General features: G+C 41.0%; 4 protein-coding genes and 1 pseudogene across 7 annotated transcripts; 3 read left to right on the top strand and 2 right to left on the bottom strand.

Moving 5' to 3' along the window:
* The first annotated feature begins 237920 nt into the window (after positions 1–237920).
* On the top strand, positions 237921–300012 carry calb1 (calbindin 1). The gene is made up of 11 exons (XM_072256782.1): positions 237921–237999; positions 238416–238492; positions 239994–240068; positions 241803–241883; positions 243676–243732; positions 273261–273338; positions 280649–280704; positions 280796–280835; positions 283219–283272; positions 299661–299732; positions 299840–300012. The coding sequence occupies exons 1-11, from the start codon at positions 237921–237923 to the stop codon at positions 299951–299953; spliced, it is 783 nt and encodes a 260-aa protein (XP_072112883.1). The 3' UTR covers positions 299954–300012.
* decr1 (2,4-dienoyl CoA reductase 1, mitochondrial) lies at positions 299700–338272 on the bottom strand. The gene is made up of 10 exons (XM_072256768.1): positions 338042–338272; positions 334189–334391; positions 329515–329572; positions 320112–320198; positions 313293–313440; positions 309223–309322; positions 306294–306366; positions 303832–303978; positions 302053–302115; positions 299700–301694 (listed from the first exon to the last, which is right to left on the bottom strand). Exons 1-10 carry the CDS (start codon positions 338255–338257, stop codon positions 301635–301637), a joined length of 1155 nt encoding a protein of 384 aa, XP_072112869.1. The 5' UTR covers positions 338258–338272; the 3' UTR covers positions 299700–301634.
* nbn (nibrin) lies at positions 338184–434069 on the top strand. Of its 3 annotated transcripts, XR_011885819.1 has the most exons (16): positions 338184–338289; positions 345486–345619; positions 346668–346816; positions 351442–351601; positions 356229–356332; positions 357538–357655; positions 368486–368673; positions 371095–371192; positions 373352–373475; positions 374703–374990; positions 375702–376152; positions 381083–381250; positions 392714–392827; positions 393054–393103; positions 420025–420111; positions 421527–423148. XR_011885819.1 is itself a non-coding variant. In XM_072256689.1 (15 exons), the coding sequence occupies exons 1-15, from the start codon at positions 338256–338258 to the stop codon at positions 434010–434012; spliced, it is 2370 nt and encodes a 789-aa protein (XP_072112790.1). In that variant the 5' UTR covers positions 338184–338255; the 3' UTR covers positions 434013–434069. The 3 variants fall into 3 exon arrangements, 2 of the variants coding, with proteins under 2 accessions (XP_072112790.1, XP_072112801.1); XM_072256689.1 differs by lacking the exons at positions 420025–420111; positions 421527–423148 and adding an exon at positions 433823–434069; XM_072256700.1 differs by having other exon boundaries at positions 420025–423148.
* On the bottom strand, positions 434035–531319 carry osgin2 (oxidative stress induced growth inhibitor family member 2). Of its 2 annotated transcripts, none has more exons than XM_072256756.1 (6): positions 530969–531319; positions 458651–458815; positions 449893–450029; positions 446201–446392; positions 444700–444791; positions 434035–436190 (listed from the first exon to the last, which is right to left on the bottom strand). In XM_072256756.1, exons 2-6 carry the CDS (start codon positions 458715–458717, stop codon positions 435155–435157), a joined length of 1524 nt encoding a protein of 507 aa, XP_072112857.1. In that variant the 5' UTR covers positions 458718–458815; positions 530969–531319; the 3' UTR covers positions 434035–435154. The 2 variants fall into 2 exon arrangements, with proteins under 2 accessions (XP_072112857.1, XP_072112850.1); XM_072256749.1 differs by lacking the exon at positions 530969–531319 and adding an exon at positions 464878–465183.
* On the top strand, positions 467941–469274 carry LOC140188538 (uncharacterized; annotated as a pseudogene).
* Positions 531320–576716: the final 45397 nt, after the last annotated feature.

The following is a 576716-nucleotide window of genomic DNA, read 5'->3' as shown; positions in this document are numbered from 1 at the left end:
ATTGGACACATGGGCTAACTGGGCAACATGGGTTCATAATATTGACCTGTATGGTAACAGGAACCAGGACCAGAAGTGCTTGTTACCATGCTGTATCTCTAAATAAAAAAAATTTAAAAACACTTGAATGTGCACAGACAGATGTAGTTCACCCAAGGACAAATAAAGATAACTGTGTCTCCCTGCATTTCCAGGCAAGAATGTATCTAAATAATGGACACAGTAGGGAAAACTTATTACTTGGGATTGAGCTGGCTAGGGAAGATAAATCAGAACACATAAAAACAAAGATAAGTATGTTTTGGGGTACCAGGGAAGTTCAGTGTATCATACAGCAAAGCCACACCAGAGTTTAGAGACTACACCAAGTAAATTACAAGCACTTTGCAACTCAGATTGTGGAAATGCAACAGTTAAACATGACTGATTATTCATCACAACCAAGGGTAGGAGGAATCATTTAATATTTGAAAGAGGTACAATTCTGAGCAGTTGTGCAGTTTTGCAGATTTGTTTGTGAAATCCTGAGGGAATGGCTACTATGTTAGATAGTCTTAACTCTAAAATGATGCATGCGAATGTGCAAACCTTTGGAGATATATAAAAACAGCCAAGAAATGTTGAAAGTCCAGCAGAGGATTGTCATGTGGTGAAGCACAAGGGACAAAACATACATTTTGCAAGTGGTGTGGACAGAAAATTGCATAAGTGAGAAAGTTAGTCTCTGCATTTGAAAAAAAGCTTTGTACGGTGAAGGTCAGAAAATTATTTTCCTTGCAATGCACAATGAAAAAGATGTCAAAAGTCAAAGTAATGGATGAATTGAGCAGTGCAGAGACAGCGACAAGGTTAGATTCAGAGTACAGATGAATATAATATAACTGCAACCAAACAAGTTCATTTCCAAAAGGATTACTTGTTAGTTAAAAATGATGGCAAGTTGTTGATAACAAAGGCAACAATAGAACAAAAGAATTAGTCACACAAATCTGTCAAATGGGAAATATTTTATTGATTGATGTACAGTATCAGTTACTGGAGGGAGAGGGACCAGATCATCTCTTAGCTGTTGTCCACACATTCCCTTTGATTGTGGAAAACATGTACTTTTATACATATTTAGAAATAATATACATCTTTGTCATTATACTACTATTGGTTGGGGTTTGATATCTGAAGGCTAAAACACCTTTTTGTTTGGTTAAGTTCTTGGGTTACCATGGTGATAGCACCAAGAAGTCCATTATCCCCAATTACTACATTGCTCCAGAATCATTGTGTCCAAGTACATTGTTGCTACAGTTGTGTATTTAATATTTCAGTAATATTGTAAGTATGTTGTTGATCAAGCATTCTTCATCTGTTCAAATAATCCATTGCAGGTTATATGTAAAAGTAAGTGAATTGCATACGTCATGATACTACCAAGTGATACATACTTGTGTAGCTTAAAGTAATCTATCGTACTCTCTGCTCTTTTGATTTCCTTTGAATGAGTTCAATGTTTTGGAGTTTCAAAGCATAACAGTGGTGATTAAGTATTTTCTAAAACAAACCTGAGACAGCTACTAACCTGTTGACGTGCAGTCAGGTGCTCAAATTTTTTTTTAAAAGCAGCACAGCATGTGTTTTTCAGAATGGAAGGCACAATCGAGTTTAAAAAAAAGACAGAAAACAGAAGAATTCATGGATTCATAAGCAGTGAGTGCCGAGTGATAGTAATCATTAAAAGAAGAGCAAAAATAGCTAGATACATTGGAAAGATTGATGTGTTTGATCATTACTGGGTAAATAGCTCATGTTTTCTGAGCTACGAGGGGTGATTGATAAGTTCATGGCCATAGGTAGAAGGAGTCAATTTTAGAAAACCTAGCACATTTACTTTCAACATAGTCCCCTCCTACATTTACACACTTAGTCCAGCGGTCATGGAGCATACGGATCCCTTGGTCTACAGCAGGGGTGATTGATAAGTTCATGGCCTAAGGTAGAAGGAGGGAACTGTTAACTTCAGACTTTCTGCATAATCACTCAAAGAGTTGAACTGCATGTGCATGTAACGAGAGCTGTATAACTCATCTCCTTACTATCGTCATACTACAGGGGCACAAGGATTACACAAGTGTGCTGAAAAAATTCAAGCAGTGGTGGATGCCTAAAGGCCAAAGGATGTGCCATAGGACATGCCATAGTTGTAGCCTTTTTTTAGAATTTATTAACTACTATAGCAGGTTCCTGCCAAACCTGGCTACGGTGTCCCATGCCTTGAATTCACTATTGTAGATCGGAAAGAAACGGCAATGGACAAAGCAGCACAAGGTGGCTTTCAAAAAGGTAAAGGAAATAGTGACATCAGACACTGTACTCACTCATTTTGATCCACATTGTCCAGCGAAGCTTGACTGTGATGCCTGGTCTTATGGTACAGGTGCTGTCATGGCACATGTTCTAAGTGACGGATGTGACCATCCCATAGCCTTTGCATCACGTTCCCTTACCACTGCAGAGAAAAATTGTGCACAGATTGGCAGGGAGGCCTTGAATCTGTTTTGGAGTGTAAAACAGTTTAACTAGTACCTATCTGGAAGAGAGTTTACCCTCATTACTGATTTTTAACCACTGGTGTTCATTTCCAATCCATAGAAGGATATTCAACTAACAGCAGCAGCACGAATACAGAGATGGATTCTGTTTCTTAGAGGACACAAAAACTAATTTGAATTTGAGGAAATAACTAAACATGGAAATGTGGATGGATTGTTCCATTTCCCTTTGGAAAAGGAGCTACTGGAGAAAATTGACAAAAAAGAACATTCCTCTTAACATTCTCAAAAACAAAACCGGAAAAGACCTCACACTGTCTCACGTCTACATGGCCAATCAAAATGGCTGGAATGTGCAGCAGAAACTTCAGTTCCCCATTGTTTGCTAGCGTCTGGGTGAAGTTACTCTTGACAGAGGTTGCCTTATGTGGGGTTTGCAAGTTGTTGTACCATCCAAACTGAGAGCTAAAGTGTTGGTGGAGCTACATAGCAGTCATCTAAGCATAGTGAAAATGAAAGCATGGGCTCAAAGCTTTGTCTGGTGACCTGGCATAGATCAGCAGATCGAGTAGCTTGCCATGCACTGTTTGGGATTGCAACACATCCAAAGGATGCCGTGAGCCTCTTCTCAAGGTCTGGTGTTCTGGAACACTTAGTCAATGATAATAGACCACAGTTTGTTGTGGATTAGTTTCAGTCTTTCCTAAAACTGAATGGAATAAGACATATTACCGTACCACCCAACTAACAAATGGTTTGGCTGAATGGTTTGTCTAGGGTCTAAGGAACGTAGTGTGAGTGATGTAAGCAGAACACACTGCACTGACACTTAATCAGAAGCTCACCAATTACCTCCTTGCATATCATAGTGCAGCACACTCCGCACCCAACAACTCACCAGTTATCCTGTTCCTGGGTCATCCCTTGTATTCATGCTTGGATTTCCTCAAACCCAGTCTTAGAAGGAGTATGCAGGACAAACATCTGAGACAAACTGAAGGCTCTTCAAACAAAGATGTTCAATTTTTCACTCCTGTACAAGACGTCCTAGTGAAGGACTACAGAGGTGACGAAAAATGGGTTCCTGGAAAGATTAAGGACAGAACAGGCCCACTCTCCTACACAGTGGAGATTGCCTCTGATATCATCTGGGGATGACACATCGATTAGTTGAGGCAAGCAGAGTCAACTGTTAGAGAAGAAAAGTGACTTCCACTGTCAGAGCTGCTTCCTACAATCCCAGTCAACTCCTACCACCATGAGGGAGGAGGCCCTAGGACCTGAGAATGGTTCACACATGTCAGGAAAACATTATCCCACAAGAGTAAATCCCACATAGCGATTAAATTTTTAGGCCTGGATGGGATCATTTTAAATTTACTATTCTGTGGATGTCTGTAGTTGTATTACATATAATACTGCTATATAGTTGAGATGCAGTCTCTATTGAGTTGGAGCTTATAGCTAAGCAGGGAGGAGTATTGTGCATTTAATATTTCAGTTATATTTGAGTAATCTTTTATATAAATAGGTTGATTAAGCATTCTTTATTTGTTTAAATAATTCATTGTGGGTTCTATTTAAAAATAAGTGAATTGAATACGTCACGACGCTATCATGTGATATGTGTACGTCTCACCTGAACTAAGGAAGAAAACTAATGTACTAGCATCTCACGGCTCTCTTGTTTTCCTTTGAATTAATTTAATGTTTAGGAGTTACAAAACATAACTGTTACATATTTTGTTTATGCCCCATGTCAAGTCCTTGTTCTAACTCAGGCTGCTGGTTACCACGGTGACAGCCTTGGATGCTATTTCCCGCTACCATAGAGACAAATCCAGAGCTAACTCTACTACTTCCAAATACATGAATACAATGGGTGCCATAGTTTGTAGCTTTCTGTGAAGATGAAGTTATTTTTAAGGGTCTTGTACTGATGATCCTGGTAGTTCAGCTTCACAAACCAGATATGACTTATTTGGCAGAGTGGTGTGGAAATGCACTTTTGTCCTACATTATGTATTTATGCTATAATATGCAAATTAGCCATATTTTCCACGTAACCATAATTCTACCACTTCACCGCTGCAACTATTTCTGTCTTCCTTGGGACCAAACTCCTGAAGGAAGCTATCTAAGTTGAGATGAGAAATTTTGAGTTATAACCACTAAGTTATGTATTCTTAGTACATGTTTGAACTATTCCTGTGCTGAGGTCCACAACCTAGCAGTGCAGACAAAATCCAAACTGGCATTAGTGAGCGGTTTATTGGTGAGTAAATGCCATTAGGTAGCACCGCAGAATACAGCTTCCATGATTTTGCTCTGGATAAAGTAACTGTTTTACTAACACACAATAGTAAGCCATTTGGCCAATGCTAGCTTCCAACAAAGAAATCAAACCTGTCCCTTTTCTACTTGCCTTATTTACCTTGTACCGCTACCCAACAAAGAAATCAAACCTGTCCCTTTTCTACTTGCCTTATTTACCTTGTACCGCTACCCCTGACTATCCCACAATACCGGTGTAACTTACGAAAGCAAACTTTTCGATACCCAATTACCCTACTAGCACACTTCAGGATGAGATGGCAGACTAGATCACCCAGCAGAAAACCAGGGGTGACAGGGAGAAACTCCACACATACAGTTCCTCAGGTTGTATTGAACTCAGGCCTATAGAAGTATGAAGCAGCATCCTTAACATCTGTACTACCCAGTCTGGGTAACCAATTTGGCATAGGCTGAGACGCCCAGTCGCAAACTGAGGATTTGCCTAGACTCAACAAATTGTAACAGTTCCCTGGAGAGGAATAAATCAAATATTTTCAGTGCGCTGCATGCAAACAATGACACGTATTTAACTGGCTTTTCAACACACTCTTCAGTAGGTATTAATGGAAAAATAGTTCCTAAGGTTGTCATAGTCAGGGGTGGTAGTGGTGATAAGCTCCTATTACCTATAAAGAGCTCCAAAATGGCGTGCGTCTCTAACAGCCTCTGACAACCAAGTCCAACTCTTGGCTGTCATGTGTAGCTTAGCTACTAGGCCCAACAGAACTGTTTCTACCGACAGGAGAAGGGGCAAAGGCACACCACTGGTGCCTCATAAGCCAATTGCTTTGGGCAGATGAGGTTCATCAGCCTTGGTGACAGCCTGCCTAGGAGAAGGAAAACTCAGATTTTAAATCTCCGCTGTCTTGCAGTCATACTCACCCACGGGAAAGGCTTCGGGAGTAAACTCCAAAGAAGAAATCCAGAGCCAGAGTCTCTAAGGCAGTTTGATGTTGTTTACAACTTCACTCTGGCAGCCTCTGCGATGATACTGGTGCCAAGCTGTATCAGCGCTTGCCCTTCCCTACATCAGTGACGTAGAGAGGGGGAACCCGCTGCATGGGCATCAGCCGGTTCTTCAAAACTTCCCTTCCAGGGTTGCGTCCTGGAGAGGACACAGTCCACCAGAGGCGCAAACCCATGATCCCCTGGGATCGACGGCTGCTTACTAATGGAAAAATATGCTATTTAGGGAATCAGTGCAAAGATTGAATATTTACTTGAAGGCTTCTGTTGGATGAAGATCGTAGATAATGACATATTTGTCTTTAGAAAAGAGAAACTGGATGAAATAGAGAAAAAAACAATTGGACAATGATAGGATGCTGAGTGCTCCAATGAGGAAAAGAGCTGAGGTTGAATGAGCAAACATTGAGCTTCAAAATGGACGAGTCTCTTTCATGCGTCAGAGGATCACCAGAGATTACCTGAAGCCAGTTTCAGCAAAGGTCAGGATAGCAGTGGAACTACTGGGCCTGACAGATGTTGCAGTGATTGCAATGTTTTCTGAGGATTATCAATTATCTGTGCAAGTTCCTGTGCTATATGAATGAGGCACAACAGACAGCTGATCAAGACCTACTGTTAAAACAAATTAAGGCAGTCACAGAAAAGCCTGCATTGAAATATCTTGATGAGTTGGAGTTGAGTCAACAATAGATGCTTCAGATAAGATTTTTGAAGCAAGAGGTTTTGGTTAAAGACATAAACAGAATTTTGACAGAAGAAATGCATTAATTGAGGATACTTGTTGATCTGGAGAAGCGTCCCCAATATACAAATAGGGAAATGTTATTTCTGCTTTTTAATCATGAGTCATTCAAGATCATTGTATTAATACTGTCCATTGACCACTAAAGAAACTGTCAGGACACAGATTATGAACACAAAGATCATTAACTGTCTGGGCAAGGTGCCAGCCTACCTCCTGCAAATGTCTTCTCCAATAATGGAGATTACTCTCTCCCACTGCATCTTCATTAAAACCAGAGATGTGCAGGTTGGAGGCATGATGGTGCAGTGACTCAGATTTTCATCATTTTACCATCCTACCGAGTTCAAACATGGTCTTTATGGGAGTGTAAACTCTCAACATTTTTCTGCTTCTGCTGAGTCATTTTCTAGTACATAAGCCCTTCTAAGCATAGTGTGTGTGCAGAGTGATGAATTAACTGGCTACTTGAAAACAAAACATTTGTGAGTAATAGTGTTTCATTAATACAGTAGTAAACACTACAGAAGCTGAAAATCTAAAATGAAAGCACAAAAATATTGCAAGTAGTGATTCACTCTTTCTTCCTCTTGTCATCGTTCCCTCTTTTTGTTCTTTTCTGTGGTCCCACCTACTGGGCATGTCCTTGTAGTAAGATCCTTTCTCTGTGTAAGACGTTGCCAATGTTTTATAGTGGCTCTACTAAAATACAATTTTAACTGTATTCTACTCTCTTTCCACCAGACATAATCCCTTTAATCCTCTCATCCCTCACTTTCATTCTAACTGATACAAAACTAGACTGTTTCTCTCCTTCCTCACTGTTGTGCTTTGACTGAAAAAAAAGGACAAACAACTCTTCAAAACTCCCACATCCACTGGTGCCAATGTGAAAGCATCCTTCAGTAGGACGAACCTGTGTAATACATCAGGCCCATATGGGGTACCCGCCCAAGTACTGAAGAACTGTGCTAATCAACTGGCTGGAATGTTTACTGATGTTTTGAACCTCTTGCTTCAACAATCTGTGGTACCTACCTGCTTCAAGCAGACTTAAATTACATTTACTGGTGCCCAAGAAGAACATGGTAACCTGCCTCAATGACTATTGTTTAGTCACTTATATCCACACTGATGAAATGTTTTGAGCAGCTGGTGATGAAACATATCAACTCCTGCCTAAGGAGTAACTTGAATCTGCTCCAGTTTGCCTGCTATCACAATAGATCTACATTTCATCGGCTCTTCATCAACCCTGGAACAAATGGATAGTGAATATGTATACATCAGGATACTCTTCATTGACTACAGCTCAGCATTCAATACTATCATTCCTCTAAACTGATCAATAACATTCAATATGTAGGTCTCAATATCTCAAACAAGAGAAAATCTGCAGATGCTGGAAATCCAAGCAGCACATATAAAATGCTGGAGGAACTCAGCAGGCCAGGCAGCATCAGTTCTGATGAAGGGTCTTGGCCCGAAACATAGACTGTTTACTTTTTTCCATAGATGCTGCCTAGCTTTCTTTCTGTAACCTTTGACATCCTGACTAAACAAGAATTTATCAACCTCTGCTTTAAATATACTCAATGACTTGACCTCCACAGTTGTCTGTAGCAATGAATTCCATAGATTCACCACCATCTGGCTAAAGAAATTCCTCCTCTTCTCTGTTCTAAATGGACATCCCTCTATTCTGAGGCTGTGCCCTCTGGTCCTAGACTAATTCACTATAGGAAACATCCTCTCCATATGCACTCATTCTAGGCCTTTCAATATGTGATAGGTTTCAATGAGAACATCCTTCATTCTTCAAAACTCTAGCAAGTACAGACCCAGAGCCATCAAACACTCCTCATGCATCAACCGTTTTATTTACTGAATCATTCTCATAAAGTTCTCTGGACCCTCTACTATGCCAGCACATCTTTCTCAAATAAGGGACCCAAAACTTCTCTCAATACTCCAAGTGTGGTCTGACTAATGTCTTATAAATCTTCAACATCATATTCCTGCTCTTATATCCTAGTCCTCTCAAAAAAATGCTAATATTGCATTTGCGTTCCTTACCATCGACTTAAGCTGCAAATTAACCCTAAGAAAATCTTCTAATTTTTGAATTTTCTCCCCTTTTAGAAAATAGTCTACACCTTTATTCTTTTGACCAAAGTACATGACCATACACTTCCCTACACCATTTTCATCTACCACTTCACTGGCCATTTTCCCAATCCGTCAAAATCCTTCTGCAGACTCCCTGCTTGCTCAGCGCTACTGCCCCTCTACTTACCCTTGTGTCATCTGCAAACTTGTCCAAAAATCATTAATTCCATCATCAAAATTGTTGACACATAACCTGAAAAGAAGTGGTGCCAATACCGACATGTAGGGAACGCCACTTGTCACCAGCAGCCAATCAGAATAGGCACTCTTTATTCCGACTCTGCCTTCTGTCAATCAACCAATTTTTTATTCATGCTCAAACATGAGGAAATCTGCAGGTGCTGGAATTTCAAGCAACAAATATAAAAATTGCTGGTGAATGCAGCAGGCCAGGCAGCATCTCAAGGAAGAGGTACAGTCGACGTTTTGGGCCAAGACCCTTTATCAGGACTAACTGAAAGAAGTGATAGTAAGAGATTTGAAAGTGGGAGGGGGAGGGGGAGATCCAAAATGACAGGAGAAGACAGGAGGGGGAGGGACGGAGCCAAGAGTTGGGCAGCTGATCGGCAAAAGGGATATGAGAGGATCATGGGACACGAGGCCCAGGGAGAAGGAAAAGGGGGAGAGGGGGGGAAACCCAGAGGATGGGCAAGGGGTATAGTCAGAGAGACAGAGGGAGAAAAAGGAGAGAGAGAGAAAGGAAAAAAATTAATAATAAATAAATAAATAAATAACAGATGGGTTACGAAAGGGAGGTTCTCTACCGTTAATGCCCCACCTCCCCTATAATGTGTGTTGCACAGAGGATGCTGCTTGGTTTAGAGGGTATTAGCTTAAGGAAAGGTTGAACAGACTTTGTTTCCTCAGGAGTGTCGGAGACTGGGAAGAGAACTGATAGAAGTTTAAAGCATTATAAGAGGCACAGATAGAGTGGGTGCACAGTCAGAGACATCCCGTCAGAGTAGAAGTTTAAAATACTAGAAGGCACAGCTTTAGGGTGAGAGGGGATGTTGAAAGGTGATGTGTGGGGCACAATTTTTTCTTACACACAGTGCTTGGTACCTAGAATGCGCTTTTAGGGTTGGTGGTGGTGGAAGCAGATAAGATAGCAGATTTTAAGAGGTTTTTAGATAGGCACATGTACATTCAGGAAATGCAGGGATATGGATCATGTGCAGCTAGCAATTTTTATGTGTGTTGCTTCTATTCATGCTAGTATCTTTCCTATAACACCATGGGCTCTTATTTTGTTGAGCGGCCTCATGTGCAGCACCTTGTCAAAGGCCTTCTGAAAACCTGCCTCCAAGTACCCCAAAACCTCATCCTTAATAACGGACTCCAACTTCTTTCCAACCACTGAAGTCAGGTTAGCTGGCCGATAATTTTCTTTTTTCTTTTTTTTTCCTCCTTCCCTGCTTAAAGAGTGGAGTAACATTTGGAATTTTCCAGTCCTCTGGAACCAATCCAAAATCTAGTAATTCTTCAAAGATCATTGCTAAAGCCTCCACACTCTCTTTGGTACCTTTTTTAGTACCCTGGGATGCAGACCATCTGGCCCTGGAGACTTATTTACTTCTCAGCTTCCGAAGAACCTTCTCCTTACTAATAGCGGTTACACTTACTTCTACCCTCCGACACTCTCGAACTTCAGGCGTACTGCTGCTGGCCTCCATGGTGAAGACTGACACAAAATGCTTATTAAATTTGCCCGCCCTTCCTTTGTCCCCCAATTCTACCTCTCCAGTGTCATTTTCCAGCAATCCAGTATCCCCTCTCCCCTCTTTGTTACTCTTTCTATACATGTGGTTTGCTTTCTCACTTTCAGGTTTCATCTTTTCTCGCCTTTTGGATTTTCCCATTGCCTTCAGCTGGTTTTTGAAAGGTTCCCAATCCTCTAACTTTGAACTAATTTTTCCTATATTATATGCACTCTCTTTTCCTTTGATGTTGTCTTTGACTTTGCTTGTCAGCTACAGTTGTCTTTTCCATTCTTTAGAATACTTTTTTCATATTTGGGATGCATCTATCCTGTGCCTTCGGAATTGCCCCCAGAAACTCCAGCCACTGCTGTTCTGCCGGCATCCCTGCTAGTGTCCCTTTCCAATCATCTTTGGTCAGCTCCTCTCTTATGCTTCTGTGATTCCCTTTACCTCACAGTAATACATATACTGTGTATCTGCCTTTATCTTCTCTCTCTTAAAATGCAGGGTGAATTCCATCATATTATGACCACTGCCTCCAAAGGATTCTTTTACCTTAAGGTCCCAAATCACATTTTTTTTCATTACACAACACCCAATCGCAAATTGCCTTTTCACTGGTGGGCTCAACCACAAGCTTCTCTAAAAAGCCATCTCATTGGCTTTTTGCAAATTCCCTCTCTTGGATCCAGCATCAATCTGATTTTTCCAACCTACCTGCATTTTGAACTTCCCCATGACTATTGTAACATTGCCATTATAAAATGCCTTTTCTATATCCCATTGAAATTTATATCCCATATCCTGGTTACCATTTAGGACCCTGTAATAACTTGCATCAGCATATAGGAGGGAGAATGAATATTTGGCTGTATCATGCCATAATAACAACCTCTCACTCAACAAAAGCAAAACCGAAGAGCTGATTATTGTATACAGGATGAGAAAAACAGGTGGTCCATGAGCCAGTCCTTATGGTGGGATCACAGGTGAAGAGGGTCAGCAACTTGAAATTCCTCAGCGTCATAATTTCAGAGGATCTGTCCTGGGTCCAGCACCTAATGCCATTATGAAGAATGCACAGAAGAAGCTCTACTTTCTTAGAAGTTTGTGAAAATTTGGCATGTGATCTAAGTCTGACAAACTTCTATAGTTGAGTGATTGAGTATACTGAGTTGTTACATCACGGTCTGAAATGGAAACACCAATGAACTTGAATGGAAAGCTTACGAAAAGAAGTGGATACAGCCCAGTTCATCACGGATAAAGCCCTCCTTACCATTGAACACATCTACAAAGAATTTGATTGTGCCTGTGTAAGTCATCAGATTGAGTTAAAATGCTGTAGGATCCTATTATTTGTTGGATTGTTTCTGGTTTCTTTTGGCATTTTCTGCATTAATCATCTTGAATTTGTTGTTTTTTTATTTGTATTTTTGATAATTTTTTGTTATTAACCACCTGGTCCTGTATTGCCACAAGGAGCCCTTATGTTTCTGGGAAGATGTCTCCAACTCTGAGCCAGCATTCAACGCTTCCTTGTTGACATCTAATCTGCTCAGATTGTGGGGATGTCTTCCATAGAGAGTCATGCTCTTCCATTGATTAACTTTCCCTCTATAGCAATAATGTCTTCACTTTTCAGGGTTGAGCTTTCATTTAAGTTCGCTGGTGTGTGCTTCCTATCAGAATTGTATATGCTCACATGGAGTACTGAATCCTGTTTTTGTTGATGAAAACATATCCTTAGAAGATTTATCAGATTGTTCTGCCATTTTTTTATGTCTGTTATCTCTCTTCCTCCTTCTGCCCTAGGTGGTGTTAATCTAAGTATGGTCAAGTGAAATTTAAACATCCAAAAGGAATAATATTGGAAGTCAAAAGGTGATAAAGATATGGCAAGTTGAAAAATCTTACATTGTTCTGGAATTGACAAGGTTGAGTGTAGTGAAATCATTATTTGAAATTGTTAAACTCATTAAGTTTGGAAGTGTGTGTATTATGATATGTGGGTTTTGTCCCAAAGGAAAAAAATAGCTAGAATCCCTTGGCACTTTTGTGTCGAAAAAAAATCAAACTTACAAAAATTAGAAAAAGCAGCAAAAAGTAAACTGCCAATATTTACAAACAGACACAGGAAAGGTACGTCGCATCTGGGGTTTCTCCGGTTAGCGGACGATTTCCCTCCCCGCCTCTCTGACATAGTGGGGAACCTCATATGAGGCAAGTTACAGAAGTGGTTTTCCATTGCCTTCCGCCGGCTGAGTTCAGGCTCAGGTAAAGGACAGTTCGATCTTTTCCAGGTTCTCCTTGGGCCAGCACTGCTCCAATGCCTACTGCTGAGGCATCCACCTGGACAAGGGACCATTTGTCAAAGTCTGGGCTCTGATGGACAGGTGAAGAACACATGTGAGATTTAAGGGCTTGAAAAGCACTTTCCCACTCACTTGTCCATGTCACAGGGTTGTTTACAGGTTCCCAATAAGAATAGTTAGAGATGCAGTCAGAGTGGTGAACTGGGGAATGAACCTGCGATACTACGCTACAAGACCCAGGAAAGACTTCACTTCCTTCTTGGTGCGAGGTCGAGGACTTTGCGGATCGCTTCCACTTTGTCCATCTGTGCTTGAACAACTCCATTTCCCAGCTCGTGGCCAAGGGAATCTGATTTCCCTCTTTGCCCACTCACATTTTTGTAGATTCAGGGTGAGACCAGCAGCATGACTACGCCCCAGGACCCTGCACAAATGGTCCAGGTCCTCTGACGAAGTCTGGCGTTAGACAACCACATCATCTAGATCGGCCGTACTGCAGTCCTTACGATCCTGGGGCACTCAGTCTATCAGCCGCTGGAATGTTGCTGGGACACCATGAAGACCAAAGGGCATCACGGTGAATTGAAACAGACCCAGTGGTGTGCGGAATACAGTGAGGGGTTTTATTTGGTTATCCAGCGGAAACTGACAGTAGCCTTTACAAAGGTGCAGTGTAGTATTGTAATGTACTTGACCAATCCTTTCCAGAAAGGCATCAAAATGGGGCATACAATCAGCATTGAATAAAAAAATTGTCTACCCTCAGAGTGCCGTGGTGACAATAACATTAGGATTGCTCCACTTACTGTTTGAAATCTCGATGACACCCAGCTCCAGCATGGTCCAAATCTCATCCTTCAGAGCTCCCACAAGTCGCTCTGGTACTCTATTGCAGTGTTGGTGTGTTAGGGCATATTCTGGAATTAGGGATACGCCAAATATTAATGTACTTCAGCAATCAATCTTTAGACCCCAAGGTGGATTGTAGGTTTCATCTGAAAGGCAGCCTGTTTCCTTGAGCTGTGGACAGCAGTTGATTGAAAAAGCAGACAATGTTGATTAACACAAACACGAGGAAATCTGCAGATGCTGGAAATTCAAGCAACACACATCAAAGTTGCTGGTGAATGCAGCAGGCAAGACAACATCTCTAGGAAGAGGTTTGATCAATGTTGATTAACATTCATTTTGGGTGTCTGAAGTGTGGGCGCAAAGAAGGAGGTATGGAAAGGAAGCATCGTAGATACATTGTAATATAGAATTGTTCTTTGAGCTTTAACATATTAAATGTCCTGTAATACTGGGTCAAACAGGCCTCTTTCTCAGAAGGATCTGCATTTGATGTCTGCTGCTCATTTTTGTTCAATAAATGACTTCTGTATCAAGTAGCTTCAATCTTTCTCCAAGGACTTTGTTCACATTAAAACAGGTGTACTGAACTCTGGTCAGGTCTGACCTTGATGGAATGGTCTCTGCTGGAACAGCTGTGGAAGTCAGCAAATACCCTCTGTAGCTCAACTGGTTGGCAGCTACCAAGATGGGAACAGTCAACCCTCTCAGGCCCCTTCCTGTCATCCTCAATAGATACATCATCTGTACAAATATCAACAGAGGCAGAAGAACCAGCATATTTCCCACAGCCCCGTTGCCAGCATGACTTTCTAGTTTTTTAGTTCCTCAGTCACACAAACTATCATCCAAGTCAGGCAGAGATTGTAACCCAGTCATTGCTTTGGTTTTAGCATGAGTCATGCCAAATTACAAAGCTATCTGCTCCTGGATGAACAGCTGGAAGTGATTGGCTACTTCCCTTCCTCAGTAACTCATGTAACACAGGCAAATCTCTCCCCAGAATCATGTCCACGGGTAGTTTCTCCAGAACCCCCACCTTCATCAAGTACTTATTATCATTTAACTCATAGTGAGTTCTTCCGGAGGTTCAGACTTCCAGTCACAATGGACACATTGACAGTAGTCAACACCAAAATCAGGGGCATAATTTTTCTTAATAAATAACAGTGAGCTACCAGAAAGCTTCCATTAACTTTGACTATTATAGACATGGGCTCTTTCTCCTCACATTCTGCTTGCTTTCCATTTTCATACTCACAATCAATACAGTCACTATCATCATCTCCCTCTCTTAGTACATAACACATACCTGACAATTTGGGCTTCTTGAGAGAACACACAGAGGACTTATGACCTGACTGCTGACAATGGTAACAACTAAAAGACTTAGATGCAACTACCAAAGGTTGTTTGCCCTCATTTCTCCTGCTCCTAAATTCGATGGAGTTACCCTGAGAGTCTCTTGGAGTGTTTGAGTCTCTGTTGCTTCAGAATGATGGTTGTGATGATGCCCCCTTGTGGGCATTGAGGTCCTGCAGTGCAAGTCAGGCCACAGTGAGCCCATCTGTTGGCTCATGCTCTTGGACCTATGCTCTGGTGTCTGGAGGAAGAACTGACAACAGCTGCTCCAGAACAATGACCTCATCAATCTCCTCCTTGGACTTCTACTCTGGTCAAATCCATTGGTTGAGAAACCTCAGGCAATGATGTGTTGTCAGTGGATGATTCCCTTGGTGTAGAGTACAGGAATAGAAGCATTGACGATAGGTTTCTGGTGAGATATCAAATTTAGCCAGCAGTGCCTCAGGACATTTGTAGCACATTTTCTCATCCATTGTAGTGTAGGCTTCGAGAGCTTTAACCATCAGTAGAGGCACAGCTGGCAGGTCTACGCCTTCTCTGACCATCCTCAGGCCATACTCTCAAACCCGATGAGACAGTTTGCAATATAATCACCATAAGATAGTATCATTTGACCCTTGCATAGACTTTGGAGTTCCTCCCTAAAAGCATTATCTCACTTGACAAAATGTCTTGGATCTAATTTTCCAGTGAGGGTTCAGAGAGATTGGCTCTGGCTGGAGGCTCTTCCTCCTCTGATTTCTCCATTGTTTCTCCGGCATCTAGCTTCATTTTTTGCCTCAGAGGGTATCCTGATTTGGGAACATAATTCTACTCTTCTCTGAGTTAGACAGCTTTTGCGACTGGCCATCCTACTGCTGCCACCATATAGATACATCGATACTTTATAGATCCCAAAGCAAATTACGGTGTCATAGTAGCATTCCAAGTGCACAGTCGTTTGTAAATATACAAATATTAGAAGAGTAGTAAGAAAGAATAAAAAGTAAGTTTATTCAAACAGTCTAACAGGAGGGGGTTATCACTTCCCCAGCTATAGGTTGACTCATTATAGAACCTAATGGCCGAGGGTAAGAATGACCTTATATAGCGCTCTTTGGATCAGCACAGTTGTCTTTCTCTATTACTAAAACTGTTCCTCTGTTCAGCCAAGGTGGCATGCAGAGACTGAGAAACATTGTTCAGAATTGCCAGATTTTCTGTCGGGTCCTTTGTTCTGACCACAGCCTCCAGTGTGTCCAGTTTGACTCTTATAACAGTGCTAGCCTTTCTAATCAGTTCATTGAGCCTGTTGGCATCTCCGATGTTGATGCCATTGCCCCAGCATATGTTACGATATGTTAGATTATGAGGACACTCAGTCCTTGTTTATTGTCATTTAGAAATATATGCATTAAAAAATGATACAATGTTCCTCCAGTATGATATCACAGAAACGCAAGACTGACCAATACTAAAACTGACAAAAACCACATAATTATAACATATAGTTACAGCAGTGGAAAGCAATACCGTAATTTGATAAGAGCAGACCATGGGCACGGTAAAAAAAAATCTCAAAGTCTCACGCAGATGGTAGAAGGGAGAAACTCTCTCTGCAATGAGCTTCCAGCGCCGCAAACTTACCGATGCAGCATCCTGGAAGCACCCGACCACAGTCCGACTCTGAGTCCGTCCAAAAACTTCGAGCCTCCGACCAGCCCTCTGACACTGAGCACCGACACCACCTCTTCCGAACGCTTCGACCCTTGGCCCCGACCGCCAAGCAACAGGCAAAGCTGAGGATTCGGGGCCTTCCCCTCCGGAGATTCTGGATCACACAGTAGTGGTGGCAGCGAAACAGGCATTTCAGAAGTTTCACTAGATGTTCCTCCATGCTCTCACTTCTGCTTCCATCAAATCAGAATTGTGCACGGCATCCTACTTGACAGATAACAGGTATTCATCACCGGAGAGGCCGCGCGCGCTGTGTCGCGCCACCATCTTCTCCTCCCGCCTGGCTGTGGGACTCAATGCAAAGGAAATAAAGTGGCTGGAGTTGCTTAGCACTTCTGAGTGTGTGTTAATGTACATGTGTCCTGAGTGCGGTTACCAAGCACTTTCCGTCAGAATGTGACGTTCCTACCTGAAAAATGCAGTGCTTTTCCTCAGCCTTCAAGGACATCTTCAATCGGTGTTGAGTTAAGGACATCTTCAATCTATGTTGAGTCAAGAAGGCAGCTTCACTATGGTCCCTCACCATCTAGGACATGTCCTCTTCTCATTATTGCCATTGGGGAGGAGACACAGGAGCCTAAAGACCTGCACTCAATGATTCAGGAACAGTTTCTTCCCCTCCGCCATCGCGTTTCTGAATGGTCCATGAACACTTCCTCTTTATTCCTTTTCATTGTACTATTTTTGTAGTTCATGGTAATTTTATATCTTTGCATTGTACTACTGTCATAAAACAGCACAATCCATCTCCTATGAATTCAGTGATAATAAATCTGATTCTGATCCATTGTGATTATTTTTGGAACAATCGAGAGGCTGACAATGGGGAGTGGCAGTGGCAGTGGGATTGCAAAAGGGATTTGTGCAGAGTGAGCGAAGATGGAGAGAAGCAAATTTTATTTGCTTGGTTTGTGTTAACAATGATCCTGGAATCAGACGTCAAGAACTACAAGACAGACCCACAAGGCATTGATACAAGATGGACATTCATAAAATTGGCAATAGAATGTTGCTAATTACTTGTGGCTAGTTAAATCAAGCAGACTTTTGCTGGTCCCATTAAAGAACACTAGACATGGCATGGGTTCTCTCAGAATTCCCTTCCATCACTCGTCTGCACACTATGGACAATTTCTAGTGCCAAGTAATTTACCAACCTGCATATTGTTGGGCTGTGGGAGGAAATTGGAGCAACCAGAGGAAAGACATGCAGTCACCGGGAAAGTGTGCAAGACCCACACAGATAGCAACCAAACCCAAAGTTCTGGCACTTTGAGGCAGTGGTTCTACTGGCTGCACCAACCAGTGTAGAAGCAGGTCAATTTTTCATTCACCCGCAGCGAGTGGTGTGCCTTGGAGTTCCCTTCTAGTGGCTGCAGCTGTACTGAACTTGGACCCTGAACTAAAAGTTTCAGGCTTCGTGACATTCACACTGAATGAGTGGCATGGCTGATCTGGTGATTTTGCAGCTGGGCTCAGCCAAAAATCAAAGATCACTGCTCACAAATGCTCTGATGACTTTTTGGCTTCCTCTCAAAAATAATGAATGGCTACATGAACATGGAATAAGAGTGCCATCAACCTATCCCCTATAACTGGTGTGCTGCAGCTAATCATACAGCACCTTTGGGACCTTGAGGAGCAGCAGACCATTAACCAACATCATGCTCATCTTGATACAATCCTCAACATATTGAATCTAGATAAGGGTCTACACAAAACAAACCATAATCAACTTGCATTTGCAACAGGACCGGTTAATTAGTCCTTCAGTTCCTTCTGTTTAGTTGTCCTTCCTTTGCATTTTGACAAAAATATTCTCATCTTTAATGTAAGTCAATGATGCAACGTTTGCAGTTTCACATACACTTAATGTCTTGTTCAATCAGGGCTCATTAACTGCATAATTTGCCCATGCAATCAAAGACAAAAAATACATGAGGGATACAAATACAAATCAGATAATTAACTATTCACAAGCTGCAAAAACAGCTGTGTGCACAAATTCCACGTAGATGCAAATGCATTGGGATAAATTGCAAACACATAAACAGCACATTAATGGCAGTTGTACAAAGGACAATTTACATTTTTGCATGTAATAAAAATACTTATTTATTTTCTACTGGGGAAAATGGAACCACAGGGGATTTAATATCAATTAAAAACATAAAAAAGTAGCAATGAAAGTAAGATATTTACTTATACTGTAGGCTTGTTCAGATCTTTAGTCTCATGGTTGATCTTCCATGTTAACTTTTGTTCCGGCTCTGTAAGCAAATATTTGGCCATACACTCTCAATGTCCGAGCATCTGCAGTTCATTGGTTTGCTTGGGCAGAGAGCTCCAAAGATCCGTAGTCTCAGACCAGACCCAGTTTTATTATCACTGACATCTGTCATGAAATTTGTTCTTTTGTAGTAGTGGTACACTGCAATAAAAACATGGAAACATAGAAAACATACAGCACCATACTGGCCCTTTGGCCCACAAACCTGTGCCAAACATGTACCTAGGCTTTGCCCATAACCCTCTATTTTTCTAAGTTCCATGTAGCCATCCAGGAGTCTCTTACGAGACCCTATCGTTTCCACCTCCACCACCGCTGCCAGCAGCCCATTCCACACACTCACCACTCTCTGTGTAAAAACTTACCCCTGACATCTCCTCTGTACCTTCTTCCAAGCACCTTAAAACTCTGCCCTCTCGTGCTAGCCATTTCAGCCCTGGGAAAAAGCCTCTGACTATCCACACGATCAATGCCTCTCATTATCTTATACACTTCTATCAGGTCACCTCTCATCGTCCGTCGCTCCAAAGAGAAAAGTTTGAGTTCACTCAGCCTGTTCTCATAAGGCATGCTCCCCAATCCAGGCAACATCCTTGTAAATCTCCTCTGCACCCATGAGGCGACCAGAACCGAGCACAGTACTCCAAGTGGGGTCTGACCAGGGTCCTATATAGCTGCAACATTACCTCTCGACTCTTAAACTCAATCCCACGGTTGATGAAGACCAATGCACCGTATGCCTTCTTAACCACAGAGTCAACCTGTTCAGCAGTTTTGAGTGTCATGCCTTATCCTTTTGCTCTTCACATACTTGTAGGATACCTTGGGGTTTTCCTTAATCCTGTCCGCCAAGATCTTCTCATGGTCCCTTCTGGCTCTCCTAATTTCATTCTTAAGCTCCTTCCTGCTGGCATTATAATCTTCTAGATTCCCATCATTACTTTGTTTTTTGAACCTTTCATTAGCTTTTCTTTTCTTCTTGACTAGATCTACAACAGCCTTTGTACACCATGGATCTTGTACCCTACCATCCTTTCCCTGTCTCATTGGGACATACCTACTCAGAACCCCACACAAATATCCCATGAACATTTGCCACATTTCTTCCATACGTTTCTCTGAGAACATCTGTTTCCAATTTATACTTCCAAGTTCCTGCCTGATAGCCTCATATTTCCCCTTACTCCAATTAAACGCTTCCCTAACTTGTCTGTTCCTATTCCTCTCCAAAGCTATGGTAAAGAAGATAGAACTGTGATCACTATCTCCAAATTGCTCTCCCACTGAGAGACCTGACACCTGACCAGGTTCATTTCCCAATACCAGATCAAGTACAGCCTCTCCTCTTGTAGGCTTACCTACATGTTGTGTCAATAAACCTTCCTGAACACACCTAACAAACTCTACCCCATCTGAACCCCTCAATCTAGGGAGATGCCAATCAATATTTGGGAAACTAAAATCTCCTACCACAACAACCCTGTTATCATTACTCCTTTCCAGAATCTGTCTCCCTATCTGCTCCTCGATCTCCCTGTTACTATTGGATGGTCTATAAATAAACATCCAGTAGAGTTATTGACCCCTTCCTATTCCTAACTTCCACCCACAGAGACTCCGTAGACAACCCCTCCATGACCTCCTCCTTTTCTGTGGCCATGACACTATCTCTGATCAACAGTGCCACGCCCCCACCTCTTTTGCCTCCCCTCCCTATCCTTTCTGAAACAGCTAAAGCCTGGCACTTGAAGTAGCCATTCCTGCCCCTGAGCCATCCAAGTTTCTGTAATGGCCACAACATCATAGCTCCAAATGCTGATCCACACTCTAAGCTCATCGCTTTATTCATGATACTCCCCGCATTAAAATAGACACCTCACACCATTGGACTGAGCGCGTCTCTTCTCTATCACCTGCCTATCCTCCCTTTCGCACTGTCTCCAAGCTTTCTCTATTTGTGAGCCAGCCTCCCTTTCCCCCATCAGTTTAGTTCGGTTCCCACCCCCCAGCAATTCTAGTTTAAACTCTCCCCAATAGCCTTAGCAAACCTTCCCGCCAAGATATTGGTTCCCCCTCAGATTCAATGCAGAAAAGTATTATGTTACACTAAGAATTCTTTTAAAAAATAGTGCAAAGAATGAGAGCAATAAGTTAGGTAGTGTTCATGGAACCAGGGTCAGCTCATCAATCTGATTGCAGAGGAGAAGAAGCGGTTCATAAAATATTGAGTGTGTATCTTCGGCTCCTGTAACTCCTCCATGATGGCAGTAATGAGAAGAGAGCATGTCCTGGATGGTAATGGTCTTTAATGATGAATGCTGCCTTCTCAAGGCATCACCTATTGGAGATCTCACCACCAACCTAGTGGCAATGATGGAATGGAGCCTACAACCTGATATAGCTGTTTCCAATCATGCCTGAAGAAAGTTCATTTCAGCTGTGGATGAACCAAGGGATTCACAGCCTGCTGAAAGTTAGATGAGTTCTGAAGAAGTGTCTCAGCCAGAAGCATTGACTGCTTCTTCCCCTCTGTAGATCCTGCCTAACCTGCTGAATTCCTTTAGTTCATGTTGCTCTGGATTTCCAACATCTGCAGAATCTCTTGTGTTTCTGAGGGCTACATCTGTAGCAGGAAAAACCAGTCATGCATAATCCTACAAGAGGTCCAATTATGACCTGTGGAAGGCCACCGTAATAGCAAAAACACAATTCTGTGTGGAGTTAGTGAATCAATCAGATGCACGCAACAGCTGTGACAAAGTTTCTATGCCATTACTTCCTATAAGGCGAAATCTAATAGTGTAATGAAGTGATGTTCATTTTCCGAAAGGCTCAATTCCTTTAATACACACTTTGGGAGAATAAATCTACACCTCCGTGAATCTCCACAACATCTGGCAACTCTGTGATCTATCTTGGAAGTTGGTTTTAGAACTTCCTTTGAAAAGGTGAGCCCTCGCAAGATGTCAGGCTCTGACGGTGTACCTGAGCTGAGTTCAAGAACATCTTCAACCTCCCACTGCTGCAGATGGAAATTCCCTCCTGCTTCAAAAGGGCATCAATCATAACAGTGCCCAAGAAGAGCCAGGTGAGCTGTCTCAATTACTATTGCATAGTAGTATTCACTGATGAACTGCTTTAAGAGGTTGGTCATGGTTAGAATTAACTCCTCCCTGAGGAAGTACCTGTGCCGACTACAATTGGCCTACTGCCACAACAGGCTTACAGAAGATATAATATCCTTAACCCTTCACTTGGTCTTGGATCACTTAAACAAAAGCAATACCTATAGTACATCAGGCTGCTGTTTGATTAAAGCTCAGCATTCAAAACTATCATCGCCTAGTACTTATCAACAAGCTTCAAAACCTTCGTATCTCCCTCTACAACTGGATCCTTGACTTCCTCTTCAGGAGACCACAATCAGTGCGGATCAGAAATAACATCGTCTCGCTGACAATCACACAGGCACACCTCAAGGGTCAGTGCTTAGCAGTGATAATGAATCTGATTCTGAGTCTGCTCTGTTCTCTGTACGTTCATGACCGTATGGCTAGGCACAGCTCAAAGTCATCCATTAAGTCGCTGATGGTGCCCCTGATGTTGGCAGAAACTTAGATGGTAACAAAGAGGTATACAGGAGTGAGAAAGATCAACTGACTGAGTGGAGTCACAACAACAAGATTGCACTCAGTGTCAGTAAAACCAAGGCCTGCCAGTGGAGCAGATTTGATATCTCACCAAAGATTCCAGAAAATTTCTACAGATGTCACATAAAGAGCATTATGACTCATTGGAGGTCCTTACCGACTGATGGCATCAATCATTAAGGACCTTCAGATCCTGGACATGCCTTCTTCTCATTACACCCATCATGAGGAGGTACAGGAGCCTGAAGATGCATACTCAAAGTTTTCAGAACAGCTTCTTCTTCTCTATCATGAGATTTCTGAACAGTCCACGAACTCATGAACTCTACCTCACTATTCTTCTTTTGCACTATTTATGTTTTTTATTTATTTATTTTAAATTTTAAATTACAGAAACTTTTTATGGCCTCCACCACAAATCAACAAATTTCATAACAATGATAATAAATTCCATTTCTAATTTGCTGAATCATAACCAGGAACATTAAGGATAAGGGTAATGAACATAGAGCATGGATCAGTGCACGGAACTACAATATGTGAATACAGCTGTAATATTTTCCCTGATGAATAGTACAGCTCCTTCTTCATCATCAATTCCATGCACATTGACGTTAAAAATATTACAGCTGTATTTATATATTCAAGAGAGGATATAAAAACATCCACTGATCCATCTCTCATCCACTAGAACTCAAAAATAGGACAGATGCAATCACACTGGATATTAAGAAACAGATATGCAGGTAGATTAGGGAAAGGTGTAAAGAAAACAGGGTGTTGTTTTGTGAAAACAAATTATATAAGAGGATGAGGGGCACTGATCATGTGGATAGCCAGAGGCTTTTTCCCAGAGCTGAAATGGCTAACACGAGGGTGCATAGTTTTAAGGTGCTTGGAAATAGGTACCGAGGGGACGTCAGGGGTAAGTTTTCAACACAGAGAGTGTAGGGTGAATGGAATGTTCTGCTGGTGGCGGTGGTGGAAAGAGGATACAATAGGGTTTTTTAAGAACCTCTTAATAGGTACATAAAGCTTAGAAAAATAGAGGGTTATGCGCTAGGGAAATTCTAGGCATCTCTAGAGTAGGGTACATAGTCGGCACAGCATTGTGGGCCGAAGGGCCTGTAATGTGCTGTAAATTTCTATGTTCTATGAAACTTCAGCAGTCCCAATATTGTCTAGGAACTCATTAGTAAGACGATAAGACCATGGGACCATAAGGTATAGGAGCGGAATTAGGCCATTTGGCCTTCTGAGTCTGCGTCACCATTTCAATGTGGCTGATCCAATTTCCCTCTCAGCCCCAATCTCCTGCTTTTTCTCTGTATCCCTTCATGCCCTGACCAATCAAGAATCTACCAGCCTCTGCCTTAAACATACATAGAGACTTGCACTTCACAAATGTCCTTGCAAAGAATTCCACAGATTCACCACTCTCTGGCCAAAGAAATTTCTCGTCATCTCCATTCTCATAACGTGAGTATTAAGCAGGAACTGGGGATGGTTAATTGGGAACATCTGCTTTTGGGCAAGACCACATCTGACTGGTGCAGGGTTTTTCAAGACCAGCTGCATGGAGTACAGGTCTGGTATGTTCCAGTAAGGAGGGTCAAGGATGGGAAGATCAAGGGACAATGGATGTACGGAAAGGGATGTAATTTATTCAAGAAGTAAAAGGAAATGTGTGTAAGGCTTAGGAAGCTAAAATCAAAAAGAGGATTCTAAAGAGGCCAGAAAAGAACTCAAGAAAAAAATTAGCAAAGTGACGAGGTGCACATAGGATTACAGGAAATCTCAAGGCGTATTATTCATACATTAAGAGAGTAAGAGGATAACTACAAGAGGATAGGACTACTCAAGAATAAAATGAGGAAACATAGAAACATAGAAAACCTACAGCACAATACAGGCCCTTCGGCCCACAAAGTTGTGCCAAACATGTCCCTACCTTAGAAATTACTAGGCTTACCCATTGCCTGCTTTTTCCAAGCTCCATGTACCGATCCAAAAGTCTCTTAAAAGATCCTATCATATCTACCTCCACCACTGTTGCCGGCAGCCCATTCCACGCACTCACAACTCTCTGAGTAAAAAACTTACCCCTGACATCTCAACTGTACCTATTTCCAAGCACCTTAAACCTGTGTCTTCATGTGGCAACCATTTCAGCCCTGGGAAAAAGCCTCTGATTATCCACACGATCAATGACTCTCATCATCTTATACACCTCTATCAGGGCACCTCTCATCCTCCGTCGTTCTAAGGAGAAGAGGCCAAGTTCACGCAACCTGTTTTCATAAGGCATGCTCCCCAATCCAGGCAACATCCCTGTAAATCTCCTCTACACCCTTTCTATGATTTCCACATCCTTCCTGTAATGAGGTGACCAGAACTGAGCATAGTATTCCAAGTGGGGTCTGACTAGGGTTCTATATAGCTGCAACATTACCTCTCAGCTCCTAATTTCAATTCCATGATTAATGAAGGCCAATACACCGCATGCCTTCTTGACCACAGAGTCAACCTGCGCAGCTGTTTTGAGCGTCCTATGGACTCGGGCCCCAAGATCCCTCTAATCAAATGAACCACTTCACACTTACCTGGGTTGAACTCCATCTGCCACTTCTCAGCCCAGTTTTGCATCCTATCGATGTCCCGCTGTAACCTCTGACAGCCCTCCACACTATCCACAACACCTCCAACCTTCGTGTCATCAGCAAACTTACTAACCCATCCCTCCACTTCCTCAACCAGGTTATTTATAAAAATCACAAAGAGTAAAGGTCCCAGAACAGATCCCTGAGGCACACCATCGGTCACTTACCTCCATGCAGAATATGACCCGTCTACAACCACACTTTTCCTTCTGTGGGCAAGCCAGTTCTGGATCCACAAAGCAATCTCCCCTTGGATCCCATGCCTCCTTACTTTCTCAATAAGCCTTGCATAGGGTATCTTATCAAATGCCTTGCTGAAATCCATATACACTACATCTACTGCTCTTCCTTCATCAATGTGTTTAGTCACATCCTCAAAAAATTCAATCAGGCTCGTACGGCATGACCTGCCTTTGACAAACCCATGCTGACTATTTCTAATCATATCTTATCTCTCCAAATATTCATAAATCCTACCTCTCAGGATTTTCTCCAACAACTTACCAACCACTGAAGTAAGACTCACTGGTCTATAATTTCCTGAGCTATCTCTACTCCCTTTCTTGAATAAAGGAACAACATCCGCAACACTCCAATCCTCCAGATCCTCTCCCGTCCCCATTGATGATTCAAAGATCATCGCCAGAGGCTCAGCAATCTCTTCCCTTGCCTCCCACAGTAGCCTGGGATACATCTCATCCGGTCCCAGCGACTTATCCAATTTGATGCTTTCCAAAACTCTAGCACATCCTCTTCCTTAATATCTACATGCTCAAGCTTTTCAGTCTGCTGCAAGTCAGCACTACAATCACCACAATCCTTTTCCATAGTGAATACTGAAGTAAAGTATTCATTAAGTACCTCTGTTATTTCCTCTGGTTCCATTCATACTTTCCCACTGTCACACTTGATAGGTCCTATTCTTTCACATCTTATCCTCTTGCTCTTCACGTACTTGTAGAATGCCTTGGGGTTTTCCTTAATCCTGCCTGCCAAGGCCTTCTCATGGCCCCTTCTAGCTCTCCTAATTTCCTTTTTAAGCTCCTTCCTGTTAGCCTTATAATCTTCTAGATCTCTAATATTACCTAGCTCTCTGAACCTTTTGTAAGCTTTTCTTTCCTTCTTGACTAGATTTATTACAGCCTTTGTACACCAAGGTTCCTGTACCCTACCATAACTTCTCTGTCTCATTGGAACGTACCTATGCAGAACTCCACATAAATATCCCCTGAACATTTGCCACATTTCTTCTGTAATTTTCCTTGAGAACATCTGTTCCCAGTTTAAGTTTCCAATTTCCTGCCTGATAGCCTCATAATTCCCCTTCTTCCAGTTAAACGCTTTTTTAACTTGTCTGTTCCTATCTCTCTCCAATGTTATTGTAAAGGAGATAGAATTACGATCATTATCTCCAGAATGCTCTCCCACTGAGAGATCTGACACCTGACCAGGTTCATTTCCCAGTAACAAAACATATGCATGGAGGCATAGGATGTGGGTGAGGTCCTAAATGAGTACTTTGTATCAGTATTTATCAAGGAAAAGGACATGGAGGATAGTGAGATCAGTGTTGTGTGTGCTAGTATCCTTGGGAATTCTGAAATAAAGAAAGAGTTAGTGTTGGGTCTCTTAAATTAAATTGGTTTAGTATTGTCGCATGTGCTTGACTTAATATAAAGGGACAGTACGCTGTTAATAGAAAGACCTTTAACAATATTAATGTGCAGAGGGATCTTGGGGTTCTGTTCACAAGTCCCTGAAAATGACTGCACAGATTAGACCATAAAATTGATAGGATAATGAAGAAGACATATTGTATGTTTGTTTTTATAAATTCAGGAATTGAGAAGTTATGTTGCATCTTTATAAAACTCTAAGTAGGCCACATCTGGAGTATTGCATTCAATTCTAGTCACCCTATTATAGGAAGGATATGGAGTTTGGGAGAGGGTGTAGAGAAAATTTACCAGGATGATGCCTGGCTTAGAGGGCATGCGCCATGAGTCAAGCTTAGACAAGCTTGGATTGTTTTCTCTGGAGGAGACTGAGAAGAGACCTGATAGAGGTTTATAAGATTATGAGAGGCATAGACAGTGGTGTCTTTTTCCCCAGATTTTTGAGAAGTTTAATACTGGAGAGCATGCATTTAAGATGAAGGGGGTAAGTTCAAAGGAGATGTGCAGGGAATGTACTGCCAAGGTTGGTAGCAATGACAAATATCAGAGAGGCATTTAAGAAACTTATGGATAGGCACATAGATCTGCAGAGAATGGAGGCTTGTGGACATTGTGTAGCCAGAAGGATTAGTTCAATAACATGTTTAATTACTAATTTAATTAGTTTGGTACAACATCATGGACCAAAGGGCCTGTTCGTGTACTGTACTGTTCTAAACTGTGGAACAGTAGGATCTCCTCAGTGGACAATCTTATCATAATTACACAAAAGACATATATTTGAGATATGCTACCAGAGACTCCGTAGTGACTTTCTGTAGATGGCAAACACTGCTGTCACAGTATGTCAATAATGGAAACAATGGATACTCGAATTCAGATATTTAATCAAATTACTAAAACAAAGTAATACCAAGAATATTCTGATTCAAAACACACACAACATTCACAGATAACTGAAAATACTGAACTGTGCTGAAATATTTGTTAAAAAGCTTAATTTCACTTTTTCTCTTGTCATCTGTAGGTCTGGAAGGCCCACTGATATCAAGAGGACTTGCATCCTTTGCTAAATGAACCCAATGCACAATCTGAATGGTGACTCCCCATGTGGCGAAAAGTGACAGCGAAATTGGTAGACGTGGCATCATATGTGTTTCATGTCCTGGACTTCCATTCATGAGCACACATAGAGAAATCTGGGGCTTATAATAAATCAACTAGGCTAAACAATTCCATTCAGAAGCTCATGTGAAACCCATGAGAAACTCTGATGAAGCAGGAAACAAATAACAGAGCTCTACCACCTGTTGCATAAGAGCCATTTCAAATTTGCATTTGCATGCTTGAGATTGGTTCCTGACCTTTGAGAATTAGTTTTCTTCCTGGCTTGTGGAGGAAGCAGCAGTGGACCAGTCAGCTTTTGTGCACATAATTACTAGGGATGTGATTAATGCTTTTTGGATAAATGGCCATTCATCTGGTGCTAGGCCAGCAGTGAAACTGGCAGTTTGTTCAGACAGATAGGATGACTGCATGCAAAGCCTAATTCAATCATTATTTGATTTCTACATACTGAGTATTGATGAAAGGATTTCTCCTCTAAGGATGCTGAGACAAAGATAGGATTTGATTTGTGATTTCCAAACAAATTTACTGATTTACAGTTCTTATTGAAATTTAATCAGTTATCTGCTTAATTTGGGAAGGATTTATAAAATCAAAGCATATGTTTAGTATAGTAAAACATTGAAAACTGAAGCAAAATCAATACAATATTTGAAAACAAATGGTAAATTAATGAAAACATTTGAAATAAGAACATAAAATAATTAATATCATTAATCAAACTTATTTAATGAAAAATAAAAGAAATATAAATGACCTATGGCAATCCTTTGTCTTACAGCTGTTCCTCTCCATTGAAATAAATTAGACTAACTGTTCCTGCACTAGATTTTAGAAGATCTAGGTAGATCAGAAGATCTAGTTAGGCCAGTTAGTCTAACCTCAGTAGTTGGGAAGATGTTGGAGTCGATTGTTAAGAATGTGGCTTCGGGGTACTTGGAGACACATGACAAAATAGGCCAAAATCAGCATGGTTTCCTTATGGGAAAATTTTGCCTGACAAATCTTTTGGAACTTTTTGAAGAAAGGACAAGCAGGATAGACAAAAGAGGAACAGTAACTGTTGTGTACTTGGATTTTCAGAAGGGCTTTGACAAAGTGCTGCACATGAGGCTACTCAACAAAATAAGAGCCCATGGTATTACAGGAAAGATAAAAGCATGAAAGGGAAATTGCTGACTGATTTTCAGAAGGCCTTTGATAAGGTGTCGCACTTGCACATGAGGGTAAGTGCGCAGGGTATTACAGGAAAGATACTAGCATGGATAGAGCAGTGGCTGATTGGCAGGAGGTAAAGACTGGGAATAATTTCGGATTTGCTGTGATTGCCTAGAGGTGTTCCATAGGGATCTGTGTTGGGACCGCTTCTTTTTACATTGTATGTCTGCAATTTGGATGAGGGAATTGATGGCTTTGTGGTCACATTTGTGGCTGGTATGAAGTTAAGTGCAGGGGCAGGTAGTGTAGAGGAAGCAGAGAGGCTGCAGAAGGACTTAGACAAATTATGAGAATGGGAAACAAAGTGGTAGATGGAATGTAACATTGGGAAGTGTATGGTCATGCACTTTGGTAGAAAGAGTAAAAGAAAATTCAAAAATCTGAAGTGCAAAAGGGATTTAGGAATCTTCATTTCCTAAAGTTTAATTTGCAGGTTAAATCTCTGGTGAGGAAGCCAAATGTAATGTTAGCAGCCATTTCAAGAGAACTAGAATATAAAAGCAAGGATGTAATGCTGAGGCTGTATAAGGCACTGCTGAGGCCTTGCTTTGAGGACTGTGAGCAGTTTTGTGCCTCTTATTTAAGAAAGGATGTGCTGACGTTGACATTGGAAAGGGTTCAGGGGAGGTTCATGAGAATGATTCCAGAAATGAAAGGGTTAACATATGAGCTGCAATTGTAGGGTCTGGACTGTACTTGTTGGAATGAGGGGGGAATCTTATTGAAACCTGTCAAATGTTGAAAGGCCCAGATAGAGTGGATGTGAAAACTTTGTTTCTTTGGTGGGGAGTCTAGGGCAGCCTTAAAATAGAGGGACATCCACTTAGAACAGAAATGAAGAGGAATTTCTTTGGCTAGAGGGTGTTGATTCTGTGGAATTCATTGTCACAGGTGGTTGTGGAGGCCAGGTGACTGGGTGAATTTAAGGTGGAAGTTGATAGGTTCCTGATTAGTTAGGGCTTGAAAGGATATAGATATAGGATATATCTAAGATATAGATTCACAGTGTAGTGCAAACATTTACAACTAATATATACTTTGTTGCTAGCAACTTACAAAATCACAACGAAGTATGGCCCACATGTTTAGGATATCTATGTTGGTGCAGGAATCCAAATTTGATGGTACTCCAACAGAAAGTTGTCAGTAGTTTAGCAGAGAAATTTTGGTATTTCCCAACATTTTTTGACTGAATTAAATTGACAAAACATTTTTGTTTTTGAGTGAAGTTTTGGTAACAAGAGTTTGAAAACTGCTAATTACATTTAACAGTCTATGTTATTAAAAAAGTAGGAAATAACCTTTCTCCTTATTTAAGTGGAATATAGTAATGCCAATTCACAGTCAAGCAATCCGACTCTGATTGGTACTGTTCATTTTGCAGATGTTGTTTTCTTCTCCTCACATCATAGATGCAGCTGGTCTTGGGGCCGTTTCCATTTTGATGAAACATCTGAACTATTTGAGAAGATCAGTGGGATTTTGATCAATGCTTTCCGTCATGCTGTGTGCACATTTCAAAATACCATTTCATTAAATAAAGAACAGTTGATATGAGTGATTTGTGAGATCTAAATAAAAGTGGTACTCATCTTAATGCAGCACAACCATTTCATTATCTGTAAACATGCCAAGAGTGTCACCATTCCCTAAATTATTCTTTGATTAATTGAAGGCTGCTTTGGTAAGCAAACAGGCCTATTCAGAAGATTTAACTTTCCAATGTCCATTATCATTTCTGCCCTTCCAGTGATTTGTATTTGATTTCATGCTGTAGCCTATTTGGATTCCGCTTTGGATGCATTTTGTTTCCTGACCATGCCTTGAATCTCCGAAGGATGATCCAAGGAAAATTCACAGAATTTATGTGAGCTCAACTTTATCCTCTCAGGAATGCCAAATTTGAATATCTTCAGATTTTAAAAAAACTAATTTTATGTGTGGGCATAAATGGATTTCTATTGTTGTGGGAGAGTTTATTAAATAATATTTATTAAACAGAGTTTATTAACAAATTTCATGTTACATGCCATTGATAATAAACCTGATTCGGATTCTAATGTTCCTACTTAGACTTGTTTTTTCCTTGGTAAAATGATATGGCACATTTTACCATGATTAATTATGCACTAATGTGGTTATAAAGTTAATACACAAGTACTATAAAACAAAATGCGTAAACTGTTACTTTACGGACTGATTATCAGTACGTGTTTAAAATCGGTATACCAGGCAGTACAACTTCTGATGCATTATCATAACAGGAACTGCTGCGAAGAGTATACTGCCTTCTTTTATAGCACGACCTGTATTATTTGCCTTAGTAGCAATACAAACGAGTCTAGAGACACTACAATGGCAACAAGGATGCGATGTTGCTGCTTGAGGGAACAGCAGGATAGTGATCCAGCATGGCTAATAACGGTAGAACTCTATAGCTAGAATAGAAATGATAGCAGGCATTGAAAAGAAACAGAATTAAGTATGAAATAAAATGCACAAAAAGTGCAGTGAAGATTAATGATAGACCAGAGGATTGGGAATTGTAACAGACAGGATATTATAGTAAATTAGCAAAGCGATGATAAGATGCCCGGCAGGAATATAAAAAGGAAGAGAGTAGCTATAGCAACCATTGGTCCCTTAGAAGATGAGAATGGGAAACTCATACTGAGAAATAGAAAAATGGTGGCAATTCTAAATATTCAGTGTTCAGTTGCAGTACACTCTGTCCCTTCAACTAAGTCAAAGTTAAAGTTAAAGTTACAGACAGTATTTCACATAGGATAATGGGCAATTGGAACAAGGAATATGGAGCGTAAAACATTTAACAGTACAGCGCAGGAATAGGTCTTTTAGCCCGGAATAAATGTGCCAATTTAAACTGCACATTAATCTGCACATGGCCTATATCCCTCTGATCTTTGCTGAGTTATGTGTCTGTTTAAATGCCTCTTAATTTCCTCTATCTTTTCAGCCTCCACCACCACATCCGTCAGTGTATTCCAAGCACCTACCGCTCTGCATGTAAAATACTTGCCTCAAATTTCCTTTAAAAATTCCCCCTCTTACTTTAAACTTAAGTCTTCTAAGCCTCTCATCATTTTAAGTATTTTTCACAGGTCATGGCTTAACATCCAGTGCTTCAGAGAAAACAAACTAAGTTTGTCAATATCCACTTCCAGATAATAACCCCCAACTATCTTGCTGTACAACAGAGCTTGTTGGGATGTCACTAATCTGGCTGCTGCTGACATCTTCCCTGAAACAACATTCACCTCAACAGTGTCAAAAACTGCATACTTGTTTGAGAGGGGAACAGCCACAGGAGAATCCTATCCTATCTACCTTTGCTTCCTAGTGGCTATTGAATTATCTGAATGAACATTTGTTGTGATGACCTCCGGAAACTCCTATCTATAATGCTCTCTGCTTTATGTATATTCCTCAGTGAGTCTAAGTGTCGTGGTCTGAGCCGAGCTGCAGTTGGACTCACTTCCTGCAGACAAGGCCATCAGGGACACCAGACTGCTCCCTGATCTTCCACACCCAAGGAAGACTATACCAGTCCATCGACTGCCACATCTCTAGCAAAGTGAAAAATCTTACCTTGACTTACCCTGTTGCTCACCATCCTCACCAAAGCCTACACTTTGAACTGAACAACACTTTAAACCTTACACATTGGCACAATTTGCCATGAACAAAGAATTTTAAGAGAGGTATTAGGTCAATGTATCATAAATTATAATAATAATGTACTAAGTTTGTAGATCGTATCCGGAATTTTTCCGGGTAGCGGACGACTTCCTCCCACACCGTTCTGACGTAGTTGGAATTCGTGTACGAGGCAAGTTACAGCAGTGCTTTGCCATTGCCTTCTGCCGGGTGAGTTTTTTTTCAAGGAGATCACCAGCTCTTAAGCCCGCACGGATGGAAAGTGTGCTGGGGAGAGCTGGCTGGGTGTGAACTTTGGAACCTCCACTCCGCAGTCCAGCGCTGATGCCACTACACCACCAACCGGCTATAAAGGGATGCATAAAAACTATTTTTTTACAAATTAAGTAGTGAACAATCAATTAAAATCTAACTCTCAGAGACCAAGGCAAACAAGGTTTAATGTTCTGTTGGTTGAGTTGCTGGCAAATATCATACTGCTATTCAAGGCAGAAAGAAAATAGAAAGCAAGAAACAATGCATCTTTTATTGGGAAGATGTAATATGAGATAATAGAGTGCCATGCAGTGGACTCCGCCCAATACAGGACAGACACCACATCCCTTCCCACCATCCATCGTCACAGATCCCAAACATCTAGGATATGCCACCTTTTCTCAGCTATCATTGGGCAGGAAGTACAGAAACCTATAGTCCCACACCACCAGGTTTAAGAACAGCTATATTCCTTCAACCATTCCATTCTTGAACCATCTGACAAAACCCTAATCACCACTGCAGTTTAGCAACACAGTGACCATTCTGATCACTTTGCACTAAAATTAACTTTGTTTTCTTTTGTTCTAATTATGTGTTTTTTTTCTTGTAAACATGTGTTCTTTATATGTAATTTACGTTTTTCTTGTGAATATTGTTTATATGATGCTATGTGGCTGTGATGCTGCTGCAAATAAGTTTTTCATTGCACCTGTGCACACGTACTGTGCAGATGACAATGAACTTGTCCTTGACTTTAACTTTGACAATTGGAAAATATAAGCAGTGTATACACTGCTGGGTTTTATGAAAGGAAAATTGTATTTGACGAATTTGCTAGACTTCTTTGAAGATGTAACAAACAAGATTAATTATAATGACCAATAGATATGGTGTATTTAGTTTAACCCAGAGAGGTACTTAATAAGGTATCACATAAAAAGCAACTGAACAATTTAAGAATACACTGGATCGGAGGTAATATATAGACATGGATAGAGAAATGACAAACAAACAAAATGGTGCAGGAATAAATGGGTCACATTTGGGCTGTCTCTAACTAATGGGTTGGCACAGAGAACAGTGCTGGGATCTCAACTATTAATTAGCTGCATTAATTAAGTGACCAAGTATACTGCAGCCAATTTTTTTGATAATAGAAATGTGGGTGGGTTAGCAAACTGTGAGAAGGAGACAAGGGATCTGTCGGGGGATAAAGATACAGTCGGTTAAATGGCTGGACACCTAGTTGTTGGATCAGATATAATGCGGGAAAATATGAGGTTATTCACTTTGCTGGAAAGACTGACAAAACAATCATTATTCAAATGGCATGAAACTACAAAATGATGAAGTACAACGAGATCTGCAAAACACTAAAAGGCACTGTCAGGATTCAGAAGGTCTGAAGGAATGTTGTCCTTTACTAAAAGGGGTACAAAGTATAAAATCCAGAACGTTTTGGTACAACTTTACAGTGTGCTTGTAAAACAGCATCTCTACTATAGTATCCTAATGAAGGGTCTCGGCCTGAAATGTCGACTACTCGTTTTCATAGATGCTGCCTGGCCTGCTGAGTTCCTCCAACATTCTGTGTGCATTGTTTGGATTTCCAGTATCTGCAGATTTTTTTGTATTTGTGTCTCTACTACAGCATCAGTTTTGGTCTTCATATTTAAGCAATGATTTGCTTGCATTGGAATCATTGCCGAGAGCATTCAATCGGATGATTTCTGAGGTGAAGCAATTGATGTAAGAAAATACATTGAGCATGTTGTGCTTATTTTTTGAGTATTGAAAAGTGAAAGATGATCTTATTGAAATATACAGCATGTGATTTTGAGGGAGACTGACAGGATGGAAATTGTGAAGGTACCTCTGCTAAAGGAATTGTTCAGAACTAAGGAGCATAATTTCAGAATAAAAGGGCCACCCATTTAAACAAGGATGAAGAGAAAAGGTGTGAATTTCTTGAATTCTCTATTCTTGTCATGGTCTGGTCCATGAAATCTGCATTTGGGTTCACCGTCTCGTCCATGGACTCCGGACTCCGGGTCTTCAGGCTGTCCCTTATTTCACTTGGGCTTAATCATAGGCACCTGATGCTTGTCTTGGGGCTGGAAATATAAGTGGCCCTGGATTTGAGCATGGTTGCTGGTTTGGCTTGTTGGTATCCCCTTAAAGCAACCTGCTGGTGGAAGGCTAGAACAGCCATTTGTGATCTCTAGGCCTAGTTGGAGGACTACTGCTTCATGAAGCCTTGTTGTCTCTTGTCACTGTGGTATGGATTTGGCTGTTTCTTGGGCCAGATGAGTGGCTGTCTGCCAGCCACTCTGAGCTAGATATGGATTTAGTTGTTTCTGTGGTCAGCAAAGGTTGCTGGCTGCCCTGGGACTTGGAGCCACCCTGGTTTGAGCTCCCTTCCTGTCCTTGCCTCTGTTGGGTAAGTCAGGCTGTCCTTGCTGTTGCCCTACAGTGGGATCTGTCCTTGTCTCTGTGGGGTAAGTCAGGCTGTCCTTGATGTTACCCTGTGGTTGGATCTGTCCCTTCCTGTCCTTGCCTCTAGTGGGTAAGCCAGGCTGTCTTTGCTGTTACCCTGAGACTGTACTGTTCCCTTCCTCTCTCCATCTGAATCCCTGACAGTTTCCTCTGTGGTTTACTTTGGCAGTCATCCTGGCCCTGTGTCCTAGAAAGGATCCTGGCCCTATGTTCCAAGAAGAGTCCCTTGTCCTGCCCAGGAGTTCCTTGTCCTGTAGCCAAGCCTCGAAGAACCCAAGTGATATCCAATCCTGTGGCCATGTCATGTCCTTGCCTAGTTCTGGGGTCTGAGCCAGAGTCAAGACCCAGGTTCTGGGTCCTTGTCCAGTCTCTGCCTTGGAGTCCAAACCTAGGCTCCTAGTTCCCAGTTCACTGTCCTGGTCCTGCCTTCCCAGCCAAAGTCCTAGTCTTGTCTGTGTCCAGTCCTGTCCCTAACTCTAGTCCAGTCCAGTTCCCAGTATTTCAGTGTCTTTGTCTTGCATTTGGGTCTGCCTTCAATGCCCACTGTATGACAATTCTAAAGACAAATGGAGGCAGAGCCATTGAATTATACAGTATTATAGCATATAAAGAGATTGACAGACATGCACTCTCCAAGGAATCATGAGCTATAAGCAGGAAGATAGAAGATAGTGTCACTTTTTGTGCAGCTTAGATGGGAATCATCAAATATTCCCATTTAGGACTACTACAGCTGAAATCCACAGACACACCATGGGTACTTCAGCAAGCAGCAGCATCTTAAGACATTTAAAAAATCTATTGATCAAAATCAGCAGACCTGGGGTCACAAGTGCAGTTCCCCTTTAAGAAAGCGGAAGAAGGAAGTTGTGCCGTCTACAGGTATGATTGAAATGCAAAGGCTTTAGACCTTGGTTCCTGACTGTCCTGCTGGTGAATGTACAGTCTCTTGAAAATAAAACTAAAGACCTCTGAGCAAGATTACAGTATCAAAGGAACATCATGAACTGTTGTGTATTTAACTTCATGGAAACATGGCTAACCTCCATCATTTCAGATGGAAGCTGCAGCCTGGTGGCTTCACCATTCTCTGCAAAGACATGACATCTCAGTCTTTTAAAGGTAGAGGAGGTGGAGTATGCTTTAAGCTTAACTAATCATGGTGTGTAGACGTAACGGTTCTGTCTCAGTCCTGTTCACCCAACCTGGAACATCTAGTGGTCAGATGTTGGCCATTTCAAAGTTCAAAGTAAATTTTATTAGCGAAATACATACGTCACCATATACAATGCAAAAATTCATTTTCTTCTGGGCATACTCAGCAAATCTACAGTGGTATGCAAAAGTTTGGGCACCCCAGGTCAAAATTTCTGTTACTGTGAATAGCTAAGCGAGTAAAAGATGAACTGATTTCCAAAAGGCATAAAGTTAAAGATGACACATTTCTTTAATAGTTTAAGCAAGAAAACTTTTTTATTTCCATCTTTTACGGTTTCAAAATAACAAAAAAGGAAAAGGGTCTGAAGCAAAAGTTTGGGCACCCTACATGGCAGTACTTAATAACACCCCTTTGGCAAGTATCACAGCTTGTAAATGCTTTCTGTAGCCAGCTAAGAGTCTTTCAATTCTTGTTTGGGGGATTTTCACCCATTCTTCCTTGCAAAAGGCTTCTAGTTCTGAGATTCTTGGGCCGTCTTGCATGCACTGCTCTTTTGAGGTCTATCTACAGATTCTTATGATGTCTAGGTCAGGGGACTGTGAGGGCCATGGCAAAACCTTCAGCTTTTATCTCTTGAGGTAGTCCGTTTATGGATTTTGAGTTTTGTTTAGGTTCATTATCCTGTTGTAATAGCCATCCTCTTTTCATCTTTGGCTTTTTTACAGATGGTGTGACGTTTGCTTCCAGAATCTGCTGGTATTTAATTGAATTCATTTTTCCCTCTACCATTAAATGTTGCCTGTGCCACTGGCTGCAACTTAAGCCCAAAGCATGATCGATCCACCCGTGCTTAACAGTTGGAAAGGAGTTCTTTTCATGAAATTCACCACCCTTTGTTTTTCTCCAAACATACCTTTGCTCATTGTAGCCAAAAAGTTCTATTTTAACTTCATCAGTCCACAGGACTTGTTTTCAAAACGCATCAGGCTTACTTAGATGTTCCTTTGAACCTTTCAAATAGGTCTTTAATACATCTGCCAAGAGCTTTCTGCCATTATCCTGGTGGTGGTGGTGTACATTCCAACTCAGGGCAGTGTTAAACAGGCACTGGAGGAGCTGAGCCCTGTGATCAGCAGTCACCAAACAGCGCACCCAGATGCCTTCCCTATCATTGCAGGAGATTTCATCCTGGCCAACTTGAAGTAGTCTCTGAAGAACCACTGTATCATCAAAGTAACACTTGTGGAACCAGGGGAGGCAACACACTTGACCTCTGTTATACCATCAAGAATGCTTATTGTGCCATCCCACGCCCACATTTTGGAAAGTCCGATCACCTGGCTATACTTTTACTGCCAGTGAACTGGCAGAGGCAAAGGACCACAGCATCAGTGGTGAGGACCAAGAACATATGGTCAAGGAAGTGGAGGAGCACCTACAGGACTGCTTTGAGTCAGTGGACTGGACAATATTCAGGAACTTGTTTTTAGGTTGGCATGATTGATGTCATCAGCAACACTGAAGACACCATCGGGGTGAATGGTTTTGAGGTTGCAGATGGCACTGTACTTCCTCAGAATTAGGACAGGGGATGTAAAACTGTATTTTAAAAACTGTATCTGCAGTGAGCAGTGGGCCAATACTGCTGAGATGTTCACACACTAATTCTTTGCATAGACACACTGATCTCATCTACGGTTTTGCCAGAGGTTGTAGCATTTGTATTCACCTGAAAAGAGATTAGGCTTTCTAGCTAGATGGCTGAGTCTGGAGTGGTATCCTGGAGCCATGTTTCTGTCAGGACAATTATGTAGCAGTCCCTCATCTCCCACTGGTTCAGGTGCAGACACAGATAATCCATCTTATTTTATAGCAATTGAATTTTAATGAGTAGAATAATTGGAATTGCTGGCCTGCAGGTATCTGCTTTAAGTCTCACTTGAATACTGGCACATTTACCGCACTTCTGTGTTCTAACATAGAAACATAGAAAATAGGTACAGGAGTAGGCCATTCGGCCCTTCGAGCCTGCACCGCCATTCAGTATGATCATGGCTGATCATCCAACTCAGAACCCTGCACCAGCCTTCCCTCCATATTCCCGATCCCTTTAGCCACAAGGGCCATATCTAACTCCCTCTTAAATATAGCCAATGAACTGGCCTCAACTGTTTCCTGTGGCAGAGAATTCCACAGATTCACCACTCTGAGTGAAGAAGTTTTTCCTAATCTCAGTCCTAAAAGGCTTCCCCGTTATCCTCAAACTGTGACCCCTCGTTCTGGACTTCCCCAACATCGGGAACAATCTTCCTGCATCTAGCCTGTCCAATCCCTTTAGGATTTTATACATTTCAATCAGATCCCCCCCTCAATCTTCTAAATTCCAACGAGTATAAGCCTAGTTCATCCAGTCTTTCATCATATGAAAGTCCTGCCATCCCAGGAATCAATCTGGTGAACCTTCCTTGTACTCCCTCTATGGCAAGAATGTCTTTCCTCAGATTAGGGGACCAAAACTGCACACAATACTCCAGGTGTGGTCTCACCAAGGCCTTGTACAACTGCAGTAGTACCTCCCTGCTCCTGTACTCAAATCCTCTTGCTATAAATGCCAGCATACCATTCGCCTTTTTCACCACCTGCTGTACCTGCATGCCCACTTTCAATGACTGGTGTATAATGACACCCAGGTCTCGTTGCACCTCCCCTTTTCCTAATCGGCCACCATTCAGATAATAATCTGTTTTCCTGTTTTTGCCACCAAAGTGGATCTCCTGCACTGTTTCCAATAGCCACTTCCCTGAGCAATTGTAACAAGCAGTGACTCAGTGCAAGGGCCCACTCCACATGTTAGGCTGTAACTGCACAATCAAAAGCAAAGTAGGCTAATCAGTCTCTCAAACCTGCTTCACCATCCAGTAAGATCAGAACCACCTTCAGAATCTGAATCAGCTTTATTACCACTGACAAATGTTGTGAAATATGTTCTTCTGCATCAGGCATTCATTGTAATACATAGGAGAAGGAGCTTAGGAGGATTAATGGCACCTAACGGCAACTCCTTTGCTTGCATCGTTGGAAACAGCTCTATCTCCATCTTTAATATCTCTATTTTTCCCTTTCAGGGTCCTTTTGAAGACCCTGGCCTGGAGTTACACTCTGACTATGGTTTTTTGCGGGAATAGGACCCATTCTCGGGGTTTCATGACTGGCCATAATTCGGCATGCCAAAAGCCCGGGCTAAGAGCTCAGCTTGCCTTCGGAGGGCTGAGATCTCACGGCACTAGAGACAGGCGGATTGAAGGTCAGTGTCTGGGCAGGAGATCGGTGTGTTGTGGGAGATGGAAGATCTAAGGCTGTGTGCACAGAGACCTGAGATCTTTGGGCACAGAGCTCGGGGGAAAAAAGTGACACAATGGACTTTTGACATCATAAACCAGTGAGCTGTTTTGTTTCCCCTCTCGCTGTGAAACGGAGACGTCTCTTTCTCCCTTATTAGGGAGAGAGAAAGCCTGTGGTATGTTGAATACCGGGTGAGAAAGTAGCCTTTGGAGTACTGAAAGTCTGTTTTTGCTGTTGCTTTTCTCACGCTTGAGTGCTCAGTGGCGGGTGCCAATGCTTTTTTTGCCAGTGGTGGGGGGAGGGGGATTGTTGCTTGCTGCTGCTTGCGCGTGGTATGGAGGGGAGCTGGGGGGGGGGTCTCGAGTTCTAACATTTAACTGCCTTTCATTCTTTGGGGGCACTCTGTTTTCGTGGATGGTTGTGAAGAAAAAGCATTTCGGGATGTATATTGTATACATTTCTCTGACATTAAATGTACCTTTGAAACCTAATAATATAAAATCTAAATTACAATAATAGGTATATATGAAGCCAAATTTAACCAATCCACCAGGCAAGCAGAATTGAGAAACCCAAATATATTCATAGTGTAGCCTTCAGCAGCCTTTCATAATTTGTTTTATTCCTTACAACACATTCTTGAATCTCAAATTCTATCGTCTTCACCATTCGGAAGTTGAATTTCAGGTATTAACACCATCAATACAGTTGACAATGCCTTAAGTACTGTGAAATAGCATAAATAATTCCAAGCAATTTTCAACCATTACTGTTGCATTTAAAGGACTTGTTAATAAATGCTGGTGTGACAGCATTGATAGTGTCACAGGTACCAGCTGTGCATTGCCAGAGAGTTAACACTATTGGTCCTAGCCTATTGGTCCTAGCTGACATTTTAACATTGACATGAACAATGCTATACTCTTAACATGTGCTGACTGCTTGTCTTTCTGTTCATGTTATGTTGGAACACTTGATTAATATAGTCATAACTATTCTGTTTATCAAAATTCATCAGTTACAATAGCATGTATATGGTTTCAACTTCTAGGAAGCAAACATTTAAAGAAAACAGTTTAGCTAATGCGGAACAGCTCTGGTTAAATTCAATGTGCCAATATAATTAGGAAAGGTTTTTGTTCCCTCCTATTGAACTGCAATGCGGGGAACAAGCATGTAGTTTTATTGGAAACAACAACGTCCAAATGAGCTCTTGAAGGCTAAATCCATCATAATACCCAAATGGAATGCAATTGTTTTGTTTTGTTGTTCAGATTAACTGGCATAGGGAGATATCTTATTTATTCAGATCCTGCAGCAGCAGAATTATCCACTATGAGAATAACACTAGTTGGGAAAATCTCATAATCATACCTGGCCATAGTAACACCAAAATAATATGTAAAATTTAGTAACATTTCCCTTGTCTCTTTCATGCTTAACTATTCCCAACAAGCCTGATGCTGGTGATTACCAGTGACCCTGAAAACTTAACTAATGCTGACATTCACATTAAAAACAGCTAAATAACGAGTAACTAAAAGAATCTGACAACATTCGCAAGCTATCAATATCCACCAGAGGACATAAGCTGAATGTAGACTTCCTTTAAATCTTTAATACTTCACAGAAGTAAACTGTTTAAATTTGAAACAGTTCTTGGAAAAATCTCATTTTTATTTGTGCTCCATCTGGAATAGTACTAACATGGTACATGAACATCACTGAAAATAGTGTCTGCTTTCTGTTCTCCTTTCTTGAGTAGTGGTGTTATATTTGAAATTTTTCAGTCCTCTGCGATGACTTCAGCAGCTAGTAAATTTTGGTAGATTTCAGCTAACACATCCACAATTTCAGCAGAGACTTCATTTAAGGTCATAGTGCTATGTTATTCATGTATATTTTGACCCTTACAGGTTGCTGTCAAGCTTACCTGCATGTTACACACTGAAAGTAATGTGAGAGGACATCCTGCGCAGATGACTTACGAGCAAGTTAGACAGTTGCATGTTTGTTCATCACCTCTCTGTCTCTCATATGTGTTATTCACAGCTACCTGGTTTCCCAGTACCATGAGGTCACAAGTCCTCGTACAGTAATTGTTGTTTTGGTCCCTTCAGCAAGAGAAGTCTGGGTCCAGTGCTGTTGGTGTACCACTGTGTAATGTGGATGTTTGAAAAGAAAATGGCAGCAGAAAGCATGGCACACAAAACACTCAGCAGGAACTCAGCAGGCCAGGCAGCGTCAACAGAAAAAAAGTTCAGTCAATGTTTCGGGCTGAGACCCTTCAGCAGGACTGGAGGAAAAAAGGACGAGGAGTAGATAGATTTAAAAGGTGGGGAGTGGAGAGAGAGAGAGAGAGAGAAGCACAAGGTGATAGGTGAAACTGGGAGGTGGAGGGATGAAGTAAAGAGCTGGGAGGTTGATTGGTGTAAGGGATAAAGGGTTGGAGAAGAGGAAGTCTGATGGGAAAGGACAGAAGAACATGGAAGAAAGAGAAGTGGGGAGAAGCAACAGAGGGAGGTGATGGGCAGGCAAGGAGATAAGCTGAGAGAGAAGAGACGATGGGGAATGGTGAAGTGGGGTGGGGTTCATTACCAGAAGTTTGAGAAAGCAATGTTCATGCCATCAGGTTGGAGGCTACCCAGACAGAATATAAGCTGTTGTTCCTCCAACCTGAGTGGGGCCTCATTGTGACAGTAGAGGAAGCCGTGGATTGACATATCAGAATGGGAAGTGGAATAAAAATGGGTGGCCAGTGTGAGATCCCACTTGTTCTGGTGGATGGAGCATAGGTGCTCAGTGAAGTGGTCTCCCAAACTACACTGGGTCTTACCAATATACAGGAAGCCACAGCAGGGGCACTGGGCACATCAGACCCTAACAGACTCACAGGTGAAGTGCCAAATGGACAAGGGAGTTGTGTAGGTAGCAATCCTTCCAGAAAGCAGAAATTGGAGGGGAGGGAACGGTGTGCTTCGTGGTGGGATCCCATTGGAGATGGCAGAAGTTCCAGAGAATTATGTGCTGGACATGGAGGTTGGTGGGGTGGTAGGTGAGGACAAGAGGAACCCTATCCCTGGTAGGGTGGCAGAAGGATGGGGTAAGAGCAGATGTGTGCGAAATGGAAGAGATGTGTTGAGGGCAGCATTGATGGTGGAGGAAGGGAAGCCCCTTCTTTTGAAAAAGATGGATATCTCCTTTGTTCTAGAATGAAAAGCCTCATCCTGAGAGCAGATGCCGTGGAAATGAAGGAATTGAGAGAAGAGGATGGCATTTTTTTTTTTACAAGTGACAGGGTGGGAAGAGGTATAGAACAGGTAGCTGTGAGAGTCCATGGGTTTATAATAGACACCAGTAGATGAGCTGTTTACAGAGATAGAGACAGAGAGATCGAGAAAGGGGAGGGCGGTGTCAGTAATGGACCAGGTAAATTTGAGGGCAGGGTGGAATCTGGAGGCAGGAAGTGTGGGAAGTGAAGAATCCAAGGGGAGAGAACAAGAATGGAATGGTTAAATAAAACAAATAAGAGGGAGACAGAAGCCTGGTTAACTTTTCTGGAACATGATAATGTTTGAAAATGATGACGATGTTTGGAAGTATGGGGCTGTATGACAAAGTGACAGAGCAATAGAGTTCATATACTATAAGATTTGAATGTTTTGCACTGGCATATCAAATTTCAGGTGATATTCATGTTCCAACTTTTCTGACTGTGATGGGTGCAAAAACATTGACTTTATTACACAGCCTAGTGCAACCTGCTCGCCTGATGACAAGACTCATGGGGACAAAGTTAAAGCCTTGAAGGACCACTATTCACCTTAACCTTTGAATATTTCTCAAAGATTTAGACTTCATAAACAGAATCAAGAGGAAGGCGAGTCTATTTCATAGTTTGTGGCAGTGCTGAAACAATTGTCTGAGCGCTTTGCTTCTGAGCAATCACATGATAGCATAAAAGTTAGTGCAACGCAATTACAACTCGGGGCGTTCCAGAGTTCAATTCCAGTGCCTTTTTGTAAGGAGTCACTGTACAATCTCATAGAATGTGATGGTTTTTTCTGGGTGCTCTTGTTACCTTCCACAGTCCAAAGACATACTGAGTAGGTTAATTGGTCATTGTAGGTTAGGGTTAATTGAGTTTGCTGGGGGTTACTGTGCTGCATCACAAAATAAATGAAATAAATAAATAAGACCCATTATGTGATATAATTGTATGTGGTCTCGTACATACAAGTCTCATAATACATGTTGCAGGGCTCATGCAACTCAGAAATATTTGCACACAGAAGACAGACTTACATTACAGAAAGCAATTAAGATAAGTTCATCTCTGGAAATGGCAACTAAGGAAGCACAGATATTAAGCACATCTTTCCAAGTTCTTTAAGTTTCTACTGCCTTTAAAAATAAGACCCCTATTGGCAATCAATGTTACCATAGTGGCAAAACCTGGCATTCAGCAAAAGAATGCTGGTATAAGGATTTACAAAGCAGAAGCTGTGGCAAAAAGGGACATATTGAACACACCTGTAAAAGTAACAAGACACTGTCAACCAAAAACACTGTAATAAAGAAAAATAATTTTGAAAAAACAAGAAGAAACATGTGAACATGATGGAGAATACTGAGGACAGACTGAGTGACTCCTGAAAAAAAAATTGCATGTTTTATTCGCTTCACCTGGTAGTGTTTCTCTGACAGCTAGTTGGTGACCCCATGGTTGGATGGAGCCACAGTAAGGACGCAGGCAGACAAGGGAGTTTCACTATTGTCAGAGACATTTTACAAGGAGAAATTGCAGCATCTTGCCCCAAAGGGGAAAGGCTGACTTTGAAGATTTACACTGGTGGGGTTGTTCCAGAGAGGGGAGTAATACATGTTACAGTGGAGATGAAGGAACAGAGAAAGAAATTTCCCCTGTACATAGTTAAAGGTCGTTATCCACATTTCTGGGCCACTCGTGGTTGGAGCAACTCAAACTCAACTAGCACAACGTGCACTTGATTGGTGGGAGCACTGATCAATAAAAAATTGAAAAAGCATGCAAAAAATATTCAACAGAGAACTGGGCAGTGTGAAAGGAATCACGATTAAGCTGGCCATTAAGCCAGGCACAACAGCCAAATGTCTGAAGGCAAAATCTATTCCATACACCCTCAAACCAAAGGTAGAGGCTGAATTGGAAAGCCTGGTCCAGAGTGCAATATCAGAACAAGTGTGTGTAAGTAAATTGGCAAATCCAGTGGTTCCTAAAAAAGGGATGGGTCTTTAGGCTTTGTGGAGACTTCAAGGTAACCATTAACCAAGTTCTCACGGCTGAACGTTGATGACCTTTTTGCAGAATTGGATGGAAGATAGATATTTAAAAAGATAGACTTCTGTCAAACATACTTGTAGCTGCATGTGGGGCCAGAGTCACAGGAACTCTTGACCATAATGACTCACAAAGGAATACTCAGTAACCAAAGGCCTCTGTCTGGCATCACCTCAGCTCCCACACTTTTTCACCGAGCAATGGTCCAGATTCTGAGCGGGTACAATGCTATTTGGATGCTTTACTCATTACTGGGAAAAGTGAGTGTGAACATCTAGAAACTTGGATGCTACACCAAAACAACTCATGGGATACGGTCAAAGGGTCTGGAAGGACAAGTGAGAGTTCTTTTGACTTTCAGTTGAATATTTGGATCATGTGATCAACAACTCACAGCTTCACAAGTCACCATCAAAGGTGAAGGCAACTGTGGAGGCTCCATCACCACAGAACCTAAGTCAATTCAGATCATTCTTAGGACTACTAACATACTACACAACATTTGTTCCTAACCAAGCTAGTGTGCTGAAACCACTTCATGAGCTTATAAATAAATCAACCCACTGGCAGTAGACAGTAAAGAGGCTTTTAAAAAGGCCAAATCAGCTTTGTCACAATATGAAGCATTCACACAATTCAACCTGTTATTGCCCATACAGTTGGCTGTGATGCATCACCCTATGGTGAGGGGGAAGTTATCTCAACATCATGCCATTGGATGAAGAGCATCCAATCATTTGTGCATCAAGGACATTAAGCAAGGCAGAAAGCAACTATGCCCAAATTCAGTGGGAAGCACTTGCAATTGTCTTCGGAGTTAAGAAATTTCATCAGTTCCTCTTTGGTCAATGATTTGCACTACTGATAGATTATTGCTCCTTGATGTCAATACTTGGCCCACATACAGGCACTCCTTCCATGGCTGCTAGTCAAATACATCATTGGGCTCTGTTACTATCTGTACAGCAATACAATATAAAGTACAAGAAGTCCAAAAACTATTTGAATGCTGATGAACTATCCAGGCTTCCCATTAGACGCTACAGATCCAGAACCATCCCTGAAAGGGATCTTTTGCTTCAAGGGAGTACCTACAGCTCTGATAACTGTGGCGCAAATCCAGAGAAACACGGACTGATGCTATTCTATCTAAATAGTGGACATAGTAACTCACAAATGGGAAGGAGTGTCAAACAAAGAATCTAAACCATACAAGGTTTGATGGGAAGAGCTCACAGTCCATGCTGGATATTTACTATGGGGCTATTGTGTTGTCATCCCTCCACCATTAAAAAAGCAAGTACTTGACGGCTGGTGGTACAGTGACATCAGCGCCAGACTCCGGAACAGAAGTTCCCGGGTTCAAATCCAGTTGGGCCATTCCCAAGTATGCTTTCCATCCGTGCCGGGTTGGGTGTTGAGCTTGCAATTCGACCTCATAAAATAAAGAAAATACTGTACTGCGAAATGTCTGTGTGAGAAGTGGCACGCCCCACAGTCTCTCGTTCTGCGCCTTGTAAGGCATGAAAATGCCCGATGCTGGCCTCTCAGGCCTGAGTCGATGTCATCATCATCATCATCATCATGACGAGCTACCTGCAAGACACTGTGGCGAGCTGTGCATGAAAGAAATCACACGCAGCTAGTTCTGGTGGCCAGGGTTGGATGTAACCATTGAAGAGAGAGCCAAAGAATGCCCACATTGTCAGCAATTGAGAAATGTTCCTCAATTTGCTCCTTTGCATCCATGGGAATGGACTGAAGAGCCATGACAGAAGACTTACATATATTTTGCAGAACCTATAGAACGCAACATGTTCTTGGTTGTAGTGAACACACACAGCAAATAGCCTGAGATTGTCATCATGTGAAAAATGCATTAAGGAGCTACAATCCATCTTTAGCCATCTTGGGCTTCCTCAACAGCTTGTAAGTGATGATGGTCCAGAATTCCTGTCTGAAAAGTTCAAGGAATTTATAGAAGCAAACAGTATTCAGCACATTATATCGGCATCATATCATCCAGACACTAATGACCTTGCTGAATGATTTGTACAAACAATGAAACAAGCTCTCGAGACTTCAGTGGGAAGTGACTCCCTCAACCAACATCTTAACACTTTCCCCCAACATACCACAACACATCTCATGCCACCACCCACTGCAGAGATGAAAAGACAGCTTTTCATCTGACGACTTTCTTAGACACTCAAAAGCAAAACAGATCATGCTAAATATATAGAAAACTCAAGTAGAGAGATATGCAAAAGCAAAGTACAGAAATTTCACAGCAGGAGAAAGAGTATTTGCCCAGAACTGCATCTGTGGAACAAAGTAGATACCTGCGATAATGGTGGCACAAATTGGTTGAGTGTCATATACAGTGGAAACTAGTAACCACAACATCTACAGCAGGCATGTTGATCAGTTGTCGCTAACCTCTGAGGCTGCTGGTTGGCATCCGTCTGTCTCGAGTGCAATGGGTGATAATGATGATTATAACAAGCCTGGCTGGAAGGTACGGAAATGCCCAGTTGTCAGGATCCCCCTCTTGGTTTCACCAGTGTTGTCCAAAGGAAAGCAATACATTTGACACGAGCTTGGCTGCAGGAGCTGCCTGAAGGATGTTCAGTGATGTCCAGATGCCTTTTGGGCTCCACTCCCACCAGTGGGCTTGCATGCTATGTGAGCAGGGTCCAGACCTCCTCCCCATTCTTTGTAGTTCAGTCTGAGTCCAAAAGGACTTAAGTTTTCATGTGTTGCCAACAAGGAGGCACTACATGAGGCTTGCTGTTGGAGAGGCTATGTACTGGCAGGGAGAGATTTACACAGTCAGCTCTCCTTTTCACAATATTGCTAACCATTGGTGGAAGCAGAAAGTGGGAGCGACTAGACTACCACACTGGACGCATCACAACAACCATTTTGAGGCTACTAAAAGCCAACATAACTGACCAATCGAGATCCAGTTGTAGAAATGGGACAGGATTCTGAGACAATGACTGCAGAACCTCCATTAGGATCAAATGACACAGCCAGTGCTCCCCCTTCGCCTGTGGTTTCTGAGGTGCCCCCTGCTGACAACATAGTACCCAGGCCAAGATCTTTACACACACCACCAGGAGATAAAGTAACTTTGACATCATCTACAGTTTGTCAGTACCTACACAGGGACAGGCGGCTTCCGGACAGATTGATTCTCTAGTGACTCACCCTCAGCACATGGGGTAGAATAATCCCCAGGGTTATGTCTGGGAATCAAGGCCTAGTTTAGAAAAAATGTTTTTGCTCTTGGTTGAATTTGGTGATTATTCCATTAAATGTTATTAGTTCAGCAGCTGGTCTGTGTATGGGATGGGGGATTGATATGTTATGTGTTCATGTATATTTTGACCCTTACAGATTGCTGTCAGGCTTCCCTGTGTATTACGTATTGAGCGTAATGTGAGAGGGCATACTGGGTAGATAACTTACAGGTAAAATTATCAACAGCATGTTTTTCCTTTCCTCTCCATCTCTTGTGTAAGGCCAGCTTCCCAGTGCCACAAACATAACACTTTGGGATACTTGCTAATACATCCAACATACTTTTTGGTAACGGTCTCACTAGTTTGCTAGTTACTGTTTTTTTTTAGTGATTTAGATTGTTTTCATTTTTCTCCCCCTCTAAATTCCTGTAATTATTTATTATTAGGATTTTTATTGTCTTTTACTGTGAAAATACAATCCAAAAATACACTAAAAAACCACTTTATTATGTACCTCCTGTACCTAATGAAATGGTCGTTGAATGAATGTATATTTGTGGTTTTCTGCTGCATCCACGCTAAGGTTTGGCCTGGTGTGCATTCAGACATGCTCTTCTGCACACCACTGTGGTAACGAGTGGTTATTTGTGTTACTGTTGCCTTCCTGTCAGCTTAAACTAGTCTGGCCATTCTCCTCTGACCTCCCTCACTAACAAGGTGTTTTTGGCCACAGCATCCACAGAACTAGATTGTTTTTTTTTGTTTTTCACACTATTCTCTGTAACCTCTAGAGACGGTTCTGCATGAAAATCCCAGGAGATCAGCAGCTTCTGAGATATTTAAACCATCCCATCTGGCGCCAACAATTATTCCACAATCAAAGTCACTTTAGATCACGTTTCTCCTCATGCTGATATTTGGTGTACCTAATAAAATGGCTGCTCAGTGTACACCCATTTTTTTCCAAATGTCCCTGTTTCAGGCTGGCTGTTCTGTGAAAGTGTGCATTTCCTCCTAAGGTATCTCTTACTCTTTGGCAAGTCCTTACATTTGTATCATCAACAGATTTTAACTCTGGTATCAAGACCCATGCTTCACTCTCCAAGAAAAAGCTATTTTTTTCTGTACTGTCAAAAATTGTTGAAAAATATGCTCTTTATTCCAATAGCTTCAGGTTATTCATAGAACGAGGCAAATGACAATGTGTGACTGTCTGAGATGCTGGTAACAGCTTTTCTGTGTACCATTACTGACAAGTGCAGCCACTTTAGTTAGACATGCCATTAAATATTCCACTTGAAGAATAGAATGAGCATGATTGGATTCTAACATTAACCCTATGCGTGATTTGGCAGTGGCTCTGCATGAACAAAATGCTCTAGGGAATGTTACTGATATACAGTGATGGAGAATCTCACAAAGCAGCCTAATAGTCTGGTGTCTAATAGCAGAAAAAAATATACAGCCTTCAAGGTGGAGATTCAATAACTAGTGGGTATATTCTGCAGGCATAAACATCAGTGAGCACGAGTTAGTGATATTTCCTCCTGTACTTGCTAAAATGTACATCAACAGGAAAGAGTCTTGTATTTATTTAGACAGCAAATACTCATGCAGCTGCCTTCACAGCTCAAGCTCAAGGAAAAAGGTTTCTATCACAAGGTTACAGGAGATTTACAAGGATGTTGCCTGGATTGGAGAGTGTGCCTTATGAAAATAGGTTGAGTGAACTTGACCTTTTCTCCTGGGAGTGACGGAGGATGAGAGGTGACTTGATAGAGGTATAAGGTGATGAGAGGCATTGATTGTGTGGATAGCCAGAGGCTTTTTCCCAGGGCTGAAATGGCTAATATGCAGCAGCATAGTTTTAAGGTGCTTGGAAATAGATACAGAGGGGATGTCAGGGGTAAGTTTTCACATAGAGAGTGCTGGGTGCATGGAATGCACTGCCGGTGACGGTGGTGGAGGCAGATATCATAGGGTCTTTTAAGAGACTCTTAGATAGGTACATGCAGCTTAGAAAAATAGAGAACTATGCGCTAGGGAAATTCTAGGCAATTTCTAGAGTAGGTTACATGGTCGGCATAACATTGTGGGCTGAAGGGCCTGTAATGTGCTGTAGATATCTGTCATCTATTCCATCAGTTGAAATCAAAAATCTCTAAATGGACAGGAATGTGAGTCTTAATTAAAGGACCAAGGGATATAGATAGATTAAGTGAGTGTTATGCTGTTGCATCTAAGAGCATCTCAGCTATTTGTGGTATTTGATGTAACACGGAATTTCCATTCCTTGGGTTTTGCTCTGTGATATCATGTTTTAGAGGATGGTGATCCTATCCTATGCATATACATCTAGAAACTAGTGGTAGATTCCAGGACATTGTATTGCTAATCTCCTGAAATCTTTCTGTCCTCTGATGTATCTAGATTCAGGTAGAACATCACTTCCCATATCAATTATCATGTGCAGCTTAGTTGGAGGTAGCAAAGTATTCCAATCTGGACCCCTTAAACATTTAAACTTGAATCTGAAAAGCTGAAAAAACTTTGGAAAAATGAGATAAATGCTATTTATGACCTTTCCTGGGTCTTCAGAATCAGAATCAGAATCAGGTTTATTATCACCAGCATGTGACGTGAAATTTGTTAACTTAGCAGCAGCAGTTCAATGCAATACATAATCTAGCAGAGAGAGAAAAAATAATAATAAAAAAAATAAAACATAATAAATAAACAAGTAAATCAATTATGTATATTGAATAGCTTATTTAAAAAAATATGCAAAAAACAGAAATGCTGTACATTAAAAAAGTGAAGTAGTGTCCAAAGCTTCAATGTCCATTTAGGAATGGGATGGCTGAGGGGAAGAAGCTGTTCCTGAATTGCTGAGTGTGTGCCTTCAGTCTTCTCTATCTCCTACCTGATGGAAACAATGAGAAAAGGGCATGCCCTGGGTGCTGGAGGTCCTTAATAATGGACATTGCCTTTTTCAGACACCGCTCCTTAAAGATATCCTGGGTACTTCGTAGACTAGTGCCCAAGATGGAGCTGACTAGATTTGCAACCTTCTGCAGCTTCTTTCAGTCCTGTGCGGTAGCCCCTCCATACCAGACAGTGATGCAGCCTGTCAGAATGCTCTCCACGGTACAACTATAGAATTTTTTGACTGTATTTGTTGACATGTCAAATCTCTTCAAACTCCTAATAAAGTATAGTCGCTATCTTGCCTTCCTTATGACTACATCAATATGGTGGGACCAGGTTAGATCCTCAGAGATTTTGACACCTAGAAACTTGAAGCTGTTCACTCTCTCCACTTCTGATCCCCCTATAAGGATTGATATGTGTTCCTTCGTCTTACCCTTCTTGAAGTCCACAATCAGCTCTTTCGTCTTACTGACGTTGAGCGCCAGGTTGTTACTGTGGCACCACTCCACTAGTTGGCATGTCTCACTCTTGTACGCCCTCTTGTCACCATCTGAGATTCTACCAATAATAGCTGTATCGTCAGAAAATTTGTAGATGATATTTGAGATATGCCTGGCCACACAGTCATGTGTACTGTATACAGAGCATAGAGCAGTGGGCTAAGCACATACCACTAAGGTGTGCCAGTGTTGATCGTCAGCGAGGAAGATATGTTAGCACCCATCTGCACAGACTGCAGTCTTCTGGTTAAGAAGTTGAAGATCCAATTGCAGAGGGAGGTACAGAGGCCCAGGTTCTGCAACTTCCCAATCAGGATTGTGGGAATGATGGTATTAAATGCTGAGCTATAGTCGATGAACAGCATCCTGACGTAGGTGTTTGTGTTGTCTCGGTGGTCTTTAGTTGAAATTATCCTGGATGAAAAAGAAAATGTCTTGAATCTTCAGCCCTCTCATGTAAACAGCATGAATGGGTTTAGAGGAAACATGGCCTCCCTTTTAGTGCTTTTTTCAGTTTCAAGATGTCCCCAAAAAACTTTGCAATCAAAATCTGTACTTTGTTTTAATATATCTATTAATGGCCTAAATTTCTAAGTTTCTCAACCATCAACACAAGGTGGTAACAATAGACTAGAAACTCGTATAGACCTTCATATCAACTTCATAGTTACATTTTTGTTTCTTACAATGAAAAGTTCATCTCCACAACAGCCAAAACTTTCCGACCATTTACAGTTGTCAAGTTGGAAATATAATGACATATTGCCCTATCTCTAACCTAGAAAGGGACAACTGCACAATCCCCAAGAATCTCAACAATGTTCGGGATAGATCAGCACATCTTCACTGTATTCAGAGGCATTTTAGTAAAATACTAAACTTAAAGAGGGAGCATCTCCCAGATCAAGGACAAGCTCTCCTCCAAATAACACAATTCTGACTTGGAGTACATTACTATATATTCTTATAAAAGCAAAAAACTACAGGATATGGCTATCTGAATTCTAAACCGAAAGCACTGGAAATCTTAGTAAGTCTGGCAGAGAGAGACCTACAGAATTAATATTTCAGATCCAATGCCTGCATTGGCTCTGAAATTCCCATCACCAATTTCAACACAAAATTCATAAATTATAATCAAGGCTATAAACTATTCACACCAAATTAAAAGAAATTCCTGATGTAAAGAGACATTTCAGACATATAGAGATATGACTCACTTGCACAGCTATGGCACTTAATTTAAAATATGGAAAAGTAAAATTGATAACCTTGCATGTAAAGCAACTTTCATGACTTCTTGGGGACATCTCCTTACTGATCAATAGTCTTGAGGTCTTGAGGCCTTACCACTGGTTGAAATATACAGGGAGTGACTTCTGTGCCATGCTGCTTGCCCTGGAAACATTGATAAAAATTACATTTTTATTTGTACTTTTAGGGCTGTTAATTGAAGCCTTGATATTAGCTAGAACATTTTGTGAATGTTCAGGTGAATTTTTTGTGAGATTTAGATAAATTAGATTAGTTATTCATTCAGTTATCAAAATCATCATACCTTTTCTATGCTTTTCACAACGACGGCAACCACAATAAGAACTCAGAATGGGCAATTTACTGCTTGAAGGGATTAGTCAGGTTACATCTCAGGGGAAAATCGACTAAACTCTAAATAAAATATTGATTGATGGCCCTCCATTATTTGGGGTCAACCATGGATGTAGCGTCCTAACTGTTGAATTCGATACACAAGTCAAAGTAGTATGATATAGTAAGCAAGCTGTTGCCCGGGCAGCTGGTTCCCCCTCTCCATGTAGCTGATGAATCCAAAGGAATGGCAGAGACCGATGCATTTTGGCACCAGCAGCATTGCAGGAGTTGCCAGTCAGCATTGAACTCAGTGTAGGACTGACTTAGGCAATCCAGTTCCAGATATTCCCTTGGAGTTTACTCCCAAAGACATCCCCATGAGTGGGTATAGCCGTAATGCGGAGGAGGTTTGAGAACAGAGTTTTCCTCCTTCTAGATGAGCTGCCAACCATAGCTGATGAGTCTCCAGCTGTCCGGATAACCAAAATAAGAAACAAAGTACCTCTATAGTATTAGATCTGAAGCACACATTACTATGTTTAATTGAAGTTCACATCCATTGTTTTATTGGATACTTGGAGCTATTTATTATAAGCAGATTAATACTTTAACTCTCAATCTAAATAAAGACATTTCATTCATGCTGTAATCCGTAGATTATGGTAATGTGTACTGCTAAAATGTTCAATTGATACAGATTGATCAGGCATAGGAAATAAATATAGCTGCATGTTAAAATTTGAATTACGGCAAGAGATTATAAAACAGCTCAGCTGAAAAAAAAACTAAATTGATGATAATTCAACACCTTTTTAATATACTAAGATTTTTCAAATTGAATCAATATTATTAATTATTTTAAGCATCACCATATTTCATTCATATCATTTTCTCAGATATCTGTCTACATCACATTAAACCTCTTACTTATCAGAAGTGATTAATATATTCCCTAAAAATATTGTTGACTATAAGAATAATAACTGCAGAAATATATATATATATATCTCCCAGCCAAACATGTATCAAATTATGTGATTGTTGGACATCAATGAAAATTGGAATGGACATCTTTTATCAAAAATGTGGCTGAATTGCACATATCTTAATTCAAAATTAGATACCTTATTTGATCTGGGAAATCCAGCCTGATTCTCATATCTAAGCCAGGCACTTTCATTATTAGAATCAAACTACATTATTCACTTCCATTTTTGGATAACAATACAGCCAGTACTTTTGTATTACCATTGTGAGCTCCTCTGGGCTGATATTTTGTTTATTTATATCATAACTGCTCCATTTTGCCTCATATTATCATCTTGTTGGGCCTCAATCTCTCCTGCCTTTTCCTATAACAGCAGCAAACAAACTGCTCCAGGAGCTCAGCAGATTGAGGAGCGCCTATAGGGGAAAAGGACCGAGACCCTGAAGTATCAATTCCTTACCACCCACAGATGATTCTCAACCCACTGAGTTCCTTTAGCAGTTAGATGTTTTTACTTCAATTCCAGCCTCTAATGTTTTTCTATAACAGTTCTCTCTATGTTTCTCCTTCCTTATTTCTGTCATGGTCCGGTCCGTGAAGTCTGCAATCCAGTTCATGGTCCGGTCCATATTTCCTTATTCCAGGTTTTCCAGTTGTCCCTTGTTCTGTTGGGTGCTGTAATTGAGGCATCTGATTCTCATTTTGGGCTGGCTACATAAATAGCTCCTGAGTTCAGCTTCATTTGCTGGACTGTTCCCTTCCCTCCACCTTCCTCCTGAAGCCTCTGCCTGTGTCCTTGCCTGTATTGCTGTCAAGTTCTACCACTGGAGCAAGACTGGAGCCTTGCTGTATCAAGATAAGGAACTGTCTATTGTTGCTTGGCACTGTCTCTGTGTCCATGCCTTTGCTAGGTAGGTCTGGCTGTTTGCTGCTACCTTGTGATAGGAACTGTCTCTCTGTGTTCTGTGTATGAGTCCTGACCCTATGTCCTGCTCCCTTGGAGGGGTCCTGACTCTGTGTAGAGCCCTGGCCCCAAGTCCTGTTCCCAAGGAGGGGTCCTGGATGTGTGTTCAGTTTACAAGTCCTGGCCTTAAGTCCTGTTCCCAAGGAGGGGTCCTGGCTCTGTGTTCCATGTCCCTGTGTTCCAGTCTCTCTCAAGACCAAGTCCCTGTGTTCCTGTCCTGCCCAGACCTAGTCATGACTTTGGGTTCTTGTCCTGTCCATGTGCCTCCTCCTGTGCAGAAGTTCCACATCCAGCCCTGTAGCCACGTCTTGTCCTTGCCTGGATCTGGGGTCCGAGCCAGTGTTAAGACCCAGATTCTGGGTCGCTGTCCAGTCTCTGGCTTGGAATCCTAGCCCAGGCTCCTAGTTCCTAGTTTCTTGTCCTGGTTTCGCTTTCCTAGTCAAGTACTAGCCCAGGCCCTGTTTCCTAGTCTCGTCCAGGGCCTGTGTCAATGTCCAGCGTCATTTCTTCCCCACTTCCCTTGCTTTCTTGTCAAACCTAGACCTGTTCCTTGTACTTTAGTGTCTGTGTCATGCATTTGGGTCTGCCACCAATGCCCTGCCATGACAATTTCACTCCTTTTCTTGCCTGTATGCTTGTTTAAAACCAGTAGCTCTTCTATCATTTTCTGGTTTCATTAAATGTACACGAACTGTGGGGTGAAACAATGGTGCACTTAGTAGAGTTGCTTCCTCATACTTGCAATGAGCAGGGTTCAGTCCTAACCTCTGGTGCTATTTCTGCAAAGTTTGCACCTTCTCCCAGGTGGAGTTTCCTCCCAAGTCCCTAGGGTAAAGAGATTGATAGGTTAACGGACCACTTGAAATAGTCCCATTTGTGTAGGTGAATGGTAAAATCTGGCAGAGCTAATGGAAGTGTGGAGAGAGTAAAATGATTTTACTGTAGGTGGGAGCATGGACTCTAGGTTGAAGAGTCTATTTTTGTTACCTATGACTCTATTAAGTCTGTTTCACTTTCCACAATCTACTCGCTCCATAATTCTACCCAATGGAAGCAATATGAGTCATTCTAGTGCTTTCCACCACTTGGAAACCAAATGGTTTATGGTGAGCTATGTGTTTTACACCCTATCCAATTTTATTTTTTATTGACTTTAAAAATTTAGCAGCGTAAAACACTCTGCCACTCCAAGCTGGTCTATTTTCAAACAAATGCATTAGATCAAGATTTCCCACTATTTAATTCAAAATCTGTTAGAATGTGTACATATTTTTACTGTACAGTGTGCATTTACACTTTCTGTCTTAAAATTAATTGGTTCCAGATAGTTACAGTGAACTGTGTGGAACATTGATTAATAATGAAGAAAGGATTGGTCAACACAACAGGTTGTCCATCATTAAAATGTCACAATTCTTATGTGTTGTTCTTGGAAAAGCAAGGTTGCATTTAAAGATCCTGTTAGTTTCGTCTAAATGAAAAACAAGAATGGATTCATTCAATATTTTGAAACAAATTACACTTAAAATATTTTTTGGATTTGAATAGCACAGCATTGCAGAAATATAAATTTCACATCTTGGGACAGATTTTGTATTTTATACTGTCATCAGTTTACAAATAAAGAAATTGTCAATACTACAAGAAATGTAGAAATGCTGTACTCTGGTTACTACTTGAATCTACGTAGTGGGGATTTAGGGCTTATGAAGGAACCCCTTGTACCCTGCTCTTTTAGTGACTCCATTTTCCTGATCGTCTGACAAGATTTGATTACACACACTGTACGTGGCATTGAACAGGCAGTCCGAATGCTTCATCATCTTTTTCTTAAAGTACATTTAGAGACTTCTGAAAATGGGTAAGTTTAATGGTTCTCTTCTCTTGGTTCGTTATTTGTTGTGTACTGGGTTGAGGAAATGTACTCCCAGCTCTAAAACCTCCTCCAGACCAGACTCCCAGAACATGGCATTGCACCAAATATTATCGTAAGGCTTTAAATGGTGACTGACCTTTCAGATGTCTTGAGATGTCTCACTATATTAAAGGTGAAATGTAAGTATAAGTTATTGTGACGGTTTTTGAATGATACACTTTCAAGTCAATAGCTTATAAGGGGCGAGTAATCTGGCTATTGCAAATGATTCTGAAAAGACTGAGTCTGAATCCAGTGTGGTAGAGGAAGGAATTCTGCTTAACCTGAAAGGTCATAGATATCTGCTGGCAGTGAAAATATGGCTGCAGAATACATCATTACCTTCCAGGTCATGACAGCAAGTAGGAAACACATTGAACAATCTCACTTGAAGTGCTATAGGAAGAATGTAAACTCCTCCGCAGATAAACTATTAGAGATGAAATGTGACAAAAAAAATGAAGCAAGAAGCAAAGGGGTCACTGAAAGTGAAATTGGCCTTGGATGACTGAGCAAAAAGAGGTGATGGCAAATCAGCGGCCTATCTTATATACCACTCGATTTTCTTTTCCCTTGGCTGACGGGATGTAAAACAGTTCATTAGTTTAATTTGTGTCTTCAGAAAGGAAAATAACAAAATGTGAATATTTTGATACAAAAGGAAATATATTTTTTCCTGGTAGAATTCACACATATGCAAGCAAGAACATACATATGAAAACAGGACATAAATCTATATGATATAAATAATAATAAATACTGATCAATATATTGCCATGTATGAGCATTTATGTATGCACATGCTGTATATAAATATATGAAGATATCCAATGGCTCGGACTCTTTGATCACAATCGCAGAGTGTTTCCTGTCCAGATGGTAGGACCAAATAAGAACAGGGATTACAGTCCCTATAGCATTGGATTAACAAAGCCAAATAAATCTGCAAACCTTTAGCTGAAAGCCATTGAGAAGGAGATACAGAAGCCAGAAGTCCCACACCACCTGGTTCAAAACCAGCTACTTTCCTTTGGCCATATAGTTGTTGAGCCAAGCTGCATAACCTTAATCACTACCTCAGTATAGTAACACTATGACCATGTTGACCAGTACCACCAGCTTTGCTTATTTATTTTTTTAATTCTAATTGTGCAATTATTGTAAAATTTAAGTGCAGTTTATGTTTATGCATTTCTTGTGTTGTGCCTCTATTATGTGCCTGCAATGCTGCTGCAAGTACATTTTTCAATTCACCAATGCGTACACATATCTGAGCAAATGGCAATAAACTCAACGACCTCATATTTGGACATTTCTCTATCAATCAGCTCAAGACATGCATTAGCTTTTCAATAGTTTTAGTACTCCATTGTTGATACTAGTTGCATGGAAATGTCATGAACCTGACTAGAAAAAAAAAATCTAAGTTTGCCGCCTTCATTGTGGGTCATATTACCACAGCATGATGAATTGTCTTAACATAAGCTGCAAAGCCTACAGCCCAGAAAGTAGGAATTAGCTTTCATTTATCACTGCCATAATGACTTCAGATGAATTGCATGTTGACTGTGTAGTCCTTGTCTTCATGAATGTTTAACTATTGTACTATATTATACTAGAAACTACGAAGCCACATAGATATGATCTATGATCCCATGAAGTTTTCACTTGCTGCTGTTATAATTCACTTCCATTCTATTACAACTTGTCCATGTAAAACACTATTTAACTGCCTGCTAAGGTAGGGTGAATGGATTTTCCAAACCAGTGAGCTTTAAATGTTTACTGCTCTAGTGACTTTGACAGTTAATGAAATTTTCTGGGATAATTTCACCTCCACTCTCTGGGCAATTGTCTAATGCAAGGTACTGCACACCTGCACTGGAAACTGTCTGTCTGCAGCTTATTAATTTTAAAAGAACACAACATTAGACAGTATCTATTGAACTAGCATTCTGTTTCATTAGATTGTCACCATGGTAAAAGTTAGTTCAAGTATTGGTATGAATGTCTCCTACTTCAGCAGTAAAAGTTGAGTCAAATAAAGCAGAACAGTGTCCTTCCAAGCTCACAGTGACAAACTTGATCTATTTTAAGTAGGAAAAATAACTCGATGAACAATTAATTGCATATACATTTACATTTATTTACATTTTATATCGTTCTAATGATGCTCTTGCTTGTTTTAAAAGAAGTTTCTTTCTGGAGTCCAACTCAAGTGCTTCATGCTAGAAGTTAACATAGGTCAACTCTTATCCCCACTCTACCGTGAGAAAATAATTTGCCTGTCACCCTGAGAGCTAGTTCATTACAAACAAGTAGACTGAAAGATGTGAGGATAATGATATTAGGCAAAGAAACTAGTAAATCTAGGGACCTCCCTCCGCTTTCTCGATCTCTCTGTCTCTATCTCTGCAGACAGCTCATGTACTGATGTCTATCACAGCTAGCTCTACTATACATTCTCCTACCCTCTTACTTATAAAAATGCCATCCCTTTCTCTCAATTCCTCTGTCTTCACCACATCTGCTCTCAAGATGAGGCCTTTCATTCTAGAACAAAGGAGATGTCCTCCTCCTTCAAAGAAACGGGCTTCCCATCCTCCACAATTAATGCTGCCCTCAAATGCATGTCTTGCATTTCACGCCCATCTGCTTTCACCCCATTCTTCCGCCACCCTATCAGGGATAGGGTTTCTCTTGTCCTCACCCCTACCACCCCACCAGCCTCTGCAGTCAGCACATAATTCTCTGAAACTTCTGCCACCTCCAACTGGATCCCAGCACAAAGCACAACTTTCCCTCCCCCTCCCTCCCCAACTTCCTGCTTTCTGCAGAGATCACTCCCTACATGACTCCCTTGTCCATTTGTCCCTCCCCACTGATATCCCTCCTGGTACCTATCCTTGCAAGCGGAACAAGTGCCCCTATACCTCCACCCTCACTGCCATTCAGAGCCCCAAACAGTCTTTCCAGACACATCACCTGTGGGTCTGTTCGGGTCATGTACTGTATCTGGTGCTCCCGGTGTGACCTCTTGTATATTGGTGGGACCGTTGTAGATTGGGAGACTGCTTTGTCAAGCACCAGAAAAAGCAAGATTTCCCAGTAGCCACTCAGTTTAATTCCACTTCCCACTTCCCATTCCCATTCTGATATGTCCATCCATTGACTCCTCCACTGTCGTGATGAGGCCACTCTCGGGCTGGAGGAACAATAACTTGTATTCCGTCTGGATGGCCTCCAACTCGACGGCATTAACACCAATTTCTTGAACTTCTGGTAATGCCACCCCTCCTTCACCATTTCTCATCACCTTTTCCCTCTCTCACCACATTTCCTTGCCCACCCATTGTCTCCCTCTGGTACTCCTCCCCACTTTTCTTTCTTCCATGGCCTTCTGTCCTCTTATCAGACTCCCACTTCTCCAGCCCTGTATCTCTTTCACCAAACAACTCCCCAGCTCTTTACTTCAAACTCCCCCCTTCAGGTTTCACCAGTCACCTTGAGTTTCTCTCTCCCCTCCCCCCCCCACCTTTAAAATTTACTCCTCAGTCTTTTTTCATCTCACCTGTCCTACCGAAGGGTCTTGGCCTGAAATGTCAACTGTACTCTTTTCCATAGATGCTACCTGTCCTGCTGAGTTCCTCCAGCACTTGGTCTGTTGCTTGGATTTCCAGCACCTGCAGATTTTCCCTTGTTTGTGAAATCTAGGGACATGGAAGACATCTCAAAATTTGCAAAATCTGATGATAATATAACTTGATACAAAATACATTTCATAACTATTATATGAAACATAAACTTATGCATTAAGTGAATAATAATAATAAAAGTTAAAGTGGATGCAATAAGTGGGGTCAAGGTTAACAGTTGTGAATGATTGATGGCAACTGTCTAGTTGTCGTCAAACTGCAGTTGGAAAAGGTAATACTTCAGCACAACAACTGAAAGCAACAAAAGTTAAATATGACATCTGTGGAAAATATGAAATGAAAACCAAAACTGTTGGAAATATTTAGCAGGTCAAGCTGTACCACTGGAGAGAGAAATCGAGTTAATGCCTCAGGTTAATAACATTTCACCTCCATCATGATGGAAATAATGAAGCTCTAAACCACCTGCACATCAGGAAAAGTAGTGATTATATATTTCAAATACATTGGCAATTTGATTGGTTTTCTTCTGCAACAACACATATTAAATAATGTAACAACATTTGGAATGAATAACAGCAAGCTACCCAGATGACAGAAATGAACCACATTTGCTAATTATCTATTATATTTATAAGCAATGTGGCTATCAATTGAACAGGAGATGATAAATAGGTAAGTTCCTTAGGCAAATAGAGTATATCCTGATCATCATAACATAATGATTTTTGTAGTATAAACTTTGGATTTTTATGACAAATTTATTAAATACTTTTTAAAAATTCTTTTAAAATCCAATAATATCATGTACGTATATCATTGTTCCTGAAACTTATCCTCCCACATGGGAGGTTGGTCAAGAAGGTTCAGTCGTTTGGCATTCAAGATGAGGTAGTGAATTACATTAGGCACTGGCTTTGCAGCAGAAGCCAGAGGGAGGTAGTAGATGGCTGCCTTTCTGGCTGGAGGCCTGTGACTCGTGGCATGCCACAGATTGGTTCTGGATCTTGTTTGTCATCTATATCAATGATATGGATGATAATGTAGCAAACTGGATCAGCAGATTTGTGCAGGACACTAGGATTGGGGGTATAGTGGACAGCAAGGAAGGTTATTGAAGCTTGCAGTGAGTTCTGGACCAGCTGGACAAATGGGCTGAAAAATGACAGATAGAATTTAATGCAGACAACTGAGGTGTTACACTTTGGGAGGACAATCAAGTGTAGGACTTGCATGGTGAGTAGTAGGGGACTCAGGAGTGTGGTAGAACAGAGGCATCTGGGAATATAGATTCATAATCCCTTGAATGTGGTGTCACAAGTAGATAGGGTCATAAGCTTTTGGCATGTGAGTACAGGAGCTGGGATGTTATGCTGAAGTTGTATAAGACACTAGTGGGCCTAATTTCAAGTGTTATATGCAGTTCTGGTCACCTTCTTACAGGAAAGATATCAATCAGATTGAAAGAGTGCAGAAGAAAATTACAAGGATGTTGCTAGGACTCGAGGACCTAAGTGGTATGGAAAGGTTGAGTAGGTTAGGACTTTATTTCCTAGAGCGTAAGAGTATGAGGGGAGATTTGAAAGGGTATACAAAATACCGAGGGCTGTAGATAGAGTAAATGCAAGCAGCTTTTTTCCACTGAGGTTCGGTGAGATTAGAACCAGAGGTCATAGGTTAGGTGTGAAAGGTGGGCTGTTATTTAAGGGGAACATGAGGAGGAACTTCTTTGAACAGGGTGGCAGCAGAAGTGGTGAATTCCAGTTCAATTCCAACATTTAAAGGAAATTTGGATAGGTAGATGGATGGGAAGGGCTACGGCTGGGTTGCGGGGTGATGAGACTAAACAGATTAGTAGTTCAGCATAGACTAGAAGGCCAAGGGGTGTTCTATGACTTTATGAAACACAGTTAGGCAATGTATTTTGTAACAAGCTATATTAATATCAGATTTTGCCATTATTATAACTAGGTCAATATTTAATGGTGAACAATGCTTTAATTTCTTACAAATTGTTTATCCCTTGCTTGATATATAATCAGAAGCTGTAATTTTGAAACTGATGATTTAGGCATATAGCTTATTGAAGAAGTTAAATCAAACAACTTTCAAGATTACTCCTCCCTCTGCTTGGCAGATGCAAGTTGTGGCTGTGAAAACTCAGGTTCTGGGGTCTCCTCCATGATGGCTGTAGAAGTTAACTCTGAGACTGCAGGAAATGGTTCTGACAGGTCTGGACATCTTTCTTATCCTACCTTTTTCTTCTGCTACTTTGTGCATCTTGATCTTGGGAAGGAGCATTTAGTTCACTGGGTGTTCTCTTATTAACCCTTCTATTACTCCCTTTATGATCTGATCTCTCCTCTTGGTTTCCAAAATATCGCCTGACAAATCTGTTTTTGTATCTCCATTCATTCCATTCATCCAACTGGACTTTAGTCTTTGCATCTACTTTTAAAATCAGTCTTTTATCTCCAACTTGACATTCATGCAATAACCTTAATGCATGCAGTGTAGATTCTGGTTTATTGTACTCACAAAAGCCAAATGCCTGCAACGTTCCTAAAGCTCCTTGAACTCTCTTCCAGTTTAAAATCAAGCCATATTTCGCAAGTAACTGCATGAATAACATATCAGAAGCTTTCTCAGATATGTTGCCTACAACTGGACCACTGCTTTTTGTCATGGTCCGGATTGGGTTCTCTTTAAATTTACTTTGTTTATATTACGATCCGGACCGTTGACTCCCTGTTTCCCTTTGGTTCCCTGTTTACCCGTGTGCCTCAGCCTTGGTGATTAGAGGCAATTTATTCTCTGCTGAACCAGTAGTTTACAGTCTCTGGCTTTCAGCTGTTTGGTTGGAGAATGTCTGCAAAGTCACTAAAGGTACGGCGTGCCAATGTCATCTGGCCAGCGCAAGCCTAGTCTCCGCCTGAAGTGAGTGCTGGTAATTCGCCTTTTCTCACCAGAGCAACCCTGTCAAGTTACCTCGCCAAAGTGAGCCTGCAAAGTTTCCTCACCGAGGTGGGTCCATCAGTTAACCCGCCGGAGGGAGCCAAGAACCGCTGTCTATAGTTCCCGGGCCGAGTCGAGAGCTCGTCACTACCCGGAGGCTCCAAGTCAAGTCCTGGCTCCGGGGGCATCCAAGTCCCGTCCCTAGCGGCATCCAAGTATCGAGTCAAGTCCCGGTCCTGGCGGCATCCAGGTACCGAGTCAAGTCCTGGTCCTGGCGGTCTGTGATTCCTGTCCTCCCCACTGCCATTTGAATCCCTTCTCTGCCCCTCTCGCCTCTAGCCCTCGTCTGCAGCCCTCACCTGCCCTCGGTCTAGGTCTATCGCCAGAGCTAGATAGGTACTATCTGGTGTTCTTTTGTGTTGGTCTTGTCTTGGCCTCGCCTCCATGGGGTAAGTCAGGCTGCCTTGCCGTTGCCCCACGGGGGGTTATGAGTCCCGGCCCTATGTTTTATACCCAAGGAGGGATCCCAGCTCTCTGTCCTGTGTGTGGGTCCTGGCCCTATGTCCTGTACCCAAGGAGGGGTCCCGGCTCTCTGTTCTGTGTATGTGTCCATGGTTCCATGTACCTGCTCTCCCGAGACCATGGCTCTGTTTTTCCATGTACCTCCTCTCCCTAGCCCATGTCATGTCCTTGCCTGGTTCTGGGGTCTGAGCCCGGGGCAAGACCCAGGTACTGGGTCCTTGCCCAGTCTCTGGCTTGGAGTCCATACTGTAGCCTCTTCATGTCGCCTCTAGTTTGGGATCCAATTCTGGGTCCTAACCCAGACCCTTAGTCCCAGCCTAGTTGTAGTCCTGAGTCCTTGTCCAGTTCGTTATTCCTGCTCCTGCCTTGCTCTCCTGGTATCGAACAATAAACTAAACTTAAGTAACCTCACAAGATGTGCCTTGCATTTGGGTCCACCCATGCTCCCAAAGCCCCCCAATTGTGACACTTTTGTCACTTTCACAATTCTTCTGAGCAGCATGATCCTTCCTTGGTCCAAAATATTTTCCATGCAGAGTCAGAGGTTGCAATGGTCCAGTGTATGTAAGCCCTTGCCACAGTGGCAACATAATTTGTTCAGCCACTTTGGCTTCCGTCTAGATGCTGCAATTTTGTTCAGGTTCACTTTCATTCCTGACAGCAACTCAATTGAATCTCTGTCTGCTGTTTCCATTAATACAGCAATTTCAAATGTTTTTTAAAATATAAGTTGTGTTTCAGTTAGGAGCCATTTTTGAATGCTTTCTTGTAAGATTCCATAAGCTAAACAATCTCACAGTGCATCATTAAGCCCATCATTGAACTGGCAATGCTCAATCTCTTCAATTCAGCCATATATACTGAAATGGACTGCCCTTCCCTTTGATTCTGCTGAAGAGTTCTGTAATCAACAATCGTTTTGGTTCTAGATGTTCCTGCATTACTTTCAAATTGGCAGCAAGAATCATTTCTGCTGGTTTGGTTGGAGCTGTTAATCTTCAAAGCAAACTGTTTGCCTCTAAACCCAAGGCACTCAGCAAAATTCGTACCTGTTTTTCATTGGTTATTGTATTTGCTTCAAAATAACATCGAGTTAGCTCATTGTACATGATCCAGCTGAGCAATTGAACGTGTCAATCTTTCCAATGTAGCCAGCCATTGCTGCTCTTTTATGATTATTATCATGCGGTACTCGCTGTTTATGAACCTGTGAACTCATTCATGTGCTGTTTTTTTTAAACTCAATTGTGTCTTCCTTTCTGAAGAGCAAGTGCTCTGCTCCTTTTTTAAAACACAACTGTCTCTGCACATGCTACACTGTTTGTTTACTCACTGTTTCTCGCTGCATTTTTTATTTACTTGAGCATGTTGCTGCGCTTCAACAGGTCAGTAACCATATCAAGTTTGTTTTAAAAATATGTTGTCGCCACTGTTATGTTTGTAACTTGAAAACATTAAAATAATTCAAACAAAGACACAGAAATATGAGCCTAACCACACTTATTTAAGGTATGCATGTGTCACATGATAGAAACTGGCATAAGTGAATTTATCAACTGAAAGTCAAGAATGATCCGTACGTTAAACTGTAGTGGTCTAGAATTTGCAGAACTGATAAGTTAATGTTCACATACTTTCTTCTGTTTGGTTAAATATTAGCTTAAAATCAGAGCATCACTTTCATAAGTGAAACTCAGAAGCATAATGTCACATAGAAATTAGTTTTGGAGAAATCTGGTTCCCAAAAGGACTGTATCATTTTACTAAATGACATTTTGTAGGTTTGATATACTTAATGTGTAATTTATACTATTGGATCTATTTATTCCAAAGATATTTGGCTTTTTTTGCTCTGTCATTTGAAGTTTCCAAATCTCCATTTTGATGTTAAAGAATAACAAGGGATGTGATTCAAAATCAGATAAATTGGGTTATTTGCCCTTCTGAGGAAAAAGGGATGTATTTATCCCTATTTATCTCCTTTTCAAATCCCAGATTCAGTATTTTTGCACAACCTGCTTTGCGCTATAAGATTTAAGCTGATTATCATGCTCATTGGATTTGTACCTTGTCTTCATCATAACCACAGTCTTGTCCATCATTGCTTCAGTTACACAGAAAGTATCATGTAATGAAGTTGTGAAAGTCCCGGTCATCATTTGGACCAACCTAAACAAGCCACTAGACTCAGGAAGGAAGACCTTCCATATATGGACAATTTAAGTGTGGCTGTGCTTATTCAATCACTGGGAAAGGATCTCTTAAAAAAACAAAGCACATCTGGATTCTAATTCTGAAGACTAAGTTCAGTGTGAGTGTCAGTAATATGAAAAGAGAAACTACAAACAGAAATTTATATTTGACTTACTTGAAGGCCAATATTTCAGTGCACTCATTATTCAGATTTTATGCCTAGAATTATGGAATATATTACAATGAACAGAATAAGGAAAGTTGGGCATTCTGCTGGAATCAGAATGAAATAAATAGTCTGTATAAGAAAAGATCATGACCTAGCAGTTGGCATGCAGAAATAGGTTGTGATTACATAGTTCAGATTCAGAGCTGTGAATGCCACGCAGTAATGTTAAATATACATGAGAAGCAGGAAGTCCAATTTACTTGAATTGGAAAATATTTAAATCAGAAACTAGAAAAGATGGGACAGGAGAAGCATGAAATGAAGAAAGCTGGAGCTATAACCATTGGAGAAAATAGTTGTCTTGAGTGCAACGATCTGACGTAATTTATTCGGCTAATAACAAGCACTGAAAGGTGGGGATTAAGCTGTTACTGCAAATGTGAAACAATAAGTTGACACAACATGCCAAAATCTACTTTTAACACTTTCTGAGGTTGAGAAACAGGTGGAACATATATTAACATCAGTGCCAGGAGTAACACCATAAGACCCTTTAACTATAAGACCATAACACTTATATCTGAAAGTACTAATGCAGGAGATCTTCCATTAAAGCCTCTTCTTCTCTGTAGGAGGTAACACCAACAAGAAATTCTTTCTCAGATTGTGAAGCAGTTCGAAGTTGATAGTTATTTTAACCAGTAACAAAGGAAGAAATTGTGGCCTCCTTGCCACAGGAAACAAGTCAAGGCCCAAACAGGTAAGTTTTAAAATGTCAGAAGTTGCAATTCTTGACCTCCCAATGAAGCTTATGAGTCACATTGCTCATAGTCTTCCTCCATTCACTCTTGAAACTCATTCTGCCTCTTTCTTAATTGAGGAATAGGTGAAATTCCTGCCTCATTCTAGTCTCTTCTAAAAGGGAATTTGAATGCCCACAAATTTTGGAACAGCTGCTGTCCTGCTGCTCATGCTGCACACTTGGAAGTTCAAGTCAGTTGGGCAAATCACTGCCAAAATCAAGAGAGTGTGCAGCAATTCTCAGTTCTGCTTGGCCACTTTCTGCTGAGCAAGAATGTGAGTTAGGTAAAGTAAGTGATGAGGTATTGTTGCTGTTAGAAACATAGAAACAGAAAACCTACAGCACAATACAGGCCCTTCGGCCCACAAAGCTGTGTTGAACATGTCCTTAGAAATTACTTAGGGTTACACACAGCCCTCTATTTTTCTAAGCTCCATCTACCTATCCAGGAGTCTCTTAAAATACCCTATTGTATTCGCCTCCACCCACCATTGTTGACAACCCATTCCACACACTCACCACTCTTTTTTTTTTTTAAAAAAAAACCTACCCCTAACATCTCCTCTGTAGCTAATTCTAAGCACCTTAAAGCTGTGCTCTCTCATGCCAACCATTTCAGCCTGGAGAAAAAGCCTCTAACATGACCAATGCCTCTCATCATCTTGTTCACCTCTATCAGATCACCTCTCATCCTCCATTGCTCCAAGGAGAAAAGGCCGAGTTCATTCAACCTGTTCTCATAAGGCATGCTCCCCAATCCAGGCAACATCCTTGTAAATCTCCTCTGCACCCTTTCTATGGCTTCCACATCCTTCCTGTAGTGAGGCGACCAGAACTGAGCGCAGTACTCCAGGTGGGGTCTGACCAAGGTCTTATGTAGGTCCATCATTACCTCTCGGCTTAAACTCAATCCCATGATTGATGATGGCCAATGTACCGTATGCCTTCTTAACCACAGAGTCAACCTGCATAGCAGCTTTGAGTGTCCTATGGACTCGGACCCCAAGATCCCTCTGATCCTCCACGCTGCCAAGAGTCTTACCATTAATACTATATACTATATTATACTATACAAATTGAACCACCTCACACTTATCTGGGTTGAACTCCATCTACCACTTCCCAGTTAATTTTTGCATCCTATCAATGTCCCACTGTAACCTCTGACAGCCCTCCATACTACCCACAACACCCCCAACCTTTGTGGCATCAGGAAATTTACTAACCCATCCCTCCACTTCCTTATCCAAGTCACTTATAGGAAGAGTAGGGATCCCAGAACAGATACCTGAAGCACACCACTGGTCACTGACCTCCATGCAAAATATGACCTGTCTACAACCACTCTTTGTCTTCAGTTCTGGATCCACAAAGTAATGTTCCCTTGGATCCCATGCCTCCTTACTTTCTCAATAAGCCTTGCATGGGCTACCTTATCAAATGCCTTGCTGAAATCCATATACAGTACACTGCATCTACTGTGCTACCTTCATCAATGTGTTTACTCACATCCTCAAAAAATTCAATCAGGCTCGTAAGGCACAACCTGCCTTTCACAAAGTCATGCTAACTATTTCTAATCATATTATGCCTCTCCAAATGTTCATAAATCCTGCCCCTCAGGATCTTCTCTATCAACTAACCAACCACTGAAGTAAGACTCACTGGTCTATAATTTCCTGAGCTATCTCTACTCCCTTTCTTGAATAAGGGAACAACATCCGCAACCCTCCAATCCTCCGTAACCTTTCTCATCCCCAATGATGATGCAAAGATCATCACCAGAGGCTCAGCAATCTCCTCCTTCGCTTCCCACAGTAGCCTGGGGTACATCTCATCTGCTCCCGGTAACTTATCCAACTTGATGCCCTCCAAAGGCTCCAGCACATACTCTTCTTTAATATCTACATGATACTGTAATGTTAGCCTCTATGGACTAAATAAATCAGTTGATCTGATGGGGAATAAAACTGTTTCATGATATTAAAGGAAAATCATGTTATTGTAAACAGAAATTATCCTAAAATAGAGCAACCGAGGAGCTAAAAAGTAATCATTATCACACGATCACAAAGCTCAGGATGACTTATAGCCAATATAAAAATGTAATTAAATGAGAAAATTAACACGTTTTCATTTGCGAATATTTGGTTCTCCATTCCAAAGCTTTAGGCTGCAAGGCGTTTCTATAATTACACTTGAGGTTAACTAAATATGCTTATGAAATTTCAAACCTAGGTGTCCTCTGATGATATGATTGTGTTCATTTTAGCCAAACATATTAGTGAAAGTTAACTTTTACAAATTGTGCTTTTTACAATTTAAATATTGCTACAGGTTGTAAATCAAATGTATTTCAAAGGCTAGCAGAACAAGTTATTGAAAAAGTGATACAAATAACAGCAAAGTCAATTCATTGAACAAAGGCATTTTAGCCGATGTGTCAAACAATGGTTAGAATGTCTTGCCGGAGTGTGTGATTTTCATACAGGTGTAATAGCACCTTCAGGGTTACTAGGCTCAGACCTGGAGGAGCAGCAATAATGGAAGTATTGCTTCAAGTCCCTTTGAAGCTGCCAGCAGCATTAACATAGACTGAAATTCTGGAAGATCAGCCAGTCGAGCAGTGTGCAGGGAAAGAGAAACCAATGAATGTCTTGGGTCAGGAAGCCTGCTCAGCAGCATCAACTTCTCTGTTTAATGCCATTTTAATATGGACCCCTGTGGACTCAGAGTTCCAACACCGACAAAAATAACAAAATAACCCTGGCTGTGGAAATACTCAGCAGGTCAGGCAACAACTATAGTGAGATATCTGAGTCAGAGTTTCGGATTGACTTGATTAACATTTCAAACATTTTGTTCTTTTAATTCAAAACACAGTCCAGGCTATATTGTTTGAGTTTTTCCACAGAAATCAAATGGAATTAGTAGAGCTAATATGAGCTTGTGATAGTTGTGAACTAGTCCCTTTACAAAGTATACTGAAATTCTTAAGTTCTTTCTTCGCACAGGGTGCAATGTCATACAGAATACAGTCTATCAAATCTGTAAGAAATAATTTTTGTGCATGTGTTCTAAAGTCTTCATGTGGAAAATGCAACATATAAGATAAATTTAAACTTTTAAAGTTCTGTAATAAGTTTAGTTTGAATATTGCTGCATCATCAAATGTTCTATATATTCTCCTGTCTTTATTTAACACCTCACCAAACTGCTACAGCACAGCTTCATTTGACCATCTCAGTCCCCAGCCAGTGAAGGATTCTTCTTTGTCAAAAAGAAAGATGGGGGTCTTCATACTTGCATCAACTACCGTGGACTGCCCTGTCTCCTTAATGCATAGCACATTTGAAACACTTTGTAAGGCCCAGATCTTCACCAAACTAGGTGTGCAGAATGTGTACAACCTGATTTGCATCCCCCAGAGTTGATGAGTGGAAGGCAATATTCATAACATCCACTGGCCTGTCACAATGGCGGGGGCATTGGGAGCAAGGGTGGACCCAAATGCAAGACATAGCTTGAGAGGTTACTTAGGTTTAGTTTATTGTACGATACCAGGAGAGCAAGTCAGAAGTAGGAATAGCGAACTGGACAAGGACTGAGGACTATGACTAGGCTGGAACCAAGGGTCTGGGCTAGGACTCGGAATTGGCTCCCAGAACTAGAGGAGACATGAAGAGGCTAGGGTATGGACTCCAAGCCAGAGACTGGGTAAGGACCCAGTACCTGGGTCTTGCCTTGGGCTCGGACCCCAGAACCAGCCAAGGACATGACATGGGCTAGGGAGAGGAGGAAAATGGGAACACAGAGCCTCAGTCTTGGGGAGCAGGTACATGGAACCATGGACACATACACAGAACACAGAGTCGGGACCCCTTCTTGGGTACAGGACATAGGGCCGGGACTCACACACAGAACAGAGAGCCGGGATCCCTCCTTGGGTACAGGACATAGGGCCGGGACTCATGACCCTCCATGGGGCAACGGCAAGACGGCCTGACTTACCCCACAGAGGCGAGGACAAGACAAGACAGAACATGATCCCCCGCGGGCAACTGCAAGACGGCCTGACTTACCCCACGGAGGCGAGGACAGGACAAGACAAGACCAACACGAAGGAACACCAGACAGTACCTATCTAGCTCCGGTGATGGAACTAGACCGAAGTGCAGGCGGGGGCTGGAGATCAGGGCAAGAGGGGCAGAGAAGGGATTCAGACAAGTGGGTAGGACAGGAATCACTGACCGCCAGGGTTAGGACTAGACTCAGAACTGGAAGCTGCCAGGGCCAGGACTTGACATGGTACTTGGACGCCGCCGGAGCCAGGACGTGAACATGGTACTTGGACGCCGCCGGAGCCAGGACGTGGATATTGTACTTGGATGCCGCCGGAGCCAGGATGTGGTGCTTGGAACCTTCGGGTAGTGCCGAGCTCTCAACTCGGCCCAGGAACAGTAGACAGCAGCTCTTGATTCCCTCCGGCGGGTTAACTGACAGACCCACCTTGATGAGGAAATTTTGCAGGCTCGCTTCGGCGAGGTAACTGGACAGGATTGCTCCGGTGAGGAAAGGCAAATTACTGGCACCCGCTTCGGGCAGAGACAACTCTTGCTCTGGCCAGATGACATTGGCATGTTGTGACTTTGCAGACGCTCTCACACTGAACGGCTGAAAGCCAGAGATTATAAACTACCAGTTCAGCAAAGTGTTAATTGCCTCTAATCACCAAAATCAAGGAACATGGGAAAACAGGGACTCAATGGTCCGGATCGTAACATAAACAAGCTAAATTTAAAGGGACCCCGACCCGGACCATGACACTGGCCATTATTAACACTTGGTGATGTTATCAGACTTTCTAACAGTCCACTAATTTTCCAAGCCTTCATCAATGAGATCCTCTGAGATTTGCTACATAGGTATGTGTTTGTCTACCTCAATGGCATCCTCATCTTCTACAAGGACCCCTTGACGACATCTGCCATGTCAGTTCAGTCCTTTAGTGTCTCCTCAAAAACTGTACTGCAAGTCAGGCAAATACCAGTTCTACACCCCAGTTATTTCCTTTTTGAGTTACATCCTTTCACCCCAAGGCATAACTATAGACCCAAAGTCAATTTATATGTCATTGAAAGGCCCTGACCATGCTCCTGCAAACAGCTAGAGAGCTCTTGAGCTTCTCCAACTTCTGCTGTCATTTCATCAGGAACTACAGCCAAATCATTGCTCCTCTCACCTCCCTCACCAAATCACCTACCTCATGGTAATCTGGTCTACTGCCATGGACCATGCTTTCAAGGATGCTTCATCACCAGTCCCATTCTCCACCATCCGAACTCTTCTGAACCTTTTATGGTAGAGGTGGATGGGTCTGACATAGGTGTTGGGGCCATCCTCCCCCAGCGAGGAATGGAGAGGAAGACAAATCCTATGTCTCTTTCCCATGCAAGTTCAACTCTGCATAGCTTTGAACTTGGAGGAGTAGAAGACAGGGAGCTGAAAGCCATTAAATAGGCCTTGAAGGAATAGAGACTTTGACTGATGGGGAACACTGAGCCTTTTTGGATCTGGATTGACCAACAGAACCTTATATTGATACAAAAGATCAACCAACTAAATCATGTCAGCTCACTGGGCCTTCTTCTTTGAGCATTTCATCTTCACCATCTCATACTTATCCGGCTCCAAGAACACAAATGTGGTTGCCCTGTTACAACAGCTTGACCAAGCTGAAATGGAGATCGACCCTCAACCCATCATTCCAGTCTTGCAGATCCTTGCCCCGGTCATCTGGATCTTGAGAAATAGATCTGCCAGGCCCTAGAGTGCGAGCTTGTTCCAGCCAACACAACTGGCAACCGCACATATTTGCCAGCGGCATGCGCTCTGAGACATTCGTGTGGGCTCACTCCTCACTCCTCTCTGGCCATCCAGATGCACATCGATCTCTGGACTTTCTGTGATGCCAGTTCTGATTGGAGATGTATGTCAGTTCATCGTTGCCTGCCCTCAATGTGCCCAGGTCAAATTCCTTCAACCAGTGGTCCACCAGGCTCCTGAAGCCCCGAAATCCATGGTCACACATTGCCATGGATTTCATCACAGGGTTAACACTTTCTGATGGGGCCACGGTGATCAGGTCAGTGATAGACCAGTTCTCAAAGGCGGCCCACTTCATTGCCCTACCCAACCTTCCATCAGCCACTGAGATGGTGGACCTGGTTCTCCAACATATAGTCTGCCTTTGGGATTTCCCTCAGAACATTGTATCAGACTGGAGTCACTCAACCCACCTGAGACTACACCTCTGGAACCAAGCTGGTGGAAGGTGGTCCAGTATACATGGCTCACCGGTGGATGGGTTTACATCATCATGTATGGGGTGTGTAGTGCCTGGTCAACTGGGAAAGGTATGGCCCAGACAAGAGGTCCTGAGTGCAGTTCACTTTCATCTTGGATCCATTGCTCATCAAGGAGTTCCACCAGAAATGTCCGGATCATCCTGGGCTGTCAGGTGCCGGCCACAGGAGTGGGGTGTAGTGTCAGGACTGCACTGGCAGGCACCTCACGGTCTGCACCCAGCTATCAGGAGTCACTTGTCACAGGAGTCACCTGCCACTCATTTCCAACTCATAAACTGCAGCATATTTAAACCCAGTCTTCATCCAGAGTCCTTTGTTCACCCTCCGAACCAGGCAGCCTCGACCATTTCCTCCTAGCCTTCAGTTATCTTGTTGCCTTGTCATGTTAGCTATCTGTTCTCTTTTGTTTTTTGGCCCTTCATGGCTTGTTATTTTGCAGTTTATTAGTAAAATATCATTTACTGCTAAATTGTCTGTGTTGCTTTGCTTTTCTTTTGTCAAGTCTCCTTGACATTTTTTAATACTTTTCCTTTGCAAATATCTCCAGTAGTGGCAGATAATCCTAGGGCAATAGTTTCACTTGATTTCAACTCTCCCAATGATCATGAGACCTTGTTAGGATGGATTTTCTGTGATAAAAGCCAGGAACAAGCTACAAGGAGCACAACCTGACAGCCTGCCCATACACCAGAATGATGCATTTTCATAGATGACATGATTAGAAGATCTCTCCCTGTTTTCAAATGTTTCCAATGATCAAAGTTTTCTCAAACAATTGAAAACACTTTAGATAATTCAAAAATTGATGAATTATGAGAGTCAACTTCATTCACAGGAACAGGGCTGTACTGGATATACAAAATATGGCTGGTGTAAGCACAAAATATGGCTGGTGTAAGGGCCCAAGCACAAATTTAATTCAGTTTCTCAGCTCAGGAATTTATAGAAGTTTTTTTCTCTGCTACCACCTAACAAGTACTCCATTTCTATTTAGGTTTTCCTTAAAGAGACAAGCAATAAAACCACAGCTGCTTACTGGGGTCTGCAAGTGAGGAAATCAAGGTTCCAGCTGCACAAGGAGGTAGTGAGGCCGATGTCTGAAAGCTGATTGATTAGTTTTGAGGGGATGATCCTCTTGAATGCCAAACTGCAGTCCATAAGACCAAAAGACATAAGAGCAGAATTAGGCCACTTAGCCCACTGAGTCTCTCTGCCATTTCATTATCACTGATCCTATTTTCCTCTCAGCCCCTATCTCCAGACTTCTCCCCGTATCCCTTCATGCCCTGAGCAATCAAGACTCTATCAACCACTGCCTTATGTATACATAAAAACTTGGCCTCCACAGCTGCCTGTGGCAAAGAATTCCACAGATTCATCGCCCTCTGGCTAAAGAAATTCCTCTTCATCTCCATTCGAAAAGGACGCCCCTATATTCTGTGGCTGTGTCCTTTTGGTCTTACACTCTCCCACCATAGGAAACATCCTCTCTACATCTACTCTATCAAGGCCTTTCAACATTTGATAGGTTTCAATGAGGTCACCCTTCATTCTTCTGAATTCTAATGAAAAAGTCAGAGGCTTTTTCCCAGGGCTGAAATGGTTGCCACAAGAGGACACGGGTTTAAGGTGCTGGGGAGTAGGTACAGAGGAGATGTCAGGGGTAAACTTTTTACTCAGTGCTGAGTACATGGAATGGGCTGCCAGCAACGGTGGTGGAGGCAGATATGATAGGGTCTTTTAAGAGACTTTAGGATAGGTACATGGAACTTAGAAAAATAGAGGGCAATGGGTAAGCCTAGTAATTTCTAAGGTAGGGACATGTTCAGCACAACTTTGTGGGCCGAAGGTCCTGTATTGTGCTGTAGGCTTTCTATGTTTTGTATGAATACAGGCCCTGAGCCATCAAATGTTCTTCATATGGCACGCCATTCAATCCTGGAATTATTTTCATGAAACTCTGTTGAACCCTCTCCAGTTTCAGCACATCCTTTCAAAGGGGCCCAAAATGACTCACAATAGACATTACAATACACAAAACACAATCCTGATACCTGCACCTTTTCTGTCCAGATGTTCCAGGTTTGAGTGAAGAGCCAATGGAACGGTATCTGCTGTGGACCTGTTGTTCTAGTAGGCAAATTGGAGCGGACCCCGGTGGCTTCACAGGCAGGAGGTTATTGGTATGCATTGAACACATCTACATGGAGCATTGTCACAGGGAAGCAGCATCCATCGTCAGGGAACTCACCATCCAGGCCTTGCTCTTTTCTCACGGCTACCATCAAGAAGCAGGTACAGGAGCCTCTGGACTCACACTGTCAGGTTCAGGAGCAGTTACTAACCCTCAACCATCAGGCTCTTGAACCAGAGGGGATAACTTCACTCAGATTCATGTCCCATCACTGACCTGTTCCTACATCCTATGGACTTACTTTCAAGGACTCTTCATCTCATGTTCTTGAAATTTATTGCTGAGTTGTTTACTATTCTTATTTGTTTTTTTGTATTTGCATAGTTTGTTGTCTTGTGCACATTAGCTGGTCACCCTGTTGGGTGTAGTCTTTTGTTGATTCTATTATGGTTGTTAGATTTATTGAGTATGCCTAGAAGAAAACAAATCTCAGGGTTGTTTTTGGTGACATATATGTACTTTGATAATAAATTTACTTCGAACAACTAGAATTAGTGGAAAGAAAGGAACCATCTACAGTATTCATCATGCATCTATTGTGCCAGATTATCTGTTCTAATTACACACAGCTGAGACACTGGCACTGCAAGGGAAGACATTAGGTCACAGGGGGTACTTTTCAAAGTGGAGATATATTGGCATTAACAGGCTGCAGTCGGTCGAGAAGGGAAAAAGGGAAAAAGTTTTAGCTCTGGTGAGTTCAAATGCAAATAGGACTTCTGATTTGTATTGGTTGTTGAGTCCCACAAAAGAAAGGGACAAGGGAAGGACTTGGTGGGACTCTTGATGAATGCACTAATATTCAGCCTCTTCATCTCCATGAGATGAGTAGAATTGTGAAGAAGCCCACAGGAGCTGGTATAAAGCCAAGTGAATTTCACCTCCATTAAGTGCCAGACAATGCCAATGCTAAGGAAACGTGTTAATAGAAATAGCAGGTTTCTGCTTCAGTTCAGGTACACTCCCAGTCCCAAGTTGAAGTTCAAGTTTAATTGTCATTTAACTATAGAAATATATACAGCTTAAATGAAACAGCATTCCTCCAGGGCCAGGGTGCAAAGCACAAAAGACACTACCTCACTTTTTTTTAATATACAATATTTCAGTTTCTGCACATTTCTATTCAATATATGTAATTGATTTACTTGTTTATTTATTATTATGTTTTTTTTATTTATTATTTTTTTCTCTCTCTGCTGGATATGTATTGCATTGAACTGCTGCTGCTAAGTTAACAAATTTCACGTCACATGCCGGTGATTATGAACCTGATTCTGATTCAGCACACACAGTTACACACAACATACACAGTTACATCAGGTATAGTCATGATAGCACTTACAGTCACCAAATAATGTTCTGAAGTGACATGGCCTGAAGACTGATGATGCACGGGATTTTGGCCTGGAGCCACATTTCTGCAAGAACAAGTACGCAGCAGTTCCTCGTCTCACTGTAGGATAGCCACAGATGAAGGCAATCCAGGGAGTGAACACTTGGAGAGCAGCACCAATGTGAGTGCTGGCCTACAGGGGTTGACTTTCTGACCTTTTCAGGGTTCTGCTGGCCATGATGACAGTCAGGCAATCTGATAGTGTCAGATTTACACATTGTTGTCTACTTAGTTCCGTAAGAATCCATTTGCAATGCAGAAATTGAGACTTCTGTCCTATCTGAGAAGATCAAGAACACTGTCCATCAGCTCTCAGTAACTCATCATGCTACTGTACTCATATTTGCTTCACCAGACTACAGTCACACTGACTAATACTCTACAACTTGGAGTCAACCTGCTGAGGGCATGATCCCTTTTGGGCATCCTAGAGCACAGCAGGATCTCAGAGCCAAAAAGAGAAAGGGCTTTCCAAGCATGGTTAGGCTTCTAGGTTTAGCTGAAAAATCATAAAAATCAAGAGAAGTTAGTGTAGGTGGCTTTATTACTTCAATAATTTAGTAAGTTTCATTTGCAACTATAGGCCTTTCTTTATAAAAGTTGTTGATTTGTTAGTCCAGTTAATGCCTAGTAAAGCCATTGAAATATTTATACAATTTCCCCTTCAAAACATAAGATTAACATAAATAGATTATTATGAACATTCAGTTACTACACAGGAACAGGCCATTCAGAGCATGATGTCTGTGCCAAATATGGTAGCAAATTAAAATAATCACTTCTGGCTGCACATGATCCATATCCCTACATTTCCTGAATGTACATGTGTCTATCTAAAAACCTCTTAAAATCTGCTATTTTATCTGCTTCCACCACCACCAACCCTAAAAGCGCATTCCAGCTACCTAGAACTGTGTGCAAGAAAAAATTGTGCCCCACACATTACCTTTCAACATCCCCTCTCACCCTAAAGCTGTGCCTTCTAGTATTTTAAACTTCTACTCTGACGGGATGTCTCTGACTGTGCACCCACTCTATCTGTACCTCTTATAATGCTTTAAACTTCTATCAGTTCTCATCTCAGTCCCCAACACTCCTGAGACAACAAAGTCTGTTCAACCTTTCCTTAAGCTAATACCCTCTAAACCAAGCAGCATCCTCTGTGCAACACACATAAAAAATGCTGGTGAGCGCAGCAGACCAGGCAGCATCTACTGGAAGAGGTACAGTCGATGTTTCAGGCCGAGACCCTTCGTTAGGACTAACTGAAAGAAGAGATAGTAAGAGATTTGAAAGTGGGAGGGGAGGGGGAGATCCAAAATGATAGGAGAAGACAGGAGGGGGAGGGATGGAGCCAAGAGCTGGACAGTTGATTGGCAAAAGGGATACAAGGCTGGAGAAGGGAGAGGATCATGGGACAGGAGGCCGAGGGAGAAAGAAAGGGGGGGGGGGGCAAGGAGTTATAGTGAGAGAGACAGAGGGAGAAAAAGGAGAGAGAAAAAAGGGGGAAAAAAATCAATAATAAATAAATAAGGGGTGGGGTACAATGGGGAGGTGGGGCATAAAAGGAAGTTAGAGGTCAATGTTCATGCCATCAGGTTGGAGGCTACCCAGATGGAATATAAGGTGTTGTTCCTCCAACCTGAGTGTGGCTTCATCATGACAGTAGAGGAGGCCGTGGATACCCCACGGGCATTCCGTTAATGCCTCACCTTCCCTTTGTACCCCATCCCTTATTTATTATTATTATTATTTTTTTCTTTTCCCCCTTTTTTCTCTTTTTTTTCTCCCTCTGTCCCTCTTACTATAACCCCTTACCCATCCTCTGGGCTCCCTCCCCTTTCTTTCTCCCTCGGCCTCCCATCCCATGATCCTCTCCCTTCTCCAGTCTCGTATCCCTTTTGCCACTCAACTTTCCAGCTCTTGACTCCATCCCTCCCCCTCCTGTCTTCTCCTATCATTTCAGATTTCCCCCTCCCCCTCCCACTTTTAAATCTCTTACTATCTCTTCTTTCAGTTAGCCCTGACGAAGGGTCTTGGCCCGAAACGTGGACTGTGCCTCTTCCTATAGATGCTGCCTGGCCTGCTGCATTCACCAGCAATTTTTATGTCTATTGCTTGAATTTTCGGCATCTGCAGATTTCCTCGTGTTATTATCCTCTGTGCCTTCTCTTAAAGTTTCGCAACATTTCAGTGTTAGGGCAGCCAGAACTGCACACAATTCTCCAGGTGTAACCCAACTAAAGTTCATACAGCCCTTATACAGCTTTATATTTCTTGACTCATAATGTCAACCAATGTAGGTAAGCATTCCATTCACCTTCTTTACCATCTATTTATGTGTGTTGCCATTTTCAGGGAGCTATGAACTCGAATTTGAAGATCCACCTACTGTTCACGAATGTTGTTAAGGGTCATGTCATTAACTGTGCACTTTCCCTTCATATTTGACCCTCAAAAATACCAACCTTTACACTTGAATTTCTAGCACCTGCGGATTTCCTCGTGTTTGCGAACCCTTACACTTGCCTAAATTAAACTCCATTTCCCATTTTGCCACCAATTTCTGTAACTGATCTGCATCCTGCTGTATCCTTTGACGATCCTCTTCATTATCCATAACTCCATTACTAATCACCATTTTTATTTTGTACAGATCAGTTACACACAACAAGGACAATGGAAGTCCCAGCACTAATCCCTGCATCCACAATAGCACCCTTCCACCACTACCCTCTCTTCTATGGGCAAACCAGTTCTAAATTAAACTACCAATTCATCTTAATTTTAGGGATCAGCCTACCATGAGTGGCCTTGTTCAACACCTTACAAAAGTCCACATAAAAAAATCTACTATCTTCCCCTCATCAATCACTGTGATCACCTCTTCTAAAAAGCTGTGCTGCAAGAGTATAAAGACCACTTCTTTTGTGATCATGGTTCATCGTTCAGATCACTTTCACAGGATTATTTCAAAGGACAGCAGAGCGAGGCTCACTGTATTGCTATGTTCCAGGCTGTCATGCAGAGGGAACATGGAGTGACTCAAATTACTATCTGCAGCTTGGAATCAAGCATAATTAATACAGCTAATAGTTGGGCACCTTTAAACCAAGTCAATTTAATGCTAACAGGTAGCTCAAATGGAAAATTACTGTTGTCTTATCTGAGATATTCTATATTAGTATAAGGTAACCATGTTGAGTTTTATCTCACAAAGTCAGAAGGCAGTGATCAGAAATATTTTTGGAAATGTGAACGTCTTAATTTTGCAAATAACACTGCAAAATGCAAAACTCCAGAAGTGCTGGCCATCTTTTATGTCTTGTAGTTGAGCAATATCTGTCTTTCAGAACGTACTGTTCCAAGAAGAATCACAGAAAGCTAGGGCTAAATATATCTCCTTGAAGTGCATCATTGCCCTGCCCTATTGATGTGTTTTCTTCACATGGGCTGGATGGGAACAGTGAGATTTAATTGTGGCTGTCAACTACAATGTTGGATTTGCAATTGTGTGGATTGATATGCCAAAGTGGTTGAGGTTTGACTACAATTTCATTTCTGTCCACGAAGCTACTGAGTGGAGATAGTAATAACTACTAGAAGTTTCTTACATCATCCCACTCTTCTCCTCCCTTACCTGCAAGATCTTGCTCCATCCCTTTCCCCAATGTTTTCATTTTAAAATCTTCTTTATTAATTATTATTGAAGATCAACAAAAAATACATTAAAGTAATCCAGTCAACATGCCAATATGTACAATGAGGAATTAAATTACCAAATAACTGATTAACAAGGCTAAACAATATATCCATAATAATAAGAAAAAATAAAGTATTAAGACTTTTTTTTTGGAAAAAAGAAAGAAGGAAAAAAAGAACCCCTACTAACTAAAACAAAAAAACCCTGCTAAGAAAAAAGCCCAAAAAAAACCCATTGGGAACACAACCCCGGAGCTACACACCATACAAGCTTCCATAAAAGAAAAATATCAATCTGCCAACTCATATCCACTTAAACAAGAATCAGAAAGAAACCATCTTAATTAACTCAAATCAGATGATAGTAGCGGGCAAAAGAACCCCAACTTTTCTCAAAGTCAAATCGAGGATCAAAAGTTCGACTTCTGATTTTCTCCAGACTAAGACATAGCATCACTTGAAAGAACCATTGTGACAAAGTGGGAGCTGATGTATCCTTCCACTTCAACAAAATGGCCTTCCTAGCTATCAATATAATAAATGTAATAACATGTTGGTCAGACACAGAAATAAGATGAATTCTTTTTTGGATTTATTTAAAGAAGATAGATTGATGTCTTATGAACAATTAATTGATAAATATTCTCTTTCATACTCACACTTTCTGCAATACCTTCAAGTTAGACATTTTTTACAAAAATATTTAAGTAATTTTCCTTACATATTGAAGATTGACCTGTTGGATACTATTATATGAATCCTTCGATCAAGGGTTCTATTGGAAGAATTTATAATTTATTATTACAATGGTATAAGCGTCCTTTATCTAAGATTAAACAGAATTGGGAAAAGGAAATCAATTTGACTTTTATGACGGAGGATTGGATGCAGATTTTGAGGTTGGTTAACTCTTCTTCAATTTGTGCTAGCCATTTATTGGTTCAATTTAAAATTGTACATCATTATCATTTGACAAAGGAGAGACTTTCTAAAATCTTTTCTAATGTTGATAGTCATTGTGATAGATGTAAAACTGAGATAGCTACACTGACACGTAGGTTTTGGTCTTGTTCTATATTGGAACAGTTCTGGAAGTCCTTTTTTTCAACAATTTCTAAAGCACTTAAAATTAATCGACAACTTAAATTAACTGTGCTTTTTGGAATAATTCCTCAAAATATTCATGTTACTTCTGTGTCTGACTCATTTTAGATCCTAATATCTGAGGGTAAGAATGACTTCATATAGCACTCTGTGGAGCATTGCAGTTGCCTTAGTCTAGTACTAAAAGTGTTCCTCTGTTCAGCCAAGGTGACATGCAAAGGGTGAGAAACATTGTCCAGGAATGTCAGGATTTTCTGTAGAGTCCTTTGTTCTACCACAGCCTCCTGTGTGGCCAGTTTGACTCCTATAACAGAGCCAGCCTTTCTAATCAGTTAGAAGGAGACTGTGATGTACATTACAACATAATCTATATATCAAAAATACTTCATCGTAGATACTTCAGGACATTCAGAATTAGAATCGGATCAGGTTTATTAATACCGACTTATATGTTTTGAAATTTGCTTTTTTACAGCAGAAGTACAGTGTGAAGACATAAAAGTACTATAAATTATAAAATAAATAAATAATTCAAAAAAGGAATAATAAGGTAGTGGTCATGGTTTCATGGACCATTCTGATATGGAGTGCAACTAGTCAGAATGCACTCAACTGTACACCTATAGAAATTTGTAAGTTCTTGGTGGCATATCAATTCTTCTCGAACCCCTAATGAGGTAGAGCTACTGGTGTGCCTTTTTTGTAATCAGCCTCAGGACAGATTATCCTGTCCATCTGTGCGTCTATAGATGTTTTTGGTGGCATGCCAGAACTATGCAAACTTCTAAGGAAGCAGAGGTTCTGACTTTGTGATGGCACATTATGTGCTGAACTCATTTTCTGATAGGTTAATACCAAGGAGTTTAAGGCTATTGGTCCACTCCACTTCCATTCTCCTAAGGAGGACAGGCTCATAGACCTCAGGCTCTTCCTCACATAGTCAATACTTAGCTCTTTGGTTTTGCTGAGATTGAGTGAGAAGTTGTTGTTATGCCACCACTCAACCAGATTTAGAATCTCTCTCCTATATGCTGGCACCACATTTGATTCAGCCAACACCAGTGGTGTCATCAGCAAATTTAAATACAGCATTGGAACTTTTCATCAAAAGACCTTTCATCAGGACTGAAAAAGGGTCTAATTAAGGGTTTCAGCCTGAAACGTCGACTGTTTACTCTTTTCCATAGATGCTGCCTGGTCGGCTGAGTTCCTTCAGCATTTTGTGTCTGATGCTTGGATTTCTAGCATCTGTAGTTTTTCCTGAGTTTGTGATTCTTTTACCTTATCAAGTCTGATATTTTTCCCCCAGAATTATCATTTTTCTCTACAAACCTCGGACAAATTGGGATACCAAGATAGGTTGAGCAGTAGATATCTTACTGGGTGATTAAAGTCTAACTAAATAATACAATTTAAGTAGGGGAAACAAAATATTTTATTATTTACAAGCATGAGAAAATCTGCAGATAACCCACTGATCCTCACAGCTGCTTGGACTGTATCTGTCCCCACCCTGTCGCTTGTAGAAATGCCATCCCCTTCTCTCAGTTCTTCATCTCCACTGCATCTGCTGTCAAGATGACGCTTTTCATTCCATATCTAATGAGATGTCCTCCTTCTTCGAAGAAAGTGGTTTTCCTTCTCCACCCCCAGTGCTGCCTTCACCCACATCTCTTCCATTTTGCGCACATCTGCCCTCACCCCATCCTCCCTTCTCCCCACCAGGGATAGGGTTCCTCTTTTCCTCACCTATTATCCCACTAGCATCCGCATCAAGCACATAATGTTTCATATCACTTGCCATCTCCAATGGGATCCTGCCACCAAGCACATCTTTCCCCCCACTTTTTGCATTCTGCAGGGATCGCTTCCTACGCAACTCCCTTCTAAAGTCATCCCTCCCCACTGATCTCCCTCCTGATATTTATCCTTACAAGCATAACAAATGCTGCTCCTGCCTCTACACCTCCTCCCTCACTACCATTCAGGGCCTCAAACAGTCCTTCTGGCCGAGGCAATACTTCATATGTGAGACTCTTGGGGTCATCTACTGTATCCGATTCTCCCGAAGTGGCCTCCTGTATGTTGGTGAGACCTGTCATAGATTGGGAGATCACTTCACCAAACACCTCCAGAAAAAGCAAATCTCCCAGTGGCCGCTCATTTCAAATCAACTTCCCATTCCCATTCTGACATGTCAGTCCATGACCTTCTTTACTGCTGCAATGAGGCCACACGCAGACTGGAGGAGCAACACCTTATATTCCGTCTAGATTGCCTCCAACCTGATATCATGAAAAATTATTTCTCAAATTTCTGGTAATTACACCCCACTTCACCATTCCCCATTCCTGTTTCCCTCTCTCACTATATCTCCCTACCTACCCATCGTCTCCCTCTGGTGCTCCTCCCCCTTTCCTTTCTCCCATGGCCTTCTGTCCTCTCCTGTTAGATTGCCCCTTCTCCAGCCCCGTATCTCTTTCACCAACTTCCCAGCTCTTTACTTCACCCTGCCCCCTCTTCCAAATTCACCCATCACCTATCACCTTGTACGTATTCCTCCCCTTCCCCCAACTTCTCACTATGACTTCTCATCTTTTTTTCCTGTCCCGATGGAGGGTCTCTGACTGAAACGTCGACTGTTTACTCTTTTCCATAAATGCTGCCTGGCCTGTTGAGTTACTCCACATTTTGTGTGTGTTGCTTATATTAATATTCATTTCTCTTTCATTCGTTCCCTGAAATTTTGCTCCTATTTATATCTTCCCAATTGAAAACTGACAAAATTCAATCAACTCTCATGATTTTGAGTGGCAGATAGCTATAAATTCAAATTAATGATCTTCCTGTTGGTAATCAAGCACTTTATCACATCAAGACATTAACGTCTTTGGGAGAACTTATGTAAGATGTGAGTGAGATATTTTATCGGTGACAATAATAACTGCATAGCAGACCTTCAATGTTAAAGAACAGTAAAAGCAACCATCATTTACACTGTAACATGTACCCATAAATTACATACTTTTATAATTTATAATTATAATTGCCATTTTAACGTAATAGACAGTGAGCATTTGCAAAAAATTGTAAATATAATTTTTTAAAGCAATGATATATTCATCTCACAGGTATTGCAATCCCAGTTGGCTTATTAATTGGAATATATGTCAACTTCAGTACTTGTCAAATGTAAAGATATCTGGATTGCTTCATTGATTTTGTCATGTCAAATACAATTTACGTTAAAGATTAGCTTTATTAGTTAAATACACATCGAAGCATCGCAACATGCGTCATCAGTGTCATTGTTTGAGGTGTGCTGGAGGCAACCTGTAAGTGCTGCCATACTTCCAATGCCAACGTAGCATGCCCAGGTCTATACTCAAGTCCTGGTGCATCCCTTCGTCAATGAAGAAAAGCCATCAATGCAAAATGTGGGTGTACTATCTTTTTTGGGAGCAAAAGTGACTCAAGATCTTCCAAGCAGTATTCATGGTGTCTATGTAGAATAGTAAACAGTTGTTATAATTCTAGTAGAATTCAATGCTTTCTATCATTATTTTACATTGCAAGGAGAGGCTTCACAGATGCTGCAAAGTATAGTGCCTTCAAATATTTACACAGAACTAAGTTCTTTGAAGCCTGGGTGCATTTGTAGCCACTCCCCTTGCAACACAGCATAACTGGAAAGCAAGTGACGGGGAGAGTAAACTATATCCTTCAAGAGCAAGGAAGTGAGAGAAAAGAACTCTGAACAAGAGAGGGTGTTCAAGAAACATGGACTGTATGTACTTCAGTAAGGCTGATCTCCCAAAACCCTCACTTGCTGCAGTTATACTTCAATGTAGGGCAAAGACTATTGTGGGGATCACTGGTGGGGGGGGGGGGGTCACAAAAGATATAGATATTTATGGATAAAGTAAAGGTAAAAGATATGAATAAAAATATTTGCATGATTTCATAATTACTGTCTTCCATGCAAAGTAATGGCTGATGCTCTCCATTCAAGGATAGCATCTATAGTTCATTCTTTCTTGCCCAAGACCAGCAGCTTGAATTAAATTGAATTGAATTGAATTGACTTTATTACTTACATCCTTCATATACATGAGGAATAAAATTCTTTACATTATGGCTCCATCTAAATATGCAATGTGCAGTTTATAGTAATTTACAATAAATAGTGTGTACAACAGGACAGTCAATATAACTTAGAAATACAATTGTATCAGCATGAATTAATCAGTCTAATGGCCTGATGGAAGAAGCTGTTCTGGAGCCTGTTGGTCCTGGCTTTTATGCTGCAGTACCATTTCCTGGATGATAACAGCTGGAACAGTTTGTGGTTGGGGTAACTTGAGTCCCCAATGATCCTTTGGGCCTTTTTTACATACCTTTCTTTGTAGATATCCTGAATAGAGGTAAGTTCAGATCTACAGATGCGCTGGGCTGCCTGAACATGCAGCTTTACTTGGATTTCAGGAATCACCATGGTGCAAGGGAGAATCACAGAGTGAAGCACCACCGAAACAGATCCTTTGATCCACCAAGTCTTTGCCAACCATCAAACATTAATTTTCACTAATCTTTCATTAATCCCATTTACTTTTCTCTCCACATTCCCATCAACTGTCCCCAGATTCTATTATTCACCTATACACAGTGGCCAATTACCCCACCAAGCTGCACTTCTCTGGGGTGTGGTAGGAAACTAGAGGACCCAAGGAAAATTCACGCAGTGATGGAGAGAATGTGGAAACCCCACAAAGACTGCAGCTGATTGAACCTGGGTGTGGGGCAGTGTGAGAAAGAGACTCTATGGCTGCACCACTGTGCCACTTATTGAATGCACATTCGTTGCTTTCATTGCTGTCCTTCATAGTAAAACCTAAAATGATTCTACAGGTTAGTGAGTAAGCAAATGCAACAAATTGTGCTGCTTATGAAAACATATCCAGGTGCAATATCTGGATTTGCAATACTAATCTCCCTTTAAAAAATATCAATACACTCTTCTTGCTATTTGTGCCTTACAGAGGGAGAATACTTGGGCCACTACTGGTAAGATGGTGGTACAGTGCATATACTCCACCGGTTGTGAGTAGGTGGAGGAACAAAGAGAGGTTAGGGGAGCGCAAGTTTACATCATTTGCAACTTGCTCATCAGAAATAAACTTTAATAATGAAGAGTAATATTTAATATGAAGAATTAGATTTCATCACTGCTTTTACAATTCTAATAATGGTCAGTATTATTTCTTCTATTGGAGTCAGTACACATGTGCAAAAGCTTCAAGCAGAGCAACTGAGGTCAGGTGTCCTTGTCCATAAACTGTAAGCAACACTTACAAAATTCTGGAATAACTCAACAGGCTAGGCAGCATCTATGGAAAAGAGTACAGTCGATGTTTCAGGCCGAAGTAAGTTCCTGTTGCTTCAAGTTGTCTCCCATTTTTCAATGCAAGCAGTCGAGAAGTGTGCCAGTGAGAGATATACAATCATTGTAGTGAGGTGCATGTTATTTATAAATAGCAAGAAATATGGTGGGCACTGAAGACTTCAGAATGAGATAAGGGAAGACATTAAATGACCATTTCCTGTATTAGCACATTGTTAGGGGTGTATCCCTAAAATTTAGTGCACAGTTCAGTACAGGTCTATTTTGTCACTTAAAATTGATCAGATCCTACACAAATTGCGGTACTACTTCACCGAACGCCTTCATTCTATCTGCTGCAAAAGCAGGATCTCACAGCGGTCAGCCATTTCAATTTGATTTCCCATTTCCATTCTGACATGTCTGTCTATGGTCTCTCTGCTATGATGAGGACAAACTCAGGCTGGAGGAGCAAAACCTCACATTCTCTCTGGGTATCATCCACCTGGAGGCATGAATATTGATTTCTTTAACATCTGCTTATTAGTCCCCCGTCCCACTTTCTCCCTTTTGCCATTCACCACTATGGTTACCCTTCCACCCATTCTCTTCTTTTCACTGCCCTCTGGTTCTTCTCATCCTTCCCTTTCGTTCATGGTCCACTACTGTCTCCTATAATATTTCTTCTTCTTCAACTATTTACCTCTTCTATCTTTCACAGCCCAGCTTCTTACTTCATATCCCTCCCCATTCACCCACCTGTCCCCTCACCTAGTCTCACGTAGCTCCTGCCAACTTGAACTCCTTTGCCCCCCCCCCCCCACTTTCTTATTCTGGCTTCTATTCCCTTCCTTTATTGATCTGAAGTATTGAGTATTTATTCCTTCTATAGCTGTTCCCTGACTTGCTGAGTTCCTCCAGCATTTTGTGTGTGTTGTTCAAGATTTCCAGCAACTGCAGAATCTCTTGTAAAACTGTAGTTAATTGTTTGTTGTTATCCTCATGTTTAAGAAGTATAAAACATTGCATCAGCAGAATGAGATTCACCTGGATTCTCTCCTGAAGGTTTGCTGAGTGAATAAAGACTTTTATATTTCCCAGTTACAGCTTCTGTGTGGCTCAGTTTGGTCAGTCACAACAGCAAAGTGCCTCAAGGATCCGCACATTGTGCCTCAATTATTTATGATTGATATTAATGATCTGGAGGAGGGGACAGAGAATGAGGTTTTGAGTTTTCCCAGTGATATAAAATAGATGGAAGGGCAGATTGTAATAAGAATTCCATCACTCTGGAGCTGCATATCAATAGTTCGGGCATGTGGGCAAAATCTCAACAAATGGAGCACAGTCGCGTAGTGATTAGCACAAGCGCCAGCTGTAAGATTGGTATTCGATTCCCACCACTGTCTCTCAGGTGCTGGTGCCTTCCCTCTGTGATGGTGTGGGTTTCCTCCAAGTGAGTTTTTTCCTTCCCAGATTCTTCGCGTGCAAGAAGGACGAGACTGTGCAGGCTCGTGACATAGACAGGACAGCGTGGAGAGTTTAAAAAGGAGATCACCCTATACAGCGGGCAGTGGTTGGAGCTGGCAGCAGAGTGAGTGGCAGCAGAGTGTAGGGCTTTGGCTTCAACGGGCTTAGGCGGTAACGGGAACAGGCGTGAGCGAGGCACCAACTTTTCTTTTCCCCCTTGGCGAATCGGCCCAGACAGACAGGAACAGCAGGGCTCACACAGCTAACGGTACGAGCTAACAGTTTAAAAAGTTCGTCTGTTTGGCAAGGTAAGTGGGTGAGTAGACTTATTTTTCCTATTTCATTCCTGTAGAATTAGGTAGCATGCCTGCAGGGTTAGTGCTTTGTTCAGGGTGTCAGATGTGGGAATCCTAGGAGACCTCCAGCCTCCCTGATGGCCACATCTGTGCCAGGTGCACCAAGATGCAGCTCCTCAGAGACCTGTTAAGGATCTGGAGCTGCAGTTTGATGACTTACTGCTTACTAGGGAAAGTGAAGAGGTGATAGACAGGAGCTACAGGGAGGTAGTCATCCCTAGGCTACAGGGGTCAGAAAACTGGGTCACTGTCAAGAGAGGGAAGGGAAATGCCCGGATAGTGGAGAGCGCCCCTATGGCTGTCCCCCTCAGCAACAAGTATCTTGTTCTGGATGCTGTTGAGGGGGGTGACCTGACAGGGGACAGCCATGGTGACCGGGTCTCTGGCACTGAGCCTGGCGCTGTTGTGCAGGAGGGAAGGAGGGAGAAGAGGAATTGCGATTGTCATAGGGGATCCCATAGTCAGGGGAACAGACAGGAGATTCTGTGATCCTGATAGAGATACCTGCATGGTGTGTTGCCTCCCAGGTGCCAGGGTACGGGATGTCTCGGATCGGGTCCAGAATATTTTGAAGGGAAAAGGCGAGCAGCCAGTTGTCTTGGTACATGTTGGTACCAATGACATAGATAGGAGAAGGGAGGAGGTCCTGAAGAGAGATTTCCGGGAGTTAGGTAGGAAGCTGAGAAGCAGGACCTCCAGGGTAGTAATCTTGGGATTGCTGCCTGTGCCACGTGCTAACGAGGGCAAGAATAGTAGGATCAAGCAGATGAATGCGTGGCTGAGAGACTGGTGCAGGGGGCAGGGCTTAGGATTCTTGGATAATTGGGATCTCTTCTGGGGGAAGTATGACCTGTTCAAAATGGACAAATTACACCTGAACCCGAAGGGGACAAATATCCTGGAGGGAAGATTTACTAGAGCTGTTAGGGAGGGTTTAAGCTAATTTGGCAGGGGGATGGGAACCAGAATGATAGAGTGGAAGAAGGGGAAAACAGAAATGAATCTAAGATAGTGAGCAGTAAAGATGTCAGGAAAGACAGGTGATGGGGCAAATTTGCAGCCATTAGGATGAGTTGCAGAGCAATCAAAGCAAAAAGTACCAAATACTGGTCTTAAGGTGTTGTACTTAAATGCATGCAGCATAAGGAATAAGGTGTATGATCTTGTCGTACAGCTACAGATTGGCAGGTATGATATTGTGGCCATCACTGAGACGTGGCTAAAGGATGCATGTCTCTGGAAGCTGAACGTCTAAGGATACACAGTGTATTGGAAGGATAGGAAGGTAGGCAGAGGGGGAGGTGTGGCTTTATTGGTAAGAAATGATATTAAATCATTAGAAAGAGGTGATATAGGATTGGAAGGTGCAGAATCTTTGAGCTAAGAAATAGCAGAGGTAAAAGGACCCTGATGGCAGTTATATATAGGCCTCCAAACAGCTGCAGGGATGTGGACTACAAATTACAACTGGAAATAGAAAAGGCTTGTCAGAAGGGCAGTGTTATGATAATTGTGGGGGATTTTAACATGCGAGTAGATTGGGAAAATCAGGTCAGCACTGGATCTCAAGAGAGAGAATTTGTAGAATGTCTGCGAGATGGCTTTTTAGAACAGCTCGTTGTTGAGCCCACTAGGGGATCGGCTGTACTGGATTGTGTAATAAACCGGAGGTGATTAGAGAGATTGAGGTGAAGGAACCCTTAGGAGGCAGTGATCATAACATGATTGAGTTCACTGTGAAATTTGAAAAAGAGAAGCCGAAATCCGATGTGTCGGTATTTCAGTGGAGTAAAGGAAATTACAGTGGCATGAGAGAGGAACTGGACAAAGTTGACTGGAAAGGGACACTGGCGGGAAGGACGGCAGAGCAGCAGTGGCTGGAGTTTATGCGAGAAGTGAGTAAGGTGCAAGACAGGTATATTCCAAAAAAGAAGAAATTTTCGAATGGAAAAAGGATGCAACCGTGGCTGATAAGAGAAGTCAAAGCCAAAGTTAAAGCAAAGGAGAGGGCATACAAGGAAGCAAAAATTAGTGGGAAGACAGAGGATTGGGAAGTTTTTTAAAAGCTTACAAAAGGAAACTAACAAGGTCATTAAGAGGGAAAAGATGAACTATGGAAGGAAGCTAGCAAATAATATCAAAGAGGATACTAAAAGCTTTTTCAATATATAAAGAGTAAAAGACAGGTGAGAGTAGATATAGGACCGATGGGAAATGATGCTGGAAAAACTGTAATGGGAGATAAGGAGGTGGCGAAGGAACTGAACGAGTATTTTGCATCAGTCTTCACTGAGGAAGACATCAGCAGTATACCGGACACTCAAGGGTGTCAGGGAAGAGAAGTGTGCACAGTCATAATTACAACAGAGAAAATACTCAGGAAGCTGTGGAGATTGCGGAGGCATTAGCAATGATCTTTCAAAAGTTGATAGATTCTGGCATGATTCTGGAGGACTGGAAGATTGCAAATGTCACTCCGTTATTTAAGAAGGGGGCAAGGAAGCAAAAAGGAAATTATAGACCTGTTGGCTTGACATCAGTGGTTGGGAAGTTGTTGAAGTCCATTGTCAAGGATGAGGTTACGGAGTACCTGGAGGCATATGACAAGATAGGCAGAACTCAGCATGGTTTCCTTAAAGGAAAATCCTGCCTGACAAACCTATTACAATTTTTTGAGGAACTTACAAGCAGGCAAGACAAGGGAGATGCAGTGGATGTTGTATATTTGAATTTTCAGAAGGCCTTTGACAAGGTGCCACACATGAGGCTACTTAACAAGATAAGAGCCCATGGAATTACGGGAAAGTTACATACGTGGATAGGGTGTTGGCTGATTGGCAGGAAACAGAGAGTGGGAATAAAGGGATCCTATTCTGGTTGGCTGCCGGTTACCAGTGGTGTTCCACAGGGGTCTGTGTTGGGGCCGCTTCTTTTTACGTTGTACATCAACAATTTGGATTATGGAATAGATGGTTTTGTGGCTAAGTTTGCTGATGATACAAAGATCGGTGGAGGGGCCGGTAGTGCTGAGGAAACAGAGAGTCTGCAGAGAGACCTGGATAGATTGGAAGAATGGGCAAAGAAGTGGCAAATGATATACAATGTTGGAAAGTGTATGGTTATGCACTTTGGCAGAAGAAATAAACTGGCAGACTATTGTTTAAATGGGGAGAGAATTCAAAGTTCTGAGGTACAACGGGACTTGGGAGTCCTTGTGCAGGATATCCTTAAAGTTAACCTCCAGGTTGAGTCGGTGGTGAAGAAGGTGAATGCAATGTTGGCATTCATTTCTAGAGGAATAGAGTATAGGAGCAGGGATGTGATGTTGGGGCTCTATAAGGCGCTGGGAAGACCTCACTTGGAATACTGTGGGCAGTTTTGGGTTCCTTATTTAAGAGAGGATGTGCAGACCTTGGAAAGGGTACAGAGAAGATTCACTAGAATGATTCTGGGAATGAGAGGATTAACATATGAGGAACGTTTGTCTGCTCTTGGACTGTATTCCTTGGAGTTTAGAAAAATGAGGGGGGACCTCATAGAAACATTTCAAATGTTGAAAGGCATGGACAGAATGGATGTGGCAAAGTTGTTTCCCATGATGGGGGAGTCTACTATGAGAGGGCATGACTTAAGGATTGAAGGGCGCCCATTCAGAACAGAGAAGCAAAGAAATATTTTTAGCCAGAGGGTGGTGAATCTATGGAATTTGTTGCCACAGGAGGCAGTGGAGGCCAAGTCATTGGGTGCATTTAAGGCAGAGATTGATAGGTATCTGAGTAGCCAGAGCATCAAAGGTGAGAAAGTGGGATGTGGGACTAAATAGGAGAATGGATCAGCTCATGATAAAATGGCGGAGAAGACTTGATGGGCCGAATGGCCAACTTCAGCTCCTTTGTCTTATGGTCTTATTCCAGAGGTGTACAACGTATTGTGGACATGCAATGTTGGCACTGGAAATGTGGTTACATTTGCAGGGATACCCAGCACAATCCCCAATAATTTGATTTGATGCAAATGATACATATCACTGTGTGTTTCAATGTACATGTAACAAATAAAACTAATCTTTCGTCTTTAGCCTTTACTCTTGGAAAGTTTGAAGTCACGTACTTCAAGCTGAAGATTCAAAGGCCACTCAATCTCCACTATGCAAATTGGGGTGGATCAAAGGAAGGTAAAGTACAGAGGAATCTGGAGGCACAAGGGATCACAAATGCTGGAGTCCGGAGCAAAATGCCATCTGCTGGAGGAACTCAGTGGGTAGGGCAGCATCTGTGAGGAGAAAGGGATTGCTGACCTGAAATATCATCAGTTCCTTGACCCTCATTGATGCTGCTTGGCTCACTGAGATTCTGTTGCTATGGCGGGAGTTATATGTTCTTGCTCTTGAATCATGGTAAGGTACAGCTTGGAAACAGACCCTTCATTCAAATAGAGTCCATCATCAATCACTTCCAGAATCAAGGACAGATCCTGTCCTGCCATTAAAAGACCACTGAATGGTCCCCTAGCATGATAAGATGGACTCTTGACCTCACAGTCTTTCTCATTGTGATCTTAGAACATAAGACCTTAGATATGAATAGAATTGTATCACTCAGCCTATTGTGTCAGTTACTCTGTCATGGCTGATTCCTCTCAACCACATTCACCTGCATTCTCGCTGTAACCTTTAACACCCTGATTAACCAAGAAGCTGTCAACTTCTGCTTTAAATATACTCAATGACTTGGCCTCCACAGCTGTCTGTAACAATAAATTCAACAAATTCACTACCCTCTGGCTTAAGATATTCCTCCTCTTCTCTGTTCTAAATGGACGTCCCTCTATTCTGAGACTGTGCTCTCTGGTCCTAGGCTCACCCACTTAAGGAGACATCCTCTCCACATCTACTCTATCTAAGCCTTTCAATATATGATAGGTTTCAATCAGATCTCCCTTTATTCTTCTGAACTCCAACAAGTACAGGCCCAGAGCCATCAAATGCTCCTCATATGTTAATGCTTTTATTCCCCAAGTCATTCTTGTGAACCTCCACCGGACCCTCGCTAATGCCAGTACATCTCTTCCTAGATTACGGGACCAAAACTGCTTACCATACTCCAAGTGCAGTCTGACCTATGCCTTATTACATGCCTCCACATTACATCCTTGCTTTTATACTTTAGTCCTCTCGAAAAGAATACTAACACTGCATTTATTTATCTTGCAGCTCATTGTCTACCTGCACAGCACGTTATCTGTTACTATTATTTTGCATTCTATTATTGTTTTATTTTGCATTACCTCAGTGCATGGTGTTATGATTTGATCTGTTTGAACAGTATGCAAGACAAGTTTTTCACTGCACCTCTGTATGCGTGACAATAATAAACCAATTGCAATCAGACCCACAATTTGATTTGGGATAAAGATCTAAGTTTCAGTTGATTTATTGCCATTTTGAATTATCAACCTTCATTTAGTAAAACCTTTTTTCAGATGTGCAACATGAACAGGTTCAACTAATAAATGGGGTCAATCCAATGGTTATTCTGCCATGAATTTAAATGTGTACTGCAATGGAGCTCAGGCTTGCTTAGCTCCAATTTTGCAGCTCGTTATTCTACTGAACCATAGTCAAACTCCCTCATTTCATTGCATTCTTATTTTCTTACAACCCACATGAAGTTTAATTAGCCACTGACCCACAACCAAATCAAAAAGTAAATAAGGCGTGAGCCAGCTTCCTATCAGATACCAACACTTTCAATTAACTTTCACATGTATTCTGTCCAAACTCAATAAACTTAGGTAACCTACTGTGATGTGACAACTGCCGATTTGTGTTCTTAATCTAGTACTGTCTTAATTTGATGACAATGGTTTCTGTAATTGGATGTAATTAACTGGTTCATTTCTTCCCAGGGTGTTGAAGGGAATTCCATGGACTCAGTGATTATGTTAGAGACTGAAATAAGGAAGGCCCAGGCAAATAGAGAGTCAGTAGTGGCAGTGTTCTTTGACATTGAAAAAGCCTATGATATGATGTGGAAGGAAGGATTATTAATTAAACTGCACAAGATGGGGGTTGGTGGGAGAGTTTTTAATTGGATTAAAGATTTTTTGTTTGGTAGAAAAATTCAAGTTCGGATTGGATCAGAATTATCAAAATAGTACATAGTGGAAAAATGGCACACCTCAAGGTAGTGTGATTAGCCCGTTACTTTTCATCATTATGATCAATGATGTCTTCACAAAGGTACCAGTGGATATAGGTAGGTCATTGTTTGTGGATGATGGGGCCTTGTGGAAAAGAGGCAGGAACATGGACCATATAATCAGGAAACTACAAGAAGCAATTGATGAAGTGGTGGAGTGGGGTTATGATTGGGGATGTAGATTTTCAGTAGATAAAACTCAAACTGTATTTTTTACCAGGAAAAGGGTTGAGGTAGGGAAGAAGTTAAGAATGTATGGGGTTGAATTAGAAAGGGTTGCATTATTTAAATTTCTGGGAGTTATATTTGATTCACGATTAACATGGGCAGACCATATCAGGAAAGTTGAGGAGAAATGTAAAAAAGTAGTAAATGTGATGAGATGTTTGACTGGTAGGGAATGGGGAGCAAGTTGTTCAGCTTTGAAGAGAACGTATGTGGCTTTAGTGAGATCTGTATTGGATTATGGAAATATAGTATATGGATCAGCAGCTAGGTCTCTTATAAGGAAACTGGATGTGATTCAGGCTCAGGCTTTGAGAGTGTGCAGTGGGGCTTTTAAAACGTCACCAGTGTCAGCCCTACAGGTAGAAATGGGAATAATGCCTTTGGAACTAAGAAGGATGCAACTGATGGCAAACTACTGGGCTAACTTGCAGGGGCACAATGATTCTCACCCTACTAAAGGAGTGTTGCAGGAGTGCTGGGATAATGGGAGGTTTCAGAGGGATACCTTTAGTCGGGTAGGGAATGATATCACGAAAGAATGTGGAGTGTTTGATCTGAGGATAAGTCCTTCAGTAGTTTATCCGGTTGTAGCTCCATGGAAGCTTGTATGGCCTGACATGGACTGGTATTTGTTAGAGGTAAAAAGGAAAGAAGGATATAGAACAGATTTGGTAAATGCATTTAACTGTCATGTGATGGAAAAGTATAGTGATTATACTCACATTTATACGGATGGTGCGAAGGAACCTGAAACAGGAGTGACAGGATTTGGGGTGGTAATACCAGCAAAAGAAATTGGAATCAGCAGAAGAATATCTAATAAGTTAGGGGTGTTTACAGTGGAGATGCTGGCAGTGTTGGTTGTGTTGCAATGGGTGCAGAAAGCCAGACAAGCCAAAGCATTGATATGTTCAGATTCATCCTCAGTTCTAGCAAGTTTAAGGTCTTTTCACACAAACAGTCGGCAAGATGTACTTTATGAAGTTCTTCAGTTAGTTACAAGAATTGCAAATCAGGGAGGTCAGGTAAAATTTCTATGGGTTCCAGCACATGTAGGGGTGAAGGGGAATGAAAGGGTGGATGAGTTGGCAAAGAGGGCGTTAAAGAAAGAAAATGTGGAAATGCACATTATTATCAGTAAAGCAGAGGTTAAGTGTGTAATCTTGGAAAAAGTCAACCAAATGTGGCAAGAAAGATGGGACAGGGAGGGGAAAGGGAGGCATTTATATCAAATACAAAAGAGTGTTGCAGTTACTAGGGTAGGTAATGGAAACAGAAGAGAGGAAATTGTGTGGACTAGGTTAAGGCTGGGGCATTGTGCATTAAACAAAACATTGAAAATGATAGGGAAACACCAGACAGGATTGTGTGAGGAACGTCAGGAACAGGAGTCAGTAGAACATGTAGTTTTGTGTTGCAGGAAGTATGGGATACAGAGAGAGATGATGAGAAATAAATTAAGGGAGTTGGGGATGCAGGAATTCACATTAAAAGGGTTGCTGGGCATGGGTGAGAGAGCACAAGTCTGGGTATTTTTGGCGTTTTTAAGGGGTACAGGGGTTTTTTTTATAGGATATGACGAATAAACAGGAATAGGATACTAGGATCGTCAAAGATGGGAGGGTGAAATGTAGGTTTGTATATATATGTGTGTGTGTGTGTGCGCGCACGCGATTGGGTGAAGGAATTTAGAATGTATGTCTAGTGCACATTCTGGAGCAGAAGGTGGTGGTAATGCACCATTAAGCTGGATGCCAACCGCTGTAAAACAAGATACAGACAGACAGGGTGTTGAAGGAAGGTGGATGAATTGTTGTTCCACAATCTTTACATGGTACCAATTATAGCCCTGTATGTGGTAAGATTTTTTTTTGTTTATAAGATGTATATCTACTGCACTTGAAAAGCTATTAGTGAAATATTAGTACTTGGGCTTGTATGTTCTTCCTTGAGAACTTTTAAATGTAACTTTAAAAGCTATTACACATTGTGTTAAATGCTATCAAGAAAACTACAACTAGGGGTAATTGAAGATATTATTTGAAGTCTTTAATGATTGCTTTTGTTACATCCTTCAATCTGGTAACTAAGTAGATTTTGCTGATAGTGTAATGTTTTGTAATGCAGGATAACTATTTCTAAAATATTTCTTTAGAGTATTCTATGGAGTTATATTTGAAACAAATTAGTGAGTCTGAAATAGATAATTATGTGCCTTCCCTATTTCTCTCTACATTTGTGAGAAAATGGTTGAGTTTGTCACTATTTACTTGCTTATATATTCAATGTTTTATTAAATATGTTGACTATGTGGGGGGTGGGGTTAGATTATTTTCAGATTACTGAGGGAAATCTGTTGAGAGTAAATACACTGACTTGACCTTCCAGAGGACCACAACCTTGCTGTGCTTTGGAGGCTTCCTTGCCTCAATGACCTGGAGAGCTAGTGTATGTTGTCTGGAGTCGGGGCTTTAGGCTTTGGCTCTTGGTAGGGTCACCCATGCCAGACAGGCCAAAGGGTAGCAGACAGACTAATACTGGTCCTCTTGGATCAGGGGTTCAGCTTAGGGCTAACAACCTGACTGGTCAAGAAAAATTGTTACGGAAATAGCAATGAAGAATCATTCTACATCTAAGTGTGACAGTATTCCTGAGTCTCCACATAGGACTTACATGACTGACAGTAGTGAAAACCAAGAGCAGATACTGACATGAGGAAGGGAGCCCTGAACATGACCAGAGAAGGAGGACCTTCATTGCTGCAATAAATGCTAGTGGTGTAATCGGCAGTAAGTAAGTACCATATTTCCTCAGCCTTTTTTATTCCTGGGCATTGGTGTTTCCATACCAGGCTGTGATGCAACCAGGTATACTCTCCACTGAGTATCTGCAAATTTGCTGATACAGTTTACCACATTATCATTATTATCAGCGATTTGGAGGATGAAAAACAATGGACCCAGTACTGATCTCTGGGGCACACCACTGGTCACACACCTCTAGTCAAAGAGGTAATCAAGTACTACCACTCTCTGGTTCTCCTGTAAAGCCAATGTCTAATCCAATTTACCAAATCATTTTGAATACCAGCGATTGAATCTTCTTGACCAACCTCCCATGCAGGATCTTGTCAAATGCCTTGCTTGAAGCCATGATAACATCCACTGTCATGCCTTCATCAACTCTCCTAGTAACTTCCTCAAAGCTCTATTAAGATCAGTCTGATATAACCTACCATGCACAAAGTCATATTGACTATCCCTAATCAGTCTATGCTTATCTAAAGACTTATAAATCCAGTCCCTTGGAATACCTTCCAATAACTTTTCCACTGCTGGTGTTAGGGTCACTGGCCTATAATTTCCTGCTTTACTCTTAGTCTTACTTAAACAGCCAAACAACATTAGCTATCCTTTGGCAGCTCACCCATAACTAAAAATGATTTAAATATCTCTGCTAGCATCCTTGCAATTTCTGCATTAGCCTCTCACAGAATCCAAAGGAACATTTTGTCAGGTCCTGAGTATTTATTCACCTTCATTTGCCTCAGACAGCAAACACCTCCTCCTCTGTAATCTGTCCGGGGTCCATGACCTCACTGTGGCTTTGCTTCACTTGTGTAGTCTCTGTCCATCTCCTTACTAAATAGAGATCCATTTCAGATCTCCCCCATCCCTTTCAGCTCCATGCATAGATTACTACACTGATCTTGCAAAGGACCTATATTGTTCCTTGCTATCCTTTTGCCCATAATACAGTGGATTCTGGTTAATCGGGGCCGCCACTTATTTAGGCCGACTCATAAAGAACAAAAACAAATAGAGAAAATAACTGGGATTCCCTTGGTTTATTTGGGACACCGTGCAACTTAATTGGGACAGGAGACCGTTGCCGAACAATTTCTAACTAGCATCAATCGCATGCACTTGTGTGCTTGTTAGACACTACACCATGCTTAGTGCAAACAGTTTATTTTTTAAAAAAGTGGTGTGTGTTTGTGTTCAAAAAGCAATGATTTTTGTCTCTGATAGTTTGGAGATGTTGGAAACAGCTAGCAATGAAAATGAAGTTAAGAACTGTGAAGAATTTGAAGGTATCAACAGTCTTCTGGAATGTTACAATGAAAATGAATTGGAGGATGCAATCATCAAAAGGATTGTATGAAAACAGTCCATTATCTACACAGTTGTCTGTGCTGATTTTGTTTCTTTATTTTCAAGCAAAAGAACATGGCAGCCATACATTCGGGTCTCACCTGTGGACCTGGAGCTGTTTGCATGTGACAGCAGACACACCCCAGTCCATCATTTCAACAAGTAGCTAAACCAGGCGAGAGTTGCCAGCGGGCCACGTACTGCGGTGAGATAGGGACACTCCAGTTCTAGCATGTGGCAGACTGAGCAGGTGAGATCTACTGTGAGAGCCAACAGCCAGGAAGGCAGTTCTGCAGTGCTCTGTGGAGAGTGAAGGACAAGATGCGGTGCAGGAGAAGTCATCGTCCAGCACAAATCAAGGAAGACCCCAGTTGTGACTATCATCGTACCACAATACCAAATTTCTGAGGTTAAGAGTATATCTGGCACAGTGCAATGGTGTTTTCACTTTAAAAATTCTCTCACACAGGTTTCCTGTCCTCGTCAGATATGACTGACAACCACCAAACCAATTATACTAGAGCAGTTTTGTATTACTGTAGCAGTATAGATAGTGCTCTAATTTTTCTCTATTTCATTTAAATACATAACTTGTTACTCAGTTAAATGATAGATTATCTTTTTTTAGTACCATTTTATCACTTTCCTTGAAACTTCAACTAATTGGGCAGCCACTTAATTGGGCCAGACTGTACTGGTCCTGATGTGTCCCAATTAACTGGAATTCTCTGCAGAAACCCTTAGGATTCTCCTTCACCTTGTCTGCTAGATCAACCTCATGGCTCCATTTAGCCCTCCTGATTTCCTCAAGTGTTCTCTTGTATTTCTTGTATTCCTCATTAACCTCAATTGTTCATACCTGTACCTCCTTTTTCTTAACCATGGCCTCAATATCTCTTGAAAACCAAGGTTCCTTGTGTTTTATTCTGACAGGAACATGTAAACTCTGTACTCTCAAAGTTTCACTTTTGAGACCTCCCACTTACCAAGTAAAACTTTGCTAGAAAACAGCCTGTCCCAATCTACACATGCCATCAAAGTTAGCTTTTCTCCAATTTAGAATCTCAACTTGAGAGCCAGACCTATTCTTTTCCACAATTATCTTGAAACTAATGGCATTACAATCACTGGAGACAGTGTTCTCCTACACAAATCTCTGTCACCTGCCTTGTCTCATTCCCTAATAAGAAATCTAGTATCTTACTCACTCAAGTTGGAACCTCTAAACACTGATTAAGAAAACTGTCAAATGTGCTCAACAAAAACTCTTTCCAAACAGCCCTTTTACAGTATGGGAGTACCAGTCTATATATGGAAAGCTAAAATCACCTACTAACACAACCTTATGTTTCTTGCAACAGTTTGCGATATCTCTACAAATTTGCTCCTTTAAATCCCACGCACTGTTGAGTGACCTACAAAATAATCCCATTAACACAGTCATGCCTTTCTTATTCCTCAGTTTTACAAATAAAGCCTTGGTAGATGAGCTCTCTTGTCTGTTCTGCCTGAGAACCACTGTAACGTTTTCCCTGAGTGGCAAGTCCACCCCTCCCCCTTTAATCCTTACCGCTCTATCATGTCTAAAACTTCGGCTCCCCAGGACACTGAGCTGCCAGCCCCGCCCCTCTTGTGACCAAGTCTCACCAATGGCTACAATGTCATCATTCCACACACTGATCCATGCCCTAAGCTCTACCACTTTTCCTGGAATACTCCTTGCATTGAAATACAGTATATGGAACTCAGAACATTAGCCTCACCATGCTTGCCCTTTTGATTCCTGACTTTTTAATGTAGGCTTAACAACAACTTTCTCCACAACCACTCCACTATCTGTTCTGTCATTCTGGTTCCCATCCCTTGCAACTCTAGTTTAAACCATCTCCCCTCCCCCTGTGCAGCTCCAGCAAACCCTGCTACTAGGAAATTAGTCCCCCTCCAGTTCAATTGCAAACTGTCCCTTTTGTGCAGGTCCCATCCTCCCTGGAAGAGAGCCCAATGATCCAAAAATCTGAAACCCTCCCTCCTATGCCATATCATTGGCCACATGTTAAACCATATAGAAACATAGAAAATAGGTGCAGGAGTAGGCCATTCGGCCCTTCGAGCCTGCACCGCCATTTATTATGATCATGGCTGATCATCCAACTCAGAACCCCGCCCCAGCCTTCCCTCCATACCCCCTGACCCCCGTAGCCACAAGGGCCATATCTAACTCCCTCTTAAATATAGCCAATGAACTGGCCTCAACTGTTTCCTGTGGCAGAGAATTCCACAGATTCACCACTCTCTGTGTGAAGAAGTTTTTCCTAATCTCGGTCCTAAAAGGCTTCCCCTCTATCCTCAAACTGTGGCCCCTAGTTCTGGACTTCCCCAACATCGGGAACAATCTTCCTGCATCTAGCCTGTCCAATCCCTTTAGGATCTTATACATTTCAATCAGATCCCCCCTCAATCCTCTAAATTCCAATGAGTACAAGCCCAGTTCATCCAGTCTTTCTTCATATGAAAGTCCTGCCATCCCAGGAATCAATCTGGTGAACCTTCTTTGTACTCCCTCTATGGCAAGGATGTCTTTCCTCCGATTAGGGGACCAAAACTGCACACAATACTCCAGGTGTGGTCTCACCAAGGCCTTGTACAACTGCAGTAGTACCTCCCTGCTCCTGTACTCGAATCCTCTCGCTATAAATGCCAGCATACCATTCGCCTTTTTCACCGCCTGCTGTACCTGCATGCCCACTTTCAATGACTGGTGTATAATGACACCCAGGTCTCGTTGCACCTCCCCTTTTCCTAATCGGCCATCATTCAGATAATAATCTGTTTTCCTATTTTTGCCACCAAAGTGGATAACTTCACATTTATACACATTAAATTGCATCTGCCATGAATTTGCCCACTCACCCAACCTATCCAAGTCACCCTGCATCCTCTTAGCATCCTCCTGACAGCTAACACTGCCACCCAGCTTCGTGTCATCCGCAAACTTGGAGATGCTGCATTTAATTCCCTCATCCAAGTCATTAATATATATTGTAAACAACTGGGGTCCCAGCACTGAGCCTTGCGGTACCCCACTAGTCACCACCTGCCATTCTGAAAAGGTCCCGTTTATTCCCACTCTTTGCTTCCTGTCTGCTAACCAATTCTCCACCCACACCAATACCTTACCCCCAATACCGTGTGCTTTAAGTTTGCACACTAATCTCCTGTGTGGGCCCTTGTCAAAAGCCTTTTGAAATCCTATGATCCTCCTAATTCTGGCCTCACTAGCATGTGTCACAGGTAGCAATCTTGAGATCACAACCCTGGAGGTCCTATCCTTAACTTAGCACATAACTCTCTAAACTCACTTTGCAGGACCTCATCACCCCTTCTGCCCATGTCATTGGTATTAATATGGACAATGACCTCTGGCTGCTAACTCTCTCACTTAAGAATGCTGTGGACTCGATCTGAGATGTCCCTGAGGCAACATACCATCCGTGGATCTCATTCTTGTCCACAGACCTCCATTCTATTCCCCTAAGCAATAAATCCCCTATTACTACAGCTCACCTCTTCTCCCCCTTCCTTTCTGAGCCACAGAGCCAGACTCATTGCCAGAGACCTGACTCTGTGGCTTTCTTCTGCTAAGTCATTCCCCCTTAGCAATATCCAAACCAGTATATCTGTTGCTGAGGGGAACTGCCAGAGCGGTACTCTGCTCTGGCCACCTATCCCCTTTTCCCCATCCTTACAGTCACCCCATGACCTGTGCCTTGCCCGTTGTGTGTAACTATTTCCTGTATGTCCTATCTATCATCCCCCTCAGCCTCCCAAATGATCCGAACCTCATCCAGTACCGGCTGCAATTCCTTTACACAGTCTAGTAGAAGCTGCAGCTGACTGCACCTCTCGCAGGGGTGGATGTTAGGGACACTGGTGGTCTCCCTGCTCTCCCACATCCCAGATGAAGAGCATTCCACTGTCCTGCCATGCATCCCTACTGCTTTCAATGTGCAGAAAGAAAGGGGAAAAGAATAACTATTCAAAAATATGCCTACTGCCTACTGCCTAGCCTCTCACCAAAGCTTTGATGAATCAAAGCCTCAACACCCCCTGCTCTAACAATGTCCACTTCTCTTAAAACTAGTTTCTTTTTATTGGATCTTGGTAAGTACCTAATTTGCGCAATGCAAGGTCTCCTTAGGAACTGTGGCGTGCAAAATGTGCCAACTACACCCATTCACTTCTTTTTAACTCTCTTTCTTCCTCTATGCAACCGATATCTCCCCAGGAACCGTGGCACGCAAAATGTCACAACTAACGGTGACATGCAAAATTACTTCTAAGTTCTTGTTCAAGTCACAACTGTTCAGAGCTGGGCATAATTGCCATTCCTTCCTTGTTACAAATTTAAAGTCCAGCAGCAATTTGCTTAACAATAATGCCAGAAGACTGTTGCAATTTGAAAAGAAGTATCCCCGTAGCACAGTGTTCCAGTGTCAGTCTTCAGAATTATTAGATTCATCTCAGTCCTAATGACCTTGTCCTGATTCCTTATTGTGAAACTACTTTCTAGTTCCAGATTCAATCTTAGAAGCAGTCTTGCAGCATTCAGAATTTTATATCTTTCAGTAGGAAATTATAGGCATATTTTTCATTCTTTTTGAAGTCTAGTTTAGCTCCACTATAAGCGTTTCAACCCAGAAATCATCAGAATCAGGTATAATATCATTGGCATATGTCATGAAATTTGTTAACTTTGTGGCAGCAGTACAATGCAATACATGATAATATTTTTAAAAACTGAATTATGGTAAGTGTATATTTGTGTGTGTGTATATAAATATGTATATATGTATGTATTGAATTGGCTTTATTACTTGCATCATTCATATACATGAGGAGAAAAAATCTTTACGTTATGTGTGTCTAAATGGGCAATGTGCAATTATAGTAATTTATAAAAAAATATTATGTACAACAGGATAGTCAATATAACATAGAAATTCAGTTGTGTCAGCATGAATTAATCAGTCTGATGGCCTGGTGGGAGAAGCTGTCCCGGAGCCTGCTAGTCCTGGCTTTTATGCTGCGGTACCGTTTCCGGATGGTAGCAGCTGGAATAGTTTATGGTTGTGGTGACTCAGTCCCCAATGATCCTTTTTACACACCTGTCTTTGTAAATGCCCTGAATAGTGGGAAGTTCACACCTACAGATGTCCTCATCACTCTCTCCCCAGAATCCTGCAATTGAGGGAAGTACAGTTTCCATACCAGGCAGTGATGTAGCCAGTCAGGATGCTCTCAGTTGTGCCCCAAGAGAAGGTTCTTAGAATTTGGGGGACCATACCAAACTTCTTCAAGTGCCGAGGTGAGGGAGATGCTGTTGTGCCTTTTTCACCATACAGCCGGTATGTATAGACCACGTGAAATCCTCAGTGATGTTTAGGCCGAGGAACTTAAAGCTGTCTACCTTCTCAACCCCAGATTCATTGATGTCAATAGAAGTTAGCCTGACTCCATTCCTCCCGTAGTCCACAACCAGCTCCTTTGTTTTTGAAACATTGAGGAAGAGGTTGTTTTCTTGACACCACTGTCAGGGTGCTGACTTCTTCTCTGTAGCCTGCCTCATTATTATTTGAGATTAGGCTAATCAGTGTAGTGTCATCAGCAAAATTAATTAGCAGATTGGAGCTGTGGGTGGTGACACAGTCATGGGTATACAGAGAGTAAAGGAGGGGGCTTAGTATACAACCCTGAGGGACAGAGGTGAGGGAGCCCACTCTTACCACCTGCTGGCAATCTAACAGGATCCAGCTACACAAGGCTGAGGTCTCTGAGCTTCTTGTCGAGCCTGGAGGGAATTCTGGTGTTGAATGCTGAACTGTAGTCCAGGAACAGCATTCTCACATAAGCATCCCTCATCTCCAGATGTAAGGATGGCGTGTAGTGCTGTGGCTATTGCGTCATCTGTCGAATGGTTGTGTTGGTAGGCAAATTGCAGGGGATCCAGTGTGGGCAGCGCTTCAAAACATTTGTTCATCATTGAGATGAGTGCGACAGGACACCAATTGTTCAGACATGTTAACTTGGTCGTTTTAGGTACAGGGACAACGATGGATGTTTTGAAGTAGGAGGGTACTCGACACTGGGAGAGAGAGAGATTAAAAATTCATAGAAAACCTACAGCACAATACAGGCCCTTCAGCCCACAATGCTGTGCCAAACATGTACGTACTTAGAAATTACCTAGAGTTACCCATAGCCCTCTATTTTTCTCAGTCCATGTACCTATTCAGGGGCCTCTTAAAAGTCCCTATCATAGCCGCCTCCACCACTGTCACCAGCAGACCACTCAATGCACTCTCCACTCCGTGTTTCTTTTTTTTTAAAAAAAAAGCAACCATCCCCTGACATCTCCTCTGTCCCTACTTCCAAGCACCTTAAAACTATGCTCTCTCGTGCTAGCCATTTCAGCCCTGGGGAAAAGTCTCTAACTATCCACATGATCAATGCCTCTCATCATCTTATACACCTCCATCAGGTCACTTCTCATCCTCCGCCGTTCCAAGGAGAAAAGACTGTGTTCACTCAACCTATTCTCATAAGGCATGCTCCCCAATCCAGGCAACATCCTTGTAAATCTCCTCTGCACCCTTTCTATGGTTTCCACATCCTTCCTATAGTGAGGTGACCAGAACAAAACACAGTATTCCAAGTGGGGCCTAACCAGGGTCCCATATGGTTGTAACATTACCTCTCAGCTTTTAAGCTCAATCCCATGGTTGAAGGCCAATGCACCTTATGCCTTCTTAACCAGAGTCAACCTGCACAGCAGCTTTGAGTGTCCTATGGACTCGGACCCCAAGATCCCTCTGATCCTCCACACTACCAAGAGTCTTACCATTAATACTATATTCTGCCATCATATTTGACTTACCAAAATGAACCACCTCACACTTATCTGGGTTGAACTCCATCTGCCACTTCGCAGCCCAGTTTTGCATTCTATCGATGTCCCATTGTAACCTCCGACAGCACTCCACACTATGCACAACATCCCTAACTTTTGTGACATCAGCAAATTTACTAACCCTACTTCCTCATCTAGGTCACTTATAAAAATCACGAAGGGTAGGGGTCCCAGAACAGATCCCTAAGGCACACCACAGGTCACTGACCTCCATGCAGAATATGACCTGTTTACAACCACACTTTACCTTGTGTGAGCGAGCCAATTCTGAATCCACAAAGCAAGCTCCCCTTGGATCCCATGCCTCCTTACTTTCTCAATAAACCTCGCATGGGGTACCTTATCAAATGCCTTGCTGAAATCCATATACACTACATCTACTGCTCTACGTTCATCAATGTGTTTAGTCAATCCTCAAAAAATTTAATCAGGCTCGTAAGGCACAACCTGCCTTTGACAAAGCCATGCCCATGCTGACTATTCCCAGTCATATTATGCCTCTCCAAATGTTCATAAATTCTGCCTCTCAGTATCTTTTCTGTCAGCTTACCAACCACTGAAGGAAGACTCACTGGTCTATAATTTCCTACCTTGAATAAGGGAACAACATCCGCAATGCTCCAATCTTCTGTTCCTCTCCCATCTCCATTGATGCTGCAAAGATCATCGCGAGAGGTTCAGCAGTCTCCTCCCTAACCTCCCACAGTAGCCTAGGCTACATCTCCTCTGGTCTTGGTGACTTACCCAACTTAATGCTTTCCAAAAGCTCCAGCACATCCACTTTCTTAATGTCTATATGCTCAAGCTTTTCAAACCGCTGCATGTCATCCCTACAATCACCAAGATCCTTTTCTGTAGTGAATAATGAAGCAAAATATTTATTAAGTACCTCTGCTATCTCTTCCGGTTCCATACACACTTTTCCACTGTCACACCTGATTGGTCCTATCCTCTTATCACATATAAGATCACATCTTATCCTCTTGCTCTTAACATACTTGTAGACTGCCTTGGGGTTTTCCTTAATGCTGCTCACCAAGGCCTTCTCATTGGCCCCTTCTGGCTCTCCTAATTTCCTTCTTCAGCCCCTTCCTGCTAGCCTTATAATCTTTTAGGTCTTTATCATTACCTAGTTTTTTGAACATTTCGTAACTTTTCTTCTTGACTAGATTTTCAACACCCTTTGTACATGGTTGCTGCACCCTACCATCCTTTCCCTGTCTTATTGGAACATGCCTATGCAGAATGCCACACAAATATCCCTGAACATTTGCCACATTTCTGCTGTACGTTTCCCTGAGAACAACTGTTCCCAATTTATGCTTCCAAGTTCCTGCTTGAGAGCTTCATATTTCCTCTTACTCCAATTAAATGCTTTCCTAACTTGTCTGCTCCCATTCCTCTCCAATGCTATGGTAAAGGAGATAGAATTGTGATCACTATTTCCAAAATGCTCTCCCACTGAGAAATCTGACACCTGACCTGGTTCATTTCCCAATACCAGATCAAGTACAGCCTCTCCTCTTGTAGGCTTATCTACATATTGTGTCAGGCAACCTTCCTCAATGCACCTAACAAACTCTACCCCATCTAAACCCCTTGCTCTAGGGAGATGCCAATCAATATTTGGGGTAATTAAAATCTCCCACCAGGACAACCCTGCTATTATTACACCTTTCCAGAATCTGTCTCCCTATCTGCTCCTCTATGTCCCTGTTAATATTGAGTGGTCTACAAAAAAAAACACCCACTAGAGTTATTGACCTCTTCCTGTTTCTAACTTCCAACCACAGAGACTCAGTAGACAATCCCTCCATAACTTCCTCCTTTTCTGCATACGTACATACAAATATATACCTGTATCTATATATGTGTAGTAAGTAATTAAATTAGGCAATGCAAAAACAGAAATTTAAAAAAAGTTATGAGGTAGTGTCCATTTAGAAATCAGATGACATAGGGGAAGGAGCTATTCTTGCATCACTGAGTGTATGGCTTCAAGCTTCTGTACCTCCTTCATGGTGGTAACAATGAGAGTAGGGCATGTCCTGGGTGGTGGGGATCCTTGATGATGGAAGCTGCTTTTCTGAGGCACAGCTCCTTGAAGATGCCTCTGTAGTATCCAAGACTATTACCCATGATAGAGGTCAATAATTTTATAACTCTCTGCATCTTATTTCGATCCTGTGCAGTAGTCACCCTCCACCCCCATACCAGACAGTGATGCAACTAGTCAAAATGCTTCTGTAGAAGTTTTCGAGTGTTTTAGGTGACAAACAAAATCTTTTCAATCTCTGAATGAAATATAGCTGCTGTTTTACCTTCTTTATAGCTGCATCAATATGTTGGGACGAGGTTAGATCCGAAGAGATCTTGACACCCAGGAACTTGAAATTGCTCTCTCTCTCTCCACTTCTGATCCCTCTGAGGATTGTTTTGTGTTCCCTCATCTTACCATTCCTGAATTCCACAATCAGTTCTCTGGTGTTGCTGATGTTGAGTGCGAGGTTGTTGCTGTGACGCCACTCAACTAGCTGGTATATCTCGCCTCTGTATGCCCTTTCATCACCATCTGAGATTCTGCTGACAATAGATAGATGGCATTTGAGCAGTGTGTCTAACCACTCAGTCATGGGTATAGAAAGAATAGAGCAGTGGGCTAAGCATACATCCCTGAGGTGTGCCAATGATGATTTCTTTTTCAATAAGGTGGAGATGTTATTACTAATCTTTACAGATTGTGGCCTTCAGATTAGTGTTGCCCCCAGCCGAATTAGTTTAAACCCACCTGAACAACTCTAGCCAACCTGCTTGCAAGAATACTGAACCCCCTTTTTGTACAAGTCATACCTTCCCCAGAAGAGATCCCAAAGATCCATAAATCTGAACCCCTGCCCCCTGCACCAGTTCCTCAGCAAAGCATTCACCTGCCAAATATTGTATTCTTGCCCTCACTGCCATGTGGCACAGGCAGCAATCAAGAAATTACCACACTGGAGGTCCTGTTTCTCTGCTTTCTACCTAGCTCCCTCTCTTCAAGACCTCCTTGCCTTGACTATCAATGTCACTGGTGCCAATATACGCCAAGGCCAATACTTCTGGCTGCTCACCCTTGTCTTTGAGAATGCCATGGTCAAGATCTGATACCACCCTGATCCTGGCACCTGCGAGTAACATACCATCCAGATGTCTCCATCATGCCCACAGAACCTTGTCTCTGTTCCTCCAACTAAGAAATCTCCTATCAACACTGCAGTCCTCTTCACCTCTCTGCTCTTCTGAGCTACAGCACCAGACTCTGTGTCAGAGACCTAGGTATTGTGTCTCCTCCCAGTAGATCGTCCCCCTCGATAATATCTAAAGTTGTATACTTATTATTGTGGGGAATGGCCACAGGTCTACTCTGCACTGGCAGTGCATTTCCCATCCTTCTCCTGATAATCACCCAGTTACCTTTCGACAGGGTAAATGTCCACAGGGACACTTCATTTGCATGTGGTCATGCAATAGTGGGTATCATCTAAAGTTGCAATAAAGGCAGTTTTAAATGTTTTTTGTGCCTGTCTGTTAATCACCTGGAATCTGTGTACAAGTTCCTCTAAACACCAAAATTTAACAATGTTTCATTCTTTAAGGGGTATTCTGTTTATCCCAAATTCTAACAAAATGAGCAATCTCACATTTCCTTATGATGTATTTTATTTACCTCTTTGCACATGCACCTCGTTTGTCTAAATCCTTTAGATAATCTGTTTCATTAATATTTAAGTTATTGAAACCCCAATAGCAAAACGTGGCACTTTATCAATAACTACTTGCCACCTGTAAGTGGCAACACGCCCACGATGTCCACCACTGCCCCATTCTGTTTTCTCCTTTAACCAATACCCCTGTCAGGGTGTTACCCCACCCTGCAAGCTCCAATAGTGTGTAACAATGTCTTTCCAAGAGAGAACTTATTGGATAACTTTTGGAAAATTCATGCCCTCTTCTCATTGTCATTCCCATCTTCCAGCACTTAATTCATAGTCTTCAAGCTTTTGTAAGTCAAGCGGTTGCTGGGTTGCTGAGATACTTCAATGTTTTGAGAGTATATGCCTCCACCATCCAATTAGTGCAATATAGATTCCAAGCACACTCTAGGTGAAAGTTCTTGCACAGATCCCTCTAAACTTCTAGCCCTTATCTCAAATCTGTCATCTTGGTTTAGTTGCTGTTATAACTTAGTTTTATTAAGTTTAATTGCTTTTGAAATCACCCCATAGACCCTTTGTTCTCCACTACTCATGACATTTTCATCTTTCAGTGTAAAGATATATAAGGTAGTGATTTAACTTCTCAGTCACTTCCTTACTGTCCATCATTATTTTACTTCATCAGCATCTGAGGGACCATTATATCATTAAATTGAATTCTACAATTTGTGTAGGCAAGTTGCCCTGAAGTTATACTACGTGCTTAGTGATTCCAGTTATATGTGTGTGTGTGTGTGTGTGTGTGTGTGTGTGTATATATATTTATTTTCCTTCAAACTCAATTAAAAATTCTATCATATTGTGATTATTTCTGCAATGGTTTATGACCATGATATAAGACCCAATGGCATCACATAAGATACAATCAAAGATGATCCATTTCTTGGTTGGATTGACAGTTTTTTCAGGAATGCTCTTTTAAATTTGTGCTGTGGGCTTAACCAGCAAATTAATTCCCTAATCTGATTCTAAAATCTCCTGTAAGAGTTGTAACAAAATTTCCTTCCCACTTACATCCATGACAATTCTCATGCCCTCAATCTCCTCAGTAGTTTTCAATTCCCTGGCCCTGACTGCCTCTTCTTCACCATGGATGTTCAGTCCCTGTACACTTCTATCCCCCAACAGGAAGGCCTCAAAGCTTTCTGTTTTCTTGATAAAAGAACCAATCAATTCTCCTCTACCACCACCCTCCTCTGCTGGCAAAACTGGTCCTCGTCCTGAACAATTTTTCCTTTGGCTTCTGCCACTTTCTCCAGACTTGAGGGGTAGCCATGAGCAATTCACATGGGCCCCAGCTCTGTCTACTTCTTCAAAGGTGACATAGAGCAGTCCACGTTCCAAGCCTTCCCTGGTTATACTCCACTACATTGACTACATTGGTATTGCTTCATGTGCCCATGTTGTGCTCATCAATTTTATCAACTTTGTCTCTAACTTCCACTCTGTCCTTATATTCACTTGGTCCATCTCTGCACCTCCCTCCCCTTTCTCGATCTCTATCTCCACCTCTAGAGACAAATTGTCAACTGACATCATTTATAAACCTACAGATTCCCACAGTTATCTCAACTATACCTCTTCCCACCCTGTTTCCTATAAAGATACTATTCCCTTTACTCAGTTTCCTCAACTCTGCCACATCTGTTCCCAGGAGCAGCTTTCCATTCCAGGACATCAAGAACGGGATTTCCCTCCCTTCACTATTGATGCTGCCCTGTCCTGCATCTCCTCCATTTCCCATACATCTGCGATCACCACATCTTCAGGCTGCCTTAATAGTGATGGAATCCCTCTTATCCTTGCCTATCACTTCATCAGCCTCTTCATTCTGCATCCAGTACGTAATCCTCCAGAACTTCCATCATCTTCAAAGTGATCCTATCCCTCAACATATTCCCCCCCACCCTCACTTTCTGCAGCCATTGCTCCCTTTGTGATTTAGATTATGAGGACACTTAGTCCTCGTTTATTGTCATTTAGTAATGCATTCATTAAGAAATGATACAAAGTTCTTCCAGTATGATATCACAGAAACACAAGACAGACCAAGACTAAAACTGACAAAAACCACATAATTATAACATATAGTTACAACAGTGCAAAGCAATACTGTAATTTGTTAGAGAGCAGACCATGGGCACAGTAAAGAAAAAAAAAGTCCCAAAGTCCCGAAAGCCCCATCTCACGCAGACGGTAGAAGGAAGAAAAACTCTCCCTGCCATGATGCAGCACCCTGGAATCACCCGACTGCAGCCGATTCTGAGCCCGTCCGAAAACTTTGAGCCTCCGACCAGCCTTCCGACACTGAAAACCGAGCACCATCTCTGCTGAGTGCTTCGACCTCGGCCCCGGCTGCCAAGCAGCGGGCAAAGCCAAGGATTCGGGCCTTCCCCCTCCGGAGATTCTCGATCGCACAGTAGCAGCGAAGCGGGCATTTCAGAAGTTTCACCAGAAGTTCCTCCGTGCTTCTCACGTCTGTCTCCATCAAATCAGGATTGTGCACGGCATCCTACTTGACAAATAACAGATATTCATCCCAGAAAGGCCTCGCCGCCACCTCCCTTGTCCATTTGTCCACTCCCACTAATTCACCTCCTGGCACTTATCCCTGTAAGTGGACTAAGTGCTATATCTTCTTCCTCACCTCTACTAAGGGCCCAGGCAGTCTTTCTAGGTAAGGCAACACTTCTTCTGTGAACTTGCTTGGGTGCTCCCATTGTGACCTCCTCTATATTAGTGAGACCCTTACATAGATTTTTACATAGTAGGGGAATTAAGGGTTATGGGGGAAAAGGCAGGTAGATGGAACTGAGTTTACAGACAGATCAGCCAAGATCATACTGAATGGCGGGCAGGCTCGATGGGCCGGGTGACCTACTCCTGCTCCTATTTCTGATGTTTTTTGTAAATTGGTGGACCACTTTGTCGAACACCTCCGCACCATTTGCCACAAGCGGGGCTTCCTAGTGGCCAAATATTTCAATTCTGATTCCCAATCCCATTCCAATGTGTCAGTCCATGCCCTCCTCTTGTGCTAGGATGAGGTCACTCTCAGGGTGGAGGAACAAGACCTTGTATTCCATCTGGGTAGCCTCCAACCTGATGGTTTGAATATTGATTTCCCCTCTGGTAAACAAATACCCCCCCCCCCATTCCTCTATTCCCCACTCTGATCTTTTGCCTCTTCTTACCTGCCTATGACCTCCCCTTGGGTCCCTTCTTCCTTCTTTCTCCTGAGAACAATGCTCCCATCTCACCTATCAGATTTCTTCTTCTCCAGCCCTTGCTCTGTCCCATCGACCTGGCTTCACCTATCACCTTCCAGCTTGCCTCTTTCCCCTCTCCCCACCTTTTTATTCTGGTGTCTTCTCCCTTCCTTCTCAATCATGAAGAAGAGTCATGGTCTGAAACGTCAACTGTTCATTCATTTCCATAGATGCTGCCTGTCCTGCTGAGTTCCTCCAGCATTTTGAGAGTTGCTTTGGATTTCCATCATCTACAGACTTTCTTGTATTTATAGCAAAACTCACACTTGATTAAGATGTCTTATTGGTATTCACAGACGGAAGAAATCATGCTTATGAGACCAATTTCTAAAAAGGCTGATCAAGGAGAAGATTGTGTTGCAAAGACCTTTCACTTCCATTCTCCAGAAATGAGAAGGGTTGACAGCCAGCTGTCTGGTTTGAAGTCTGCTATCTATCAGGCAATTCTATGATTTGCCAATAAAAGAAGTGTTGTTAGAGAAAGATTTGAAGGATAGAAAATATTTTTTTTTCTAGACACAGCAGCTAAATCAGGCAGTTATAAAAAGACATTAGACTTAATCTATAGTTTGTAATGAGTTATGTTTTAAATGCTCTTTCTGTAGGTGTGATTCAAGTGATCTCAAAGCAGTGGGTTATGAAGTGGGAAATCATCCGTGACTACTGATCCTTATTGATATCTGAAAGTATATGCATGTCAGTTAATTGTCTGATTAAATATACTTATAACACCCTTGTAGTCAAATAGTCTACAAGCACTCATTGTGGAAGCTAATTATATAATTGCTTAAATAACTGATAAATATATCAAATGTTATAATAAAACAGCATTTGGAGGCAGTATTTTCTGCTGTTTTCACTTCACTAGTTTAACCTTAACAGAATGTGATAGGAAATTGTTGGTCAACTGTGTCTTTATTATGATCCTTGCATCTTTGTCCCCTGTTAATCACATAGCTATAATTAACATTTATTACTGAAAACTTATCAAGTCATGCAAAATGGATGAGGAAATACTGCATGAAAGAGAGAATCATTTCAATAATATCAGTGGATTTCCAGAAAAGTTGTTTATAGTGAGTCAGAGCTGTAGCTATTGAAAAAAGAAAAAAATAGAAATGACAGAAAATATATTGACTGCATTATGAAAGATGCCGGAAATTGTATTAAGAATTTTGATTCTGAAGCACATTCTAAAATAGTCTTCTGTGCACCTGATTATCATGCTTTCACAGATGAGGCTGGTTGTGCTTTTCAAAATGAAATTGTATGCATTTATATGAGGAAGTGTCAGTCATTCATGTAAGTGTGGTGTTAGTGGGCTGACTTGTACTTGGTTCAGTACGTAGTTTTCTGTTTCTATAAACCTATTTAGTTATGGAAACAGCTTATCATTTTTTCAAGAACGTGTACAACCAATTAGATTTGCTTGTCTAAAATAAATTTATTTTTAGTTGTCAAATTTCAATTAGGCTGCAATGAAGCCTGCGTGACAGATAGATTGCATCTATCCATTAAGCAGAGGCCTTGGAGCAAGAAAGGCATTGTGTTAAGTTTGTTCTTTAAAGCTCCAGTACCTGTTGCAAATATGCTTCCCCAGTTTTAAAGGTTATCACTGAAAATATTTTGTCCCATAGTTTTCTTTCTAGGATGACAGTACTCATGGTATATGTGTAAAGGCTACAAAAATTTCCGATGAAGGAAGATGCAGGGTTTTAACCATCATTAACCACAGAGGTCACAAGTTGTTGACCTGGCAGACCATGCCACAATCTTCTTTAAAAGAACAGCTTCACTTCCTTCCTCACCACTGAAGTTAGGGAATTTACTCTCTTTGTGAGTAGATTGACGTCAAGGATGCTAGAGGATTGTTTCATCTTTTCTAACCTACATGCCAGCAACATGGCAGAAAATGGAGAGTGTCAGTGGGCAGATATGAGTGTAGTGTCTATTAATAAGGAGAAGGAAGCTGCAAGGTCTGAAGGTGGGTAAGTCACCTGAACTAGATGGACAACACCCCAGATTCTGAAAGATGTAACTGAAGAGATTGTAGAGGCATTAATACTGCTCTTTCAAAAATCAATAGAGTCAGGAGTGGTGCCAGAGGACTAAAAAATTGCAAATATCACCACTTTTTTTAAGAAAGGAGGGAGATAAAAGACATTGGGCCATTTAACCTGACTTCAATGACTAGTGAAATTTTAGAGGTCATTATTAAGGATGAGATTTCAGGGCACTTGGAAGAACATGATAAGATAGACCAAAATCAGCATATCCTTCTTAAGAGGAGATCATGCCTGACAAAGCTGTTGGAATTATTTGATGAAATAACAAGCAAAGTAAGTAGATGTAGTTTACTTGGATTTTCAGAGGTGTTTGACAAAGTGCTGCACATAAGGTAGATAAGGTACTAGCATGGATAGAAGACTGGCTGACTGGTAGAAAGCATAGAGTGGGAATCAAGGGGATCCGTTTCTCGTCCACTGCCAGTGATTAGTGACGTTCCCCAAGTTTGTGGAACTTGCAGGTTGAGTAGGTAGTAAGTAAAGCAAATGCAATGTTAGCATTTGTTTCAGGAGGGCTCATACAGGTATATAAAATCAAGGATGTCACGTTGAGATTTTATAAGGCATTGGTCAGACCACGTGGATTATTGTGAGCAGTTTTAGGACCCATGTCTAAGGAGGGAAGCACTGGCATTTGGAAGGGTCTAGTGGGGTGTTTATGAGAATATCTTGGGGATGAAAAGGTTGACAGGTGAGGTGAATATGGGGGCTCTGGGCCTGTACACACTAGAGCTTGAAGGAAGGAAAGGGGCCCTGAAGCATGAGCTCTGGGTGTTCTTTCCAGAGATTCTGTCTGACCTGCTCAGTATTTCATACATTTTCTGTTTATTATCAATCTCAATGGCACATGCTTAGTTGTACTGCGAAAGCAAATTATAGCTCAGTATGTCCACTCCTCATACGCTAACCCCAAACGTTTGTCCTTATTCTGTAGCTGCAGCTAGCACATGTTTGCAGACTGTGCCAGCTACTATTTTGGTGTAAACATAGAAACATAGAAAATAGGTGCAGGAGTAGGCCATGCGGCCCTTCGAGCCTGCACCACCATTCAGTATGATCATGGCTGATCATCCAACTCAGAACCCTGTACTAGCCTTCCCTCCATACCCCCTGATCCCCTTAGCCACAAGAGCCATAACTAACTCCCTCGATCCCTTTAGCCACAAGGGCCATATCTAACTCCCTCCCTGTGTAAATGCACTGCAGTGAATTACAGTGGTGTCTGATCCCTGAGGCACACAGTGGAGTGCATGAATGAGTAGACTGGAGGTCTGGAGTGTTTAAGGAAGAAAGGAAGGATTCACATTTGTGGCCTAGTGCTGTGGTGTCTGGAGATTACTGTATAGAGAGGGAGAGAGGCTGGTGCCTCAAGATCATCCACTTGTGCTAGATAATCAAGACTGTGGGGGGAGCAAATGTGCCTAATGATTACTACCCTTGTGCAGGATGCAGATTGGGGTTAATTGTGAGATAAAATCCTGCACTGAAAGATGAGAGCAGTGGGGTTTAACTGAAGGTCACAGAGTTTGGTATGATACACTGCTAGTGTGATAGAGGAGCTCTGGAAAACTGGCAACCTTTATTAATAAAAATAGTCAGTATGCCTCTATTTCCTGGGACTGGTGCCACTATGTGTTTTGTTGACATGTATTTGTATGTTTTCAGCTGAATTTTTTCAGAGGGGCGAGTAAATGGTCACAATTATATTCCCAGCCAGAAACACATAGATGTCACAATTATATTCCCAGCCAGAAATGCATAGATCTAAGAATCTAAATTTCTAGCCTTTGAGTTTATTCAGTAACACCCTGATGCTTCCAGTAATATTTGCTCCTTCAGTGAACTATGGCTTATAATAAACCTCGTAATTAATCTTGCAAACATGTAATAAATCTTGCAATATGTCAGAAACAGAGTTAGGTTTCAGATTGACCCTCCAGCAGGACTTCTGAAATGTAAATATTAATTCTGAATAACCTTCCACAGATGATGCTCAGCTTTTCCAGCATTTTCTGTTTTTATTTCAGATTTACAGCTTTGGCATATTTTTAAATTTTGCGTAACTCCCATGAACTGAATAGCTTATGCCACTTGTTACATCTACTCTTCTGCATATGTAGAAACAAATAAAATTCTAAAAACATTCAATAGGTTGTGCAGCACCTATGGAAAGAGAAAAAGGGTTAACGTTTTAGGCTAAAGAACCTTTGTCAGAACTGGGTTAAAACCAAGATTAGCTCATAGTGAGTAGAGTACTGCAGGCTCATGAGGGTGTATTGAGGAAAGTGGAAAATCAAAGTAGTCAATGTGCTTCTACCAGTTAGCAGTGAATGGATTTAGAGAGGACAAGAGGCCTGAAGGAAGGGTGCAGGTTAGATGGTAGAATGGTACCGTACAGCACAGGAACGGGCCCTTTGACTCATAATGTTGTGCCAAACTAAGTAAATTGCTTAGGAATTTTGGAGACAGGAGAATTGGTCTGTTGGCTTGGTGAATGTTTTGGTGAAAGAAGCATTCGATATAACTTGCACAATCTGAATTTATGAAGGCAGAAGGGGGAATAGAATTCAAAGTTGTTTGAGTTTATAAATAGGCCATTCAGCTCTTGAGTTTACCTGACATCCAAAAGAAAGAAGAAAAATAAAATGTTGCCAGGTCTGACAAAGGGTTTTATCCTAAAAATTATCCTAAAAAGTTAATGTTGTTTCTCTTCTGACAGAGAGGCAGTACTCACTTGTTGATGCAGAACTGTGTTAAGCAATAAGTACAGAAGTCGGTTGTTTTAAGCAATAAGTCAGCTCTTCCCCTTGAGCCTGCTCCACAATTCAGCAAGGTGATTGCTTATTTTGTACACAACTCTACTTTCCTGCATAATCCTTATAATGCTTAACTTCTCTTCTATCAAGAAATGTATTGTACTCAGAATACATGACTCTCTGGTATAGAGATTTCCAAAAGATGAACACTCATTTTGAGAGACATTTTGTTTTAACTCAGCAACCCCTTACTGTGAAACTAAGCTTTTAGTTCTATGTTGCCCCATCTAAGAAAACATGGTCTTAACATTGCTGTCAAGGTCTTTCAGAATCTTGTACATGTCAATAAAATGACAACTCATTTTTCAGACTTACACATAAAGTTTTAATATGCTCAATTATTCCTCAAAGCCTTGTGTATTTCATCCGCAGGGACACCCAGATCTTTTTATTCAGCAGCATTCATAGCCTCTCTATTGAAACAATATTCTGTTTTGCAATTACACTATAAAACCATAAGATATAGGAGAAGAATTAGGTCATTTGGCCCATTGATTTTGCTCCGCCATTTCATCATGGCTGATTTATTATCCTTCTCAACCTCATTCTTCAGTCCATATCCTTTGATGCCCTGATTAATTAAAAACCTAGCAATCTCTGCTTTAAATATACACAATGACTTGGCCTGCACAGCCACAGAATCACCACCCACTGGCTAAAGAAATATTTTCTCATCACTGTTCTAAATGGATGTCCCTCTATTCTGAGGCTGTGCCCTCTGGCCCTAGATTCCCCCACTATAGGAAACATGCTCTCCAATTTATCTAGACCTTTCAATATTTAATAGGTTTAATTACAACCCCACCCCCACATTCTCTAAACTCAAACAAGTACATGCCCAGAGCAATGAAATGTTTCTTGTATTTTCATTCCTGCAACCATTCTCATGAACTCCTCTGGAACCTCTCTAATACCAGCAAATCTTTTCTTCTATAAGGGGCCCAAAACTGCTCACAGTACTGTTGACTGTTTGTTAACCAGACATGGTTAGGAAATTCGCTATGCAATGCGTAATCGAAGCTTTTTTGTCTCTACACAAACAACAACTTAACTATGTTGACCCCTGGCCAACAGCTTAGAACATGAATTCTACTGTTCCCTCTGTACCAATACTCACTCAGACAACTTTTCTAATTTATAACACTGAAAATATGGATCTCCATTGATTCTTTTTTTACCCAGTCCCTGGCATGGGGGTTCTTCCTTGTGATGGTGGGTCTCTTGAGAGAGTTATCGCTGTTAGCACACTCAATGTGTTCACTTTTATACTCGTTCCATACCAATTGAAATATTGTATTCCATTGTCATTGGCTGTAGATCATCTGATTGACCTGTAACACCTATTTGTTGGCTTTGCTCCAGACCAGCACCCATTTATTGCCCTCTTCCCAGCAAGTGACAGTCGGTAATTTATGGTTTTCTTCTCTTCAGTAACCAGCTCGAATCACTCCAGGCAGATACTAACCCCAAAATTCACAAATCTGCATGTTCTATTATATCAAAGAACACCTCACAAATAGCTTCTTATTGGAAATGATCTCCATTTCAGCAGATTGTCTGAAACATCATTGTGTCCACTTTAAAATGCAGAAAGCAACATCTCACAAAATGGAGGATGTAAAACAATGCCACAAAATGCTAACTTCCATCTCCAAGCATGTGGCAGGAGCAAAGAAAATTGATCTGTCTACTTCCACTGTCTTTGACCTATTCAAGTTCAGCATTTTAAATCCACCATGGTCAACAATACAGCTGCTGCAGTCTGACCAATGCCATATAAAGTCTCAACTTGATGTCCTTGCATTTGGACTCTAATTCTCTCAAAATGTATGCTGACATCGAATTTGCCTTCCTTACCACCAACTCAACCTGCAAGATAATCCTTAGAGAATTCCGCACGAGGATTCTTAAGTAGCTTTGCATCTCTAATTTTTTAATTTTCTCTTCATTTAGAAAATAGTCCACACCTTAATTACTTCCATCAAAATGTATAACCATGCACTTCCCTACACTATATTCCATCTGCCACTTCTTTGACCATTGTCCCAATCTGTCTGTCCTCTGCAGAAACCCTGCTTCCTCAGCAACACCTGCTCCGCCAGCTACCTTCTTATCGTCTGCAAACTTGGCCACAAAGCTATCAATTCTTTCATGCAAATCATTGACATCTAACGTGAAAAGAAGAGGAACACCACTAGTCAATGGCCACCAACTAGAAAAGCCCCCTTATTCCCACTTTTCTCCTGCCAGTCAGCCAATGTTCTATCCATGCCAATATCTTTCCTGTAATACCATGGGCTCTTATTTTGTTAAGCATCTTGTCAAAGGCCTTCTAAACATCCAAATAAACAGCATACTCTGACTGCCTTGTCATGCTGACTTTAGCCTATTTTGTCATGTACCTCGAAACTTCATCCTTAAGTGGTGAGTTCAAGGAAACTGTACAGATTGAAAAGGAGGAGGTGCCTGCTATCTTGAGGCAAATTAAAGTGGATAAATTCCCAGGATCTGACAGAGTATTCCCTCGGACCTTGAAGGAGACTAGTGTTGAAATTGCAGGGGCCCTGGCAGATATATTTAAAATGTCGGTGTCTACAGGTGAGGTGCCGGAGGATTGGGGAATGGCTCATGTTGTTCCGTTGTTTAAAAAAGGATGGAAAAGTAATCCGGGAAACTAGAGGCCGGTAAATTTGACGTCGGTAGTGGGTAAGTTATTGGAGGGAGTACTAAGAGACGGGATCTTCAAGCATTTGGATAGACAGGAACTTATTAGGGAGAGTCAACATGGCGTGTGGTAGGTCGTGTTTGACCAATCTATTGGAGTTTTTTGAGGAGGTTACCAGGAAAGTGGATAAAGGGAAGGCAGTGGATGTTGTCTACATGGACTTCAGTAAGGCCTTGAACAAGGTCCCGCATGGAAGGTTAGTTAGGAAAATTCAGTCGCTAGGTATACATGGAGAGGTGGTAAATTAGATTAGACATTTGCTCAATGGAAGAAGCCAGAGACTGGTAGTAGAGAATTGCTTCTCAGAGTGGAGGCCTGTGACTAGTGGTGTGTCACAGGGATCAGTGTTGGGTCTATTGTTATTTGTCATCTATTTCAATGATCTGGATGATAATGTGGTAAATTGGATCAGCAAATTTGCTGATGATACAAAGATTGAAGGTGTAGTGGACAGGAGAAAGGTTTTCAAAGCTTGCAGAGGGACTTGGACCAGCTGGAAAAATGGACTGAAAAATGGCAGATGGAGTTTAATACAGACAAGTGTGAGGTATTGCATGTTGGAAGGACAAACCAAGGTAGAACATACTGGGTAAATGGTAGGGCACTGAGGAGTGCAGTAGAACTCAGGGATCTGGGAATATAGATACAAAATTCCCTAAAAGTGGCGCCACAGGTAGATAGGGTCGTAAAGAGAGCTTTTGGTATATTGGCCTTTATTAATCAAAGTATTGAGTATAAGAGCTGGAATGTTATGATGAGGTTGTATAAGGCATTGGTGAGGCCGAATCTGGAGTATTGTGTTCAGTTTTGGTCACCAAATTACAGGAAGGATATTAATAAGGTTGAAAGAATGCAGAGAAGGTTTACGAGGATGTTGCCGGGACTTGAGAAACTCAGTTACAGAGAAAGGTTGAATAGGTTAGGACTTTATTCCCTGGAGTGTAGAAGAATGAGGGGAGATTTGATAGAGGTATATAAAATTATGATGGGTATAGATAGAGTGAATGCAAGCAGTCTTTTTCCACTGAGGCATGGGGAGAAAAAAACCAGAGGACATGGGTTAAGGGTGAAGGGGGAAAAGTTTAAAGGGAACTTTGGGGGGGCTTCTTCACACAGAGTGGTGGGAGTGTGGAATGAGCTGCCAGATGCGGTGGTAAATGTGGGTTCTTTTTTAACATTTAAGAATAAATTGGACAGATACATGGATGGGAGGTGTATGGAGGGATATGGTCCGTGTGCAGGTCAGTGGGACTAGGCAGAAAATGGTTCGGCACAGCCAAGAAGGACCAAAAGGTCTGTTTCTGTGCTGTAGTTTTTCTATGGTTTCTAACAGTAGGCTCCAACATCTTTCTAGCCACTGATGTCAGGCTAAATAGCCTATAATTTCCTTTCCTCTGACTCCCTCCCTTCTTAAAGAGTAGACTAAAATTTGCAAATTTCCATTCCTCTGAAATCAGTCCAGAATCTTGTGAATCTTGAAAGATAATTAGTAATGCCTCCATAATTTCTTCAGCTGCCTCTTTTAGAACCCTGGGGTGTAGTCTATTTGCTCCTGGTGACTTACCTACCTTCAGACTTTTCAGCATCTCAATCATCTTCTACTTAGTAATAGCAATGAAACTGTGGTTTTTAGTTGGCCTTTGTTGGTTTTTAAGTTTCCTAATCCTCTACCTTCCCACTAATTTTTGCTATATTATATGTCCTCTCTGTTTCTTTCTTGCTGTCTTTGACTTCCCTTATTAGCCATGGTTGCCTCAATACTTGTTCACCACTGGAATGTAACTTTCCTGCACTATCATATTGCTCCTAGAAGTTCCAGCCATTGCTGTTTTGTCGACAACTTCCAATTAACTTTGACCAGCTATACTCTCATGCCTCTGCAATTCATATTAGTCCATCGTAATTTTGATAGATCCAATTTTCAATTCTGCTTCTCAAACTGCAGGGTGAATTGTATCATATTATGATCACTGTGTCCTAAGGGTTCCTTAACCTATGCTTCCTAATCAGTTTTTGTCATTATACAACACCCAATCCAGAATTGTCTCTTCCCTATTGTATTGGACCATAAGCTTGTAACATTCTACAAATTCCCTCTTTTGGGATCCAGCGTCAATCTGATTTTCCCAATCCACCTGCATATTGAAAACCCCTGTAACAATCACACAATTACTCTTCTTACACGCCTTTTCTGTCTTCCATGGTAATTTGTAGCCCACATCTCGGCTACTGTTTGGAAGTCTGTAAACAAATCCCATCAGAGTAATTTACCCTTGTAGTTTCTTAACACTACCCACACATCTCCCATACCTGTAATGTACCAACAAAGACAGGTGCATAGGGATTCCAACACCTGCAGTTTTCCCCCCAAGTCACACACCATCCTGACTTTGAACTGCATCACTCATCCTCTTTAATGGCTACAGTTTAGATCCTGGAATAATGTCAACAGCATTTTGGAAATATTTCACTGAAAGTGTCTGCAGACAGACAAAGATGAAACTCACATACCTCTTTATCAAGGGCAGTTAACGAAGGGAATAAAAGCTATCCTAACCAGCAATGACCAAGTCTCAGAAACAAGTATATAAAATGCCCAAATCCATTCTTGGTATCTGGTGCCCTGATGATTTTTTTGTTTGTCCAGCAAGATATGTTCAACTGATTTTATTAAACTTTGGCTTCTCATCATTGCTTTATTAAAATCATATGAATTCAAGCAAATCTTCAGCTTGGGGGAGTTATCCACAAATCCCAACCTTGAAACCCAAGACGTAGGAGTGTCTGCTGGCAGTATGTTCTCTGCCTCTATCAGTCTGTCAAGCTCAGCCTACAGTTTTACTTTGATAGCTACTAGAAAACATCTCAGACAATGTACAAATGTCACCATATTCAACCATGAGATTCATTTTTTTGCAGGCATACTCATTAAATAGTTAATAGGACAATAACCATAACAGAATCAATGAAAGACCACATCAACTTGGGCATTCAACCAGAGTGCAAATGACAACAAGCTGCACAAATACAAAAAGAAAGGAACAGTAACAATAAATAAATTAATAATAAATAGCAAGAACATGAAATGAAGAGTCCTTGAAAGTGTGTCCATTGGTTGGGGAAATATTTTATTGATGGAGCAAGTGAAATTGAACGATGTTATCTCCTCTGGTTCAAGAGCCTGACGGCTGAGGGGTAATAACTATTCCTGAAGCTGGAGATGTGAGTCCTGAGGCTCTTGTATCTCCTTCCTAATGGCTGAAGTGGAAGAGAGCATGTCCTGGGTGGTGGGGGTCCCTGATGATGGATGCTGCTTTCCCTTAACAACGCTCCATGTAGATCTCTTTCATCTTTCCTGGATTCACGTTTTGTCCACTATTGCCACTTTGCCCCGTAACTTCTTGTTACTTTCTTGGTCACCGGGCTTGAATGCCTCTGATCTGACCCTCAGCAGATTGCGGATCTCTTAGTTCATCCAGGGCTTCTGGTTGGGGAAGTGTGAATGAGTTTGTGAGGTTACAGATGTCGATGTCTCTATTATCTCTTCTCTTTGGTAAGTACAGTATCTAATGCAAACTATTTACTTAGGAAATCACCCACGTCTCTATCTCCAAGTTCATGTTCCATTCTTTACACTTTAGTAGTGATACCATTTCCCTAGTTATCCTCTTGCTCTTGAACTATATATAAAATGCTTTTGGATTCTCTTTAGTCCTACTTGCAAAGGACTTTTCATGGCTCCTCCTACTTGAGATCCTTTCTGGCTTCTTTATAATCCTTAAGGATCAGTTTGATTTTAACTTCCTAAGCCTTACATATACTTCCTTCTCCTTCTTGACTGAATTCACCATTTCTCTCAACATCAAAAGATGTGGAATGCCCAAAACAGTTGTTCCCATTAATTGGGAGCATGGTCAGTCATGCCAGGCCAGGCTCATTCTCTAACAGCAGATGCGGTACAGTCCCTCCTTTTATTGGACCATCCACATATTGATTTAAGAAACTCTGCTAGATGCAACTCACAAATTATGCCCTGTGTAAACCTTTTGCACAAGGAGGTCCAAGTCTATATTAATGAAGTTGAAGCCACGTAATAAAACAAGAAGGTTGTTGTAACACCTTTACCTTATCTGCCTGTACGTCTGTTCCGCAAAGTCCTGGTAACTATTGGGGGATGGGAAGGGAATATCTTTAGTGTAGTCCATTAGATTAATTACACCTTTTTTACTTGAGTTCTAGCCAAATAAACTCAGTGGATGAGCCCTCCATTATGTCTCCTCCGTGTTGCAGCTATGATGTTGTCCCTGATGAATGGAGCAAGTACCCACCCTCCCTAGCCTCTTTTACTTCCTTCTCTGTCTTTTCTAAAACATCAAAAGCCTGACCCTCTGTCAACCAAGTCTCTGTTATGGCCATAACATCATAATTCTTTCACCTTTGTCTTTACCACAATCTATACCGATCAGAGATAACATCTCCACCTTGCTGATAATCAACACTGGTGCTTAGCTCACTGTTCCATTATCTCTACACGCATGACAGTGTGGTTTTGCACTACTCAAATGCCATCTATAAATTTACTGATGACGCAATTATTTGTAACCAGGTGACCATCGGATCTTATTCAGTATCGTTAAAAGTGTACTTAGGCAGCCATCTGGGTAATGCTAGAATAGTTGTCTGTGCCTTTAAGGGAGACGGTGATGTCATTACGCACGCGCGGGATAGTGAGGAGATCATTTTGCTTTCTGCTGAAGACATGGTAAGGTGTTGGAATTGGGGTTCTTCTCAGAATGTGCTGGGCATGGTGAGGAAAGGTGAGCAATAATTGACAATATCCATGTGAATTTGTTTATGCTTGTTGGCGGATCGAGAATATAGGTAATTTGACATTATTTTACATGTGGATGCTCCACGAGTGAAGAAATCGATGCTGGGTAGTGTGGCTTTTATTAAGTTCCTCACCATCCAAGTAGGTCAGTCTTCCTGTAATTTAATTCCCAGGCAATACCTTGTAAAAGTTGTGCCAAAGTGTACCTTTTGTCTAACTTTATTGTATCAGGACTGATTGTGCATGTAACCGCGTAACGTGAATGTTTAGTCTCTGTTCGGAAGTTCAGCACATGTGTACATTTTAAATGAGATGTATTCGCTTACATTTTTTGCTGTTATGTATAAAATGCAGGGTGGGTGGGGTTCTAATGTTGTGTGTATTGTGTTCCTTCAGGATTGCCACTACCGTATTAGTACCGGATTAGTACCGTATTAGTTCTGGTGTTTTTCTTATACTGCATACACAATTCTGTCCATACACAAGGGTGTGGATTGAAAGTTAAATTGAGATTGTAACGGCAAGAACTGGTTGTAAATTTGTTCGTTTTGTTTCGCGACCCTCTACTGGCACTTAAACATCGAAAACCAATAAAGGAATTAAAACCCGAAAAAGTCTTTGTTGTCCTGAGCATGTGCTTTTCCCCAGGCTACATATTGTTGGCAGAAATTTAGATGGTGACAAGAAGATGTACAGGAGTGAGCAGGATGAGCTGGTTGAGTGGTGTCGCAACACAACCTTACACTCAATGAGAGTGAGACCAAAGAACTGATAGTGGCCTTTAGAAAAGGTAAGACAAGGCAACACACACCAGTCCTCATCGAGGGATCAGAAGTGGAAAGAGTGAACAATCTCAACTTCCCTAGTATCAACTTCTCTGAGGATTTATCCTGGGCCCAATATATCGATACAGTTACAAAGAAGGCACAACAGCAACTATATTCTATTCGGATTTGATATGTCACCAAAGAGACTTGCAAATTTCTACAGGTGTACTGTGCAAAGCATTCTAACTGGCTGCATCACCGTCTGGTATGGTGGGGTTGGGGCGCAGCACAAGATCAAAATAAACTGCAAGAAGTTATAAATTCAATCAGCTCCAACATGGGCACTAGCCTTCCCAGTATCCAGGACAAAAGGTGGCATCCATCATTAAGGACCCCGATCATCCAGGACAAGCCGTCTTCTCATTGCTACAAACAGGAAGGAGATACAGGAGACTGAAGGTACATACGCAACAATTCAGGAGCAGCTCCTTCCCTTCTGCTATCAGATTTCTGAATGGGCATTGAACCCATGAACACTACTTCACTACTTTTTTCCTTTTTGAACTACTTAATTTAAATATATATAAGACCATAAGACAAAGGAGCAGAAGTCGGCCATTCAGCCCATCGAGTCTGCTCCGCCATTTTATCATGAGTTGATCCATTCTCCCATTTAGTCCCACTCCCCCGCCATCTCAACATAACCTTTGATGCCCTGGCTATTCAGATAACTATTAATCTCTGCCTTAAATACACCCAATGACTTGGCCTCTACTGCCACCCGTGGCAACAAATTCCATAGATTCACCGCCCTCTAGCTAAAAAAATTTCTTTGCATCTCTGTTCTGAATAGGCGCCCTTCAATCCTTAAGTCATGCCCTCTCGTACTAGACTCCCCCATCATGGGATACAACTTTGCCACATCCACTCTGTCCATGCCTTTCAACATTCAAAATATTTCTATGAGGTCCCCCTCATTCTTCTAAACTCCAAGGAATACAGTCCAAGAGCGGACAAACATTCCTCATATGTTAACCCTCTCATTCCCGGAATCATTCTAGTGAGTCTTCTCTGTACCCTTTCCAATGTCCGCACATCCTTTCTTAAATAAGGAACCCAAAACTGCCCACAGTACCCCAAGTGAGGTCTTTCCAGCGCCTTATAGAGCCTCAACATCACATCCCTGCTCCTATACTCTAGAAATGAATGCCAACATTGCATTCGCCGCCTTCACCACCCACTCAACCTGGAGGTTAACCTTAAGGGTATCCTGCACAAGGATTCCCAAGTCCCTTTGCATCTCAGAACTTTGAGTTCTCTCCCCATTTAAATAATAGTCTGACCGTATATTCCTTCTGCCAAAGTGCATAACCATACACTTTCCAACATTGTATTTCATTTGCCACTGCTGCTCTGCCGTCTTTCCCGCCAGTGACCCTTTCCAGTCAACTTTGGCCAGTTCCTCTCTCATGCCACTATAATTTGCTTTACTCCACTGAAATACTGACACATCGGATTTCGGCTTCTCTTTTTCAAATTTCACAGTCAAGTCAATCAGGTTATGATCACTGTAATTTGCAGTTTTTATTATTATGTATTGTAATGTACTGATATTGCATAACAATAAATTTCATGACATATGCCAATGATATTAACCTGATTCTGATTCTGAAACAAATTAATCTCAGACTAAGTAGAGATAATTAGTAAATTAGTTTATTATTGCCATATGTACTGAGGCACAGTGAAAAAACATGGTTTTGCATGCCTTCCGTACAGATAATTTCATTACAATGGTGCACTGAGGTAGGACAGCCTCACCCACCTTAGCAGTCACCTATTCACTAAATTACCATCAGGGAGATGCTACAAGTCCATCACCACCAAGATTATGCATCATCTCTGAAGTTTCTTTCCTGTTGCTATCCAGCTTCTCTGCAAAACTCACTCTGGTGTAATACCCTGTCTCTGTACAACATCCTTCAAATGGTCTCCCCTGCTCTTGTTCTGTTGATAATTATTGTGCTTGATCATATATTCACATTAATTTAATTTGATTATTGACATTTGCGCATGTGACTGTTTTGTTAATTGTTGATTGCTCCTGGCTGTTTGCACTACCGTCTCGTAAATTGTTGGTTGCTATTGTGTTGTCTGTTATGGTATTGTCCTATGTTTCATGTTTGGCACTGAACCACAATCAATTCCCGTATGTCTCACAAACTGGCAATAAAGTGATTGTGAACAACAACAGGATATAGAATAAAAGCTGTAGTGTCAGAAAGAGTGCAGTATAGCCAGACAATAAGAAGGCATTTTTATCTTCCGCTAATTAGGAGGAGGGAGAAGAGAGAATGTCCGGGGTGGGTAAGAAATTTGACTATATTAGCTGCTTTGCCAAGACTGCAAGATATTTGTTCTGGAAACAAAGATTTTCTCTGGAGAACTCAACCTTTAATTGTTCTTTTTCACTTATAAGACATATGGGATAGGTGACTCTTCACTGTTTGTCATCATTTTACTTCACTGCTAAATCAGGGTCTGCTGGTGTCAGGATCTGAGCTCCTAGCTGGTAACGTTAAACTGAGTGACAGTTGATCTTCCATTCATTGTCTTACCCTTTTCCTTTGATGAAGAAGCCAGTCACAAATATTGTCTGTCTGAAAGTAAAAGGACACAACTTTTGTGGTGACAGAAATATTTGGCAGGAGTGGAGAGAGTGGAAGTCACAGAAAGTAATATGTTTATAAAATCTGCTGCTTTTATTGATTGTAGGAGGGGGACAAAATGTGACAAAGAGGAGCAGGAATTTGGATGCTTCCATCCCTCATTTCTGAGCTACATCCTATGACCACAGGCACATAACTGCTTTCTCCATGAGGGCCATAATGCTGTGACTGCGACTGACTGCAGCCTGATATCTTCAGTTCTGCATTGCCTTGTCTTGTACAAGAAATTTATTTTGTAGCAGTAGTACTGAACAAAGACATTAAATTACAAAAAATAAAGAAATAATACCATAAAAGGGATAACAAGATAGTCTTCATAGATTCACGGTTGGGATTGTTCTTGAGGAGATTGAAGGCATAAGACAGGTGAATAACCTGTTTGAAATAACTTGGAAAATGTGCAGCTCGGGTGGTTGATGGTTGGGTTGAGTTGCTCTCAGATCTTGGCAATCCATTTGCAAATGGTTCATCACTATACGAGGGGAGGTATAGTGACAAAACATCTGCAAATGTTTGCCAAGATCGGAGAACAACTCAACCCAACCAATAACCTGTTTCTTTAATGGAGAGGTTAGTAATTACAAGTCAAATTTCCAATGTTCAAAGTAAATATTATTATCAAAGTACATATACATGTCCAACCCTGAGTTGATATGTTTCATCACCAGCCTCTCAATATATTTAATCACTGTGGAAGTAAGTGCTACTGGATAATAGTCATTGAGACAGGTCACCACAATCTTCTTGGGCACTGGTATAATTGAAGCCTTCTTGAAACAGGTGGGTACCATATACTGCCATAGTGAGAGGTTAAAGATCTCAGTGAACACATCAGTTGATCAGTACAGGTCTTTGATATATCACCCCGGATTCACCCTCCTGGAGGCATATTGGATTCTGAGACTTAAATCGTACAACAGGCACTCATTTCTCTCCAATACAACAATCTTGCCCTCACGTCAATTTTGTTCTCCAGTGACTGCATATTTGCCAACAAGATGCTGGGTAGAGGGGGCCTCATCCCTCTGCGCTTCAGCTTGGCTTGGATTGCCCTTCCTGCCTGGCTTCCAGTCATGGTGGTGAACTTTGGTCCTTTGAAATGTGCCATACCTGACTGCGCCACTGAGACCTTCAAACCATCATGAGATCTGTAGTTCAATAAGTCGATTTAAAAGTACATTGCTTGAGGAAAGTTACATATTTCAGATTGCAGTGAGAGTAATTCGGAAGAGGTATATTTAAAAGAATATTTAGAACTATTGTCTATAGCTTGGAACCATCTTGTTAGGTTTAAGACAAATAATCACCAACAGTCATTGAAAGAGAAGGACACCACACGAGGCAGAGAGGCCTACCTGTCTGCACAGCGATACACACAGCAATAGGCCACTCACAGATTCCTTCTCCACAGTGATTAAAAAGAAGGCAGTTGGCACTGAACTCCCATTCACCTTTGCCATTCGCCTTGATGTCTCAATGTTCCTCGACATTTTAATCGGTAATAAATGGGCGCTTTAACCTGCGAACTGGGGTCAAGTGTTAGCTCATGCCCCGTCTCGAAGTACCTTTGCATTAAGGCCATCTGAGTAAGCATTTGCTTCCCGGAATCTTCTCATATCTAGCCAAGTGCTGGATCACTCAAGTGATCTTCAGGCTGTAAATTGCAGGCTCTAAAGGTCCCAGAAACACACTTAAGGTGAAAAACAGGTGTAAAAGAAATAAAAAAAGACATTTTTGTCAGCTATCTTGAAGATGTGGACTGAGGGAGCATTGTATGCTGGTGCCATCTTGACCAGACGTGGCACCATCTTGATTGGATGTATCAATGTTATAGAAGAATAAAGGGAATTACAGAGGCATGAGAGAGAAATTGGCCAAAGTTGTTGGGAAGTGAACACTACAGAGATGACAACAGAGTAGTAATGACTGGAGTTTCTGAAAGTAATTCAGAAGGCCCAGGAAAGATACATCCCAAAGATGAAGAAATATTCTAAAGGGAGGATGAGGCAACTGTAGCTGACAAGGTAAGTCAAAGACAGCAGAAAAACAAAAGAGAGGGAGTATAACGTTGCAAAAATTAGTGGGATGGTAGAAGTTTGGAAAGCTTTTAAAATGCAATGGAAGGCAACTAAAAAAGCCAAAAAGAGAGAAAAGATGAAATATAAAGGCAAGATTGTCAATGATATAAAAGAGGATACATAAAGACTTTTCAGATATACCTGTATAAAGAATAAAAGAAAGATGAAAGTCGATTGTTTACCTCTGGAAAATTACACTGGAGAGATAGAATTGGGGGACAAAGAAATGGCGGACAAACTTATTAAGTATTTTACATCAGCCTTTACTGTAGAAGACACTGGCAGAATGCCAGAAATGTGTGTGTCAGGGGGCAGAAGTAAGTGTCATTATTGCTTGGGAAACTGAAAAGTCTGAAGGTAGATAAGTCACCTAGACCAGATGGACTACACCTCAGGTTTCTGAAAGAGGTAGCTGAAGAGATTGTGGGGGCATTCAAGAATGGTTCCAGAAGAGTGGAAAATTGTAAATGTCACTCCACTCTTTTAGAAGAGTGGGAGAAAGAAGAAAGGAAATTATAGGCCAGTTACCTTACTTCTATGATTGGAAAGGTGTTGCAGTCTATTATTGAGGATGAGGTTTTAGGGTACTTGGAGGCACATGACAAAACAGGCCGAAGTCAGCATGGTTTTCTTAAGGAGAAATCTTGCCTGACAAACTTGTTGGAATTCTTTGAGGAAATAATAGGCAAAAGAGACAGTCAGTGGATGTTGTTAATTTGTATTTCCAGAAGGCTTTTGACAAGGTACCACTCCTAAGGCTGCTTAACAAGATAAGAGCACATGGTATTACCGGTAAGATACTAGTAAAGATTGGCTGACTGGCAGGAAGCAAACAGTGGGAATAAAGAAGGCCTTTTCAGATTGGCTGTCAGTGAAGAGTTGTATTCCACAGGGGATAGTATTGGAACTGCTTCTTTTCACGTCATATGTTAATGATAGGATAAAGGAATTGATGGCTTTGTGAACAATACAAAGATAAGTGGAGGGGCAGGTAGCATTAAGGAAGAAGGGTGTCTGCAGAAAGACTTGGACAGATTGGGGAATGGGCAAAGAATATAGTGTAGAGAAGTGTATGTCATGCACTTTGGTATAAAGATGGGAGGAGAAGATGGTGGCGCGACGCAGCGCGCACAGCCTCTCCGGTGATGAATATTTGGTATCTGTCAAGTGGGATGCTGTGCACAATTCTGATTTGATGGAGGCAGATGTGACAGCACGGAGGATCATCTAGCGAAACTTCTGAAATGCCTGCTTTGCTGCCGCTGCTACTGTGCGATCCAGAATCTCCGGAGGGGAAGGCCCCGAATCCTCGGCTTTGCCTGTTGCTTGGCGGCCGGGGCCAGGGCCGAAGCGCTCGGCAGAGATGGTGCTCAGTGTCGGAGGGCTGGTCAGAGGCTCGAAGTTTTCAGACAGACTCAGAGTCAGCTGTGGTCGGGTGCTTCCAGGATGCTGCATCGGCAAGTTTGTGGCACTGGATGTTCATGGCAGGGAGAGTTTCTCCCTTCTACCGTCTGCATGAGGTGTTGGGGCTATTGGGACTTTGAGACTTTAATGTGCCCATGGTCTGCTCTTATCAAATTACAGTATTGCTTTGCACTGTTGTAACTATATGTTATAATTATGTGGTTTTTGTCAGTTTTAGTCTTGGTCTATCTTGTGTTTCTGTGATATACTTTTTAATGCATGCATTTCTAAATGACAATAAACGAGGACTGAGTGTCCTCATAATCTAATCTAATCTAATCTAATCTAGTAATCTAAAGGCTTTGGACTGTTTTCTAAATAGAGAGAAAATTGAAAAATCTGAGGTGCAAGGGAATTGGAAGTCCTCGTGCATGATTTAGTGGTTAACTTGCAGGATGAGTTGATGGAAATGTATGCAAATGCAATGTTAGCATTCATTTTGAGAGGACTAGAATGCAAAAACAAGGATGTGAAGCTAAGGTTTTACAAGGCATTGGTCAGACTGTACTTGGAGTATTCTGATCAGTTTCAGGACCCTTATCTCAAAAAGGTTGTGCTGGTATTGGAGAGAATCCAGAGGAGGTTCACAAGAATGATCCTAGGAATGAAAGGATTAATGTATGAGCAGTGTTTAATGGCTCTGAGCCTGTACATGCTGGATTTTAGAAGAATGATGTGGGATTTATCAAATATTGAAAGGCCTAGATAGCGTGGATGTGGAGAGGACATTTCCGAAAATGGGGAGAGTCTAGGACCAGACAGCACAGCCTCAGAGTAGAGGGACAGGACATTCATTTAGAACAGTGATGAGGCAAAATGACCTTAGCCAGAGGGTAGTGAATCTGTGGAATTTATTGCCACAGATGGCTGTGAAAGCGCTGTCTTTGGGTATAGTTAAGGTGGAGGTTGATATGTTCTTGATTAATCAGGCATCAAGGTTACAGGGAGATGGCAAGAGAATGGAGTTGAGAAGGAAAATATATCAGCCATGATAAAAATGGTAGAGCAGACTCAATGGGCTGAATGGCCTAATTCTGCTCCTATGTCTTGTTGTCTTATGGACTTGAAGGAAACTATTTTTACCCAAGGGATGCACCATGGACCGAGTACTGGGAAGTGAGGTTAGCCTAGACTTTTTGGGTCAATTAGCTCCCTGCAATATCATATGTTTTAATGATTCTATGACTTTTTAAATATCTGTCCTCCTAGCTAACGCTCCTTTTTTCCCAGCATTTGAAGAGCATTCTGTTTTGAGGGGGTGAGTATAGTGTGGAGGATAACTGAAAGATTTAATCCTGTTATGTAACAACACACCTACCAGTAGTTCACCAGCAGCAATGATAATGCCTATGAAGAAGCCACATCATCCCACATTTCTGTAAAAGCCTGCAGCACTGTGTCAGGATGGAGAAGCAAGGGAGGGGAGAAAAAGTTTTCTTTTTAATATTCATACAGCAAGGATAATGGCAATAAAAAGTAATGCAAAATTAGAAAATGTTTACTTGAAGATGGATGTACAAGGCTCACCTCAAACTAAGTTTCAGCTTCATTTCCAATAATCTGGACAGCTGAAGACACAAATCAGGTGTCTGAGCAGTCCTCCAGACAGATGGTTCCATCAGCCCTGGGACCCGAGCTTGAGACACTGCTCAGAAAAGGAGAACAAGTACATGGATATCAGTGATGCCAACATAGAATAATCTGCTCATGAATCTCCTGGTTACAGCATCACACACCTAGAAACACTGATCAAAGCATGTGCTTTTGTCAAATTTCATCAAGTGATCCAGTGATTAGAACTTAAGTGGACGAGCATCATAATTATTAAAATCACAAGTGCATTCAGAAGCAAATGATTCACCTTGTAATCTTTCCAATATTCTAAAAGCGCAATTCAGGACTGCAATGGAACACACTCCTCAGTTGCCTGGATGAGTGCATCAAGAACAACTCTCATGAAGATCTATATCTCTCAAGCCAAAACATCCTGTTAGATTGGCTCCCATCCACAGCATACATTCATTCCTACCACCACCAGTGCAGTGCCTATAATATGCACTACATGCAAAATGTACACTGGAGTTAACTCGTCTTCTCTATTCCAATACCAGTTCTTGAACTCACAACCTCTACCACTAAGTGATTCAGATACACCAGAGCACCACTAGATTTGGCCTTCCCTCTAAGTTTGTACAGCACCCTGACTTATCACCAGTCATTCATGTCAGTGGGACTAAATCTTGAAACACTGTATCCCATGACACTAAGAGGTACCTTCACCAGGTACACTGCAGTAGATCAAGACGATATACCACCATCTTTTCAGAAATAATTGGGGCTGAAAATATGGTCTAGCTCTCCACATTTAAGCAGCTTGATAATTGGGTGCAGGAGGTTTCAATGTAATTTGTTATGCACAATAATATGTAACATATAAGTTTCCTTTTCTGCCTCAGATACCTTGAATTATCAGATTTAAAAAGGAGTGGAGGAATACAAACAGCTTGATGCTCAGGTCATTAAAGCTGGGTACTCATATAGTTGGGACTACAAAAAGGAGTACAGTACAGAATTATTGATCCAGAGTTATTGCTATGTTCCACTGCTTGGTTATGTTACTTCAAATTTAAATATTAGATTTTTCTTATGAGGTGAGTTGTTAAAATTTTGAACTGAACAATCAACATAATGGAAAATACTTACATAGTGAACTTGTTACACTGGCTGTATTTGTGTGGTGTATTGCTACTGATGAGAAAACAATCAAATAGTCTAATAACATCCTGATACAAAGACAGTGGTGTCATAGCTAATAATGCTGTGGACCCACGGTTCCAGTAATCTGAGCTTAATCTTGAACCTGGTGCTGTCTGTATGGAGTTTGCACGTTTCCCGGTGATTATATGAGGTTCTCCATTGACCGATTCATTGTGGACAATATCCCTCCCCATAACTGGTAGTATCTACAGGAGATGCTGTCTCAAGAAGGCAACATTTATCATCTGAGATCCCCAGCATCTGGGCAATGCCATCATTTTTCAATCAGCAATTGTCAAAAGATAAGGAAGCCTGAGATCCCACATCACCAGGTTCAAGAGAAGCTGCTTCCTTTTACCCATCAGTTCTTGAACCAATCAGCAAAACCTTAATCACTGCAACACGATGACCTCTTTGATCATTTTGACCCAAAATGGACTTAATTTTTTTGTTTTAATTGAGTTCTTTCTTGTAAAACCTGTGTATAATTTAGCTTAATTTATGTTTTTTCTACGAATGCTTCTTATGATGCCACACGCCTGAGATGCTGCTGCAGGAATTTTTTCATTGAACCAGTGCATGCATGCATTTTTGCATAAACAATAAACTTTGACATTTAATCCGTAAGATTCAAGATGCGTAATATCATTTCCAGTACACAAATGTAAAGGAGAATAAAATAATTGTTATTTTGGATCTGATGTAGCACAAAAATCTTAAAAAACACAATAAATATAAGGTAGCTTATATCCATAGATTGATTGTATGTCCATTAGGTGACACAAGGCACAGGAGTGTCTGTACATAAGATGACTGCAGGAAATTATTAGATGGTGGTGTTGGGGCATAGAGGGGTGAGTTAGTGGGTGGAAGTATTGATCAGCCTTACTGCTTGGGAAAAGTAACTGCTATTGAGTCTGGTGGTCCTGGCGTGAATGCTACTTAGCTGCTTCACTGATGGGAGTGGGAGAAACAGTCCATGAGCAGGGTAGATGGGATCCTTCATTACGTTACTGTCCCTTTTGCAGCACCTTTCTATGTATACGTCCTTGCTGATGGGTAAGCTGGTGCCAGTAATGCATCGGGCAGTGTTGACCATCCGTTGTAGAGCCTTCCTGTCTGCTGCAGAGCAGCTGCCATAATATGCAGTGACGCAACATGTCAGGATGCTCTCTACTGCACATCTGTAGAATGAGATGAGTATAGATGTGCAAAGTCCAGCTCTCTCTTCAGCCTCCTCAGAAAGTAGAGTTGTGGATGAGCTTTCCTAACTGTGTAGGATGTGTTCTGGAACCATTAGAGGATGTGTGAGATGTGCGCTCACAGGAGATTGAAACTGTTTGCAGCTTCCACTGCTGTGTTGCCAATGTAAAGGAGTCTGCAAGTGGTGCGAGTTCTCCAGAAGTCAATAACTGTCTCTTCTGGCTCGTTGACAGTGAGGAAGAGGTTATTTGCCTGGCATACTAGACAAATTGTCTACTATAGACTGCCCCTCATGTAAATAAGTGGTAAAATCAAGGGAGAATTGACAGGAATGTCAGGAAAGTAGGGTAGAGGGAAAACAGAATGCAATGAAATTGCTCTGTATGTGGGATAGACTGAACTGTTCTCCTTCTATGGCTCCTATGAAAAAGTAGATGGGATGCAACAGATTCAGATAAATAACTGGATCAAATTTAGGGTTCGGAAGAATAACAGAGAACAAATAGAGAAAGATCTGAGAGTTGAAATGGATGAATTGTAATTAAAATCGGGAACAGAAAGAAATAGATAGGGAGGGAAGAAGTTAGATACAGAAAAGAGAATCAGAGATCTTCCATTACAAAGAACCTATAGAATTTATTGAAAAGGAAAAATAATTCAGCAATTGAAAAGTGGCCGGAGAATCGGATTAAGTTTGATGGTTCATGTGGAGAAAATCTTGATTGCAGGAGCACATTGTGATAAATAGCCTGCATCTATGCCGAAACATTCAATCATTCTGCAATTCTTCTCCACGTAGTTGTTCAGAGGGAGGAAGAAAATCCTATAAAGACCTTCTCTCTGTGCACTGAATGGTTGGGTACAAAAACAATCACATACTAAATTGTCTGCCACTTGTGTGAGGAATGCAGCAAATAAAAGAAAGAAGAAATTGACTAAAGGGGTGAGGAAAGGTTATACGGAGGATGTGATTTAATTTATTCATATTTATCAATTCAAAAGATTAAAATGCAATTTTGTTTGATATATGAAAAAAATCTAAATTACTAATGAATCATTAGCGTTCTAGTTACAGTTAAATGTAGTTAATTGTCTTAGCTGAAAACATGTCAAATCAGTAAATACTCATTTTCTTTTATAAGTGCAAACAGGATTGCAGTGGTTTTATCACACAGCATGTGTGAATCTGTTTGATCTTTTCCTCATCACCAGCACTGCATTTCAACCAATGAGACAAGGTCAGCCATTTGAGTGCCTTTGATTCCGTTCATTGTTTAGGTCCTAATGAAGGCTTCATCTGCAATATTAAATAATTTTTCCATTTCACATGCTTCCTGCTTTGCTCCTCTGACAGTTGCTAGGCATATATGATTTTATAAAATATTAGTCGTGTAAGGATCTGCATTCAAAACAGCACAACATTTGAAAGAACTGATTTTGAAGAAATTCATTCAGCTTTTTGCAATCATTCTTCGAACATATTTAAATTTACCACTTCATTGGTTACAACTGTACGCCGGCTCGTTAATGAAAATATATAATCAGCCAATCATGTGGAAGCAGTTTAATGTATAAAAGCATGTAGACGTGGTCAAGAGGTTCAGTTGATGTCCAGACCAAATATCAGAATGGGGAAGAAGTGTTGTCTAAGTAACCTTGACTGTGGAAAATGATTGTTGGTGCCAGATGGGTTGGTTAAAGTATCTCAGAAACTGCTGAAATCCTGGAAATTTCATGCACAACCGTCTATTGAGTTTACAGAGAATATTGCAAATATCAAAAAATAACACCCAGTGACTGACATTTCTCTGGGCAAAACTGCCTTGTTAATGACAGAGGTCAGAGGAGAATGGCCAGACTGGTTCAAGCTGACAGGAAGGAGACAGTAACTCAAATAACCACATATTATAACAATGGTGTGCAGAAGAGCATCTCTGAACACAAGATACATTGAACCTTGAGGTGGATGGGCTACGGCAGCAGAAGACCACAAACATACACTCAGTGGCCACTTATTAGGAACAGTCCTGTACTTAATAAAGTGGCCACTGACTGGATATACTGCAAATGCTTGACTGCTGATTCAGAGCTTTTAGAACAGGTGTCGTTCTTGAATGGAGCAGTCTTGTCGCACTCTTGTTCCTCCAATCTATGACGCCTAATGGATTAAATGCCAAACATTCTACTTACTGAGAGAGTTCCCTAGGTGATCCTGACCACAGTATACATACTGCCAAAGGCCAGTGTTAAGGTAGAACTTGTGGGACTGAGTGCCACCACCAGCAAACAAGAAGCAGCCTACCTAGATGCCTTTCAAGTCATTGTCAGGGACTTCAATCAGGCTTGTTTGAAGAACTATCTTCCCAAATATCATCAACATATCACCTGCAACACCAGGGTCCCAACACACTAGACCACTGCTATACTACAATTAAGAATGTCTATTGTTCCATGCCTAGATGGTATTATTGGAAATCTGATCACTTAGCTGTTCTTCTACTGGCTGCATACAGGCAGAAGCTAATGAGCAAGTCTCTAGGATAAAGACGACAAAGAAGTGATCACCAGAGGCAAAGGAACAACTTTGGGATTGCTTTGCGTCAGTGACCGTGTTCAAGAACTCATTTGAATACACCATGATTGTCATGAACTTTGTAAAAACAGTCACAAACTTTATGCAATTGAGTGTGTCCCCACAAAATTACTCATTCTTCCCTAAACATTCCCTTCCCTGAAACATGAGATCGGCAATTTGTTAAGGACCAGATCAGTGGCATTCAGGTCTGACCACCAATTTAAATAAAAGAGGTCCAAGTAGGATCTTCGGAAAGCCATCTCACTTGCAAAGTGGCAATTCTAGACCAAACCTGAATCACTGAAGGATCATAAATACTGAAAGATGTCTGATAGCCATGGCAGAGCCTGAATGCTATTACCTCCTATAAAATGAAACCAAGTGACATAAAATGAAAACAAGACTTCACTTCCAAATGAGCTCAATGCATTTTATGCTTGCTTTCACAGTCAAAACATGGACACACATTTATAAACTTCTACAGTCCCCAGTGACCCTGTGAATTCAGTTTCGGAGGCTGGTGTGAGAGCATCTTACAGGAGGGTGCACCCATGAACAGCATTTGGCCTAGACATGGAGTTCTTCAGGGGTCAATACTGGGACTGCTACTTTGCGGATGATACAAAGATAGGTGGAGGGGCAGGTAGTGCTGAGGAAGCAATGTGATTGCAACAGGACTTAAACAACTTAGAAGAATGGGCAAAAAAGTGGCAGATGGAATGCAGAGTTGGGTAATGTATGATAATGCATTTTGATAAAAGGAACAATAGTGTGGACTATTATCTAAACGGGGAGAAGATCAAACAGCAGAGGTGCAGAGGGACTTAATAATCCTTGTGCAAGACTCCCAGAAGGTTAACTTACAGGTTGAGTTTGTGGTAAAGAAGGCAAACACAATGTTGACATTTATTTCATGAGGAATAATATATAAAAGCAAAAAGATAATGCTGAGGCTTTATAAGACACTAGTCAGGCCGCACTTGGGAGTATTATCAACAGTTTTGGGCCTCATATCTCAGAAAGGATGTGTTGTCATTGGGGAGAGTCCAGAGGAGGTTCATGAGGATGATTCCAGGAATAAAGAGATTAACATAACATATAAAGGTCATTTGGCAGCTTTGGGCCTCTATTCACTGGAATTTAGAATAATGCTTGGGGACTCATTGAAACCTACTATATGTTGAAAGGACTAGATAAGGTAGATGTGGAGATTTTGTTTCCTATGGCGGGGATATCCAGAACTAGAGGGCGCAGCCTCAAGACTGAGGGGTGAACTTTTAAAACAGAGATAAGGAGATTTTTTTTTAGCCAGAGGGTAGTAAATCTGTGGACTGCTCTGCCACAGACTGTGGTGGAGGCTTAGTCCGTGGATATATTTATGGTGCAAGTAATAGTAGGGCAGACTTGATGGGCTGAATGGCTCCTATATCTTATGGTCTTATGGTCCAAGTATATGACAAGAAGGTAGGTATATGGGGTTGAGAGGGATCTGGGATCAGCCATGATAGAACAAACTCGATGGGCTGAATGGCCTAATTCTGCTCCTAGGTTTTATGGCCTAAGGTGCTAAAGACTTGTGTTGATTAACTATTTGGAGTGTTCACCGATATCTTTAACCTCTCACTTTGGCAGCTGGAGGTACTTACCTGCTTCAAGCAGGCCTCAGTTATACCAGTGTCCAAGAAGAGCATGGTAACCTATCTCAATGACTATCATCTAGTAGCACTTACTGTACATCCACAGTGATGAAGTGCTTTGAGAGGTGGGTGATAAAACATATCAACTCCTGCCTGAGAAGTGACTTGGATCTGCTCCCATTTGTCTTCCTTCACAACAGGTCAACAGAAGATGCTATGTCATTGGCTCTTTACTCACCTCTGGAACATCTGGACAGGGAAGATGCATACATCAGGATGCTCTTTTTTGACTCCCACTCAGCATTTAATATTATCATCCCTTCAAAACTAATCAATAAGTTTCAATACCTAGGACTCAATACCTTCTTGTGCAACTAGATCCTCGATTTCTTCACTTGCAGACCCCAGTAAGTTTGGATTCGTAACAACAACTCCTCCACAATCTCCATCAGCACAGGTGCATTACAAGGGTTAGCCCCCTGCTCTACTCTCTTAATACTTATGACTGTGAGGCTAAGCACAGCTCCAATGCCTAAGTTTAATTGTGCAGACAACACCACTGTTGCTGACAGAATCAACACTGATGATAAATCAGGGATAAATAGAAGGGAGATTGTGAATCTGGCTGACTGGTGCCACAACAAGAACCTTGCTGTTTCAATGTCAGCAAGGTAAAGGCATTGACATCAGGAGAAGGAATCCAGAGTCTTCACTGAGGAATCAGATTTGGAGAGAGTCAGCAACTTTAAGTTCCTCACTGTTATCATTTCAGAGGATCTGTCCTGGATCCAGCATATAAGTGCTATTACAAAGAAGTAACGGCAGTGCCTCCACTTTCTTAAAGTTTCTGAAGAAACTGCATGTCACCTAAAACTTCTATAGATGTGGAGTGGAGCGTATATTGGCTGGCTGCCTCATAGATTGGTATGGAAACATCAATGCCTTTGAATAGAAAAGCCAATAAAAAATAGTGTATATGGCCCATTACTCACCATTCAGCACATCTACACAAAGCGCTGTCACAGGAAAGCAGCACCCACCATTCAGGCCATGCTCCCTTCTTCCTGTTGACATCAGGCAGCAGTTACAGGAGCCACAGGACACATACCACCAGGTTCAGGAACACTTATTAACCCTCAGCCGTCAGGCTCTTGAACCAAAGGGGATAACTTCACTCAACTTCACTTGCTCACCACTAAACTGCTGCTACAAACTATGGACTCATTTTCAAGGCCTCTTCTTCTCAAGTTCTTGATATTTATTGCTTATTTGTTATTATTATTATTATTTCTTTTTTCTTTGATTTTATATCTGCAGTTTGTTGTCTTTTTCACACATAGTTTGTCCATCCTATTGAGTGTGGTCTTTCGTTGATTCTACTGTGTCTTGGATTTACTGTGATTGCCCACAAGTAAATGAATCTCAGAGCTGGATGTGGTGATGTATATGTGCTTACTTTGAACTTTTTTATGTACACAAGAGATGATGTTGAAAATCCAGAGTACACACGTAAAATGCTGGAGGAACTCAGCAAGTCAGGCAACATCTATGAAAAGGAATACGGAGCCGAATTTTTGGGCCAAGATCCTTAAAGGACATGATGATTGTTATGATGAAGGACAGTATGACACAAGACACGGTGTTCAAATCTATATTTTTTTTTATATCTTTACTACTTGCAACAGAATCTATTCAAACTTAGACCATAAGACCATAAGATATAGGAGCCATTCAATCATGGGCTGATCCAATTCTTCCAGTCATCCCTACTCCCCTGCCTTCTCCCCATACCCTTTGATGCCCTGATTAATCAAGAACCTATGTATCTCTGCCTTAAGTGCACCCAATGACTTGGCCTCCACGGCTGCTCATCGCAACAAATTTTAATTGGGATCCAGAACCAGAATCGGAACTACAACTATGGATTCTTACACCAGTTTACACTGTCAATTCCAGTGACAGACTGAACAAATTCATACGGGTAAAAATGTGATAACTTGCTGATGCCATGGTCTCTGGTTTCTTCTACAATGCTGCAATTGTACTCTTCCATAGGCACCACAAAAAAACGTTGCCAGGATTGCTGGATATCAATGTCAAACTCATTAGCTCATGTCAGTGATTCCCATCAGATTTGCTGACATTCTCACAGCATTCAGTACATGTCATACATCCAAGCATGCATAAACTTAGAGATCTGAGACTGACAGCTGACATCACATCTGTCACTGGGTGGTTGGCAAAATGTTTGAGTCCATTATTAAGGAGTAGGTTTCAGGGTACTGGAGGCACACAATAAAATAGGCTGAAGTCAGGATAGTTTCCTTAGGGGGAAATCTGTTGAAATTCTTTGAGGAACTAGCAGGCACAATAGACAAAGGTAAGTAAGTGGATGTTGTTTACTTGGATTTTCAGAAGGCCTTTGACAAGGTGCTGCACACGAGGCTGCTAAGCAAAATAAAAGCCCATGGCATTACAGGAAAGAGACTTGCTTAGACAGAAGATTGGCTGATTGCCAGTGTGAAACTATAGGGACCTTTTCTAGTTGACTGTCGGTGACGAGTGACGTTCTGCAAACTTCGGTGTTTTGTCCACTAATTTTCTTACTATTTAATGACCTGGATGAGAGATTTGATGGCTTTGGGCAAATTTATGAGTAGTAAAATTATAGGTTGAGGGGCAGATAGTTTTTAAGAAGCAGGGACTCTACAGAAGGACTTGGTCAGATTAAGAGAATGGCAAAGAAATGCCAAATGGAATATGGTATAAGGAAATGTATAGTCATGTATTTTAGTGGAAGGAATAAAGGCATGGACAATTTTCTAAATGGGGAGTGAATTCAGGAATTGAAAGGACAAATGGGATTCCTGGTGCAGGATCCCTAAAGATTACCTTGTAGATTAAGTCAGTAAGATTAAGGAACACAAATTCAATATTGGCATCACTTTTCAAAGGACCAGAATGCAAATAGAACATAGAACATAGCACCACAGAGACAGGGCCTGTAGACCAGAATGCTGTGCTGAACCAATTAAATTAGTAATCAGCTGACAAACTAAACTGATCTCTTCTGCCCGCACAATGTCCATATCCTTCCATTTTCCTCTCAGTCTTATACCTATCTAAACATCTCTTAAAAGTCCTTAACATTTCTGTCTCTTCCACCACCCCAGTCAGTGCACTATGTGAAATATTTGCCCCTCACATCTCCTTTGAAATTACCCCCTCTCACCTTAAATGACTACTTTTCTAGTATTAGACATTTCAACCCTGGGAAAAAGATACTGTCTATCTATTCTATCTACGCCTCTCATGTTCGTATAAACTTCTATCAGATCACTCCTCATCTTCTGCCACTCCCCAGAGAAAACAACCAGAGAGCACATGCTCTCTAATCCAGACAACATCCTGGTAAGCCTCTTCTGCATCCTCTTCAAAGCCTCGATATCCTTCTTATAATGCAGGCAACCAGAACTGTAGACAAAACTCCAAATGTGGCCTAACTAGAGTTTATATAGCTGCAGAACAGCTTTCTGACTTTTAAACTCATTTCCTCAACTTACAAACACAAGCATGCTATATGCTTTATTAGCCTCCCTATCAACCTATGTAGCCACCTTCAGGAAGCTTTGAACTTGGACCCCAAGTTCCCTCTGCTCAGCAACACTGCCCTTAACAGTGCGCTACCTCTTTGTATCATCAATCTTCATATCATCGAGCACGGATGCAATCCTGAGTCTTTATAAGGCATTGGTCATACCATACTTGGAGTATTGTGAACTGTTTTAGGTCCCATATCTAACAAAGGATGTGTTGGCATTGGAGAGAGTACAGGGGAGGTTTGCAAGAATAATCTAGGGAATGAAAGGGTTAATGCAGGAGGGGAGCGTGATGGTTTTAGGCCTGTACTTGCTGGAATTTAGAAGAATGAAGGGGATCTCATTGAAACCTATCGAATATTGAAAGGCACAGAATGGACATAGGATGGTTCCAATAAAAGAAGAGTCCAGGACTAGAGAGCACAGCTTCAGAATATAAGGATGTCCCTATAGAACAAAGGTGGGGAGGAATTTCTTAAGCCAAAGGGTGGTGGATCTGTGGAATTCATTTCCGCAAATGGCTGTGGTAGTCAAGTTTTATGGTATATTGAAAGTGGAGATTGATAGATTCTTGATTAGTAAGGGAGTCAAATGCACAGCGAGAAGGCAGGAGAATAGGGTTGAGAGGGATAATAAATCATCCATGATGGAATGGTGGGGCAGACTCCATAGGTCGAATAACCCAATTCTGCTCCTAAGTCTTTATTTGTCAATGGCCTTTCCACACCCATTCACTCACCTCTTCTTCTGCTCAGGTTGTGCAGAGAACTGACTGAGAAGAGCAAAAGAGCCTGGATATGGTTTCACTCTGAGTCTGAAGGGTAAACAATCGTCATCTAACCTGAATACCAGCAGATTATTACACAGTTGTCTACCCAGTCTCTGAGAGACATACTGGGTCGGCAGCTTCAGGACATTGAGTTCTTCCTTCACAAAAAGCACTAATTCTTCTCCTTCAAAGCCCTGCTAAGCAAAATCATACCCATATCCAAATTTCCCAGTCTGCTCTTTCACTTGGCCCCGGGCAGCAGAATCCTGGTAGGGGAGGAAGGTTTTCATGATGTGCTGAGCTGTGCCTAAAATCCTCTCTAGCTTCTTGCAGTCTCAGGCAGAGTAGATGTTCTACCAAACTGTGATGCATCTGTATAGGATGTTTTCTACAAAAATGGTGGGAGTCAACAGGAACATGCCAAATTTTTTTAGCCTCCTGAGGACATAAGTATTCTTTCTTGTTGTCTATGTGGTTGGATTATGTCAATTTTTGTAATGTCACTGATGGATTCTGTTATAAACGGTTTAAAGTTTTTTCTTCATAAATAAAGATATTTAAACATTTCAGTGAAGTTAGAAATAGTATTAAATACTGCCTAATGGAATGATAAACTGATTCAGTTGTTTCTAGATAATAAATATTAGATTATGTAAAGATCCTGTAATAATTATGCTGTAATTTAAGTAATTCAGGATTAATTGTGGTTACAGTATTGCAAATTGCACGATTGCCATTTATTGTCACAATTAAATGCATATTATCTACCAGTGATAAAAATAGGATTTGAATTATATCTGATACAGTGTATGTCAGTATGAATAATGATGCATAAGCATCAGTTGTTTGATTGGAAACTACAGGAATTAAATTAGTTTATGATAGAAAAAAAGAGATGCATAACAAATTTGCGTTCTGCTTTACACCATTTCTGATTTCCCTTTCCTTTATGGTCAATAGAAAAGATAAAGGAAGTTTGTTACCTCTCTTACACTCAAACGGCTAAAAATATTTCCCCTTCTCCAGCCCTTTTTCTCTTTCACCAATTGACCCTCCAGCTCTTTATTTCACCATTCCCTTTCTCCCAATTTCACATATCACCAACTATGTTGTATCTCTTCCACTCCTTCACCCCCCCCCCACCTTCTTTTTCTGACTTCTAAGCTCTTACTTCCAGTCCTGATGAAGGCCTCGGACCAAAACATCAACTGTTTACACTTTTCCGTAGATGCTGCCTGGCCTGCTGAGTTCCTCTAACATTTTGTATGTATTACTTTGATTTCCGGCACCTGCAGATTTTCTCTTGTTCGTGGTTAGGCAGACGATATTACTTTCAGCAGAAAATGTGTGGGAGTTGGATGATGAAATAATTCTCTACAGATACTCTACCATTTAGTAAATGGTTTAAAGGAAAGATAGACTGACAAGGTAGCAAATAGAAAATGATGCTGGAGAAATTGTAATGGGAGATAAGGAGATAGCAGAGGAACTGAACGAATATTTTGCATCAGTCTTCACTGAGGAATTCATCAGTAGTATACCAGACACTCAAAGGTGACAGGGAAGAGAAGTGTGCGCAGTCACAATTACGACAGAGAAAGTACTCAGGAAGCTGAATAGTCTAAAGGTAGCTAAACCTCCCGGACCAGATGGAATGCACCCTCATGTTCTGAAGGAAGTAACTGTGGAGATTGCGGAGGCATTAGCAATGACCTTTCAAAAGTCAATAGATTCTGGCATGGTTCCAGAGGACTGGAAGATTACAAATGTCACTCCACTATTTAAGAAGAGGACAAGGAAGCAAAAAGGAAATTATAGACCTGCTAGCTTGACATCGGTGGTTGGGAAGTTGTTGGAGTCGATTGTCAAGGATGAGGTTACAGAGTACCTGGAGGCATATGACAAGATAGGCAGAACTCAGCATGATTTCCTTCAAGGAAAATCCTGCCTGACAAACTTATTGCAATTTTTTGAGGAAATTACAAGTAGGCTAGACAAGGGAGATGCAGTGGATGTTGTATATTTAGATTTTCAGAAGGCCCCGACAAGGTGCCGCACATGAGGCTGCTAAACAAGATAAGAGCCCATGGAATTACAGGAAAGTTACATACGTGGATAGAGCTTTGGTTGATTGGCAGGAAACAGAGAGTGGGAATAAAGGGATCCTATTCTGGTTGGCTGCCGGTATTCCACAAGGGTCCATGTTGGGGCCACTTCTTTTTACATTGTACATCAACGATTTGGCTTATGGAATAGATGGCTTTGTGGCGAAGTTTGCTGATGATACAAAGATAGGTGGAGGGGCTGGTAGTGCTGAGGAAACAGAGAGTCTGCAGAGAAACTTGGATAGATTAGGAGAACAGGCAAAGAAGTGGCAAATGAAATGCAATGTTGGAAAGTGTATGGTTCTGCACTTTGGTAGAAGAAATAAATGGGCAAACTATTATTTAACTCGGGAGAGAATTCAAAGTTCTGAGATGCAACTGGACTTCGGAGTCCTTGTGCAGGATACCCTTAAGATTAACCTCCATGTTGAGTTGGTGGTGAAGAAGGCAAATGCAATGTTGGCATCATTTCTAGAGGAATAGAGTATAGGAGCAGGAATGTGATGTTGAGGTTCTATAAGGCACTGATAAGACCTCACTTGGAATACTGTTGGCAGTTTTGGGCTCCTTATTTAAGAAAGGATGTGCTGATATTGGAGAGGGTTCAGAGAAGATTCACTAGAATGATTCCGGGAATGAGAGGGTTAACATATGAGGAACGTTTGACCACTCTTGAACAGTACTCCTTGGCGTTTAGAAGAATGCGGGGGGACCTCATAGAAACATTTCGTATGTTGAAAGGCATGGACAGAGTGGATGTGGCAAAGTTGTTTCCTGTGGTGGGGGAGTCTAGTACGAGAGGGCATGACTTAAGGATTGAAACGTGCCCATTCAGAACAGAGATGCAAAGAAATTTTTTCAGCTAGAGTGTGGTGAATCTGTGGAATTTGTTGCCACAGGTGGCAGTGGAGGCCAAGTCATTACGTGTATTTAAGGCAGAGATTGATAGGTATCTGAGTAGCCAGGGCATCAAAGGTTATGGTGAGAAGGCAAGGGAGTGGGACTAAATGGGAGAATGGATCAGCTCATGACAAGATGGCGGAGTAGACTCGATGGGCCGAATGGCCGACTTCTGCTCCTTTGTCTTATAGTCTTATTATATAAAATTAGGAGCTGTTGTTAACAGTGAAGAAGATTATTGTAGATTACAGGGGGTAGGGGGGATCTTAATTAGTTGAGGGAAGTTGGCCAAGGAGTGACAAATAGATTTCAATACTGTTAATTATGAGATAATGGAATTTGGAAAGTCAAACTGGCAAGAGACTTGCACTATGAAATGTTAGGGCACGAGGGAGTAGAATGGAACATGGGGACTTGGAGTACAGTGCATAGTTTGTTGAAAGTAGCATTACAGGTAGACAGGATGATGAAAAAGGCATTTTGCACATTGACCTTCATCAGTAAGGCTCTGAGGATAGGAATTTGGACATTATATTGCAGTTGTTTAAATTGTTGGTGAGGCCGCACTTGGATTACTGTCTATAGTTGTGGTCACCTGTTATGGGAAAGATATAGTTAGACTGGAAAAGGTGCAGAAAAAAATTCCAAGGATGTTGCCAGGACTAGACAGTTTGGGTTAGAGGGAGATGTTGGTTAGCCTAGGTCTTTATTACTTGGAATGTAAGGCATATCATAGAACCATTTATATTAGGAGATGCACAGATAAAGTAGATGGTAACAAGGTAGAGAAGTCCAAAACTCAAGGGCAGAGATCCAACAAAGAATGCAATTACAAAGAAGGTACAACAATAGCTATATTTCATTAGGAGTATGAGGAGATTTGGAGTGTTACCAAAGAGTCCAACGTATTTCTACAGATGAACCTACAGATCTAATTGGTTGCATCACCATCGCGTATGGAGGGGCCACTGCACTAGATTGGAAAAAGCGCTAGAAAGTTGTAAATGCAACCAGCCCCATCATGGGCACTAGCCTCCTCAGTATTGAGGGCATCTTCAGAAGGCAGTCTCAAAAGGTCATTAAGACCTCACATATTTAAATTAAATAAGTAGTGCAAAAAGAGAGCGAAAATTATATAAATATGAAAAAATGATATACAGTATAACATATATATATTTCTTATTGTAATTTATAATTTTAAATTATGTATTGCTATGTACTACTGCCACCAAAAAGCCCATTTCAAGACAAGTGCCAGTGATGTTAAACATGGTTCCGATTAAAGGTAAGAGTGGTGAGAGTTTAAAAAGATCCTGAGACAAATTCTTCATGCAGAAAGTGGTGAGTATGCAAATCCACAGACTAGGCCTCCACCTCAGTCTGTGGCAGATCCGCAGATTCACTACACTCTGGCTTAAAAAATCCTCCTTGCTTCTGTTCTAAGAGGTCACCTCTCAATTTTGAGGCTGTGCCCTCAAGTTCTGGATACCCCCACCATAGGAAATTTCCTCTCCACATCCACCCTGTCTAGCCCTTTCAACATTAAGTAGGGTTTCAATGAGATGCCTATGCATTCTTCTAAATTCCAGTGACTAAAGGCCCAAAGTTGCTGAACGCTCCTCATATGTTAACCCCTTCTTCCCAGAATCATCTTTTGGACCGTCCCCAATGATAGCATATCCTTTCTGAGATATGGGGCCTAAAGCTGTTGACAATACTCCAAATGCAGTCTGACTAGTGCCTTGTAAAGCCTCAGCATTATGTCCTTGCTTTTATATTCTATTCCCTTTCAAATAAATGCCAACATTGCTTTTGCCTTCATTACCACAGAACCTACCTGTAAATTAACCTTCTGGGAGTCTTGTACAAGGACTCCTAAGTCCCTCTGCACTACTGATGCTTGAACCTTCTCCCTATTTAGATAATAGTCCACGTGATTGTTCCTTTTACCAAATTACATCATCATACATTTCCCCACACTGTATTTCATCTGCCACTTTTTTGCTCATTCTTCCAATTTGATTAAGTCCTGCTGCAATCAGCACTACCTACCCCTGCCCCTATCTTCATCTCATCTGCAAGCTTTGCCACAAAGCCATCAATTCCATTATCCAAATCATTAACAAACAATGTGAAAAGTAGTGGTCCCAATACTGACCCCTGAGGATCACCACTAGTCACTGGCACTCAACCAGAGAAAGCCCCTTTTATTCTCACTTGCTGCCTCCTGCCTGTCAGCCATTCCTCTATCCATGCCAGTAGCTTTCCTTTAACACCATAGGATTTTATCTCGTGTGCAGCACCTTATCAAATACCTTCTGAAGATCCAAGTAAATGGCATCCACTGCTTCCTTTTTGTCCACCCTGCTTGTGGAAGAACTCGAAGAACTCTAACAGATTTGTCAGGCAAGATTTCCCTTTAGATGGCAGACGTATGGGACTGAGTGGGATTCAGGATCAGCCATAGAATGGCGGAGCGGACTTAATGAACTGAATGGCTTAATTCTGCTCAGAGCTCTTATGGTCTTTGTGGAGATATTGTGTAATGACGTGTCAGAAGGTAATTGAAAAGAGTTCTGAGCATGCGCATGTTAGAATGATCTGGAACATGACTTGGTAAAAATGCAGTTTGGTTTTGTTGCTGTAAGTAAAAGTTCTAATTCTTCCAGAATATGATTCTTTATTGTTAACCCATAGTACGTATAAATATAAAGAACACAACAGTGTTATGGTTTTATATCGAACTCTCAGAGGAAGTGGTTGAGGCAGGTACAATAGTGTTGGTGCGACATGCAACAAAAAATTCAAAAATTATAAAGAATAAAGAATTAAGGAAAATAAAGTTTGAAGTTAAAATACAGATATGCAATAAAATATCCAGTACATAAATACCAGCATGTATTTGCAATATAAACCACATTATAAATTGTGATTTAAATTTTTTACAGTGCGGTGCAGTGTCTGAGGTAATAGATAGAGGAGGTGGTGCAGAGAGCTAACTAGATTAACTGATCAGACTAACTTTCTTGGGGGGAAGAAACTTTTAAGATGGTGTGAAGATTTTGTTTTAATAGCTCTGTAGTGCTTTTTAGAAGGGAGCTTTTGGAACAGGTAGAGTCCACAATGATTTTTCCTGCCTGCTTCATTTTCCTGGACACATACTTGTTTAAGAAAAGCTCTAAGAATAACAGGAAATTTTAGGCTGGTAGGCCTGACATCAATAGTGGGTAAGTGCAGATAATACTGAGATAGGTGGCGTTGTGGATAATGAAGTAGGTTTTCAAAGCTTGCAGAGAGATTTAGGCCAGTTAGAAGAGTGGGCTGAAAGATGGCAGATGGAGTTTAATGCTGATAAATGTGAGGTGCTACATTTTGGTAGGACTAATCAAAATAGGACATACATGGTAAATGTTAGGGCATTGAAGAATGCAGTAGAACAGAGGGATCTAGGAATAATGGTGCAGAGTTCCCTGAAGGTGGAATCTCATGTGGATAGGGGGGTGAAGAAAGCTTTTGGTATGTTGGCCTTTATAAATCAGAGTATTGAGTATAGGTGTTGGGATGTCATGTTGAAATTGTATAAGGCATTGGTGAGGCCAAATTTGGAGTACTGTGTACAGTTCTGGTCACCAAATTATAGGAAAGGTGTCAATAAAATTGAGAGAGAACAGAGGAGATTTACTAAAATGTTGCCTGGGTTTCATCTCCTAAGTTACAGAGAAAGGTTGAACAAGTTAAGTCTTTATTCTTTGGAGCATAGAAGGTTGAGGGAGGACTTGATAGAGGTATTTAAGATTATGAGGGGGATAGATAGAGTTGACGTGGATAGGCTTTTTCCATTGAGAGTGGGGGAGATTCAAACAAGAGGACATGGTTTGAGAGTTAAGGGGCAAAAGTTTAGGGGTAACATGAAGGGGAACTTCTTTACTCAGAGAGTGGTAGCTGTGTGGAACGAGCTTCCAGCAGAAGTGGTTGAGGCAGGTTCGATGGTGTCATTTAAAGTTAAATTGGATGGATATATGGACAGGAAAGGAATGGAGGGTTATAGGCTGAGTGTAGTTCGGTGGGACTAGGTGAGAGTAACAGTTCGGCACTGACTAGAAGGGCTGAGATGGCCTGTTTCCGTGCTGTAATTGTTATATGGTTATATGGTTATATACTAGTCTTGCAGTGATGGTAGACTGCAGCCAATGATCTTGTCTGCTGACATGACAGTTTGCTATAATTTTTGTATATTGTGAGAGGCTGCTGCACCAAGCCATACGGTAATGGCTGATAGGAAAATGCTCTCTATGATGGCAGTGTAGATTTGCACCAGTATGTTCTGGGAAAGATGGAATTTTACCAACTGCCACAAGTAGTACATTTTCTGCTGAGCCTTTTTGTTAATGAAACAGATATGGTTCTCCCACTTGAGGCCCTACTAGATAATGATACCCAGGAACCTGAATGTTGAAATAGTGCTAACTGTAGAGTTGTTGATGATCCACTTCTCCTGAAGTAAGTATATGTCTCCATAATTTTGAGGGTATTCAGCTCCAAGTTAATGTGATTGCACCAGAGGTCAGAAGGGCCTGTACCCTAATGCTCTATATTGTCACTGAAGTATTATGTTTGGTAAACTTTTTATATTGCTCTTCCTAATATGCCACTTTTCAACATTACTATATTCAGAATGAGTTTAAGGGTATATGTAAATACATGAATATGTATGTTTAATATGCTCCTCTGAAAATGGTCAAATATATTTTCTTACACGTGTATACGTATATACATTCAAAAAGTAGAATTTCCAGTCAAGAACGATGTTGCAAGCTCACAACACTGTATTGGTCAGTGGAAACTTAATGATGTTAATGTTCAGCACAACTTATGTTCCTAAAATATGATAATTCAATTCATTTTTCTGGCTCCATTGCAGCAGCTTAATGTTTAGGTTAATGAAGTTGTATGAATTAATAATACAAGAGACATATGTTCAAGTGTCATCATAGTAGCTGAGAATTTTAAATTCAGTTTTAAATTCGAATAATCAGCAATCGACTCCTATGTCACTACCTGTAACCCTGGGATAACTCAGTTTATGGATTAAAATCATTTTGAAGCAGAATTCTGCTGTCCTAGCAGTCCTTGTCAATATACGCCTTTACACCCAACAATGCAGTTATTTTCCAAAGCCACTTGACTGAAGGGGCATTTAGAAATGGGCAATAAATGCAATCTCTTCCGCTTCCACTGACAATTGTGTTCCATGAAAGAATAATGATCTCATAATTTCATTATCTGGTGGTACCTGCCAGAGAATATGCATGCACTTGTCTCTCCAGTAAGGGCAGCCACTGAGCAATAAATTTCTAGCAGATATTATTTTGAATGACATTTGAGCAGAGGGTTGCTAGGACAAGAAGAACCCATTTAAAATGTCCATTAGGAAAGATAGATGAGAAAAGAAAAAAAAAGTGAAGAAAATTGCTTAAGTCTAGACGAACCATTTATACTTCACAGACTGCTATCATCATAGGAATTCAAGTGATCAGGAGCAAGATATTGAATAAAAATCATTCAAAGTTGCTCCATTTCTACAAAAGTGTCTTGTTTTTGCTATGTGCTGTCACATTCTCACTGATGAGGTACTGGACCAGTGTACAGGCAAGGTGTTCTTTTCCGTCTACAGCCATCATGTTGACCAAGATACACCCTGCTCACATTCATCTCCCCTCTCTTTAATAACTTTAATTAGGGTTACTGCCAATATCACAAACCACTTAAACTGAATCAGGCACTTGGCTATCTGGAGTTGTTTTAGGTATTGATACTCCACCATAGATACTTAAACAAAGGATATGTATTCTGCCTAGCCTTGGTCTTTCCAGTTAGTGCTGTCTTTTAAAAGTACTGGCATTTATATGAGGGTGAGTCCATAGCACATTTGTTTCCAATGATATTATGATATATTACCAAAAATTTTGGGTAGTTTTAGCCTGGCTATTATTTCCATCTGAGTTCTTGTACACCAAAGATACTACCATGGAACATCATTAATTCACTGTAATTAAAATGTGTTCCATTTTTACTACCCAAAGTGGAATTTGAATCCTGTGCGCTTGGCCACTTAGAGTAGGCATGATTTCTTGTTGTTCTTAGGTTGGATATAAAATAAATCCCAGAGAGAGTTCTCATTGCCATACAGTGTTAAAAGCGAAAAGGCTGCAATTTGTGTATATTATGTTATGCAAAATTTTATAGAGACAATAATACCTGCAGGATTCAAGAAGCTTTTAAAGCATGGTGCTGCCTTACTGCTCTAGTGAGCCAGAGTCACTCCTGACCACAGGTGCTGTTTATGCAGAAGTTGTATGTTTTCATTGTAGTTGTGTGGGTTTCCTCTGGATGGTCCTGTCTCCTTCAATGTCCCAAAAAATGGGGGTTGGTAAGTTAATCAGTTACCATAAATAGGAATGAATAGTAGAATTGAGCGCGGAGTAATGCTTATGGTGAGAATAAGATGGGTTACAGTAGGATTATTGAGAGCTTTGATAGACCAAAGGGCCTGTTTCTGTGGCTGTTTATCTCTTTGACACTATAACTTCATTGCATTCCATAACCACATGACTCATTTGCATAGTACACTTAATGTACCGCTCTCCATTCCTCCTTTGAAAATAGTTGAACATTCCGCCCATGTATGCAACGTCATTAGAGAATCAATCTGTTAACCAGCTTCCTTAGCTGGTTCAGGCTTCTCAACTTTGTATTTGTCTCTGACATTATATTAGTTCCCCTGTCTGAACTCACTGCTGTTCTGTGACACTTCAATTATTGTTGATTTTATGCTGACATCAAGAATAGTTTCATCATTGCACATGATTTCAGTATCTCCAGCTAGGCCTCTTGCTGTGATCTTCTGAACATTTCTGGCCTTATGCGTAGCAAGTGCTTTCTCAGACTACAGACTCCTTTTCTAAAGTATCGTTGATAAGGTTCATCCATGCTCCCTGGTGTGATTCACTAACTCTGAGTGAAACTTGCTTTTCTTTGCATTATGCCACCTTGGTCTTTCCAGTTTCCCTTTGTGTTGGACTTGATCAGGCTTAATTTCAGCATAGATGAAAATAGATTAGCAGCTCCATCCAGGTATATCCTGATGCAAAGTATGATATTGTAGAGTACTTAAACAAAAGGTTAGCCAGTCTTGATTCATTGTGAAACCTGAACAATGATTTAGCATTTGCTTCTTCAAGCAGCCATCCCTTTGGAAGGAGGATGAAACAGATAATCAATAAACATTTAATGCTATTTCATTACAGAAGACATCCAAGTAAATGAGAAATGTAATGTGGCCCAGTTTCAGATTCCAATTCTGTCAGTAATCCATGTGTGTAAACATCCAGTGGTCCATTCTGATGTACAAGTATGTGATCTCAAGTTATTTGAATGAATGGCTGAGAAGATGGTGCAGGGGGCAGGGTTTTAAATTCTTGGATTATTGGTACCTTTTCTGGGGAGGGGTGACCTGTACAAGAGCAAGAGGATAACTAGGGAAAGGGTGGGACTACTCAAGAATAACAGGGGCAACATCTGCTTGGATGCAGAGGATGTGAGTCAGGTACTCAATGAGTACTTCACTTCAGTATTTACCAAGGAAAGGGACTTGGAGGACCAGGAGATCAGTGCTGAGTGTATAAATATGTTAGGGCATTTGGAGGTCAAGGAGGAGGAATCATTGAGCCTCCTAATGAGTACTAAAGTGGCTAAGTCCCCAGGGCCTGATGGGATTTACCCCAGCTCATTGAAGGAGGCAAGAGACAAGACTTCTGGGGCCTTGATCAGTATCTTTATGCCCTCTCTAGGTACAGGCAAGGTCCCAGAGGGCTGATGAGTAGCTAATGTTGTACCTCTATCTAAGAAGAAAACAAGGAAAATCCCGGGAACTATAGACTAGTGAGTCTCAAATCAGTTGTAGAGAAATTGTTGGAGAAAATTCCTAGGAATAGGATATATGAGAATTTGGAAACCCATGGCCTAATTGGGGAGAAGACCAGGAAATGGGACTGAGGAGGGTGAAAAAAGGATCAGCCATGATTAAATGGTGGAGCAGACTCGATAGGCCAAATAGCCTAATTCTGTTCCTATGTTTTATGGTCTAATTAGGGAGAGCCAGCATGACTTTGTGCAGGACAGGTCGCGTCTTAGCAAATAGATTGAGTTTTTGGAAAATCAGATTATTATTTAAATGGTAAAAGATTGCAGCATTCTGCTATGCAGAGGGTCTTGGGAGTGTTTGTGCATGAATCACAAAATGTTGGTTTGTAGGTGCAGCAGGCTATCAAAAAGGCAAATGGAATGTTGGCCTTCATTGCTAGAGGGATTGAAATTGAGAGCTGGAAGGTTATGCTGCAACTGTACAGGATACTGCATGCGGTTCTGGTCTCCTTGCTTGAGGAAGAATATATTGGCTTTGAATGTGGTGCAGAGGAGATTCAGCAGGTTGATTCCAGAGATAAGGTGTTTAGACTATGAGGAGAGATTGAGTCGCCTGAAACTGTACTCGCTGGAATTCAGGGGGATGAGAGGGGATCTTACAGAAACATATAAAATTATGAAAGGGGTACATAATATACAGACAGGCAAATTGTTTCCACTGGTAGATGAGACTAGAACTAAGGGACATGACCTCAAGGTTTGAGAGAGTAAAGTTAGGACAGAGATTAGGAGGAACTGCTTTTCCCAAAGAGTGGTGAATCCGTGGAATTCTCTGCCCAATGAAGCAGTTGAGGTTACCTCAGTAAAGATATTTAAGCTAAAATTGGATAGATTTTTGAGTAGTCGGGGAATTAAGGATTATGGGGAAAAGGCAGGTAGGTGGAGATGAGTCCATGGTCAGATCAGCCATGATCTTATTGAATGGTGGAGCAGGCTCAATGGGCCAGATAGCCTACTTCTGCTCCTACTTCTTATGTTCTTATGTTCCTTCAGGAGTAAATGAACCACTAAAACATATTCAAGTCCTTGTCTAAAAATTGCAGTGTAATCTTCTACCTATAGTCGATGATTCTTATGTTAGAATCATACTGTAACAGCAAAACTGCTCAATTTTGCAGTCTGGAGTCAAAATTGGACTTATATCACTGACTTATGATGTAAAATTTGTTGATTTGTAGTAGCAGTAAGTGCAGACAAAACAATCTAAGTGCAAAACAAAAAAAAAGTGCAAAAAATGGAATTATAAGGCAGTGTCTGTCGGTTCATGGACTGTTCAGAAATCTGATGGCAGGGGGAAGAAGCTGTTTCTAAATCCTAGAGTGTGGGTCTTCAGGCTCCTGTTCCTCCTCTCTGGTGGCAGTAATAAGAAGAGGGCCTGTACCGGATAGTGAGGGTCCTTAATGTTATTATCTTTATGTTAAATGCCACCCTTCTTGAAAATGTCTGCTTTTGGAACCAAAATTTGTGATCCATGAGAACAAATGATCTACCTATTCAAAAGGTATGGAATACCTCAATAACCAAATATATTTGCCTCTCTTAAGAACTCTGTGCTTTAACTCAAAGTATCACTTGCTAGCTTTAGTAAGCTAGTAGATGTTTGGTGATGTGCTAAAATTAATCAATTGTTTTCTGCTGCACATTAATCTCATTCTTCAGGAAACGGTGAAAACTTTTATTGGGTTTGGCGCAATCTGGAATAATATTGAATCATTCCTAAAAACAGAAGAAAAGGCTCTGGGGAATTCTTTGGAAACTTTGTCTTTAAGGATTTCAGCCTTTTAATATCTACCAACAGAACCAGTTTCATAACTAACTGAACAAAAGCACATTTTAGACTGTTTCAATTACATGTTGTGATGTTGCAATCACTCCATTCTTTTTTCAAAATATGCTAATTATCCTTTGCATTAACTATAGTGGTGAGATTCTTAGTTGCATAAGTGATTATTGAAGCTTTGCAATACTTTTCGTGGTGGACTGAAAGTTATTTAAGGTTTTAATTTGCATAGTAAGTGAGTGTGGGAGAGGGATGTTTTGTATGTATTGCTAGGTAGTACTCCTGTCTTTATCCATAAAAACAACTGCACTAAAACAAATGACTAATCAAGGTTTGTAGAACGTTTGGATCCTCCCAACTACACATGTAAATCCCAGGAAACTAGTGAAGCATATTATTCATCAACAATTGTTTGATTCAAGATTACCTTGTTGCGGTCACACAATCATACAGTTTTATTGGAATTGCTCTTTCAGCTATTTTGAGCATTTCTTTTCAATATCTCAAGCTCTTTTTTCACTAGTTTTAAATGGAAATAAGAACAGACCTTGATTTATAATATATGAGTCTGAAAATAGTCTATTCAAAATGTTCCTGCTCTCTGATAATTTCTATGAAGCTATTATTGTAGAGTTCATTATGTTTGAAGAAAAGTGTTTTCAAATATGGCGCTGGCAAATTTGCCAATGCTGAATATGCCATTTTAATTGGGTTTCAATTTGACAGCTACACAGATAGATTAGTGCAGTCAACCACAATTATTTGTAACTCAAGACACAAATGAACATAGCTTGCCATATATTACACCTGCCCTAAAATATTCAGTATTTCTCCTGAATCAGCTCTAAGACAAATAGGTCCTTCTTACTGATGGTCAATGCCAAAATGCTAATTGTAGCTGGAACTATTTGCAGTAACTTGAAGTCGTGTTGCCTTGCGCAAGAGTTGTGCATGGTGTTTTATTCAAAATAATCCAGTGTCATCTGTTGTAGTTTACTCTGTACTGCTTTCCCATGATTTTTTATCAGACACCTCTGCAATACCGTTATGCAAGAAAAAAAATGTATCAGCTGGCTTGTTCTAATGTTTCCCTCTGCATGAGTGACAGTCACTTTAAAAGAACAATTACATGAGGAATAACTACCATTACAATGGTGACAGATACACACTTGTCACCTGATGTTGTCTCGATTTCTGGACCATAGCTCTGAATTGCCCAATGACTGCACGCTACTGTTGCAATCATTGCAGCAAAAGACAATTCCCTAGCACTTTTGACTGCCATCTCCAAGTAAGTGCAATCCTATGAGCCAAATTGTAGTTGGAACTATTTCCCTGTGGAGCATCAAGAAAGCTCACCTCTGTCCCAGGATACTGACAGGCTTTTACAGCTGTACCATTGAGAGCATACTCACCAACTACATCTCAGTGTGGTATGGCAATTGTCCCGTATCGGACCGCAAAGCACTCCAGCATGTGGTGAAAACTGCCCAGCGGATTATCGGCACCCAATCGCCCACCATTGAGAACATCTACCATAAATGCTGCCTGGGCAGGGCGAAAAACATTATCAAGGATGCATTTCACCCTAACCATGGACTTTTTACTCTCCTCCCATCCAGTAGGCGCTACAGAAGCCTCTGCTCCCGCACCAGCAGGCACAGGAAGAGCTTCTTCCCTGAGGCTGTGACCATGTTGAGCCTCACATCACAGCGCTAAGCAGTATTGCACCCATATTGTACTGTCTCAGTACTTTTATATTTGTGTGCTGTAGCACTTACTTTTTATTCACAGTTATTTTGTAAATAACACTATTCTTTGCATTTCTGGTCAGATGCTAACCGCATTTCATTGGCTTTGTACCTGTACTCAGCTCAATGACAATAAAGTTGAATCTAATCTAATCAAATGTGAAGCTTAAACTAGATACTCATAACGTGAACTAAAAACTCTGAACTTCTAATATCTTGAAAGGTCATTCAACGTAATATTCTTTGTATAGTGCCCCATCTTCTTAAGTAACTGGGTTGAAGAATCATTCCAATTTTTGGACTCTTGGCTTTGCAGGACACCAAGTTAGTGACTGTGTATTTGTTTCGGAGCTCATTTCGTGGGTGTGATTGACTTTGCTTCGTTCTGTTACAACAGTATTGAATGCCTATGCATTTTCAATACTTTTCTCCCTTGAGAATGCTATTGACCATTGGAAACATCTCTATACTCTCAGCGCAAGTTGTGACTGATACATGTACCTTGTAACTCCAGGCTACAAAAGTCTGATTGGTTCTGACACCCCATTTTCTATTGTTTTCTTTTCCTGAAAGAGTTGCCACCGTATTACTGAGTGTTTGCACCTTGCACCACCATGCTGAACTGTATTGCAGGCCAACAAAAGTCCCTGGCACACATGCCTGTCTCTGTTAATGTGGTATCACATTGGCTATCAGAGCCTCTGAGAGTTCAGTTGCACAAAGATCACACTGCCACGTTTGTTCTTTTTGCATAATTTGCACATAATACATCTTGGAAGAGCAAGGGTTCACAATTCCGAATGCACAACAGATTATACATGCTGCACAGTAGAAACATGTTCCTGCTGTAGCCCAGCATGAAATCTGCCTGGATGCCCCTGAACTGTGTCTTTCACAGTCTTTTTAAGTGTGAGAATTTCCAAGTAGACTACTCCTTCTGCATTCAGCGTCATAGAACAATAAAGCACAGATAAAGGCACTTTGGTCCAACAAGGCTATGCCAACCACTGTGCTCAACCAGCTCGTTCCAACTTCCTGCAGTCTGACTATACCCTGCTAATCCCTGTCTTTCTCTATCTATCCAAGTACTTCCTAATGATACTATTGTGCCTGCATCAATCACATGGTCTGGCAACTTGTTCCATTTAGTCACCACCCTCTGCGTGAAAGAGTTGTCTTTCAGTTCCTTTTAAATCTGTTCCCCCTCACCCTAACCCTAAGCACACCAGTTTTGGACTACACTCCTATACAAAGATAGCTGGAGGGACAAGTAGTATTGAGGATACATGGAGTCTGCAGAAGTCCTGGACAGATTAGGAGAATGGGCAAAGAAGTGGCAGATAGAATATAGTGTGAGGAAGTGAATGGTCATGCACGTTGGTAGAAGGAATAAAGGCGTAGGCTATTTTCTAAACGTGGCGTGAATTCAGAAATCAGATGTGCAAAGGATTGTTGGAGTCCTAGTGCAGGATTCTCTAAAATTTACCTTGCAGGTTGAGTCAGAGGTAAGGAAGACAAATACAATGTTATCATTCATTTCCAGAAGACTAGAATATAAAAACAAGGATATAATACTGAGGTTTTTAAGCCATTGGTCAGACCACATTTGGGGTATTGTGAGCAATTTTGGTCCCAATACCTATCAGAGGATATGCTGGCTTTGGAGACACTCCAGAGGAAGTTTACAAGAATAATTCCAGGTATGAAAGGGTTGATAGAAACATAGAACATAGAAAACTTACAGCACAATATAGGCCCATCAGCCCACAAAGCTGAGCCGAACATGTCCTTACCTTAGAACTACTTAGTTTTACTCATAGCCCTCTACTGTTCAGGAGTCTCTTAAAAGACCCTATCATTTCTGCCTCCACCACCGCCACCGGTAGCCCATTCCACGCACTCACCATTCTCTGCGTAAAAAAACTTACCCCAGACATCCCCTCTGTACCTACTTCCAAGCACCTTATAGCAAAGGTTGATAAGTTGCTAATTAGTAAAGGGGTCAAATGTGATGGGGAAAAGGCAGGTGAATAGAGTTGACGAGAGTGGGGGGAATGATTTTGCAATGCTCAAATGGCAGAGCAGACTTTATGAGCCAAATGCCATAATTCTGCTCCTATGTTTTATAGCCTTCTGTCCTATTTAGATTGCTTTGTTTTGGGTTTGCCAAATCTACTGAATTTGTCCTGTCTTTCAAACTTCTCAACTTGAATTAGAAGTACCTATTGAAACTGAGGTTAGTTTATGCTCAGCAACAATAGTAAAGACAGATTTTGTACTCTGGATCTGCAGTAACAATGGATGGAAATAATGACAAGTAAGGTGTTCATTATGTTTGATTGATGTTGGCCCAAAGCCATTCAGACAGAAATATATTGATTTGTTTTCTTTCAATTCAATAAAGACTCTATTCTGAAGTTTACAGTTCATCACTTGTAAATAGAGTACTCAGTATTTCTGAAATAACAGATTAAACCCCCAAGAAAGTCACTAAGTAAAAATGGTAAATAAAAATGATGCTGCAAGTTTTATCATACCAGGAAAATTAATGTTTAGGAATTAATTTTGTAATTAACAACAGAATCAACAAGCTCATTCGTAAGGCCAGTGATGTTGTGGGGATGGAACTGGACTCTCTCACGGTGGTGTCTGAAAAGAGGATGCTGTCTAAGTTGCATGCCATCTTGTACAATGTCTCCCATCCACTACATAATGTACTGGGTGGGCACAGGAGTGCATTCAGCCAGGGACTCATTCCACCGAGATGCAACACGAAGTATCATAGGAAGTCATTCCTGCCTGTGGCCATCAAACTTTACAACTCCTCCCTTGGAGGGTCAGACACCCTGAGCCAATAGCCTGGACCTGGACTTATTTCATAATTTACTGGCATAATTTACATATTACTATTTAACTACTTATGGTTCTATTACTATTTACCATTTATGGTGCAACTGTAACGAAAACCAATTTCCCCCGGGATCAATAAAGCATGACTGACTATGACTAAATGATAAAGTCAGAGATAATTTATAAAAATGTTAAATTATAATTGAAATTTATTAAATTTCAATTTAATTATGCTGTTGATTCCCGAGTTCACATTTTATCAAATTGGCAAATATTGCCAATTTTTTTAAATGAGCATAAAGTTTCAGGGCTTGAATTTGTTTGTAATCAATTGGCTTTCAGTACAATGGGTAAATATTGCATTCATATGTTAACTCACAATAGTTTCTCCCAGGTACTTATTATCAATACAGTTGAGATTTGGAGCAGGAATACTCCTCTTCATAGTTATGCTGGGGCAAGGAAAATCCAACATGTTAAAATTTAAAACATTGTAGCTATTAAAGGGATATTTTCTCTTGAAAAACCATGGACAGGGGGAGTCTAATGTTCAAGAATGAATAAAAGCTTTAACAATGCTTGCTGTTGAGGGGATCACCAGATACTTGGACACATCTGAAGAGAATTCAGAGCCAGGAGAGCATAACTATTAGGAGCTGAAGGTTGGAAGCCCATTAAGAGACAGTTGAAGCAATGTGGTACATTGTGGCAATGGCAGTTTGCGTTTGTTTTTCAGTGAGTACCATCTCTGCCATGATTGCACTGCCTTAGTTTATGGAAGGTTACATTGTAAGAGTGTTTAAGGTGTGGTGGCAGTCTAAGTTCAAACTACATTTATTATCAAAGTATGTATGCATTATAGAACCTTGAGATTCATCTCCTAACATCCACTTCTTGTACAAATGATAAACATAATCCAAAGAGTATTGATGAAATGTTTTGACCTAAAACATTACTTCTGTTTCTTTCTCCACTGATGCTGTCTCAACCTCTGAGTATTTCTATTTTATCTCAGATTTCCAGCATCCTTTCTTATTTTTATTATCGGCAACCAGGCATCTGAGGAGCTCGTTTATTTCAAGAAGCACTTGAGAACAGCAGCACCATTTCACTGGTCACCAGGAGATCTCAAACAAGAGAAAATCTTCAATGCCGGAAATCCGAACAACTTGCACAAAATACTGGAGGAAATCAACAGGCCAGGCAGCCTCCATAGAAAAGAGTAGTCGACATTTCGAGCTGAAACCCTTCAGCAGGACCCTTCACTAGGAGATCTGTTGGTTTACAGGCTCCTTCTGAGTGGGTAATCTACATTTCACATGTGAGTTACTGTTCAGACATTTAATACAGAGATAAAAACAGCATGACCTGCTCATTGGAAGAAGTTTCTTGCAAGTTGAAAAACTTTCTGAAGAGAGTAACCGTTACAGGGATAACTTTTATCTTAAAATGAAAGACTGACATTGTAGAGATGTGGAAAATTGTCTACATGTGTCCTGTTCAGAAAATGGAGACACAAGAGATCCTGTAGATGCTAGAAATCTTGAGCAATTCGCAAAAATTTCTGGAACATGCTGAATTCTTCCAGTGTTTTGTGTGTGTTGTTCTTGTTCACAAAATAGAGTAAGAGTCCAATCAACCCAGTCATCAGGGTATGGACGAATACTGCTTACCTACAACACTTAGTCATCACAAGCCACTCACCAATGGCCAGAAATACTAACAACAAAAGCTGGAAAAACTCAGCAGGCCTGGCAGCATCTGCAAAAACAGATGCAAAGTTAGTTTCAGGCTGAAGACCTGTCATCACCTCTGGCTTATTACAACTTCTGTTTGTTATTGGAAATAGTTTGGAATATGTGTAGCTTGGGTGGTTAATGGTTAGATTAAATTGTTCTCTTGATCTTCATGGCTAGAGACAAATCCAAGAATGTAGGATTTCAGTCATGCACAAGCTAACAACAACATTGAGGAGTGTACTTTGCAGACCAAAAGAACAAACTGAGCTATTAGACAAGGCCAATGAGGTCTACAAAATCCAATGCAGGCACTGCAGCAAATATTACATTGGCAAAACTGGGAGAAATCTATCCACAAGGATCCACGAATATCAACTGACAGTAAAGCGGCATGACCAACTCTACCCAGTCTCTACTCATGAAGGTCGAGAGGAACACATATTCAATTGGATATCAGTGAAAATCATGGCACAATGGAATACATGACATGCAAGAGAATTTCTAGAAGCATGGTTTTCTGCAAACATTTCTGTAAATAAACACATAGACCTTAGATAAGACATAAGACATAGGAGCAGAATTAGGCATTCAGCCCTTTGAGTCTGCTCTGCCATTCCATCACTGTTGATCCTGGATTCCACTCAACCCCATACTCCTGCCTTCTTGCCATATCCTTTGATGCCCTGACCGATTAGCAAACGATCAACTTCTACCTTAAATATACACACGGACTTGGCCTCCATCGCAGTCTGTGGCAGAGCATTCCACAGATCTACTACTCTCTAGCTAAAAAAAAAGTTCCTCCTTACCACTGTTCTAAAGGCCGTGCCCTCTCATTTTTGAAGCTGTGCCCTCTGGTTCTAGATACCCTCACCACAGGAAACATCATCTCCACATCCACCCTATCTAGTCCTTTCAACTTTCAGTAGGTTTCAATGAGACCCGCCCCCCCCCCATATTCTTCTAAGTTCCAGTGAGTACAGGCCCAAAGCTGCCAAATGCTCCTCATATGTTAACCACTTCATTCCCAGAATCATCCTCGTGAATCTGCTCTGGACTCTCTCCATTGACAATACATCCTTTCTGAGATATGTTGACAATATATTGTCCAAAACAGTTGACAATACTCCAAGTGCAGCCTTACCAGTGTCTTATAAAGGCTCAGCATTATCTTCTTGCTTTTATATTCTATTTCCCTTGAAATAAATGTCAACATTGCATTTGACTTCTTTACCACGGACTCAACCTGTAAATTAACCTTTTGGGAGTCTTGCGCAAGGACTCCTAAGTCCCTCTGTACCTCTGATGTTTGAACCTTCTCCCCATTTAGATAATAGTCCACACTATTGTTCCTTTACCAAAATTTCACAACACTGTATTCTATCTGCCATTTTTTGCCCATTCTTCCAATTTGTCTAATTCCTGCTGCAATCGCATTGTTTCCTCAGCACTACCTACCCTTCCACCTGTCTTCGTATCATCTGCAAACTTTGCCACAAAGCCATCAATTCCATTACCTAAATCATTGACAAACAAAGTGAAAAGCAATGATCCCAATACTGACCATCGAGGACCACTAGTCACCAGCAGCCAAACAGAAAAGGACCATTTTATTCCCACTCACTGCCTCCTGCCTGTCAGCCATTCCATAGGAAGCAACAAAATTCTACAGGAGGAACTCAGCAGGCTGAGAAGCAACTGTGGGGCAAAGGATTCGTTAATGTTTTAGGTTAATTATCTGCATCAAGATTCCAAGGTTTGAATCCAAGACATCACCCATTCATTTCTCCCCTAACTGCTGCTCAACCTACTGAATACCTTCAGTAGATTGTTTGTTGCTCTAGATTCCAACACAGGAGGGGCATCACAGTAGTGTAGCTGTTAGTATGATGCTATTACAGCTCAAATTGTTCCAAAATTCAGAGTTCCTTTCTGGTGCTGTCTATAATGGAGTTTGTATATTCTCCCCGTGAGTGTGTGGGTTTCCTGCTGGTGCTCTGGTTTCCTCCCACAGTCCAAAAAAGATGTACTAGTTAGTAGTTTAATTTATCAGTGTAAATTGCTCTGTGATTAAGCTAAAGAATGTTAAAATATGTGTTTAACTGGGAGGTGCAGTTCAAAGGGCCATAAGGGCTGTTCCATGTATATATCTAAATAAATAATAAATAATTCTGCAGCCGCTTGTGTCTCAGTCTCATGGGATGTTCTGCAGTGCAGAGTACGAGAAGATAAGATACCAAGAATCGTAGTGTAAGTTTCGGACCCATACTTGGTGCTTATTGTAAAATCTGGACAAATGAAGTGTAATCTAAAAATTTTATTCCTAGACGATAACAAGAAATTGTTTTGATATTGCACCTTTTGCATGTTGCCTCTGAGCTCAGCTCATCATATCTTTTCTCTGTTCCCATTAACATTGAGCATTGAGCTATGCTGATTGAGACTGACTCACATGTCAACCCAGAAGATTTCCTGTAAGAGATGCACTTTATTTCTCCTCTTACCTTGGCGCTCAACTCCAGTTTATAAGGAACAAAGAGAAAAGCAGTTCACAGACACTTGAAGGGAATTGTGGGCCATGGATGCAGCAGAGTCTATTCTTTACCATTTTAGTAATGTTGAAGCCACACAATCAAACCTAGAAAATTATTTTAACAATAACTCAGGATCAAGTGATGAAAGAAGGAAAAGTACTGGTAGCCAAGGCAACTCAATCTGTGTTAAAGATGAAAGTGTGAAGTAAGATTGATCTCATCTCAATAATAATGATACCACATGAGTTCCATGTATCTGGCCAAGTTATCACAATTTTAAGTTTAATGGATAGATATTCCAGGTCTGTGTATTCTGCCCAAAAACCTCAGCTGTAGAACCTAGAATTCCTCTCTCTAAATATGTTTTCAATGGAAATTTTCAGAAATGAAGCAAGTTGCAATAAAGAGGATGCAACTGTTGGGTTGAAAGGTTTTTAATTTGATTGCACACAGAGTAAACAATTCCACAATACTTTATAGAGCCTTATAAAGAATAGACAAAACAACCTGCATTTTTTGCTTGTTCTACAGCTCACTAGCTTCACAATTCTCCACTAAGATAGGACTGTTGAGTCTTTCAAAGGCAGAGGAGGTGGAGTATGCTTTATGATTAATTCCTAGTGGTGCACAAACATGATGGTTCTGTCAGGATCTGCACTCCTGACCTGGAACAGCTTGCAGTCAAGTGTTGTCTGTTTTATCAGCCGTGAGAGTTTTCAGCCATTATCTTAGTAGTGGTGTACGTACTACCATAGTCCCGTGTCGAGCAGGCTCCAGACGAACTGAGTGATGGAATTACCAGGCATGAATCAGCACACCCTGATGTCTTTCCCATCATTTTTGGGGAATTTAAAAAGGCAGACTTGAAAAAGTCTCTGAGCCACTATTATACTCCCATCAACAGTGCTTACCGTGCCATTCCACACCAACATTTTGGAAAGTCTGATCACCTGGCTGTACTTCTACTCCCTGAGTATAGGCAGAGATTGAAGACTACAGCACCAGTAGAGTGCTTAAGGAACAGCTTTGAGTTGGTGGACTGGTCAGTATTCAGGGATTCATCTTCAAGTCTGAATGAGTACACCACAGTGATCACTGACTACATTAAGACTTGTGTGGATGAGTGTGGCAAAAGCTGTGGATGAACCAGGAAATTATAGTCTGCTAAGTGCTATATCTGTGGCATTCATGTCTGGTGATCCAGGACTATACAAGAAGGCCAGGTGCGACTTATGAAGGGATATTTGAAGAGCAAAGGAACAAATCCAATCAAGGTTAGAGGCGGGTTTGGAGGTACATCAACTCTGGCAGGGTTTGCAGGCCATTACTTGCTACAAAGCAAAAGCTATCGTAAGACCATAAGATACAGAAGCAGAATTGGGCCATTGGGCCCAAGGGCCCAGTGACTCTGCTCTGCCATTTCATCATGGCTGATCCATTTTTCCTCTCAGCTACAATCTCCTGCCTTCCCCCCGATGAGCTCAATGCCTTTTATGCTCGCTTTGAAAGGGAGAACAAAACTAAATCTATGAGGTTCCCTGCAGCATTGGTGATCCTGCGATCTCTGTCTCGGAGGCTGATATCAGACCTTCTTTCAAGGGGGTGAACCCTCACAAGGTGACCCTCACAGGTGGTACCTGGTAAGCTCAGTGTTTAGTACAATCATTCCTACAGTTCTAATCAAAAAGCTCCAAATCCTGGGTCTCTGTACCTCCCTCTACAATTGGATCCTCAACTTCCTCACCAAAAAACCCACAGTCTGTGTGGATCATAAGTAAGATCTACACTTCACTGACAACCAATCCTGATACACCTCAAACATGTGTGCTTAGCCCACTGCTCTACTCTCTCTACACCTATCACTGTGTGGCTAGACACAGCTCAAATAATATCTACAAATTTTCAGATGAGCTAACTATTGTTGGCAGAATTTCAGATGGTGACAAGAAGGTGTGCAGGGGCTAGCTGAGTTGAGCAGCAACTGTCTTGCATTCAATGACAGTAAGAGCAAAGAACTGATAGTGGGCTTTAGAAAGGGTAAGACGAGAGAACCCACTCCAGTCCACATGGTGGGATCAGAAATGGAAAGGGTGAGCAGTTTCAACTTCCTGGGTGTCAAAACCTCTGAGGATCTATACAGGGCCCAACATATCAATGCAGTTACAAAGAAGGCAGAACAGTGGCGATATTTTATTCAGGGTTTAAGGAGATTTGTTACATCAACAAAGATACTGGTAAATTTCTACGGATGTACCAGAGACCATTCTAACTGACTACATCACTGTCTGGTAAGGGGGAGGGGGTGGGGGCACATTGCACAGGGCAGAAAGTTGTCAACTCACTCAGCTGCATCGTGAGCTCTAGCCTCTCCAGCATCCAGCATCCAGGACATCTTCATGGAGCAATACCTCAAAAAGGTGGTACCTAGCATTAAGGATCCTCATCACCCAGGATCCGCCTTCTTCTCATTGCTACCATCAGGGAGGATGTACAGGAGCCTGAAGGCACACTCTCAATAATTCAGGAACAGCTTCTTCCCCTCCACCATCAGATTTCAGAATGGACAATGAATCCATGAACTCTACTTCACTACTTTTTTAAAGCTATATATAGTGCTTGTAAAAAATATTCACCCACCCCCACCCCCCCAGAAGTTTTCATGTTCTATTGTTTTACAACATTGTATCACAATAAATTTAATTTGGCTTTTTTGACACTGATCAACAGAAAAAGACTCTTGTGACAAAATAAAATCAGATCTCTACAAAGTGATCTCAATTAATTACAAATATAAAAGAGAAAATACTTAATTGCTTAAGTATTCATCCCTCCTTTAACATGACACACCAAATCATCACAGGTGCAGCCAATTGATTTTAGAAATCACATAATTAGTTAAATTGAGATCTGTCTTTGGAGACCTGTGTGCAGTCAAGGTGTTTCAATTGATCATAGTAAAAATATATCTGTATCTGTAAGGTCTAATTGCTCGCGAGTCAGTATCCTGGCAAAAACTAAACTATGAGGACAAAAGAACACTCCAAGGAACTCCATGAAAAGGTTATTGAAAAGGGCAAGTCAGGAGATCGATACAAGAAAATATCCAAGACACCGAATATCCCTTGGAGGACATTTAAGTCAATCATCAGAAAATGAAAGGATTATGGCACAGATGTAAATCTGACTAGAGCGGGCTGTTCTCAAAAACTGAGTGACCATGCAAGGGGTCTTGAGGGAGGCCACCAAGAGACTTATGAGAACTCTATCATAAAGTTGTGATAGTAGAGAATTTTAATTTTCCACATATTGATTCAGGTTCTCATACTGTTAAAGGTCTAGACGGGTTAGAGTTTGTAAAATGTCTTCAGGAAAGTTTTCTAAATCTATATATAGAGGTACCAACTAGAGAGGATGCAATATTAGATCTCCTATTAGGAAACGAGTTAGGACAGGTGACGGAAGTGTGTGTAGGAGAACACTTTGGTTCCAGTGATCACAACACCATTAATTTCAACTTGATCATCGATAAAGATAGATCTGGTCCTTGAGTTGAGGTTCTAAACTGGAAAAAGGCCAAATTTGAAGAAATGAGAAAGGATCTAAAAAGTGTGGATTGGGACAGGTTGTTCTCTGGCAAGGATGTGATTGGTAAGTGGGAGGCCTTCAAAGGAGAAATTTTGAGAGCGCAGAAGTTGTATGTTCCTGTCGGGATTAAGGATAAAGTGAATAAGAATAAGGAACCTTGGTTCTCAAGGGATATTGGAACTCTGATAAAGAAGAAAACAGAAAAGTATGACATGTATAGGAAACATGAAGCAAATAAGGTGTTTGAGGAACATAAAAAGGGCAAAAAAATACTTAAGAAAGAAATCAGGAGGGCTAAAGGAAGACATGAGGTTGCTTTGGCAGTCAAGATGAAGGATAATCCAAAGAGCTTCTACAGGTATATTAAGAGCAAAAGGATAGTAAGGGATAAAATAGGTCCTCTTCAAGATCAGAGTGGTCAGCTATGTATGGCACCAAAAGAGATAGGGGTGATCTTAAATGTTTTTTTTTTGCATCTGTATTTACTAAGGAAACTGGCATCGAGTCAATGGAAATAAGGCAAACAAGTAGTGAGGTCATGGAACCTATCCAGATTGAAGAGGAGGAGGTGCTTGCTATCTTGTGGCAAATCAGAGTAGATATGTCCCCAGGACCTGACAGGGTACTTCCTCAGACCTTGAAGGAGACTAGTGTTGAAATTGCAGGGGCTCTGGCAGATATATTTAAAATGTCGGTATCTACGGGTGAGGTGCCGGAGGATTGGAGGATAGCTCATGTTGTTCTGTTGTTTAAAAAAGGCTCTACAAATAATCCAGAAAATTATAGGCTGATAAGTTTGTCATCAGTAGTAGTTAAATTATTGGAAGGAGTACTAAGAAATAGGATCTACAAGTATTTGGATAGTCAGGGACTTATTAGGGAGAGTCAACATAGCTTTGTGCGTGGTAGGTCATGTTTAACAAATCTATTAAGAGTTTTTCGAGGAGGTTACCAGGAAAGTGGATGAAGGGAAGGCAGTGGATGTTATCTACATGGAGTTCAGTAAGGCCTTGACAAGGTCTCGCATGGGAGGTTAGGAAGATTGAGTCGTTAGATATACATGGAGAGGTAGTAAATTGGTTTAGACATTGGCTCAATGGAAGAAGCCAGAGAGCAGTAGTGGAAGATTGCTTCTCTGAGTGGAGGCCTGTGACTAGTGGTGCGCCACAGGGATTGGTGCTGGGTCCATTGTTATTTGTCATCTATATCAATGATCTGGATGATAATGTGATAAGTTGGATCAGCAAATTATGTCACGTGACCGGCAACAATGAATATAGAATTGAGTCAAGTTTTATAAAAACAAACAAACATTTATTAAACTCTGCTCAAAAATAGCGAAATGTAATTAGACGACTAACTTAACCAGAGGTTAACTGCAATACTGCAACTCTGGAACAGTTCTTAAAAGGGTAAATGCAAAAACAGTTCTTAAATGGTAAATTCAAACACAGTTCTTAGAATGGTAAATTCGAAAGTCCAAGAGATTTATACAATCAATTAAGAGAGACTTTCCTGAAGTAAAGAATTCCTCGAAGACGTGACATTACTGCTGATCCCAACTGCAACTTGCCTTGTCCGCAGGATTCACAACGATGGAAATAAAACTGTTTAAGAACTGACCCTTTCCTCTGGATAATAGACACTGCGCAACCCTTCCTGCTTTAGCAGAGGATATCTCATGCAGGTCACTATTTCTTGAACGAAGATTCAATAAAGGTCGATCCTCTCCAAAACCGCCAAACAATATCAGCTTTACTCGACTGGGTGAACTCCTGTACTTTGGTAAGGTCTTCACTCTCTAATGCTAGTAACAATAGAAAGTAAAACTCCACTTTAAAACGATACTGCATCATAAGACGAATACGCAGCAATACAGAGTAACTAACAGAAAACTAAACTGAAAACTAACTGTGTCACACCAGGGGTCTCCTTTATATATCTGTTGAGAACAGGTCATCATGTGACCTCACTGGCAGGAAAATTACATCATGTGACCTCCACAAGACCATTACATCATGCTCATAGGATACTCAATTACATCGTGGTCATAAGACATCCATGAGGTATGTAACACCTCCCTCCAAAAAAAAATTTTGGTCTTTTGGGAGCAAAATTATACCCATTAACTATTTACAAAAAAAAACAAATGTATAAAATTTACAACTTATACCATATACACAGTAAATTAGTCATTATTCTTAACAAAGTTACTCCAATCTAAAACATTACTTAACATCTCAACTCTCATAGTTCCTTGGGGAATCTGTTTAAACTTCACCATGTTGCTATGTGTTTTCCTCCCAATCATCCAGGCAAAAAGTAGAATCCTGTCTTGAAATCTTAAACATTTTATTAAAATTGATCATGGATATTGGTCATCTTGTCTTGTGGTTTTGGTCTTAGAGCTCAAAGAAAAAAGGGAGGAAATGAGTGTAGTAGTAGCCTTGGATGCAGAAAAAGCATTTGATAGATTGGAATGGGATTTTTTATTTAAAGTATTAGAAAAATATGGGTTAGGAACACCTTTTATAAACTGGATTAACACTTTAAATACTAACTCTAATGCTAAAGTAGTGATAAATAGTGAAATTTCAACACCATTCCAGTTAAAAAGGTCAACTAGACAAGGTTGTCCATTATCACCTGCTTTATTTGTACTGGCGATAGAGCCATTAGCAGAACTAATTAGAATTGATCCAGATATTAAGGGTTTTAGAATTAATCAGGAGGAATATAAAATTAACCTATTTGCTGATGATGTTTTGATTTACTTAACAAACCCACAGCATTCGTTACATAAATTATCTTCTAGATTGGATGAATATGGGAAAGTATCAGGGTATAAAATAAATTGGGATAAAAAGTGAAATTTTACCTCTTACTAAAGGAGACTATGGCCAATGTGGATTAGCAACCCAATTTAGATGGCCGGTAAATGGTATAAAGTATGTAGGTATAAGACTTGATAATGATGCAAAGGATTTATATAAATTTAATTATTTACCACTATTGAAAAAAATTCAAGAAGATCTTGACAAATGGATGATACTACCAATAACATTAGTGGGTAGAGTCAATGTTGTAAAAATGAATATATTTCCTAGATTACAGTAATTGTTTCAAACATTACCAGTACAATTGCCACAGAAATTTTTTCAAGAGTTAAATAAATGTGTGAGAAAATTTCTTTGGAAAGGTAAGATGTCAAGAATATCATTGGAAAAATTGACATGGAAATTTGAGTTAAGAGGGTTACAACTTCCAAACTTTAAGAATTATTATGAAGCAAATCAACTTAGACTTATTGCAGCAACACACATCAAAGTTGCTGGTGAACGCAGCAGGCCAGGCAGCATCTCTAGGAAGAGGTACAGTCGACGTTTCGGGCCGAGACCCTTTATCAGGACTAACTGAAGGAAGAGTTAATAAGAGATTTGAAAGTGGGAGGGGGAGGGGGAGATCCAAAATGATAGGAGAAGACAGGAGGGGGAGGGATGGAGCCAAGAGCTGGACAGGTGATTGGCAAAGGGGATATGAGAGGATCATGGGGCAGGAGGTCCGGGGAGAAAGACAAGACGGGGGGAACCCAGAGGATGGGCAAGGGGTATAGTCAGAGGGACAGAGGGAGAAAAAGGAGAGTGAGAGAAAGAATGTGTGTATAAAAATAAATAACGGATGGGGTACAAGGGGAAAGTGGGGCATTAGCGGAAGTTTGAGAAGTCAATGTTCATGCCATCAGGTTGGAGGCTACCTAGACGGAATATAAGGTGTTAACTTCTCTGACTTCCGCTAATGCCCCACCTCCCCCTCGTACCCCATCCGTTATTTATTTTTATACACACATTCTTTCTCTCACTCTCCTTTTTCTCCCTCTGTCCCTCTGCCTATACCCCTTGCCCATGCTCTGGGTTCCCCACCCCTTGTCTTTCTCCCCGGACCTCCTGTCCCATGATCCTCTCATATCCCCTTTGCCTATCACCTGTCCAACTCTTGGCTCCATCCCTCCCCCTCCTGTCTTCTCCTATCATTTTGGATCTCCCCCTCCCACTTTCAAATCTCTTACTAACTCTTCCTTCAGTTAGTCCTGATGAAGGGTCTCGGCCTGAAATGTCGACTGTTCCTCTTCCTAGAGATGCTGCCTGGCCTGCTGCATTCACCAGAAACTTTGATGTGTGTTGCTTGAATTTCCAGCATCTGCAGAATTCCTGTTGTTTAGATTTATTGCATCTTTCTTTGACGAACGAAAACCGGCATGGATTAGAGTAGAATTAGATAAGATAGGAGAAAATACACCCGAAGATTTTATATATAAATGGGAATCTAAATGGATATGGGAAAAGAAAGAATCTCCTATATTAAAACGTTTGATTCATCTATGGAATAAGATAAATGTTGATAATGAAATAAAGCAATCTTTATTAGCAAGGAGACCTTTGTTCCAAAACAGACTTATTCCTTTTACAATGGATAATCAACTTGTATATAATTGGTACTAAAAAGGGATTAGATCTCTAGGAGACTGTTATGAACGAGGTATATTGATGTCATTTGAACAATTAAAGAATAAATATAAAATATCAAATAATACTTTCTTTTGTTACCTTCAATTAAGGGCTTACTTAAAAGGCAAACTGGGTCAAACAATGTTTTTGCCAAAACCCAATGAAATTGAAATTTTAATTCAAAAAGGAAAAATTAAAAAATTTATTTCTTGTATGTATAATTTGATTCAAAAACAGACAATTAAACAAGGAATCCACAAGTCAAAACAAAAATGGGAAATGGATCTGAATATTAATATTGATGAAACAAATTGATCAAGACTATGTCGTGACAGTATGACAAATACAATAAACGTTTGACTTCGATTAGTACAATATAATTTTTTACACCAATTATATATTACACCACAAAAAATAAATAGATTAAATTCAAACTTATCTGATCAATGCTTTCGATGTAATCAAGAAATTGGTACTTTCTTACATTCTACTTTGTCTTGTTCTAAAATTCAACCTTTTAGGATAAATTTAAGAGTCTTATTGGAACAAATTACTGGAACTCAACTTCCACATAACCCTGTATTATTTCTATTAGGTGATATTGAAGGGATAAAACCGAAACTTAAACTGAATAAATATCAGAAAGAATTCATAAAAATTGCATTGGCAGTAGCCAAGAAGGCTATAGCAGTGACTCGGAAATCAGATTCGTATTTAAGTATGAATCGTTGGAACAATGAAATGTCTAGTTGTTTTCCACTTGAAAAAATTATTTATAATTTAAGAGATAAATATGATACATTTTTGAATATTTTGCGCCCTTATTTACAAAAGATAGGATGGCATATTTAGTTGCTCCGATGATAAAGATGTTGGTCCCTTGGGGAAAGTAATAAATAAATGTACTAAATTTATTTTGAATCCCATGGAGCATGTGGAAACCTTCCAATATCCAGGCAGTTCTTCTTTCTTTTTCTTTTTTTTCTTTTTTTTTCAGGTAGGGGTATATATCGGGGGGAAGGGTTAAGGGGAGGGGGGAGGGTAGACATTATCTTTCTATGTAATCACTTCAAAAACTCAATAAAAATTATATTAAAAAAAAGAACAGGAAGGCAGATTATTATCTAAATGGAGTCAAGTTAGGAAAAGGGGAAGTACAGCGAGATCTAAGTGTTCTTGTATATCAGTCACTGACAGCAAGCTTGCAAGTACAGCAGGCTGTGAAGAAAGCTAATGGCATGCTGGCCTTCATAACAAGGGGAATTGAGTATAAGAGCAAAGAGGTCCTTCTGCAGCTGTACAGGGCCCTGGTGAGACCACACCTGGAGTACTGTGTGCAGTTTTGGTCTCCAAATTTGAGGAAGGACATTCTTGCTATTGAGGGAGTGCAGCGTAGGTTCACAAGGTTAATTTCCAGGATAGCGGGATTGTCATATGTCGAAAGATTGGAGTGACTGGGCTTGTATACTCTGGAATTTAGAAGACTGAGAGGGGATCTTATTGAAACATATAAGATTATTAAGGGATTGGACACGCTGCAGGCAGGAAGCACGTTCCCGCTGATGGGTGAGTCCAGAACCAGAGGTCACAGTTTAAGAATTAGGGGTAGGCCATTTAGAACGGAGTTGAGGAAAAACTTTTTCACCCAGAGAGTGGTGGATATATGGAATGCTCTGCCCCAGAAGACTGTGGAGGCCAAGTCTCTGGATGCTTTCAAGAAAGAGATGGATAGAGCTCTTAAAGATAGCACAATCAAAGGTTATGGGGATAAGGCAGGAACTGGATACTGATTGTGGATGATCAGCCATGATCACAGTGAATGGCGGTGTTGGCTCGAAAGGCTGAATGGCCTACTTCTGCACCTATTGTCTACTGTCTATTGTCTATTGTATCTCCACCATCTACTCTTATGAATTAAAGCATATTGTATCATGCAAAGCTACGGTGGCTCTTCTAGAAACGTCTGGAAATTAATCCCTATACTAAAAAATTAACTGTTTCATCTGCTCTCTCTGCTCTGGCTGTAAATGAGCTAATTTCTCATCAATATTTTCCAGATTTGTTGAGTTTGGTAATCTGGCAGAAATAATGTTGGGTTTAAAATGAGTTTCAGATGAATCATCCATTAACTTCCCAATGGGATCAAACTCATTATTATTGACCACAACAGTCATAGTAGCAGCCTGTTTCTCATAATATGGTTTTATCATATTTATATGACACAGCTCTGTTGGCTTTCTTCGATCTGGGATTTTTATCACGTAATCCACATGATTTACTTTAGATTTAATCTCATAAGGACCATGAAATTTAGCTTGTAATGGGTTTGTTTGCACCGGGAAAAGAACCAACACCTTACCTCCAGGGTTAAACAACCTCATTCTAGCTTCCACATCATACCAAGTTTTAATTTTCTCCTGAGCCGATTTTAAATTTTCCTTGGCTAAACTACAAGCTTTATGTAATCTTTCCTTGAATTTTAAAACATAATCCAGCAAATTAGTATATACCTCTTTATTAATCCGTTGTTCCTTCAACAAAGCCAAAGGTCGTCGAACTCTATGCCCAAACATAAGTTCAAAAGGACTAAAACCTAATGATTCCTGCACTGCCTCCCATACTGCAAAAAGTAGTAAATGTACACCTTCATCCCAGTCCTTTTCATTTTCCACACAATACGTCCTAATCATAGTTTTAAGGGTAGAATGGAATCTCTCCAAGGCTCCTTGTGTTTCTAGATGATATGCAGATGAGGTAATCTGTTTTGCTCCCAGTTTATAAACTATCTGCTGAGACAATCCAAACATAAAATTACTACCTTGATCTGATTGTATTTCCTTAGGCAACCCAAGATATGTAAAGAATTTTATAAGAGCCTTTGTTGCAGTTTTGGCTGTTATATTCCTAAGAGGCATTGCCTCTGAAAACCTAGACGCTGTGCACATATGAGGAATTCTGCAGATGCTGGAAATTCAAGCAACTCAGTTAGCCCTGACAAAAGGTCTCAGCCTGAAATGTCAACTGTACCTCTTCCTAGAGATGCTGCCTGGTCTGCTACGTTCACTAGCAACTTTGATGTGTGTCACTGTGCACATGATGGTCAACAAATATTGATGTCCAGTTTTAGTTTTTGGCAATGGGCCTACACAATCTATAATAATTTTGGAAAACGGCTCACCAAATGCTAGAATCAATTGCAGTGGGGCCACTGGAGTAACTTGATTAGGTTTACCAACAATTTAACAAGTATGGCACGTCCTGCAAAATGTTGGCACATCTTTTCTTAAACTAGGCCAGTAAAAATGTCTAAGAACCTTGTTTATAGTTTTCTTTACACCTTGGTGACCACCTAAAGGCATACTATGAGCCACAGTTAAAATCTCATTTCGATAAACTTTAGGAACAACTATCTTCCCATTCCTCACTTGCAGGAATTGTAGGTGATCTCCACTTCCTCATTAATACTTTCTTTTCAAAATAAAATCCTACTGGCACCTTCTCAATTTCAGTATCTGGAAGAGCTTGTTCCTTTAATTTGATATCTCAGGGTCTCTACTCTGCTCCGAGATAAAGACAAATCTTCATGGTCAGACTTACTATCTTGATCAAATAATGAAGGTAAGAGAGTTTCTGACACATCCTCAAAATTCGCATCCCAAGTTGAACAGTCATGGGTAACAACTTCATCCTGTACATCAGTCCTTTTTAGCCATAGCTCCGGTTACAACACAGGAAGAATCTGTGTTAGAATCCCTCTGTGGTTCCTCAGAAATAGGCTTTATTGTCAAATGCACTTCTGGAAAAACTTGTCCATCTGCTAAGTCATTCCCTCACAATAAAGAAATATCATTGATGGGTAAACTGGGTTGTAGTCCTACTTTAAAAGACCTTATAACTAACCCTGACCTTAAATTTACTTTATGCAAATGTACTGGCATATGGGCACTCCCAACTTCTCGTATATAGTTTACCTAACCAATGTCAGACTCATCGCTAAACTTTAGAACACTGTCTAACATTAGTGATTGAGAAGCTTCAGTATCTCTAAGGGTTCTTAGTGGTACTGGATTGGATCCCTCTTTCAAAGATACAAATCCTTCGTTTATAAAATGTTCATATCCCCTCTTAACTTGGTCAGACTCTGACAAAACTTCATTTGTATTTATCAAACTCTGTGGATTTACTGGTATTTCAATATGCTGCACACAAGCATCTGGGACTGCTTCGTTCTCTTTCTTTTTCAATCGAAAACAGTTAGCTATTGCATGTCCAGGTTTCTTACAATAATTACGAATAGGACCAAAATGTCTTTCCTTCACATGTCTCCCTTCATCTTTACCATTCTCACTAACTTCAGATTTAATTTCTGGTTTACCCTGACACTCTGTGCTATTTTTCCTTTTAAAAGTTCTACGGGGAGAAGATCTACTCTTATGAATTAAAGCATACTAATTTAGCAGACTCCTGCAATGTAGCAGTGTCCCTTTCATTTAAGTATGTCCTCACTTCAACAGGAATGCTCCTTTTAAATTCCTCCAGTAAAATCAACTCTTTTAATTTATTATACTCCCCATTCACATTTTTAGAGGAAACACATCTCTCAAAACACACAGATTTCTCGTAGGCAAAATCCACGTAAGTTTTTTCCACAGATTTCTTCAAATTTCTGAATCTTTCTCTATAAGCTTCTGGAACTAGTTCATACGCTTTCAATATATGCTTCTTCACAATATCATCATCAAGTGCTTGCTCAGCAGTTAAAGCTGTATAAACTTGTTGTGCCTTGCCTCTAATTACACTTTGTAACATCACTGGCCATCTATCTTTCGGGCACAAATATTTGTCCACTCCTGTTTCATTAAATGGAGGAGCCAAAATAACCTCTCGACTAGCAACAAACTGTTTCCTAGAACCAGAGGACTGATTTTCCATCCTTAATTTCTCCATCGCTAGCTCAAACTCACTCTTTTTATCTGCCCCTTTTTCGGCCATTTCCGCTTTAAATTTCTCAAACCTTACCTGTTCAAGATGTAACTACATTTCCAGTGTACTCATTGGAAACTTCCCTAACACTTCATCATCATACTTTCCCGAACTTATATAATGCTCTGCGATTTTTCTCTGAATTACTGGCTTTGTTGTAATCTTTGTAATTCCTTTAAGATCCAACCTCCTAGCAATCTCAGATACATCGCCCTTTCTCGCCTTCACTAAAAACTCCTTATCTGGCGATTCCAGAAAGTCATCAATATTCATTGCTGCCGAATACCACCCACAGACCAATCAAACAAAAGAATTGGGTATTTCCCTTTTCCAAATCAGGTTGATAATTAAACAAGCACTTAAGCTCAAAATTGGAACCATCCGTACGAGCCCCCAAATTATGTCACATGACCAGCAACAATGAATATAGAACTGAGTCAAGTTTTATAAAAACAAGCAAACATTTATTAAACTCTGCTCAAAAATAGCAAAATATATTTAAACGACTAACTTAACCAGAAGTTAACTGCTATACAGCAACTCTGGAGCAGTTCTTAAAAAGGTAAATGTGAAAACAGTTCTTAAAGTGGTAAATTCAATCACATTTCTTAGAATGGTAACTTCAAAAGTCCAAGAGATTTATGCAGTCAATTAGGAGAGACTTTCTTGAAGTAAAGAATTCCTCAAAGACGTGACGTTACTGCTGATCCCAGCCAGAATCTGTCATGTCCAAAGGATTCACGACGATGGAAATAAAATGGTTTAATGGAACTGACCTTTTCCTCTGGAGAATAGACACTGCGCAACCCTTCCTGCTTTAGCAGAGTATATCTCATGCAGGTCACTATTTCTTGAACTAAGATTCAATAAATGTCGATCTTCTCCAAAACCGCCGAATGATATCAGCTTTACTCGACTCGGCGAATTCTTGTACTTTGGTAAGGTCTTCACTCTCCAATACTAGTAGCAATAGAAAGTAGAACTCCACTTTAAAATGAAACTGCATCATAAGACAAATACGCAGCAATACAGAGTAACTAACACAAAACTAAACTGAAAACTAACTGTGTCACACCAGGGGTCTCCTTTACATACCTGTTGAGAACAGGTCATCATGTGACCTCACTGGCAGGAAAATTACATCATGTGACCTCCGCAAGACCATTACATCATGCTCATTAGATACTCAATTGCATCATAATCATAAAACAGTCACAAGATATCCATGAGGTATGTAGCAATTTTTTGACGATACGAAGATTGGAGGTGTAGTAGAAAGTGAGGAAGGTTTTCAAAGCTTGCAGAAGGATTTGGACCAGCTGGAAAAATGGGCTGAAAATGGCAGATGGAGTTTAATACAGACAAGTGTGAGGTATTGCACTTTGGAAGGACAAACCAAGGTAGAACATACAAGGTAAATGGTAGGGCACTGAGGAGCGCAGTAGAACAGAGGGATCTGGGAATACAGATACAAAATTCCCTAAAAATGGCGTCACAGGTAGATAGGGTTGTAAAGAGAGTTTTTGGTACATTGGCCTTTATAAATCAAAGTATTGAGTATAAGAGTTGGAATGTTTTGGTGAGATTGTATAAGGCATTGATGAGGCCGAATTTGGAGTATTGTTTGCAGTTTTGGTCACCAAATTACAGGAAGGATATAAATAAGGTTGAAAGAGTGCAGAGAAGGTTTACAAGGATATTGCCAGGACTTGAGAAAATGAGTTACAGAGAAAGGTTGAATAGGATAGGACTTTATTCCCTGGAGTGTAGAAGAATGAGGGGAGATTTGATAGAGGTATATAAAATTATGATGGGTATAGATAAAGTGAATGCAAGCAGGCTTTTTCCACTGAGACTAGGAGAGAAAGAAACTAGAGGACATGGGTTAAGGGTGAAGGGGGGAAAGTTTAAAGGGAACATGGAGGGGGGGCTTCTTCACACAGAGAGTGGTGCGAGTGTGGAATGAGCTGCCAGATGAAGTGGTAAATGTGGCTACACTTTTAAAATTTAAGAAATACTTGGACAGGTACATGGATGAGAGGTATATGGAGGGATATGGTCCAGGTGCAGATCAGTGGAACTAGGCAGAAAAATTGTTCGGCACAGCCAAGAAGGGCCAAGAGGCCTGTTTGTGTGCTGTAAGGTTCTAGGAGTTGCAAGCTTCAGCGGCTGAGATGGGAGAAACTGCGCATACAACAACTGTTGCCCGGGTGTTTCACCAGTTGCAGCTTTATAGGAGAGTGGCAAAGAGAAAGCCATTGTTGAAAAAAACTCATATGAAATCTTGGCTAGAGTTTGCCAGAAGGCATGTGGGAGACTCTGAAGTCAGCTGGAAGAAGGTTCTATGGTCTGATGAAACCAAAACTGGCATCAAACTGAATGCTATGTTTGGCATAAGCCAAACGCCACACATCATCAAAAACACACCATCCCTACCATTAAGCATGGTGGTGGCTGCATTACGCTGTGGGGATGCTTCACTGCAGCAGATCCCGGCTGGCTTGTGAAGGTAGAGGGTAAAATGAATGAAGCAAGATACAGGAAATTCTGGAGGAAAACCTAATGCAGTCTGCAAGAGAACTGTGACTTGGGAGTAGATACGTTTTCCAATAAGCCAATGACCCCAAGCATAAAGCCAAAGCGACAAAGGAATGGCTTTAAAACAACGAAGTTAATGTCCTGACCGCAATCCAATTGAGAATTTGTGACCGGACTTGAAAAGGGCTATTTACTCATGACACTCATGCAATCTAACAGAGCTTGAGCAGTTTTGAAAAGAAGAATGCAAAAGAATTGCAGTGTCCAGATGTGAAAACCTGATAGAGACCTATCCACATAGATTCAAGGCTGTAATTGCTGCCAAAGTTGCATCTACTAAATACTGACTTGAAGGGGGTGAGTACTTACACAACCAATTATTTGTGTATTATGAGGGGTGATTGATAAGTTCGTGGCCTAAGGTAGAAGGAGTCAATTTTAGAAAAACCTAGCACATTTATTTTTCAACATAGTCCCCTCCTACATTTACACACTTAGTCCAGCGGTCGTGGAGCATACGGATCCCTTCTTTGTAGAAGTGGTCCACAGCAGGGGTGATTGATAAGTTCGTAGCCTACAGTAGAAGGAGTTGAGTTATTAACTGCAAACTTTCTGCATTATCACTTAAAGAGTTGAACTGCACGTGCATATAACAAGAGCGTTTTGAACCTCCAGGTGTTCCACAGCAGGGATGATTGATTAGTTTATGGCCTAATGTAGAAGGAGAGGAGTTATACAGCTCTCATTGCATGCATGTGTAGTTCAACACTTTGAGTGAAAATGCAGAAAGTTTGAAGTTTCTCCTCATCTCCTTCTACTTTAGGCCACAACCTTATCAACCACCCCTGCCGTGGACCATTTCTGGAGGTCCAAGACGCCAACTTGAAAGGGGTAAAGAAGGGATACGTATGCTCCATGACTGCTGGACTAAGTGTGTAAATGTAGGGAAAATAAATGTGCTAGGTTTTCTAAGATTGAGTCCTTTTACCTTAGGCCATGAACTTATCAATCACCCCTCATATATTTGTAATTAATTTAGATCACGTTGTAGAGATTTGTTTTCACTTTCACACTAAAGAGTCTTTTTCTGTTGATCGGTGTCAAAAAAGCGAAATTGAATCCATTGTGATTCAATGCTGTAAAACAATAAATCATGAAAATCATGAAACTTTTTTTATAGGCACTGTATGTATTTTTTTTATATATATATATACACACACACACACACACACATATATATATATATATACACACACACTTCCTATTGTAATTCACTGTTTTTATTATTATGTATTGCAAAGTACTGCTGCTGCATAACAACAAATTTCATGACGTATGCCAGTGATATTAAACCTGTTTCTGATTATAATTCAGATTATATGGAAAATTTATAATATGTCTATTTAAGGTGTTGCAAGAAGTCTGTCCAATTTTTTTGTACAAAGCATTTACATTCAAGTTTATTTTTCTGTCCTGTTCATACACAGAACAGGCAAAATTCAGAAGGCTGACATTTGGAAGGTGCTCCAGCCATCAGTAATGCTCAAAGTACTTGGTGATCTGAGCAAGTAAAACGAGACATGATGTGGAACACCTGTTGATGTTACAGATACTGCACAATGCAGGTAGATAGTTTACTCCTTACCAAGAATGGATGAAATTTCAGAACCTGTAGGCTCTTACCTTTAGTGGTTTCACTAAATTAAAGCTCAAGGTTTGTGTATAAATCTCATTTTCATGGATGGTAAATTTGGGAACATACTGATGACCAAAAAATAATCTTGTTGTTCTTTATCTGATTTCTGCTCTTGATAAAGATATTGCCACAGTGTACTGCCATTTTACCTGAAAGTTACCACATCTAGAAAAGGTCTAGTATAAAGCTAATATTAACTTGATAGTAATGTTCAAAGATCCCATGGCAAAGTAAAATGTATCAGTTTAGTCATGTGGGACAGATTGTTCTATTTACATTCTGAATGACCTGGAGGCTAGATATTCTCTTTGTCCTATCCAACCCTCCACCCCACCATCTGTAGCTCAAACTGACTTGTTTTCTCATATTCCCAATTCTGCTGAAACATGAAACCTTAACTCGGTTTCTCCTTCCGCAGAAGCTCCCTGATTTGCTAAGTGTTTCCTGCATTTTCTGTTTTTTATTTCAAATTTCAGATTTCCAGCATCAGCTTACTGATTTTCTACCCCTTTAAGTTAACTGCAAGATATACAATGGCATATATTGAAACATATGAGATTGCAAGAAATCTTGACAGGTGCTTCCTCTTATTGAGTAATCTAGAAAAAGGAGCCACTGTAACAAAGGAAGATGAGGTAATATTGTTTCTCTCAGAAGGCAATTGGTTTTTGGAACTCTCTTCTTCCAAGGTAAGTGGAAACAGGAGCTTGTATATATATTTAAGACAGTGTTAAATTCCTTTTTGATAAACAATGGAGTGAAAGATTGCTGGGGAAGCAGGCTGATTTTTAAAATCAGATCAGAAATTTTAACTGGATGAGTAGATTGAACTTAAAAACTTTAACCCTGATTTAAATATTCAATTTCAATTTTGAAGATGAATTTCTATAAAATAATTTGCATCCCATATCTAAGCTATGCAATTTTGTGGTTACATAATGATGAGCCCACTATTTTAGGCTGAACATACAAAACATGATAAAAACTATGATGATAAAAGGTTCTATGAGTCACCCTACCAATATGATTCATTGCAACAAGATAATTATATTGTGATTTTTAGCTTGTGCTTAGAAAGCAAGCGAAACCTGTGTGGGAGGTAGAAGTGTAGGTCCGGAGTGGGAGACACTTATTCAGAGTGGGAATTTTGGCATGTATGGTATTTGATAATAACATTGAAAGGCCACAGTCAAGGGTTTGAGTATTATCATATTACTACAGTATTTGTCAGAATTTGCAAGGTTTCCTTTTATTAAAATATCTTAGAAATTCATCTTATGTACAAAGCTTGGATCCAATACGAACAGGAGTCATTCTAATGGAAGGTGACTCAGTTCACATACAGTATTTAAAGCCTCTTCCATTGATTAAACATGCACATGCTTCAGATTTATACCTCACATTCAACCTGGAACCTGGCTTCTTAAAAACCCTTTTCACTTTCTTTGAGTAATAAATTAAAAGAAATCACAACATTTCTCCCCTTAGTTGTAAAATACACCAACGCATCATAGATAATTCCATAAACAAGTTGCTTATTTATTTTAAATTTGTTGTCATCAGTATCATAGCATTAAACACTTTTGCATAAACAGTGCTGTTTATCATTAAAATGAATGTTTTAGACTTGAAGTAAATAAATGCCTTAAAATACTTTGATAATATCTGACAAGCTTTTTACCTCTTTATTACTTTACTAATGTATGTAATGGTGCAACTCTGACTTTCTTTTTGTTGGGACATGGTATTTTTGACTTCTCGTTACTCAAGGGTGGTGGCAAGGCCAAACCAAGTAGGTGTGGTTGGATGGAATCAAGAGTGCCCAAAGCAGAACAGAGTGATGGTAGAAGAGATCCTTGAAGTGCTTCTTCCTTTAGGCATTGACATTCAAAAGGTCAGCCCATTTTGTGCTGTTGTCCTGGTTGGATCTTGGGTGTTTCAGCTGTAAGTGCATTGAAGAAACTGCACTCATTATGACTGCCACTAAATTGCTGTGTCACCTGCACTCTTTCTAGTCTTTGTCACTTCTTTAGATCACACATTTTCTGCTGGACCTCTGCCTTGGGCTTATAGAGTGAAGAATGGTGGTGTTTCTAATCCAGGAATATCTTATATTATTGATTAATTAGTTCCTCAATCTTCTCATCCTTCTCATCAAACCAGTCCTGGTTCTTGCTGAGATGGTAAGAATCACTTTACGGTTGTAAATTATGGTGAACTTGTCTCGAAGTTAACAGATACCTGCCTGAGAAGAAGTTACAGTTTTCCAATACTGCATCTTATTTCCAAACTCTTGTGGTAGTGGAGATAATTTTCTGAATTGATAGGAAACTACAACAACCGCACTACAGAATAAAGATCTCATTAGTGGAGCTGCATTAATGAAGCATGACCAGATGGGCCATATGCGCAACACCTGCAATTCAAAGATAGCTTTCTGGTGACCATTAAGGAGATTGCTATGGTGAGACATAAAGAAGCAGAATACTCAGAAACAGAGACATCAATGAGTTTATCAGATTGAAGATAATCTGAAATAGGAATGAGCGAGAAGTAGTGTGTAGTAATCTGGGATTGATCAGAACATCGATGAAGCTGTTTGAACTGCTAGTAACAAACAGCTACTCCCCGTGGTAGTTTAGTGGTTAGCGCAGCGCTATTACAGCTTGAGATGTCGGAGTTTGCAGTTCAATGCTGGCATCTTCCGTAAGAAAGTTTGTACGTTCTTCCTGTATGCGCGTGGGTTTCCTCCAGGTGCTCCGGTTTTCTTCCGCAGTCCAAAGATGTCATGGTTAGTAGATGAATTGGTTCTGTGATTAAGCTAGGGTTAAATCTATGGGTTGCTGTGCAGTGTGACTCGGTGGGCCAGAACAGCACGTCCAAATAAATGCATTCAAACATGTAGGTGACGAGCCTATTCCTTCAAAATGTTGCTTGCTAATATCTGGAATATCCCAAAAGGAGGGTTGTATTTATTCGGCACCAGAGAGGGAGTGTCTGCTGGGACAGTTGATAGATGAAAATTGATTGGCATAAGCAATCAATTGCTAAGGCATGTCAGATTTGCCTAGAAGAAAACCTATCTATTTTTGTTCTATCTATATCTATTTTTTGCCTGGGAAATCGTCAGTCTCCAGCATCTCTAAGACAAAAGATTGAAAACACCTACATTCACTTACATCCTGCACCATCATACAGTGACTGCAGGCTACATTTAATTGAAACAAAAATGCAACCTTGAACTAATTATCATGTACATATTCTTGGTGTCTGCCCTCTGTGTTTTTCCTCCTCCTCTGCTACAGCATGGGTTGCAGCTGATCTGAGGGAAGACCTCTCCCGTGTAGTGGTAGAGACTACAGATATTCCTGCAGCATGGTCTTGAGTAGGTCTAGGTGCACATGTCTCAGCTTCACACCGCCCTGTCTCACTATTAGCAGCAGTAGAGTGGGCTAGTTGGATTAAAAGGAAAGACAACTGGGCTGCAAGATGAAGACAGGAGGGTATGGAACTGAGGGAGGTGTATCTGGGATACCAGGTAGCTCCGTTGAGCCCTCTGGAGACATCGTGGGCTTATCAACGAAACGTCAAGGAAGTAGGGTGCCCACCTGATGACCCTGATCACGTAGCTACAGGCAATTGTCCCATATTGGATCGCAAAGTGCTCCAGTATGTGGTGAAAACTGCCCAGTGGATTTACGGCACCCAATTGCCCACCATTGAGAACATCTACCATAAACGCCGCCTGGGCAGGGTGAAAAGCATTATCAAGGATGCATCTCACCCTAACCATGGACTTTTCACTCTCCTCCCATCCAGTCAGCATGACAGGAGCCTCTGCTCCCGCACCAGCAGGCACAGGAAGAGCTTCTTCCCTGAGGCTGTGACCCTGATGAACCTCTCATCAAAGCGCTAAGCAGTATAGCATCCGTATTGTACTGTCTCAGTACTTTTATGTTTGTGTGCTGTAGCACTTTTTTTATTCGCAGTTATTTTGTAAATAACACTATTCTTTGCATTTCTGGTCAGATGCTAAATGCATTTCATTGGCTTTGTATCTGTACTCGGCACAATGACAATAACATTGAATCTAATCTAATCTAATCTAAAACGTACTGGGTGCTAACGTAGAGGCAATGCTGTGATTGCAAATTTTGATGCAACGAAAAAAGGCTGTCTATTTATATTGCACAGTATATCTGCCTTAATCTTGGGTGATGCCTAAGCATTCTTTGTGACTCCTTGCATGATAGATAACAGGAGTCCTGTAACATATTTTAAATAACTCTATATCCATATCTATAACCATTATGTGACATCTGTTACGTACCCTGTAACTGGGTTGCCAAACCAGCAGAAATGGATCACTCGGTTGGAGTCTGGATTACTAGAACTAAGAAAGTTTTATTAAAGAAACAAGCAACACAGTAATCGAAAGGATAATAAATGCAACAGTTCAGCAATGATAAACACACATGTGCACAGAATTAAGATAACAGCATCAATCAAGCTCTATCGTTGTCTAGGGGTAAATGACCAATTTCAAAGTGACACAAAGTTCAGTCCAATTTAGTTCAGTTTGCAGTAATCATTGCTATGGCGACGGACAACGTGGGGGGAGGGAGAGAGAGAACGGGAACGACTGATCATTCAGACACGGCTTCCACTCATAGACCTGCGATATTGCTCACAAGCAGCTTTCGGGCAAGTCCTTTGTGATGTCACCTGAGGTCACCGACTGTGACCCCTCCTCCAGATGCGGTCGATCCTCTGCAGTGAACCCGGCACCCAAGCGAGGGTGGACACACACCGGGTTCCCGCTGATCGTATCTTTCCACCCTGTGCGTTTATGGCCCGGTACTTCCCACCGACTCGTGAGAGGCGCAGCACTTCCAGGGTCTCGTTACCTCGGGTGTCGTGTGTGTCCTGCCTTAGCGAACCTGTCCCTTTTTATCCCCCTGCTGGGGTATCGCCTGTCCGTCACTTCAAACAGTTCAAGGTTCAAAGGGGGAGCCGCTCTAGACAATACTCAGACTGATGGCTCCTTCATTAACACCTCCAAATGCTGCTTCATTGTGTGCCTTATCTCTCCCTCCCCTGAGGACAGGTGGCAGACCAACTGCTGATGCCACTGATGCTAGCCCAGGCCAGCAAACATCTTAATTTATGTGTATTCTCGTCACACATCAGACTCAGTTTTCAGGGCAGATTTATGTGAGTTTGTTTCATTACCCCTTGAAATCCAGAGGATTTTGTCCATACTACAATGGAAGTTGAGAGCTTAGTTATCAGACTTTGTGCACTGCTTAGTTGGAGCCATAGAGTTATAGCCATATTGTACAGAAAATGGATATTCAGCCTATCACATACATGTTGATCTTTTTGGTCATCTACACTAACCTCATATTCTCATTTTATGATCATATCCTTTCTTGCTTTACCTAATTAAATATCTGTATAAGTTCCCTTAAATGTAATAATTGTATCTGATTTTACAACCTCTTTTGACATTGTGTTCAAAATATCAAACATACACTGTGTAAAAAAAAACTCTAAGCTCCTCTTTAAAACTCCTTCCTCTCACCTTAAACTTCTTGTTTTAGACATGTCTAAGGTTGGGAAAGGAAGTTAACTATCTTGCCTAACAACACACACAAAATGCTGGAGGAACTCAGCAGGCCAGGCAACATCTATGGAAAAGAGTAAACAGTCGACGTTTCGGGTCAAGACTCTTCAACAGGACTGGAGAAATGAAGTCCAGTTTGTAGCCCTTATGCCGATGCTACTGTCTGTATTACGTAAAGGGACAGTCTCTGAACTAACAGCTATAGGTGACAAATTAAATGATGGAATTCAGCATTCTTCCCTGGCTTGTTTCCTGTCCTATGTTATTAGGCCAGGGAATTCTTTGTTCGCTGAAAAAGAAAAAGAAGATGCTGAGTGGGGTCGTGGAGAGGAGACTAAGCACAGAAGATGCATAAACACTCAGCATCTTCAGCTTATAAATTCTAGATTGGGGGATAAAACTTGAGAAAATGGATTATGTATAAATTTATGGTCACCTTCAAAAATCTCAGTGTCACAAATATTAATGAAATACATGGCAGATACAACAGTGAATGCAACTGCAGGCTGCTGAACCAGTATGTTTGCCCCACTAGTTCATTAATACTGGTGCCAATGGTGTGCTGCCTTCATCTGGAAGTGAGGGGGAAAGGACATGATCGGGTAGACGTTTTTGTCATGTTTTAATAGATACGGCTGTGGGGCTTGGAGAAGTCCGACAAAACAGGAACGAGCAAGATAATTTAATTATTTTCCTTAAACTTATTGATGATGAACAATGAATCGTGAAATTGCAGATGAAATGTTTTCAAAATCCAGTATTGTGATTCTAAACAAACCTTATGCTCTTATTAATTTTTACTTTCATTGGGAATACTGAAAAATAGTGCCAGTCAATTGTAGGAGTGACCCAAATACATACAATGATGTGGTGCATCCCAATCAAGAGTGGAATTTTTATTTTGCAGTCTTTTTTCATGTCTTCTATAAAAACATTTTCTTTGCATTTCAATTGACAATCTTTTTAAAGTACATGGTGATCTAATTCTTTACGTGTTATGAAATTGTTTTATTGTTGGAAAGTATTGTATTTAAGATTATAATTAGTTAATAAAAATTCTAATAAGTAATTGGTACCTTCATTAATAGAAATAACATAGTTTTCATACATCATACTTCATTAAAGATTGTGCAAATGAATAATTTATTCTGAGCTTAATATGTTTTATAAAGAAGAAATCCTTTTGTGAAATATTGCAAGTATCATCTGAATTGGCTTATAACTGAATGCCGATGGACTATTAAATAGGCAGGGTGCTGTATAATGTCCAATTTAACTTAATGAAATGAGCTTAACCCTGACCAACAGTAGAACCTGAATGTAAGAGATTCTGTAGATGCTGGAAATCCAGAGTAACACACACGAAATGCTGGAGGAAATCAGCAGGTCAGCCAGCATCTATGGAAATGAATAAAAAATGCAAGACCTTCTTCAGGACTGGAATCGAAGGGGGAAGACACCAGTATAGAAAGGTAGTGGGTGGGGAAGGAGGAGTAGCTAGAAGGTGACAGGTAAAGCCAGGTGGATGGGAATGATAAAGGGCTGGACAAGAAGGAATCTGGTCGGAGAGGAGAATGGGGAAAAGGTGGGGTGCTGAGGGAGATAATAGGCAGGTGAGCTGAAGAGGTAGGGGCCCAGATTGAGCAATAGAAGAAGAGAGAAAAATTTTATTACCAGAAGGAGAAATCGATGTTCATGCTATCGGATTGGAGGCGACCCAAATGGAATATAAGGTGTTGTTCCTCCATCCTGAGAGTGGCCTCATCGTGGCAAAAGGGGAAGCCATGGACCAACATAATGGAAGTTCTGCTTTTGACCAAATGGAGCAGAGGTACTGAACAAAGTGGTTCCCCAATTTATGTCAGATCTCAACAACCTAGAGGAGCATCAGGAGCACTGATACAATAGACGACCCCAACCTATTCATAGGTGAAGTGTTCCTTCACTAGAAAAGATTGTTTTAGGCCCTAAATGGAGGTAAGGAAGGAAGTAAATGGACAGATGTAGCATTTCTGATGCTTGCAGTGAGATGTACCAGGAGGAAGATTGGTAGGGAGGCATGAATAGACGAGGGAATAATGGAGGGAAGAATCCCTGCGGAAAATGGAGAAAGGGCAGGGAAGGTAAAGATGTGTATGGTGGGCAGATCCTGATGAAGATGGCGGAAGTTAAGGAGAATGATGTGTTGGATGCAAAGACTCATGGGGTGGAGGGTGACAACAAGAGGAACTCTAGTCCTGTTAAGGTGGTGGATGTCCAAGAAATGGAGGAGATGTGGGTGAGGGCAGCATCAATAGTGGAGGAAGAAAAACCCTCTTCTTTGAAGAAGGACAACATCTCTGAGGTCCTGGAAATGAAAGCCACGTCCTGAGAACAGAAACAATAGAGATGAAGGAACAGAGAAAAGGTGTGACGAGAATACACATAAAATTAAGATGTTTGCTGGCCTGGGTTAGCATCAGTGGCATCAGCAGTTGGTCCGCCACCTGTCCTCAGGGGAAGGAGAGATAAGGAACAATGAAGCAGCATCTGAAGATGTGTAATGAAGGGACGGGAGAGAGATCTGTCTGGAGCGGCTCCCCCTTTGAACCCTAAACTGTTTGAAGTGATGGACAGGCGATCTGGAGATGTGTAATGAAGGGACAGGAGAGAGAGCTGTCTGGAGCGGCTCCCCCTTTGAACCCTGAACTGTTTGAAGTGATGGACAGGCGATCTGGAGATGTGTAATGAAGGGATGGGAGAGAGAGCTGTCTGGAGCGGCTCCCCCTTTGAACCCTGAACTGTTTGAAGTGATGGACAGGCGATCTGGAGATGTGTAATGAAGGGACGGGAGAGAGAGCTGTTTGGAGCGGCTCCCCCTTTGAACCCTGAACTGTTTGAAGTGATGGACAGGCGATCTGGAGATGTGTAATGAAGGGACGGGAGAGAGAGCTGTCTGGAGCGGCTCCCCCTTTGAACCCTGAACTGTTTGAAGTGATGGACAGGCGATACCCCAGCAGGGGGATAAAAAGGGACAGGTTCGCTAAGGCAGGACACACACGACACCCGAGGTAACGAGACCCTGGAAGCGGTGCGCCTCTCACGAGTCGGTGGGAAGTACCGGACCTTAAACGCACAGGGCGGAAAGGTACGATCACGGGAACCCGGTGTGTGTCCACCCTCGCTTGGGTGCCGGGTTCACTGCAGAGGATCGACCACACCTGGAGGAGGGGTCACAGTCGGTGACCCCAGGTGACATCACAAAGGACCCGCCCGGAAGCTGCTTGTGAGTAATATCGCCGGTCTGTGAGTAGAAGCCGTTTCTGAATGATCAGTCGTTCCCGTTCTCTCTCTCTCTCTCTCCCCCCACGTTGTCCATCGCTATGGCCACGATTACTGCGAACTGAACTAAATTGGACTGAACTTTGTGTCACTTTGAAATTGGTCATTTACCCATAGACAACGATAGAGCTTGATTGATGCTGTTATCTTAATTCTGTGCACATGTGTGTTTATCATTGCTGAACTGTTGCATTTATTATCCTTTCGATTACTGTGTTGCTTGTTTCTTTAATAAAACTTCCTTAGTTCTAGTAATCCAGACTCCAACTGAGTGATCCATTTCTGCTGGTTTGGCAACCCAGTTACGGGGTACGTAACAAAGGGAATAGCATTTTTACAGGAGACAGGGTGGGAAGAGTTGTAGTCAAGATAGTCGTGGGAATCTGAATGTTTAGTTAGAGTCAACCATCAGATCTATCCCTAAATTTGTGATGGATATTCATTGTCCTCGGTGAGAGGCCAAGCTTTCCATACACAGCAGACATGAGCTTATAAAGATCAAACAGTTGTTTTTGAATAAGTTAAACTTCTATCTAATCTTTGTCTTGCAACTGTTTGTAACTGGGGGGCGGGTGTGGGGGGGCTGGTTTTCAGTTCTTAATGTAAATGGCAAGTAGTAATCAGTTTGAAATTAAAGAATGGCTTTGCAAACAAGCACTGTTTATAGAGCAGACTGCTAGTCTACAACTTCTGGTCTAATTGCTGGTGAGGTGCAGTATAAGACAATAGGTTATTTAATTTGGTTTGTTTCAAACAGACAATGCTGGCTAAATTGTTCACATCAAGGAAGCTTGCAGACCAGATGGATTATATCACTTAGCACATCAATAGCTGATATATTAATGAACTGGATGATTTGTATACTCAGAAGAATTAGATTCACAGCATTAATTCGGGGTTCCTGGGAACTCTGTCTCCAGAAGCTGTTGGACCACTTGTGTTAAAAAGCATTTGAAAAATAGTATCATCTGTGTGAAGTCACACAATTGGCAAACAGATGGTTTAACTTGAGAGCAATTCAGGACTTTTCTGAATGGCTTGGAAACATTAAGAAGCATGATAGAAATATGGGGTGAAATAGAATCCATTCCTCTGCCTTTGATTTCTGCTATGGACAACTAGTTCATCTATAACTCATTGGTATGTCTTTTAAGACTCATAGGAGTTGTACCTGTGTTTTTTGGAAATCCTTTGTGTTTTAGAAATCATTTGTAATTTGGAAATCTTTTATAATATAGAAATCCTCTGATTCTTGGGAATGTCGTTTAAATTTAACACTCACAACACGCTGGAGGAACTCAGCAGGTCGGGCAGCATCCATGGAAAAGATCGGTCGACGTTTCGGGCTGGAACCCTTCATCAGGATCAGGACGTTCCGGCCCGAAACGTCGACCGATGTTTTCCACGGATGCTGCCCGACCTGCTGAGTTCTTCCAGCGTGTTGTGAGTGTTGCTTTGACCCCAGCATCTGCAGATTATTTTGTGTTTTGTTTAAATTTAAATGTGTAGCACAGAAAATAAGTGAACTTGGTTTAAACTACTTTATTAACTGGAAGTAATGTTCTCCTTGGTAAGGAGTGGGTACCTAGGGCTCAGATAGTAGATTGCAGCTCAACTCACCATGGACAATAAACAGGGAAATGAATTAGCTTTTGAAGTTTGAGTAGTTATGGCATGACCTCCCTGCAGTGAGGCACTGCTGCTGTATCTATATCGGATATGGCTTAAGGTCTTTGTTTGACTTTAGAACTTTGCATTCAGCAAACCTAATACCATTACAAGTTTGTTCATTCCTATGGTCTTGAATTTTAGTCATTTGTACTTGCGCAGGTTTCCGTAAATCCAGAATCAGAATCAGGTTTATTATCACAGGCATGTGTTGTAAAATTTGTTAACTTAGTAGCAGCAGTTCAATGCAATACATAATATAGAAGAAGAAGAAGAAAAATAAATAAATAAATCAGTTACTGTATACATATATCAAATAGATCAAAAATAATATATATTAAAAAGGTGAGGTAGTGTTCAAGGGTTCAATGTTTATTTAGGAATCGAATGGCAGAGGGTAAGAAGCTGTTCCTGAATTGCTGAGTGTGTGCCTTCAGGATTCTGTATCTCCTACTTGATGGTAACAGTGAGAAAAGGGCATGCCCTGGGTGCTGGAGGTCTTTAATAATGGATGCCGCCTTTCTGAGACACCACTCCTTGAAGATATCTTAGGTACTTTGTAGGCTAGTACCCAAGATGGAGCTGACTAGATTTACAACCTTCTGCAGCTTCTTCTGGTCTTGTGCAGAGCTCCCCGCCCCCCCATACCAGACAGTGATGCAGCCTGTCAGAATGCTCTCCACAGTACATCTATAGAAGTTTTTGAGTGTATTTGTTGACATGCCAAATCTCTTCAAACTCCTAATGAAGTATAGACACTGTCATGCCTTCTTTATAACTACATCGATATGTTGGGACCAGGTTAGGTTCTCCGAGATCTTGACACCCAGGAACTTGAAACTGCTCACTCTCTCCACTTCTGATCCCTCTATGAGGATGGTATGTATTCTTTCATCTTACACTTCCTGAAGTCCACAATCAGCTCTCTTGTCTTAGTGACGTTGAGTGCCAGGTTGTTGCTGTGACAGCACTCCACTAGTTGGCATATCTCACTCCTGTACGACTCTCATCTCCATCTGAGATTCTACCAACAATGGTTGTGTCATCAGCAAATTTATAGATGGTATGAGCTATGCCTAGTCACACAGTCATATGTATAGTATATAGAGAGTAGTGCAGTGGTCTAAGCACACATCCCTGAGGTGCTTCAGTGTTGATCGTCAGCAAGGAGGAGATGTTATCATAAATCCGCACAGATTGTGGTCTTCCAGTTGGGAGGTCAAAGATCCAATTGCAGAGGGAGGTATAGAGGCTCAGGTTCTGTAACTTCACAATCAGAAATCCATCTGAAATCTATGGGATATTTTTTCAATGGATATCAAATTCCATTAATGTCACTTGAGTTTGCATTTTAATCAATAACCTTAGCAGCAAATATGTGGAATGAAACTAAAATAGCTGGAGTTAGAACTTTCATGAATAGGTACATTTTAAAAGTTTTTTAAAATTTTCCTTCTGAGCCAGAAGAACGTGCCCTTCCATGCCCTACAAAATAACCCTTTGGTATGCTCTGATATAAATGTCAAAAATTTGTGGATATTGGAAATCTGAAATTCTTAGAAATATGCATCTGGTAGCAGAAATGTTGTAAATGAATTCATTCTGATGAACAATCATCAATCAGAAAATTGCCTGTCTCTCCTTACCCAGAGATGCATGCTGACCTAATGACCCAGCATTTCTGTTTTTCTACTGTAGGTATCCCCAGAAGTGCATGCCTGTCATTTCCTAATTATTAAGCCTTAAAACACAAAGCCCAAGGATATTTACTACACTAGACGGAATTACTTTTGGCCATAATTACTTTTCATCATTTCTGTTCCTGAACTAATTAAAGCTTAAGAGTAAAGATGTATTTAACAGATAGTAGAGCAGGAGCAGGCCTTCGACCAAGAGTATCTGCACTGACATGAAGCTAATCCAAGCCAATCCCATCTGCCTACAGATGGCCTCCATCACATGTCTGTTCATATGATATTCTAAATGCCTCTTAAATATTGTTATTATATCTGTTTTCCCTATTAGATGTTTATGCCGAATATGGAAATGTGCTAATTTAGTCACCGTACTAATTGCCAGAGGCTGGCCTGTAATTGTTAGATTTTTGATTATTGCCGTTTTCTTTCTGTGCTGTCATCATCATCATTCTGTGCTGTGTCCTGTGACATGGGTGAACATGGTTTCATGTCAATGATTGTTCTTGGCAAATTTTTCTACAGAATTAGTTTGTCATTGCCTTCTGGGCAGTGTCTTTACAGGATGAGTGACCCCAGCCATTATCATTATTCTTTAGAGATTGTCTGCCTGGCACCAGTGGTCGCATAACAATGTGATATGCACCGGCTTCTCATATGACCAACCACCGTCTGCACCCATGGCTTCACGTGACTCTGATCCGAGGACTAAGCAGGTGCTACACTATTGCCAAGAGTGACCTGCAGGCTAGCCGAGGGAAGGTGCACCTTACACTTCCTTTGCATGACTCTATAAATAGCATTCCCCACCGTCCAAACTGGCAGTATCCCTGCATCTAAGGAGTATTGAAAGAGTTATGGTCAGATGTATCTTACTTGATCCCTGTCACTCACCTACTTCAAGTTCAGACAACTTTTCTGAAATCTCAATATTTTATTTAATATATCTAATAACTCAATTACCTCATCCTTCTCTCTTACATTGGAAGCACCTTCTCACCATCATCATCAGCGATCACCTGCAGATGAGTATGATTCTTCTCCTGGCAGTTGATCTGGTCACTTCTGTGTCTTGAGATGACTGAGGAGACCGATCCATGATCCACAAGTCCTATTACAGTGTTGGCAAGTGTAGGTCATTGAAGTGGTCACCACTTCCTGATCGCCACAGAACTTTGTCCCAAGTCGGTCAATCAGATTGCCAAACCTGGAGAAATGCCTTTGCATGAGATCTTTTAACGTGAGGAGACTGATGTGCAAAGGGCCACTACAAATTTCTTGACAGAGAAAGTGCCAGAATCCAAAGGCATGAAGACCAAGATGATTGGGGCCCTCTTCCTCCTCCTATGCAGCCATTCTGCTGGTCCTCATAGTGATTCCGGAGACTATAATTTACCACCATCTTCCACCTGTTCTGCCGGTGAGGCCTTGGTTGGACCACGCTTCATCTGGATCCTCTCCTTAAGCTTACCGTCATGGCTGACCCTACCAGGATCTAAGCATCACTTTCAGATTCTCAGGATCACACAACCCTCTCCACTATGAGAAGGTGGTGGTACCCTGGAGAGAGTACAATGCCTAAGATCAATACATAGACTTAACATTGCCATCAGCTTCTATGGCCATTTTTGTCCTCAGTAGGCCATACTTCTGCATCTACTATTTTTTATGCTTTACATATAAAGAGATCATTTTGGAATCCAAGTTATGTGGGCAGCTAATCCTTTTTATCATATGCTTTCTTAACCTTATTTTAGTTTTCACTTCCTCTCTAATTCTTTTGTAATCATCTTGGTTCTAACTGGTATTTTCAACCCAAAATTTGTTTTTACTTTACCTTTCTCTGATCTATTTCATTACTGAGGATGCTCTCAGTTTGCTTGTTCCTCCTTTACTCTTTACGGAAATGCTCTTTATTTGAACCTGAACCAACCTTTCCTTAAAGGGACCTATTGTTCTTCTGCAGATTGGCCTGTCCTCTTTTGGTTCAACTTTATCTGGGCCAGATCTATTCTGAGCTCATTGGAAGTTGACTTCCTCCCGTCCATAGATTTTACTATGGATTGCTCCTTTTATTTTTCTATAGCTAACCTAAGTTTTATGATGCTGTGATCATGATCTCAAAAGTGTTCCCCTATTGAAACTTGCTGTGCATGAACTATTTGTTAGAAGGAGATACAGCATTTTTGGAATCGAAAAGTGCTGCTCTAGAAAATTAACCTAGATGTACTTGAGAAGCTCTTCGCTCTCTCTTCCTTGAACACTATCCTATCCTAGTTTACAGTTGGATAAATGATGTCCTCTATTATAACTACATTATAACTATGCTAGACATGAGGAAATCTGCAGATGCTGGAAATTCAAGCAACACACACAAAAAATGCTGATGGAACGCAGCAGGCCAGGCAGCATCTATAGGAAGAGGTACAATCAACGTTTCGGGCCGAGACCTTTCGTCAGGACTAACTGAAAGAAGACATAGCAAGAGATTTGAATGTGGGAGAGGGGAGGGGGAGATCCAAAATGACAGGAGGAGGGTAGGGGTGGATCTAAGAGCTGGAAAGTTGATTGGCAAAAGGGATACCAGGCTGGAGAAGGGAGAGGATCATGGGATGGGAAGACTGAAGAGAAAGAAAGGGAGAGGGGAGCCTGGAGGGTGGAGAGCAGGCAAGGAATTATAGTGAGAGGGACAGAGGGAGAAAAAAGAGAAAGAAAAAAGGGGGGAAAAATAAAAAAATATATAAATATATAATAAATAAATATATAAGGAAAGAAGGAAGGAAGGGAGGGAGGGAAGGAAGGTGGGGCATTAATGGAAATTAGAGAAGTCAATGTTCATGCCATCAGGTTGAAGGCTACCCAGATGGAATATAAGGTGTTGTTCCTCCAACCTGAGTGTGGCTTCATCTTGACAGTAGAGGAGGCCGTCGATAGATATATCAGAATTGGAATGGGACATGGAATTAAAGTGTGTGGCCACTGGGAGATCTTGTTTTCTCTGGCTGACAGAGCGTAGGTGTTCAGCGAAATGGTCTCCCAGCCTGCGTCAGGTCTCGCCAATACATAGATGGCTGCACCGGGAGCACCAGACGCAGTGTATCACCCCAGCCGACTCACAGGTGAAGTGTCACCTCGCCTGGAAGGACTTGTCTGGAGCCCTGAATGGTGGTGTGTCCCCCTCATCCCTTCCCACCGATCTCCCTCCTGGCACTTATCCTTGTAAGTGGAACAAGTGCTACACATGCCGTTACACTTCCTCCCTCACCCCATCCGTTATTTATGTATGTATGTATTTATTTATTTATTTATTATTAATTATTATTTTTTTCTGTCTCTCCTTTTTCTCCCTTTGTCCCTCTCACTATACTCCTTGCCCATCCTCTGGGCTTCCCCCCTCCCCCTTTCTTTCTCCCTAGGCCTCCCGTCCCATGATCCTCTCCCTTCTCCAGCCTCATATCCCTTTAGCCAATCAACTTTCCAGTTCTTAGGTCCATCCCACCCCTCTTGTCTTCTCCTATCATTTTGGATCACCCCTCCCCCTCCCACCTTCAAATCTCTTACTATCTCTTCTTTTAGTTAGTCCTGACGAAGGGTCTCGGCCCGAAACTTCAACTATACCTCTTCCTGTAGATGCTGCCTGGCCTGCTGCATTCCACCAGCATTTTTTGCGTGTGTTGTTATAACTGTCCTATTGTTTTTTCACTATACTATTAACTAGCTCCAGGTACAATCTCCAGAAAGCCATCCAGAAGTGGCAATTACGGATTAAACTTGAATCAATGAAGGAAGCTCAACAGTTTTGGCAGGCCTTAAACACTATGACTTCTTACAAAGTTAAATCAAGCAACATAGTTGACAGCAAGGCTTTGCTTCCAGATGAGATCAATGCCATCTATGCTTACTTTGACCATCAAAACATGGAGGAACCATCACAAACACCCACTTCCCAGGATGACTATATGCTTTCAGTTTATAAGGCCGATGTGCAAGCAGCCTTTCAGGAGAATGAATCCACAAGAAGCATTCGGGCCAGAGGGGTAACCTAGCCAAGTACTAAAGACTTGTGCCGATTAACTGGCTGGTGTGTTCATTGAGATCTTCAACCTCCTGCTTCAGCAGTATGTGGTGTCCACCTGCTTCAAGCAGGCTTCAATTATATTGGTTTCCAAGAAGAGTGTGGTGATCTATCTCAATGAATATTACCCAATAGCACTTACATGCTCAGTGATGAAGTGTTTTAAGAGGTTGGAGATGAAACATATCAACTCCTGCCTGATCTGCCCCAATTTGTTTACTGGATCAACAGGTCCACAGCAAGAAGGCATTTCACTGGCTCTTCGTTCAACCTTCAAACATCTGGACAACAAAGACGCAAATATCAAATGCTCTCTATCGACTACTCCTCAGCATTCAGTACCATTATCCCCTCTGTACTAATAAATAAGCTCCAAGTCATTGTCCTCGATTTCCTCAATTGCAGACCCAGTCAGTCTACATTGGCAACACCATCTCCTCTATGATCTCCATCAGCACAGGTCCCTTACAAGGCTGTACTCGTTTTACACTTGTGACTGTATGGTTAAGCACAGCTCCAATGGCATATTCAAGTTTGGTGATGATACCACTGTCGTAGGCCAAATCAATGGTGATGATGAATCAGCATATAGGAGGGAGATTGAAAATCTGATTGCATGTTGCCAGAAACAACAATTTCTGACTCAACATCAGCAAGACCACGGAGCTGATTATCGACTTCAGGAGAAAGGAAACAGAGGTCCATGAGCCAGTCCTCACCAAATGTGCGAGGCATTTGGAATAACGTGCACAAACTCGTGGCGCAATCAGAGATTGGTCGGTATGATGTTGTGGCTCTGTTGGTAAGAGATGGAATTACATCTTTAGAAAGAGTTGACATAGGGTCAGAGAATGTTGAATCTTTGTGAGTGGTGTGAAGCAATTGCAAGGGTAAAACAAACCATGATGGGAATCACATATAGGATTCCAAATAGTAGCTGAGACCTGGGGTTGAGATTGCAGTGGGAGCTGGAAAGGACATGTAATAAGGTAATGTCACAATTGTAATGGTAGACTTCAGTATCAAAGGTTTCAAAGGTACATTTAATGTCAGAGAAATGTATATAATATACATCCTGAAGTGATTTTTCTTTGCAACCATCCACAAAAACAGAGGAATGTCCCCAAAGAATGAATGACAGTTAAATGTTAGAACCCCAAAGTCCCCCCAACTCCCCTCCTTCCGGCGCTCAAGCGACGATCCCCCCTCCCCCACCAGTAAAAAAAGCATCGGCACCCACCACCGAGCACCCAAGCATGCAGCAAAGCAATAGCAAAGACATAGACTTGCAGTACCCCAAAGACTACTTGTTCACCTGGTATTCAACATACCACAGGCTCTCTCCCCCCCAATAAGGGAGAAAGAGGTGTCTCCATTTCACAGTAAGAAGGGAGACATAACAAACAACTCGCTGATTTATGATATTAAAAGTCCATTGTTTTGTTTTTTCCAAGCTCTATGCCCAAAGATCTCAGGTCTCTGTGCACACAGCCACTGACCTTCTGACGCCCACGACACACTGACCTTTGATCCGCCCCTCTCCAGAGACATGAGCTCAGATCTCCGAAGGCAAGCTAAGCCTTTAGGCCAGTCGTGAAACCCTGAGAGCAGGTCCCATTCCTGCAAGGAACCGAAGTCAACATGTAACTCCATGCCAGGCTCTTCAAAAGAACCCTGAAAAGGAAACGTAGAGATACTAAAGATGGAAATAGAGCTGTTTCCGAAGATGCAAGCAAAGGAGTTGCCATTTAGTGTCATCATGACTAAGTTGGAACAAAGCTCATCAATACACAAGGGGATTTGGAAAATTAGGGTGGTGTCAGATCATAAGAGAGGGAATTTGTTGAATGCCTACAAGATGGATTTTTAGAACAGCTTGTGCGTGAGTCTTCTAGGGGAAAGGCTATCTTAGATTGGGTGTATGTAATAACACAGACTTTACTAGGGAGCTCAACATAAGGAAACACTTAGGAGGCAGTGATCATAATATGATTGAAATCATTCTGTAATTTGAGAGGAGTAAGTCACATGTATCAGTATCACAATGGAATAAAGGGAATTAGAAGCATGAGATAGGAGCTTGCCCTGGTGGATTGGAGGAGGATACTGGCAGGGATGATGGCAGAGCAGAGGTTGCTGAAGTTTCTGTGAATAGTTCACAAGGCACAGGATAAATATGTCCCACTGAAGAAGTTTTTCTCAAATGGCAGGGCTAGGCAACCGTGGCTGACAAGGGAAGTTAGGGACTGCATAAAACCCAAATAAAGGATATAAACCCAAGTATATGCATAAGACAGCAAAAGTGAGTGGGAAGTTTTAAAATCCAACAAAAGGCAACTAAGAAACCTATAAGAAGGGAAAAGATGAAATATGAGGGCAAACTAGCCAATAATATAATGCAGGATACTAAACATTTTCTCAGTTATATAAAGAGTAAAAAGGAGGTGAGAATTGATATGGACAACTGGAAAATGATGCTAGTGAGATAGTAATGGGGGACAAGAAATGGTGGATAAACTTAATGGGTACTTTGCCTTGGTCTTCACTATGGAAGACACTAGAACAGTACCAGAGGTCCATGAGTGTCAGGGAGCAGGAATAAGTGCCATTGCTTGTAGAAACTCAAAGGTCTTAAGGTGGATAAGTAACCTGGACCAGATGGGCTACATCCCAGTGTCCTGAGAGAGGTTGCTGAAGAGATAATGGATGCATTGGTCATGATCTTTCAAGAATCACTTGATTCTAGCATGGTCCTCGAGGACTGGAAAATTGCAAATATCAGTCCCTTCTGTAAGAAGAGAGGAAGGCAAAAGGAAGGAAATTATAGGCCAGTTAGCCTAACGACAGTGGTTGGGAAAGTGTTGGAGTCTATTATTAAAGATGAGGTTTCAGGTACTTGGAGTCTAATGATAAAATAAGTCAAAATTTCTGTGAAGGGAAATTTTGCCTGACAAATCTGTTAGAGATCTTCAAGGAAGTAACACGCAGGGTGGACAAAGGAAAGCTAGTGAATGTCATTTACTTGGATTTTCAGAAGGCGTTTGATAAGGTGCCACACATAAGGCTGCATAACAAGATAAAATTCTATGGTGTTACAAGAAAAATACTAGCATGGATAGAGGAATGGCTGACAGGCAAGAAGCAGCAAGTGGGACTAAAGGGGGCCTTTTCTGGCTGGCTGCCGGTGACTAGTGGTGTTCCTCAGGGGTTAGCATTGGGACCACTACTTTTCACATTGTTTGTCAATGATTTAGATAATGGAATCGATGGCTTTGTGGAAAAATTTGCAGATGAGATGGAGACAGGTGGAGGGGTAGGTAGTGCTGAGGAAGTAATGCAGTTGCAGCAGAACTTAGACAAATTGGAAGAATGGGCAAAAAAGTGGCAGATGGAATACAGTGTTGGGAAATGTATGATGATGCATTTTGGTAAAAAGAAAAATAGTGCAGACTATTATTTAAATGGAAAAAAAATTTAAGCATCAGAGCTGCAGAGGGACTTGGTCCTTGTGCAAAACTACCAGAAGGTTACTATAAAGGTTGAGTCTGTGGTAAAGAAGGCAAATGTAATGTTAGCGTTTATTTCAAGGGGAATAGAATATAAAAGCAAGGAACTAATGCTGGTGCTTTATAAGATACTAGTCAGGCTGCACTTGGAGTATTGTCAATAGTTATGGGCCGCATATCTCGAAGGATGTATTGCAATTGGAGAGAGTCCAGAGGAGGTTCATGAAAGTGATTCTGGGAATGAAAGGGTTAACATATGAAGAGCATTTGGCAGCTTTGGGCCTGTACTCACTGGAAATTAGAAGAATGCTGTGGATCTCATTGAAAACTATTGAATGTTGAAAGAACTAGATAAGGTAGATGTGGAGAGAATGTTTTCTATGGTGGGACTAGAGGACACAACCTCAAAATTGAGGGGTGACCCTTTAGAACAGAAGTACGGAGGATTTTTTTTTAGCCAGAGAGCCGTGAATCTGTGGAATGCTCTGCTACAGACTGTGGTAGAGGCCAAGTTTGTGGGTATATTTAAGGCAAACGTTGATAGTTCAGGGCATCAAAGGATATGGCAAGAAAGCAGGTGTATGAGGTTGAGTGGGATCCAGGATCAGGTATGATGGAATGACAAAGCAGTCTTGATAGGCTGAATGGCCTAATTCTGCTCCTAACCTTATGGTGATTTAGAGGTGGAGAAGGGTAGCAATTTTAAAGTCCTTGGTGCTATTATTTCGGAGGACCTGTCCTGGGTCCAGCACCTAAGTACAATTACAAAGAAAGCACGGCAGTACCTCTACCTCCTTAGGAGTTTGAAGAGATTCGGCGTGATATCTAAAACTTTGACAAACTTCTATAGGTGCCTAGTGGAGAGTATATTGACTGGCTGCAAAACAGCCTGATATAGAAACACTCAATGCCCTTGAATGCAAATTCCTATCAATAGAAGTGGATACGGCCCAGTTCATCATGTGTAAATCTCTTCAAACCATTGGACACACCTACATGAAATGTTACAGGAAAGGTGTTTCCGTCACCAGGGGTCCCCACCACCCAAGCTTTACTCTCTTCTCATTACTGCCATCAGGAAGTAGGTACAAGAGCCTCAGAACTCACACCACCAGGTTCATGAACAATTATTTCCCTCAATCATCAGACTCTTGAACCAAAGGAGGTAACTTCATTCAACTTCACTTGCCCTATCGTTGAAATGTTCCCACAACTAACAAACTCACTTTCAAGCACTCTTCATTTTATGCTCTCAATTTTTATTGCTTAACCAATATCTCATGAACAAAAAAAATAAAAGCAATTTACTTTCACCAAATTGCCAGTAGACACTTCTTTCAGATATTTGGCAAATAACTACTCAAAAACTTATGAAGAAATTAAATTATCAGATCACTTGTTATGTTGGCTCCTGCTAGATGAATTTCTACTCTGAGGTAACATCAGATGTTGTATTTCAGTGTGTGAAAACACTTACAGTAAAAACATGTGCAGTACAGTGTTTGGTTATTAAAACGTTTATCCAATTTTAAACTAAAATTGGCAGCACCCTTTGTGTGGTTTGGTTTTATTCCAGAATAAAGTCTTGAATGGTAAACAAAATTAATGATTTCAAACTTTGGGCAAGATTCCTCTGACTGAAAGTGTAAATGTCAATAGCAGTACCTTGCTATGATATTTATTTTCTTGATCACTGAGAACTATTTTGTATCTTGGGAAATCACTTCACACATTTCCCTGTACTCTACTGAAGAGAATCACAGTCTAATAGAGTTCTTTGTGATATATCAGGCCAATAATTTGAGACAAATACAATTAGCACCATATGGTTATGTTTTTCAAAAAAAAGACCATTAACCAGAATTAAATACTATTGGATTGTTTGCTCTTTTCTTTATTACTCTCTATGGGGGAAAAATTTACAATATTGCTTTCAAAGTCGACATCAAGATAGATGGGTAATTTTGCAAAACTTTTGATTTTTATTAAATTCAGATAGAAAACCCACTTCAATGTACTTTCATAAGAGAGTTTCATAATTCAAGTTACTACATGATATCGTTGTTAATGAGTAGACACAACAATGTTAATCTAATTCTAATCCCACTGTGACCACTCTTCAAGATGTATTTTGCAGTGAAGCTGCCTCGATTCCTCTATCTCTATCATTGGAGGCAAACTGTAAACCAACATCTTTTATAAACTTACTGATTCCCATACCTGTCTTTACTATACCTCTTCCCACCCTGTCTCCTGTTTAAAAATTGCTATTCCCTTTACTGAGTTTCTTCATCTCCACTACATCTGTTCCCAGAATGCAGCTTTCCCTTACTCATGATTGATGCTGCCCTCACCCACATATTCTCCATTTCCTGAACATCTGGACTCACCCCATCTTCCTGTTGCCTTAACAGTAATAGAGTTCCTCTTATCCTTACCTACCACCCTATAAGCCTCCACATTCAACACATCATTCTCCAGAACTTCCGCCATCTGAAAAGCCATCCTACCACCAAACATATCTTTACTTCCCCCTGTCTCCCCATTTTCCACAGGGATCTCTCTTTCCACGACTCCCTTGTCCATTCATCCCTCCTCACCAATCTCCCTCCCAACACTTATCCCTGGAAGCAGCCAAAGTGCGACACCTGCCCATTCACCTCATCCCTCACTTCCATTCAGGGACCCTAACAGTCTTTCCAGGTGGGGAAACACTTTGCCTGTGAATCTGCTGGGGTTGTCTATTGGGTCCTGTGCTCCTGATACAGCCTCCTCTACATTGTTGAGATCGATCGTTAAGTGGAGATCACTTCATCAAGCACCTCCACTCTTTCCGCCAAAAGCGAAACTTCATGGTGTCCAAACATTTTAGTTCTGATTCCTGTTCCCGTTCTGACATATTGGTCCATGAACTCCTCTTCTGCCGTGATGAGGTTACCCTCGGGATGGAGGAGCAACACTTTATATTCTGTCTGGGTAGCCTCCAACATGTTGGCATAAATATCGATTTCTCCTTCTGGCAGAAACACTTCTCTCCCCCTCCCCTCTTCTTCTATTTCCCAATCTGGCATCTTACCTATTCTCACCTGCCTATCTCCTCTCCCTGGGTGCTTTCCTACTTCCCTTTCCCCTATGGTCCACCCGCCTTTCCCATCAGATTCCTTCCTCTCCAGTCCTTTAACTTTCCTATCCACCTGGCTTCACCTATCACTTTCTAGCTATCCTCATTGCCCTTCCTCCACTTTTTATTCTGGTGTCCTCCCCGTCCTTTCCAGTCCTGAAGAAGGGTCTCAGCCCAAAACATTGGTTGTTTATTAATTTTCATTGGTGCTGCCTGACCTGCTGAGTTCCTCCAGCAGAATTTCTCACATTAATGAAAGGCTATTTCATGTTTGGCTGGTATATGTTTTAATTTGTCTATCAAGTATAGACACATGGATAAATGTTCTGAATTGGGACCACTGGTGTCAGAACTTTTCCGACATGAAATGTTGGTAAATTGTGAGGTTTTTTTTCCAGTTTTTCAAACATTTGTTTTCTCATCACTAGTGCTGACTTGGAAGATTTAACCTATCATATCTAATATTAAAAAAGGTCAATATTTTATAATTAATTAAAAAATCTGCTTGTATAAGAAATATCCCTCATTTACAATCAATTATCTATTTTAATTTCAAGCTATTTTGCATACAACTTTTAAATACCTACCAATATACTGGATAGCACACTGGAACTCCAGGAACATTCACTGATGATGAAGATTTTAAGAATTATTTGTATGAACTAATTATATATAGATGTTAGTATGGGACATGTAAATTTGTATTTACAGGGACAGTTGCTTGGAGTGTAACAAGGTACCGAGCAGCTGTACAAATATGCAAATAATAAACCAAGGTTCAGTTCTCCTGAGAACAGCTGTGCTAGAAACTCAAAAGGATTTCAATGGGACTTCAATAAAATTGAAACTCATTATTGTCTATATATAGATTAGTATGCAGTATAGTGCCTTATCAGATGGAGTCTTACTATCTTTTATTCATTGAAGAAAACAAATGATTAAAAAGTGAAGAGTCATGCAGACAGAAAGCCTAATCTACATATGTGTTACACATTATAATAAAACTGCTTCACACATTCTATGCTATTCCATACTCCTAACCATCCACTCCCCAGCAACCCCACAAACCTTCCCACAGTATGTCATTAATTAGTTGCAACATAGATCGTTATTTCACCTGTGTGTGATGATTAAATACTGAACACAATTATGGTCTGGACTATGGGAAGAAAACAGCCTGGACTTTATGTCCAGCTGACAAGCGATAGCATTCTTTGCTGCTGTAAAGGAAAACTGCCCACAAGATAACCTACAATCTCTCTGACATGAATATCACACTTTTGTGACATTGGTTGCCGTCAAAAAGTCTTCACTGTGAAGTGTCAATTCAAATGTGCTGTGGCACTGAACATGATGTAGTCAAATTGTCCGAACAATTAGTCATATTTCAATATTTTCCCGGAGAGCAATGTAGAAGAAAAAAATATAAATTTTAGTTGATAAGCTCTATTGTACTGGACTTTGCCAATAAGATCATAAGACAAAGGAAGAGAATTAGGCCATTGAGCACTCTAAGTCTGCTCTGCCATTCCACAATAACTTGTGGTCATTCCAGTGCTAGGCACGTTGCAGCACTAATATCTTATGGCTACAATGACCTTTGGGCCTTGCTACCATAGTGATTTGGCACAGCAGTGTGGGCCACCAGTGTTGAACAGGCCACAGGCTGAGGTTTTACTCAAAGAATGCGAAGCAGCATGTAACGGCCAGACGGGCACATAGTGAAAACCCACATCAAGGAGCATGGGAGGTGTATCCGTCTGCATTACACAGAGAAATTGGCAGTACTAGAACACTGCATTCGTGACAGCACAAAATTACTGTGCCGTGCTAATGGGATTTGAGACAGCCTGCTGAAGGAAGCTATTGAAATAAAACTAGCGAAAAAGAATTTTAACAAAGACGAAGGTCTTCCCCTAAGTAAGAACTGGATTTCAATTGTAAAGAAGGTGGGACAGTGGAAAACTGATTGGATGAGGACTAACCAATCAGGAGGGATGGATGACAGGGTATACATACCACCAGACTAGACATACCTAGTCATCACCCCTGATAAATATGGCAAAGTTTGTCATCAAAACGTTAGTTAAAATTGGTATCCATACACAGCTGGAAGAGCCCAATTTTAGACTGAATAGGCACAAGATAAGACAGAATTCAAAAGATCACAAATAAGTTTCCTAGAGAATTGCTAAGGTGTGCTGAGCAGTTATGGTTTTGTGCAAAAATCACTCAGATTCCAATCACCAAGATACAAGATTTTCAGCATCTTTTAATACAGTAATAATAGCTTATAGACATCTTGAAATCACTTAATTTCACCAATTTTCGCCATATTGGAGTATAGAACAAAACCGGTCTGTATATGGGTAAGTATACAAATGCATATTCCAAAGATATCTGTCAAAGGACACTGAAATCAATTAGTTTTTTATATTTTAATAACCACAAAAAATTGTGCCATTAACTATTCAGAGACTGTAAGAGGTAGAACATAACTGAGGGTGTTCTTTTATATAATGTCTACAGGAAATTTAGAAATGGAGGATGTAATAACCCTTTGAACCAAAATTTATCATGCCTTTTCACCCTGGCATATCGGATGAGTTGCTAACAGTTGGTGAAACCTAAGGTTCATTACACTTAGTCAGTTCTTCTTTGGAACGTGGCCAGCATTTCTTTTCCATTCCTAATTGCACTTGAGAAGCTAGTACAGACTTTTTTTTTCTTGAACTGCTACAGTCCTTCTTGAGAAGGTATTTTCCATAGTTCTGTTGGGTGAAGAGTTCCAGGCTTTAGACCCAGTGACAAAGAAGAACAAATAATATATTTCCAATCAGAATGTTGTGTTTCTTAAAGGGGAACACACAGATAATTTTCATTTATTTAGAGATACGATATGGTAACTGGCCCTTCCAGACCATGCTGCCCAATTATAACCACGTAATCAATCTATTAGCCCATACCACTGGAATGTGGGGGGAAACAAGAACACCCAGCAGGAACCCACGTAGTCATGGGGAGAACAAACAAACTCCTTACAGAACCTGGGTCTCTGGTGCTGCAATAGTGATTTTCTAACCACTATGCTCCCATGCCGACCAATGTACTCACTGCCCAGTTAATGTTTCCAGGAGCATGCTGCCCTTACCTTACAAAGGAATTTTTCTGGCCTCTGTGCTGATTTTTGGTGTACTATTATGCATTAGGATTTGTGGTGTTAAGAGGGTTATTTGGTTTCTATCAGAAGTTTATTTTGCAAGGTAAATAACTGCAGAGGATTTTGTAACTAGTGAATATTTCCACCAAGGTGCACTGGAAGTGAGAAGGTATGGATGTTCAAGTTTTTTAATGGAGTACTAATCAAATAGGTCTCCTTGTCCTGAATGGTATCAACCTTCTTACGAGTTGTCGTTTCACTTGTCCTTTCAACTAGAAAGTACTGCATCACACTCTTGACTTGTGCCTCTTATATAGTATCCAGAGAAGATTTGATGGGAAATATGCCCCGCCCATTTCTATATACTAATTTGCACCTGTTGACTCAATCGCATCTGCCATTCAGTCTGTCTTAAGAAGTAGGGACATGCTCTTTAAATCTGCTCTGCCTATTAGTAACATCATGACTGACTTCCTATCTTGTTTACTTTGCCAACTAATTCCCCATATTCACTTATATCCCCAAATCAGTCTTGTTTTTAAATGTATTCAATGACTGAGCATCTAAAATGATGAAGCAAGGAACTTCTAGGGCACTGTGAAAGTAATTTCTATTCATTTCAGCTCTAAATGGCCAACTCCTAATCTTGAAAATACCCCCTAAATTCTAATCTCCAGCAGGCAAAAACAGCCTTTGGCTCCAATTTCATCAATTCTTAAATTCTCTTAAATATTAATGAGATCACTTCTCATTTCTTCAACTTCAATCAACGTCAGTTAGTCTTCATTAGAAAATTCTGTTATCCCAGTCAGATGAAGCATCTATAATAATATATTTTCTTTAGGTACAAAGATAAAACTGTAGATACAGCTCTAGATGGAGACCCAAAAAAGCCCTGTACAATCATAAGAAGATTTTCATATCTACAAATTTAATCCTAATTAATGGCATTAAACACTATACAGTTAGTTCATAGAATGAATTTCAGAGACAATTACAACACACTAATGTGACCAATGATTTGGGATGAATCTCTGTACTTCACCATCTTACAATAAAGTCCATGGTACTATTTACTTACTAATTTGACATTACTTAGCATTATATCTTCCTAGGAAAGCTTAATCATGATTTAAAGCTCTTCATATTCACAATAACAGAATGGTAATATCTCAGTGCCTGACCCAGTTGTTAAGCAAAATGCCTTTCAGGCACAATGTATCTACCAGATAGCTCAAGATAACAGGTGAAAAACTGTGCAAAATAATAAGAGAAAAATATTATTTCATCATTCATGTTAGCCCAAGGACACAGTTAACAGTAACCATTGACAAGTTGTTAGATATATAAGAGTTCAATCTTGGACTGATATCCCCATGAGTCAGTCAAAAGCATTTGGCATTTGACAACGGATTTACAGCTGATTACTTTACCCTATTTTTAGTAGCTACTTCTTCAATTCTCTTTTTTTTTCTAAATTATATTTTTTTAGCTCACACCAAAGCAAGGAAATAGCCCCAGATCAAATTATCATTATCTCTGGTTGTGAAACCTTTGTTACTGCAAACATCCTGTGCAAGATTGTTTTTTTTTCTTTGCCTATAGTGGTTTCAAATTAATTTCCTTTGTGGAACTGAGGAATTTTGATTATGTTAGAGGCACGGGAACAGCAGATAGGAAAGTTCACTCCATCTCATTCTTAAAAGGTGAATTTAGTGAGTAAAACATTTTCTGTTTGTGAATGTATAGACTCCTGTAATCATCCAATTAGAATCTGGTGATCTCATTTGGTGTTGGAAGTAGTTCAATGGTACTATTTTCATTTTCAAATCTGAAGGCCATGAATTTATGTCCCATTATGGAGGTTTGAAACATATGTCTGTATGATACCACTGGAAAGTAAAGAGGGCAACCCAACATCATCTCAATGAGTTGTAAAAGTTGCCCAGACACTAATAAAGAGGATCCCTTCAATACTAGACAATTGTTTTTCTTCACTAACGTTGCTCATTATCTCATACCACTTTATTGTTGGCATCTTTCACTATAGAACAAGCCAGCTCTGCTTCAATAGTAATTGGTGCATCTTGAGAGTTTTGAGAGTTTTACTCATAAAGGGCGATTTATAAATGCAAGTTTTACTTAAAGCAATCAGAATTGTTTGCAAAGTATTTACCACCAAGAAAGATAGGACTTCAGGCGCATGATGATGTTCCCTCCAAGATGCACACCAGCCTGGCTTCACTATATAGTATCACTAGTCCAAGTACTGGAACAGAACTTCTGATCCAACTGCCCTGTGGAATACCTTCATCGGAAGGATTCCTTGGTAGGAGGAGATGAATCATCAACTTCTCAAAGATAGTTAGGTAAGAGTAATAATTGTTTGTCCTACCAGTAATGCACCAATCCTACTAAATAATAGAAAAAAATAGATACTTGGGTCACACAGTATTATAGAAAATAGGTGCAGGAGTAGGCCATTCGGCCCTTCGAGCCTGCACTGCCATTCAGTACAATCATAGCTGATCATCTAACTCAGAACCCTATACCTGCCTTCTCTCCATACCCCCGATCCCTTTAGCCACAAGGGCCTTATCTAACCCCCTCATTATGTTGTGTGGAAAATTCGTGACAATATTCTCAACCTGTATGTTAATATTCTGTAGTGTCTTTTGTTGCCTTCTACTGTACCTTCACTGGTTTCTCTAGTTTAAGGTGCAGGTTGAACCCTTCAACTGCATGCAATGTCTCAGTACAATTAGCTTAAGCTCGCTACTGAGTGATATCTTTTCTTCTTCAAAGGTCTGTAATCTGTCAGTCATAGTTGTTGCTGAAATCATCTTCTCTAAAGCTGAGATGTTACTCTGAAAAATGTAGCATTTTTCTTTGTCATACCAAATTTAGTTGTGTTTTTATATGGTACCTTCACACTTGAATCCCAAATCTTCCAAATCATCTAGTCCAGCCTGCTTTCTGAAGCATTTATTTTCATCTTTATTAGCAAAATCACTGCAATTTCAAAATTGGATTGCACTCCCCTACACCTGATTTCTGGAGCTCTCATTATCCCTCAGCATATCTGCTTCTGCTTCTGGATATCTCCTTTCATAGACATTAACTTATTTCTTCTCATTCTTAAAAGGTGAATTTAGTGAATAAAGCATTTTCTGCTTGTGAATATATAGACTCTTGTAGTCATCCAATTCGAATATGGTGATCTCACTCGGTTTCTATAGCTAGCCCAATTACGTTGCTAACTTTATTCCTTAAACTCCAGTGTCCACTAACTGAAGAGTGCTTTGCATCTTTCAAGCCAGACTGACAATGGTCTATGAGGGGAGGACAAGTGCATTCCCCCAAGTGTGATTGACTTCTGGATCCTCTACCATCTAATGGCCGTAATCTTCTCAACTTGACTTCAAGTTAATTTATATAAGCAAAGGGTGAATCATGATCTGCATGTTGATTAATGTCATTAGATATATGCCTGACTCTTGAAAACGTTCAGGTGCAGTGAAAGGAGTGCAGTCCAATTTTGAACGCACCTGGAAATTATTGGTAATGCAATTCACTTCAGTAAAAAAAATGACTCTGGACTGACTCTGGGCATTGCTGAGAAAACAGCATGTCAAGATACATTTGCTGGAGTCATATCTTTTCTAGAATACTGGTTTAATGTTTTTGTTGTTACCTCCCAAAGAAAGGCAAATTACCATATAAAAACAGGCAAAGCATTAGTTAGTATTTTAATATTAATAAAGCATCTCTGCATGAATTAATATCTGATTAATTTGAAATCAAGTAATAATGATTAGAGAGTGAAGTTCAAATTACTGAGCTTGATATTTTTAATTATCTAATTAAAACTTATTAAATTAATGGTTTTTTTTCAATAAGATGGTTGTAATTTGTATTTTGCACCCAGAATGATATATGAGAAACAAACAAGCTGGGAAATATATTCAGTGTAATTCAGAACACTGAACAAATTATACAATCAAATAAATTCCCTCAGGAATACAAGAAAAAATAATGTTATGCAAATATCATCCAATGTTGATTTCTACAATATATGAGATTTCATTTTTAATATATGGGATGTAACTGACGTTTTATATCTAACTGGTTCAAAACACACAAAATGATGGAGGAACTCAGCACATCAGGCAGCATCAATGGAGAGGAATAAATAATTGATATTTTTGGCCAAGACCCTTCATCAGGACTGGAAAGGAAGGGGGAAGATGCCAGAATAGGAAGGTGAAGGGAGAGGAAGGAGTACAAGCTAGAAAGTGATAGATGAAGCCAGGTGGGTGGGGGTGGGGAGATGAAGCAAGAAACTGGGAGATGATAGGTGGAAAAGGTAAACGACTGGAGAAAAAGCAATCTCATAGGAGACGAGAGTGGACTATGGAAGAGAAAGAAGGAAGGAGGGCACTGGGGGCAGTGAAAGGCAGGTGAGGAAAAGAGGTAAGAGTGGAACCAGAGTGGGGAATTGAATAAGAGGGAAAAGGAGAAGGGGAAAATGTCACCAGACGTTGGAGAAATCGATGTTCACGCTATCTAGGCTCTCTAGATGGAATACGAGGTGTTGCTCCAAAAGAGGAGGCCATGGAGTAATATACCAGAATGGGAATGAGGATTGGAATTTAAATGATTTATCACTGGGAAATCTTGCTTTTTGCGGATGGAGCGAAAGTGCTCCACAAAGCGGTCCCCCAATCTACATCGGTTCTCATTAAAGTAGGGGAGGCTGTAATGAGATTACTGGATTCAGTAGATGACCCCAAGAGATTCACAGATGAACTGTTGCCTCATCTGGAAGGACAGTTTGGTGCCCTGAATGGAGGTGAGGGAGGAGGAGAATGGACAGGTGTAGCACTTCTTCTGCGTGTAGGGGCAAGTGTCAGGAGGAATGAGTGAACAAGGGAATCATGGAGGGAGTGATCCCTGTGGAAAGTGGTGGACGTAAAGTTGTGCTTGGTAGTAGGATCCCGTGAAATATGGTAGAAGTTACAGAGAATAATGTGCTGGATGTGGGGGTTTTTGGGGTGATAGATGCCCTGTTGAGGCAGCGGGAAGGGAAGGGGTGAATCCAGATGTCAGGAAAATGGAGGACATGCAGTTGAGGGCATGTCCTGTGTTTATGTATTTAACTGGTTGATGGTTTCATTTGATAGCTGTACAATCTTAGTAAAAGACCAAAGTGAAATGATACAGCAACTCTACATTAAATTTGATTATCAGTTATTTTCATTGGACTTTTGAATTGTATTTTGTTTGGCATAGATTTGCATTTATAAAATTAGAGGATACAAGAAAATCTGCAGAAGCTGGAACTCTGGAGTAACACACACAATTCTGGAGGAAATCAGTGGGTTAGGCAGCATCTATGGAGAGAAGTAGCTAGTTGATATTTCACACTAAAACCCTTCATCAGGACTGAAGAGAAGGAGGGGAGATAGCCAGTATAAAAAGGTGAGGTGGGGGAGTGGGTGGAGCTCAAGTTGACGGTGAGAGATAGATGCAGATGAGGGAGATAATGGGCAGGTTGGGGAAGTGGAAACTTGGAATGAAACAAGAAGCTGGGATATGAGAGGTGGAAGTAAAAAATGGTAGAAGAAGATGAAATCTGAATGGAATTGGTTTATTACTATCACATGTACCAAGAGCAGTGAAAAACTTGTCTTCTCTATGATTCATACAGAACAATCATTACACAGTGCATCGAGATAGAACGAAGTAAACCAATAACAATGCCAAATGAAGTGTAAAAGCTACAGAGTAAGTGCAGTCCAGGTAAACAATAAAATACAAGAACATAATGAGGTAGATCGTGAGGTCAAGAATCTGTCTTGTTGTATAAGAGTTCCATTCATGGGTCTGATAACAGCATGAAAGAAGCTAGCCTCAAGCCTGATGATAAGTGCTTTCATGCTTTTGTATCTTCTATTGATGGGAGAGGGGAGAAGAGAGAATTTCCAGGTAGGTGGAATTTTTGATAATGCTAGCTGTCTTATTATGGCAAAGAGGATGTGCTGAGCTGTGTTCACAACTCACTGTATTTATTTGCCATCACATGTAGGGAAGTTGCAATGTCAAGTCCAGATAGAATACTTTTTATGGTGCTTTGATAAATATAGGTAAGAGTCGCTGAGGACATGCCACATTTATTTAGCTTCCTGAGGAACTTGAGGTGTTGGTGAGCTGCTTTGGCTGTGACATCAATGTTATGGACTAAGACAGGCTGTTGGTGATATTCACTCCATGAAGCTCTCAACATTCTCAATCTCAACACCATTGATGTAGACATGAGCATATGCACAGCCCCCTTCCTGAAGTCAATCACCAGCTGTTTTGTTTTGTCATACAGTGGATGTGGAGAGGATGTTTCTTATAGTGGGTGAGTCTAAGACCAGAGGACACAGCCTCAGAATAGAGGGGCATCCTTTAAGAATGGAGATGAGGAGGAATTTATTTAGCTAAAGAGAGGTGAATCTGCGGAATTCTTTGCCACAGGCAGCTGTGGGGGCCAAATCTTTGTGTGTATTTGAGGCAGAGATTGATAGATTCTTGATTGGTCTGGGCATGAAGGGCTATGGGGGCAAAGGCAGGAAATTCGGCCAGACAGGAAAACTGGATCAGCCATGACAAAATAGCAGAGCAGACTCGATGCACCCAATGCCCTAATTCTGCACCTGTATCTTACAGGCGTAAGGTCCACTGATTGGGGAGCACTGTCACTGTGTGTATCTGTGTATGTGTGTGTTGTGTGTCTACAAGACTGGTTGGCGAGTTATTTAGCAGTCATGAGGACATGACTTTGTTTGGTGGGGGAGAGTGTAAGGGGGTTTCGTCTTTTATGTTACTGCGTAGGCTAATTAAAATGGCTTCTTTGTTATGTTATACTTGGGAATGCTTCTTTGTTATGTTAAACGCTGAGAAAGTTCTTGCGCTAGCAGTTTGTTTTGGGTTAGACTGTGATAAGAAGATGTTATGAACCAATACAAACTATTACCCAGTTTGGCGGGGCTGAGAGCTGTTTCCCTAGGTGACAGCTTTCGGCCCTGCCAAACTGGGTAATAGTTTGTGTGGATGCTGTGTGATGAGTATTACCCAGTTTCATCACACAGCATCCACACAAACTATTACCCAGTATAGCGGGGTCGGAAGCTGTTTCCCTGGACGACAGTGAGCCGAGTGACCCTGAGGCTGGCCAGAGGGGCTACAATCTTATGGTTAATATTGAGGGAAATGTTGTTGCCATAATACCATGACACTAAGTTCACTATCTCCTATGCAGTCATGAGTGTACAGAGAGTAGAGAAGGGGCTGAGAATGCAACCTTGTGGAGCATCACTGTTTAGAATAATTGTGGTGGATGTGTTGTTACCAATCCTCACTGATTGTGGTCTGTTGGCCACAGAATCGTGGATCCAGTTGCACTGGGGTGCATGGACCACCAGGGTTTGGAGCTTGGTGATGAGCTTGCATGGAGTTTTAGTATTGAAGGGAGATCTATAATCAATAAACAATAATGGAATAAAGCAAAGGAGGTCATGAGAGGAACCAGAGGGAGAAATATGTAGGTAATGGACTTTTGTAACCCATATTTCTTGTCTGCAGTATTCTTGGAGAATATGTGAATCCCACCGTGAAAGCATTTTCTCTTTAAATTTCAGACTCTCATTCATTTTCTCCACTTTTTCTTTGAGTGTGTTCCTTGCCACTTTAGCCCTTTGTTTTTATAATTCTGCTGATACCTAAATCACTCCCTAATCCGCAAATCATCCCAGTCATCAGTAATCCCTTAAGCAGATTATAAATCATTTCATAGCATCTTTATGATTTTCTCTCCCATGTCTCTGCTATCTTGGTCCATTGAAGTACAGTTCAGCTTTTAATTTAGAAAAGTAAAATGACAGTTTTCTGCCAGATGTAGTATATTTTGTTCTTTCATTTTGAAACTGACAGACTCTAGTACAATGTTTTTAAATTTACCTGTCATGCCAATCTGTATTGTTTCTCATTGTTCCTTCCTGCATTATTGTGTTATGTTATTTCTCTGCCATATCTGCTGCTTTCTCTTTATTTTCATGTTTCTTTCTTTCTCTTTAATTTATGTTATGATTCTCTTGATGTGAATTAAGGTAGTAAAGCAGAGCAAAGTTATAAAGTTGGTAATCCCATAAATGTTTACCATATGTTTTCTCCTTATTGTCAAGTGCTTATTCTTCTTCTCTTGACCCTCTTCACTGCAACATTGCCTGTTGACAATGTCCTCCTTTGTTCATTCAGCCTGCCCTGAACCGTGCCTTTGTTTGTTCGGGATACATTTTTTGCATAAATCCTGATTATCTTTCTTACACTCTTCCAAACAGCAATCTCCATTCAACTTCCCTTCATCCTGTGTCAGTGCAGTCACTTTCTGTTCTGGTCGCACCTTCCCATCTTTCTCAGGTGCTCTAAAATTCTGTGATCCATTCCCTTGGAAAAAAAAGAAAGTACTGCAGTTGTTGCACTCTGTCCAATTTTGGCTACAAATTTTACATCACGGAGAACCAAACAGTGTTTTCCAATTCAACATGAATCCTTATGGGGTGAGATAATTCTAACTGGCCTTAAATTTCACATCTTCGTTAAGGGAAGAACCTGAGCTGCCACATTGTGTTGTTCTGTAGGGCTACTCATGTGGAATGTGACTTACAACACAAAGGGGAAAAAACAATCAGATGCAAAGAACGGCAAGGGCTTTACATTATCAAAATTATGAGGTTTTTCTCAGGGCAAACTAGATACTTCACCATTTGAGATGCCTTACCAAGCCCAATCTGTGCACAAATATTTCAACTACCTTGGATACTAAAGAGACTTCAATTGCTGGAATCTAGATCAACACATGAAAGCACTAGAGGAATTCAGTAGTCACTCTAAGTAACTTCCTGGATATTTACTGATATAGTTTTGAATAATGAGAACATCAAAAAACAAACTACTACAACTAATGCAGATGTGAAATAATTGTTCGATGTAGGATATACTCAACAGGTCACATAGAATGATTCTATAAAACAGAAGTAGTTTACATGGTTCATGCTTATAAATTTCCATCACAATGAGGAAAAATTCAGTGAATGTTCACTAACCTGATTATATTGATTCTATTTGTCTCCCCATGGATGCTGCTCAACCTATAAAGTATTTCCCACATTGTTTGTTCCACCACAACAAAAGTTATCCTTAAACAGACTCTTTCCATTAGCATCTATAAAAAGAAAATGAAGGGGAATTTTCAGCGGTGACACATTTTAATCAAGATAAAGATCTAAAAATAATTAACCCTTTAATGTGTCAGGAATAGAGAGATAATGGATTGCAGTCTCAAAAGGGATTGTTTAAAAAGTTAGAAAGAAGTGGCAAATGGAAAGTTTTAAGTTTATTTAGTAGTTTATTAAGGTTATTTTAGGAAAATAATTAACCTATCTTCAACTTGTTGGATTTTTTTCTAATTTGCTTATTTCTAGAACAGGGGTAGAGAAAAAAATTTGCCCAGATGGTCGATAATCTTTAAAAATTCTCTCGCATGCCATCAGAGATCATCATTGATTAATGAATTAGTAACAAGAAATGTGGACTTTTCATGGGAAAAAAGGTGAGCCCTGTATTTATTTACATGTATTTATTGTTTTACTGTGAATAAGTGTATAAGAGAGACAGATTGAAGTAAATGAAGCATTTTAAAAAGCCTCGTCAAAATGTATTAATATTATTCTTTTTAAAAATCTACATGGGTTTTTTCTGGATGTGCAGGTTTGTCCCCACATTCCAAAGGCATATGGGCTGGTAAGTTATTTGGTCACATTGGTGTAATTGGACAGCTTTGGGTCTGTTGGTCTGGAAAGGCCTCTTACTGCACTGTTTCTCTAAATAAAATGAAAAAAATAAGAAATGTGAATGTGAAATTATGTTTTGATATCAAGGAAAGAAAAATAAATGCACTTTACTCCCAGTGAGACTTCTGTTACTGCATTACTGATGACAAATATTTTATATATCCGGCTTGTATTTGGTTGTTTTGAGAGCTATGCATGCAGCACCAGTCTCATCAGTAAGTCTAGTCCTATAATTAGACTTGACCAAGTTCATCACTGAAAACAATAACTCACGTGAATATTTATGGAGTGCAAAACTACAGACATTATTTACCATTATTATATCTGAATATCCAGTGTTCACTCACAAATGAGAGAAGGAAACAAAAATACAAGCAGAGTGAAGCAAATACCAACTGGCCCAAACATTTACTGTCAAAAAACTGATGTGTACACCAGGTCTACAAAGACTTCAAAGCATATCATCCAACATCATGTGTTCTCATAACCATCTGGCTGGCACCAAGCTGGTATGAGAGGGGGCAGAAGTGAGTGTAGTTGCTGTCACTAAAGAGAAGGTATTTGGGAAGATGAAAGGTCTGAAGGTAGATAAATCACCTGGACCAAATGGACTATACCCCAGGGTTCTGAAAGATGTAGCTGAAGAGGTTTTAGGGGAATTATTAGTGATCTTTCCAGAATCACTAGATTCCAGAATGGTTCTGAACTTAGGAAGATCAGGAGAATGGGCAAAGAATTTGCAGTTGGAATGCAGTGTAGGAAATTGCAAAATGGTCATGCATTTTGGTAGAAGGAATAAAGGGGTAGACTATTTTATAAATGTATAGCAAATTCAGAAATCAGAGGTGCAATGGGACTTGGGAGTCCTTGTGCAGGATTCCCGAACAAGTAATATGCAGGTTGACTCGGTAGCAAGAACGCAAATGGAATGTTAGCAATCATTTTGAGTGGACCAGAATATAAAAACAAGGATGTAATGCTGAGGCTTTATAAAGCATTGAGCAGACCACATGGCGCATTGTGAGCAGTTTTGGGCTCTTCATCTTAGAAAGGATGTGCTGGTATCAGAGAGAATCCAGGGGAGGATCACGAGAATGATCCTGGGCTGGTATGAAAGGTAAAATGGATCAGCCATGATGAAATGGCGGAGCAGACTCGATGGGCCAAATGGCCTAATTCTGCTCCTATGTCTTATGGTCTGACAAGGAATGGGCTATGGAAAATCTAATTTGGGTGTCATATGTATACATTGCCAAAAAATGTTGAGAGAAAATACATAGATAAACAGGCAGAGGATGTAATGGATCTTTGAAGACTTCTTTGCTGTCTGACATGGTACATCAAGCATATCAAAAGTAACATGAGATTAGCTGTCTCTCTGATTTACATTTGTACTTTTCAATCTCTAATCTGGTTTTCAATCCATTCTTATGGAATGAAAATCATTTTTCCTATTTCTCCATTAGTTAAAGGAGTTCTCAGTGAAATGATTTTCAACAGTCTCAACATGCTTTCCAATGTTTGTAGCTCTGTGCCACAAGATTTACGTGATAACTAGTACTCACTCTGGCAGCAAATGAGTGAGAGATAAAGAAAAAGGAACCACCACCTGGGAGCAGAAGTGATGTGCTTGTATACTTGGGTATAAGGCACATATTTGGACAAATATAGAAAGTGGCAAGTTGGAAAAAAATGATAATGGCTCTAAACAGAAAGTAGACAATATTTCCCCCATGTTGTAAATGCTCCAATTCATTATAATCATATTTTTACAGAAATAAATTATTGTAATCATCAAACAGATGAGAATTCTCATACAGTGACTTGAATTCTTAATCTCAACAATATTTATCCTTCACTGCAGCTCAACCACAAGTATTGGGTCTCAATATGTAAATATGTACCAAATGACATGAAGCCACTGAGAACCACATTTACAATTCTAATACACACAAGTACTGAATATGAAGAAAAAATGCTTAGTTGTGACTTTTCATGTTCAAAACTCTTATGCCAAATGTCTATTATCATTCAATAATAAGGTACACATGCTTGTAAACCAGAATAATTTCCATAAGATAACCAAGACTAAATGTTAATATGAAATAATCTATTTTATGACAAAATATGATACCTTAGAGAAAAGAAATGTAACAAATCAGTAGTTTGGGATAGCTGTACAACATGCTTTGTTTGCAAGCAGAGAGGCTCAAATCCAACACATTTTATTGTAATAAATAAACAGAAAAACTCAGCAGATCAGTTAGTATCTGAGGAAAGTAAATCATATGAGACCTGGGACCTTTCATCAGAATTAACAATGAGAGAAAAGATAGCAAAGAAGGTAGTAGAATGTTGCTCATGTTGTTCCATTGTTTAAAAAGGGTTCTAAGAGTAAACCTAGCAATTATCAGCCTGTGAGTTTGACTCCAGTGGTGGGTAAATTGATGGAAAGTATTCTTAGAGATGCTCTATATAATTATCTGGATAGACAGGGGTTGATTAGGAATAGTCAACATGGATTTGTGCGTGGAAAGTCATGTTTGACAAATCTTATTGAATTTTTTGAAGAGGTTATTAGGAAAGTTGACGAGGGTAAAGCGGTGGATGTTGTCTATATGGACTTCAGTAAGGCTTTTGACAAGGTTCCACACGGAAGGTTGGTTAGGAAGGTTCAATCGTTAGGTATTAATATTGAAGTAGTAGAATGGATTCATCAGTGGCTGGATGGGAGACACCAGAGAGTAGTGGTGGGTAACTGTTTGTCAGATTGGAGGCCAATGACTAGTGGTGTGCCTCAGGGATCTGTACTGCGTCCAATGTTGTTTGTCATATATATTAATGATCTGGATGATGGGGTGGTGAATTGGATTAGTAAGTGTGCAGATGATACTAAGGTAGGTGGAGTTGTGGATAATGAAGTAAGTTTTCAAAGCTTGCAGAGAGATTTAGGCCAGTTGGAAGAGTGGGCTGAAAGATGGCAGATGGAGTTTAATGCTGATAAATGTGAGGTGCTATATTTTGGTAGGACTAATCAAGATAGGACATATGTGGTAAATGGTGGGGCATTGAAGAATGCAGTAGAACAGAGGGATCTAGGAATAATGGTGCATAGTTCCCTGAAGGTGGAATCTCATGTGGATAGGGTGGTGAAGAAAGCTTTTGGTGTGCTGGCCTTTATAAATCAGAGCATTGAGTATAGGAGTTGGGATGTAATGTTGAAATTGTACAAGGCATTGGTAAGGCCAAATTTGGAGTATTGTGTACAGTTCTGGTCATCGAATTATAGGAAAGATGTCAACAAAAGTGAGAGAGTACAGAGAAGATTTACTAGAATGTAACCTGGATTTCAGCACCTAAGTTACAGAGAAAGGTTGAACAAGTTGGGTCTTTATTCTTTGGAGTGTGGAAGGTTGAGGGAGGACTTGATTGAGGTATTTAAAATTATGAGGGGGATAGATAGAGTTGACGTGGATAGGTTTTTACCATTGAGAGTAGGGGAGATTTAAACAAGAGGACATGAGTTGAGAGCTAAAGGGCAAAAGTTTAGGGGTAACATGAGGGGGAACTTCTTTAACCAGAGAGTGGTAGCTGTGTGGAACAAGCTTCCAGCAGAAGTGGTTGAAGCAGGTTCGATGTTGTCATTTAAAGTTAAATTGGATAGCTATATGGACAGGAAAGGAACAGAGGGTTATGGTCTGAGTGTAGGTCGGTGGGACTAGGTGAGAGTAAGAGTTCGGCACGGACTAGAAGGGCCAAGATGGCCTGTTTCCAAGCTGTAATTGTTATATGATTATATGGAGATGAAATGGTATTTCATTTTTATTATAATTCAGTCAAATAGAGACTGAAATGGGTATCTTGTAAAAATTCATGAAATGGATGGCTGTCCATCAGAGACTGTCTCCATTGGTTTGATGCAGGAAGCTAGCTGTCCTTTTCCTGCTGTCAGTTCATTTCTCAGGTTGCTGAGTGAATTATTCATTGACTACTGTCTTGGTGGGAGAGTCAATTTTGTGTGTGACAGGCACCAATTCCAGATAGTTAGAAGACTTAAAACCAAGTCATAATTTTTAAACTGGAGATGCATTTTGCCTGCAGTAACTTTGGAGCTTCCTGTGATTTAAAAAAAAACATGGAATTTTGGCACAATGCAGAAATGGACTCCAAAGAAATTGTGTGTCCAGATAGGTGAAGTTTAAATTATAAGAGATATCTCACACTTGCAGGAACTGAGATACCATGGTACACTGAAAAAGCAGTGAGATGTGAGACTTGATGGAGTCAATTCCCGAGATGAGGCTTGCGGGCTGAAATGCAAATTCAGAAAAACGTTAATCTACATTTTCAAGGTCAGTGAATGCATCTTCATTTGTCATATCCTGTCACCACCCATTTCAGAAATTACTCAACCAAGCCCAGTGCAACCACCCCCCTCTCCCATTCACCCACCAACAATATACAGTATCAATCAGGACATGTACAGTATCTGTCTAACTTTCATGCTCTCCTGCATCCTCAGACACCTAACATTGCTGACTATTGACTTCAGGAGGAGGAAAGCAGAGATCCATGAGCCAATCACAAACAAAAGAAAATCTGCAGAAAGTTTGCAGAAATGTTGCTGGAAGTCCTAGCAACACACACAAAATGCTGGAGTAACTCAGCAGGCCAGGCAGCATCTATGGAAAAGAGTATAGTCAATACTTCAGGCCAAGACCATTCGGCAGGACATTTTTCTGCAGTCTTGCCGAAAAGTTTCAGCCCAAAATGTCGACTGTATCCTTTTCCATAGAAGTCGCCTGGCCTGCTGAGTTCCTGCAGCATTCTGTGTGTGTTGCTCCATGAGCCAGTACTCATTGGAGGATCAGAGTTGGAGTGGGTCAACAACTTTAAATTCCTTTGGTGTTATCATTTCAGAAGACCTGGCCTGGGCCCAGCACATAAGTGCTGTTATGAAGAAAGCATAGCAGCGCATCTACTTCCTTAGGAGCTTGCGAGGATGTGGCATGACATCTAAAACTTTGACAAACTTCTATAGATGCGTGGTGAAGAGTATACTGACTGGCTGCATCACAGTCTGACATGGAAACACCAATGCCCTTAAATGGAAAATCCTACAAAAAGTAGTGGATACGGCCTAGTCCTTCACAGGTAAAGCCTTCCACACCATTGAGCACATCTATGCACAGTGTTCTCACAAGAAAGCAGCATCTATCATCAGGGCCCCCACCACCCCAGGTCATGCTGTGTTCTCGCTGCTACCATCAGGAAGAAGTTACAGGAGCCTGAGGACTCACAACTCCAGGTTCAGGAACATTGAGGCACTTGAACCAAAGAGGATAACTTCACTCAGCTTCACTTGCCCCCATCCCTTGTTTTCGATACTTATTGCTTATTTATTTATTATTATCATTATTATTTCTTCTTTCTTTTTCTATTTGCACAATTTGTTGCCTTTTGCACACTGGTTTCATACCTAGTTGGTGCAGTCTTTCATTGATTCTACTATGGTTATTGAATTTATTGAGCATGTCTGCAAGAAAATGAATCTCAGGATTGTATGATGACATTTATTAACTTCAATAATAAATTTACTTTGAACTTTGAACTTCAACCATCATACCAATTTTTCAAACTTGTCCACGCAACAATAATACAATTCAAACATGAATAATGTAATTTTGAACAGTGGCAAAGTAGAGATCGGGGCAAGAGAAGAAGTGACTCACTCAGGTTGGTGAGTGGGTATTGAAAAGCAGTTCTTTACAGGAGTTTCAGCATTAGAACAGTGGCCAATCAGGGATGGGGATTCATTAGCACATGCAAATTAAAATAAGGCAAGGGCAAGTGAAGCGGCCTTTGTTGAAGTAGCTATTGTTGGAGTGGACAGTGATAGAGTGGGGATTTTGAAGCTTGAACTCTTTGAGGCTTCAGTAAGAAGTGGCTTGAGTAAGAGGAGGCAAAAAGCTATAGTTTATTTACTATTTCCTTCCTTATATAGTTATAACAGTAGGGATACCATGCAAGATACTCGAATGCTCATCTTGCAGGACATGGGTAGGCAGGGAGATCTCCAGTGTCCCTGACGACTACACCTGCAGCCTCTAGCACTACACATTAAGGAGTAAGAGCTGGATGAACTCAGGATCATTCAGGAAGCTAAGGGGGTGATAAACAGCAAGTTAAGGTGAGGCACATCAGGATGGGCAAATCCGCAGGGCCTAATAAGGTGTTCCCTTGGACCTTGTGGGAGGCAAGTGCAGAAATTGCAGTGGCCCTTGCAGCGATATTTAAATCATCCTTAGCAACAGGTAGTTTACCGGAGGATTGGAGGATTGCTAATGTTGTTCTGCTGTTTAAGAAAGGCTCCAAGAATAAACCAGGAAATTATAGGCCAGTGAGTCTGAGATCAGTAGTGGGAAAGTTATTGGAAGGTATTCTAAGAGACCGTAAATATGAGTATTTGGATAGACAGGGATTGATTACAGATAGTCAGCATGGCATTGTGCATGGTAGGTCGTGTCTAACAAATCTCACAGAGTTTTTCGAGGATGTTACCAGGAAAGGTGATGAAGGCAATACAGTGGCTATTGTTTACATGGACTTCAGCAAGGCATTTAACAATGTCCTGCATGGGGAAAGTTCAGTCGCTTGGCATTGAGATGAAGTAGCAAATTGGATTAGACATTGGCTTTGCGGGAGAAGCCACAGAGTTTTAGTGGATGCCTCTCTGACTCGAGGTCTGTGAATATTGGAGTGCCACCCTGATTGGTGTTGGGTCCATTGTTGTTTGTCATCTACAGTATATAAACAATCTAGATGATAATTTGTTTAACTAGTTCAGCAAATTTGTGGATGACTCCAAGAGAGTCGTGAAGACCCTAGAGGGGCTGGTCCTGGCTCACCTTTGACCCCTGGTCAGATCAGCCCTCGAACCCCTGCAGTTTGCCTACCAGGAGCACACTGGAGTCAATGATGCTGTCACCTACCTGCTGAACAGAGCCTACTCCCATTTGGATAAGTGGGGCAGCTCTGTAAAGATCATGTTTTTTGATTTCTCAAGTGCCTTCAATACTGTACAACCCTCGTTGCTGGGGGAAAATCTCTGTTCAATGCAGATTGGCACTTCCATTGTATCCTGGATAATGAACTACCTGACCGGTAGACCACAGTATTTATGGCTCCAGAGCTGTGCGCTAGACATGACTATAAGCAGTACTGGGGCCCTACCGGGGCTCTATTGGCTCCCCTACTGTTTGTCCTGCGTACCTCGGACTTAAGATCCAACAGTGAGTCATGTCATCTGCAGAAACTCTCTGATGTCTCAGCAATAGTTGTGTGTCTAAAGGTAGGAGGGAGGATGAATACAGGGCTCTGGTGAAGGACTTTGTCAAGTGGTGCAAGCCAAATCATCTTCACCTCAACATCAGTAAGACAAAGGAGATGGTGATGGACTTTAGGAAGACTAAGCCTGCAGTGCTCCCTGTTACCGTTGATGGCGAGGACATGGATGAGGTGATGACCTACAAGTACCTGGGGGTGCACATGGTTGACAGACTTGAGTGGAGCACCAACACAGAGGCTGTGTACAAGAAGAGCCAGAGTCACCTCTGCTTCCTGAGGAGGTCCTTTGGAGTATGCAGGCCTCTCCTTCACATGTTCAACAAGTCTGTTGTTGCCAATACCATCTTCTATGTGGTTCTGTGCTGGGGCAGTAGCATCAATACAGGTGATGCCAACTGGCTCAATAAACTGATTAGAAAAGTTGTCTCTGTTATAGGAGTCAAACTGGACACACTACAGGCTGTGGTAGAACAAGAGACTCTATAGAGAATCCTGGCAATTCTGGACGATATTTCTCACTCTCTGCATGCCACCTTGGCTGAACAGAGGAGCACATTTAGTAATCGACTAAGACAATCGTGCTGCTCCAAAGAGTGCTATATGAGGTCATTCTTACCCTCGGCCATTAGGCTCTATAGGGAGTCAACCTATAGCCAGGGAAGTGATGGCCACTCCTGTTAAACTGGTTTTGGTAACTTGTTTTTTTGTTCTTTCTACTTCTCTTCTAATATTTATATCTGTGCACTTGTATTGCTACGGTGACACTGTAATTTCCTTTGGGATCAATAAAGATTGGGTGTGTACTGGAGAGTGAGGAAGACAATCAAAGCTTATAATGGGATCTACATCAGCTGGAAAATGGGTTAAAATAGCAGATGGAATTTAATGCAGACAAGTGTGTGGTGTTGCATTTCAGGAGGAACAACCAAAGTAGGTATTACACCGTGAGCAGAAGGACAATGAGGAATACAGTTGAACAAAGGGATCTGGGAATACTGGTCAATAACTCATTGAAAGTTGTGTCACAGCTAGATAGGGTTGTTAAGAAAGCTTTTGCCATATTAGCCTTCATAGATCAAAGTATTGAGAAAAGGAGATGAAATACTATGTTGAGGTTGTATAAGACATTGGTGAAGCCTTATTGAGAGTATTGTGTGCAGTTTTGGTCACCAGCCTACAGGAAAGATGTAAATAAGATTGAAAGAGTAGAAAGAAAATTCACAAGGATGTTGCCAGTACTGGAGGCTCTGAGTTATAAAGAAAGATTGAACAGGTTTGAAATTTCTTCCCTAGAATGTAAAAGATTGAGTGGAGATTTGATAGTGGTTCACAAAATTATGAGGGGTATGCATAGGGACAAATGAAAACAGGCATTTTCCACTGTGGTTGGGTGAGACTACAACTAGAGGTCATGAGTTAAGGGTGAAAGGTCAAATGTTTAAGGGGAACATGAAGGGAAACTTCTTCACTAAGAGGGTGGTGAGAGTTTTGAATGAAATTCCAGTGTAAGTGGTGCATGCGAGCTCAACTTCAACATTTAGAAGACGTTTGGATAGGTACATAGATGGATGAGGTATGGAGGGCTATGGTTCAAGGCAAGTCAATGGACTTGGCAGTTTAAATGTTTTTACACAGACTGGATGGGCTGAAGGACTTGCTTCTGTGCTGTAGTTTTCTATGACTCTATGACCCTAAGTTCCTTCACCGTCCTTCAGGAAGGTGAACCCACGAAAAACATCTGGCCTAGATGGGTACCTGGCCAAATACTAAAAACCTGTTCTGATCAACTGACTGGAGTGTCCATGAGATTTTTAATCTCTCACTTCGGCAGTCTGAGGTGCCCACCTGCTTCAAGTAGGCTTCAATTATACCAGTACCTAAAAAGAACGTGGTAACATGCCTTAATGACTTCCTCCAGTAGCACTTACATCCACAGTGATGAAATGTTTTGAGAGGTTAGTGTTGAAACATATCAAATCCTGCGTGGAAGCGACTTGGATCGGCTCTAATTTGCCTACTGGCACAACAGGCCCACAGTAGAAGCCAACTCTAGCATGGTCCGGTCCGTGAAGTCCATATTCCGGTTCACGGTCCGGTCCGTGTACTCTGGACTCTGGGTCTTCCGGCTCTCCCTTGTTTCATTTGGGCTTAATCATAGGCACCTGATGCTCGTCTTGGGGCTGGGAATATAAGTGGCCCTGGGATTGAGTGTGGTTGCTGGTTTGTCTTGTCAGTATCCTCTTGGAGCACCCTGCTGGTGGAAGGCTAGAGCAGCCATTTGTGATCTCTAAGCCTGGTTGGAGGACCACAGCTTCATGGAGCCTTGTTGTCTCTAGTTGGAGCAGTCATTGTGGTATGGATTTGGCTGTTTCTGGGCCAGCTGAGTGGCCATCTGCCACTCTGAGCTGGATATGGATTCGGCTGTTTCTGTAGCCAGCCAAGGTTGCTAGCCACCCCAAGACTCAGAGCTACCCTGGATTGAGCTCCCTTCCTATTCTTGCCTCCATGGGGTAAGTCAGGATGTCTTTGCTGTTACCCTGAGGCTGGTCTGTTTCCTTTCCCTCTCCATCTGAATCCCTGACAGTTTCCTCTGCAGTTTACCTTGGCAGTCATTCTGGTCCCGCAACCTAGTATGCATCCTGGCCAGGTGTCCAAGAAAGGGGCCTGGCCCTGCACTCTAAGAAGGAATTCCTCGTCGTGCCCAGGAAAGCTTCGAAGAATCCAAGCCTCATCCAGTCCTGTAGCCAGGCCTCGAAGAACCTAAGCCTTGCCTAGTCCTGTAGCCAGGCCTTGAGGACCCAAGCCTCGCTGGGTCCTGTAGCCAGACCTCGAAGAACCCAAGCCTCAAAGAACCTAAGCCTTGCCTAGTCCTGTAGCCAGGCCTCGAAGGACCCGAGCCTTGCCGGGTCCTGTAACTCAGGCCTCAAAGAACATAGCCACATCATGTCCTAGCCTAGGTCTGGGGTCTGAGCCCAAGTCAAGACCCAGGTTCTGGGTCCTTGTCCAGTCTCTGGCTTGGAGTCCAAACCCAGACTCCTAGTTCCCAGTTCCTTGTCCTGGTTCTGTTTTCCTAGCCCAAGTCTGTGTTCCCATCCCTAACTCTAGTTCAGTCCAGTTCTCAGTACTTCAGTGTCTGTGTCTTGCATTTGGGTCTGCCCTGAATGCCTACTATGATACTCATTGTTTCTTCACTCAAGTCAGGAACACCTGGACAGCTAAGAAGCAAACATCAGGATGCTCTTTATTGAATACAGCTTGGTATTCAATACCATTATCCCCTCACAACTAATCAATAAGTTTCAAGACATTGGCCTCAATACGTCCTTGTGCAATTGGATCCTTGATTTCCTCACTTGCAGACTTCAGTCAGTTTAGATTGGCAACAAAATTTCCTCCACAATCTCCATCCACATATGTGCTCCATAAGGCTGCGTGCTTAGCCCCCTGCTAAACTTGCATTTACCCCTCAACCAACAGGCTCTTGAACAAAAGGGGATAAATTCACTCAACTTCACTTGCCCCATCACTGATATATTCCCACAAGTTATAGACTCACTTTCAAGGACTCATCATCTCATGTTCTCAATATTATTGTTTATTTTATTATTAGTAGTAGTATTGGTTCTTTGTTCTTTTTGTACCTGCAGTTTGTTGTCTTTTGCACACTGCGTGTATGCCCAGTTGTTAAAAACCACAATGGAATCAATGGACATTGGATTCATTAAGTATGCCCACAAAAAAAAGTTCAAGGTTGTAAATGTGACATATATGTACCTTGATAATAAATTTAACTTGAACTTTTAACACTTAACAGTTCATATGCAATTGGCCTCCTTCAAAAACGGGAATTTTCATTGGTTCCAGGATGCTGACAGTTGAGCCAAATGCTGGTACATGCCATTTTAAACAATTGATGACAAGTGACAGGATGTTACAAATACAGCTTTCTATCTCAGCACTGGAAGAGATTCAACCATAAAATCAACCCATAGTGATCACTACAATTATGGTCCTTCCTTGTTCTGAATTGGCAGTTCTGCCTCATGCATGGACATGGGCATTCTTACCGAAGCATTCTCCTCCAAAGATCTCTGAGAACCCAAGTTAGAAATAATCTTCTGCTGAGAGTGTTTTTCCCCATGTTACTTTTTGGCACCTAGACCTTTATTGTTTCTCAACTATTTCAAAAATGTAGAGCTTAATTCGATGTTTTATATCATTAAAGTCTTCTATTGTTCATAATTATAAGAACCACAAGTGTGCATTGTATAGCTGCAAATTGGTAAGTAAGTTTAAATGAAATAAATCTCTGTGCAAACTCACTTGGGTATATCTTCAGATTTCTGCTCTAGCTGCTAATTCATAAAAGTTCTCGCGTGATCACGTGAAAAGTAGTTTTGCACCAAACCACAGGTAGGCACAATCGGTTGTTGATAAGATCTTCTCTCGGTGAGGCTTCATTACGTATTGAACTGAGATCGGGATGCATTACTTGCATATAGTGTGCACTTCCTGCTCTGACCGCATGTGTGCAGTACATTGGTAGCGTTGGCCTTGTTTCCCATTCATTGAGGCGTTGATAAACGACCAAGTCTTTAATACAGCATGATAGTTCTTCCCTAATTAATTTCCATACTATTCCTGCTTTATGCTCTTATAATCGCACTAAGAAAAAATAATCGCGTATATTTAATTAAGTTAATGGAATTAATGGAAATAAATGTTTGAAACTGCAGAATTTTCTGTGGTACTGGATCACACCTAAAATCTTAAAGTGGTTTCTGCTAATAGCGGCAACCTCAGGTTAAAATCCATTTACTTTACACAGTAATACGCTTTAGAATTTATGCATCCAGATTATGTGTCATTGAACCTAAATTTTAGGAAGGTATTTAATATTTAACAGAAATCTGTTCTACAAAAGCATTTGGGTGAGGTTCATTTATCTTAGTTTAGGATCTTCTAGTAAAATCTTATGCTTTGCAATGTGGTACGATTGTTCAGTTTTTTTTTCTTTTACCTATTATTTCTTAACTTGAGTAAACCTCATTTTCTACAGTCAAAGTTAAATTTGAAGTCTCATATATTAATTTACCATTGTCACCAAGACCAGAAGGGTCGTTTAATATTCTCTTAAAGAATTTTGTAGTATCTAATCAGCAGCCCTTGGAAAAGCTTGTTTCATTCAATGGTACCGTCTCCTTGCTTTTATTTTTGCCCTGAAATATACAGAATCCGGCAAATGTACCAATAATAATAAAATAATCCTAGCATGTAAAATAGTGCTGTTATTCAACTTTTCTTTGCAAATGACACTCCAACACCGTAACATTAATGAATTTGAAACTCTATTTTGATATATAGCATTTAAATCTAGTGACTCTGACATTATTTCATGCCTATTGGAACAGATCCCGTACATGACTGTTGCACAATGAAATGTTTGCACCATAGACATAGCAACATTCGTCACTGCAGGTGAGCTCCAGCCTTTCCCACGATGCGATGTATTGCGATCAATGCTTCACCCCGTGAGGAATCTGGGCGCCCAGACCATATATCGTTTCTCCGCTCGTTTTGGTTTATAATCAATGAATTATTGACAGTGATTGCCGTTAGAATCAAATTGATCCTATGTTCAAGTGATAAAGGTATCCTTACAGCCAGGATTACGGCTCCAAATTGCATGAGACAAAAATATTCCGATTTTTAATATTCGACATACCAAATAATATTCGGTATATGAGTGATGTCAATGCCAGAGGAGGGACCTACAAGTTTCATATTAAATAGGGGTAACAACTCCAACTACACTACAAAACGATTTCATATCACATACTGTCGGCATTTTTCTCCAATATTTTCTTGAATGTCCTTCTTTCCTTCAAAATTACGTTGGGGTTTGCTCGCCCTCACAACGAGCTATATTACATGTGTGGGCGTATACTTTAATAATGTTTCAAAGACTAATAGCCCACATTTCTAATTCAGGATACATATCGCTGCTGGATCGACGTGGCGATTTACATGGATTTGTATTTGTTTCAAACAGCACCTATTAAAACACATTGGGTTGGAAATATTTCGATGTAGTTGCTGCAGATTGAAAGTTGACGTGGATTTTGGTCACGAGCACTTACTTAAGGGTACGTTTGACAATTTATTCAAAAATATGGCTTTCTTGACTTTTTGCCGATGAACTTCAAAACCAATAATTTCAATATTTTGAAAAAAATCGGAAGATAAACATTGTTTATTTGATTTTCACTGCTGAAAGAAATAGAGAAGGGGGGTGACTTCACTCGGGAATAACCTATTTCTTATGTTCAACGCTGCTTCATTTTACGCGCAGAAACCCTATCGCAAATAACTTAGCGGCTTTACCTAACTAGGATCTATGTTCGGAAAACCAACAATGGGCGAACAGGACCAAAGTTTAAAGCGTCAAAATCTCTGGGTCAAATAGGGCAACTGTGTAAAACGGTTTCCATTGAGTTTTGAAGTGCTGAGAAAGTAAAGACCAATTTTGCAGATTTCGTCAATAGAGTAGGAAATTGAGAAGCGGTTGAGAACATGCGCAAAGCAGAATATAAAGCAAAAGAAACAGAAGTAATAGGCAAAGAGATCAGAAAGTATGGGCATGTTGAGGATACCGCTGAGGGAAGCATCGGCGAACAAGAAACGACATTTCAAATAAGTGGAGAAAAAGAATTAGTAACAAGCACGTTTTATGAGAATTTTCAACTTCAGATGTTAAAAATAAAACAGCAAAAAAGAAATTACACAGCTCAGTGAACCTGGTAAGAAACTCTGATTATTGGCAACCAGTTGAGGACCATTACTGAGAACAGTATTATAATAGGTTTCAAAGTTCCTTTGATCTATCTGTTGATTTTCATGGACGTCATATGTGGTTATTTTATAGGTACACTCTTTCAACATTTGAAACAGCAATGAATAAAGGACTTAAAACATTTGCTCTGCAGTGGAAATATTATTTCAATACAGTGAACGATTGGAATTATGAACCTGATTGTTCAATTTAACATCGTGGAAAAGTGATCTTCAGCTTAGACATAGGAAAGACACAGGGTCATTTCAAGCTTTGGTTAAAGGGTTAACCCATATAAAATATTCTTAATTGTTGATACGATCAGATTTAATCTCAGCACTTTACTCAAAAATGCTGCTAAACATGTTTTTAATTGCAAGTATATTTTTGGTATGCATGTACTAGCTTTCCTGCTTCAAACACGGATACATACGTATTGTCTATGTGCAGATGGCGTTTATTGTTAAGCAATGAATGATTATTCACAGTGAATTAAAAAAAGATATATGCAAAATATTCTTAACGATGATAGACTATAACTTCATATCAGCACTACAAAGGTAACTTTTAGAGGAGAATTGAATATCCGACTCAGGGTTGGGATTCAAAAGACAGAGTGCGCTCCAAGTTGTACAGGATACCTACACAGGAATCTGCGGGTGCACGGCAAAGAATCCAAACAAGTTCCCTGAAGTGATACCGGAACATAAAGAGTTAAAATTATATGGGCCAGTTACATGAAATGATGTTATATTCCCTTAGGTTTAGAAGTTTAGTTGAATTGTATGATTGAGGCTTTACATTGCTTTGAAACGTTAGAGGTGGCGAAATTGTTTTCTGTTGGACAATCCACAAAAAGGAAGCGCAATGTGAAAACTGCAACTAGCCCATTCAAAGATGAAAGCAGGAAGCACGTTTTCCACAAAGGAAAATAGATATCCAGAACTTGTTCGTCAAAAGGCAGTTAAAATAACCGACGCAGCTGTCATTAGATCGGTGACTGGCAACAGAGTACAGAGACGTGGAATAACAGCAAGAGAAGACGACGATCAGTGCTGCGAGATTGAATGAATGGTTTAACAGGCTGAAGGAGCTCAATGTCGTGCTCCCGGTTCTTCATGTTCCCAAAAGCAACATTTGTTGCTATTTCCTCAGATCTGATAGGAGGTTGGTAACCCGGAACGCTAAATCTTCTCTATCTATTGGTGCTGGCGGACCTGCTAAGTGTTTCCATCCTTATTTTTATTCCCACTCAATATTACTTTCGGGGGGGGGGGGGGAGAGACTAGGGGAGAGGGCACAGTACCAGCAGATGATTAACTGAAATTAAGATTGTCACTCTGTTCCGAACGTTCACCTGATCAACACACGTGCAAGAATGATCCATCATTTCTTTATAGTACACGAAAAACGGCAAGAAATTGTTACCCCTGTGCGTATTTGAAGAATAATTGTTCAGATGCAAGGTTCTTTGTGCATGAAATAAATACTTAATAAAACGCGTTATTTCCCTCTCCCAAAACGTAATGATACTGTTTCCTCTTGCTCTCCAGTACAGAATCCCAATAGTAAACGGAATATATTCCTGATTTCTTTGAATTTAATATGATTTGCCCTTTCCCACATGCAGAGCGAACGTGGTAAATAGTTAATCTCCGTGCTTTCCTGAGCAGTAAGTGGTTAATGTTGGCAGCGCCGCCCACTCAATAGTAAACAATCAAATGCGTCCTCCTCTGTTCCCACACATAGTCAATAGTTACTAATATCCATTGCTCTTTTTTTTAATCTGGAAAAATACCTAAGAAGAATAACATTCCTTTGCATTGATTGCGTACAGTTAACGAGGCGCATGTTTATCCCTCCATGTTTACAAACCTTTGCCTCTACATACTAGTCCATGCTGTGAAGGTTTGGCACCTTTCCCCTTGGAAGCGGTTCCTTTCCTCTCACCTGCCAGCCGAATGGTAGCAGCTGGGAGGAAACAGTGGCGCGTGCGCAGTGAGCATGGAGGGCTGGGCAATCGTGCACGACCTGCATTTAGAGGGCGCGAGCCGGCAATTGTGGCTCAGATTGAAATTGACAGTGGAAGGTAGCGTGCGGCTGCAAACCTCCAGCACACAGGTAACTAGGAGCAGCACCAAACGACCATGGCGGACATGCACAACCTTTACCTGCAAGGGATTGAAGACTCGACCTCGCAGTTTTTGGAAATTTGGCACCACTACGATAATGCCGGTAATTCTGACATTTTGCAAAAAAAAATATTGAATTCGACCGTGTGGTATTGTGCAAGATTAATGCTTTTATATCTGTTCACAAGAACTTCCATCCAGTTGTGCATAATATTTGAACACCAAAAGTTTTTTTTAAATCGATGAAATAACTCTATTTTTACAAGTCAAATTGTAAAAAGGAAATTGGATTAAAATGAGTAATATATCCAATTCTAACTTGATTGGGGTTGGTAAATGTAAATTACCACGACAGCGTAGGTGAAGGGTAGGATCTGGGAGAGAGCTAATGGAAGTATTGGGAGAAGCGAATGGAATCACACTAGGATCGATAAACGGTGTTAATCTGGGGACAGGGGACAATGTATGACTCCATGTACGAAACTTTGTTATAAATAAAAGTGTGCCTTACTATTTTAGGTCATGGTTATATTGATGGGAGAGAACTGCAGAACTTCATTGGAGAACTCCAACAAGCTCGAAAAGGAGTTGGCTTAGTAAGTGTTAAATAACAACAACAATGTACTTAATGGAATAAACTCATGTAGAACCGAATTATAATGGTCGAAGAACAGAATTCAATCAGTAATAAACATTAATGTCTGGATTTTGCATTCTTGGGAGGACTTTCTGAACAGGTTACAGATGCAAAAACCAAGTACCTGTAGAAACTAGTTCCGCTTCTGAAAGCGATAAGAGATACAAAAGTGAATTAAATTGTTTATTATTCCCTCAAGCTTCCTCGGTGGTTTCACTAATGTATCTGTCGGAAACGCCCAAGCACCGGGGTAAACATTTCACAATTGATTGCATTGGGACTCTAGATTTCACCCAAGATCTGCTGCCTTTCTCCCTTAACCTGGCGCTAAATAGTGGGATCTGGTTGATCCACAAATTAGTGGCTACAGTATTCTTTCTCTCTGGCTCCACCTCAGGCAGCTTGTAGATTGAGTCGCTTCTGCTGAAATTCGGGAGTTTCATTCACTCGGTGTTTGAAAGGCGATTACATGTAAAATACTTGTACATCATATGTAATCCAATATAGTTTACTTCGGAGGCTTGTTTTCCTCGTAATTAAAGAACTTGCGATACTAAGTTTATAAATTAATGAAATGTTAGCTCACAATGATATTCTATGTATCAGCAGGTTGATAACAGTGAAACACGACTATATAAAGTACTAAGATTTGTCACAGATGTGAATATCGTAGTGTCAAAAGTTGGCCGATTGCTACACCGCTGTTTCCTTGACTACGGGCTTCTTGTAAAAGGGCACGCGGGCATTATTACTGATATTGCCTGACGACGAATCTCACTGGTGGCAATTATGGACCATTATGTAATACTCCTACAATGCTCTAGTTTTGATTACTATCTCTAATTCGTGATTCGCTCTTCTGTCCTTTATGAGCATTTGTTTTATATCCCTGAAAATGATTATCATATACAATAGGTAATCTGGGATAGGTCTTAACTTCGGTGAAGGGCAATAAATTCGCGGGTTAATTACAAATTAATGATAAAGGGAATGTTCCTCTGACGAGTGAGGTACAGCAATATTCACAAATTAAGCTTTTAAGAAAATCAGTTCTGCATATAATTATGTAATATCATTGGGCATTCACAAGCAATATGGATTTAAAGTAGTTAACTCGTTGAAGTTTTTATGATGTAAAGTAAGACATTAATCGCTGTAACATGTAAATAAAACTTTAATTGCTTATTGTAAATCAAATTCCTGTGAATGTTGAAGTACTGAAATAAAATCAGTGCTGAATATGCTGATTGTTTTACGATTTCGAACATTTTCTGCTTTCTGTATTTTAGAATGTTTTGCTTATTTCATTTTACAACATTATGTAACTATCTGCAGCACCAGAAAACGTTGTCATCCACACTTCTTTATTGTGCTCAAATGTGTACTTGTGTGTTCTGCTGTGCTGAAGGCCAGAATCTTGTAGGAATGTTCAGTAACAGCGCTAACATGATCAATTCTAGGAATTGTCTGATGAAGTGAAAGCTTTGGTGGAGAAGTATGATCAGAGTGCTGATGGAAAAATCGAACTGGCAGACGTAAGAATCTCCATTTGCATTAACTTTATCACATTTGATATAAACTAACTTAGGAAAGATTTTATTTCATTTTTTGAAGAAATTTGGCACTTTGGCTTGTTATTACCTGCACTTTTTAATATTAGTACAAAAGGATCAATTTATGGGGATGGGGATTTACCATTTGCTTAATATTAACGTTCCTTACTTGCAAATTGTCAACAGGTATGTGATAGAATGGCACGGAGAAATAAAAACATCCAGGAGCACTCTTGTACGAATCCTGATTTTAAACATTTAAATGAATCTGCTACTTCAGATTTAAAAATTCTATTCTCACTTTCACCTTTTGCCAAAGTTGATTAAATGTGAAGTCTGCAGAACAATAAGCTCCAGAAATATTCAGTAAAAAAAGATCATCAGAAATTTATGAATCAGTAGCTTGGTAGTTTACTAAGTTAGTTTGGAAAGAAAATTATATTTTGCCTGTAATTTATTATATTCTTGAGTCAATTCAGCAGCAGAAGCATTGTCCGTAGGAGATAAATACCACTTTAAGGCTGAGCCAACCTGAACATAATTGTAGTTGGATGCAGAATATTTTTGGAAAAGATCTTAATAGCTGATCCCTCATCTGTGCCCTTTGGGAGGGAATACAATTTTGCCAAAAGACTTCTAAAGAAGAAATATAACCAGTAAACTTAGCATAGTCTTTTAAACACATTCGAGTATCAAATTAAACACTTTTCATAGATTGATATTGATTCTAAGAAAATTACCTAAGTGTCAGAAGAAACATTTTCAAAATCCAATTTCAATTTATGTTTAAATCAAAAGCTAAGTGGGATTTACCCAAAATAATGAGAATGGTTGAAACAAAAGCAATTATTCTGCAGCAGTCATAATGTAATAATCAAACTAATATTTTCATATTTACTTTATCATGTCTCAACTATGATTTCTATTAATACTTGAGGAATTTGCAAAGCTCTTCTGTGCAAAATGAAAATGAGTTTAAATGATAGGAATTAAATAATAGTATACCGGTACATGTTTTTGCATCACAAACTATCCTCGTTCTGTGGTAATCGATGTAAATTTAACAATTCACAACTGGATGTCAAGCGATGACTTAAATAATATCACGATGGAAGTGCGTGAGTGTGTGTTTCCTAGATCAGCTGTGTTAAGACAATACAACAACTCTTCAGTATATGCCAGTCATGACTGACTAGATAAATTCTTCAGTGTAACCATAATTATGATGTATTGAAACCATCCAGTCCTGCCGAAAGGTCTCAGCCTGAAATGTCGACTGTACTTTTTTCCATAGATGCTACCTGAACTGCTGGGTTCCTCCAGCATTTTGTATGTGTTGTTTGGTTCATACCTAGTAATCTAGGAAGCTCAGGAGTCAATCTGTGCAGGAATGCTAAAAGTGCGTTAAGTGGAAAGGAGAGCCTATCTGCAGGCTGACGAGTTCTTGAAGCTTGCAATTTTAGCCAACGACTTAATCAAAATGTATTTAAATTTCCCCTTTCTTTCTTGATTACTGATGCAGGGTAGCTGAAAGCTAGAGTAATTGTTTATCCTTTAGTAATGATAAGAGGAAGGCACAAAAGCATGGCAGGGAATTGGGGAATAAAATTGTAATAGGATTGTCTTTTTTTAAAAAATAAAATAAGATAAAATCATTAATCAGTAATGTCAATGATGAGTTAGAAAACAGTGTTAACCAGTATATTATTTTTCTAGCTTCTTCAGATTCTGCCAACAGAAGAAAACTTCTTCTTGTTCTTTCGGCAACAATTAAAATCAAGCACAGAATTTATTGAGGTATCCATGTCCTTGTCCAGTGATTGACAGAAATCAGATGGTCACTCTAATCATATTTTGGAATATCTTTGCTCAGTAGAAGTTCAATATTGTTTGCTTTCCAAAATTTAGATATTATTACTGTCTACAATACTCAAAATATTTTTTGAAATATTCAAGTTACTCACTTGTACTAAAAAGTGTTTTGAGTGATGCTTGAATTTTTATAGATGTTATAATAAAGTATGCAACAATGTACCATAAATTTGAATTAAGACATGCCCATGTGAAATATGTCTATTAGACATTTATTGGAATTGTGAAATAAATTACAGCTACTGACATCTTTGCTATAAATTATACAGTTTTGTTTTCGTATTATGGATGTATAAAGATTTTTGTGTATTCCACACTTTTAATCGTCTATTATTGAGTTTTCTACACTAATTTAATGGTGCAAAATAAGATATTTTTGCTCAAGATAGATAACTGTACAAAGTCTGAGGGTGATTGTCAAACATAATTTTTGTATTTGGTGGTTGTTGCTACTACATGAAACTGCTTAAAACAAATTATAGCATTGGCAAAAATAGAACATTTTTGCATGCTGAGCAATATTGACTGATTCTATACAGACAAAAATCAAAAGGAATGTCAAGATGCAGGAACAATACCAAAATTGGAATATATGCAGTCACTAAAACAAATTTTGCCATTATAATTTTTAATTCAAATTTGATCCCAAGTATTGTAAACAAGGCTCTAGTTTGGGGCAGCGAAATGGAGAGATTGGCATGCAATACTGAGTTGGAGCAGGACAGGATACCTGAGACTTTCAGGAAATGTATAGTTTTAATGCTGTCCGTTTACATTTAATCAAAGCCTACAATAGGTATAAATTTAATTTTGAGGCATGAGTCACATTGAACAGGATGGTGCCAGGTAGATAATAACTTGGTCTCGTTGGGGATGGAGAAACAAATGTCACAGGCATGAAAAAATGTTTTGGCATATCTCTGCCACCTTCCAGCAGACAACTCTATAAAATTCTGGCAGCAGCAGGAGAGCAGAATGATGATGTTCTCAAAAGTATGGATGCTATTTGTATGAGCCAGCAAACAAATTCATATTAAATTGCGTATTGCAAACAGTCTGGTTAGCAAGCTATAGAAAGAATATTATTTCACTGGAGATGGTACAGAGGGGATTCACTAATGATGTCTGGTATGGAATGCCTCAGCTATGAGGAGGGACTGGATGCACTGGGTTTGCTTTCCTTGGAATGCAGGAGGGGGCAGCCTGAGTAATGTATACTAAATTGTAAGAAGCGAAGATAGAACACTAAGAAACGTTATCCCAGAATGGAGTCACATAAACAGGAAAATACATGTTTAAGATAAAGAGTAATAGTGGATCAATAGAAGTTTTTTTTTAGCTCTGAGTGTGGTCACAATCTGAAATGCACTGTCTAAGAAGACAGTGGAGCCAGGTAATCAGGCAGCATTTAAACTATCTGGATGGGCACTTGAATCACCAGGGCAATGGAAAGCGACAGACCAAGTACTGTTAAGTATGATTAGTAGAAATGGATACTTGATGATTAGCATGGACAAAAACAAAGGGCTTGTGTTTCATTGTATGACCCTAATATTTTAGAGCAATATAAAAAAAAATTAAAATCTAAATTCATCAAATTTGTTTTATATACAAAATGACTGGACAGATATTAATCTTATTCAATAAAGGAAACTAAAATTGCTCTACTTAACAATCATTATTTTTTTATTACAAATGAGTTAAACTTTTTTTTCAGACTTGGCGAAGGTATGATGAAGATCATAGTGGCTTCATAGAGGCAGATGAGCTGAAGGTAAAGGCCAATTGTGCATAAGGTATTATACATGATAATACTGTATTCTAGTATAATGTATTTTTTTTAACCTGGAGAGCATGACTGCTCATTGGGCACCAAATGACATGGAAATAATTGTTAATAATTGGGGATGGGGAACAAAATCAGTTTGTAACCTTTTGGGCTGTAGGGTTACTAATCCTCAGAGCATCCTCAATTCTGTATAAGCTATGGCCTATTATATTTTTGGATCTTTGGTATTTATACTAAGTGTGAACAGTGTATAGGCTCACCATTCTCGTGTTGAATTTAGTTGTAACTTTCTAATCCAATCTACTTGCCATTCTCTAGTGAAGCTTCTAGTGCTGGGAACATATCTGCAGTACATTGGTACTTAGTCAATGTTTGTTTACTGGCTGAATTCCCCAGTTACAAACCAATGCAGTTGTTTGATGTTTGTATATGTGTGATCCCAAGGCTATGCCTGATACTGAAGAACAATGGTCACTAATGCAGACAAAAACTTGTTTTTAAAACATTTTAAAATTGTTTCTGGGTAATTTCCAGATATACTTATCCTGAGTGCGGTCTACAAATAAATCGTGTTTCAATAAATGGCAAATTGTTTGGCTCCATGCCCCAGTCTCTCAATTTTATAATTGGGGAGGTGACAACAGCTTGCAGTAATGCTATGGAATCAGAACTAGTGACTGTTTCTTTTTTTCTTCCTTTGCATCAGTCTTCACTGTGGAAGACACCAGTAGTATGCCTGATGTCGTAGTGTGTGCGGTTACTAATACAAGAGAGAAGGTGCTCACAAAGCTGAAAGGTACATAAGTCACCCAGGCCAGATGAACTTCACCCTAGGGTTCTGAAAGAGGTAGCATTAGAAATGATCTTTCTGAAATCATTGGACCCTGACATGGTGCCAGAGAACTGGAAAATTGCAAATGTCACTACACTCTTTAAGAAAGGAGGAAGGCAGCAGAAAGGAAATTATAGACTAGTTAGCCCAACCTCAGTGGTTGGGAAGATGTTAGCCAATTGTAAAGGATGAGTTGATGGAGTACTTGGTGACACAGGACAAGGTAGTACAAAGTCACAAGGTTTCCTTCAGGGAAAATACTGCCTGAAGAACTTTTTGGAATTCTTTGAGGAGATTGCAAGTAGGATAGATAAAGGGGATGTAGTTGATATTATACTGTATATTTAGACTTTCAGAAGGCCTTTGACAAGGTGCCACACATAAGGCTGCTTACCAACTTAAGAGCCCATGGTATTACAGGAAAGTTACTAACATGGTTAGAGCATTGGCTGATTTGTAGGAGGCAGCGAGTGGGAATAAAAGGATCCTTTTCTAGTTGGGTGCCAGTAACTAGTGGTGTTCCACAGGGGTTGGTGTTGGGACCACTTCTTTTTATGCTGCATATCAATGATTTAGATGATGGAATAGATGGCTTTCTTGCTAAGTTTACAAATGATATGAAGATTGGTGGAAGAGCAGGTAGTGTTGAGGAAACAGGTGGGATGCAGAAAGACGTAGACAGATTAGGAGAATGGGCAAGAAAGTGGCAGATGAAATACAATGTTGGAAAATGCATGGTCATACACTCTGGTAGTAGAAATAAATGTGCGGACTATTTTCTAAATGGGGAGAAAATTCAGGAATCTAAGATGCAGAGGGACGTTGGAGTCCTTGTGCAGAACACTCTGAAAGTTAACCTGCAGGTGAGTCAGTGGTGAGGAAGGCAAATGCCCTGTTAGCATTCATTTCAAGAGATCTAGAATACAAGAGCAAGGACGTGATGCTGAGGTTTTATAAGGCACTGGTGAGGCCTCACCTTGAGTATTGTGAACAGTTTTGGGCCCCTCATGTTAGAAAAGATGTGCTGGCATTGGAGAAGGTCCAGAGGAGGTTCACAGGAATGAAAGGGTTATCATACGAGTAATGTTTGATGGGTCTGTACTCACTGGAATTCAGAAGGATGGGGTGGGGGAATCTCATACAGAGTACATGTGGAAAGGATGTTTCCCATGATGGAAGAGTCTGGGACAAGAGGACGCAGCCTCAGGATAGAGGGGCGCCCTTACAAAACAGATGCAGAGAAATTTCTTTAGCCAAAGGGTGGTGAACTTATGGAATTTGTTGGCACATGCAGCTGTGGAGGCCAGGTTGTTGGGTGTACTTAAGGCAGAGATTGATAGGTTCTTGATTGGCATGGCATCAAAGGCTATAGGGAGAAAGCCGGGAACTGGGCTGAGGAGGAGGAAAGAAAAAATCAGCCATGATTGAATGGTGGAGCAGACTCAATGGGCCAAATGGCCTAATTCTTCTCCTATGTCTGGTGATCTAAATTCAAACCTATACTACTTCAGGCTTTTACTACTCAGGATGGAATTTTCTCTGCTTATCACATACTGATTTACTGCAATTATAAATAATCTAATAGTTGCAACATAACTTCCTGTGCAGAAATCCACACAACTGAAATTCCTTGCATTAATCAAGCACAGTACTTCCCTGAAGCTGATTACTATTCATCTAGTTTATACTGTAAAATCCACTTTCTATCCCATATGTATTCATGTTAATACAATATAGAATGCTTCAGATGCTGGGAGTCCACAATAAAAGCAGAAAAAAGCCAAAAACACCATGCTGGTCAGGTAGCATATGTGGAAACAGAAACATAACATTTAGATCAAGACTCTGTCAGCTAATTTCTAATATTTCACCTTGTAGTTAATCTACAGTAAATAATTGGACTGTGTATATGTAGGTAGAGTAAAATTGTCCATGATATCAGTGGTCCACAATTTGACTGGTCACCAGCAGCTTTAACCTAATGACACCTTGGAATGACATCCTCCCTTGGACGGTCAGACACCCTGAGCCAATAGGCTGGTCCTGGACTTACTTCCTGGCGCAATTTACATATTACTATTTAACTATTTATGGTTTTATTACTATTTATTATTTATGGTGCAACTGTAACGAAAACCAGTTTCCCCCGGGATCAATAAAGTATGACTATGACTAACATGCAAGTTAATCTTCAGAGAATCCTGCACGAGGACTCCCAAGTGCCATTGCACCTCCTGATTTCTGAATTTTCTCCCCTTTATTCCCTCTTCCAGAGTGCATGACCATACCTGTGAGCTAGCTCTGGCTGCTGTGCTTCGTGTCTGTGAGCTTCGCAGTGATATGCCTTGTTAGATATTGGAGGAAACTGGAACATCCACGAGGAAGGCCATACAATTGCAAGAGGAATGTATAAACTCTAAGGTTAGGATTGATTGAGTTAGCATGAGCTGTGAGGCAGTAGCTGCATCACTGCCATCCACATGACAGAAATAGAGAAATAGAGAACAGAGGCAAATCCACTCTGATTTACCCCCATTCTCCTTTATCAGAGTTAAATTCATTCATATTCAACAACTTGAATGTCACTCACTTTCCATGGAGCTTATCCAACACCAAACTGTGCATTTCTTATCAGTGAGCAATCCCATTTTTAAGACCTAATCAGGACTCCTCCCTTGCTATATGTTTATTGTATCAAAAACTGTATTTGTGTTGCTTCTTGCACATTACAGATTTTGAACACTTTAATTTTCCTACCTTTTTCCCCCACCAGTGCCCTCACTTTCACGTAGCCCATTTCTGCCTCTTCCCTTTCCTTTTCTGACTTTTCTATCTCTGTCAACCCAGCTACTCCTTCAGTTTTTCTGCTTCTTGAAAGGATTCTATTTCATTATTCCCATTTCAGATACTGTACATATATTTCATATCATATTTGTCACAAATCTCCTCATAATATTTATCTGAGGTATACACTTATAGAAAGGAGAGGAAAGAAAGAACAATCAAAAGAAGAAAACTATGTACAGAGTAGGGAGTGATCTTTTTTTTACAACATATTCATTGACTTCTGAGAATAAAATCAAGCCTATGAGGTGTTATGTAGTTAAACCATTTTTTCCAGTATGAATAAAATTGTTCCAACTTATGATTAACAGATGCTGTTATCTTCTCCATTTTGTAAATGTCCATGGTAATTTCCATCCAGATGAATGCTAACATTGCATTTGAAGTTGGGCTCTCCTGTGATAACCATTTCCTAGTAAGGGTCTTTTTACCAGCCACCAGCAGTACATTCATTAAATATTTATCTCTTTTCAACCATTCTTGAGGTATATACCCAAAATACATGGTCTTACTCTCTAAGGGTATTTCACATATAAAGGTGTCTTGTAGGGCGTTATGTATCCCACTCCAATAGTCTTTGATAATGGGGCATTCCCAGAAAATATGATAATGGTTTGCATTTTGATTTCCACAATTTCTCCAGCAGACAGGGGGGGTTACTATCATAATGGGATTTCTGAGAGGGTGTAATAAAATATTTTGTCAAGTTTTGCCACCCGAACTCCCTCCATTTCTGCGAACTGGTACACTTCCATTGATATCTCCATATTATTGTCCATTCTTCCTCAGATATTGTTATCCCTTCTTCCTTCTCTCATTTTGTCTTAATGTATAAAGTCAAATGTGTTTTAAGATTTGACAAACCCTTATACACACTTGAAATTATTCTACTACCGTTGTCTGAATTATATGCTTTTCTAAATAACTCTATCAGACACGTACTTGACTTGGTTACTTTTTTACCCGCCCTGTTAACATTCTGTTGCATCTGTAAATACCGGTAAAAGTCTTGTTTTTCTAATAAGTGTTTCTCTTTGAGCATTTCAAAACTGAACAGTGTTCCTTCTTTCATTATATTGCAAATAGCTGTTATTCCTTAAACTGTTCAGTCCTTAAATCTAGCATCCAGTTTATTCGGCATAAAATCTGAGTCATGTGTACACCATTTAAGAATTGCAATGTCTCTCTCTAGTTTATATTCTTTTATAATAGTTTTCCATATCAAATGCCTTTTCAGTGTCCACACTTATCACTATTGCTTCAATTTAATTTTTTGTATATGATCCATAATGTGAAGTGTCCTTTGTATGTTGTGTTTGGCATTGTTGTATAAAACCTGTCTGATCATTACGTATCAGTGTGGGTAGAAAATCTTCTAATCATTTGGCCATGATGGAGGTAAATATTCTATAATCCACATTAAGAACAGATATTGGTCTAAATGACCCACATTCCATTTTATCCTTGCCTTCTTTCGGTATAGCTGAGATTATCGCCTCCTTCCAGCTGGGTGGCGATAATCTAAGGCACCTTCCTTAGGGCCTAGTTCAGTGTGGGGAGTAAAACAGGAATTAACTCACTTCTAAACTCTTTATACCACTCTGCCATATATCCATCTGATCCTGGTGACATGCTTAATTTAAGCCTACTAATTGTAGTTTTTAGTTCAGCTTCAGTTATGTCAGCAGTCATCGTTCTATTTTGTTCTTTGCTTAAAGTGGGTAACTCTAAAGAATTCAGGAGGTATTAATTTGGGTTATGCTCTCCCCTGTAACTTTGGAATATAGAGTTTTGTAAAACATTTCAAAAGCTTCTTGAGTTTCACTTAGCTTATTTTTTTTTTTATCACTTTTGTTCTTGGATCCCTAATTCTATGAATTGTATTTTCTGCTTTTTTTTTTCAGTCTCCACACCAGTATTTTCATAGATTTAAATCCACCTTCATAGTGTCTCTGTTTCAGAAATATTCGTTTTTTTTCTAATTTCTTGTGTAGCCGAACTATTAATTTCATTCCAATCTTTAAAATTTCCTCTAGTGTATCCTGTGCCAAACTCAGTTTGTTTTTTTTCTAGTTCCTTCAGCTTATTTTGTAATTCCTCTAATGTTTCATTCTTTTTTTCTTGTATGAAGATATCGCTACAATTTTCCCTCTTAAAACAGCCTTCAGACTATCCCATAGAATGGGAGGTGAAACCTCTCCATTATCATTGAATTCTAAGTAAAGACCAATTTCTTTTTTAGTTTGTTCCTTAAAATAGGAATCATTGAGTAGACTTGAATTTAGTTTCCAAATAGTATTCTTTGGTTGTAGGTCAAAATCAACAGATAAATATATAAGTGCATAGTCACTTACATCTATTGTCCCAATTCCACAGGTGATTATTTTGTCTCCGTCTTTCCCAAATGTTATGAAATAGTCTATTCTTGTATATACGGAATGGGCGGCAGAATAATGAGTGTAATCGCTTCTTTTGGGGAAAGGTCCCTCCATTTATCAATTAGACCAACATCCTCAAAAAGAGTGTTAACTTTCTTATCTAAGGACTTTGTTTCATACATTTTTCTATTGGAAGAGTCTAACTTTGGTTGTAATTGTAAATTTAACGCTCCTCCAAGAGACCTTCTGCTTCCGTTATCATAATATTAGTAGTTTTCTGGAAGAAACTAATATCACTTCCTGGAGGTGCATATATATTCAATAAAGTAACTGGATTTCCATCTATATTCCCCCTTACCAGAATATATCAGCCCTCCTGATCTCCCATTTCGAAAACTTTTTCAAAGTTTAGCTTGCTTGAGATGAGAATAGCAACTCCTCTTCTATGTCCTGATTTATGTCGAGAAAAACAAATTAGTTAAGTTCATTTTCTTTAATTTTCCATGCTCATTATCACTTAAGTGAGTTTCCTGTAAATATGCTACATGTCTTGTTCTTTTTTCATTTTTGATAGAATTTTACTGTGCTTCACTGGATTCAACAGCCCATTGACATCAAAAGAAATGAATTTTACTTTGTCCTTAGCCATGTGCTTTTATCTATTAGTATATCATTGAAATTTGCAGAATATAACTTAATCGATCTACTCCCTGAACAAATAAGAGCCAAGAAATGCGAATAATAATAACAAAAAAAGGTAATGAAGGTGTGATTCCAAGGCTGGGGTCTCTAGATGACCCTGGGTTGATCCGTGGGGGATAGCCCCTCCTACCTGTGAGTTGAGGGCCCCCGCTGCAGTTCCTATAAAAGTAAGTTTAAAAAAAATCTATGTCCATTACACAGAAATGATTTCCCTGTGCATTCCTCCCATGTGTATATTCTCATTTAGGAGGGGAAAAAGGAATGAATGAATTTTTAAAAATTGACTAATATAAAATCCACATTATAATACATATTTCTCGAGATGGGTATATCACCGTCTATTTTTGCTTCCGTTTAGTTTATCAGCACTTTTAAAGTTAGCCAAACCTTATGGCTCTTCTGGGGGAGGTGAGGGCTGCCCTTGGAGAAATCACAGTCTCCTCCTAATATCCTTCTCTCATCCCGCTCCCGTCCCCTGCTTTCTTGGTTCTCGTACTACTTCCCAAGCAGATCGGGATAACTGCTCAGCCAGACTTTCCCTTGGTTTGACCATGCTAATGGGCAGTCCTCTGTTCTTCATGTCTGTAGTCACCTCTTCCACCATCTGATATAGTTGTATCCCTTCTTGGTAAAATACCCTTAGTTTAGCAGGGTACAGGGTTTGGAATTTCATCTTTTCTTGCTTTATTATTCGTTTTGCTTTGAAATATTCTTTCCGTTTCTGTAGGACTGCCGGGGGGTAATCATGATCGAAGCATATTAACTTCCCATTCCAAAGAACCCTCTTCTTACCCCAGGCCCTCCGTAGAATCTCCGCCTTGCTCTTGAATTGAAGGAATCTAAGTACTATTGAGCGCGACTTACTTTCTCTGTCTCCAGGAGGCCGCGGAATGAGCAAACGATGCGCCCTCTCAATTTCAATCTCCATAGTTAGGGCTTCCAGCGCTTCCTGCAGCAGCTTGTCTACAAAGTCTGTCATCGACAATCCCTCCGCTCCTTCGGGAACATTATAAATCCTGATATTTTTCCGTTGCGATCTTCCTGGTCAAGCAATTTACTTTCCTGTTGATTTAATATTTTTATCATCTTAGTCATAGTCATACTCTATTGACCCCGGGGGAAATTGGTTTTCATTACAGTTGCACCATAAATAATTAAATAGTAATAAAACCATAAATAGTTAAATAGTAATATGTAAATTATGCCAGGAAATAAGTCCAGAACCAGCCTATTGGCTCAGGGTGTCTGACCCTCCAGGGGAGGAGTTGTAAAGTTTGATGGCCACAGGCAGGAATGACTTCCTATGACGCTCTGTGTTGCATCTCGGTGGAATGAGTCTCTGGCTGAATGTACCCCTGTGCCCAACCAGTACATTATGTAGTGGCTGGGAGACATTGTCCAAGATGGCATGCAACTTGGACAGCATCCTCTTTTCAGACACCACTGTCAGAGAGTCCAGTTCCATCCCCACAACATCACTGACCTTACGAATGAGTTTGTTGATTCTGTTGGTGTCTGCTAGCCTCAGCCTGCTGCCCCAGCACACAACAGCAAACAGGATTGCACTGGCCACCACAGACTTGTAGAACATCCTCAGCGTCGTCCGGCAGATGTTAAAGGACCTCAGTCTCCTCAGGAAATAGAGACAGCTCTGACCCTTCTTGTAGACAGCCTCAGTGTTCTTTGACCAGTCCAGTTTATTGTCAATAGGTATCCCCAGGTATTTGTAATCCTTCACCATGTCCACACTGACCCCCGGATGGAAACAGGGGTCACCGGTACCTTAGCTCTCCTCAGGTCTACCATCAGCTCCTTAATCTTTTTCACATTAAGCTGCAGATAATTCTGCTCACACCATGTGACAAAGTTTCCTACTGTAGCGCTGTACTCAGCCTCATCTCCCTTGCTGATGCATCCTTCTATGGCAGAGTCATCAGAAAACTTCTGAATTTGACAAGACTCTGTGCAGTAGTTGAAGTCCGAGTATCTTAGTATCTGTTCCACGTTTTGCACGCGATCTTCCACCTTCTCAATTCAAGTCTCTGCCACTGCTATTTTCTTATTGACTTTGGTGAGCTCTGACTTGATATCATTCAGTTGCTGTTTTATATCTTTTTGGACTTCTCTTATCTCTTCCAGAATCTTTATCATATTTGCCGCTTCGCTTGCACGAGGCCCTGTGTCAGCTTCGCTGCCACGCACACGTGCAGGAGAGCTGCGCGTTGTACCTCTCTCTTCCATAGGCTCCGCTATGGTGCTTTTTTTAATCTCCATTCTTTCCCCCCCTTATCAATTCAGATATTTTCAAAAGATCTTGTATTTGATGGATTAACAGGGCAAAATATGTGTTTTTCCAGAGGAGCTATTGACTTAAGCTGCCATTCTGAACGATGATGTCACCAGAACCCCCATGTTTTGTCTCTACTAAAAAGCAAGTATTGATAAGGAATGAGATGGAAAAGCAGAATTTAAGAACAGGCATGTTACCAGAAAGCCAACATGGATTTAGAAAGGGGAAATCGTGTTTTATTAATATGCTGGAGTTCTATGAACAGGCAGCTAAAATTTATGATAACAATAGAAAGGTTGATGTTATTTACTTGAACTTTCAGAAGGCTTTTGACAAGGTATCCAACAAGGGGTTAATAATCAAATTACAGGAGTTAGGGATTCGAGTAAGCTGTGTGAATGCATGCTGATTTGACTCAAAAACAGAAAACAAGAAGTTATGGTGAGAGGAACATTTTTACACATAGAAGATGTTAAAGGTAGGGTTCTGCAAGGATCAGTTTTGGGCCTGCAGCTGCATTTTAATTTGCATTAACGATTTGGATGAGCACATAACAAATAAGCTGGTAAAGTTTGCAGATGATACAAAATTGGTGAGACGGGCTAATAACATTCAGTTAGCAGAATCAATACAGTTCAAACTTAAAAAAACAGATGTGGGAAGAGAAGTGGCAGATGAAAGTTAATATAAGTAAATGTGAAATATTGCATACAGGAAGTGGAAATATTAGATACAAATATGCAATGGGGGTGTCTTGAGTTAGAAAGTGCACTGTATGAGGATAATTTGGGTGTCCTGGTGGAATCATCATTATCAACAACTAGACAACATACAGAAGCGATTAGGAAGACTAATAGAATGTTGAGCTATGTAATGTGCTCATTGGTGTTCAATTCTAGAGATGCTCTCCTTGAGCTGTATAATGCACTTGAGGCCACACCTTGAGTACTGTGTACAATTTTGCTCTCCATATTTTGTGATGCATATGAAGGCACTGAACATTTTCAGAGAAAGGCGATTAGACTGTGCATTGTATGAGCAATGAAAAAAGATTGAAAACATTAGATCTTTTTAGCCTAAGTAGATGTTGAATGAGAGGAGACATGATAGCAATGTTCAAAATCATTAAGGGTGTAAGTAAAGTAGATGCCAGCAGCTACTTCAAAATTAATCCATCAATGAGGACACCGGGCCATAGGTGGAGACTGGCTAAAGGGAGATTTCAGACTAACATTAGGAAGCATTTCTTTACACAAGAGCTGTGGACACATGGAACAAACTACCTAGTTGTGTAGTTGAGAGTAGTACCTTTTAAAACTTTCAAATCTAAACTTGATAGTTATTTCAACACAGTATGTGAATAGAAATTTGGCAAGCTTTATTGCATTGAATGGCCTATTCTCAAAACTTTCTAATGCTCAAATTAGAACAAATGCTTTTAAGACTCTTTCATTAATTACGGTTTCCCCTTCTACCATTGATAACAAGGTTTCTCCTCTTGTTTTATAAACTCTGGTCTCACCCATTCCCCTCACAGCCATAACAAGCAGAAGGTTCTCATTGCGCTCTTCTTCCACTGCACCTGCCTTTTCATTCAGCAGATCATCTTCCATAATTTTTACTACCTTCAATTGGATTCCACCGCCAGACACATCTCACACTTCTTTCAGCATTGTGGAGGGACTATTCCTTGCACAACTTCCTGGCCTGGTCTTCCATCTCCACTAACCACTCCTCTTGTATTTATGATTTGCTACTCTTATTTCTCATCTTTCTACTATAGAAACCCAAATATTCTTTCCATGTGAAGCAGTAATTTGCTTGCATATTTTCCCAGTTTGGTGTATTTCATTTGGTGATCATGATGTGGTCATCTTGACATTGCAAAAACAAACTATAGATTTGGAGTCCTGTTTTGCAGAATGCTTTCATTAAATCTGAGGTTAATCGTAAACTTGTGGTTATCTGTCACTTTAATTCTGTTCCACACCTATCCTGAACTGTCTTCATCTGCATCCTAGGGACTTGATGTATTGAACAATTTCAGGGGAACAGGCATGATTTATTTTACTTCCAAAGACACAGCTGTACTGTTCTGTTTTTTTTTCCCAGTCTAACAGCTGTTTTTTTTTTTAACCCTGAAAACTTGATTTACATCCTATCACAGTTGTTTTGTTCTTTCCACTGCTTTCCCTTATTTCCAACCTTTTTGAACTCTGATGGAAGGTCTCTGACCACAAATATTAATCCTGTCTTTCTGGGAAAAGAGAACAGTCAACGTATCAGGACGAAACCCTTCCGTCCTGCCAAAGGGTTTTGGCCCAAAACATTGACTCTACTCCTTTCCTAGAAGGCTGCCTCTCCTGCTGAGTTCCTCCAGTACTTTTGTGTGTGTTGCTTGGATTTCCAGCATCCGCAGATTTTTTTTCTTGTTTGTGATTAAACCCTGTTTTTCTTTTGCTGCTTGAGATTTGATTCCTGCTATCTCAAAGGGCACCTAAAGCCACAATCATATTGTGTGTGCTCATATGCTGCCTTCTGTAGTCAGCCTGATCAAAGCCCTCGTGTCTCTTCTGTAGTGGAATCCAGCTATGTCACAACCCTCTGAGCTGACACACAAACTGCTCTTTCACTTTGGCCCATGTGCAATTCATTTGTGCCTAATGATCGCTCGTGTGCAAATACAACCTTGAACCAGTGTCTGGGACAGTAAAAGGGTGCATTTACTTTCCTTGCTATATAGCAACTATCTAGCTCCCCCTGACTAATTGCGTTTTTTTTTCTAGAATACAGTATCTGAAAAGAAAAGAAAATATGGGGATATGTTTACATCTTGTACATCAAGGTTGTTGAATGAGATGGCAATACCCATGAGAGGAGGTTTTGCCATGGCAGTTCCAGTGACTTTTTCCTTCAGTGTACTGATTCAATGCAGAGTACAGTAGTTGTCTGCAAGAGTGTGTGGTATTTAATATGTTCAGGCAACATTCTTGCAGTCACTAAATAACTGGAAGCTGTAGACTAAGGTGTTGAAACAGTGCTAAGTACTGTACTTCAGAAGGTGTGATTGTGTGTTGGGGGTGTTGTGGGTTCAATGTTATTTTCTAGTGCTGCTTAATAAAGATTGCCATTAAGTGAGTTGGAGCATGTCGAACAGAGTTGTATGTGAAATTGTTAATGACTTTTGTGGTATATTTATGGTAACATAAGTCTGTGCTAATCGATTTCATCTTGTGATTTATTAAGTTAAATATACTGTTCTGATAATATGCATAGGATAACATGAAATCCTATGAAGATAGATAAATGGGACAGCAGTTTATTCTCAATTGCTCTTAAGGCACCATAAAGTAATAGCTGCACATTGTACTTTAGAAATTCAGTTCTATTGATTTCAATGTGAATAATTAAAATTGACATTTTCTGCAGTCACTTCTGCAAGGTCATTACATTCAACTTTGCTATTTATATTAACATGGTTCCAGTTAAGATTTGCTTGTGGTGATCTTGCCAAGAATATTATTTTAAAATACTTGGTACAAAACAGCTGAATGTGTTTTATTTTACACAGTGGAGACTAGTATTTTCTCATGTGTTAGGAACTAGAGAAAATTGAGTCTTTGAAAACAGACTTGGGGATAATAATGCAATAACGGTTTGCTCAAAGGAGACTGTTATTATATTATCACTACAATACACAATGCCAAATTCATTATAGTACTTTTGTTCCTGGAGCCCAAACTTTCTAAAATGACATCTGCTTGCACTGTTTCTGTGTTAAGGACCTGTCAGCTCTTGTCCTGCACTGATGATCCTGTAGCAATTAGAGCAGGGGTTCCCAGCCTGGTATTGTATTTATTACTTCTGTGGATCCCTCGGTTACTGTCAAGGCTCTACAGTGTTTTCTTTTTAAAAAAAGGGGAAACTCCAGAGTTGGAGTGTATGTAACGTGCTTGGGTGTTGAGTAAGCCACTGGGCTAATGTACCAAGGTTAACTAGGAGGACTAGTGCTGGCAAGCTGGGCCAGGCTGTGTGGCCGTGTCAGAATGCATATTGGCTGGAACAGTGAGAGTTAGGAATAGACTTTCTGTGTAAGTGGTCTCAGGCCATTGAGCTAGTTACCAGGGCTGGGGAGAGCCAATAACTTGGGTGTTTTTTTTTTGGGTGGGGGGGGGAGATTCCATCTCACCTACCAGGAGGAGATCAGATAATGCAGGTGGATTGTTAACACATAGCGAAAAGCTGTTCAGTCTGCTCCAGGTGTGGTCTGACCAAATCTGTATAAGCCTCAACATTTTATACTCGCTTTTATGTTATAACTCTTAAAATAAATCCCAAGCAATGGACTCTACATGCTGATCTTGGCCAGAATGCAGCCTTGTGCTCCACATCTCGGTGCTAAACATATGCATTGCTCACCTCCAACCCAGCCAATACCAGCCCTCATGGCAGATGTTGCTCTTTGCCTTGCTGGTTAACTCCACACTAACCAGCAGATATTGTGATTACTTCCACGATGTTGTTGCTGCTGGCTCTGCTGCAGAGGCCCGAGTCTTTCACATGAACTCCTACCTTCTTTGTATGTAGAAGCTGAGAGGATATGGGTCTACACCAGGTTTCTGACAGTACAACACTGTCTGTAATGTAATGACCCTCTAATGCTAACTTTATTAACTCCTCCATTTCTGGGCGCACATGCTGTGTTTTAGCAAAGCACTATACTCAGTAACCCTATAGTTGGTAATGCTTAACCAAGTTATTCATTGGCTGTGTAGCTTGGTAAGGAACCCAGCATCAACTCTGGGGGTGATGAAGTCAGTTTAAAGCTCACCTACCCTATAGAAGATGGAAGGTGAAGATTGCAGGTATTCTACAAGATGAGTTGAGAAGTGTCAAGAAATGACCAATCCAAGCTTGCACATTCCACAGTCCCGAGTGATGCGTCACATACAAAATTCTGGAGGATTTGGGTCAGGCTGCATCTAAGGGGAATAAGCAGCTGATGTTTCAGCCAAGACTGTGAATGGTCTCAGCCCAAAATGTCAACTGCTTATTCCCCTCCATAGATGCTGCCTGAACTGCTGAATTTCCAAGTATGTCTGTGTGTTGCTCTATATTTCAAGCATCTGCAGAATCTCCTGTGTTTACTCTTGGTGCATGTAGTGCAGAGTGTATGAAGTCCTTTTATCACCTCTGGTTAGAAAGGCCATTAGGCAAGGACTGTGGGAGATGGCTGGGACACTTGGTGCCAGGGCTCAACCCTCATAGCCTTTATGTTGCAAAAAAAATTCACCTCAACATTAGTAAAATCTTAAAGTGCGTAGTGCAATAACGCATCATTTAGCACTAATGGCATAATTTTCTACAACAATATCTATATCCCACAATGTCATTGTGCATTTAGCAATGCTACAACCTTCACAACAATTTTGTTTTCCACAGCTTGCACACAATGGGTAGATTACATAATTATGTGCCACTCGGTAGGACAATCCTCCTATCCCTTGCAGGACAGTAAGAATAGGCAAGACTCCTGGGAGGACATAGTACTCTTAACTGGAGTAGCCATTGTCAGCATCAAAGCTGAAACCATAGACCGTGGGGATATACTCACACCACGTAGAACATGGCATAGGAACAGGCACTTCAGCCCACACGTTGCGTTGAGTCAATTAAATTACTAATCAGACAGCTAACTAAACTATTCTCCTCTTCCTACACAATGTCCATATGCTTCCGTTTCCCTCATATGTATGTGCCTATCTAAATGTCCCCTAAAAGTCTCTAATGTTTCTTTCACTACCACTACCCCAGGCACCAAACACATTGTGGTTTTTTTAAAATAAATAAATGCCTCTCACATCTCCTTTAAAATTGCCCACTCTCACTTTAATGCATGCCATCTGGTACTAGACATTTCAACCCCCTGGAAAAAGAAATTGTCTGTCTCCAGGCAATCTTGCAAGTCTCTATCAAATTTCCCCTCACCCTCTGCCACCCCAAAGAAAACAATCAAAGTTTGTCCAACCTTTTGTTAGAACACATGGCCTCCAAGATATTACCAGGCAATATCCTGGTAATCCTCTTCTGCATCTTCTCCAAAGCCTCAACATCCTTTTAATGGGGTGACCAGAACTATATGCAACATAGCTTCCTGATTTTTTTAAACTCAATTCCTCAACTAATAAAGGCAAGTATGCAACATGCAGTCTTAACCACCCTATCAACCTGTGTGGCCACGTTTGGGGGAGCTGTGAACTTGGACCCCACGATCCCTCTGCTCATCAACACTGTGAAGGATCTCGCCCTTAACAGTATACTGTCACCTTGTATTTGACCTACCAAGGTGCAACACAAGGTGCAACACATCACATTTGTCTGGGTTCAGCTCCATCTGTAATTTCAAGCCTATATCTACAATTGATCTATTTTCCACTGTATTCTTTGCCAGTCATCGACAGAGGTCCCAGTACAGATCCTATGCAGAGCAGCACTAATCAAACTTCCAACTGGAATAAGTCCCTGTGAACAATACCTTTGTCTTCTATGGGCAAGCTAGTCTGAATCCAAGTGGCCAATTCACTATTGATCCCAAGCATCCTATTCTTCTGGATGAGCATCCCAGGAGAGGACCTTGTCAAATTTTTTAAAATCCATGTGAACAACATCCATAGCTCTACCTTCATCAATCACCCTTGTCACCTCATCAAAATAACTCAATCATGCAGGTTTATTATCACTGGCATGTGTCGTGAAATTTGTTAACTTAGCAGCAGTACAATGCAATACATGATATAGAAAGAAAAGTAAATCAATTACAGTAAGTACAAATGTATATTAAATATTTGTTTTGCACTAGATTTAATCTATGGATAAAAGTGGGGTAGCGTTCATGAGTTCAATGTCATTTAGGAATTGGATGGCAGAGGGGAAGAAGCTGTTCCTGAATCGTGGAGTGTATGCCTTCAGGCTTCTATACCCCCATCGTGATGGTAACAGTGAGAAAAGGTTATGTCCTATGTGCTGGGGGTCTTTAATAATAGATGCTGCCTTTCTGAGACACTGATCCTTGAAGATGTCTTGGATACTATGGAGGTCAGTATCCAAGATAGATCCTGACCAATTTTACAACTTTGTGTGGCTTCTTTCAGTCCTGTATTGTAGCCGTCCCTCTCCACCCCACCCCCATACCAGTGATGCAGCCAGTCAGAATGTTCTTCATGGTGGATCTATAATATCTATAGAAGTTTTGGAGCGTTTTAGTTGACAAACCAAATATCTACAAATTCCTAATGAAATATAGCTGCTGTCTTGCCTTCTTTATAGCAGCATCAGTGTGTTGGGACCAGGTTAGATCCCTGGAGATCTTGACACCCAGGAACTTGAAATTGCTCTCTCTCTCTCTCCACTTATGATCCCTCTATGATGATTGGTTCATGTTCACTTGTCTTGTCTGTCCTGAAGTCCACATTCAGTTCTTTTGTCTTACTGACACCAGACATCCCACCTCTCCCGGAAGTTCCAGGAGTCTCCCGCATATTAATAGTGGCTCACTGATGCCCGCAAATTATATACAATGTCCTGGAAACCAGTTTTTTCGGGAGAGCGCGCCACCACAACCACGAGAGAAAGCGCACGACCACAACCACGAGAGAAAGCACGCGACCACAACCATGAGAGAGACCGTGCGACCACGAGACAGAGAGCAAGTGTGCGCCATGGCAGAGTGTTCCAAAAAAAGAAATATAAAATGTACTTCACCCCAGACTACCCTAAAGTATACCCCTGCCTAATAGGAGTTAAAATAATGACAGTGTTGCTCATTGCACTGTTTGCAACAGTGACTTTTCTATTGCCCATGGTGGGTTAAGACTGTAAAACACATATTGAGGTGAGTTTAACAGATGTCATTCGTTTATTAGCATAGCTAACGTTATTTAAACTAGCTGGCTAGCTGCTAAGGAGCTACTGTATTGCAGACATCCCACCTCTCCCAGAAGTTCTGGGAGTCTCCCGCAAATTGATGGTGCTACCTCCCTGAAATGAGTTTTTGCAGAGTGGGATGTCTGTGACACTGAGTGCAAGATTATTGTTGTGATACCACTCAACTAGCTGGTATATCTCAATCCTGTACACTCTGTCATCTTCATTGAGTTTCTGCCAACAATGGTTGTATCGTCAACAAATCTATAGATGGCATTTAAGCTATACCTAACCACGCGGTCTATGGTATAGAGGGAGTAGAGCAAGGGGCTAAGTATGCACCTCTGAGGTGTACCAGTGTTGATTGTTGGCAAGTAGGAGATATTATTATAAATCTGCACAGATTGTAGTCTTTCTGTTAAGGAGTCGAAGATCCAATCGCAGAAGGAAATTCAGAGGCCCAAGATCTGTAGTTTATTGATCAGGACTGTGGGAATGATGGTGTTAAACATTGAGCTATAGTCAACGAACAGCATCCTGACATAGGTGTTTGTATTGTCCAGGTGATCTAAGACCATGAGAAGAGCAATTGGGATTGTGTCCGCCACATACCTATTAAGGAAATTGGCAAATTGCAGTGGGTCTAGGTTCTTGCTGAGGCAGGAGTTGATTTTGGCCATGACCAAAGCATTTCATCACTATAGATATGAGTGCTACTGGATGATAGTCATTAAGGCAGCTCACACTACTCTTCTTAGGCACTGGTATAATTTGTTGCCTTTTGGAAGCAGGTGGGAACTTCTGACTGTTGCAGGCAAAGGTTGAAAGTATCCTTGAGTACTCCCATCAGTTGCTTGACACAGTTTACAGAGCTTTACCAGGTACTCCATCAGGGCCTCTGAGACAGGAATAGGGTCATCAGCTGCAGCAGGGATCTTCACAGCTGTAGTTATATTCTGCCTTTCAAAGTGGGCACAGGTGTTGAGCTCATTGGTGGCATTCATGCTATTGGGTTTCGCTTTGTAGGAAGTGATGTCCTGCAAACCCTGGCAGAGCTGACATGCATCTGATATCGTCTCTAACCTCACTTGGAATTGTTTCTTTGCTCTTGAAATAGCCCTCCACAAGTTATGCCTGTTTCTTTCTCGTACAGACCTGGTCACCAAACTTGATCCCACAAATCTAGCTCCTGGTTCATCCACTGCTTTTGGTTTCAGAACGTTAGGCAAGTTTTCATAGGCACATGCTCATCCACACTCGTTTTAATGAAATCAGTAACAACTGCAGTACACTCATTTAGACTCAAAGATAAATCCCCGAATACAGTTCAGTCCACCAATTCAAAGCAATCCTGTAAGTGCTCCTGTGCTTCCTTTGTCATACATTCTTGGTCCTCATTACAGGTGCTGAAATCTTCAATCTCTGCCTTTACTCCAAAGCCACTACCTCATTAATATCAGAATCAGAAATGGGTTTATTATCATCAGCACATGACGTGAAATTTGTTAACTTAGCAGCAGTTCAATGTAATACATAATCCAGAAGAGAAATAAAATAAAAATAATTAAATCAATTACAGTATATGTATATTGAATAGATTAAAAACATGCAAAAGAACAGAAATGCTGTATATTTTTTTTAAAAATGAAGTAGTGGCCAAGAGTTCAATGTCCATTTAGGAATCAGATGTCAGAGGTAAAAAAGCTGTTCCTGAATCGCTGAGTGTGTGTCTTTGGGCTTCTGTACCTCCTACCTGATGGTAAAAGTGTGAAAAGGGCATGCCCTGGGTGCTGGAGGTCCTTATTAATGGATGCTACCTTCTGAGACACCGCTCCCTGAAGATGTTCTGAGTACTTTTTAGGCTAGTACCCAAGATGGAGCTGACTAAATTTGCAACTCTCTACAGCTTCTTTAAGTCCTGTGCAATAGCCCTCCCCCACCCCACACACCAGACAATGCTGCAGCCTGTCGGAATGCTCTCCATGGTACAACTATAGAAATATTCGAGTGTATTTGTTGACATGTTAAATCTCTTTAACTCCTAATGAAGTACAACCACTGTCTTACCTTCTTTATAACTACATCAATATGTTTGGACCAGGCTAGATCCTCAGATCTTCCTGAGATTCCTTCCTAATCTGAACATTTTTCATGTCCTCCTTGTTAAATTCCTGTGTGAAGTACTTGGCTTAGTATTCCTGCCCAATGTGATGCCTCATAAACGTTAAAAGAACATACTGTGGTTGGAAGGAGCATAGGAAATCCACCATAACATATGTGAAGACTGTTTAACACACTCAAGATTATCTATTCCCTAAACACCAAAGAGCCAATCCAATATGAGGCACCACCTGAAAGGATCCCTGGACTGAGATTAACATCAATGTACTTCACTTCATCAAACAAAAACTTTCTGACCTAGGTCAAAAGGAAGCTGAAAAGGCCATGTGTCTATTGTCTAGTTTTAGAACTTTAGTGAAGATATCAACAAATCTAAATACCTTGATAGTTTGCAAAGAGGAACTTTACATACCTCCAGCCTCATCTCTCTGATCTGGAAGAAGGAGCATACCCCAGACATGTCATATTCATGTAAGGAAATGAAACCAATTTCTGGAGCTCACCAAGTTGGCTGCTAGGAATACCATTGCCAGGACACTACTTAGCTGCCTCTTCCCAGTGTCTGAATAGAGACTCTCAATGTCAGTGGATGTGATCTTCATCACCCTCTTGGGGAAATGCAAGGAATAGGATCAACTACAATAAGACCATAAGACATGGGAGCAGAATTAGGCCATTTGGTCCATCGAGTCTGCTCTGCCATTCAATCATGGCTGATCCTTTTTTTTTCCCCCCTCTTCAACCCCGTTCCTGGTCTTCTCCTCAGAACCTTTGATGCTGTGTCCAATCAAGAACCCATCAATCTCTGCCTTAAATACACTCAACTGCCTGGCCTCCACAGCTCCCTGTGGTAACAAATTCCACAAATTTACCACCCCCGGCTAAAGAAATTTCTCTGCATCTGTTTTAAATGGATGCCCCTCTATCCTGAGGCTGTGCCCTCTTGTCATACTCTTCCCCCCTATCATAGAAAACATCCTTTCTACATCTACTCTGTCTTGACCTTTTAACATCCAAAAGGTTTCAATGAGATTCCCCTCTCGTCCTCCTAAATTTCAGTGAGTACAGACCCAGAGCCATCAAATATTCCATGTATGATAACCCTTTCATTCTTAGAATCATCCTTGTGAACCTCCTCTGGACCCTCTCCAATGCCAGCATATCTTTTCTTGGATAAGGAGCCCAAAACCGTTCACAATATTCCAGGTGAAGCCTCACCAATACTTAATAGAGCCTCAGCATCACATCCCTGCTCTTGTATCCAGGACCTCTTGAAATGAATGCTGACATTACACTTCCCTTCCTCACTACCAACTCAACCTGTAGGTTACCCTTTACCTCTCAGATGTTTGGAAAATAGTCCATACATTTATTTCTACTTCCAAAGTCCATGGTCATGCATTTTCCAACATTGTATTTGATTTGCCACTTTCTTACCCATTCTCCTAATCTAAGTCCTTCTGCATCATACCAACTTGCCTGGATTCTAAGGGCTCTTTTACCTTAAGCTCCCTAATCGCCTCCAGGTCATACATAATGCCCAATCCAGTATAGCTGATCTCCTAGTAGGCTCAATGACACACTGCTCTAAAAAGCCATCCCATAGGCAGTCAACAAACTCACTCTCTTGAGATCCATTGCAAACCGGATTTTTCCCAATTGACCCGTATGTTAAAATCTTCCTTGACTATCATAACATTGCACTTTTGACTTGGCTTTTCTATTCCTGTTGTAATCTCTGGTCCACATCCCAGCTACTGTTGGGAGGCCTGTATGTAACTGCCATCAGGGTCCTTTCACCCTTGCATTTTCCTAACTCAACCCATAAGCATTCAACATCTTCCGATCCAATGTCACATATTTCTACTGATTTGATGCCATTCCTTACCAGCAGAGCCACGCCATCTCATATGCCTACCTTCCTAATCCTCCGATGCACTGTGTAGCCTTGGATATTCAGCTGCTAACTACAAATATCCTTCAACCATGACTCAATGATGGCCACAACCTCATACCTGGCATTCTGTAATAGTGGAACAAGATCATCCACCTTATTTCTTGTACTCTGTGCATTGTGATATATACAAGAATTTTTATGATCTTGTAAAAGCCTTTGATTCTGTCATCTGAGGGAGAAAATGGAAAAATATTTTTCGAAGTTGGTTATTCTTAGAAATTGATTTCCATTGTACAAAGTGTATATCAGAAACATGGAGGAACCATCATGAACTCCTATTTCCCCTGATTCTCTGAGGCCAATGTGCGAGCAACCTTCAGCAGGGTGAATCCATGAAAAGCATTCAGCCCAGACAGCGCACCTGGTCAGGTATTAAAGACCTGTGCTGATCAACTGCCTGGAGTGTTCACTGGGATGTTTAACATTTCACTTCGGAAGGGTGTTGTACCTCCCTACTTCAATTATAATGGCGCCCAGGAAGAGTGTTGTGACCTGTCTCAATGACTATTGCCCAGTAAGCTCTTGCATCCACTGCGAGGAAGTGCTTTGTGAGGCTGGTGATGAAACATCTCAACTCCTGCCTGAGAGGTTACTTGGATCTGCTCCAATTTGCCTACTGGAGCAACAGGTCCACAGCAGATGCTATCTGCTTGGCTCTTCACTCAACCCTGAAACATCTGGACAGCACAGATGCATACAGCAGGATCCTCTTTACTGAATACACCTAACTATTCAATAATATCACCTGCTCAAAACTAATCAATAAGCTCCAAGACCTCAGCCACAATACCTCCTTGTACAATTGGATTTTGGATTTCCTCACTTGCAGACTCCAGTCAGTTCAGATTGGCTTCAACATCTCTTCTACAATCTCCATCAGCACAGGTGCACCACAAGGCTGTGTGCTTAGCACCCTTCTCTACTCGCTTTACAATTATAACTGTGTGGCTAAGTACAGCTCCAATGTCATACTCAAGTTTGCTGAAACTTCATAGGCTGAACTAAAGGTGGCTGAATGAGCAATAGGAGTGAAATCTGGCTGAGTGGTGCCCTTAGTAACAACCTCTCACTCAATGTCAGCAAGACCAAAGAGCTGATTAGTGACTTCAGCAGAAAGAGACCAGAGGTCCATGAGCTAGTTCTCATCAGAGGTGGAGAGGGTCAGCAACTTTAAATTCCTGGGTGTTATTATTTGAAGAGCATGTCCTGGGCCCAGCACATGCGTGTATTTATGCAGAAGGCATAGCAGCACCTTTATTTCCTTAGGAGTTTGCAGAGATTTGGAATGGCATCCAAAACTTTGACAAACTTCTATAGCTGTGTAGTGGAAAGTATATTGACTGGCTACATCAAAACATGGTATGGAAGCACCAATGCCCAGGAACGGAAAATCCTACAAATCATTATGGGTAAAGCCCTCCTAACCACTGAGCACATCTATACGGAGCATTGTGCAGGAAAGCAACATGTGTCATCAGAGACCCTACCATCCAGGTCATGCTGTCTTCTTGTCGCTGCAGTCAGGAAGGCTTAGGTCTCACACTACCAGGTTAAGGAACAGCTACTACTCCTCAACCATCAGGCTCTTGAACTAAAGAGGATAACTTTACTCAATTTGATATGTTCCCATAACCAATGGACTCTTCATCTCATGTTCTTGGTATTTATTGCTTATTTATTGTTCTTTTGTCTTTTGCTCTTTGAATGCCCAAGTTGGGCAGTCTCTCATTGATTCTGCGATGATTATTATTCTATAGGTTTATTGAGTATGCCCACAAGATAACGAATCATAAGGTTGTATATGGTGACATCAATGTACTTTGATAATAAATTTACGAGGGTTGATTGATAAGTTCATGGCCTAAGGTAGAAGGAGCCAATTTTAGAAAACCTAGCACATTTATTTTTCAACATAGTCTCCTCCTACATGTACACACTTAGTCCAGCGGTCGTGGAGCATACAGATCCCTTCATTGCAGAAGTGGTCCACAGCAGGGGTGATTGATAAGTTTGTGGCCTAAGGTAGAAGGAGATGAGTTATTCACTTCAAACTTTCTGCATTATCACTCAAAGAGTTGAACTGCACGTGCATGTAACGAGAGCGTCTTGGACCTCCAGGTGGTCCACAGCAGGAGTGATTGATAAGTTTGTGGCCTAAGGTAGAAGGAGAGGGGTTAAACAGCTCTTGTTACATGCACGTGTAGTTCAACTCTTTGAGTGAAAATGCAGAAAGTTTGAAGTTAATAACACATCTCCTTCTACCTTAGGCTACAAACTTATCAATCACCCCATGCTGTGGACCACTTCTGGAGATCCAAGACGCCGACTTCTACAAAGAAGGGATTTGTATGCTCCACAGCCACTGGACTAGGTGTGTAAATGTTGGAAAAATAAATGTGCTAGGTTTTCTCAAATTGACTCCGTCTACCTTAGGCCACGAATTTATCAATCACCCCTCGTACTTTGAACTTGGCTGCATTATAATGGTAAAGAGTTGATTCCAACCAATGGTCCACTACAGATGCAAACCCATCGCAGGCCGGGTCAAATAATGCTCAATCATAATTTGATCTTTCTTGTTGCAATATTGCACCTTGTTTCTAACAAGGTTCCCGCTGGAGTGCAACTAACTTGCAGGACAAATGGAAAGCAGTTCAATCGATGTCACCATTCTGCCACAATGTAACTTCAGCCTCGGTCACTCAGCTGCAGTATACAAACACTTCATGCACATATATACATGCAACTTATCCCAGAAAGCTTATTTCATTTTTCAGGAGCCTTCTATTAGCAAAGGAAGATATTGATAATAACATTTGCTACTGTTTCCAATAAGCCTATGTAGCCTACGGCTACAGAATGTGTTTTGAAGACTAAGGGCAAAACTTAGTATAAATCTCATAATCTAACGAGCAGCAGAAATCTACACCACCGTGTATGCTTCAGAGACTTAGACCACCTGCAATAATCACTGTGTACTTTCTCTCCTTTTTATCCCTACTATGTCACTGGAGATCTGGCACAAAGATTATCTCCACAGAATCCTCCAAGTCATTCAGTTGTACAGCACAGAAAAGGGCCATTTTTCACACTCATACCAACTTTTTGACCATTTACACTAATTCCATTTGCCTACATCTTTCTAAGTCTTGTCTATTTGATTGCTGGTCTAAATGCCTCTTAAACATAATAATTGTATCTGAATCCACCACCTCCCCTGCCAGTACATCAATCCACAGATTCTCGATGGTTGCAGCCAAAAAAGTTCAATCTTAACTTTATCAGGCCACAGGACTTGTTTCCAAAATGTATCAGGCTTGTTTAGATGTTCCTTTGAATCTTTCAGATAGAACTTTTTGGCCGCAATGAGCAAAGGCATGTTTGGAGGAAAAAGGGTGCAGAATTTCATGAAAAGAACCCCTCTTCAACTGTTAAGCATGGGGGTGGATCGATCGTGCTTTGGGCTTGTGTTGCAGCCAGTGGCACGGGGAATATTACTGGTAGAGGGAAAAATGAATTCAATTAAATACCAGCAAATTCTGGAAGCAAACATCACACTGTCTATAAATAAAAAAAACCCGAAGATAAAAAGAGGATGGCTTCTACAACAGGATAATAAACCTAAACACCTCAAAATCCACAATAGACTACCTTAAGAGGCACAAGATGAAGGTTTTGCCATGGCCCTCACAGTCACCTGACCTAAACATCATCGAGAATCTGTGGATAGACCTCAAAAGAGCAGTGCATGCAAGACGGCCCAAGAATCTCACAGAACTAGAAGCCTTTTGCAAGGAAGAATGGGCAAAAATCCTCCAAACAAGAACTGAAAGACACTTAGCTGGCTACAAAAAGGGATTACAAGCTGTGATACTTGCCAAAGGGGGTGTTACTAAGTACTGACCATGCAGGGTGCCCGAACTTTTGCTTCAGGCCCTTTTCCTTTTTTGCTATTGTGAAACTGTAAAAGATGGAATTAAAAAAAGTTCTCTTGCTTAAAATATTTAAGAAATGTGTCATCTTTAACTTTATGCCTTTTAGAAATCAGTTCATCTTTTACTCGCTTAGCTGTTCAGAGTAACAAAAATCTTGAGCGGGGTGCCCAAACTTTTGCATGCTACTGTATTTCCTGGCTAGTGTAACTGCAGCCAGCCCACAAATGATAAGATTCATTGACATTCAATTTACTGTGTTCGAATTTGCACTGGTATCGTTTGAGTGTGGTCTGTAACGATATGCAGCCATATGGTGTATCATTAAAAACGAAAGCAAATGCTTGTTAAATTTGTTTAAAAATGCTCTTTGCATCCTATCAGAACAACCCCACTTACTCTACAGTCAATGAAGTTTTTTCGAACATCCACTTAATGATGACAAACTCCTACAAACAACACTGTGGCTGTGACCTGAAGTTCATCTGGAGGAACAAATGAGATTCTGATTTGCTGTGTGTGCCATATAAAAGATGGCAGGCACACTCTGCATTTACCTCTCTGTGTGCTCATATCTATGGAGTAGGTCTTAAACCTAGCCAGAACTTCCTATTTCGGGTACAAACTGAGCCATATGTGACATTCCCAACATAAGTTGAGTGCCACATTGAAACTGTGTCAGAGGCAAAATGAAACAAAAAGTTGGATAGGCATCACATCCAGAAGTATTTTCAATGTTATAGATGAATATATAGTGATGTCATTATCATGAATTTGTATATAAATACTAGGTATTTTCTAATTTATGACTAAACATCCACAAGAGGGCAGCAAGCATTTCACTGTCAAAGAGGCCAACCAAATACAAAGTATGAATAAAATGGTGTAATATTTCTCTTACTGTCAGGTTCCACTTCTAGAGTAATTAAAGATAATTCTAAAGACTGAATTTCCTTATGTTTTCCTTCCTTGTACGCCTACAGCTGGTATATCAAAATTAATTGAATACAAAAGATAAGACATAAACAACAATATTTTGGGATCAATGGATTCAGTTAATAATAGCTGAATATTTACACCAAAAAGCTAAGAAGATCTAATGATTAAGAGTCAACAGCAAGAAGTTGAATTTTGATCAAATTAAGAATAATTGTGGTTAATAAGGTAAACATTGAGATCATTGTTAGATATATTTCATCTTATTTAAGACCACATCAAACTAGTTTAATACGTTCAGGAATCTTAAATGATTTTGCCTTTATTTCTTAGCAGAAATACAAATTAAATAAAATTAGTTCTATCCTATATGCCATAATTTAGTCCAACATGAATTAATGAAAATGAAAAAAATACTACTTCATAGGAGGCCGGTGATTGGAGAAAACTTGCAAAGCCAAATGCCTTTTTAATGAGGTGGTGATAACAAGTTTAAAAAAAAAATGAGGTGGATCCTGAGAAGAGGATTTTTTCACTTAAGTGGCAGGAAGGAAGGGTGTGTTGGGTGAATAATGAAAAAAAAATTGGAAATTGATTGGAAATTAAGATAATGGAGGCGGGGCAGGGTATTTAAACATTTAATGTTTCATATCCGTGGACAGCCATCAGGAAAGCCTGAAATGTGTTATGTTTTACTCTTTCCAGAAAAGCTGTCTGACTTGATTCTGTCATTTTATGTCAGGCTTCCAACATATGTACCCTACTACTTTCAAAATAAAATATCACAAGTACATTAAAGAAACACTGATACAAACAATTAGTGTTTCACTCCAAAACAGCAATGCATAGGTGTTCCCTCATGGTATCATACATAGGATCAAGTTAAAACCAGGGTAAAGCAGGATTAATGCCAACAGCAGTTATTTGCACTGAAGGGAGAAATGAAAAAACAGTAAGGATATGTGTAGAAATGGGAAAACAAGAAATTGTAGTTGATTGAACCTAGAGCAAAAAAAAAACTGCTCGGATAACTCAGTAGATCAAGCAATATTTGTGGAGGCAAAAGTGTTGGTTGATGTTTCAGGCTGAGATCGTGCAACAGCAGCAGGACTGAGGGTCGGTATATTAAATTTGGTACTGGGGGTGGGATAGGAATGGTGAGAGCAGAAAAGGAGGAAACTGATGGAGAGTTGCATGCAAGTGGGTGAGGTAGGGAGAAAGATGACCTGGCTAAAATGGAAAATTAATTGAACATGCAACTTTCTAATTTCAGGTAACCCAGGCTTTCACTCCCTTTGCTCACCTTTTCCATCCCCCCTCCCCCCCCCACATGGCTCTATCTATCCATTATTCCCCTCTTCATCCGGATCCACCTATCCTTTGATTTTCTGTATTCTGACCACATTTCTTTCTGCTCCTTCATTCCTGAAACTGATGTAGGGTCTCAAGTATCATATATGCCCCCACTGATGTCACTTGACCGGCTCAGTTCTTCCAGCAATTTATTTTCTGCCGTGTATAGAATTGAACTAATTTACAACAAAATAATAGGAGACAGGAGGTTATTAACCTAGAAGGTTGTCATCACAGTGGTCTGATTTGGAACATTTTAATGAAAAAATAACTGGAACTGTAAGTTTCAAGAACAGGGACACAGTTTGCAATTAATACATTTAATTCAGGGGGTTGACTCCAGTGCTGCAAATGGCAAACTACATAGTGGTTTGAGTATACTCGGAGCTTGGAAAAATGTCTGAAAGTGATGAAGGCAAGTTAGGCTTTCAAGCGCAGAAAAAAGGTAATATAGAGCTGAAATGGTGAGTTTAATCATTTATAAATTATTGCTGTTACCATATTAAAAAAACATATGTATATATATTCTGGTTACCACTGCAAATGTACTGGACAACCAGTAAAGCTGAAGTAACAGTTAGAGAAAAATTAAATTCTGAGCTCAATATCCTTCTTCTGTGCTGCAGTCATTTCTAATAATGGCAAAATATGATCTGAATGAACTCTAGTCTGAGTTTGTCTGAAGCAGGAAAAGTGTCTGGGAAAATCTTTTTTAGTAGGGTGGGGATCGTGGAAGTGCAGTCAACAAAATATCTCATAATCAAATAAAAAATAACCAAGTAGAGTTGGGGTAAAGTTCAAAATATATGGCAGCCTGAAACCAGTATGATGATTCAATCATAATTTAAGTGGACCAGATTTAAGTGCAAAATATATGGGCTCATACCTGTGCCCGACTGGATTCTGAGAAAAGTTTATTCATATAGGCCCACACTTTGCTGCAGTATTGAGAGAATATAGCACAAGTACAATTAATGGGCTAGATTCTGCTGAAGTTTGGCCGTTATTCCAGAATTTTTTACATCTGGTTGTGTCTTGATTCTACAATGTAAACAGGAGTATTTCCTGTTCAGACCAGTTAACTTTGCATCTGGCCCCTCAGTACAAGCTCATTTTTTTTTACAGGTGTTTGCCAGCTTTCTTTAAAAGGGAAGTGAAAACGTGCATTGCTTATTTCTCTTTGCATTTTATTATTATTATTATTATTTTAATTATTTACCAAGTTTAACATAAATGTGCTATCTTAACTTTAAAGTAAGTGCTTCAACTATTTCTAGAAGTCCAAGATCATCGGAGATAACACAGGCTGTTAGTCAAGCACTCTGGGCTGGATCTAAGTTCATAGCACCTGAGATTTAATTGCCACTTTTTACTTCTGAGTATGACTACAACAGCATGGCGAGCAGCACATTGGGATTGAATGGCTATGTAGGCTAAGTGCAACCAAAGGCAGCTTGCAGAAGGAAAATCCAAGGCAAGGTTGACTTAAGCAAAATTTGGCTCATTGTTTTCCATATGAGAAGTTAAACCAAGGTTTATTATGTTCTCTCAGGCAGATAAAAAAAATCCCAGTACACTATATTGATGGTATGCAATAAAATATTTGTTCCTCAAGCACCACCAATGTATTTGGTCAATACATTGTTTTATTTGTGGAGTCTGCCACAGTTTAACTGGTTGCTTCAGTTGTTGCACTTTTAGTGCTTTAGAACTTTCTGAGGTTGTGAAAGATGACACTTAAATGCAAGTTCCCATTCCATCTCTCACAAGGCCTGCTACAGGTACAATTCCAATAGCATGCAGCAACTATTTTCCATTTCTAACAAATACCAACTGTATTTTGACAGCCATTTCATTATCCAGTGACTGATACACTGGATCAGTCATGATAGAAATTAGATAAAATTAGCAATCCATCTTTGCTGCATCAGAACACCTTTGAAATAATAGACATGACAAACACTTCCTCCAGCAGCAATCAGTTCACAAAATTTTGATAAACCTGTGATATAATCTTCCAAGCTTTGACATAGACTGTAATCAACTCATTCTGGAACCTGTTATGTAAAAAGGCAATCACACAATGGGTTGCTTTAACCTGATGATAAAAGGTTTACTATATTTTTAATATTGTACAGTACATACAGAATTTGACATTGATCATAAATCACTGAAATTCTTACAAGCTATATTAGTATAATGCATATACAAGATCCTAAAGTTCTGTTATAATCTTCCTGAACAGAGTTTTCTTCGAGATTTACTCAAGAAAGCAAATAGGCCCTTTGATGAAGTGAAGCTGGAGGAATATACCCTGACTACGGTAAGAGTAAAGTCCTAGTAGTTTGCTACTGCAATTGTTTACTGAAAACATTATAATTTGTTATGTAGAATATTTTTGTAATAAGCATGACTACTTTGTTTTCATATTTGAGGAGTATTTGATGGCCCTGGGCCTGTACTCGATGCGGTTCTGGGTGGGAATCTCATTGAAACTTACCGAATGCTGAAAGGCCTGGATAGAATAGATGCAGAGAGGATGTTTCCATCAGTCAGAGAGTATAGGAATCAGAGAGCACAGGCTCAAAATAAAGAGACATGAGTTGAGGAGAAACATCTTCAGCTAGATGGTGGGGAATTTGTAGAATTCATTGTCACAAGGGGCAATGGAGGTCTAATTTAATTTAATTTAATTTAATGGAGGTGTATTTAATGCAGAAATTCCTGGGTTCTTGATTGGTGAAGGGGTTAAAGATTACAAAAAGACAGGGACATGGGGTTAAAAAAAACAGTCATGATTGAATGGCAGAGCAGACTTAAGTCTAAATGGCCTAATTCTGCTCCTATGTCATATGATTTATAGTCTTATGAGGAACTTAATTAATGAAAAATATCCATGTTTACAAACTACAAAAATGCAAAAAATTACAAAAATATATGCGCCCAGCTTTTAATAACTTAAACATGAGAACTTCCTGATTGAATTAAAAAAATGAGTCAGCATTTTCAAATGAGATATCAGTTTGTACTAATGCTTAGATGATTGGCATTTAACAATAGACATGTAATTATTAGGAAAAAATATGAAGAATAACTGACCCATCCAAGTGCCCAAGGAGAAATGGTACAGCCTCCTCCCCAGGAAACCAGTCTCAAAGAAATAGCTAAAAATTAATTGATTACCTAAGGCAAATACACACTAAATGCAGCAGGAACTCAGCAAGTCAGACAGCATTTACAGAGAGAAATAAATAGTTGACATTTTGGGCCGATGCCCTTCCTAATGAAGGGAGGATCTGACTGACTGGAAAGGAAGGGAGCGTATGGGGCAAGGGGGATAAAGTAAGAAGCTGGGAGGGGATGGGTGTAAGAGATAAAAGTAAGATAAGACAAAACTTTAATTAATTATTGTTGCAAGGCTGTTCAGTCAGAAATATATACTTCAAAATACAGAATATAAGCTTTGAGGTATGAAAAAACACAAAATGTGCACTAAAAGGTAATAGTGTAAAATACGGATGTGCAATGAAACTATATGCTTATATACTTCAGGAGGAGTTGTAGAGTCTTCTAGCCACAGGGAGAAAGGATCTCCTGTGGCATTCAGTGGTGAACCTCGGTGGAATCAGTCTGTTATTAAAGGTGCTTTTCCATTTGTCCAGTATGTCATGGAGGGGGTGAGAGGGATTGTCCATAATGCTCCGTAGCTTCTTCAGCATCCTCCTCTCAGACACAACGGCCAGGGTGTCCAGTTCCATCCCCAGAACAGAACCAGCCTTCCTGACGAGCTTATTGATGATCTTGGCATCAGCTACTCTCATCCTGCTGCCCCAGCAGACGTAGAAAGGGCTGAATAAGAAATCTGACAGAAGCAGACAGTGGGCCATGGAAGTAAAAGTAGTGGGGGGGGGCGGTGAAGCAGGGGGAGGTGATGGGTGAAGGGCAGTTGAGGAGAAGAGAAGTGGTGAGAGTTTAACCAAGATGGTGAATGGAAAAAGGGAGGAGGGAGGGAAGAGGCAGTAATTACTAGCGGCTGGAGAAATCGATGTTCATGCCATCAGGTTGAATGGATACTACCCAGACGAAATATGATATTTTGCTCCTCCAGTTTGGGTTTGGCCTCATCATGGCAGTAGAAGAGACCATGGACAGATATATCAGAATGGGAATGGGAAGTTGAATTGAAATGGGTAGCCACTGGGTGATCTTGCCTTTCGCAATGGACAGAAAGAAGGAGCTTGACGAAGCAGTTCCCCAATCTGTATCGGGTCTCACTGATGTAGAGGAGGTCACACCAGGAGTATCAGATACAATAGATGTCCCCAACCTACTTTCAGGTGAAGTGCTCCACACTTAGGACTGTTTTGTGGTGAGGGAGGAAATATAGGGCAGATGCAGCACTTCAACCTACTCACCTTCCCCCTCACCTTCCCCCTCAGTTTGTCTTAACCATCACCTGCCAGCTTCTACCTTTCCCCTCTCCCACATTCTCATTCTGGCTTCTGCTCCCTGCCTTTCCAGGGCGAAGGGTCTTGACCCAAAACATCATAGATGCTGCCTCTAGCATTTTGTGTGTTACTCAAGATTTCCAGTGTCTGCAGAATCTCTTGTGCTTATGATTAAACAAAACTGGAAAAAAAACATTATAAAAAGTACATTACTCCAAAATTAAGGTGATTTGGTATTTCATGAGGTGTGAAATGTACTATAAAATTTCTGCATTTTCTCTTTCTTTGATAATTTATATCTGGAAATAAATGTGTTTGCCTTGACTTTCTTATTAATAGTGAAATTCTATACAAAAATTTCATGGCAAGTTATCATATACATTCCACAACATGCAGCACATGTGGTGGAGTGAATGTGATGATATTTAAATATTTTTCTCTTTGCTATTTTAATTGATCTTTATGATTCATGAACCCTATGTACATTGAATTTCTAATCAATATTCCCTAGTTTAATGATTAACAGTGATGGCTGCTCCATCAGTGAATAAATGAGATCTTTAGGGTTCACTCATTGGATACACTGCCTCTCCAGCCCTACATATAATTTCTAATCAGAGCATGACAACGCTTTGCAGCCTTCAGGGATAAATTTCTTTGTGATGGTCCCTGCGCCCACCTGTGCAGTCCCGTTTGTTAGCACAGTTACGTCATTGTTGACATTTATATTATCCATCAACTCCTGCAGTTCTCTAATTCTGCCATTTCGGTACAAAATCTTCTCCAGGAAGAAAATAATCTTACTGTGCAAAATGGAACAGACTTTAATTAAAGACCTGTTTTTCATGCGCATCATCTAAGCAGCCAAAATCATCATTGTATCCTACAATGCTAAAACTATTACAAATGCTTTTAGTAAGCTGATTGTCTTGTATATGAATCAAAAACTGAAAATACTGAAAATAAGTCAGGCTTGAAACATTAACTCTGTTTCTTCGTAGATGCTGCCAGACCTGTTGTGTGTTGGAGCAAATTTTGTTCCAGATTTCAGCAATGGTGATCTCTTCTTTTTTGATGGGTGTATACAGATTGTATAATCACAAACAAAACATGTACACCCCACATTTAAGACCATCTCCACTATTGTGTATCCTCCATCCAATCAACCTTCTATTGGTACATAGTGCTCCTTAGTGGATATGTAGCTCTAGGTATTTTATCAGTGTAATTCTGCACCTGGAAATCTTATGAACTAGCAATTACTGGTACATATCAGGGGTTTTATTTAGTTCAGTTGGGATCACTGTGGGCCAATATTTTACACCCACATGAACTGTTTCATACATCAAGCATGGCTCAGAGTGACCACCACATGCTTACCCCTCTCCTTTATTCATTGAAATTATAGCCTTTGAAGCATATATAATGTTAATTAATCTATTTTATTAATTATTTTTACCTGTGTTCCAGAAAACATTAAAATAAGTAATGTAGAAAGGTTGTTAATAAGTACTTCCATTTGTACTAGTGCTATCTAGGAGAACATACATTAATATGACTAAATATTTCTATTCTATTGATCAATTTCAAAATGTTAAATATATAATTGAAATTGGTTAATCTCCTTGAACATTTTAAATTCTGAAACCATTCGGATAGGAGATTAAAATATCACTCATACACATTTTTCAAAATGGTTGATAATCAGAGTTAATTTTGCTCTCTTCCAATGATTTTGCTTGTATTTCTTCTTGAGTTCAATTAACTTGTATCACAGTACTTTGCTCTGAGTCTAAAGAAGAGACTCTTAAACTACATATATTGGAGTGGGTAGAGGCTTTGGGTATGAGTGAACCATACTGCTTCAATTTAATATTGTCCGAAGGGGCATGTCACAACCATTAATTTCTTTAAAATTTCAGAAACTCAACAGTTTAATTTTCAGTTCAAGAATGAATATATAGCAATTCAGACATATACTGTTTAATCTCAGTACAGTGAAGATCATGAACCTGAACTTAAGCATATTTCTAGAAATAGAGAATTTATTGTCCAGAGTAATCAGTTGTTACTCACTGAAAGCAGTTCTGTTAAGGCTAACTTTGACCTTAGGAAAGTAGGACGATGTCTGCTCTTGTTTTAATTGCTAGTCAATTCTACTAAAGGAGGAAGTGACACAGGGCTAGGCTAACTTCATTGCTGTCACGGGTACATATTAGGTCAGCAGGTTCTTATTTTTCCACTGACTTAGATGATCCATGCCTGAATTGATATCTACACTATCCTGTCAAACAAAGCCAATCTAAATACTATATAATTGCCATTAGTGCAACATTTGAAAATGGTAATAGTGAAAGAAAGGAGGATTATTTGAAGGATGCAGAGTTGCTGCTGATCTTGTGGAATGAACAGGTAGAGCAAGTTAAAAGAAGTATATAATTAGAATTTTCTGGTTTAAGCTCAGTCATTTTAGCAAAGTTAGGATAACACTGAGAAAATGGTATAAATTACTAGGAGACCAAGTATCTTGATACTAAAGGTTATCAAGTAAAAGCTCCTGCAACACAAAAGTCAGATGAAAAATATCAAAGAGATTCTGTTGACTCTCCCAAACAAGAATCTGGAAATTCAGAGAGGAATACTACATGTTTTTGATCAATTCTGAATCCAAATGTAATCATTATTTCTTTGATCAATGCTTCTTGAACACATGGAAAACATTTCACATGTTCATTGAGAAAACTGTTCCTTGCAAGGTAAGGCATGTAACTTTGTTTTCATTTAATAACCCCTACTCAAAAAACCCCTTTCCTTTACAGTGTATGTGACATACAACAATGTTTCTAACATTGTCTTACTGTTGTCCATGACATCTCATTCCAGGAAGCTAGGAAATTCATTTTGTAGCATTTGTCCTCACTCTTATAAAATTCAATGAGATTTTTTTAAGGTAGAGGATAATAAACTGCAAAACTTAATTGCAAAATCCATTTTCTGGACACTTGGCAATAAGGCTTAACATTGTTGATTTATAAGATTGCATTATGGAGCAGCTTTGAAGTTATGTCACTTCATTAGTTCTGATTCTCAAATAGGGATTAATACAATAAAGCACAGGAACAGATCATTTTGGTACACAGTATCAATGCTGCCAAGCTTCCATATTATATCAGTCCTATCTCCCTGCACATGATCCTTATCCCTTCATTCTCTAAGTGTTCATATGCCTGTCTTAATGTCTCTTACTGCCACTATCTCGACTGCTTCCTCCACTACCACCCCGTCAGTGTCTTCTGGATACCAACAGCATTTTGTGTACAACAAATATTCCCCACACATCTCCTATAGTTCCAACACATCTTAAAAAAGGCATCAAATCAACTTGCTATTTACCTCAATGTATCTTTGATAATATTTTCATCATTCTCAAATTATTTTTAAAGAGCAAGATACTCAAAAAGTTCAAGGTAATGAAGCAGTCAACATGGTTTTATGAACGAGAAATCCTGTTTATTGGAGTACATAGAAGAAGTAACATGTACTGTTGATAAAGAGAAAACAATAGGTGTGCTGCACATGAATCTCCAGAAGAGTTTTGATAACATATTGCATGAAGGGTTAAAATGGAAAACAGTAGCTCATGCTGTAAGAAGTGCTATGGGAATGGATAGAAAATTAGTTTTTCCTGTTAAGGAATGGAGAGCTGGTATAATTGTTTTTTTGGATGGCAAGGTTTAAAGAGTGATGTGCTGCTCTCTGGTGCTGGCTTGATGCTGCCCTCTGGTGTTTGTTTGGTCCTGCCTTCCAGTGTTCGCTCAGTGGAAGAACAACTGGACACTCAGGGAATTGGGCTTTTTTTTGTGACTGTGTTTTTCTGAAATCGTAACCCTATGTGCTATTTATGCAATGTGCAGTGTGCTGTTGGTGATGAGTTTTGCACCTGGACCGCAGAGGAACATTGTTTCATTTGGCTATATTCATCTATGGCTGAATGATAATTAAACAGGTTCTAATTCAAGTGCAAGTTATCTTGGAAAATAGTTCATTAATTCCTAGGAGAAAGTTGGCATTCGGGGAAAAAAAGAATAAAAAGATTCATTCTAAACTCCATGAAGGATTGGAAATTATATACCAGAGACATAGTGTCAAGAGAAAGAGTCAACCTCTTAAGACCACTAAAGTGTGGAAAATATTTTTTTTTAAATAGGTTTGTGAATATTTAGAATTAACTTCCTTGAAGCTGTTATGTTGGGTAATTAAGTATTGGGTGATCAAGGCTGCGATAGGTTTTGGAACACAGGAATAAAGGGTTTGGTGATCAGACAAGAAGGCGGAGTTGAGGCCAAGATCAGATCAATCATGATTTTATAGAATGGCTTGAATAGGCATCACCTACATTTATTTATATCTTCTAGATGAATAATGTCTCTTTCTCCACCCAACACCTCCTCGGTGTTGGCTGGGTTACCAATGTAAAACAGCTATTTGGTAAAATTACAGTGGCAGATAATATAATATGAAAAGGAATGTAATAATTGGTATTTAAAAGTTAATCCATGTTGATATCAACTTAGAGATTGGTTCATGAGACTATATTTCTCCTTCTGCATATGACATGCTAGGCATAATCATCCTGAGATCAATATATCTCTGTGTATAAATGTCCCATTAACTGTGCTCACAAGTAATGCAGTAGATGGCACAAGGGATTGCAGACGCTGGAATTTGGAGCAAAAGACAAACTACTGAAGAAGCACGTATTTAGGCAGTGTCTGTAGAGGAAAGTGGACAGTCTGGACCAATGAAGGATCTCAACTTGAAATGTGGACTATTTCTCTCTACAGAGGCCACCAAACTCACTGAGTTCCTCCTGTATTTGTATTTTGGTTCACTAAAATCATGACTTGTGATTAATAAATTGGAGCTGGTATGAGGACAGAAAATAGTCAAATAGAGTAAGTTGTTATAAACATACTGGGACATTCAAATGGAAATGAGTGCAAAATAAATTTAAAATATCAAAATATCATTAATTTCTTTATCTGTAAATAAATTTCCTTTTGTAACAGGAAAATCCTGATAACCTAATGCAACATTTTGTTTATGAAAATTTCAACTTATTTATACTTTCTGAACAGGATAAATATTTGATCTACTTTAGGAAACTTATTTCTTATTTTTCCAGCTCAAAATGTTTGATTCAAATAATGATGGAAAGCTGGGACTCAGCGAAATGGCCAGGTATGTAATTTAAAATATACATTTTATTTAAATCAAAGAGCTTCATTTATGTAATGTAAGTTGACAAACACATGTGCATTTTTTTGAATAGGTTACTTCCTGACAAAGAGAATTTTCTTCTCAAATTTCAAGTAGGTACTATTATATTCGTATGTTTCACAGTTGGAAAGGAAAAATCTATCAAACATATAAGGATAAAGGGTTCTGTACACTTTGGCAAACGGGGTCTCTCTTTTCTTTTTAAATCTTTTTATTGAATAAGTATACAAAAAGGTAAGCCATATAGGCACTAATACACTGTTAGAATATAATAAAATTACAGGAGATATTAATACAAAAAAAAGATAGAAACAATGTAATTTAAACATATACTAAGGTAACATAATAGTATACTAATTTATATATATATATATATATATATATATATATATATATATATATATATATATATATATATATATATCAATAGAAAAAAGGAAAAAGAAACCAAAAAAAAACCACCGTGCAACTAACTAAAGCAAAGCAAAGCAATGGGCTAACTTGGAACCAAGCAGAGTTAAAAAACTTAAAATCACGTCCTCCATCCCGACCTCCATTAAAAACAGTAAAAAAAACAAGAAGGGTATATAAATATGGAGCAAAAAAAGAGGAGAAAAAAAATTACATTAAATGAAAATATTGAATAAAAGATCTCCAGGTCTGTTCAAATTTAAGTGAGGAATCATAAAGATTGCTTCTAATTTTCTCCAAATTCAAGCATAATATCGTCTGAGAAAACCAAAAAAAGGTAGTTGGAGCATTAAGCTCTTTCCAATGTTGTAAGATACATCTTTTCACCATTAAAGTAAGAAATGCAATCATTCTACAGGCTGAAGGGGAAAGATTACTGGAAATTTTAGGTAGTCCAAAGATAGCAGTAATAGGGTGAGGAGAGATATCTATATTCAATACCTTGGAGATAATATTAAAAATATCTCTCCAAAAAGTTTCCAGAGTAGGACAAGACCAAAACATATGAGATAAAGAGGCTATCTGCCCCGGACATCTATCACAAAAAGGATTAATATGAGAATAAAAGCGAGCTACTTTATCTTTGGACATATGTGCTCTATGAACAACTTTAAATTGAATTAGGGAATGTTTAGCACAAATAGAGGAAGTATTGACTAATTGTAAAATCTGCCCCCAGTCATCCACGGAAATGATAGACCCCAATTTCTGTTCCCAATCTACTCTAATCTTATCAAATGGAGCTTTCCTAAGTTTCATAATAATATTATAAATCATAGCCGATGCACCTTTCTGACATGGATTAAGGTTAATTATAGTATCTAAAATGTACGTAGGAGGAAGCATTGGAAAAGAAGAAAGTATAGTACTTAGGAAATAAACGGGGTCTTGACCACTACATTCTACAATTCAACCCTTTATCCTCAATCTTGCATAACACATTAAACTGCTGATTGATTGTATAATATACATGAATTGTCTGCCATTGTTACTCTTCTTATTACTGTCATTTTAATTTCATCACATTTCCAATCATGCTAGAAATTTGCTTATCAATTTGTTTTTGTTGGAGACTTGCAGTTTCTATCTGTAGGGTAGGCAATAATCTGATGCTATTTACAAGTCCTCGTAACATACTTAATAGCACATCACTAATCAATGTCAAACCAACTCAGTATTAGTCTACTAAATATCTTGGGGTAGGTACCAGATTATTATTTTTTACCAATACCTAGCTATAAACTACACAAGTGGTTGCAGAACTTTTAAAACTATTCTTCACATATTTTCTCATATGTCAGTAGGATAGTAGAAAAGTGATCTACTTCAACATCACTGTCTCCAAGAACTTACTCCCCTACTTTTTCATTTTTGCTAGACCACAAATTCCTGGTCTCCCTTAAGTATCACTCAAACCCAAAACATACAAAATAATCAGCTAGGGGTGGCCAACCTTTTACAATCCATGCATCAATTTTTTCACTCATGAGTTAGGATGTGCAATACAACCCTTGTACCCCCATTCAATTCTTGTAAAAATATGTTGATATACGTTTGCAGAACTCTTGCGTGAAAAAAATTGACGCATGGAATGTAAGAGGTTGGCCACCCCTGAGCTAGAGGAACTCAGCAGGTTGAACAGCATCAGTGTATATATGTGCATGAATTATCGATGCTTCGGGTCACCATATCAACAACTCCTTCCCCCTCATAGATGCTGCTTGACCTACTAAGTTCTTCCAGCAGATTGTTTATTGCTCCAGATTCCAGCACCTGAAAAGCCCTGTGCCTCCATAATACACACTATTTGTTTAATTATATCAATGGTCTCTCAATAATCTCCAGATCACCTTCAGCGATATTCACAGAACATAGAACATTATAGCACAGAACAGATTAAAATCATATTTTCAGATGTCTTAAGTGGTCTTAGAGTCAGATGTTACATATTGATTGAATGCCTTGGTATGTGCTTGCTGAGTTGTTTTTTTCCTCAATTTTTAGGGGGTGAATATGTCCTCAAAAGAATTCAATGATATCTTTGATTATTATGACCAGGTAATTTTTCTTTACTTTACCTAATGCTAAGTTGCTGTCTTATGACCAGTCAAACACACCTGAAAAATGTACTGAGCATTATTACAAATAGGCAACATGCCACGCCTTCCCTTCACAAACTCAGCATATTGCATCCTGCACCACTGGTAGGACAGATCCACCTTTGGAAGGTTGGGACTTTTGAGAGAAAGTACAGTGGTATCAATAGATGTGAGTACTCTGGAGGTCCTTAACAAAGCCTGTGGATCCCCATTAGGTTTTGTGCCATTGAGTGAAGCTATGTCCTTCAGGACTGAGCAGTGTTGCTATGATGATGATAAAATTTCAGTTTTGGTTTTACTGGATCTTAGTGCTGCTTTTGACGCAGTTGACCATGGCATATTACTGAATAGACCGGAAAACTGGGTGGGAATTTCTGGTCTAAAATGGCTCTCAGTCCTAAAATGGCTTAAATCATATTTACCGGACAGGGACTATTTTGTATTCATTATTTGAATTGAATTTATTTAAATCTTGCGTCCATCCCACAACGTGAAGGGGTAAATATCTTTGTGTCACTCCGTCACAATGTACAGACATGTGAATTTATAGTAGATTTAGTACAGCTACTAGGACTTGATGTTTCAATCCCTATGGTAAATTGGCACTCTCGATGATGGCAGTGGTTTTGGAGTGGTGACAAGGAGGGAGGGTAGGTACATCATTGGGGTCATCAGGTGGGCACCCTCCTTCTTTGACATTTCGTTGATAAGCCCACGACATCCCCAGAGGGCTCAACGATGCTACCTGGCGTCCCAGATACACCCCCCTCAGTTCCATACCCTCCTGTCTTCATCTTGCAGCCAAGTTGTTGTCTTTCCTTTTAATCCAAATCCAATTGCTGCTTTCTTCTGCTGCATTTGACAAGGACTTGATTGCTCTTTGGAGGGAGTGACCCCTCACCCCCATCTTCTTCAATAGACTGGTCGTAGATGTAGCAACGAATCCACTGCATCCCACTTCAACAGGGAAAATCTTGGTCTTCCAGCCACTCTGGGCAGCTTCAGTTGCCAGTTCAGAGTATTTGGTCTTTTTCCTCTCATAAGCTTCTTTGACACCATCTTCCCATGGTACTGGCAATTCCACAACATATGCCAGCTTGGCTGTTGTGGACCAAAGGACCATGTCTGGCCAGAGTGTTGTAGTCACAATGTCTTGGGGAAACACAAGCTTTTTTTTCCAAGTCCACGTCCATTTTCCAATCCCGAGCAACCTGCAGAGTGCTTACATCTTTTGATGTTATATGGTGCTCTGGAGGTTGGCCTGCTGGTACAAATCGTGTGATGTGGACACTTCCTGCCGATGTTTGTGGGAGAGCATTTGTGGTGATTCGCCTCTGTTCCAAGATTGATGCCAGCTGTCTTAGAACTTGGTTATGCCGCTAAGTGTACCGCCCCTGGGTGAGGATCATGGTGCATCCTGTTAAAACGTGCCTTAGTGATCCAGGTGCTTGAGAAAGAGAGCAAGCGGGGTCTTCTCCCCACCACTGGTTCAGGTTCTGGGGTGTGGGTAGGAGGTCATAAGTGGCTCTGGTGACAAAACTTAGCCAAGATCTCTCCACCTCCCAGATGTCACGCCAGCTAAGTTTCCTGTTTTCCAGGCTCTCCCAATTAGTCCAGTGGCCCTGCTTGGTCATTGAGACGGCCCTGGCGTGTTGCTCTGCCTCCTCCTGTCTTCTCAACTGCTCCACCATGACTCGTCTCTTCTATTCTGATGTTGCCTTGTGCCATTGAGGAGCCTTTGGGATGAGCCCGCGCCCAGCTCTCCCATGTTGGACTTGGCCAACCACATCTCTGAAGCGAAGAGCAGACTTAGCACTCTGAACAGCTTCAGATGGGGTCCACTTCCTCCCCGTTACCACACGGGGGGGCCACTGTTCGAATAACAGTATCTTCAGATTCAGTGAGGGTCATGACCAACCTTGCTTTGGTGCATTTGAATTCTTCCACAAGACTTGCAATTGGTAATTCCAATTTGCCGTTCCTGTACAGTCCAACAGGACTTAAGCATCGTGGAAGTCCAAACCACTGTTTTATATGTGTACGGATCATTCTTTCTAGCTTTTCAACCTTGCTGATGGGGATTTCATACACTGTTAATGGCTACATCAGTCTTGAGAGTATACCGAACTGGAAGCACCACAGCTTGAGTTTTCCTAGCAGCAAGGTCTTGTTGATGCAAGCTATGTACATGATGGTATCCTTTTTGAGTTGTTCAAACTGCTCGGTGCCCTTAAGCTTAGCATCATACCATCGGCCCAAGCTCTTCACTGGCATTTCTGAAACAGTTGGGACAGGTGTCCCGTCAATCTGAAATCTTTTATCCGTGACTTGACCTTTGACAATGGAGATGCTTCTGCACTTTCTGGGCTTGATCTTTATCCTCGCCCATGTGATGTTTTGATTATGCTTTTCCAGAAGTCTCTTGGTGCAGGGGACAGTTGTCGTCAGTATCGTTATATTGTCCATATAGGCTCATATTGGTGGTAACCGTTGACCAAACTGTAGCCCTTTTTCTCCCGCAACCCATTTTGAGGCTCTGATAATGAGCTCCATTGCCATAGTGAAGGCCAATGGAGAGATGGTGCACCCCGCCATGATGCCTACTTCCAGGGGTTGCCACACTGTGGTGAAGTCTGATGTTGTGAGACAGACTTGCAGATCCTGGAAGTAGTATTTTACCAGATTTGTTATTGTTGCAGGCACCTGAAAGAATTCAGAAGCAGTCCACAGTAGGGAATGAGGAACTGATTCACAGGCATTGGCCAGGTCGGGGAACAAGACATGCAGATCCTTTCTTTCTCTCTTAGCCATCTGTATTTGATGCCATATGATGCTGGTATGTTCAAGGCATCCCGAGAAGCCTGCTATGCCAGCCTTTTGGATTGACGTATCAATGAAATGCTTTTGTTTCAGATACTTTGTAAGTCTTTGCACCAACATGCTGAAAAAGATCTTGCCCTCTATGTACAGAAGGTTTATTTGGTGAAACTGCTCGATGGTGGACGAATTCTTTTCTTTTGGGATCAGAACTCCCCCGCTCTTCTCCAGGCTTTGGGGATAATTTGCTTTTCCCACGCAACCTTCATGTTTTTCCAAAGGAATTTCAGAACATCCGGGGTGTTCTTGTAGACACAATACGGAACACCGTTAGGGCCTGGCGCTGATGCCGATCTTGCCTTCTTCACTGCCTCTTTCACCTCACTCAGCTTGGGAGGGCCGATGTTAAATTGATGTTGTGGGGGTGAGATTGGTGGGACGTTAGCTGGGACAAATATCGGTTCATCTTTTCGCTTATCAGTGTGGATGATTCTGAGATGTCTTTCAACCTCCTCTTTTGATACTTTCAAGTATCCACTTTTTTCTCTTTAGTGAAAATGCCTTTCACATATTTAAAGGGATCTTTGTAGAAGTCTGTTTTTGCTTTTTCCTCCTTTTTGCGTCATTTCCTTAAATTCTCTGCTCTGCGCAGCTTCGAGAGCCTCTGTTTTAGGTCCTCTTGAAGGAGGTTGATGCCTTCCCTTTCTTCTGCTGTTGCTTTTTTCCACAACATCCTCAGGCCTCTTCTTTCTTTAACAAGTCGTTGGATTTCCTGGAGACGACAGGATTTGGGGGGAGGAGGCATATCTTTCCTGCTGACTTGTTCCTTCACTCCAAATTTCTCCTTTCCGTGGCTGAAGGTCAGGTCACCCATCCTCTCCAACTTCTTCTCTGCTGATCCACTGATGCCACTTAAGATCAGGCTCATATCTGCATTGATGGTTTCCCACTCCCTGCTGTTAGACTTTGGCCATTTCACCAACGGCTTACGTCCTTGCATGTTCTCCATTTTATGATGTGTCTGGCTGTGTCTTGGACTGCTGCTTATGCCTGAAACTTCTTCCACATCCCATAGGGTGGTGATACTCTGTGGACTGTGGGTTTCTTCCTGCCACTGGGTTTCATCCAACTGATTTGACCTTCCTCTTAACAGAATCTGGTCAATGCGGGGCCCTGGGTTGGAGATCTTCAAGCATTTCTTCCGTCCTTGATGAATTTTTAGACCACGAGTTGATGTTACTTTAGTCCAGCCACAACTACAGGTCTAAAGAACATACCCAGCTGCTGCTTTCTCAAGAGCATTGAAGAACGATTAGAAGTCAGTGCTCACTTAGAATCCCTTTCGTTACAGACCATAAACCAAGCCAGAAACCTTAGTGTTGTGATGGACTCCAACTTAAATTTTAACTGCCACATTAGGACAAATTACAAAGTCAGCCTATTACCATCTTAAAAATATAGTGAGAGTTAAAGGGCTTATGTCTCAACAAGATCTAGAAAAGCTCATCCCTGCATTTATTTTTAGTAGGCTTGACTACTAAATGCCGTTTTCAAAGGCCTCTGTAAAATATCCCTCAGACAGCTGCAGCTCATTCAGAACGCCGCTGCTAGAGTCCTCACTGAGACCTAGAAAGTAGAACACTTTACTCCAGTACTCAGATCACTACACTGGCTTCCTGTCCACCAGAGAATTGACTTTAAAATATTACTACTGGTTTCTAAAACACTGAATGGGCCAGGGCCAAAATACATCTCTGATCTCCTGCATTCTGAGTCTTCCTGAGCTCCCAGGTTGTCTGGGGTGTGTCTGCTTACTGTCTGCAGGTTCAAAATTAAACATGGTGAAGCAGCTTTTAGTTACTATGCTCCACGTAGCTAGAATAACCTTCCAGAGGATCTGAAGTCTGCCCCAACTTTAAGCTCTTTTAAAGAAACAACCACTCCCTCAATGTCGCAAAAACAAAGGATCTGGTTGTGGATTACAGGAGGAATGGAGACGGGCTAACCCCTACTGACATCAATGGATCAGGGGTTGAGAGGGTAAACAGCTTTAAGTTTCTCGGCATTCAGATCACCCAGGACCTCACTTGGTCTGTACACACCAGCTGTGTGGTGAAAAAGGCACAACAGTGCCTCTTTCACCTCAGACAGTTGAGGAAATTTGGTATGGGCCCCCACATCCTAAGAACCTTCTACAGGGGCACAATTGAGAGCATCCTGACTGGCTGCATCACTGCCTGGTATGGGAACTGTACCTCCCTTAATCACAGGACTCTGCAGAGTGGTGTGGACAGTCCAGCGCATCTGTAATCATGTAGTTCATGTAGTTCCTATGATTCAGGGTATTTACAAAGACAGATGTGAATAAAGGGCCCGAAGGATCATTGGGGATCCGAGTCACCCCAACCACAATCTACTCCAGCTGCTACCATCTAGGAAACAGTACCGCAGCATAAAAGCCAGGACCAACAGGTTCCGGGACAGCTTCTTCCACCAGGTCATCAGACTGATTAACTCACGCTGATTTGTGTATATTTCTATGTTACATTGACTGTTCTATTTATTATAAATTACTACAGTTGCACATTGCACAATGTAAAGATTGAGCTACTCAGTGATGAGCATCAATGTTCCCAGCCCAGTGCTTGTACCCCACCATTACTCTTTCTTTGTTTTATACATTGTTTAATATGGAGCTGTACTGATTCATCAACTTTGGTAGCAAGGGGAACAGATTTCTCACTACACCTGTACACCTTCCCTCTCGACCCCTCCCCACCCCAACTTCTTATTCTGGCTTCATCCCCTTTCCTTTCCTTTCCAGTCCTAATGAAGGGTCTCAGCCCGCAATGTTGCCTGTGTATTCCCCTCTGTAGATGCTGCCTAACTTGCTGAGTTCCTGCAGCACTATGTGTGTATTGCTCAGCATTTCCAGCATCTGCAGAATCTCTTATGTTTAAAATTTGCTCACCTACATTTGATATAGAAACATAGAAAACCTACAGCACAATACAGGCCCTTCGGCCCACAAAGTTGTGCCGAACATGTCTTTACCTAAGAACTGCCTAGGCTTACCCATAGCCCTCTAATTTTCTAAGCTCCATGTACCTATTCAAGTCTCTTAAAAGACCCTATCGTTTCTGCCTTCACCACTGCAGCCGGCAGCACATTCCACGCACTCACCACTTTCTGCATAAAAAAACTTGCCCCTGACATCTCCTCTGTACCTACTTCAAGCACCTTAAAACTATGCCCTCTCGTGCTAGCCATTTCAGCCCTGGGAAAAAGCCTCTGACTATCCACATGATCAATGCCTCTCATTGTCTTGTACACCTAATATACAAATGAGTTGCTGTAAAAGCAGTGCAAAGGGAAAGTTAGAATTTTGGATATGAATAAGCTGAGTGGAATAAAGTAACATCTACTTGTTAATCATGACACTGATTTTACTCTTAAATGCAATTGAATGTGAAAATGCACAACACAATAAAAGCATCATTCTCGCAACACACATCAAAGTTGCTGGTGAATGCAGCAGGCCAGGCAGCATCTCTAGGAAGAGGTACAGTCAACGCTTCGGACCGAGACGCTTTGTCAGGACTAACTGAAAGAAGAGCTAGTAAGAGATTTGAAAGTGAGAGGGAGAGGGGGAGATCCAAAAGGATAGGAGAAGACAGGAGGGGTAGGGATGGAGCCAAGAACTGGACAGGTGATTGGCAAAAGGGATATGAGAGGATCATGGGACAGGAGGTCTAGGGAAAAAGAAAAGGGGGAGGGGGGGAAACCCAGAGGATGGGCAAGGGAAATAGTGAGAGGGACAGAGGGAGAAAAAGGAGAGAGAGAAAAAGAATGTGTGTATATAAATAAATAACGGATGGGGTACGAGGGGAAGGTGGGGCATTAGCGGAAATTTGAGAAGTCAATGTTCATACCATCAGGTTGGAGGCTACCCAGGCGGAATATAAGGTGTTGTTCCTCCAACCTGAGTGTGGCTTCACCTTTACAGTAGAGGAGGCTATGGACGGACATATCAGAATGGGAATGGGATGTGGAATTAAAATGTGTGGCCACTGGGAGATCCTGCTTTCTCTGGCGGACAGAGCGTAGGTGTTCAGCGAAACAATGTCCCAGTCTGCGTTGGGTCTTCCCAATATATAGAAGGTCACATCGGGAGCACCGGACGCAGTATATCACCCCCGCCGACCCACAGATGAAGTGTCGCCTCACCTGGAAGGACTGTCTGGGGCCCTGAATGGTGGTGAGGGAGGAAGTGTAAGGGCATGTGTAGCACTTGTTCCGCTTACAAGGATAAGTGCCGGGAGGGAGATCGGTGGGGAGGGATGGGGGGGACGAAGGGACAAGGGAGTCGCGTAGGGAGTGATTCCTGCGGAAAGCAGAAGTGGGGGACGAGGGAAAGATGTGCTTAGCGGTGGGATCCCGTTGGAGGTGGCGGAAGTTACGGAGAATAATATGTTGGACCCGGAGGCTGGAGGGGTGGTAGGTGAGGACAAGAGGAATCCTATTCCTAGTGGGGTGGCAGGAAGATGGAGTGAGAGCAGATTTGTGTGAAATGGGGGAGATGTGTTTGAAAGCAGTGTTGATGGTGGAGGAAGGGAAGCCCCTTTCTTTAAAAAAGAACATCTCCCAAGTCCTGGAAAGAAAAGCCTCATCCTGAGAGCAGATGCGGCAGAGACTGAGGAATTGCGAGAAGGGGATGGCATTTTTGCAAGAGACAGGGTGAGAAGAGGAATAGTCCAGATAGCTGTGACAGTCAGTAGGCTTATAGTAGACATCAGCAGATAAGCTGTCTCCAGAGATAGAGACAGAAAGATCTAGAAAGGGGAGGGAGGTGTCGGAAATGGACCAGGTAAACTTGAGGGCAGGGTGAAAGTTGGAAGCAAAGTTAATGAAGTCAGTGAGCTCAGCATGCGTGCAGGAAGCAGCGCCAGTGCAGTCATCGATGTAGCGAAGGAAAAGTGCGGGACAGATACCAGAATAGGTTTGGAACATAGATTGTTCCACAAAGCCAACAAAAAGGCAGGCACAGCTAGGACCCATACGTATGCCCATAGCTACACCTTTAGTTTGAAGTAAGTGGGAGGAGCCAAAGGAGAAATTATTAAGAGTAAGGACTAATTCCACTAGACGGAGCAGAGTGGAACTGGTTAGGTCTGGAATCCAAAAAGAAGCGGAGAGCTTTGAGACCTTCCTGATGGGGGATGGAAGTATATAGGGATTGGACATCCATGGTGAAAATAAAGCGGTGGGGGCCAGGGAACTTAAAATCATCGATAAGTTTAAGAGCATGAGAAGTGTCATGAACATAGGTAGGAAGGGATTGAACAAGGGGGGATAAAACCGTGTGGAGGTATGCAGAATTGAGTTCGGTGGGGCAGGAGCAAGCTGAGACAATAGGTCTGCCGGGACAGACCTGTTGTATCATTCTGCTGCTCATAATGGAGGTGGGTGGATTACATTTTCATGCATTCCAATTGCATTACTGCCTTTTGGGCAATAAGATTAAACTTACAACGTCAGTATTTGTTTCTCTTATAGCACAAGCATTTTGCTATTTTTTATGGTATTTATAATTATAGTATGAGGATCATGGACTCACATGAGGTAAATTATTTATGACTAGGATAAAGTGAAGTGTCCTAGACAAATTTCTACTCCAATGGGATGTTTCGTCAATGAACATATTCATTACTGTTAATGATAGATTTAGATAACAAGGTAATCATGGTATAAGGGGTAGGGGGATAGGAAGGGAAAGTAGAACTGTCCTTTTATGAAATGTGTCAGCAGTTTACAGAGGCAATTAAGCATGCTTCTAATCCCATTTAAAATAATAAAATTGTCTCAAAACCAGTATGCGAATAATTTGGCAATCATGAATTAGCCAGAATTTATATTAAAGTTAATGCATTTGTCACTGTTTATTTGTAAGTTGCTCAACGAAGTAAAACCATGATAATTGGCTTACTCTTTCCTGAAGCACAACCATATGCACAAACTGGACATAGTAATGAAAACAGATAAAACATAGAAAACCTACAGCACAATACAGGCCCTTCGGCCCACAAAGTTCAGCCGAACATGTCCCTGCCTTAGAACTGACTAGGCTTACCGAGAGCCCTCTATTTTTCTAAGCGCTATGTACCTATCCAAAAATCTCTTAAAAGACCCTATCGTATCCGCCTCCACCACTGTTGCTGGCAGGCCATTCCATGCACTTAGCACTGTCTGAGTCAAAAACTTATCCCTGACATCTCCTCTGTACCTACTCCCCAGCACCTTAAACCTGTGCCCTCTCGTGCTAGCCATTTGAGCCCTGGGAAAAAGCCTCTGACGATCCACACGATCAATGCCTCTCATCATCTTATACACCTCTATCAGGTCACCTCTCACCCTCCATCACTCCAAGGAGAAAAGGCCGAGTTCACTCAACCTATTTTCATAAGGCATGCTCCCCAGTCCAGGCAACATCCTTGTAAATCTCCTCTGCACCCTTTCTATGGCTTCCACATCCTTCCTGTAGTGAGGTGACCAGAACTGAGCACAGTACTCCAAGTGGAGTCTGACCAGGGTCCTATATAGCTGCAACATTACCTCTTGGCTCCTAAATTCAATTCCACGATTGATGAAGGCCAATACACCGTATGCCTTCTTAACCACAGAGTCAACCTGCGCAGCTGCTTTGAGCATCCTATGGACTCTGACCCCAAGATCCCTCTGATCCTCCACACTACCAAGAGACTTACCATTAATACTATATTCTGCCATCATGTTTGACCTACCAAAATGAACCACTTCACACTTATCTGGGTTGAACTCAATCTGCCACTTCTCAGCCCAGTTTTGCATCCTATCAATGTCCCCTGCAACCTCTGACAGCCCTCCACACTATCCACAACACCTCCAACCATTGTGTCATCAGCAAACTTACTAACCCATCCCTCCACTTCCCCATCCAGGTCATTTATAAAAATCACAAAGAGTAAGGGTCCCAGAACAGATCTCTGAGGCACTCCACTGGTGACTGACCTCCATGCAGAACATGACCCATCTACAACCACTCTTTGCCTTCTGTGGGCAAGCCAGTTCTGGATCCACAAAGCAATGCCTCCTTGGATCCCATGCCTCCTTACTTTCTCAATAAGCCTTACATGGGGTACCTTATCAAATGCCTTGCTGAAATCCATATGCACTACATCTACTGCTCTTTCTTCATCAATGTGTTTAGTCACATCCTCAAAAAATTCAATCAGGCTTGTAAGGCACAACCTGCCCTTGACAAAGCCATGCTGACTAATCCTAGTCATATGATACCTCTCCAAATGTTCATAAATCCTGCCTCTCAGGATCTTCTCCATCAACTTACCAACCACTGAGGTAAGACTCACTGGTCTACAATTTCCTGGGCTATCTCTACTCCCTTTTTTGAATAAAGGAACAACAAACAGCAATCCTCTGGAACCTCTCCCATCCCCATTGATGATACAAAGATCAGCGCCAGAGGCTCAGCAATCTCCTCCCTTGCCTCCCACAGTAGCCTGGGTACATCTCATCCGGTCCCGGCGACTTACCCAACTTGATTCTTTCCAAAAACTCCAGCACATCTTTTCTGAATATCTACATGCTCAAGCTTTTCAGTCTGCTGCAAGTCATCACTACAATCACCAAGATCCTTTTCCATAGTGAATACTGAAGTAAAGTATTCATTAAGTGCCTCTGCTATTTCCTCCGGTTCCATACACACTTTCCCACTGTCACTCTTGATAGGCCCTATTCTTTCACATCCTATCCTCTTGCTCTTCAAATACTTGTAGAATGCCTTGGGGTTTTCTTTAATCCTGCCCGCCAAGGCCCTCATGGCCCCTTCTGGCTCTCCTAATTTTCTTCTTAAGCTCCTTCCTATTAGTCTTATAATCTTCTAGATCTCTAACATTACCAAGCTCTCTGAAGCTTTTGTAAGCTTTTCTTTTCTTCTTGACTAGATTTATTACAGCCTTTGTACACCACGGTTCCTGTACCCTACCGTAACTTCCTTGTCTCATTGGAACGTACCTATGCAGAACTTCACACAAATATCCCCTGAACATTTGCCACATTTCTTCTGTACTTTTCCCTGAGAACATCTGTTTCCAATTTATGCTTCCAATTTCCTGCCTGATAGCCTCATAATTCCCCTTACTTCAATTAAATGCTTTTCTAACTTATCTGTTCCTATCTCTCTCCAATGCTATTGTAAAGGAGATAGAATTATGATCACTATCTCCAAAATGCTCTCCCACTGAGATCTAACACTTGACCAGGTTCATTTCCCAATAGCAAATCAAGTACAGCCTCTCCTCTTGTAGGCTTATCTACATATTGTGTCAAGAAACCTTCCTGAACACACCTAACAAACTCCACCCCATCTAAATCCCTTGCTCTAGGGAGATGCTAATCAATATTTGGGAAATTAAAATCTCCCATCATGACAATTCTATTACTACACCTTTCCAGGATTTATTGCCCTATCTGCTCCCCGATATCCCTGATACTATTGGGCGGCCTATAAAAAACACCCAGTAAAGTTATTGACCCCTTCCTGTTCCTAACCTCCATCCACAGAGACTCTGTAGACAATCCCTCCACGGCGTCCACCTTTTCTACAGCCGTGACACTATCTCTGATCAACAGTGCCACGTCCCCACCTTTTGCCTCCTCCCTGTCCTTTCTGAAACATCTAAAACCCCGCACTTGAAGTAACCATTCTTGTCCCTGAGCCATCCAAGTCTCTGTAATGGCCATCACATCATATCTCCAAGTACTGATCCACGCTCTAAGCTCATCCGCTTTGTTCACAACACTCCTTGCGTTAAAATAGACACATCTCAAACCTACAGTCTGAGCGCGTCCCTTCTCCGTCACCTGCCTATACTCCTTCTCACACTGTCTACAAGCTTTCTCTATTTGTGAACCAACTTCCTCTTCCCCAGTCTCTTTAGTTCGCTTCCCACCTCTAACAATTCTAGTTTAAACTCTCCCCAGTAGCCTTAGCAAACTTCCCCGCCAGGATATTGGTTCCCCTGGAATTCAAGTGCAACCCGTCCTTTTTATACAGGTCACACCTGCCCCAAAATGATCCAGAAATCTGAATCCCTGCCCCCTGCTCCAATCCCTCAGCCATGCATTTATCCTCCACCTTATTCTATTCCTATTCTTACTGTCGCGTGACACAGGCAGTAATCCTGAGATTACTACCTTTGCGGTCCTGTTTCTCAACTTCCTTCCTAACTCCCTGTAGTCTGTTTTCAGGACCTCTTCCCTTTTCCTACCTATGTCATTGGTACCAATATGTACCACGACCTCTGGCTGTTCTCCCTCACACTGCAGGATATCTTGGACGTGATCTGAAACATCCCGGACCCTGGCACCTGGGAGGCAAACTACCATCCGAGTTTCTTTCCTGTGTCCACAGAATCACCTGTCTGACCCCCTAACTATAGCATCCCGTATAACTACTGCCTTCCTCTTCCTTTCCCTACCCTTCTGAGCCACAGGGCTAGACTCTGTGTCAGAGTCACGGCCACTGTCGTTTCCCCCAGGTAGGCTGTCCCCCCCCCCCCCCCAACAGTACTCAAACAGGAGTACTTATTGTTCAGTGGGACAGCCACAGGGGTACTCTCTAGTACCTGACTCTTCCCCTTCCCTCTCCTGACTGTGACCCACTTGCCTGTCTCTTGTGGTCCCGGTGTGACCACCTGCCTATAACTCCTTTCTATCACCTCCTTGGTCTCCTTGACCAGGCAAAGGTCACTGAGCTGCATCTCCAGTTCCCCAACTCGGTCCCTTAGGAGCTGCAGCTCGACACACCTGGTGCAGATATGGCCGCCCGGGAGGCTCCAGGACTTCCCACACAGTTAACTTTTCAATAGTCTATCCATTTTTATGTATTAAATGCAAATGTAATTTGATGCCATCAAGATTACTGTACAAACACAATTGTATTAAACCCTTTAGACTACGCAAATTACTTCTTCAATTCTTTTCTGATTTTGCTATTTGTCAGTATAACCTATTATAAATTTAAAAGTTAAAGGTGTACAGTAAGAAACATGTATTAATAAATATAACTCTGCAGGTACTTGGCAGTGAGAATATTATTACAAATGCATAAAGTTGCAGTCCCCAGTACACAACATAATTTATTAAATATATTGATACCATTTAAGTATGCAAACTTACTATATGTATTGATGTTTCCATTGTTACCTTAAGTCTGAATCCATCAGCTGAATATTACTTCTAGAAGAGTGATATGAGCAAAAATCTATTAAAAAAAAAAGCCTTCAACTTATTTTAGGTGTATTTGAGACTATTATGGAAAACAACATAAGTGATAATGCAAGTTATTAATAAACCACTTTTTCATAATAACTACACAGCACCTGTTTCCTTTGAATCCTATGATGTTTACATGTAATTATGTGTTCCATGCAGGCTATCATAATTTAGACACTGGGGTTTATTCACTTTAAATCTGTATTCACCCACATAATTAGCAACATTCTACTAACAGTCTTTTCCTTTTGTAGTGCATCGATCTGGATGGTTTAGGCTATCACAATGAACTCCCAATTTCTAAAGTAGCTGTACATATGTAATACTGCATATTCATTTAAAATATGCTTCCCTTAAGAGATTTAAACAATAGTTTGTTTTTAAATAGGATGATACACAACTTTCAACTTCATAAGTATTTATTACTGTGTGGTAATCTGAACAGTTCATGAAGGCTGATGTTTCTGTTTTTTACCAAATAAAATTATAAGCAATGGAGTGACCTAATATTCAAGAAATTAACCACATGTAGAATATACATTAACCTAAACACGGCCTTCACAATGTGTGTGTACAAAGCCAGACAGGGAGTTAAATACCTTTTCAAAAATCACCTGAGATGTAAGCTTTCTTCAGGGTTTTTAATAAGAACTTACGTGTGAAGATATTGCTGTTTTAAGGGTAAGTAAAGAGGGGGTGGAGTTGGATGTCTTTCTACACCAAGTGCTTCAAGTCAAAATCTGAATTAACCTGCACAGGAAATGATATAAAAAGCAGCTTACATACAGGAAGTGATGTTCATACAAAACAAATACACCTCTAAAGGCCAGAACACTCCCTGTCTGGCATCCATGGAATGTCAGCTTAGCTACTGAAACTAAAAGATCATTTCATTAAGTCTTTGGCAAAAGAAGAACATTCTCAGAGACTGGTCTTGAAAGCTGTCTTACTGCACAGTTTTTAACCATTCTCATTTGGGAAATGTTGGCCTTGACATACCTGTTCATGGTAATGTCTGATGAGTAGACCAGTGACACAGTGCTTACCCAAAATGCTGGTTAGGGCAGGTACCTCTGAAGTGAGTTGTGCCCTCTTAATCCATCCTCCAACTCACTATAGTCCCTCAGAGTCAAGAAAGGGCTAGAGTGCTCTAAGGTAACTTTGGACTGGGAGAGGTTCCTGCTTTGTGATGCACTGCACATCCTCTGCAATCACTTGTCTTTGAACAAGAAAGACTCTACCCTTTGCCCAATTCAGTTGCTCTGCGCTGAGTGGTTGCTTACAAATGCGCCAGCCACAGCAAAGGCTCTCTTTGGCTACCTCTACAATCTTCTCTTTCATAAAAATATTACACTTACAAAGACTGAAATTGCTTAGGCGCCCATTCTCCAGGACATTAGTCTTAAATGCACCGATGAGCACCATCAAAGCAGATTTCATCCACTATGATCCAACCCAAGTCCAGTTGTTGGGCATTAAGTGCACCGTGCCAACCACTGCACTCTTTGTGCACCTTCTGTGCACAGATGATGTCTCTGCCATGCAACAGACGAATCTCAGCAGAAGAATCAAGTGGGGAATCTTGTCAGCTATGTCCTTAAAGTGTGAATGACCATATACAGCTTCAGGAATTCCATTGCTGTTGTCGGGAATACGGTCATACTCAATGAGGGTTGGCAAGGGTAAGCAGACCTCCCCTCCTATTGGATTCATGACAAATCCACTGGCTATTCTTCCAGCAACTACTAATGTTCCAGAACACATCTTCAGAGTGTATGAGGAAGTAGCTACATCTGACAGATGCTCAGTTGGATCCTCACCGTGCTCTGCTCTGTTGTAGACCAGGGTGCTGGCCCTGAATTTAAAACTGTATCCGGGTCTAATTCTTATGAAGTGTCAGTAGGTTCTTGGCTCAGTTTCCTAGAATCAAAAGAGGGTTGGGGCACTGTGTGTCCATCTATATTCTGCAATGTATTGTTACTGTTTCCCCACTTTACCTTGCTACCCTCCCCAGATTCTCCTCCATTATCCGGATAACCGTCTTGTCTACATTCAGACTGTTTCTGCCTCAGGGCTTCTCTGGCCAGACTCAGTACCTCAATCAAATTATTGTCCAACAGTGATTTATCAGCATAGCCTGGCACAGCGATTGAGGGTTGTGCAGATGTTTCTGTGGGAGCTTCTGTTGAAAGGTGAGTTGTTGGTGCACCATTCAGTGCTTGTGTGCTCTTATTAACTGGTGAACACCATGTGTTTCCAAGTTGGGTGACTTTGAGCACTTCTCACATTCTACATTAAATAAGGTTTATCTTCCTTTGGGTTTGAGTCTGAAACAGAGGATGCAAGTTCAGGAGGAGAACTGGGTAAAAATTTGGTGTAAAGCATGGCAGGAAGCTGGTTCCAATCTCTTGTCTGCTGCTTTGATTTCATTCTCTGTTGAGCAGCCCCTCTGTTGGATTAGAGGGCTTGCACTGATGGTCAGTTGTTCAGACACCTTCTCAGAGAGATGACCACCACTGTCCAAGTCAGCCTCAGTTTCGCACTCCTCCTGGAACAAACTCAATGTAGCCTCGACATGATCTCCATGTCTATATGACATTTCTCCATTCACATTTCAACTTCGTGCTTATTCTTGCTGTGGACTTGTGCGGCAGCCACACTAATTATGGTTTTGCCTGAGTGTTACGAAGATGCGATCGATGTGCCAGATTGTGACCAGACTTCCAGAGCTTGCCAATCAATGCTGCTTGGGTCGGATGCCGACATTGTAACGTACAGTGTTCAGACACATCTCCAATCTGCAAGCAATGCCTTTGAAGATGAGTTTTCTTTTCACTCTACTGCACTTGCAGTGTATGTGTACACAGCTAGGCAGGGAATTAAACACCTTCTCAAAAAATCACGAGTTGGAAGCTTTCTTCGGGGTTTTTTAATGATAACTTACTTGTGAAAAGATATTGCCATTTCAAGGCAAATAAAGTGTAGTGGGGATGGATGTCTTTCTACACTGTATCCTCCAAGTTGAAATCCAAATTAACCCACGCTGAAAAATATATAAAAAACAGCTTACAGGAAGTGATGCTCATACTAAACAAACTGTGCCTCTGCAGGCCAGAACATTGACCATATCCGTGTTAATGAGATTTATTTTCTAATAAGAAAATAAAAACATTTAAACTTGTATCTTTTTCTGCTTAGGATGGCAATGGATATATAGATGAAAATGAATTAGATGCACTACTAAAGGACCTGTGTGAAAAGAACAAACAGGTAATAACACAATGCAAACTACTAACTTTAAAGAGTTAAACAAATGAAGGTTTTATTCTACATGGCTGTTTCTGAAATTTAGTTAACTATATGATTATAAAATACAGGACCTAGACATTGAAAATCTGACAACTTACAAGAAAAACATCATGGCTTTGTCTGATGGAGGAAAGCTCTTTCGGAAAGACTTGGCATTAATCCTCTGTGCAGAAGAGTTTTAAGTATCTTGCATTCTCGTCTGCTTGTGATTTCTGTGAAGATAGCTGTGTGCTAAATGGGTGTAGGATATGCTTTCCTTCTACCTGTATGCATATAGGTTAATCTGTAGAATGTGCAACACATTCTTTCTGATCTGTTGTATCTATACTCTTTGTAATTTATTGCTTTTGTATCTACAGAATTCATACAATAAAATATACTATTGAAAATGATATGAAATGTGGCATAAAACAGTTGTTTTGTATGGAAATGAAAGAAGTGTTTATAATAAGTGTTGGTGAAACTGTTCTAGATTACTTAATAAATGTAATGAAGGTATAAGGAGACCTTGTGGAATTGACACAATTCATAATTAAAGATGTTAAAATTAATCCAGTAAAAGATTTTCAATAATTGTTCTGTATATGTTTTTTTAAGCATGGTGTACATTTTTTTGAAAAAAAAACAATAATAACGAAATACGAGTAAACAACATGCTGAAAACAATTTGAACTACACAATTTATTGATCAGTTAAAGGCCTCTGAAAAAATACCCAATTGTATCTGGCATCTAGTTTGTTCCTTTTCATCTTTTTAAGATACACAAGATTAAATGGTGAAACAACATGGATGGACAGAGGATGCATTGACTGAGGTTCAGAAAAATAAGCAGCAAGTAAACAGGAAAGCAAAAGCAAATTGACAAAAGAGCACCTTTACAGAAAAATGTCACAGCTACTCTGCATATTTCAGATCCATTCCAGATTAATAGAATTCACTAGGATACACTATGCAGGATACTTGCTTTAAACCCAGTCTAATCTGATATTTTAAATTAAGAGTCAATAAAACTTGATTTATTCCAAACTTAATATCAAAGCCCTATGATCCTTTCAAGCATTTACTTCATAAACTAGGAAAGTTTTTAAAAATTGCTCTCCATCATATTAATGTAGCTTCTGTGTGTTCTTTTCTTTCCAAAAAAAAAGTCAATTTACCAATGAAAAGAATCATCCTTACTTCCCAACTCTGGTATTGTGCATGCATCATTTATGGCAGTATCTATAATGGTGATTATAATATTCTTATAAATATTCCACTACACATTGGCAAAAAATGTTTTCAGAATCGTTTTGCCTCATTTTGCTTTGTCATAACACTGATCTCAAACCTCTGCTGCCTTGCAGCTACACCCCCACTCATAGGGAAGGCTTTGCAAGTAAACACCGAGGGAAAAATCTAGAGCTAGAGTCCCTAAGGAAGTCCCACAGTGAGTTCAATGCTGACTGGCAACTCATGTGACACTGCTAGTACCAAATTGTATCAGACTCTGCCGTTCCTTTTGACTTATCAGATGCGTGGAGAGGGGGAGCTTGCTCTCCACATCATATTGCCCAGGCTTACGTATCCAGACAGCTAGGATGCAATATCCATGGTCAACTCTGACTGACGTTGGCCGTTACCCTCACAACACTCAGCAAAGTAGCAAAACAGCAGTTTCACTTAATTAAAATTAAAATTCTAATTTTATAACCAATGATAATTTAAATGTTACTCATAATAAAGCCATTTCAATTTGGCACGTTAACTATTTTGAAAATATAATCAAATATAAATCATCCAAAACCAATGCATTTTCTACCAGTAAACTGGCATAACAATCTTGTCCATGTGTCATTTTTAATTGTTGTTGATTTGCACCATTAGGAGCCTTTGGTTTTTCTGATGAGGGACTCCAGCATGTCCCATTGGTCACTTGTAACCTATGATTAAAAAAAAGAGAATTTAAAAGTCAAGCTTAAATAGATTACATTATTTATATTTTATATCATAACACATACCAATGAGAAAAAAAGCAACTTAATATTTCTTCAGCAAGTAATGAGAAACAAACTTAGCTCTTTAATGAGTACACAGACTAGTTATTGGATGTATGTTGGACAGCATCAGTAGTGATAATTTTTTTTGGGTGAGAAATATATTAATCCCTGCAAGCATCTCTAGAGTTAATGGAAAATCGGTTTGTAACCTATGGTCTTTTTGCTTTGCCTTCCATGTAGAAATTGTGGCTAAGTGAAAGGTTCATAAAATAAAGGTTTCATGGTGAAAAGATAACATTACCTTTTGCAGACTGTTAAATTCACCAGCTATTGAAAGAAATTCACCACCGTCAAATCTTATTACCTATTAAAAAAAACACAAGGGCAACATTCAGCTATGTTTGGCTTAAAACCAAACAATGAAAAAACTTTACTGCAGAATTAAAACAACATGATTGTTTCATTCCACGCTCTCTTCTTCCTGTCTATTTCTTTAATCCTACAATCTCCCAACTTAACAGTGCTCCTCCATTTCTGCCCTTACAAAACAACTTTGATGTCTTTTGATGGACAGTTTTGATGTCTTTTGAAGCTTGGGGCCCAAACTCTGGAAATCCCTTCCTGAATCTCTCCACCTCTCTCTCCCTTTGAGATGCCCTATCCATTGTAATAGATTAAGTGGCTCAGTGTCAAATTTTGTTTGGTAACATCTCTACAAATTTATTTTGACTGCTTTAGTATATTTTGAACAATATATAAATACAGTTTGATGATGTAGATGTTCTAATAGAAAGTATTTCATCTTATTCCTATCTTCCATTGTAGACCTTTTTCAATATTGGGAGGCAAGGCTTTGAGCATTAAATATCCAGTTCTGATTCATTCAGCAGTCTTTTTTACCCCCTTCAGAATTTGGCTACTACTGAATGATCTAAAGGTCTGGAAAATTATCAAAGTTTTTTTAAACTGGATACAGACAGCATTTCATTTGTGAGGAGGAATGAACAGAAAAAATGCAAAAAGCAATATCTGATCACTTGGAAATCCTGATGTATATAATTCCACTCACATTTGCCCTGGTTCCCAAATTCTCTTCCTACTAAGGCAGCAGTTTCCGCACTCACTTCCTGCTCACCAGGACCCTGTGTAGTTCCGTTGGCCACACTCCTTTGAAAATTACCTGGTTCAGATTCCTAAGATCACTTCAAATTTACTGGTTTCACAGATGCATTACTGTATGATATCTTTAAAGATAATAAATGACATTCAATAGTCTGGAAGATCTGCTACTCTGGTACCAAAATCCAAAATGTCCCAGATTAAATTGAATTTTATTATAGTTAGACCTCTTTGATCTAAGACAGTCAGTAGGAAACCAGCAGGGTTCAGAAAAAGTACTTCATTAACCAAGAAGTATCTTGCTACCAGACAGAGGTTAAAGGGCATGGTTTGGATACAGTTATGGGAGAGCTAGAAAAGTATAAGAGGAAGAAAGAAGTAGTTAGTTACATGGAAAGACTTAGATATGGAAAAACAGGACAAAGTTCAAAATGAATTCCTACAATATCATGGAATGGTTGGTCTGAACGGCCTAGTTCTGTGCCTGACATCCTGCAATCCTTTGCAGTCCTGGCTTTTAAGTGCCTTTTCCAATTAAGCATCCTCCCATAGATAATGCCATTGGAGTCACAGAGTTAAACAGCATAGAAACTGACTATCTGGCTCACAATGTCTATATCTATCTACACTAAAAAAATTGCCAGTAATCGTCCTGTAGCCTTCTATGCCCTGGTAATTCCTATCCTGGGAGGTTGCCTGCCTCCACCATCCGCTTGTGCAGTGCATTCTAGATTTCAACCACCACAGGTGAAAACGACCTTCCTCAGATCCTATTTAAATTTCTTACTCCTTATCTCAAAATCTATGCCCTCTAGATTTATAAAGGTTATAAAGTAGATTTTCTATTATCTACCCTAGTTTTTTCTATTATCTTTGCTATGATTAAATTCTCTTAATGTAGATAACCAAGGATAATATACCATTTTAAACAAACAGCAAGACAATCCAAATGGTAACCTACAGCTCCTGTAATCCAGTTGGCATAATCACTGCACAGGTAAGTGGCAAGGTTGGAGATTTCATTCACAGTACCAAAGCGGCCCATCGGAATTCTGTTCAGCATTTCTTTTTCAAACAATCCACTTGGGTCAAGTCGACTAAAGGCACCCTTAAAAAGGTTAGAATACATTACAAATGCTACAAATAGACTAGACAAACAATATTAATGTCGAACATTATTTGGCTAAAAAAATAGGTTTAGCTTTAGCTTGAAATACAATTATTTTGCACAGTAAAAAAGAAAATAAATATTTTAAATAGGTATATAAATACATTAAAATATTTTTAAAATTTTGAGGACATTAGATATCGGAGCAAAGTTACACCACGTCACCTCAAGCTTGCTCCACCATTTGATCATTAGTCTGAATTCTATTTTACTGCTAGATTCCCATAATCCCCGATTCAAAAGTTCTTTGTTGTCTATAATATATTTAATAAACTGCATTATACTGTTGGCTGAACGGTGGTTCCACAGAGAATGTAAGTTGCCTGCAATGTGCGTCACTGTGTTCCTAAGCTACACACAGTAGCTCAGAGGTACAGAATGGAAGTCAGATATATGAAGGTATTAGGATTGCTGTCTGTGAAGTTCTGAACACAAACAAAGTTCTTAAGCCCTATCTATTATAGACAGCTATGGGTACCCTAATTAAAGAGAGGTTATACTCTAGCCACTAACACTTCAAAAGCTGGATCACTTCCTTGTTGATTCTCCTCGGCAAGTTTAGCTGTTAATACCCACTATTTGAGCAGTGGGTCCTACCAAGGAGGAGATACTTCTAGCTAGCAAGGTACTTTAAACACAATTCATTTATTTTTAGTGATACACTTTTAAATTTGAATCAAATTCTTAAACATACTTAAAACTTAGAGAGGATTTCTATATTATAAAAGATTTCCAAATTACAAATGATTTCTAAAACACAAGGGATTTCCAAAATACAGGTAGAAATCCTATAAGCTAAAAAGACACACCAATGAACTGCAGATGAACAAGTCACTATCGCAAAAATTGAAGGCAGGGGAATGGAGTCTAGTCACCCTGTCTTTCTGTCATAATTCTTATTGTTCCTTACAAACCTGGGTTTGCTCTCTAACATTTATACTATTCCTTTTCTTTACATGCATCTGATAATTTTCAGATACCTTTGCTGGGACATTCACACAGATGGTCTAAAAGCTTTTGGCGACAAAGATACTAGACACACAAAAATAATGCCGTGAGCGTTGACTCTCCAAGTACACAAATCTCACAACTATTAAGAGATCAGTTACTTGATGTGCTAAGTGATAGTACCAGTCTGGTCTGTAAGCTTCCTTCATCTAAATAACTTACCCAGTATTGCCTAGTTTGATGAAGGCCCAACTTACATAACCCCAATGTTTTACACTGCACCTCTTGAGCAGCCAGCCCCATGCTGTGGGCCAGCAGCCTGCTCTCCACAGACTGATCATTGCTTCCAATTTACATTAAGAGCCGAAGACTGTTTCTTGTTAACGACAAGAAGCTGAGCAAGGAATACTGGTTGGGAGTTTTAACTTATTCAAAAACAATATTGGTTGGGAGTTTAACTTATTCTTTGAAACCCCGGAAGAGTCAGCTGGTGTGTCAGAAATCTGAGCTCGGCTACCCAGGCCCTGGACAGTGAATATTCATCACAAGCGGTGGTGTACTTGACCTCTCACTCCAACAGTGATTCCCTGATATTGTGATCTGACACTGGCTACCTAGTCCCTAGTTTTACAGCAGTTCTAGCTGATACACTCAGCACAGCCCCATTCATTCTTCACTGAGGATAAAGGTCCTCAGAACCGCAAAGGATAACAACTATTTCTTAACCTAGAGGCACTGGAAATGATGTTCCTTGATTATACTTAGACTATGCCTACTTCCTGCATTTACTGGACACAAAGAGAGAAATGAAAACTACACCTGGTCCATGGTTATGATCATTCAAATCTCTTTTACTTAAGTTTTAAGGCTAGCTATAAGCCTACATCATTATATTCCTAATACAGTTCTGAAGAATATTCTCTGGATTACCAACAACTAACGACTACATGTAAGAATGTGCTTGCATGTTTACTAATGGACATGGTACTACTGAACTAATTTTAAACTACAAACAACTGAGAATGAACAAGAGATAAGGTAGTAGTTAAATAATCTTATAAACATCAATTTAGAAATGCAGAGTAAACTATGCCTCAAATTAAATAGTCATAAGGTTACAGATGTCACAGATAAAGAAATAAGACAGCAATGGCATTGTTACAAGTTACAGGTTACTCCACATATATGAGTCAATGGTACGTGGAGTTGAGGTTGTAACCAGATCAGCCATAATCTTATTAAATAGCAGAATAGGCTTAAGGGGCAGATAGGCTTGTTTGTGAACCTAATTCATATGTTCATAATACCTTTGTTTTAATCGGTCCTGGTTGAATTATATTGAATCTCATACCATATCGACCCCATTCAGCAGCCAGTGATCTATGAACAAAAGCAAAAAGAAAGTTTGTAGCATTTCTGCACAGGTTGAATAACAAAATCTACCTATATATTAACAGTTGCATTTTGTGGTAAAACAAAATATCAATAATAACGATGAAATTTACAAAATTATGTGAAAATATCTTTGCCTACATCATTGGTCTAATACACTAAATGGAGGTGTTCAGCAAAGCAGTCATCTAATTTGCATTGTTTTATCAATAAGTGGTCTATCTAAAAACAGCAAGTGATCTTCCATAATGGCACAATGTGGCCCTCAGAACTTATGCTAACCAGTCATTCCTACTTTTGTCAGAATTACCCAGGCCAGATGTAAGGTAATCTACCTTAAAGGTTTTTTCAGTTATCTTTCCTCTACAGATCGATATGGTGAGTATTTCCAGTATTCTTTTGTTTCATATTTCCAGTAAAATGCTGTGTATTACATCTCACAGATCCACCATATTCTTTGCTCCACTGTTATTATTAATCCTTTTCTATTTACAGATATTTCAGATGAGAAGAACAGACATACATTACCCTCCCCAAGACAGCACCAGTAGCATTGATGTCACCAGAACAACCTGGGTTTTTATGTTGTCATCGACAATCCCTTTGTTCTCTCCAACCCTCCCCTGGCCCTGTCCACATACCCATCCACTGGTGAACTTTAACAAAAGATCATTTACTTTAAAGTTAAAACTTACTTTGCAGATAATGTCTGGCTTGCTGTATAAATGTAGCATTTTCTGTTTTTATTACAAATTTTCAACATGAAAAGACTAACATAAAGTTTACAGTAATTTTCTGGCTCTGACAATCCAGAAGATTTTAAATCATTTAAAATTATAATCTAGATTTTGCTATGCACCATGAGATAATGACACTATTTATTTTACAGGTGAGCCTTTACTGAAATTGCTACAATTGAAGAGGAGAACTGAAATAAGATCAGGAAGCACTGTGAACTGGACAGGAAACAGTGTGCCTTTTCAAATAACACACATAAAAGTTGCTGGTGAACGCAGCAGGCCAGGCAGCATCTCTAGGAAGAGGTGCAGTCGACGTTTCAGGCCGAGACCCTTCATCAGGTCAGGTCCCTAAGTCCTGACAAAGGGTCTTGGCCTGAAACGTCGCCTGCACCTCTTCCTAGAGATGCTGCCTGGCCTGCTGTGTTCACCAGCAACTTTTATGTGTGTTGCTTGAATTTCCAGCATCTGCAGAATTCCTGTTGTTTGCCTTTTCAAATAAGTACTTTGAAGAATTCTCACAAACTAGTGAAGACAGGTTTGAATTTGTTGTAAGATCATGTATAAAAGTGAACTAAAGGGAAAAAGATGGGATTTAAAAATGTATGTGACAAGGAAACAATTCATGTTGAGTTTTAATAAGTTAATATTTTAAATAATTGAATAAGGCAAAATGGTTTTAAATATCAATGTCCACAGATTTATAGCCATAGAATAAAACAGCATAAATATAGGCCCTTTGGCCAATGAGTCCATGCCGACCAAGGTGCACATTTAACAAGTCCCAATTTCCTGAGTTCAGACCATATGCCTCTAAGCCTTGCCCCTCCATGTATCCATTCAAGTATATCTCAAAGTATTCTGTTGTAACTGGCTCAAACACTTCCTCTGGCAGCTTAGGACCATAGGGCACAGCCCTAGAATAGAAGGGGGGGTGGCATTCTCACTGGAACCTATTGAATGTTGAAAGGCCTAGATAGAGTGGATGTGGAGGGGATGTTTCCTATAGTGGGTGAGTCTAAGACTGGGGACACAGCCTCAGAATATGGAGATGTCCATTTAGAAATGAGATAAGGAGGAATTTCTTTAGCCGGGGGTGGTGAATATTTGGTGTTTGTTGCCACAAGCAGCTTGTTCAATATGCTCACAACTTTCCGCGAGAAAAAAATATCCCTTCAGGTTCCTTTTAAATCTTTCCTCTCTCATCGAGTTCATAGTATAAGCCATATGCTGGTCTGACTTTCCAAAATGCATCAGCTGACACTTATCTATATTGAAATCCATTTTCCACTCCTCAACCCACTTCCCTAACTGATCAAGATCTCCAGCAATCTACGATAAACTTCTTCACTATCAACAACACCTTTTAATTTTGTCATGCTTAAACCTATTGACCAATATTTTGAATTAACATCCAAATCATTTATATAAATAACAAATAGCAAGGGTCCCAATACTGACCCTTGTGACACACCAATAATCACTGGCTTTCATTCTGAGAAACAATTTCGAACCACCACCTTCTGCTTCCTACCTCCGAGCCAATTTTAAATCCACCTAACTACCTCTCCCTGGATTCCATGGGACCTAACCTTCCAGACCCTCCAACAAAGCAGGAACTTGTTGAAAGCCATGCTAAACTCTAAATAGAAAACATCCACTGCCCAACATTCATCTACCTTTGTGGCTATCTCTTCAAAAAACTCTACGAGGTTCATTAAGCATTGATTTTTCATGCACAAAACTATAGACTCTTCCTAACCAAACTCTGTCTATCCAAATGTGGTCCCTCAAAATTCCTCCAGTAACCTTCCCACAAATGATCTCTTGCTGTGCACCTATTAAAGAACTTAATGGTTGGCAACTGTAATAGAAGCCTTGCAGACAATAATGCTGATTCATGTTCTTTTGCTGGTGGGCATGCATTTCAATGTCACATCCACTAACAAAGTTCTGGCATAGTTGTACAGGGCAAACGAAATAGCAACTCTGGCTTTTTGTTAATACCGGACACCTGTATATGTCCAAAGATAATTACTCTATAATAACAGAGAGAAATAATGACATTGATATTTTTATCAACTAAATCAGGTCTAAAGATACCTACTTGCTCATGGCTTCTACTCCTGCTTTTGCTGATGCACTGGGCATCACAAATCCTGATCCAGTCTCTGCATAGATGGTAGTAATGGCTAGGAAAGCTGCACCTACAAGACAGTGATTTGAAACTCACAAAATAGTTATATATGTTAAACATTTTAGAAAATATACAAAAACTAAGTGGTGAGAAAAATAATTTGGAGCATTTTTGAAGTATTAATAAGATAATCCTATTCTTTGAGAAGCTAGTGATAAAGCCAAGTAACTGTAGTGCACTCTTAGGTGATACACTGCAGTTACAGTATCCCACTCATGAAAGAATGAATGTTTTAGGTGGCTGGGATGCAAATCAAAAGTCAAGCACCCAAAACGTTAATTCTGTTTCTCTTCATTTGGACAACATCTTACCTTCTAAGTATTTCCAGCCTTCTCTGTTTTATGCCACTTTTTTTTTTCTCTGATCCATGACCATAACATCTTCTATGGGCAAGTTCACAACTCCTTAACTATTGAGATAGCTATGAATAAGGTTAGTATGTATCTTGCATGAAAGTATTAAACTGGGGGGGGGGGCAGTTGGAATTACTAGACTGTGAGACAGGAACCAGGGAATGCTAATTGGGAATAGCTTCTTTTGAGCAAGCTTAAATCTGGCACGTGGAGGTTGTTTAAAGACCAACTGCACAAAGTTCAAGGTAGGTATGTTCCATCAAGAAGGAAGGACAAGAATGACAAAAATGTCAGATGACTAGAGAGGTTATGAATTTGGTCAAGAAAGAAAAATAAACAAATGTATAGGTTAGGAAGCTAAAATCGAAGAGCTCAGGAGGATTATAAAGAAGCCAGAAAAGAAGGTAATAAGAGAATTAGGAAAGCTGGGTGGGGCCATGGAAAGTTCTTGGCAAGGAGGGTTAAAAAGAATACAAGGCATTCTATACATACATCAAGAGCATGAAGATAATTAGGAAGAAGGTAGGACACTGAAGGATAAAGAAGGGAACATATGCTTGGAGGTGATGTTGGGGGCAAGGCCCTAAATGAGTACTTAGCATGGATATTCACCAAGGAGAGGAACACAGAGGATAGAACATAGATGAATACAGCACAGTACAGGACCTTTTCCCCTTTGATAGTGTTCTGACCCTTAAACCTACCCTCAGATCAATCTAACTTTCCCTCCCACATAGCCCTCAATTTTTCTTTCATTCATGTGCCTATCTAAAAAATCTCTTAAATGACAACACCTGGCAGCACATTTCATGCATTAACTCGACTCTTTGTAAAAACTTACTTCTGACATCCCCCCCCATATTCTCCTCCAATCATCTTAAAAATTATGCCCCCTCCTAATTAGCCATTTCCACCCTGAGAAAATGTCTCTGGCTGTCGACTCTATCTATACGTCTTAACATCACGTGCACCTCAATAAAGCCATCACTCGTGCTCCTTCGCTCCAAAGAGAAAAGCCCTAGCTCACTCAACCCATCCTCATAAAACATGCTCTGTGATCCAGGTAGCATCCTGGTAAGTCTCCTCTGCACACTATATAAAGTTTCCACATCCTTCCTAAAACAAGGTGACCAGAACTGAACACAATACTGCAGGTGTGGTCTGATCAGAGTTTAATAGAGTCACCACAATAACTTGCAGCTTGAACTCAATGGCTTGACTAATGAAAGCCAGCACACTGTGTGCCTCCTTAATCACCCAACTCATTCATAAAAATCAACTTGCACAGCAACTTTGAGGACCTTAATATCCCTTCGTTCCTCCACATTGCCAAGAACCTCACCACTAATCCTCTATTCTGCCTTAAAGTTCGACCTTCACAGTTCTCACCATTTGCCACTTCTCAGCCCATCTATGCATCCTATCAATGTCTCACTGTAACCCATGACGAACTTCTACACTATCCACAACACTATCAATCTTTGTGTTATCTGCAAACTTACTAATCCACCCTTCCACTTCCTCATCCAACTCATGTATACAAAGCATGAAGAGCAGGGGTCCCACAACAGATTCCTGTAGAACACCACTGGTTACTCATCTCCAGACAGAATATACTCTCTACCTTCTCACTTTCTGTGGAGTTTGAGACTGCGGGAACAATTACTTGTGGAGTGTAGCAGCAGATTTCAAAAATGAGTGGTGCCTTTTGAAACTCCCTGCTGAGCTTGAGAACATTTGGGTTATTAGGTACTTGGCAGGGGCTAATAAAAAGTTAGGTTTAAGTGGAGTGACCATTTTGGGAGCAGCCATTATGTGAGTGGGACAGAGGTTCAAGGGGGAACCAAGGCTTTTGCTCAAGAGGCTTCAGTGAGAGGAGAGGCTAGTTTGAAGTTTTTGTCGTTTCTCTTTTTTAATGGTGCCTAACTAAGCAGTGAGAATGGATCCCAAGTTAGTGTTATATTCCTGTGGGAGATCTGGGAGACCTAGTCTTCCTGACGGCTACATCTGCGAATGTGTATCTGGGTACAGCTCTACAGACTGTGTTAAGGAACTGGATCTGGATGACCTTTGGCTCATTTGGGAGTATCAGGAGGTGACAGATAAGAGCTACAAGGAGGTAGTCACACCTAAGTTGCAAGAGGCAGACAGCTGGGTAACTGTCAGGAGAGGGAAAGGGAATAGGAAGATATTGCAGAGTACCCCATGCAGCTGTTCCCCTCAATAATAAGTATACCGCTTTGGATACTTTTGGGGAAAGCTGCAGCAGCTAGGTCTCTGGCACTGAATCTGGCTCTGTGGCTCAGAATGGAATGGGAGAGAAGACAGCAGTGGTAAAGGGGATTCAACAGCCAGAGGAGCAGACATGAAGGAGGCACTTGGATGTTATGTTGCCTTCTAGATGCCAGGGTCAAAGATACCTCAGATTGAGTCTGCAGCATCCATTAGCTTATTTAGTTTGGTACAACATTGTGAGCCAAGGGGGCTGTTCCTGTCCTGCACCATTCTATGTTCTATAATCTGTTGCCTTGTAATATCATCATTTTATAAGACATAGGAGCAGAATTAAGCATCTCGCCCGCCATTCAATCTGGGCTGTTTTATTACTGCCTTTCAACAACATTCTCTTTCCATTTTCCCATAACCTTTGACATCCTTACTAATTCAGAACCTATCAACACCTGCTTTAAATATACACAAAGACTTGGTCTCCAGAGCTGTCCATAACAATGAATTCAACAGATTTACCATCCTTGGTTATTTCCTCAAAGAATTCCAACAGATTTGACAGGCAATATCTTTCCTTAAGGAAACATATTTTATCATATGCTTCCAAGTACTCCAAAACCCCATCCTTAATAATGGACTCTAATATCTCAAGAACCACTAAGTTTTGCTAAATGGCCTAGATGGAGAATTTCCTGAATGGGGAAGTGAGGTGACTTTTTTTTTCTTTCTTACTTCTCTTCTAATATTTGTGCATTTGTATATCTGTGTACTTGCAATGCTACTGTGACACTGTAATTTCCTTTAGGATCAATAAAATATCTATCTATAATTTCCAGTCTTTCACCTCCCTCCCTTCTCAAACATATTAGCAAACCACAAAAGTTACATTTTGAAGTTTTCTAATTCTAATATAATGTTTTCTACCTCTTCTTTCCTCCACATATCTACGTGATCTACCAAGAACCACCAGCATTTTCCTATTTTTATCCCAGAAGTAAACGCTCAACCTATTTCCCATAAATCAGGTTTAAACTCTAAGGGAAGTTTTACATTACAACTGAGTTTGCAGAAGGATCTGATAATAATATGATTCAGGATCTAGCACTGTCAAACATATCCTAAATATCTTTATTTTACTTAATATGCCACGGGGTACTTTGAATGAACCTGCAAAAAAGCAAGATTTAAAGTTTTCAGACCTGTCAAGTAATATAACTGAAATAAATGTTATCTCCTATTATTGGCGAAAACAGGGATTGAAGCAGCAACACTTTAAGCAACAACATTATCCATCTCAAAATAAGCATCAAGACAATCAATATTAACCTTTTTTCTGATATGTACAAATGAAATACACAATGTTTTCCATGCGGTTTCTAAAGAGCAAAATCTTCTTACCTTTTTTTGCTTTAATCAATTCTTTTCCAATTTCCAGAGTTACATATGCAGTACCATTGAGAACAATTTCTGTAATGGTTTTAAAAGCATTAGCAGAAAGTCTTTCCGAGGGTGAGATAAAGTTTCCAGCTGCGTTATTTATTATAACCTAGTGTGTGAGAAAACAAAGGTGTAACCAAACAGTTTTTAACCTATCAAACTATACTGCAGCTCAGAATTTCACATCATATGGATGGTTTGGGGTTTTAAAAAAGGGCACTCTGTCAGATGAATGTTTAAATATTCAGAATTCAAAACTCCATACAATTACCAATAGCACTGAAGGTACATGAAACATCTATTCAGCCAAATGAAGCCATTGACAGGAGTAATTGCAAGGAAGAGGATTGAGATTCCCAGTACTGGGAACCATGATTTTCTCACAGATATTTTTTGTAGTTTTGTATAAGACCATAAGACATAGGAGCAGAATTTACCATTCAGCCCATGAGTTTGCTTTGCCATTCTATCATGAAAGATTTATTATCCCTCTCAACTACATTCTCCTGCCTTCACTCCATAATCTTTGATCCCCTTAATCAAGAAACTATCAATCTCCACCTTAAATAAACTCAATGGCCTGACCTCAACAGCTGTCTGTGGCAATTAATTGCACAGATTCACTGCCATCACGCTAAAGAAATTCCACCTCATTTCTTTTCTAAATGGATGTCCCTCTATTCAGAGGTTGTGCATTGGTCCTAGACTGTCCCACTATAGGAAACATCCTCTCCACATCCACCCTAGCTAGGCCTTTCAATATTCAGAACCAGAATCAGGTTTATTATCATCGGAATGTGCTGTGAAATTTATTAACTTAGCAGCATAGTACAATGCAATACATGATATATAAAATAAATAAAACAATTACAGTAAGTGTGTGTGTGTGTATATAGAATAGATTAAAACATTAAAACTGGTGTAAAAATAGAAAAAATATGTATATTAAAAAATAAGTGAGGTAGTGTTCATGGGTTCAATGTCCACTTAGGAATCAGATAGCAGAGGGAAAGAAGTTGTTCCTGAATTGCTGAGTGTTTGCCTTCAGGCTTCTATACCTCCTTCCTGCGGTACAATGAAAAGAGGGCACGCCCCAGATGATGGGGGCCCTTAAAATTGGATGTCGCCTTTCTTGGGCACTGCTCTTTGAAGGTGTCTTGGGTACTACGGAGGATAGTATCCAAGATGGAGCTGACTAATTTTACGACTTTCTGTAGCTTCTTTTGGTCCTGTGCAGTAGCAACCTTCCCCCCCCCCCCACCTGTACCAGACAGTGATGCAGCCTGTCAGAATGCTCTCCACAGTATATCTATAGAGGTTTTCGAGTGTTTTAGTTAACAAAACAAATCTCCTCAGTCCTGATGAAATATAGTCGCTGTCTTGCCTTCTTTATAGCTACATAAATATGTTGGGACCGGATTAAATCCTCAGAGATCTTGACACCCAGGAACTTGAAATTGCTCACCCTCTCCGCTTCTGATCCCTCTATGAGGACTGATTCAATATTCAGTAAGTTTCAATGAGATTTCCCTCCATTCTTATAAACTCCAATGAGTACAGGCCCAGAGCCATTTAACACACCTCATACTTTCACTCCTGGAATCATTCTCATGAACCTCCTCCGGACCCTCTCCAATGCCAGCACATCTCGCTTTAGATCAGCGATCAATGATTTAGATGATGGAATAGATAGCTTTACTGCCAAGTTTGTAGATGATTAGAAGACTGCTGGAGGGGCAGGTAGTGTTGAGGAAACAGGTAGGCTTCAGAAGAACTTAAACTGATTAGGAGAATGGGCAAGAGAGTGGCAAATGAAATATAGTGTTCGAAAATGCATGGTCATGCACTGTGGTAGTAGAAATAAATGTGTAGACTATTTTCTAAACAGGGAGAAAATCCAAAAATCTGAGACGCAGAGGGACTTGGGAGTCCATGTGCAGGACACCCTAAAGGTTAATCTGCAGGTAGAGGAAGGCAAATGCAATGTTAGCATTCAATTCAAGAGGTCTATAAGAGCAGGGATGTGATGCTAAGGCTTTATAAGGCACTGGTGAGGCTTCAACTCGAGTATAGTGAACAGTTTTAGGCTCCTTATCTAAGAAAAGATGTGCTGGTATTGGAGAGGATTCAGAGCAAGTTCACAAGGATGACTCCGGTAATGAAAGGGTTCTCATACGAGGAACGCTTGATAGTTCTGGGGCGGGACTTGCCGGAATTTAGAAGGATGAGGGGAGATCTCATTGATACCTTCCGAATGTTGAAAGTCCTAGACAGAGTAGATGTGGAAAGGATGTTCCCCATGGTGGGGGAGTCTAGGACAAGAGGGCACAGCCTCAGGATAGAGAGGTATCCATTTAAAACTGAGATTCAGAGAAATTTCTTTAGCCAGAGTGTGGTGAATTTGTGGAATTTATTACCACAGGCAGCTGTGGAGGCCAGGTCATTGGGTGTTATTTCAGTCAGAGCTTGATCAGTTCTTGATTGGATATGGCATCAAAGATTATGAGGAAAAAGATGGGGAATGGGGCTGAGGAGGGGAAAAATGGATCAGCCATGACTGAATGGCAGAGCAGACTTGATGAGCCAAATGGCTTAATTCTGCTCCTATGTCTTATGGTCTAAGGGGCCCAAAATTGCTCACAATACTCCAAGTGTGGTCTGACCGACACCTTATAAAATCTAGGCATTACATCCTTGCTCTTGTATTTGAAATGAATGCTAATGTTGTATTAGCCTTTCTTACCATTGACTCAACCTGTAGGGAATCCTGCGCAAGGACCCTCAAGTCCCTTTGCACTTCTGATTTTTGAAAGTTCTTACTGTTTAGAACGTGGCAGAAAATATTCTACATTTTTATTCTTTCCACCAAAGTGCACGGCCATATACTTCCCTACACTATATTCCATCTGCTACTTCTTTACCCAATCTCCCAATCTGCCTAAGTCCTTCTGCAGACTCACTGCTTCCTCAACACTAGTTGCCCCTCCAACTATCTTTATATCATCCGCAAACCAAGCCCCAAAGCCATCAATTCCGTCATTAACATATAACATGAAAAGAAGCAGTCCCAACATCAGCCCCAGCAGAACACCACTAGTCATCGGCAGCCAGCAAGAATTGACCCCATTTATTCCAACTCTTTGCCTCCTATTAGTTAGCCAATCTTCTATCTATGATAGTATCTTTCCTGCAATACACTGGGTTCTTATCTTGTTAAGCAGCTTCATGTGTGACACTGTGTCAAAGGCCTTCAGAAAATCAAAGTACACAACATCCACCAACTTCTTTTGTCTATCCTATCCCGTTATTTCCTCAAAGAATCCCAATAGATTTGTCAGGCAAGATTTCCACTTAAGGAAAACACTGTGACATTGGCCTATTTTTTCATGTACTTCCAAGTACCCTGAAACCTGATCCTTAATAATGGACTCCCACATCAAGTCGTCAAGTCAATTTTATTGTCATTTCGACCATAACTGCTGGTACAGTACACAGTAAAAATGAGACAATGTTTTTCAGGACCATGGTGCTACATGAACAATACAAAAACTACACATTTCCCAACACTGAAGTTAGACTAGCTGGCCTACCCCCCTCCCTTAGTAAACAATGGAATAACATTTTCAATTTTCCAGTTCTTTGGAACCATTCCAGAATCTAATGATTTTTGAAAGATCACTATGAATGACTCTACAATTTTTTCAGCTACCTCTTTCAGAACCCTGGTGTGTAGTTCATCTGTTGCACATGATTTGCCTACCTTCAGAACTTTCAGCTTCCCAAGCACCTTCTCCTTAGTAATAGCAATTACATTCACTTCTGCCCCTTGACACTCTCGAACTTCTGGCATAGTAGAGACTGACACAAAATACTTATTGTTTGTCTGCTATTTTCTGTCCCCCATTACTATATCTCCAGTGTCATTTTCCAGTGGACCGATAGCCACTCTTGCCTCTCTTTTATTCATTATGTATCTGTTATCCTCTTTTATGTTATTGGCTAGATTACCTTTATATTTCATCTTTTTTTCTCTTTTAGTTACCTTCTGTTAATTTTTAAAAGGTTCCCAATCCTCTAACTTCCCACTAATTTTTGGTATATTATGTGCCCTCTCTTTTCTTTTGCTGCTGTCTTTGACTTCCCTTGCCAGCCATGGTTGCCTCATCCTCCCTTTAGAATACTTCATCTTTGGGATGTATCTATCTTGCGCCTTCGGAACTGCCCCCAAAAACTCCACCCTTTGCTGTTCCGCCATCATCCCTGCTGGAGACACCTTCCAATATACTTTGGCCAACTCGTCTCTCATGCCTCTGTAATTCTCTTTACTCCACTGGAATAGTCATAGTCATACTTTACTGATCCCGGGGGAAATTGGTTTTCATTACAGTTGCACCATAAATAATAAATAGTAATAGAAACATAAATAGTTAAATAGTAATCTGTAAATTATGCCAGTAAATTATGAAATAAGTCCAGGACCAGCCTATTGGCTCAGGATGTCTGACCCTCCAAGGGAGGAGTTGTAAAGTTTGATGGCCACAGGCAGGAATGACTTCCTATAACGCTCTGTGCTGCATCTTGGTGGAACGAGTCTCTGGCTGAATGTACTCCTGTGCCCACCCAGTACATTATTTAGTGGATGGGAAACATTGACCAAGATGGCATGCAACTTAGACAGCATCCTCTTTTCAGACACCACCCTGAGAGAGTCCAGTTCCATCCCCACAACATCACTGGCCTTACAAATGAGTTTGTTGATTCTGTTGGTGTCTGCTACCCTCAGCCTGCTGCCCCAGCACACAACAGCAAACATGATAGCACTGGCCACCACAGACTCGTAGAACGTCCTCAGCATCGTCCGGCAGATGTTAAAGGACCTCAGTCTCCTCAGGAAATAGAAATGGCTCTGACCCTTCTTGTAGACAGCCTCAGTGTTCTTAGACCAGTCCAGTTTATTGTCAATTCGTATCCCCAAGTATTTGTAATCCTCCACCATGTCCACACTGACCCCCTGGATGGAAACAGGGGTCACCGGTACCTTAGCTCTCCTCAGGTCTACCATCAGCTCCTTAGTCTTTTTCACATTAAGCTGCAGATAATTCTGCTCACACCATGTGACAAAGTTTCCTACCATAGACCTGTACTCAACCTCATCTCCCTTGCTGATGCATCCAACTATGACATAGTCATCTGAAAACTTCTGAAGATGACAAGACTCTGTTCAGTAGTTGAAGTCTGAGGTGTAAATGGTGAAGAGAAAGGGAGACAAGACAGTCCCCTGTGGAGCCCCAGTGTTGCTGATCACTCTGTCGGACACACAGTGTTGCAAGCATACGTACTGTTGTCTGCCAGTCAGTTAATCAAGGATCCATGATACCAGGGAAGCATCCACCTGCATCGCTGTCAGCTTCTCCCCCAGCAGAGCAGGGTGGATGGTGTTGAACGTGCTGGAGAAGTCAAAAAACATGACCCTCACAGTGCTCGCTGGCTTGTCCAGGTGGGCGTAGACACGGTTCAGCAGGTAGACGATAGCATCCTCAACTCCTAGTCGGGGCTGGTAGGCGAGCTGGAGGGGATCTAAGTGTGGCCTGACCATAGGCCGGAGCAGCTCCAGAACAAGCCTCTCATCTGACTTTATCTTCTCTCTCTCAAACTTCAGGGTGAATTCTATCATATTATGACCACTGTCTCCTAAGGTTCCTTTACTTTAAGCTCCCTAATCAAATTTGGTTCATCACACAACACTCAATCCAGAATTGTTTTTCCCCTAGATTGATCAATCACAAGCTGCTTTAAAAAGCCATCACGTAGGCATTCTCCAAATCCTCTCTTGGGATCCACCACCAATTTTTCAAATCTACTGACATATTGAAATCCCCCATGACTACAGTAATATTGCCCTTTTGACATGCCTTTTCTATCTCCCATTTTAATTTGTATTCCACATCCTCGTTACTATTTGGAGGCCTATGCATAACTCCCACCAGTGCCTTTTCACTCTTGCAGTTTCCTAACTCTACCCACAGAGATTCTATATATTCACATCTTAAGTCACCTCTTTCTAAGGATTTGATTTAATTTTTTACCAACAGAGCCAGCCACCCCCTGCCTACCTGCCTGTCCTTTCGATACAAGTTATATCCTTGGACCTGATGATCTTCTTTGTAAAGCAACTTCATACCTGCCAATCTCTGTCTGCGCTGCAAGTTTATCTACCTTATTCCTTTTACTTCATGCAATGAAATATAATATTTTCAACCCTGTATTCATCACTCTTTTTGATTATGCCCTCATGTTACACTTCAACTCATTTGACTAATTGCAATTTTGCTCTATCATCTACCTGTACTTCCTCACAGTCTCGCTGCACACTGCATCTACTTGTATACCAACTGCCCCATCCTTGCCCTGCCACTCCGGTTCTCATCCCCCGCTAAATTAGCTTACAAGGGAATATCAAGGGAAATGTTTCTGCTTCTGAAGCAGGAGTCAGGAAAGGAATGCTGTCTACGACTTTAAAATTGACAAAGGTATTTCAAAATAAATTTTTAGCATTGATAATTATCGTTAGACAACCTGATGCTATTTTAAAGATGACGTGGCACCCTCCTTCCTCCACTTTAGCTCTAAGTTGTAAATTCATGTGGAAAAGGAACTCTGATATTTGAAATGAGCTCAGTTAGCCATGTGGAAGTGGCTGTTCGTGCACTGATCCCTGTACATGTTGGCATGGCAGTGCCAGAGGCAATGGTGCTCTGCATTCCCAATGGTTATACATACATCAGGCAGCCCTGTCAGTTCAGACATCTGCTCCACAGCAGACTTCACAGACACTGGATCTCTCACATCACACTGAATTGAGTGAACCTGAAAGAAAAGTATGACAACATCAAATTCATGTAATTAATAGAGAGCTACATAAAGACAATAAACTACAAAATTAGCCACTGATTTCTGTCCATGGATCTGTGTACTTGCCAGTCTGCTTAGTTTGAATTTGTTCCCAAGGAAACAAAGAGAAGGATTGCATACCCTTATAAAATTGGTCCTGAATGCACAGATATTGAAAGATTGAAAACATAAAAATAACAAATTAAATCCATCATGAATGAATGTGAAATATTCAAGCATTAAGATGTGGCAGGAGTGCCTTGATCAAGAGGGACAGGTGGCACCTAAACTGGGGGGGGGGGAATCCAATATCCTGGCCAAGAGGTTCATTAGTGCTACTCAGGAGGATTTAAATTAGTTTGGGAGAGGGATGGGAACTAGACCATCATGATAGAAAGTGGAAGAATATAGAGGGAGGTAGATGTCAGGGGCAGTAAAACCAGGCAGGAGCAAAGCAATATATACGATAGGATGGACAGTTTGAAATGTGTGTATGTTAATTTTAGGAGTCTTATGGGATAGGTGATGAACTCAGAGCATCTGTACATGGAACTATGATGTTGTGGCTATTACAGATGGTTGAGCAAGGGACAGGAACGGGTTTTGATGTTTTAGGAAAGATAGAGGGCGGTAAAAGTTGTAGGCTAATCAGGGACAATATCACAACTGCACTCAGAGGGGACAGAATGGAGGGCTCATCCACTGATTCTATATTGGTAGAGCTCAAAAATGGGAAGGGTGCAATCACTCTAATGGGATTGTACTACAGGAACCCCCAAAAGCCACTGGGGCATTGAGGACCAGATACCTGTTTGCAGGCAGATTAAAGAAAGGTGTGAAAACAAGAAGGTTTTTGTCATGGAGGTCTTCAACTTTCCCTGATATAAACTGGGACCTTTTTAGTGCAGGTGGGTTAGATGGGACAGAATTTGTTAGGTGCATGCAGGAGGGTTTCGTAAAGCAATATGTAGATTGTCCAACAAGAGAAGGGACTATGCTGGACCTGGTGCTGTGTAAGGACAGCATGCTTGCCTTCATTAGTCATTTATTGACTAATATCACGAATAATAAGATAGCATAATTGGTATTAGGTTCAAAAGTCAGGATGTTATGTTGCAGCTTAGTAAAACTCTAGTTAGGCCCCATCTGGAGTACTGCATATAGCTCTGGTTGCCTTATTATAGGAGGGAAGCTGAGGCTTCGGAAGGTGCAGAAAAGGTTTACTCGGATGCTGGCTGGATTAGTTGGCATGTGCTATAATGAGAACTCCAGTTGTTTTCTCTGGAACTGTGGAGGCTGAGGGGAGATCAAGATTATAAGAGGCGTAGACAGACTGTATTTTTTTCCCAGGGTTGAAATGTCTAATACCAGTGGGCATACATTTAACATGAGAGGGGGCCATTTTAAAGGAGATGTAAAGGGCATGCTTTTTACACAGAGAGTGATGGGTGCCTGGAACACACCTCCTGGTATGGTGGTAGAGACAATACATTAGGGAATTTTACAAGACATTTAGATAGGCACATGAATGTGAGGAAAATGGAAGGATATGGATATTGTGTAGACAGGAGAGATTAATTTAGTTAGCCATTTGATTACTATTTTAATTGGTTCAGCACAACGTTGTGGACTGAAGGGACTGTTCCTGTTCTATGTTCTAAGATCCTCAAATAATTTCAGTGATTTGTTTCAACTATTACAATGGCCCCGTGAGAAATAAATGATATGGATTTTGTTCATTATATTCATACAAGACTCAATACAAAATAGACTTCTCAATAACAATGGAAAAAAAAATATTTTCCAGAAGGACTGATAGGCTTCAATGCCCAATGTACAATAAAACTCCTATAATTCAGCATGTTTACTACCTCAGTTGTGGCGGAATAGCAAACTCTTAAGACGAATGGATGACATTTAACATTTTAAATTCACTTTTATTATCATAACAATGCTGGAAAAACTAAGTACCCCAGACAACAATAAGAGAAAAAGAAACAGTTGACATCTTGGGTGTGCAATTCTTAATCAGAACTGGGAAAGAGAGAGTTCCAAGGTTGGTATCAGAAAGAGAGGAGATAGGAAGGAATGTAAGTGATAGCTGAGTCAAAATGGCTAATGGCAGTGGTTCCAGCACATTAAGCTTTTGGATCTAGGTAACAGAACATAGAACAGTACAGCTTAGGAAAAGGCCTTGGCCACACACTGTGGTGCTGAACCCATTAAATTAGTAATCAACTGCCCAATTACACCATTCCCTCCTGCCTTCACTATATCCATATTCTTCCATTTCCTGCACTTTCATGCGACTGAGAACCTCTTGAATGCTTCTACCATATTTGCCTCCACCACCACTTCAGGCAGCACATTCTAGACACCCATCACACTCTGTAAAAATATCTTAACCCCTCTCATAATATCAGATTTTCTCTCAGCCTCTGCCACTTCAGAGAAAGCAATCCAAGTTTGTCCAGCATCTCCTTACAGCACATCCAATCCAAGCAGTATCCCGGTAAACCTTTTCTGCATCCTCACTAAAGCATTAACATCATTTCTATAATGGGGCAACCAAAACTAAATGCAATATTCCAGGATGTGGCCTAACTAGAATTTTATAAAGTTGCAACTTCACTTCCTGACTCGAACTTACAAACCCCATTTCCAGAAAAGTTGGGATATTTTCCAAAATGCAATAAAAACAAAAATCTGTGATGTTAATTCACGTGGACCCTTATTTAACTGACAAAAGTACAAAGAAAAGATTTTCAATAGTTTTACTGACCAACTTAGTTGTATTTTGTAAATATACACAAATTTAGAATTTGATGGCTGCAACACACTCAACAAAAGTTGGGACAGAGTTAAAGTAAGATTAAAAAGCGCACAGAATATTCAAGTAACACCGGTTTGGAAGACTCCACATTAAGCAGGCTAATTGGTAGCTGGTGAGGTATCATGACTGGGTATAAAAGTAGCGTCCATCAAAGGCTCAGTCTTTGCAAGCAAGGATGGGTCGTGGCTCACCCCTTTGTGCCAAAATTCGTGAGAGAATTGTTAGTCAGTTCAAAAGGAACATTTCTCAACGCAAGATTGCAGAGAATTTAGGTCTTTCAACATCTATAGTACATAATATTGTGAAGAGATTCAGAGAATTCAGAGACATCTCAGTGAGTGAAGGGCAAGGTTGGAAACCACTGTTGAATGCGCGTGATCTTCGAGCCCTCAGGCGGCACTGCCTAAGAAACCGTCATGCTACTGTGACAATTATAGCCACCTGGGCTCGAGAGTACTTCGGAAAACCATTGTCACTCAACACAGTCCATCGCTACATCCAGAAATGCAACTTGAAACTGTATTACGCAAGGAGGAATCCATACATCAACTCTATGCAGAAACGCCGGCGAGTTCTCTGGGCCCGAGCTCATCTCAGATGGACCGAAGGACTGTGGAACCGTGTGCTGTGGTCAGACGAGTCCACATTTCAGCTAGTTTTTGGAAAAAACTGGCATCGAGTTCTCCGAGCCAAAGATGAAAACGACCATCCAGATTGTTATCAGCGAAAGGTGCAAAAGCCAGCATCTGTGATGGTATGGGGGTGCATCAGTGCCCACGACATGGGTGACTTGCATGTATGTGAAGGTACCATTGACTCTGAGGCATATATTAGGATTTCAGAGAGACATATGTTGCCATCAAGGCGACGTCTCTTCCAGGGACGTCCATGCTTATTTCAGCAGGACAATGCCAGACCACATATTGCATGGGCTACAACAGTGTGGCTTTGTAGACACAGAGTGCGTGTGCTTGACTGGCCTGCTACCAGTCCAAATCTATCTCTTATTGAAAATGTATGGCGCATCATGAAGAGGAGAATCAGACAATGGAGACCACGGACTGTTGAGCAGCTGAAGTCTTATATCAAGCAAGAATGGACAAAATTTCCAATTGCAAATCTACTACAATTAGTACCCTCAGTTCCAAAACGATTAAAAAGTGTTATTAAAAGGAAAGGTGATGTAACACAATGGTAAACATGCCTCTGTCCCAACTTTTGTTGAGTGTGTTGCAGCCATCAAATTCTAAATTTGTGTATATTTACAAAATAAAGTTGGTCAGTAAAACTATTGAAAATCTTTTCTTTGTACTTTTGTCAGTTAAATAAAGGTTCATGTGAATTAACATATCACAGATTTTTGTTTTTATTGCATTTTGGAAAATATCCCAACTTTTTTGGAAATGGGGTTTGTAATTCTTCAAATAACAGAGGCCATACGCCTTCTTTATACCACCCTATCAAACTGTGCTGCCAAGTTCTTTCTGCACAACACCCTCTCAAGGGTTTGCTATTAACCGTGTACTGTCCCGTTACATTTGGTCTCCCAAAGTGCAACATTTCACATTTGACCGGGTTAAAATCTGTCATCTTTCTGCCCATATCCACAGTAACCTTTATTAGCCTTCTATGTTATGTACACCACCACCACCAATCTTCATTTTGTTTACAAACTTATTAGCCTATTCATCTATGTTTTCATAATAGCAGAGGTCCCGCTATGGATCGCTGCAGAACACAATGATCACAGATACCCAGCCAGATTACGTCCCATTGACCATTATCCTCTGTCTTTTGTAAACAAATTCTAAATCCAAATGGCTAAATCACCATGGATCCCATAGCGTAAACCTTCTGGATGAGCTTCCCATGAGGGACCTTGTCAAATGCCTTATGATAATCTAGGTAGCGAACATCCACAGCTCTATATTCAAAGTTTAAAAGATCGAAGTAACTTTATTATCTAAGTACATATATGTTACCATATACTTCCTTGAGATTCATTTTCTTGCAGGCAAATACAGAACAAAATAAGAAATACAATAGAATTTACAGAAAAACTTCACGTAAATAGACAAAGACTGACAAACAGCCTTTGACACGAAGGTATGTGAAAACCCAACAGTAACTCCTTTCTTTACCTCCAAAGGTCCTAGTAAATTAGCATGCTCCACACTGTTCTCCCTATCATCTACATTCTTCTCCTTGGTAAATACTGATGCAAAATAGGCTTTTAGAACCTTACCCTGCATCTCTAAGTTCACTTTCCCTCCTTTGTTCTTGAGTGGTCCCAAATTATCCTTTGTTCTTGATGTATGTATAATGAGTTGTTATGTCAGTAGGATAGGAAAAGTGGAGCTCCAGAAAATTGAAATGGAGAACAGGAACCAGCCTCTAGCAAGTGGGATGGGAACATGGGGGCTGAGTATAAAGTTCAAAGTTCAAAGTAAATTTATTATCAAAGTACATATATCACTGTACATAACCTTCAGATTAATTTTCCTGTGCGCATACTCAATAAATCCAATAACCATAATAGAATCAATGGAAGTCCACACCACAGAGCAGACAACCAGTCAGCAAAAGACAACAAATTGTGCAAATACAAAATGAAAGAAAATAAAAGAAATAACAATAATAAATAAGCAATAAATATCAAGAACAGGTGGGCAAGTGGGACCTGTACAAGAGACAGGTTACACCTGAACTACAAGGGGACCAATATCCTTGCAAGGGAGGGAGGTTTGTTAGTGCCATTGGGGAGGGTTTAAACTAGATTTGCAAGGGAATGGGAACCAGAGTGCCAGAGCAGATAGTGGAGTGGGGGTGAAAGTAAATGATGTTAAAAGTTCATGCAGTCACAAATAGAAGGATTGTGTGTGGTGGTAATAATCTTCTGAGGTGTGTCTATTTCAATGCAAGGAGTATTGTGGGGAAGGCTGACGAGCTGAGGGCATGGATTGACACATGGAATTACAACATTATAGCCATTAATGAAACTTGGCTACAGGAGGGGCAGGACTGGCAGCTTAATGTTCCAGAGTTCCGATGTTTCAGACATGATAGAGGCAGAGGAATGAAGGGTAGGGGGGTGGCATTGCTAGTCAGGGAAAATGTTACAGCAGTGCTCAGGCAGGACAGATTAGAGGGCTTATCTACTGAGGCCATATGGGTGGAGCTGAGAAACAGGAAAGGTATGACCACATTAATGGGGTTGTATTATAGACCACCCAATAGCGAGAATTGGAGGAGCAAATCTGCAGAGAGATAACAGACAACTGCAAGAAACATAAAGTTGTGATAGTAGGGGATTTTAATTTTCCACATATTGATTGGGATTCCCATACTGTTAAAGGTCTAGACGGGTTAGAGTTTGTACAATGTGTTCAGGAAAGTTTTCTAAATCAACATATAGAGGTACTAACTAGAGAGGATGCAATATTAGATCTCCTATTAGGAAATGAGTTAGGACAGGTGACGGAAGTGTGTGTAGGGGAACACTTTGGTTCCAGTGATCATAACACCATTAGTATCAACTTGATCATGGATAAAGATAGATCTGGTCCTCGGGTTGAGGTTCTAAACTGGAAAAAGGCGAAATTTGAAAAAAATGAGAAAGGATCTAAAAAGCGTGGACTGGGACAGGTTGTTCTCTGGCAAGGATGTGATTGGTAAGTGGAAGGTCTTCAAAGGAGAAATTTTGAGAGTGCAGAGTTTGTATGTTCCTGTCAGGATTAAAGGCAAAGTGAATAAGAATAAGGAACCTTGGTTCTCAAGGGATATTGGAACTCTGATAAAGAAGAAGAGAGAGATGTATGACATGTATAGGAAACACAGAGCAAATAAGGTACTTGAGGAGTATAAAAAGTGCAAAAAAATACTTAAGAAAGAAATCAGGAGGGCTAAAAGAAGACATGAGGTTGCTTTGGCAGTCAAGGTGAAGGATAATCCAAAGAGCTTCGACAGGTATATTTAGAGCAAAAGGGTAGTAAGGGATAAAACTGGTCCTCTTGAAGATCGGCGTGGTCGGCTATGTATGGAACCAAACGAAATGGGAGAGATCTTAAGTGGGTTTTTTGCGTCTGTATTTACTAAGGAAACTGACATGGAGTCAATGGAAATAAGGCAAACAAGTAGTGAGGTCATGGAACCTATACAGATTGAGGAGGAGGAGGTGCTTGCTACCTTGAGGCAAATCAGAGTAGATAAATCCCCAGGACCTGACAGGGTATTCCCTCGGACCTTGAAGGAGACTAGTGTTGAAATTGCAGGGGCTTTGGCAGATATATTTAAAATGTCAGTATCTACGGGTGAGGTGCCGGAGGATTGGAGGATAGCTCATGTTGTTCCGTTATTTTAAAAAGGCTCTAAAAGTAATCCGGGAAATTATAGGCTGGTAAATTTGACGTTGGTAGTAGGTAAGTTATTGCAAGGAGTTCTAAGGGATAGGACCTACAAGAATTTGGATAGACAGGGACTTATTAGGGAGCGTTAACATGAGAGTGGTAGTGGAGGATTGCTTCTCTGAGTGGAGGCCTGTGACTAGTGGTGCGCCACAGGGATTGGTACTGGAGCCATTGTTATTTGTCATCTATATCAATGATCTGGATGATAATGTGGTAAATTGGATCAGCAAATTTGCTGATGATACAAAGATTGGAGGTGTAGTGGACAGTGAGGAAGGTTTTCAAAGCTTGCAGAGGGATTTGGACCAGCTGGAAAAATGGGCTGAAAAATGGCAGATGGAGTTTAATACAGACAAGTGTGAGGTATTGCACTTTGGAAGGACAAACCAAGGTAGAACATACAAGGTAAATGTTAGGGCACTGAGGAGTGCAGTAGAACAGAGGAATCTGGGAATACAGAAACAAAATTCCCTAAAAGTGGCGTCACAGGTAGGTAGGGTCGTAAACAGAGCTTTTGGTACATTGGCTGTTATTAACAAAAGTATTGAGTACAGGAGTTGGAATGTTACGATGAGGTTGTATAAGGCATTGGTGAGGCCAAATTTGGAGTATTGTGTACAGTTTTGGTCACCAAATTACAGGACGGATATTAATAACGTTGAATCAGTGCAGAGAAGGTTTACAAGGATGTTGCTGGGACTTGAAATAATGAGTTACAGAGAAAGGTTGAATAGGTTAGGACTTTATTCCCTGGAGCGTAGAAGAATGAGGCGAGATTTGACAGAGGTATATAAAATTATGATGGGTATAGATAGAGTGAATGCAAGCGGGCTTTTTCCACTGAGGCTAGGGGAGAAAAACACCAAAGGACATGGGTTAAGGGTGAAGGGGGAAAAGTTTAAGGGGAACATTGGGGGGGGGGCTTCTTCACACAGAGAGTGGTGGGAGTGTGGAATGAGCTGCCAGATGAAGTGGTAAATGCGGGCTCACTTTTAACATTTAAGAAAAACTTGGACAGGTACATGGATGAGATGCGTATGGAGGGATATGGTCCAGGTGCTGGTCAGTGGGACTGGGCAGAAAAATGGTTCGACACAGCCAAGAAGGGCCAAAAGGCCTGTTTCTGAGCTGTAATGTTCTATGGTTCTAACAAGAGTCCTTGAAAGTGAGTCCAGAGGTGGTGGAAACAGTTCAGTGATGAGGCAAGTAATGTTGATTGAAGTTATCCCCTCTGGTTCAAGAGCTGAATGGTTGATGGGTAATAACTGTTCCTGAATCTGGTGGTATGAGTACTGAGGCTCCTGTAGCTTTTTCCAGATAGCAGCAGCGAGAAGATAGCATGACCCAGGTTGTTGGGGTCCCTGATGATGGATGCTGCTTTCCTGTGAAAACGCTCCATGTAGATGTACCCAGTGGTTGGGAAGGCTTTACCTATGATGGATTGAACCGTATCCATTACTTTTCGTAGGATTTTCCATTCAAAGACATTGGTCTTTCTATAGCAGGCTGTGATGCAGCCAGTCAATATTCTCTCCAACACACAACTATCACAGTTGTCAAAATTTTCATATTTGGCAAAGTGTGACAAATGTTATCAGGTGCGGTAGATACCAAACCATCAGGAGTTCCAAAATGCTGATAGCAGATTATTGGAGCTTTTCTGCGCTTCCATCTGTGCACCACCAAAAATGGCATCTCATAATGCCACGACTGCTTACAATGGTGTAGATATATATTTATAATATCTGTACTTAAAATATATAATTTGCAAAGTTTACTAAGATTATTCTTTCATGTTACATTTTTAAAAATGCAGGACACCTATCATAATTTCAGAATTGTAAAACTTGAAAACCTTGAAAATATTTGCATATATGTGTTTGTGTAACTTGATATATATAAATTTTGATTAAATGTTTAATTGGCACTAACCATACTTCAGCAGGTAAAAGTCTGAAAGCTGATACAATAAAAGACAGTAAGTATTTATGAGGGAAAACATAAGATGAATGCTCAGTAAGTCTACATATTAATCTAATCCAAAACTGATTACCTTGTTTCCAGTTTGCAATGAGATTTCTTCTGCTGTCTGCTTTAAAACATCCAGTTTTCTGAAAGACATTTAAGAATAATCACCTTTGATTATTTTGAATTGCAGAGCATTTACATTATATTGAAAGCCACTTGTTTAATGGAAAGCTCACGCATTTACCAAATTTAACCAAAATTGCCTAACCATTGCCACATTCCTTGATGCCAAGGAACATTATCACTGACTGCCAGTCCTATTTGTCCTTGGATGCCTCTCCATATTCAGTCCTAGAATCCAAGCAGCACAATCGTTATTATATCTGGCTTACAACTGCTATTACCATCTACCACCAGATCTGACTTGATTGCATTGAATGATAATATATCAACATAAAACTACACAGCAGAAAATAGCAGACAGCAAAAAACTGCAGTACTGAAAACCTTAAATAAAAAAACAGCGAATGCTGTAATTACTTAACACATTAGACAACATCAATGAGGAGAAAATCAGTGTCTATGCTCCAGCTTGATGCCCTTTCGATAAGAAATCAATTTTTACCAGCACTTCTGATGAAAGGTTATCACACTAAAATATTAAAGCTGTTTCTCTTTCCACAGATGCTATGTGACTTGCTAAGGATTTCTGACATTTTTATTTAATGACTATGTTTGTTCACCTAATGTCCACGACTGTCCATTTCTCATCTTGACAGATGAATAGTTAAGATGAAAACCATCATCTTTAGTCCTTCCTCAGAGTACCTCAGATACAATTAAACTGTCCACAGGCTTCACCTTCAAGTGTAAGTGAAGCTTTCAAATCCCAGACTGTTTACTATAAAATTCACTTTTGATTTCCTTCAGGACATCACCAACATCATACCAACTGCTACTAAAACCATCATCTCCAGATCTGTTTACTTCAGTACTACTCCAATCTGGTCTCCCTCATTTACCCTGCAAAAATACTAGCTCAAAGAAGTTCTATAGCCAAATTTTGTACACGTCAACAAGTTCTGTTTTCTTATTGCAACTATTCTTGCAGTCTCATAGTAGGCTTTCATTGACCAAGTAGCTAAATTTAACATTTGTACACAAAAAGCTGGAGGAACTTCAGTAGGTAAGGGGAAACGGAGGGAAATGGATGGTCGAAGTTTCAAGTCATGATAGTTCATCAGGACTAGAAAGAAAGAGCTCAGAGTTTAAAGTGAATTTATTATTGGAGTACATATATGTCACATTATACAATCCTGAGATTCGTTTTCTTGCAGGCAATTTCAATAAATCCATAATAAAATAATAACCATAACAGAATCAATGAAAGACCACACCATCTTGGGCGTTCAACTAACAAACTGTGCAAATGCAAAAATAAAAGAAATAATAATAATAAATAAATAAGCAAGAAATATCGAGAATATATGATGAGGAGTCTGATGGCTGTTTGATGTTTAATGGTCTGTACGTTAGTTTTTTGCGCTTTTTACTGTTTGCGTGATTTGTACTGTTTTTGCAGGTTTGATGATCTTGTCGTGCTGGGTTTTTCTTTAAACAGGTTCTATGGCGTTTCTCTGTTTTGTCGCTGCCTGCAAGGAGATGAATCTCCAGGTTGTATACCTTGATAATAAGTGTACTTTGAACTTCGAAGAGTCCTTGAAAGTAAGTCAATAATGGGGCAAGTGAAGTTGAGTGAACTGCTTTGTTTCAGGAGCCTAATAGCTGTAGGGTAATACAGTTCCTGAACCTGGTGGTGTGAGTATGAAGGCTCCTGTATCTCTTTCCTAATGGCAACAGTGAGAAGAGAGCACATCCTGGGTAGTAGGGGTCCCTGATGATGGATGCTGCTTTCCAGTGACAATGTTTCTTGTAGATATGCTCTGTGATGGGGAAGGCTTTACCCACGATGGACTAGGCCGTATCCACTACTTTTTGTAGGATTTTCTGTTCAAGGGTGAGGGCATTTCCATACCAGGCTGTGATGCAGGCAGTCAATATATTCATACACCACACATTCATAGAAGCTTGTCAAAGTTTTAGTTGTCATGCCGAATCTTCACAAAATTCTTAGGGAAGTAAAGTCGCTGCTGTAATTTCTTCATAATTGTATTTACGTGCTGGTCCCAGGAGAGGTCCTCTGAAATAATAACACTAAGAAATTTAAAGTTGCTGAACCTCTCCAACTCTGATCCCTCGATGAAGGCTGGCTCATAGACCTCCAGCTTCCTTTTCCTGAAGTCAATAATCAGCTCTTTGGTCTTGCTGACTTCAAGTAAGAGGCTGTTGTCATGGTACCACTCAGCCAGTTTTTCAATCTCCCTTCTATATGTTGATTCATCACCACCTTTCATTTGGCCCATGACAGTGGTGTCGTCAGCAAATTTGAATATCAAGTCAAGTGAAGTTTATTGTCATTTAACTACATGTATGTAACATATATAACACATATAGAAATGAAACAATGTTTCTTCGAAAGCACAGTAGGTGTAAAGCACAGTAGTACACATAACACACAATAACTTATGAAGGTAAAGATAAAATCTACAGATGAATCATGCATAAGCAACAAACTAACTTATTTCAGAAGCCTAATTGCGTGGGGGAAGAAACTGTTTCTCATCCTGACCGCTGTTGTTTTTATGCATCATATTCTCCTTCCTGATGGTAGAAAGTCAAAGAGGATGTTGGATAGATGGGTGGGACCCTTAATAATACTATGGACCCTGCATATGTAGCGGTCCTGATAAATGTCCCCGATGGATGTTGGGGAAACCCCTATGATCCTCTCAGCTGTTCTCACAGTCCTTTGTAGGGACTTCAGGTCCAATGCTCAACCAGGTGGAGATGCAATTCGTCAGGACACTCAATAGTGCTCCTGTAAAATGTAGTTAAGATGGTGGTGGTGAGGGGGGGGAATCCTTGCTTGCCTCAGTCTTCTTAGGAAGTGGATTTGCTGCTGTGCCTTCTTGCTCAGGGAGGCAATATTAAGGGACTAGGTGAGGTCATCCGTGATGTGAACTCCCAGAAACTTGGTGCACTTAACTCTCTCTATGGAGGAGCCATGTATTCACAGAGGGGGATGGTTTCTCTGCACCTTCCTGAAGTCCACAATGATTTCTTTTGTCTTCTCCACATTCAGGCTTAGGTTATTCTTCTCACAGCAATCCACCACCTGCTCCACTTCCTCTCTATACTCTGTTTTGTCACCATTCTTGATGAGGCCAACCGCTGATGTGTCATCTGCAAACTTGATGACACAGTTTGAGCTGGATCCTGCGACACAGTCATGTGTCAGCAGTGTGAACAACAGCGAGCTAAGCACACAGCCTTGGAGAGTGCCAGTGATCAGTGTAATAGGACGAGAGATGTTGCTGCCCACATGACCTGACAGTGGCCTTACTGTTAAAAAGTCCAGTATCCAATTGCAGACAGTGGTGTTGAGACCTAGCGAGGACAGTTTCCCCACCACTTTCTGGAGTATGATGGTACTGAACACCAACCTGAAGTCTATAAACAGCAGTCTGGCATATGAGACTTCATTTTGGCACTGGAGCTGTGCTTAGTCACACAGTCATAAGAGTAAAGCAAGTAGAGTAGGGGGCTAAGCACATAGCCTTGTGGTGCACCTGTGCTGTTGTAGGTTGTGGAGGAGATCTTGTTGCCAATCTGAACTGACTGGGGTCTGCAGGTGAGGAAACTGAGGATCCAATTGTACAATGAGTTATTGCGCCAAGGTCTTGGAGCTTATTGATCAGTTTTGAGGGGACGATAGTATTGAATGCTGAGCTGTAGTAGACAAAGAGCATCCAGATGTTCTAAAGTTGAGTGAAAAGGAAATGAAATGGTATCTGCTGTGGACCTGTTGCTCCAGTAGGCAAATTGGAGCAGATCTAAGTCATTTCTCAGGCAGGTGTTTATATGTTTCATCACCAACCTCTCAAAACACTTCATCACTGTGGAGGTAAGTGATATTGGACAATAGTCATTAGAGCACATCATCACATTCTTCTTTGGCACTGATATAATTGAAGCCTGCTTGAAGCAGGTGGGTGTCTCAGACTGTCTAAGTGAGAGGCTAAAGATCTCAGCGAACACTCCAGCCAGTTGATCAGCACAGGTTGTTAGTACCACAACTGGCCTGCATGCTTATTTTGGCCATCATTCACACCTAAACACAACAACGAAGGATTCAACTGCTTTGATCTCAGTAAGTGGTGTTCTCTTTCCTCCAATGACAACTAATTAATTCAGAGACTTTTGACAAAGTCACTTATCACCACTTTTAACCACATTTTTCACTGGAAATCAATTTTTAAAACATTTTACAGAAACATTAAATGAGTTTTTAAAAGCAGCCTTTCCACTGCTGTAAAGTTTGTCAGATCTTCAGTGCCTTGTGTGTGACCAAGAAAGATCTTGACTGTCACATTCCTGAATACCAGTAAAAATAAAACTACTAATCCAAAATTCTTCACCAAGTATCCTGCTGTTTCAGTACATTCATTCACTTAAAACAGCACAAAATTGCAAAGCTAATGATCTTTTCACTGACTATAATTAGGATGTTCATTATTTCAAACAACATTACAACAAATTGCACAAAATTTAATTGATTTATTCTACCCTTATTGGATTACTGATTTAAAAAAATTGCACTTATGAAAACTTTTGTTTGACCACACTTAATCTCACTTACCTACTTGCAATAACACATTCAGCACCTAGAGCAGATAGAGTGGTTGTCATTCCTTTGCCAAGTCCAGTACCTCCACCAGTGATGAAAGCCACTTTATTCTTAAATGTTCCAGAAGGCAACATTAATGTTTGCTTTTCAGGAAGCATTACTTGTTGATCAGATCCATTCTTTTGGTATTGAGCCATTGTGTGTTGGCTGAAAAGCTGGGGACAAAAATTCAATATTAATAATTAATTACTGTATTAACAGAACATTTTACCTTATTATAATTTAACGAGGCATTTTGTCTCAATGATCTGTTTCACTATTGAAGAAAGTAATATCTCAACAATAATTCTAGATATTCTGAAAGAAAAACCTTATCCTGGGAATAGATGCAGAGGATACAGATTAACTGAGAAAAGGGAATAGCTTTTTTACAGGGGACAAAAGATTTCTGAGGATGTTTCTGAATATGAGGACAGTGTAGTTGTTGTTCTGGAATTCTGGGAATAAATGAAAATAACACAGAAGACTCTACGTATGTTGATGTCAACTTTCATGGATGACTTAAAACCTGTTATCAATACTTCCATTGTGCACCAAACAAAAGTCACAGAATGGCATGGAAACAGGCTTTACAACCCAGTGAAGGGTCTGGGTCTTGATAAGCAAAGAGATAACTGGTCACCTTGGAAAACAAAAATACAGAATTAAAGTTATATTATAAATAGTCAATATCATATTAAATGGTGGAGGTGGTTTCTGGGGTAGAGCTCAGATATTTGCATCTTTTCCAGAACACATGGCTAACACTCATACACACAGATAAACACACGACTTTTTATTAAAAAAATCAAAAAATTATTTGGCAGGACCATCTTAGGGACTCAGTCTCTGCTGAAACTGTCCTTGAATTATGATTTTATTACAAAATAGAAACTGTAGGGGTAATAAATTATGTCATGGCTGCAATAATGAACACAATTATCCATTGAACCCAAAGCAATAAAATAATTTCTGACATTTAGCTGGGTTTCACATGTGAAATTTACATTAACATGGTAAAGGATAAAATGAAGCTTTTTATCCCGGAGCTAGGGTAACCTTGGAATCCCCAGCATCGAGGACGTCTTCAAAGGCGATGCCTCAAAAAGGCGGCGCCCATCACTGATGATTCCATCACCTGGGACATGCCTCTTCTCATGGCTTCCATCAAGGAGCAGGTACAGGAGCCTGAAGGTACACACTCAACATTTTAGGTGCAGCTAAATCTCTGCTATCAGATTTCTGCATGGACAATGAACCCATGTTCACTACCTCACTACTTTTTCTTTGTATATCTAACTGTAATTTACAGGGTTTTTTAAAATTATTATGCATGGGTTAAGGAAATTTTGAATTCTCTACCGCAGAAGGCTGTGGCTATTTGCTGAGAGTATTCCAATAGAACTTGATAAGTTTGCAGATATTTAAATTCCATGAAACTGAAAAAATATGGGAGTAATTCAGGCATAAATAGTTGAGGTAGCTGAGATGAATGGCAGAGCATATTGAGCAATTAAATTGTCTAATCCAACTTGTATTTTTAATGTCAGCAATACAACAGCAGTGGGTACTAATTTTCTGGATTGAGAATTTTAACTCCAGTACCTCTGAGCATGTAATTTCTTAATACTGTATAACTTCAAAAAAAATCCAAGAATGCAGTATTTTGTCTGTACTTTAGGGAAGCTAATTTGTTTATACATTAATAATTAATACTAAACTTAGTATTTATACATCTGGAATTCTTACTCAACTGGCAAAAATATTACAAAACATGCATTTGAATTTGGCTGGGTTACAACATAATTTTGCTCATGTTCTGACTCCTATCAGTACAGCACGAGAGCCTGTCCCTAGTCCCTCACACATGATTACAAGCGGCAGTTGGTTCCGAATCTGTTTCAAGGAGTAACTTGTCATATCTAATTATGTTAGATTAAAAATATTCCCAACAAAGATACAAAGCACAAACATGTTCTAACAATGAAACAGAAAATATGGATTTGTAAGAGTAGAAAAGGGTAAACATCATAATGTTCTCTTGAAACAAATCAATATTGCTTCCCCAATAATTTATGAAATTAAATCACCAAGAGCAAAGCTTAAGAGTTTTTCCTGAATTCTGAGTGATAAAAGTGTAGAAAAATACTATATAATGCACAAACAAGGACAGTGCAGTTGGACACTGCCTAGTAGTAACATCCTTTAAGAAGATCAGGCATTTCATGTGGTGAGTAAAGTCATTCATTTATTTTAGTCATATTTTATATTAAAACTGTTTAGCCTTAAAATATAAATATGCAACCTAAAGAATTGTTCTTAAAAAGGTAAGGAAATTATATATAGTGTGGCAATTTATTTGGAGGCTTATGCATTGGATACTACTGCCTCTTGCATGATAAATGTTTTTTTTTGAGTAAGTATAACAAGCACATCTCCATTCCCCATAAATGCCAGGTGGCTGAAAGATGGATGGAAATCTGACAGCCCTGCAATTCTTGTGAATGGGTCAATATGAGAAAGCCATTGCAAAGGAGGCCCAGGGTGTTAACGCTCAAACAACAGACAAGTTTTTCATTTGTTTAAACAACTTTACTTTCAACATCTCCATTCAATGCATGAGGGCCACCATCTTCTATTCCCACAATCCTCTTGTTCTCTCGTTACAGGGAGAATGCATATGCCTACTAGATACTTCAAAGCCCAAATGAACAGAATTCAACACAGGGGATTGCTGTAAAGGACAAACTACTTTGTATTTGACTCCTGTGTTATCTGACCTGCGAAATGACAGCCTTATCAATTATTATCATTTCACTGCATTACTTCAGGAATTTTGTACTATCAAAGTCCCACCTTGCAGATGAACATCGACAACAAATCTATTTTCTGGTTATGACTTAAGTGTTTAGGGGTTGTTCCCAGCAGCCTAGGATATATTGCTCTGATGCATCAAGATAAATGAATTTAAATATCAGCAATTTTGGAGATACTCAGTAAACTAGGCGGTAGAGGAAAACAAAACTAACGTTTGCTTGAAACGACCCCTGCTTTTCTCTTCTTGAATGCTGCATGTGCTGTATTTATTTTAGATAATCAGTAATGCAGGCATTTTTTCGCTTTTCCTAACTAAATATAATTGTCTTTCATACATGAAAATTGCGTGAACACTTTGGGACGTGCTCTCGTTACGCCACTGCCTTCAGGAAGAAGATAGTGTGGGTCCCGAAGATCCCCTACCAGGTTCAGGAACAGTTATTACCCCTCAGCTATCAGGCTCTTGAACCACAGGGGATAACTTCACTAGCCCCATCACTGAACCGTTCCCACAACCCTTGGACTCACTTTCAAGATTCTTCCTCTCATGTTCTCGATATTTATTGCTTTTTTTTTATTATTAACTTTTTTGTATTTGCACATTGACGTCCTGTTGGGGGCAGTCTTTTATTGATTCTATTGTGTTTCTTGTAGTTACTCTTAACGCCCGCAAGAAAATGGATCGCGAGGTTGTACATAGTGACGTGTATGTATTTTGAACTTTTGATCAAGTGATGGTCTGTATGAATGAAGTTTCCCTATTCCACACTTACAGCCTCGCCAGGTTGAAAAGTCATGAGCTAATTAAGTTATTTCCCGTTTTTGCATTGGTTCCCCGACTCCTGAGGTTTCCCCTTCTGTCCTATACTTCATCTACAGTTCCGTGAAAGGATTAAAAATGTAGCCCAGCGCGAAATTTCATTTCTCCAAACGCGCGAAACCTTCCAGAAACAGTTACCCGCAGACGAATTCACGCAGGCTTATGTAACGCATTCAGAACAGACCTCACCCGCTCGTTTAGACTACACAGAGACGGTGCAACGGTAAATTTGCGCCAACACTTCCACAACTGGAAGCGGACAAACATCGCCATGTCTCCACCGTTCACCCAATCACGACGCTGCCTACGGCTGCGCATGTCGGGGACGGAGGTCACGTGTCCCTGGTCACGTGTGCAAGTGGTGGTCTCGTCCGTGGGGCTCTGCCGACGAAGTGTGTCGATCATGTGGGTGCTGAGGCCTTTAACTCCGGGAGGAGGTATTGAGCGCTCTTCGCGCTAATTTTCCGCTGGTTATCCGCGGGTACACTGGGCCAGAGCAAGTAGTGTACCACGGGCCTCGTCCGGTCTGATGGGTAGAAAATACTGGGTCGCGCTCGTTGTGCATCCCATACGCAGCACCACCTGGCTGTTGCGTCGCGCACAACTGACGATGTGAAATTTTGGTTGTCAGTTTTACTTTCCTGGCGTAAGGGGCCAATTAATTAAGAACATATAGGGTGGAATGGCGAGTCATACTCTTGAGCGGAAGAACTGAAATAGGAATATGTGACTTCTCTACATTTCAATACCACTTTTCATTCGAGTTTCTTGGCAAACATGAATATCGTTTAACATTCAGCTTAAACTCTCAAGTTTAGCATCAAGTTCAAATTTATCATGTTGGAGATCGTTTCGCTGAACACCTACGCTCTGTACGCCAGAGAAAGCAGGATCTCCCAGTGGCCACACATTTTAATTCTACATCCCATTCCCATTCTGACATGTCTATCCACGGCCTCCTCTACTGTAAAGATGAAGCCACACTCAGGTTGGAGGAACAACACCTTATATTCCGTCTGGGTAGCCTCCAACCTGATGGTGTGAACATCGACTTCTCTAACTTCCGCTAATGCCCCACTTATAGTTTGCATTTTGTTGTTTGATTGTTTGTGGTTTTTGTATTGCTATATTTATGCTCTATTCTTGGTTGGTGCGGCTGTAACGAAAACCAATTTCCCTCGGGATCAATGAAGTATATCTATCTATCTACTTCCCCCTCGTACCCCATCCGTTATTTATTTATATACACAGATTCTTTTTCTCTCTCTCCTTTTTCTCCCTCTGTCCCTCTCACTATACCGCTTGTCCATCCTCTGGGCTTCCCCCCTCCCCTTTTCTTTCTCACTTGGCCTCCCGCCCCATTAACCTCTCATATCCCTTTTGCCAATCAACTGTCCAGCTCTTGGCTCCATCCCAACCCCCTCCTGTCTTCTCCTATCATTTCGGATCTTCCCCCCTCCCCACTTTCAAATCTCTTACTAGCTTTTCTTTCAGTTAATCCTGACGAAGGGTCTCGGCCTGAAACGTCAACTGTACCTCTTCCTAGGGATGCTGCCTGACCTGCTGCGTTCACCAGCAACTTTTATGTGTGTTATCTTTCTTGCACAGGTGTGTCTTGCAGCGTTGAGTGTGAAAATTTTTATCTTAGAATTTCAGTAAATTGTTTTTTTTTGTTTTCCTTTTCAAATTATGGAACCAAGTGCTCCACTATTCATAGGGAAAGAACATTAATTTGAAATACAATGCTAAAACAAAATAGAAATAGTTGAACATTTGATTTCAGCATTGGCCATAGAATGAAACTTATTGTTTAAACATTTTTTGAGAGAATGAATAAGGATTCTGATTCAGGTACCTAGTTATTTTAAATGGTGGTGGAATTACAAGAACTATTTTCCTGAAATGATACAGTAAAATAAGGTAACTGGTAGGAAAATTAAGAAATGATAAACACTTATTGGCAAAATAAAATGAGTTCTGTCAAAAGCTTTTGGAATAGAGGCTTGTGATTTACGTGGAATTAAAGCAAACTTAAGCAGTTAATGACATTAATTCTGAATTTACCAAGGTAGCCATGTGGTATCCCATAAGATAAATAGAGCTGCAAATGAAAACTGCTGGAATAACTCAGCGGGTTGAATAGCACCTGCTGACAAAGTATTGTTGAGATGATCAGTGGAGACCCTGCCTAGTGGCTGAAAGGCTGATTTATACTTGTGCATACTAGCTTATGCCGTAGTCTACACAAGTGGGCTACACCGTTGTGAGCATTTATACTTGTGCATTGGTGTGTCTGCATCACTCTGCAATTCACCGCCAAAAGGCTAGTTGGCGGTGGGGTTTCTATGTCACTGTGTTGAGTTTCTTCGTATTGAAAGTCAACACGAAGAAACTCAAACTTCAAACAATGGTGACTGAAACTGAAGAAGGGTGGATTTTCTTTGCTTTTCCGGCCACTGAGAGACATGGACGAGGAAATGGATTTCAAATATTTTCGGATGTTGGCAGGTAGATTTGACGAATTGGTTCATCATCTCCAACCATTTATTTTACATCAGTGTACGCACAGTATACGTTGAGACTGGCAATCAGCATTTGAGTTTTAGCTTCAGGTAGAAGTCAACAGGCTGTAGCAGCGAGCTACAAATTGGCGTCAAGCACAGGGTCCTCTGTAATTTCAGAGGTCTGTAAAGCTTTATGGAAAGCATTGCAGCCAGAGTTGCTTCCCTGCCCTTAAGTCTCCCAATGGAAAGCTATTGCAGCGTAGGAGGAAATGTGATGCTACCAAGCGGACCAATCACAGTTGTTGCGGTCTGCGATGCCGCAACGTGTAGTTACATTTTGTGAGAGGTGCGCGTTAGGCTGCGGCATAGGGTTGGTGTAGAGTACAGCGTAGGGTTGGCTGCTACGCCATACCTACGGCATACATTTGACGCACAAGTACAGGTTTCCCCCGCCATCCGAAGGTAGAGCATTCCTATGAAACGGTTCGTAAGCCGGAAGGTCATAAAGTGAAGAAAATATTACCATTTATTTATATGGGAAAAATTTGTCAGCGTTAGCAGACCCAAAAATAACCTACCAAATCATGCCAAATAACACATAAAACCTAAAATAACAGTAACATATCGTAAAAGCAGGAATTATATGCTAAATACACAGCCTATATTAAGTAGAAATACTTGTCTACAATTATTGCCTGCACTGTTCTCCGTAGCGAAAATCTCACGCAAGCGCTCTTGGCAAAATCACGGCGCAAGCGCTCTCCGGTGACCTTTAAGCTATGAAGCTGCCAAGTCATACCAAATAACACATAAGAATACACAGCCTATATAAAGTAGAAATAATGCATGTACAGTGTAGTGTCACTTACGGGAATCGGGAAGACAGAGCCGAGCACACTGATGATGGTGTGTTAGGCTGAGTCGTCGGCGCTTGGGTTGTTGGAGTGGCTCTCACCCTGCAGGCCGCCGACCGATACCGATCTTTGAAGCATGCAGGGGTACAGCAGTGGCCGGGACGCACCCAGCACATCTTTAAGAAAAAAGCCGAAATAAGCAAGCTAATTAATTAGGTGCTGCCTGGCACGTAAAAATGTCGGCCCAGATCAGAGGCGATGCAGTAGGCAATTGCCTCTGATTTGGGCTGACATTTACATGCCGGGCGACACCTAATTAATTAGCTTGTTTATTTCTGCTTTTTTCTTAAAGATGTGTTGGGTGCGTCCCGGCTACCATTGCATTCTCCGTGGATCAGTATCTGTCTGCGGCCAGGGGTTGAGGTGGTGGGACACTGGAGTGTCATCTCATCGTCGATCAGGGCAGGCAGGTCATCTTCTTCTATGTCTGCCTGCCTCGATGTCGAAAATCAAGGTTGGTCGTCTGCTGTGGCTGATGTGGAAGGCTTGAAAAACGACAGTATGCTTGATTGCTAGCCTCGCGCATTTTTCTATCATACAGTTTCTTCGTAAGCACTCAAACCATCTTGCAAATTTGCCCTAAACCTATGTACCCTTTCAAAATTAAAGTCGTACTTTATCATTGCAGCGAAAATCTCACGCAGTTGCTTCACGTTCAGTTCCTGGACGACTTTCGCTACTGCATTCGGTTTCGATTGTTATCCTTTCCTCTTCCAATTGCATCAGCTCTTCATTTATCGGTTCTTGGTCATGGGATGCCAAAACCTCTTCAACATCACCTTCGTCAACCTCCACAAGCCAAACTCACTTTGTCCTTGCTTCATTCACCATGATCGAAATGCTTAATTATGTCTAGTTTTACACTAAGTGTAACACCCTTACGAGTCTTTTAGGCTTTTCCGATACCTTAGAGCTCATCTTGCTAACGGCTGCTCACAGGCATGTGTTTAAGCAATGCCGGCTAGAATGCCGTTCCGAATCCAGGGGAGGAGCTTGGCTGCTCGGGGCGCGCGCTGCCATTTTTCGTAACAGTGAAAACACCTTCTGTGGCGAAAGCAGGGAACTAATGTAGGTCTTTCGTAACAGTGATGTTTCCTAAAGTGAACATTCGAAAAGCGGGGGACACCTGTATAAATCAGCCTTGAGAGTGGAGAGGGAAGATGGCTAGTTTAGAGGGGAAGGGAAGAAAAAGGGGCTGATAGATATTATATTGACTGAGGAGGGGTGAGGGATAATCGACAGAAAGAGACAGGAGGAAGAGGGTTGGAGTTGGAGAGAAGGGTGGAGTGAGAAGAAATGACGTGTAGTTGAATGGGGCAGAAGTTACAGACGCTGGAGGATGATAAGCAGAACATAAAGGATATGAGTGATAGAATTTGATAAGTATAGAAAGTGATAATGAGGTGACTAGGGAAGCCACAGATGCTGGAATCCGAAGCAGCAAACAAACTGTTTGCAGATCTGAGTGTGTCAGCCGGTATCTGTCAAGGCAAAGTGTGATATTTCAGGTAGAGATTCTGCGTCAAAACTTGATGGCTAGCTGGATGATAATGGGATAACTTGAAGGAAAGGTGAAGGACAGATGGAACAGGAGCAGCAAACAATCTGCTGGAGTAACTCAGTGGGTCAAGGAGCCTTTGTGGGAAGAAAGAAATTATTGATGTTTCGGGTTGAAGTCCTGCATCATGACTACTGGTTCTGATGCAGAGTTTCGATCTAAAACATTGGAGTTTACTTTCCTCCCAGAGATCAGCTTGACCAGCTGAGTTCCTCCAGCAGATTGTTTGTTGCTCCTGCTTCCAGTATCTGCAGTCTCTTGTGTCCTGGCAGAGGAAGCAAGATGGGGGAAGGTTCAGTGTGTGATGTGCATATGTGTAGTAGGTGGATGGAGCCAGGAGGGGAAGACAAATGGGTGAAGGAGGTGCTGGAGTTGAGGGTGTAGAATAAGGAACAAAAATGTAAAGACCAGAGGTAGATTGGAAGGAGTATGGGGATGGGGGGGAGGGCAGGGTGGGGAGTACAGGATGTAAGGATTACCTGAATAAAGTTATTTCCTGGGGCATTATAAACATATACAATCATTTACATAGTAAAGTGTAATTACTTTTATTCATAAGCTTATGTAAAGCTAAATTATAGTGAGTGAGAAATTCATCCATTTTTTAATTGGGGAACAAATGATAACCAAGAAACTAATAGCTGTTCGCAAAGTTACGGATCTTGAAAGCCAACAGCATAAAATCAGTATAACACAATAGCTACATTTTTATAATCATAGACAACATGGGGTATACTCAAGAATCCATGCAATCTTAGGTAAAATGCACAGTATTCTTAAACCAATAAAACATACTAATATAACAATACCGCAAGGAGTTTCATGTCTTGCTTACTTTGATAATTAATGGCACCCCTAACATTGGTAGAGGTACTTCATTTACTGTACTACACACCTTTTCTTGGCTCTGAAAGCTAAATCTATTCTTAGAAAGAATAATATGTTGGAACTATTATAGAAAAAAAGCTGAATGTTATTAAAAAGAATTGGGGAAGGGGAAAACTAAGGTGATAGGAGCAAGCTGGACTTAGAAGAATAGTCTTTGAACTGAGCTAAACTGATGAAAGAAATGAACTTGCATAATGAATAGTGGTTTTTAGATTTGCAGGAGGGTGCGCTGTAAAACTACCTGAAGAAGTAGATTTCCCTGTGATTGAATTTTTTAAAAATGAATGAAAATGAAAACACTAGTGCCAATGAAAGTATAACATTATTTTGTCATTATTATGTTTTGCAAGCTCCGTTGTATTTTCATAAAAATAACAATCATAATTAAGTAAAAGTGGCAGAGAAATATAAGGGATTGTGTCATTTTTCTTCAGTTTAATTAAAAACATACTGGGGGTTACTCTGAGTTAGCAATCTAGTGCAATACAGAGGAATTGTCTTCTGCAATACTCTAGTCATTACATTTTATATAACCAACTACATATTGATTGCTGCAAGATTGCGAAAACTGATGATTTGATGCAGGGGTTCACACAGGCAAATCTCTTGATCGTAATTACTATTGTAAATCCAACTTTTATTTTAATCTTTAAGCTGTATTTAGCTTTAACAAAGTAATCTTTATAACTTATAAACTCTTGTAAAGCCCATTATCCTCACTGGAGCATCAGCTGCGAGCAGCAGCTAGCCAGAATACTCTGTCTCGGGCCAATCTTTCAACTTGTCCCCAAGTGTATGGTCAGTCTTCAAAGATGTTCCTCTCCCAGGGATGAGGTCTTTGGAATTTCTGTTGGCGCTTCGGTGACTCTGGGTTTTTAGGACATGGGGTTGTTAGCCGCATACCTGTAAACGTAAATTTGCTGGATCAAATAACGACAGCACAAAAAGATTGTTACTTATCTTTTCACCCGTTTATTTCTTCGAGCTCAGCCAGCGAGTGAACTTGGTCCCAACATCAAGGAGAGAAGCGTTCTCATCCCTCCGGCGGTTCAACAAGTTCACTGCCTGATGTCAGAATTGTTAGAAGTTATAAGGCCACCGATACAATAGAACAATCAGTTTGATAAGCATTCCAGCCAAGTCAATGAACTATTGATACAAAAGAACAATCAATTTGATATACACTCTAGCCACCTTAATTAAAGAAAGGAACGTCCTACCTGGTTTGTTGGAGCCACAACTTAATTACAAAGATAAGAACATCTATCAAATTCATGCTTTAATTAAGAAAGGAATGCCCTGTCTAATTTCCATCAGGTACTGCCTTTTGTCAAAACCAAAAGGTGTGAAAAGCCAGGAGTAATCTTATGTGGATCTGGGTGAACTTTAACTCTTGTCTTGCTCCAAAGAGAGCAGCTGTGAGACATTATTCAAACCCACTGCAGTCACCCAGAAAATACACAGACATAGTCAGTACTTAACCCATTGTTTACAGGAATCTGAGAATCCCCCTTTCCCTTAAACTTTATCATACTCAACCCTCCTCCTTTCGCAGCCGGGCTTGGGACCATGGCAGATCTAACTTCGAAAGACCTGTGTGATTCTGTTGAATTTCTTTGTTCAAAAAAAAAATTGCAACCAATAACCTAGATAAGTTCTAAGTATTTACTGATGTTATTAATGTCTGTTTTTCTTAAAGCTGTTTGGAAAAGATGTAAGTTAATTCCACTCATCCTGTTCTTATACTCATTCATATTTTCCTGTTACAGAAGGACCTTACTGTTTATTAGTTGGTGTAAATTACATTGTTGGACGAAAAAACTGTGCAATCCTTCTACAAGATGATCAGTCCATCAGTCGTTCACATGCTACACTTTCGATTGTTCATCCTGCTGCAAATTTGGTAATCAGTCACCAGCCAAATTTTCTTTTGTAGAATTAATTTGCATTAGTCTCTTCATTAGAGCCTTAATTTGTTTCTTTTCAATAATCAGAATTTACATTTCGTTATTACCATCACTTCAGTTATTGCCAGTGTTGAGAGTTTGATTAGGAAACAGATTGAGAACAGTCACTTAGTTATCATCAAAAGCGGCTTTTCATAGTAGGTAAGTCAGGAGCAAGGTGGTCAATACCTTGATATAACCAGCCATTTGTCCTCAAAGCAAACTTGCATTATGCTGTGCCTCATTAATCACTTGGAAACTAGCTTCCCAGTAGAAGATTAAGCTCTGGACCACCTGGAAGAAAGTGAAGCTGCTGTTTTCTATCTACTAAATGACAGAATGCTACATTGGGATAGATTTGATAGTCATAGTCATACTTTATTGATCCTGAGGGAAATTGGTTTTCGTTACAGTTGCACCAACCAAGAATAGAGTATAAAAGAATAGACTGATACTTTGGTTTTAGTACTTTTGTATAATTTAAAAACTGTCAGAAGGGTGATATGTCATACCAAGTTGCCTAAAGATATAAAGGTACAATAAGTCTATCTGTACTAAGAGAGACTTGTCCCTTTTACCCCAATTATTGTGCTTTATTTTAGGATCTGCTGTGTAGAGATGGTTCAGAAATGGAGCTCATTCTATGTAGCTATTAACAGCATGAATAAGAATGGCATTTGAACTCAGTTCTCCATATTGTAAGGGCAGAGCAGCAGAACTTCATAACATCAAGTTTGAAGCTTGCCACAATGTATCAGCTTTTAAACTAATGGTCAAGAAAATAAATTGATATAATTCTTTATAATTCAGAGATTAGGGGTATTCAGTAAAAAATAACCATAAATGTATCAGAATGTATACATGTGAATTGCACATATAGTTTAAAGAAAGTGTGAATCTATTTTAGTTTGTAACTTATTTAATAACTTTGACTGTTATTAGCAGCATGAAAATTTTTAAAAAATGGTATTTCGTATTCTAAATTTATTTTATTTTTCTTTATAGAACCAAGTTGCCAATATCCCAGTACTGACATTAAAAGATACTTCAAAGTATGGCACCTTTGTAAATGAGGTGCGATTAGAAAAGGACAAACCAAGGATCTTGAAATCAGGAGAATTGGTTACATTTGGAGTTTTTGACAGCAAATTCAGGTGAGCATTTTCTACTTTAGTGCAAAATTTAACAAAATTGAACTTAATTAGTTTTTCAAGTCAGTATCTCCTATTTGTTTGAGAATACCGTTATTGTTGACATACAACATTTATGTTGAATCTGGAGATATTTAAAGGATAAAAAAAATACTGCTGGTGATGGTTTTTGATTTTTTCTTACACTCATACACTAGACTTGATCAGTTTGTTTGTGTAGATATAGAATTTTCCATTGCTGTTTTTGAAGATAAGAGTTCTCTTAGTACATCTCCAATGTACATCTGCAGTCAAAACTACCAAAGTATATTGGTGCTCTTGCTGAGTCACTTAAGCTGACTGCTTGCCTGTCTTGAAATCCCTTTCTTTCTGTAGCAAATCTTTTATCTGCAGAATGGCAGCTACTTGATATCATCGGTGCAGGGTCTTTCCAATTGTAAATGGTGGGCTGTGCCTCTAATGTTTTGAGGGCCAGTTAACTCATGCTGAAAGCTATGAGGAGATTGAGTGCCTCTAATGCAGATGTTCAAAAATCGTTAAAAATTCACTGAATTTTAAAAGTTGTGTGCAAATAAAAATTGTAAATCTAAAAAGAAACCTGACATTGAAATCAACTTGGTTAAATACAAGAATACAAAACTATCTTGTCCGTGCATTCTAACTGCAGTTGTTTCTTCCAGATAAGAGCAATGGGATTACTAGTTAATACTAAATTATCAGGCTAGAAAATTGCAGAAATTTTCCTCTTCCAGCATAACCCTTTTCTGAGCTCAATAAGGGAATTAATTTTAAAACAGAACTGTGTCCAGGTGTTGAAAATTTGGGACTAATGCTTCCTTTGAGCACTTTGAACATATGTCTAGTGATCTAAGTAAGAAAAATAATTTTGCTTGGAACTGTAATAAAACTGTAAGTCATAGGTGTAGTAATCTTTTGGGTGGAAAAAACTTACCATGAGTTGGGTTTTTCATCTCAGTTTTACCTTTGTGACTTTAATGCAAATATTTTGCAGTGTTTTTAGTAATTAATGCAATCCTACAGATTTGTTTGTTGGCTCTTAGCTCCTAAGCAGCATCTGTGGAGTCAAAAGGGAGATCAGTCCATCAGATTAGAATTTTGATTTGGTCGTTCTATTCCCTTTCTGTGAGGCAAGCAGCTCAGAATTGAATTGAATTTACTTTATTTCTAAAATCCTTCACGTACATGAGGAGTTTTGGCCGAGGCTGTAAGGCAGAGTCTCAGCCGAAATGTCAGCTATACTCTTCCATAGATGCTTCCTGGCCTGCTGAGTTCCTCCAGCATTTTCTGTGTGTTGCCTGTGCGAATCCCTGCAGCATCTGGTGACCCTTTGATCTCTGTCTTAGAAGCCAATGGCAGAAAGTCTTTCAAGAGGGTGAACACTGGCATGGCATCAGGCCTTGATGGTATACCAGGTAGAGCACTGAAAACCTGTGCCCACCAACCGGTGGGAGTATTTAAGAACTTCTTCAGTTTCTCACTGCAGTAGTTGGAAGTTCCCAACTGCTTCAAAAGGGTGACAATCATATCAGTGCCCAAGAAGAGCAGGGAGCAACAACTATCGCCCAGTTGCACTCACATCTACTGTGATGAAGCGCTTTGAGTTATTGGTCATGGCCAGAATCAACTCCTGCTTGAGGAAGGACCTGGGCCCGCTGCTATTTGTCTATCGCCAGAATAGATCTACAACGGATGCACTCCCACTGACTCTCCATTTGGCCTTGAACCACCTGGACAATAGCAACACCTACGTCGGACTTCTGTTTATTGATTATAGCTCAGAGTTCAACACCATTATACCCTCAGAACTAACTAACAAGCTCCAAAACCTGGGCCTCTTGTGCTTCCCTCAGCAACTGGATCCTTAATTTTGTCATCAATAGACCACAGTCAGTGCAGATCATAAATAATATCTGCTTGCTGACAATCAACACTGGCAAACCTCATAGATGCATGGTTATCACAGTGCTCTACTTTCTCTACACCTATGAGTTTATGATTAGGTTTAGCTCAAATGACATCTAAGTTTGCTGATGACACAACTGTTGTTGGCAGAATTTCATGTTGGGATGTGGAGGCATACAGGAGTGAGAGAGATCAGCTAGTTGAGTGGTCTGGCAACAACAACCTTGCAGTCAATGTCAGTAAGACCAAGGAATTGATTGTGGACTTCAGGAAGGGAAATCAGTCTTCATGGAGAGATCAGAAGTGGGAAGGTGAGTAGTTTCAAGTTAATGGGTGTCAACATCTCTGAAGATCTATCCTGGGCCCAACCTATTGATGAAATTACAAAGAAAGCATGACAGTGGCTGTATTTCATTAGGAGTTTGGGGAGATTTGGTATGTCACCAAAGACACTTTCAAATTTCTACAGGTGTATCATGGAGAGCATTTTACAAGTTGCATTGTCATCTGGTATGGAGAAGCCACTGCAGAGGATCGGGAAGAAACTCAGAAAGTTGTAAACTCAGCCAGCTTCATCATAGGCACTAGCCTCTCTGGCGCTAAGGACATCTTCAAAAGGTGATGACTCAAAAAGACGACATCCATCTTTAACATCCTCATCATCAAGGACATTCCCTCTTCTCATTGCTACCATCAAGGAGGAGCATGAAGACATACATTCAATATTTTAGAAACAACTTCTTCCCCTCCACCATTATATTTCTGAATGGTCAATGTACCCATGTATACTGCCTCATTATTTTTCCCCTCTCTTTTTGCACTACGTATTTAATTTCATTTTTAATACAGCTATTTTTATTGAAACTTATAGTGGTTTTTATTATGTATTGCACTGTACTGCTGCCACAAAACAACAAATTTCTTAGTATATGTCGGTGATGTCAACCTGATTCTGATTCTCTTGTATCTCCAATAAATATTTCTCGTTGTAGAGCAGGTTGAGTTTAACTTAGGAAGAATTACAGTTTTGACTGTACCTTGCAAAACTGTAAGAAACAACATTTCTAAATTCAAAACATTAATATATTTAAATTACCTACCTTTCCATTCTCACTTGGATTCACCTAACACTCACCAACTTGAGATCCTTCCCCTCCTCCCACACTTTTATTCTGGTTTATGTTCTCTTTCTTTCCAGTCCCGAAGAAAATTTTCAGTCGAATCATCAACTGTTCATTTCCCTTCATAGATGCTACCTGACTTGCTAAGTTCCTCCAGCATTTTGTGTGTGTTGTTCAAGGTTTCCAGCATCTGCAGAATCTCTGGTGTTTATGCTTTACATTTATATTTGATTTCTTTACCCAGGAATTTTATTTGTGCCATATTGATTTTAATTAAAATATTCTCCAAAGAATCAAATGTGAAAACTGATGCAAAAAATAAACCACTGTAAGAACTAAGCAACATCTGTGGAGGCAAAAGGGAGATCAGTCTATAAGATCAGAATTTTACTTGGTCGTTCTATTCCCTTTCTGTGAGGCAAGCAGCTCAGAATTGAATTGAATTGACTTTATTTCTTATATTCTTCACATTCATGAGTAAAAATCTTTTACATTATGTCTCTGTCTAAATGTGCAATATGCAATCTTAGTAATTTATAATAATTTATAATAAATAGAACAGCCAATGTAACATAGAAATACACTCAAATCATGTGAGTTAATCAGTCTGATGGTCTGGTGGAAGAAGCTGGTCCAGAGCCTGTTGGTCCTGGCTTTTATGCTGAGGTACTGTTTCCTGGATGGTAGCAGCTGGAATAGATTGTGGTTGGGGTGACTCAGGTCCCCAATGATCCTTCAAGCCCTTCTTTCACACCTGTCTTTGTAAATATCCTGAATCGTGGGAAGTTCACAACTACAGAAGCACTGGGCTGTTCGCAACACTCTCTGCAGAATCCTACGATTAAGGGAGGTACAGTTCCCATACCTGGCAGTGATGCAGCCAGTCATGATGCTCTCAATTGTGCCCCTGTAAAAAGTTCTTAAGATTTGGGGGCCCTGTACCAAACTTACTCAACCGTCTGAGGTGAAAGAGGTGCTGTTGAGCCTTTTTCACCACGCAGCTAGTGTACAAACCATATGAGATCCTCAGTGATGTGGATGCTGAGGAACTTGAAGCTCTTTACCCTCTCAACCCCAGATCCAATAGGGGTTAGCCCGTCTCCATTCCTCCAGTAATCCACAACCAGCTCCTTTGATTTTGCAACATTGAGGGAGAGGTTGTTTTCTTGACACTATTGTGTCAGAGAGATGATTTCTTCCCTCTAGGCCACCTTGTTATTGTTTGAGATGAGGCCAATCAATGTAGTGTCGTCAGCAAATTTAATTAGCAGATTAGAGCTGTGGGCGGTGACACAGTCATGGGTAGACAGGGAATAAAGGTGGGGATTCAGTACACAGCCCTGAGGGGTTCCTGTGTTGAGAGTCAGATGGGTGGAGGTGAGGGAGCCCACTCTTACCACCTGCCGGTGATCTGACAGGAAGTCCAGGATCCAGCCGCACAAGACGGCGTCAAGGCCGAAGTCTCTGAGCTTCCTGTCAAGAAGATAGTGAACTGAAAAAGATGCTAAAAACCATGATTTGATGGTATACTAAAATATCCTGTGTTATACTTTGTCAGTGTAATATATGTTTTCTTATCCTCAGGGTAGGATATAAACCCCTGATCGTAAGCTCTTCCTGTTTGGATGGGCCGGTTAAAATTGCACTGAACCAATCAATCCAATGTCTTGGAGGTCATGTTACCAACAGTTGGATAGAGGATAACACTCACCTTGTTATGTCATCGGTAAAGGTTACAGTGAAGGTTAGTTGAATTTAGCACAGTAAATTGCTGTTTCATTCTACTAGGTTTTATGGGAAATGTCACAGAAGTTTGGAAGTACAGTATCGGAGTATTACTAGAACTACAGTAACAATTCATTGTTAATTAGTAGTGCCACTAACTGAGACAGATACTTGAGATTTCAATAGACAATAGGTGCAGAAGTAGACCATTCGGCCCTTCGAGCCTGCACCACCATTCTGAGATCATGGCTGATCATCTACTATCAATACCCGGTTCCTGCCGTGTCCCCATAACCCTTGATTCCCCTATCCATAAGATACCTATCTAGCTCCTTCTTGAAAGCATCCAGAGAATTGGCCTCCACTGCCTTCTGAGGCAGCACATTCCACACCTCCACAACTCTCTGGGAGAAGTTCCTCCTCAACTCTGTCCTAAATGACCTACCCCTTATTCTTAAACCATGCCCTCTGGTACTGGACTCTCCCAGCATCTGGAACATATTTCCTGCCTCTATCTTGTCCAATCCCTTAATAATCTTATATGTCTCAATCCCTCCCTCAATCTCCTTAATTCCAGCGTGTACAAGCCCAGTCTCTCTAACCTCTCTGCGTAAGACAGTCCGGACATCCCAGGAATTAACCTAGTGAACCTACGCTGCACCTCCTCCACAGCCAGGATGTCCTTCCTTAACCCTGGAGACCAAAACTGCACACAATACTCCAGGTGTGGTCTCACCAGGGCCCTGTACAAATGCAAAAGGATTTCCTTGCTCTTGTACTCAATTCCCTTTGTAATAAAGGCCAACATTCCATTAGCCTTCTTCACTGCCTGCTGCACTTGCTCATTCACCTTCAGAGACTGATGAACAAGTACTCCTAGATCTCTTTGTATTTCTCCCTTACCTAACTTCCCACCATTCAGATAATAATCTGCCTTCCTGTTCTGCTCCCAAAGTGAATAACCTCACACTTATTCACATTAAATGCCATCTGTCAAGTTTCTGCCCACTCACCCAGCCTATCCAAGTCACCTTGAATTCTCCTAACATCCTCATTACGTGTCACACTGCCACCCAATTTAGTATCATCAGCAAACTTGCTGATGTTATTCACAATGCCTTCCTCTAAATCATTGACGTAAATTGTAAACAGCTGTGCTCCCAATACCGAGCCCTGTGGCACCCCACTAGTCACCACCTGCCATTCTGAGAAACACCCATTCACTGCTACCCTTTGCTTTCTATCTGCCAACCAGTTTTCTATCCATGTCAATATCCTCCCCCCAATGCCATGAGCTCTGATTTTACCCACCAATCTCCGATGTGGTACCTTATCAAATGCCTTCTGAAAGTCAAGGTACGCCACATCCACTGGATCTCCCGCGTCTATCTTCCTGGTTACATCCTCGAAAAACTCCAATAGATTAGTCAAGCATGATTTGCCCTTGGTAAATCTATGCTGGCTCAACCCAATCCTATCACTGCTATCAAGATATGCCGCTATTTCATCTTTAATAATGGACTCTAGCATCTTCCCCACTACTGATGTTAGGCTAGCAGGGCGAGAGTTCTCTGTTTTCTCCCTCCCTCCTTTCTTAAAAAGTGGGATAACATTAGCCATTCGCCAATCTGCAGGAACTGATCCTGAATCTAAGGAACATTGGAAAATGATCACCAATGCATCAGCAATTTCCAGAGCCACCTCCTTTAGTACCCTAGGATGCAGACCATCTGGACCTGGGGATTTGTTAGCCTTCAGTCCCATCAGTCTACTCATCACCGTTTCCTTCCTAATGTCAATCTGTTTCAGTTCCTCTGTTACCCTATGTCCTTGGCCCATCCATACATCTGGGAGATTGCTTGTATCTTCCCTAGTGAAGACAGATTCAAAGTACTTATTAAATTCGTCTGCCATTTCTCTGTTACCCATAACAATTTCTCCCAATTCATTCTTCAAGGGCCCAACTTTGTTCTTAACTATCTTCCTTCTCTTCACATACCTAAAAAAAACTTTTGCTATCTTCCTTTATATTCCTAGCTAGCTTGCGTTCATACCTCATTTTTTCTCCCCGTATTGCCTTTTTAGTTAAGTTCTGTTGTTCCTTAAAAATTTCCCAATCATCCGTCTTCCCACTCACCTTAGCTCTGTTATACTTTTTTAATGCTATGCTATCTCTGACTTCCTTTGTCAACCACTGTGGCCACTTTCCCCCCTTTGAATCCTTCCTTCTCCGGGGGATGAACTGATTTTGCACCTTGTGCATTATTCCCAAGAATACCTGCCATTGCTGTTCCACTGTCTTTTCTGCTAGGATATCCGACCGGTCAACTTTGGCCAGCTCCTCCCTCATGGCTCCATAATCTCCTTTGTTCAATACTGACACTTCTGATCTGCCCTTATCCCTCTCAACTTGCAGATAGAAACTTATCATATTATGGTTACTACCTCCCAATGGCTCCTTTACTTTAAGATCACTTATCAAATCCTGTTCATTGCACAACACTAAATCCAGAATAGCCTTATCCCTGGTCAGCTCTTGTACAAGCTGCTCCAAAAATGCATCGCGTAGGCACTCTACAAACTCCCTACCCTAGGGTCCAGTACCAACCTGATTTTCCCAGTTCACCTGCATGTTGAAATCCCCCATAACTACTGCGACATTTCCTTTGCCACACGCCATTGTTAACTCTCTATTCAACTTGTACCCAATATACATGCTACTGTTTGGGGGCCTATAGATAACACCTATTAGGGTCTTTTTGCCCTTACTGTTCCTCAGTTCCATCCACACTGACTCTACTTCTCCTGATTCTATGTCCCCCCCTAGCTAGGGACTGAAATCTCATTCCTCACCAACAGGGCCACCCCACCCCCTCTGCCCACCTTTCTGTCCCTTCGATAGCACGTATACCCTTGTACATTCAATTCCCAGGTCTGATCCCCCTGCATCCATGTCTCCGTTATCCCAACAACATCATAGTTAGCCATTCGCACCTGAGCTTCAAGCTCATCCGCCTTATTTCTGACACTTTGTGCAGTCAGATATAGAATTTTTAACCCATTTCTCCTCTCTCTGTTTAAATCGCTGCCTATTGTGCATAACCCAGCTCCCCGAACTCTCACCAGGCTATACGCCCCTTGAATTTTGTTGTCCTTCTTAAATTTACTTACTCTTTCTGCACATTTAACTCCATGCTCCGTCAGACCATCCCTCTGCACATGTATCCTCCTTATCACTCGTTCCGCCTCACCTTTCTCTACTTCAGACTTAATATTCCGGAACCGTGTAGTCCCCACCTGTCCTTTATACTTCATCTCGCTATCCTCTCTCACATTCTGGATCCCTGCCCCCTGCAAATTTAGTTTAAACCCCCCCCCAAGCAGCACTAGCAAACTTTCCTGCAAGAATGTTAGTACCCCTCCAGTTCAGGTGTAAACCGTCCCATCGGAACAGATCCCACCTTCCCAATTATCTAAAAACCTGAAGCCCTCCCTCCTGCACCATCCTCTCAGCCACATATTGATCTGTATAATCCTTCTGTTCCTCGCCTCACTCGCACGTGGCAGAGGTAGCAATCCTGAGATTGTTACCCTGGAGGTCCTGCCCTTCAGCTTCGCACCTAACTCCCTGAACTCACTACGCAGGACCCCCTCACTCTTCCTACCCACGTTGTTGGTCACTACATGGACCACAACATCTGGATTCTTGCCCTCCCTCTCCAAACGTTCATTTACTTTTTAAAATCTTAAACACATGGGAAACAGGAGTAGACCATGTCACTTTTAAGCCTGTAACTTTGTGGTGTTTCTTGTGCATCAGTCATTTTTCCGCTAAATCTCCGTAATATCAGGCTCATTTGAAATTTCTCATCTTGGCTGCTAAATGGCTAACCCCTGAGATCCTAATTTTGAAAAGGAGAAATGCTTACACTTTGAAAACACTATTGAGCACTTTCAGTATCAACATGTCTGTTCAAAGTCAAAAAAATCGGTGTGTTTTGTAAGGAGATGTATGGTGTGACCTGAAGAATAACCTTTTACCTTCCCTAATACATCGCTGATGAATTTTATTTAGGAGCATTTTTTAGCATGACCTGAAAAGTTTAGGATCATACAACATGGCAACAGATCTCGAGACCCACTGTGCATGCTGACAATCAAGCACCTAATTAAACTAATCATACACAAGCCCCATTTTGTTCTGCCCACGTTCTCTGATCAACTTCCTCCAGATTCTGCTATTCACTTATGTACTACTGGCTATTTAACCTGCCAACCCACTTCCCTGCTTTTAAAGAAATGTTCTTGAAAAATAGTTAGAAGACCTCAAGTGTCATTTTTTTTGCAGTAAATGGAAATGCTTGCATTTTCTGTTTGCCTATATTTATCAGTTATTTGTACTTATTCTGTGATCTATAATTTGAGCTAATCACATTTTTGAAAAGTTCGTTTGAATTGTGATGAACCAAAAGCATGAAGTCAAGTCTTAATCATGTATCAAATAGATTCTGAACAAATTGTGATTTCTTGAACAAATTATTGTTCATCTGCTTTTGTTAAGGAAATATGTTAGTTCATATGGATGATAATATTAACATAACAGTTCGGTGCCATACATAATAATAATTCATATCTTTGCTTTTAAGACTATATGTGCATTGATCTGTGGTCGACCAATAGTAAAGCCAGAATTCTTTGTTGATCTTATTGAAGCAATCCGAAATAAAGGACAACTTCCCAATTCAGAAAGGTAACATGAATTTATCATTTTCTTTAAATGTTTATAATATATTCTTAATAGAATCTTATGGTTTTAATACATACAACATGTGTGAACGATTTAAAATATTGGTTAGAAGTTGAGAGTAGAGAATGAAAATAAATGGGGCAGAAGTCCCTTGATTTTTATTATGTACTCTCATTGAAATTGTTAAATCAAGTGGTATGCTATCTTTAATTCCTTATTTTACTATGGTGTGTGGTTACATTGTTCTAAAAAGATTATAGCTCACATATTTTATGACGTACCATGAAGTGAACTTCCTTAAAGAATATATAAAATTGTTCTTTTTAAAAATTTCAAGCATCTTAAAAATAAGAAAAGTGACACCAAAAAATGATAGAAAATGGATGAGCGGAGGTAAAGGAGTGTAAAACAGGCCATGAATAAGCAAGGTTTATTGTGACATCAACTGGTATGCCACATCTGTAGATAAAGGTGTAATCTGAACGTGTATTCGAGAAAAGGTTCATAAGAACAGAAATAGTTGACAACGTTCCATAGATCAAAGCAAGGAACCAAGAAGGAAAAAAGTGGGTTCTTTTATAATTTAGTCTTTCAGTCTGTTATAATCTTGGAATGGAAAATTACTCTTGCATATCCAAAGTTGACAGAGATGTTTGCACTACAGAATCCCTACTGTGAGGCAAATACTGAGCTCTGAAATTCTTTTGAAAAGGCCTTGTCGCTGATACAACAGTCCACACTCTCCAAAACCAGACTAAACACCAGACCAAGCTAATGGAAAAAACTCTGTCTGTGAACCTTGTCAGTTATAAGGTATCCACTAAGGCAAATTATTTGAATTTGAACTCCATCCTACCATTGATTTATTAATGCCTGTCAATTTTTCTACAGCCGTACTTGTCCTTTCCTCCTCCTTGAAGCTTTATAAGACACTATAATTTTGATTGGCTTTTGATTAGCTAAGGAATGTTCAAATGAAGATCAGTTCAATTTCTGGCAGGTGTTGATATGAGATACTGAACACTGATACAGTTGAGAATTGTGCACTGGTGCATGATGCAAAATTAAACTGCCAGGGGTAAAGCACAACTTCAAAACAACATTTCAGTTGCTTCTCCAGTTAAGAAATATATTTTACTGACAAACACGTTCTTAATTGTTTATCACTTAAACTCTGGTGTTTCATGTTTCACATTTTGTCTTGGCAGTTATGTCCCACCCATTGATGAACCTAGCATCAAACCTGGAGAACTAGATGTCACAGTGAAACCAGAAAGAAAATCAATTTTTAGTGGCAAGACATTCTTCTTTTTAAATGAAAAACAGGTAAATGAGACTTTTAGAAGAGAAAATAATCCATAAAGGAATTTGATTTAATAGTGACCATAAACACTTAATGAAATATTTATTCTTATTAGATAGATAGATAGATATACTTTATTGAACCCGAGGGAAATTGGGTTTCGTTACAGCTGCACCAACCAAGAATAGAGCATAACTATAGCAATATAAAACCACAAGCAATCAGACTGTAGTGGTGTGCTACACACAGCGCTAGAATAATGACACGTCGGCGAGTTGGAGTTGCGGTAAAAGAGATTTATTCGAACTTCGCGGCCTCCTTTAAAGCCTTCCCGTTCCCGCCCTCCCCGGGCGGGACTGCTGTGGGGAATGCATATTTGCAGACCCTTCCCGCGCACGGGATTTTCCCCCTGCTGGTGAAGATGGCCTGGTGCCCTTTTTGGGGCCGGCCTCTCTGCCGGCGCGCGCTGTTTCATGAGCCGGTTCGCGTGTGCTCGAAAGTGGGTCGCCACATAACTCCCTCCCTGCCCCCAGAACCGGCGATACATCCCCCAGTGTCCGCAGTCTGGATCAGCCTCTGTTTCGGAGGTCTGCCTCTGAGCCACGGTGCCTGAGCCCATAGCGGCTACGCCAAGTCCACATGGGCCAGTTTGAGTTGGTCCACCGTGAAAATCTCCTCTCTCCCCCCAGTGTCCAGCACGAACGTGGACCCGTTGTTCCTGATCACCTTAAACAGCCCCTCATAGGACCGCTGTAGCGGTGCCCGGTGTCCGCCCCGTCGTACAAAAAGAAACTTACAGTTCTGCAGGTCTTTGGGTATGCAGGTCGGGTTCTGTCCCTGCTGTGAAGTGGGTATGGGGGCCACGTTACTGAGCCTGTCACGTAGTCTGTCCAGGACTGCTGCGGGTTCTTCCTCGTGCCCCCTTGGGGCCGGTATGAACTCTCCTGGGACTACCAGGGGTGCGCCGTACACCAACTGGGCCGACAAGGTGTGCAGATCATCCTTGGGCGCCGTGCGGATTCCGAGCAGGACCCAGGGAAGCTCGTCCACCCAGTTAGGCCCTTCCAGGCGGGCCATGAGAGCTGACTTCAGGTGATGGTGGAAGCGTTCCACTAGTCCATTCAACTGTGGGTGGTTGGCAGTTGTGTGGTGTAGCTGTGTTCCTAAAAGGCTGGCCGTAGCTGACCACAGGCTGGAGGTGAACTGGGCGCCTCTGTCGGAGGTAATGTGGGCTGGTACCCGGAAGCGGGCTACCCAGGTTGCGATCAGTGCTCGGGCGCAGGATTCAGAGGTGGTGTCGGTGAGCGGGACCGCCTCTGGCCATCTGGTGAACCAGTCTATCATAGTTAGGAGGTACCGCGCTCCTCGTGACACTGGCAGGGGCCCCACGATATCCACATGAATGTGATTGAAACTCTGGCTGGTGGGTTCGAACTGCTGCGTCGGAGCCTTGGTGTGCCGCTGCACCTTGGCCGTTTGGCACTGCATGCACGTTTTGGCCCATTCATTGACCTGTTTACGAAGTCCATACCAAACGAACCTGTTGGAGACCAGCCGGACGGTTGTCCTCATGGAGGGGTGCGCTAAGTTGTGAAAGGATTCTAAAACTCGCCGCCGCCAGGCTGCCAGGACGATGGGGCGGGGTTGGCTGGTAGCTACGTCACACTGTAGAATCCTCTCACCTGGGCCTACGGGGAGGTCTTAGAGCTGCAAACCGGAGACCGTAGTTCTGTAACTAAGGATCTCATCGTCTGCCTGCTGTGCCTCCGCCAGCGCTGCATAGTCCACCCCCGTGACAAGGCCTGTATGGTAGGTCTGGACAGTGCGTCCGCCACGACTTTGTCCTTTCCCGAGATATGCCGGATGTCCGTCGTGTATTCAGAGATGTAGGACAGATGTCGCTGCTGGCGGGAAGACCAGGGGTCGGACACCTTAGTGAACGCAAAGGTAAGCGGTTTGTGGTCCGTGAACGTGATGAAGGGCCTACCTTCTAAGAAGTATCTGAAATGCTAGATTACCAGGTATAGTGCCAATAGCTCCTGGTCGAGAGCACTGTATTTGAGTTCGGGTAGTCATAGGTGTTTGCTGAAGAACGCCAGGGGTTGCCAGCGACCCTTGATGAGTTGCTCCAGCACTCCACCGACTGCTGTGTTGGATGCGTCCACCGTGAGGGCAGTAGGAACGTCCGATCTGGGGTGCACTAGCATCGTGGCGTTTGCCAAGGCTTCTTTGGTTTTAACGAAAGTGGCCGCGGCCTATTCATCCCAGGTAATGTCCTTGCCCTTACCCGACATCAGGGTGAACAGGGGGCGCATGATTCGGGCTGCTGAGGGGAGGAAATGGTGGTAGAAATTCACCATACCCACGAATTCCTGCAGGCCTTTGGTTGTGTTGGGTCGGGGGAAGTGGCGGACCGCATCTACCTTGGCGGGCAGAGGGGTTGCCCCATCTTTAGTGATCCTGCGGCCCAGGAAGTCGATGGTGTCGAGTCCGAACTGGCATTTGGCCGGGATGATTGTAAGACCGAATTCGCTCAGTCGGGCGTAGAGTTGACGGAGGTGGGACAGATGCTCCTGATGAGTACTGCTGGCTATGAGGATGTCGTCCAAATAGATGAATGCAAGGTCCAGGTCGCGTCCCACCGCGTCCATTAGCCGCTGGAATGTCTGTGCGGCATTCTTTAGGTCGAATGGCATTCGGAGGAATTTGAAAAGGCCGAACGGGGTGATGAGTGCTGTTTTGGGAATGTCGTCCGGATGTACTGGGATTTGATGGTATCCCCGGACGAGGTCTACCTTGGAAAAGATCCTTGCGCCGTGTAGGTTTGCTGCAAAGTCTTGAATGTGCGGCACAGGGTAGCGGTCTGGCGTTGTAGCCTCTTTCAGCCTACGGTAGTCGCCGCATGGTCTCCAGCGCCCCCCCCCCCAGTTGCCTTGGGCACCATGTGCAGGGGGGAGGCCCATGTGCTGTCGGACTGTCATATGATCCCCAATTCCTGCATCTTCTTGAACTCCTCCTTCGCCAGTCGGAGCTTGTCCAGGGGGAGCCTTCGAGCACAGGCGTGGAGGGGTGGTCCCTGGGTCGGGATGTGGTGCTGTACTCCGTGTCTGGGCATGGCTACCGTGAACTGCAGTGTCAGAATTGATGGGAAATCTGCCAGGACCTTGGTGAATTCGTCGTCGGATAGCGTGATGGAGTCCAGGTGTGGGGCTGGCAACTTGGCTTCACCCAGGGAGAACGTTTGAAAAGTCTTGGCGTGGACTAGTCACTTCCCTTGCAGGTCTACCAGCAGACTGTGAGCTCGTAGAAAATCCACCCCCAGGAGTGGTTGGGCCATGGCGGCCAGTGTGAAGTCCCACGTGAACCAGCTGGAGCTGAACTGTAGCCGCACCGTGGGGGTGCCGTAGGTCCGTATTGTGCTGCCATTTGTGGCCCTCAGGGTGGTTCCCGGTTCTCTGTTGCGGGTGTCATAACTCGTTGGAGGTAAAACGCTGATCTCCGCTCCAGTGTTGACCAAAAAGCGGCGTCCCGACTGCTTGTCCCAGACATACAGGAGGCTGTCCTGATGGCCAGCCGCCGTAGCCATCAGCGGCGGCTGGCCCTGGCGTTTCCCGGGAATTTGCAGGGCGGTCTACAGCAGCGGGCCTCTGTGCCCCACCGCTGGTGGTAGAAGCACCATTGTTCATTGGGCTCCTCACTCCTGTCGCTGGGTTTTGTAGGCTCTGCTGCCGGGCCCGGTCTGGTCTGCCGTTGGGCACGCGGCTTGGTGATCTATGCGACAGACGACCCTCTCTCCTTCCTGGCATTCCACAGCACATCTGCCCGGGCCGCCACCTCCCGGGGGTGGCTGAAATCTGCATCGGACAGCAGCAGGCATATGTCCTCGGGCACTTGCTCTAGGAAGGCCTGCTCAAACATGAGGCAGGGTTTGTGTCCTTCAGCCAGGGCCAGCATTTCGTTCATTAATGATGGCGGCCTGTCTCCCAAACTATCCAGGTGTAGTAAGCGGGCAGCTTGCTCGCGCCGTGAGAGTCCGAAAGTCCTTATGAGCAGGGCTTTGAATGCTGTGTATTTGCTGTCCTCCGGGGGCAACTGTATAAACTCCTCAACTTGCGCAGCTGTCTCCTGATCGAGGGAGCTTAGCACGTAGTAGTAACAAGTGGAATCGGAGGTTATCTGCCGAATGTGGAATTGGGCTTCTGCTTGTTGGAACCATAAGCAGGGTCGCAGCGTCCAGAAGCTTGGCAGTTTTAATGAAACTGCATGAACAGATGCGGCGTCGGTCATCTCTGGTCCAAATATCGTTTGGACCATCAGGGTCACCAATTGTAGCGGTGTGCTACACACAGCGCTAGAATAACGACACGTAGTCGGTGAGTTGGAGTTGCGATAAAAGAGATTTATTCAAACTTCGCAGCCTCCTTTAAAGCCTTCCCGTTCCCGCCCTCCCCGGGCGGGACTGCTGTGGGGAATGCATATTCGCAGATCCTTCCCGCGCACGGGATTTTCCCCCTGCTGATGAAGATGGCTTGGCGCCCTTTTTGGGGCCGGCCCGGCGCGCGCTGTTTCGTGAGCCAGTTCAAGTGTGCTGGAAAGTGGGTCGCCACAAAACAACATTATGCAAACTATGCCAGATGGAAATAAGTCCAGGACCAGCCTATTGGCTTAGGGTGTCTGACCCTCTATGGGAGGAGCTGCAAAGTTCGATGGCCACAGGCAGGAACAACCACTCATGACGCCCAGTATTGCATCTCAATGGAATATGGCCGGAGTCCAACAGCAAAAAGTTCAATATCCGGGCTACAAACACGTTCCTTGCTTACCGCTCTCAGTGCACTTCCGGTCAGCCCGAACGGTCTGGAAGCCCTCTATGGAAACGTTTTGGTCGGGTATGTCCTCGTGCAGCCACGTTTCAGTAGAACACATAACACTGCACTCGCGAAATGCTCTCTGACTCCTGGCTAGCGCCGTCAACTCATTTTATTACCCAGCGATCTCACATTGCCTATAATGAGAGGGGGAAGACACAGCTTATAACTCTTCTTCTCCATAAGTTTCTGTTGTCTCGACCCGGTCCTCTTCCCTCGCTTTTTTGATCCCCCTCTGCATCCTCTGTGTGTTTTCCTCCAGATTTCAGCCAGGGTGTCCGCTGCTCCGTTGGCTAAACCGGCTGGCATTCAGCTGGTCCCTGGAGTAAACAATGCGACCATACTGCTGCCCCGCTGATGAGACGTGTCCGAATATAACTATTTCTAGATGCTAAAAACCCAAATGAAACTCTCTCCACCGGCATGTTAGAGAGGTTGCAGCTTCAACGTGTTACCGTGAAAAGAAAATACAACAAGTAACGTAAGTTAAAAAAGTAAGAAGAAAAAAGTAAGAAAACTAGTCGGAGCGGCTGTAACAGGCTGCATGCACGACCGGCACATTCGCACTGAAAATTACAGTATATGAAATACTGTCCAAGAAAATTACATAGGAGTAGAAATATGGAAGTAATATGGAACTTCCTATGTAGATGGGTTATGTTTTTTTTAAATAATCTTTAACCTGCATAGCTTGATAAATTCACACCAAAATTTTAGTGTTTTTATACTCAACTTCCTGACAGCAGCTTACATGGAAATTTCCAGTGGGCCACAGTGGACTGAGCAAAAACATAATCAATAAAATCACAGCATGGTTTTCCTGGGAAACATATGCATAGCCCTTTCAAAGCATTGCTTCCACTTAAGAAACAGCGCTTCACATACTGTATATCCCATAGGTTACTTTTCCCAGCGTTTGTCCATTGGGGGTGCTTTAGCATTCAGTTAGGTCATGTAATTCAGTTTTAATAATGTTGCTTAGCTCCATATAACTTGATACCCAGATCTAAATTAAAAAAACAACACTCTCAGTCATAAAATCATGGCCGATGACAGATGTCTTCATCATCCTACAGTGAAGATTACAGCATATGTTTGAGTCTATCCCGTTACCTTATGAGTCTATGGGAAAGTCAGGAAGATAATGGATCTCAGGAGAGGGAGTTTGTAGAATGCCTACAGGATGGCTTTTTGGAGCAGCTTGTCCAGAAGCCCACCAGGGGACCGGCTGTTTTGGATTGTGTGCTGTGTAACGAACCTGAGGCGATTAGGGAGCTGGAAGTAAAGGAACCCCTTGGAAGTAGTGATCATAATATGATTGAGTTCAGTTTCAAATTTGAAAAGGAGAAACTCGTATCAGGTGTATCGATATTTCAGTGGAACAGGGGAAATTACAGTGGTATGAGAGAGGAACTGGCCCAAGTCGATTGGAAAAGTAAGCTAAATGGAGGGATGGCAGAGCAGAATTGGATGAAATTCCTACAAGAAATAAGGAAAATGCAGGAAAAATATATTCCAAGAAAAAAGAAAATCATGAATGGAAAAATGGCACAAATGTGGCTAACGAGAGAGGTTAAGGCAAATATAAAAGCAAAAGAAACGTCGTACAAGGAAGCAAAAATTAGTGGGGAAAATGAGGACTGGAGACTTTTAAAAACTTACAGAAGGAAACTAAGAAAGTCATTAGGAAAGAAAAGATAAATTATGAAAGGAAGTTGGTGATTAACATAAAAAAGGATACTAAGAGTTTTTTTAAATATATGAAGAGTAAAAGAGTGACAAGGGTAGATACGGGACCGATTGAAAATGATGCTAGAGAAATTATAATGGATAACAAAGAGATGGCGGAGGAACTGAATGAGTATTTTGCATCAGTCTTCACAGTGGAAGACATGAGCAATATACCTGATAGCCAGAGGTATCAGGGAATAGAATTAGGTACAGTCAAGATTACTAGAGAGAAAGTGCTTGGGAAACTAAGTGGACTAAGAATAGGTAAGTCTCCCGGTCCGAATGAGGTGCACCCAAGGGTTCTGAAGGAGATGGCTTTGGAGATAGTGGAAGTATTGGAAATAATCTTCCAGGAATCAATAGACTCTGGCATGGTTCCGGAGGACTGGAAGGTTGCAAATGTAGTTCTGCTATTTAAGAAAGGAAGGAGGCAGCAAGAAGAAAATTACAGACCTATTAGTCTGACATCGGTAGTTGGAAAGATATTGGAGTCAATCCTCAAGGACGAGGTTATGACATACCTCGAGGTGCATGACAAGATAGGCCGAAGCCACCATGGTTTCATGAAGGGAAGATCCTGCCTCACCAACCTATTGGAATTTTTTGAGGTAATCTCGAATAAGATTGACAAGGGAGAGGCTGTGGATGTTGTGTATTTGGATTTTCAAAAGGCCTTTGATAAGGTGCCGTATATGAGGCTGCTTAATGAGATGAGAGCCCATGGAATTATAGGAAAGATATTGAAATGGGTGGAGCATTGGCTGATAGGCAGAAAGCAAAGGGTGGGAATAAAGGGATCCTATTCTGATTGGTTGCCGGTTACTAGTGGTGTTCCGCAGGGGTTGGTGTTGGGGCCGCTTCTTTTTACGATGTATATCGATGATTTGGATTATGGATTAAATGGTTTTGTGGCTAAGTTTGCGGCTGACACCAAGATAGGTGGAGGAGCAGGAAATGTTGAAGAAACGGAATGGTTGCAGAGAGACTTAGTTAGTTTAGGAGAGTGGACAAAGAAATTGGGGAGAAAATTCAAAAATTGGAAGTGCAAAGGGACTTGGGGGTCCTCGTGCAGGATACCCTAAAGGTTAACCACCAAGTTGGATCGGTGGTAAGGAAAGCGAAAGCTATGTTGGCATTCATTTCAAGAGGAATAGTGTATAAGAGTAAGGAGGTGTTGATGAAGCTCTATGGGGCATTAGTGAGACCTCATTTGGAATACTGTGTGCAGTTTTGGGCCCCCTATCTTAGAAAGGATATACTGATGTTGGAGAGAGTTCAGAGAAGATTTACGAGGATGATTCCTGGAATGCAGGGGCTAACCTATGAGGAGCATTTGTCGGCTCTTGGATTGTATTCATTAGAGTATAGAAGAATCAGGATCTCATAGAAACGTTTCGAATGTTGAAAGGGTTAGACAGAGTAGATGTGGAAAGGTTGTTTCCCTTGGTGGTTGAGTCCAGGACAAGAGACCATTGGCTTAGAATTAGAGGGTACCCAGTTAAAACAGAGATGAGAATTTTTTTTAGCCAGAGGGTCGTGGATTTGTGAAATTCGTTGCCACATACAGCTGTGGAGGCCCGATCATTGAGGGTGTTTAAGGAGGAGATTGACAGGTATCTAATTGGTCAGGGTATCAAGGGATATGGGGGAAAAAAAACGGAAATTGGAACTAGATGGGTGAATAGTTTAGCTCATGGGGGAGCTGCGGAGCAGACTCGATGGGCTGAATGGCCTACTTCTGCTCCTTTGTCTTGTGATCTTGTGACCTGAAACAACCATTGAGAGGCATTATTATATTCAATTACTCCACAATAGTTAAATATGTGTGGCTCTATTATTGCCATATTCTTTCGTATTCAATGCTATGATCAGTTTTTTTTATTATTTAGAGAGAGAGCATTGTACCAGGCCCTTCAAGCCCATTGAGTCCGTGCCATACAGTGATACCCATATGACCAATTAACCTACTAACCTGTACATCTTTGCATTGTGTGGAGGAAACCAGAGCACCAGGAGGAAACCTACGCAGTCACGGGGAGAATGTACAAACTCCCTAGAGACAATGCCGGGATTTGAACCCAGGTTGCTAGCGCTGTGCTAACTACTAAACTATCATGACACCCCAGGTTTTGGCTTTAATTTGTGTTCTATGTCAGAAGAGACTTACATATTAATTTTGTTTCTCTTGTCAAACCTTCAAGAGGACCACAACCTTGTCACAGGGTTTGGAGGCTTGCTTGCCTGCCTCCATGACCCAGAGAGCTATGTTGGCTAGAGTCAGAGCCTTGTGCTTTGACTGTTGGTAGGATCACCCATGCCAAACAGGTCAAAGGGCAGAGGCCAGACTAATATTGGTCCACCGGTCCTCCAGGTTTGGGGGGTTCAACTCAGGGCTAACAACCCTGACTGGTCAAAATTTATTTTTTTTATGGAAACAGCAGTGAAGAATCTTGTATCTGTGTTTGATAGTATTCCTCAGTCCCCACCTGGATTTGCATAACTGACAGTAGTGAAAACCGAGAGGAAGCTACTGGCGCAATGAAGGAAGTCCTGAACATTGCTAAGATCAACCTAAACCCTGGAGCACAATGGAAAAGATAGCCAAGGACAGACGGAGATAGACAACCTTCATTGCTGCCTTAAGCATCAGCGGCGTTACAGGCAGTGACTAACTATTTCTCTTGTCAGAAAAGAGTGCAGTGATAATGAGATATAAATTCTTCACGGTAGCTTAGTTTGTTGAGGATGTCCTTAACATTGAATGGCTACCTGTATGTTTGATGTAATTTACAATGATCCTGTTGAGAGTGGCACGTGGAATTGATCTGTGCACTTCTGGAAACTAGTAAATTGGTAAGCACATTCTCTTCCTTTAAGGCACTGTAGATGTGGTCAAGGAATTTAAGCCTTACAGAGCCAAGCATGAATAAATGACCAAATACAAGGTCTCCCTCTCATACCTTGGCCGCATCAGTAAAAGTGATCTCAGCAATTTAGGATTGTTTTTGGATCACCCAGTGGGACATTGCATTTGATGGATTAACTCTCATTTCCATTCAGCATTCAAATATGCATTAAGAATTTGCACATTATGTGGGACTTCCACTAATTTGGGTAGAAATGTTACTCATCTGTGTGCTGTTTGTAAATCAATGATCAAAGATGTCAAAATAGGTTCTGAGTGCTGCATGGCATTTTCAGCTTGCACCTACCTATTTGAAAACAAACATGAAAATGAATCTCTTAATACTTGTTTTCCATTAACATGCCATTTTCCTATGAACTTGTTAAATAGCAACACGGTTGCCTTGAATTTTGCCTTTTCTTAGAGTCACAATTTGAATCATTTAATATTGAAGGAAAGTATTGAATTTGTTATATCAGTTCTGGATATCTGAAAGGGTTATTCAATTGTTCTTACACTCCCACTGTTTTCCTGTAGTGCTATGATTTACTACAGGTCAAGAGTATTTTCAGATTCCTTTGATATTACTATTAATATAGGTTCCACTACTTTTCAAAACACAGCAACTCATTGTGCCAAACATATTCTGAATTCTAACTGGAACATCAGGCACTTAGGTTAAACCTGTGACATCAGATTAGTTGCACCTTCCATCTGCTCCACCTGTCATAGGATGAAATTACTTAATATGAAAACCAGCCTCCCCTTCATTGACTCTGTCTATACCTCCTGCAGACTTGGTAAAGCTGCTAACATAATCAAGGACCCCTCCCATCACAGTCATTCTTTTTTCTCCCCTCTCTCATGGGACAGAAATTAAAAAAGCTTGCAAACACATACCATCAGACTCACTGACAACTTCTGTCATGCTTTTATAAATTCATTGAATGGATCTCTTATATGCTAAAAGTGAACTTTTAATCTCTTTATGGCCTTTGCACTTTTACTCGTCTACCTGTGTGGCACTTTCTCTGTAATTGTAACACTGTTATCCATTCTGTTTTCTTTTTGTACTACCTTGATATGCTGATGTATGGAATGATCTGCTTTTCACTTTTTTGGTATAGATGACAATAATAAACTGATTATTTGAATAATCTGTTTGTTTTCAGTATTCCAACACAGGATTTTGGTTTCTTTTTGGCTTCATTATTTAATTCAGATTACAAGATAATTCCCTGTGCATAATTTTATTTTACAAAAATATCTTATCCACTGTGACTATTTGTGACCAGCTCTTAATGTCATGAAATCTCTAATTGCAGTTAATAATGTCACTTGTCTTGCAGCACAAGAGGCTGAATACTGCTATAATTTTTGGTGGAGGAGACGCTAAAGTTTTGGAGAGTACTGGATCAAATATTTTGCCAATTGAAGCAGCAGGAAGTTGTGTTGTTGATATTGGTATATCAGATTCTCAGAAAATTTCAAATTCAATGGAAAAATGGATCGAGTCTGTAATGAGAGCATTGCAACGGTATGAAATGTATCTTTATGGAGAATATAAATCAATGATTAACACTGAAGGGGGAGCAACAAATCAACATCCAGAGATTAAGTATTTGAATGTTTATAGAAACATAGAAAAACCTACAGCACAATACAGGCCCTAAGGCCCATAAAGTTGTGTCAAACATGTCCCTACCTTAGAAATTACTAGGGTTATCCATAGCCCTTCTAAGCTCCATGTACCTATCCAAAAGTCTCTTAAAAGACTGTATCGTATCCACCTTCACCAACGTTGCCGGCAGCCCATTCCACACACTCACCACTCTCTGTGTAAAAAAACTTACTCCTGACATCTCCTCTGTACCTACTCCCAAGCACCTTAACCTTGTGCCCTCTTGTGGCAGCCATTTCAGCCCTGGGAAAAAGCCTCTAACTATCCACACGATCAATGCCTCTCATCATCTTATACACCTCAATCAGGTCACCTCTCATCCTCCGTCGCTCCAAGGAGAAAAGGCTGAATTTGCTCTACCTGTTTTCATAAGGCATGCTCCCCAATCCAGGCAACATCCTTGTAAATCTCCTCTGCACCCTTTCTGTGGTTCCCACATCCTTCCTGTAGTGAGGCGATCAGAACTGAGCACAGTACTCCAAGTGGAGTCTGACCAGGGTCCTATATAGCTGCAACATTACCTCTCGGCTCCTAAATTCAATTCCATGATTGATGAAGGCCAATACACCGTATGCCTTCTTAACCATAGAGTCAACCTGCGCAGTTGCTTTGAGTGTCCTGTGGTCTCAGACCTCAAGATCCCTCTGATCCTCCACACAGCCAAGAGTCTTACCATTAATACTATATTCTGCCATCATACTTGACCTACCAAAATGAACCACTTCACACTTATCTGGGTTGAACTCCATCTGCCACTTCTCAGCCCAGTTTTGCAGCCTATCAGTGCCCCACTGTAACCTCTGACAGCCCTCCACACTATACACAACACCCCCAACCTTTGTGCTATCAGCATACTTACTAATCCATCCCTGCACTTCCTCATCCAGATCACTTATAAAAATCATGAAGAGTGAGGGTCCCAGAACAGATCCCTGAGGCACACCACAAGACACCAACCTCCATCTAGGATATGACCCGTCTACAACCACTCTTTGCCTTTTGTGGGCAAGCCAGTTCTGGATCCACAAAGCAATGTCCCCTTGGATCCCATGCCTGCTTACTTACTCAGTAAGCCTTGCATGGGATACCTTATCAAATGCCTTGCTGAAATCCATATACACTACATCTACTGCTCTTCCTTCATCATTGTGTTTAGTCACATCCTCAAAAAATTCAATCAGGCTCGTAAGGCACAACCTGCCTTTGATAAAGCTATGCTGACTATTCCTAATCATATTATACTTCTCCAAATGTTCATAAATCCTGCCCCTCAGGATCTTCTCCATCAACTTACCAATATTTACAATATTTTCTGGGAAAAATCGTATAAATTAGGTGAATTATTGAAAATATTTATCCATTGTTTCTACTTTAATATAAAAGGGAACTGCCTGGTAGATCTGGCACTGGTAGATCTGGCACTGGTAGATCTGCCTGGTAGAGCTGGCAATTCAGGGACATGAGCTTAAATAACATCAGTTTACATTGTGAAATTAAGTTTAGAACCTGTTTTGCTGGTTCAGATCTTGCTATGCCTCTTTATATCACTACTGTCGGGCAGAGGTACAGGAGCCTGAAGACCCACAGTCAACATTTTAGGAATAGCTTCTCCCCCCCCGCCCCCCCCCGATAGAGTTCTGCACAGTCCATGAACCAATGAATATTTCCTATTTCCTCATTATTTTTTTGTATTTCACTATTAATATATTTTTGTAATTTAGAGTAACTATGATGCCTTTCATTGTACTCCTGCAAAATAACAAATTTTCCAGACGTAGGTCAGTGATACTAAATCTGATTTTGATTATGCCTATATTTGCCTGATCTGGATGCAAAGGGTCCTTCTGGCTGGCATGAAGCAAACCAGATTCCATCAGTGTGGCTGGTGCAGTGAAAAGGCCTGCAGCAGTGAATCCCTGTCCTCCAAGCGACCAATAACTGAAAGCCAGTAAAGCTCTACTCCTATTCCCATCTAAGTAACTAAATTCTATTTATGCAGTTTATATCTAGTAGATTTGTTAACAGATATGTAAATCTGAGCTGTTCTTTATATTAAAAAACTCACAAAGGTTGGACTAGAGTAAATAGGTAAATATTACAGTCAACAGTTTCAAATAATTTTGTTCCAATATTGCATTGGCAGTTTTAAAACTATAAATATCTGCTCAGCACACTGCGGTGGATTTCTTTAGGTCTTGTTGCTTCAGTGTGTTTTTGTTCATGGTTGGGTTTCCTTTTGATTGTACATATTTAAACCAGAATGTTTTCTGTTTGTAGAAATGGATTGCGTGCAATACCCGAGGCAGAAATTGGTTTAGCTGTTATCTACAGTTCAACAGATAATTACTGTAACCCGCACAAAAAGCCTATTTGTGGTAAGTTTAGTTCAAGTGATTTTGGCTCAAAGTGTGGCTGAAAAATACAGAGATGTCCAGAAAGACAAAAATGCAGATTCAAGGTTGCTGTATTTTCTAACATAACGTTTTTTATTACAATAAATACAAATACACTGGATTCCGGTTAATCGGGGCAGCTGCTTACTTGGAACAACTCTTAAAGAACTAATGCTAACCGAGACAATAGCTGGGACTCCCTTCGTTAATTTGGGACATGATGCTGTTTAATTAGGACAGCAGCGTTGCCAAACAGTTTCTAACTTGCATTAGTCGTGTGCACTTGTGAGGCTGTTAGACACTACACCATACTTCAAGCAAACAGTTTTTAAATTCTGTTTGTTGTGTGTGCCTGTGTTCAAAAAGCAGTGACTTTTGTCTCTGATAGTTGGTGAAAAATAAGCAGTAAGCCAATTCAGAACTGTTTTGCTCACTGTTATTTCAAGCGTTCAGGCTTGGAGATACCAAAAACTGCCAAGAGTGAAAATGAAACAATTTCACGACTTCATCAAATTAGAAATTATAGACCAGTTAACTTGACTTCAGTGGTTGGGAAGATATTGGAGTCCATTTTAAGGATGAATTTTCAGGGTATTTGGAGGCAATGATAAAATAGGCCAAAGTCAGCGAGGTTTCCTTAAGAGAAAATCTTGCCTGACAACTCTGCTGGAATTCTTTGAGGATAGACAAAGGAGAGTCAGTGGATGTTATTTACTTGTGCTTTCAGAAGGCCTTTGATGAGATATTACACATGAAACTGTTTAACAAGATAAAAGCCCATGGTATTAAAAGAAAAATGCAAGTATGGATAGAAGATTGGTTGACTAGCAGGAGGCAAGGAGTGGAAATAAAGAGGGCCTTATCTGCTTGGCTGTCTGACTTGTGTTCTCTAGAGGTTGCTGTTAAGACCATTTCTTTTTACACTATATGTCAGTGATTTAGATGATAGGATTGAAGGGTTTGTGGCCAAGTTTGCAGACGATACGAAGATAGATGGAGGGGCAGATAGTGTTGTGGAAGCTGCAAAAGGACTTAGATGGATTGAGAGATAGATAAAGAAACGGTAGATGAAATATAGCGTAGGGAAGTGTATGGTTATGCACTTGTGTGGAAGGAATAGAAGCATAAATTATTTTCTATACAGTAAGAAAATTCATAAATTAGATGTGCAAAGGAAGTTGGTAGTCTTCGTGCAGGATTCTCTAAAGGTTAACTTGCAGGTTGAGTCAGTGGTAAGGAAGGCAAATGCAATGTTAGCATTAATTTCAAGAGGACAAGAATATATGAGCGTGAATTGATGCTGAGGCTTTATAAGGCATTGTTTAATCTGCAGTTGGAGTATTGTGAGCAATGTGGGGGCCCTTATCTGAGAAAAAATGTGCTGGTATTGGAGAGGTCCAGAGGAGGTTCATGAGGAGAGTTTGATGACCCATGCCTGTATTCACTGGAGTTTAGAAGAATGGTGGGGGGAGGGGAGAATCTCATTGAAACCTAAAGGATATTGAAAGGCCAAGATAGAGTGGATGTTGAAGTAATGTTCCCTATAGTGGGGGAGTCTAGAACCTGAGGGAACAAACTCAGAATAGAGGGACGTCCATTTAGAATAGAGATAAGGAAGAATTTTTTTAGCCAGGTGGTAGTGAATCTGTGGAATACATTGCCAGAGATGACTGTGGAGGCCAAGTCATTGGATATATTTAAAGTAGATTTTGATTGGTTTTTGATTAGTCAGGGCGTCGAAGGTTACAGAGAGAAGGCAGGAGAATAGGGTTGGGCGGGATCAACCGTGATGCAATGGCCGAGCAGACTCTGGGCCGATTGGCCTATTTCCTGTCTTATGTCTTATGGTCTTATAAGGACACAACGGTTCATTAAAAATGTAGTGTAGTTGAAACATACTGATCTATAACAATGCATGAAGGATGCATGTTTCCTTTAATTTTAATTTTATTTTCATCTTCACTGAAGAATGAATCACTGAGCATACTCATGGAATATACTGGAAAGGATGTATTTATCTGCTTTCCGTTGTCAGGAGTAAAAAAAAAAAGGCTGTGTTTTCCTGAATCATTATAATTTTTCATTTTGTTGGATAGAAGAAGTAAATTATTTCATTATGGGCAATGTTCTTTCCTTTATAGAAACTAGTTCACGAACAATGATTCCAGGTCCTACACTCTCTCAAAGTGACATGATAGCTCCGGAGTTGTCACAAACTATTGCATGTGTTCCAGATACCCAAGCAACGCAGGATCAAAGGACAAGGCATGTACAGTTTTTCAGCCACTGTATCTAATTGATTGGATCTCTTAAAATTACTGACGAAGTCAGTAGTGTTCAAAACCATAGAAAGCGTATTGAAGTTATGGAAAGTAGCAACATAGATTTAGTAGGCTGTTGCAAACATTAGAGAGAGTAGTTTTGAAAGTTTTACAAGCTACCTTCATTGGTGCATGTATACTTGAAATTAATCTATTTAGTATTCTGAAAGAATATGAGGGCAAATATTGAAAATATTTCTGTTGATTGTACATTTGTTAAGAAGGAAACATTAATGCAAGAGATCTGCAGATGCTGTGAAATCCAGAGTAATATACACACAATACTGGGGAAGCTCAGCAGGTCAGCAGCATCAATGGAGAAGAATAAACTGTCGATGTTTTGGGCCAGGACCCTTAATCGGTACTGATATGGATTAGCTGCCATTGGCTAATCAATGGTTCTATCAGTGATTTTTTTTCCCCAGTAGTGTTCTTAGAAGCACAGTATTAAACTCTTTAATTTAGTTCTGAAGAAGCATCCCAAGGCTGAATGTTAAATGCATCTTTTTCAGAAGCTGCCTTATCTGCTGAGTGTTACCAGAACTTTTTGTTTCTATTTCTTATTTCCTTCATCTGCAGACCTATATATTATTTTCTGTGAAGTTAGTGCTTCAGGCCAGTGTTTTTCACCATTGACCTGAAGTTTTTTTCTCTTATTTCTCCACAGACACAGTCTGACATGGCGAACCTTACCAATATTTAGTTTACGCTTTGTAACTGAAAGTCAGACAGTAGATGGAGCAGTTGTCTTGCTGTATGTGTTTTGCCTCTGTTATTAGTAAACGCAGTGTTAAAGTTGTACAGCATGAAACAAGTCCTTTGCGCTGTGTATATACTAGCCGTCATGTCTCTACTAATCCACTTCTCTGTATAAATTTCATATCCCTCTATGCCTTGCTGATATATGTTTCTGTCCGGATGCCTCTTAAATTTACTGTTACCGGGTCTAGGCCCGAAACGTTGATATCTATTCATTTCCATAGATGCTGCTTGACCTGCTGAATTCCTCCAGCATTTTGTGTGCATTGCTTTGGATTTCCAGCACCTGCAGATTTCCTTGTCTTTATAACCTTCCAAGGGACCACTGTATATCAAAGATTCTATACATTTTAAAGAAATGATGTAAACTAATTTGATAATTAACTATATGAAATGCTGTCAAATTTTACAGATCAATCAGAAGTCATGCACAAGTGGTAGAAGAAACACCAGAAATGGAAACGGGTAATAAAGTGGCAACACAGAATATCTCTGCAGTAGAGGAAACGTTCAGCATGAGTCTACTGAATTCTACACAAAAAAAACATTCGAATGAAGAAAAGAGACAAACATTGACGATTGATAACAAAAAAACGTCCACAGCAACAAAACATAAGCACGCTGAAAGAAAAGGCAACAACTCTTCCCAAAAACAGTCCCATCTTATCCACGACTACTTCCAACCAGTGGAAAGAAAAAGGTGAAACTTCAGATTATACGAAGGATAACTAATGAAACTTTCAGTTTAAAAAAAAACTGCTGGAGGAACTCCATATATCAGGCTGCATCTCGGGAGGGGAAGTGGACAGAAGCTGTTTTGGGTTGAGACTGAAAGGACAGATAGCCATTGAGGGTAAAGGGTGGAGCTAGAGCTGGCAATTGATAGCTGGATGCATTGAGGAGGGATAAAAGGCAGATTGGGGAGAGAAGGGTGAAAATAGTGACAAGGATGGAGGGTACTCTTTGATCATAGAATGTCGGTGATGTGCAGATAGAATGGGTGGAGGAGAGGAAAGAAACAGGATGATAATAATTGCAGGGGTAGGGTTTTGGGTGTGTGAAAGAGGAACTGGGTATAGCAAGTGAAACTATTGGTGGTTTTCCCTTCTTTGGTTAGCTTAATACTATTTCAATTTTATTTCCATTCCTATTGTTTTTAAATTGTTTTGCCTACATATTAAAAGAACAGGTCAACATGTTCAGTTTGATGATCTTATATTTCATTTCATTACTGTAAACAGATTAGATAGCGATTGAGAATTGCATTCTGATGATCTCTTAAGCTAAAATACACTAGTAGTACTTGCTGTGCATCTTTCAATCCCTATCTTTAGCAGAATTAAAAAGCTGGAATGAAAATTAAAGGAGATTGTAACTTGAATTCTTTTATATGCATGTATTAAAAATACAGGGAAAGAGAGGAAACTGGATTATCTCAGGCTAAATTTGCAAGAACAGAGGGCCCAGACCTACTAGATGATCATCCTCCACACATTGATTCCACAATGGAAACAAAAGATTCTGAATGCAGAAAGCAGAGTACACAGACCAAATATTTTTCTGAAAACCTCAAAACAGAATCCAATGCCAAGTGTTCAAAAGGTAATGCTGGACCATTAGATGAAGCAAAAACAACAGGAGATGATGTCCCACAGAAAAATGAACTTCTGTGTGAGTTTAAAACAGAAAAAAGAAAACATGAAGAAAACCTGGAAGATGACGTGATATTTTCCGGAGATCAACTACTGGGAGAGAGTAAAAGGAGAAAGGTAGAACTTGACGTTTTGACATACAGTATGAAGGATGAGCATATGACAGATGTGAAAAATGAACCCGTGTCAGAGAATGGGGTTAAAATACCTGTGAGTAATGCTTTGTTTAAATTAATGGTTTTACTTGTGTGCATATAGAACAATCATTTTAATAGAAAGATGATGTAAACCTAATAGCTGCTTCCTTCCTTTGCAAGATAAAATAACAGCTTCTTAAATTCAACCCTTGCCATTATGTTTAAGAAATTACCACCAAACCTCCTACACAATAATTAAAAAGGAGTACTCTGTAGTTTTTCTTTTATTAGATTTATCTTTTAGTATTCCATCAAGTCAGAATCAGGTTTATTATCACTGGCATGTGTTGTGAAATTTGTTAACTTAGCAGCAGCAGTTCAATGCAATACATAATATAGAAGAAGAAGGAAAAAAATATAATAATAAGTGAATCAATTATGGTTTATGTTCAGTGGGTACTCTGCAACAACTGTTAACAAGTGAAAACTGCCGATGCTGTAAATCTGAATTAAACAGAACATGCTTGAAAAACTCCGGTCATCAAGCTGCATTTGTAGAAAGAGACAGAGTTTGATGAAAGGTCTCAGACCTGAGCCATTAATTCTGATTCCCTTTCCACTATTGTTGTCTGACCTGTTGACTGTTTTCAAGTGATGGGTAGAAAATGGAACATTGCAAGTTTCATCTTAGGGAAGTTAAGATCAATTAAATGAAGTTTCTGCTAGCCCTGTTGAAATTATTCATTCTACCTTAACTTCCAGTTGCCTAAGAAGTTTTCAATATTTTTATCATTGAATTTTTTGAAGTACTCAGTATGTGCATTTATTATTACAATCTACCTTGAGATATATTGCGGACCATTTCTTGTACTTTGCTGCAGTTTTAATTGTTAATATGATTGTCATTTGGGAATTTGGATTTGCTTTTAAAATTTAAGTATTTGGACTATATTTGGAATTTTGAAGCAATATTTGGAACATAATTAAAGCTATTAATTAAACTTACGAGCTAGTGCTTTAATCAAATAAGTAGGTGCCACGTTTTAGTACAAGTATAGATTATCATGATGTATAGAAATTGTATTGCATACTTTGTGTTATTATCCATTATGGAAAAGATTTAGTACATCAGAGGTGTTAAACTCTGTTCAGAAAATGAATATTCAATTTTTTTCCATTAATATTGAAAGTCGACGATAATTAAAATTATGCCCTCAGTGCATATGTTTGTACAGCAGAGTTTGAGAATATATAGAAAATCATATATTTACAGCCAGTAAACTTTTTCTGTTTCTTCTTCGTGTCAAAGTATTGGAGACCACAAGTAGAGTACAAAATTAAGCTTGACGTCATTGAGACATTTAAAGATTACCCTAAATAGTTAAAAGGAATGAAGATAATCTGATGCAAACGAGCATCAAGCTGAAGTACTACAGTCCCTGGGTTATGTTAGGAATATGGTCCTGAGAACTGTTTTCTTTTATACAAGTATTCTCAGGGTTCTGAAAGAGGTGGCTAAAGAGATTGTGGAATAATGTCTTCAAGAAACTCTACATTCTGGATTGGTTCCAGAAGACTGGAAAATGACAGATGTCACTACATACTTCAAGAAGGGAGGGAGGCAGAAGAAAGGAAATTATAGGCCAGTTAGTCTGACCTCTGGTTGGGAAGTTCTTGGAGTCGATTGTTAAGGATATGGTTTTGAGATACGTGAGGTGAGGCACATGACAAAATAGGCCAAAGTCAACATGGTTTCCTCAAGAGAAAATCTTAACTTACAAATCTGTTAGAATTCTTTGAAGAAATAACACGCAGGATAGACAAAAGAGAATTGGTGGATGTTGTGTACTTGGATTCTCAGAAGGCCTTTGACAAGATGCCACACATGAGGCTGCTTTACAAACTACAAGCCCATGGTATTAGAGAAAAGATTCCAGTGTGGATAAAGCAGTGGGTGATTGGCAGGAGGCAAAGAGTGGGAATAAAAGGAGCCTTTTCTGGTTGGCTACTGGTGACTAGTGGTGTTCCACAGGGGTCTGTATTGGGACCGATTCATAGTCATACTTTATTGATCCCAGGGGAAATTGGTTTTCGTTACAGTTGCACCATAAATAATTAAATAGTAATAAAACCATAAATAATTAAATAGTAATATGTAAATTATGCCAGGAAATAAGTCCAGGACCAGCCTATTGGCTCAGGGTGTCTGACCCTCCAAGGGAGGAGTTGTAAAGTTTGATGGCCACAGATAGGAATGACTCCCTATGACGCTCTGTGTTGCATCTCAGTGGAATGAGTCGCTGGCTGAAAGTACTCCTGTGCCCAACCAGTACATTATGTAGTGGATGGGAGACATTGTCCAAGATGGCATGCAACTTGGACAGCATCCTCTTGTCAGACACCACGGTCAGAGAGTCCAGTTCCATCCCCACAACATCACTGGCCTTATGAATGAGTTTGTTGATTCTGTTGGTGTCTGCTACCCTCAGCCTGCTGCCCCAGCACACAACAGCAAACATGATCGCACTGGCCACCACAGACTCGTAGAACATCCTCAGCATCGTCCGGCAGATGTTAAAGGACCTCAGTCTCCTCAGAAAATAGAAACGGCTCTGACCCTTCTTGTAGACGCCTCAGTGTTCTTTGACCAGTCTCGTTTATTGTCAATTTGTATCCCCAGGTATATGTAATCCTCCACCATGTCCACACTGACCCCCTGAATGGAAACAGGGGTCACCAGTACCTTAGCTCTCCTCAGGTCTACCACCAGCTCCTTAGTCTTTTTCACATTAAGCTGCAGGTAATTCTGCTCACACCATGTGACAAAGTTTCCTACCGTAGCCCTGTACTCAGCCTCATCTCCCTTGCTGATGCATCCAACTATGGCAGAGCCATCCAAAAACTTCTGACGATGACAAGACTCTGTGCAGTAGTTGAAGTCCGAGGTGTAAATGGTGAAGAGAAAGGGAGACAAGACGTGGTCTCTTATTACGTTGTATGTCAATGATTTAAATGATGGAATTGATGGCTTTGTTGCAAAGTTTGCAGATGGTAGATAGGTAGAGGGGCAGGTAGCTTTGAGGAAATGGGGAGGCTACAGAGGGCTTAAACAGATTAGGAGAATGGGCAAAAAAGTGGCAAATGGAAGGCAGTGTTGGGAAGTGTATCGTCGTGTACTTCAGTAAAAAAAATGAAAGGGTTAGGAGAAAATTTTAAAAAGTCTGAGGTGCAAGTGGATTTGGAAGTCCTTGTGCAGGATTCCCTAAAGGTTAATTTGCAGGTTGAGTCTGTGGTGATGAAGGCAAATGCAATGTTAGCATTCATTTCAAGAAGACTACATAATAAAAGTAAGGATGTAGTGTTGACTGTTTATAAAGCACTGGTGAGTCCTCACTTGGAGTGAGGACTCACCAGTGTACAGGTTTGGGGCCCTTAGAAAGGATGTGCTGAAACAAGAGAGGGTTCAAAGGAAGTTCATGAAAATGTTTCCAGGATTAAAGAGTTTGTCATGTGAAGAGTGTTTGATGGCTCTGGGCCTGGTCATAAAGAAGGGAAAAATGGAATACAAATGTAAGATAGACAATAATATTAAGGAGGATACCAAAAATCTCTTCAGATATATCGTGTAAAAATGAGGTGAGAGTAGATATCATACCGATGGAAAATGATACTGGAGAGGTACTAATGACAAGAAAAATGGCAGGCAAACTTAATAAATATTTGGTATCAGTCTTCACTGTGGAAGACGCGAATAATGTGCCAGAAGTTCAAGAGTGCCAGGGGGCAGTAGCAAATGAAGTTGCCATTACTAGAAGACAGTGTTTTGGAAACTGAAAGGTCTGAAGCTAGACAAGTCATTTGGAAGGAGGGATTATCTCATTGAAACATATTTGGTGTTGAAAGGCATCAATAAAGTGGATGTGGAGAGGATGTTTCCTATGATGGGGTTGTCTGTGACCAGAGTACACAGCCTCAAAATTCAGGAGTGTCCGTTTAGAACGGAGATGAAGAAGAATTTCTTTAGCCAGTTAGTGGTGAATCTGTGGAATTCGCTGTGAAGGCCAAGTGTTTATGTATATTTAAGGCAAAGATTGATAGATTCTTGATTCTGAATGGACATTGAAACTTTGGACACTACCTCACTTTTTTAATATACAGTATTTCTGTTTTTGCACATTTTTAAAAGTGTATTCAATATACGTAACTGATTTACTTGTTTATTTATTATTATGTTTTATTTTATTTTTTTTTCTCTCTCTCTCTGCTAGATTATGTATTGCATTGAACTGCTGCTGCTAAGTTACTAAATTTCACGTCACGTGCCGGTGATAATAAACCTGATTCTGATTCTGGTTAATCAGGGCATAAAGGGATATGGGGAAAAGCATGAGAATGGGGTTGAGAGGGAATTGGAAGAAGGAAGACTTGATTATTATGTGGTTATTACCAGCAAATAGAGAAGCAGATCTCCCCATTTGAGGAACCTATGAAAGATTGTGGTGTCCTGTTGGATCCATTTTGGAATCCACTGGAGCAACATGAGCAGGTTACCTTTATGAACCTGCTGCTTCTAATGGAATAAAAGGATAAATCCCCATATTAATGTAGTATTTGGGGTGTATTTCTACATCTGGTATTAGATCAGATTCTATCTTTTTTGAAAAGTAATTGCTGTTTTTTGAAAAAAAGTTATTTTCTAAGACACAGTTGATTCTTTTCTGGATTAATGAAAGAATTAGATGTTCAAAGTACATTATAAAACTCTTCAAAGCAGTACAAACATATTAGGAGGAAATGAGTGTACATAATTTTATATCACTTCTATGGAAGTTCTATAACTTTAATTCCTTTCTGTCATTTACACTACAAAACACTGCTTATCAAATGATCTTATAAATATTAATTATGATTCCAAATACAGCATTTTCATGAAAAAGTCCATTATCAAATTAATGTTCCATCATTTTAGAGTTGTTTTGATAATTTTTTTCTTTGTTTTATAGCATTTGGAATTACTGCAGCAATCTGAAAATTATGATACTACTCCAAGCAAACTTATGTTAACTGTGTTCAAGTCACTTGTTGTTACTCAGCCTGGAAGAGCGACTCAACCTATCTCCAATAACAATGCCAATGACACCCAACTGAAGAACTTTAAAAAATTTACAAAGGTTAATATTTGTTTTCACATTTGTACCGTAGATAGTAAATAGGTTTATGAATTACATTACCTAAACAATTAATGATCATTCAGCAAACTTAAAGAAATGTATATGCTATTATATGAACTGGGTCAAATCTTTCTTTAAAAGTAGCTGAATGTTTTGTTTTAAAAAATGCACAATACAGTGGATTCTGGTCAATTGGGACATGTTAGGACCAGTACATTTTTGGCCCAATTAAGCAGCTGTCACAATTAGCAGAAGTTTCATGGGAATACCTGTAGTTAAAAAGGTATAAAAGAAGACAAATCAGAACACTATAAATCTGTATTAATTCCTAATAGTTACTGACAAAATAATTCATCCAGGGTACACTGCCATGTTCCTTTGATTGTAATTGAACAAAATCAGTGCAGGCATCTAGTGCAGATACTGGACTGCCTTCATAAAATGCTTTCAATGAGATTGCATCCTCTAAATCTTTTTTTTTCATTGTAACATTTAAGATGATTGCTGATACCTTTGCATTCTTCAAAGTTCTTAACTTGATGAAGCAATGAAATCGTTTTATTTTCACTTCTGGCCATTTCTGGCATTTCCAAGCCTGAATACTTGAAACTGCGGTGAGCAATACAGTTTTGAATTGTCTTACTGCTTATTTCTTGCCAACTAGCAATGATAAAAATCACTGCTTTTTTTGAACACAAGCACATGCAATTGATGCAATTTAAAACCGGCCACACAAATGCACGCAACTGATGCTAGTTAAAAGTTGTTCACCAATAGTCTTCTGTCCTATTAAGCAGCATAGTTTTTTTTTTCTTTTTTAAAATGTATTCATTTATGGGATGTGGGCGATGCCAACTGAGCCAACATTTATTGCCCATCCCTAGTTGTCCTTGAGAAGGTGGTGATGAGCTGCCTTCTTGAACCACTGCAGTCCATGAGTTGCAGTCCAAGACCCCTTTGCTGATGATTGAGAGAAGGCTGATAGGGCAGTAATTGGCTGGGTTGGACTTGTCCTGTTTCCCAAATAGTGTCCCAAATAAAATTCACATCTTTTGTTTCTTCTACAAAAGTTTTAGGCACCTCAGCTGTATATATGTGCCTAAGGGTTTTGTATAGTACTGTATTATTGCACGTTTTCAGTTTTAGACCATCAGATATAGGAGCAGAAGTAGGCTATTTGGCCCGTCAAGTCTGCTGTGCCATTTAATCATGGGCTGATCCAATTCTTCCAGTCATCCCCACTCCCCTGCTTTCACCTCATACCCTTTGATGCCCTGGCTAATCAAGAACCTAAATATCTCTGCCTTAGATACACCCAATGACTTGGCCTCCACAGCTGCTCATGACAACAAATTCCACAGATTTACCACCCTCTGACAAAAGCAATTTCTCCACATCTCAGTTCTAAAAGGATATCCTTCAATCCTGAAGTCCTGCCCTCTTGTCCTAGAATCCCTTTCCATGGGAAATAACTTTGTCATCTCTAATCTGTTCAGGCCTTTTAACATTCAGAATGTTTCTATGAGATCCCCCCTTCATTCTCCTGAAATCCAGGGAATACAGCCCAAGAGCTGCCAGACGTTTCTCATATGGTAACCCTTTCATTCCTGGAATCATTATTGTTAATATTCTCTGAACCATTTCTAATGTCAGTGTATCCTTTCTAAAATAAGGAGCCCAAAACTGCACACAGTATTCCAAGTGTGATCTCACGAGTGCCTTATAAATCCTCAACATCACATCCCTGCTCTTATATTCTAAACCTCTAGAAATGAATGCCAACATTGCATTCACCTTCTTCACAACCGACTCAACCTGGAGGTTAACCTTTAGGATATCTTGCACAAGGGCTCCCAAGTCCCTTTGCATCTCTGCATTTTGAATTCTCTACCCATCTAAATAATAATCTGCTCGTTTATTTCTTCCAGCAAAGTACATGACCATATGCTTTCCAACATTGTATTTCATTTGCCACTTCTTTACCCATTCCCCTAAACTATCTAAGTCTCTCTGCAGGCTCTCTGTTTCGTCAACACTGCCTGCTCCTCCACCTATCTTTGTATCACTGGGAAATTTAGCCACAAATCCATTAATACCGTAGTCCAAATTATTGACGTACATCATGAAAAGCAGTGGCCCAAACACTGACCCCTGTGGAACTCCACTGGTAACCGGCAGCCAGCCAGAATAGGATCCCTTTATTCCCACTCTGTTTTCTGCCAACCAGCCAATGCTCCAGCCATGCTAGTAACTCCCCTGTAATTTCATGGGCTCTTATCTTGCTAAGCAGCCTCATTTGCGGCACCTTGTCAAAGGCCTTCTGAAAATCGAAGTACACCACGTCTACTGCATCTCCTTTGTCTACTCTGCTTGCAATTTCCTCAAGGAATTGCAGTAGGTTAGTCAGGCAGGATTTTCCTTTCAGGAAACCATGCTGGCTTTGGCCTATCTTCTCATGTGCCTCTAGGTACTCCGTAATCTCATCCCTAACAATGAATTCCAACAACTTCCCAACCACTGATGTCAGGCTAACAGGTCTACAGTATTATAGCGGAATAACATTTGCAATTTTCCAGTCATCCGGTACAGTGCCAGAATCTATCAATTCTTGAAAGATCATTGTTAATGCCTCCGCAATCTCTCCAGCTACTTCCTTTGGAACCCAAGGGTGCATTCCATCAGGTCCAGGAGATTTATCGACCCTCAGACCATTAAGCTTCCTGAGCACCTTCTCAGTTGTCATTTTCACTGCACAAACTTCACTTCCCTGACACTCTTGAATGTCCGGTATATTGTAGACGTCTTCCACTGTGAAGACTGATGCAAAATATGCATTCTGTTCCTCTGCCATCTCTGCATCTCTCATTACAATATCTCCAGTGTCATTTTGTATTGGTCCTATATCTACCCTTGACTCTTTCACCCTTTATATACTTAAAGCTTTTAGTATCTTCTTTGATATTAGTTACCAGCTTCATCTCATAATTCATCTTTTCCTTCCGAATGACCTTCTTAGTTTCCTTCTTTAAGTTTTTAAAAGCTCCCCAATCCTCTATTTTCCCACTACCTCTGGCTTCCTTGTATGCCCTCTCTTTTGCTTTTATTTTGGCTCTGACTTCACTTGGCAGCCACAGTAGTATCCTTCTTCCCTTTGAAAATTTCTTCCTATTTGGAATATATCTGTCTTGCACTTCCCTCATTTTTTGCAGAAACTCCAGCCGTTGCAGCTCTGCTGTCTTTCCTGCAAATGTCCCTTTCTATTCAACTTCGGCCAGTTCACCTCTCATGCCATTGTAATTTCCTTTATTCCACTGAAATACCGACACATTGGACTTTATTTTTTCCCTCTCAAATTTCAAAGTGAATTCGATCATATTGTGATCACTGTTCCCTAAGAGTTCCTTAACCTTACGCTCTCTTATCACCTCCGGATCATTGCACAACACCCAATCCAGCACAGCTGATCCCCTAGTGGGCTCAACAACAAGCTGTTCTAAAAAGCCATCCCTTAGACATTCTACATATTCCCACTCTTGAGGTCCAGTACTGACCTGGTTTGTTCCCAATCCAATTCCATGTTAAAATCCCCAATGATTATCATGACATTGCCTTTCTGACACGCTTTTTCTATCTCCTGCTGTAATTTGTAATCCACATCCCGGCTGCTGTCCGGAGGCCTGTATACAACTGCCATTTTACCCTTAACATTTCTTAACTCAATCCATTGAGATTCTATACCACCTCATCCTATGTCATCTCTTTCCAATTATTTAATATTATTTCTTATACACAGAGCCACACCAACCCAGCTGCCTATTAACCTATCTTTCTGATATACATTATGTCCTTGGATGTTCAGCTCCCAATGGCAGCCATCCTTTTGCCAAGTTTCGGAGATGGCCACAGCGTCATATTTGCCAATCTGTAGCTGAATTTCAAGATCGTCCATTTTATTCCTTATGCTGTGTGTATTCAAATACAACATTCTCAGTCCAGTATTTGTTGCTTTCTGTTCTAACTGCACCACACCTCTATTGCCCTGTATCTCATGCCACTGGCTTTGATTAAATTTTATCTCCTGCCTGTTCTTTCTGTAATCTCTGTTGCATGCTATCTTTGATTTATTTCTGTTTTCCCCTTCCTCAGCCTTATCACTCTGGTGGTAAGATTTTTTTGATGCTTTGCTTCTTCTGCAATCATTAATTTCTGTTGTTAATACAAAAAAATAACCTTTCGTCCCAACAGTTTTAGAAGGTCAAATAGTTTCTTTGCATTTGATGCCAATATCAAGTTATGATGATTGCTTTTCTATTGTTATTTAATGGGGCGTGTTTTATGTGTAAGTTTAAATGTAACATATGTTTGTTACCAAGAGTCATAGACCACTACAGCACAGAAACAGGCCATTTGGGCCATCTAGTCTATGCTGAACCATTCATCTGCCTAGTCCCATCAACCTGGACCATAGCTCTCCAAATCCCTCCCATCCATATAACTATCAAAATTTCTCAAAAATACTGAAATCAAACCCACATTCACCAATTTCACAGGCAGCTTGTTCCACACACTTACCACCCTCTGAAGAAAGAGGTTCCCCTCCACGTTCCCCTTAAACACTTCATGTTTCACCTTTAACCTATAACTTCTAGTTGTAGTCTCATCCAACCTCCATGGAAAAAACCTGTGTACGTTTACCCTATCTTTACCCCTCATAATTTCGTAAACCTCTATCTAATCTCCCCTCTGTCTTCTACATTCCAAGAAATAAAGTCCTAATCTTTCCCTATAAATTGGGTCCTCAAGCCTGGCAACACCCTTGTAACTTCTCTGCACTCATATCTGTCCTGTAGGTGGGAGACCAGACCTGCACACAGTACTCTAAATTAGGCCTCACCAATGTCTCATACAATTTCAACATAACATTGCTAAGGAACTGAACCTCCTTCCCTTGCTAAATTCCATGTTGACAACAACTGCCTTGGCTTCATCAATTTTCCTCGTAACTTCCTTGAAAAACTCTCAAAACATTAGTTAGGCACGACCTACCACACACAAAAAGTTCACTGCTCTTATCAGTCCCTGCCTATCCAAATACTGAAATATCCGATCCCTTAGAATTCCTAACATAAACTTTCCCATCAGGCTCATCAGCCTATAATTTCCTGGCTTATTCTTAGAGCCTTCCTTAAATGACAAAACAATATTAACTATCCTCCAGTTCTCTGGCATCTTCCCCTAGGCCAGCCTTTCTCAACCTTTTTGCCTTGGAGGAGCCCTTGAAATAATTTTCAGGTCTCAGTGAACTGCTGCATAAAAGTTATTATATCTGCAGCTCATGGTACATTAGCATGATCAATAAGTTGTGGAGATAATAATCAAAAAATAATTGTCAATGCTCTTTTGAGTAAATAATGAATTTTTAGCCAACCTTTCTTGGGGATAAAATAACAGGTTGTTAAGCTTGGCTTGCCTTTCTTGAAACACATTTCTATCATAAATTTTAAAAACTCATAGTAATTTTTTTTTAAAAAACTGGCTTAAGCCAAAATGGAATTTAATTTTTCTAAAAGTAGGCTTGGTAGATTTAATTTAAATAAAAGTTGTAAGCTGATTTTAGTTAAAAGCTTTACTGTTTGCTTTGAGATTCCAGTAGCTTTTTAAAATAATCAGCACTTTTACGTGTCATATAGCGGTGATTTGCAGTTAAGTTGACTTTTCACTTTTGCTGAGTCATTGCTGCATTTTAAAATTGTTTGCTGCAGTCTAGGCACAGTGGAATAGGGGTTAATAAAATATAAAAAACAATGGCATAATTAATAACTAAATGAGAAAACTGCAAAAAAAAATGCAGTTCATTTCAAACTTACACAATCCACCTTTTGCAACGTTTAAAACAGCAAAGTGGCAGGCCAGCAGCTGAGTCGTGGAGTGTAAAAATTCCTCCTTTAGAATGAAAATTTCCCTCCAATTTTCTACTCCACCAGTAGAGTTGTTCATTCTCATAACTCAGCCTGTTGCACTAAAGGGGAAGTTGAGGAAGGTAATTCAGAAGGTAGAGGCTGACATCACATCTCAAGTTGGGCAATTCTATTCGATGCTGGGAAAAAGCACTTCATGCTCCTCGTCAGTCTGCCATCCTCCCATCCATGCAATACAGCGCTCGCCATCAGCCTGCTTCCCTCTTCCCTCCCCTCTGTGCAATAGAGCACTCACCAATTATCAACAGGCTCCCCTATCTCGTGTCAAAAACTGAGAATAAATATGGTCCTATTGCTCGCTGCCGTACTGGGCTGAGGGACCGCTAACAAGGTTTCCAACTGGGTTGCTTGGTCACTGCCTGCCAGCACTAACAACACGCATTGCACAAAGTTCAAAAGATTTTTTTTTTAAATCACGATCTCTTGCAGAAAAACCTGCAACCTCTCACGGAACCCAGGTTGAGAAAACCTGCCCTAGGCTAAGGTTTTTTTAAAATATTTATGCTAGGTACTTGCAACTTCTGCACTAGCCTCCCACAGGGTCTGAGGAAACACCTTGTCAAGCCGTGGGGATTTTTCCACTCTAATTTAGACCATAAGACATAAGAGCAGAATTAGGCCATTTGGCCTATCAAGTCTGCTCTACTATTTCATTATGGCTGATCCATTTTTCCTGTCAGCCTCAATCACCAGCCTCTCCTGCCCCTCCCCACTGCCCCCGTATCTCTTTGTGCCATGACCAATCAAGAATCTATCAACCTCTGCCTTAAATATACTTAAAGACTTGGCCTCCACAGCTGCCTGTGGCACAGAATTCCACAGATTCACCACTCTAGATAAAGAGATTCCTCCTCATTGCCATTCTAAAAGGATGCTCCTCCATTCTGAGGCTGTGTCATCTGGTCTTAGACTCTCCCACCGTACACATCCTCTCCACATCCACTTTATCAAGGCCTTTCTCCTTTTGATAAGTTTCAATTAGGTCAACCTTCATTGTTCGAAATACTAGTGAATACAGGCAAAGAACCATCAAGTGCTCTTCGTATGGCAAGCCGTTGAATCCTGGAATCATCTTCATGAATCTCCTTTGAACCCTCTCTAGTTTCAGCATATCCTTTCTAAGATAAGGGGCCCAAAACCATTCTCAATACTCCAAGTGAGGCCTCACCAGTCCTTTATAAAGTCTCAACGTTACATCCTTGCTTTTATATTCTATTCCTCTTGAAATGAATGCTAATATCAGATTTGCTGCCTTCACTCTAGACTCAACATGCAAATTAGCCTTTATGGAATCTGCACAAGGACTCCCAAGTCTTTCTGCATCTCAGTCTTTTGTAATTTCTCTCCCTTTAGAAAACAGTCAACCCTTTATTTTACTAGAGTGCATGACCGTACACTTCCTGACACTGTATTCCATCTGCCATTTCTTTGCCCATTCTTCTAATCTGTCTAAGACATTTTGTAGCCTCTACTTCTTCAAAACTACTTACACCTCCACCTATCTTCGTATCATCTGCAAACCTGCAACAAAGACATCAATTCCATCGTCCAAATCATTGACATATAATGTAAAAAGAATCAGTCACAATGCAAACCCCTATGGAACACCACTAGTCACCAGCCCCCAACCAGGAAAGGCTCCCTTTATTCCCCCTCTTCACCTCCTGCCAGTCAGCCACTGCTTGGTTCATGCCAGAATCTTCTCTGGAATACCACGGGGTCATAGCTTGTTAAGCAGCCTCATGTGTGGCACCTTGTCAAAGGCCTTATGAAAATCCAAGTACACAACACAAACCATTTCTCCTTTGTCTATCCTGCTTGTTATTTCTTCAAAGAATTTCAACCGATTTGTCAGGCAGGAATTTCCCTTGAGAAAACCATGCTGTTTTATCATGTGCCTCCAAGTACCATGAAACCACACCCTTAACAATCGACTCCAACATCTTCCTCAAGACAGTAAAGATCTCCTGTTCTGTAATCTATAGGGTCCATGACTTCATTGCTGCTTTCCCTCACTTCTGTAGATCCTGTGTCCGTCTCCCGAGTAAATACAGATGCAAAAAATTTATTTAAGATCTCCCCATCTCTTTTTGATTCACCCGTAGGTCACCACTGATCTTCCAGAGGACCAATTTTATTTTTTATTCTTAATATGTTTGTAGAAGCCCTTGGGATTCTCCTTCATCTTTTCTGCTAGAGCCTCTTAGCCTTCCTGATTTCCTTGTCTTGCATTTCTTGTACTCCTCAAGTACCTCATTTGTTCCTACCTGCTTATATCTGCCTGCTTTGACCATCCAAACATGATGGAACGTTCATGAACTCCCATAGCCCCCAGTGACCCTGTGATTTCAGTCTCTGGCTGATCTGAGAGCATCCTTTGGGAGGTTGAACCCATGGAAAGCATCCAGCCTGGACGGAGTACCTGGCTGAGTCCTAAAGGCCTATACCGATCAACTGGCTGGAATGTTCACCAATATCTTCAAACTATTACTTCTGTAGTCTGAGGTACCCACCTGCTTCAAGCAGGCTTCAACTATACCAGTGCATAAGAACATGATAACTTGTCTCAATGAATATTGTCCAGTGGCTTTAGAATCCGCAATGAAGAAGTGTTTTGAGGCATTCTTGGTGAGATACATCAACTCCTGCCTGAGAAGCGACTTGGATCTGCTCCAATTTGCCTACCAGCACAATAGGTCCACAGCAGATGCCATTTCATTGGTTCTTCGTTCAACCCTGGAAATCTGGACAGCAAAGATGCATGTATCAGGATGTTCTTTATCAACTACAGCTTGGCATTCAATACTATCACCATCTCAAAACTAATCAATAAGCTTCCAGACTTTGGCCTCAATACCCCCTTGTGCAATTAGATGCTTGATTTCCTCATATGCAGACCCCAGTCAGTTCAGATTGGCAACAACATCTCCACAATCCATCAGCACAGGTGCATCACAAACCTATGTGCTTCGACCCTGCTTTATTCAATTTAAACTTATGGCTGTGTAGCTGAGAACAGCTACAATACCATATTTAAGTTTACTGATGACACCACTGTTGTTGACTGGGTCAAAGCTGGAAATAGGGAGACTGAAAATCTGGTTGTGTGGTACCACGACACCAACTTCTCATTCAATGTCAGCAAAACCAAGGAGCTGATCATTTACTTCTGGAGGATGAAACCAGAGCTCCATGAGCTAGCCCTCATTAAGAGAATCAGAGTTGGAGAGGGTCAGTAACTTTAAGTTCCTCAGTTTTATCATTTCAGAGGACTTGTCCTGGGCCCTGCATGTGTGCAATTATGAAGAAAGCATGACAGCGCTTCTATTTCCTTGGAAGTTTGCAAAGATTTGGCATGACATCTAAAACTTTGACAGACTTCTATAGATGTGTGGTGGAGATTATTTTGACTGGTTGCATCACGGCCTGGTATGGACCCTTAAACAGAAAATCCAATAAAAACTAATGGACATATCCCAGTCCATCACGGGTAAAACCCTCCCCACTATTGAGCACATTACACAGAGTGTTGTCGCAGGAGAGCAGCATCCATCGTCAGGGACCCCCGCCATCCAGGTCATGCTCTCTGCTGCCTGCTGGCGTCATGAAGAAGATACAGGAACCTCAGGACCCACACAACAGGTTCAGGATGGCAGTGATTACCTCTCAACCATCAGGCTTTTGAAACAGTGGAGTTAACTTCACTTCATTTTCCCTCCCCATCACTGAGCTGTTCCCACAATATATGGACTCAGTTTCAGGGACTCTTCATCTCAAGTTTTCAATGTTTATTTATTGTTACTATCCTTTTGTTTCTTTTCTATTTGCACAGTTTAATATATATATTTACTTATTAATCGATTGATATACAGCACAGAAAAGGCCCTTAAGTCTCTGAGCTGCACCATTCAGCAACCCCCAATTTACCCCTAGCCTAGTCATGGGACAATTTACAATAACCAATTTTCTCTAGTCTCTCTGGCTATCCATCCAATAGGATGATGATGGTTCCTTTCAGTCAGTTAGTATGGTGGTACTCCACACCTCAGAAAGGAACAGCGTGTGCGTGAGTGGATTTTAGAGGAGTAGGGGGTTGCACAGATCTATACCCACCCTCTCGACATCCCCTCCCGGATCCAGCGGCATGGTGGGGTCCAAGACGGCTGGGGGAGGTTCTGTTGCAGTGAATGGCCAGACCAAGCTTCGATGCAAGGGATGCCCTTTCCGCGCTTCAAGGCACGTGTTTGCTAGATGGCCGTTGACCTACGAGAGGGTTCATCTGCCCTTTGACAGGTCTTGTTTTTCGTCCTGCAGGGTGTCTAGCCATTCTCCTCACCAGGCAAGCCTGGTGGGGGAGCCGGTTTAGTTGCCGACCACCCAACCATGCGACAGGTAGTACTGGGTTACATGGTACCAGTAGCACTCAGACGAGTGACCTAACCAATTAAGCTACTAACCAATGCATCTTTTCGCTGAGGAAGGAAACTGGAGCACCCGGAGGAAATCCATGTGGTCATGGGGAGAACATACATACTCTTTACAGGCAGCAGCGGGAATTGAAAACCCCCATCCCTGATACTGTAAAGCATCATGCTAGCCACAATGCTACTGGGCTGCCCATTGGTTGTTGTCTGCATATGGGTGGGTCTTCCATTGATTCTATTATGGTTCTTGGATTAACGGACTATGCCCACAAGAAACTGAATCTGAGGGTTGTATATGGTGACGAATAGTACTGTGCAAAAGTCTTAGGCACATATACATAGCTCAAGTACCTAAAACTTCTGCTCAGAGCTGTATTTGTCATTATGGAGCAAAGAGTGAATTTGTAAATCTGGGTGGAGCAAAAGATGTTGGGGGTGGTGAGGGTGGAGTGCTGTGGGAGGGGTATTGGACAGGAGGCAGAGAAGGAGTGCCAGGGTGAGGGTGGCCCAGATGCAGATACACCAAGCCCTGAGACACCAGGCAAGGTCATTTGATTCCCAGTTGTTGGTTTATTAATCATTACAGAATATCTCTCTGGTGCTACCTGCTTCCTCCCTTCTGCTTTCCCCTTTTCCCAGTCATGATTCTCCTCTCCTAGCCCCTTTCCCATGCTAAGTCCAGGATAGAGACTCATATAAGAATCATGTTTATCACCTCTCACATATGTCATGAAATTTGTTTTTGTGGCAACCGTACAGTGCAATACATAAAATTGCTATAGTACTGTGGAAAAATCTTGAGTACCCCAGCTATATATGTTTGCCTGAGACTTCTGCACAGTACTATATATATACTTTGATAATAATTTATTTGAACTGTGCTATGCCCTTCCTTTTTCTTAACCAGGGCTTCAATATCTCTCAACCTGTTCAAAGTGTAGGAGAATCTTACTCAACCATCAGTTATGAAATATTGATTTATTGATCGTTCAAATAAAATTACAAAGGTTAAAAGTGCTGCTTTGGTAGCATTTTGCTAACACCATTTTTCATTCTGATAGGTTTTGTATCCTGGTGCAAAGGCACTTCCGAAAATTATTGGAGGCACAGATCTGAAGGCTTATCAAACCAAAAAGAGCTCAGAAATGGAAGAGTGGTTAAGACAAGAAGTGGAGGTATGATGTTAGTTAGATATCGAAACATAAGTTTTCTACTTCTGTAATAATTACCTACTTTTATGCCTATCTAATAATTGGATGGTTCTAGTTTAAGCATATGGAAGAATTAGAGCTCTTGAACCAGAGACATATAACATGCTGGCTGAAGATATTAAGCTATTGCATTGTATTTCTTTAATTTCATAAATCTCGAAAGTAAAATATTTAAAATTATTTCATTTAGGAACAGAGCCAGAAAGCGAAGGAAGAGAGCCTTGCAGATGATTTGTTCAGGTAGGGAGAAAACAATTTTGTATTTTAGACATGATGGAAAGAAAATGGTAAAAAATATTTGCATAATTACTGGAATTTATCCAAGAAGTTTGAACTACTATTCACTAAATTAAAAAGGAAGCTGGCCACAATGAAAAAGCAAATTACTCATGCTGGAAATCTGAAATAATTCAGAAAATGCTAGAATTACTCAGCATCAGGCTTAGTTTGTTGAGAAGTAATTCTGTGGGTTTCTGACCTTTATCAGAACATAGAACTGTACAACACAGGAACAAACCCTTTGACTCACAATGTTGTGCTGAACAAATTAAGTTAGTAATCAAATGGCCAACTAAACTAATCTCTCTGACTACAATATCTATATCCTTCCATCTCCCTCACATTCGTGTGTCTATTTAGATATCTCTGAAATGTGCTTGATGTATCTGCCTGTACCACGACCCTAAACAGCGTATTTCAAGCATCCGTCTGTGTTAAAAGAGAACTTGTCCCTCACATCTCCTTTGAAATCTCCCCCTCTCACCTTAAATGCATGCCCTCTGGTCTTAGACATTTCAACCCTGGGAAAAGGATACTGCCTATCTACTCTATATATGCTCTCATAATCTCTATCAAATCTTATAAATCTCCCCTCAGCCTTTAGTGCTCCAGAGAAAATAACCCAAGTTTATCTGACCTCTCGTTACAGCACATGCCCTCTAATACAAGCAGCATTCTGGTAGACCACTTCTGTACCCTTTTCAAAGCCTCAACGTCGTTCCTATAATAGAGTGACCAGAACAGTATGCAATACTCCAGATGTGGCCTAAGTAGAGTTTTATAAAGCTGCAATATTACTTACTGACTTTTGAACTCAGTGCCTCAACCAAATAATTCAAGCATATCGTATGTCTTCTTAACCACCCTATCAACTTTTGTAGCCTCTTTCAAGGAGTTATGAACTTGAACTGAGATCCCTCTGCTCAGCATTATTGTTAAGGTACTTGCCCTTAACAATGTACTGTGTCTTTCTGTTTGATGTACCAAGGAGCAGTAGTTCAATTCCGACCAGGTTAATCTCCATTTGCCATTTCTCTACCCATATTTCCAATTGATCTATATCTTGCTGTGTTCTTTGACAGTCTTCTATGCTATTCACAATCTTCATATCATCTGCAAAATTACTAAATCACCTATTTACATTTTCATCATACATCGCAAACAGCAAAGGCCCCAGTACAGATCCCTGTGGAACATAAGTAGTCACAGACCACTAGCTAGAATAAGTCCCTTCGACCACTGTGCTCTGGACCACTATGGACAAGCCGGTTCTGAATTCAAGCAGCCAATTCACCATTGATCCCATGCGTCTTAATTGTCTGGATAAGCCTCGCTAGTCCAACATCTTTTATTTCCAACATATGCTAGTTATCAGAACTAGCACATGTTGGAAATAAAAAATGTTTTATATTTCAGAGGAACAGAGTGCAGATTACAAGGGGCTGTCTGTGATTAGCTGGACACCAATAGGAATGAATGACTCAAGGTGTGGTAGTGTCGGTGGAGGTTGGGTGGTGAAGGCTTGTTAATCACAACTGAGCTCTCTATAAGAAATATAAATAAGAACAGATGAGAGAGGGAAAAGTGATAGAACTATGGGATATGAAACACTAAAAATCTGAATTAAAATCAAATTCTGGAAACATCCAGCTGGTCGGGCAGCATATGTGGAAAGAGAAGAAAATGTTCACTTGAAGTTCCTTTGTTATAACTGGAAGAGTGAAAAAACGAAGTAATATCAAGTTGCAGAGAATATGGAAGTGTGATGAACAGGATCAGAGTTTATCTCTGAAAGGTTGCCGTGGAAATAAATAAATGTGAAGTTACCTGATTAATAAGATGAAGAAGAATAGTTCGAGAACTGAACAAAGCGTAAAAGCCTTGTTGTACATACTAGTCAGAATTACCCAGCAGATCAGGTCATGCTAGTGGAAAGTGAAAAACTGAGCTAGTATTACAATAAAACTTACTAGCTTGGAAACAAAATAAACTAAACTATCTGAACTTCTTGCATTCTCCATTGAGTCTGGAAGTTTGCAGTGTGCCTAGATGGAAGATACAGTGCTGTTTCTTAGGTTTGTGTTGGACTTTGTTAGAACAATACAGGAGGCAATGACAGGCCAGAGTGGAAGGGAGATGAAGATTTAAAATGACTGACAACAATAAGCTCAGATATGCTCCTGCAGACTGAGTGTTGGCACTGTGCAAAGCATTATTTATATCGTGTAGTTCACTAGATCAGGAAAAGAATTTGTTGACTATTGGACCTCTGAATAGGGGTTCAGGAAGAAGTGAAAAAATATGTGTTGTATGGAAAAGGGTATCCAGTCATTAATGAATAACATGAAACAATTTTACTATTATTATTACTAGCCTGAAAAATGCTTCAAAAATGTATGGGTGAACTTTGCTAAGTCTTTTTTCTGGAAGTTAGATCATTCACATCCCAAGGAGCTCCTATAATAAAGTATAAATTAATTGAAATCAATTTTGATAGTTCTGTATTTTCTTAATAATTTTTATTTTTTTTAACTGGCACGGAAGTTTTTTTCTTTGTGGTCACATTTTGTCAACCTTCTTTATTTTATTCCATAGCTTCTTGTAGCTGTTCCATATTGTTGACTTGACACTCATGCATTTGTCTAAAAATGTCCTTGTTTGTGATTTTGTTCACATTGTTACATAGCATTATAACCAGATCATACTTGTAGCTTTTCATATTTGTATATCATGCCTAAGCTGTTAGATCCTCCCCACCACCACTATAATCTACATCTGTTACATTTTGTCTTTTGAACTGCATTCAGTAACCCCTCCTACTTCCTAATATTTTTGTTTTGAAAAATATTTAAGGGAGATCCTAACCTATAGCCGAATTTTGACAGTGCACTTCTTCATGAGCTGCGGGCTAAATTAGTTTTGTTTCCCTAATCATCCATTTTTCTGATCTGGGAGTCACAGGAAAAACTGCCATTTATACCCCATCCCTAGATGTTTCTAGGGATGGGGTATACGTGATCCTTTTGGAATTACTGCAGTACTGATGGGTGGGAAATTCCACGATTTAAACCCACTAGTGAAGGAAAACTGATACGTTGTCCGAATAGTAAATTCAGATTTATTTATCATATTGAAAAATGCAGTGCATTGTTTGTAGTAGGAAGGGGAACCTGAAAGTAATGGTGTTCCCTTACACTTACTGCCGTTTTCCTTGGCAGTAAAGGATGTGGGTGTAGGAGTGCTGTCAGAGTAGCTTGACTGTGGTGCATTTTGTAATTGATGCACACTGCAGCCTTTGTGTGCAAAATTAATGTTCAGGGTAATGGATGAAGTACCAGTCAAGTGAGGGTGCAAAAATACCAAATCAAGCGGGGTGACTTGTCCTGCTTGGTATTGAACTCCTTAAGGCGGTGTATTTCATCACAATCCTAATTTGTGCCTAATGAATGATGGAGAGGCCTTAGGTTTGTCAAGAAATGTGTGACTTGCACAAGATACCCAGATCCCTGCTATTTTTGACATAGAGTTTGTAGCTTGTCCAATTAAATTTCTGCTCAGTGGTGAGCCCCAAGATGTTAATGTTGGAAGATCTGGTAATATTAATACATTGAAGGATTGGTGGTTGCATCCTTTTGTTGGAGGTGATCATAATGTGGCATTTTCATATAATATTTGCCACGGATTTACCCAAGCTTAAGGGTTGTTTAATCCTGCTGCAAGCAGGTATAGAATGCTTCATTTACTGAGGAATTGCAAATGGAGTACTTCTGACATTATAATGGAAGGAAGGTCATTCGTAAACCAGTTAAAGGCGGGTATGATTGACTCCGACAAGCATCTTCCTTTGAGAATTGGCTTGAACCATTGAAATGTTTTCCTTTTGATGCCCATCAACTTCAGTTTTAACAGGACTTTTTGATGCAAACTTGCCCAAATGTTACCTTGATGCTGAAGGATCACCCTCAGCTCACCTTTGGAAATCTGTTCCTAGGTGCATTTTTGGATCGTAAGTCTTTGATGAGCAGGTGATTAATGAGTAAATGTCTCTTGATCATCACTTTGTTGATTTTGAAAGCTGACTACTCAATTGGTTTTCCAAATTGCCTCAGTAGCCTGGCAACTATATTGGAACAGCTTGGCTAGAAGTGTAGCTGGTTCTGAAACACAGAGCATTAGTCATACAGTTGGGATGTTCTTTGGTTCCATCCTTTGCTGTGTTCAGTGCTCTCAGCCATTTCCTAATATCAGTTGGAATGAATCAATTAACTGGCAACAGTGGTGGGATTTCTGGGTAAAGCTGAGGTCGCTTCAGGCTGAGCATGGTCTTCAGCAATTGTGTGCTGGGCCCCCAGTGTTGTTAAGATTAAAGATATTCTTGTAGCTTTCTCTTTCATTTGGCTGTTTAGTTGTTCACTTAACTACTATGCTAGGACTACAGAGTTATATGTAAGTTGATATATGTGATATGTAAGTTGTGCAGTTGTTCAGGTCTAATGATTGTAAACACAAGAAAGTCTCCAGATGCTGGAAATCCAAAGTAACCCGTACAAAATCTGGAGAAACCAGGCAGTATCTGTGGAAAAGAGTAAACAATCGATGTTTCGGGCCTAGGCCATTCTTCAAGACTGTGAAGGAAGGGGGGAGATGCCTGAATACAAAGGTGATAGAAGCTAGCTGCAAAGGGATAGGTGAAGCCAGGTAGTTGTGAAGATCAAAGGCTGGAGAAGATACGTGGCTGTGGTAGCAGGTCTGGATTAGCACATGGTTGAAGAATCAGAGGGCAGCAGAGCTCACAGGGAGCAGTGAGAGGGGGTTTCACTGAACTCCTATTGAAGGGAAGATTTAAACTTCAGGGTGGGTATACCTCGACGTGACTTTGCAATGGAGTAGTAAATCACAAATACAAGGAAGTCTGCAGATGGCATGATGTTTTTGCTATTCATCATGGCAGCTGTGTCATTCTGGATGTAGTCAGTTCAGTTAGTGATGGTGCTACCAATGGTGACTGAAGTTCCCTACCCAGAGTATGTTGATATCCTATTACATTCAATGGTTCTCCTAGGTCCACAGACCCCTCGGTTAATGGTAGAGGGCCGTGGCATAAAAAAGGTGGAGAAACCCTTTTCTGGGTGCTGTTTGACAATGAAGGATGATTTGATGAATATGAGTTCAACCATGTCTGGCTGTTAAGTTTTGGGCAGTTCCCTCAACTGAAACACTGTTCCTGAAATGGTTTTGATGAGGAGTTTACAAGGTCAACAGGGCTGTAAGTGTCCTTACTGTGTCTTAATTTGTTGCCTAGGTTGCCTATTTTACCTGTTGACAACTACTGCAAGTCTTTAACTTTTTTGTGATGTGGCGTAATAGTGGTCCCCAACCTCCGGGCCATGGACCGATACATTGCCGCGAAGAATGCAGTGGTGCAGTGGTGGCCGGAACGCACCCAGCACATCTTTAAGAAAAAAGCTGAAATAAACAAGCTAATTAATTACGTGCCGGGTGGCACCTAATTAATTAGCTTGTTTATTTCGGCTTTTTTCTTAAAGATGTGCTGGGTGCGTTCCGGCCACCGCTGCACCCCTGTATGCTTTGCAGATCGGTATCGGTCTGCGGCCTGGAGGTTGGGGACCACTGGCGTAATATGTCTGATTTCCCCATTCAAGCTGGGAGAGCAAGTATCTCTGTTTTTCAGGGATTTCCTGTTGGTTAATAGATTATTTTATGTAATTTCGTTCTAACTTCTGGGTGCCACAGAGGAGTTTGGTTCAAGTATTTCAGCTGTGATGGTGGCCATATGTGAAGCAAATGTGGTGTGGCTGCTAGTAGAAACTTGAACTGTACAGCATAGGAACAGATCCTTCAGCCCGCAATGTCTTTGCTGACCATGATGCCAAATGAAGCTAATTGCCTGCACGTAAGCGTATCTCTCCATTCCCTTCATGTTCCTATATGTGTCAAAATGCCTCAAAAATGCCACCATATCATGCTTCCCCAATTAGGCAGTGCATTCCATGCACCTATCACTCTCAATATAAAAACAAACTTGTCCTGTATATCTCTCTTAACATTTTTCCTCTCATGAACCTATGCTTTCTAGTATTTGCCAATTCTACTATGGGAAAGAGGCTCTGACCATCTCCCCTTAGCCTCCAATACTTGAGGGAAAACAATCCAAGTCTATTAAACGTCCCCTTATAGCTAATACTCAAATCAGGACAGCATCTTTGTGAACCTGCTTTATACCCTCTCTAAAGCCTCCATAATATTCCTGTAATGGGTTGATGAGAATTAAACAATACAGTGGATTCCGATTAATTGGGACTCATTGGGTCCAATGCATTTTGGCCCAATTAAGCGGCTGCCCCAATGAGCTGAAGTTTCATGGGAATAGTTAACAGGATTAACAAAGGCAAGCTACTGTTTAACTGAATAAGACATTTTGCATTTAAATGAAATAAAGAGCAAATTAAAACACTACCAATACTACTACAGTCTTATAAAACCGTTTTAGTTCCTAATAGTTCTTGATGGAAGAATTCATCGCTGCCAAGTTCTTTTGATTGTCTAAAGGACAAAATTGGTCAAAATAATGATTTATGCATGAAGCTGAAAGAGATGGGGAGGTCTTAAATGGATATTTTTGCATCTGTATTTACTCAGGAGACAGACACAGACACTATAGAAGTGAGCAAAGCAACAGCAAGGTCATAGACCCTATACAGATTACAGAGGAGGAGGTATTTGCTGTCTTGAGGCAAATTAGGGTGGATAAATATCCCAGGGCCTGACACTGTGGAAGGCTAGTGCAGAAATTGCAGGGACCCTTTCAGAGATATTTAAAACATCCTTAGCTACGGGTGAGGTGCTGGAAGATTCAAGAATAGTGAATGTTCTTCCATTATTTAAGAAAGGGTCTAAGAATAATCCAGGATATTATAGACCAGTGAGCCTGACATCAGTAGTGGGAATGTTATTGGAAGGTATTCTAAGGGACTGGATATATAAGTATTTGGATTGACAGGGACTGATTAGGGAGTTTGTTGAGGACGTTACCAGGAAAGTTGATGAAGGCAAGGCAGTGAATGCTGTCGACATGGACTTTCGCAAAGCTTTTGACCAGGTCCAGCATGGGAGGTTGGTCAAGAAGGTTCAGTTGCCTGGCATTGAAGATGAAGTAGTAAACTGGATTAGACATTGGCTTCTCAGGAGAAGCCAGAGAATGGTAGTCGATGGTTGCCTCTCTGACTATAGTCCTGTGATTAATGGTGTGCTGCAGGAATCAGTGAGGTCCATTGTTGTTTGTCATTTATAGTATATCAGTGATCTGGATGATAACGTGGTAAACTGGATCAGCATTTGCAGATGACACCAAAAATGGAGGAGTAGAGAGCAGTGAGGAAGACAATCAAAGCTTGCCGCAGGTTCTGGACCAGCTGGAAAAACGGGCTGAAAAAATGGCAGATGGAATTTAATGCAGGCATGTGTGAGATGTTGCACTTTGGGCAGAACAACTACAGTAGGTCTTACACACTGAGTGGTAGGACACAGAGAAGTGCAGTCGAGCAAAGGGATCTGGGAGTACAGATCCATAATTCCTTGAAAGTGGTGTCACAGCAGATAAGGTCATAAAGAAAGCTTTTGGTACATAGGTCTTGGTAGATCAAAGTATTGAGTACTGGAGTTGGAATGTTATATTGAATTTGTAAAAGACATTGATGAGGCCCAATTTGGGATGTTGTGTGCCATATTGATCACCTACCTACAGGAAAGATGTAAATAAGATTGAAAGAGTGCAGAGAAAATTTACTAGATCTTAGTACCTAAGTTCTAAGGGAAGGTTGAATAGATTGGGACTTTATTTCCTAGAATGTAGAAGAATATAGGGAGATTTGATAGACGTATACAAAGTTATGAAGTGTATTGATGGGTAAATGCAGGCAGGCTTTTTCCACTGAGGTTGGGTGAAGCTACAACTGCAGGTCATGGGTTAACAAATCTCAGCATTGTATATGGTAACGTATATGTACTTTGATAATAAATTTACTTTGAAACTTGAAAGGTGAAATGTTTAAAGGGAACATGAGGGAGAACTTCTTCACAGAGGGTAGTGAGAGTGTGGAATGAGCTGCTGGCAGAAGTGGTAGATGCGGGCTCGATTTAACATTTAAGAGAAATTTGGATAGATACATGGATGGGAGGGGTATGGAGGACTATGGTCCAGGTGCATTTTGATCGGACTAAGTGTTAATGGTTTGGCACAGACGAGTTGGGCTGAAGGGCCTGTTCCTGTACTGTAATGTTCTTTGAGTCTTTGTAAATGAACAAAATCGGCACAGTCAACTAGTGCAGATAATGGACTACCTTCATTGCCTTCTTGCATAAAGTCAAAGTAAAAAAACTAATTAAATTATTGCTTTTTGAATCTGCATACGTCAGCCCAAATAGATAACTTACCACAAGCACATGCAACTAACACTGTTGAAAAACTGTTCGCTCTAAGTTTGGTGTAGAGTCTAATGCCACACAAGTGCACGCAGGAGACACTAGGTAGAAACTGTTCAGCAAAAGTCTTCTGTCCACATTAAGCACAATAGTGTTCCAAATAAACAAAGGGAATCCGGGCTATTTTCTCAATTAGTTTTAGTTTCTTTAAGCGTTGACCCAAATAAGCAGCTGCCCTGTTTCCACTGTACTCCAAAAATGGCCTAAGCAAAGTTTTATATAGCTGCATCATGACTTCCTGACTCCTATACTCAGTGCCACAAACAATGAAGTTAGTTGTGTTTGCCTCTTTATTACTATATTTATTTACATTGCCATTTTCATGGTTTTCGGACAAAATTCCTCTGTACATCAATACTTTTAATTGCTCTGCCATTTACTATGTACATTCCCCTTCTATTTGACCTTACGTTTGTCTGGATCAAGCAATCTGTCATTTCTCCACCCATATCTGCAACTGGTCTATATCGTTTGGAAGTCGTCTACACAAGTATCCCAACATTGGTATTATCTGCAAATGTATTAAATTCCTAAACAGGAAACCCAGAGGTTTTAGTATAATTATATTTGAAGATTTCAGTAAGTTATAGATGTTTGTCCTGTGTTTTTGAATGGTGTATCAGTTAATCCATTTCCACATTTTGTTTTGGAGTTCGTAATAACCTAGAATGGTAATGGTATAATAGATTGTGAATCTAGTAATTGACAACTTTGAGCTATTGCTGGAGTATTTAAGGAAAATGAATGTTTCAAATTTCCCACTGTTTTTTTAAGAAGGTACTATGATAATTTTGTTAGAACTGAGGACCACAGAATTGTCAGTTGCTATGTTTTTCAATGTAGTTGCATCTCCATGCAGAAATATTGACATTGGCTGCACAAATGCATGTATTTTTTGCACATTGTAGAATAATTGGCAAATGTTGCTTAGAAACCACATTTGCCTATAAATACATCTGCAGCTAAATGCAATATAATTCACTTCAGATAAGGAAATGTTTTTCTAACATATATTTGCCAAATTGTTAGGCTCAAGCTGTTCATGCACGGATACAATCATCACATAATACTAAGAATAGAACGAAAGATTTTGTTTTTAGTAAATTGGATATGCTCTACAAATTCACGTTTCTCCATGAAGAATGAGATAGGTGAATTCTTAGGATTTTCCATTATTGGAATGTAATACAAATGCACAGAGGGTCTTCATTAATCTTAACTACTCTGTGTACAAAAAAATAGATTATTTAAGTCATTATTTCATTCAGTCAGTCAGTGGGTGCCGTCCCAAATCCGGGGTTGGCGGCTATGCACCTCCATCTTCTTTGATCTTGCGACAGCACCGAGTACAGCCTCTCCTCCAGTTTGTTCTCGCTGACTGCCTTGGCACCGCCCCCGCCGAACTCGAGCCAGAGGCCGTGTCGGCCTCCAGCCACTGCAGCTTCTTCGAACTCGGCCCTTCCTTCGGCGGAGGCCTTGGGCAGGTCCAGGCACACAGTGCAGCGCCCAAGTTCATCGTATCTTTTCTAACTAGGTGCATAGCATACGATTCATAGATAGGTGATGAGGCTTTAATCTGTTCCACGGCAGATGGCCGTTGGCTCAAGGAGCTCATCCGCCCTTTGTCAGGTCTTGTTTTTTTTTCAGTCCTGCTGGGTGTCCTCACACCCTCCTCACCAGACTAAGTCCGGTGGGGGAGCCAGCCCAAGTCGCCGACCAGTCGACCACAGCCCCTTCTAAAATCATCCCTTAGGCTCATGCATTGATTAACCATGCAATAAAATGATGCTGTGTATCACAAACTATTGTTTTAAGAAGAATATTTCCACTCAGATGACATTGAACAATCCATTGTTTCTTATGTATAAGTATTTACTTTATTGATCCTTTATTGAAACATATAGTTTGAGGTATATCATTTTCCTTTGTGTTTGGACTAACACTATCAAATTTACACATGAGACATTTGTGTCACTTTTGTCTCGCCTCTGGAATTCAACCTCTTTTGTCCATACTTAACCCAAAGCTGTAATAGTTTCTGCAACCAATAAGTTGAAAGAAAACCACACTAAGCATGAGTCAGAAGACACAAGAGACTGCTGGTGCTAGGATCTGGATCTGGAGCAAATTGTTGATGTTTTGGGTGAAGATACCTGATGCAGGGTTCGTTTCCTCCCACACATGCTGCTTGACCCACTGAGTTCTTCCAGCAGATTGTTGTTGAAAATTTGTCATTTGGAAGTTTTGCAACAGTCTAATACTTTATTGCAAATAATTAACATAACTAAAACCCCCCAGCTGTCATGATAGGACTTGAATTGTATCTGGCCAGGTTTCTAAATTGCTAATCTTGCACCAAATCAGATGTCCCTTTGGTTCCATTCTATCACCACCACAACATCATCTTCAATAGGTTCTCCAGTGAACAATATATTCTTCATTACTATGAATATGGACTTTTCTTCACTTGCTTTATTGCATTTATTAATTTGTGTTATGGTTACTGGAAGTGAATGCTGCCCTCAAATTGTGATCTGAATAAAGCTTAGACATAATTTCCACTTCAGCTGTCTTAGCTCTACATTAATTGAAAATGTTGAACTACAACTACTAGTTCAGCTTATTTATTTTTGTAATTATTTATTTCATTATGCCTTTTTAAGTTTAATTTTCAGTACTTCGTAAATTGTTATCACTCAAATTTATTAGCTGTTATGTCCTTTTTTAAACATGGCTAATCTCATGAGCATTCTTTGCTGCCTCTTGCAGGTATACTAGCTTGATATGATATCAAGTGCTTATTTTCTATATTTCAAACTTCATTGAATGTGTAATTGCTCTTGTACATCATAAAATTACATTGGTACCCCACTTACTGTTGCCCAGAAAGTGCAATCCACTATAGTGTTCTTGGACCTCCTGTTCAATCTCTGATGTGTACATACCCCTAAGACTTCAAAAGGATCTTTGTTCAGTTGATTTGGTATGCTCGGGTCTTTGTGCAAATTGCTACCCTGCATGATGTTGTGCTGGGAACGTGGATGCCCTGGTGCCATCCCCTATAATATCCTGCACTCAGCATGCTACATAAATGCTCCACTTAACCCACATCTTGTCACTGAGCACATCTTACCACAATCTGCCCATCACCAGCCATCACGGACAGACTGTCCGTTATAACTGTAGTGCAATTGGTTGCTGCACTTGTATCTTGACAGCAGCGCTATCAGTAACATTTTATCTATATGATAAGACAGGGTGGCTAGCACAATGTCTTATAGTACCAGCCACCTGCATTCAATTCCCACCGCTGCCCGTAAGGAGTTTGTACGTTCTCCCTGTGACTGTCCATAAGGAGTTTGTACGTTCTTCCTGTGACTGCCCGCAAGGGGTTTGTACGTTCTCCCTGTGACTGTCCGTAAGGAGTTTGTATATTCTTCCTGTGACTGTGTGCTCTGGTTGCTTCGGTTTTCTCCCACAGTCCAAGGGCGTACTAGTTAGTAGGTTAATTGGCCATTGTAAATTGTTCCATGATTCGGCTAGGGTTAAATTGGAGTTGCTGGGTGGCACAGCTCGAAGGATTGGAAGGGCTTACTTCATGCTGTATCTCATTAAATAAATAGTTATCCCTTTGAGTGTATATTCCATTGTTTCTGGGATTTCATCCTGACTTCTAAGTGAAACAGTATTATAACAGCTTGTTGTATCCAAAAGCCTTTGATTCAATTATGTTCACTCATCATTACAGAGTTGAGCTTGGTACACAAGCAAAATCATCTGACTCTTAAGTCTATGTTGATTGCTATTTCATATGCTTCTTCATATAGCCTTTTCCTACTCAGAATCAATATTGTTTTCATTTTTTTTAAACTAAGTGGCCTATTTCTCCATAAATGCTGCATGATGCATTGACTATTTCCTGTAAATGCTGGAAACAGTACAAGCCAAGCAGCATTTCTAGAAAGAGAAACAGTAAACTAACACGTTAGTTATTCAAAGGGTACTCTGGATTGGCTGCACACCCATAAACCTGACTTGACCATAATTGAGTCTATTTTAAGTGTGCTACATCTTTTGTATTCATTATTTCTCATTGAAGTTAAACAAAACATTAGCATCACTGCAACAATGAAGTAGGGCGCCGCAATAGCGTAGCAGTTAGTGTGACGCTATTACAGCTTGGCGCATCGGAGTTCAATTCTGATCTCATCCATAAGGAGTCAGTGTTTCCTCCCCATGGAATGTGTGGGTTTTCTTTGGGTGTTCTGGTTTCCTTCCACAGTCCAAAGTCTATAAGACCATAAGGCAAAGGAGCAGAAGTCGGCCATTCGGCCCATCGAGTCTACTCCGCCATTTTATCGTGAGCTGATCCATTCTCCCATTTAGTCCCACTCCCCCGCCTTCTAACCATAACCTTTGATGCCCTGGCTACTCAGACACCTATCAATCTCTGCTTTAAATACACCCAGCGACTTGGCCTCCACTGCTGCCCATGGCAACAAGTTCCATAGATTCACCACCCTCTGACTAAAAAAATTTCTTCGCGTTTCTGTTCTGAATGGGCGCCCTTCAATCCTTAAGTCATGCCCTCTCGTACTAGACTCCCCCATCATGGGAAACAACTTTGCCACATCCACTCTGTCCATGCCTTTCAACATTCGAAATATTTCTATGAGGTCTCCCCTCATTCTTCTAAACTCCAGGGAATACAGTCCAAGAGCGAACAAACATTCCTTATATGTTAACCCTCTCATTCCTGAAATCATTCTAGTGAGTCTTCTCTGTACCCTCTCCAACATCCTTTCTTAAATAAGGAGACCAAAACTGCCCACAGTACTCCAAGTGAGGTCTCACCAGCGCCATATAGAGCCTCAACATCACATCCCTGCTCCTATACTCTATTCCTCTAGAAATGAATGCCAACATTGCATTCGCCTTCTTCACCACCGACTCAACCTGGAGGTTAACCTTAAGGGTATCCTGTACGAGGACTCTCAAGTCCCGTTGCATCTCAGAACTTTGAATTCTTTCCCCATTTAAAGAATAGTCTGCCCATTTATTTCTTCTGCCAAAGTGCATAACCATACACTTTCCAACATTGTACTTCATTTGCCACTTCTTTGCCCATTCTTCCAATCTATCCAAGTCTCTCTGCAGACTCTCCATTTCCTCAGCACTACCGGCCCCTCCACCTATCTTCATATCGTCAGCAAACTTAGCCACAAAGCCATCTATTCCATAATCCAAATCGGTGATGTACAATGTAAAAAGGAGCGGCCCCAACATGGACCCCTGTGGAACACCACTGGTAACCGGCAGCCAACCAGAATAGGATCCCTTTATTCCCACACTCTGTTTCCTGCCAATCAGCCAACGCTCTATCGGCGTATGTAACTTTCCCGTAATTCCATGGGCTCTTATCTTGTTAAGTAGCCTCATGTGTGGCACCTTGTCAAAGACCTTCTGAAAATCCAAATATACAACATACACTGCATCTCCCTTGTCTAACCTACTTGTAATTTCCTCAAAAAATTGTAATAGGTTTGTCAGGCAGGATTTTCCTTTAAGGAGTCCATGCTGAGTTCTGCCTACCTTGTCATATGCCTCCAGGTACTCCGTAACCTCATCCTTGACAATCGACTCCAACAACTTCCCAACCACCGATGTCAAGCTAACAGGTCTATAATTTCCTTTTTGCTTCCTTGCCACCTTCTAAAATAGCGGAGTGACATTTGCAATCTTCCAGTCCTCTGGAACCATGCCAGAATCTATTGACTTTTGAAAGATCATCGCTAATGCCTCCGCAATCTCCACAGCTACTTCCTTCAGAACACAAGGGTGCATTCCATCTGGTCCAGGAGGTTTATCTACCTTGACACTCTTCAGCTTCCTGAGTACTTTCTCTGTCATAATTGTGACTGCACATTCTTCTCTTCCCTGCCACCCTTGAGTGTCCGGTATACTGCTGATGTCTTCCTCAGTGAAGACTGATGCAAAATACTCGTTCAGTTCCTCCGCCATCTCCTTATCTCCCATTACAATTTCTCCAGGGTCATTTTCTATCGGTCTTATATCTACTCTCACCTGTCTTTTACTCTTTATATATCGCAAAAGCTTTTAGTATCCTCTTTGATATTATTTGCTAGCTTCCTTTCATAGTTAATTTTTCCCCTCTTAATGACCTTCTTATTTTCCTTTTGTAAGCTTTTAAAAACTTCCCAATCCCAGTCTTCCCACTAATTTTTGCTTCCTTGTACGCCCTCTCCTTTGCTTTAACTTTGACTTTGACTTCTCTTGTCAACCACGGTTGCATCTTTTCTCCATTCGAAAATTTCTTCTTTTTTGGAATATACCTGTCTTGCACCTTCCTCACTTCTCGCATAAACTCCAGTCACTGCTGCTCTGCCGTCTTTCCTGCCAGTGTCCCTTTCCAGTCAACTTTGGCCAGTTCATCTCTCATGCCACTGTAATTTCCTTTACTCCACTGAAATACCGACGCATCAGATTTCAGCTTCTCTTTTTCAAATTTCACAGTGAACTCAATCATGTTATGATCACTGCCTCCTAAGGGTTCCTTCACCTCAATCTCGCTAATCACCTCTGGTTCATTACACAATACCCAATCCAGTACAGCCGATCCCCTAGAGGGCTCAACAACAGGCTGTTCTAAAAAGCCATCTCGCAGACATTCTACAAATTCTCTCTCTTGAGCTCCAGTGCCGACTTGGTTTTCCCAATCCACTCGCATGTTAAAATCCCCCACAATTATCATAACACTGCCCTTCTGACAAGCCTTTTGTACTTCCTGTTGTAATTTGTAGTCCACATCACTATAGCTGTTTGGAGGCCTATAAGTAACTGCCATCAGGGTCCTTTTACCCCTCCGATTTCATAGCTCAACCCATAAAGATTCTGTACCTTCCGATCCTATATCACTGCTTTCTAATGATTTAATATCATTTCTCACCAATAAAGCCACGCCTCCCCCTCTGCCTACCTTCCTATCCTTCCGATACACCATGTATCCTTGGACATTCAGCTCCCAGAGACATGCATCCTTTAGCCACGTCTCAGTGATGGCCACAATATCATACCTGCCAATCTGTAGCTGTACAACTAGATCATCCACCTTATTCCTTACTCTGCATGCATTTAAGTATAACACCTTAAGACCAGTATTTGGTACTTTTCCCTTTGATTTCACTGCAACTTTATTGCACTGCAACTCATTCCAATAGCTACAAATTTGCCCCATCACCTGCCTGTCTTTCGTGACATCTTTACTGCTCACTATCTTAGATTTATTTCTGTTTTCCCCTTCCTCCGCTCTATCATTCTGGTTCCCATCCCCCTGCCAAATTAGTTTAAACCCTCCCTAACAGCTCTATTAAACTTCCCCATCGGGATATTGGTCCCCTTCGGGTTCAGGTGTAACCTGTCTATTTTGAACAGGTCATACTTCCCCCAGAAGAGATCCCAATTATCCAAGAATCTGAAGCCCTGCCCCCTGCACCAGTTTCTCAGCCATGCATTCATCTGCCTGATCCTACCATTCTTGCCCTCACTAGCACGTGGCACAGGTAGCAATCCCAAGATTACTACTCTGGAGGTCCTGCTTCTCAGCTTCCTTCCTAACTGCCAGAAATCTTTCTTCAGGACCTCCTCCTTTGTCCTATTTATGTCATTGGTACCAACATGTACCGAGGCAACACACCGTGCGGGTATCTCTATCAGGCTCACAGAATCTCCTGTCCGTTCCCTTGACTATGGAATCCCCTATGACTACTGCATTCCTCTTCTCCCTCCTTCTCTCCTGCATAACAGCTCCAGGCTCAGTGCCAGAGACCTGGTCACCATGGACATGACCTGTTATTAGGTTAATTGATCAATGTTAATTGTCCCATGATTAGGTTAAGATTAAGTTGGGGTTGCTGGGTGGTGCAACTCAAAGAGTCAGAATGGCCCATTCTACGCTGTATCTCTAAATACTTTAAGTAAATGATAGCAGTGATTATTCCAAATGTAACAGCTATGAGAGCTTATTCTGAAAACAGACTTGAAAACTGTCTTTATTATTCAAAGAAGCTTCACTTCGCAAGGGTGAGAAAACATATGTTGCCAAAATGGAGAAAAACGACAAAATACAGTTGTCATCAAATCTAATATCCATTGGTGAGATCAGGACCTAAACTATTTAACAGAATTCATTGATGCATTGCTCTATCCAGTTAAAACCATTATTTGAAATTCTGGATTGAAACACACAGCCAACTGTCATTTTTTATTGTTATCCAATACTGGACAAAATGCTTGAATAAATTACATCAATTTAGGGTTTGTATGTTGGAGAATGCAGTCTTTCTCCATGCAAAGAGTAATATCAGCACCAAAGCCAGGAATTTGTTCCTGCAAATTTAACTGTCAAAATCTTCTGACTCAGCAGTTTCTTCCGTGAATAAATAAAATATGCTGTATGATAACAGAAAATTAGTTTAACAGGAAACTGCAGTCAACTAAATATAAACCTGGAAAATACAAATGTTTACTAACCAGAATTTGGCATATAAACCAGTGTCTTCAAAGTCCCATGCATCAGGAAGACCTAGAAAGAGAGGCCTTATTTTCACCTGTTAGTCCTACTGGCTCTGGCACAATAGAGAAAATGGAAGATATAGTGCCCTTGAACATCAGCAAACCACAAATAACCAAATTCCAGTTAACTATTGAAGTCAAAAACACTGGGCATAAAGTGTCAAGAACATAACTTTAAAACTCTTATTTAATGAAATGAAAAGGAGCAAAATAACATACTTCCAAAAAAATTAACCATCACTGAGATATTTCTTAATATACTTTCAAAAAAATTGAAAGTATATTAAGAAATATCTTAGTGATAGTTAATTGAGAGTTATGCATGAAGGTGAATAAGACTATACAAAAACCAGGGCTAAGCAGGGATTGGTCAGTAAGATCTATGGTCTGCTGAAGAGGGGTAGATAGTTCCAAAGAAAGCATGTAACCTGCCATACATAATTGGAGGAGATGATTAAAACCCAGAGTATTTTGGGGAAAGATTGAGCTGGAGGGAGGACTTGGTAATGAGGGATGTTGGGCAGATGAGTGGGTCAGTGGGGTGTTTGAATGGATCTTTTGGTAGAAGGAAGGTTGATGCGTGGGAAGAAATTACAGTATTACTGCACAGAAATGGAGCCTTCAGCCAACTGAGTCTATTCTGGCAATCAACTATCCATGTTGTACCTTGGTTCTTTGTATTCTCTGTATATTCCTATTAACTATCTCCATCAGCAGCTCCCTGCACCAATTCTGGCACTCATCTACACACTGGGAAAAATTTAGAGTGACCAATTAACCCATCAACCTGCATATTTTTGGCATGTGTGAAGAAACCAGAGCACCCAGAGGAAGCATGCATGGTCACACAAGAATATACAAACTCCATTCAAACACAATGGAATGTGACTAGAACTGAGAGGCAGCTTCACCACAGTGTTGACCTCAAAAGGACCAACAACAAAGAAGATATCTAAAACACGAGGAAATCTGCAGGTGCTGGAAATTCAAGCAACACACACAAAAAATGCTGGTGAATGCTGCAGGCCAGGCAGCATCTATAGGAAGAGGTACAGTCCACGTTTCGGGCCGAGACCTTTCGTCAGGACGACAAAAAGAAGATATCTAGTTGGGATAAAATTGACTTAAACTCTCTGCGAGCTGCATAATTAAGGTTTGGCTCTTTAACCAACACTAAAAACAGAGAAAATCTGTTTACGGTCTTTTCCTTTGCCAGCAAAACTTAAATGTGTAAGTTATTTACATAATGGATATTTAATGTTTAGGGAAAATGTAGTTTACCTTCATTTGCTAAGATGGAGGAAAGTTAAGGCGATGCTATTTCTTTTCCTTATACAGTGTCAACCGTCACTGTATCTGCTCATTGGTTATGGATTTTCTGTATCTAAAACAAATTTAGAAGCATAAAATTAGAAAGATGAAGCCCATTTAATTGAAACAAATTTAAGAATGCTCTCTGATGGCTGAAAATGCTCAAGAGAGAGTTTAAATTAGTAAGGTAGCCATTTAAATGAATTGTGCTACCACCCACTATCACCTTTTGTCTTTTGCACCTGACCTGCTGCTGGCTGGCATCTCCTTTGAATAGAATGTTACAGTTGACTTATACGGTTGTGTTTAAATTCAAACAGCCAGTCTCAGCCTGAAGTAAGCATAGAACAAATTACAAGTTAAATTGAGGGGAAAAATTAGCAGCAGTTCAATAAACATGACAACTTATTGGATGTATTTACCAAGAAATAAAGCAGAATTTTTTGCTCTCTGTGTTTGGTTAATGATTTCCCATAGGTGTTAAAATGGCTGTTAAACTGGAACGGAAGTTGGAGAAATGTACTGGAGGTTAAATTTGAAAAGCAAAAAAGTAATGAAGAGCTAGGATATGGGTAAAATAAACTAAATGGGTTTGTGAAGATAATAGTATTTTACTACAGTGAGATAATGCCAGGTGATTAAACGGAAGAACAAAAAGAAAGTCAATGCTAAAGAGACTAAATTCAAATTTGTGAAGTGAGAAAATAAATAAATTTATAGCACTATAGAAAAAAATTGATTTGATCTAATAGCCAGTCCAGACATTTGGTTACATAAGGATCAATATTGGAAATTGGGTATTTTTGATTAAATTTGATAAGATAAAATTGTGTTCTGTGCTCGGTGTCAGATGTGGGAAGTCCTGGAGTCTCCCAGTCTCCCGGACGGCCATATCTGCACCCGGTGTTTTGAGCTGCAGCTCCTAAGGGACCGCGTTAGGGAACTGGAGTTGCAGCTCGATGACCTTCGTCTGGACAGGGAGAGTGAGGAGATGATAGAAAAGAGTTATAGGCAGGTGGTCACACTGGGGCCACAGGAAACAGACAAGTGGGTAACAGTCAGGAGAGGGAAGGGGAAGAGTCAGCCACTAGAGAGTACCCCTGTGGCTGTCCCATTGGACAATAAGTACTCCTGTTTGAGTACTGTTGTTGGGTTGGGGGGGGGGAACAGCCTACCTGGGGGAAGCAACAGTGGCCATGCCTCTGGCACAGAGTCCAGCCTTGTGGCTCAGAAGGGTAGGGAAAGGAAGAGAAAGCCATTAGTGATAGGGGACTCTATAGTTAGGGGGTCAGACAGGAGATTCTGTGGATGCAGGAAAGAAACTCGGATGGTAGTTTGCTTCCTAGGTGCCAGGGTCTGGGATATTTCAGATCGCATCCACGATATCCTGCAGTAGGAGGGAGAACAGCTAGAGGTCATGGTACATATTGGTACCAATGACATAGGTAGGAAAAGGGAAGAGGTCCTGAAAACAGACTACAGGGAGTTAGGAAGGAAGTTGAGAAGCAGGACCACAAAGGTAGTAATCTCGGGATTACTGCCTGTGCCATGTGACAGTGAGTATAGGAATAGAATGAGGTGGAGGATAAATGCGTGGCTGAGGGATTGGAGCGGGGACAGGGATTCAGATTTAGAACACAGAACATAGAATAGTACAGCACAATACAGGCCCTTCAGCCAACAATGTTGTGCCGACCCTCAAACCCTACCTCCCATATAACCCCCCCACCTTAAATTCCTCCATATACCTGTCTAGTAGTCTCTTAAACTTCACTAGTGTATCTGCCTCCACCACTGACTCAGGCAGTGCATTCCACGCACAAACCACTCTCTGAGTAAAAAACCTTCCTCTAATATCCCCCTTGAACTTCCCACCCCTTACCTTAAAGCCATGTCCTCTTGTATTGAGCAGTGGTGCCCTGGGGAAGAGGCGCTGGCTATCCACTCTTATCTATTCCTCTTATTATCTTGTACACCTCTATCATGTCTCCTCTCATCCTCCTTCTCTCCAAAGAGTAAAGCCCTAGCTCCCTTCATCTCTGATCATAATGCATACTCTCTAAACCAGGCAGCATCCTTGTAAATCTCCTCTGTACCCTTTCCAATGCTTCCACATCCTTCCTATAGTGAGGCGACCAGAACTGGACACAGTACTCCAAGTGTGACCTAACCAGAGTTTTATCGAGCTGCATCATTACATTCTGACTCTTAAACTCTCTCCCTCGACTTATGAAAGCTAACACCCCATAAGCTTTCTTAACTACCCTATCTACCTGTGAGGGAACTTTCAGGGATCTGTGGACATGTACCCCCAGATCCCTCTGCTCCTCCACGCTACCACCCCCAGATCCCTCTACTCCTCCACACTGATTTCTGGATCATTGGGACCTCTTTTGGGGCAGGTGTGACCTGTATAAAAAGGACGGATTACACTTGAATCCCAGGGGGACCAATATCCTGGTGGAGAGGTTTGCTAAGGCTATTGGGGAGAGTTTAAACTAGAATTGCTATGGGGTGGGAACCGAATTGAAGAGATAGAGGAAGAGGAGGTTGTCTCACAAATAGAGAAAGCTTGGAAACAGTGTTTGAAGGAGGATAGGCAGTTGGCAAAAAAAGGACACTCTCAGACTAACGGTTTGAGATGTGTCTGTTTTAAAGCAAGGAGTATTGTGAACAAAGCGGATGAACTTAGAATGTGGATCAGTACTTGGAGCTATGATGTGGTGGCCATTACAGAGACTTGGATGGCTCAGGGGCAGGAATGATTACTTCAAGTATGGGGTTTTAGATGTTTTAGAAAGGACAGGGAGGGAGGCGAAAGAGGTGGGAGCGTGGCACTGTTGATCAGAGATAGTGTCACAACTGCAAAAAAGGTGGACGCCATGGACGGATTGTCTACGGAGTCTCCGTGGGTGAAGGTTAGGAACAGGAAGGGGTCAATAACTCTACTGGGTGTTTTTTATAGGCCACCCAAAAGTAACAGGGATATGGAGGAGCAGATAGGGAAACAGATCCTGGAAAGGTGTAATAATAACAGAGTTGTCGTGGTGGGGCATTTTAATTTCCCAAATATCGATTGGCATCTCCCTAGAGTAAGGGGTTTAGATGAGGTGGAGTTGTTAGGTGTGTTCAGGAAGGTTTCTTGACACAATATGTAAATAAGCCTACAGGAGGAGAGACTGTATTGGGAAATGAACCTGGACAGGTGTCAGATCTCTCAGTGAGAGAGCACTTTGGAGATAGTGATCATTTAGCATTGGAGAGAGATAGGAACAGACAATTTAGAAAAGCATTTAATTGGAGTAACGGGAATTATGAGGCTATCAGGCAGGAACTTGGAAGCTTAAATTGGGAATGTATATTCTCAGGGAAAGATACAGAAGAAATGTGGTAAATGTTCTGGGGATATTTGTGTGGAGTTCTGCTTAGGTACATTCCAATGAGACAGGGAAGTTATGGTAGGGTACAGGAACCGTGGTGTACAAAGGCTGTAATAAATCTAGTCAAGAAGAAAAGAAAAGCTTACAAAAGGTTCAGAGAGCTAGGGAATGTTAGAGATCTAGAAGATTATAAGGCGAACAGGAAGAAGCTTAAGAAGGAAATTAGGAGAGCCAGAAGGGGCCATGAGAAGGCCTTGGCGGGCAGGATTAAAGAAAACCCCAAGGCATTCTACAAGTATTTGAAGAGCAAGAGGGTAAGACATGAAAGAATAGGACCTATCAAGTGTGACAGTGGGAAAGTGTGTATGGAACTGGAGGAACTAGCAGAGGTACTTAATGAATACTTTACTTCAGTATTCACTTTGGAAAAGGATCTTGGTGATTATAGTGATGACTTGCAGCAGACCGAAAAGCTTGAGCATGTAGATATTAAGAAAGAGGATGTGCTGGAGCTTTTGGAAAGCATCAAGTTGAATAAGTCACCGGGACCGGATGAGATGTACCCCAGACTACTGTGGGAGGCGAGTGAGGAGATTGCTGATCATTGCTCTGGCAAAGATCCTTTGCACCATGACTGGAGACGGGAGAGGTTCCGGAGGATTGAAGGGTTGCTTGCGGATGTTGTTCCCTTATTCAAGAAAGGGAGTAGAGGTAGCACAGGAAATTATAGACCAGTGAGTCTTTCTTCAGTGGTTGGTAAGCTGATGGAGAAGATCCTGAGAGGCAGGATTTATGAACATTTGGAGAGGTACAATATGATTAGGAATAGTCAGCATGGCTTTGTCAAATGCAGGTCGTGCCTTACAAGCCTGATTGAATTTTTTGAGGATGTGGCATTAGGGTTAGGGTTAGGGTTAGGCAAGGCATTTGATAAGGTACCCCATGCAAGGCTTATTGAGAAAGTAAGGAGGCATGGGATCCAAAGGGACATTGCTTTATGGATCCAGAAGTGGTCTGCTCACAGAAGGCAACGAGTGGTTGTGGACGGGTCATATTCTGCATGGAGGTCGGTGACCAGTGGTGTGCCTCAGTGATCTTTTCTGGGACCCTTACTCTTCGTGATATTTTTAAATGCTCTGGATGAGGAAGTGGAGGGATGGGTTAGTAAGTTTTCTGATGACACAAAGGTTGGGGGTGTTGTGGATAGTGTAGAGGGCTGTCAGAGGTTGCAGCGGGACATTGATAGGATTCAAAACTGGGTTGAGAAGTGGCAGATGGAGTTCAACCCAGATAAGTGTAAAGTGGTTCATTTTGGTTGGTAAAATATGATGGCAGAATATAGTATTAATGGTAAGACTCTTGGCAGCGTGGAGGATCAAAGGGATATTGGGGTCCAAGTCCATAGGACGCTCAAAGCAGCTGCGCAGGTTGACTCTGTAGTTAAGAAGGCATACGGTGTATTGGCCTTCATTAATCATGGAATTGAATTTAGGAGCCCAGAGGTAATGTTGCAGCTATATAGGACCTTGGTCAGACCCCACTTGGAGTACTGTGCTCAGTTCTGGTCACCTCACTACAGGAAGGATGTGGAAACCATAGAAAGGGTGCAGAGGAGATTTACAAGGATGTTGCCTGGATTAGGGAGCATGCCTTATGAAAACAGGTTGAGTGATCTCGCCTTTTCTCCTTGGAGCGACGGAGGATGAGAGGTGACCTGTTAGAGGTATATAAGATGATGAGAGGCATTGATTGTGTGGATAGTCAGAGATTTCCCAGGCATTGATTGTGTGGATAGTCAGAGATTTCCCAGGGCTGAAGTAGCTGCCACAAGAGGGCACAGGTTTAAGGTGCTTGGGAGTAGGTACAGAGGAGATGTCTGGGGTAAGTTTTTTTACACAGAGAGTGGTGAGTGCGTGGAATGGTCTGCCAGCAACAGTGGTGGAGGTGGATATGATAGGGTCTTTTAAGAGACCTTTGGATACATAGAGCTTAGAAAAATAGAGTGCTAGGGGTAATCTTCGTAATCTCTATGGTAGGGACATTTTCGGCACAACTTTGTGGACCGAAGGGCCTGTATTGTGCTGTAGGTTTTCTATGTTTCTCTAAAATGGCAAAGGGATTGGAAAATGAGAAAGATGTGGGTACGAATAAAAATGCACTATCAATTGAAGTGCAACTAACTGGAACTAAGACACAGAGAAAGCATGGTAGTTTGAGTCTTCTAAAAATAGATGCAATCTTGGGGAGGGTATATATAGGCGAAAGAGATGCATGTACCTTAGGCCAATACAGTAATCTTTGCAAATTTGTTGTATATGCATAAGATCAGGGAAAACATTAACAGATAATTTTCCAGTTGTATAATGAGAGACCCAGTAGTTCTGATACTTTGTATTAAGAAATATTCATTAATAACCTAGTGAAGTTTATTGTGGAACCACCAAGGGAAATTGGGAAGACATGTAGTTATAGTAAAGGTATTGGAAGTAGATTGAAAAATAAGTAAAGATTTTGAAGGAAATTCTGTAATGATCATTCCATTGAGGAATTGGAATCTCTATAGGGAAAGTATTTAATCTATGGTTAACAAGAATAATTAAAGAAAGTTTTGAATTAGGGGAAGATGCTTTCAGTGGTGTGCAAAAAACTCTGAAAATGGTAAGAAATTTGGAATTTCAGAGTTGAACAAAAAATTAAGTTAAAATAGAATCGGGAAGTTAGTGAAGCAAAAATTCAGATTCTAAACACTTCGTTGGTAAGCAGCAAAAATAATCCTGATCCTTTATTGAGAAATATAGAAAAATTATAAATGGAAGTAGGGAACTTGTCACTTCTGTTAATAAATATTCACAGTAAATACTGCAGAAGACATATTAAAAGATTCTGGAAATAATAATAAACATGAACTCCAGAGCAAAGGACAAACTTAAAACATTTAGTAAAGATGTAGAATCAGAGAAATTAGAAACAGTAAAGGCCAACATATCCTATGGAAATGATCACCTCTCTTCTAGCAATTTAAAGGAGGTGACTTCAAAAGTACTGAATGTATTGTTTTAATCTTATAAAATTGCACAAAATTTAGTATGGACATTGCTAATTGGAGGACACCAAGTGGAACTCTGCTAGTCAAGGAGTGAAGAGAGAAAAGAGGGAACTATACAGCAACTTTTGCTGGGAACATACTTTAATGTATTAACAGTGCACTTAAATCACAATGTTATTGAGCAGAGTTAACTCATCTGAGACTTTCAACATCTCAAATGGCGTGAAGCAAGGGTGCGTTCTAGCACCAGTGCTCTTCAACCTCTTCTTCACTCAAATGCTGAAGCATGCTGTTAAGGACCTAGACCTGGGTATCTACATAAGATATCGCCTAGACGGATCGATGTTTGACCTGAGATACCTTGCTGCAGAGACCAAAATGCTGAGGAGGCTCATCACTGAAGCCCTGTTTGCTGATGATTGTGCCCTCATGGCCCACCAGGAGAATCACCTGCAGACGATTGTCGACAAGTTCTCCGCAGCCTCAAAGTTTGGCCTGACAATCAGCCTCAGTAAGACAGAAGTTCTACAACCTGCACCAAACATTCACCCTGCTCAGCCATGCATCACCATCAATGGCACTGTCCTGAAGAATGTGGAGAGCTTCAAATATCTAGGAAGCACCATTTCCCATGACGGATCCCTTGACAAACAGATCATAGCAAGGATCCAGAAAGCTAGCCAGGCACTCGGGAAACTCCGTGTCAAAGTTCTGGAGCACAAGGACATTCAGCTTTCAATCAAGCTGAAGGTGTACAAGGCTGTGGTCCTCACCTCTCTCCTGTATGGCTGTGAAACCTGGACCCTGTACCACAGGCACATCAAACAGCTGGAGCAGTTTCACATGCGCTCTCTGCGGTCGATCATGAGGATTCGATGGCAGGACCGAATCACCAACCAGGAAGTCCTTGACAGCCAACAGCACAAGCATTGAGGCAAGGATCCTCCAGGCCCAGCTACGCTGGATGGGCCATGTAATCCGCATGGGTGAAACAAGAATACCCAGGCAGCTGCTCTACAGTGAGCTTCACATGGCAGTCGCAATCAGGGCTGCCCCAAAAAAAGATTCAAAGGCAATCTGAAATCGTACATCAAATGCTCAGACCTCCAGCCTCGACAGCTTGAGGAGTCTGCAGACGATAGGGCTGCGTGGTGCGCCCTGACCAGAGAAGCTGCATCTGATTTTGAGGATGACTGAAATCAGCGCCTTGCAGCAGCACCAGACCGATACCACAAAACTGTGTATGCACCTGTTCTAACAACCGGTATTCCATATCCAACCTGCAACCGCATGTGTGCTTCGGCCTTCGAAGCCACATGCATATCCACAGATGACTACTCATCTGAAATGATCAGATTATTGCATGTAGTTTCATTTTCATGCAGGTACTGAAAAAAAATCTGAGGGAGAGGATTAATGATCACTTAAAAGGCAAGGACTAATCAGGGAAAAGCAACATAGCTTTATTAAGAGCAAATCCTCTCTGAGCAGTTTGAAGTAACAAGGTGTATTGATGAGGGCAAGGTAGTAGATACGATTTATATAGACCTTGGTAAGGCCTTTGCCAAGGTCTCACAAGGGAGACTGGTATGAAAGGTTAGATCCCAAGGGATCCGGGGCAAGTTGGCAAACTGGATCCAAAATTAACTTTGCAATAGGAAACAATGCTTGTTGACATAACGTTGTTTCTCTGATAATGGCTCCTTTGTATCTTTTTGTTCACTATTACAGAGGGATTTCCTGATCTCTAAGAGGAGTCATGCTTTAACCTCCAGAGTTATGTTCTTTTTGAATCTTTCTATCTTCTGACCAAATAGGTAGAAACAACACCTAAGATTGGGCCACAAATGTGAAACAATGGTGCTTCAAAATTATCGCATGGTCAGCATTGACTAGTTAGCCCAAAGGGCCTGTTAATGTGCTCTCTGATTCACCAAGCACCTACTGGCGTAACATAATGATGTTTGGTGCAAAGATTTTCAGATTTGATTCTACTTCAAATTGACCTATTTTCTATCTTTACACGATTAACTATTTTAATTAACTTACAGATATGACCCAAAATCTATCAGAAAAAGATGATGCATTTGGGGAGAATCATCACTGGGAGCAATAATCAAACCCTTCAGAGTATAATGGTATGTAGCTGAAGATGAGACCCAGAAGTCATGAAGATTTCCTTTTGGAATATTTACAGTTAATTCTATTCACGTTTAGGTGTTAATTTTAAAAGTCAATCTTTTTTTTCTATACTTCTGTTGACCACATCGTTAGGCTACATCAAGTTTGGTGAGATTTAGAAGAAGTTGGTGGAGAGCTGTTAAGTAACATTGGCTAATGAATGTATACTACCATTTTGAAACATGAATGTATTAAATAGCTGATTCAAAAAATATATTAAAATTCTTTAATGTACCATAAAAATTAATTTAATATTCTTTATATGTTTAAATGTTCACAAGTACGTTTATACAACAGAGTGGTATTTTACTACAAATGTTGTACAGAAGTCAGATTTGAAAATAAAGAATTACAGTTTTAGTAGTACATTGGAATAAAATATTCTAGTGGCCCAAGTTGTCTGTATGAAAAAAATCTGAGTTGTTTCATATGAACCTGAGTTTATCTTTGATCCAAATTTGCCTTTATATAGTTATTTTGTTTATATGAAAATAGATCTTACCATTCAAATTGCAGATTCTGCATTAGCAAATACAGCTTAGATTTGTCAATCAACTTATCATGTTGAGATGTGTTTAAATCAATGTGCCTGTAATCGTTAAAATGCTATGTAATTTACAGCAATCATAAGTCATATATGTGAAGGATTTGTCTTTCACAATGTTTATTTACCTTTACTTACAAAATTGTTTCACAAGTGACATAGGGCAGAAAAATTACACCAAGCTTCAAAGATTTTAACAGTTACCAAGTAGGAATCAAAATCAGCATCTAGGGTTTAAGAGAATTATTATTTGAAAATAGCTAGCCAGCAGCAGCAGCTACTACTAAAAGAGAAATTGTTTTATTTTTATTAATTATATCAATTTAGAAATTTCTTAACAATTATGTACATTTTCAAAGAATTGGCATGATTGATAGTTGTGGGAAATAGTGACCGAATTTGGGCGGTAATAGGTGGAAACAAGAAAAAGTTGCAGATTTTGTGATCTGGTAAGAAAGATAGAGAGCAGAAACAAATATGGGTAGTAAGAGAAAGGGCGGTGAGACCCAGTGGGAGATTTGTGTGGTGATGGGCAGATGGAGTAGGGAGGCAGAGAAAGAAACTGGGTGATCGGGGACTGGGGTTTGGAAATAAGAGGCTTCATGGGAGGACATAGGTCGACCAGGAGCAGCAAGAAAGGATCGAGGGAAGGAGGTTACCTGAAATTTGGAATTCACTGTACATGCGATTGGGTTATAGACCACCCTGGGAGAATATGCATTACAGTTCATCTAGTTTGTGTTTGGCCTCACCATTTTAAGCTGTGCTTTTAATTACCCTTCCTATTCTCACACCAACCTATCTGTCCTTGGTATTTTTCACTACTAGGATAAGGCCAAAGGCAAACTAAAGAACAGCAGCTCATCAACAGGCAGTTAGTGCTGCCACAGTTCTTTCAGCAAAGCAAGTCGACCATTCCAGCTACTTTACACACACCCAGCAGAGAACAGAGTTGTATTCAGAATTTTAATATGTACATGTATAACAGCATGTTTTTATTAGCTGTAAATTGTGAAATATACTTACTAAAATACAACAAAATCAGTTTTCAGTGAACATAAAATAGTACAATATGGACTGCCATTTGACCTACGATGAGCGAATCATAACACTAGTTTATACAAAATGTTATCCTGTTTATCATCCATATCCCTGTATTCTCCTCATATTCATGGGTCCATCTAAAGGCTTCTTAAAATCCACCAAACTGCCTGATCCCACTACTATCCTTGGTAACCCATTCCAAGCACTTACATGCTCTGACCTTAAAAGCATGTCCCCTGGTATTTGTCATTTCTACCCTGGAGAACAATTTTAACTCTCTACCTCATAATTTTAACAATCTCTATCAGGTTTGCCCTCAACCTCCAACACTAAGAATAACCTAAGTTTGTCCAACCTCTCCTTATAGCTCATACCCTCCAAACCAGGAAACAATGTGGTAAACAACTTCATACTTCCCACAATCTCACATCCTTCCTATAAGTGGTTACTTTGGGGCATCACAGCAGTGTAGCAATTAGCACGAAGCTGTTACAGCTCAGGCTGTCTAAGGAGTTTACATCCTACCTGTTAATGCATAGGTTTCCTCTGGGTGCTCTGGTTTCCTCCCACATTCTAAAGATGCCAGTTAGTAGGTTAATTGGTCATTGTAAATTATCCTGTGATTAGGTTAAGTTTAAAGAGGTGGGTTGCTGGGTGGTGCAGCACTGTGGGACAGGAGGGCCTGTATCTCAAAATAATGGGGTGATCCAGAAATGCATCAAGTGCAGTCAGACTGAAGTTTTATATTCATTACTCTCATAATCAGCGCCCCAAATACTGAAGGCAAACATTCCAAAATTTTCAACATCTGTAGTTTCTCTTGTGTTTAAATAACCCATATGCCTTCTTTACCATCTCAGCCACTTGTGTGGTCAATTTGTCTGAACTATGACCCTGGACAGCAGTATCTGTGCATTCTCTGCAATCTTGTTCCATGCATAAACAGGTAAAATGTATCAAATAAAAAATTGTAGATGACTCAACTTCTCCAGAATATCATGTCCCCTCTCACCCCCAATAAAACTTAATATGGATGTATGGCTAAAATTGTGTAAAGATAAATAATGCTTCCACTTTTGGAAAGCAGCTGAAAATTCTGGCTTCACCCATTTTTGACTTCTTTTCTAGGCATTGACATTGAACTTACCTTGGTTGCTGAGGTCGATAAATGTAAACTGTTGTGTATTAATATTTAATATTTAAGTAATATTTCAGTAATCTTTTGTGTAAAATATATACACACACACACATATATATATATATAGATTATCTATATATATATATATAGATTAAGCATTTTTCTTCAATTTATTACAGGTTGTATGTATAAATATGTGAATTGCAAACATCATGCTGTCACGTGATACACGTGTGCCTCACTTAAAGTAAACTCAAGGTTAGACTCATATTTCAGACTCCTGTGTCTTTCTTTGAATTATTTAAAGTTTTGAAGTTACAAAACAACACTGGCAACAAGATATTTTTTAAATTAACACGAAATGGCTACCAAAGACGCAGCAAGACGTTCAAACTAAAAACAGGTAAAATACACCGCATAGCACATGCAGAGATGCAGCCCATGTTCTGCAAAAGGGAAGAAATGATCGAGTTTTAAAAAAACAGTAAATAAAGAATTCTCAGGTTCATAAAAAGTGAGTACCAGGTGATAATCATTAAAACAAAAGGCAGAAATGGTTAACTGCACTGGAAAGATTGATGCATTTGATTACACAACAGATGACCGGATTTATATACTAAGCAAATTGAACAATATCTTGAAGCAAATGTAGTAGCCAATGAGAAATGGGTAGCAATTTTGTTGAGTACATTGGGCTTAAAGCAATAGTTTGCTTTGTAGTTTAATTGCTCCAACCAAACCATCTGAAATTAGTGTTGCTGGCTGGCATTGTCAAAGTAATGCATGAACATTTACAACTAAAGCCATAAGATATAGGAGGGTGGCCCATTGAGTCTGCTCTACCATATCATCATTGATCCATTTTCCTTTTCAGCCCCAATCTCCTGCCTTCTCCCAGTATCCTTTCATCCCCTAACTAATCTGGAATCTGTCAACCTCTCCTTTAAAGATACCCAGTGAATTGGCCTCCACAGCCACTAGTGGCAACGAATTCTAAAGATTCAGCACCCTCTGGCTAAAGAAATTCCTCTTCATCTTAGTTCTAAATGGACATCCTTCTATTCTGAGGTTGTAGCCTCTAGTCCTAAACTGCTCAAACACCTCTCATATGATAAGCCTTTCAATCCCGGAATCATTTTTGTGAACCTCCCTTGTATCCTCTCCAATGTCGATACATTCTTTCTTAGATGGGGGCACAAAACTGCTCACAATATGCCAAGTGGTGACTCACTAGAGCTTTATAAAGCCTCAACATTACATCCTTGTTTTTATATTCTAGTCCTCTTGAAATGAATGCGAACATCTCATTAGCTTTCCTCACCACCGACTCAACCTGAAAATTAACTATTGTTGATTGTGGAGTGCTTTAGGTTTCATAAGTGAAATCAAAAGGAAGGGGAGTTCATTTCAGTGTACCTGGCTGAATCGAAGAGATTATCTGAACATTGTCAGTTCTATGATAGTCTTCATGATGCACTGAGATCATTCAGTTTGTGGAATCTTACAAGAAAGCATTCAAAAACTTCCCTTAACTGAAGCACAACTTACATTTAAAAGAGCAGTCAAAGTTGCTGTTTCAAAGGAAACTGCAGACAGAGATGCAACTGAATTGCAGTGGAATGAAAGTGAGCATAAACAAAACTGCAATGTCTAAACAGAAACCAAACAAATTCTGTTACCATTGTGCAGGGGCTCACATACATCAAACAAATGCATGTTTAAAGGTTAAACTCACAGAAAATAAAACAAAGTAGGACAAATACAGAGAACATATGAGACAGATAAAAATAAATAGACTACACAGGAAGAGAAAAAGCTAAAAAGTCAAGTTGCAGTTTCAAAAGAGCACTAATCTGCATGCTGTTGATGAAAAATCTGATATTGATGGGGGTGGCATAGAACTGGGTAGCCTTGAGATTTACAGTTTGAAGTTTAACAAATAGACAAGCAAGCAAATAGACTTACACCAGAAATGAATGGCAAATTAATTAAAATAGAATTAGACACAGGCTCAGCTATTTCAATCATTTCACAAAATGAGTGAGAGACATTTCAAAAATACTAAAATAAAACCTGCAGATATGCAACTAAGAACTCATACTGGACAAAAGATGGCAATGACATTTGTAACAGTGAAATACAACAACCAACAAGCTACATTGAGCTTGAATGTGGAAAAGCAGGAGGACCAGAATTGTGGGGATATGCTTGGCTGAGACAACTACAACTTTATTGGAGATTCACCCACAATTTGCATGCCACAACTGTCTGAACACCATGGACCGTTGCCCAACAGAGGACAAATAGGTATTGGTGCCAATCTCTGTACCTTTGGTTGGAGAGCATATTGGAGCAAGAAAGGACTATGCTGTTCAGAGGAAGGGTGGAAGTGATGACACCAGTGGTCCGACTACAATGGTTTTTGTTGGTAATGTATCTGCAAAAGTCTCTAATATGTTATTCAGGCAGTTACTTGTGAAAATGTGTCTTGGTTTTAAGCTGGAAGAGACTTCAAGAAGCTTCAGAAAAGTTGCAAACATTCAGCTTTCGTGAACATTCTGAACCAGAATCTACTCTGCGTGCATTAAGGATATTGTATAAACTTTGAGTGGGAGATAAGAAGCTGTCAAAGTAGATGCGAAGACTAAAGCCCAGCTGAATGAATGAAAGACCAAAAAGGAAGGAGTCAGTGGGGATTCAAAAACAGGGGATCTGTCAGGTGACGTTGTGGATGAGGAAACCAAGAGAAGAGATCAGGTCATAAAAGGAGCAATAGAAGGATTAATAAGGGAATACTCCAGTAAACTAAATGCACCTTCGCAAGATCAAGATCTACAAACTAGAAAGAAGAAAGACACGTTGAAAAGGAGAAGAAAGGTTCCAGAGCTGTCTGAACCAGTTCCTGCAGTCTCAGTGTCAGCTCCAACAACAATCATGGAGGAGGTCCCAGAATCTCAGATTGTTTCACAGCGACAAGTCTCAGTTACCAAGCCGAGTTACCCAAGAGTGAGAAATCCTTCACAGCAGTTGAATCTTTAGGCTTGAATGGGACAATTTAAAATTTACTATGCTGTGGATGTCTGTATATAGTAAATGTATTATATAATATACTGTGTATATAATTGAGGTGCATTCTGTTTTGAGTTGGTGTTTATAGCTATTGTGAACTTAAAATGTAAGTAATATTCTAGTAATCTTGTATGTTGGGTGATTAAGCATTCTTCATTCAAATAATTCATTACAGATTTTATGTATAAATACGTGAATAGGCCTTGATAGAGTGGATATGGAGAGGATGTTTCTTATGATGGGAGAGTCTAAGGCCAGAGGACATAGCCTCAGAATAGAGGGTTGTCCTTTTGGAACAGAGATGAGGAAGAATTTCCAGATAGAGATGAATCTGTGGAATTCTTTGCCATGGGCAGCTGTGGAGGCCAAGTCTTTATGTATATTTAAAGCAGGGGTTGACATTTTCTTGATTGGTCAGGGCATGAAGGGATATCGGGAGAAGGCTGGAGATGGGGGTTGAGAGGAAAATTTGATCAGCAATGATGAAATGGCAGAGCAGACTCGATGGTCAATTGGCCTAATTCTGCTCCTGTATCCTATGGTCTTACGGTCATCATCACACTACCACTTGACAGGTGCATCTCGCTTAAATTAAACTCCAAATTAGGTTTGCAATTTGGACTCCCATGTCTTCCTTTGAATTAGTTTAATGTTTTGAAGTTACAAAACATAACAACTTCTATTATTTGAAGACCTGTGTTTCCTTCAGTGACTTTGGAGGGAGACACAGACTTAAGAAGGGCATAGGGATTCTGGTAACAAAACTGGAACAGATGTAAACACGAGGAAATCAGCAGATGCTGGAATTTCAAGCAATACACATAAAAGTTGCTGGTGAACGCAGCAGGCCAGGCAGTGTTTCTAGGAAGAAGTACAGTCGACGTTTCGGGTCGAGACTCTTCTTCAGGACTAATTGAAGGAAGAGCTAGTAAGAGATTTGAAAGTGGGAGGGGGAGGGGGAGATCCAAAATGATAGGAGAAGACAGGAGGGGGAGGGATGGAGCCAAGAGCTGGACAGGTGATTGCTAAAAAAGATGGGAGAGTATCATGGGACGGGAGGCCTAGGGAGAAAGAAAGGGGGAAGGGGGAAGCCCAGAGGATGGACAAGCGGTATAGTGGGAGGGACAGAGGGAGAAAAAACAGAGAAAAAGAGCATTATATATATATATATATATATATAAAATAATGGATGGGGTACGAGGGGGAGGTGGGGCATTAACGGAAGTTAGAGAAGTCAATCTTCATGCCATCAGGTCAGAGGCTATCCAGACTGAATATAAGGTGTTGTTCCTCCAACCTGAGTGTGGCTTCATCTTTACGGTAGAGGAGGCCGTGGATAGACATGTCAAAATGGGAATGGGACATGGAATTAAAATGTGTTGCAACTGGGAGATCCTGTTTTCTCTGGCGGACAGAGCATAGGTGTTCAGCGAAACGGTCTCCCAGTTTGCGTCGGGTCTCGCCAATATATAGAAGGCTGCATCAGGAGCACCGGATGCGGTATATCACCCCTGCCAACTCACAGGTGAAGTGTCACCTCACCTGGAAGGACTGTCTGGGGCCCTGAATAGTAGTGAGGGAGGAAGTGTAAGGGCATGTGTAGCACTTGTTCCATTTACAAGGATAAGTCCCGGGAGGGAGATCAGTGGGGAGGGATGGGGGGGAACGAATGGACAAAGGAGTCGCGTAGGGAGCGATCCCTGTGGGAAGCAGAAGGGGCGGGGGGGAGGGAAAGATGTGCTTAGTGGTGGGATCCCATTGGAGGTAGTGGAAGTCACGTAAAATTATATGTTGGACCCAGAGGCTGGTGGGGTGGTAGGTGAGGACAAGGGGAACCCTATTCCTAGTGGGGTGGCGGGAGGATAGGGTGAGAGCAGATGTGCATCAAATGGGAGAGATGCATTTGAAAGCAGAGTTGGTGGTGGAGGAAGGGAAGCCCCTTTCTTTAAAAAAGGAGGACATCTCCTTTGTCCTGGACTGAAAAGCCTCATCCTGAGAGCAGATGCGGCGGAGACGGAGGAATTGCGAGAAGGGGTGGCATTTTTGCAAGAGACAGGGTGAGAAGGGGAATTGTCCAGATAGCTGTGAGAGTCCGTAGGCTTATGGTAGACATCAGTAGATAAGCTGTCTCCACAGATAGATCTTTCTTGCCCACCCTCTTGGTTTGTCCCCCCCTCCCCCTTTTCTTTCTCCCTGGGCCTCCTGTCCCATGATCCTCTCATATACCTTTTGCCAATCACCAGTCCAGCTCTTGGCTCCATCCCTCCCCCTCCTGTCTTCTCCTATCATTTTGGATCTCCTCCTCCCCCTCCCACTTTCAAATCCCTTACTAGCTCTTCTTTCAGTTAGTCCTGATGAAGGGTCTCAGCCCAAAACGTGGACTGTACCTCTTCCTAGAGATGCTGCCTGGCCTGCTGTGTTCACCAGCAACTTTTTATGTGTGTTTCTGGAACATATGTATCTATTTTCTAGAGATGATAGCACCTACAGGTGGAGAAGTGCTACAATCTGATTGAAGAATATTGTATCATTTTAATACTCCCATTTCTAAGGAACACATGGTCCAAAATAATAGCATAGCAATACAAGAATAACCCCTTTGAAAACGAGCTCCACCTTTTCCTGAAATGATTTTTATTTGTTTCATTTACCTTGTTAACTCTTACTGGTTTCTATTTCATTTGTGTTTAGAAAGGTATTGAACAAAACTCAAATTGCAGCAACACACATCGAAGGGTCTCGACCTAAAACGTCGACTGTACCTGTTCCTAGAGATGCTACCTGGCCTGCTGCGTTCTCCAGCAACTTTGATGTGTGTTGCTTGAATTTCCAGCATCTGCAGAATTCCTTGTGTTCACTTAAATTGCCTTATTCCTTTAGCAAATGAATTATTTCTCTTAGATTCCAATTGAAATTACACCTCTATATTTTGAATCCATCCATGATTATATTCAAGATATTCAGTATTTGTTGACACATTTCTTTTTGTCGTATTATTAGATCCAGCACCTGCATGCTGTTGACCTCAACAATGTTTTCTCAAAACTATTTTGGTATGCAGTTCAACCTTATCCTTCACTGCTTTACCTAGTGCTTTCCCTTTCAGATATAAAGAATAGAAAACATCAACAACTTATAAGTTCCAACTTCCTTCTTCAGATTCCCTAACTCCACCACTTGTCCCTAATCTCACTTCATGGCATATTTTTACCGTTTCTTCTGATCTTCTGTTCTCTTACCCTGAATGCAGTAGTCAGCACTGAAAGCAAGCAGAAGTTCTGTACTTACCCGTTCACCTCCTCCCTCACCTCCATTCAGGGCCCCAAACTGTCCTTCCAGGTGAGGCAACATTTCACCTGTGAATCTGTTGGTCATTTACTGTTGGTTTCAACCTATCAAATGTTGAAAGGCCTAGATAGAGTGAATGTGGAGAGGATGTTTCCTATAGTAAGAGAATCTAGGGCCAGAGGGCACAACCTTAGAATAGAGGGGCATCCATTTGGCATGGAGATCAGGCATTAGTTCTTTAGCCAGAGGGTGGTAAATTTGTGGAGTTTATCATTGGGTGTATGGGTGGAGGTTGATAGGTTCTTGATTAGTCAAGATGTTAAAGGTTATGGGGAGAAGACAGGAGAATCGGGTTGAGAGGGAACTGGATCAGCCATGATCAAATGGTGGAGCAGACTCAAAAATTAACCATTGTGGAATGGCTTTATTCTGCTCCTATGTCTTATGATCAAAGTCACTGAATATCCCTTGGAGTATTGTTAAGTCAATCATCAAGAAATGGAAAGAATATGGCACAGCTGTAAATCTGCCTAGAGTAGGCTGTCCTCAAAAACTGAGTGACCGTGCAAGAAGGGGACTAATGAGAGAGGTCAAGAGACTTATGGAGGAATTAGAAGCTTCAGTGGCTGAGATGGGAGAGAATGGATTAAAAACAACAAATTTCATATCCTGGAGTGGCCAAGTCAGAGTCCTAACTCAATCCAATTGAGAATTTGTGGCTGGACTTGAAAAGGCCTGATTTCCCATGCAATCTGACAGAGTTTGAGCAGTTTTGTAAATAATGGGGAAAAAACTACAATGTCTAGATGTGCAAAGGTGATAGGGACCTATCCACACAGACTCAAGGCTGTAATTGCTGCCAAAGGTGCATCTTCCATCTTTTCTGCTGATCAGTGTCAAAAAAAGCCTAATTAAATCCACTGTGATTCAATGTTGTAAAACTTGAAAACTTCCAAGGGGTGAATACTTTTTATAGACACTGTACATGTATATAGCTAAATGACAATAAATTTACAAACACGAGGAATTCTGCAGATGCTGGAAATTCAAGCAACACACATTAAAGTTGCTGGTGAATGCAGCAGGCCAGGCAGCATCTCTAGGAAGAGGTACAGTCAGCGTTTCAGGCCGAGACCCTTCGTCAGGACTAACTGAAGGAAGAGCTAGTAAGAGATTTGAAAGTGGGAGGGGGAGGGGAGATCCAAAATGATAGGAGAAGACAGGAGGGGGAGGGATGGAGCCAAGAGCTGGACAGGTGATTGGCGAAAGGGATGTGAGAGGATCATGGGACGGGAGGCCCAGGGAGAAAGAAAAGGGGGAGGGGGAACCCAGAGGATGGGCAAGGGGTATAGTGAGAGGGACAGAGGGAGAAAAAGGAGAGAGAAAGGATGTGAGTATATAAATAAATAACGGATGGGGTACGAGGGAGAGGTGGGGCATTAGCGGAAGTTAGAGAAGTCAATGTTCATGCCATCAGGTTGGAGGCTACCCAGACGGAATACCCAACCTGATGGCATGAACATTGACTTCTCTAACTTCCGCTAATGCCCCACCTCCCCCTCGTACCCCATCCGTTATTTATTTATATACACACATCCTTTCTCTCTCCTTTTTCTCCCTCTGACTATACCCCTTGCCCATCCTCTGGGTTTTCCCCCCCTCCCCCCTTTCCTTTCTCCCTGGGCCTCCTGTCCCATGATCCTCTCATATCCCTTTTGACAATCAACTGTCCAGCTCTTGGCTCCATCCCTCCCACTCTTGTCTTCTCCTATCATTTTGGATCTCCCCTCCCCCTCCCACTTTCAAATCTCTTACTAGCTCTTCCTTCAGTTAGTCCTGACGAAGGGTCTCGGCCCGAAACGTCGACTGTACCTCTTCCTAGAGATGCTGCCTGGCCTGCTGTGTTCACCAGCAACTTTGATGTGTGCTGTGTGACAATAAATTTGATTTGTCAGGTACCTCAGCTTCACCCGGCTATGATCCTATCCCAAAAAATTCTGAGCCAGATATGATGTTGTTCTGCTGTCTTTACTATGATGTCTATTTATAATGCATGTGGAACCTTCTGCCAAACTTCAGAATATTTTTTTATCCATCTGAGTGTCTCCACTAGTCCCTTAATTTCAATAGATCTTTTTTATTCCTGTTGGCCTGACCTTGCCCTTATTGATTCTATTTGATCTACTCACTAGTAACATTTGCACCATACAAGTGGCAACAATGACAATATCCAAAAAATGGAAATCCAGCTAAGATCCCTAACATTGAAGGCATTTGCATCACTGAATTCCCAGTAAGTAACCGGATTCATAACTCTCCTCAAGCAAATAACTGGACTACTAACGTCTGCCATTCACATGCCTCATCAGGATTCTGCTGTCACTCATCACATGGCTGGATGATTGCAACTTCAAGAACACTCAAACTCCACATCACACAGGCTTTTTAGGCACCCCATCCAAAACCATTCACTCACTCAACCAAGAAAGCACAGTAGCAATAATATATTCCATCTACAGAATACACTACAGCAGCTTGCCAAGACTCCTTAACTACTTCCAAACCCACAGATTCAATCAGCTAGTGTAAGGGCAGCAACAACATGTGAATACTACCACTTGATTTGGGAATACATCACTGTTCCTTCATTGTCACTGGGTCAAAGTCCTGGATTTCTCTTCTTAGCAAGGTATACCCACATTTTATAGATTGCAGTGGTTCAAGAAAGCAATTCACCTCAATCTTCTCAAGGGCAGTTAAGTGATTGTTCAACATGAAAAGCTCCTATCTCTTGAATCAATAAAAATACATTCTAATCTCCCACCTCTGAACAGTCAACACCATTCACTTAGGGCCAACACAATACTATCATTAAAATTGTTGACAAGAATGTTACTGTTGTTTGGTGAACCGAGCTCTCTGGCATCTCCTCAGAATTCCCTTTAGGTCTCGACCCCCACAAAGAATATCAGTTTGTTGTCCTTCAGTCTGTGACTTCATTTCTTTTGGAGATCTCCCCTTAGCAGCCTCAATCCTCCTAGTCCCTCTAAACATGCACAACCAGTCTCTACTTCAATAAAATCCATAGTCAGAACTGTTGAAATTCTGATGTTTTCATTCTACAGAACTTGTTTTTTTTTCATCTTGACTCTATTCTTCCTCTCCTTGTCTGGTGTCTTTCCACTTACCTGTGTCACTGGATATCCTCTTATTTTGACAGTTTCGGTTTTCTTGCTTTGACTGGTTCAATTTCACAATGAGTATTCAGTATCACCATACCACATCATGATCGCCTGAGGGTTACTGGTTCTTTATAACTATAAACTCAACGAGTTCTCCTCCACCTGAGCCCGTTTACACATCGAACAACTCCTGTATCACCACTATTCCCTTCAATTCAGAAGCTATTTGTAAGGGAACCTGGCTGAATGTAAGCAATGATTTCACCTGTGGTAGGGTTCAATTTCAATCCTACTGAGGAATCCTTCCACAACTGATCTTACTGTTACAATGATCACTGTCAGCGCTACTTCCTGCTCTTAGAACTTGAAGTTTTCCTCACCTTTGTTGCTAGCTTCTACATTATTTTCACTTCTTTATTGTGACCATCTCTGATCAGTTCTTTCCTTGACTTCTTTTTCATCTCATGGAACAAGTTGGTGATCAAAATCCATTACAAGCCACAGCTCCCACAACTGCCTTGACCACCTCGTACCCTGTTTTTTTTAATACCTACATTCCATTCTCCAAATTTCTCTATCTGTTATAATGGCAGACAATTTCCACACTGGTGCTTCTGGTGACATCAGTTATTTTATTTTAACTATAGCTTCTTCCCCTCCGCTATAGTTGGCAAAGCTCTTAGTCATGTTTTATTTCTTGAACTTCTCTTCTTATCCTGCCAGACTGCACATTCAATGGATCATCCTACATTAATTCATTTGTGATGCCAGCCTCATTGACAATTTTCTTCCCTCCCATTACATTATTCCAAACTGTTTGTTTCTGTGTGTTGCTTCATTTTCAATAGTCTGGTTTACTCTTCCATCTCCATCAGCATCTATATCCCTACTAAAGGCACCTTCCCAAGCAATGCTGGCCTTTCACCTCTTCCCATCTCCTAGCTACCTAACTAACCCTTTGCTTGTACTCATCTAATGTAGTATGCTGTATTTGAAGTTTACTGTGTGGTCTTCCCTTCATCGGAGAAGCCAAATACGGAATAGCCTCTTTTCAGAATAGCTGTCAATTCACAAGGATGACCCGAAGCATCCATTCACTTGTCACTTCATTTTCTATTACACTCCCATTCTCGCCACTGCTGGGAAGGCTGACATAAACTCAGGCACGCTTTCCAAGCTGCTGGACTCATCTTTGGTTATCTGAAGTCAACCTTCCCAGTTTTATCAAGCTGAAATTGTAATCTAGGTTTTCACTCCACAGGAGTATTTTCAACATTTCCTCACTTTTATTTCAGACTTCCAGCATCTGTTGTGTTTTGTTTTTCCAGTATTTATCAGTGAGCAGATATTCTCATTTTACTTTTTTCCTGTTTTCACTCATCACATTCAATTTACTTCTCCAGGCATCAAGGATCCGGCATTCAACAAGTCTTTCCCATCTTCTCTCAATTGACAGCAGTACCAATTGTCATTCAGACTCTTCATCTCCACCCGTCTCTCAAAGTTAAAATAAACCAAATATGTTCCTTTCCAGAGATATTTCCTGATCTGCTCCATCTTTCCATCGCATTTTTTTTATTATTTCCAGCTTGAATTTACAAATTATTTATAGATCAATCAATTGCAGAAGATCAACCAGGCAAACTAGAATTGATAGATGATAGTGAAGAAGAAGAGGCTGTTATTGTTTACAGAGTGTGATTAAAAATTTTTTTAAACTTTATTCTATCATGTTATTTATCAGTAATGCTGATACTACAATTTCTGGGTTGTTGTGAACAGTCTAATTTGCTAATGGTACTTCAGAAAGGAAATCCACTTCCCTTGCCCGAATTCCTCGTTTGATTAAATGTGCATTGCAAGCTAGTTACATAAAACATTGTCAAGAAAGGAATACAACCAGTCAGACCAGCTGCCACAATTTAAGACACAATTTCAATCAAGCTCACAGCCAAGTCAGCCCTGCAGTATTCTACCCACAAATATTTAGAATCTATGCCTAAACTGGGAGAGTTGCCAAAGACCCTTTGGACATTAACACATATGGACAGAAGCTACTTGGCTCCCTACTGCTATGGCAATGTTACTTTTAGAGTTCTGGCTTTGATTTTCACACTATTTTCAGTTTCATAATAAAATGTTGTGAACTTTCAATATATTTTTTCATCAGGTCAATGACTGCATACAATCAAAATGCTTCAGGATATTTGCTATTTGGGGATGGACAAGGACCCCAGGAATGTTCAAAAAGCAATCATACTAGTCTTATCAAATTGTCTTGAACAGCATAATTTTGGTTGAAAGGGCACTTATTCAAACAATCTCTCTCTATAGGCAAAGAAAAAACTAGTTGGCCCACTGAAATGAATAGACCACAAAATGCATTGGAGAAAGATGGCCAGAAGCACTGAACAATTCTCACATGAGGTTTCTGCTATTGTGACCTTTTGAGTTTGAGTACATTTGTAGATAGACTTTTGAGAATAGATTTGCTTGTTTGCTAAGTTTATAACTCATCATTGCATGAAGAAATGAGTATTTCACAAAACAAAGACGTGTGCCTTTCTGCTGAGCACACTAACAATTAACTAAACCATTTCCTCCATTTTTTTAATCAAAAAGTGAACAGGGCATGCACTAGTTCCTTCGCATCAAGAATCTATTCCTAAAAGATTACAGTAGGAGGCTTTTGTTAAAGTGAACAGGTCTATATTGACCATTAATCTTAAACTTTGTTAACCATCATCATTTCCAGTTTCAGAAATTAACTGCTCCTTTTCCTTCAAGCGTTTCACTAAACAACTTGTGATGCCCAGAGCTCCACCTTTAAGAAAGCGGACAAAGTTATCTCCAATTAACGGGCCCATAGCAAAAATGCCACTCTCTTTAGTACACTCAAATGTATAAGGATTAATGTCAATAGGATTTTTCTTACATGAAATGGGCTTACTTGGATCTATTCCCAAGTATTTTCCATGCTCTTTAAGAAAGGACAAATTGGGGTAAGTACCTATCAGCACCAGGGCCATTGAGATACTTAGACTAATACTCCTTCCTGAAGCAGATTGAAGGATACATTTCATACCTGGTACAAAAGAAACAATGCATGTTTCAGGAAAGCTAGTGTAGTTAGAGTATGAATTTGTGATGTAGCATTGCTTGCACATCTTTTGATAAACCTTGTGATACTCCGGATAAAGTTTCTTTGGAAGCTGCTTGAAGATCAAGGCTGGGTCAGTTACGCTTCTTCGAAATGTATGAATGACAGGGATATTGTGATAGTTGGCACACAATACTGCATCTGCTGCAGTCAGCCCTGCACCAACAATTAGAACAGGATCTGATGCCTGGTTGACTTTGCAGCTTTTGATAGCCGATTCAAAGGCTATGATGCTGTGAAATACAAAAGGCAAGTCTTCACCTTCTACCCCAAGTCTGGCAGGTAAATCAGTGGTACCAATGGCTAAGACAACATTTTCAGCATAAAGACAAAAAGGCACATTTGATCCATCTCCACTTCTCTGGTATCCTCTGACTTCCCAAGGACTGTGAAGAAATCCATTTTCAGTAGCAGGCAGCTGTTGTGTAGTGGTATATATTTCAACACTTTTTTGTATTTTGCCCTTTATATACTTCTGATCTTGCTGCAACTTTGAGACAGAAGTGACACAAGTATTGCCAATAAAGTTTTTCTGAAGACCCATAATCTTAACATAGTCTTTATAATATGAAGCCACTTCTTCTGGAGTTGCTCTATCATTCGTCAGATTTCTGTGGAAAAAAATATTTATATAAAATGCAAATATTAACAACATTTAAAAGCCACCTGATCAGTACATGAATAGGAGAGGCTTAGAAGGCTATGGGCCAAACATGCGCAGACAAGACCAACTCACTGGGCAACACAAATCACATGGATGAGTTGGTTGAAGAGCAGATGATCTTCAAGTAAACTGTGCCCACTTGGGTAAGCTACATAAACACGGAGGGATTTCAGTATTTTCCTCGATTCAAATTCGAGGTTTGGGAATAAATCAATTCCTGAATATTTGTAATAGGGAATTAACAAGAAGGATGGAAGAAGAACTGATCCTTGCTACAAAATGATTGAGCTGAAGCTGAGGTTCGAAAGAAGGTCCAGAGGAGGTTCACAAGGATGACTCCAGGAATGTAAGGGTTATCATATGAGGAAAGTTTGATGGCTCTGAGTCTGTACTCGCTGGAATTCGGAAGGATGGGGGCGGGGGAATCTCACTGAAAACTTTCAAATGTTAAAAGGCCTATACAGAGTGGATGTGGAAAGGATATTTCCCATGGTGACAGTAACAGGGACACCGAGGAGCAGATAGGGAGACAAATTCTGGAAAGGTGTAATAACAGGGTTGTCGTGGTGGAAGATTTTAATTTCCCAAATATTGACTGGCATCTCACTACAGTGAGGGGTTTAGATGGGTGGAGTTTATTAGGTGTGATCAGGAAGGTTTCCTGACACAATATGTGGATAAACCTATAAGAGGAGAGGCTGTACTTGATCTGGTTTTGGGAAATGAACCTGGTCTGGTGTCAGGTCTCTCAGTGGGAGAGCATTTTGGAGATAGTGATCACGATTCCATCTCCTTTACCAAAGCATTGGAGAGGGGTAGGAACAGAGAAGTGAGGAAAGCAGTTAATTGGAGTAAGGGGAAATATGAAGCTATCAGGGAGGAACTTGGAAGCATAAATTGGGAACAGATGTTCTCAGGGAAATGTATGGCAGAAATCTGGCAAATGTTTAGGGATATTTGCGTGGCGTTCTGCATAGGTACATTTCAATGAGACACAGAAAGGATGGTAGGGTACAGGAACCATGGTGTACAAAGGCTGTTGAAAATCTAGTCAAGAAGAAAAGCTTACGAAAGGCTCAAAAAAACCTGGTGATGATAGAGATCTAGAAGATTATAAGGCTAGCATAAAGGAGCTTAAGAATGAAAGTAGGAGAGTTAGAACGAGCGATGAGAAGGCCTTGGCGAGCAGGATTAAGGAAAATCCCAAGGCATTCTACAAGCATGTGAAGAGCAAAAGGATAAGACGTAAGAGAATAGGATCAATCAAGTGTGAAAGTGGAAAAGTGTGTATAGAACTGGAGGAGATAGCAAAGATACTTAATGTATACTTTGCTTCAGTATTCACTATTGAAAAGAATCTTGCTGATTGTAGGGATGATTTACAGCGGATTGAAAAGCTTGAGCATATAGACATTAAGAAAAAGGATGTGCTGGAGCTTTTGGGAAGCATCAAGTTGGATAAGTCGCCAGAACCAGATGAGATGTACCCCAGGCTACTGTGAGAGGTGAGGGAGGAGATTGCTGAGCCTCTTGCAATTATCTTTGCATCATCAATGGGGACAGGAGAGGTTCTTGAGGATTGGAGGATTGCAGATGTTGTTCCCTTATTCAAGAAAGGGAGTAGAGACAGCCCAGGAAATCATAGACCAGTGAGTCTTACTTCAGTGGTTGGCAAGTTGATGGAGAAGATTCTGAGAGGCAGGATTTATGAACATTTGGAGAGGCATACTATGATTAGGAATAGTCAGCATGACTTTGTCAAGGGCAGGTCGTGCCATACGAGCCTGTCTGAATATTTTGAGAACGTGACTAAACACATTGATGAAGGTAGAGCAGTGGATGCAGTGTATATGGATTTCAGCAAGGCATTTGATAAGATACCCCATGCAAGGCTTATTGAGAAAGTAAAGAGGCATGGGATCCAAGGGGATCTTGCTTTGTGCATCCAGAATCGGCTTGCCCACAGAAGGCAAAGTGTGCTTGAAGATGGTTCATATTCTGCATGGAGGTCAGTGACCAGTGGTGTGCCTCTGGAATCTGTTCTGCGACCCCTTCTCTTTGTGATTTTTATAAATGACCTGGATGAGGAAGTGGAGAGATGGGTTAGTAAATTTGCTGATGACACACAGGTTGGGGGTGTTGTGGATAGTGTGGAGGGCTGTCAGAGGTTACAGCAGGACATCAATAGGATGCAAAACTGGGCTAGGAAGTGGCAGATGGAGTTTACCCTCAGATAAGTGTGAGGTGGTTCATTTCTGTAGGTCAGATATGATGGGAGAATATAGTATTAATGGGACGACTCTTGGCAGTGTGGAGGATCAGAGGGATCTTGGGGTCCAAGTTCATAGGACACTCAAAGCTGCTGCGCAGGTTGACTCTGTGGTTAAGGCGGCATATGGCGCATTGGCCTTCATCAACCATGGGAATGGGCTTAAGAGCCAAGAGGTAATGTTACAGCTACATAGGACCATGGTCAGACCCCACTTGGAGTACTGTGCTCAGTTCTAGTCACCTCACTACAGGAAGGATGTGGAAACTATAGAAATGGTGCAGAGGAGATCTACAAGGATGTTGCCTGGATTGGGGAGCATGCCTTATGAGAATAGGTTGCGTGAACTCAGCTTTTTCTCTTTGGAGTAGTGGAGGATGAGAGATGACCTGACAGAGGTGTATAAGATGATGAGAGTCATTGATTGTGTGGATAGTCAGAGGCTTTTTCCCAGGGCTGGAATGGCTATCACGAGAGGGCACAGTTTTAAGGTGCTTGGAAGCAGGCACAGAGGAGATGTCAGGGTAAGTTTTTTATGCAGAGAGTGGTGAGTGCGTGGAATGGGCTGCCAGCAACAGTGGTGGAGGCGGATACGATAGGGTCTTTTAAGAGACTCCTGAGAAAAATGGAGGGCTATGGGTAACCCTAGGTAATTTCTTAAATTACTTCATGTTTGGCACAGCATTCTGGGCTGAAGGGCCTGTATTGTGCTGTAGGTTTTCTATGTTTCTATGTTTTCTATGGTGGGAGAGTCTAGGACAAAAGGGCACAGTCTCAGAATAGAAGGGCACTCTTTCAAAACATAGATGCAGAAAATTTTCTTTATCCAAAGGGTGGTGAATTTGTGGAATTTGTTGCCACATGCAGCTCTGGAGGCCAGGTTGTTGGGTGTATTTAAGGCAGAGACTGATAGGTCCTTGATTGGAGATGGCATCAAAGGTTATGGGGAAAAGGCTGAGAACTGGGGAGGAGAAAAAAAAGTATCAGCCATGATTGAGTAGCGGAGCAGACTTGATGGGCCAGATGGCCTAATTCTGCTCTGTCTTATGGTTTTATTATGGTCTAAGAACATAAAAACTTTTGGTTGTAGAAAAAAAAAATCTCCGAACATTATCCTGCACGGTGGAAACAGGGTAAGGTATTCTTTATTGCGTTTCCAGCACCATATTTTGTGGAACATGGTCTCTGTGCAGTCGTCCAACTTCTTTCAAATCAACAAAGCAGACAGCAAATTACTGAACATGTGAATTGGAGACTTGTTTTGTGTGACATTCAGCCTGATGTCGAGAAGCTGATATCAAGCCCATCCATCTCATTGAAAGGTAAAAAAGCAATCAAGTAGTGAAAAGTTGGACAACTAATATATGCTCTAAAATTGTTGATGAAAATTGTTTTTACCGTAGTTAAGAAATCATTTTATTTGTAGCTTTAAATGGCTTAGAATAATTTTTTGCAAATATTTGTCACTACTTTGAATTTGCAGTTCCTGTTTTCTTTCACTGGGCAGTGCAAGTTCAAAATTCTTTATAGTTTTATGTAATTCCCAGAAAAGGATAGGGAGCCCAGGAGTTGGTAATCCAAAATGTTCGGGGACCACCGCTGTAGGCTATGAAATTATTTCAGTGATACTTGAGAAATTAATGGAGTACAATTCATTAGTTTCCTTGTACTCAATTCGCAAGTTCTAGATCATCACTATTATTTGTAATTTTTTACTGCAATTGCATAATCCAAAATTTAAAATCTCTTCTTCCCTCGTCCTTGAATCATAATGAGAACAGTTTCCCTTTATGTATCCTTTCTAATTCAGCAATGATATTGTGCATTTCTATCAAATCGGCTCTTTACCTGTCTTTGGTTTAAGGGAAATAAGCTGAAGCTGTAATAAAATAGCCTCCTGATATCTTGTGGTAAGGAAGAACTACAATGCCCACTCAGCCCATCGAGTCTGCTCCACCATGGCTGGTTTACTCTCCCGCTCAACCCCATCTCTTGCCTTCTCCATGTAACCTTTGATGCCCTGACTAATCAAGAGCCTATCAACCCCTGATCTAAATATAACTCAATAACTTAGTCTCCACAGCCTTCCGTGGCAATGAACTCCACAGATTCACCACCCTCTGGCTAAAGAAATTCCTCCTCATTTCTATTCTAAATGGACATCCCTCTATTCTGAGGCTGCACCCTCTGGTCTGAGGGTCATCCACTATAGGAAACATCCACTCTTCAATAGGTTTCAATGAGAGCCCCCCTCTTTCTTCTAAACTTCAGTAAAAACAGGTCCCAAGCCATCAAACACTCCTCATACTTTAACCCCTTTGCTCTCAGAAACATTCTCATGAACATCCTCTTAACCCTCTCCAATACCAGCACACCTTTTCTTTTGTATTCCATCTTCACCTTAATGGCTGCTCACAAAACTCCCAGTGCATTTTGGCCAATGCCTTCTAAAGCCTTAGCATCACATCCTTGCTCTCATATGAGAAGTTGGAGTCAGATGCATCGGTATTATAGTAGAGTAAAGGGAATTACAGAACATGAGAGAGCAGTTGGCCAGAATTGATTGGAAAAGAATGCTGGAAAGGATGACAGCAGTGCAGCAAAGGCTGGAATTTCTGGGAGCAAATCGGAAGGCACAGGAAATGGGGAAGAAGTGTTCTAATGGAAAGATAACACAATCATGGCTAACAAGAGAAATCAAAGCCAAAAGAAAAGGCATATAATAGAGCATAAGTTAGTGGGAAGTTAGAGGACTTTTAAAATCTGAAAGAAGGTAACAAAAAGTCATTAAGGTGAAGATGGAATACAAAAGCTCACCAATAATATTAAAGAGGATACCAAAAGTTTCTTCAGATACATAAGGTGCAAAAGAGAGGCGATAGTGATTATTGGACCGCTGGAAACTGATGCTGGAGAGGAAGTAATGGGAGACAAGAGAATGGCGGATGAACTGAGTAAGTATTTTGAATCAGTCTTCAGTGTGGAAGATGCTAGCAGTATGGTGGAAGTTTCAGGTTGTCTGGCATCATGAAGTGTGTGAAGTTACCATAACTAGAAAGAAGATTCATGGGAAAATGGAAAGTCTAAAAGGTAGATAAGACACTTGGACCAGATGGTGTACACCCCAGAGTTCTGAAACAGATAGCTGAAAAGATTTTGGAGGCATTAATAATGATCTTTCGAGAATCACTAGATTCTGGAATGATTCTGGAACACTAGACAATTGCAAATGACACTACATTCTTTAAGAAGGGAGAGAGACAGAAGAATGGAAACTATAGGCCAGTTAGTCTGACCTCAGTGGTTGGGGAGATGTTGGAGTTGATTATTAAGGATGTATTTGGAGGCACATGATAAACTAGGCCATCGTCAGCATTGTTTCCTCAAGGAGAAATCTTGTCAGACAAATCTGTTAGAATTCTTTGAAGAAATAATAAGCAAGATAGACAAAGGAGAATCGGTTAATGTTGTGTACTTGGATTTTCAGAAGATCTTTGACAAGGTGCCACACATAATGCTGCTTAACAAGCTATGAGCCCATGGGATTACATGAAATATTTTAACATGGATAAAGCAGAGGCTAATTGGCAGAGGGTAAAGTGTGGGAATGAAGGGTGCCTTTTCTGGTTGGGTGCCAGTGACTAGCAGTGTTCCATAGGGTCTATGTGGGGACCGATTCTTTTTCAAGTTACATGTCAATAATTTGGATGTTGGAATTGATGGCTTTGTTGCAAAGTTTACAGATGATATGAAGATAGGTGGAAGGGCAGGTTGTTTTGAGGAAGTAGAGAGGCAGATTAGGAAAATGGGCAAAGAAATGGTAGATGGAATACAGTGTCGGGAAGTGTATGGTCATGCACATTCATAGAAGAATTGCAAGGGTTTTCTATTTCCTAAATGGCGAGAAAATACAAGTAAAAACTAAGGCACAAAGGAATTCGAGAGTCCTTGTGCAGGATTCCCTGAAGGTTAATTTGCAGGCTGCATCTGTGGTGAGGAAGGCAAATGCAACGTTAGCATTCATTTCAAGAGCACTAGAATATACAAAGCAAGGACATAATGTTGTGATTTTATAAACAAAGGTGAGACCTCACTTGGGAGTATTGTGAGTAGTTTTGACCCCCTTGTCTTAGAATTGATGTGCTTAAACTGGAGAGGGTTCAAAGGAGGTTCATGAAAATGATTCCAGGATTGAATGGCTTGTCACGTGAAGAGAGTTTGATAGCTCTGGGCTATATTCACTAGAATTCAGAAGAATGAAAGGTGACCTCATTGAAACCTATCGAATAGTGAAAGGCTTTGACAGAGTGGATGTGGAGAGGATGTTTCCTATGGTGGGAGAGTCTAAGACAAGAGGACACAGCCTCAAAATAGAGGGGTGTCCTTTTAGAATGGAGATGAGGAGAAACTTATTTGGCCAGAGAGTGGTGAATCTGTGGAATTCTTTGTCACAGATGGCCAAGTCACTGGGTATATTTAAGGCAGTGGATGAGTGGTTCTTGGTTGATCAGGGTATGAAGGGATACAGAGAGAAGGCAGGAGATTTGGGTTAAGAGGAAAATTGGATCAACCAAGATGAAGTGGCAGAGCAGACTTGAAGGGCCAAATGGCCTAATTCTGCTCCTACATCTTATGGTCTTATATCTTAGTTCTCTTGAAATGAATGCTAATATTTCACTCACTTTCCTTAACACTGACACAGCCTGCAAATGAACCTTTAGTGAATGCTGCTCAAGACTCCCAAGTCCCTTTGCACCTCTGATTTTAGAATTTTCTCCTTATTTAGAAAATAGTCTACTCCTTTATTCCTTCTACCAAAGAGCATGACTATGGTCTTCCCGACACTATATTCCATCTGCTACTAATTTGCCTATTCTTCCAACTTGTCAGAGTCCTGCTGCAGACTCCCTGCTTCCTCACCACTACCGGCCTCTCTACCTATCTTTGTATCATTTGCAAACGTAGCCACAAAACCATCAATTCTATCATCCAAATCACTGACAGATAACATGAAAGGAACCGGTCCCTGCAAAACACCACTTGTCATCAGCAGCCAATCAGAATAGGCCCCCTTTATTCCCACTCTTTGTCCACTGCCAATCTTTTATCTATGCTAGTATCTTTCCTGTAATATAATGTACAGCATCTTGTCAAAGGTCTTCTGAAAATCCAAGTAAACAAAATCCATTGACTCTCCTTTGTCTATGCTGCCTGTTATTTCCTCAAAGAATTCCAACAGACGTGCCAGGCAAGATTTCTCCTTAAGGAAACAATACTGACATTGGCCTATTTCATCATGTGCCTCCAAGTACCTCGAAATCTTGTCCTTAGTAATGGACTAAAAACATCTTCCCAGCCACTAAAATCAGGCCAACTAGCCTATAATTTCCTTTCTTCTGCATCCCTCCTTATAGTCAAGAGAGCTAACGATGTTTGTCAATCATTAATTGTCAATATTTTTGCTCAAATATAATTGGATGGAGTCTAAATCTGTGCTTTGATTTCAGTCTATATATTTTTTTTAATAATTGTTTTTCCTCCCTTTCCTACTGGATACATAGATGGTAATGAAAATCTTAAAACTTTTATATTCAGGTTCAGAAGGAATATTCCTTTTATATCAACCTCTCAAGATAAAAGTACACATGTCAAATCCTAAAATCTGGAACAAACAAATCCCTAGAACCTTTCAGTTAAGTGCACATTACTTAACCAATAATCCAATGGAAATGTAAACTGATTTAATTTTCTGCAAAGGATGTATTTCCCATCTACATAATTAACTTGAGAAATAATTTGATGAGCTATCAATTATAAAACAAAATTTGCAAGAAATTTTCAGCAAGTCACCCTTTATCTGTGAAGAGAGAAACAGTTATGTTGCAGATTGGCAGTCTTCTAAAACCTATTCTAAAATGACAAACAATATTTAGAATGGGAAAAGGTATGGAAATAATAATGAAATTCTGAAAAACTGTGTTTTAAAGTTTTGAGGATTAGGAGGTAAAAAAAATGAACTTAAACAAAAGGCCTTCAACAAATGTTCTGGGACAGGGCCAACATGTCAGCTCTCTTGATGACCCTACAAATGCTGTTGACTTACTGAGTATTTCAGGCATTTCAACATTAGGACTAATTTGCTTTTGTATTAGCTTTACTTGGCAAATATTTTACAACTTATTTGTACCTCCATTTACCATTGGTCCAGTCTTTCAGTTTCAAACCTGGTAGCTCCATCCAACTGTTCACACTAATTGTTAGCATTGATCCATTCATCATCTAAAAACACAGATTTGTTTTATTATTGAGTGATTAAGTAAAGGGTAAAATTCTCAGCACAGATAAAATTTGTGGCTGCAAAAGATAAAAGATCAAGTATATTATACAAACAGCCATTGTGATTCCCACATTAGATTTTAGAAGCCTGAATTTGGAGGATGAAGCAGGAAGACAGGGAAGTGTACTGAAGGTTCAGAATTTATGAATAAGTTATAGTATAAGTCCCTACTATAGGAAATAGGATACAAGAATGGTGCAAAAGAAATATTGAAATGTTATCACACTTTGATTTTAGACTTTAAGGTTCAATAAATAGTACGGTCAAAATGATAAAAAAGTTGAAGAACTATTGAAGATTAAAGGGAGAATAGCTGTTAGAGATTTCAGAAACGCAAGGAAATCAAAGAGCTAAATTTTGTATCTCATCTGCCATGCACCCATCAAAAACCCAACAGAAGTGTTACAGAATGAATGTCTGCCAAGATGGTTGCTTTGGGTTCTGGACTTTCTCAGGAGTTTCTCCAACAAAAAGCACTTAAAATCTGCAGCCATTTTAATCAAAGTTTAGGTAAAATTTTCATTGTCTGATTGAAAAAGGTTTGAAAAATACAATGTTTCAACCATTTGATAAGAAATATTGAAGTTGATAAAAATTAATAAGCATGATGAAATGCACAGAGAAACAGCTACTCCAAACATGTACATTTTCTGTAAATTCGCCATCATGATAATATAAAGAATCTGGGGACTACATCTCACAAATCATTAAAATACACAATAAATACTGCAAGGTTGATGTAAAAACAAATGTATTAATAGGATATATTATCAGGATGTTCAGAAAATAACTGGAATTGCTATTGTCTTAAGCACCAAAATCATTATCGGTATTTTTCTTACCCATAATCTTGTTCACCATTGGCCAGACCTAACTTCCACACACTTAGTTCATTCAATCTAAAATCCTCTTCCACAACTTCAAATCCTTAGCTCCCTACCAATCTCCTGGTTTACATCCTCAGATCTTCAATTACTTTTTGGATACCTGTTCTTCTCCATTTACCTTTAATTTGCAAGAGTGATGCAGTACAAATTCATGATGTACTTTGTTGGCTATATTGTACTTTGACACATCCCGAGGTCATGAAAGTCAATTTATAATATGAAGCTCTTTTTATTGGTGGCAGACTGTTCCACTACTTTCTGCAATTCCATTCTCAATCATACCTGCATTTGAGTTTTGCATCTGTTGTGTCAAGTTCTCCAGGAGCACAAAGTCATAAAATATTTTCTAGCATTCCATGTACCCACTCCAAGTTAAGCAGAATCCTCTAATCATGTTAATATTGTTAATACATTTAATTACTTTTGGGCTATAAAATATTATGGTCCTGAGATAAGATACTAACATGCCATGAACCACCAGGTGGTCCTTTCCCCAGCACAATGTGAGGAATGCTGTTGTGTTTTTCTTGTTTCCACTGTACAACTGAAGGAGAATCAAACCTAAAATCTGCTTCAGGGTGAAGAAGTGCATCAAAGAGCAGTGCCACTGGATTGGTTGACCTGCCTTCAAGACCTTCCGAAAGATATTCCAAATCCTGAAAAACGTAAAGGTGTATCAATAATAGGTAAAGATTCTTCTAGCACCATAGTACCTTAATTCAGATATCATTCAATGTTTAATCAATTACATTTGATAAATTAAGCTCTCCCTACAAATCCTACATTTTTCCTTTGATGAGTGATGGATGAAGCCTTGCTCTATATTTTACATCCAACCATCTAGGAATGTATCCTAGGACAATTACTCTGGTATTTGAACTGGACCTGGACGAACAAGCTCGTCATTAATTTAGTATACCTTCAAAATAGTTTTTGTTGAAAGCAAAACTGAATTTGATGCAAACCAGTGAACATTAAATCTATTGTGTTTGTTGAGAACATAAGAAATAGGACTAAGAATATCAATCGTGGTTAATATTCGACACCAATGCCATTTTCCTGTGCAATTCACATACCCATTGATTTCCTCTAATATCTAGATATCAATTGAACTTCATTTTAAATGAACTCAACAATTGAACCTCCAATGCCCTCAGATAAAGATGTCGAAAGATTCACCACACTCTGTATGAAGAATTTTTTCCTCAGTCCAGTGCTAAAAATCCTACTCCTTATTCCTAAACTGTGACACTGACTCCACTGTCAGAAAAATATCCTTTCTGCATCCTGCTTGTTTACCCTGCACAAACTGTGTAAGCTTCAATGAGTTCTCATTCTTGAAAACTCTAGACAATACAGACCTAATCTCCTTGATCTCTGCTCATACAACAAACTAGGAACCAGTCCAAACTTTGTGCACAATCTTAATGAGAAGTACATTTTGTTTTTGCTAAAGAGAGCAAAACTATACATAATTTCTCTGGTACAGTGTTGCCAAATCACTATACAAGTGCAGTAAGACATTGTACTCAAATCCTCTTGCAACTGAGCCAATGTACCATCTCTCCCATTTCACGCACATCTGCTCTCATCCCATCCTCCCGCCACCCCACTAGGAATAGGGTTCTCCTTGTCCTCACCTACCACCCAACCAGCTTCCGGGTCCAACATATTATTCTCTGTAACTTCCGCCACCTCCAACAGGATCCCACCACTAAGCACATCTTTCCCTCCCCCCCCTTTCTCTGCTTTCCGCAGGGATCGCTCCCTATGCGACTCCCTTGTCCATTCGTCCCCCCCATCCCTCCCCACTGATCTCCATCCTGGCACTTATCCTTGTAAGCGGAACAAGTGCTACACATGCCCTTACACTTCCTCCCTTACCACCATTCAGGGCCCCAGACAGTCCTTCCAGGTGAGGCGACACTTCACCTGTGAGACAGCTGGGGTGATATACCGCGTCCGGTGCTCCCTATGCGGCCTTGTATATATTGGCAAGACCCGACGCAGACTGGGAGACTGCTTTGCTGAACACCTTCGCCCTGTCCGCCAGAGAAAGCAGGATCTCCCAGTGGTCACACATTTTAATTCCACATCCCATTCCCATTCTGATATGTCTATCCATGGCCTCCTTTACTGTCAAGATGAAGCCACACTCAGGTTGGAGGAACAACACCTTATATTCCATCTGGGTAGCCTCTAACCTGATGGCATGAACACTGACTTCGCTAACTTCCGTTAATGCACCACCTCCCCTTTGTACCCCATCTGTTATTTATTTATTTATTATTAGTTTTTTTTTCTTTTTCTCTCTCTTTCCTTTATCTCCCTCTGTCCCTCTTACTATACTCCTTGCCCATCCTCTGGCCTTCCCCACTTCCCCTTTCTTTCTCCCTAGGCCTCCCCTCCCATGATCCTCTCATATCCCTTTTGCCAATCAACTTTCCAGCTCTTGGCTCCATCCCTCCCCCTCCTGTCTTCCCCTATCATTTCGGATCTCCCCCTCCTCCTCCTACTTTCAAATCTCTTACTAACTCTTCCTTCAGTTAGTCCTGATGAAGGATCTCAGCCCGAAACTTCAACTGTATCTCTTCCTATAGATGCTGCCTGGCCTGGTGCGTTCACCAGCATTTTTTATGTGTGTTGCTGTACCATTAATCATATCATTTACTACACCTGCATATTGACAATCTGACTTGTGTAGAACAACATGTCAGTCTCTTTGATTACCAATAATAGCTAATCTTTCACTATTTAATAATATTGTTTTTGTTCTATGCACCAAAGCAGGTAACTTATCTTCCTGTATTATATATGGAGAGTAAAGCACTCTGATTACTGTATTTTACTGTTTGATGCATCTTTAATTTCTTTATGCCATGATCAATATACCAATTATTGTTCATTTTATAATAAGTCATAAAGTTTTCCATCTTTTGCATTTCCTTAGCTTGACTTGAAGTGACTATTTCTGCAGCATAATCAGCAAGACCATGATTATTTCTCACCACTGTACTAATTTATCTTTTATTAATAGGTAAGGAAGTCTAGATGCTGTAATAAGTTATACTGAATCAAAATCAGGTTTATTATTACAGTCATATATTGTGAAATTTGTTTTATGGAAACAATCAATGCAATACATAAAATATATAATAAATTACAATAAATATTACAATAAATATATAGCATATACATAGTGCAATAATTTAGCAGAAATAGTGAAATAGTGTTCTTGGACTGTTCAAAAATCTGATGGTGGAGAGGAAGAAGCTGTTCCTAAAACATAGAGTGTCTCTCTTCAGGCTTATGTGCTTCCACCCTGATAGTAGTAATGATAAAAGGGCACATCCTGAGTTGTGGAGGTCCTTAATGATGGATGCCACCTTTTTGAGGTGCCACTTTTGAAAGATGTCCTCAATATTGGGGACATTATTTTCCATGCTTGGCAAATTAATTTACAGATGGTGTAAAAGCTTTATGAAAACTCAAAATACTCTACATGAAAGGTGTCCAATTTTTCAACATCCAAAATACTTGCATTCAAGTATTTTGTTTGTAAACTTTATTTTCTATACAACTAAACAGTAATATTTTAATGCATAATAGAAAATTGGTTTATTATTGTCATCTGTATCAAGATACAGTGAAAAGCTTTTGGTTACACGGCGTGCAGGCAGATCATTCCATTTATAATTAGTTGGTAATACAAAAGGGGTCGGGAAAACAGAATGCAGGAGATAGTGTCAGTTAATGAGCAAGTGCTGTGCAAGCAAACAAATAACGGGTAAAGACCATGACAAGGTACACTGAGAGATCAATAGTTCATCTTTATTGTACAAGGGGTGTTTTCAAATGTCTTATTGCAGTGGAACAGAAACTTGTCTTTGAGCTTGGTGGTACAAGTTCTCAGGTTTTTGTTTCTTGCCTGGTGGGAGGGGGGAGAAAAGAGAATGACTAGGGTAAAAGTGGTCCTTGATTATGTTGGCTGTGTTCTTCAGGCAGTAGAAAGAGCAGACCATGGTGGATAGTCTGATTTTCATGTCAGACAGTTCAGTATAACTTCGTTTTATTTTACATTTCTACAAAGGACAGCAACAAAAAAGGAAATTAAAATGAATACATTAATACACAAATTATTGACAATGCAACTAACCTGATCCACAACAGAAACATTTACTCCTTCTTCCAATTTGTTATTAAGGATTGGATTTAGATGTACAGCTCCTGGTGCTTTGTATGGTCTATATCCAGACAGCAGGTAGGAAAGACATATTCCAGAGGGACCATTTCCTGGATTTAATTTTGCAACATTGTTATATTAAATAGAATTTCTAAGACAAACTTAAGCTAACTTAAATTACACCATCTTTATATAACCAGTGCAAGTAAACATGCTTTACATAGTTTGTGTATCTTTATTGATGTCAATAGAATGTAAAACCTTCCAAAACCCAATAGAGGGTAAGAACAAAGACTGTTTGCCAGATAGGTTAACTTTTCACTAAACATTCAATGACATTTCATTTAAATCTCAAAAGTGAAATTAGAAAATAAAATCACAAATCAAAATACAAGTTACCCGTGGAAATGAAAGAATAATTAAGCATTTAATTTAACTGAGGCTTAATCAGCTTGAAATTATACATAATTAATATATCATTTTGGGCAACTATGTATGAATGTCACTTGGCCACAACACACTAAACATAATATAATGACACCTGAATTACACTCCCTGGCCACTTTGTTAGATACATGTACTCATTAATGCAAATATCTAATCACCCAATCATGTGGCAGCAACTCAAAGCATACAGACATGGTCACTAAGTTCAGTTGTTGTTTAGACTAAGCATCAGAATGGGGAATAAATGTGACCTAATTATGACTTTAATTGTGCAATGATTGTTGGTCAGACAGAGTGGTGTGAGTATTTCAGAAACCGCTGTTCTCCTGGCATTTTCACACACAACAACAGCCTCTAAAGTTTACAGAACATAGTACACGAAACAAAAATATATCCAGCAGCTCTGTGGGCAAAAATGCCTTGCTAACCAAAGGGCTCAGATGAAAATGGCTAGGTTCAAGCTGTCTGAAAGGTGACAGTAACTCAAATAACCACATGCTACAACAGCAGTATTCAGAAGACCATCTCTGAATGCACAACACAACTACAATATGAATGAATGTGCCTCATGACTGTAACAACATTGAACTTCATGCTCCTTGATGTTTAGATTGTGCTTAAAACACAACTAAAATTACATTAATGCAGCAGTAGGGTTACTTTTGAGTAATTAAAGTGACAGCCAGGGACCTTATGGAAAAAAAAATTATACTGCCCTGTCAGATTCAGCAAAATGCCTAGCATGGATAAAGCAGTGGCAGGAGGCAGAATAGGAACAAAGGGAGCTTCTCTGGTTGGCTGCCAGTGACTAATGGTGTTCCACAGTGGCCTGTACTGGGACATTTCCTTTTTACGTTGGTGGAATTTGTTGCAAAGTTTGCAGACGATACGAAAATAGGTGGACGGGCAGGTAGTTTCGAGGAAGTAGGAGGCTACAGAAGCACTTAGACAGATTAGGAGAATGGGCAAAGAAGTAGCAGATGGAATACCATGCTGGGAAGCGTATGGTCATGCACTTTGGTAGGAGAAATGAAAGGACTGACTATTTTCTAAATGGAGAGAAAATACAAAAAACGAAGTGCAAAGGGACTTGGGAGCCCCTGTGCAGAATTCCCTAAAGGCTAATATGCAGGTTGAGTCTGTGGTGAGGAACACAAATGCGACATTACCAATTCATTGCAAGAGAACTAGAATATAAAATCAAATATGTAATGTTGAGACTTTATAAAGCACTGCTGAGGCCTCATTTGGAGTACTGTGAAGAATTTTGGGCCCCTTAGAAAGGATCTGCTGAAACTGGAGCGGGTTCAAAGGAGGTTCACAAAAGTGATTCCAGGACTGGTTGGTTTATCATATAAAGAGCACTTGACGGTTCTGGGTCTGTATTCACTAGAATTCAGAAGAATGAGGGGTGACCTCAGTAAAACCTACTGAGTAGTGAAAGGCCTTGAAAGAGTGGATGTGCAGAGGATATTCCGTATGGTGGGAGAGTTTAAGACCAGAAGACACTGCCTCAGAATAGAGGGTTGTCCCTTTAGAATGATGAAGAGGAGGAATTTCTTTAGCCAAAAAGAGTGGTTAATCTGGAATTCTTTGACACAGGGAGCTGTGGAGGCCAAGCCTTTATGTTTATTTAAGGCAGAGGTTAATAGATTCTTGATTGGTCAGGGCATGAAGGGATATAGGGAAGGGAAGGGGGAGAAGATTGGGGCTGAAGAGGAAAATTTGACCAGGTATTGATGGAATGGTGGAGAAGACTCGATGGGTCAAATGAACTAATTCTGCTGCTATATCTTATTGTGTGTGGAGTCCAACATATTTGAAAGGTCAGCCAAGGGTGGGTTAAAAATGTGGGTTCACTGGCAATTTATTGCCAGTCCTGAAAAGAATGATTTTCCAGCAGGATGCCAGTCCTGAAAAACATGTAATAAAATCTAGGCCTAAAACTCATTGATCTAAAATAATGGGTCAGGTTATTCAAATTTTCCACCTAGCATCAGGGTCGCATTAAACACCTTGGCCTACAAAGCTCCCAATGACTTTGTACCGTTGACTCCATAACCAACCTGCAAGCGTGCAGGCAATATATTCCCCTTATGCCCTGGGGCAACCTTGCTTCCAGTACTGCTCTGTCAGCATTTGACATTTCACAACAAGTAAAATTGTCTTTTGGCTAAAAACAAAACTAGTTTAAATAGTTAAAGACAATAGATTTATTTAGAAATACAGAACATGTTAATTAATAATACATAAGCAAAAACGTACTTATACTTCCAACATTCATAAAGTGGGTATATTACTGAGTGACGAAACTTGAGACTAATATGACAGGCTGCAGGGAAAACTTCATCAACAGTTACACAGTAATATCTATACAAATATTCAGAAAGCCCAATACTAAACACTCCTGGAATAGTCCGAAAGTTTGTAGCATTGACAAATCAGCGTGCTTGGTTATGCCCGTACCTCTGGTTTTACCAACTTAAGCTGAGAGGGAAAAAAATAATATAGTGCCATACATGTAATTTGATAATAAATTACTTTGAACTTTGAGATAACCTCTCACTTTCCTGTGCTGCAGTGGTAAAAGATCCAGCGTGGTCAACTTCCCCATATAAATCAGCTTCCTTGTAAATCTGCTCTCTACGTTTCCTTGCCCTATAACAGGGTGACCAAACCTGTACACGATACTCCAAGTACAGCCTCACCAACAACTTGTGTGACTACAGAACAATGTCCCTACTCCTCAACACAGTGCTCAGACTGATGAAGGCCAGCACACTAAACACATTCTTCACCACCTTATCTACCTTCTATGAACTGTGCACGTATACTCCCAGGTCCTCTGTTGTACATCAGTGCTCTACCATTCACTGTATAGGTCCTACTATGGTTTGACCGTCCAAAGTGCATCATCTCACAATTAACCAAATTGGAGACCATTTGCCACTCAGCTCATCTCCCTAATGGATCAAGATCTCTTTGCGATACATTGTAAGGAGCTTTACTATCAAGACTCCCAATCTGCTATCAGCATACTTGCTGTTCTTGCTATGAACACTCATATTTACATAAATAACAAATAACAGAGGTCCCACCACTGACCACCTCCTTTAGTCACAGGCCTCCAGTTGGAGAATCAGGTTTCAACCATCACCCTCTACCTCCCATCAAGACAATTCTGAATCCACTTCACCAATTCTCATGTAACCTAACCTTCTAGATCAGCCTGTCAAGTAGGACCTTTTCGAGGCCTTACCAAAACCCATATAGACAACAATCACCACCACACCTTGACTATCAAAGTGATCTTGCCTCTTAGAAATCCCTCCAGCAACTTCCCCACAACTGAAGTCAGTCACAATGGCCTGTAGTTTCCTGGCCTGTCCTTGCTGCCCTTCTTGAATAATGGAATAACATTAGCCACCCTTGAGTGTTCTGGATCTTCACCAGTGGCTAATGACAGAGCAAGTAATTCTACAAAGGACTTGGTGATTTCTTCCCTGGCCTCTCATAAAGCCTAGGGGTACACTTGATCAGTCCCTGGGGATTTGCCCACCTTAACGTGATTCAAGGTTGCAAATACCTCCTTCCTTTTAATATGCATGTACCTACTACCATTTTTTGTTTGCCATCTATGATATTCTTGTTCCCACAGACTACTGGGGGGGTGGGGTGGAAGAAATACACATTAAAAATCTCAGCCATCTCCTATCGCTCCAATCATAGATGGCCCTACTGGACTTTAAGAGGACTTAGTGCCTCCCTCGTCCCCTTTTATTACCAATATAACTGAAGATCTTCTTAGGGTTGTCCTTAACCCTGCCTGCCAATCCATCTCATACCTTTGTTTTGCTCTCCAGATTTCCCTCTTAAGCCTGCTCTTAAACTTTTTATATTTGTTGAAGGATTCAGCCAAGGTTCCCTGAACTTGGTATGTCTACCCTTCACCCTTTGGATTCTTGATATAACCCATTTAAAAGCCTTTCACTTGCCAGCTGTTCTCTTGGCCTTAAATTGAGTCACTCAGTCAACCCCAGCTAGGTCATGCCTAATGCCCTGAAAGTTGGCCCTGTTCCAGTTCAAGGCTTTTACCCATGGATCTGGTCTCTCTTTTTCCATAACTTTTTAAACAGATAATAGCACTGTCGTTACTGGTTCCAAAGTGCTTCCCAACAGCCACTTTAGTTACTTGGTTTACCTCTTCCCCAAGAGGAGGTCCAGTATTGTTCCTTCCTGAGAATATTGTGTGAGGAAACCACCTTGAAAGCACCCCATCCAACCTGTGCACTCTGGGTAGCCCAGCTGATACCAGGAAAGTTAAAATCTTCAATTATTTTTACAGCTATGTGCAATTTCTTCACATATCTGCTCAAGTTCCCATGGACTACTGGGGAAAGGGGTGGCAGGGGAAGGCTTGGTCTACAATACCTCTTCTTATTTCTTAGTTTTATCCAAATAGCTTTATTTGATGATCCTTCAAGAATATCCTCTCTAAGCAAAGCTGTCATGTTCTCCCTGATTAAAAGGGCAACAACCCTCCATTCTTGCCTGTTCTTCTGTCACACATCAATATTCCAGATCATTGAGCTGCCAGTCCTGCCCTTCTCTCAGCCACATTTTTCTTCTGGCCATAATATTCCTGTCCCTATATGCAATCCATGGCCTCCTTTCATCTGTCTTACCCATTTAGTTATGCACATTGAAATAGCTGCAATTTAAAGCAGTGGCCCTATTTGCCCTTTTACTGTAAACTCAGCTATCTATCGTGGTTGCTAGGTTTACACCCTTTGGTTGCCGCACATACCTGTCTTCTCACTGAAACTTCTCTCAGGAGTCCCACCCCCCCTTGCCAATGTAGTTTAAGCTCCACCCCAACTGTGGCAAAAGCAAATTTGCCCAGCAGGATATTGGCCCCACTTCTCGTTCAAGTAGAGTCCATCTGTCCTGCACAGGTCACCTCTGCCCACGAAGAGATCCCAATGATCCAATAATCTGAATCTTTGGCCTCTGCACCATGTCTTCAGCCACACATTCAACTAGCCTCTCTTTTTATTCCTGGACTTACTAACATGTAGCACCAGGGTAATCCAGACATCACTACCCTCAAAACTCTGAATTTTAATTTCTTATCTAATTATCTCAGAAAGGCACTGCCAAAGTTATACCAACATGTCTCCTGCCCCACTAGAGGCCCGAATATACTTGACCACTGCTACAATCAAGGATGCCTACCGTTCCATCCCACGACCTCACTTCGGAAAATCGGACCATCAGGCCATACTCCTCCTCCCGGCTTACATACCGAAACTGAAGCGAAAGGTCACGGTGTCAAAAGTAGTGTCACGTTGGATGGAGAAACCGGATGAGGTCATCCGTGACTGCTTTGAATCGGTGGACTGGTTAGTATTCAAGGACTTGGCAGCAAACCTTGGTTAGTATGCCTCAGCTGTCACGGACTTTATTTGGAAACGCATGGAGGACTGTGTGTCTCACAAGATGATCCAGGTATTCCCTAACCGGAAACCTTGGATGAATTATGAGATCAAGTCCCTTTTGAAGGCTAGAGCTGCAGCTTTTAGGTCCGAGGATACCAGTCGCTACACGGAATCCGGGCGTGAACTCCGGAAAGCCATTAAGGGTGCCAAGAGGCAATATCGAGCCAAGTTGGAAGCCCAGGCTAACCAGAGGGATGCCAATAGACTATGGCAGGGTCTAAATGAGATCACTGGGTGCACAGAAAAGGCTGGGAATATCAATAACTGTGGCACTTCTCTTCCTAACAAACTTAACATATTCTACGCAAGATTTGAACAGAAGAGGAGCGTCCCGCTTCCTCTGGATGAACTGGACCTGGTGGCATCGAGATTCATCTCACCGAGGAGGACGTTGGAAGGGCCTTCCTGAAGATAAATCCAAGGAAGGCGACGGGCCCAGATGGCGTCCCGGGACGAGTTCTCCGGGCCTGTGCAAGTGAGCTAGCTGGAGTGTTTGCTGACATCTTCAACTACTCCTTGCTTCAGTCTAAGATCCCCTCGTATTTTAAGAAGGCAACGATAATCCCAGTGCCGAAGAAGAGCAAGGTGGCATGCCTGAATGACTATCGACCTGTGGCTCTGACATCAATTACTATGAAGTGCTTCGAGCAATTGGTTATGGCACACATCAACCACAGCCTACCGGTCAACCTTGACGCTTTGCAATTCGCCTACTGGAGCAACAGGCCAACAACAGATGCCATCCCTCTGGCCCTACATTCCTCCTTAGAACACCTGGAGAATAAAGATGCATACGTAATGCTCCTTTTCATTGACTAGAGCTCTGCCTTTAATACCATCATTCCAAATAAACTGATTCCTAAGCTCCGACACCTGGGCCTTAGCACTCAGATCTGCAGCTGGATCTTCAACTTCCTCACAGTCAGGACCCAGGCAGTAAAAATAGGGGACAAGCTCTCCTCTACAATCACTCTGAACACCGGTGCCCCACAAGGCTGTGTACTCAGCCCCCTGCTATACTCACTGTACACCCACAATTGGGTAGCCAAGTTTCCATCCAACTCAATATACAAGTTTGCTGATGACACAACAATTGTAGGCCATTCTCGGGTAATGATGAGTTTGAGTACAGAGAGGAAATGAAGAACCTGGTGGCATGGTGCGAAGACAATAACCTATCCCTCAAAGTCAGCAAGACGAAGGAATTGGTTGTTCACTTCAGAAGGAGTAGCGGACCGCACGACCCAATTTACATCGGTGGTGCACAAGTGGAACAGGTCAAAAGCATTAAGTTCCTCAGGGTCAAAATCACATACGACCTGACTTGGTCCAACCAAGCAGAGTCCACTGCCAAGAAGGCCCACCAGTACCTTTACTTCCTGAGAAAGCTAAAGAAATTTGGCCTGTCCCCTAAAACCCTCACTAATTTTTATAGATGCACTGTAGAAAGCATTCTTCTAGGGTGCATCACAACCTGGTATGGAAGTTGTCCTGTCCAAGACCGGAAGAAGCTGCAGAAGATCATGAACACGGCGCAGCACATCACACAAGCCAATCTCCCGTCCGTGGACTCACTTTACACCGCACGCTGTCGGAGCAGTGCTGCCAGGATAATCAAGGACACGACCCACCCAGCCAGCACACTTTTCGTCCCTCTTCCATCCGGGAGAAGGCTCAGGAGCTTGAAGACTCATATGGCCAGATTTGGGAACAGCTTCTTTCCAACTGTGATAAGACTGCTGAACGGATCCTGACCCGGATCTGGGCCGTACCCTCCAAATATCCGGACCTGCCTCTCGGTTTTTTTCTGCACTACCTTACTTTCCATTTTTCTTTTTTCTATTTATGATTTATAATTTAAATTTTTAATATTTACTATCAATTTGTAATCCAGGGAGCGGGAATCGCAGAATCAAATATCGCTATGATGATTTACGTTCTAGTATCAATTGTTTGGCGACAACAAGTTATAAAGTATAAAGTATATGCAAGACTTTTTCCCTTGTTTTACTCATGCCATTTGTACCAATGTTCTAAATTCAAAGTAAAATTTATTATTGAAGTACATATATGATACCATATAGTATTTTCAGATTCATTGTTTGTTGGTCTTTATGTAGAATTTTTTTGTAAATTCTATTGTATTTATGTTCCTGTAAATGTCTGCAAGAAAATTAATCTGAAGGTAGTATATGGTAACATATACATACTTTGAGAATATGTTACTTTGAATCTTTTAAAACAATGATTTTTGACTCAATGAATAGAATGAGTAGACTGTGTGCAGTCAGATATACTACAGCATTTATGCTTCTAAAATTCCTATCTAGTGAATTATTTTGCATGTGCAGCAGCTAATTTACACAAAGAAAGGATACACAAGCACAATGAGATAAATGTCTTGGTAACTTTCCACATTCGGGGCATTTTATTTCAACTAAAGGTTATTTGAACTTAGATTAAAAGGACCTCAATATTGGGATCATGCAACTAAGGTTTTTTTTAAAAACAAAATCCTTTAATATAAATGCAAAAACTAACTGTAAATGTAGCAGTAATGGTGAAAAATGGCCAATAAACAGTTTTATCTTCATTTGCAGGACATAACCATTGCCGTTAGCATATGCCTCTCAACTCTGATGGATCTTGTGGGTAGGTGTTATGGGACAAATCCTCCTCTCCTATACACAGGTCATACCTGTACCTGCTTACTTGTGAACAATGCTTTTACCAGGATTGAAATGTTTTTTTTTTAAAAAAGTGCAAAAGGCAAAGAGAAAACTTACCTATAACAATGACAGGTATATTTACTGGGACATCCCCAAGGAGAGTAGTTTCTTCTAGTAGTGGCATTGCTACCAGTTGGAACAATAACAGAGCAGTCAGTACCCCTTCCACCACTTAATTTTCACATCGGGGCTTCACAAGTCACAATTCTGTTCTATTTCAAACTAAATGGAAGTAAATATCATGAGTTAATTACTGTGACTTTTCATTTCTTAAATTATAACCTTTTAAGTGGGTCAATTTTTTCAAACAGATAAATGAAGTTGATATACATTTACAATATACAATTTACAAAAGGTTATTGCTTATTGCTTTACAGTGGCCAATGCATCAGTGATAACCTGAACTGTCAAAAAGAGTTACATACTATATTTTCGAAGTTCAAAGTAAATTTATCAAAATATATGCGTGTCACAATATACTACCTTGAGATTCATTTTCTTGCAGACAATTCCAAGAACATCAAGTATAACAGATTTTATGAAAAAGACTATATGTAATAATGACTGACAAGCATACAATCTGAAAAAGAGGACACATCATGCAAAAATTACTTTAAAATAAACAAGTAATACTGAGAACACGAGCTCAAGAGTCCTTATGAGTGAGTTGATACACGTAGGTTGTGGAGTCAGTTCTGCGTTGAACCATGCTGGTTCAGAAGCCTGAGGGTTGCAGAGTAAAACTATTCTTGAACTTGGTAGAATGGGACCTACCGCTTCTGTACCTCCTGCCCGGTGATAATAGCATGAAGAGAGCATGGCCTGGATGTTAGGGGTCTTTGAAGATAGATGTTGCTTTCTTGTGATGGCTAACCTTGGTAAGTGTGCTTAATGGTAGGGAGGGCGTTGCCTGTGATGGATTGGGCTGAATTCACCATTTTTTTTTGTAGACTTTTCCATTCCTGGATATTGGCTGTATCACAGCCTGGTATGGAAACACCAATCAGGATGCTCTCCACCGTGCATCTCTAAAAGTCTGTCAAAGTTTTACATGTCCTGCTGATCTACGCAAGCTTCTAAGCAGAAGCGCTGCCGTGCCTTCTTTGTAATGGCACTTATGCACTGGTTAGTGTAGGTTGAAAGTGTAAAGCTATCTTTGAACCAAAATCCTAGCACTTGTCTGATCACATAAATTTCTTTGCAGTTCACTTAGGTTAATGAAACTGTTTCCTAGAGCCATATCAAGAAGTAAAACATGATTCTCTTGTCAAAGGATTGCATTTCTGTACACTTACAGCATGGATTGATATTAGTGTGCCCTTTCAGAAACATATTGTAACAGAAAACATTAAAAAGGCAACTTTAATACCTTCCTTCACACTTACTTGTGAATAAGCAACATCCTGCAATCTATCATTCGACTCAAATCCACATGTGGATAAGAGTTTCCTGGACCAAAGTTTGATTATATCAGGTATAGCTGCTACAAGAAATAGCTGGTTACATTCTTAGCAGAACAGAACATGAGCATCTTTTATTGAAGACTGCAGACTGTGAGAACTGTATAGCAGTTTACGAGATCAAGAAATACATAAGCAGCCATTAATTTTAATTTTCAAAGCTCACCTAGTAAAGCAGAAAGGGAAAGTCAGTATTTCAGATGGAACCCATAATTGTCAGCAATTTTCCTTTTACTTCGGATGTAACGAAGTTCTCCGTTTTCTTTTTATTTTGAATTTATCAGTTAAGCAAGATCCAGGCTTCAAGGTAAAATATTATACAGAACTGCATGTCGAAACATTTCAGCTTCAGATTGATTTCTCACATATACATTAGAAACACAGAAAATCTACAGCACAATACAGGCCCTTCGGCCCACAAAGTTGTGCCGAACATGTCCCTACCTTAGAAATTACGAGGGTTACCCCTAGCCCTCTATTTTTCTAAGCTCCATGTACCTATCCAAAAGTCTCTTAAAAGACCCTATCGTATCCACCTGTGCCACCGGCAGCCCATCCTATGCACTCACCACTCTCTGCATAAAAACCTTACTCCTGACATCTCCTCTGTACCTGTCTCCAGCACCTTAAACCTGTATCCTCTTGTGACAACCATTTCAGCCCTGGGAAAAAGCCTTTGACTATCCACACGATCAATGACTCTCATCTTATACACCTCTATCAGGTCACTTCTCATCCTCCGTCGTTCCAAGGAGAAAAGGCCGAGTTCACGCAACCTGTTTTCATAAGGCATGCTCCATCAATCCAGGCAACATCCTTGTAAATCTCCTCTGCACCCTTTCTATGGTTTCCACATCCTACCTGTTGTGAGGCGACCAGAACTGAGCACAGTACTCCAAGTGGGGTCTTACCAGAGTCCTATATAGCTGTAACATTACCTCTCGGCTCCTAAATTCAACTCCATGATTAATGAAGGCCAATACACCGTATGCCTTCTTAACCACAGAGTCAACCTGTGCAACTGCTTTGAGCATCCTGTGGACCTGAACACCAAGATCCCTCTGATTCTCCACACTGCCAAGAGTCTTACCATTAATACTATATTCTGCCATCATATTTGACCTACCAAAATAAACCACTTCACACTTACCTGGGTTGAATTCCATCTGCCACTTCTCAGCCCAGTTTTGCATCCTATCAATGTCCCGTTGTAACCTCTGACAACCCTCCACACTATCCACAACACCTCCAACCTTTGTGGCATCAACAAACTTACTAACCCATCCCTCCACTTGCTCATCCAGGTCATTTATAAAAATCACAAAGAGTAAGGGTTCCAGAACAGATCCCTGAAGCACACCACTGGTCACTGACCTCCATGCAGAATATGACCTGTCTACAACCACTCTTTGCCTTCTGTGAGCAAGCCAGCTCTGGATCCACAAAACAAGGTCCCCTTGGATCCCATGCCTCCTTACTTTCTCAATAAGCCTCGCATGGGGTACCTTATCAAATGCCTTGCTGAAATCCATATACACTACATCTACTGCTCTTCCTTCATCAATGTGTTTAGTCACATCCTCAAAAAATTCAATCAGGCTCGTAAGGCACAACCTGCCCTTGACAAAACCATGCTGATTACTCCTAATCATATTATACCTCTCCAAAATGTTCATAAATCCTGCCTCTCAGGATCTTCTCCATCAACTTACTCCAACTTAGCATGCCCACTGAAGTAAGACCCACTGGTCTATAATTTCCTGGGCTATCTCTACACCCTTTCTTGAATAAGGGAACAACATCTGCATCCTCCAATCCTCCGGAACCTTCCCCATCCCCATTGATGATTCAAAGATCATCGCCAGAGGCTCAGCAATCTCCTCCCTCGCCTCCCACAGTAGCCTGGGGTACATCTCATCCGGTCCTGGCGACTTATCCAACTTGATGCCTTCCAAAAGTTCCAGCACATCCTCTTTCTTAATATCTACAGTTTTTTCAGTCCACTGCAAGTCATCACTACAATCACCGAGATCCTCTTCCATAGTGAATACTGAAGTAAAGAATTCATTAAGTACCTCTGCTATTTCCTCCAGTTCCATACACACTTTTGCAGTATCACACTTGATAGGTCCTATTCTTTCACATCTTATCCTCTTGCTCTTCACATACTTGTAGAATGCCTTAGGGTTTTCCTTAATCCACCAAGGCCTTCTCATGGCCCCTTCTGGCTCTCCTAATTTCCTTTTTAAGCTCCTTCCTGTTAGCCTTATAATCTTCTAGATCTCTAACATTACGTAGCTCTCTGAACCTTTAGAAAGCTTTTCTGTTCTTCTTGACGAGATTTATTGCAGCCTTTGTACACCACGGTTCCTGTACCCTACCATAACTTCGCTGTCTCATTGGAACGCACCTATACAGAACTCCACACAAATATCCCCTGAACATTTGTCCCATTTCTTCCGTTCTTTTCCCTGAGAACATCTGTTCCCAATTTAAGTTTCCAATTTCCTGCCTGATACTCATAATTCCTCTTACTCCAATTAAACACTTTTCTAACTTGTCTGTTCCAAATCTTGTTGAAACATGCAGTGAAACGTACTGTTTGCGTTAACAGCCATCAAAACACAAGAATGTGCTGGTGGCAGCCAAAAGTTTTGCCACACACTCCAGTTCCAACACAGCATGCCCACAAAGCTTGGCAGAATGACAAAGAACACAATAAAACAGAATACTACAAGGAACAAACCAACATCATCATCCCATTTATCTTCTCACACACACACCCCCAGACCTCCAGCAGACTCACAGACAACAGCCCTCACCTCCCCCCCCCCCACCCGCCCAGCTTCCCCAGTGGACCTCAGACTAGTAGACCCAGGACTTCAGCCATTGATTTCCAGACTTCTGATTGACTTTCAGGATCTGATCTTTGGTATCAACTCAAAGACTAGCCAATGATGGGACCCTGAACTCCAGTACCTGATTTCCAGACTGGCTGATGATGGGACCCTGAACTGTAAGCATCAAACTCCGGACACATTGACTCTGTGTCTATTGAGCAAGTGGCAAGTGGCTATTGGTCCTCATGGTCATCTGACTCCAGACCCACCAACCTGGGGGTCTTGCTGACCCAATGAGCTCTTCCTCACTTGCCAGCCCAACATCCATGATGTCCTTCATCAACATTTGGAATTTTTAAACAGTTACGTCACCAATATTAGATTGTTCTCCCTAATACTGTTCTGTATAATGTCATTGGTCCAACATAATTTTCATTAACAATAACATTCTGCATATATAAGCATTATCTACTGTTATCAGAATAAAAGGAAATTATGAACAATTTCTACAGATTTAAGCCTCAAGAAAAAGTAATTTGATCATCTAGATTTATACAGTGCTGAAGCTCACATATTTAGAATGATTAACTCATGTCAACATGGATTGGAAGTATGTTGCAGAGTATAATCTGCCTGGGATTCAGTTATTTCTAAATCACATCATTCATTATTTCACACTCTCATTGTGCACTCACCATAAAGCATTTTTTGTTCTTTGCAGTTCTTTTTCCTATGCTAACAACTATCTTGTGCAGTCCTGCATGAAGGTTGTTCGGAGGTTTCTAGTTTAAAGATTTTGTTCTACTTTCTCACTGCACCTCAGGTAACTTTGCTTACAAACCATAGTGAGATGAACACAATGCATTTTGTCACATGGAAATTTAAACCAATGGTATTTTATTGAAAGCCTAGTATCATGATGGTCCGTACCATCTTGATTGGTGGGCAAATGAAACTTTTTATGATGCAATGGAAATTTGACACTGCTAAGATAACTGTAAAATAGTATCGGCATTGAACAATTTTCTCATTTTCTTTAATACTTATGGCTAGGCTGGTGTGTTATCCTCTCCAGACATAACCTGACCATGGTCGATGGAGACAACCTAACTCATTCTGTAATCATGGTATTAATTTGACAGCAAAGTAATGCAGCAATATTTATTAGCAGATCAGTTATAAATCTGAACAATTTCTTTGCAGTGAACAAAAGGCATTTTTTTCCTAAGTTGAAAGGCGCTAGTTGAAAATGTTGCATAGGTCATATTTGTGTGTTGGGGGGGGGGGGAAGTAAAATAAGGTGAACATATACTCAAAGAAAAACACAGAAAGAAGTAAATAAAATTAGTTTAAAAAGACAAATACAATTCAAAGCATAATTAAATTTATTTTTGTGCATATCCTATCTATTAATATCTATTAATATCTATAAATGGCGGTGCAGGCTCGAAGGGCCGAATGGCCTACTCCTGCACCTATTTTCTATGTTTCTATTCTTAGAGTGTGGCAGAAGGGGTTACAGCCTGTTAATCTAAAAACACTGCTCAAAATTTTAAGGTTTATAATCAAAATCTATTAAATTTTTAGAAAAGTAATCAAATACTTTTTCAGAAAGATAACACAAGCTTTGATATAACCAAGACTGCTCCGGTGGGTGGAACTTTTCCCAGCTTGGATTGCTGGTGGCAGAATTCACCTGCTTTTCTCAAGAGGTCCCATAACTACGTGTGGATACAAATGGAAGCTGGCATCACACCAAGAATCTCCTTTCTTTCTCTCTGCCACTCTAAATAACCTAGAAAAACAGACATTTTGTTTTTGCTTCAATTAAAATCACTTAAGGGGTGGTACTAAATATATCTAAAAATATAAAGAGTTCGCCGTGCAAAACAATCACCTAAACAGCTTTGGCAGATTTTTTTTAAACCTAGAAAGAATTCAGACAGTAAGAAGTGACAAATTTGCAGAAAGTGATTAAGCTGACCTGATGGATTTGATTTCTTGTACTGACAACAATGAGGTTCGTGACCCTCCTCGAATAAACTGGACGAGGGTTTAAACTCCGCCAAACCCGCGGTGAGAATTTCCACGTGCCGGTAAAGAACCCGGAACCCGCAGGATTCGTGCACGAAAAAATCTGAAACACTTCTACCGAGTTTTCTGCCTCCCAGTCACTGTGGCACGGCTGGGGGTGGAGCTCTGGTGTCCGTTCTGCGGATCCTATTGCTTAAGATACTCGATTCAAAGTAAAGAAACTTTAGAACATTTCAACACAAGTGTCCTAAATTCCAAATCGACCAATAATGCAATTCTGACGAACAAAAAGTTTTAACTGAGGCCAAGTAGAATACAAGAGGTATTTAAATGGGACCGGTGCCGATCCTTGCTCACGACACCATTTTTGATAAGCAATCTGATTATTGTATCCGGTAATTGCGCAAATGGATCCCGTTTGAGTAACTTTTACAGATCTGCGAAATCTCTGTCCAAACACGCACAAACAATATTGAAACTATGCATTTATATAGAGCTTTCAAAAGTAATATGAGGTCTCACTATGCCTCACAGCTGAAGGGGGAAAAGGAGGGAATAACTCAATTCCTAGGTGCAGTGGGCAAAAACTGAAATGTGACAGTGACCCGAATCCTGAGTTAGGCGGTTAAACGAACAATGAGGAACGAGGGTCTGCTATTATGAAAACAAGGACTCAGAATTGTATAGCACAGAAACAGGTCCTTCAGCCCACTGTGTCTATGATGAACACTGTGCTTATCTATACTTATCCTACTTGCCTGCATTAATCTCATATCCGTCTATATTTTACCTATCCAGATATCTCCTACTGTTCCCGCCTCCACTACTTCCTCTGGCAGTCACGTTGCAGATAGTTTTAGTTACCGCTACCATGTGAAATAGACTCTAGCTATCCATCCTATCTATGCCTCTCAAAACACGCTGGAGGAACTCAGCAGGTCGGGCAGCATCCGTGGAAACGATCAGTCAACGTTCCCAGCCGGAACTCTTCGTCAGGAGTGAAGAGGGAAGGGGCAGAGGCCCTATAAAGAAGGTTGGGGGAGGGTGGGAAGGAGAAGGCTGGTAGGTTCCAGGAGAAAAACCAGTAAGGAGAAAGACAAAGGGGTGGGGGAGGGGAGGCAGGGAGGGGATAGATAGGAAAGGTGAAGAAGGAATAGCGGAAAGCACAATGGGTAGAAGAAGGAGGCGGAACCATGAGGGAGGTGATAGGCAGCTGGGGGAGGGGGCAGAGTGAAAGTGGGATGGGGGAGGGAATTACCAGAAGTTGGAGAATTTGAAGTTCATACCAAGGGTCTGGAGACTACCCAGATGGTATATGAGGTGTTGCTCCTCCAACCTGAGTTTAGCCTCATCATGGCAGTAGAGGAGGCCATGTATGGACATATCCAAATGGGAATGTGAAGCAGAGTTGAAGTGGGTGGCAACCAGGAGATCCTGTCTGTTGAGGCAGATGGAGCAGAGGTGCTCGACAAAGCGGCCCCCCAATCTGCGTCGGGTTTTACCGATGTAGAGGAGGCCACACCGGGAGCACCGGATGCAACAGATGACCCCAACAGATTCGCAAGTGAAGTTTTACCTCACCTGGAAGGACTGTTTGGGGCCCTGAATGGTGGCAAGAGAGGAGTGTAGGGACAGGTGTAGCACTTACGCTTGCAGTGATAAGTGCCGGGTGGGAGATCCGTGGGGAGGGATGTATGGACCAGGGACTTGCGGAGGGAACGATCTCTGCGGAAAGCGGAAAGGGGTGGAGAGGGAAAGATGTGCTTAGTGGTGGGGTCCTGTTGAAGGTGGCAGAAGTTGCGGAGGATAATGTGCTGGATCCGGAGGCTGGTGGGGTGGTGGGTGAGGACAAGGGGAACTCTGTGCCTGTTGTGACAGGAGGATGGGGTGAGGGCCGAAGTGCGGGAAATGGAGGAGATGCGGGTGAGGGCATCATTGATGACGGCAGAAGGGAAACCACGATCCTTAAAGAAAGAGGACATTTGAGATGTCCTGGAACGGAAAGCCTCATCCTAGGAACAGATGCGGCGGAGATGGAGTAACTGGGAATAGGGAATGGCATTTTTGCATGTAGCAGGGTGGGAAGAGGTATAATCAAGGTAGTTATGAGAGTCAGTGGGCTTGTAGAAGATGTCAGTGGACAGTCTGTCTCCAGAGATGGAGACTGAGAGATCGAGAAAGGGGAGAGAAGTGTCCGAGGTGGACCAAGTGAATTTGAGGGCTGGGTGGAAGTTTGAAGTAAAGTCGATGAAATTGATGAGCTCAGCATGGGTGCAGGAAGCAGCACCAATGTAGTCGTCAATGTATCAAAGGAAAAGTTGGGGAGCAGTACCAGTATAGGTTTGGAGCACAGACTGTTCCACATAACCAACGAAGAGGCAGGCGTAGCTGGGGCCCATGCGAGTGCCCATAGCTACACCCTTGGTCTGAGTAAAGTGCGAAGAGCTAAAAGAGAAGTTATTAAGTGTGAGTACCAGTTCCGCCAACCAAAGGAGGGTAGTGGTGGTGGGGAACTGGTGAGGTCTATTGTCCAGAAAGTAGCGGAGGGCTTTGAGGCCTTTTTGATGGAGAATGGAGATGTATAAGGATTGGACATCCCACCCTCCCCTCACCTTCTTTATAGGTCCTCTGCCCCTTCCTTCTTCAGTCCTGAAGAAGGGTTCCGGCCCGAAATGTTGACTGATCATTTCCACGGATGCTGCCCGAGCTGCTGAGTTCCTCCAGGGTGTTGTGAGTGTTGCTTTGACCCCAGCATCTGCAGAGTATTTTGTGCTATCTATGCCTCTCACCTTTTTATAGTATGCAGCTCGATCATGGACCGTTACCTTGTTGTGGTGAGGGGCTTGGTTATTTCAGTGAGGCTATGAGCTATGCCATGTAGAGCTACTCAAGATGGACAGGTCATGGCAGAGAGATCAGACTAAGTGTGGTCCACTGGAGAAGGAAATGGCAACCCACCCCAGTAATTTGCCAAGAAAACCTTATGGATAAAAGTAACCAGAGATGTATAAGAATGACACCGGAAGATAAGCCCCACAAGTCTGAAGGCGCCCAACGTGCTAATGCGGCAGAACAGAGGACAAGTATGAGTAGAACCAGAGCTAGTGATGTGGTTGGATTAAAGCCGAAAGGACAGTCAACTGCCGATGTGCCTGGAAATGAAAAGAAGGTCCAACGTTATAAAGATCGATGCACCATTGGAACCTGGAATGCAAGATCTATGTATCAAGGTAAACTAGATGTGATCAAAAATGAGATGGCAAGACTAAATGTTGACATATTGGGAATTAGAGAACTAAAGTGGATGGAAATGGATCATTTAATATCAGGTAATGACCCTACTGTGGGCAGGAAACCGGCAGAAAGAATGGAGAGGCTTTAATTGTCAGGAAGAGAGAGAAGGCCAGAGGAACTATGGGTAGAAGTAAGCAGCATTATTCAAGAGGTGGCAACAAAAAGTATTACAAACAAAAAGAAGACCAGGAAAGCAAAATGGTCTTCAGTGGAGGCTCTACAAGTGGCTGAGCAGCGAAGAGAAGTGAAGGCCAATGTAGATTGGAACAAATACCGCCAACTGAATGTAAAGTTCAAGTATAAGGAAACTTACTTAAAGGAGTGATGCAAAGAATCTGAAGAAGCCAACAAAATTGGAAAAATGAGATCCATTCAAGAAGATTAGAGAAATCAAAGGAACATTTCAGGCAAAAATGAGTATAACAAAAGACAAAGAAGGGAAGGACCTTACAGAAGCAGAAGACATAAAAAAGAGATGGCAGAAACACACAGAAGAACTGTACAGGAAAGATTCCAACAGTGAAGACACCTGTAATGACTCCCTCATCGACTTTGAGCCGGACATTCTGGAAAGTGAAATCGAATGGGCGATAGAAAACATTGCTAATAAGGCTGCAGGATGTGACAGCATTCCCGTTAAATTGTTTAAAACTTTAAAAGGTGATGCTGTCAAACTGTTATATGCAATTTGCTAGCAGATCTGGAAAACCCAACAATGGTCTTTAGACTGGAAAAGATCAGTTTATATCCCAATGCCCAAATGTAAAGGAATGTTCAAATTACCGAACAATTTCACATGCTAGCATGGTAATGCTAAAGATCATGCAAGCATGACTCCAGCAATATATGGCATGAGAACTGCCAGATGTACAAGCTGGTTTTAGAAGAGGCAGAGGTACCAGAGACCAAATTGCTAACCTACGCTGGTTCATGGAGAAACTGAGGGAATTCCAGAAAAGTATTTATCTATATTTTATTGACTACTCCAAAGCCTTCATCAGTGTGGAACATAATAAATTATGGCAAATCCTTAAAGAAATGGGGATACCTTGACATCTGATCTGCCTTATGAGAAACTTGTGCGCAGATTAAGAAGCAACAGTTAGAACTGAACACTAAACAACAAACTGGTTCAAAATTGGGAAAGGAATACAACAAGGATGCATCCTGTCACCCTACTTATTTAATCTATTTGCTGAACATATCATGAGGAATGCTGGTCTAGAGGACTCAAATATTGGAATCAAAATTGCCGAATGAAATATTAACAACCTCGGATATACAGATGATACTACTTTAATGGCTGAGAGTGAGAATGATCTGCGGAAGCTTCTAATCAAAGTAAACGAAGAAAGTGCAAAAGCTGGTATGTTGCTCAATATTAAGAAAATCAAGATTATGCCGACCAGCTCTATTAACTCTGCGGTAATAAATGGAAAGGAATTGGAAACAGTGATGGATTTTGTCTGCCTCGGCTCAAAGATTTCTGTAGATGGTAACTGCAGCCACAAAATTAAACAGCACTTACTTCTGGGGAGGGCAGCAATGGCAAATTTAGATAAAATACTGAAGAGCAGAGACAGAACATTGTCGACAAAGATCTGTACAGTCAAGTCGATGGTATTCCCAGTTGTGATGTGTGGCTGTGAGAGCTGGACTATTAGTAAAGCTGAATGCAAAAGAATTGATGCCTTTGAACTTGAATGCTGGAGAAAAATGTTCAGAGTTCGTTGGACAGCAAGAAGATCCAACAAGTCAATACTTGAAGAAATACAGTCAGACTACTCACTAGGAGGCTTGATTAAGAGACAAAAGCTCAAATATTTTGGCCACAGGATTCCTTGGAGAAGACTCTTGTGTTAGGTAAAGGAGGACTGGATGACAGAGGTCATGATGGATAGATAATATTACTCATACCATGTGTATGACCTTGGGGGATCTTAGCGATGCAGTTTCCAACAAGGAGGCTTGGTGTGCAGGAGTCCATGACATCACAAACAGCTGGACTAGACTTAATGACTGAAAACAACAAGCTCTATCATGTCACCTCACCTTCCTTTACTCCAGGGAAAAGGGATCTACCCTTCCAATCCGTGCAACATCCTTGTGAATATTTTCTGTACCCCCTCTAGCTTAATTACATTCTTCCTATAGTGTGGTGAACAAAACAGAATAATGATAGTAAATTATGTGATTAAGAACTTAATGATGCCATGTGTTGATATGCCTTGCTGGTAAATAGAATATAACATTCACCATTGTTTTGCAGTTTGTGAGCCCTTCTGATATTATGAGAACTTACCAACTGTCCATTCTAGGTCAAGGTATACCCCAGATACACATCCTGGCAAACCAGGTCAGATCGTTAGGCACCATTGCCAAACTGAGTAGAACCCCAGGTAAAAGAGTCTGTTCACTTTTCAGCTGGAAGGAAAACAATGCCTCATTAAGTTAATGATGTTTGGCAGCCAGGGTGGGGGTTTTGATGTATGATGGTTGGAAGCTAAAGGTGGCAAACAAACTGATAACGTCTCCAGCCAAGAGCTTTATCAACTGGAATTAGCAACTCCCAACCCTGTGAGTAAAACAGACTTATCGCTCATTTTGTGTTCCAACAATTTTTTCAATTCAGTTACTGTCAAAAATAGCTGTCATTTAAAGTTGTATTTTTCACTGCACTTCGAACTTCTCAGTTTAATTCTAATGCTTATCTCCATTACATGCTGAAGAGTTCATTTGCCATGAAAGATTAATGATGATTCAACAATCCCATAGGATCTAATGAACTCAGATTCAGCTGTATTAAACAAATAAATGAAAATGCCTTTCAGACAAGCTAACTTTTCAATTCTTGTACTAATAAAATAACATAATGAAATCATTAATGCTTCACTAAATTCTGTCAAGTCAATGTTGATAATTTACATCATAATGTGAGAGCTTTTTTGTCTGTAAGTTAAACGGATGAGGGGTTGTTTGTTTTAATAAAGGCAAATTCTCAACAGTCAAAATAACAAGTCATTATAACCTATGGGATGATTCATAATCAACATTGTGTTGTTCTTTTACTTTCTTTTAAATTGTTTGCCTGGATTTATCTGGTGTGCACCCATCAACCACAGTAACCTCTCTCCCAGGCTCAGCCATCTCCAAATGTAGAGTTCCCATTTTGTCAACATTGAGATGAGATATTAAACAGAGGCCAATTCTCTTCTCTAAAATGAATGTCAAAGGTCCAACAGTAGCATTTTTAAAAGCAGCAGAAAAGTTAAGAACTAAGAGAACTGACAAAAGAAACAGGAATTCCTTGGAATGTAGGAAAATGGGACGTTATAAAACTGTTTAAAATTATGGAAGGCAAGCATAAGGTGGATGGCGCCAAGCTCTGATGTCCATTGGGGTTGTGGCTCAGTCTTTTTTGTTTCTGGGGATGGTTTTGGGATAGCATCAGGAGTTATGGATCAGGTTAGGGCTTAGGGATGAGGAAGAGTTAAAAGTCAGGACAGTAAATGAAGAGGTGGGGGAGGAGCTGATGGCTGAAGTCCAGGTTGGACTTCACGGTCAAGGGCCAGTGTTCCCCGAGGTCAGGTCAGCAGGCACAGAGGACAAATACCTGCGGTCCCTGCAGTCAGGGACTATGATCGGCAGCACCTGAGAATGAGACTGGTGAAGACACCAAGTCAGCAGGTCCTGGGGTCAGATGCCTGTGCAAGTCTGGAGGCTGAGACTCAACGTTCAAAGATCCATCAGTGAGTTCTGAGGTCAATACTAGAGTTTGAAGTCTGCAGGTTGGAGACTGAAGTTGGTGAATCCAGAAGCTGAAGGCTCAACGTCTGTGAGTCTGGCTCGGGACTAGAAGTTGGAGGCCTGATGTCTGTGTGTCTGAGAGTTTGGGGCTGCCTGTTCTGGAGTTGGAGGTTTCTCTGTGGGAGGGTGGGAAAGGGACTTGCCTTGCTCTTGTTATTTTCTCTTGTTGCTGCTGTTGTTGCTTTTGTTGTACTGCTGAACATTGTGGATATGCTATGTTGGTGCTGAAATGTGTGGCAACACTTGTTGGCTGCCCCAGAATATCCATGTGTTAATGCAAACAACTGCATGTTTTGATGTACGCATGATAAATAATCTGAATCTGCGAAAAAGATCATAGGGCATGTTGAATCTGCTTTTAAGATTACCTAATCTCTGTAAACTGCAATTCCGTCAGTTTTCAAGAATATATCAATCATAGTTTTGCTAATGTTCAATGACAGAATGTGCTCAGCTCTCTTGAGGTAGATTTTTAGGCCTCCACATGAAGAACCTTAAATCTCTTGTTTGTCCTCCTTTCCTTGGACTACATCCCAGCATCAGACTCTCCAGCTAGAGGATATAGACACTCAGCATCATTCTGACAATTCTCCAGAATGTTGTATTTTTCAATGACGTCACCTTTCATTGTACAAACTCCAGCAAATTATCCCCAATGTCCTGCCCAATATTTATCCCTGTCTATGTTCCTTAACAAAAATAGCAAGCCACTATTACATTTTGGGAGTTTCTTATGCACAAATTGGTAAGTATGTTTACTTCAATAGAACAGCGAAAACACTTAGAAGGCACTGACTTGAGGACTTTGTCCATGCTGTAGCCTTGTTCATCACCCTATTTACCTGCGTTAACATTTTCCGATAAGTATGGAATTGAACTCCAAGGTCCCTCTTTTCATCAACATTCCATAGAATCCTACAATTTATTGAATATGTCCTGCTCCTGTTTGCCTTTCCCAAAGACCATCACCTCACACTTGTCAGAATTAGATCCCATCAGCTAAGGTTCTGCTCAGTTTTATATCTGATCGACTACTTAACCTGCCTTTGACAAACTTTTTCACTGTCCACAACACCACCAACTTTCATGTCATGATAATGTGCTGAAAGCATGATTCTTCCACACATCTGCTCCATGAAAGCTGTTGCTCGCATATCAAGGTTCCAGCTCACGTATTCCAATGCTATTCAGTTTAGCCTCAACTGTACCTCAATGCCAAAAGAACGTCCATCCAATGCCTCACACCCATTTAAAGTTTTCATACTTGGCTCCAAAGGCATCAATTGCTTGATGTTCTGATTTAGCTCATTGTCTTTGAGAAAACCAATTAGAAAACAAACTACTTTTGTGGAAGTTATCTTTACGTAATGTTGCAAGTGATTAACAATGAATCTCCACTGACCATGCTGAAATTTTGCACTAAAGCTTTGGTTCACAAAACATGTTGGCTTTGCCATCTACTGGTGTAATCATGTAATTGAGGAATCTAGTTCAAATACAAATAAGTAATTTTATTTTCACACTTTAATCATGATTTAATTTCAAAAAGGCATCATTGTGGTACAGGAGGTAACAAGAAGGAAAATCCATTCAAAGTTGTTTGATACACTAGATCTAATATTTGAGGGATCAAGTAAAATAACCACAAGATACCCTTAGTTGCTACAAATGCCTCAACAAGAAAACAGTAGGTTATCTAAGTTGCAGTGATGGGGAAGTGCAAAAGTTGGGGAGCATTGCTGTGGTGGTCATGAAAGCCTCAGAATGCAGATTGAAGATGGTACAGTGATTTCATTGCAGTTAGAGAGGGCATATTGAATGAATACGCAGCCATGCAAGAATGTCACTGCAGGTAAGTCCTTCTTTACCTTCGAATGAGTACAGCAAGCTGAGCAGAATAATCCTGATGTTAGTGAAGGAATGACTTTACTGTAAGATTGCAAAGAAAATTATCAATAATACATTAGAAACATTGTACCGATTGAAAACATCATGATTCTTAAAGGATTTGACAGGGAGATACACACACAGAATGCTACAGGAACTCAGCAGATCAGGCATCATTTCTGAAGAAGAATAAAGAGTTAATGTTTTGGGCTGAGGTCCTTCATTAGGAGGTCTTTGAAAGGGAGATGTGTCAAATTGATATATCCCTGGTTGAGTGTCAAGGATTAGGACTCATTCTCAAAATGTCAGCCAATCAGGACTGAGGTGAGCAGACATTTTTACAGAGCACCAACAGTCACACATAGCACAAGGCACATATAGCGCATATAAAATAGCAAGCACATATAAAATAACAAACCCATTATAAAATAGCAGTAAAATGCAGTCAAACAAAAAATATATAGTCCACTTCCCTGAGTAGATGAATGTTGCAGCAGTCTGCAGTCAAACAAAATACAACTTGTCTTCTGCTGTGCAACCACTGAAGGGCAGCACTGATTCCAGCATGCATGAAGTAACACACCGCCTCCGGCACTCTTGTGGAGCATCCATCACCAACACCAACCCCTGGCCAGAGGCAAACAGGTGGCACTGTGGCCTGAGGCCTAGTCCTCACTATAACTAAGGCCACACAGATTTCCTGCTGCTTGCCAATAAATCAATGAATTGGACTTGCAGCATTACACACACCATTAGTGTCTAAAAGGGTCTTGTGGTCATATGAAAAGCAACTGACCGTCATTTGCTGTTAGAATGCACACCTTCTTTGTGTGCCAATGCTTTTCTGTCACGGGCAATATGATGATCCACACCAAGTCCCACTCCTTCAGTTTCTCCACCAATGAGCAACTCATTGATGGGGTAAACCTGCAGTACTTTAAGTTCTCGATGTCTAGCAGTGTCTTGAGATTGTGAAAAATATGTTTAAAAAAGACAATAACCCCATAGAAGCTGCTGCATCTAAGGGCACCACCATCTTATCGGTGTATTTATGTCTCTATCAAGAGATATGGGATTAGAGTAGGAAGTGGTGTTGAGCTAAAAAATCAGCCACCATTTACTTGAATGACAGAGCAGGCTGGAAGGGACTAATAACCGACTCTTGTTGCTATTCTTCATGTTCTAGTAATCAGTATGCGCATTGATGCTGCAGAAAGCAAGCCTGTTACTGGGTAAAATGTGTGTAATAATACCCCAGGGAGTTTTCTCCTGGTCAGCATGACTTGGTGTATACACCTAAGCAGGTTCTGTCCAGGGTGTGGGCGAGAGTGTTGAGTTGCCAGTGGAGAAAGATGGGTCCTAATACCTGTCATGGGGTTGAGTTAGAGACATGTATTCTAGGCAAGAACATTGAATGGACTGAGTCACTTGAGTTGAATGACAGTATACTTCCGAATACTGCAGTACTAGGTGTGGAGGAGAGGGGCAGTGACATGATCAAAGAACTGCTCAGGCTGTAGGGTTACTGATCTAGATGACAGGACTGCTGCTTGTGTGGGCTCAAGAGGTACCAAGTAGTCTATAGCTCACTGAAGTGACCACAACATGGAAAGAAAACAACATGAAAAGAAAACAGCATAAAAACAACAAGAATATCAAACCCCAAATCTCCAGTCCACCAATCAGCAACAAGAAAGAATGGGCAAGAACACAAAATAGAACATAGAACTGATAGAAGCCGATATGAACCACAGTTAGTTTGAAATACAGTGTATTCCATAAATCCCAGAATTTCAATAAAATTTCCGAGAGCATCGGGAGACAGCGACCCCTCTGAGCACAGCAACACGAACTGAGGGCAGTGACTCAAACCAGTAGCCCCACCGAGGGCAGCGACTCGAACCAGCGGCCCCTCCGAGGGCAGCGACTCGAACCAGTGGCCCCTCCGAGGGCAGCGACTCGAACCAGTGGCCCCTCCGAGGGCAGCGACTCGAACCAGTGGCCCTTCCAAGGGCCGTGACTCAAACCAGCGGCCTCACCAAGAAACGCTCACTCTCCTCTGCATTTGTCTCAATGTTTCAATCTTCTTTGCTGCTTTAATCAGCGAGAAATTTAATCAATTATCCCCCTCCATCTCGTCTCTGAGCTTCTCCTTGTGGTAGTTTGTGCTCCTATTTCTCTCCTGGAGTTTTCTTGGGGACAGTAGAGCGCTAGCTCACTCGATCGAACTACAGACTGTAAGACAGAGATTCCAACAGTTTCAAAAACAAAATTAAGGTAAAAGAATAAGTAGAAAATGTGGAAAAACTAAAATGATTGACGGTCCAGAAGATGATGCTCGAGGAAATATTGTTTGCTGGCACCATCTTGACCAGAAAATTATAGTCAGTGGGGTGACTTGAAGTGTAGCATGGGAACAAAATAGATGATGAATAAGGGTTGAAGCTGTTATATTTGAATGCACGCAGTATAATGAATGATGTACACGAGCTTGTCGCTATGTAAATGGGATTGTCAGCAATGACGTTGTTGGCATCACTGAGTAATTGCTGAAAGGAGATCATATCTGGGAGCTTAACATCCAAGGATACACATTGTATCGAAAGGACAGACAGATGGGCAGAGGGGTTAAGGAAGCTCTGTTGGTAAAAATTAAAATCAAATCCTTAGAAAGAGGTGACATAGGATTGGAAGATGTAGAATCGTTGTGGTTAGAGTTAAGAAACTGCATGGGCAAAAAAACCCTAATGGGAGAAATATACAGGCCTCCAAACAGTAGCCAGGATGTGGGACACGTATTACAATGGGAGAAAGAAAAGGCATGTAAAAAGTTCCAAGTAAATTTATTATCAAATTATGTATATGACACTATATACAAACCTGAGATTAATTTTCTTGTGGCATTCACAGTAAATATAAGAAACACAAGAGATGTAAACACAAGTATATATGGAGAGTTGGTAAATTGGATTAGACATTGGCTCAATGGAAGAAGCCAAAGAGTGGTAGTAGAGAATTGCTTCTCCGAGTGGAGGCCTGTGACTAGTGGTGTGCCACAGGGATCGGTGCTGGGTCCATTGTTATTTGTCATCTATATCAATGATCTGGATGATAATGTGGTAAATTGGATCAGCAAATTTGCTGATGATACAAAGATTGGAGGTGTAGTAGACAGTGAGGAAGGTTTTCAGAGCCTGCAGAGGGACTTGGACCAGCTGGAAAAATGGGCTGAAAAATGGCAGATGGAGTTTAATACAGACAAATGTGAGGTATTGCACTTGGGAAGGACAAACCAAGGTAGAACATACAGGGTAAATGGTAAGGCACTGAGGAGTGCAGTGGAACAGAGGGATCTGGGAATACAGATACAAGATTCCCTAAAAGTGGCGTCACAGGTAGATAGGGTCGTAAAGAGAGCTCTTGGTACATTGGCCTTTATTAATCAAAGTATTGAGTATAAGAGCTGGAATGTTATGATGAGGTTGTATAAGGCATTGATGAGGCCGAATCTGGAGTATTGTGTTCAGTTTTGGTCACCAAATTACAGGAAGGATATAAATAAGGTTGAAAGAATGCAGAGAAGGTTTACAAGGATGTTGCCGGGACTTGAGGAACTCAGTTACAGAGGAAGGTTGAATAGGTTAAGACTTTATTCCCTACAGCGTAGAAGAATGAGGGGAGATTTGATAGAGGTAGATAAAATTATGATGGGTATAGATAGAGTGAATGCAAGCAGGCTTTTTCCACTGAGGCAAGGGGAGAAAAAAACCAGAAGACATGGGTTAAAGGTGAGGGGGGAAAAGTTTAAAGGGAACATTAGTGGGGGCTTCTTCACGCAGAGAGTGGTGGGAGTATGGAATGAGCTGCCAGACGAGGTGGTAACTGCAGGTTCTTTTTTAACATTTAAGAATAAATTGGACAGATACATGGATGGGAGGTGTATGGAGGGATATGGTCCATGTGCAGGTCAGTGGGACTAGGCAGAAAATGGTTTCGGCACAGCCAAGAAGGGCCAAAAGGCCTGTTTCTGTGCTGTAGTTTTTCTATGGTTTCTATGTAATAAAAGTTGGCCGCAACAGGACAAACAATCAATGTACAAAAGGCAGCAAACTGTGAAAATGCAAAAAGGAAACATAAAAACAATAATGATAATAATAAATAGACAATAAATGTTGAGAACATGAGATATAATGTTCTTGAAAGTGAGTCTATAGGTTGTGGGAATAATTTCATGATCAAGCAAGTGAAGCTGAGCTATCAAGGGCCTGGTGGTTGATAGGCAATGAACCTGCTGCTGTGGGTCCTAAGGCTCCTGTAGCTTCTTCCTGATAGCAACAGCTAGAAGAGAGCATGGTTTGGATACTGAGAGTCCTTGATAATGGATGTGCTTAATGGCGGGGAGGGTTTTATCCATGATGGATTGGGCTGTATCCACTACTTTTTATAGGAGTTTCCATTCAACGACATTAGTGTTTCCATACCAGGCTGTGATACAACCAGTCAATATTCCCTCCACCACACATCTATAGAAGTTTGTCAAAGTTTTAGTTGTCATGCCAAATCTTTGCAAACTACTAAGAAAGTAGAGGTCCTGCTGTGATTTCTACTTAATGGCACTTATGTGCTGGGCCAGGATAGAACCTTTGAAATACAACACTGAGGAATTTAAAGTTGCTGACACTCTCCACCTCTGATCCCCCATTGAGACCTGGTTCATGGACCTCAGTTTCTTCCTCCTGTAGTCAATAATCAGCTTCTTGGTCTTGCTGACTGGGTGAAAGATCATAGCCGTGACACCACTCAGCCTATTTTCAAACTCCGTCCTATATGCTGACTTGTCACCACCTTTAATTTGGCCAATGACAACGGTGTCATCAGCAAATGTAAATATGGCATTGGAGCAGTGCTTAGCCTCACAGTCATAAGTATAAAGCACATAGAGCAGGGAGCTAAGCACACAGCCTTGCGGGACACCTGGGTTGATGGAAATTGTGGAGGATATGTTGTTGTTTCTCTGAACTGACTAGGGTCTGCATCTGAGGAAATTGAGGATCCAGTTGCACAAGGATGTATTGGGGCCAAGGTCTTAAAGGTTATTGGTTAATTTTGAGGGGTTGATAGTGTTGAATGCCAAGATATAGCCAATGAAGAGCATCCTGATGTATGCATCTTCACTGTCCTGATGTTCCAGAGTTGAGTGAAGAGCTAACGAAATAGCATCTGCCGTTGACTGGTTGTGATGGTAGGCAAATTGGAGCAGACTGAAGTTGCTTCTCAGGAAGGAGTTGATGTGTTTCATCACCAACCTCTCGTACCACCTCATCACTGTGGATGTAAGTGCTACTGGATGATAGTCATTGAGGCAGGTTACCACTTTCTTCTCAGCACTGGAATATTAGAAGACTGCTTGAAACAGGTGGGTACCTCAGACTGCTGAAGTGAAAGGTTAAAGATATCGCTGAATACTCCAGCCTCTTACCAGTTAGCCAATCTTCTATCCACGTTAGTATCTGTTCTGTAATTCCATCGGCTCTTAACATGTTAAGCAGCATTATGTGTGGTATCCTGTCAAAGGCCTTCTGAAAATTCAAGTGAACACCATCAATTGACTCTCTTTTGCCTATCCTGCCTATTATTTCCTCAAAGAATTCTAAGAGATCTGTTAGGAAACATTTCTTCTTAAGGAAACCATGCAGACCTCGATCTATTTTATTATGTGTATTGGAGTACAATGAAACCTCAGTAATCAACTCCAACAATTCCTAGCCACTGAAGTCAGGCCTAATTGGTCTATAATCTCCTTTCTTTTGCCTCTCTCCCTTCTTAAACAATAACGATTATTATTATAAGACTCTACTAGCTCTATTGCACCTTTCTTTTTACAGAACATTAAACGCAACGAAAGGTGCAAGAGAGCTAGTAGAATATTGTGACGAGCATTCAGATGAGAAAAGCTTGTTTATATTAACTGAGATTTTTTTTTACGATAAGCACAAAAGAAATAAACCGATAAGCACAAAAGAAATAAACGATAAGCACAAAAGAAATAAACCTGGGGGGGGGGGGCGGGGGGGAACCTGCTCAGTAACATACAGACATGGAATGTGATTATTACCCACCCTGGTTACAGTCAGTGCGACCCACAAACACGCATGCGAATAACTGTATAACCCAAGCTAAAATGTAGCAATAAATGAACTTAAACATCCCACCATTATCCCACAAAAGCATTTTAAAACAGGAAGAATAAATAGCGCCGGCCACTAGGAATGCCATCCCTGGCAACCCCAGAGTGTGCAACAAAGTCCAACAGTCCTGGTGGTGGTCAACGCCGGCACCTGGGGCTGCATGGGCTATCTGTAGTACCCCCATGGGAGGCACTGTTTGGTGAGGCAAGAGACAGGGCACCTGGAGTGTCACTTCTTGCCTTCAGCCTCGCCAAGGGCCGATATGGTGCCAGTCATTGCCAGTTCAGCACGACTGCCTTCTGTCTCTCAGGCAACTGCACCCAGTATACCTATCGGAGATGTGGTTGAGCACCTCTCCCGGCCCTTTCCAGTGGCTTTCAAGCTTAGGGGATAGTCCCTTCTTCCAGGTGGGGCAGTAGACCCATACTGGGGCTCCCACCAGGTACTGCTGCATTGGCGACCCAGGCTGGTGGTCCAGCCCCTTCTAGGATGTGCAGGCATCACAGTTATGCACAAACAGCTCCATGCCCTGCCTGCAGAAGCAATTGCACGGTTTGCCCAATGTCTTTGCAGCCCCGAGGTGACTGGCCCTCCCCAGTCCGTGCACTGACCACAGCACCTTGGCACGGAGCTACCAGGGCACCACCAGCTGCAGGAGATGCCTGTTGTCATCAGAAAACTTCCACCTCCAGCCGGAATGGCAACCCGTCGCATATCTCCGGTGTAACCCACTGAGACCCTAGGGCTTTGGTCTCTGGAGACCTCTGCCCACTCCGGCCGGCGTCCCATGCTCAGCCATCCCCTCACCCGGGCTCGCCTGCTTTCTGCACAGCTGCTGGCCAACGGTGGGGAAACAACTTGAAGCACTAGCACCACCGCTTGCCCCTGGTTCTGCTGTGATGCATTGGGCCACTGCAGGATGTGCTGCACTGCTGCAGGCAGTTGTGAGACCAGCAGTGGTTGTTGCTGCCCCTGCTGGGTCTGCTTTAAGGAGCTGCCCTGCCAGAGAGCCACGGCTTCAGTGTCAAGGTAGAGTGTTGCTCCCAGCACATCCACACGGGTCCCTACTGCGATGTGCAGCCACCTCTTCCCTCTCATCACCACGCAGTCACCAGAGGCTGTAACCAGATAGACAGACCACACAGGCAGTGATGACTGGTCCGTGTTGGAGAGGGCACCCGGATGGATGACGGTGATGGCTAACCCCGTGTCCACCGATGCACGGCATCTTATGCCCTCCATCACACAGTCCACAGAGACGCCTTGCTCTTCACCCAAATTGCCCACCTGGAGAGGCGACAATGGAGGGATTCTGCTGGAGGTGTCAGGTGATGCTGCCCCATCGATGTTTCCTGATGGCTACACTGGGCTGTGCCGTGGCCCTGGTGCAGTGCAGTCCCAGGCCAAACTGCCTGCTTCGCCGCAGCGGTAGCAGAGATCACACCAGGGCAGGCAGTGGGACCGGTGCAGCACTGGTCGGACCTGTCTCATGGGCTCCGCCTCTGCCTTGAGGACACAAGCCCGCGCTTGCGGCCTGCAAGGTTACACTGGAACATTGGGGGGCTGAAATTGCTTCTGCTCTCTCCACCTCTGCCAGCAATAATGGTAATTTCAGGCGAACATGCTGCCGAAGGCACTCCGATGTCAGCGCCTCTACGAAGGCATGGAGGGCAAGCTCTTCCCTGGGCCATGGGAGGGAACTGGGAGTAGCCATGCCGAGTACAGTAGTGGAAATCTGCTGCAAATGCCACCAGGCTTTTTACCTGCTGCCCAGTTCTTCCCTTATTGCTTTATCCACTGGTCTCTGCTCAAAGAGCTGCTCCCGTACCACTATGAGGGCCATGTGGTCACACTGCTCAGTCGGCATTATGTTGAGGAGGGCCCGCAGGGCATGCCCCCCAGAACCAGGGCAAGGTGCACCGCCATCTTGGTGGGGCTGCACCTGTTGTTTCATGTGGCAAGTTTGACTTGCACTAGGTAAGGCTCCAGGTGGCTGGTACCATTGTATCTGGGAGCTTCAGAGTGGACCACGTGACATGAATTGCTGAGGCCCGTTGTTCTTCCTCTTGCTCTGGCTGTGTCGGTGGTGTCTGCCATGTTACTAGTCCTCCCATGGCTGCTGAATCTTGAGTTCCCTGGTGAGGGCCACAAGGGAGACAGGTGATGAGCTCCACCATATCCCCTGGGTTGGGGAGCCTGAGTATGCTCACCCTGTCGGAGTTCCCTGGGAAGGCACGATGCTTGGTTCCCAGGTCCTCCCGCTGGGTCAGTGTCCCGTCTTTGGGAGCCTGCCCTGGGAGTGCGGGAGAGTCATACTGCTCGGTCCCTCAATTTATCCCACGGGTCTTAAGGTGCTCCACGTGGTCAAAGCTCTTCAATCTCGTCATCAATTTCTAACCTCACTCCTGACACCAATGTGGTGAGCATTTGGTCAATGACGACAGAAGTGAGAAACTCATTTAGGTCAACTGCTGGTTTTATTGTGACAGATGGGGGAGGTGATTATTACACACCCTGGTTACAGTCAGTGTGACCCACAAACACGCATGTGAATAACTGTATAACCCAGGCTAAAATGTAACAATAAATGAACTTGAACGTCCCACCATAATCCCACAAAAGCAGTTTGAAACAAGAACAATAAATAGCGCTGGCCACTAGGAATGCCGGGGCGGGCCATCGACCACTCCCCTCCCATCACCCCCCCCCCCTCACACCACCTGCCGGAGCACAACAATATAAAACAGGATACAACACAACCAATAGATGAATATGAAACATGAGATTTCAACAAGCAATGAAAATAGATTATAGTATGATAAAGGAAAAACTTTTGACAGAATTTACTTAAGAAAATCTGTCAAACAGAGCTTGATAGTAAAAATACAACAAAGGCAATAAACGCTTTCACTATATTCATATTAAACGTATTCTTTTGGCATAATATCTCGGTCAAAAACAGATCTGGAAAATCTTCAAAGAAATATAAGAATAGGGATAACAATTTTTAGAAACACACAAAAGCACTTGGATTAACACCACCTAGGACAGAAGGAGGAAGAGGGATAACAGACATAAAAAATTTACACGTCAGATAAAACTTCTATGGATATTTTCATCAACAACAACTAGATTCAGCACTTCATATGAGCACATGCATTTTTGATAAGAAGTTTACACCACTGAACTTAAATGAAAGCACAACCCAGAAAAATGAAGAACTTATCGCAACAGAAAAAAAAAAGTTAACCAATAGAAGAGCATGACACTCCATGGAAGATATCCTCACAACTTGAGCTGACTAGATGTCGACAAGAAAGTGTTGAATGCCTGGCTCAGATTTGGAAATCTCTTCCCGTAACTAAAGGGTTCTTTGTGGTAATACAGGACCAGATGGTTAAAGGTTCAAAAGTTCACTTATTGTCAAAGTATGCAACTCTGAATTCCTTCAGTTCTCCGGGTAGCTATGAAACCAAGAAAGAAAAGAAAGGCAACATGATCATCACCCCCAAATCCCGTCTCCCCCCCGAAAACAAGCAAAGCAGAACAGTCACATCAACCCCCAATCCCTCTTCCCACACAAAAAATGAACAAAACGGATCAGGCAATCAACCCCCAAATCCCTCTTCCCGCATAAAAACTGAATGAAATGGATCAGGCGCATCGATTGCTAAATCCTCTTCCCTGCCTTGTTCTGCAGCCTTCCTGCTGCCTCTGCCTCCTGGAATCTTCTTAGAGACCGCAGACTGCTGGTCTGCGGTCTCCAAACAATCTCCAAATTTCTACACTCGCCTTGATGTTTCAATTGCCCTTGTCATTTTAATCGATGAACAATGGAAGCTATAATCGGCGAAATGGGATCAAACATCAGCTCACACACCATCCTGCAGCCTTCTTGACACGAGGCTCACCCATGCTGACTCTACCTCCCAAAATCCTCTTGGAGACTGCAGAATACTGAAGAACCCAAACAATCTCCAAAGAGCAAACACAGGATCCGACAGTTTCAGAATCACATTCAAGACTAGAGACAAGTATAAAATGCATAAAAGTGAAAAAGATGGTTACATGATCTATCCAGAAGGTGTTGACCAGAAGAGTGTTGTAGGCAGGCACCATCTTGACTGCCACTTTAACACAAAAATTATCAAAATTACATAATAAAAAACCAACAAGTTCAAGACAATAAATCAGAAAATGCAGAAACAATCCACCACATTACAGGATCCTGCAACAGTTTAACTCAATCTGAATACTTACAAAAACACAACCAATTGGCAAACATCTTTCACCAAAATCTTGCTTTAAAAAACAAACTCATAAAAGACACCATATCTTACTATAAAAGCAAACCTGATCCAGTTTTAGAGTCAGATTCCTACAAATATATTACAACCAATCCATTAGTACAGATAGGGCAATCCATAATAACCGTCCGAATATAATATCACAGGATAAACAAGCAAGACCCACGTACTTAATAGATATAGCCATCCCAAACACACATAACGAACAGAAATCATTAAGTGAAAAACACCAGAAATATGCTGAGCTAAAAAGGAAATTGTAAGACTATGGAATGTGAGCAGGGTATGTATTGACCCAATAGTAATATCTACAATTATTAATATCTATTACTATTACCAAAGTCACCACACAATAGCATTATTCAACTGGGCCTCCACAGCATTATTTATGTAAATCTGCAGAAATACTAAACACCATTAGAATAGTCAGAATCAGAATGAGGTTTATTGTCACTGAATACGAGGAAATGTGCTGATGCTGGAAATTCAAGCAACACACACAAAAAGTGCTGGTGAATGAAGCAGGCCAGGCAGCATCTATAGGAAGAGGTACAGTCAACGTTTCGGGCCGAGACCCTTCGTCAGGACTAACTGAAAGAAGTGATAGTAAGAGATTTGAAAGTGGGAGACCACTTTTGAGAAAAACTTGGATAGGTATGGAGGGCTATGGTCTGGGTGTAGCTCATTGGGATGAGTCAAATTAGTATTTTGGCATGGACTAGATAGGCCAAAGTGCTTGTTTCTGTGCGGTAGTGTTCTGTGACTCTCTAACTATAATATTATTGTAAGTGAAATGGACTTATAAATCTCACCGTAAATAATTGGAAGTCAGAAAGTGTTAAGCTCTCTATAGAGAGTTAATAGTTGACAGCAAAGTATTCAGGAAAAATAGATATTACAAGCAGTAGTCCGGTAGATTTGAAATTGCTGAGTTTCACTTAGATTGAAAGAAAATCTGGTAAGACTGAATTATAATAGAAAGTGTTTGTAATTACTGACTGAACTGTAAGTCAGTGATACATGTATAGAAATTGGACCATGAATTGGAGTGATATCATTGTCATGCAACACTTGTTTGGAGCATTGGCTCACATTTTTGTAATTTAGTTAAGTGTTTGGCCACTCAGAGAGAGCTATGTTCTCACAGTAACGCATATTCACAATATCAAGTGGTAGCCAGGAGTCAGTAGTAAAGAATTCTAAACACTGTCAGGACCTGCAGGATGTTGTTGCCAGTTATCAGCATGAATGTGGCTGTGGTGCACTGCCATTTCTCCAGTTTGTCTTGGTGCTTTTGTGACAGACAGACAGTGCAAGCAGGAGCTACAGAGACAAGGCACTGAGGGGAAAGATAACCAAAGGGGAGTTCCTCATAAATCATTCCTAGTAGAGGTCTGTGACCACCTGCATGCAGAAGTAGAGCTTGTAGCTAAAACTGGTTGGCATTGCCTGTAATAAATGAAGGTGACAGGCACTTTGAATGTGTGAACCTCTGAGTTATTCCAGGTAGTGGCAGGTGACAGGTGATCCTGCCTATATTTCCCAGTTCACAACAGTAGGAAAGATTCAACTATTTTCAAAGGAAGTGTCTTGACCACATTTTACTGGAGCATAAACCAGCAGGATGAGTGAGCAGACACATATGGAAGAATTGCACAAGAGGTGATAGACAACATTAATGTGACACTAATGCTTTTTTAGAAACCAGAGCTCTGAATGAGTTTCCTTCCCTAACTCACCTCTTGGTTCTCCATGAGAAAGCAAATCCGATGGGCAGCACCCTATTACTTCCATCATGGAGACATGGAAAAGTACAGCACAGAAGCAGGCTCTTCAGCCCATCTAGTCCATGACAGAACCATTTAAACTGCCTACTCCCATCAACCTGCACCGCTCTACAGCGCTCGATACCCCTACCATCCATGAACCTATCCAAAATTCACTTAAATGTTGAAACTGAGTTTGCATACAGCATTTGTGCTGGCAGCTTGTTCCACACTCCCATGACCCTCTGAATGAAGAAGTTTCCCCTCATCTTCCTCTTAAGGTCTTAACCTATGACCTCTGGTTGTAGTCCCACCTAATTTCAGTGGAAAAAATCTCATTGCATTTACCCAATCTATACCCCGCATAATTTTGTATGTCTTTATTAAATCTCCTCTCAATCTTCTGTGTTCTAAGGAATAAGGTCATAACCTGGTCAACCTTTCCTATAACTCTGGTCCCCCAGACTTACTGCTGACTCAATCTGAAAATTAAGCTATAAGGAATCCTGCCCAGTGCCTTTGCACCTCTGATTTTTGAATTTTCTCCCCATTTAAAAAACAGTCTATGCTTTTATTCTTCCTACCAACGTGCATGACCGCGCACATCCCTACACTATATTCCATCTGCCAGTTCATTGTTCATTCACCTAATCTGCCTAAGCACTTCTACTAATTCCCTACTTCCTTAACACTTCCTGTCCCTCCACCAATCTTTGTATTGTCCGCAAACTTGGCAACAAAGCCACCAATTCCATCATCCAAATAATTGGCATATAGAGTGAAAAGAAGCCGTCCCAACACCACCCCCTGCAGAACACCAGTAGTCACACCAGCAGCCAATCAGAAAAGGCTCCATTTAATCTCACGTTTGTGCCCCCTGCCAGTCAGTCTGTCTTCTGTCCATGCTAGTACCCTTCCTGCAATATTATGTTCTCATATCTTGTAAGCAGTTTCAAGTGAGGCTTCCAATAGGTTTGTCAGGCAAAGTTTTCCCTTTAAGCTAACTTTGGCTTAATTTGTTGTGTATCTCCAAGTATCGGAAAACCTCAATAATGAACTCCAACATCTTACCAATGACTGAAATCAGGTTAAGTGGCCTATAATTTCCTTTCTTCTGCCTCCCCCCCTTATTAAAAAGTGGAGTGACATTTGGAATTTCCCACTCCTCCAGAACCATTCCAGAATCTAGTGATTCTTGAAAGATCATTACTAATACCTCCACAATCTATTCAGCTACCTCTTTCAGGACCCCCTGGTCCAGGTGACTTTTTTACCTTCAGAACTTCCAGCTTCTCAAACACCTTCTCCCTAGTAATAGTAACTACACTCAATTCAGTTCCCTAGCACTCTTGAATTTCTAGGCCTAGACCATGATACCTCCTTGTGTAACTGGATCCTTGATTTTCTCACTTCAAGGCCCCAGTCAGTAAGGATTGCTGACAAACTCTCCCTACAATCACCAGCAGCACAGGTGCAGAACAAAGCTGTCTGCTTAGCCCCTGCTCTACTAGATTTATACCAATGATTACATGGCTAAATACAACTCTAATGCTATATTTTAGTTTGCTGATGAATCACAGTTGTTGGCCAAATCAAACAGTGGGAGGAATTGGCATATTAAGGTGGGAGACCGAAAATCTGGTTGAATCACACCACAACAACATCTCACTCAACATCAGCAATACAAGGAAGTAATTATTGACTAAAGAGGAAAAAGCCAGAGGTCCACGAGCCAGTCCTCATTAAGGGAATAGATGTGGAGAGGGTTATTATCTCAATTATCTTATCCAAGGATTTGGCCTGGGACCAGCATTTGAATGCCATCACAAAGAAGGCAGAAAATGACTTTGCTGACTTAGAAGTTTCTATAGATTCAGCATGTCCTCTAATGCTTTAACAAACTTCTATAAATGCACAGTATCCTGACTGGTCGCATCATGGCTTGATATGGAAGCAACAATGCCCAAGGATGGAAAAGTCTACCGAAAGTGGTGGAAACACCCCAGAACAATACAAGCAAAGCTCTACCCAACACTGAGCACATCGACAAGGAGTGCTGTCACAAGAAAGCAGGGTCTATCATGGACCCTGATCATCCAGACCATGCTCTCTTCTCAACACTATCAGGCAAGTGGTACAGAAGCCTTAGGTTCTACACCACCACATTAAAGAACAGTTATTAACGTAAGCCATCGAGCTCCTGAACCAGTGCGGATAACTTAACACACCTCAACACTGAACTATCTCCACACCTAGGGACTCACTTTCAAGGACTTTTCAACTCATGCTCTCAGTATTATTTATTTATTTTTTTAAAAATTATTTGCATGTTTTGTCTTCTTTTGCTCATTAGAAGTGTGTCAGTCTTTATGCATACTATTCAAAAATTCTATTGTATTTCTTAATTTTTTTGTAAATACCTGTAAGTAAATGAATTTAAAAAGTAGTAAATGGTGACATATACCCACTTAGATAAAAGAAAAGTACTTTGATCTGGGCCCTTCAGAGTGGAAAAGCATTCCTGAGCAAAATATGAAGCTATTCAGCTTGGGAAGTCCCAGAAAACTCAGGAAAGCATTGTGGTTGAGGAAACCACAACCAAGAGCTTGTGTGTCTATTTCCTCTTTTCTGCCCCTGGGAACTACGTACTTCCCAACTTCCCAGTGAAATGACGATGAAAATTTACATCATAATATTTTGCTATTCCTTGTTCAATGTAGAAAAGTGATGCTGTTTTTTTAATAACACAAAAGCAGAATCTTTTTTAAAAAAAATCAGGGTTCTGCCCATTACGCAATTTTTTATTGAAACTTTTTCCTGAAATTCCAAATTCATTTGGTAAACTTGATTTGGATTTGTTTATTATTATTGTCATGTTCACTGAGATACAGCAAAAAGTTTTTGTTTGCATCCTAACTAGATATGGCTTGACATACACAAGTACATTAAGGTAGTAAACAAGTAAACAGAATGAGAAACAGCAGTGCAGATAACCAAATGAAGTACAAGAGAGTTTAGAAGAATGAGGGTTGGCAGGGAAATCTCACTGAAATCTATCGAATATTGCAAGGTGTGGATAGAGGGGATGTGGAGAGGATGTTTTCTAGAATGGGGGAATCTAGACCAGAGGGCACAGGCTCATTACTGAGGGACATCCATCTAGAACAGAGATGAGGAAATAAATTCTTTAGCCACAGACAGTGGTGTATCTGTGGAATTCAAGTCACTGGGTATATTGAAGGCAGAGGTTAATAGGTTCTTGATTAATCAGGGCATCAAAGGTTATTGGGAGAAGGCATGAGAATGGGGTTAAGAGGGATAATAAATCAGCCATAACGCAATGGTGAAACAGACGTTGGCCAAATGGCCTAATTCTGCTCCTAGGTCTTATGATCATATGGACATAATGAGGTAGACTGGCAGGTCAAAAAAATGCAATGTTAGCATTCATTTCAAGAGAACTAGAATATAAGAGCAAGGATGTAACACTAAGGCTTTATAAGGCTTTTGTCAGACTGCACCTGGAGTATTGTAAGCAGTTTAGGGCCCCTTATGTAAGAAAAGATTTGCTGGCAGTGGAGAAGGTCCAGAAGACATTCACAAGAATAATTTTGGGAATGAAAGAGTGAGTAGATGAGGAGCATTTGATGGCTTATAGTCTGTACTTGTTGAAGTCTAGAACAATGAGGTGGGATCTTATTAAAACCTATCGAGTATTAAAAGGCCTAGGTAGAGTGGATGTGCACAGCCTGCTTCCTATAGTGGGGCACTCTAAGACCACAGGGCTCAGCCTCGGAATATAGGGACATGCACTTAGAGCAGAGATGAGGTGGAATTTCTTTAGGCAGAAGGTAGTGAATTGTAGAATTCATTGCCTTGGATGGCTGTGGAGGCCAAGTTACTGAGTATATTTAACGTAAAGTTGGATATGTTCTAGATTAGTCAGAGCATCAAAGGTTATGGGGAGAAGGCAAGAGAATGGAGTTCAGAGAGATAATAAATCAGACAGGATGGAATGATGGAGCAGGCTTGAAGGGCCAAATGGCCTAATTCTGCTCCAATAACTTATTGTTTTGGAGTTTCTGATTAGACTGGAGAAGGTGATAGCACTATTTTCACAACACGCTGGAGGAACTCAGCAGGTCGGGCAGCATCCATGGAAACGATCGGTCAACGATCGTTTGACCCAGTATCTGCAGAGTATTTTGTGTTTATGATAGCACTATATGCTGCCTGTAGTCAATGAACAGCATGCATCTTCATTATCCAGAAGTTCTGAGTGAAGAACCAATAAAATGGCTTCTACTGTTGACCTGTTGTGATGGTAGGCAAATTGAAGTTGATCCAAGTCACTCCTCAGGCAGGAGTTGATATGCTTTATGACTAACCTGTCAAAATATATCTTTACAGTGTTGCTGGATGATAGTCAGTGAGAGAGATTACCACATTCCTCTTGGACACCCACATAGAAACATAGAACATAGGAAACTTACAGCACAATACAGGCCCTTTGGTCCACAAAGCTGTGCCGAACATGTCCTTACCTTAGAAATTAGTTTGGGTTACCCATAGCCCTCTATTTTTCTAAGCTCCATGTACCTATTCAGGGTCTCTTAAAAGACCCTATCATATCCACCTCCACCACCATTGCCAGCAGCCCATTCCACGCACTCAGCACGCTCTGCATAAAAAAAACTTACCCCTGATATCTCCTCTGTACCTACTTCCAAGCACTGTAAAACTATGCTCTCACGTGCTAGCCATTTCAGCCCTGGGAAAAAACCTCTGACTATCCACATGGTCAATGCCTCTCCTCTCATATGATTAAAGCCTGTTTGAAACACTTCTACTTTTATGGGGACTCCACCTTAATCTGTGGCAGAAATTCCACACTACTCTCTGGCTAAAAAAAAAATTCCTCCTTACTTCTGCTCTAAAGGGTCACCCCTCCCTCAATTTTGAGGCTGTCTCCTCTAGTTCTAGATACATGCACCATAGAAAACTTTTTCTCCATATCCACTCTATCGAGTCCTTTCAACATTCGGTAGGTTTCAATGAGAACCCCCTGTCTTCTTCAAAATTCCAGTGAGTACAGGTCCAAAGCTGCCAAATGCTCCTCATATGTTACCTCCTTCATTCCCAGAATCATCCTTGTGAACCGCACTTGGACTCTCTCCAATGATGATACATCCTTTCTGAGATATGGGGCCCAAACATGCTGACAATACTCTGAGTGCAGCCTGACTAGAGTCTTATAAAAGCTCAACATTATCTCCTTGTCTTTATATCCTATTCCCCTTGAAATAGATGCAAACATCGTATTTGCTTTCTTTACCACAGACTCAACTGTAAATTAACCTTCTGGGAGTCTTGCATGGAAACTCCTACGTCGTTCTGCACCTCTGATGTTTGAACCTGCTCCCCATTTAGATAATAGTCTGCACTATTATTCCTATTACCAAAGCGCATCATTGTACATTTCCCAACACTATATTCCATCTGCCACTTTTTTGCCCATTCTTTCAATTAGTCTACATTCTTCTGCAATCGCATTGCTTTCTCAGCACTACCTACCCCTCCAACTTTCTTTGTATCATCCACAAGCTTTGCTACAAAGCCATCAATTCCATTATCCAAACCATTGATAAACAATTTGAAAAGTAGCAGTCCTAATACTGACCCCTGAGGAACATCACTAGTCACTGGCAGCCAGCCAGAAAGACCCCTTTGTTCCCACTCATTTCTTCCTGCTTGTCAGCCATTCCTGTATCCATGCCAGTATCTTTCCTGTCACACCATAGGATTTTATCTTGTTAAGCAGCCTCGTGTGAGGTTCCTTATCAAATGCTTTCTGAAAATCTACGTAAATGACATCTACTACTTCTCCCTTGTCCAGCTTGCTCGTTACTTTCTTGAAGAACTCTAACAGACTTGTCAAGCAAGATTTTCTTTCGCATGCTGACTTTGACTTATTTTATCATTAGTTTCCAAGTACCCCGAAACCTCATCCTTCATTAGACTTCAACTCTTTCCCAACCACTGAGGTTAGGCTAGCTGGCCTATAATTTTCTTTTGCCTTCCTCCCTTCTTAAAGAGCGGAGTGATACTTGCAATCTTCCAGTCCTCCAGGACCATGCCAGAATCAAGTGATTCTTGAAAGATCATGACCAATGCATCCGATATCTCTTCAGCAACCTCTCCCAGGACTCTGGGCTGTAGTCCATCTGGCCCAGTTAACTTATCCACCATAAAACCTTTGAGTTTGCCTTGCACTTTTTCCTTTGTAATAGCAATGGCACTCACTCCTGCTCCCTGACACCCATGGACCTCTGGCACACTGCTTGTGTGTTCCACAGTGAAGACTGATGCAAAGTACTCATTACGTTCCTCTGCCATTTCTTTGTCCAGCATTACTACCTCATCATCATTATTTTCCTGTGGTCCAATGTCAATTCTCATCTCCCTCTCACTCTTTATATAACTGAAAAAATCTTCGGTATCCTGTTTTATATTATTAGCCAGTTAGCCTTCATATTTCATCTTTTCCTTTCTATTAGCCTTTTAAGTTGCCTTTTGTTGGATTTAAAAGCTTCCAAATCATCCAACTTCCCACTCACTTTTGTTACCTTATATGCCCTTTCCTTGGCTTTTATGCATTCCTTAACTTCCCTTGTCAGCCAGGATTGCTTAGCCCTGCCATTTGAGAAATTCTTCTTCTGTGGGACATATCTATCCTGCACATTGTGAACTATTCCCAGAAGCTTCAGCCATCTCTTTCTGCCATCATCCCCACCAGTATCCTCCTCCAATCCATCTGGGCAAGCTCCTCTCTCATGCCTCAGTAATTTTTCTTTATTCCATTGTGATACTGATACATGTAACTTTTGCTTCTCCCTCTCATATTGTGGTATGAATTCAATCATATTATGATCACTGTCTCCTAAGGTTTCATTTACAATAAGCTCCCTAATAAGATATGAGATATTGCACAACACCCAATCTAAGATAGCCTTTGCCTGAGTAGGCTCAAGCACAACCTGCTCTAAAAAGCTATCCTGTTGGCATTCAACAAATTCCCTCTCTTTGGTTCCAACACAAACCTGATTTTCCCAATGACCTTGCATATTGAAGTCCCCCATTATAATTGTATCATTATCCTTGTTACGCTCCTTTTCCAGCTCCTTTTACAAACTGAACTCCACATCTTGGTTTCTATTTGGAGGCCATATATGATTCCCATAATTTTTTTCTACCCTTTCAGTTTCTTTACTCCACCCATAAAGATTCAACATTCTCTGACCCTATGTCACCTCGTTCTAAAGATGTAATTTTATCTCTTACCAACTGAGCCACACCACCGCCTGTCCTTTTGTTACAAAGTATATCCTTTGATGTTCAGCTTCTAACTATGGCCTTTTTTCAGCCACGCCTTGGTGATGCCCACAGTGTCATACCAACAAATCTGTAATTGCGGCATGAGTTTGTTCACCTTATTCCAATTGCTACACACATTTAAATACAGCACCTTCAGTTCTGCATTCTTTGCCTTTCTGAATTTTGCCTCTGTGGTACAATTTAACTCTTTGCCCTGTCTGCATTTGTACCTATTTATTGGCTTGTCCTTCCTTACATTCATGTTCCATCCATTATCTACACGTAAACTGCTGTCTCATGCTCAGCTGTATCATATTGGTTCCCATCCACCTGCGATGTTAGTTTAAACCACTAATTAATTTAATTATTCGGGGCCATAGGGGTTTGTGAAGGTGCCTCCATGTTCAGTCAATTAAAGCCAGCATAAAAGGCATTGAGCTCATCTAGGAATGAAGTCTTGGTTTTCACATATGTTGTTTAGTTTTGTTTTGTAGGAGGTAATGTGATTCAAGCTCTGTTATAAGTTTGATTCAGAATTGTCACTTTACATGTGAGATAGCTTTCTGGAGTTCCTACCTGGATCGCTCGTACTTTCCTGAGTTGCCAGCCCTGAACACCACCAATCTAGTTCTTGGCAGATTGGAGGTCTCTTCATTCATCCAGGACTTCTGTTTGGAGAAGACTCTGAATGATTTTGTGGGTACACAGTCATCCATGATTGTCTTTATAACGTCATAGAATCATAGAGCTGTACAACACAGAGACAGGCCCACAGCCCATCCACTCCATGACAAAACCATTTAAACTGCCTACTCGCAACGATTTGCAGTGGGAACGTAGCCATTCATATCCCTACTATCCATGTACATATCCAAACTTCTCTTACACATTGTAATCAAGCTCAATGGAGCACTTGTGCTGGCAGCTCATTCCACAATCTCACGACCCTCTGAGTGAAGGAGTTTCCCCTCATGTTCCCCATAAACTTTTCACCTTTCACGTTTCACACTTATCCCATGACCTCTGGCTGTAGTCCCGCCCAACATCAGTGGAAATAGTCTGCTTGCATTTACCCTATCCATACCCCTCGTAATTTTGTATACCTCTAGCAAATCTCCTCTCAAACTTCTATATTCTAAAGAATACAGTCAATCTTTTGATTCTTTCCATATAACTCAGGTCCTCCAGACCTGGCAACTTCCTTGTAAATTTTCTCTGCACTCTTTCAGCCTAGTTTACATCTTTTCTGTAGATAGTTGAGCAAAAACTGCATTCATTACTCCAAATTAGGCCTCACCAAAGTCTTATACAACTTCAACATAATATCCCATCTTCCGTACTCAGTAGATTGATTTATGAAGGCCAATATGCCGAAAGCTTTCTTTAGGACCCTATCTACCTGTGACACCACTTTCAACAAATTACATACCTGTATTCCCTGGTCCCTTTGTTCTATTAAAGTCCTTAATAACTGTTGCATATTCTTTCAGATTCCCTGAGTTTTTGAACATAGCCCAGTCCATTTACTTGAAGCAATCTTGTAGCCACTTCTATGCCTTCCATGACCAGCTCCTTGCTGTCCTTACCTCTGGTGCTTTGCTTGATAGTCTCTCCCTATATGCAGGTAGGAGGAGGACAGCCAGAAGTTCAGATTTCCTGAAATGCAGTCTAGGGTTGGAACAGTAAGTATTCTTGATGGTAGTGTAGCAGAGGTTGTTTGTATTCAGTCCTCTGGTGCTACAGGTGATGCGTGATGGTAGTTAGGCAAAAATTTCTTCAAGATAACCTAACTAAAGTACACAGGTAGGTTGTTTCTTGTTTGCTAATTATGGTTCTCAATACGTCGAGTTCTTACTTGACATCCACCTTTGGCAAATGTGGCAATAGAAGATAATTCTGGCATCAGCTGTTAAGATAGCATTTAAATGCTGGGAAAGTTAAAGTGGAAGGGAAGAACACTGGGGACAGTTGTTTTGTATGGAACATTTATGCATGCTTCAAGGCATGCAACACAATGCTGGCTACAAAATCTACCGCCCTTCCAAGTGAGCAGCCACTATCTGTAACAGAGGTAGATTTGAAAAGGATTCTGCAGAGAGTCAACTCTTGTAAGGCTACTGCGCCAGACAACATCGCACACCAAGCACTCTAGGGGTATTCAGGCCAGCTCACTGATGTCTTCATGGGCATCTTCAACACTACGCACATCCAGGCTGTTGATCCTGGATGGTCCAAATCAACCACCATCATTCCTATACCAAAGAACTCTACACATTCAGAAATAAACAACTACTTCCCAGTGGCAATCATCCTGAAGGGCTTTGAATGGCTGGTAACAGCACACATCAAAAATTCCAATCCTGTCACATTGGACACTTAACAATATGCTTACTGACAGAGCCATTCTACAACAGATGCCATAGCACTTGTCAAGCACTAGGCCCTGAGACACTTAGAAAACAAGGACAATAATGTTAGAATGCTGTTTCTGGGTTTCAGTTCTGCATTCAACACTATTGTCCCATAGACCTTGGCGAACTCCTTGGCCCACTGTGCAACTGGGTGCTGGACTTCCTAACCAATAGACCTCAGATAATCTGGATGCACACTGCAAATCCCTCCCCATCATTCTCAGTATGGCACACTCTCATGGTACTGGAACACATCCAACACAATAAGTTCACCAATGCCTCCTCAGAAAGTAGAGGAGGCTGAAGAGAGCTGGACTGTGCACATTTATCCTCATGTCCTTCTACAGATGTGCAGTAGAGAGCATACTGTCATGCTGCGTTATGCATGGTGCATAAACCGCACTGTGGTGGACAGGAAGACTACAATGGGTAGTCAAAACTGTAAAATGCATCAACAGCACCAGTTTACCCATCATCAAGAACATATATACAGAAAAGTGCCGGAACAGGGCCGATAACTTCATGAAGGATCCCACCCTGCTCATGCACTGTTTGTCCCACTCCCATCAGGGAGGAGGCTATGTCGCATCCACACCAGGATCTCTAGTCTCAAAAACAGTTTCTTTCCCCATGTAGTAAGGCTGATCAACACCTCCCCCCACTAACCCGATCCTTCACACCACCTCATCACCACTACTTTGTCATTTCCTGTCAGTGTCACCTTATGTACAGACACTCCAGTGCCTAGCATCACCTTATGAATATGCAATTAATCCATGTGTACGAGCTATCTTATCTATTTATATTTATTGTGTTTTTTATTCTTATGTACTTACTGTGCTTTTGTGCTGCATTGGATCTAGAGTAATAATTATTTTGTTTGCTTTTACACTTGTGTACTGGAAATTACCTTAAACAATCTTGAATTTTGAATATTAAATAATCATGAAATGGAGAATGATTGGAGGGCAGATACTAGATATGCTTTCTGGCACAGCAAATAGTTACAAACTTGCAATGCTCAGAGGAGTAGTAGAGAGAGATACAGTTGTAAAATTCAAAAGACAGTCAAAAGTAATTGAAAAGGGACACTTTTCAGGAATGTATGCATATAGAGGTATGTGGTTGAAAAGGATTAATCTATTAGCCAGATGGTATCCTGACCTCCTTCTGTGCTCTAATCTTTGTGCATGTGTAAATGTGGAAGTGACGACATGGTGTAATTTCAAAGGGAGATACTGGCTTTCTCTCTTTGCATGTGGGATGTGTGATTGAAAGTCAGGAGATCATGCCATAGTGCTTGTTTTAAGAGAACAACCTTAAAAGGGTTCAAGGATTTGGGGGTGATATCAGTCGGAGATGTCTTCAAGTCAAGGACTACTAGAAGGAACTGGTCTTAACATGGGATGGGGTGGGGTGTTGTGCATAAGGATAAAGCAAAGTAATTTACCTCCCTTGCTGGTCCCTTGGTTAGATGCCATGAAACCAAGACCATGGTCTCCTAGGAGACATAAGACTGCAGATAATGGAATCTGGAACAAGAAGAAACTGGAAGGACTCTATCCAGATGAAGGGTCTTGACCTGAAAGGACAAATGTACGCTTTGCTTCACAGATACTATCTGGCCTAATGAGTTCCTCCTACATATTATTTATTTGTCCTGGGAGCACATTGATTGCCAGACCACACCTCTCCAGGAAAATCTAATCCAGATTTCCCTGAAATGCTGCATGAAAGGTGGGGTATTCAACATGTCCCTGACATGGGAATCACATGTAGGTCATGAGAGTGATATATGACCTGGCTGAATTTTCCACATGATCTGAAATGACCTGGAATTGTCTGCATTTCTGTTTCACTCATTGATAAAACAATTGCTAATGATAAACTGCCAAGGAGGAGTTACAGCTGGACTTTCTGGTATTTAAGGATGTAAATTAGGTGATATTAGATGGATACAAATTGCTTCAAGATTTCCCCTTAATAAATCCATGGATTGTTCAATAAAATCTCTAGAACACTTGGGGCTCAATTTGAATTGAAACTTTGATTAGCATGATGACCTGGAGGGGTCTCTTTAATTTCCTGATGATTTTCTACACATGCTCAGGAAATGGACCACCTGCAGAACTAGCATTTACAATCAATTCATCATGCTCCCTTGAAATTAATGGTTTGCTGAGTCTTATCAGAAGTTAGCCAGGAGGCCTGGAATAAGTATAGTTATTGTATTGGACTAATGAACCAGAGACCTGAATTAAAAACCCAGCACTGAGATGATGAATTTGAATCTAGATTAATTATCTAGAATTTAAAACAAAACATCCAGATTAAGCAATAACCATAATACTACTGGACTATTCACCAGCCACCTTCAGAAAGAGAAAATCTGCAGTCCTTCCTGGTTTAGCTTGTATATGACTCCACAACCCATTACAGTGTTCAGTGTATGGTAAGTGTTCAAGTTCATTGTCATGGGTAAACATACTCAAGGTATAACTACCATGAAAATTAGTTTCTTTACTGCAGCAGCAGAGCACAATATTAACATAAATTACGTAAGCTTAAATTAACATAAGTTCTATATTTGTCAAAGTAATATTGGTGTAAGTTGAGGGAAATATGGTCATGGGTAGAATTGGGTATTTTCCAATCAAGGGGAATTTGGGATGAGTGACAGTTGCTGGCCCACTCCCAGAAAATAAGGTCAGCTATGCTGCTGGGTTTGGTATCACATGTAGGCCAGATGAGGAAATGATTTTGTTCCCTGAAGCACATTAGTGAAATAAGTAGATTTTTTACACCATTCTGCTCATTTTATGACTACAATTAGTAATATTACCTATTTTTAAAAAAACACTTTTAATATTAACCAGCATTTGTCTCTTGGTGAATAATTCATATATTTTGTGTGCTTTTCAGTTATGAAACTACAGTGCTATTTCCAGTCCTAATGAAGGGTCTTAACCTGAATTGTCAACTGTTTATCCTGTTCTATAGATGTGCCATTCCTGCTAAGTTCCTCCAGCATTTTGTGTGTGTTACAGTGCTACTCTGTATGCCTCACACTCACTGTAGTTTTCCAGTATCAAACACAACGGTCCAGTGCCTGGTTGCATAGCTTAGTTTACTTATGGTTTGCAATTATAAAACGATTTCAACTTCCTCGCTCTGCTTTCTATCCAAGGGGCAGTTCGAACACTGACCTGGAAGGGAGCTGCCATGCTCATCTTTGTTTAGATAAACAGCATTTGGCAACTTCAACCACACAGGGGCAGCACAGATCCATGTTTTGCACACAGCTGGTAGGGCTGATTAGTTACTATGCACATGCCTTGGTATTCAGACCAAAGTCAACATCATCTAGTTATACTTTTGGTTTCACATTACTGTTTGGTGGAGTATTTCACAGAAGATTGGACAGCACAGTATGTGCAATAATACTTCCTTCAAAACTGCAATTTTTTTTAAAGTTAAGCAATTAAGTTGATCAAATGAAGCAACAAAGGGGAAATGATGTTCATTGGGTAAGAAGATTTGATGAACTGAAAGTATCACCAGGGAAACTGATTGATAGTAAAGGGTTAGGCATCCATCACATTGGCTCTTCACTCAATGCTAGAACATCTGAACAGCTAAGGTGCATACATCTGGATGCTCTTTATCAACTACAGCTCAGCATTCAACGCCATCATCCGCTCAAAACTAATCAATAAGCTTTAAGACCTTGGTTGGCCTCAATACCTCCTTGTGCAATTGGATCCTCGATTTTTCTCACTTGCAGGCCTTAGTCAGTTTGCATTGGCAGCAATATCTCCTCCGCAATTTCCATCCACTAAAATGCACCACAAGCCTATGTGCTGAGTCCCCTGTTCTACTCACTTTAAGCACAGCTATAATGCCACGATCAGTGCGGATTGGAAATAACATCTCCACCTTGCTGACAATTAACTCTGGTGCTCCACAGGAATATGTGCGTAGCCCACTACTCTACTATCTCTACACCCATGGCTATATGGCTAAGCATAGCTCAAACAGCATATATAAATTTGCTGATGATACAACCATTGTTGGCAGCTTTTCAGAAGGTGACAAAAGGACATATAGGAATGAGATATACCAGTTAGTTGAGCAGCAAGTCAGTGTCAGAAACACCAAAGAGCTGGTGTGAAATTCAGAAAGGGTAAGACGAGGGAACACAAAACAATCCTCATTGAGGGATCAGAAGTGCAGAGTGAGCAATTTCAAGTTCCTGGGTGTCAATATCTCTGAGGACCCAACCTGGACACAACACATTGATGCAGCTACAAAGTAGGTATGACAGTAGCTGTATTTCAATAGGAGTTTGAGGAGATTTGATCTGTCAGCTAAAACACTCAAAAATATCTACAAGTGTACCATGGAGAGCACTCTGACTGGCTGCATCACCGTCTGGTATGGGGGGAAGGAGGCTACTGCGTACCAGACGTGTGTGTGTGTGTGTGTGTGTGTGTGTATATATATATATATTTATACTTATATAACCATATAACAATTACAGCACGGAAACAGGCCATCTCGGCCCTTCTAGTCCATGCCGAATGCTTACTCTCACCTAGTCCCACCGACCCGCACTCAGCCCATAACCCTCCATTCCTTTCCTGTCCATATAGTTGTCCAATTTAACTTTAAATGACAGCATCGCCTCAACCACTTCTGCTGGAATCTCGTTCCACACAGCTACCACTCCCTGAGTAAAGAGGTTCCCCCTCATGTTACCCCTAAACTTTCGCCCTTTAACTCTCAACTCATGTCCTCTTGTTTGAATCTCCCCTACTCTCAATGGAAAAAGCCTATCCACGTCAACTCTATCTATCCCCCTCATAATTTTAAACACCTCCATCAAGTCCCCCTCAACCTTCTACACTCCAAAGAATAAAGACCCAACTTGTTCAACCTTTCTCTGTAACTTAGGTGATGAAACCCAGGTAACATTCTAGTAAATCTTAATGTAACTCAATTTTTTTTCCTGTATGTTTATTTACCATGTATTTCATTGTACTGCTGCTGTAATGTTAACAAATTTCACAACCTATGCCGGTGATATTAAATCTGATTCTGATATTCAAGTTTGCTGATGTCACTATGGTCATTGGTGGAAACAAATGTGGTGATGAATCAGCATGTAGGAAGGAGATTGCAAACTTAATTGACTGGTGTCACAGCAACAACCTCTTACTCAATGTCAGCAAGACCAAGTTGCTGATTCTCGACTTCAGAAGGAAGAAACCAAAGGTGCATGAGCCAGTCCTCATCTGAGGATCAGAGATGGATTGGGTCAGCAACTTTAAATTCCTTCGTGTTTTCACTTTGAAGAACCTGTCCTGGGCCCAGCATGTAAGTGTAATTATGAAGAACACACAGCAATGCCTCTACTTCTGTAGGAATTTGTGAAAAGTCAGCATGACATCTAAAACTTTGACAAGCATCTGTAGCTGTGTGGTGGAGAGTATATTGACTGGTTGTATCACAGCCTGGTGTGGAAACACCAATGCCCTTGAATGGAAAATCCTACAATAGGCATTGGATATGTCCCAGTCCATCACAGATAAACTGCGCCCCCCCCCCGCCCACCACTGAGCACATCTACACAGAGCATCGTCAATGGAAAGCACACCCTTCACCAGGGACAACCAAACCCCCACCCCTCACCCAGTCATGCTCTTTTCTCGCTGCTGCCAGCAGGAAAAAAGTACAGGATCTTCAGGATTCACACCACCAGGTTCAGGAGCAGTTATTACCCCTCAGCCATCAGGGTTTTGAACCAAAGGGGGTAACCATTCAACTTCACTTGCCCCATCACTAAACTGTTCCCAAAACCTATGGACTCACTTTCAAATACTCTTCATCTTATGTTCTCAATATTTATTGCTTGTTTGTTTGTTTATTTACAATTTCTTTCATTTTGTATTTACAGAGTTTGCTGTGTTTTGCACGCTGGTTGGTGTGGTCTTTCATTGATTCTCTTATGGTTGATATTCTATTATGGATTACTGAATACGCCTACTAGAAAATGAATTTCAGTGTTGTATGTGGTAACACAGGTTTATTTACTTAGATAAAAAAATTTGCTTTGAATTTTGAATCAATACATTTTAGGGAATTTTTATGAGGTAAAAAAACAAGCAGGGTTGAGCAACATGTGGTTAAAACTGCAAGTTACTCAGAAATAGGGCTTCTTAATTCATTTGAATAATTAGACCATAAGCTATTGGAGCAGAATTAGGCCATTTGGCCCATTGAGTCTGCTCTGCATTTTCATCATGGCTGATCCATTTTTCCTCTCGGCACCAATCTCCTGCCTTTTCTCCATACACCTTCATGCCCTGACCAATCAATAATCCATCATCTTGGCCCTCACAGCTGCCTGTGGCAATGAAGACCACAGATTAACCATTCTCTAGCTAATGAATTTCCTCTTCATCTCTGTTCTAAATCATTGCCCCTCTATTCGGAGTCTGTGTTCTCTGGTCCTAGACTCTCCCACCATAGGAAACATCTTCTCCATATCCACTCTATCAAGGCTGTTCACCAGTTGATAGGTTTCAATAAGGTCACCCTTCATTCTTCTGAATTCCAATGAACATAGGCCCAAAGCCATCAAACGCTCTTCATATGGCAAGCCTTTCAATCCTGCAATCATTTTTGTGAACCTCCTTTGAACTCTCTCCAGTGTCAGCACATACTTTCTAGGACAAGGGGCCCCAAACTGCACACTATACTCCAAGCGAGGCCTTACCAGTGCCTTAAAAATTCTCAACATTATATCCTTGCTTTTGTATTCTAGTCCCAATGAAATGTATGCTAACATCACATTTGCCTTCCTCACCACTGACTCAACCTGCAAATTGACCTTTAGGGAATCCTGCATAAAGACTCCCAAGTCTCTTCACATTTCTGATTTTTGAATTTTCTCCCTGTTTAGAAAATAGTGCATGATCATACACTTTCTGACACTGTATTCCATTGACCACTTCTTTGCCTGTTCTCCTAATCTGTCTAAGTCCTTTGTAGCCTCTGTACTTCACAAGTCTCCACTTATCTTCGTATTATCCACAAACTTTGCAACAAAGCCGTAATTTCCATTATCCAAGTCATTGACATGTAACATAAAAAAGAAGTCAACCCCACGCAGAACCCTATGGAATGGTCACTACATCCAACCAGAAAATGCTCCTTTTATTCCCTCTGTTGACCTCTTGCAAATCAGTCACTGTTTTTTACATTTTAGTATCTTTCCTGTAATACCAAGCGTTCTTAACTTGTTAAGCAGCCTTATGTGTGGCACTATGTCAAAGGCCTTCTGAAAATTCAAATACACAACATCAACCGATTTTCCTTTGTGTTGGTATTTCTTCAAAGAATTCCAACAAATTTGTCAGGCAAGGTTTTCCCTTGAAGAAACTATTTTATCATGTGCCTCCAAGTACCCCAAAACCACATCCTTATCAATCGACTCCGACGTCTTCCCAACCACTGAGATCAGAATAACTGGCCTATGATTTACTTCCTTATGCTTTTCTCCCTTCTTGAAGAATGTAGTGACATTTGCAATGTTCCAGTCTTCCAGAACCATTCCAGAATCTAGTGATTCTTAAAAGATCATTACTAATGCCATGCATAATCTCTTCAGTTAACTCTTTTAGAACCCTGGGGTGTACACCGTATGGCCTAGAGACATCTACCTCCTAATTTTTCTGTTTATCAAGAACCTTCTCCCTAGTAATTCCCTAGAGGGAGTTAGATATGGCCCTTGTGGCTAAGGGGATCGGGGGTATGAAGGGAAGGCTGGTACAGGGTTCTGAGTTGGATGATCAGCCATGATCATACTGAATGGCGGTGCAGGCTCGAAGGGCCGAATGGCCTACTCCTGCACCTATTTTCTAAGTTTCTATGTAATGGCAACTTCTCACTCATCTGACCCCTGACACTCTGGAAACTTCCGCCATACTGCTAGTGCCTTCCACGGTGAAGACTGATGCAAAATACTTACTCAGTTTGTCTGCCATTTTCTTGTCCTTGTTGCAACCTCTCCAATGTCATTTGCTAGTGGTCTAATATCCAGTCTTGCCTCTCTTTTACACTTCATGTATCTGAAAAACTGTTGGTATCCTCTTTAATGTTAATGGCTAGCTTACTTTTTTGATTCATATTTTCCACCTTACTGACTATTTTAATTGCCTTCTGTTGGTTTTTAAAAGTTTGCCAGTCCTCTAACTTCCCACTAATTTTTGTTCCATTATGTGCCCTCTCTTTGGCTTTTATGCTGGCTTTGACTTCTCTTGTTAGCCACAGTTGTGTCACCTTGCCTTTAGAATACTTCTTCCTCTTCGGGATGTATATATCCTGTGGCTTCCGAACTGCTTCCAGAAATTCCGGCCATTGCTGCCCTGCCAGTGTTCTTTTTCAATCAATTTTGGCCAACTCCTCTCTCATACTTCAATAATTCCTTTTACTCCACTGTAATCCTGATACATCTGACTTTAGCTTCTCTTTCTCAAATTTCAGGGTGAATTTGATCATATTATGATCACTTACCCCAATGATTCTTTTACCTTTAGCTCTCCAATCAATTTTGGTTTATTGCATAACATCCAATCCAGAATAACTGATCCCCTAGTGAGCTCAATCGTAAACTGCTCTTTCTTGGGATTTAGTTGTCGTTAGGTCGCATCTGGAATTTCCAGTTGGCGGATGATTTCCTTCAACACCGCTCTGTCCTGACATTTGTCCACAACATCCCTAGTCTTGTCCAGCTTGGTCCAATCCTTGATGTTATCCAGCCACATTGTTCTTTGCCTTCCTCTTCCTTTCTTTTCCTCCACCTTTCCATATAGCAAGTCCGACAAGATGTTATCTCTCCGCATAACGTGTCCACAATAAGCAACTTTTAACTTCATAATCTTCTCCAGCAATATCCGTGGTCTATCAACTTCAGACAAAATCCTCTCATTTGAAACTTTCTCTCCCCAGCTGATCTTCAACATTTGTCGATAGCACCACATTTCAAAAGCATTAATTCGTTTCATGTCATCCTTTTTCAGGGTTCATGTTTCTGATCCATTCACGAGCTGCTACAAAAAGCCATCTTATAGGCTTTTTAGAAAATCCTTTCATGGGATCTAGTCGTCATTAGGTCGCATCTGGAATTTCCAGTTGGCGGACGATTTCCCTCCACTCTGCTCTGTCCCAACACTTGTCCACAACATCCCTAGTCTTGTCCAGGTTGATCCAATCTTTGATGTTATCCAGCCACGTTGTTCTTTGCTTTCCTCTTCCTTGCCCAGGTGGATTCAGAATTGGCTTGCCTGCAGAAGGCAGAGGGTCGTGGTGGAGGGAGTACATTCGGATTGGAGGGTTGTGACTAGTGGTGTCCCACAAGGATCGGTTCTGGGACCTCTATTTTTCGTGATTTTTATTAACATAGAAACATAGAAAATAGGTGCAGGAGTAGACCATTCAGCCCTTCGCGCCTGCACCGCCATTCAATATGATCATGGCTGATCATCCAACTCAGAACCCTGTACCTGCCTTCCCTCCATACCCCCTGATCCCTTTAGCCACAAGGGCTATATCTAACTCCCTCTTAAATATAGCCAATGAACTGGCCTCAACTGTTTCCTGTGGCAGAGAATTCCACAGATTCACCACTCTCTGTGTGAAGAAGTTTTTCCTCATCTCGGTCCTAAAAAGCTTCCCCTTTATTCTTAAACTGTGACCCCTCGTTCTGGACTTCCCCAACATCGGGAACAATCTTACTGCATCTAGCCTGTCCAATTCCTTCAAGATTTTATATGTTTCAATAAGATCCCCCCTCAATCTTCTAAATTCCAACGAGTATAAGCCTAGTCAATCCAGACTTTCATCATATGAAAGTCCTGCCATCCCAGGAATTAATCTGGTGAACCTTCTTTGTACTCCCTCTACGGCAAGAATGTCTTTCCTCAGATTAGGGGACCAAAACTGCACACAATACTCCAGGTGTGGTCTCGCCAAGGCCTTGTACAACTGCAGTAGTACCTCCCTGCTCCTGTACTCGAATCCTCTTGCTATAAATGCCAGCATACCATTTGCCTTTTTCACCGCCTGCTGTACCTGCATGCCTACTTTCAATGACTGGTGTATAATGACACGCAGGTCTCGTTGCACCTCCCCTTTTCCTAATCGGCCATGATTCAGATAGTAATCTGTTTTCCTGTTCTTGCCACCAAAGTGGATAACCACACATTTATCCACATTAAATTGCAGCTGCCATGAATTTGCCCACTCATCTAACCTATCCAAGTCACCCTGCATCCTCTTAGCATCCTCCTCACAGCTAACACTGCCACCTAGCTTCGTGTTGTCCGCAAACTTGGAGATGCTGCATTTAAATCCCTTGTCTAAGTCATTAATATATATTGTAAACAACTGGGGTCCCAGCACTGAGCCTTGCGGTACCCCACTAGTCACTACCTGCCATTCTGAAAAGGTCCTGTTTATTCCCACTCCTTGCTTCCTGTCTGCCAACCAATTCTCTATCCACATCAATACCATACCCCCAATACCGTGTGCTTTAAGTTTGCACACTAATCTCCTGTGTGGGACCTTGTCAGAAGCCTTTTGAAAATCCAAATATATCACATCAACTGGTTCTCCCCATCCCCTCTACTAGTTACATCCTCAAAAAATTCTATGAGATTCGTCAGACATGATTAACGACCTGGATGTGGGGGTAGAAGGGTGAGTTGACAAGTTTGCAGATGGCACAAAGGTTGGTGGTGTTGTAGGTAGTGTAGAGGATTGTCGAAGTTAGCAGAGAGACATTGATAGGATGTAGAAGTGGGCTGAGAAGTGGCAGATGGAGTTCAATCCGGAGAAGTGCGAGGTGGCACACTTTGGAAGGATAAACTCCAAGGCAGAGTACAAAGTAAATGGCAGGATACTTGGTAGTGTGGAGGAGCAGAGGGATCTGGGGATACATTTCCACAGATCCCTGAAAGTTGCCTCACAGGTGGATAGGGTAGTTAAGAATGCTTATGGGGTGTTAGCTTTCATAAATCGGGGGAGAGAGTTTAAGAGTCACGATGTAATGATGCATCTCTATGAAACTCTGGTTAGGCCACAATTGGAGTACTGTGTCCAGTTCCGGTCACCTCACTGTAGGAAGGATGTGGAAGCATTGGAAAGGGTACAGAGGAGATTTACCAGGATGCTGCCTGGTTTAGAGAGTATGGATGATGATCAGAGATTAAGGGAGCTGGGGCTTTACTCTTTGGAAAGAAGGAGGATGAGAGGAGACATGATAGAGGTGTACAAGATATTAAGAGGAATAGATAGAGTGGATAGCCAGCGCCTCTTCCCCGGGCATCACTGCTCAATACAAGAGGACATGGCTTTAAGGTAAAGGGTGGGAAGTTCAAGGGGGATATTAGAGGAAGGTTTTTTACTCAGAGAGTGGTTGGTGCGTGGAATGCACTGCCTGAGTCAGTGGTGGAGGCAGATACACTAGTGAAATTTAAGAGACTACTAGACAGGTATATGAAGGAATTTAAGGTGGGGGGTTATATGGGAGGCAAGGTTTGAGGGTCAACACAACATTGTGGGCTGAAGGGCCTCTACTGTGCTGTACTATTCTATGTTCTAAAATCGAAAAGGGTGAATACTGGACTGAAGATGCCATATTTGAATGTGCACGGTATTTGGAATAAGATAGATGAATTTGTACACAGTTACAGATTGGCATGTACGATGTGGTGGGGATCATTGAAACATGGCTGGGAGCTTAACATCCAAGGATGCACATTGTATCAATAGGACAGGCAGAAAGGCAGAGGAGGTGGCTTGGCTCTGGTGGTAAAAAATGAAATCCAATCATTAGAGAGAGGTGACATAGGGTCAGAGGGTGTTGAATCATTGTGGATAGAACTAGGACCTGCAAGGGTAAAAAGACCCTGATGGAAGTAATGCAGACTCCCAAACAGTAGAAAGAATGTGGTCTATAAGTTTCAATGTGAGACAAAAAATACATGTCGAAAGAGCAATTCTACAATAGTCATGGGGGCTTTCAATATGCAGGTAGATTGGGAAAATTAGGTTGGTACTAGATGTACCAACACATAGCAGGGCCTTAAGTTGGCCTAAGGGTGTGGTTGACCCTTCCCTTGCGATTCGCCCCAGGTCCAGCTGACTTGGCTAGCAGCACGCTGTAAGGGTCCCTTGCTCGGGGTTATGAGCGATGGCCAATGGCGGACCCAGCAGGAGACTGGTGGGGAAGGTGGAAGAGCTATGACCTGGGAAGACAATGGTTGCTTTGCAAGCAGATGATCTACCAAGAAGAGGGGTCGCGATCTCTTTAAACTCACCTGGCAGAAGGCAAAGGCAAACCATTGCTGTAACCTGCCAAGTACATGATTTCCCAATATGTCAGTCTCAATAAAGGATCAAAACAATGACGTTAATGGAGCCATGAATAACAGTAGTGGAGTGGCATCCGGCAACGGTAGGAATGGGGCTACCAGAGTCGTCATCAAGCGAAAACCTCAAGTCAGGATAGCTGCGTGGAATATTAGATCTCTTCTTATACAAGATCAACTAGAAAATGTGGTTATGGAAGTGAAAAGACTGAAGATAAACATACTCGGACTATGTGAAACGAGATGGATATAGGGTGGATGGCTCAAAGGGGTGACGGATACCAACTGATCTATTCAGGAGGAAGTGAATGTAAGCACGGAGTTGGAATTTTGGTAGACAAGGAAACAGCGAGAACTAAAAGAAGGCAGTGTATCCATTAACGAAAGAGTGATGATTAAAATCTCGCCTAAACCATTTGACATTAACGTCATACAGGTCTATATACCAACCGCAGACTATGACGATGACAAAGTCGATATGGTCTACGGAGAAGTTGAAAAACTAATGAAAAAGACTAAAAACGATGAAGTAACTGTGATTCTCCACTGCTATGTTGCTACCCTCATCATCTAAGACTGAAAATCTATTCTTCCATTTCGACTAAATATTCAATCTGTTTTGCTTCAGTGTAAATTGGCAGTGCAAGAGAAGTTTTGACTGTAGGACCCTTCAGGCTTGGGGAAAGAAATGACCGCGGAGAAAGACTGGTTGAATTTGCAAAAAATAACTAACTAATGATTGCGAACACCTGGTACAGTCTGCCAAAATGGAGAATGTACACGTGGACCAGTCCTGATGGTTCAGTGAAAAACCAAATAGACTATATTTTAGTACCCAATCGGTTCAGGAATGGAGTGAAGCAGGTGAAAACGTACCCTGGTTCTGACTGCTATACAGATCACAACCCTGTGGTATTGGACGTGATTGTGCATTTGAAGAAGATGAGAAAGGCCAAACCATCAAATAAGATAGACTTTGATTTACTCATTACGGTTGAAGCAAAAAAGATCAAATACTTAGTCGAAATGGAAGAATAGATTTTCAGTCTTAGATGACGAGGCTAGCAACATGGCAGTGGAGGACATCTGGGAAGAGTTTAAAACAACAGTGACAGAAGCTGTGGAAAAGACTTTGGGTTATCAGAAAAAGAGCAAAGGACATAACCCTTGGTTCACCAATGAGTTGAGAAAGTTAACTGAAGAAAGAAGTAAGGTAAAACATTGGGATGATGAACGATACAAAGCCCTACACCACTTGATTCAAAGAAAATGCAAGGAAGCGAAAGAGAATTGGATGAATGAACAGTGCGAAAAAATTGAGCAGTATGAACAAAGTTATGACTATAAAGGCCTTCACCAAAAGGTAAAGGATATAACAAAATTAAAGAGGACCGTGCCATCAACTGGGTATATCGAAGATGGTAGTGGTAAGCCACGCTATGAAAAAGAAGAGATCATGGACAGATGGGTTGAGTACATCTTGGAATTATTTATAGATAGCAGGATGGATGATTTACTGGAATTAAATCAAATGACCAATCAACCTAAAATATTGATGTCAGAGATGGAAAGTGCGATTTGGAGTCTAAAAGTCAAAAAAGCAGCTGGTGAAAATAAGATTTTCACTGAAATACTGAAATTCTGAAATCACCTGGTCCGAAGGGAAAAACAAACCTTTTAGCGATATTAAGCAACAGTTATGCGACAGGAAGTCTTCGGGAGGACTTTCTCAAATCGGTATTTATCGCCTTACCAAAAAAAGCCAAGGATGATAAAATGTAACGAACACAAGACGATTAGCATAATGTCTCACTGCGTCAAACTACTGTTGAAAATAGTGCTCAGCAGAATGAAAAGTACGATCAGCGAGGAAATTGGAGAAAGGCAGTTTGGTTTTCGTAAAGACTCAGGAACAAGGGAAGGAATATTTGCGATGAGAAACATCATGGAGAGATGAACTGAGGCACAAAAGACCATCTACTTAAGCTTTATTGACTATGAAAAGGCTTTTGATAAAGTAAGACACAAGAAAGTAATAGAGGTGCTGAACAAGTACAATCTGTGATGGAGAATGTGCAGATAATAAGGAACCTGTATTGGAAGCAGAAAGCGGCGGTCAGGGTAGAAAGTGAGCTATCACCATGGGCATATATTAAATGAGGCGTAAGGCAAGGCTGTGTTGGATCGTCAGATTTGTTTAACCTCTACGGAGAATGGATTTTTCGGGAATGCGACCATCAGGAGGCAGGTATTCCAATCGGAGGCCAGAAGGTCGATAACATCAGATATGCGGACGACACCGCGTTGTTAGCTGACAGCGAATGCGAACTGCAAATTATGCTGAATAAAGTGAATGAGAAAAGCCTTGACTACAGACTTAAAATCAACCCTAAGAAAACAAAATCCATGGTGGTGGTAAGCAAAACAAACACTAAAGACTCATTTGTAAGGGTATCATTACAAGTGAATGGACAAGACATTGAACAGGTGTGAAAGTTTGAATAACTTGGCAGTTGTCTGACAGGTGATGGAGATATGAAGTTGAGATCAGAAGGAGAATAGGTATGGCTAAGACCCTGTTCATGAAGCTAAAAGATCTACTATGCAATCGGAAGGTAGACATCCAAAGTAGAATCCGCTTCCTCGAGTGTTACGTATGGTCAGTACTGAGGTCCCATGCCTTCTGACTTTCTGAATAAGCCTACCGTGTGGAACTTTGTCAAATGCCTTACTAAAATCCATATAGATCACACCCACTGCATTACCCTCAGCTATATGCCTGGTCACCTCCTCAAGGAACTCTATCAGACTTGTTAGACACGATCTGCCCTTCACAAAGCCATGCTGACTGTCCCTGATCAGACCATGATTCTCTAAATGCCCACAGATCCTATCTCTAAGAATCTTTTCTTTCTTTTTCTTTTTAAATCTTTTTATTGAATTAGTACACAAAAGGTAAACCAAATAAGCACTGATACACTGTTGCAATATAACTTTACAAGAAATATTAATACACAAAAAGAAGTTAGTACAAACAGTGCAGTTTAGATATAAAATAACAGGGTAATATAATAGTATACTAATTTTCATACAGGTTGATAAGGAAAAGAAAAAAAAACCCAAAAAAAAACCACCGTGCAACTAATCTAAAAAGCAAAGCAAAGCAATGGGCTAACTAGGTATCAAGTAGAGTTAAACAGCTTAAAACAATCATGTCCTCAAATCCGACCTCCATTAAAAACAGTTAAAAAGCAAGAAGGGAATGTAAATATGGACAGAGAGAGAAAAAAATGTTACATTAAATGAAAATGTTGAATAAAAGATCTCCAGGTCTGTTCAAATCTAACTGAAGAATCATAAAGATTACTTCTAATTTTATCCAAATTTAAACATAGTATCGGCTGGGAAAACCAAAAGAACGTAGTTGGAGCATTAATCTCCCTCCAATGTTGTAAAATACATCTTTTTGCCATTAAAGTAAGAAATGCAATCAATCTACGGGCTGAAGGGGAAAGATTACTGGAAATTTTAGGTAATCCAAAGATAGCAGTAATAGGATGGGGAGAAATATCTATATTTCTTTGAAATAATATTAAAAATGTCTTTCCAAAAAGTTTCCAAAGTAGGACAGGACCAAAACATATGAGTTAAGGAAGCTATCTCCCCATGACATCTGTCACAAAGAGGGTTAATATGAGAATAAAAACGAGCTAATTTATCTTTAGACATGTGTGCTCTATGGACAACCTTAAATTGAATTAGGGAGTGTTTAGAACAGATAGAGGAAGTATTGACTAGTTGTAAAATATGTGCCCAGTCATCGGCCGAAATAATAAAGCCCAATTCCTTTTCCCAATCTGACCTAATCTTATTGAATGGAGCTTTCTTAAGTTTCATAATACTATTACAAATAATAGCTGTTACACCTTTCTGACATGGATTAAGGTTAATTATAGTATCTAAAATATATGTAGGAGGTAGCGTCGGAAAGGAAGAGAGTATATTACTTAGGAAATTTCTAACTTGGAGATATCTAAAAAAATGTATTCTTTGTAAGTTATATTTGTTAGATAATTGTTCAAAAGACATAAGGAAACCATCTAAAAATAAATCCAAAAACTGTGATATACCATTAGTCTTCCAAATTTGAAAGGCACGGTCCGTGGAAGAGGGGGGAAAGAATATATTGCCTAAAATAGGAATCGCAAGCCCAAATTGATTAAGATCGAAAAATTTTCGGAATTGAAACCAAATATGTAAGGTACATTTAACTATCGGGTTACAAACCTGTTTGTGGCGTTTCAAATCAAAAGGAAGAGAAGAACCTAAAATGGAGCCAAGTGCATAACCTTGAGCAGATTGTAATTCCAATACTACCCATTTGGGAATGGATAGTGTATCTTGATCAAGTAACCAAAATTTCATGTGACGAATATTAATTGCCCAATAATAGAATCTAAAGTTAGGTAATGCCAAACCTCCATCTCTCTTAGCTTTTCGTAGATGTATTTTACCCAATCTCGGGTTTTTATTTTGCCAAATAAATGAAGAAATTTTAGACTCAACTTTATCAAAAAAGGATTTTGGAACAAAAATCGGTAGTGCCTGAAATACATATAAAAATTTTGGCAGAATAAACATCTTAACAGCAGTAATACAACCAATCAAAGTTAAATGAAATGGAGACCATTTAAATGAAAGTTGAGTAATGTGATCGATTAAGGGTAGGAAATTAGTCTTAAATAAATCTTTATGTTTACAGGTAATTTTAATCCCAAGATATGAAAAATGATTATTAACCAATTTAAACGGAAGATTCTGATATAAGGGAACTTGCTTATTAATCGAGAAAAGTTCACTCTTACTGAAATTTAACTTATAACCTGAAAAAAGACTAAATTGTGCTAATAGATCTAAAGCAGCAGGGATAGATTTTTGAGGATTAGAAATATATAAAAGTAAGTCATCAGCATAGAGTGATACTTTATGGGACTTTAAACCCCGAGTTATCCCAATAATATTTGGAGATTCTCGAATAGCAATTGCAAGAGGTTCTAGTGCAATGTCAAATAATAAAGGACTAAGAGGACAACCTTGTCTGGTACCTCGAAAAAGAGGGAAAAAAGGTGAGCTTAAAGAGTTAGTACAGACTGAGGCCATAGGAAAATGATATAACAATTTGATCCAGGATATAAATTTCCGGCTGAAATTAAACATTTCAAGCACCTTAAATAAGTAAGGCCATTCGACTCTGTCGAAGGCTTTTTCAGCATCTAAGGAAATGACGCACTCAGGATCATTTTGTGAGGGGGTATAAACAATGTTTGACAGTGTGCGAATGTTATAAAAAGAGTAACAACCTTTAATAAAACCCGTTTGGTCTTCCGAAATAATATAAGGAAGTGCTTTTTCTAATCTGTTTGCTAATAATTTAGAAAAGATTTTAGAGTCAACATTTAATAAGGATATTGGTCTATAAGATGCGCCTTGAGCAGGATCTTTATCCTTCTTTAATATTAAAGAGATCGATGCACTATAGAAGGATTCAGGAAGTTTACCAAGTTTTACTGAGGCCTCCAGAACCTTGAATAACCAAGGGATTAATGAAGATGCAAAACATTTATAAAATTCTGCGGTAAACCCATCAGGACCAGAAGCTTTCCCCGGGCTCATAGAGAAAATAACATTCTTAATCTCATCAGTGGTAAAGGAAGTGTCTAGCATAGAAGATATATCATGTGAAATCTAGGTTATCTAAAAAGTCATACATATATTTAGAGTCTCGTGGAAACTCTGACTGATATAAGGAGGAATAAAAATCAAAAAAGGATTGATTAATCTCAGCTTGATCAAATATCAGTTGATCTTTTTGATTATAAATCTGATTAATTTGAAATTTAGAATAGTTAGTCTTCAACTGATTAGCCAACAGTTTACCAACTTTGTCATTATGCATATAAAATTCGCTTCTTGTTTTCATTAATTGATTTGCAATCGAGGACGAAAGTAATAAACTGTGTTCCATTTGAAGTTCAGTTCTTTGTTTATACAACTTCTCAGAGGGAGCTGTAGCATATATCTTATCAATTTCCTTAATCTTGTCCACAATAACCAGCTCCTCGTCCTTCAACCTCTTCCTCAAAGCAGCAGAGTACGAGATGACCTGACCACGAATATAAGCTTTAAAAGTATCCCAAAGGATGTTCGTAGAAATATCTTCTGTATAGTTGATTGTAAAAAAGAGATCAATCTGTTCATTCATAAAGTTAACAAAATCCGAGTCCTGAAGCAACAGCAAATTAAAACGCCATTGTCTATTATTTTGTGTATTGGCCAGTATTTTAATAGAAGGCTTAAGTGGAGCATGATCCGAAATGGTTATAGAGTCATGTTCACATTTAACCACTGAAGAAATAAGATGAGAGTCAATAAAAAAATAATCAATTCTTGAATAGGAACGATGAACAAGTGGAAAAAAAAGAAAAATCTTTTTCCTGAGGATGCAAAAAACGCCAAATGTCCGTCGACCTGGAATCTGAAAGGAATGAGTTAATCAAGGTTGCAGATTTATTGGGTAAGGTCCGTAAAGAATCTTTTCCAACAGCTTTCCCACCACAGATGTAAGGTTCACTGGTCTATAATTACCCGGACTATCCCTACTACCTTTTTTGAACAAGGGACAACATTCGCCTCCCTCCAATCCTCCGGTACCAGTCCTGGGGACAACAAGGACATAAAGATCCTAGCCAGAGGCTCAGCAATTTCTTCCCTCACCTCGTGGAGCAGCCTGGGGAATATTCCGTCAGGCTCCAGGGACTTATTAATCCTAATGTATTTTAACAACTCCAACACCTCCTCTCCCTTAATAGCAACATGCTCCAGAACATCAACCTCACTCATATTGTCCTCACCATCATCAGGATTTTGTCAACCTTTTACACTGCAACTCATCCTGTTGATTGCAAGGTTGTTCTATCCTCAGCCTTTCCTTGGTACATTGCCTTTGTTTGTAAACCAACCACCTTATCCTCAGCACCAACACTCCATTTCCCATTCCATGCCAAGTTAGCTTAAACCTTCTTGAACAACTCTAGCACCAACAATCCATTTCCCATTCCATGCCAAGTTAGGTTAAACCTTCTTGAACAACTCTAACAAACTTGACCGCAAGGATATTGGACTCCCTCCGGTTTCGGTGTAGCCTGGCCTTTTTATTCAGGTCATACTTTCCCCAGAAGAGATCCCAATAATCCATAAATCTGAACACCTGCCCTTTCACCAGTTCTTTAGCCACACATCCACTTGCCAAATCATCTTCATCCTTACCCTCACTGGCACATGGCACATGCAGAATCCAGAGATTACTACCCTAGAGGTCCTGTTTTTCATCTTTCTACTCAGCTCCCTAAAATCTTTCTTCAGGACCTTCTCATCTTGTCACAGGTGCCAATATGCACCAAGAATTATGAAGAATACAGAAAAGTATAGCACAGGAATAGGCCCTTCACTTCGATGTTGTGCTTAGCTAATCTCGTCCCTCTGCCTGGACAGTGTCCATACCCCTGCTTTCTCTACACATTCATGTGCCCATCTAACAGCCTCTTAACCTACTGACTCCACCTTAAATACATTTTCTCTAGTATTGGACATGTTGGTTCTGGGAACTAGATATGGCCTTTCATAGCCTCATAAACTTCTATCAGATATTCCCTCAGCCACTACTGCTCCAGAGAAAACTACACAAGGCTAACCATCCCTTCCCCATAGCAGATGCTCTCTAATCCTGGCAACATCCTATAAACCTTCTTTGCATCATCTCTAAGGTCTCCACATCCTTTCTATAGAGGGGTGTCCAGAATCGATTTTGGTACTGTTATGTATTCATGTATATTTTGACACTTACCGGTTGCCGTGGGAGGGCATTCTGGGTAGATGACTTGGAAGCAAAATGAACACCTGCACATTTGATCCTCATCTCTCCATCTCTCGTGTGTGTTATTCACAGTCACCTGGCTTCCCAGTACCACAAACATAAAAACTGATGATGAGGATGTAGTGTATTTAATATTTCAGTAATATTTGAGTAATGTTGTGAAACCCCTTATCTTTAGCTCAAACCCAAACATGCTGAAAGCAGAACAGACTGCTCTTACAGAACAGCTGAAATGAAATGCCTACAGCATAGCAGTAAAAATGTTAACCATTACAATTGTAAATATATTATTTTTAATTAAGCATTTTTGTTGCTTACATAATTCATTATGGGTTATACAGTATGAATGAAGTACATGAATGACGTTCATTGTTAAACCACCTCATCATATGTGAGTGCCTCACTAAATAAAAACTAAATAGAGATATGTCCTGGCTCTTATGTTTTCCATTTGATTAGTTTCTGGAGCTACAAAACATACTTTATACTTTGTACTTTATTGTCGCCAAACAATTGATACTAGAACGTACAATCATCATGGCAATATTTGATTCTGCGCTTCCAGCTCCCTGGATTACAAATCGATAGTAAATATTAAAAATTTAAATTATAAATCATAAATAGAAAATAGAAAAATGGAAAGTAAGGTAGAGCAAAAAAACTGAGATGCAGGTCCGGATATTTGGAGGGTACGGCCCAGATCCGGGTCAGGATCCGTCAGCAGTCTTATCACAGTTGGAAAGAAGCTGTTCCCAAATCTGGGAACATGGCAGAGATGACAAGCCCTCATCCAATATCAATTGTGTTGTTGCCCTCGGCAAGAAAAGTCCAAGTGAAAGAAATGTGGGTGAGTGAAAAGAAGAAGCAGAATGCTACAAGAAATGGGGTGAGTGAACGACCATACGAAGCATGGTGACCGCAAGAATCTCAGGGGAGAGAACGAGAATGGGATGGTTAAATAAAACAAATGAGAAAGACAGATCAGACTAGTAAACTTTTCTGGAACCTGATTGTGTTTGAAAATGGTGATAATGTTTGGAAGTATAGGGCCGTATGATAAAATGACAGAGCAATGAAGTGCGTATACTGAAAGTTTTGAATATTTTGCACTGGCACATTGAATTTCAGATGATATCCGTGTTCCTATTTTTCTCACTGTGATGGGTGCAACATCATTTAATTGATTACGCAATATAATGCTAAACCCGGCGATAAGCCTTATGAGGACATAGTTAAAGTCTTAAAGGACTGCTATTCACCTAAACCCTTGATTATTGCTGAGACGTTTCAATTTCATAAAAGGAATCAAGAAGAAGGTGAGTCAATGTATTTTACAGTTTGTGACAATCCTGAAGGAGGTTGTCTGAACACTGCGATTTTCAAGTCAAGTCACTTTTTATTGTCATTTCGACCATAACTGCTGGTACAGTACACAGTAAAAACGAGACAACGTTTTTCAGGACCATGGTGCTACGTGAAACAATACAAAATCTACACTGAACTACATAAAACAACACAAAAACTACACTAGACTACAGACCTACCCAGGACTGCATAAAGTGCACAAAACAGTGCAGGCATTACAATAAATAATAAACAAGACAATAGGCACAGTAGAGGGCAGTAGGTTGGCTTCAGTCCAGGCTCTGCGTATTGAGGAGTCTGCTGGATTGGGGGAAGAAACTATTACCTAGGCTGGTTGTGAGAGCCCGAATGCTTCAGTGCCTTTTACCAGATGGCAGGAGGAAGAAGAGTTTGTATGTGGGGTGTGTGGGGTCCTTTATAATGCTGTTTGCTTTACGGATGCAGCGTGTGGTGTAAATGTCTGTAATGGTGGGAAGAGAGACCCCGATAATTTTCTCAGCTGACCTCACTATCCGCTGCAGGGTCTTGCGATCCGAGATGGTACAATTTCTGAACCAGGCAGTGATGCAGCTGCTCAGGATGCTCTCAATACAACCTCTGTAGAATGTGGTGAGGATGGGGGGAGGGAGATGAACTTTTCTCAGCCTTCGCAGAAAGCAGAGACGCTGCTGGGCTTTCTTTGCTATGGAGCTGGTGTTGAGGGACCAGGTGTGATTCTCCGCCAGGTGAACACCAAGAAATTTGGTGCTCTTAACAATCTCTATGGAAGAATCGTCGATGTTCAGTGGAGAGTGGTCGCTCTGTGTCCTCCTGAAGTTAACCATCTCTTTTGTTTTGTTCATATTCAGAGACAGGTTGTTAGCTCTGCACCAATCAGTTAGTCGCTGCACCTCCTCTCTATATGCTGACTCATCGTTCTTGCTAATGAGACCCACCATGGTCGTGTCATCCGTGAACTTGACGATGTGGTTCGAGGTGTGTTGCAGCACAGTCATGGGTCAGCAGAGTGAACAGCAGTGGACTGAGCACACAGCCCTGGGGGGCCCTCGTGCTCAGTGTGTTGGTGTTGGAGATGCTGCTTCCAATCCTGACTGACCGGGGTCTCCCAGTCAGGAAGTCTAGGATCTAGTTGAAGAGGGAGGTGTTCAGGCCCAGTAGGCTCAGATTTCCAATCAGTTTCTGAGGAATGATTGTGTTTAATGCTGAACTGAAGTCTATGAACAGCATTCAAACGTACGTGTCATTTTTGTCTGGGTGGGTTAGAGCCAGGTGGAGGGTGATGGCAATGGCGTTGTCTGTTGAATGGCTGGGACAGTACGCGAACTACAGGGGGTCCAGTGAGGGGGGCAGCAAGGTCTTGATGTGCCTCATAATGAGCCTCTCACAACACTTCATGATGACGGATGTGAGTGCAACAGGACGGTAGTCGTTGAAGCAGGACATTGGAGCTGCAGTACCGCTGGTATCAGAGAAAATTTAAAAGGAGAAATTGCAGCGTCTTGCCCCAAAAGGGGCAAGGTTGACTTTAAAGATTTACACTGGTGAGGTTGTTCCAGAGAGGGGAGTAATACATGTTACAGTGGAGATTAATGAACAGAGAAAGAAACTTCCACTGTACATTGTTAAACACAACGTTTCTGGGCTGCTCATGGTCAGAGCAGTTCAAATTCACTGGCACGAAGGACACTTGATTAGTGGGGGCACTGATATATAAGAGGTCTTGAAGATACACATAGAAACATAGAAAACCTACAGCACAATACAGGCCCTTTGGCCCACAATGTTGTGCCAAACATGTACTTACTTTAGAAATTACTGAGGGTTACCTATAGCCCTCTATTTTTCTAAGCTCCATGTACCTATCCAAGAGTCTCTTAAAAGACCCTATCGTATCCGCCTCCACCACCGTTACTGCAGCCCATTCCACGCACTCACCACTTCCTGCAAAAAAAAAATTACCCCTGACATCTCCTCTGTGCCTACTTCCAAGCACCGTAAAACTATGCTCTCTCGTGATAGCCATTTCAGCCCTGGGAAAAAGTCTCTGTCTATCCACACTATCAATGCTTCACATCATCTTGTACATCTCTATCAGGTCACCTCTCATCCTCCATCGCTCCAAAGAGAAAAGGCCGAGTTCACTCAACTTATTCTCATAAGGCATGCTCCCCAATCCAGGCAACATCCTTGTAAGGATCCTCTGCACCCCTTCTATAGTTTCCACATCCTTCTTGTAGTGAGGTGACCAGAATTGAGCACAGTACTACAAGTGGGGTCTGATCAGGGTCCTATGTAGCTGTAACATTACTGCTCGGCTCTTAAATTTAATCCCATGGTTGATGAAGGCCAATGCACCGTGTGCCTTCTTAATCACAGAGTCAACCTGTGCAGCAGCTTTGAGTGTCCTATTGACTCAGACCCCAAGATCCCTCTAACCCTTCACACTGCCAAAAGTCTTACCATTAATACTATATTCTGCCATCATATTTGACCTATCAAAGTGAACCACCTCACACTTAGAAACATAGAAAACCTACAGCACAATACAGGCCCTTTGGCCTCAAAGTTATGCCGAACATGTCCCTACCTTAGAACTATCTAGGCTTTACCCATAGCCCTCTATTTTTCTGAGCTCCATGTAGCCATCCAGGAATCTCTTAAACAACCCTATCATTTCTGCCTCCACCACCGCCGCTGGCAGCCCATTTCACGCACTCACCAATCTCTGCGTAAAAAAAACTTACCCCTGACGTCTCCTCTGTACCTACTTCCAAGCACCTTAAAACCATGCCCTCTCGTGCTAGCCATTTCAGCCCTGGGGAAAAGCCTCTGACTATCCACTTATCTGGGTTGAACTCCATCTGCCACTTCTCAGCCCAGTTTTGCATCCTATTGCTGTAACCTCTGACAGCCCTCCACACTATCCACAACGCCCCCAACCTTTGTGCATTCAACACATTTACTAAACCATCCCTCCACTTCTCGTCCAGGTCATTTATAAAACTCATAAAGAGAAGGGGTTTCCTAAACAGATCCCTGAGGCACACCACTGGTCACCGACCTCCATGCAGAATATGACCTGTCTACAACCACTCTTTGCCTTCTATGGGCAAGCCAATTCTGGATTCACAAAGCAAGGTACCCTTGGGTCCCATGCCTCCTAACTTTCTCAATAAGCCTTGCATGGGATACCTTATCAAATGCAAACACGAGGAAATCTGCAGATGCTGGAATTCCAAGCAACACACATAAAAGTTGCTGGTGAATGCAGCAGGCCAGGCAGCATCTCTACGAAGAGGTACAGTCGACATTTCGGGCCGAGACCCTTCGTCAGGACTAACTGAAAGAGGAGCTAGTAAGAGATTTGAAAGTGGGAGGGGGAGGGGGAGATCCGAAATGATAGGAGAAGACAGAAGGGGGAGGGATGCAGCCAAGAGCTGGACAGTTGATTGGCAAAAGGGATATGAGAGGATCATGGGATAGGAGGCCTAGGGAAAAAGAAAGGCAGGGGGGAAACCAGAGGATACGCAAGGGGTATAGTGAGGGGGATAGAGGGAGAAAAAGAATGTGTGTATATAAATAAATAACGGATGGTGTATGAGGGGGAGGTGGGGCATTAGCGGAAGTCTGAGAAGTCAATGTTCATGCCATCAGGTTGGAGGCTACCCAGACGGAATATAAGGTGTTGTTCCTCCAACCTGAGTATGGCTTCATCTTTACAGTAGAGGAGGCCGTGGATAGACATATGGGAATGGGGCGTGGAATTAAAATGTGTGGCCACTGGGAGATCCTGCTTTCTCGAGAAAGCAGGATCTCCCAGTGGCCACACATTTTAATTCCACGTCCCATTCCCATTCTGGAACTGAACTTCTTTTGGAAGAATATGACAGGGAAGGCATCTGAGACCCTGAAAGATGGCTTGTATCCTTGCATTGCTGTCCTGCCAGGAGTTCGCAACTGGATGGGACCACGAAGGGCTAAGTTTCAGACTCGGAGAGAGCATTTCTCAAGTAAAGAGTTACAGATCCACAAGAGAGAATAAAGGAAGAAGATCCTGATGTTGTACTCTGTCTTCAGTGCTGAAGCTTTGGTGATGGCTGTCATGTGACCAATGGTCAACAATCTTGAAGCCCATTGGAAAATAAAAAGAATGAAAATATTTGCTTGTGAAGATTTGGAAGTGGGTGCATAATAACACAAAGAAACTTTGATCGGAATGACAGAGACAAAGACTTGTGTGACAGAGATGTAGAGAAGGATGAAGATAACTAAAATGCTTTAGGAGAGAGCTTGGTGATGGCAAGTGTGTTTTTGATGAGTGGAGGTGAAGTTCTGCAGGAAGCAGTTTTGCCTAAACCCTCAATGAAGGACTTTGCAAAGATTCGGCATGACATCTAAAACTTTAACAAACCTCTATAGCTGTGTGGTGGAGAATATGTTGACTGGCTGTATCACAGCCTGGTATGGAAACACCAATGCCTGAATGGAAAATCCTACAAAAAGTAATAGATACAGCCCAGACCATCACAGATATCACTCTCCCCACCATTGAACACTTCTGCATGAAGTGTTGTTGTAAGAAAGTAGTATGCATCATCAGGTACCCCCACCACCCAGGTCATGCTCTCTTCTTGCTGCTGCCATCAGGAAGAAGGTGCAGGAGCCTCAGGATTTGCACCACCAGGTTCAGGAACAGTTACTATTCCTTAACCATCAGGATCTTGAACCAAAGGGGATAACATCATTCAACTTCACTTGCCTCATCATTGAAGTGTTCCCACAACCTATGGACTTTCAAAGAGTCTTCATCTCATTTTGTAGATATTCATTCATTCATTCATTCATTCATTTACTTACTTACTAATTATTTCTTTCTTTTTGCATTTGCACAGTTCATTGTATTTTGCATTCTGGCTGTACACCCAGTTGGTATGGTTTTTCATTGACCCTATTTTGGTGATTATTCTATTATGGATTTATTGAAAGAGCAAACAAGAAAATAAATCTCGGGGTTGTATATGGTGACATATATGTACTTTGACAGTGAATTAATTTGAACTTTCATGGAGAAAACCGCTCCTAGACTAGCATCAATGATTGAATACATGTTTGCTGAAGGATCAGTGTCATCTAGCCAGTTCATTCAATAGTTTTCAAGTAACTGAAGTAGACCAGGTAGTCGCTCGAGTAGCCTGCAGTCAACACCACATGAAGAACTTGAGAGACTTGCTCATCTGGAGCACCTGTTTCACAGCTTGGGAATTATTTTGCTCCCATTCCATCATGAGAAGACAATAAAGAGATTAATAAAAGGGTCAATATATTAGAAATACTGCAAAAAACAAATGTGGATGCGAAACCACTGCTGTCCAGACTGACAAGGAGAAACTAAAGGAGAGTTCATAGACTGGAGTAGTTTTGTCTGTGGAAGAGGTGGAAGCAAAACTGAAAGGTCTCAAAATGTTTGCTCGTGGAACAGACTCTAACTGCATCATCTGGTCCTTAACAAATAGAAAAAAAGACACAGGTACGTTTGTTTTCAAAAAGCTAGTTAACAGTATGAAGACAAGTGGAACCTTGCCTTTGCAATAATTCTACTGTCCCCTGTAATGTGATCTCCGTTCCTAGGTATTCTAGGTGACCTGTTTGGCAGTCGGAATCATTACATGCCAGTCTTTAATCAGCAAAACCATTCATCCCCTGTTGCCTGTGCTTTCTGAGGTGCCCCCTGATGACAATGCAGTACCCAAGCCAAGTTTAAGATGGGGGGGGGGGGAGGATATGTTATGTATTGCTGTCAAGCGTTCCTGTCTGATATGTTGTGAACATAATATAAGAAGGCATTCTGGTAGATGATTTCCAAATCAAATAAACAGCAGTGCATTTGTTCCTCACCTCTCTGTCTCTCATGTACTATTCAAGGCCACCCATCTTCCAGACACAGATGCAACCTAACCAGAATTTTACAAAGTTGAAACATAACTTACTGGCTCTTGAACTCACTGCTTTGACTAATAAAGGCAATTACAAAATCTATTTTCATAGTGGAGTTGTAGGTTGAAGACTTCAGGTGCAAAGTTTTAGTCTTAGATCTGCCTGACACTCTCTTTAAAATTAAATTGCCTCTTTGTGAGTGTTGAGGCAAAACTTTAAAATTACAAAATCATAAAAGTGCATTAAATGTGTCAGATATTCAGATATATAGAATTTATTTCTCAATATCTGCATCTGTTCATTAATTTTATATGTCTGAATTTGAGATGTGTAGAATTAATGATCCACAGATATGCAGATAACTTTCCTTCTACCTTCTCCCTCCAGGTTAGAAATCTGTCCTGAAGAAGGGTCCCGGCCAAAACATTGACTGTATATTCTTTTCTATAGGTGCTGCCTGACCTGCTGAGTGCTTCCAGCATTTTGTGTGCATTACTTTGGATTCCTAGTATTTGCAGGCTCTTTTACATTTAAAGAAGATGCAAAGGCTTGAAACGCTCCATAAGACTCAAGGACAACTTCTATCCCATTGTAATACGACTCTTGAGTGAAACTCATGTATGATAAATTTAAATCATCATGCTCCTGGAGCCTATATCCTGCATTCTGTTATTGCTCTTCCCTTGTACTGCCTCAATGTACTTGTGTTTTGAAATGATTTGTAGAGATGACATATAAAGTTTTCCATTGTATCTCTCTACATGTAACAATAATAAGCAAATTAACAATGTTTTCCACTTTTCCAGGATGAGGATTGAGAGAATGTATTTTCCCGATTGATATAAAATTAGTGGGTATATTTTCAGGTGAAGAGGTTGACTATTTGTGAAAGAAGGAGGAATTTCTTTTCTCACAAGTTCTGAATCAAGTCTCTGGATATTGAATCATTAAATATACTCAAGATTAAGATAAGCAGATCTTTGGAGTGTAATGGAATTAAGCATAAGAAAATAGAGTTGAGGTGAAGGATCAGATCAGCCATGATCATATTGAAAGTCACATTTGGTGGGAAGAATCAGTGGTCTACTACTTTAACAGATGTCCTGGTGTCAAGTGGTCTGTGCAGGTTACATTCATGAGCTCCCACAGATTGCCTCCTTCGTGCAAAGTAGGACTCCACTCAAAGAAATACTTTCTCTTTGTTGCCTGTTAACATCACTTTAACTCTTGTTCCAATGCTGTCTTCATGTCAAATGTAGACACTCTCACATTACCTCTGAATTCTGCTCTTGGCTCCCTCAGTAGACTGCCTATACTTCTTACTGCCTCATCGGGCAACCAGAATAACCAAAGACCTCATCCACACACCCACTTGAGCAGAAGATACAGAAGCCTGAAAGCACGTATCATTCAATAAGGAAGTGCAGCTTCCACCCCGCTGTAATAAGACAGTAGGGTTTTTCCCTAGAACACTAAGATAGGCTCAAGCTTAACGGTCTACCTTGTTATGACCTTGCACCTTTTTGTTTACGTGCACTACACTTTCTCTGTAGCTGTTACATTTTATTTTGTATTCTGCTATTATTTTACCTTGTTCTATCTCAATACACAATGTAATGATTTGACCTGTATGATCAGTATACAGTGTAAGCTTTATACTGTATCTTCTGTGTAGAAGTCCCAATGTCAGAGTGTGCAAAACTTGATCTGCAGTTAGGGAAGCATTTTGCATCTAGTGATTATAATGCCATCAGTTTCAAGGTAATTATGGACAAGGATAAGTCAGATCCTTGGATTGAGACTCTAAATTGAAGAAAGGCCAACTTTGATAGTTTCAGAAAGGATCTGGCAAGTGTGGACTGGGATAGCTTGTTTTCTGCCAAAGGTATACGTGATAATAAATCAGAGGCCTTCAAAAGTTAATGGAACCTTGGTTTTCAACAGATATTGAGGCCCCAGCTAAGAAAAAAGGGGAGGTACAGAGCAGGTATATGCAGGCAGAGACAGATAAGTTATAAGAGAATGCAAGAGAACACTTAAGGAAAGTAGAAGGGCTAAAAGAAGACATGTTAGCATTCATTTCATGAGGTCTAGAATACAAGAGCAAGGATGTGATGCTGAGGCTTTATAATGTACTGGTGAGGACTCATCTTGAGTATTGTGAACAGTTTTGGACCCCTCATCTTAGAAAAGATGTGCTAGCATTGGAGAGGGTCCAGAGGAGGTTCACAAGGATGATTCCAGGAATGAAGGGGTTATCATACGAGGAATGTGTGATGGCTCTGGGTCTGTACTCACTGGAATTCAGAAGGATGAGGAGGGATCTCATTGAAACCTTTCAAATGTTGAAAGGCCTAGACAGAGGATGTTTCCCATGGTGGGAGAGTCTAGGACAAGAAGGCACAGCCTCAGGATAGAGGGGCACCTTTTCAAAACAGAGATGCAGAGAAATTTCTTTAGCCAAAGGGTGGTGAATTTGTGGAATTTGTTTCCACATGCAGCTGTGGAGGCCAGGTCGTTGGTGTATTTAAGGCAGAGATTGATAGGTTCTTGATTGGACATGGCATCAAAAGTTATGGGGAGAAGGCCAGGAACTGAGGTTGAGGAGGAGAGAAAAAAGGATCAGCTGTGATTGAATGGCAGCGCAGACTCGATGGGCCAGATGGCCTAATTCTGTGCCTATGTCTTATGGTCTAGCAGACAAGGAGAAGGAGAATCCTTATGGCTTGTATATTAAGAGCAACAGGATAGCAAGGGACAAAATTGGTCTCTGGAAGATCAGACAGGTAATCTATGTGTGGAGCCGAAAGAGACGGGGAGTTCACAAAAGGATTCTTTGCAACTGTGTATACCCGGGAGATTGGCACAGAGTCTATAGATGTGAGGAAATTCAGCAGCGAGGTCATGGACCATATACAGATTACAGAGGAGGTGCTGTTTGCTGTCTTGCGGCAAATTAGGGTGATAAATTGCCGGGGCCTGACAAGGTGTTCCCTTGGAACCTGTGAAAGGCTAGTGCTAAAATTGCAGAGGTCCTGGCAGAGATATGTAAAACATCCTTAGCCACAGGTCGGGTGCTAGAGGGTACCAAATGTTGTTCTGTTGTTTAAGAAAAGCTCTAAGGATAAGCCAGAAAATTATAGGACAGCAAGCAGGACATCTGTTGTGGGAAAGTTATTGTAAGAGATTCTAAGGAAAGTTCAATTTAATGTCAGAGAAATGTATACAATATACATCTTGAAATGCTTTTTCTTCGCAAACATCTACGAGAAACAGAGAAGTGCTCCAAAGAATGAATGACAGTTAAATGTTAGAACCCCAAAGTCCATCCCCTCTGCTCCCCCCTCCCGCGTGTAAGCAGCAGCAAACAACAATCTCCCAGTATAAGTATTTGGATAAACAGGGTCTGATTAGGGATAGTCAACATGGCTTTATACATGTTAAGTTGTGTTTAACCAATCTTAGAGTTTTTTTGAGGTTATTACCAAGAAAGGTGATGAAAGCAAGGCAGTGGATGTTATCTACTTGAATTTTAGCAAGGCCTTTGACAGGGTTCTGTGTGGGAGATTGGTCAAGAAGATTTATTCATATGGCATAAATTGGATTAGACATTGGCTTCGTAGAAGGAGCCAGGGAATGGTTGTAGATGGTTGCCTATCTGACTGGAGGCCTGTGAGTAGTGATGTGCTGCAGGGATTGGTGCTGGGTCCTTTGTTGTTTGTCATCTATATCAAAGATCTTAATGGTAATATGGTAAACTGGATCAGCAAATTTGTGAATGACACTAAGATTGGGGGTATAGTGGACAGCAAGGAAAACTGTCAAAGCTTATAGTGGGATCTGGGCCAGCTAGTGTAAAGGGCTGAAAAATGGAAGATAGAATTTAATGCAGAGAAGTGTGAGGTGTTGCACTTTGGAATGACCACCCAGGGCTGTTCTTACACTGTGCATGGTAAGGCATTGTGGTAGGGCACTGAGGAGTGCAGTAGAACAGAGGGATATGAGAATAGTGATCCATAATTTCTCAAAAGTGATGTCACGGGTAGATAGGGTCATAAAGAACGCTTTTGGCACATTGGCCTTCATAAATCAATGTACTGAGTACAGGAGTTGGGATGTTATGTTGAAGTTGTATAAGATGTTGGTGAGGCCTAATTTGGAGTATTGTATGCAGTTCTGGTCAACTAGCATTAGAAAAAATGTAAATAAGATTGCTGAGAAAATTGACAAGAATATTGCTGGGACTTGAGGACCTGACTGATAGGGAAAGGTTGAATAGGTTGGGACTTTATTCCATAAGACCAAAAGATATAGGAGCAGAAGTAGGCCATTCAGCCCATTGAGTCTGCTCCGCCATTCAATCATGGGTTGATCCAATTCTTCCAGTTATCTCCACTCCCCTGTCTTCTCCCCATACCCCTTTATGCCCTGGCTAATCAAGAACCTGTCTATCTCAGCCTTAAATGCACCCAATGACTTGGCCTCCACAGCCACGCTTAGCAACAAATTCCACATATTCATCACCCTCTGACTAAAGTAATTTCTCTGCATCTCCATTCTAAATGGATGTCCTTCAATCCTGAAGTCGTGCCCTCTTGTCCTAGACTCCCCTACCATGGGAAATAACTTTGTCATATCTAATCAGTTCTGGCCTTTTAACATTTGGAATGTTTCTATGAGATCCCACCGCCATTCTCCCGAACTCAAAGAAATACATTATTGAGGAGAGATTTATAGTAGTAGTCATACTTAATTGATCCTGGGGGAAATTGGTTTTTGTTACAGTTGCACCATAAATAATTAAATAGTAATAAAACCATAAATAGTTAAATAGTAATATGTAAATTATGCCAGGAAATAAGTCCAGGACCAGCCTATTGGCTCAGGGTGTCTGACCCTCCAAGGGAGGAGCTGTAAAGTTTAATGGCCATAGGCAGGAATGACTTCCTATGACGCTCTGTGTTGCATCTCGGTGGAATGAGTCTCTGGCTGAATGTACTCCTGTGCCCAACTAGTACATTGTCCAAGATGGCATGCAACTTGGACAGCATCCTCTTCAGACACCACCGTCAGAGAGTCCAGTTCCATCCCCACAACATCACTGGCCTTATGAATGTTTGTTGATTCTGTTGGTGTCTGCTACCCTTAGCCTGCTGCCCCAGCACACAACAGCAAACATGATCGCACTGGCCACCTCAGACTCGTAGAACATCCTCAGCATCATCTGGCAGATGTTAAAGGACCTCAGTCTCCTCAGGAAATAGAGACGGCTCTGACCCTTCTTGTAGACAGCCTCAGTGTTCTTTGACCAGTCCAGTTTATTGTCAATTCGTATCCCCAAGCATTTGTAATCCTCCACCATGTCCACACTGACCCCCTGGATGGAAACAGGGGTCACCGGTACCTTAGCTCTCCTCAGGTCCACCACTAGCTCCTTAGTCTTTTTCACATTAAGCTGCAGATAATTCTGCTCACGCCATGTGACAAAGTTTCCTACCGTAGCCCTATACTCAACCTCATCTCCCTTGCTGATGCATCCAACTATGGCAGAGTCAACAGAAAACTTCTGAAGATGACAAGACTCTGTGCAGTAGTTGAAGTCCGAGGTGTAAATGGTGAAGAGAAAGGGAGAGAAGACAGTCCCCTGTGGAGCCCCAGTGCTGCTGATCACTCTGTCGGACACACAGTGTTGCAAGCATATGTACTGTGGTCTGCCAGTCAGGTAATCAAGAATCCATGACACCAGGAGAGCATCCACCTGCATCGCTGTCAGCTTCTCCCCCAGCAGAACAGGGCGGATGGTGTTGAACGCACTGGAGAAGTCAAAAAACATGACCCTCACAGTGCTCGCTGGCTTGTCCAGGTGGGCGTATACACAGTTCAGCAGGTAGACGGTGGCATCCTCAACTCCTAGTCGGGGCTGGTAGGCGAACTGGAGGGGATCTAAGTGTGGCCTGACCATAGGCCGGAGCAGCTCCAGAACAAGTCTCTCCAGGGTCTTCATGATGTGGGAGGCCAATGCCACCGGTCTGTAGTCATTGAGGCCGCTGGGGCACAAGGACGAGGCAGGATGTCTTCCACAGCACAGAAACCCTCTGGAGCCTCAGGCTCAGGTTGAAGACATGGTGAAGTACTCCACATAGCTGAGGGGCATAGGCTTTGAGCACCCTGGTACTGACGCCATCCGGTCCTGCAGCCTTGCTTGGGTTGAGACGTTTCAACTGTCTTCTCACCTGTTCAGCTGTGAAGCCTACCGTGGTGGTTTCGTGTGGGGAAGGGGTATAGTCATGAGAGCAGGGTGGGGGACTGTGAGGAGGGGTAGGAGGGGAGAGTGGAATATGTGTTGGTTAGGGGCCGACAACAGATGACTCATGTGGGGGATGGGCAGGGGCCACAATGTCTAATCTGTTAAAGAACAGGTTAAGTTCGTTGGCCCTGTCCACACTGCCTTCAGCTCCTCTATTGCTAGTTTGCTGGAACCCAGTGATGGTCCTCATCCCACTCCAGACATCTCTCATGTTGTTCTGCTGGAGTTTCCACTCAAGCTTCCTCCTGTACCTGTCTTTAGCTTCCCTGATCCTGGCTTTCAGGTCCCTCTGTATTGCCCTCAGCTCCTCCCTATTTCCATCTCTAAATGTCCTCTTTTTAGCGTTCAGGATGTCCTTAATGTCCTTTGTTACCCATGGCTTGTTATTTGAATAACAAAGGACAGTTCTTTTTGGAACATTGCAGTCCACACAGAAGTTGATGTAATCAGTGATGTACTCTGTGAGCCCATCAATATCCTCTCCATGTGGCTCACAGAGTGCCTGCCATTCTGTCACCTCAAAACAACCCTGGAGCGCCTCATAAGCCTCCTCCGACCATTTCCTCACTGTCCTCGAGGTTGCAGGTTTACTCTTCACCAGAGGCACGTAACAGGGTTTTAGATGCACCAGGTTGTGATCTGACCTTCCCAGTGGGGGGAGGGGAGAGGAGCTGTATGCATCGTTAATGTTAGCGTACATCAAATCCAGAGTCCTCTCCCCTCTGGTTGTACAGCTCACATACTGCCTGAAGTTGGGCAGTGTTCTAGCCAGGGTAACATGGTTGAAGTCACCCGAGATGGTAACGAGGGCACTCGGGTGCTGGGTTTGTAATCCGGCTATGATGGTGTAAATGATGTTACACGCCGACCAACCACAATTGCATGCGAGATTTCCCTTGGCAAATAATATGGCCGGAGTCCAACAGCAAAAAATTCAATATCCGGGCTGCAGACACGTTCCTTGATCGTAGTATGACCAGGATTGCACCATCTGTTGTCTACCAGAACCGCCAGCCCCACTCCTTTACACTTACCGCTGTCAGCGCAATTCCGGTCAGCTTAAACGGTCTGGAAGCCCTCTATGGAAACACTTTGATCAGGTATGTCCTCGTGCTGCCACGTTTCAGTAAAACACATGACACTGCTCTCCCGAAATGTTCTCTGACTCCTGACAAGCGCCGTCAATTCATCCATTTTATTACCCAGCGATCTCACATTGCCCATGATGAGAGAGGGGAGACACGGCTTATAACTTCTCTTCTCCATAAGCCTCTGTTGTCTCGACCCGGTCCTCTTCCCTCTCCTTTTTGATCCCCCTCTGCATCCTCTGTGTGTTTTCCTCCAGATTTCAGGCGGGGTGTCCGCCACTCTGTTCGCTAAACTGACCGGCATAAGCGCAATCAGCTGGTCCCTGGGGTCTGGAATAAACAGTGTGGCCATCCTGCTGCCACGCTAATGAGACGTGTCCCAATGTAACTATTTCCAGCGCTAAAAAACCAAATAAGACTCCCTCTACCAGCATGTTAGAGAGGGTGCAGCTTCAACGTGTTACCATGAGAAAAAAATACAACAAATAACCTAAGTTAAAAAGTTTAAAAAGTAAGAATCTTGGCGGAGCCACTGTAGCAGACTGCATGCATAGAGGTATACAAAATTATGAAGTGTATAGACAGGGTAAATGAAAGCAAGCTTTTTCCAACTGAGATTAGGTGTGGCTATAAATAGAGGTCTTGGGCTAAAGGTGAAAGGGGAACATGAGGGAGATCTTCTTCTCTCAGAGAGTGCTGAGAGTGTGGAATGAGCAAGTGGTGGATACAGGGTCAATTTCATCATTCAAGAGAAATTTGGATAAGTACCTGGATGAGAGTAGGATGGAGGGATAGAGTCCGAGTGTAGATTGATGGTACTAATTAGGTTAATGGTTCGGCACAGATTAGTTGGGCCGAAGGACCTGTTTCTGTGCTGTAGTATTCTCTAACTCTAAAAGTGGTGGTGGTGGCATTCTAAGATGAAGATAAACACAGCAGATACTCAACAGGTCAGGCATCTTTTATTATTAAGAAACTGTTAGGCATTCAAGGCAGTGACCTTTTATCAAGCTTAGCCCATTTTTGCACTATTCAGACTCAACATGTGCACAATCTCAGTATTAATCATAAAGTGATTTCCTTCTCTTCGAACAGATGATTTACTTTTGTGATCATAAAAGTTTTAACATGTTTGTTTAACTGTGGTTAGTCATGGTTATGATAAGATTGCAGGCTTTGGACTTTCGAAATAGTGGCGTTTAACCACAAGTAAATCCTCAGGCATTAAATCCCCCACAGCCGGTGGGACAGTTATCTACATGCCCCTGAGCAGTATGAACCAAACAAAGTGAAGCGTGCAGACGTAAGACATGACATGTACAGGAAAATGGAACGAAAGGCATTTGGATAGTTTCTTAACATCATTTGCATAAAATAATCATATAACCATATAACAATTACAGCATGGAAACAGGCCATCTCAGTCCTTCTTGTCCATGCCAAACGCTTACTCTCACCTAGTCCCACCGACCTGCACTCAGCCCATAACCCTCCATTTATTTCCTGTCCATATAGCTATCCAATTTCACTTTAAATGACAACATCGAACCTGCGTCAATCACTTCTGTTGGAAGCTCGTTCCACACAGCTACCACTCTCTGAGTAAAGAGCTCCCCTTCATGTTACCCCTAAACTTTTGCCCTTTAACTCTCAACTCATGTCCTCTTGTTTGAATCTCCCCCACTCTCAATGGAAAAAGCCTATCCACGTCAACTCTATTTATCCCCCTCATAATTTTAAATACCTCTATCAAGTCCCCCCTCAACCTTCTACACTCCAAAGAATAAAGACCCAACTTGTTCAACCTTTCTCTGTAACTTAGGAGATGAAACCCAGGTAACATTCTAGTAAATCTTCTCTGTACTCTCTCTATTTTGTTGACATCTTTCCTATAATTCGGTGACTAGAACTGTACACAATACTCCAAATTCGGCCTTACCAATACCTTGTACAATTTCAACATTACATCCCAACTCCTATACTCAATGCTCTGATTTATAAAGGCCAGCATACCAAAAGCTTTCTTCACCACCCTAACCACATGAGATTCCACCTTCAGGGAACTATGCACCATTATTCCTAGAACCCTCTGTTCTACTATATTCTTCAATGCCCTACCGTTTACCATGTATGTCCTATTTTGATTAGTCCTACCAAAATGTAGCACCTCACATTTATCAGCATTAAACTCCATCTGCCATCTTTCAGCCCACTCTTCTAACTGGCCTAAATCTCTCTGCAAGCTTTGAAAACCTATTTCATTATCCACAACTTCACTTATCTTAGTAACATCTGAATACTTACTAATCCAATTTACCACCCCATCATCCAGATCATTAATGTTAATGACAAACAACATTGGACCCAGTACAGATCCCTGAGGCACACCACTAGTCACTGGCCTCCAATCTGACAAACAGTTACCCACCACTACTCTCTGGTGTCTCCCATCCAGCCACTGATGAATCCATTCTACTACTTCAATATTAATACCTAACGATTGAACCTTCCTAACCAACCTTCCGTGTGGAACCTTGTCAAAAGCCTTACTGAAGTCCATATAGACAACATCCACCACTTTGCCCCCGTCAACTTTCCTAATAACCTCTTCAAAAAATTCAATAAGATTTGTCAAACATGACTTTCCACGCACAAATCCATGTTGACTATTCCTAATCAGCCCCTGTCTATCCAGATAATTATATATACCATCTCTAAGAATACTTTCCATCAATTTATCTACCTACCAAACTCTCAGGTCGATAATTGCTAGGTTTACTCTTAGAATCCTTTTTATACAATGGAACAACATGAGCAATATGCCAATCCTCTGGCACCATCCCCATTTCTAATGACATTTGAAATATTTCTGTCAGAGCCCCTGCTATTTCCACACTAACTTCCCTCAAGGTCCTAAGGAATATCTTGTCAGGACCCAGAGACTTATCCACTTTTATATTCCTTAAAAGCGCCAGTACTTCCTCTTCTTTAATCACCATAGTTTCCGTACCTTCCCTCCCTGTTTCCCTTACCTTACACAATTCAATATCCTTCTCCTTAGTGAATATCGAAGAAAAGAAATTGTTCAGAATCTCCCCCATCTCTTTTGGCTCCACACATAGCTGTCCACTCTGATTCTCTAAGGCACCAATTTTATCCCTCACTATCCTTTTGCTATTAATATAACTGTAGAAACCCTTTGGATTTATTTTCACCTTACTTGCCAAAGCAACCTCATATCTTCCTTTGGCTTTTCTAATTTCTTTCTCAAGATTCTTTTTACATTATTTATATTCCTTGAGCACCTCATTTGCTCCATGCTGCCTATTGTAGGTATTTCTCTTTTCCCGAACCAAGTTTCCAATATCCCTTGAAAACCATGGCCCTCTCAAACCTTTAACCTTTCCTTTCAACCTAACAGGAACATAAAGATTCTGTACCCTCAAAATTTCACCTTTAAATGACTTCCATTTCTCTATTACATCCTTCCCATTAAACAAATTGTCCCAATCTACTCTTTCTAAATCCTTTCACATCTCCTCAAAGTTAGCCTTTCTCCAATCAAAAGTCTCAACCCTGGGTCCAGACCTATCCTTCTCCATAATTATATTGAAACTAATGGTATTGTGATCATTGGACCCAAAGTGTTCCCCAACACAAACCTCTGTTACCTGACCTATCTCATTCCCTAACAGGAGATCCAACACTGCCCCTTCTCTAGTTGGTACCTCTATGTATTCCTGCAAAAAACTATCCTGCACACATTTTACAAACTCCAAACCATCCAGCCCTTTTACAGTATGGGCTTCCCAGTCTATGTGTGGAAAATTAAAATCTCCCACGATCACAACTTTGTACTTCCTACAAATATCTGCTATCTCCTTACAAATTTTTCTCCAACAATTCTCGCTCCCCATTTGGTGATCTATAATACACCCCTATAAGTGTTACTACACCTTTCCCATTTCTCAATTCCACCCAAGTAGCCTCCCTCGACGAGCCCTCTAATCTATCCTGCCAGAGCACCGCTGTAATATTTTTTCTGACGAGTAATACAACACCTCCCCCTCTTGTCCCTCAGATTCTACCACACCTGAAGCAATGAAATCCAGGAATATTTAGTTGCCAATCACATCCCTCCTGTAACCATGTTTCACTAATAGCTACCACATCATACTTCCAGGTATCAATCCATGCTTTGAGATTGTCCACCTTTCTTATAATGCTCCTAGCATTAAAATAAATGCATTTAAGACATTTTCTACCTCTTACTCTCTGCTTATCACTAACGGTGCAAACAACTTCACTATTTTCTTTTTCTTCCTTTTCCCCTACATCTGTTCCTACACTCTGGTTCCCCTCCCCCCTTGTATCTAGTTTAAATCCACTGGGGCCTCTCTAGCAAATCTACTTGCAAGAATATTTGTCCCCCTCCAGTTCAGATGTAAACCGTCCCAATGGAACAGGTCCCACCTTCCCTGGAAAACTGCCCAATTATCTATAAATCTGAAGCCATCCCTCCTGCACCATGTCTTCAGCCACATTTTGATCTGCACTATCTTACTATTTTTAAACCCACCTACATGTGGCACTGGTAGAAAACCTGAGATTGCTATCCTGGAGGTCCTGTCCTTTAACTTGGTGCCTAACTCCCTAAACCCACCTTTCAGGACCTTCTCACTCTTCCTACCCACGTCATTGGTCCCTACATGGACCATGACATCCGGCTGCTCACCCTCCTTCTTGAGAATACTGAGAACTTGATCCGAGATATCGTGGACCTTGGCACCAGGGAGGCAACAGACCATCTGGGATTCTCGATCTCTTCCACAGAACCTCTTATCTGTCCCCCTAACTATCAAATCCCCTTTCACTACTGCTCTCCTCTTGTCCCTCCTTCCCTTCTGAGCTGAGGGTCCCGTCTTGGTGCCAGAGACGCAACCACTGCAACTTGTCCCTGGTAGGTCATCCCCATCAACAGTATCCAAAACAATGTACTTATTATTGTTGTTAATAACAAGCAATGAAATTTGATAAATTTGACATATTTTGCCTCAGTTAAGAAATCAGTCCAATTATTTACTGTGTGCAGTTTTGCAATGTTGTATGTAACTATTTTTGTGCCAGAGCTGTACCCTGTATTCTAAGGTGTTTCTATTTTCATAAAGAATTTACAGATACTGTATATAAAATGCTTTGGGCAAGGGGAGAAAAAAACCAGAGGACATGGGTTAAGCGTGAGGGGGGAAAAGTTTAAAGGGAACATTGGGGGGGGGGCTTCTTCACACAGAGAGTGGTGGGAGTATGGAATGAGCTGCCAGACGAGGTGGTAAATGGTTCTTTTTTAACATTTAAGAATAAATTGGACAGATACATGGATGGGAGGTGTATGGAGGGATATGGTCCGTGTGCTGGTCAGTGGGACTAGGCAGAAAATGGTTCAGCACAGCCAAGAAGGGCCAAAAGGCCTGTTTCTGTGCTGTAGTTTCTATGGTTCTATATTGTCAACAATTCACATATTCAACTATTTGAAATGCTAAATGAGTACTTTGAATCAGTGTTTACCAAGCAGAAGGACTAGGAAGATAGTAAAAGCTGAGTGGGGCATGCTAATGTGCTGCGACATTTTGAGATTGATGAGGTAATGCTTAGAATTCAGAAAAACATTGTTGGCTAAGGTTCCAGGGCCTAATGTCATATATCCTAAAACAATGGAAGAAATATGTGAAGCGATCACTGAGGCTTTGTTCAAGATCTTTGTCCCATCAATAGTCACAGGTGAAATAAGGCAAGCCCAGATGACAAAGGAACAGAATTAGGCCATTCAGCCCATCGATTGTGCTCCGCATTCCATCGTGGCTGAATTCTTATCCCTCTCAACCTCATTCTTTTGCTTTCTGTCAGTAACCTTTGACACTCAGGCTAATCGTGAACCTTTTAACTTCTACTTTAAATATATCAAATGACTTGGCCTCCACAGCAGTCTGTGGCAATGAATTCCAGAGATTCACTATCTTCTGCCTCCTCATATCTGTTCTAAATGGATGTTCCTCTATTTAGAGGTTGTGCTCTCTGGTCCCAAACTCCCCCACTATAGGAAGCACATTCTCCACATCCGCTCTATGTAGGGCTTTCAATATTCAATAAGTTTCAAGGAAATCCCCCCTCATTCTTCTAAACTCCAGTGAGTACAGGCCCAGAGCCACCAAATGCTTCTCATACATTAACTCTTTCATTCCTAGAATCATTCTTGTGAACTTCCTCTGGACCCTTTCTATATTCTTGCTCTCTTGAAATGAATGCTAATATTAATCAATTACTTACAAACAGTAAAAATTCAACCAAACATTCTGGTTCCTAAATTACAGACACTACAATGCTGAATATCCAAAAGACATACTGCAACAAACATACTTAGCTAACAGTGTGCACAGAGCATACCTTCCCAATGGCTATGTGCATCACTTGCCTTAAACGAAGGAAGAGAGAGCAAGCCATAAGAACCTAAGAACATAAGAAATAGGAGCAGGAGTAGGCCATCTGACCTATCGAGCCTGCTCTGCCATTCTATAAAATCATGGCTGATCTGGCCATGAACTTGTCTCCACCCACCTGCCTTTCCCCATAACCTTTAATTCCCCTATTATGCAAAAATCTATCCAACCTTGTCTTAAATATATTTACTGAGTTAGCCTCCACTGCTTCATGGGCAGAGAATTCCACAGATTCATCACCCTCCGGGAAAAGTAGTTCCTCCTCGTCTCTGTCCTAAACCTACTCCCCCAAATCTTGATGCCATGTCCCTTAGTTCTAGTCTCGCCTATCCATAGAAACAACTTTCCTGCCTCTATTTTATTTATCCCTTTCATAATTTTATATGTTTCTGCAAGATCTCCTCTCGCTCTTCTGAATTCCAGTGAGTACAGTCCCAGGCGAATCAATCTCTCCTCATAGTCTAAACCCCTCATCTCTGGAATCAACCTGGTGAACCTCCTCTACCTGCCTCCAAACCTAGTATATCCTTCTTGAAGTAGACACCAGAACTGCATGCAGTACTCCAGGTGCGGCCTCACCAGTACCCTGTACATTTGCAGCATAACCTCCCTGCTCTTAAATTCAATCCCTCTGGAAATGAAGGCCCACATTCCATTTGCCTTCTTGATAGCCTGCTGCAGCTGCAAACCAACCTTTTGTGATTCATGTACAAGCACTCCCTCGTCCTTCTGCACATCAGCATGCTACAATTTTTTTACCATTTAAATAATAATCTGATCTTGCACTTCTCCTTCCAAAGTAGATTACCTCGCATTTACCAACATTGTACTCCATCTGCCAGACCCTTGCCCACTCACTTAACCTATCTATATTCCTTTGAAGACTCTCCATATCTTCTTCACAATTTGCTTTTCCACTCAATTTAGTATCATCAGAAAACTTAGATACACTACACCTAGTCCCCTCTTCCAGATTGTTAATATGTATCACGAACAGTTACGGTCCAGCCTCGACTCCTGCAGCACACCGCTCATCACTGATTGCTAACCGGAGTAACACCCATGTATCACAACTCTGCTTTCTATTGGTTAACCAATTCTCTATTCATGCTAATTCATCACCCCCATCTCTATGCATCCTTATCTTATGGGTAAGTCTTTTATGCAGCACCATATTGAACGCCTTCTGGAAATCCAAATAAATAATGTCCATCTGTTCCCCTCTATCCACTGCACTTGTTATATCTTCAAAGAACGCCAGTAAGTTTTGCGAACAAGACCTGCCTTTGCTGAAACCATGCTGTGCCCTCCTGATGGATCCATTTCTTTCCAGATTCTTCTCTATTTCATCGTTAATGATAGCTTCAAGCATTTTCCCAATTACAGATGTTAAACTAACCAAAATAGCCTCTTCCATATGCTATTAATACCCAAGATATTTGAAACTGGACACCAGGCAGCAAACCAACGGAAAAAGCACGAAATTAGAGAACAATACATTACTTGTTTCACCTGCAGATATTTAATAAAAACTAAACCATTCAATTTGAATGCCTATTACATATGTTACATAACTTCATGTCCAAACTGCTAGTATACATAGCACAACATGGTTATTGTCTAGCACTTGGTATTCAGATTACAATAGTCGTTTAGAAAAAGAATATCATGATTAGTTTCAAACATTGTTTAAAATATGTACAACATTGAATATCAGGATTTCAACTTCCTGTGCTACGTAGAAAATGTATCTCAAGGTTAGGTATAAATTCTTTACTTCTGTAATTCTTTTAGCCAGCAGCACAGGATAATGCTGAAAAAGTCTAAAGGCATAATGAACTATTGTACTGAATCTCTTTCTATTTTCAATTTTCAAATTGACAACTAAACTTGTAGAACGTAGATTGGCTGATTAGAAAATGGTAACATTGGCCCAAAAATCTGTAATTACTCTGCCAGATTTTGTTATAGTGGGCAGAAGAGTGGTATTTTAGTAGATTGCTTAATGTTATTTCCAGTACACAAGTATAAAGGAGGACAAAATAATTGTTACTCTGAATCTGTTGAATCACAAGAAATACAATAAGATAACAATAATAAAAGACACAATAACTATAAATACATAAGATAGCTTGTATGCAGAGATTGATTTTATGTCCATATAGTGATGCCAGGCACAGATGTGTCTGTATGTAAGGTGACTCTGACAGGAAAGGCTAAAGTAGTGGTAGTGGGAGGTGAGGTAGATTGGAGGTGTTGATCAGCTTTTAAGGAAGTAGCTGCTTTTTGAATCTTGTGGTCCTGGCATGGATGCTAAGTAGTCTCCTCCCTGATGGGAGTGGGTCAAACAGTCCATGAGTAGAGTTGGTGGGAACCTTAGTGATATTACTGGCCTTTTTCCAGCACCTTTCTGTATTTATGTCCATGATGGGTAGTAGGGTGACGCTGGTGATTTCTTGGGCAGTAAAGCCTTTCTGACTGCTACAGTTGCAGTTTCTGTACCATGCAGGATGCTCTCAACTGCACATCTGTAGAAGGATGTGAGTATAGATGTGCATAGTCCATCTCTCTTCAGCCTCCTCAGAAAGTAGAGGTTTTCCTGATGAGATGAAGAGCTCCTGGTTGGAATCAGGGCAGTTAATGGGAAGAAGTTTAGAAGAGTATAAAGGGACTTGATTGAAGCATCTAAGGTCTTGAGTGCCTTGACAGGCAGATGTAGAAAGGATGTTTTCTACTGCGGGGGACACCTTAAATGAGTTGTTTTAAACAACTCATTTAAACAACAATGAGTTGTTTGATTGTTTTAAAATTTCTACTTTAAGACAGACAAATTTCCACTTTGAGATAGAAGCAGTATTTTCTCTCTGAAGGTGATGATTAGTCTTTGGAACTTTCTTAACAAAGATTGATTGAAGAAGAGGTATTAAATATTTTTAAGGTAGATTAGATATACTTTTATACACAAGGATGTGAAAGGTTACTGTGGGTAGGTATGAATATTGAATTAAGGTTACAATTAGTTTAGACATGATTTTAGGACGGGGGTGGGGGCAAGTGCCATATTCCAACTACTAGTTTGTACCTGTCTCTTATATTCATTTCAGGGTAAGTCATTGATGAGATTCCAGACAGTTGTTTCACTTCCTGCCTGCCTTGGCAATCAACAATGTTCAAACACTGGAACTTTTATATCAACTGTTAGAAATGAGGAATACTTAAGATTCCGGCTGAGATTGTGCATTTAACATCACAGACCTGGAAGCATTTTTTTTTTACATTTATAGGGTTATGAAGCAACTAAAAGAGAAGCAAACATTTACAAAAATGTTGGACCTTTTGAGAGGTGTTTATAATTAACTCAGGGGGTATTTAGGCCAACATAACCTGCAGGATCTTTCTATGAAATTGGGCAGGATAAGCGTCAACAGTTCAGGTTGAGTGGTATTGCTGCAGACATATAGATAGATAGATACTTTATTGATCCCAAAAGAAATTACACTGTCACAGCACCATTACAAGTGCACAGATGTATAACTATTAGAAGAGAAGTGAGAAGAATAAAAAAATAAGTTACCTTAAAAATAAGATTACAAGATTTACAAGATACTAAAGAAACACTGGTAGTGCAAGAATTACCATAATATTATACAGTGATGTCTTGAACTTGAGGGCTACATTTATTTTGCATGTTCTCCCTGTAATTGTGTGAATTTATACCTGAGTGCTCAGGATCTCCTAATGTCTCAAGAATTTCAATTGGTAGTTTAATTGGCTACTTTAATTTACTCCTAATGAGGGTGTTGGGTGAATAAGGATCAAGTTGATTGGGATGTGAGAGAAACTAGGTTCTTTAGTTGAGAGAATGAAATTGATAAGAGAGTTCTGAGAGTTGACATTGATTTGATGGGCTGAATGGCTTCTTATGTTGTATGAAATATGAACTTGAAACTGTGGTTGAGGTCTATAGTGAAAGGAAAACATAGATCATTGCACTGCTTTTATTTATTCTTATTCGGACTTTATTTGAGTGGCCATATTTATTGAGAACAAATAAAATTTGAGGAGAAAAATGCTTAAAAGCAAAAATGAGTTTACATAATTCATGAATAGCTTTGCTTTATCATCTTGCTATGTTTTTCTCCTGTCACTCAATCATATTATATCTGCTATTATAATTAATTAATCCTTGTTTTTCTGATTTATTTATTTAACTGGAGGTACAGATACAAATGAGATGCTGCCCAGGTCACCGATTAACCTATTAACCCATACGTCTTTGGAATGTGGAAGGAAACTGGAGCACCCAGAGGAAACCCACATGGCCACCAGCAAAACGAATAAACTCCTTACAGATAGTGGGGGGTGGGGCTGGGGGGGAATTGAACCCAGGTTGCTGATGCTGAAATCATGTTACACTAACCACTATGCTACCGTGCCATCCAAAAGTTTTGTTTCTAAACCCATTATACAGAACACAGAATAATTTGAAAATATGCTGAAATTATCTCTTTTCACAACTGTGGTGAGGCATTCTTTGTCTTTGACAAGCATGAATGTCAGGGAACTTCTTATGCAAGCTCATAATGTTCTTTAATGCAGCATTAGTTCTCATTTACAAAAGGAAATGAAGCAGCAAAATCTACTGAAATAATTAGAAATGATCACACTACATTACTGCTGTTTTAAAATCAAAACGGGATGTAATGTACATGTTAGGAGTTGACTGTTTCATGTCTAATGAAAGAGTTGTTAGACCACCGAACATAGAACAGTACAGCACAGGAACAGGCCCTTCGGCCCACAATGTTGTGCTGAACTAATTAAATTAATAATCAAATGACCATCTAAACTAATCTCTTCTGCCTACACAATGTCCATATCCTTCCATTTTACTCATATTCAAAAATGCAAACATGAGTTAATCTGCAGATGCTGGAATTTCAAGCAACACACATAAAAGTTGCTGGTGAATGCAGCAGACCAGGCAGCATCTATTGGAAGAGGTACAGTCGACGTTTCGGGCCGAGACCCTTCGTCAGGATGAAGGGTCTCGGCCCGAAACGTCGACTGTACCTCTTCCAATAGATGCTGCCTGGCCTGCTGCGTTCACCAGCAACTTTTATGTGTGTTGCTTCCCTATATTTATGTGGCTATCTAACTGTCTCTTAAAATTGCTGAACACAAGAAAATCTGCAGATCCTGGAAATCCAAAGTAAGACATAAAATGCTAGAGGAACTTGGCAGGCCAGGCAGCATCTACAGAAAAGAGTAAAGAGTCAACATTTTGGACTGCGACCCTTCATTAGGTCTGGAAATGAGGGGGCACGGAATCAGTTTAAGGAGTTGGGGGAGGGCAGGAATAAGTACAAGGTGACAGTTGATAGGTGAAACTGGGAGAGGGGGAGGGGATGAAGTAAAGAGCTGGGAAGTTGATTGTTAAAAGAGATAAAGGGTTGGAGAAGGGGGATGCTGATAGGAGAGGACAGAACACCATGGAAGAAAGGAAGGGAGCAGCACTAGAGAAAGGTGATGGATGGACAGGTAAGAAGAGAAGGTGCGAGAGGGAAACAAGATTGGGGAATGGTGAAGGGGGGAGCAATTACTGGAAGTTCGAGAAATCAATGTTCATGCCATTGTTGGTAGAATCTCAGATGGTGACAAGAGGGCGTACAGGAGTGAGATATGCCAACTAGTGGAATGGTGCCGCAGCAACAACCTGGCACTCAATGTCAGTAAGACAAAAGAGCTGATTGTGGACTTCAGGAAGGGTGAGACGAAGGAACACATACCAATCCTCATAGCGGGATCAGAAGTAGAGAGAGTGAGCAGCTTCAAGTTCCTGGGTATCAAGATCTCTGAGGATCTAACCTGGTCCTAACATACTGATGTAGTCATAAAGAAGGCAAGAGAGTGGTTATACTTTATTAGGAGTTTGAAGAGATTTGACATGTCAACAAATACACTCAAAAACTTCTATAGATATACTGTGGAGAGCATTCTGACAGGCTGCATCACTGTCTGGTATGGAGGGACTACTGCACAGGAGCGAAAGAAGCTGCAGAGGGTTGTAAATCTAGTCAGCTCCATCTTGGGCACCAGCCTACAAATTACCCAGGACATCTCTAGGGAGCAGTGTCTCAGAAAGGCAGCGTCCGTTATTAAGGACTTCCAGCACCCAGGGCATATCCTTTTCTCACTATTACCATCGGTTAGGAGATACGGAAGCCTGAAGGCACACACTCAGCGATTCAGGAACAGCTTCTTCCCCTCTGCCATCTGATTCCTAAATGGACATTGAAGCTTTGGACACTACCTCACTTTTTTAATATACAGCATTTCTGTTTTTGCACGTTTTAAAAAATCTATTCAATATACGTAATTGAGTTTATATATATATTTATTTAATATTATGTTTTATTTTATTTATTATTATTATTATTATTATTTTCTCTCTCTCCCTGCTAGATTATGTATTGCATTGAACTGCTGCTGCTAAGTTAACAAGTTTCACGTCACATGCCGGTGATAATAAACTGATTCTGAGGTTGGAGGCTACCCAGACGGAATATAAGGTGTTGATCCTCCAACCTGAGAGTGGCTTCATCGTGGCAGTAATGTACCTGCCTCTACCACCACCCTAGGTAGTGCATTCCGGGTACCCACCATTCCCTGCGTGAACAGAACCTGCCCTCACATCTCCTTTAAAGTGACCCCATCTCACCTTAAGTGCATGCCCTGTGGTATTAGACATTTGAACCCTGGGAAAAAGATACTGTCTATGCCTCTCATAATCTTACAATCCACTATCAAATCTCCCCTCAGCCTCCACTGCTCCAGAGAAAACAACCCAAGTTTGTCCATCCTCTCCTGAGAGCACATGCCCTCTAATCCAGGCAGCATCCTGGTAAACCTCTTCTCCGCCCTCTTCAAAGTCTCAACACCCTCCCTATTATGGAGCAACCAGAACTGTGTGCAATACTCCAGATGCAGCCTAGAGTTTTATAAAGCTGCAGCATAACGTCCTGATTTTTAACTCAGTGCCTTGACTAATAAAAGCAAGCATGCCACATGCCTTGTCAGCCACCCCATTGACCTGTGTAACCACTACAAGATCAAGGTCAAGGTTATTGCCATCTGACTGTACGTATACAACCTAACCAAACCACGTTCCTTTGGACCATGGTGCACCCATAAAATGGATATCATACATAGCAAATAAACAACAATATTATCATAAATTGCACAGGTAAACAGTAAGAAGTATAGTAAACAGCATGCTGACCTAGTGACAAGAACTTTAGAAGATTCAATATTGTTTAATGTCATTTCCACTATACAAGCGTAAAGGAGAACAAACTAATTATTATTCTAAATCTGAAGAATCACAAAAAACACAATAAGATAACAATAATAAAAAACACAATAAATATAAATACATAAGATAGCTTGTATGCATAGATTGATTTTATGTTTATATAGTAGGTACAGTAGAGTCTGTATATAGAACATAGAAATCTACAGCACATTACAGGCCCTTCAGCCAATAATGTGTTGATCGTGTAACCTACTCTAAAAACTGCCTAGAATTTCCCTAGTGAATAGCCCTCTATTTTAATAAGCTCCATGTACCTATCCAAGAGGCTCTTAAAAGACCCTATTGTATCCGCTTCCACCACCACTGCCGGCAGTGCATTCTACGCAGCCATCACTCTCTGTGTGAAAAACTTACCCCTGACATCCCCTCGGAACCTATTTCCAAGCACCTTAACATTATGCCCCCTCATGTTAGCCATTTCAGCCCTGGGCAAAACCTCTGACTATCCACGTGATCAATACCTCTCATCATCTTATACACCTCTATCAGATCACCTCTCATCCTCCATTGCTCCAAGGAGAAAAGGCCAAGTTCACTCAACCTATTCTCAATCCAGGCAACATCCACGTAAATCTCTTCTGCAGTTTCTCTATAGCATTCACATCCTTCCTGTAGTGAGGTGACGAGAACTGAACATCGTACTCCAAGTGGGGTCTGACTAAGGTCTTATATAAGGTGACTCTGACAGGAAAGGATATAGTGGTAGTGAGAGGTGTGGTAGGTTGGGCTAGTGGGTCTAGGTTTTGATCAGCTTTTGGGAAAGTAGCTGTTTTTGAGACTTGTGGTCGTGGCATTAATGCTACATAGCCCCCTCCCTGTGGGAGTGGGTCAAACGGTCCATGAGTAGAGTGGGTGGGATCCTTTATGATATTACTGGCCTTTTTTCAGCACCTTTCTGTATTTATGTCCATGATGGGTAGTAGTTGATGCCGGTGATTCCTTGAGCAGTTTTGACTACCAGTGTAAAGCCTTCCTATCTGCTGCAATTGCTGTTACTGTACCAAGCAGGTTACTCTCTACTGTGCACCTGTAATAGGATGTGAGTACAGATGTCATAGTCCAGTTCTCTTCAGTCTCCACCTATTGACAAAACCTCGGGGACAGCGGGACATTCATTAGTCTCACAGCCTAAGGCAAGATGCTGTTATACAGTCTGGCTGTCCTTGTCCTGATGTTCCTGTACCTCCTTCCTGATGGTAGTGGATCAAAGGGATAGTGGGATGAGTGGTAGGGATCCTCAACAATGCTTTGGGTACTTTGTCTGCAATGCTTGCAGTGGATGTTACAAATAGGGGTAAGAGACTCAGGCGATCCTCTTGGCGGATTTTGCTGTCCTCTGTGGGGTCTTGTGGTTTGATGCCTTGTTGCTTCTGTATGACACAATGATGCAGCCAGAAAGGACACTCTCAACATTACTGGTGTATAAATTTGTTAGAATGGGGGCAGGGAGCATTGCTGTGAGACCACATCTGCAACATGTTGACCTTAAGTTCTGAGCAAGATCTGAATTAAATTCTGTGTAAACAATAGATGCTTTCCAAGAGTCTATTGATTTGAAAGTCTGTCAGCTTTTGACTGATTATAACACATTACCTCCGTATTTGGTAAATGCAAGTAAATACTAAAATACTAACTCGGGTTGCTTATTTCTTCCCTGTTACAAGTCAGAGGCATTTGTGAATTTTTTTTTAGGAGAAGAATGCATGTAAGTTCTGGAGGGAAGAATACATCCAACAGAAAACCAACCCAGTCACTACATGCAATTCTCATTGGCATAACTGACTTCAGCTGATTACACCATGTACGCTCTGGCCATTTTTGATTAAAGAACTCTATTGGTACATTAAAGTGCCCTGATTTGAAACCATCTTTTATTAGGCCCCAAGCAGTGGGAATCCTTGAAATACGTTAGCAAAGCCCCGGGGCTGATATCAATGTTTAATGCATAGCCTTTGTCAGAATTTATTTTCATTGTTCAGAATACACTCATGAAGAAGGATCACTATATATTTCCTTGATGGATGCTAATTGAGTCTGTAAGGTGCAGTGCTGTTTGCTGGACTGACCAGCATATGAGAAAGACCTGTAGCGCGGGGCAACAAATTGTGTGGATGTTCATCCACACTGGACATTGCTGCTTTCTCCATGACAGACCCAGACCAGCCTTTGTTGCAGCCACCATGAATAGAAACCACTTAAGGTTTGATTGCCCTCCCAATGGTCAGGGCAGCATGATGTAGCAGCTGGATCCCTGAATAGTGCCCCTGACATGGTTCTCATTTTAGAAAAGCATTATTCTTAATGTACTTTTGTTCTGCTTTGCAAAAGGTTTTCAGGAGATTTATGGACTCAAACATTTGCAAAAAAATCGCTATCAATCTTTCATGCTCCATTTCTGTATATTAAGAGAATATTATTGTCAGATTCTAATCACTCCATTGGGAATTCCTAAATTTGAAGGTCTACTTCAGCACCTCATAAGAATTAGTGGGATAATGCTTTGCTATGCTGATTTTCTAAGAAAAGATGGTTCTGTGGATTTGCAACACGTATGATTACAAAAAGAAACTACTTTCATTTACTCCACTGATATTTTTAATCCATTCCTCATAGTATTAAGAATGGACTGTAAGTTATAAAGAAACACAAAGTTTTATGATTCTATGGTTACTACAGTTGTAGAACTATACTACTCACCCTTTCATCTGATGCAGTGGCAAACAGGTAAATCATATTCTTGTAATGTTTATGTATTTATTATTAGTTTATTGTCACATCTACTGAAGTAGAGAGAAAAAATGTTTTACATAACATCCGTATAGAATGTTTCATTTCATCAGTCCATTGAGGTAGTACAAGTGGATAAAAAGCAATAACAGAATGTAGAATGCAGTGTTACAGTTCCAGAGAAACAAGGCAGACAATATGGTGTAAGGTCATGACAAGGTAGATTATGAGGATGTCATCATACAAGAGGTCTGTTCAATAACCTTAACAGCAGGATAGAGCCTGTTGATATGTGCAAAGAATACAGAACAGTACAGAGCAAGTGGTCCTAAAACAGAAATATATAACATTTATAGGGTGAATCAATGTTAGGAAGATGATCCAATAATTGAAAAATGTAGGAGAGAAGTGTTAGATTGATCTTAGCGTAGGTTAAAATGTTGCCACAACATTATGCGCCAAAGGTCCTATGCTGTAATGTTCTATGTTTTTTTCCTAGGATGGAAATGTTAAATTCTAGGGGACAAAGGAATTGGATTAGTTTTATTTTTGTCACATGTACCAAGGGTCAGTGAAAAGCTTGACTTGAATACTGTTCATACAGATACATTCATTACACAGTGCATTGACGTAGTTCAAAGGAAAAACAAAAGTAGAATAAAGTGTAACAACTTCAGAGGAAGTACAAGCAGACAATAAGGTGCAAGGTCATAATAAGGTAGACTGTGAGGTCAAGTGGAAAAAGTGCTACACCTGCTCCTACACCTCCTCCCTCACTACCATTCAGGGCCCCAAACAGTCCCTCCAGGTGAGGTGATAGTTCATCTGAGAGTCTTTTGGGGTGATCTACTGTGTCCGGTGCTTCCGGTGTGGCCTCCTATGTATTGGGAGACCCAACATAAATTGGGAAACTGTAACTGCTTCACCGAGCACCTATGCTCCTTCCGCCAGAAAAAGCAGGATCTCCCAGTGGCCACCCATTTCAATTCCACTTCCCATTCCCATTCTGATATGTCCATCCATGGCCTCCTGTACTGTCATGATAAGGCCACACTTATTTTGGAGGAACAACACCTTATATTCCATTTGGGTAGCCTCCAGCCTGATGGCATGAACATTGATTTCTCAAACTTCTGGTAATGTTCCCCACACTTCACTATTTCCCATCCCCTTTTCACCTTCTCACCTTATCTCCTTCCCCACCCATCGCCTCTCTCTGGTGCTCCTCCTTCCTTTTTTTTTCCATGGCCTTCTGTCTCTTTCACCAATCAACTTCCCAGCTCTTTACTTCATCCCTCCCCCTTCAGGTTTCACCTATCACTTGTGTTTCTCTCTTCCCTCCCCCCACCTTTTTAATCTATACTTCAGCATGTTTTCTTCAGTCCTGCTGAAGGGTTTCGGCCCAAAATGTCCACTGTACACTTTTCACTAGAAGCTGCCTGGCTTGCAGAGTTCCTCCAGCATTTTATGTGTGTTGCTGTGAGGTCAGAGTCCATCTTATAATAGGGAGCCATTCAATATTCTTATAGCAGTGGGATAGAATTTTTTATGGCAGTGTCCGTGAGCCTGGTAATACAGGTTGTCTAGCCCTAATTTGAAATTCCAAGATCTGAAAACTACTGAAATCCAAATTTTTTTTTTGGGTGCTGACATGACATCATGAACAGGAAGTTCTAGAAGATACTGGGAAGGTTCCCAGGCAATGCAGAGGTCTCTGCACACCATGGACAGTTCTGAGAAAGGACTTCACAAATGTGAAGTTAATGAAACAGAAGTTAATGAAAAATAGAAATACACTGCATAAAGCAAAAAATGACTATCTTGATGTGTATTGGAATAGTGGATTCGTCTGCGTCTGCATTAACATATGCTGCTTAACGATATGTTGATCATGAAACAGCAAAGATCTATCACGATGAATTGAAGATTGAAGTTAATTGTGAATATTCAGCAGACTGGCTGCAGAAATTTAAGGAAAGGCACGGCTTTATATTTTTTAAGATTTGCGGTGATAAAGCATCTGCTGATTACAAACTCATTGCCAAGATCATTGTTGATGAAAATCTAGAAACATAGAAAACATAGAAAATCGGTGCAGGAGTAGGCCATTTGGCCCTTCGAGCCTGCACCACCATCTAACAGGCTAAATGGCTGCATAAGTACTACAGTCTATGTGAGGGTCAAGTGTAATACAAAGACTGCTTAACAGTAGCACATAAATTCACAGTCAGAAATGATGGCAATCCCAATCTTCTCACTAAATATTCCAAAATCCAAAATAAAAACCTAAAATCTAAAACACTTTTGGCCCCTAGCATTTTGGACAAGGGGTAGTCAGTCATGATTTCAGGCTTTTGTATCTTCTACCTGATGGAAGAAGAGAGGATGCCCAGGGTGTGTGGGATCTTTGATTATGCTGGCTGCTTTACAGACCCTGTGAGAAGGATTGACAAAGTCCATAGAGAGGAGTTTGGTTTCCATGTTGTGCTGAGCTGTGTATGCAACTCTGTAGTGCGATCAGGGCAGAGCAGTTAGCATACCAATCCATGATGCATCTGGCTAGGATGTGTTCTATAGTGCATTGATAAAAGATTGAAAGGGTTAATGAGGCATGCCAAATTTCTTTAGCTTCCTGAGAAGCATTGGTGAGCTTTCTTTGTGTTGGCAGGTTTGGACCAGGACAGTCAATTGGTGATGTTTACTCCTAGGAGCTTCAGGTTCTCAATCACAACACTGTTGATGTAGACAGAAACATGTTCACCACCACACCCACACCCTCCCCCTGTCCTGAATATACTGGGTGCAAATATTGAGGGAAAGGTTGTTGTTATGGTACCATGTCACTAAGCTCTCTATCTCCTTCCTGTCCTCTCTGACTCCTCATTTTTTGAGCTATGGCCCAAAGGTGGTATCATTTGCAAACTTATAGGTAGAGTGAATGAGAAGGGGAAAGTTTAAAGGAGATGTATGAGTCAATTTTTTTTTAATATAAAGTGTCTGGATTGTGTTGCTGAGGGAAATAGTAGAAGCAGATACCACAGCAACATTGAAGAAACATTTAGACAGGCTCACAAGTGGGAAGGGAATGGAAGGATATTGATTTTATGTAGGTTGATTGGATTATAGACTGGGATGTTAGTTATGAGCCAAAGGGTCTGTTCCTGTGCTGTAATGTTTTGTGTTCCATAACTGATAGGTATTGTATAAGGGGCATAAGACCATAAGGAATGGGAGCAGAATTAAGCCATTTGGCCCATCAAGTCTGCTCCACCATTTCATCATGGTTGATCCAATTTTCCTCTCAGCCCCAGTCTCTTTCCTTCACCCTGTATCCTTTCATGCCCTGATCAATCAAGAATCTATCACCCTCTGCCTTAAAACATACATAAAGACTCTGCCTCCACAGTTGCCTGTGGTAAAGAATTCCTCAGATCCATCACCTTCTGGCTAAAGAAAATCCTCTTCATCTCCGTACTAAAACGACACCCCTCTGTTCTGAGGCTGTGTCCTCTGGTCTTAGACTCTCCCACCATATGAAACATCTTCTCCACATCCACTCTATCAAGGTCTTTCACCATTTATTAGATTTCAATGAGGTCACCTCTCATTCATCTGAATTTTATTGAATACAGGTCAACAGCCATCAAATGCTCTTCATGTGTCAAGCCACTCACTCCTGGAATTATTTTCACGAACCTTCTTTGAAACCTCTCCAATTTCAACAAATCCTTTCTAAGATATGGGGCCCAAACCTGCTCAAATACTCCAAATGAGTCCTTGCTAGTGCTTTATAAAGTTTCAACATTACATCCTTGCTTTTATATTCTAGTCCTCTTGAAATGAATGAGAGCATTGCATTTGCCTTCCTTGCCATAGGCTCAAACTGCAAATTAACCTTTAGGGAATCCTGCACAAGGACTCCCAAGTCCCCTTGCACCTCAGTTTTTTGTATTTTCTCAACATTTAGAAAATAGTCAACCCTTCTATTTCTTCTCCTAATGTGCAATACCAAACACTGCCCGGCATTGTATTCCATCTGCCATTTATTTAACCATTCTCCTAATCTGTCTAACTCCTTTTGTAGCCTCCCTATTGCCTCAAAATTGCCTCCACTCCACCTATCTTCATATCATATGAAAACTTTGCAACAAAGCCACCACTTCCATCATCCAAATCATTGACATATAACATAAAAAGAATCGGTTCCAACACAGGCCACTGTGGAACGCCATTAGTTAGCAGCAACCAGCCAGAAAAGGCTCCCTTTATTCTCACTTTTTGCCTCCTGCCAATCGGCCACTGCTTTATCCATGTTAGAATCTTCCCTGTAATACCATGAGCTCATAGCTTGTTAAGCAGCCTCATGTGCAGCACCTTGTCAAAGGCCTTCTGAGAATCCAAGTACACAACATCAACCAATTCTTCTTTGCTTATCCTGCTTGTTTCTTCTTCAAAAAATTCCCACAGATTTGTCAGGCAAGATTTTCCCTTGAGAAAACCATGCTGACTACAGCCAATTTTATCAAGTATCTCCAAGTACTCATCCTTAATAATCGACTCGAACACCTTCCCAACTATTGAGGGTAGACTAACTGGCCTATAGTTTCTTTTCTTCTGCCTCTCTCCCTCCTTGAAGAGTGAAATGACAGTTGCAATTTTCCAGTCTTCTGGAACCATTTCAGACCTAGTGATTCTTGAAAGATCATTACTAATGCCTCCATGATCTCTTCAGCCACCTCTTTCAGAACTTTGGGGTGTACACCATCTGGTCCAGGTGATTTACCTACCTTCAGACCTTTCAGTTTCCTTCTCTCAAGTTATGGTAACTTCACATACTCATGCCCCTTGACACCTGGAACCTCCACCATTATGTTAGTATCTTCCACAGTGAAGACTGATGCAAAATACTTATTCAGTTCGTCCGTTATTTCATTATCCCCCATTAATACCTCGCCAGCTTCGTTTTCCAGCGGTCCAATATCCATTCTCACCTCTCTTTACACCCTAATGAAACTTCTGGTATCCTTTTAAATATTATTGGCTAGTATGAAGCAGAATATAAGGTTAAAGTTGCAGATTGCACTTAAATGAGAAGATTGAAAGAAAATATTGTACATCGAAAATGAAAATAAATTAATGTGACTTTGCTCACTGCCTATAAGTGAAGAAAATCTATTTTGTAATACATTAAAAATCACTATTCAGCCAGATACATGAGATATTTATTCTATTTTAAAAATGATTGTACAATAGCATATTGAATATTTACTCCTTTGGTAGCAAACTATAATTTGAGTTCTGTGGAAGGGAGCAACCACAATGACTGAGGGAAGGAAAAATTATGAGAAATTATTTTATAAATTTGGTAAATTCTTGCTGATGAGGAGAAAGTTAAAACGAATGTAATATGTGCTTCTAGAATTGCAAAACAACTGAATATAGATTTCACTAATCGGTGAATTAATTAGTAATAATTGAATGTAGATTTAATCTAAATGAGTTAGATTTGAAATAGTCATTACTGTCAATTTGGATATTGTTAGAAAATGTTGATAGGATTACTGCCTATAAAGCAATGAAAAGAAAGGCTTTCAGTGGCTATATAAACCTCACTTAGTTAGACTGTTGTTTTAATGGCAGACTACCTTTTCTAGGAATCTCATATTTTCTTTAAAATCTAAAATGCTACACACAATAAAATGTACCAAGTTTAATTTTTCCCTAGATCAATGGGATAGCACGGGAGGAACAAAAAAAATATTCTGACTTAATTGTCCAATTTTTCCACATTAACGTTGATTTTGGTGAATGTAAGATTTCCACACTAGCAACATGACTGACATACAGCTCCTTTTGACATTGTATTCCCTGCCACAAAGTGTGGGTGCTCATACAGCTGCTTGGAAACGAGTTTGATGCGCAATAGAAAGGACATAGAACTTCTTTTTACTGGGCCAAAAAGAAGACAATGCTCATCTGAGATTTCAGTCTAACAGCGAGTGATAGTCATTTTTCTTGAGATTGTAAGACTCTGTTGGACATTGCTAATGTGGAATGCTGCAAGTCTGGTTCACTGACTTATTGACTGGTGGCAGGGGAGCTGTATGGCCTCAGTCATAGCAAGGTCCAGGCCTCAAGCTGCTGTGCCACCTGCTTACAGCTACCCAGGAGTGAGGCGTTGGAGTCAGGTGCTCCACTGGAGTGTCGGAGGTGGTGTGGTGTGCTTTTCATGCTGGAATCGGTGCTGCTTCCCAGAGTTCGCTCGGTAGAAGACAAGCCATATTGTGTTCGGCTGCAGACTGCTGCAACATTAATGGACTCAGGGTCTTGGACTATACATTGTTTGTGTGTGACTGTGTTTTACTGGTATGTGCTTACTATCTTATATGTGCTACATGTGCCTTGTGCTGTGTATAACTGCTGGTAATGTGTTTTGCACCTTGGCCCCAGAGTAATGCTGTTTTGTTTATCTTTATTTATGAGTATTCATGTATGGTTGAATGATAATTAACTCGAACTTGCAGAAGTAAAGAGAAATAGAGATAAAATGACAGTGAGAATACGTTAAATTTCTCTTCTGCTGGACTCAGTGGTGCTTAGTTGTTGAAAAAGATTAACTTAGAGGAAAGCAATTTTGCAAAGAATCCTGGATGCTTTTGCATCTATGAGGAATTTTGTTTCCCCCTTTTTTTGATGGGATTTCATCCTCTCTAACTCCCCTTTGTGATGTCAACAATTGGTAACACAGTAGTGAGATTTTCATTCTCACTGCTTATCAAATCATATAGAATGGAAACAGACTCTTCAGTCCAACTGATCCAGCTGACCAAGATTCCTATCTAAACTTGTCTCATTTTCTCATGTTTAGCCAACATTCTCTTAAACCGCCCCTATATATGTAAATGCCCAAGTACTTCTAAATATTAATAAATCTTCCTCAACCATTTTCCTTGGCAGGAATTCCATAAACTGACCATACTCTTCTGTGAAAAAGTTTCCCCTCGGGCTCCTATTAAACCTCTTTCTTCTCACCTTAGAATTGAATGTCTCCCTCTTGATGCGACATTTGCAGGTTGTATTGTGGTGACTCTCCGTTTTGCTTTAACAAGGCTGACTTCACAGGCAGAAAGTGTTGTAAAGAAAGCTTTTGGCACATTGGACTTCATAAATCAAACAATTGAGTACAAGAGTTGGAATGTTTTGTTGAAGTTGCATTAGATCTTGGTGAAGCCTAATTTACAACATTGTGTGCAGTTTTTGTCATATACTTACAGAAAAGATGTCAATAAGATTGAAAGAGTGCAGGGAAAATCTACAAGGACGTTGCTGGGATTTGAGGACCTGAGTTATATGGAAAGATTGAATAGATCACTGAGGGACTTTAATCCCTACAGCATAGGAGAATGAGGGGAGATTTTACAGAAGTATACAAAATTGTGAGGGATACAGACAGGGTTAATGCAAGCAGGCTTTTTCCACTGAGGTTGACTGAGAGCAGACCTGGAAGTCATAGTTAAGAGTTGAAAGGTAAAATGCTGAAAGGGAACATGAAGGTGGTGAAAGTATGAACATAGAACATAGAATAGTACAGCACAGTACAGGCCCTTCGGCCCACAATGTTGTGCCGATCCTCAAACCCTGCCTCCCATATAAGCCCCCACCTTAGATTCCTCCATGTACCTGTCTAGTAGTCTCTTAAACTTCACTAGTGTATCTGCCTCCACCAATGACTCAGGCAGTGCATTCCACGCACCAACCACTCTCTGAGTAAAAAACCTTCCTCTAATATCCCCCTTGAACTTCCCACCCCTTACCTTAAAGCCATGTCCTCTTGTATTGAGCAGTGGTGCCCTGGGGAAGAGGCGCTGGCTATCCACTCTATCTATTCCTCTTATTCTCTTGTACACTTCTATCATGTCTCCTCTCATTTTCCTTCTCTCCAAAGAGTAAAGCCCTAGTTCCCTTAATCTCTGATCATAATGCATACTCTCTAAACCAGGCAGCATCCTGGTAAATCTCCTCTGTACCCTTTCCAATGCTTCCACGTCCTTCCTATAGTGAGGTGACCAGAACTGGACACAATACTCCAAGTGTGGCCTAACCAGAGTTTTATAGAGCTGCATCATTACATCGTGACTCTTAAACTCTATCCCTCGACTTATGAAAGCTAGCACCCCATAAGCTTTCTTAACTACCCTATCTACCTGTGAGGCAACTTTCAGGGATCTGTGGACATGTACCCCGAGATCCCTCTGCTCCTCCACACTACCAAGTATCCTGCCATTTACTTTGCATTCTGCCTTGGAGTTTGTCCTTCCAAAGTGTACCACCTCACACTTCTCCGGGTTGAACTCCATCTGCCACTCCTCAGCCCACCTCTGCATCCTATCAATGTCTCTCTGCAATCTTTGACAATCCTCTGCACTATCTACAACGCCACCAACCTTTGCGTCGTCTGCAAACTTGCCAACCCATCCTTCTACCCCCACATCCAGGTCGTTAATAAAAATCACGAATATTAGAGGTCCCAGAACAGATACTTGTGGGACACCACTAGTCACAATCTTCCAATCTGAATGTACTCCCTCCACCACGACCCTCTGCCTTCTACAGGCAAGCCAATTCTGAATCCACCTGGCCAAACTTCCCTGGATCCCATGCCTTCTGACTTTCTGAATAAGCCTACTGTGTGGAACCTTGTCAAATGCCTTACTAAAATCCATATAGATCACATCCACTGCACTACCCTCATCTATGTGCCTGGTCACCTCCTCAAAGAACTCTATCAGGCTTGTTAGACATGATCTGCCCTTCACAAAGCCATGCTGACTGTCCCTGATAAGACCATGATTCTCTAAATGCCCACAGATCCTATCTCTAAGAATCTTTTCCAACAGCTTTCCCACCACAGACATAAGGCTCACTGGTCTATAATTACCCAGACTATCCCTACTACCTTTTTTGAACAAGGGAACAGCATTCGACTCCCTCCAATCCTCCGGTACCATTCCCGTGGACAACAAGGACATAAAGATCCTAGCCATTGGCTCAGCAATCTCCTCTCTTGCCTCATGGAGCAGCCTGGGGAATATTCCGTCAGGCCCTGGGGACTTATCTGTCCTAATGTATTTTAACAACTCCAACGCCTCCTCTCCCTTAATATCAGCATACTCCAGAACATCAACCTCACTCATATTGTCCTCACCATGGGATGAACTGCCAGTGGAAGTGGTGGGTCGGATTTGATTTTTGGAACTTTTATTTCTCAGCTTCAGAGAAGACAAAATCAGAGTGCTTAATTGATTCCTTCAGCCTCCTTAACATTGCTTGAGGATTTCCAGCAGTTTCCCTTCAGGGTCCACTTGCAGCTGTCATAAAGACATGCAACCTTACTATCGGTAGGCGGCAAGAGGCTTTGCATTGCACTGAGTAAGAATCTCAGTATAGGGGCTATCACCTGGTGACAGATCAGTTATGATTTAATGTTCATCATGCCCCCATAAGCTTTTGACTTGCCCTTTGCATCTTGGTCATCATTGCCAGGATATGTTCTGTGAGGCCTCCTCAGCGTCGTGGAATTTTTAGTGACTAGCATGCTGCATTTTCCACTGAAGAAAATTGCTGAACTTCTCAGATATGATCATCGCAGATGCACTTATTATGATCTTTCAAGAAACACTTGATTCTGGCATGGTTCTGGAGAAATGGAAAATTGCAAATATCACTCCATGGGAGGAAGGCAAAAGAAAGGAAATTATAGGCCAGCTAGCCTAACCTCAGTGGTCGGGAAAGTGTTGTAGTCTATTATTAAGGATGAGGCTTCAAGGTACTTGGAGAATAATGCAGTCATCCCACCTCTCTCAGAAGTTCCGGGAGTCTTCCGCATATTAATAGTGGCTCCCTGATGTCGGCAAATTATATACAATATCACGGAAATCAATTTTTTGAAAGCGAGCGAGAGAGCACGAGAGAGAAAGCAAAAGAGAAAGTGCGAGAGCGACCACGAGAGAGAGCGCGTGTGAGAGAGAGCGAGGGCAAGCAAGCAAGAGTGCGTGATCGAGAGAGAGAGAGAGAGAGAGAGAGAAAGAGCGTGCATGCGCACCATGGGAGAGTGTTCCAAAAAAAGAAAATATAAAATGTACATCACCCCAGACTACACTAAAGTGTACCCCTGCCTAATAGGGGTCAAAAATAAAGACAGTGTTGCTCACTGTGCTGTCTGCAACAGTGACTTTTCTATTGCCCATGGTGGGTTAAAATGTAAAAGACATGTTGAGGTGAGCTTAACAGGTGTCATTCATTCATTAGCATAGCTAACGTTATTTAAACTAGCTGGCTAGCTGCCAAGGAGCTACTCTATTGCAAACATCCCACCTCTCCCGGAAGTTCCAGGAGTCTCCTGCAAATTGACGGTGCTACCTCCCTGAAATGAGTCTTTGCAGGGTGGGATGTCTGATAATGATAAAATAAGTCAAAGTCAGCATGGTTCCTATGAAGGGAAATCTTGCCTGGCAAATCCGTTAAAGTTCTTCGAGGAAGTAACAAGCAGGGTGAACAAGGGAGAAACAGTGGGTGTCATTTACTTGGATTTTCAGAAGGCATTTGATAAAGTGCCACACATGCTTACTAAGATAAAATCCTATGGCATTACAGAAAAGATAATGGCATGGATGGAGGAATAGCTGACAGGCAGGAGGCAGTGAGTGGGATTAAAGGGGTTTTTTTGTTGGCTGCTAGTGACTAGTGGTGTTTCTCAGAGGTTAGTATTGGGACCACTACTTTTCACATTGTTTTTCAATGATGTATATAATGGAACTGACAGCTTTGTGAGAGTAAGAGTTTGGCACGGACTAGAAGGGCCGAGATAGCCTGTTTCCGTGCTGTAATTGTTATATGGTTATATGGTTTGTGGCAAAGTTTGCAGATGATACAAAGATAGATAGAGGGGTAGGTAGTGCTGATGAAGCAACATGATTGCAGCAGGACTTAGACAAATTGGAAGAATGGGCAAAAAAGTGACAGATGGAACTTAGCGTGAAATGGCTGATAATGTATTTCAGAAAAAGGAACAAAAATGCAGACTTTCTGAATGGGGAGAAAATTCAAACATCAGAGGTGCAGAGGGACTTACAAGGAGATAATGCTGAGGCTTTATAAGACACTAGTCAGACTGCACTTGGAGTATTGTCAACAGTTTTCGGCCCCATATCACAGAAAGGAGAGAGTCCAGAGGAGGTTCATGATGATGATTCTGGGAATGAAGGGGTTAACATATGGAAAGATAGTCTGACCAGGTTATGTTTGTTTTCATTGGAATAAACACTGTGACTTGGAAAGCTGTGATATGGCTGGATGACCTGAACTTGATGGCTCTATTTTATTTAGCTGTTTGGCAGTTTTGGGCCTGTACTCACTGGAATTTAGAAGAATGGGTAGGGTTCTCATTGAAACCTACTGAGTGTTGAAAGGACTAGATAGGGTGGATGTGGAGAGGACGTTTCTTATGGTGGGGCTATACAGAACGAGAGGGCACAGCCTCAAAATGGAGGGGTGACTCTTTAGAACAGAGGTAAGGAAGAAATTTTTTAGCCAGAGAGTAGTGGATCTGTGAAATGTTCTACCATAGACTGTGGTAGAGCCCAAGACCGTGTGTAAATTTAAAGAGAAAATTGATAGCTTCCTGATTGGTTGGTGGGATCAAAGGTTATAGCAAGAAGGCAGGTGTATAGGGTTGAGTGGGATCCAGGATCAGCTATGATGGAATGGCAGAGCACTCGATGGGCTGAATGGCCTGATTATGCTCCTATGTTTTACGGTCTTTTCTTAGACCCCTCTTTTTAAACTTTAAGCTATGTCCCCAAGGGCTCACTAATATTTTTGCAGCTACCTCATCATCAGTGTGGCTCACATTATAAGAAGTAAATGATGAGGCAAAACTGTGGGAATTAGCATTGCACTAATTTAAGGTCAAGTGTTGCAATTTGCAGCTTGTTAGAATACTTTGTTGAAGTAATCACAAGCATCAGAGAGTTAATAGATGACCTATTACTTGGCAGTGAAGCATTCTGACATTATCCCTGTGGTTTCCGGAACTGCCCAATTTCACATGATTTAGTGCTGATCTGTAAATCAGGTTTCTATGTATGCATTAATTCCGTTTTTAACATGTGATTTCTGATGCAATTTCACTCACAATTCAAACATGCAAATGGATTGCTTTGTCACAAACAGTGCGTGACCTGTCTTGTCCTGCCTCAATTGAAGACGTTCTGGACATACAGTTTGAAGAGAGTGCTCTAACATTCTAGGCACAGGCCCTCCTAGTTTCTCTGAAATTATGGACCCCCATCTGAGAGTGGGAAGTCAGAGAATATACTACATAAAATTGTAGAGAGAACAACTAGGTCACAGCTTGTGTACTATATATTGGTCTGGTCTCCACACTTCTAAACGTGTGAGGATGCACAGGAGATTTGTGAAGACTTTTCCAGAGCCTGGGAATGTTAATTGGAAGGATAGTCTGACCAGGTTGTGTTTGTTTCCATTGGAACAAACACTGTGACTTGGAAAGCTATGATATGGCTGGATGGACTGAACTTGATGGCCCCTATTTTATTTAGCTGTTTTATAATTGGGCCATTGACAGTGGCTGTTGAGATAAGAATAAAAACTGAAGGAAGGAAGTGGCTACTGGAAGTTAGAATTCATGCTTTCAGTTTGGAAACTACCCACCATCTCCAGCGGAGAGGAACTGATTGGGTCTGTTCTCTGGAAAGAAGTGGAGAGTCCTGAAGCCTTCCTGATACAAAAAGGGTACAAAAAGAAGTACACTATTGATGTCACTGTCATTAAACACATCTATGTGAGGGCAAATCAGAAGCCATGGTTGACAGCAGAGGTTCAAGTACAGCTGTGAAAATGGGATGCTGGCTTCAGACCAGGGGATAAGATAGCTCACAGGTCAGCAAAAACTGCATTTTCCAGCACCACCAGCAAGGCAAAACTGAATTATTCTCAGAGACACAAGGGGCACGTGGCAGGGCATTTAGACCATAGCAGACTACAAGTTCATCCTGAGCTTTAACAATAGTGACGCTTCTCTTCCTGATAGGCTGAACGCCTTTTCACTTGGTTTGATGCACGGAGCAAGGGAGCAAAGTGTGGGTGGGGAGGGCCCCCCTTTCTTCCCGAGGGGCAGGCATTCTATCGGGTCACAGCTGATGTGAGGAAGATCCTAGTCAGGGTCAACCCATGTAAAGCTGTGGGGCCTGACAACATATCTGGTTGGGTGCTGAAGGATTATGCAGACCAGTTAACTGAGGTTCTAACAGCCATCTTCAACATCTCTCTGGAACAGTCCGCTGTCCCCTCAGGCTTCAAGGGGGCCTTGAGGGTGACAATAAACTGCCTCAGTGACTACTGTCTAGTGGTTCTGACCTCAACAATAATGAAGTGCTCTGACTAGTTGGTTTTAGATCACAGTAAGTTCCTGCTACATTGGAGCCTTTCCAGTTCACTTACCATTCAGTTCAGTCCACTGATGATGCCGTAGCCTCTGCACTCCATTTTGTCCCGTCCCACCTGGAAAATAGTGCCTCATGTGCCAGGATGTTATTTATTGACTTCATCTCGGCATTCAATACAATCATGCCCCATAGTTAAACTGTCCTCGTTGGGTCCCAAAACCCCTCTGTGGATGGATCCTGCGCTATTTATTTATTTAGTGATACAGCGCAGAGAAGTGCCTTACACCCCTCTGAGCACTGTGACCTCAAAACCCCGACCAACCCTAACCTAATAACAGAAATGACCAATTAAGATACCTGGTACGTTGTTGGACTGTAGGAGGAAACCGGAGCACCTGGGTGATAAAGCACACATTCCATGGAGAGGACAGACAGGATGGTGGCAGAATTTAACTCCGAACTCCTGAACGACCTTAGTCGTAATAGTGTGAAAACTGCTACGCTAGTGTGAATTCTTGACAAAACAGACCACGAGCAATCCACATTAGCAGAAGCATCTGTAGCTCATCGTGCTGGCACTCACACTCACAAGGGCTGCGTGCTTGGCCTAGTGCTGTTAATGCTGCTGACACGTTACTGCGTTGCTAGGTCCAGTTCAAACTGAATCACTAAGTTCGCTGATGACACAACAGTGACTGAGGACTGCTGAGAGGATCATCGGGGCCTCTCTTCACCCACCAGAGATATTTATCAGGAGGAATGTGTACGCAAGGTCCTTAGCATTGACAAAGATTCCCCTCATTCATCCACCAATCTCTGTGAAATTCCTTCCCCCCGACCCCACCTATCATCAAGCAGGACTTATGTAGCTTTAGGACAAGAACTGTTAGGATGGGAAACAACTCCCCCCCCCCCACCCCACAGGCCGTAAGACTATTGAATTCCCTGCTACCAGCCATGTCTCATCACATATGAAGCAACAGTAGCTTTATATTGTTTACTTTTTAAACTTGTTTCATATATGCATCTTATTATTTATTCATTTATTTGTAGTAATATTACTTTGTGTTATGTGTATGAGTTATATGTACTGCGGTTGGCATTTTGGTCCGGAGGAATGTTGTCTGGTTTGGTGGTATACATGTGCACAGTTGAATAAATTGAACTTGATGAGGGTACAAACTCGTACAGGGACTGAACGTCCATGATGAAAGTAAGGTGGTTGGAGTCTGAGCTGGGGAACTGAGGATTGCTGAAGTGGTGGGGAGCATGTGAGGTGTCATGAATCTAATTGGGAAGGGACTTGTCTGGAGGAACAAGATGGAGTCAAGCTGAAAGGATATGAACAAGGGAAAATCTGCACTGCTGGAAATCCAAGCAACACACGGAAAGTGCTCCCAGGCAGCATCTATGGAAAAGGATACAATCGACGTTTCGGGACTGATGAAGGGTCTCTGCTGGAAACGCCGGCTGTACTTTTTTCCCATAGATGATGCCTGGCAGCATTTCCTCCAGCATTTTGTGCATAAAAGGATACGAGTTCAATAGGACAGGATCAGGCAGAAACTGAGGCAGTTTGGTTTCTGAATCTTGGGTAGGAGAGAGAATGAGGCATTATGGAGTAACGGGGACATCTCCAGAGGCAACGAGTCAGCAGTGTTGCTGGAGACAGTGGCCTGATGTTCCTTAGTTGTGTCCTGATTCTGGAGTAAGTAAGAGGGGGTGTCCAAGAGCTGTATTGGACAAGGTAGAGGCCAGCCCACCAGACTACAACAGCACCACCCTTGTCTGGTGAGGTTGGGATTGGTGTGGAGCAATGTGTTTAGAGGGGTGAGGTTGAAGTAGTGAAGTCAAGATTGTTAATGTCCTATCAGCATTCAAAGCTGTAAAGATACAGAATAGGCAGAGGACCAGAATGGGCCTCCAAAAGGAGGAGGAAGGCTTGAGGTGGGAGAAGGGGTGATTGGTGGAAGGGTGAGGAATCTTTGCTGAAGGAATAGCTGTGGAGGTGATGGGAGAAGAGCCTCACGTCATGGCTAAGATCACATTTTAAGAAGTAACGATGAGTTCTTGAAGTGCTGCAATCTGTAAGACTATGGAGTGGGAACTGGGACTAAACAAAATAGCTGTGTGTTTAGGAAGAGAGGGGGTAGTTGCGGAATGGTCCCTTGCTGTGCTTTTGAACTTCTAACATTTGATTTCTATGACTTTCAATTCTAATGCAAATGTAAGGATGAAACTATTATAAAACTAGTTAGGGAAATCTTGAGCATGTGGCCACAAACCATTATGACGCAATCTTATGATCAGTTATTCAAACTTAAAGGAAAAAGGAATTTCAAGATTCAAAATTGTTTGTTGTCATTCTTCAGTACACAATTGTAAAGGGGAATGAAATGATTGTTACTCCAGATCCAACGCAGCATAAAAAACACAAGAACACAATAAATGTACAGTAAATACATAAGATAAGCTTATATACATGTTCAAAACAACTTTGTATGTTCAAAGTTCGAAGTACATTTATTATCAAAGTGTGTATACATTATACGACCTGGAGATTCATCTCCTAACAGGCAAACCTGAAATAAAGAAACGCAAAAGGACGCAGAGAAGACCTTTGAACACCCTATGTGCAGAGAGGGAAAAAACCACAAGCAAATAGCATTCTGAACAGAAGTACACAAAGGATTCCATAGTTCAGTGCAGAGCCGAGTAAAATTGTGGAGCAGCAATCTGAACTGGTCTGTCCCTCACCTCAGGTTCCAACACCCCAACCTTTTCAATTTGGCCCAGTGCCTAAATTGATGTCTAAACATTGGGTTTAATCGCCTGGATACTCTCTGGGACCTGGACCCCACCAGCTCGAGTTATCCTGTAACTGACCTTTCCGATAAAGTACATAATGTGACATCAGGTACAGAAGTATCTATACCAATATTCCCTCTAACTTGTCTGCACAAAAATCTTGCGCTGTGCAATTTTTTGCCTAGTGACAACAACATGTGGAAACTGAATTTTTAAGTGGAAATAAACTTGAAGGTATTCTAAGGATAATAAGTCTAGTTTGTTGTTCATTGTTTAAAAGCAGTAAAATAATACACATCAGTGAGTCTTATTTCTCATCTACTATGTGATGTAATAAATATCAATCTTTCCATATGTTATTAAAATTGTTTGAAATGGTCAAACAAAACTTATAAAATTTCAAAGCTAGTTGAGAAAATATCCAGATGGGTATTTTATTTGGAAAACATTGCATACAGCACAGATTTTATAGCTTGATTACCTAAGACATAAAGTTGTACAAGATAATTAACATATTTAAGTTGCTTAGTTATTTTTCTCCCTTCTGTCTTTGGCATTTACTCACTCTTTGTGAACTCTGTCAAGACTAATAAATCCTTCCAACAGACAGCTTTGAATTCTCATCAGCTTATTCAAATGATACTGACTTAAACAGTTTCTCGGTTTGTTTTGGATTTGATATATTAGGCTAAAACCTCTTTCACAGGCAGTGCAAGAAAGGTTCCGCCAATGTCCATCAATTTTGCAAGGTCATAAAGCTCTTTATTTTGAAGTGCAAATGTCACCTCTTCAGAAAAACGAATAATCGGTTTGGATTTAATATTCTTTTTGTACAGCAAATTTGAAGTCATTGTACCGCTTAACTGTGATGGTATTTTCAGCACGAGAATCAGAATAATTTCCACAGAAGGCACTGTCTTGGTCTTTGCCAAAGTTGAGGTCACAATCTGCAAGCACAGAAAAATCAAAAGCTACCCATTCTTGTACCTCATCCTCGGAAAACCTCTCTTCTAAAGGAACACAGAGAAGGTTTATAAAGTTCAACCAAGAATTTGTGTCTACAGTCATGTTTTTGTCACAACATTGGCTTAGCAAAGTTTTAACTTTCTCACTCCAAGACATACTGTCTGCCAGATACTGCTTTCTTATCTTGTTAATTTTGCCTCTTGAAATCAAAGCCTCATAACTGTTCATGATTGCCTGTTGTGCAAAGGCATCTCACTTCATTCAGTGGTCCCAAAGCAATAGCTTCATTTTCAGAGGGTGTTGCAATTTCTTTAAGTGTGCATCTTTTAGTTGAAGATTGAGAAAACACCCTATAGGTTGTTTTCATAAAAAAATTGATGTCACATATTAACTTGACCTCTTTCCATGCATCGCTAATTCCTAGATCTTCACAGTGTGCCACACAGTGTTGTTGAACTAAGTGTGGGATATCCTGCAACACTATTGACTTTTCCCAACACTGCTGATGCTCCATCAGATGGGAAATTGACCATTTTATGGAGGTCGAGTTTGTTCTTTTCATAAAACTCTCTGCTCGCTATTACAATGAAGAAAGCATCACATGGCTTCAGCTGAAATATTCCACCAAAAGAAGTGTTGTACATAGTACAACATTTAGGTCCGAATTTGAGAGATTTGTTGACAGAAATATCTGTGGATTTTTCCACTGCTAAAGTGTGAAAATCTGCTGATGCTATTTCTTCAAACATGTTTTTCCACTTTAAATGAACTAGCAGTTCTTTTGCGCTTCAAGCCCTTTGCATCCTTGCAATTCGAGATAGCGAATCAATAATTTCTTAATAAAAACAGCATAAATAAGCCAGTTCTGATATCTGCAGTCAAATCCTCAACAGCACCATGTTGTCAACACCATCTGCATCAGAAATGAGAAAAGGAAATATGATTGTTTACGATAATGAAATATACTTAACATGTCAACAAGATAGAGGGTGACAACCTTTTGTACACAGTTTAAGTTCCTTTGTGCGTTTGTAGCAAAAGATATGTGTGCATGCACACGCGGATACCTTAGAGGGAGCATTGATCTGTACATCAAAAAAGGGATATACGGGTAAATGGTTGCTTTTCAGTTTGGTAGACAGTGATGACCATGAAGAATCAATGGTAGAAAAACTTATTAGCTGGATAGTACAATTCCGAGTACATTTTCAAGCTACTTCTAGTCAAAAGGGAGGAAGATATCAATTGAATGTGATGTAGTGAGACTAGCATAATGTATGAGTTATTAACTGAGACTGAGTTTTATACAACAAAGTATGAGATACCATTTGGCAGAAAGGATTGGGGAAGTAACAAAGATGGTACAGGAGCAGAGGGCTAATGGGAATGTAAGTGCAGGACAGAAAAAAGAGCTTGGACTTCGTAGCCAGGAGCACTAAAATACTAAAATAGCAACACTCTGAAACATCTTGTTTAGTTGAGCCACAATCTGTCTATCTTATTCCATGCTGATGACCATGCTTTTAGAAAGATGCAAAAATCCTTGAGATGGACATTTACCAGAATGCTTCCGGTAATGGAAGGTTTTAGCTGCAAAGTTAGGTCTGAGAAGCTGTCTATGTTCTCACTGGACAAAAAGAATTGAGGGTAGTTTTGAAACTGGGAAACAACTTCGAAAAAGGCAAAGGCAACCTGTCATCATTAAATGATGGTATCAAGATAAAAGGACAAGGGTTAAAAGTTTGCAGTAATATAAGAGGAATTATTTATACTGAGGAGGGAAGAATTGATGTTAAGAGTGGTGGATATGGAGACTATGATCCCAGAAAGAAATTTAATAGGCATGACAGGGAAATAAATTTGTTTTTCTATGGAACTGGTTGATTATTTTACAGAGAGGCAATACAGATACGATGGACTGAACAATTTCTACTTTTCTGTAAAATCTCCATAGATATTCAAAGAGAGTGAAAATAGAAGACATTTGAACTTTTCTCCAATCAGGTTAATTAGAGACACTGCCACATTACACAATTCCAGTTGTACTCCTAGCAATGACCAATGCAGTATGACATAGAAGTGTCATATAGTCATAGAAAAGTACATCATAAAAACAGGCCTTTTGACCCATCTAGTTCAGGCTGAGCTGTTTAAACTGCCCACTCCCATCAACCTCAATAGGGACTATAGCCCTCCATACCCTTACCATCTATGTACCTATCCAAGCTTCTCTTAAATGTTGATGTTGAACTTGCATGCACCATTTGTGCTGGCAGCTCATTCCACACTCTCACGATTTTCCGAGTGAAGGAGATTCCCCCCCATGTTCTCCTTAAACATTTCATCTCTCACCCTTAGTCCATGACCTCTAGTTGTGTCCCCTCCCCCTCAGTTTCAGCAATTACCCTGTCTATACCCCTCATAATTTTGTATAACTCTATCAAACTTCCTGGCAATCTTCCACGTTCCAAGGAATAATGTCTTAACTTATTCAATCTTTCCATATAATTTACGTTCTCCAGACCCGGCAACATCCTCGTAAATTTTCTCTGTACTCGTTCAACCTTATTTACATCTTTCCTGTAAGTACGTGACCAAAAGTACACACAATATTCCAGATTAGGCCTCACCAACATCTTAAACAAGTTCTACATAATGACCCATCTCCTGTACTCAGTACTTTGATTTAAGAAGTCCAATGTGTCAAAAGCTTTCTTTGCAACCCTATCAACCTGTGACACAACTTTCAATGAATTATGGACCTGTATTCCCAGAACACTTTGTTCTATCACATTCCTCATGTCCTCCCATTCACAATGTAAGACCTACCCTGATTAGTCCTACAAAGTCATACTCATACTTGCCTACATTAAATTCCATCTGCCATTTTTTAGTTCTTTTTTTCCACCTGGTCCAGATTCTGCTGCAAGCCATGATAATCTTCTTCACTGTCCAGGACACTTCATGTCACCTTCAAATCTGGTGATCCAGTTAACCATATTATCATCCAGATTGTTGATATAGATGACAAACAACAACAGACACAACATTGATCCCTACGGTGCACCACTAGTCACAGGCCTTCGGTTAGAGAGGCAACAATCTACTACCATTCCCTGGCTTCTCCTACAAAGCTAATATGCAATCCAATTTACTACCTCATCTTGAATGTCAAGCGACTGAACCTTCCTGATCAACCTCCCATGCAGACCTTGTCAATTGCCTTGCCAAAGTCCATGTAGACCACATATACTGCTGTGCCTTCATCAACTTTCCTGGTACTTCCTCAAGAAACTCTAAGACTGGTTAGACAAAACCTACAATGCACAAAACCATGCTGACTATCATTAATCAGCCCATGTCTATCCAAATACTCTTATATCTGGTCCCTTAGAATATTTTCCAATAACTTTCCCCACTACTGACATCGGGCTCACCAGTCTATAATTTCCTGGTTTATCTCTAGAACCTTTCTTAAACAGCAGAACAACTTTGGCAATCCTCTATTCCTCTGGCAACTCACCTGTAACTAAGGATGTTTTAAATATCTCTGCTAGAGCCCCAGCACTTTCTGCACTTGCCTTCCACAGGGTCAGAGGGAAACACCTTCTCAGGCCCTGGGGATTTATCTACCCTAATTTGCCTCAAGACAGCAAACACCTCCTCCTCTGTAATCTGTATAGAGTCCGTGAAGCTGATGCTATTTGCCTTACTTCTATAGACTCACTGTCCCTCTCCTGAATAAATACAGAGGCAAAATTGCATTTAAGATCTCCCCCATCCCTTTTGGCTCCAATCATGGATTACCATTCTGATCTTCCAGAGGACCAATTAGAAACATATAATTGTAGAAAAACCTATGGCGTAATACAGGCCCTTCGGCCCACAATGATGTGCTGAAAATGTACTTACTTTAGAAATTACCTAGGGTTACCCATAGCCCTCTATTGTTCTAAGCTCCATGTACCTGTCCAGGAGTCTGTTAAAAGACCCTATTGTATCCGCCTCCACCATCGCCGGCAGCCCATTCCAGACACTCACCACTCTCTGCGTAAAAACTTACCCCTCACATCTCCCCTGTACCTACTTCCAAGCACCTTAAAACTGTGCTCTCTCAGTTTAGCCATTTCAGCCCTGGGAAAAAGCCTCTGACTAGTCACACGATCAATGCCTCTCATCATCTTATACACCTCTATCAGGTCACCTCTCATCCTCCGTCGCTCTAAGGAGAAAAGGCCATTCACTCAACCTATTCTCGTAAGGCATGCTCCCCAATCCAGGCAACATCCTTGTAAATCTCCTCTGCACTCTTTCTATAGTTTCCAAATCCTTCCCATAGTGAGGTGACCAGAACTGAGCACAGTACTCCAAGTAGGGTCTGATCAGGGTCCTATATAGCTGTAACATTACTTCTCAGCTCCTAAACTCAATCCCATGGTTGATGAAGGCCAATGCACTGTATGCCTTCTTAGCCACAGAGTCAACCTGCACAGCAGCTTTGAGTGTCCTATAGACTCGGACTCCAAGACCCCTCTGATCCTCCACACTGCCAAGAGTCTCACCATTAATTATGTTCCTCACAAATCTTTTGCTCTAACTTATCTGTAGAATCCCTTCAGATTCTTCTTCACCTTGTCTGCTAAGGCAACCTCGTGTTTTCTTTTAGCCCTCCTGATCTCTGACATCAGAGATTTAATCCTGTTAATCTGCATAGCTCAGAGAAGGGGGGTGATCAGTGAACTGAGAATGTTGGTTTTTCCAAAGGGATTAGGCTTTCCAGCTCTGGTTAACCATGTTTCAGGAAATATCCTGACATGACATCATGCTTCCAGCTGGCCCGTCCCGCCCACATACTCTTGCATTTGGTTTCCAAACAACACATTATTCCCCACCAGTCATAGAGCAAAATTTATATGTATGATCTTTAGCTGCAAGCTAAACAGACTTTTCAACTACATATTCAATACCTCTATAACCACCTTCACCCCCTGACATTCCTAACATTACAATGTTTGTCCTAAATGCTTAGTTAAATGTGATCCAAAGGCAATGTACCTGGAAAAAAAAAACAAGAGAAGCTGTTTTGGCTTATTCTTGGTCATTCTGAGTGTCACTGGCAGCACTTAGAAATATATTACTTATTCATGACTGCTTTAGCACATAGAATGAATCATATTCATCTGAGTATTGGAAACTCCCCAGAAATTCTCAATGGTAAATGCACAATAGCTGTTTACTGGAGGATAGTTTCATTTTGTGCAAATCTGAACAGTTATACAGTAGTTGTTCTGTTGTAAATGAAGCCATTCTAACTTGTTTAAGTTTTAAACTTTTGATCTCGGTCACACATGTGAAAAGAAACAATATTAGTAAAATTCCAGAAACAGTACATTTGAAATTTAAACAGAAAATACTCGAGATGTACAACTGGTTGGCCAGTGTGTATACTTACTGTTGGGTGTTTATTCATCAGCATTTGAAAGCTGAAGATTAAGTTAAAATAATTAAATAAAAGCAGCACATATGATTGTTCCATTTTTATGCACAAAGAAACATTTTCTGAAATCAAAAGAATTCAAATTTGCTGCATTTTGCAGGGGCCTAACTTATGTGACCTTCATCTGAATGAAGTAACCTCTTTGTGCATCTGTCCATGAGCTAGTATGTTTTAGTTGATTACTCCTGCTTATCCTCTTCTTGCTCAAATCTCTGTTCAACAGCTAGACTGGTTAAGGAAGCTTGCAATGTCTAACAGAAAGTTCAGGCTAACACCAATTTAGCAATACTTTGAAGCACATGAAAAGCAATATTTTTGCACTTATATTTCTGAACTTTATTTTTCAGAATTACGAAATTGAAAATGAACATTATTTTCCTAAAAGATACAAAGTAATGAATGTTTCTGGGTCATTTTCTGGAAAACTCATCCAGGCTCATCCTGGCCTCCGTCAAAATTAATTTTTCTTAGTCTTTCAAAAACTCTGGAGCAGGAGAGCTCACATTTTAGATGTCTCTTGAACTAGCATGGATAACTTCACTCATCTCTACTCTGAACTGATTCCGTAACCTATGGACTCACTTTCAAGGACTCTATAACTCATGTTCTCAGTATTATTTACAATTCAAAGTTCAAAGTAAATTCATTACCAAAGTACATACATGCCACCAAATAATACCGAGATACATTTTAAGACAATAAACCAATAAGATATACGAGCAGAATTAGACCACTTGGCCCATTGAGCCTGCTCCGCCATTCCATCATGGCTGATCCATTTCCCTCTCAGCCCCAATTTCTTGTCTTCTCCCCATAATCCTTCATGCCCTGACTAAGCAAGAATCTATAAACCACTGCCTTAACTATAACTATTGATTTGGCCTTCACAATTGCCAGTGGCAACAAATTCCACAAATACGTTGCTCTCTGGCTAAAGAAATTCCTCTTCCTCTCCATTCTAGATGGACGTCGTTCTATTCAGAGGCTGTACTCTTTGGTCTTGGACTCCCCCACCATAAGAAACATCCACACCATTGAGGCCTTTCGACATAGAAAGGTTTTAATAAGATCCCCCCTCATGCATCTGAATTCCAGTGAGTACAGACCCAGAACCATCAAACGCTCCTCATATGACAAGCCTTTTTTTCTCAGAATCATTCTCATGAACTCCTTCCAAACCCTCTCCAATGTCAGCACATCCTTTCTTAGATAAGGCACGCAAAATTGCTCACAATACTAATAGTGAGGCCTTACCAGTATTTTATAAAGCTTCAACATTATATCTTTGGTTTTATATTCTAGTCCTCTCAAAGTGAATGGTAATATTGCATTTGCCTTCCCCAACACTGATTCAACCTGCATATTAACCTTTAAGGAATCTTGCACAAGGACTCTAAAGTCCCTTTGTACCATGGATTTTTGAATCCTCTCTCAATTTAGAAACAGTCTACACTTTTATTTCTTCTACCAAAATACATGACCATACACTTCTCAACATGGTATTCCATCCACCCCCTCTTTGTCCATTCTCCTAATCTGTCTGTCCTTCTGTAGCGTCCCTGCTTCCTCAGAACTACCTGTCTCACCACCTATATTGCATCGTCTTCAAATTTGCCACGAAACCATCAATTCCATCATCTACATTACTGATGTAAAATATCAATTGAAGTTGTCCCAACACAGACCCCCGTGGAACACCACTAGTCACCAGCAGCCAACCAGCAAAGGCTCCCTTTATTCCCACTCTTTGCCTTCTCTAGTCCATTCAATGTTCAGTAAGTTTCAATGAGATCCCACCCCCGCATTCTTCTAAACTCTACTGAGTACAGGCCCAAAGCTGCCAAACCCTCCTCATATGTGAACCCCTTCTTTCCTGGAATCATCCTCGTGTACCTCCTCTGGACTCTTTCCAATGACAACACGTCCTTTTTTAGATATGGGCCCCAAAACTGTGGATACTACTCCAAATGCAACCTGACTAGTGTCTTATAAAGCTTCAGCATTATCTCCTTGTTTTTATATTCTATTCCCCTTGAAATAAATGCCAACATTGCATTTGACTTCTTTACCCCAGACTCAACCTGTAATTAACCTTCTGATCATCTTGCAAGATGACTCCTAAGTTCCTCTGCACCTCTGATGTTTGAACCTTCTCCCCATTCAGATAATCTGCACTATTGTTCCTTTTACCAAAATGCATTACCGTACATTTCCCAACACTGTTTTCCATCTGCCACTTTTTTGCCCATTCTCCTAATCTGTCTAAGTCCTGCTGCAATTGCATTGCTTCCTCAGCACTACCTACACCACCACCTATCTTAGTATCATCCGTAAATTTTGCCATCAATTCCATTATCCAAATCACTGACAATGTGAAAAGTAATGTTCCCAATACTGACCCCTGTGGAATATCACTAGTCACTGGCAGCCAACCAGAGAAAGCCCTCTTTATTCTCACCCGCTGCTTCCTGCCTATCTGCCATTCATTATCATTACTGGGTTTGTACACATTGGAATCTAGAAGGATGAGAGGGGATCTGATCGAAACATATAAGATTGGACACACTAGAGGCAGGAAACATGTTCCGGATGTTCGTGGAGTCCAGAACCAGAGGCCACAGTTTAAGAATAAGGGGTAGGCCATTTAGAATAGAGTTGAGGAAAAACATTTTCACCCAGAGAGTTGTGGATCTGTGGAATGCTCTGCCTCAGAAGGCAGTGGAAGCCAATTCTCTGGATGCTCTCAAGAAAGAGTTAGAAAGAGCTCTTAAAGATAGCAGAGAGAAGGGATATGGGGAGAAGGCAGGAACGGGGTACTGATTGTGGATGATCAGCCATGATCACAGTGAATGGCGGTGCTGGCCCGAAGGGCTGAATGGCCTACTCCTGCACCTATTGTCATCCACAAAATCTCATCTCTACTCCTCTAACTATAGAATTACTACAGTCCTCTTCATTTCTTTTCCCTTCTGACCCACAGCAGTGCCAGAAACCTGGTCACTGCAGCTCCATCCTGGTAGGTTGTCAGCCTCAACAGTATTCAAAATGATTTACTTATTATTAAGGCGAATGGCCACAAGGGTACTCTGTACTGGCTGGCTATTTCCCTTCCTTCTCCTGACAGTCACCCAGTTAGTTACCTCCTGTAACCTACCTGCATCTCCTATCGATCACTTCCTCAGTCTCCCGTATGAGCTAAAGGTCATTGAGATGCAACTTCAATTCCTTAAGACGTTTTATGATGAGTTGCAGCTTGTTGCACCAGGCGCAGACGCGGTTATCTGGGAGGCTGTAGATTTCCCGAGCTCGCACAACTTACACAAAGAACATAACACTGCCCCGGAGTCATTCTCACTGCTCTATCTATTCCCTAATAGGCAAGGAATAAAGAACAAAAAAGATGAAGAAACTTACCAGATAGTTACCTTGCCCAAGCTTGATTTCAAACTAAGCATGATGAGCTGAAGCAAATGCCTCCCCACTTTAATATAGGCCCACTCCAACAATGGCCAGTTTGCTTGTCCCTGCCTTATTTTTGTTCACCTTTGCTGTGGAATTCCATTCACTGATGGGCTGCAGTTCAAACTCCGAATACTGCTGCAAAGAACTGCTTGTTTCATTTTCAATCACGGACCTGTGTGGAGTCGCCTTTTCTTCTCACACTCCCGTTCACCAATTGGCTGCAGTTCAAACTCTGAAAACTGCCATGAAGCGCTACTTTTTTAAATCTTCGGTTGAGGACCTGCTTACTTATAGTGGCCCCTTCTTATGCTGTGAACCTTGCAGGGCCAATTTCTTAGATTGGAGCAATGCTTGCAAGACAAACGTTTTACTGCCACTTTCTTGCGAGTTGGGTACAATGCTCATGCAAAATTTTTAATGGAATGAGAACGTTGTTCAGTCTTTATTTCCCATTAAAAAGTTGGTGTGAACCATCATCTTGATTGGACTGCTATAATCCTTCTGTTGAAGAGACACCTGCAATTTGTCAAGTAAAATGTTTCAAGAACCAAGAAAGATGGAAAGAATGTGACTGATAATCTGTAGGTAAGTGGTGTTCCAACTTGCACAAAATTATTCTCCACATTACAAGCAACATGGACTTTGGGCACTGAAGCAGATTTTTGCAAGAATAAAAAAAAATTGACCTTAACTTGACAAGTAAGTCTGAGGAGACCATCTTCTTTCAATATACAATAGCTATAATGTTCCTTCTGTCAGCTTGCCATGGAGATTTTTTTTTGGGGGGGGGGGTTGGTGCCCTCCTTTGATTATTGCACAGACAATTAAGTGTGGTCTCCTTAGGAACTATGCAGCCTTTGGTTTGGCATATAATTCTGGGTGTAAATCAACCTGATACTGTAGTTCTACAATTTATTTGAACGAGCATTAGTGAAAAAAAGAATAGCTTACCGCACCAAAACTAGAAGAAGCCCAACTTCTAGGCAAAAGTATGTGGGCATAGCACACAACAGACTCTAGAGCAGGGGTTCCCAACCTGATGTCCACTGACCCCAGTTAATGGCGGGGATTCATGGCATAAGAAATGTAGGGAACCCCTGCTCTAGAGTTCACAGAAAATGGTGTGAAAAACAAACAAAAAAATCCAGTGAAGAGTTCTGTGGTTGAAAATGCCTTGTTATGAGAGGTCAGAGGAGAATGGCCAAACTGGTTCAAGCTGACTGAAAGGCAACAGTAACTCAAAAACGAAGTGTTAGAAATACTCTAGATGTCTAGTCAGTGTGTGCTCCTTTCTGTCGAAGAGGGGAGTATCTTCTTACTTTGCGTCGACAGTACTGTTTGAATTGCTTCAACAGGGGGTATGAAAGTCTGCTGTGTTGGGAACCAAAGAGGAAAAGAGAGTGGGGAAGGAGCGGGAATTGCTAGTAGGGGGCCACACAGATCAGGTAATGGAGGAAAAGGCGAGGGGGGGTGTTGAGGGAAAGAGAGTGGAGAAGAAGCTGGATAAGGATTTGGGATCAGAGGTAGGCAGCTGGGGAGAAATGGATTATTGTGAAGGGAGAAATAAAGGGAATGAGGAGATAGTGAGGGGATGGATGATTGAAAACTGATACAAAGGGAATAAAAGAATAAGAAATGACAGTGGAGAGAGCTCTGAAAGTGAGAAAGATAAACAAGATCAGAGACAAGTGTTGTCATAATTAGGTTTAATGAGAAGGCTCAAGGAAACATGAAGAAAATTGACCCGTTTGTGCTAACAACAACTCTGGCAAATAAGATAGGGGAAATAGTATTTGCAAAAGTCCTTAATGATGGCAACCTATTGGTAAAATGTGCGAATGAAGATCAACTTGAGAAAGCACTCAAGCTAAAAGAGATAGGAAAATGCAAGGTGAAATACACAGGGAGGTTGGGGGCACGAAATGGCAATGGATGTAAAGCAGTGATCACGGGGGTACCAATAAGTACAAATATGGAGGAGTTAAAGAGGAATATCAAAGAAGGAAAAATAATAAATGTTCAAAGACTGAAAACAACAAAGGAGGGAATGATAAAGGAAAGTGAAACAGTATTGATTGAATTTGAAGACATAGTCATAGTCATACATTATTGATCCCAGGGGAAATTGGTTTTCGTTACAGTTGCGCCATAAATAATAAATAGTAATAGAAATAGTAATAGTCATGGAAATAATAAATAGTAATAGAATAGTAACAGAAAAATAGTAATAAATAGTTAAATAGTAATATGTAAATTATGCCAGTAAATTATGAAATAAGTCCAGGACCAGCCTATCGGCTCAGGGTGTCTGACCCTCCAAGGGAGGAGTTGTAATGTTTGATGGCCACAGGCAGGAATGACTTCCTATGACGTTCTGTGCTGCATCTCGGAGGAATGAGTCTCTAGCTGAATGTACTCCTGTGCCCACTCAGTACATTACGTAGTAGATGGGAGACATTGTCCAAGGTGGCATGCAACTTAGACAGCATCCTCTTTTCAGACACCACCATGAGATAGTCCAGTTCCATCTCCACAACATCACTGGCCTTACGAATGAGTTTGTTGATTCTGTTGGTGTCTGCTACCCTCAGCCTGCTGCCCCAGCACACAACAGCAAACATGATCGCACTGGCCACCACAGACTCGTAGAACATCCTCAGCATCGTCCAACAGATGTTAAAGGACCTCGGTCTCCTCACGAAATAGAGACGGCTCTGACCCTTCTTGTAGACAGCCTCAGTGTTCTTAGACCAGTCCAGTTTATTATAAATTCGTATCCCCAGGTATTTGTAATCCTCCACCATGTCCACACTGACCCCCTAGATGGAAACAGGGGTCACCGGTACCTTAGCTCTCCTCAGGTCTACCACCAACTCCTTAGTCTTTTTCACATTAAGCT

Source organism: Mobula birostris, chromosome 1 (assembly GCF_030028105.1).
Source record: "Mobula birostris isolate sMobBir1 chromosome 1, sMobBir1.hap1, whole genome shotgun sequence".
Classification (NCBI taxonomy): Eukaryota; Metazoa; Chordata; class Chondrichthyes; order Myliobatiformes; family Myliobatidae; genus Mobula; species Mobula birostris.
This window is presented reverse-complemented; position numbering and strand designations above follow the sequence as displayed.

What these genes read in the sequence shown, in the direction of transcription:
- nbn (XM_072256689.1), top strand. Translation starts at nt 338,256, where the DNA reads ATGTGGGTGCTGAGGCCTTTAACTCCGGGAGGAG. An exon ending in GTTTTTGACAGCAAATTCAG is followed by an intron (nt 346,817 to 351,441) that starts GTGAGCATTTTC and finishes TCTTATCCTCAG; the next exon opens with GGTAGGATATAAACCCCTGA. An exon ending in AGAATGGGGTTAAAATACCT is followed by an intron (nt 376,153 to 381,082) that starts GTGAGTAATGCT and finishes TTTGTTTTATAG; the next exon opens with CATTTGGAATTACTGCAGCA.
- calb1 (XM_072256782.1), top strand. Translation starts at nt 237,921, where the DNA reads ATGCACAACCTTTACCTGCAAGGGATTGAAGACTCGACCTCGCAGTTT. An exon ending in CAAGCACAGAATTTATTGAG is followed by an intron (nt 241,884 to 243,675) that starts GTATCCATGTCC and finishes CTTTTTTTTCAG; the next exon opens with ACTTGGCGAAGGTATGATGA. An exon ending in TAGAGGCAGATGAGCTGAAG is followed by an intron (nt 243,733 to 273,260) that starts GTAAAGGCCAAT and finishes CTTCCTGAACAG; the next exon opens with AGTTTTCTTCGAGATTTACT.
- osgin2 (XM_072256756.1), bottom strand. Translation starts at nt 458,717, where the DNA reads ATGCCACTACTAGAAGAAACTACTCTCCTTGGGGATGTCCCAGTAAAT. An exon ending in ATGTTTCTGTTGTGGATCAG is followed by an intron (nt 446,393 to 449,892) that starts GTTAGTTGCATT and finishes TACGTTTTTCAG; the next exon opens with GATTTGGAATATCTTTCGGA. An exon ending in CACCTGGTGGTTCATGGCAT is followed by an intron (nt 444,792 to 446,200) that starts GTTAGTATCTTA and finishes CTGTGTTTTTAG; the next exon opens with ATGATGAATGGATCAATGCT.
- decr1 (XM_072256768.1), bottom strand. Translation starts at nt 338,257, where the DNA reads ATGATCGACACACTTCGTCGGCAGAGCCCCACGGACGAGACCACCACT. An exon ending in TGTGTAGTCTAAACGAGCGG is followed by an intron (nt 334,392 to 338,041) that starts GTGAGGTCTGTT and finishes TTTTGTCCCCAG; the next exon opens with CTTTTCAGCCAACACACAAT. An exon ending in CAGGACCGATTAAAACAAAG is followed by an intron (nt 303,979 to 306,293) that starts GTATTATGAACA and finishes AACCTTTTTAAG; the next exon opens with GGTGCCTTTAGTCGACTTGA.